Raw genomic sequence first — 545,563 nt, 5'->3', positions numbered from 1 at the left:
CATACTCTTGCCGAAAGGCCTACGCATGGTCTTCAGGAGTCTAGATGCCACGCCGTCATAAGGTCTCCGTAGACAAGGAGAGAAAGGAAATGGGGAGAGATATGCTGCCCGTGGAGAAGAAGGCCGCGCGGTACGGAGTACGGAGCATGGCACAAAGAGAACAGACTCAAGCCCAAAGTTCTGCCCTTGCTAACTTACATAGTAATTGTTAAATAATCTGATTTCCAATTGCCGCATCAAGACTCTGCAAGAACAAAAACAAATCGTCCATACGGTAAGGTGTCCCAACGCCAGCTATATGCTGACAGTCGCAACAACGGCACTGTACCAGCATCGCGAGACAAAGAACAAGAAACAGACGGATTGTGTGGACTTGGTGTCTTATCTGGCCCCTGTTCGCGGCGGCGGAACATTTCGACAAAGAAAGGAACCCCTGGAAGCCCGTTGCTAAAAAGAAATTCGGGCTTTTTTTTTTTTTTTTTTGGGAGAGCACCGATGCCACCGAACCGTTGTGCGCTGCGCCACGAAAGCCACCCAGCACCGGCGGGAACTTGACGAGTTGGAGAGGGATCTAGCATGAAACCGTAGCCCATTCTGGGCGGCGATGCTGACGCTGACGCTGACGCAAATGCTGTTGACCGCCAAGTATGAGGTGGTTGAGATTCACAAGGAATTGATATCCGTAGATATGCAATAATAACTTGAGAGTTGGATCTGCTTCAGGACCGGATGGAAGATGCCCGGGTCTTGCTACAACCCCGTGGCAGCGGGCTTTCTGTACGGGGGCACCCATCTCTACGGAGTACCACGGTTCAAAATGCACTTAGCGAGGTCCATCTGCCGCAAGACAGGTAACAGACTGAACGAACAATACCAATTCTTCGAGAAAGACTAGCATGCACGATTTGCCATTTGCCATTAGCTAGTTGGAGTGACGTCAGGTACGAACAGGTGGTAATTTCGGAGGCAGCCCGAAAGCACACTCTGCCGGATCGTTATAGCCCAGCAGCTTATGATATTAGGATGTCACGATGTGTGGAAAAAGACTTGGTGAAGGACTGGAGGTGTAGACGGCGGACGGACGCCCCTCCGATCGAGATCGTTGTGCAAACTCGGAATCCGGCTTTGCAGTGGATTCTTGCATGGTAGAAAATGGATAGCTTAACATTTTGGTATGCTGCGCTATCGTTCGCAAAGGGCAAAAGTCGATTCGCTAGGCATGCCCGGAAAATGCTATGGCATGGAGCGGCACCTACCTGTGCTAATCCAATTTGGCTGGACTGCGGTCCAGTCACTTCAGTTTGGTGTCTTTTTTTTCTTTTCTTCTTCTTCTCCAACCAAGTGGGTTGAGGGACGTGTGTATGACAACATCATCGCGGACCGTGCAAAACATTTGATTCAAAAATCGAAGATACTCATATCCGTATATGCGTATGCATAGGTACTTTGGGCGAATAATTGTGTATACGAATCGGAGAAGAGACATTCAGGCAAGAAAGGAGGGGCGGGCAAGAGGCAGTTGCGCGAGCTTGGCGCCAAGAACAGCACTGCGCCTTCCACATTGTTTGAATCTTCTTTGCTCGGTGAGTTGTGCAATGGAAGCGTGCCTTAGTGCCCACTGCCCATTGCCATGGTGGTATCTTTCCAAGTCTCTGATTGACTCGTTACAAAGCCGGTACCTGCATCCGAACAACACATCCACATCGCGCCCGCGTCCAATTCAGGTTGGATTTCCCACCCATTCGTTATCGCTAGGCGCTTTAGCGTGGGTGCATCTTTTTTTTCTATCCATGAATCCAACCTTAGAGGTGTGCACGCTGCAGGCCTCCTTTTCGGCTTTGATTAGCACCCCCGCCAGCCTCTTTCCCACGTACCTTTTGCCCCCACTCTCCCGCCTCCGCCCTCGCGGCCCCCCTCCAGGTTTCTTGTCCCAAAACCCAGGCATAACCAGGTGCCAGGCTCAAATCTTCCGGATGGCTCCAATCTCAATGGATGCATGCACGGATGGTGAGAGCATTGTGCTCTTCACCGTTATAATCTCCTTCGTGATTTCGTGCTATCGCGTTGGCCTCTGAGGGTTTTCGAGGCTGTGATTTATACAGAAAACTCCCTTGCGTCCATTCCGCTGCCATTCAAAGGAGGCAGAACCATGCACAAAGATCCATGAACTGAGGGAGGAACCCATTCAGCTTACTAGTACTTCACACAGCACATATGCGAATACATCTGGATTCTTGACAGAGGAGGCCGTTCTTGAAATAAATAGTGGACCACCAAGCGCAAGCTATGGGTCTTGATTCTCGACTTTGTGCATCCAAATCGACAAATCGTTCATCGCCTTTCCCCTGGGGCAAATTCGCACTCGGCACAACTGTCGTCATTCCACTGCACCACCATGCCACCATGTGCCTGTAAGGTAGCATTATACCATCTTATATACCTCTAAGTACCTTGTTATCGAAGAAAGTTAATTCTTTCTAAGTTATAAGTATAAGAATATAGTTTTAATAAAATAGTATAATACTTACTTAGTATTTAAATTAAAATACTTTTTTAAACTTATTATAAAAGAAAAATAACTATATTATTAATTATTTATTATCGAGGTCCGTAATACTATAGTTTTAATTATAATAACTTTATTTATAATAAATAAAAGTTTAATTATAAGTTTTTTAAAAGCCTCTTTTTAAGGGCTATAAGAGCCTCTAAGTTAAGTTAAAATACTTATTAAAATATTAATAACTAAATTAATTTTATAATAATAGCCTTAATAAAGAAACTAAAAAACGAATTAAGAAATAATATTAAATTTTTTATTAACGTTAAGTATAATTTATAAAGTATAATAATATAATTATAGAGTATTATTAAAATATTTTATATTAAAAAAAGTATTATTAATATTAATAAAACGGATAGGGCTATATTAATATAATACTTTAACTTTTCTTTATAACTTAAGGATTATTATTTTAAATAATATTAAAAATTTATTAAAAAGCTCTTTTAAGTACTTTAGTATATTTATTACTATTTTTATAATAATAAAACTCCTAATACTTATATATAAATATAAGTTATTTATTTTTAAATAGTAATATTAGCTTATTAATAAGTTATTAAAATTATAATTTTAATAATCTCTTAATAAGGGAGAGGGTAAAATAGAGGAAAGGATAGGTAAGAAAAGGGTTAAGGTTAAATAGTACGGAATTCGAGGGTAGGGTAGCGTTTATATGTACTGCGGCAATCCTCTAGTAATGCAAAACGATGGAGCTAAACAGTGATCTTATATACCTCAAGCACAGGGCATGTACTCTACTCAAGTCGCGTTCCTTCTGGGGTGACCGTGAAGCAGGTTTTGAGTAGTTCGTGTGACGGAGTACAGATACGGGTGCCATGCGCAACTGGCAATTGCCACGGGCCATAGCGCCCGAGTCGAGGGATTTCAACCATTGATCGTCCCGAGTTTAACATGGCATTGTTGTTATCCAATTCAGCCATTTGCTGTTGACGGTTGTTGATCTTTTCCTAGCGGTGCTGATCTGCTGTCGGGCCGCCTGCTAAAGTGTAGGTCACTAAACCGACGCGTTTCCAGGGCCTGAGAATCAGCCAACACGACAATCTTCTCTACTGTGTACGTTGAGACAGTGCGAAGAGTGAGCATCCCAAGATAGATCAATGTGGGTTCACACTAAGGCAGGATGCAGGCAATGTGTTGGCCGCAGGTACTCGGGATTCGTACGTCTGTCTGCGTATTGGTATGCTTCCAGTTCGATGGTGCAGCGGTGGCAAACCCGATGCATCCTTTGTCGGCGTGAGGCCACTTGGCAGCCAACAGACACGAAGTGCAGCCGGCATTATTACGAGCTATCGACTCTGGAGGGTTGACAAGGCTCGTGTACCAGTAGAGACACAACGCTTCTCGTGTTGTTCACGATATAGCGCAGATACATAGCGGCAACTGAGATGTCTGTTTGGTACCAGTCGCTTTGGGCAAACTGCCGCAGTCAACTCACATCACCAAACTTTGTCTGTACTTGCTGTCGAGCGGCATATCCGATACCTCACAGACTATAAGTCCAACCTGCGATCAATCCGATCTCTACTGCAAGAGGTCAGAGTGTGCTGAAGTCCACCTCTGTCTCTGCTTGCGAGCTGCAGCTGACAGCTCGCTCAGTCCGAAGGTCAAAGCGAGCGGCCTAATCAACTCTATCCGTATGCGAGAGAAGAAACCCAGATGTTCTTCTTGCTTCCTAGAGCTGGTCCGCGGATGGTGTCGCAGTACCGAAGTACCCAGCAGGACAAGCCCACCGAGGCGCAGCTGCAGTTACTGAGACGGCGATCTCGGCTGCCCACCCACAACCATCTGCAAAAGTCTGTGTGTGTATTCGTACCTATTGCTCAACTTGCTTGTCCTTCAGCCTTCCAGAGCCTTGGCTGAGGCCGGCTGACGGGGACAACCGTTGTGGCTCGGAAAACGCACGAGGGTTGCAGATAATGCGGCAGCTGCACATCTGTGACAGAAGTAATGGCAGATGAGTTGACGGTCGAAGGGAAAGTCCGCAAGGCCCATGGGCTGAAGTGGATATCTTGTCGGAGAAGTTGAGAACCATGCTTCCACTGCTTTGGTCTGGCTTGAACCAATCTCGGGAAAGATGATCTGAGGTCGGGTTCATGGGGAGAATGATATGGTGCGGAGCGAGACGAGTTTGACCGTTGACGGGATCTCGGGAACAAGATGCTCTGGGCGGTCGATAATGCCCTAGGATTGCCACCTATTCCTTATTATCCTCGCTAGCTCATGGACGATGTACGCGTCCAACTCGTATCGAGCATTTCGAGATGTATACGGCGTTAACGGCAACCGCGACGGGCCGAGAGGGAGGCAGAACGTCCTGTCCACCAGTCTGACAGCGGACTTGACGAGCAGCATTTTGCTGAGCTGGAAAAACCAATTCCCTTTTTGGCGAGGCGGCGGTGCGAGAACTGAAGGAATACAGGTTTGAGAGGTCAGACGTAGCTGCGACGAGATGAACACTCACCCAATCCCCATGGATCTCGGTTGTGATCTGGACAGGACAGGACCTTGACACACTTGAGTCGACCCCTGCCCTGGCTGTTAATTACCTAGCAGCAAGTACCGGAACGCCCGGCCTTGCTCTGGAAGGCAGGCCAAAGATCCAGGTACGCAGCACGCAGTAGCGTCCCCTGTTGCGCGGATCGGTTGCCCCTTTCCCGTGACAGACCCAGCCCGTTCTCCCTCGTTGAGACATTTGTCCACAACCAATCGAAAGGGAAAGACAAGATTCAATCAAAAAAGTATTGAGGGAAAGAGATGGATTGATAATCCGATGGAGACGTGTTTGATGGAGTGCCTCATGGAGTCAGCATCCAGCTGCCAAGGAACGGAACGGTCGACAGATAACGATCCTGCGTAGGTAGTACTATTATGGATAAGGAGGTGCGGTTCTTTCAGGCTTCCAGAATCCAGATTGCCATATTTGCTAGGATTGAAAGTGAAAGTACCAACCCATGGCGACGCGTGAAGTGACCTACAACTTTCGTTTTGAAAGTGGCTGGTTGTCCTATGACATATGGATACAATGCGACTCCAGAGCCGATTACTTTGTAGAGAGGCCTGGCATCTGAACAAAATGGCTCCTCGCTGGACGAGTGAAGTAATCTCTAAGGTACTGTGTAGGTCGGGGATACCAAAGTGAGGGCCGAATGAACACACAGTAGATAGAAATGAAGAGACACTCATACCTGGGCTATGAATAGTAGCAGCACCTGTATCTGTACGCGTAGCTTCAGGGTAAGGAGTGAGACTGCGAGTGAAGTGAAGAGTGCACAGTGAAGTGAGTGAGTGAATGAGTGGGCGAGTGAGGGCGGTGTTTGACGTTCCTCTACGCAGTATGGTGGAGCCGTGCCCCCCAAAAGGCAATTCGCATCCAATGACATTGGACGTTCATCGCCCCCCTTCCTTGGCCTGCCAATTCAACATAGCCCCTGTAGGGTGCAGGTGGCAGGTCGGAGGTCTGAGCCGTGAAGTTGGAGTGGAAGGTGACGGGAGTTTTCTCGCCTTGAATCTGGCTGTCTGGCACAGAAGTCTGGCACTGTCACTGCCAGTCAAAACTCAATGATGGCGGGCTGCAGGCCTGCACTTGAACCTCACCCTTCTGCCGGGACCAGCCCCCTGTCCGTCGTAATTCCCCACCCTCTCGAGGAACGTACCTTTTTTCACAGTGCGACACTGAGGGCAGAGTGGGCAGGTACTTTCTCGTTCCTGCCCGCCTTTCCAGCCCGCGGACAGAGCTTGACTGGCCAGGACATCCCACTCTTTCCGCCCACAGACACGACACGCCGTTTTGCCCTGCTCCTTGCCCACCTGGACTTCAAGTTGTCTGTTCTTTTCATCTGACCAGTCAACGTGCAGGAATGCAGTCGCACAGCCACGCCTTCCTGCCGGAAAACTCAGAAGAATCTATGCAGTACGGTGAGAAAGAGACGACAACTTTGAAGATCGAGACAGTAGAGACGTCTTGCGATTTGCGACTGAAGAGAAAAGGCAAGGAAGGAAAGAAGAAAAGGCGAGAACAGTTGCCCACTCCTCAACGCGTTCCAACTTTCAAGATGCCGCTGCCGCCTGCATGAGGCAAGGCAGGTGTCTGTGGTATCGTTATGTGCCTGGATGAGGTACTTCCTTGGACGAGGTCAATCCTGGACAATGGGTGGGCCACCTTCATCATCGCCAAGCCCTGTCTACGGAGTACCGCACTATGAACTCTCCTGTCCTTCAACCGGCGGCATGTCTGAATCTCGTCCAGGTCCTGAAGGCGCTTCCAAAACAAAAATTACTGCTCCTGCCTGTGAGTGTAGTGTATCCGTACGGAAATTTAGTTGGTCTTCCCATTCGTATTATTCTGACCCGTGCCTGCCTTGCTGGTGCAGATTGCAGTTCTCTCGATTCTGGTTCTATCCTGTGTAAATAGAAGGCTCCCTGTGTGGACCCACCCCCTGTTCTAATTTTTTCCTGTTTGCTGCAGCCCGTTCAGGACGGGCCGTCTGGGATTCTGAAGGGGGTGTCTCTCCTCCTTTCCCTTTTCCATATTTTTTGGTCCTGTTTTTGGTGCATACCTACGCAGTACGTAGCTACCGGCGCGACTTGCTGTGCACTGTATGAATAAGGTAGGTACAGAGAGAAGAGAGCAGAGCAGGAAAGGAAAGGAGACCGGACAGGTCCCGCCTGATTCTTGAATGGTCCCTCTCCTTTTCGTCCAGTTGTGCATCTAAATGTGCCTAAGTACTAGCAGCATCCCGTCCCTCTCCTGTCCGCCGTTCGTTAGAGAACAACCATTACACTGTACTGTACAGGCCTGTTGCGGTTTCCCTCCCATCATCTGAGGATCTCAAGTGCCTGTCAACTTCAAGGTTGTGTGCTTGTATCATCTCTCACTGTGCAGCACCCCCAGTCTTATCCCTTAACCGCCCATCCATCCACCTATTATCCGTCCATCTGCCTCCCCCCTTTTTGAAGCATTGTGGCGTGGGCTGTTACTTGTGTACGTATTCGTAAAGGTACCGTCCCCTTAGCCTGTCGTCTCTTACCTTAGCACCAACAGGCCCGGTGTCACTTCCATCCACTCCCTCTATCCGTACCTTACCTACCTCCTGCTCCTCCACCCAACCTCTGCTCTCCCGCTGCCTCACCTCGAACCTCGCCTTTTTACCTCCTTCCACACCACAACAGGTTCGCACCTTCCATACTTCGCGTTCCGTCCACCCCTTTTCTTCCCTCCTTCCACCTGCGCTTTTTCTACCCTTAATTCATCACGCTCGTTTGTGAGACGGCCTCCCTGGGCAGTCGCGGATTTCAAAACAACAACAAAAAAAAAGTATTACCCATCACCAGTCAATCGCTTCGTCGTCTTCTCCAAAGCCGGCCAAGCTTTTGGGTCTACTGCAAGAGGTCGTGCTTTGCCCTCCTCTCCTGAGCAGTCCAACGCATCGTGTATCCGGCGCCAACCTTGCCCAACCTCTTTGGTTCACGGTTTACCACCTCCAAAGGAACAATCACCAAGCCAACTACGCCAGTCGGCCTTGCCGTGCTCCCGCAGCTCCCTTCCTCCACCTCACGCCGCCGAGCCACTAGACGGTTTACGACTTTGCAATCCAAATCACTGTCGCTATCTACTCTTGTTGTGCCGGCCACATCAGTTTGGGCTCACCATCGTCAGCCCTCCCACTGATCCCACCACACTTATTTCGAGAATCCTCCCTGATGACTTTTGGACGGTCAGTTACCCAGCCTCTCCTCTACTCCCCTAAAGGCGCTTCTACTTTCTCCCCCCTCTCTCCGCAACCCCCGCTTGCCAATGGATGTGGCTTGAAATAGTATCGATCCGTTCGTACTGACTCTGATGCTCTGCTAGATAATCGCTTTTCAGAATGTCGGGATACCCAGCCGGTGGTGCTGGTGGCGGTGGCCACCAGGGCTACGATGACGGCTACGACCAACAGGGTCGCGGCCATGGAGGAAACGGAACTCAGCAGACCGATTCCTATTACCAGGACGACCAGCAGTACTATGATCAGCATGGTGCCTACGACGCCCACGGTGGTCACCCCCAGCAAGGTGGTGATGGCTACTACGATGAGTCGTATGTTCTTCGTTTTTGCCGACTCTAGTTGAAAGATTGTGCTAACGATACTCTCCAGGGGCTACTACAATGCCGACCCGAACAATGCCTACCACCAGGATGGCGGATACTACGACAACAACGAGCAGTACCAGGACGGCTACTATGACAACAACCACCCCAATGGCTACTACGACCAGGACTACAACCAGGGGCATGCCGGTGGACAACGCCATCAGGGCTCCGAGGAAGACTCTGAGACCTTCAGCGACTTCACCATGAGATCCGACATGGCTCGAGCTGCCGATATGGATTACTACGGCCGCGGCGACGAACGTTACAACAGCTATGATCAGGGCGGTGCTCGTGGATTCAGACCCCCTTCCTCCCAGATCTCCTATGGCGGAAACCGCTCTTCTGGGGCTTCGACTCCTAATTACGGCATGGACTACGCCAACATGATGTCGGCTGCTTCTCGCGAGCCGTACCCTGCCTGGAGCGCCGATGCTCAGATTCCCCTTTCCAAGGAAGAGATTGAGGACATTTTCCTCGATCTTTGTGCCAAGTTTGGATTCCAGCGGGACAGCATGCGCAACATGTACGACCACTTCATGATTCTTTTGGACTCGAGAGCTTCCCGCATGACCCCTAATCAGGCGCTGCTGTCTCTCCACGCCGATTACATTGGTGGAGACAACGCCAACTACCGCAAGTGGTACTTCGCCGCTCACCTGGATTTGGATGACGCTGTCGGCTTCGCCAATATGAAGGGCAAGGGTCTGCGTCGCAAGGCCAAGAACAAGAAGAAGAAGAAGGGTGAAGCCGAGAACGAGGCCGAGGCTCTGGACGACCTTGAGGGTGATAACTCTCTCGAAGCTGCCGAGTACCGCTGGAAGACGCGTATGAACCGCATGTCTCAGCATGACCGTGTTCGCCAGCTTGCTCTGTACCTGCTCTGCTGGGGTGAAGCCAACCAGGTTCGCTTCATGCCCGAGTGCTTGTGCTTCATCTTCAAGTGTGCCGACGATTACCTCAACACTCCCGCATGCCAGAACTTGGTGGAGCCTGTGGAGGAGTTCACCTTCCTCAACAACGTCATTACACCACTCTACCAGTTCTGCAGAGACCAGGGTTACGAAATCTCGGATGGCGTCTACGTGCGACGCGAGCGTGATCACGACAAGGTCATCGGATACGACGACTGCAACCAGCTCTTCTGGTACCCCGAAGGAATCGAGAAGATTGTCCTCGAGGACAAGTCCAAGTTGGTCGACATTCCTCCTGCCGAGCGATACCTCAAGTTTAAGGACATCAACTGGAAGAAGTGCTTCTTCAAGACATACAAGGAGACTCGGTCATGGTTCCATTTGCTTGTTAACTTCAACCGTATCTGGATCATTCACTTGACCATGTTCTGGTTCTACACTGCACACAACTCTCCTAGTTTGGTCGTCGGTCCTTCGTACGAGCAACAAGCCAACCAGCAGCCGACGACAGCCCAGAACTTCTCTATCGTTGGATTCGGTGGTACGATCGCCGCGCTCATTCAGGTTTTGGCTACTCTGGCTGAGTGGGCATACGTGCCGCGCAAATGGGCTGGCGCGCAGCACTTGACCAAACGTCTGCTGTTCCTGATCTTCATTCTCATCATCAACGTTGCGCCCTTCGTCTACGTCTTCGTGCTCCCGAACCCCAATGAGCAGATTGCTAAGATCCTCGCCATTGTGCAGTTCATCATTGCGCTCCTCACCTTCATCTTCTTCTCGGTCATGCCGCTCGGCGGTCTCTTCGGCAGCTACTTGACCAAGAACTCGCGCAAGTACGTTGCCAGCCAGACATTCACGGCAAGCTACCCGCGCTTGAAGGGCAATGACATGGCCATGTCCTACGGTCTCTGGGTTGCTGTCTTCGGTGCCAAGTTCGGAGAATCCTACGTCTACCTGACTTTGTCCTTCAGAGATCCCATCCGTTACCTCACCATCATGAACATCGAGTGTCTCGGCGACAAGATCATTGGCGATGTTCTGTGCAAGAAGCAGCCGTACGTTCTTCTGGCTCTGATGGCCTTCACCGATTTGATCTTTTTCTTCCTCGACACGTACCTGTGGTACGTCTTGGTCAATGCGATTTTCTCCATTGCCCGATCCTTCTATATCGGTTCTTCCATCTGGACACCTTGGAGAAACATTTTCTCTCGCTTGCCCAAGCGCATCTACTCCAAGATTCTCGCTACTGGCGACATGGAGATCAAGTACAAGCCAAAGGTTCTCATCTCCCAAGTGTGGAACGCCATCGTCATCTCCATGTACAGAGAGCACTTGTTGGCCATTGATCACGTGCAGAAGCTTCTCTACCACCAGGTTCCTTCCGAGCAGGAGGGTAAGAGAACATTGAGAGCGCCTACTTTCTTCGTTTCTCAGGAAGATCACTCGTTCAAGACTGAGTTCTTCCCTACCGACAGCGAAGCCGAGAGACGTCTTTCCTTCTTCGCTCAATCGCTGTCGACTCCTATCCCGGAGCCTGTGCCAGTCGATAATATGCCGACCTTCACCGTCCTCATTCCTCATTACAGCGAAAAGATTCTGCTTTCTCTCCGTGAGATTATTCGCGAGGATGAGCCCTACTCTCGCGTGACTTTGCTTGAGTACCTCAAGCAGCTTCACCCGCATGAATGGGACTGCTTCGTCAAGGACACAAAGATCCTGGCCGATGAAACCTCCCAGTTCAACGGCGACGGCAACACCAACGAGAAGAACGAAAAGGACACCGCCAAGAGCAAGATCGACGACTTGCCCTTCTACTGTATTGGTTTCAAATCTTCTGCCCCCGAGTACACCCTCAGAACCCGTATTTGGGCATCTCTTCGCTTCCAGACCTTGTATCGCACGATTTCTGGCTTCATGAATTATAGTAGAGCTATCAAGCTTTTGTATCGCGTGGAAAACCCAGAGGTTGTCCAAATGTTCGGTGGCAACTCCGACAAGCTCGAGCGTGAGCTCGAGCGCATGGCTCGTCGCAAGTTCAAGCTCTGTGTTTCCATGCAGCGTTACGCCAAGTTCAAGAAGGAAGAGATGGAGAACGCCGAGTTCCTCCTTCGTGCCTACCCCGATCTTCAGATCGCCTACCTCGACGAAGAGCCCCCTCTGGCTGAGGGCGAGGAGCCTCGTCTGTACTCTGCTCTCATCGACGGTCACTCAGAGATTATGGAGAACGGCATGCGCAAGCCCAAGTTCCGCATTCAGCTTTCCGGCAACCCCATCTTGGGAGACGGCAAATCCGACAACCAGAACCACTCGCTCATCTTCTACCGCGGTGAATACATCCAGCTTATCGACGCCAACCAGGACAACTACCTCGAGGAGTGCCTCAAGATCCGATCCGTCCTTGCCGAATTCGAGGAGATGAAGACTGATAATGTCAGCCCCTACACTCCTGGTGTCAAGAGCAAGATGACCAACCCTGTCGCTATTCTTGGTGCTCGCGAGTACATTTTCTCGGAAAACATTGGTATCCTCGGTGACGTTGCTGCTGGAAAGGAACAGACATTCGGTACTCTCTTCGCCCGTACTCTTGCTCAGATTGGAGGCAAGCTTCATTACGGTCACCCGGATTTCCTCAACGGTATCTTCATGACGACCCGCGGTGGTGTTTCCAAAGCCCAAAAGGGTCTGCATCTCAACGAGGATATCTACGCCGGCATGAACGCCATCTTGCGCGGTGGCAGGATCAAGCACTGCGAGTACTACCAGTGTGGTAAGGGTCGTGATTTGGGTTTCGGCTCAATTCTTAACTTCACCACCAAGATTGGAACTGGTATGGGTGAGCAGATGCTGTCTCGCGAGTACTACTACCTCGGAACTCAACTGCCTCTGGACCGCTTCCTCTCTTTCTACTACGCCCATCCTGGTTTCCATCTCAACAACATGTTCATTATGTTGTCCGTCCAGATGTTCATGATCTGCTTGCTCAGCTTGGGCGCCCTCCGGAAAGAAACAAAGGCGTGCGACTACAACCGCGACGTTCCCATCACCGATCCTCTCTTCCCTACTGGTTGCCAGAATACCGATGCTCTCATGGATTGGGTGTACCGCTGCATTCTCTCCATTATCTTCGTGTTGCTTTTGGCTTTCGTGCCGCTGGTCGTCCAAGAGTTGACTGAGAGAGGTTTCTGGCGTGCCGCCAAGCGTCTTGGCAAGCAATTCTCTTCCCTCTCGCCGTTCTTCGAGGTCTTCGTTTGCCAGATTTACGCAAATTCGGTACAGCAGGATCTCTCGTTTGGCGGTGCCCGGTACATTGGTACTGGTCGTGGCTTTGCGACTGCTCGCATTCCCTTCGGTGTCTTGTACTCTCGTTTTGCCGGCCCTTCGATTTACTTCGGATCTCGTCTACTAATGATGCTTCTCTTCGCCACCGTCACCATCTGGCAAGCCGCACTCGTCTACTTCTGGATCTCTCTTCTCGCCCTGGTTATCTCGCCCTTCCTGTACAACCCGCACCAGTTCGCTTGGAGCGACTTCTTCATCGACTACCGCGACTTCTTGAGGTGGCTGTCCCGTGGTAACTCTCGCTCTCACGCATCCTCCTGGATCGCCTTCTGCCGTCTGTCTCGTACCCGTATTACAGGTTATAAGCGCAAGGCTCTCGGTGACCCGTCTGCCAAGATGTCGTCTGACGTACCCCGTGCGGCTATCACCAACATGTTCTGGGGCGAGATTCTTACTCCTCTGCTCCTCGTGGCCGTCACTGTCATTCCGTACCTGTACATCAACGCCCAGACCGGCGTCTCTGCTGACAACAACCCCGATGCCTCATCTTCGGCGATCAAGCGTACCAACTCTTTGATCAGAGTCGGAGTTGTCGCACTGGCCCCTATTGCAGTCAACGCCGGCGCGTTGTTGATGTTCTTCTTCATGGCCTGTTTCATGGGTCCCCTCCTGAGCATGTGCTGCAAGAAGTTCGGTAGTGTCCTTGCGGCGATTGCCCACGGCATTGCCGTGATCATGTTGCTTGTCTTCTTCGAGGTCATGTTCCTGCTCGAGTCTTTCGATTTCGCCCGAACTCTGCTTGGCATGATCGCCGTGGTCGCCATCCAACGTTTCGTCTTCAAGCTGATTATCTCGCTCACTTTGACGCGTGAGATCAAGACGGACGCGGCGAACATTGCATTCTGGACCGGCAAGTGGTATTCTATGGGATGGCACTCAGTTTCCCAGCCCGCCCGTGAATTCCTCTGCAAGATTACGGAGCTGAGCATGTTCGCGGCCGACTTTGTCTTGGGCCACTTCCTTCTCTTCATCATGCTTCCGGTCATCCTTGTGCCCAAGATTGACATGTTGCACTCGATGATGCTCTTCTGGCTTCGTCCTGGGTACGTATCACCATCACTCGTCCACAATCCGTTCCCACAGCATTGCTAACAAACCCCTCACAGTCGCCAAATCCGCCCGCCAATCTACTCAATGAAGCAGTCCAAGTTGAGACGCAAGCGTGTCTTCCGCTATGCCATTCTCTACTTCACCATGTTCATTCTCTTCATGGCTCTCATGATCGGTCCTGCCGTCGTTGGTGACAAAATCCCTATGAGCATCTTCAAGTCTCTAGACACGACGGACCTGGCCCTGATCCAACCTACCAGCCTTAACAACGACAACACGCGTGGGGAGACTGAAACTGGAACTGGAGCGGCAGACTACTCGGGAGCCTACCTTACGATGACTTCATCGTCGGCAAAGGCGTCCAAGACTAGCAACTCGCAGAGAGTGCGCCTTTTCTAATTGTACGAGCTGTATCATAGACGCATTTGGGGGTGGTAGAGAGAGTCGTCGTTCCACAAGCGGTTTAGGGACGTTCCGAGGAAGGACGAACAACCTAGACTTCGGCGGCAGGTTTTTAATGTCCATTATCAGGCGTGTATTGTGTCTTTCCGACTGCTACCTATTCATTTCTCTTTTTGTACGGGCAGGAAAACATGGCTGGCATGGAATCACGGCTGTGAAGGCCTGCAGACTACGTATATCACCAAAGGCCAAGAGTGAGACTACCTTAGACGGGTGTATAATCAAGTCCCATTTTGTTCACTTACAAGCCCTACCTACTAAGTCGTAACTTGCCAGCATTTGATGTGACCCACTGCGATTCGTCGTCCGCGACGCGGGATGTACGTAGCTACCTGTGTTGGGTTCAGGTGCCGAATTGAAGGCGCCTGCTCTGTGCATATCTGCAGGAGACCAGACTGACTGACCAGTCCCTTCGCTTAGGTGGGCTGAGAGAGAGGGAGTTGCGAAAGATACGAGTCATGCCTCCCATTATTAGAGTCAGTTTTAGGAGTGAGAAGAAGGACCGTATTTGCCCTCGGAGAACTAGGTAAGGTGAATGGCAATAAGTGAGGTATCCGTATCCTGACCACAAGTGTATTATGCGTGGAAATGCAATAATGAGCATTGCATCCTTAAGGGGTATAGATGGATTATGCGAAGACGCAGGGCTGTCCAGGAACTCAGGGGCAGAGAACCTTGTGGGCCAATCAGAAGTTTGTTGAAAGGACATGAAAGGATCGACCGCCAGGGGGCGCGCTCGGGGAAAAAAAACCGCGTCGGAGGTGCTGTCACTTTGGCGCATTTTCAAGACCTGAGCGCACTTGTGACTTGGTCGATTTGTCGATTTCTTGCCTCGGATTCCCTTACCAACCTAGGCACCTTGCCAACCCGTTGCTACTTCAGATATTCTACACGAGCGTCCCGAAAGGAAAGTCTACATCATTGTGTGTCTTGCGCTCCTTTGACTGTAGCACCGAGGTTCCGTACCTATCACTTCAGGGCTCCATACATCAAAGTACCTTAGCAGACGCAAAGCACCCATCGCACCAGGATTGGCTGACGGTCCAACGCACCATCCCGTCATCCTCATTTCCTTCGCAAAGGTACCACGTCCGGATTCTTCGGCCGCGACTACTCACAACTTGAACCATTCTACAACACATCAAGTTGTCGACCCGCCTCCCGCATTCCTTCGTCTCTTTCAGTCAACTCGTGCGATCGAACTACATTATCTCACCTCTGCCATCTCGTCAAAGCCATCATGGACGCTGGCGAGGCCCAAACGAAGCTGATCGCCTGGCTGCACGAGGCCTCCGAGGCCTTTCAAAAAGTCCCTGGATCAGCCGTTCTAATTCGCTACATCCAATCGAGCTACCAGAACGATCCCATTCGCTCCGGCATCGAGCTAGTTCTCTTCATATTCTTCGTCCGCTATCTCTTGTCGCCCTCCTATTCAACCCAGAAGCAGAATTTCATCAAACTCCGCGATGATGTGCGTTGAATTCGACATCCTATCCCGGCCCCTTGGCTCTGATACTCCGAGCCTTTTACTGACACTGGTGGCTAGGAAATCGACGAGTTGGTAGAAGACTGGACCCCGGAGCCGCTTGTGGCTCCTCAAACAGCTCTTGAGGAGATCGAGGCCGAGAGGTTGCCTGTGATTGTTGGGTACGACCGACCTCCCCTTTCCTGTTGATGATCCTTTGCCAGGGAACCTCTTGGCTGACATCTTCCAGACCGACCGGCCCCAAGACCAAGCTCGCAAACGGACGCACCGTCACGAACCTCGCTTCATACAACTTCTATAACTTCAATGCCAACGAACAGATCAAGGACAAGGCCATCCAGACGCTACGCACCTACGGCGTGGGCCCATGCGGTCCTCCCCAATTCTACGGCACTCAGGACGTGCACATGAAGACCGAAGCAGACATCGCCGCCTATCTTGGTACTGAAGCCTGCATTGTTTATGCCCAAGCCTTTTCTACTATCTCGAGTGTCATCCCCGCCTTCTGCAAGCGCGGAGATATCATTGTCGCTGACCGCGCTGTCAACTACTCCATTCGCAAGGGTATGGAGGCGTCCCGAAGCACCATCAAGTGGTACAACCATGGTGATATGGACGACCTTGAACGTGTCATCCGGAAAGTGGTTAAGGACCAGAAGGGCAAGAAGTTGACGAGAAGATTCATTGTCTCTGAAGGCCTATTTGAGATCACGGGAGACAGCGCGGACCTGCCCAGACTCGTGAGTGATTCGTCTTGAGCGCTACTTTCGCCACCACAGAAAAGAGACCATTATTGGCTGACAAGGCATGCAGGTTGAACTGAAGCACAAGTACAAATTCCGCATCATCCTCGATGAGACTTGGTCTTTTGGCGTCCTCGGCCGAACTGGCCGGGGCCTTACGGAAGCGCAAAACGTCGACCCCTCCCAGGTAGACATGATTGCCGGCTCTCTCGCCGGCCCTCTCTGCGCTGGAGGCGGCTTCTGCGCCGGTGCCAAGGATGTTGTTGAGCACCAACGTCTCACGGCAGCTTCTTACACCTTCTCAGCTGCTTTGCCAGCCATGCTTGCGGTCACCGCCAGCGAGACTCTCAGCGTTTTGCAATCTAACCCGGACATCCTTACGCAGTGCCGTGAGAACACCAAGGCCATGAGGGCACAGCTGGATCCTCGCAGTGACTGGGTCGTCTGCACCAGCTCGCCCGAGAATCCCATCATGCTGCTGGTGCTTAAGGCCGAGGTCGTCGCTGCGCGCAAGCTTACACGAGAGGACCAAGAAAGGCTACTACAAGACTGTGTTGATGAGGTAAGCAAGCTATTGACATATGAGATTCCAGAAGAAGACGGTGCTAACCGTGGTTTGCCCATCAAGGCCCTTGCAAACGGGGTTCTCATTACGCGCCTCAAGAGCATGCCCATTGCCAACGACCTGAACCCGAAGGATGACAGCTGGCAGATCCAGCCAGCGCTCAAGGTTTGCTTGACCACCGGCTTGCCCAGGAAGGACATTGAGAAAGCAGGTGTCACGATCCGACACGCTATCACAAAGGTCATGACCCGGAAGTCGAGCTCCAAGTCATCATAGCGCACTTGACTCATACTCTGCTTGGAATGACTTTACGGCATGCACTAGAGTGGATGACTTTATGCGGGTGTCGTTTTCACATGCGTACTGGGACTTGTGTCGAACATAGATAATGCCGGAATCGAGATCACGGCGGCTGGGGACTCGGATACCCTAGAGAGTTCGCGGGCTCACTTGTAATGACACACATATACATACTAATTAATCACAGAGGCTGGAACAGCAGTCAAATATTTACATCTCGGACGTCTCCTGTCGCACAGGAATTTGAAATAATCGGGGTGCGGAGCTATGCAAGAGAGAGCTCGGAACGCTAGACAAAGACTGGAGAAAATTTGCCAAAGGGGACATGAGTGATGGCAGCAAACACAAAGGCCGTACTGCCAGCCACCACCCACTTCCCGCTGTCAGCTCGGCTCCGGATCCGGCATCGGGCGGACGGTCAACTGGCCCCAACAACTCGGCATTATGCCGCCCTCCACCTTTGTCGACGGACTCCGTAGGTCCAGACCTTTCGGAAAGTTTCCTCTCTTTCCCCTTCTTCATCCGGCCAAACCGCAGCTTCGGGTCCTGCAAGTGTTCTAGACCAGCGATACATCTCTTAGACATGCTCTACCATCCGCGTTTTGCCCTCTTCCGATGGCTTTTAAGGGTTTTTCAAGACTAAGCCCCAGAAGTCGGGGGAGTGACGAGTCTTCTTCGAACACGCGTCAAGGTCTTTTTGACTAGGTACAAATTCGTAAATCCATTGCGCTACTAGGCACTTGGATCGGGTACCTGTATGAAATTGGCGTTCAAAGACCGGCCGCCTCTTGAAGACCGGGCACCGCCTTTGATTACCTACACGGCGCCGATGAGGGTTTCAAGCGAGAAGCCTTGACAGTACCTACCTCAGGCAGGTTGTGTCGTCTTCCTCCTCGGAGGCTTGAAGAGGTAGAATGCAGGAGGCTCTAAACCATGTGTGTGGAGCTGGGTCCAGGTTATAGAGTATTTTGATCATACGGTGACCTCTATAAGATGCCTCGATGTCGTTCCTTTTTCATCTCATGAGCTCTCGAGATCCTCGCACATTCATTGAACCGTCTGAGACGACCATCTCTATTGCCTCCCTTCACTTTCCTTATGCTTCTTGAGTAGAAACAACATTCCTTCAGTTGCAGAACCCAATCCTACCTAGCATACAAGTGCAACGCTTCCCATACATTGATCTACTGTAAGTTGGCGCTTGCCTCATAAAGCATGTGTCGATCACAGGTAGAAATTCCACGTCAAATGCTGACCTACATTACAAGATTAAGGCCCTTCAAGCATCGCGTTCCTTGGCTGTACTTACTCGGAGCAATCGAACCTACACTGGTCGAACTCAGAAGACGACATTGAGGACCAGAAACTCATTCACACCAACGGCTCGACATTTGTTCATCTTTATCTCCAGATACTGAGAACAAAGTGTGACCAACACTCTACAAATCAACAACAACAACAATAACAACTTAAGCTACGAAACCCATTTTCGGAAGTGAGTTAAGAAGTCTACATCAATTCCTTGGTGATTTTAAATTCCTCGGGAGAGGTTCCTCGGCCCCCTAGGATAAGTGTTGGCTCTTTCCACAAGTGCAATGTGTTGCTTGTTACAAGTGGGAACCAACATTCCTGCCTCTGGCTGCGCTGTCTCTCCCTCCGCTCGTTACTCCCTTCCCGTCTCATCTCCTAATTCAATTGTCTCCCGTACCTCATTTTATCCCGTTCCTGCAGTTCTTGGAACAAGACATCAAGCCCCTGCCGAGCAACTTTGTTGCATGATTGGGCCGCGAGAAGTCACAGCCAGGTACCAAGGACGCCCCCGTGGGGTGGAGGACTGACGCTACTTGAATACACCATGCCCGCCATCTCTGCCTCTTTTGGTGTTTCTCGTCTTTTCCATCCTCTCGTCTTCTTTCCCTCGTCCTATACTATTGCTCGTCGCCGTTGGCTTCGTGTAGTGCAAAGCTGTATCGACAGCGATTCGTTCCTTTCCTGCTGATGTTGTTGCTTTCGTTGTAGTCACTCATTTTCTGACCCTACCATTCTTCTCTCTCGTTCAATCCTGATTCCAAACCTGTTTAACTCACGATTCTATCGCTACATAGCCTGACTTTGAACAATCCTGTTCCAGCGAAATCCAACTTCAACCGAAGCCTAGAACCACGGGCGTCTACACCACCATATTCTCTGGTATTTTTACTTTGCCTGAATCGGGCCCAATCACCACGCGTCACTACGCTATAAAAGTCGCAAATCGGACATGAAGTCTACCGGTATCTCGTCAACACTGGCGCTCGCTGCCTTGTTTGGGCTCTCGGCTGCTCATCCCAAAGGTGAGCCGGACTTGTTCGTTGCCATGGAGTTCAAGAGCATATCTGACACAATTGTGTAGGCACTAGAGATGTCAAAGGAGCAATTGTTGGGCCTGAGAAGATCCTCGTGACTGATTCTTCACTCAACGAGGCGACCGAGGCCCCTCAAGTAGTTGTCTACGTCGACGAAGAGGGTACTCCTTTGGAAACGACCGTCGAAACGGTCCGCTTCGTGCCGCCATCGCAATCAGCCCAACGCCCCTCGAAGCCTGTAGATCTCAAATCCCGATCTGAGGAACTAGCCACTCGCGTTACCTCGTCACGAGACCTTACTAGTGACCTCCTAGGCTCTTCTTCTCCGTTGGTCGCCTCGACGACCGCTTCACTCTCCGTTTCTTCAACATCATCCTCTACGCCAACACCCTCCCTCACTTCGAACTCCACTCTCACTTCAAACTCGACCCTGAACGGAATTGCATATGCCCCTTACACAGCAGCGGGACTGTGCAAGACAGCCGCTGAGATCGACGCCGACTTCACAGAGCTCAAGGGAAAGTACTCGGTAGTGCGCACCTACGGTACCGACTGCAATCAGATCGCGAACGCCCTTCCCGCGGCTAAGAAGGCCGGTCTCAAGCTCTTCTTGGGCATTTTTGACATCAGCTCAATCTCTGAACAGGTCGCAGCCATTAGTACGGCAGCCAACGGCGACTGGTCTCTGATCGATACTGTCAGTGTCGGCAATGAATTGGTCAACAATGGCAAGGCCACAGCGCAGCAAATCGTAACAGCTGTCGGGGAGACACGCCAGCTCCTCCGCGCCAAAGGTTACACCGGCCCTGTCGTAACTGTTGATACCTTTGTGGCGGTTCTTGCCAACCCTTCACTTTGTGATGCTTCCGACTACTGCGCGATGAACATTCACCCCTTCTTCGACAGCAACACGGCAGCGAAGGACGCTGGCTCGTTCATCACCAACACGGTTGCGCAGGTCCAGGCCAAGCTCACTGACCGAAGCAAGCGTATCGTCTGCACGGAGACGGGCTGGCCATGGAAGGGAAATTCCAACGGTGCCGCTGTGCCAGGTCTTTCTGAGCAAAAGTTGGCCGTCGACTCAATCAAGAATGCATACGCAAGCCATCCGAATGATGTGATTCTCTTCTCTGCTTTCAACGACCTCTGGAAGCACGCCGAGGCAGCGACCTTCAATGCGGAGCAGTACTGGGGCATTGGAGCTCTGTACTCGGCATCTGGAAAATAAGTAGAAGGGCTGCTAGAGGAGGAAGTGAGATGGTCGTTTGTTTCTGCTAGGCTGCGGGCAAGCCAAGGACGAGGCGGATACGTATGATTTTTTAGGTTGAAATGACGGGTATCAAAACTTTCGTGTAACATGTATTACAAACCAAGTTCTTTTTTTTGGGAATGAACGTCTGTTCAACTGCATCTTCCTTCGTGGCCTAGGCCATGCGTGCATTTTTATGTCTTCAGAGATTCTTGTCTCATGATCTACTAAAGTCCACTAGGCTGACGCAGTCTGGGTTGTGAAGAGACCGGCGCAGCATCTTTATGGTTCCCAAATTCATTCTAACGGGACGGACCTCTGCGAGGCTACAAGTGAAACTCGTAGCTTTAGGTCAGGCAAGGTAAGTAGGTAGAACTGTCATTGTCTAATCCGATGGTCCTCCGTGGCTCAAGCACTGGCCAACCGGGCCGTCCGGACCCACACGTCTGACAGTACCTGATGAAGCCTGTTCGATGTGGTCTTTCGATAGGAGTGACCCCGGGGAAAGAAGACGAGAAAAGGTATACATGTGATCGCGACGGGAATAAGTGAGGGCAGCTCAGGAAAAGAAAAAAAAAAGGAGTGAAAATTGTTTGCTGGATTTACCCAGTTAACCTAAGTTCAAATGATCATCTGTACACGTGTATCTACTCTCGAGTGAGGAATGGGGTACCTAATGAAAGCGCACTCGCAGGCAGATGTGAGCTGAGACAACTGGAAACACGCTATGGTGGGACTGATCAGTGATGTTTCTCGAACGATTTGTCTTGGGAGGAAAGTGACTGTGGCTGTATATTTGCAACGGTCAGCGGACTCGAGCGGCCCCCGATCACCCGATTCGTTATTTGGCTGAGATGAGGCGGTACCTGGCTAGCTGGGTAGCTACGGCACGGTACTCCGTAAAGTAGGTAGACACCTATTCAAGGGCAAGCATGGATGCGCAGCGCCCTAGGCCTAAGATAGTAGAGGTATTACAGAGCGGGATGGGTTTTCGCCGCGGATCCCGGCGCAGAGGCCGCGCAGAGCCCCTCCAAGGTGTCAACCTCGCTCCCTGTCTCTCCCACTTACACTCGAACTCAAGTGCCGGTATACGTTGTCTGTACCGCGTAGGAAAACACTCTTGACACACTGGAAGCATCTCAAACTTTCAATAGCTGAGGTACCTTAATTAGGATTTCACTTTTTCTGAGAGCAACGGGGACCACTCTTGGCCTCATTGACAGCTACCTTTAGGAACGTGCCTAGTTACTGGACATAAGGTACCGTCCATACCTTGATGTACGCTCCAAAGTACCTTGAACGGCCGGATCAACATGGAAGATGCGGTGAGCTTCGGCGAACCAAAGCTGCAGCATCCCTTACCACGTTCCGATTAGGTGTTTTTCCCTTGCCTCCAACCACCCCTCCAATGCACCACCTCTAACTTCTCCCATTCTTTTATTCCCGGAAGCTGCCTTTCTTTCACAAGAACTCAAATTCGTTCGTTCGTTCGTTCGTTCCATTGATATTTCAGCACCTGCTCCAGCCATTCCTCGTCCCAAGCTCCTTTCTGAGCTTTGCCGCCTTGCACATCCGACAGTCAAAACCCAATTGCAACGTCACAAGACGGTCGTGCCGGAGCCGCGAGCGCAAGCGCAATGGCTACCTCCGTGGGGACAGCTTCGGGTGGGAAGCCAAAGAGGACGAGGGAGTACCCGCTCATGTCGCGCCGCCAGATTGAAGATTTGATCGCACAGGGCAGAGTTGTCACAATAGTTGACGATTTCGTCGTCAAGTTGGACGGGTGGCTAGCATACCACCCGGGCGGCGACAAGGCTATCCAGCACATGGTCGGTCGAGATGCCACCGACGAGGTCACCGTGTAAGCGCACCCCTGCTCCTCTCCCGATTCCCACCAGATCCTTCCCCGTCGCAGGCTGGGAAGATGGAGAGGAAGAGAAACAGTAACCGAAATCACAATGGCTTATTATTGTCTTGCATCCCGGCAGACTGCATTCTCCAGAAGCCAAGGCGCAAATGGCTCGGTATCGAATCGGAAGAATCGAGGGCCACTGGAGGAACTTTGTCCCACCCATTCAGGGAGGCAAGTTCAGGACGATTGAGCAGGGCGGTCCCGAGTTCGACCATGCCGAGGACGACGACGCACTGCGCTTCTTTGGCGCCTCGTCTCCCAGCGACGTCAGCTCACGAGAAGCCTCGCCCGTATTCGACACCACCGAGAACCACGTCCGTCACAGAAACGGCGCTGTGGCGAGCCCGAACTCAGCCTCTGGCTCTTCGGCCACGTCAGTCATCGACGATGGTCACGACGACAAGGAGATGGACGGCACTGCTTTCCTCGACTCGGAGACGCGGAAACAGATCCGTCTCGACCTCGACAAGTACCCTGCCCTGGATGACGAGACGCAGTCAGACATTGTGCGAAAGTACAGGCTCCTCGACAAGCGCATCAAGGCCGAAGGGCTTTATGACTGCGACTATCGTGCCTACGCCATTGAAGTATCACGGTATACGCTTCTCTTCGTCGGTATGCTGACGTTTCTGCGATGGGGCTGGTACTTCCCAAGTGCAGCTTGTCTGGGCTGCTTCTGGCACCAGCTCGTCTTCACCGCCCACGACGCCGGGCATATGGGCATCACTCACAACTTTCACGTTGACACGTGTATTGGCATCTTCATCGCTGACTTCATGGGCGGTTTGTCCATTGGATGGTGGAAGCGGAACCACAACGTCCACCACATCGTCACGAATTCTCCCGAGCATGACCCTGATATCGAGCACTTGCCCTTCTTCGCCATCTCCCACCGCTTCCTTGGTAACTTGACGTCGACCTACTACGAGCGTGTGATGGAATACGATTTTGCGGCCAAGCTGTTCATGAAGGCGCAGTCGTATCTCTACTACCCCATCATGCTCTTTGGCCGCTTCAACCTGTACAGACTCTCGTGGGACCACCTCATCATGGGCCGCGGTCCCAAGAAGGGCATCGCCTGGTGGCACCGCTGGCTCGAGGTGGCTGGCCAGGTTTTCTTCTGGGCCTGGTTCGGCTACGGCATCGTGTACAAGTCCATTCCCACCAATTGGGACCGCTTTGTCTTCGTGATCATCAGCCACATGTTCCAGGCCCCGTTGCACGTCCAGATCACGCTCTCCCACTTCGCCATGAGCACCGCAGACTTGGGACCCCACGAGTCGTTCCCGCAAAAGATGCTGCGGACGACCATGGACGTCGACTGCCCGACCTGGCTTGATTTCTTCCACGGCGGCCTGCAGTTCCAGGTCGTCCACCACATGTACCCGCGCATCCCACGCCACAATCTGCGCAAGACCCAGCGGCTCGTGCAGGACTTTTGCAACGACGTGGGTATTCCCTACGCCCTCTACGGTTTTGTGGACGGTAACAAGGACGTGATCGGTCGGCTGGCCGAGGTGTCCCGGCAGGCTGCCATCTTGGCAAAATGCCAAAAGGTCGCGGCTGATCACATCCAGAGCGGCCATGGTCACTAATGGCATCCTGTTGGCTGTTTCGGTCTTGTTTCTGAATCTCACAAAAAGAGTTGGTCTCATTTTCGTCATCTGGCTGCATAATGTACTTCTCCATATAGATACCCCTCTCGCCGCGGGGAGAGGAAGACAATGACCCTGTTCGCGACTAGGGGTGGTAAGGAGAATGATGTGAGAAGAGGAGACATGCATACCAACCATGTGGTATGTGGCGCTCAAGCCAAGATTAGCTATAGTATCTGGAAGAATCGATCTGATATGACATGGAAATCTGTGTTCAAACGAAGGCGCATGCACACGGTGTGACAAACTTATGCAGCAGACCGCATGATCGGGTTGCCCGATCTGTACTTCTTCGCCCGACCTTCCTTGAGCCGCTCCTCCATCATCTCTGGAGACTATGTGACTACTTCCGAGGTTTTGGCTGTGCCACATCCAACCACCGCCCTCTGTCATGGTTTGTACCGTTTCTTATTCCACCTTGTGCGCGAGGAAAGGACGGGTGAGAAAAGGGGAGAGAAGAGAGGGGGGGAGAGACAAGGGGGACTTGTTACCAGCAACTTACTACCATCCCAAGACCTTCAACCGGCGTGGGATTCTCTCCTCGCTCCCCGGTTTCCCCAACGGCCAATGAACGTTGAGACAGAACGGTGAAACGACAGGCATGGAGACAACCCACATGTCGGAATACGGAGTAACGAAACGATCTAGAAGCGCGATCGCAGGGTCTCAACGAGCCATGCTACGAGACACAAGGGAAAGAGATGTTGATTTCCTCTCATACTTGCTGGCTTTTTCCACAAGTATATGGCATGCATGGCATGCGCCCCAGCAGTACCTCGATGGGAGCTTTGGGCCTTTTCTTGACCACCACCCGTCTCGTGCATACCTCTCCACCCAGCCGTGGCACACATGGAAACGCTTCTTATCCCGATCCATGGTTCACGTTCCCGATCGGATGTTCTGACCCGGGAGTTATGCACGATCTGGGAATCGATGAGGCTGCTGGCCGTGAGACCCCAAACCATATCGGAACGTAACCCGGTTCAAGCCACTTAAGCTAGGTTTCAACAACTCCTTGAGAGAAAAGGGGGAGGAGGTAAGTTAGAGAAGATGGAAGGGTCCCGGGGGAAAACATGAAAGCTGGGGTGTCCAAATCCAAAAGCACAGAAACACCACGTAACATTGGAATAAGCAATAACGCCAAGCGGCGGGCACCCCTCTAGTTCTACACCGACCCGGACGGACGGGGAACTCCCTGGGTTCAACCTCCGTTTCCTTTTGACGAGGTTCCAGCGCCATGGCAAGTGATCGCGCTAAACCTCTCAGACCGTGGGGATACGAACGCCTTATTTGGACTGTCGTCCCTCTATCAGCGAGCAAACCGCGGTCTCTTCCTTTGGCGCTGTTCTCCTCAAAACAGATCCGCAACCACGGAACAAGAATGGGCAGAACGGGGCCTAGTTCGAGATACTAGAAGAGTCTTCATAGCAAGTCGATGAGGGGGTTGATAGAAAAAGCAAAAAAGTAGCATGTGCCACAAGTGATGATAGCAGAATAGTAAACAGTGATGGAGAGGGGAGGGAGGATCGAGACGCCGGGCCTGCCCAGGTTGCAGCGCAGACATGAACGTAAGGCTTCGGGGTGACACGGGACGGTCAACTTCGGAGGCCAGTCCGGCTCCCCGTGCTCCCGTCCCGTTGGTACTTGAAGGAAAAAGACGTAGTCGTAACATCAGATATGTTTTTGTAACAGCCGTTAGCCAAGTATTCACAACAGTCGATGGAGCTGTACGACCCATGTACTTACTTCCCGGGTGGTCGTATTGTAAAGTAGCCATTCTCACCAATTACGACTGTCTTTGGAATCATTGGTGCCTCATTAAGACCTCCTTCGAGACAGGAGTATGGGCGTCGTTCTGGATTGGTGAAGGGATGGTCTGGATCTGATAGTCCGATAGACTCCCGTCGCCACGTCCTGGGCACGACTGTAGGGGGGATGACTGAACAACGCATGAACAGCAACTCCTAGACAGGTCCTCAACAGCTTACCGAACATGGCCAGGGTGCCAAAGGCGGTGGGCAGCTACTGGGTGAAGATCCCGGGCGTGTTAGTATGCTGTTCCTCGAATGCTTTGTTGACGAACAATTAAGGCGCAGGTCGAGAAGTGTATATAAGGTACTGCATATGCCCTGCCAGATGACTCGAGATCTTCGACAGTCTCTCCAGCAGCGCCTTTATTAGCATCTCCAGAGCTCACAGTCCCTTGCCTCTACAAATTCTGTAGGTGTCCTACCACAATCTGCCCGTAATTCCCGGTCATTATCCAGCTTTGAGCAATATCCGAGTCCGTTACCCAAACGACTAGTCGACGAAGAGTTGGCTAAGCCGACGAGCAATTCGGACGGTGAAATCAACAGCTGCCGAGCTCTCTTTCCACACCGCTCCCAAACCTTTCAACCATGCCACAGGGCAAGAAGAAGAAGGCCTCAAGGGCACCGAGGCCCCCGAGTGCTCCAAAGGGGCCCAAACCCAAGCATCTCCAGGAAGAAATGACCGAGGAAGCATACGAGCGAATCCTGCTTCGCTATGGAGAGGACGTAAGTGTTTGAAATGATAGCTACCCTCACAAAGACTTACCGCTCACACAAAGCAGCACGAGTTTGTGCAGCGAGCTAGGATTACTCTCGACAAGAAGAAGAATCAAGGCTCGTCGAGTAAGGATCCGCAAGGGGGCCAGTCAAGTTAAGGATAATAAGTGAGGAGCTTGGCAGCGTCTTCAGTGTGCAGACAGATCGATGAAGTTTCGTGTCGTTAGACACGTTTAATAATGTCGAAGTACTTGGCACGACGTTTCGGAGGCCAGTCCACTGGATTCCGTTATCGACTACTTACCTTTTGTATGTGATAATGCCGTGCCAACTTGTGATTTGGAGCCGAGTCATGATGATGATGGCAATGATTAAAAAACTGCCTGGATCAACTATGATAGTTGAGAGTGAGAGGAGATCGATGGAGGGAGAAGCAGAATCCAGCAGGATGTCGGAATAGGGCAAGGATAGATGGAAGTTGGTCAGGCCGACCCAAATTACTGAAATTTCGGGGTGAGAATGATACACTGTAACTGGTTGAGATCAACGCCTTCATCTTGGCTTTGGATACCAGGATTAGCAGGTTGGTGTAGGATGTCATTGGTTCACGGGTCCTCTCATGTCTCTCTCGGAATCTCCTCTCCTCATAAGATACTGGGGTGCCAGAAGCATGTTGAACAATTGCCTTTGTCGCGACGTGTCACCGCCGAGGTTTGGTACCCGCGACTTGGCGATGAAAGCTCGGTAGCATTGGGTGAATTTGCTGGGACTTCAGGAGCGGGGCAAAGATGAGAGAAGCGAAGAGAAAGTTGAAGAAGAAAAGAGCGTATATAGATGCTCGTCTCTGGGAGATGTACCAAGAGACGCCATACTTGGTATTTTACGGTGGCTGAGGATACACTCTCTATTGAACATAATATGGCGGGGGTTGGGAAAATGCTGTCTCCAAGTTTGTAAAGATTCCTGTCCGGAGATAAAGGAGTTGCATCGACGCATTAATGGCAGTTCAATGCAATGATCAACGTCGTCGATGTTTGCCTCCCTTACTTGAATGTTTACTCCCAGTAATTACCCCGCTAACCAAGGTGAGTGTTTGTCTCATGTCAACTAAGTTATCAGGATGACAATAGGTTCGCACGGCTGCAGAGTCCCAGAAATAGCCACCATACTCTACCCAATACCTGGGGAGGGACCTCTTCACTTGATACTATATTACCTTGGCTGTCCCACTGTATTGAGCCATGCCAAAGCACCTTCCCTCGCACTTTCAGTCGCTGGAGATTGCAGTTCCCCCCCCAGGTGCCTTGGGCTGCTGTGGCTTCCTGTAATTCATGTATCCGCACCTAGGTGACTCGTCTTGAGGTGCAGAACTCGAAAGCGAGATGTCTGGTACCTATTGTGAGTAACTTGGCTTCCCAAAGACGCGGAAAGAAGATCTGGAGCTGCCTTTCGCAAGTACCTTGGCACCTTGCTCAAGGTGCGGGTGCTCAGGAGGAAACGGAAAAAGGTACATCCCATGAGCAAGGTACTTTGGGTGCTTGAGTGTACCTAGGTATGGAAGGGTGCCAGTGGTTGGTTCTTCGCCAGTGACGCCACACCACCTCCGACTGCCGCCTGCACCCGCCTCTTTTTGACGTCCCACGGTCCCAAAGCCTGCTTCCTTCTTGTCTCGCCTGCTCCTAACCCGGCTGCAGCCTCACTTCCGCGCGCCTATCGCGACATCACACTTCAACGCGGCACCTCTAAACATTTCGTCATTCCCTCCATCTGCAACTCCTAACTTGTTTAGTTTTCTTCAGTGACGGCTTCCAAGTCCCCAAGTCCCCGACACTTCCCACTAAACACACGGATACTGCCACTGTGACCCGGGAGTGACCCCAGCTCAGGTCACCTAGCTCAGCTCAGTTTAGTTCTCCATTGGCTCCTGTCATCTTATCCGTATCCTTCTCCACCATTTTGACCCAACGCGGACTACTGATATTCGTGCCTACCTTAACCTCACCTGGACTTGGACTGCACCCGACTCGTCTCATACAAGGTCCTACGCCAACGTTCCGGGACATGATCCCGTCGTTGCTGTCTCGACCTCGCCATCAACCATGGAAGTCAGCATCCAGAGAGCTTTGAACGATAAGCTCTATGACAAGCGCAAGGTCGGCGCACTTGAGTACGTCTTCCCATTCCCAACTGCCATTCTCACTCACTCCATCTCACTTCGTCTCATACTCACCTCATGCTCTTCACTCGTGGCTGACTCTTTCGTTTCCCACTTACCCTAGGCTCGAACGGGTCATCCGAGAATTAGTAGTTACTAGAGACTATCCAAGAGTCCAAGCAATCCTCGAGCAACTCTGCAATGAGTTCGCCTACGCCGTCCATCAACCACATGCCCGAAATGGAGGCTTGATAGGCCTGGCAGCAGCTGCGATCGCCCTCGGTCACGTATGTGCCAACATGCATCTTTCATGAACTGACTGTTACCAATATTATCGGCCGGGACCTTTGTGGCTGATTATCAACATCATAGGAGCTACCCCGCTATCTCGAGAAGATCGTTCCGCCAGTGCTAGCATGCTTCACCGATCAAGATGCGAGAGTCAGATACTATGCCTGCGAGGCCATGTACAATATTGCCAAGGTCGCCAAGGGGGAGATCTTGATATACTTTAACGACATCTTCGATGCACTCTGCAAGGTTAGTACAATCGACGTCAAAGTCAAGAAAAAGGACCCCTCAATGTCTCCTTATGCCCGCATTTCTGACCTGACCACACACAGCTGGGAGCTGACTCTGAGTTATCCGTTAAAAACGGTGCCGAGCTGCTCGACCGACTCATCAAAGACATTGTCTCTGAATCCGCTGCGTCGTACGTATCCGTCCTTGAGGGAGAGTTGGACCAGCAGGAGCTTAGCGACAAAGACGAGCTTGAAGAACGCGCTGCCCCTCCCACCGCCTTTTCCTTACGCCGGTTCATCCCACTCCTCCAAGAGCGCATCTGGGTCATCAACCCCTTTACCCGCCAATTCCTAGTTGGCTGGATCACATTGCTCGACTCTATTCCCGACTTGGAACTTGTCACATTTCTCCCTGACTTCCTCGGTGGTTTGCTCAGGTTTCTGAGTGACCCAAATAGAGATGTTCACGTTGCAACTAGAGCCTGCCTCGACAAGTTTCTTAGCGAAATTAAAAGGATATCTAGGATCAAGAAGGGCATCGCCGAGAGCAAGAAGTCGCGTGAAGGCGGAAAGCGGAAACGCGAGGAGTCTGTAGATTCGGGGAGTCTCCAGATCGGCCCGGAGGAGGGCGATGAGGTTGATTCGCAATCCGATGACGATGATAGTAGCGGCGAGGAAGACTGGGTACCAGGACAAGATGTCCAAATCAACTACCGAAAAATTCTCGAGATATTGACCGCCACTCTGGACTCGCCCCTTGGTAAGGCTTGCATTTCACACCGCCACGGAGCTTCAGTCTGAATCATAGCTGACTCTTTGTGTGATAGAGGAGGACTCTCTCTTGGAGTCGCTACGATGGATAGTTGAGTTTTTGGACATTTGCCCCGAAGAGGTGCTACCATTCACTCCTAAGGTCCTGGCTCACATGCTACCTGCTATGGCCAGTGGTGTTGAATCCATACGCCAAGCTGCCGCACGCGTCAATGCAGGCCTAATGGATTACGTCGTCTCCCTCTCTGATGAGCCTGAAATCGGCGGCAACTCACAATCCATGTCACGCATTCTAGTATCCGGTGAACGGCAAGAGGGGCCATCTAGTGCACGAGCTTCTCTTTCTAGTTCACGGGACCTCGAAATGCGGAGCCCAACCCCAGCCCAGGGACACAATCGTTCTCTCTCGACACCTGTTGCGCCGCTAGCAAATAACCATCCCCAGGTAGATCTGGACTATGCCGCAGCCGTGAACGCCTTGACGCTCTTGTTCCTCAATGACCATGAAGCAACTCGCGTTGCGGCCTTGACGTGGTTGATAATGCTTCACAGGAAGGCTCCTCGGAAAGTTCTCGCGTTCAACGACGGAACCTTCCCTGCCTTGCTTAAGACGCTCTCGGATCCAGCCGAAACTGTCGTCACGAAAGATCTACAGCTACTGTCACAGATTTCTCGCAACAGCGAAGACGACTACTTTTCAAACTTCATGGTCAACTTGTTGCAGCTGTTTGCTACTGACAGAAAACTGCTGGAGACACGAGGGAACCTGATCATCCGTCAGCTTTGCGTTAGCTTGAGCGCGGAGAGGATATACCGTACACTCGCAGACTGTATCGAAAAGGAGGAAGATGTCGAATTTGCTAGCATAATGGTGCAGAATCTGAACAACAACCTCATCACTGCTCCAGAGCTGTCGGAGCTGCGCAAGAGACTTCGGAATCTAGAGTCGAAGGCAAGATTACCGATTTTCCTACTTCGACTACTTTGCTTACGAACAATTCACAGGACGGACAAACTTTCTTTGTCGCGCTGTTCCGCTCGTGGTGCCACAACGCCGTCGCAACCTTTTCCCTCTGCCTGTTGGCGCAGGCTTACGAGCAGGCTTATAATCTTCTGCAAATTTTGTGAGTCTTGAGCTTGTTGCGATTTTCTTACGACCACTGTGGGCTAATGGGGCGGTCACAGCGCCGAGCTGGAGATGACGGTGAATATTCTCATCCAGATTGATAAGTTGGTGCAGTTGATAGAATCTCCTGTATTCACTTGTGAGTTCCCAACAGCCCATGATCTCACTCCAGCTAACGATCAAAAGACCTCCGACTGCAGCTGCTTGAGCCTGAGAAATTTCCTCACTTGTACAAATGTCTGTACGGCCTTTTGATGCTCCTCCCCCAGTCTTCGGCCTTTGCCGCCCTGAAGAATCGCTTGAACGCTGTCAGTTCAATCGGTTACCTCCACATTGCCCCCAAGGTGTAAGTGCTACTGGGCCGTACCTGTCCCTAGGACATTGGCAACCTCAACATGTAATTACATGACAATTGCTGACCCTGACTTCATAGGAATCCACCGTCCACTGCAAGCTCAAGTTACGACAGGCCGAATAGGCTTAAGAGTAGAGAGGATAGCATCATTCGATGGAATGAGCTACTAGAGAAGTTCCGCACCGTCCAGGAAAGGGCTCGCCGAGCTCAGAGACACTCTGGCGATGTTGAGGAAGGCCGCGGCAGCCTCGGTGTGGCGGATCTGCGGCTCGGAGAAAGCCTCGACTCCAAGGGACCAAAAGAGGCACGCAACACAAGCGGGCCACCTGTTCCAATCAAAGATCCTCCTCCACCTGCACCACCGGCAGCCAAGAGATCAGGTTTGGGAATGCGGCAGATTAGGAACCTGGGAGGCGCAGTCAGGGGAAAGCGGCCTGGCTAAGGGTCGATGCAGACTGGTAGCCTTTAGCGAATCATTGTTCAAATACCCCCAACACACGCAAGCGTACGCTTGTAAGTGTCTGTATTGTAAACGAAGTAGAATAATCATCAACGGCCTTTGCGGGGACTTTCGCGTTCAACGAGTCCTTCGAATATTGCATCGCGGTGCTGCGCAACGGCCCGTACTTCTGCGCGAAGGTGTTCTAACTCGGCACGGGCTGTTGCGACATCATCGGGGAGAGCGGAGAACTGGCCGACTTCGGCATCCAGACCCTTCTTTTGGGCAAGGAGGTCAAGAAAGCCGGCCTCGTCTTGAGCAACCTTTTCGATGGTAGGATGAGAGACAGCTGGGGATTGGTTGAGGGTAGCCATGCGGTCCTTGATTTCGGGGATGCGCGCGGCCATCGTCTTAATCCTCCTCTGCATGTCCAAATTCTGCCGGGCCAGGTCAGCGACGGGTTTGTAGTCGTCGCTTCTCAAGGTGCGCAGCATCTCGCGGGCCATGGCAGCCTCTCGCTCAATATGGCTCTGGAGGATGTGCACCCGAACGCGCATCTGCTCTAGCTCTGAGGCTTCGGCGTGCAGAGCAATCATGGAACGGCCAAGACTCTCAGCATCCGGGTGAGCTACGGAGAGCTGACATGCCAGGGTGGCCAGAGAATTCAGCGCGGTGCGTCCTTCACGGGTAAGGTGATCCTGTACGGTGCCGAGAATCCTCTCCCGGACGGTGGCCGAGGTCGGGAGGTCTGATTGGGGTTCCGAGCGGTCTTGGGCGATGCTGAGCTCCTGGAGGGCGGCGGCCTCGGCTCGAGCGACTAGTTCACGCTCTTCATCTGCGGCTTCGTTGATGTTGGCAAGGGCCAGGAGGGCTTTGAGGGTCTCGGGACTGCGCTCGAAGGGCGGGATGGAACGGCCCTGGTATTTTGAAGCGAGCCAGCTATCAACATAGCTCCAGTCCTTGGCGGTGGAGGCGGCGATGCGGGCTATCGAGGGTGAGAAGATGGCTGTTGAAGGTGGAAGATGAGCCATGTTGAGATGCGGTGAGGTTCAGCTGTCTCTTTTCCTGTATAGAAACTTAAGTAGAGGCACCCCTCTTTGGTATGAGCAGTAGAGTTACCGGCAGCTATCGTTGTCGTCGTTGCCTGTTATTTTGTCAAGGAATTTGGGGTGCATTGGCTGCCTTGTCTCGCGACTGATTGGCGGCGGGAGGTTCTGAAAAGCAATGCAAGTGAAATGCAGGGTACGAACGGCAAGGTACGTAGTTCTCTGTACGTAGTAAGGTACAGAGCTCTACCCAATTACTTGGTCTATAGGGGTAAGTTTAATCCCCTGGCTCGGTACCGATCCACAGACAAGGGTTAACGCACTAGTCAGATCGTTAGCACTAAATAGCTAATATAATCGATAATTATTTAATCTTAATTAATTTTTATAGCTAAATTAGTATTTAATATATATTCCGTTAGTATTAATTATTACTTAATAACGCGCGGGTATTATACTTAATAGTAAGTATAAGAAGTTTTTTAAAAGGGCATCCTAGGCCTCTTTAACTTATCGTCGTAATACGTTATATAAAAGGTTTTTTTATATACTTATAAGCTCCTATATATAATCTTTTATTTAATTTTAATACGTTTTAATAGGGTTAAGGTTAAGTAAGAAATGTAGTTAAAATATTAGTTAAATATTATAGTTATTAAACTCCTACTAGGTTAATTCTATATTATATATTAGGGCGCCGTTTTATATTAAAATAAAGTTATTATTATATATTTACTAATAAAAGCGAATCTAATTATTAATAATAAGTATAGTATATTCTTAGTAAATATTAATACGAATATTATCCTAATCCTTCTCTTAGAAAATACCTAGTCCCTTCCGATCCCCGGAGAAATATCCTTAAAATATCTAACCCCGCTTATATTAATACCTCTTAATAATATATATTAGGTCCTATTTCTTACTATAATAGTAGGTAATATAGAGCTTATAATAATAACCGCCCGTAACTTATATTTTATCTATTTATAAGACCTTTTATTAGTTTTTAATAATTTAGTAAAAGTACTTTTAGGCCTAAGTAAGACGCTTAATTCGGTTAGCCTCGGATATAAGGGGCTTATAATAAGTAATATAATAATAAAACCCGAGCTAATATAGGGCTATTTATATTATATAAGTACTAAATTAAGAAGAAAAGAGTATAATTAAAAATAATAAAAAAGAGGCTTAGCGGCCGTTTTTAAAAATAATAATATACTTAACGAGGTCTTTTTCTTATTATAAAGTTATAACTTATAAGTAGTTAGAACGCGGCATAATTATTATTAACGAGGCCCTTATAGCTATACGGACCTAGTTTTTTATAAATCCGGTTAATTTAATTATTTAAGCTTATATAAATTTCGTATTAATATATAGTATATAAATCCGCCAATAGTCGGCCTTATTAAGGTGCTTCGTTATATTACTTATTAGTTATATTATATTAATAATAATTTATTAAAAATAAGGGTAAGTAGGTAAGTAGTAGGTATATAGGAGGAAGGATTCGTAATTAGTAAAAAAAATTAGGCTGGGCTAATTAGTGGGCCCGCTCTAAAATAGCGGCTTCTAGTTAGTTAATTAACTAGAGGAAGGTGGGTATGGGCCAGCTCCGTCGGTACTTAACAGGGGGGTTAAACTTTGGCCTGATACCGTAGTAGGCAGAGTGTGAATGAGACCCCTGCAAAGAAGCGCTAAGTGGACCCGATCTCCGTTGTGTCTACTGAAATCTGGACACTTCAGCGCGTCTCCCAAGTAAGAGTCCCCGTCGCATTCATTGACGGAATATTGAGTTTGCGACTCGATCCTCCAGGGGTGGTAACTTCAAGGTAATGGGCTATCCAGCTTGCCGGGTTGCCATGCATTATTTACCAAGGAACCTCACGGAAAAGGAGATTCGTGTTCATTTCTATGACTTGGTATTGCCTTGCCATGGTAGGCCAGTTGCTCGAGGCAATTATGGCTATTAAAAGAGCCGATTGGTGTTTGTGTACTCCTAAACAACGTACAGCATCTCCGGGAGAAGGACACAAAGGAGGCTTGTCACTGTCAGCCCGTTAAGGACTACTTGCCCCACAACCTTAGCTTTATATAGTCATATGTAGCTTTCATCCTATCCGTATTACTTGGCTTCTTTTGAGGACAACTTTTCCAATTTCCTCACTCTCTTTATACCCGCCCCAATCCCCCCCCCCTCTCTCTTCTTAAGCCTGGGTCCTGTCTTCTTTCTCCTTCGAAACCTGTCCACATACTCCCGCCCTCATATCCGGCTCTGAGCAACAGATTTCTCTACACTCGTTATTCGCAATCACCTGGCGCCAGCCATGTACGTCCGCCTTTGCGCCCTGGCTTTCGCAGCCAGTCTGCTCTCGACGCCCACTCTCGCCATATCCGCCGACCAGATACCCTCCGATACCCCCGTGTCTTCCCTCCTTACCACCGCCCAAGCTCACCTTTCGAAGGGCCAGACGTCCGATGCCCTTGTGTACTACGATGCCGCCGTCGCCCGCGATCCTTCTAACTACTTGACGCTCTTCAAGCGCGCGACAACGTATCTCTCCCTCGGCCGTACGAACCAGGCAACCGAAGACTTTAACAAGGTTCTGTCACTCAAGCCGGGCTTCGAGGGTGCCCATGTGCAATTAGCCAAGATCAAGTCCAAGATTGCAGATTGGGACGGCGCAAGGGAGCAGTACAAACTGGCCAAGAAGGACCCCGCTTCAGTTGAGCTCGCTGCTCTCGACGAGGCTCAGGGCGCTGCCCATCTCGCTGAGGCAGCTGAGAAGAGCGGCGACTGGGAAGCCTGCGTGGGACATGCCGGTCAGGCCATCATGACCGCCAACCGAGCCATTTCCCTGCGTGAGATGAGATCGCGCTGCCGTTTCCAGCGGGGTGAGGTCGAGGAGGGCATGAGCGATCTGCACCACGTATTGCAGATGAGGCCGGGAGACACGACGCCGCACATCAAGATCGCTGCCATCACCTTCTACGGACTCGGTGATCTCCAGAACGGCATGGCCCAGACGCGGAAGTGCCTGCACTCCGATCCCGATTCGAAGCCCTGTAGGAAGCTTCTGAAGCAACAAAAGGCCATTGAAAAGACCCTGAACAGGGTTAACAAAGCTTTCGAGAAGAACCAGCCCATGACTGGTGTCAAGCTCCTGATCGACTCTGCCGACGACACTGGATTGATCACAGACATCAAGACCCAAGTCGAGGAATTGCGCGCTGACGGCACAATCCCCTCCAATGCTCAGTCATCGCTGTACATTCAAGTGGCAGAAATGGCCTGCCAAGGTTACTACGACGTAAGTACTGCACTTAACGGAAGAAGCTGCACATGATTCGACTAACAACCGCCACAGATGAACGGCAAGAAGGCCAAGCAATACTGCGAAGAGGCCTTCGCTCTCAACGAGCAATCCTTCTATGGTTTGCTATACCGCGCCAAGGTCATGATGGAGGGAGAAGAGTTCGAGGCGGCCATCAGGTCTTTCGAGGAGGCTAGCAAAATCCGCCCAGACAAGAACGACGTTGTCCAGCCCCTCATGCAAAAGGCCCAGATTGCATTGAAGCGGAGCAAGACGAAGGACTACTACAAGGTACTCGGCGTCTCTCACGACGCCGACGAGCGACAGATCAAGCAGGCGTACCGCAAGCTCTCCAAGATCCACCACCCCGACAAGGCCGCCAAGCAGGGACTCACAAAGGAGGCGGCGGAGAAGAAGATGGCATCCATCAATGAGGCGTACGAGGTCCTCAGCAACCCTGAGCTCCGCGAACGTTTCGACCGCGGCGACGACCCGAACAACCAGGAGCAGCAAGGCAGCCCGTTCCAGGGTAACCCCTTTGGCGGCGGCCATCCGTTCATGTTCCAGCAGGGCGGCGGCGGTGGAGGCCAGCAATTCCACTTCAAGTTTGGCGGAGGAGGCGGTGGTGGCGGCTTCCCCTTCTAATGAAGACGGGGTTGTGACAGCATTGAGAAAGACTCTGAGAGAGCGCAGCATGGAATCAAGGAGTTTTATAGGTCAAAGCCTGGAGTTTCACGGGGCCTCACTCAACGGCCGGCATTACTTTTTATCGTCATTCGTAGTTTGAGACGGGGAAACGGCTCTAGGCCATGAGGCAAGAAGCCAGTCAAGTGCACACTTCCCCAGATATCTGGGGTCGATTCCATTGTCTAAGGTGTCAGAAATATACACAATGTGCCAATACATCTTTCCATCATGGCTTTCGGTTTGAAGCGTTGAAATGTCACCAAGTCTCGTCGTCAAGACAATTGCGCTTGCCGTCAGAGTGACGGTGTTCGCAAGGAGACGAAGACGACCATACAGATCATGTTATCGACAGAGGGCAAGCCTCGCATGCTGGAGGCTTTTAATAGTTTAACTCAGCGTGAATCCCGCGCGCCGAGATCACCTGAATGCTTGACAAATTCCGAAACGGTAGTTCAGTGATGTTTACCTGTTGCTGTCACAGGCCTGTGGAGGCAGAACATGCCAATGGCAGATCATGGCGAATGTAGAGGAGAGTGAGGGACGGCATATCAGATTAGTTTCTATAAATCCGTCCGTGAGCATACCAACTCCAGGCAAGTCCGTCATTTCCTGACGCCAACATGTTGAGTATCCTTTCAAACGTTGCGTTTTACCAAACCACCAGCTCCCCGGCACCAGATAGACCCGCTTGGAAGACGGCGTGTGTCATTCCTCGCGCCACTACCTAGCAGAGGGAGAGTAATGCTCGCCGGGATTGCTGGTATCGTGCTTATTGTACCCCCAAGTATAAAAAGACCAATTCGGTGGTCCGAGTTCCTCATGGGCCTCGACCCTGATTTCTAAATTTACAAGACCGCTCTAATCGGTGATCGAATCGTCAATGACATTCTTTTCTATATGCGCAGCGGCGGACCGCCTTCAAGGGTTCGGGTTGTCGTTCTTGGAGATGAAGTAGGCCCTGCAAGGTTGTTGTATTAGAATAGTGCTTTGCTGATGAGTGATTAAGGGCAACATACTTGCAAGCCTCGTAGGCAGACCAGCAAATGGCAGTGCTGGGCATGGTGGTCACCACGCGGGGGCGCACACCCTTGAAAAATCCGCGGAAACCCTCACGCTCGTACAGTAACCGGCAACCAGCCATGAATCCGTTCACGTTCCTCAATGCTGGGTCGGTGGCAGTTCCTCGGGTCTGAAGCATCGTCTTGATGACATCCATAGGTGTAGTCAAAGCGGCAGCGAAACCACCGGCGACACCACCAGCCAAGCAATGTGTTGTGGGATCGTATCCCTTGTTGGGGTTCATGGCCGTCGATATGGACTCGTACGCCAAGAACTGGAGGGCAGTGAAGGGCACCGTCATGGAGAGCGTGGTCGGGTAAGAGACGTAGAAAGCCGCCAACCCCTCAGTCTTGTAGACATACTTGGCGCAATCGGTCATGGAACGGTACATCTTGGCCGACCCCTGAATCTGCATGCGCTGCTTGATGACTGAAATGAACTCGACGTCAGCTACTGGGAATACGAGTGGAGGAATTAGATGACGTTAAGACCACGCACCATCGAAAGGGTTCATCAGCGCATCGCTGGCGATCGTAGCGCAAGCACCACTGGTCGCAGCAGCCAGAGGATGGTGGACACCAGCTTGGTTGCCACCCATTACATGCTTGACAGCTTCGTATGTAGCGAAGTAAACAGCATGAGCGGGACCTAGAATAGTGAGCAAAAGGGAGTCATTAAGCATAATAGCGGTCGTGCTGGTAGGGAATCACTCACCGGCACCGGCAACAACACTGGACATGCCTCTCCACAAGCTCAGGACGCCCTCGCGACTAGCTATGCGGTATGTACCTTGAATCACACCATTGTAGACGGCCGAGGGATTGGGGTTCAGGACCTGCATGCGAGTCTGCAAAGCTCGGGGTTAGCGGATGATCGTCTGCGATATCTATAGTTATGGAAGGGAGCCGCATCGTACCTTGATGGCGTCAATCGGATACATGACGGTATGCTCCTGCAAATATAATGATCAGCATCCGGGATCTTGTGGAATATCAAACTTGAAGGCGGGCCAGCTCATTCGGGGCCGAGACCGCAGATGAAGGGTATGCCGTACCGCTATGCCCGCAAATGCCCCAGCAGCCATGTTCTGCACGAGGGAAAAGTTGGGCGGTAGAGATTCATAGCTGGTAGAGCAAAGAGTCAGCAGGAGGGTACTGGTATGGTGTGCGTCATCGTCAAGAGGAGTCGAGGGCGAAGGGTGGCGGCAGAAGATGTAGGCGTGATGAATGTGTAGATGGGGGCATTGCGCACTCGTATTCCTCGGCGGGCTCTGCATTGGGCTGGGCCATTGCGGCCACAGCAGATGCTTCGCCGTAGGGCTTGGGCTGAAGAGCCGCCAGATTGACAGCTGGAGGGGGATCGAGGGGGTCGGCGATGGCGACCACGGATGTGGCGGGAGGAGCTCTCGTTGAGGGAGAGACGGAAAATATCGCGTTGGCCGTCTGTGCCGATGGCTTCTCTGGTTTTTTTTTTCTTTCCTTTTCACTCGCGATCTGCTCTCGTAGGCCTAGGGAAACTTATGGCTCTGGGCATACAATCGGATAGGGCCGTCGATGATGGATTCGGCCGGGAAAAGTCGACAAGTGTCGGGCAACGGCGTGCAATGACGAGGGCGAGTGCAATGGGAGCTATTAGGAAGAAGCGAGCGACCTTGAAGCTCACGGCGCCGTGCGTTGGGAGTTGCGATGCACGGTTGGTATGCAGGTGGCAGTTGCGAGACTTGAGGTTGTAGGAACGGCGGAGGTAAGGAAGGCCAAACCACGTCGTAACTAGCAGGAGAGGGAAAAAAAAAAAAGGCCAATTGGAGCTAGCAGAGTCAGGTAAAGCACAGGCAGTGGAGGCCGGGGCTAACGTGAAGGTACATTTACTGTGGATTGGATGTCGGGGCCGAGAAAGAGAGGGGAGCTAAGGTATTGGCACCTGGGTACGGAGTACTGCGTACCCAGAGAATGGGGAGAAATCTCATACCTCACATTACCTGGCCCAAGACTCCAGGTAAACAATTATTACTTGGTCGGTGAGACATGCTCTGTGTTGCAGTTTCCGCACATCTCTTGACTACCTTACCTAACGTAGCTATCTTGTTGAGTGGTGGATGTATCAAGGCAAGGCAAGGTAAGGTACATTGGTGGCAGTTGGAAGATACTTGGTTGGGTCATAGAAGTCATAGAAGTTTCTCCTCCCAGCGGGTTTAAGGCGAGCTGAGGTGGTTTTCCAGGGACTCCCGGGCGAACTACAGCCCGGCCTACCAAAGGTATCTTCCAACGCCAACGGACTTTTGGCCATAAGGCACGGGCTTCGATTGATATATCAGGCACATTTGCCCTTGGAACATTGAGTATATGTCTCTGGATATGCGTTGGCATGTCCACATTGCTAAGATGCAAACAGGCATATCGCCCTTGGAGTTCCTCGTAACAAGTATCGAGTGTTTACTGAATTTTTGATAAATGGCAGAGCATGGCGACACAGTGAGCCAACATTTCTTTACCTGGAAAACGAGAGGAGAATGTATTGTTGTCCCAATGTTTCCGTAGACATCAGAATAGCAAGACCGGGAATAGGTCAAGAAGAAGGGGGGCAAACCCAGAAACGAAAGAGCGGTACCAGACAGTGTCCTCAAAAGTGTTCCAGCTCAACACTCAAATGGACAGTCCAGATTCCAGAGTCCAACCTCGGGTCTCGTCTGTTGCGGCCTCGGAGATCAGCGGCCCGCTTTTCCCCAAGACCCGGCTTGCCAGCAGCCAGTAGGCACTTGACCTCTTTTTCCAGCTTTTCCATCCTGTTTTGTCAAAACCTTTCCCCCAGTCCCAGTCTCTCCCTATCGGGGCTATCATTGCATCTGGTATTTTGAAAATCTGGTCAGTGGCAGGCAGAGTGGGTCATCCTAGTAAGATCTGTGTGGATTTCTTCCCCTGGCTTTTTGTTATCAATCTCATCTCTGTCTGCTGACCCTTCGCCACGTCTCTCCGCCCACATGTATCCGTAGGATCAACCACACTTCTATGTCCGTGAAGCAATCGAACGCCGCGGTCGCGGTAAGCCGCAGTGTGGCCAGTGTATGTATCGTTGCGTTGTTGGCAGTATCATTTCTACGTTTTCCTCCCTGACCGTGCAGATGCCAGAAAGACAAATCATGACGCTGACTTTACATCCGATGTGACCACATCCACCCCAATAGTCGCCCCCAACACATCAGACTTTGTATCGATGCATCATTCAACCTTTTCCCTCCATTTGAGGACGACAGATTTAGCTCGAGATGAGACCAGGGGATGGCTGGACCTCCGACTCCCATCATCAGTGCTCAAAACGAGTATCGGAAACCCCCAAGATGAGGATTACTGTGTTCATTCTTTTTTCTTCTTCGGTTTACCCGTCCCTTTCTTCACTCGCTTAGCTAAGTCCGTCAAGGGTTCGGCCGACCCCCCGGATCCAGCCCGTGCTTTCAATGGATCCGCCTGGCCGGTGTCTCCAGTGTTCCGACTCTCCCTATAAGCGCCCTCCGGCAAGTGGCTAGGAAGACAAAGTGACTTTGAAGCTACCCGGTTAATGGCTGAGGTGGTGATGGGTCCCTGAGCTGGGTCTCAATAGAGAGTGAGCACCTCCACTGCAAACAATATGTCAAATCCAGTCAAGTGGTAATGCCCTCATAGCCTCACAAGCACGCCCCTGCCCGGCACTCACTCTCCTGTCTCATCGTCTTTCTAGAAGGACAGAAGAAGCATCTGACCCTTGAGAAAGCTGGATTTGACAAAAGGCTCCGGGGGACAGTGACCCATTTGTTTGCGTCCTCGCTTCAATACTTCTTCGTAAAATCATGGAACCTCCGGCCTCGGTTCTGGAATTATCGCACCCCTTTGGCGGGTCATGTCATCTACCCCTGTCACTGATTTAGGTGATACTGCTGCGTGGTCGGCGCACACGGTACGGATGCGAACACAGCCAACGAAGACAAGGGCACTCTCCTTCCTCTCTCTCGTTCTGCTGTCTCTTCCCCAGACATGGCATATGGTAGGATTCAACACGATGGGCTCACGGGTTCGATACTTGCAGACCTGCGGCTGATAGGGGAAAGGAGACAACACGGAAGAGAGCGCCAAAGTCGTCTTGTCTCACTGCAATCGCAATGGTGCAATGCAAGATACGATCAAGGCTTTCATATTCGTTCATCTCGGTTGTCAGTAGCCTTGGCCCTTTCACCCTTTACTGACACGGCACTCGGGCCTCCATTGCTTGCATCTAATCTCATCTTATCAATCTCCAGCCCTAGGCCGCCCATCCACCTCGTCATGCGTCCGACAGAAAACTCTTTGCCGTTTCCACTGTCCCGAGAACCCGTACTGCTTCGCCGGCTATTACTTGGTTAGTACTCACGATGTACACAGCCTACATAGAACCTACCGCCCATAGCCACTCGAATGCTCGAACCTACGCCCACTGACTTAGCTCGACTCTCTTGCAACCCCCCTATTTATTGCGTATTTAAGCTTGCGCGGCGCGCCTTTTTTGCATCCCGATCCTCTTCTGTGAACCGCCTCGCCCAGAGGCGCTCACACGGTGCTCTGGAGCACGTGTGCGGGCTGCTCGGAGATACGACATCTCCCTTCCCGGTCCGGTCCGGCGTCCGCCCCGTCGGCGAAAGCAAGAGAACGTCACGTCCCCGTGCTAGTGGTTGAGATTTTCAATTTTTTCTTCAAATGGTCATTGCCGTCTATTTCATTTCTATAACAATACTACCTGTGTGTATACGACTGGGCTTCTTGAGCCGGGTATCCTCCTTCGCATTCCTTTGCCAACCGTGGCAGACCTACGGCAAGGACTGAAAGTGTGGAAACCCATTGGATCCATGGCCCCCTGGACCGTTTACTCAAGTTTCATTCTCGTCTACTAAGTAGTTAACGAACCCATAACATTATCTATGGTGTTACCGCATTAGAGCCCTCCTCCACCTTGGGGGTTGCTACGGTGGGCCTGCTGGAATTGGTAAATCAGCCCCAGTACCCCGGCGTCTTGCTCGCCTGCATCAGCCATGCTGTTTTCTCGACTCAACCCTTTGGGCGGCGATGTCTCCCATACAGACTCGCCTAAAGGTCCTGAGCCCCCATACATCTCGTCTTCAAATGGTCCTTGAGAATGCAGTCGGGCGTCTGTGGCGAGCCCGTCTTCAGTTGACTCTTCAATTATACCTTCACCTTGGTATCCCCCCCGACCGGGTCGGCTCCGATGCGTACTTCGGGCGCCGAACCCTGTTGCGGCCGGTTGGTGGTGTGGATCGAGTAGCATTGATGCCATCGGCGACGGAGCCGTCATCGAGGGCCCGAACCTCGGCGTTCGAGTTTGTTGTCCAACTCCACCACCAGGAGGAGCTCGACTTCGCGATAGGTCATGCCGACCCAGTCTGGAACTTTGCATATCGGCCGCCAGCGTTGGCGAGTTCAGCCCCGGGAACGCTGGTGGAGGATGGAAAGGATGACGACTCCCTGGCGGTAAATGGCCCGGGATGCCCGTTTTCGGGTTGATCACATAGTTGTCCAAGAAGCCATAGTAAGATGCTGCCATCTTGTTATGTTTCGTGGAATAATAGTCTTCTCGAACGTCGCCAGGGCCGGACTGTTGCTTGGCCTTGCCCACGCCCTTCTTGAAATCGAACTCGGCGAACGAGCAGATATAGCCAACTCCATCCACGTGGATTGTGAATTCCCGGAAGAAATCGATGATCTGATCGCTGCATTTCGGTGCCGAGAAGATCAGTACCAGCGAGGCCGTAAGTATACCAATGATCTCCTCGATCAGAATCACCAGCTTGAGCTTGTAAAGCTCCGAGAATTCACGCTTTACGTCGGCTGTATGAAGACGGTCCTTCCAGTGGTCTGGCATATAGCGCGTGTACTCAATGACATAGAGCAAGGCGTGCTCTGGATTGAACACAGTTGTCTCCTCAGAGATCATGCCTCTTGCAGCCGCCCATATGGCGGCGAACACGCCGATATAGAACAGTGCTGATCGCTCAGACGTGATCTCGAACCCGAGAAACAGCTGCGGATCGAGGAATGAGGCGACGGCAAGAACTGAAGTAATGGCTCCTGCGACGAAGGTTACCGTTCTAGCAAATTGTTCCGTCATTTTTTTTGGGAACTGGTCAATGTATCGACTCGCAAACGGATAAGACATGTTAATACGCTCCTGGAAGAGATGCGGAACCTCGTTGAACTCGCGAAACTTCCACTCTGCAAGAGGCGTGTACCTTCTATGGCTGAAAGTTGAAGGGTCTTTCTGGTACTCCTGTTGCCCAATATATTAGCTTCTCTGATGTGATCTTCGTAACGTCACAATGGAAAGGACTTACATTGTAGTACGTGAATGCATGCACCACAATGAGATAAGCGACCACGAATGGCCCAATCAATAAGTTGATGATCCCAGCAAAGACCAGCCTCGACTTCAACTTGATGCTTAAGAGGCCTCGGCGATCAGCCTTGAGAAACTCTTGGTGGACCTGGTTGTTGGAGTCGAAGACATAAGTCAGGATTGCGAAATGCAAGTTCCATTCCAAACTTCGGGAAAAGAACTGGTGTTGTCGCAAGAAGGGTATCGGCAGCGTAAGGTCGAGAATATCCTTATTCATCATGGCTATCAAGTAGTTCTCTCTCCTCATGAGACGGTTGGCAATGTCTGCAGCATCTAGCCTCTCCTTGGACTGATTGCGCATCCACTCTCGCGCAGATGGGCGCACGTTGATGGCTGTTTTGGGGTTCGCGTCCCGCAAGGCCATAACGCGGGCAACGATGTCTTGCCAGGAAACGGTCTGCATATCCTCCTCCGGTATCTCTAGTAGATAAACGTAGAAGTTGCGCATATGGTTCAGACGCCGAAGATCCATGGTGAACTGTACCGTCTTCCATATAAAGTAGAAGACGTACAGCCACAAGCCTGTGTTCCACATGAATGACATCTTTCTGGTGCACTGAGGAATCGTAACTTCTTTCAACGAGTTGCTGTTAGGGATTTTTGTGTACTCGACACATTGAGTGAGAAAGGTCAAAAATACGGCGAAGAAGGCAGATTCTCTGAAAGTATTTGGTCAGCATCTTTCACGTGTACTGTCAATATCCAGCAGACTCAAAGTCTCGACTTACACCAGGTGCAACGCCCGCGCGCACACGATACACCAGAAACCGCTCCCTCGATAGTAGTAGTAGACATCCTGAACGAAGAAGTCGAGGTTCGAGACATTAACCCATCTCCAAAGAGCCTTTTCTTTCTCGTTGTTCGCCGCAAGGCCTCTGGGATATCGCTTCGCCTGGGGCCGGATTGGTTTGACGAGATCTGCTGGATGAAGCCTTTGCTGCGCTTGTGTGGCCTCCCATTGAGCATGGGTTCGTCGACTAGAGGGACCAGGTATTGCGTTCTGCCTCGACGGAGTAGCAGCTGGCTTCCTCCGCCCAGATCCTTTGGACTGCGCTACCACTTCGTGTGGCTCAACCAGCAAAGAAGCCGGGACGTCGTTATCTCCATCATCATCCTGTCCCAGCCATCGTGGACTCGACTCTTGTCGGATTCCGCCGCGATGAGTCCCGCGACCAGTCGGCCCCGGTGTGGCTCCTACAGGTGTTTTGAGCAGGTTGGCATTGCTGTCGAGAGTCGCGTGGCTGTCTTCTGCTGTGAGGCCTGGCATGTGGTCCAGGTCATAGTCTTGAAACTGCTCTTGCAGGTTCTCCTCGTCCACATCCAGACCTGCGTGTTCCTCGATATCCAGGTCGCCGTCAGTATCTCCTCTGAGTTCCTTGTAAAACGACCTCGACCCTCGAGACAGTGGGCCGAGTTGAGGGAAGATATTGGAAGCCATGTCGAAGAGAGACAAATCGGGTTTCGCGAAGGAGTAATCGGTCGTCAGGGCTTATGGCCGTCGCTCATGGCGCTCGGTCGGGGTCTGATTTGGAGGAGGATCGAACGAATGCAGCTTGCGCGACGAGAGGCAGTCGGATTTGGAGGCAAAGGTCGGTTTGTTATCGCATTCCTGAACGGTCTTTAGGTCAGCTCGGGAGAGTGGTGAGGTGTAAACTGCAAAACGGTTTGAAGGTAGCTCTGTTGTTGTCACTTGATATGTGATTTAGCGGTCATGTGGCTATCTCGGGTGGTTGCAGGTGACAGAAGCCATGGGAAGTGTTGGGGTGAAGGACTTCAGACTCACAAGCCTATGCGGAGTGACGCCTGGTCAGCTCAGGTAGGTAAGTTGACAACACAGTGAGACAAGGAAAGCTAGCTACTGCACAGGAAATCTTCCAGTCCGATGTCAGGAGAGTACCTAGAAAGGCGATTACAGTGCGTATGGCAAGGCAGGTAGGAAGAAGAGGAAGACGGCAGCGCTGTTTAAGGCAGGCAGAGATAGATAGATGCTTTGCCTGCATATGTCTGTTATGTCAACCACGCGTGCCACGCCAAGGTCGCCAGGAACGGACGGTTTTCACCTAAGCGGCAGACAGAGGAAATGCCCAAAGGAAACCGAAGATGTAGTCAGGTAGGTAGTAGTGTTTCTCAAAGTTCAGAACGGGTCGTGGAGGGGCCAGCACCTTTTGCTTTGGCTTCCCATGTCTGTCTCCCAGGTCCCTCCGGCAAGTAGGTAGGCAGCTAGGTAGGTACCATAGCTGGTGGTGCGCACACATCCAGGTGACGGCATGGCTCAGGCGGCACCATGAGTGGGGAAGGTGGACACAGGCAGCAGGCGGTCAAGGCACTTTTGCCGTCAATCCCCCCAGCTATTAAGGTATTCTCGACCGCCTTCCCTAGGTTCTTTGGCCCAAGGGTTTGGACGTCATGGTAAGGTGTCTTATCAACGTGTTTACTTATATCTTATCTTAGGCACCTTGAGGAGGTAACTTATCTAAGGCACCTAAGGTACCTAGGTACCCTTCCTCAAGACCAATGAAGTACCCTTAGGTGCCCATGGAACTACCTTAGACCTGTGAGGCACATAACTCAGCTTGGTTTGGAAGTACAGAGTATCTTACGTAACTCGAGGTAGGGATGGAGAAGAAGGTAGCCCTCTATCCTTCATGTCTTAGTCCCTAGTTACAGGTGTCAGTCCAACCAAGAAGGGCATATCGACTCCCCCGTAGGCAACTAGCAGCTGCAACCCGGTATCCTGATCCCTTCCAATCTTGATCATCAGCCACTCTTACGAGCGCGTTGATGATCTCCGCTGGCTCACTTACTGTTCCTCACCATGGTCTCTGCTCCGCCGCCTTCCTTGAGACCACTGCCCAGCAGAGATGTGTCCAGTTCTAGTATCGGCAATATGCCCCAGTCGCCCTCAACCACATCATCGGCGAGGGCGTTGAACCCTATTTCATCCAAGGTGACTACTGTTCTTTCAACATCGTATGCCGATTCCGAATTTCGGGATGCCTTGCAATTGCTCGACAGTCGCAACCTCAAGAATACGCCCGAGACACGCCGTCAGTTACGGTTAGGCCTACAGAAGGAGGTGATTGACAGCAATGGGGAGATTGTCTCCCAGTTTGGCCGAGTCGCCGATGTGAGTCCCTTGGCCCAAAATCACCAATTCGTTGACTAACATCCCCTTTAGCAACTGCGTCGCATAGGGGCTACTCTGGACAAGTTAAATCACAACTATCAAGATGTGAGGGGTCGGATTACTGCAGCTCAACAGGAGACGGGGCCTATTCTGGAAGACGCTTCATCGTTGATGAATCAGAGAGCAGACGTGGAATCTAAACAGCAACTTCTCAAGACATTGCGCAGTCACTTTATCCTTTCTGATGACGAGGTCGCCTCTCTGACATCAACCGCCGAACCTGTTGACGACAATTTCTTCGCTGCTCTTTACAAGGCAAAACGAGTCAGCCAGGACTGCGAGATTCTACTCGGATTTGAGAAGCAGACGCTGGGCCTGCAACTTATGGAGCAGACATCCAAGAATCTCGGTCTTGCCTTCCAAAAGTTGTATAAATGGGTCCAGCGGGAATTCAGAACACTGAACCTCGAGAACCCCCAGATGAACTCATCAATTCGTCGCGCCATTAGAGTTCTTGCAGAGCGGCCATCGCTCTTCCAGAATTGCCTAGACTTCTTTGCGGAAGCTAGAGAACGCATACTGTCCGACGCTTTTCACGTCGCCTTGACAGGTAGAACGGCCGCAGGTCTCGAAGATCACTCGGTTAAGCCTATCGAGATGGCTGCCCACGATCCGCTTCGTTATGTGGGCGACATGCTCGCCTGGATACACTCGGCCACTGTCAGTGAGAGAGAGGCTCTGGAAATCCTTTTCGTCTCGGAAGGCGACGAAATCGCCAAGGGACTCCAGACGGGCCGGGCAAATGAGCTCTGGCAGCTTCTGGGCGAAGGTGACGCTGAGACAGCACCCGACTTTGATGCTCTCAAGGCGCTGAACGACCTTGTGGACCGAGATGTCTCAGGGGCAACGAGAATGCTGAGGCAGAGAGTCGAGCAGGTCATTCAGTCCAACGAAGAGACTATTCTCGCCTACAAGTTGGCCAACATTCTTGGCTTCTATCGATACACCTTTGCCAAACTTTTGGGCAGCGAGTGTGCGCTGTTAGAGCTTATGACGGGACTTGAGTCGGGCGCATTAAGGCAGTTCCGATCGCTCATGAGGGATCACATCGCAACTCTACAAGGCGATTTCCAGCAGACGCCTTCTGACCTTGTGCCTCCAGACTTTTTACTCGAAGCACTGAAGCAGCTTACTGCGGTCATGAAAACGTACGAGATTTCGCTAGCGTCGTCATCGGACCGCGAGGCCGACTTTCAGCCAATTCTTGCAGAGGCCTTTGAGCCTTTCTTGGCAGGTTGCGAAAATATGGCCAAAGGTGTGAGGCAACCGGCTGGTGCCATCTTCATAACAAACTGCTTGCTTGCAGCAAAGCATGCCCTCGAGCCTTTCGACTTTACTCAAAGAAGAACACAGCGGCTGCAGGAGAGGGTTGTAGAGGAGAGCAAGAAGCTCACGGAAGAGCAATACCAGTTCTTCCGCCGTGGTTCTGGTCTGGCGCAGATTCTTGAATCCTTAAGCAATTTTACGACGGACGCCAGCGATGTGAAGAAGGTAGCGTCGCTTGACGAGGTACAGCCGCCAGCTCTGAGTCGAGCCAGCCAGGCTCTGGACGACTTCTTACCATCGGCGCTGATGGACGCCATGGAGAATGTTAAGCGCCTGCAAGATTCAAGTCTGGCGCGAGAACTCACCGAAAAGGCTGCGGAAAGATTCTGCGACGAGTTTGAGCACGTCGAGCAGATGTTGCTCTTAGCGGACGAGCTGTCAGCCGGTGACGGTGCGTCAGCTGATGAGGGTGACGAGCCTCAGTTGCTGCGAGACCTATTCCCTCGGACCACGGGGGAGATCAAGGTCCTCTTGTCTTAGGGGGGCGTGACGGAGAAGCCGAGGGTGCCTGGCCGAGGATATGGCCTCAGAGTGAGGTTAAGGCTTTGGCGTGGACTGTGTGACAGGTAGACTAATAGGTAGCACAAAGGCTTTCTACACCTTCAATACCCAGTCGTCCCCGCGTGTTGCTATCGCCTAGTGCCGTGTGCAGACCATGTGCTTCAAAAGGATGCTTTGTGACTTATCGTTCACCTGAGGTACAATTTCCAGGTTTGCTATGAGGTGCTTGGGAGTCTTGGTATTTTGACCTACCCATACTACATTAAGTACCTTACCTACTTATGTGTGCGACTGGTGTTGTAGGAGCATCAACAGATACCCCGAGGTAAGATATAGTTATGTATTGGCAGAATAGGCACCTGACCGACGGGATCTCACGTTCATTACCTCTCCTATTAGCAAGGCACTTAGGATACTGGGTAGTGGTGTTCCCCTGGTAGGTAACTTACCTTGCCTTTGGTAGGTAGGTAAGGTAGGTATGTCAAAGGGAGAGAGCTAGCCACTAACGCGTGCAGCACTACCTAAGGTACAGATGACCTACGCTGGAAGTTGCCGTCTGCCTTTTTTTTGCTTTACCCCCACTCAGCCACTAAGACCGACGTCACTGCGGCCCGCTAGCCTTCAGTTGCCCCCCGCCATCATTCGCCGGCAATCCCTCTGCGGGAGAAACAAAGGCACCGCATCCTGACCTTGAACTCTACCTGACCTCAACCTCAGCTCCAGTTCGCTCAACTCCATCCTCCGCTGTGAAAAGCTCATCCCGACTGTTTCGACGTTCCGGGTCGCGACGAATTTTCTGCCCCAACGTCAGAACCATCTCGCGTCTCTACTCAGACTTGGACATACTATGGTCTGGCTTCCAGTACCATGTCACACTCTCGGGGCCTTGCCATCCTCCAGAAGACATACGACGACAGCTACTTGAAATGCTCCACTGCTGTTTACTATGAAAGCCAGGTATATCTTTGCTTGCTCCGAAATTCAATGGCGTGGCATACCAAAGGATGATTGGTCTGTGCTAATCCAGGTTTTCCCATGTTCTAGGGTGATGAGACCGAGGCGATGCGATGCTGGAGGAATGCCCTAGATCAGCTCAACGACCAACGCATCACCAAGCTACTACCCAATTACGTTGCTGGAACCGAAACAGAAGACGCCTTGATAGATTCTTTGCGCAAGCTCGAACTGCAGTGCAAGGAGCGCATTGACCTGCTTGAAGCGTTACGAATATCCCGACAAGACGCCTTGACTCCTCAACCCAATAACCCACCCACCCCGAACCGCTCTATCTCCCCCGATCCATACACCATGTCTACTCCTGAACGAGGCTACATTGGCCAAGGCACAATTCCAGCTATAAGATATCCCGATCTCTCGCGGCCCGCGTTGCCCAAAAGACCGTCGTTGCCCTACAGAACATCATCTGAGCAGGCTGTAGTCGGTCGCGACCAAAGTCCCGTGACGTCTCCCTTTGCCGGCCCTTCAAACTCTCCCCGAGTAACGTCTAGGAAGGAGCCGACTATGAGGTCTCCGAGCCCTGAGAAATACACCATGCGGACCACCCTGCGGAGCGGGAGGCCAGGCGACAAATCTGCAAAGTCAAGTCGAAAATTGTCCAAGACCGAAGGACCTGGTGCCAGCAAAGCTGCAACTCTTGCATGGACTGCCCTGAGTTCTAGAGAAAGACTCTCCAGAGCGTCACCAGCAGTACCAGAGGTCTCATCGTCTGCGCCTGTCACGCCTGCAGAGCAGTCCCGCAAGCCGCCGCCCTCGTCTGGCATGCAATGGGACGTACATACCCGACGGCTCGTGACGCCCAGAGAAGCTCATCCGTCTTTCTCAGATGCGACTGGTAGTGCAAGAACATCTGAGGATTCATCGCAAGTGCGACCATCAGCCTTGTCCGTGAGTGCGGCATCGAGTGCCTTGAACGCCATGTCCTATCAAGATGCTCCAGGGGTCGAGTATGGCACCCCAAGACAAGAGCGGACCTCGCGTTCAAGGGACCCAACGTCCTCAGTCTCACGATCCAGAGCATCGCCTCATGAACGGCCTCCGTCATCTGACGCTGACGAGTCAGAGTTACGGCGCAAGACTACGCCGGACGTGGCCAGAATACGGAGGAAGCCAGTTGGAGACATACCTACCCGGCCCAATAATAATCTCACGAGCGGATCAGAACAGGATAAAGCCGATAGATCTCATCGTAACGTGCAATTGTCGCGGGGCCGTTCATCTTCGAGTTGCTCGGACAATGCAGAAACAAGTCCGAAGGTACCTGGCAAGAAGAGGAAGGGAAAGAGGAAAGAAAACGCAATCGCAGCTGATGCTGAAGGCCCTTCTTCCGAAGCATCTGCCGACGATGAAAAAGAGGGCTCTTCGCTCAAGACAGCCTGGAAGGAAACGAAAAAGAAGATTATGAAAAACCTTCCAACCGGCGTGGACGAGGCAGCCGCAAAGCAAATTCTCAATGAGATCATTGTACAGGGCGATGAGGTCCGATGGAGCGATGTTGCCGGCCTAGAGATAGCCAAGAACGCACTCAGGGAGAACGTGGTTTACCCGTTCCTGCGACCTGACTTGTTCATGGGACTTCGGGAGCCTGCAAGAGGAATGCTGCTTTTTGGTCCGCCAGGCACGGGCAAGACCATGCTGGCGCGTGCTGTAGCAACAGAATCACGGTCGACATTCTTCTCGATATCAGCAAGCAGCTTGACGAGTAAATACTTGGGCGAGTCTGAGAAGCTCGTCCGAGCATTGTTCTCTCTGGCGAAGACTCTGGCACCAAGCATCATCTTCGTTGACGAAATTGACTCGTTACTTTCTCAGAGGTCCGGGTCGGGAGAGCACGAGGCGACAAGGAGGATCAAGACTGAGTTTCTCATTCAGTGGAGTGATTTACAGCGAGCTGCGGCGGGTCGGGCCGTGGATGAAAAGGACAAGACCAGAGGAGATGCGAACCGAGTGCTTGTCTTGGCGGCAACCAATCTGCCCTGGGCTATTGATGAAGCCGCACGCCGCAGGTTTGTGAGGCGTCAATACATACCGCTGCCTGAGTCCGAGACTCGCTCTACGCAGTTTCGAACACTTCTGGGGCAGCAAAAGCATGTCCTGTCCGACGCGGACATTGAGAAGCTCGTTCTCCTTACAGATGGTAAGTATTCGTCGTCATTTTAGAGGCGAAACGGCCATCAGAACTGATACTGATATGGGCACAGGATTCTCGGGCTCCGATGTAACGGCACTGGCTAAGGATGCGGCCATGGGTCCGCTCCGCTCTTTGGGCGAGGCTCTCTTGCACATGACCATGGACGAAATCCGACCGATTTCATTGGCAGACTTTGAGGCGAGTCTGACAACTATCAGACCGAGTGTGAGCAAAACGGGCTTGAAGGAATATGAGGATTGGGCCAAGGAGTTTGGCGAGCGAGGTGGATGATGCAGGGCAGCAGGCATGCGATTCGCGAGGTGTTTTTGTTTCTCTTTGTTTCTGCGTGACATGGCGATTGGTCGATTGGCTAGGGGAGCGCACGTGGAAGTGATACCCTCCAGAGGCGCTTGATTATCGGTAAAGGAACAAGAGATATCAAGTTTTACGAAATATTCTGCGTAGATGGCTAAGACAAGAGACTACTGCAATAGTGTTGGTATTTGTACAATGATTCACCAGTGACCTCGGATGTTCGTCTACACGTTTCCAGCCACAAATCAGGCCAAGGATATCGTCAACTGAAGTGAATACGATGCCCAGTGCTCTGTGTCAACTCCCTTTCCTTCCTCCTTTGTGTTATACAGCGTTGTGTTGTAATCCTTACTATACCTTTTCCTGGTTCTCTGTTCAGTTTTTCTTCCGCCAATCTCAGGCCTTAGTCGACCTCGGGCTCAGGAGTCGATTTTGAAGACTTCTCCTGCCGCCGCGTCTCTCGTCTAGCAACCTTGGCTTCTCTCTTTTGCACCTTGGCTGCGATTCTCTCCTCCTCGGTCGGTACCGGTGGGCGCGCTGAGATGGGTGTACCGTGGGGCGCGATGATGCTCTTTACAACGTGGCGCTTGTGAGGTGATGTCCTCCATCCGGGAACAATGGAAACGACATCTCCTGTGCGAAGGGATGAGTTGGGGTCGTGGACGAGGTAGTGCGTTGGTTTCGTGAACATCTAGGAAGCCGAGGCTGGTTAGTCTCCTCAAAGATAAGAGTCATGGACCAAGGGCTGGTAACTCCTGGGTTCTATGTATCTCACCTTTTGGACCTTTTGCTTCCATTGCTGGCCACCCACGCGCACTTTGACCGTCTTCTGCATGAGCCCTGCGCTCACGACGACGCCGTTGAGCTCGCGGACGACTGCGCGGGCTTGCGCCATGGTCTGGGCTGACATGGTGGGCGGTTGGTGATATACAATGGCAGCGAACTCGGTCTGTCGAAAAAATCCCAAGAGGGAACCAGGTCGTGAGCTTGGAAGTGCTGAGGGTGTCGCGTGGTATTTCAAATAGATCGCTGGCTGTGATGGTGACCTCGATACGGTATGCTCAAGCCTCCTGGAGAGAGTGGAAAATTAAAGAATGGATCATGATTCCTCGCTTCTCATTGGTCAAGCGGGCCATGTTTTTACCGACACCAAGACCATTTTCTGGCCTACTCGATTGGAGACCGACAGAGTGGAAAGATCAGACGCTAAGATAACCTTAAATTCAACAAGGTGGCTTGGCTTGGCCTGTGGCTTTTGGTGACAGCTGGTTCCTGGGTTTCGGGGCCACGGGGGTTACCTCAGATACCTTACCTAGGTGTACAATGTCAAGGTCTATCTCGGCTCATCAGCCTACTTTGTCTCTTTCTCTTGTCACAGCCAATACCAAGGCTTGGTTCGCTCTGTTGGTTCTACGAGCTGAAACATGAGCTTGCTTCACTTATTTTGGCTTAAAAACATCCCCGATGAGCTGGAGCGATCGGTACCAAGCAAGGCGTAAGCGTACCCGCCTTCGAATTGGGATCGAATATGTACTGCCTTGGTGTTGTGTCTGTCAGGTGCCATGCGTTCCGAGCAGATCAGCTATCCACCAGGATGCAAGCCATGTAAAGGCCGCAGTCATACTCAAGTACTTCCCTCAGAACCAGACTGTTGTGTTCTATTTATAGACAATTTAACTCATCACTGCCTACCTCAAGGCAAAACGCGCTCTCCTGGAACAGGATTGGCGTTTCCCTCGCAATTTGATCGCTGTGAGCACCCTCTGTAGGGGCATCAGACTGACATGATACAATTTTCCATGGCCCATTCAAGGCCATTCCGACGTTGTATCCATGTGGCCCCAGAGGGCCGACGCGTATACCATATAAGTGACCAGGGGTTTTACTCATGTGAAGACACGTCTGCTATGGAGACGACCGAGGCTTTCTTCTGTATTACCTTCCTCCTATCGCGGTTAACTTTTCCGCTGTCTGGGCAACTTTGAGTTCAAGTGTCTCTTCAGTACTCCTATCGCTCAAAAAAGCATGGCCCACACGTCCACTGCATATCTACCGGGGCATCATTAGCCACAAGTGTTTAAAGGCACCGACCTCTCACACTGGTATAAAAACCACTAAGGACAATAGCCAGTGGCAGCATCGGCAGACGGACGCCTAGATTCCCCGATCTCGGTAGGTCTCGATGCACCGAGACGGAGCCTGCCCCTTGGGGTTGCTGAGAGAAGGCAAGCCTTCACGTACAAAACAGACTGACCTGACAAGTTTGGGTACCAAGTAATATGGTAGAGGACGCGGAACCCAAGAAGCGTTAGTTTTCTCTGTTACGGGTAAACGCACCTGATGGTTCGGCAAACATTCGCCGTAGCGGCTAAAAGTCGAGTGGCTGAGACCCGAGCCGAGCAGAAACTTGTGTGCCGTGACTCTGACCGTGTAAAAAATCGCATAGAAGACAAACCTACGGATACCTAGGTAAGGTACCTTGAGCAAGGTGGGCCTGAGTTTGCTGAAATCCACTCAAAGGGACGATTCAGAAGTGCCTCCCTCTGATCACCGCTTCTCGCACTGTAGAGAACTGTGCTTTCGGGGCAATGCTTCGGTGATAAGATGAGCTCAACACTGTGTACTAAATGTACCTATCCGAGTTCCGTTTCCATCACACTCACCCCGCATCTAAGGTCCCAAGGTCCCAAGGGCCCCAGCAGCAGTCAAGAGTGAGGTGAGTATCCATAGGTACGCAGTACCTAGGTTCGAAGAGGCGACGGTACCTTTGCTCAAGTGTTTGGTCACTTTGGTGTCCCTCATAAGGTAAGCCACCCACCCACCACCACCTTGGACTAAGCCAACCAAGGTAGTCTGTCTTCTTCCCTCGCAACTCGGCCTGAATCATCTTCCCTCAGATTTGGTCCCTCGCTCGTCGGAAAATTCAAAACCAACATTCCTCCCTCTCGACTCGCGCTCACTACTTTACCATTTACTTCACCCTCACGCAGTCCCTCTCCTCACCTCTGTGACCAGATCTATTCCATATCTGTTCACTCAACTATTCTTCATATTTTTTCTCTCACTACTTTCTCATTTCATTGTTTGCTGTGTGCAACAACGCGCCTGCTGTACGCACCTTCCTGTCTGTGTAACGAGACAAGAAGAGAAAACAGAAGAAGAAGCCGGGAAAAACCTGCACCGAATCTCACCACCCCATCGTCGAATTTCCCCCTCCAAAAAAAAAATCAACATGTCTTCCCCAGAGGCCCGTGCTGGCGTCAAGCGACCTCGTAAGTTCCCAATGTGCGTCCCTTGCGCGACTCACGTTTTCCCTTGCATCAAGTGAAAACCCCGAATCCAGGGCTCCTCCCTATTGCAATTGTCTGCCGCTGTCATTCCGGGAACCTCCTTCTTCACGGACAGCCTCTGCGCCAGTCATCCTACTTCCAATTGCGCGCAGCATTTCGTGGTTATAAGCCGTAGCTACCCCGCCGCCCTGCACACTTCACCTCGTCCCCTACCCCAAACACCACATATCGAGTGTCCAGCACAACGCAGGCAATCGCGACACGATGGAAGCCATGGCAGACAGTTCGCACAAGGGCAAGCCCACACAGCTGGCTCTGCTTCATTGACATAGGTTTGCTAACCTGCGTATCCCAACAGGCACCCAGTCTCTTCCCCCTCCGGCTCTCCCTCAGCTGGTCGCTGAGCAGCACACCGCCATCCCTCCTACCGACAAGGATTCTCAGCGCCTCATTGTCGTTCTCTCCAACGCCAGTCTCGAGACCTACAAGGCTTCACATGGCGGCACCGGCCGCAACGGCGTCCAACGTGAGGAAAAGTACTCGCTACTCAACAGCGACGAGCATATTGGAGTTATGCGCAAGATGAACCGCGACATTAGTGACGCGCGCCCGGATATTACACATCAGGTTGGATACTACCAGCGAACTGCTTTTGCTTTTGCTCTTGCTCTTGCCCTTGCTTGTGCTACTGCTTTTGCGCCTCAACGCGCCTAGCCCGCCGTGTCTGCATCCAACATGCTGACCATACTGACTAGTGCCTCCTGACCCTGCTCGACTCCCCCATCAACAAGGCCGGCAAGCTTCAGATCTACATTCATACCGCCAAGGGTGTCTTGATCGAGGTCTCGCCGTCTGTTCGCATCCCGCGTACATTCAAGCGCTTTGCCGGTCTGATGGTTCAACTGCTGCATCGCCTGTCCATCCGCTCGACCAACTCGCAGGAGAAGCTGCTTCGTGTAATCCAGAATCCCATCACCGATCACCTTCCGCCCAACTGCCGCAAGGTGACGCTCAGTTTCGAGGCCCCTCTGGTACACGTCAGAGACTACATCGACACGCTCGCCCCCAAGGAGAGTGTTTGCGTCTTCGTTGGTGCCATGGCAAAGGGTGCCGATACCTTTGCTGATGGCCTCGTCGACGAGAAGATTTCCATCAGCAACTACAGCTTGTCCGCCAGCGTTGCTTGCAGCAAGTTTTGCCACGCTGCTGAGGATTCCTGGGACATTCAGTAGTCGAAACCCGACATCTACTCAGTCGTTCACGTTGCGGGGACACGAATCCAGGCAGCAGCGATGGCGAATCAGAGCGGCAAATTGAAAGTCGAGGGGTTGCGCCTACGGAATCACGATACAACATCATGGTGTCCGCGCGCGATCTTGGAAACTTGGGTTACCTGTGCCATCGCTGTCGCTGTTTTTGCAACCAAAACCGGGGCGTTCGACAACGGGTCCAAGGCGCTTTCTCCGCCTTGACAGTTCAACTTCAACCTAAGTTGTCGTTTCTTTTTGTTTGCCCCTTACTCAGGATCTATAGGGGTGGCGGCCTTGGCTATTGTTAGAGTAATATCTTCGTGCTCTCGGCAAGTGCCGTGACAAAACGGGCCACCCTTTGATTTGCACATGAAAAAGGGTACATTGCGACCAAACGCTCAGCGGTGTCGCTGGGGAGCATACCAAAAAAAATAAGGAAAAGGAAAAGGAAAACAAGGACGACGTTTCAAGGACTAATGGTGTATAGCTGGATACTAGCGGCTACGCGGATAGGTGTTGCAAGGCCTCATACTTGGAGGCCAGTTAGAAAGACAATGTATCTACCGTGTTTGTTGGGTTAAGAAATCAAGATGCCGTGTACTATGAATATGATCCAAATGCGTGTGTGCCCGTGAATGTACTGCGGTACGAAGCCGCGTGTTTCTGTCTAACTTCCTTAATTAGGTGTTGAAGGCATCCTAGACGAAAAGGAAAGACGAAAGACTGCCGCATAGACTCATGGATTGCCAAGAAGGTGCTGGACTGATGAGCATAGATAGGTGCGGTTGAACGAAAGATGAAAAAACAGTGTCGGGCAACGGTTGAGTTTGTGATTTGGCTTGTCATTGATGCCTGAGTGGACTACGGCATGGAAGGCAAAATGAAGTGTTTGTTGGTCACCTCAGTCTGCTCAGGGACGAAGAGGGACGCGACAATAGTGAGGCTCGTTCGCCTTACCATGCATGGAACTGCCCCGCGTGTGCATGTGAGGGAGTCAGACTGGGCTGGTGTGTACACCGCATTACCACTTGACGGTTCGAATGTGATAGAATCGACGGGCAAAGTTGACAAAAGCAGGGGGTAGGTTGGGGGCGCGTGGAACAGGGCGGCGCGGACCGATGTGCCCGACTGGCTGGGAGGAGATATGTATGCGTCCATACGGATGGATATGCGCATTTGTCCTGAATCCTCCGTACTGAGCTCACAAAACATGTCGGGGACCCGGGGACTCAAGCTGGTGGGAGGTTGGGCAGCAGGCAAGGTGGACGCATAGTTGCATTAGTGCCCTTCTGGTATGGGGGTTGAGACTTGAACATGCTGAAATCCGACAATGGGCGGCATGGCCAGCTCACAATCTCGTGACAAGTTGATTGATCTGGAAGCACGCGAGCTAGAAAGTGCGAGGCTGGGTGCACCATGCTGGCAGCTATGGTGCCCAGGCAAAGTGGAGATGATATCTGTATTCGGAGATGGAACGGCGCAAACCACCACCTCATTGTAGGATTTGATATCCATACGAAAGATGGAGACTCATAGAGAATACAGCACGTCAGGGCAAGTCGGTCAAGGAAGGTAAAGCCGCGAAAAAGCCTGGCAAGCTGCGACGTGGTGGAAGGGGGGTGGATGCGGTGAGTTACAGACAGATGCGAAATTGGAAAGTACATTTGCAGAGCACAGAGACTTTCCCAAGAGATGGTAGGTACCGTGCCTGCTAGGTGAGGTAATACCTTAGGTCAAGGGACATTTGGTATCGAGGAAATCCAGGTCAAGCTACTTGGGACAGTGAGGTGGGAGACAGGAAACGTGGAGCGGATAATGAGGTAGCTTCTATTGATTTATCATACAAGAGATACCTTAATGTGCCTTAGTTTGCACTTTGATGTGTGGATGGATACCTGAGGTACTTTACCACGCTCACTTCGTCTTCCAGAGCATGGCAGCTGCTTCTCATTTGGACCGCGCGCAACGAGCGGCTTTTTCATACCCAAGGACCAAGGTACCTACCTACCTAAGGTACCTTATGTACTGAGGTGCTGCTTCCAGCGGACCACTTGGAAGCCGCAAACGCTTCCGACGGGACTCCCGCGCACTCGTGCGTCCAGTCCGTCCAATGACAGTAGTTATAGACGCGACTTTTATACCAAGTGATTTCTGACGACCGCCTTTCGTTCCCCAGGGTTGGATAATCTGCAGTGCGGCATTTCTCGGCCGGTTTAGCTCACTTATTACCCGAAAGACAGTCTTGGATATTTCCAATACCAAATGGAACCCTTTGTGGCATGGGTCGCTAATAGCATTCGAGAAGGCTTCCTTTTCTCCCTTCTCTCTTCATGTTTTTCCTCTCCCACAAGTGCTCCCACCGCCTCTAGCTTTCGTCTGGACCAAGGATTCTACGGATACCTGCAATCTTGATCCATCTCTCTAGCGGTCCCGAGAGGGTGGCTACTCTCATCCTGGTTTAACTCAGGGCACGACAAATGAGTCTGCAGCAACAAAGGCCAAGGCGGGGCTTGAAGAGACGAATAGTAGCCGGACACGACGAAACGATCAAACGCTCCAGTGCCACTATCCGCAAGAATACTCCGGACTGAGACTGAGATTAGGACCCGTATCAACATCATACAGACCACACATTGACGACCATGCTCCCGACACGATCCAGATCGTGAGATGCGGCAGCCGTTGCTGCTTGCAGGATGATCTACCCACCTGAAGCACCACTTGACTTCTCGTTCCTCGGTTCTGCCAGGTATTCGTACACGTAGCCCGGCTCTAGCCCCAGCCCCAGCTCCAGCTCCCGATACCAAGCGGCGCTTGCCTGTGGCCGGTTGTATGTACATCGTTGGGCGGCTGGGCCTGACCACGGTCCCAATGACACCAGTCAGTCGCCCTTCAGAATGAGGGAATGAATGCTGGTATCTGAAGGATGGGGCAAATTACACGTAGTTGGCATCCGTACACCTGTACTCTGTACAGGCTATGCTAAACTGGCTGGCGCGGCGTTAGGATAGCCTCATCTTTCAGAGGCGCCGAAAAAGATCAAGTGGTCCGCCCTATGCTTCCGTGGCCCGTCTGAGGTCTCCGGCTGGATGTCCCGGCGCAATGTGGACATGCCACCTTCATCACCGGCCACTAGCTGCAGTTCACCACACACCATGGCAGCTGCACTGGGCTCAACCGGAACGGGCTGGCTGCATATTGGATTTGGCCAGAAGGCACTGGACGAAAAGTGCGACTCCTTACCGACTTGTGAGTGGGGTTTCCGTTAAGCTGCCTCAAGGTAAGGTAGGTAGGTTGGGCTCAGCAGCAGGGACAAGCTGTCAGTTTATGGCGGCCCCGTGCTACTGGAGTGATGGATGTGCCGCTGATGATACCCTACCTAGGCACGCCGTACCCTGAAGACAAAGTACTGGCTTCCGTATGGCTGCCAGTATTCACCTCCCAGGTAAAGTAGGTCTTGTACATAGTTGCAGGTGGGTGGGTTGCCAGAGACGTTGCAAGGTATCTAGGTAGGTAGCTACCGATGGGAGTAGGTACATAAGACACATATGTGCGGGCAGACTTGCTTGAGTCTTGACCCTCTCACAGCTTGGTTTATGTCGGTTGCGCGTGCCCTCTCCCCCCCCCCCCCCTCCCCCTCGTCAGACTAAGAAGTATCTCTTTTAAGCATTTCCTTTCACGCAGGAGTCGGGACCTGGCATGCTTGAGGTTGATTCCCCTTTCTTGTTGTCATTAGCATTCTGGTATCTGTCTCGGTGCTACGCTGCCTGCCTGTCAATACCTCACCAAATCACCCACTAGCACTACCACCATCACCAGTGCACCACCATAAACCTACACACCATCATCAATAGGTTGCCCTGGATAGTTTCACTCGGAATTTTCTTTGCAACCACCTCGAGGAACGCACAAATCAACGAGGCTGCCACCAAGCCTACTTAGCTTGAGTCGCCTGTCTGCGCCTCTGCCCCCCCCCCCTCGCGTCCGCGGAAGCGCAACGGCACTTACACGAAACTATTCTCGACCTGTTACCTAGCTCTTCGCTTCGCTTCACTCTCACCTCAAACAGCCGCCCTATCTAGTCATCAGGACCGGCCCTTTACTACCAACCGCCCCAAATGACTCCCTACTTTGACGTCTCCCATCTTCCCTCCTCAACGTCCTTCTACTCCGCCATTTTTCAATCTCTGGGCATCCACTATATATCTACGGATTCCCAGACCGCTCCCCCGGACGCCAACGCCAGCGCCAACGAAGGCGCCGACACCGACTCCAAGACGGCCATCACCACTTCAGGTCCTGGCAGACTTCCCAGCACCGTCACATACGGTATACTGTCCCCGCTCACCCCCATTTTCCAGATCCGCGAGGCCCGCAATTCCAGCGAGCCCCTGAAGCTCTCTCGCGCCGTCTTTTCTGCTCCCTCCCCCACCGCTGTCACTGACTTCCACGCCTTTGCCGTCCGGGCCAATCCGAACCTGCTGTCCAGCGTCCCGGCTGATCACTTCACTCGTCCCGCTTTAATCACTCAAAGTGGCGATATCCACCGGGCTACTGTGACCGACTTGGACGGTAACACCATGGAAGTTGTATATCAACCCCCTCCCAACTATCCTCCCTCCTACGCTGGCTCTACTGTTCGAAAGACACAGTCTACCACGGAGGAGGCTGGCCGTATTCTGGATTGGAATTACGACGTTGCAGCATCCGAGCCCCCCCCGCCGCCTTCTGTTTCCGGTTCCGCTACTGCCGGGACCTTTTCATCAGTCTTCGCCATGGCCGCTCGCTCTGGGTCATTTCCCGGTAACGAACCTCCTTACACAATGCTTCGTCGAAGCGTCACCACCTCGGTCATCGAATCGCCAACCAAAAGAGACGAAATCCCATCTCAGCCCTCTCCATCCAGCGGTGGCATCGCTACAAACACCCTTGTCGGAAGTCTTTTAGGTGCAGCTGTTGGTGCCGCCGCCGGCGCTGCCGTCACCTACGGAATGATGCGCAAGGAACGTGCACGAGCTCCGCGCCAGGAGTTCGATGGCTCCGGAGCCGCCCCTCCGTTTCAACGCCGTTCCACCTTCCCCGATCAATATACCGATCCGCAGGCCGGACGTTATGTCGAAGTCGAGAGGACCGTCGAGAAGATCCGGTACCCAGAGGCTTACCCGGCACTATCGGACAACCGAGCACCTCCCCAGTACATGGCCAAGTACAGCCAGGTCGGCGCTCGAAGCCGTGCCGCAGATGACCTGTACGACGACACCCGCAGCCGGCACTCGTCTCGCTATCAGCTCGAAAGAGGCAGCAGTGTTCGTTCTCGCAGCCAAGCCGCCGTTCCCCGAACCGCCCCCCTTATGCTCACTGATTACGAGCACCAAAGTAACGCAGGCTCAAGACACAGCATGGCCAGCAGGTCGGCCGTGCCCCGCACCATCGTTGACGATGCCGGAACCTACGTCTCAGCCCGAAGCGGGAGGTCTCAATCCACCATCCGTCCGCCCCCGCCCACTGTTGAGACGATATTGAGCGGGCGGAGTCAAGCACCTAGCCGTGCACCCAGTCGCGCGCCGACTATGGCCCCCAGCCTCGTCCCGAGCCGCGCACCCACCAAGGCGCCGAGCATGGCGCCGAGCAGGGCGCCGAGCAGGGCGCCTAGCAGGCCTCCGACTGTTGTGCGTAGCAGAGCTCCTACTGTGGCACCCAGCCGAGCCCCGAGCATGGCACCCACTCAGGCGGCGCCGGCTACTGTTGTCCCTAGCAAGGCACCCAGCAGAGCACCGAGCAGAGCTCCAACCAGAGCTCCAAGTAGAGCTCCAACGGCGGTTCGAAACACTCAACCCGTCTTCGCCTACCCCCCTGCCACGCGAGCACCGACCTATGTGTCGGCACGCGGCCCTCCTCCGCCAAAGAGCCGCATTGACAGTGGTCGTAGTGCCTGGGAAGATGACGCCATCAGCGTAGCACCAAGTGATAGTATCAGCTGTATCGGCAGCAAGACCAGCAGGCGTCAGTATCATTAACGAGATGGAGAAACGCAGTGGATTGTCTTCCACCGGAACCTTTTGATACAGCTATCGGGGCTGGCAAGACCTCCAATGTCGAGCGACTCAAAATTATCAACAGATTACTCGGCCGCACAGAACGAGTGCCGATGTTATTGCAACATATTTTTCTTATTTGAAGGCTGGCTTTTACGATTTAGGCACGGATACGGATGCATGGCATGGCAGTTGTTCTATTTACAAAGGATGATGACGACCAGATGAGGCTGAAGCCGGGGCAATACGGAAATGATTGTGACATATGGGAGTCATGTTGAGATACTTTTGCTTGCTTGGGGACTGCTCAACGCTGGGATAGATACTAGAAAAGCTCTTCACAAGGCTGATCTCGCTGACATGGGCTTCCACGGAGGTCTACCAAGTTCTTGAATGCGTGTAGGTGTTTTCGTGTCTTGGGCCAAGTTTGTAGAAATGCTAGACCGGTGTCGACTAGTGTTCCTCAGCTCTTGATTAATGGATAGTCTGGTTAGATGACAGGCTGGACCAAAGCTATGGACTGTTTGGTTATCACCGTCACCAATAGTATTATCCGATATCTTAACGCTGTCTGTTTGGGGCTTGGGGCTTGAGGCTTGAGGTGAGGGCTCGAGGGAAACCAATTCTGTTTTTGGGTCTGCTATGATACCTTTCGCTTGGTAGATATCACGTCGTAGATGCCCAAATTCACTTACCTTACTTTCAAGAAGTTCAAATATTTGGGCTTTGGGTCTGAGGTCCTAGGTATGTTAGAAAGGTACTATATGTAGGTATCCGTATTGCGTAAGGTAGAGAGACAGCAGGTAGAGACGAATAAAATGCCCCTCGCGGGGCATCACTCCGATCCTCGGCGCCCCGCATGCCACGGCATAGACCAACAATTACCAGTCACAGACTCTCAATCCCACGTCGCTCCACTAAAAGTTATCCTTTGGGGATTTGGCAGATTTCTACGGATACTGACTTCTAATCACCCACATCGAGTCAAGTGCCGGCAAACCGGGGACATGGACACTGGAGGTAAATCTGATGAGATTCGCAATTGACAGCATATTTTCATCGACAACTACTGGGCAGGGCCACCATTTTCAATACCTTGTACCCATTTTAGACTACTTGAAATCTCAGTGCGATCCCACACATGGAAAGAGGGAGAGTCAGAGATAAACAATACTAGTGAGTGCGGGAGAGAGAAGGAGAGAGAGAGGGAGAAAGAAAGAAAGAAAGAAAACTGTACGAGTGGAGGGCTCTTGCGTGATACCTTACCTACTTTAGCCACCTCTGCACCGGCCTTGACCCACATCTTGTCCAATTCAAACTCCAGCCTACTTGACTCATCTCATTCTCATACAGATCAACGACGCATAAAAGCCCACACCACATCACCTCGGTGAAATACAGAGCAAGTCGATCACTGGTCATAACACACACGCTTTTAAATGAGGTCTAACACATTGTACAGTTCACGTAGATAAAAAGCACAAGTCAAGATTGTCACAATGCCCGCTCTGGAATTGGGACAGTCCATCCCGCCAGACACTGCTCATGTACGCCGAAGCCACTTCCATGTGGTTCCCTTTCCTTGTTCAGAGCCATGTGTGACGTCGTTGCTAACAGCCTGCGTAGGCAGTGAGCGTTCAGCTTCCTACGTGGAAGGCAAATGTCGGCTATGAAGAGGGAGAATCATGGGTCGTCGATAAGATGACCACCGGTTACCCCAGGTAAGCCTCTTCTTCCTTGTCAACTCTTTGTTCCCGGCTGAGACTATTTTTCTGTCAAGATTCTTCATTCATAGGAGCATTGTAGCCTTGGCTGAAGATCTGATTGCCCAACATGGCCCTTCGGGTCAGAAAGCCATGTTGTTTCCCACCCCTCGTATTGCGAGAAGGTGCCTGGCCTTTGTAAAGAAACATGCAGATGCCTCAATTTCTGCCGGTGCCACCGTCATTGATTTCGGGCTCGACATGACCAAGGATATCTCACCGCTCCTGCGCTCCCTGTCACCCACTGTCTCTGCCGTGGTGTATGCCCCCGAGGTATTCCCCTTTGCCAAGCAGTACTGGCAGCATACAGGAGACGGAATCTCAAGCCGAAGAGCGGAATTCTGTCATGGTCTATTGAAGGAGGGCCTCTTCGTTCCCGTGGCAAGGCCCAACTCCCCAGTGGGAAAAGCCCACAGAGGTCCGAAGAGATACCATCGCCCATCTTCCATCGACGACACCAAGACGGCTCACCACCCAGCAGCCAAGGTGAACCCCCAGAGTGCGTTTGAAACGCAAGAAAGCCTACGCTTTCTCGAGGAACGCTTTGGCCGTAACCTCGACCTGTCCCTCGTCGAGCGCGCCAGGTCGGCCATTAAGCGTAGAATTGCGGGCGCCATGGCTGCCGACATGGAGGCCAGCATCAGCTCACTGCCTCCCATGGGAGAAAACGCGAGAAACCAAAAGGACCTGCAAGAAAGCGACGTATACTTGTTTCCATGTGGCATGAATGCCATCTACAACGCCCACCGGGCCATGCTGCGCGCTAGGGGCGACCTCCAATCTGTCAACTTTGGCTTCCCCTACGTCGATACGCTCAAGATCCTACAAAAGTTTGGTCCCGGCTGTCTCTTCTATGGGCGCGCTTCAGAGGATGATCTTGACGATCTCGAAAAGCGCCTAGAGAGTGGCGAGCGCTTCCTGGCGCTCTTTTGTGAATTTCCCGGCAATCCTCTCCTAACTTGCCCCAACTTGGCGCGGATCCGTACCCTCGCAGACAAGTACGATTTCGGCGTCGTTGTGGACGAGACCATCGGCAGCTTCATCAACATTGACGTGCTACAATACGCAGACATAGTCGTAAGCAGTCTGACCAAGATATTCTCGGGCGACTGCAACGTCATGGGCGGCAGTGCCATCCTGAATCCAAGCGGCAAGTACTATCAGGCCCTGAAGGGTGCTTGGATCGAGGATCTGGAAGATACGTACTGGCCAGAGGACGTCGTTTTCATGGAGCGTAACAGCCGCGACTTTGCATCGCGTATTGAGCGCATCAACGAGAGTTCCGAGACAATTTGCGACATCCTCTCGGCCCATCCGCTGGTAAAATGTGTTTACTACCCGAGAGTAAATCCGACGAGAACCAACTACGATCTCTGCAAATTGCCTGGTGGGGGTTATGGCGGGCTTCTGTCGGTCACGTTTCACAAGACGGCCCACGCCATTGCCTTTTTCGACGCCATTGAGACGGCTAAGGGCCCAAGTCTGGGTACGAACTTTACTCTGACATCGCCTTATGTACTGCTGGCCCATTACCAAGAGCTCGACTGGGCCGCTGGTCTGGGTGTTGATCCGGACCTCATCCGCGTCAGTGTCGGCCTGGAGGAGAAGGATGAGCTGCAAAAGATTTTCACCAGTGCTCTTCGAGCAGTCGAAAAGTCACAAGATGATTGAGTTGCACAATAAACTTAGTAGGACTGGAGCATTAATGGGTAGCTGGATGCGGAGGCACACGGAAGCCAAAAGATGACAAGAATCTGGAGAGTAACGAAGAGGTGCTCGCCAGCAACGACCACAAGAATCTCCCACATTCAAGTCTCGTTGCAACCGAAAGCTCAACCTACAACCGGCAAGGGTATCTCTAAGAAATCTATAGGAAAGCAAAGAAGAAGAAAATAAAACACGACAGCATCTACATAACAGAGCATTCAGAGTGCACGTACTCAGGACCATAGTCCTCAATGCCTCGTTCAATCTCGTTGGCTCGCTGCTTCTCCTTGGCCTCCTTGGGGAAGTACTTGCGCATGTATCTCTCTAGTTGGATATCCAGATTATCTGCAATCATTAGTGTGAGTCAGTGTGCACTTTGCATCAGCAAACTAGGTCTACTCACCCGCGGACGCCCTCATGACGGTGTCTGCTCTACACAAAGGGCAGTGCTTCTCGTTCCGCCTTTGGATCTTGACAATGCACCGGATGCAAAATATATGTTGGCAGGCTAGCCGGACAGGCCTATAGGCAATAGCGAAGCAGATTGGACACAAATAATCACTAATCTGCGGTACGACTGACACTAAATCGGTGGACATTTGGGCGCAAATGTCTTTCGCCACGGAGTCGGCCAGCAGCTTGTCGGAGTGGACTTGAATTGGAAAGGATTTCGAAACACCTAGGCAGGTACGTTTGTCGAATTCTGCCGTGAATCAGCTTCGCTTGCGCAATCAAACTAGATTGAAACCGATATTGATAAGGGGCGAGGCTCACTCTTAAGAATTTTGTAGATGGCAACCTGGTTGATTTCCTGGAACTGCAAGTTTTTGAGGAGAACGGCGTTAAGACTTAAGAAGCGAACCAGGGCTTCGCGACTCTCGGCAATCTTGAAGGATTTGACGAGATTCCTCTTTGTGATTTCCTCTTGGAACCACTGGAGCTGCTTCGCAGCCGTCTGACTGGTTCTGGACCCGTGGTCTTGCTCGTTGGTTGAGAAGAAGACCTGGGCGTCGAGGTACAGCTCGAAAATGGCTCGCCACCTCGCAAGGTCGCTTTTGGAGAGGCGACTGGGTTTCGTCAGATGTGAAATCTCCTGTCTCAAGGCAACGATCTCCGTCACCATGGCCTTTTCTTCCTTTGCCTGAAGTGCATCCAGGTTGTTGACATCGCTCTGCAGAATGTCAAAGAACTCACTATCAAAGACAAGTGGAACTTCGATACGCTCATAGTGCTCTGTTGGCGATGACTGGCCTTCGACCTGTAGACATCTCTGGGTGTCTGACAACTCAGTCTCAGCATTAGCAAGAGACTCAGCAGACGAGGCTGGCGACTTGGTTGGTACGTTGTCTTCGGGAGCTGCAGCCGGGATCGGTTGAGCTGGATCGTGGGACTGCAAGGCGGCGATGCGTTCAATGAGGGAACGGGATGCAGGCGTTAGTGATGCATCAACGGCATTACCGTCGCGCATGTGCACCAAAACAGTCAGCTTTGGTCTCAGCAACTTTGAGTTCCCGGCAGCTGTGTGCGAATTAGCCCTTATGCTTGTGGTAGGGGCGTACGGGGTGGCGGTAATGCGAACACCGTTACATGGGAGAGGGCAGAGAGAGTTTACCATTGAGGCGGTATTTGGCGGCCAGTGGCGAATCATTAGCCGGGTCGAGAAGTTGGCGTAGAGTCTCGGGATCAAGCCCCAGATCGTTGAGTTCCCTGGCGACGCGTTTGAGAACCTTCTTTAGCTGGCCATAAGGGATGGCCTGATCAATCCAGTGGGGTGGAAAGTCTGAAATTGAGCAGCGTCAGACAATGTATCGTCATTTTTTAGTTGTTTGAGAGAAAAATCGCATTCAGTCTCACAGAGTGTCTGAGATGAGACGAACAGGAAGGATATGAGAGGGAAATATCCGTAAAAATAATGACATGTGGTACACTAACCTTGGCGCCTAAGCGTTTCCTTGAAGTCGTGTGCAAACTTCATGGTGTATTCAAATTGGTTGGATCTGCAGTGCAACAATACTCGATACTCGGACTGGTGTCTTGGCAGGGCGTAAAGACATGGCTTTCTCTGCGAGGGGTGGATAGGATAGCCCTGGATTCATAGACGAATGATCAAGAAAGAGGGTTGGGGGGCTTGTGACGGGAGGGTAGGTAAAGGGTCAGCAGCGTACTTGCACTATATAAAATTTCAATCGCAGACAGGCAAAAGTACGTAACTCGATTGGTTTCCTGTCACCGGCCTCGACGACGTGCTGAGGGCTAGGCTGGGCTGGACCATGCTGTCGAACAACGGGCCAGGACAGGGAGGGAAAGGCGGGGGGTAGAACAAGGCATGGATGGGCGGGCGGGCACACCGGACGCCATCCCATCCCATCCACATCCCCATCCGTAGCCGTCAGCCCGTCACTAACTCTCCTCGAGGTTCGGATATATGCATACATACCTTGCTTCGCATGACACCAAGTACCTTAGGTACAATACGGTATGGTAGGGAACTGGGAACACTTGGTACTTTAGGTAGGGCAATCGTAGGTGCCATAATATGCCTTACGGCAGTCGTTCGACTACACCTGAGCAGACTTTCCGTACACGGACTCAGTCATTGAAGATACTTCACTCAATGTTGTCCTCAGAAAAGGGTGGGATTGGGCCCGCTGCTCCTGTCACCAAGCCGAAAAGTAGCTCCTCTCGATCGATGCTCATTACCTTCAACCCAGTCACCAACTTCGGAGTCGGCACGTTGCCATGCCAGGTGGGACCACGCAAGAGTCATTGTCAGTCTTTTCCGAGTAATGAGATAGTCGTACTAATATAGAGTATTACTGTATCCGTGCAATGACGGACAATTACCTCGCTCGCTCATCAAATGTCCTGGCGTGCACCTGCACTGCCAACTGCCTACCTGTCGACTTGCGTAGGTTTTCGATCAGACATCTATTGTCGGTCTTTATCTAGCGTCAACCATGTGGTTCAATGAAGTACCTTAGGCAAAGGCATTCGTATGGGCAGTAGGTATCAGTGTGATGGTGACCATTCTCCAAGATCAGATATTGAATGGGTAGGTAGATAGAAGAGATAGGTACACAGTACTTTAGCTACCGCGGCGCCTACCTCAAGGAACCTTACCTTCAACTTCAACAACCCTTAATTTCTTATCTTATCAACAATGGCTGGCAATGAGGGGTTGCGGGGTATGTCTTCCTTCCCTTACCTAAAGGCGTGGAGGGGCACTACGGCAGACTGCAAGAGGCACTCCGCTAAAACACTTTTTTCATATATTAAAGTAGAAATCGTATTTTATAGTTACCTTACTACCTAGGATAAGGTCTAGATTAGTATAATAACCTATAAATAGGGGTTATAAAGATTTATAACTTAAAAAATACTTTAATTTCGTAATATATTAAACCGTATAATAGTATATAAAATTATATAATATCGTACCCCGATATAAAAAAAATTCTTTTTTTTATAACTTTATTATAAAAATAATTATTATTTTTTACCCTTTTATAAATAAAAATTACTTTTTACTTAAGTTATTAAACTAATAGCTCGCTTATAAATATTATAATATAAATTTATAATAACTTCTAGTTTCTATATAAGACGTTACTAAACTAATTAACCTTATAATACTTTTTTATAAAGCTATTTTAAAACGACCGATTAATAATAATACTTATATAAGCTCTGCTTTTTTTATATAATAATAATATATAAACGTATAAGCTTTAATATTAATAAAATCTCTTTTTATAAGCTTAAAAGAGTAGGAATAAAGTATTTAATAAATAAATAAAAAAGCTAAAGTAATTATTAATAATTAATATTTTTATTATATTATATAACACATCCTTTTTTAAAAACGAACTTAATAATTTCTAAATAACGACTTATATTAATATCTAAATTATTAAGAAGTTTATTAAAAAAGTTTAGTTTAATTACGTCTTAACGTTTATTTTATATTAAGATATAATACGATTTATTATTTTATATTTTATAGTAAATTAATAAATTCTTTTAATAAAGTAAATAGTATTTCTAATTAATATAAAAAATCCTTATAATATTTTAGAATATTATAAAATAGCGTACGAAGTTATAAATTTAGAGAGATTCCTCTTTAAAATTACGATTTTATATAAAAAAGATAATTACTAACTTTTTATTATTTTTTAAATTAGAATTAAGTTATTAATTATTAAACCTTAGTTAGTAAAAAAGGGAAAAGGTCGTATAAAACTAATTATAACTAAAACTTTAAGCAAAACGACGTATAAAAATATTTTAAAAACATAGCTTTTAATAAGTATTAGTATTAAACTAATAATAAAGATTAAGGAGGAATTATTAGTTAAATAAGAAAAGAAGATCGTTAAGAAAGAAGTAAAAGCTAAGAAAAAAGTTAAAAAGGATAAAAACGATAAAAAAAACGAGATTATAATAGTTTAATAAGAAGATAAAGTTTACAATAATAAATAACTTAGTATATTATAAGGATAGAAACGAGTATTTTTATTAATAAATAGTTTAGAATAAACTATAATTATATTTATAATTCCTCTTTATCTTTAGTATTACTCGTAATTACGAAGCTATTTAATATTTTAAAATTAATTCTAAAGTTTTCTAATCTCTACTTAACTTATATAATACTACTCTATAGTTTACTAAATAAAATAACTTTTAGTTAAAGCTTATTACGTATATACTATTTTAAATAAATATAAAAATATTAATATGCTTTAAAATAAGGATAATTAGCCTCGCTAAACTTCGTATTTTTAGCTAATATAGTTAGGGAGCCCTTAATAATTAAGGTATAAATTTATAAAGTAGTTTAAAGAAGATATATATTTAAATTATTACTATTCTAAATAGTATTTAATAATTATTAAACTTAGTCTTAGTTAATTAGCTATATAAAGTTTTATATAATTCGTAATATAAGTTAATAATATAGTTATTATAACTAATTAAAAATAACGTAAGGGCGACCTTTTTAATAATAAATTCGATAAGAGTTCTAAATTTATATAAAGTTAATAAAATTAGAACGAATTAGTAATATATATATAAATAGAAGTATAATCTAGTTAAAGAGTATATTTATATAAAATAGCCTTTAGAACTTAAGTAGTTAGAAGTATTTTTATAAACGTAAGTATACTTATATATACTAAGATATATATTACTTACTTATTAATATACTAATTTATTTTAATAAAGACGATTTTACTAACTCTTAATCTTAACGTTATAAATACTTTTACTAAAGATCTAGTAATTACGGAATATAATTAGACTTTTTATTATTAAATAGTATTATAAAAGGTAATAATAAATACTAAATATAAAAACGGTTTCTTTCCCTTAATCTAAACGAACTCGTAATAATATAAATCCCTATTATTAAATAATAATAAAATATTATATAAGTATATTTTAAAATATATAAATAAAAACCCCTATATAGAACTATATAATAAACTGCGAATAAGTATTAATATTAGTATAAATCTTAAATCTAAATAGTAAAAGCTTATTATACGTATTTAAAAACTAAATATAATTTAGTCTAAGAGTCGTAAACCTTTTATAATAGTACTTTATTTTACTTAACCAATTTTAAACTTATTATAAAAAGGTTTTATAATATATAAAGTATAGTTTATCTTAGTTAATAATATAAGCTGATTAGCGAACTTATATATAAAGATACTCTTTATTATACCCTTTAGTATAATAAGTAACTTTTAATATATTAAAAAAGAACTCTTCTAATCGTTATTATATAATTACGAGCTATTTTAGTATTTATTATTACTAAAGCTAATTTTATTAACGAAGTATTAATAATCTTATAATTATAATTATAAATCTTTTAAATTAGAATTAAAAAAGGATATCTTTATTATTTAAGTATTATTAAAAAAATAATTCTTAAATACGAATTAATAGATCCTTAAAAAAAAAACCGTACGCTCTTCTTATTATAAGTCCTATTTTATAAGTTAACGTTTAAAAGTTCGCTTTATAGTTCTAATATTAAAAACTATAAAAATATATATAATAATTATATTATAAGTCTAATTACTCTCTAACTTTATAATAATTATTATTTAATATAATAAAAAATTAATACGCAGTCGTACTATTTTAAAAAAAGTAATAATATATAAAATAAGAAACTAAAAAAGAAATTTTAAATAAGGGGTATATATTTATATATAATTATAGTAATATATAGGGGTATCCTTTTACTTATAAGGTCTTATAAATATATATATAAAAATATAAACGCTTATAGGGATCTATAATATTAAAAAGGATAAAAAAGTATATAACGATAATATATAATAAATAAAAGTTTTATAATTTTATTAAAAACGTTAAACTTTAGAGGGAGCTTTTATATGGTTAGTTATAGCCTCTTATGGGCTAAATTAAGCGTATATACTCTAACTTATAGCTAGTAAGTACTTTATAACTTTATAGGGGCCTTATTACCTAGGTATTAAGCCTAACTATATTATATCCTAATATATACCTATATAAACTCCTATACTATATTATATAAGAATATCGAATTAATTACTCCTTATTTAGAGTTTATATAAGTTAGTAACGCTCTTTATAATCTTATATATTATTATATATACCCTTTTTATTATTTTTAGCTTACTTAGCTACTTATTTAAGGGCTTTTATTATTATATAAAAGTATATAGTAGGGATAGTACTTAGAAACTTAAATAGAGCGCTAATACGGACTTTATTACAGCCCTTATAATTATAACTATACTTAACGACTTTAATAAATATATTACGAGCTAGTACGAACCGTTAATAAACTATAAATAGATATAAAGTAGTATAGGGTAACGTATAAGTAATAACGGGAAGCGTAATAAATATATACTTATATATAATAAATATATAGTTATAATTAGAGTAGCCCTTATTTATAAAAATAACGTAATTAGTAAAAATACCTTTACTAGCTTTATAATAAGTATATAACTTAGTACTAATCTTAGCGTTACTATATATAGTTATTTAAATAATATTAATAGCTTAAGTACGAGTTATAGTAATATCCGGGGGTATATAATGGCTATTCTTAGTAATCTTAGGGTTAAGCTTAATTTAATACTAGGGCTAGATTATATAAGTTAATATAATAATATTAAATAATATAAAGTAGTATATATTAACTTATATAATACTAAGGTTATAGATTTAGTAAAAAGTTTTTAAAAAGGAAGATAAAGAGCTTATAAATAATATAAGAATCCGTATAATAAGGAAGCTATTATATAAAAGTATATATATTAATAAAAAAATAAGAAGTTATTTTATAAAATATAAGGTCGTTAAAGTATTACGTAAGTTAGTATATAGGGACTATCGGGAGCTATATACCCTTAATACGGGCCAGAACGCTATATTAAGTACTTATTATAAGCATTATACGGTATACGTAATTATTAAAAAAGGGAGTGTCTTATACGAAATTATTAGTATATATATATAAATAGTTAATACTAAAGAAAAAAGTAAATAAAAAGAATTGAATTATAAATAAGTATATACGCATAATTATACTTATAATTGCGCATATATTAGCTTAAGAAAAAGTATAATTACTAATTAATAAAAATTATACTAGCAATTACGCATAAAATTACCTAATTATACTTAATTAATATTTCTAATTAGTAAATTGCGAATATTATACTTATAATTATATATATAATTAGGTAATAGTAATAAAAATAAAGTAGAAAAGGGTATAAAGTATAATAAAATAAAATATAATTGCTAATAAGTAACTATAGGGGCGTAAGTAGATTACTTATTTTACTTAAGGAATATTAAGTTAATTAAGAAGAAAGGGAAATTAATTAGTAATAGAAATTAGTAAAGAGGATATACCCCCTAGTTACCCTACTTTTACTAAGCGGCATAACCGCCCTTATATAACTACTATTACTTATAGTTATAAGTAATTCCTTATAATAATATACGGGATTTATTATAATATTTATTTATATATATAAGAAAGTCGCGCTATTAATGCTTAAAATTTATAATAGCCGTAGGTCTATTAGAAAGAACGGTTTTGGCAGAGTGCCTCTTGCAGTCTGCCGTAGGGCACCTACTAAAAAAAAAAAAAAAAAAAGGAATGAAATTCGGTTCAAGATTTATGGATTACCTTAGTACCTAAAGTCTACCTACCTAGGCACCACAACGAAGTTCCATCCTTACTTTACTTGGAAATATCTTATCGTCTTTACCTAGCTGACGTGCCTGCCCAAGTCCTTCATCTGTTGTGAATTTTTGGTTACCTTGACCTGGTGAATATCTTGATCACTGGTTTTCTTCACTTTTCTGTGCCGCGTGTCGGGCTTCTTGGACTGGTCGGTCGCCAGCTTTCACCAAACACGCGCCGGCTCCAACACGCGATCCTGTGGCAGCTCTCGCATGTCAAGGTATTCGGCGGACAGCAACAAATAACCCCACCCAATTCGCTTTACACCACATAGCGTCTCCGGTGTGTCATGGGTGCTCAGCAATCCTCCGGTCGAGACCAGAGCGAAGGCTCCTCTGAACCGGTCAAGACATGTTACTACGAGCTCCTTGGAGTTGGGCGCGACGCTTCTGACGATGAGTACGCACTGGTTCTTCACCTCCCAATGCTCTTAGGACTTTGCTTGGGTCTATGCTTATTGATCTCGGGCCTACAGAATCAAAAAAGCTTACAGAAAACGAGCCCTTGAGCTTCACCCGGACCGAAACTTCCATGATGTCCAGAATGCGACCCGTCGCTTCGCCGAAATCCAGGCCGCATACGAGGTACTTGCCGATCCCCAGGAGAGAGCTTGGTACGACTCCCATCGCGAAGCCATCTTACGTGGGGCCGATCCGACCGATTCAGGCACCAGCCCCGAGTACAATAACGTGAAGCTCACGTCCACCGAAGACATATTCTCCCTCATTCGCCGTTTTGACTCCACTGTTCCTTTCACAGATGGCGCTTCAGGGTTCTTTGGCATTGCCAAGGCGACATTCGATCAACTTGTTGATGAAGAAATCGCTGCTGGCGCGTATGAAGTGGGAGACACTCCGGATTATCCTACATTTGGCTCCTCTACCGACAGCTATGAGCACACTGTCAAAGCCTTCTACAGTGCCTGGGCCAGCTTCTCGACTTGCAAGACTTTTGCGTGGAAGGACAAATACCGGCTCGTGGACGCCCCGGATCGCCGTATCAGACGTGCTATGGAGAGAGAAAACAAGAAGATTCGTGAAGAAGCCGTACGAGAATTCAATGACGCAGTCAGATTCCTCGTCACTTTTGTACGAAAACGTGATCCGCGTTACCTTCCAAACACACAGACAGCTGCCGAACGCCAGGAGTCTTTACGTTCCGCCGCTGCCGCTCAAGCTGCACGCTCACGTGCCGCCAATAAAGAGAAGCTATCCGAGGCATCCGTTCCTGACTGGGCTCAGGCGAGGGATGAAGGCGATACGACCGGCCACTTCTCGAGCAGCGAGGAGGAGGAATCAGAGGTAGAGGAGATCGAATGCGTTGTATGCAACAAGACCTTCAAGAGCGAGAAGTCATTTGAAGCACATGAGAGAAGTAAGAAACACGTTAAGGCAGTGCAATATTTGAGGCGCCAAATGAAGAACGAAGATATGGATCTAGGTCTACGTGACGTTCCTATCGCGCCCAAGATGGCGACACCGAGCGACGAGTCTGAGGGGGGGTTTGGTACTCGGGACCGCGGTGAATTGGACGCCGCAAAGGGCACGGATGACACATCAGCAGGACCAATTCCTCATATCGATGAGATGGAGCTCACTGATACGTCGTCAGATAGTCTCGCGGATGACGAGTATGCTTCGCGTGCCGAGGTTGAGCAAAGGCTATTCGCAAACGACAACACCGTTACCGGGGCGAGCGAAGACGATGGCACAGAAGCCGCTGCTCAGATTGTGTCAGCCGGTCTAGAAAAATTGTCACTTGAAGATGACAATGAAAGTGGCCATAGGGCACAGCCAAAGAAGTTAGGGAAGGCCAAGGCGAAGCGTGAAAAAAAGGCAGCACGCCAAGCAGTGGAGGAGGCCGAAACTAACAGTGTGAGTACCGGTCTGGATATATCCAAAGTCAACTCTGCTTTTGATCACTGACACCTGATCCATAGAATACATGCATTGTGTGTAATGCATCGTTTCCGTCCAAAAGCCAGCTCTTCAGTCATATTCGTGATCTCAATCATGCCCGGGCACCCCCAAATGCAAAGGCACCAGCAGGCGCTAAGAAAAAGAGACGCTGAGTCAATCTGTATCTAAGACTGAGCTGTCTCAGGCAATCATCCAACGATTGAAGAGCGAACTCGCACCTTAAAGGAAACCAATGTTCATACCTAACCAATCCTGTGTTATCCAGCCTCGTGATTAAAGTGAGCATCCTTTACGCCAATAATGCGACTGTCCCCGAACCGGATATGTAGCCTATCCCAAACCCAGCAGCTTCAGGCGAAGAAACCCTGTATCGGGCAATGTGCATCCATGCGTTTCCAACGCCCATATATTCGATCTCGGATCCTAGCGGAAGGATCATAGCAAACGACGGAGAATCTCAAGCGTCCAAGATGGTGTCACCATCATCATCACTAATTGTTTCAACTTCATCAATGGCACTATTCCTCTCTCCTCCGCCACCTCTGGACACAGGATCGTAGTCCGCGACATGGATCACGGCTTTTCCTTGGACGTGCTTTACGTTACGCCTCCACTCGATCCAGTCGTCCTCGTCCTGTATCAAGAAACCAATGAGCATGCTGGGGTCCAGCTCCCGAACATGGAGCCGACGTAAGCGTCGAGTATGAGCGGTATCAACATCTGCTTTACTATAGCGAGAAGGATCCGTATGAAATGGGAGTGCAGGTCGGGTATGGTGCGGATCAAGGTAGAACAAGTAGGAACCTTGTGTGCCGATGAAATAGTGAGAAGAGGAAGGTCTGCCACTGTAATGATCGTGAGTGAGTACGCGATATCTGATTTTGATGGAGGCGCCTACCCTGCAATGCCCACTGACTGTGGCATTTGTAGTGCGGCTATGAGAGCCTCCCAGTAGACCGGTGTAATCTTGTCAATTCCGAGCCTCGTACCAACCAATATGAGTGTAGGGTGGAACTGAGAACCTTCAGGTTTGGCTATCTTCATGAAGTTCTCCTCGTAGACATCCGGTCCGTCTCCAGTGGAATACACTCGGAGAGGCTGGTGTTCTTGGGCATTGGCCAAGGCTCTGGTTTAGGAGATTAGCCTGTATGACTGCATCTAGGAACAATATCGCAGGCCTACTGAATGCAGCGAGCGGTGGCCGAGGGGCCAAACCATTCCCCAGGGTATTTCCCACATGCCACTGCGCCATGTTGAACGAATTGATGGATGGAATAAGGCGCTCTTGGATCGTCCGCAAATAAAGAAATCAGCTTTCTCTCCTCTTCAGTTTTATCACCCCGTCGCCATCCTACTACCGATGTCAGCGAAAGGGACTTGCAGCGATAGTAATCGTCAAACTATCCCAGGCAACTCACCGCGCCCTAAGTTGATGACTGCCATCGCATTTGCGAGTAAGCTTTGACCTGATCGGATCATGCATCCCCAGCCACTGTCAGACGAGAAGCCGTTTTGATCCACTAGTTGACTTTTGATACGCATCGAGAAAGATAACGCAGACGAGGCTCGTGGATCTGTAGATTTTGCTATAGCCTGGAACTCTGATCTGTAAGTCATCCAAAACTTGGATTCAAAGTCGTCAAGAAATGCCGAAGGCCAGCCACCGTCCTGCTCCAGGTAGTCCTCATCATAAGCAAGCGAAGACGAAAAGCTACTGGACACAGAATCCGGGGGGGTTTCCGGGGCTTTGGCTGTAGCTAACACCTGTGAGGCTTTTGGCTTGGTATCGGTAGACTCGGTCGACGGAGGGATTTGGCTTCGATTGTCTGTATCCTGATCTTTAGTAGCCTTGGTATTCAGCTTGTAGGAGCGACCCAAGCACCAAACTGGAAGATCACTCTGATGGTCGTTGGTAGGTTGGGGATCCCAAAACATCTGGACGATGCGACGGTATCGGCCGAGGTCCACCGCAGCCATGGCGGATCCGTTCGACTACGAAGCCTGTCCACAAAGACCTGCGATATGGAACAACTCGTCCTGAAGAAAGATGATCTCGTATGCGCAGGCGACAACGAAGGGAATCTAGTCGCTCTTCCTTCTGAAAGCTGTCGGTGCGACTTTGGGAGTTGTCAAAAGCAAACAGAGGTAAGTTTTGCAGATGACAGTGCAAGCTTAGACAATTAGGCAATTACACTCGAGGCAATATCGATGCGAGGCCGCAGGGGTGATAGATGGTCAAGTTGGTGAGATGGGAAGTCGGTCAGTCGGGGGATGGTGAATGAGCAATGGAGATAGCAATGCCGTATCTACCAAGAAGGCATGCGACGAGGAGGTAGGTAGAGGTGGACAAGCTAGCACAGCCAGACGACCTTACGTGATAGGAAGGAACCCCCCGTAACAGCGTAAAGACCACTTGCAGCCCAAGTCTTCAGCTATCTGAGCCGATGACAGGCGGACTGTCCCTGTGACGCATCAGCCGAACACAGCGGGGCTCTTGGTGTGGCTGTCAGGTAGCACTGCTGCACGGTAATGTACCTAGGCAGCCTGTATCTGTAGGTAGATTTCTGCCCCACGTTACGTGGTGAGGGGACAGCAGCCCAGGTCCTCTTTTGATCGGCAACTAGTGCTGGAAGGATAGAATACCTGAGGTGCGAAGCGGGCATTAGTGCAAGGCTTCGGATTTTGGCTAGGTATCCGAGTCGATACAATATCCACAGTACTTCTGTGAATAAGGTACCTTACCTTTCATGATCTGTGCCCCGCCTGAGCGTTTCTTATCGATAACAGATGCGACAAGATCCAGTAACTGCCTAAGGTAACCAACAAACCTAAGGTATCAATCATGGCTCTTCCCTAAGTATGCATAGGTAAGCATCTAAGCTAAGATACCTCGCCCCCGGTGCCTACTCCGCATTGCGCTTTCGTAGGGACAGAATATGGAGTAGAGGTACGCATAATAGAAGGGATTTTTTTGGGCCGGCTTGCCACATTCTGAGTATATTTCTGACCTCAGCGGAAGTTGTCAGAGCTCCTACAACCACACATCCAGTTGACAGAAACTACTCCTTGACTACCCAGACAAGACATAGACGGCACTTCCATTGAACATTCTTCATCGCGTGGGCAGCGATGCCGCGCGGTGGGAAAAAAGGTGGCGCACGAGCGCCACCACGCAATGCCCCTCGCCTTCGCCCTCCCGGTGGTATAGAGCGGCATGCAGCCAGTTTCGTTCCTGCGATTAGCCCAGCCGGTCAGTATATGCCATCCTGATCGGGACTCGTCTTGGGCAGCACCTCCCATTGATGGCATGCAAGTTAACCGGGCTCGCAGCAGGGTTTACATTGCAAGACGAAGCCCGCAGCACCGCTCATCGCTCCTCACCCTGGAGCAGTGATTCCAAACTACGCCACAGGCCGGTTGCCTTCATCAATACTGGAGCTGCAGAGCCTCTCAAACAACTAGAGAGCATCTTGCAGATTGACGAGGGGAATTCTACAAGCAGACCTCAAGCGGAAATCGAAGGACAAACCATCACCGATGGCCAAGCTGCTGCCGACACACCTTCCCACGAATCTCAACCTGCTGTTTCGCTTGTCGAAGCTCACGTCCACGAGGCCATGCCGGTCGATATTGCCGCCGAAATGACGGATGTCTCTCTAGACCCACGCGAGGTAGAGAAGGCTACGATCTCCGGAGCGGAAGACATCACTGGCGCTGAGGCTCCCATCACACCTCTTCCCTTCTTCTTCGACGTCGTGGGAGAGACTCAACGGCTTGACGCATTTGTCGATCAAAACCCAACTCGTTCTCCATCGCCTACGTCGTCCAACTCTAGCGAAGATGTCATTCTGTTCAGAGGTCGCAACAAGGTTCCCAGAGACAAGCAAAGTTCGAAGTCCAAGGCCAAATCGAAGCTGAATACTTTCAACCTGGGCGGCATCTCTACCGAGATCAACGTCCTGGAGAAGACCGTGAAATCAAACAAAGACAGCAGCAGGGATATGCCTATGAAGACTGTCGGAAACTCTACACAGGAATCTCGTCGAAATGCCGCTAAAGACTTGAAGCGACAGGAGGACGATGAACTGATTGCTGACTATATTGCCAACATGAGGGAGTATGGTGAAGACGAAGCCCTGATGCCTGCCAAAGCCTATTCTCGCCGTGACATAGGCGGCTCTTTGAGCGAGTCTGAAGGCATCGATGACTCGTTCCAGACCGTCGTAGCCACGAGCAAGACCGAGGAGTTATCAGGCGTCAACAGTGAATCGGAACATGCGACTGCAGGGGTTGGAAAAGCGCCTAAGGAAAGCGACGAGAAACCTGTCCATAATGCACAGAGGCGATCCGAAAGGCGCAAAGTCATACAAGATGATCATGCACTAAGGGGAATTTTTGAGACGGACGTTTCCTACCTGGCATCACTCGAACAATCTCTTGCTGAAGACGCATCGCCGCCTTCTGACTCAAGCGACCAAGACGACGACGATATCTTCAGATCAGCAGCAGATAGATTTGCGAATGAGATCGACGATTTCGACTTCATGGACTGGAGCCGCCCGGCGTTGAAGCCTAAGAGGAGCAAGGGTGCCAGGGGCAAGGTTCCCGTGTTTGACATTTCGGACTCAGAGCTAGAGGGCAAGATGCAAGCTGCGTGGAAGAACGATCGCTTGAAAAAGGCTGAGAGGAAGAAAGAACGCCAAGCCATGCGTAGTATGGGATTGTTGGGTAAACATGCAAACCCGGAAGATCTCAGAGTCAAATATCCCCACGGTATGGGGCTTGAACAAATCGCCGATGAGCTAAGAACATTCCTCTTAGGCACTCAACCTAGGCAAGTTTCATACACTTCGAGTGCACTCAAGGTATTGGAGGCTGACTTATTACCGCAGTCTCACACTACCGCCCATGGACAACCATGCTCGCAAGGTGATTCACGAACTAGCCAGCAAATTCAACATCAAGTCCAAGTCCACAGGTTCGGGTGACCAAAGGCGACCCATGCTCCACCGCACTTTCAGGACCGCCAAATTTGCCGATGAGATCTTCGATGTAGCAATTGCTCGGGTCGGCCGCAAATACTTCCCTCGCAACGATACGGCAGTGCGGGCTGCCGTACAGAGGCAATCGGCTCGTAGGGGAGGTGGTGGTGGACACGCGGGAGTTGCCTATCGGGATGGCGAGGTCGTCGGGGGTTCCGCGCCTGAGTTGAGCCAGGAAAACAAAGGTCGTGCAATGCTCGAGAAAATGGGCTGGAGTAGCGGTACGGCGCTGGGCGCGATTAACAACAAGGGCATTTTGCAGCCTGTCGCCCAGGTTGTCAAGCGTAGCAAGGCCGGGCTGGGATAACACGCATGGGCGGTCATCGCGGTGTCGCTGACTTTGCGGAATAGCGCGTTCAATGTCGTGCCCAAGATGGGTCGCTGTGGGCTGCTTTGCTAAAGGTGCTCCTGGGGCGCCGGGGAGCCTGTGTTCATACTTTAGTATATGTGTGCACCGAGCACGTTTGCAACGAAGTAGACTTGTGTTGTTGATGTTCATGTGTACGATTTCATTCGTCCGAAAACCCTATTCTCAAGGTGTATTGTACAACCCGCGAACCCCGTTTGACCGTGAAGACATTGCCCCCAAAAAAGCAAACCATCCGTAACGCATTAAGAGACCCCAAGGATATTGGTAACCTTGGCAGGTCTCATCATGACACCCAAATGCCAAGTAAAATCCAATGCCCGAAAAGAAAAGCAGTACAAGCACCCTTATTTCGTGGAAGAAGAGTACTTGGTAACGGCCTTGGTGCCTTCCGAGACAGCGTGCTTGGCCAGCTCACCGGGCAGGATGAGACGAACACTGTTGGGGCGGTTAGCTGATTTGGTTTCGGACCTGGAAAGATGACATACGAGGTCTGGATCTCGCGAGAGGAGATAGTGGACTTCTTGTTGTAAGCAGCAAGCTTAGAGGCCTCGGAGGCGACGCGCTCGAAGATGTCTGTGTGACGCGTTAGAAACGGTGCGTGCAAGTATTTGGAGCGATGTGTGCTTACCGTTGACGAAGGAGTTAAGGATAGACATGGCGCGGTTGGAGATACCAGTGTCGGGGTGGACCTGCTTCAGGACTGGAAATACTGTGTCAGAACGTGTCGGATACATAGTGTCGCGTGATGCGACGCGCCAACAAAGAACGCGAAGTGCCAATGTCACTTACCCTTGTAGATGTAGGAGGAGTAGGTCTCCTTGCGAGACTTGGTGCGCTTCTTCTTGTCGCCAGAGGCGGCGGTCTTCTTGCCGGCATCCTTCTTCTCGGGGGCCTTGGAGGCAGTGGCAGGGGCCTTGGAGGCGGGCTTCTTGTCGGCGGCCTTGGGGGGCATTTTTGCGGTTTGGATTAGTGAAGGTGGAAAATGAGTACGTGAGTAAGTTGGTTGAAATGGATTGCGACTGGCGACCGTGGATGAAGCTGGATGATGGAGTGAGGAAGAGTTGATGTGGCAGGAAGAAGTTTGGGGGGGTGGGCTGGGTTTTTGTAGCTGGACGCGACGGGATTCTGCGGCGTTACTGATTTGATGCGAGGACAGAGTGATTTTGGGGAGGGGTGGCCCAGGTGGGTGGTCAGTATCAGTGGCACACCGGGGCCTTAGGACTGGTGTCAGGGGCGTGCGCTGGTGTGGCCTTGCCTGGTAAAATGGGAATCGGCTGTCTTGGTTGGCTGAGAACTGGGTAGGTGGGTCTAGAGATGGAGGATCCGTAACCACCGCCCACGAGAGCGGCTACCGAACTGGGGTACTCACGCGTTCGCGCTAAAAAAACAAATACGTGACGCTCAATGTATCTTCTTTTTTTTTTTTTAATTCGCGTATCACGGAGCTGGCAGGCAGGGGACATTCGAGACTGCCAGAACAGGCTCCAACCAATAGCAGCGTCCCATCACAGGCCAACCAACAGTCTCCCGGTCAGGCAAAGCTAACAGGTTACGTATTTACTCACTGGTACCGCCCAAGACGACTGGCGATTCGTAGAAGCTAGAGAAAAGTCCACAAGCCAGATCAGAGATGCTTGCAAAGCTACAACATCACATGCGTATCGTTCTTGCAGCGTACCTACCGGCTACGGCGTCTGCCGCCTCAAGACCGCCGGTGCGGAAAGAAGTGATAGCTGAGAATCAATACACGTCTCATAGCATCTCTACAACACTCATATCCATAGTAAGTCGAGAGCAGAAGGCTTGTAGCAGTTCGCAGAGAATGTTCGGGTCGCCATGCCAATGAGCCGCCGAGCCACCTCATCTGGACATTTTAATATGTGCCTACCTGGTCCACGTTGCCCGAGGTTGCTAAAGACTCTAGACGAAGGCAGTATGACTTTTTACACGCTGCGCGCTGCAACTGCTTCTCGCTTGTATCCAGTGGAACGTGTGACACTGAGAGCAGTCTTTGGATTTGAGGAAATATGCGCCCTCTTCGACGCGTTGATTGCAGCTTGCGTCTTGCGATGGTGGGTGCGGCTAAGGTAGCCAGTGCCTGGACTTTTTGTCTCTATTAGGCCTAGGCCCGCATGGCTCTTTCGGAATTGACGGGGGGCTCAGTGACATTCTCTGCTCATTGCGATCCATACACATCTGTGATCTCAGGTAGAACGACCCCTAGATGAAGGAAGCATGCCCGTGAGCTCGCGGTCTTGGACGTGGAGTACCTGGCCTGCAGGATGTTGCATCTAGCAGGAGAAACACTGTCCGCTATTCAGCGGCAGCCAGTGGAAACGCGATCGAAGGTAACGCGGTGGGCTCTGCAGTACATATCGGGACCCCTCCACTCTATGTCATTACAAGGCTGGGCCCGTTTGCCGTAGAAACACCACGAGTGGCATGCAGGGGTCGCTGTATCAGGCACTCCATGAGGCTCTGTCCACGATTACGACGGGGTCAAACAGAACGCGGGGCAGTCGATTTGAAGATTTCTCCGGACCCGATATGGGATGGAGCCGAACGATGGACCATGTGAGGCCCAGGTTCCTGGGTCTCATTAGGCTTCTTCACATGAGCTCACACCACATGTATCGGACTCTGTTCGTGCTATACAGCGGGTTCCGGTAGATCTGAGATCCATTCGGATGCAAGTCATATGGGGTCGAAATGTCACTGGATAGCGAAGCATACAAATGGCATAAAGTGGTTGAGATGCAACCCATTTGTCCTTCATTTACAAATAGACAACGAAGTTCGTCAAAGTTCGAATATGCATGGCAAATGCGCCTCGGGGTGACCTCTGCTGAATGTTAAACACGTGAAAGCCGATTCTCTCCGAGAGATCACTTTTCGAATTGAAATTCAGGATCCTTTTGTTCTGGGAATGAGAATACCGGTTGGAGCTATACGTGGGGGACGAGAGGGGGGAATGTGGAATGTTGTCGTGCGTTAAGACAACACACGGCATCATCAAGAATATGAGTAAAGATAAAAACAAAGTCAGTTGCATCAGTCCAGTAAGTTGGAAGGTACCCAGCTGATTTCGTCGTGGCGGTTCGTCCAAGAAACAAGGCCGAGGGGGAAGGTGGTTGATACGTAAGAGAAGGTGATCAAGACGCGGCTGGATGACCGCTTCTCCTAGCCAGTAAGATAATTCGAAAACCAAAATCCTGCGCGGAAGGGGGGAAATGTAGAAAGTGGAAATGGTTTTTGGGAAGGAAAAAAAAAAGTTGTTAAGAAGGGGGCGTGGGCAGATCCCGGCACTGTTTGTGGAAAGAGGAGCGGCACCGCGGGGGGTTTTATTTCCTTGCATTGATCGCATCTGGACGCAATCGCTCGCTACCTTGCTCCTGTGAGTCTTTGTCATGGAATGGAAGTCGCGTCTGGCAGGCTGGCAGCCCACCTTAAGGCTTATCTATAGCTCGCGTCCACCAAAGAAGCGGTACTGCTGTGGGCGGCAGCAGAACTGATAAGAGGTACGTACCCGTCTTCTAGCCCGGGCCCAGAAAAATGATGCACCGCACCTGCCTGCACCAGTCTACCACAACATCGAATTTCTGGTTTAGGCTTAGCGCTAAATCGCGCGTTGGTGATCCGTGATCGAGCTCCTCTAACGCGAAAACTACTTAACTTCTTCACTCCCCACCATCAACGCCCTTTCTTCCATCTTCATCTCACTTTTCCATCACCAACTCAAAGCCAGCCTTCAGCCAAGTCGCTTTTTACGCGTCTACCTCAATACCCAACTTTTTCACGTAACTCAACCCCAAATCCCAAATTCACACAATGACTGGAGGCGGCAAGTCCGGCGGAAAGGCCAGCGGTTCCAAGAACGCGCAATCGTAAGTTGCTCCCTCTCACTTGAAGCTTTCCAAGAAAGGCCGCATTTACACGATTATGCGATGTTCTTCGATCCAAGCCCAAGCTTCATCCACTGACCTTATATCCCACAGTCGTTCCTCCAAGGCCGGTCTCGCATTCCCCGTTGGTCGTGTTCACCGTCTACTCCGCAAGGGCAACTACGCTCAGCGTGTCGGTGCCGGTGCCCCCGTCTACCTCGCCGCAGTTCTTGAGTACCTCGCCGCTGAGATTCTCGAGCTGGCTGGCAACGCCGCTCGCGACAACAAGAAGACCCGTATCATTCCCCGTCATCTTCAGCTCGCCATCCGCAACGATGAGGAGTTGAACAAGCTTCTCGGTCACGTCACGATCGCCCAGGGTGGTGTTCTGCCCAACATTCACCAGAGTAAGTTGACCTTCCATCTTCGGTCCCTTTTTTTACTACTTCAATTGCTAATGAGACTTCAAGACCTGCTGCCCAAGAAGACTGGCAAGACTGGCAAGAACCAGAGCCAAGAGTTGTAAACGGGTGTCGGTTTTGGGTTTTTTTCGTGCTGGTCGGCTGCTTTGGGTTGTCATGACATCGGGGTCACGGTTCAGGGTTCACGGTTGAGTTTCACGTTTGGGTTGTACAATAATACCACGGCAGGAAGCTATGGTTACGAATGAGAATACCTTTTGAAGATCATGTTTCGCACATTGGGTTGATTGCGATGCTGTTTGTGTACTGACTCATGGCTGGTCGGTTTGCGCATTGCGTTGTTTCCTCTTTTGTCGACTGTCTGGGAAGTCTGCGGTTGGACAGAAATACGTATATATGATATGCAGCATGTCCATGTTGCTACTTTTCTCTAGGCTGGTGAATAAGGCACATTCCTCGAACTTTTAGGATGTTGCCTTTTGTGTGATAGCAAACGGGAACTCGGTCGGTGGCACCATTGGATTCGTCATACCACTCACGCGACTCGTTGCGACAAGACGACTTGGAGCTATTCAAATCGGGTGATGTTGTATTATACAGACTTGTAGAGAGACCGGGGGGAAGCTATGCTTGTGAGCTGAACGGCGTGCGCGTAAGCCTTCGCTTGACTTGGATCAGCCAGCTCGGGCTTGTATATTACGGTTGTACGTTAGTGTCCCGGTCCATAGTCCCCGACACGGTGTTGTCGAAAAGGCATTCTGAAGCTTCCACATGGTTGCATGTCTATACTGAGCAGTCCAAACGTCGCGTACGCTGTAATCCCAGTCTTTCTCCATTCCACGCCTTTGCTTGCTGCTTAGAATTTCAGTGGGGGTGGCGCTATGATTTTGTCAGCATGTATCGATGCAATGTCCGCCACATTGGGGACTCACGGTCAAGGATAGGTGCTCGGAGGTTGCGCTCGAATTTGGAACCTGTGCAATCGTTATTAGCATCGTCTGCGCCTGCGTGGAGTGGTTTCATTTGTCGGGGAGGAACTACGACATACCGCCGGGTGCTGTCGGATGCACGTAGGGCTCTGGGTGCTTCCATTTCGACAATAATTTCTCTGTCTGAGCCAAAAGTTCCTGCAAAGGCTGAGGTCAGCGGTCGTTGTTCGTTTGATTTGCGACTTCTGCCGAGCGCATTACTCACTCTCTTCTGTCTAGAGTCCGTCACAGATCGGTTGGCCTCGAACAACGAGCGGATGTACAAAGCTTGGCCTCTCCAGAGGTGGCGATGAACAGCCCAGTCGAGAGCCAACTTCAGCGAACGCCGGTACAGCGACCTGTCGTGATGACTATCAGCATAACGGCTCCGCCCAATCTGGGTCGTCCAACTTCGACAGCTTCGGGGCTGGTGCTCACAGTGCCGCTTGACGGGTCGACATGGCGATGAATCCAAATCAATTCGATTGCTGCTGGGCCGGAGAAAGAATCGCGATTGGGATTGGAATGAGTGTATGGCCGTAAAGGTCGTGAAATAGAATGGGTATGGACTGCCAATGGCGCGTCGATGATTACGAAGTTACCGAATGAGGCACATGGTAATAGTTCTAAGTGTAGGCCGGGGCGTAGTGTCGCCGGTTGTCGCCTGAGGCATCAGTTTTGGCAGAGCCGCATTGGGGAACATCCAACCTCCTCTTAGAGCTTTCACGTTTATTAAGGCGTCTTATTTAGTATTTAAATATATCTAGGGCTTTGAGTATTATATTATAAGGTTTAAGTAATAAAAGTTATATTATTTAAATTCAATTTTAATAATAAAGAGTATAATAAGTTATTAAATTATAATATAAAAAAGAACCCGGCTATTTTAACTATATCGTTTAGCTATTTTAACTATACGCCACTATTAGAAAATTTCTACTAGCCGCTACAGCCCGCCTCGAGTGCTAGCAAGTAGTAAAAATTTTTCTATTACCTACCTACTTCTACTTCTACTTTTATTACGTACCATTAATTAAACTTAATAAATTTCTACTTACTTACTTACGACCGATTAATCTTAACTAAACTATTACTACTACTACCGCGCTATTACTATTACTATTATTATTATTAATATCGTAATACCTCTCGAATTACTAATTAGAAATCCTAATAGCTACGATATATATAAAGATCTTCTCGTAAATATTACTTTTTTTATAAAAGCTTAAGGATTCGTAATTATTAAGTACCGCGCTTCTAACTATTATAATAGAGTTCCTTCCTAATTCGACCTTTATTATAATATAAGTAGCTATAATTTACCGAGCTCTGCGCATTTTTAAGAAATATTTATAAAAAAAAAGGACTATAAGTAAGTAGCTAAGGCCGTTAAGTTAAAAACTAAAGGGGACCGTTAGTATTTTAAAGTACGAGTTAACCGTTATAACTACGAGCCCTCTACTAATTTTATTATTTATCCTTCTTATTATAAGCGCTTAGCTTAATAAAATAAAGAGATTAATTAGGCCTTCCGAACTACGACTATAGGTAGTTATAGGGTCACTATTATAATATCTAAGAAGTATTTAAACTACTTATTTAAGTATAAGGATATTAAGAACGATATATAAAAGATACGGCTATAAAGCCTCGGTAAGTATACTCCTACTTAGGCCCTTATTATATTATTTTAAGAGCGCAGTATTAAGTACTTCGTATAATAGCTCGACGGCTATATTACTAGCCTCCTCTAGACCTATCCTTATTACGAGGTTATATAAAAGCTCTTTCTAAACGTTATTTTACTAAATAATACTTATAAAACTAACCGCTTTAAAATACCGCTTATAAACATAACTAGGGTAGCTAATATAAGCACGACTTTTAATATAATATTCTACCTTATTAACTTAGAAAACTACTAAGCTTACGAGTAAGCTCTAGGTTAATTAGAAAACCTCCGTACTTAAATTAACGTCCGTAAGCCTATCGTCGCTATTATTAACTTTGAGAAGGCGCTAAAAAAAGCCCTTATTACTATCTAGCCCGATACGTAGTAATAGATCTATATATAGCATATTAATAAGAATATTGCTTACGAGGTTAAAAAGCGGTAGATTTATACTAATAGCTCTTAGGTAATTAATAATAATAAAGTAATTAGTAATAACTATATCGACCCCGTCTTTACTAAATTATTAATAAGAGCTTTATTAAAAGAACTAATTACCGTCGGCCGGCCCCGTAAGATTCTAAATACCTACGTTAGCTTTTTTTTAGTTTAGAAGTTTATAATTTATACTAATTTAAAAAGGGACTTTACTAAGGCTTAGAAATTAATACTTAAGAAGTTCGAACGGCAAGAGCCCTTAATTACTTATATTCTTAAGACTTACTTTAGCTAGTATAAGGAGTTCGTAAACTACTAAATTAAGTAGTACTTTAACCTCGGTATTAGGGTAACCTCTCGGATAGAAAGTAATTATAAAGAGATTAAGAGCTACCTCTTTAACTTAATTATAGATCTAAAGTTCTTTATAAATTATATATAATAAATAATTAGTAACTAAAAAATAGCTTACGAGGTTAATCTCGCTAAGTAGAGCTCTCGTTAGCTCGTCGAGTTTAGTATTAATAACCGCTAAAAAGCTTAAATAGATAATATATATACTCGCTACTTAAAAAAAGCGTTAAGACTTATTATTACGTAGTACTACTTAGTTTATAAAAAGCTAAAAAAGACCGAACCCGACCTACCTTATATAAAGCAATTTACTACTTAGTACGGCCTCTTTTATTTATATACTATTCGTCAGTATTTCGAGCAGAATAAGCCTCTCTCGTACCTTAACTATAACTATTATTAATACCTTAGCTATAACCTTATTACTAATAATACCCTATGCTAAATCTTAAATCCCCTCGTTATTATACTACGAGGTCGGCCTCGTAATAGCAAAGTCGATATCCCTATAGCTATACTACCGTTATAATAGTCTCTTATTAGTACTAATTATTAATAAGGCTCTTAGGCTACTTAAATAAGGAATCCTTTATATTAAGAACGACTAAATAAGGGTTAATCTACTAGCTAGCTAGAACTAGGCTTTTAGTAAATTATAGTAGATCTTTAATATTAACTTAACTAAGATCTATATATAGCGGCTATTACTAAGCCTAAGTAAGGCCGAGGTTAAGGCCGAGGTCGCCCGCGAGGCAGAGGTCGCCCGCGAGGTAAAAAAAGTCGAAGAAATAGAACTATAAGTAATATTATTAACGAGGAGTAACGAGGGATCTATGCTACGGTTATTACTAAGTAAGTTTAGTAATCCCTCGATCTAAATAATTAGCATAGATTATAACCGGGGGATCTTAGTACGGCCGTTAATTACCTATAGTTAATTACCGTAGTCTTAATAATCGGAATTATCGACTTAAGTAGGCTAATAGGAGGCTAGCTTTTAGATTAGTTATTCCGCTTAGTTAGATAATTATATAATTAAATTATTTTAATAAAAAGTACGGCAATCGTCGAATTAGCTCGAATCGTAGATTTCTATTAAATTGGCCTAATTAACTTGGGCTAATTCGTGAGTTAGGCTAATTAGTTAGAAAAGTAAGGATTATTAACTATAGCGTATAGTTAAAATAGCTAAACGATATAGTTAAAATAGCCGGGTTTATAAAAAATAGTAAAAATAATAGTATTATATTATAGAAGTAGGCATTGGGGCCCTATAGGCCCTATGGCTTAGCCTTAGGCTACGGGACTAAGCTCTTGATAATTATATAACGAGCTAGAGTACTAGACCTAAAGGGATAGCTCGCTAGTTTCTATTTATTATTCTATTTGTTTTCTTCTTTATATTAAGTCTTTAGTTTATTAAGTTAATATAATAATATTTTAACTTATTTTAAATTTCTTTTTATTTATTTTAATATTCTGCTTTTACTAGCTACTTAGGCGGTTCTTAATATCGTTTATACGGTATTAAAATATAATATTAATAAATACTCCTACTATTTCGATAGACTAATTTTTTTTTAGATTTTTTACTTTTTTAATTTTCCCTCTTATAAAGTTTATAACTACGGATTATTAATAATAATATTAAGTACTTAATACTACTATTATATAAGCCCGCGTACTTAGCTAAGTTAGCTACCTTTTTAAATAATAATAGCTTATAATAGTATAATATTAAAAATACCCTCGTTACTATTATTAAATAATATTAACCTTTATAAGTACGATATTTACTCTATTTTAACTTTACTTATATATATTCGTTACTTCGTTTCTTTTATTAAAGTTGAAAACCGCTTTCCTTATTATTACTATTATTATTATTATTACTATCTAACCGTTTACTTTAAATATACTTTATTAAAATACTAAGATACTAACTTATTAACTCTTAGGGCTTCTTTAAGGGCTAAAAGTACGATTTTATAAGTATTATATTCCCCCCGACGGAGTAATCTACCGGGGCCGTATTATATATTACGTATTAAGGAAAACTAAGTATATTACGCTCTATACTTAATTATTAATTAAAACTCCTAACCTTCCCCTATTTCTAACTATTTAAAGGGCGAGCTATACTTACTCTAATATATATAAAACCTCTTAATACTAACTTATATAAGTAATTAGATTTTATATTATATACTCTTTTTTATTAAGAGTTAAGGGGCCCTTTATATATTTTTCTATATTTATAATATAGCTTATATTAAAGGGATGTTTAGTTTTATAAAATATAATTTTTAAACTAATATTAATATACCGGATTTTAATATTTATATTAGCCTAGCTATAGTAGTATTGCGCCTAATATCGCCGTTAATCCGTAATTATAAACTTTATAAGAGGGAAAGTTTAAAAAGGTAGAAAATCCAAAAAAAATAGTCTAACGAGATAGTAGGAGTATTTATTAATACTATGTGTTAATACTATATAGCTAATATTAAGAATCGCCCGAGTAGTTAGTAAAAGTAAAAATAAAAAAAACAAATATTAGCCTAGCTATTTATAATATTTATACTATTACTTGGCTAAATTCTATATTATTAAAAAGTACTTTACTAATCCTTAAATATACTTACGTTAGTTATAATAGTTATAATATTAAGCTAACTAAAGAGGGTGCTTAGCTTAAGAGGAGTAGACTTATTAACGGGTATTTTTAACTTACTAATTACTAATTATATATTAAAAATAAAATAGGTTCTTATTAAAGTAGTATTTTAACTAGCTAACTTCTTAACTAGTTATTTAACTAGCTATTTAGGTAATAGTCTATATATTAATAAGTTTATTTAGTAAATTTATTTAGTAAATATATTTAGTAAATTTATTTAGTTTAAATAGAGCTTTAGGCGATATTAGAAGTAATAAGGATAAAAAGAATCTTTACGAGCTTTAGAGAGTAATAAATATTAGCCTATTTAGCCCTTTTTTTAGAAACCTTTATGTTATTATTAAAGTTTAGAACCTCTATAGTAAATGGCTACTTTTAACTATTACGGCCGACTATTATAGCTAATTATTACGGCCGACCTCTATTATTAACTTTTTTAACTAGCGCCGCTACGGTAGCTTACTTATCCCGAATTATATAGCGGTTTTTATATCGAAATTATTATATTATATTAAGCGCGTACTTAGGGTATATTGCGCGTATTATATAATTAAAAAGTATACCGTATTATATAATTTCTTTTAAAAGCGTAATCCCGTTAAGGTTAATCTTTTGTGCCTATAAAGCCGGAAAAAAACCACTATATAGATAATTATTACGGCTAACCTCTATTATTAACTTTTTTAACTAGCGCTATTATATAAGTATATTACTTAGCTTATTGTTAATAAGTAGTAAAATAGCTTACTTATTCCGAATTATATAGCGGTTTCCGTATTAAAATTACTATATTATATTAAGCGCATACTTAGGGTATATTATACGTATTATATAATTAAAAAGTATATTATATTATATAATTTCTTTTAAAAGCGTAATCCCGTTAAGGTCGATCTTTTGCGCTTATAAAGTCGGAAAAAAACCACTATATAAAATAAGTCTTACTTAAGTATTGATATTTATAAAGGAGCTAAATAAAAAAGATAACTAAAATAAATTATTTTTATAAGCTGATTACCCCTTTGGGGTCCGGTCCGCCTTATTAGGGGCTATTTTCGCCTTTATGAGCAAGCTAGTTTATTAAAGTTAATATTAAGTATCTTTATTACGTACTTTAATAAAACTTTATAACTAACTATAGCCGGCTATAGCCGTTACTAAATACTAATAATCCCGCCGTAATATATTAATCGCCCTCCGAATAGCTAGATACTACCCCTTACTTTTTCCTTTTATTTTATTTAATAATAACCTCTCCTTACTAATATTTCTATTTAATATACTTACTTATGCTCTTTCTAAGCTCTTAATTATATTATTAAGTCTAGGCTTATTTATATTATTTTATTATATTAAAAGGGCGCTAATAAAGGCGACGCTTATTATAATATATTTATTTATGTCTTATAAATTAATATTACTAATATAGTATTTATTAAAGTAGTCTTTTTATAGCTCGGGGTCGTTTAGTATAATATTTATAAAATTAAATAATTTCTAGCTATTAAGGAAGCCCTAAGGGTCAACGAGTTATTAATAGCGTCTCAGTATTTTAATGAAGTATACTTAAAGTAGATAGTTAAATAGCAATAATAATAATATAATAGTAATAAATAGTAAGAGAAGCGTTTTTAATTTTAATAAAAAAAACGAGGTAACGAATACGTTTATATATATATATAGTAAATATCGTAAGGTTAGTATTATTTAACGACGGTAACGAGGGCATTTCCGATATTATTATTATAAGCTATTATACTTAGAAAAGTAGCTAACTTAGCTAGGTACGCGGGCTTATAAAATAATAGCGTCGGGTACCTAATATTACCGTCCGTTAATAATCCGTAGTTATAAACTTTATAAAAGGGAAAGTTAAAAAAGTAAAAAATCTAAAAAAATTAGTCTATCGAGATAGTATAGGTATTTACTAATACCGTATATTAATACTATATAATCGATATCGAGAACCGCCCGAGTAGCTAATAAAGGTAGAATACTAAAACAAATACTTATAAAATTAAATAACTTCTAACTATTAAAAAAGCCCTAAGGGTCGATAAGCTATTAGCGTCTCGGTATTTTAATAAAGTATACTTAAAGTAGATAGTTAGATAATAATAGCGATAGTAATAACGAGAGAAGTAGCGTTTTTAACTTTAATAAAAGAAACGAGGTAACGAATATATATATATATATATATTAGTAATATGAAGGTCGGTATTATTCTTGATAATAGCGACGAGGGCATCTCTAATACTATACTATTATAAGCTACTATTACTTAGAAAAGTAGCTAACTTAGCTAGGTACGTAATAAGCTTATAAAGTAGTAACGTCGGGTACCTAATATTACTATTAATGATCCGTAGTTATGAACTTTATAGGAGGGAAAGTTGAAAAATTAGAAAATCTAAAAGAATAGTCTATTAAGATAGTAGGAGTATTTATTAATACTATATATTAATATCGTATAAACGATATTCAGAATCGCCCGAGTAGTTAGTAAAGGCAGAATATTAAAATAAATAAGCTAATTACCTCGTTAATACCCCGAAGACCCTATTTATTATAAACGGGGTATTTATTAATAACTAATTACTAAATATATAAAATCTAAGTACGTATAAAAGTATAAATAATATTAAAATAGCGAGTTTAATAAACCTTATAAGCTTAATAATAACCTATTTTTATAAAATAATAAAAATAATAATTAAAAACTAAAACTAAGAACGGTATTAATATAAAGAGCTTATTTACTAACTTACTAAGCGGCTAATAACGTATTTAAGTTAATAAGAATAGAAAAAGCCTCTTTTTAATAACTATAAACTAATTAAAAAAAACCCATAAGTACCTAAGTAATAAACTAGTTTATTACTCTAAAAATAAGTAATAATCTTTATATAAAAAGTGTTATAAAGTAGTATATTAAATAAGCCTTATTAAAAATATCCTTATTATTATAAATATAATAGTATAATTATAAAAGGAGCCTCTAGGATCCCCTCTTTTAAAATAACTTTTTAATATTTATTCGCTAATAATACGTAAACCCTAAAAGTTAAGAGCGGGAATATTATAAAAAACTAAAAATAAAAAGGCTAAAAAAGAGCTAGACCCCTACTTAGTTCTTTATTAAGTACTTAATAATTTATTATAACCTAAGTATTTATATATATTTGTTTTTTATTTCTACCTTTACTAGCTACTCGGGCGATTCTCGATATTAGCTATATAGTATTAATATATAGTATTAGTAAATACTCCCACTATCTCGTTAGACTATTTTCTTTTAGATTTTTTACTTTTTTGAACTTTTCTTTTTATAAAGTTTATAATTATAGATTAATAGCGATATTAGGCGCGATATTACTACTTCATAAGCCGTCTACTTAGCTAAGTTTATAGCCCTCTAGGTAATAGTAGTTTATAACGGTAGTATTAGAGATACTATCGTCGCTATTATTAAGAAAAGCTAGCGCCGACCTTACGTCTACCCTAATACTTTTAACTTTATTTATATATATATATATATATTTATTACCTCGTTTTTTTTTTAAAAATTAAAAAACGCTTCCCTTGCTATTTATTATTATTACGCTATTACTATTACTATTATTATTAAACTATCTATTTTAAATACATACTATCGAAATACCGAGACGCTAATAACTTATTAACTTATAGGGATACCTTAGGGGATATACTTAGTAGTTCGATCTTATTAGTATTATACTAAAAGATACCGAACTATAATAAGGTCGTTTTAAAGAATACGGATTAAATATTATCAATTTAAAAATCCGAAATACGTATATTAATATAAGTATTACCCTTATTAATACCTAACTAATATAATATAGCCTTAACGAAATACTTAATTAACTATAGAGTATAATTAATATTTTAGTATTATAATAATAAAATAAGTGGTTTAGAGAGATTAAAAAGGATATTTTAGAGTTATTAAATAAGTTAGAAAATAGGAAGTAGGTTTTAGTTATTTAGAGAGTAATTAATATATTATAATAAGATCGTTAGTATTTAGTAACGGCTACGGCCGGCTATAGTTAGTTATAAAGTCTTATTAAAGTACGTAATAAAAACTCGATATTAACCTTAATAGACTAGCTTACCTATAAAGGCAAAGATGGCCCTTAATAAGGCGGACCGGACCCCAAAGGGCTAAAAATTCTATTTTATAAGTATTATACTAAATAACCCCGAGCTATAAAAAAAACCCACTTTAATAAATACTATATTAATAATATTAACTTATAAAACATAGATAGATATATTATAATAAGTATCGCCCTTATTAGCAGCCTTTTAATATAATGGAATATTAATAAGCCTAGACTTAATTATATAATTAGGAGCTTGAAAAGAGCATAAGCGAGCGTATTAAATAGGAATATTAAAAAGAGGTTATTATTAAATATAATAAAGGGAAAAAAGTAAGGAGTAGTATTTGGCTATTTAGATAGCGATTAATATATTACGTTATTAGTTATAGATTATTTAAGCTATATTAATATGTTTAGTAATAACTACGGCCGGCTATAGTTATTTATAAAGCTTTATTAAAGTACGTAATAAAAAACCTTAATATTAACCCTAATAAACTAGCTTATTTTTAAAGGTAAAAATAGCCCCTAATAAAGCAGACCGGACCCTCAAGGGACAATCTAAATATAAAAAATATAAAGAATTTAAAAATAGAAATATATTAATTCTTTTTTAAACTATTATCTTAGTTATAGGACGACTTAATTTATTATAAAATTTTAATTAAGAGAGTACGTAATATAGCTTACGAGGTCAATAAATTATTATTCTTAAACTACTAAAAGGGTAGTAACTAATTATAAAATAATAATAAAAAGAGGCTATATCCGTTATTAAAATAACCGTATTAAATATCCTCTTTTTATAAAAAAAAATTAAAGAGAGCTTTAAGAGGCTAGGTTTTAAAAACTCATTAAGAATAATATTATAAAAGCTATATAATATAAATACCTACGCTAAGCTATTATAAAAGGTTATAATAGTAATATTAAGTACGTTATATATAATAAAATAGGCTATATATTTAATAAATATTAAAAAAACAAGTTAAGAAGTAGAGTTTCGCTATCCGGGCAGTACTATTTAGCTATCTGGGTAATACTATTTAGCTATCCGGGTAGTAATTCACTTTTTAGACTAATTAGGGCTTATAGCTACAAAGCTCGGGCCATAACCCCATATCTATACCCGCTAAACCTATATATAGGCCACATAGTATATACGGACCGTAATTACGTAAAGTAGCCGCGGGTATATATAGTTATAATTACTTGCGGTCGTAATTACTTATTAAAATAAATAATTAAATAAGTAATTAAATAAGTAATTAACTAAGTAATTATGATTATAAAAAATTGGAACTATAAATAATTACGACTATAAATAATTATAACCGTACGTACCCGCGGCTACCTTATATAATAATATCGTATTTACGTACTAAATAGCCCATAAGTAGGTATAGCGGGGTAAAAAAAGTTTAAAATTTAAATAATAAGCTCTAATTAGCTAGTAAAATAGATTACTACCCAGATAGCTAAATAATACTACCCGGATAGTAACACTTAAGAAGTAAAAATAATAATAAGCTAACATACTCCTAATTAAAACTAATATTAATAATTATTTAACGGGTTATTACTAAACTAAGAATTGTAAAAATTAAATTTTTAAAAAATAAATAAGTATAAGTAATATACTTAATATACTTATACTAAGTATTAAGAAAGTATTAATAAAAATAACTATAAAAAGTAAAGTAATAGTTCTATAAGGGGTTATTAAAAAGCTAATAAAAGTTAATATAAATATATACTCTAAAATAGATATTATTAATACTAAGCTCGTAACCTACTTAGGGGTAACTTTATATAATAGATTCGGGATACGGCCGGCGATAGGACGCCGATAACTTAGTAACCAGTACACGGATCTTATTATAAAAGAACTTTTTAAAAAATAGAGCCCTTATAAAAAACTTTATAAGCTTTAGTTTTATAATATACTTATACTTATATTATAACCTCGTTAATTAAGTATTTATAACCGAATCTTTTATAATTCTAAAGCTTCTATTTTTATAAAATAATCAATATAAATAAAAATAAATTACGGAAACGAACGGAACGTTAATAAAATAATACCTAGTTATTAATAAAAAGCCGTTAGTACTAACGAGCTATAGCTATCCGGAGTTAACTATTTAACCCTATTTTATTTAAAAAAACGAGCTTATTATAGGGCGAGTCCTACTTAAATACTAGCGTTTATAAAAGAGCTAAATAAAAAAGATAATCGGGGTAGATTATTTTTATAAGTTAGTTATTTTATTAATACCCCGAAGACCCTATTTATTATAAACGGGGCGTTTATTAATAATTAATTACTAAATATACGAAGTTAAGGCGCGTATAAAAGCATAAGTAATACTAAAATAGTTAGTTTAATAAACCCTATAGGCCTAATAATAACTTATTTTTATAAAATAATAAAAATAATAATTAAAAATTAAAACTAAAAACGGCGTTAATACGAGGAGCTCGTTTAATAGCTTACTAAGCGGTTAGCGACGTATTTAAATTAACGAGAATACAAAAAGCCTCTTTTTTACAACTATAAACTAATTAAAAAAGAGTTTACGAGTACTTAGGTAGTAAACTAAATTATTATTATAGAAGTAAGTAATAAGCTTTACGTAAAAAGTATTATAAAATAGTATATTAAATAAGCCCTATTTAAAATATCCCTATTACTATAAATATAATAATATAATTATAAAAAAAGCCTTTAGGATCCCCTCTCTTAGGGCGACTTTTTAATATTTATTTACTAATAGTACGTAGACCCTAAGACTTAGGAACGGGAATATTATAAAAAGCTAAGAATAAAGAGGCTAAAAAAGGGCTAGATCCCTACTTAGTTCTTTACTAAGTAGTTAACGATCTATTATAACCTAAGTATAAAAAATATAAAAAATTTAAAAATAGAGGTATATTAGTTCTTTTTTAAATTACTACTTTAGTTATAGGACGATCTAATTCGTTATAAGGTTTTAATTAAGAGAGTATATAATATAGCTTACGAGGTTAATAAATTATAATTATTAAATTAGTAAAAAAGCGGCGACTAATTATAAAAGGATAGTAAAAAGAGGCTATATCCGTTATTAAAGTAATTATATTAAATATCCCCCTTTTATAAAAAAAAGAATAGGGAGAGTTCTAAGGGGCTAGGCTCTAGGGACTCGTTAAGAATAATATTATAAAAGTTATATAATAAGAGTACTTATGCCGAGCTATTATAAAAGCGTTATAATAGTAATATTAAGTACTTTATATATCATAAAATAGGCTATATATTTAATAAGTATTAAAAAAATAAGTCGGGAGGTAGGGGTAATAATAAGCTAACGTACCCCTGATCGAAGTTAACGTTAATAACTATTTAATAAGTTATTACCGAGCTAAGAGTTATAAAAGTTAACTTCTTAAAAAACGAGTAAATATAAGTAATATACTTAATACGCTTATACTAAGTATTAAAAAGGTATTAATAAGAATAATTATAAAGGGTAGGGTAATAGTTCTACGAGGTATTATTAAAAAGCTAGTAAAAGTTAATATAAATATATACTCTAAGATAAATATTATTAATACTAGGCTCGTAACTTACTTAGGGTTAACCCCGGCTATTACTATAACTCCCTTATTAAGGGATTTCTAAAATAAAGCCGTAAGCTAAGAAAAAGCTTACTAATTAACGCTCTTTTTTATTAACCATTATAAGTAGCTAAAAAAAATTTAGTAACTATTTACCGTAATTAATAAAAATAAAGGAATAGTGAACCTTTTATTATTATAATTATTAATAAGCTAAGAGGGTATTTATATTAATATAGTAACGAATATATAGTTATACGAGCTTATTTTAGTTACTAAACTAGAGGTAATAGCTCGTAATATTATTAAAAATCGTAAGAGGGCGTATATATTATTATATATTACTATTATAAGAAGTATTATAAAAGTAACGGAGACTAAACTACGAGGGGGTCTATTACTGGAACTTTAATTAAAAATAAAAATATTTAATAAGTAGTTAGTAAAAGGACCGTAGTTATATAGCGGGGTAGAACACTCTATTAACCTAGTTCTAAGTACTAAACTACTATATAATCCTATCTATTTATTAAATAAAAAATAATTTAATAAGCTTTACGTATATATTACTAAGAACTTAATAAACGGTTATATTATACTTTTAGTTAGTAAAGCTAAGGTACCGATCCTCTTTATATTAAAAGAAGATAGTACGCTATACCTCTATATAAATTACCGCGGGCTAAATAAAATAACCGTAAAAAATCGATACTTACTACTACTTATTAATAAGCTTTTAAATAGGCTTTATAAAACAAAATAGATCTTAAAAATAAATATTAAGGATACCTATTACCGTATCCGAATTAAAAAAAAAAAACCGATAGAAAATAGCGTTCTAAAGCCGATACGGTTACTTTAAATATACTATTATACTTTTTAAACTAACGAACGCACCCGTAACGTTCTAAGTATATATTTACTAAGTACTTACTAACTTACTAAATACTTACTATATAGTATATATAAATAATCTAATAATCTACTTAATAATAAAGGAGTAGTATACGGAGGATATTAAAAAAGTCCTTTAACGTCTATATTTATATAAGCTTTTTACTAAACTATTAAAGTACTCGTTTTATTAAAAGAGGGTCGAGTTCCTAGGTTATATTATTATATTAAAAAGAATCGAGATTAACTTATTACGAATACGAACGATTACTAATTAAAAAGCGCTAAAGTTTATTAAGGATATCTAAGTGTTCTTAGGGTTTTATAACTTCTATTAAAAGTTTATTATTAAATACTCGGGTATTATTATACTAATAATAATATTATTAAAAATAAACAAGGGGTAAATAAGGGACTTTTAATAAACTAAAAAAGTAAACGAGGCGTTTAATTAGCTAAAAGTCGCTTTTATTTCAGTAACTATACTTACGTATTAGAACCTATAACATATTATATAAATAAAAACCGACGCTTTAGTTAAAGCTATCGTAGTAATCTTATTATAATAAGCTAATAAAAAATAGTAACCTATTACTTATTAGTTATAAAAGTTTACGAATACGGAGTAATAATAGGGTATGGGCTAATAAGAACTACTTATTATAATAAAAAGGCTAGAGTACTAACTAGGCTTATTATTTCTAGGGCCTTTTATAAAAATTTATAATCCTAACGGATTACTAAGTACTTAAGGGAGTAATTAGCGTATTAGCGCGGGATTTTTAAAAAAGGCTCGCAAAGTAGGTATATAAACTATTAATATTTAACTTTAACTTAGAATACTAATTAAGGAAAACGAACCCGGCGAATAGTTTATTTAAAAAGCTAGATTATATAAAAAGAGAAGTGCTTTATAAAAACGTCCTCTTTATATTAGTTTCAAAACTATATTTTATTAACAAACTACTACCCGACGTTTAATAAAGGATAATTAGTTTAAAAAAATAAAATAATATTATTAAAATATATATTTAAGTAATTAAGGCCTCTTTTTATAATCCTAGCTAAATATTAGCTAGTTCTAAGAACGGGGAATCCTTCCCCCTATATTAATAACGTATTATAGGGCGTATTAATAAAATAGTAATAGTTATTATTATAATAACTTAAAATAAGAAAATAAAAGAGTTATTAATAAATGCTCGTTAATAGTTTAATAAAAATAAAAAAGAGTCGGATAGAGCTAGGGTTATTATATTAAAATAGTATATTTTATACCCCGTTATAAAAGAGCTTATAAAAAGTAAAACGGTATTCGCTTCTTATTTCTTATTAAAAACTAAGGAGCTTATTAAAAAACTATAAACTAAAAACGAGTTTTATATATTATAATTAATAAGAGTTCGTACTATAACTAACGAGCTAAGAATATATTCGCTTAATAAATAGGGTATACTATTTTTTAAAAAAAGACTTATTATTCCTTAAGTAAAGTCTCTTTAGATAGAGATCTTTTATTAATATTATAATAATTATAAAATAGGTTATATAAGAGCTACGAAAACTCTCGAGCTAATTTAAAAAAAGTTTTATTAAGAAAATATTCAACGAGATATCTAAGAATACGTTAAGAATTATAAGTATTATTTAGGAGTTATAACTTTAAGATATAAGCCGTATGGGTAGCTATAATTACTATTACTACCCTTATACCTATTCTAAGAAATATTTATAAACTTTATTACGGGGCTATTACTAAGCGCTTATAATAATAGCATAAAGTATAATAATATCGTAGTTATTATTTATTATATAATAAAGTTTATAAAGTTCTTATTTACCGTTAAGATACTTAACGTAATATAAATAGTAAGTATCTTATATTAAAAAGTTAAATATAAGTTTAGTACGCCTAAAAGTATTATTATAAATAAAAATAAGCTTTTTATAAGCGCATTTTAGAAAGAGTTTGCTAAAGAACGGGTAATATATTACTAACTATTTACTACGTATTACTTATAAATAAACGGCTAAATAGAGCAGACTTATTAAATATTAACAAAGTATTTAAAAATCTATATTAAGAGCTCGCTAAATAAGTAAGTAGCGTAGCTAAAAGAGGCCGAGTTTATATATAATAATAACTAATACTTTATTATAAAAGTATCCTCGTATATAATACTATATAACTATTACCTTAAGTACGTTAAATATATACTTAATTATAAAGCTATAGTCTAGGGGGTTTAAAAAAGGGTTTAGAAAATTAGGGAAATTAGGGCCTAGGTTATATAAGTATAAATATAAGCCTTTAAGAGCTAAGTAGCTTATTATAATAGAAGATATACCCTAAAGGAGTTTAATTATAAAAAGGTCGTTGGCCTATTAATAAAAAATATACGATTAAAAAATAATAAACTAGCGCCGAGATATATTAAAATAGTAATAGCTAAAAGGGTAAGGAAATAGGCTTACTAAGTATATTTATTAAAATAATATTAGAAAATATATAATATTTTTTTAGTTTCTTAGCTTAAGCTATAAAGAAATTACTAAATAGTTAGTAACTAAATAGCGAATCTCCTAGAGTTAGAGAATAAATAAGACGTTTAAGAAGTTAAAGAAAACGTTATGATATAAAGCGAGGGAGGAAACTTATAATATCTTATTAAATAAGCTAAGTAGCTTACTAAGTATAATACGTAAGAGCTTATTAAGTATTTTAAAGGGGTAATAAAAATAATTAATAAATTCGAACGCTATAAAAAAAGGGTATATATAAAATAGGATAATAAACGTTAAATTCGTAGTAAAAGGTTATTAAAAATAAGTTAATTAATAATATACTATAGAACCCTTTTTATTTAACTTAGCGCAATTTTTAAAAAAAAGTTATAGTATTATAACCCTTAATAATACGTTACTAAGAAATTACTAAGATCTAGCTACGTAAGGGGAGTAACTTATATAATATTAATAATAATAATAGTAGCTTTAGTATATACTTCTAAAGCTTGATAATTAGTAATAGTAGTCCGCTTAGTAAGTAAGAAGCGGGGAGGCTTTATATACGTACTTAGCTAACTACTTAGAATAAGGCCGTTAACTTTATTAATATTATAATAAGTAAAAAAAAAGTAATCGAAGTTACGTAAAGTATTATATATATTAATAATAGCAGTTCGTAAAGCGTTCACTACTTAATTATTATTAAAAACTATAATAAGAAGTATAATAAGAGCTATAATAAAAAGTATAATAAGAGCTATAATAAGAAGTATAACGGGAGCTATAATAAAAAGTAGAATAAGAAGTAAAATAAGGGCTATAACGCTATTATTATTAATAATAAGTCGGGGACGGGGGACGTTATCTAAAGTAACGCTCTTATAGTCCTAGTTAAGCTAAGGGACCTTAATAATATTAATATTTATAAAGAACTTATTAATATTAAATTACTTATTACGACCTACGGCTTTAACTTTAGTACAAATAATAGCCTCGTTAAGCTATTATAAAGCCTTTACTTAGAATAAGAAGAGCGTAATATTAGCCTTATTAAGATCTAAAGTAATATAACTAAGGGCTAAGGTACCCTCGTTTATACTAAAAAGAGCGTTATAAATAGGGGTTAGTAAGTTATTAACGTTAAAGTAGCGGCGCTTATTATAATACTAAAAAAAAGAATTTTCTAAGTTATTACTAAGCTTTTTAAGTTCGGTATTCTCGTACTAAGACTTATTAAACTTAAACTTAAAGTCTTCCTACTTATTATTATTATTAAGAATATAATTAGTAATAAAAATACGCTTTTTAATAAGAGTCCGAGTCTCGGGATTATAAAAAATAGGGGTAGTACTATATATAATAATAATATAAATAAGTACTTTATTTACTAAGAACTTAGCGACGCGTTTATAAAAAATAAAGAAAATAAGAAACTCCTAAATATATATAATAATAACACCCTTAGGAATCTCTTTATAATACTAAGCTAGAGCATCGAGGTTATTTTATAAAGCGGTTATATAGCTATTATTATAAAAATAAGCTAGCTAGAGGTAACTAAGGTAAGAGATAATCTTAATTTTATTATTAATATTAAGGATACTAGCTTAAAAAGAGAAATCTAAGTTAATAAAAAGAAAATTCGCTAAACGATCGCTAATAACTTATTATAATTAAGATTAATAAGTTTAAATACTCGTAGTTAATAATAAGCTCTTAAAAAATAGCTTATTTAAAATAAACTTTTTTTATTTTATTACCTATTAATAAGTTAATAATATAAGTAGCGACTTTTTTTTTATATATTAATAATATAGCTAAAAGTATAAAGAACGTAGCTATGTTTATAGGAGTTAAGGCTACCTTATTCCTCGGTATTATAAAACTTTATAAGGGTATTCTAAGTAAACTAAGCGGCGCTATATAGCTCCTTAAGAACTTAAAAAATTTCGTTAGCTAATATTTTAGTAACGGATTAGCGAGGACTCGATAACTTATAATAGAATACTTCTTTTTATTAATTTAATAAATAATATACTTAGTAACGTAAGCGCTAATAATATAAATAAGCTTATTAATATTACGATATAAACTAGATAAGTAATATATATAGGGAGTACTACTACGGAGACTATAAAAGCCCTTTTTAAAATTATATTTTATATTAAGTATATCCTAGATACGTAAAATAATAAACATTTTAGTAAATACTTAGTAATAGTATAATAAGAGAGTTATAATTAAAAAACGATATAAAATTAAAATATTATAAAAAGAAAAGTATAGTTATATAAGAAAGAATTCGTAAAACGGTTACTAAATAGAAAGAGGAAAAAAAAAAATTACGTAACTAGTAACGGATAAAAAGTCTTTTACTATACTTAATAGCTTAGTAATAATAATAACCGCGAAGTTAAGCGGGCTCTTATATATTATAACGGTTAGAATACTTTACTACGAATATATATTACTAACTTAATAACTAATCAACGCACTATTACTAAATAATAATAATAAAGTATCCGTTAAATAAAAAAATAGGAATAATACCTTATTCTTAAATAAGAAAGGATATTATTAATACCTTACGGAATCTATTACGAATAATAATATTAATAACTTTATTATTAATATTAAAAAAAGATATTACGTAATAACTTTAGGGACTAAAGTTACGTAAGGGGGGAGTAATTATAATAAATTCGAGATATAGCTAGTAATAGGATGCCGATAACTTAGTAACTAGTATACGGATCTTATTATAAAAGAACTTTTTAAGAAGTAAAGCCCTTATAAAGGACTCTATAAGCTTTAGTCTTATAATATACTTATATTTATATTATAGCCTCGCTAGTTAAGTGCTCATAGACTAATCTCTTATACTTTACTTATTATTATAACTTCTTTATTAAAGGACTTTTAATATAGAACTATAGGCTAAGAAAAGGCTTATTAATTAACGCTCTTCCTTGTTAATTATTATAAGTAGCTAAGGAAGATTTAGTAATTATTTATTATAATTAATAAAAATAAAAATAATAATAAAGCTTTTATTATTATAATTATTAATAAGCTAACCGGGTATTTATATTAATATTATAACGAATATATAGTTATACGAGCCTATTTCTATTACTAAACTAAAAATAATAGTTTATAATATTATTAAGAATCGTAAAAGGGCTTGTATATTATATATTACTATTATAATAAATATCGTAAAAATAATAAAAACGAGTTTATAAAGGGGTCTATTTGCCGTTAATAATCCGTGGTTATAAACTTTATAGGAGGGAAAGTTAAAAAGGTAGAAAAATTAAAAAAAGAATAGTCTACCGAGACAGTGTGAGTATCAGTAGATACTGTATATTAATACTATATAATCGATATCGAGAACCGCCCGAATAACTAGTAAAGGCAGAAATAAAAAAAACAAATAAAGGGGTCTATTATTAAAACTTTAATTTAAAATAAAAACGTTTAATAAGTAATTAGTGAAAAGACCGTAATTATATAGCGAAATAAAATACTAAATTAACCTAATTCTAAGTACTAAACTATTATATAGCCCTATTTATTTATTAAGTAAACAATAACTTAATAAATTTTATATATATACTACTAAGAACCCCTTTAGGGTCTGGTCCGCCTCATTGGGGGCTATTTTCGCCTTTACGGGCAAGCTAATCTATTAAGGTTAATATTAAGTATTTTTATTACGTACTTTAATAAAACTTTATAACTAACTATAGCCGGCCGTAGCCGTTATTAAATACTAACAACCCCGCCGCTATAGTATATTAATCGCCCTCTAAATAGCTAAAAACTACCCCCTACTTTTTACTTTTTTTAATAGTACTAAATTTTTCTTTTTAATCCTTCTTAATTTACTCCTATATAGCGATTTTAGAATATTAATAATACTCGGGAATTAGTTAAGTATTTCGAGGTTACTATATTATATTAGTTAGGTATTAATAAGGGTAATATTTATAATAATATACGTATTTCGGATCTTTAAGTTAATGATATCTAATCCGTATTCCTTAAAATAACCTTATTATGATTTAGGGTCCTTTGATATAATATTTATAAAATTGAACTTCTAGCCCTTAAGGTATCCCTATAGATTAATAAATTAGCGTCTTAATATTTTAATAATATATATCTAAGAATAAGTAAATAATTTAATAATAAAAATAATAGCGTAATAATAATAAATAGCGAGGGAAATAATATTCTTTAATTTTAATAAAAAAAACGAGGTAACGAATATATATATTTATACGAGTCAAAGTTAAAAGCGTAATAAACATTAATAATAAAAAAGTCGGTATTATACTTAATAACGGTAACGAGGGTATTTTTAATACTATACTATTATAAACTACTATTACTTAGAGAGCGGTAAACTTAGCTAAGTAAGTAGCTTATAAAATAGTAGCGTCGGGTACTTCATATCGCCGTTAATCCGTAATCATAAACTTTATAAGAGGGAAAGTTTAAAAAAGTAGAAAATCTAAAAAAATAATCTAACGAGATAGTATAAGTATTGACTAATACTATATATTAATACTATATAACCGATATTAAGAATTACCTAAGCAGCTAGTAAAAGTAAAAATGAAAAATAAAATTAAATACTACTAAGAACTTAATAAATAATTATATTATACCTTTAGTTAATAAAGCTAGGGTACTAATCTTTTTGATATTAGGAAAAAGTAATACGCTACGCTTTTATATAAACTATTATAGGCTAAATAAAATGACTATAAAAATTAATACTTATTACTACTTATAAATGCTCCTAAATAGGCTTTATAAACCAAAAAAGATTTTAAAAATAAATATTAGGGATACTTATTATTATATCTAAATTAAAATAAAAAGTAATAAAAATTAGCGTTCCGGAGCTAATACGGTTATTTTAAGTATATTATTATACTTTTCGGGCTAATAAACGTACTTATAATATTCTAAGTATTTGTTTTTTATTTTTTATCTTTAACTTTACTAGCTACTCGGGCGATTCTTAATATTAGTTATATAGTATTAATATATAATATTAATAAATACTCTTACTATCTCGTTAAACTATTTTTTTAAAATATTCTTTTACCTTTTTAAATTTTCCATCTTATAAAGTTTATAATTACGGATTAACGGTAATATTAAGTATAATATTACTATTTTATAAGCCTACGTTTACTTAGTTAAGTTTATAGCCCTCTAAGTAATAGTAGTTTATAACGGTAGTATTAGAGATATTATTATTATTATTATTAAAAATAGCTAGCGCCGACCTAATATTTACCTTATTTTAACTTTATTTATATATATATATATATATATATAGTGGTTTTTTTCCAGCTTTATAAGTATAAGAAATCGACCTTAACGGGATTACGCTTTTAAAAGAAATTATATAATATAGTATACTTTTTAATTATATAATACGCACAATATATCCTAAGTATACGCTTAACGTAATATAGTAATTTTAATATAAAAACCGCTATTTAATTCGGGATAGGCAAGCTGCCCTCTTCGGCTACTTATCAATAATAAGCTAAGTAATATACTTACGTAGCGGCGCTAGCTAAAAAAGTTAACAATAGAAGTTAGTTATAATAATTAGCTATAATAATCGGCCGTAATAATTAAAAGCGGCCTTCCTTAACTATAGAGGTTCTAAACTTTAATAACGACGTAGAGGTTTTTAAAAAAAGGGCTAAATAGGCTAATATTTATTACTTATACTAAAGCTTATAAAGATTTTTTTATCCTTATTACTTTTAATATTACTTAAAGCTACTCTCTATTTAAACTAAATAAATTTACTAAACAAATTTACTAAATAAATTTAATAAATAAATTTACTAAATAAATCTACTAAATAAACTTATTAATATATAAACTACTACCTTCCCCCTAATAAGGTAATCCGCCGGGGCCGTACCATATATTACGTATTAAGGAAAACTAAGTATAATGCGCTCTATACCTAACTACTAACTAAAATAGCTCCTAACCTTCTATTACCCGCTTATAAAGCGAGCTTTACTTCCTTTAATATATATAAAACCTCTTAATACTAACCTATATAAATAGCTAGGTTTAGTATAATCTATTTTTTTATATAAGTATTATTATTACTCAGGGGGTCTTATAAGAGCTATTTAAAGCGCCGGCTTATTACTCTAACCCTATATACCTCTAGCCCGTTTATTATAACTATTATAACTAAGTTAATATTAATATATTAGATCTTAATATTTATATTAGCCCGGCTATTGATAGCGTTTATACTATTACTTAGCTAAATTTTATATGATTAAAAAGTATTTTACTAATCCTCGGGCATACTTATATTAATTATAATAACTATAGCGTTAAGCTAGCTAAAGAGGGTGCCTAGCTTAAGAGGGGTAGACTTATTAATAGGTATTTTTAGAGAGTTCTAGCCTACTAATTACTAACTATATATTAGGAGTAGAGTAGTAGTTCATATATTAATAGGTTTATTTAGTAAATTTATTTAGTAGATTTATTTAATAGATTTGTTTAGTAGATTTATTTAGTAAATTTATTTAGTTTAAATAAAGAGTAGCTTTAGGTAATATTAAAAATAATAAGGATAAAAAGAATCTTTACGAGCTTTAGTACGAAGAGTAATAAATATTAGCTTATTTAGCCTTTTTTTTTAAAAACCTTTATATTACTATTAAAGTTTAGAACCTCTACGGTTAAGGAAGGCTACCTCTAATTATTATAGCTAATTATTATAGCTAATTATTACGGCTAACCTTTATTATTAACCTTTCCGGCCGGCGCTATTATGAAGTAGCTTACTTATCCCGAATTAAATAGTAGTTTTCGTATCGAAATTACTATATTACGTTAAGCGCGTACTTAAGATATATTATGCGTATTATATAGTTAAAAAGTATATTATATTATATAATTTCCCTTAGAAGCGTAATCCTGTTAAGGTCGATTTTTTATATTTATAAAGCTAGGAAAAAACTACTATATAAACTACTACCTTAATAAGAACCTACTCTAAAGATATTTATTAATAAGTCTACCCCTCTCGGGCTAGGCGCCCTCGGCTAGCTCGACGCTATAACTATTATAATTAATATAAGTACGCCTAAGGATTAGTAAAGTACTTTTTAATAGTACGGAATTTAGCTAAGTAATAATATAAACGCTATAAATAGCCGGGCTAATATAAATATTAAGATTTAATATATCGATATTAGCTTAGTTATAATAATTATAATAAACGGGCTAGAGGTATATAAGGTTAGGGTAATAAACTAGCGCCTTAAATAGCTCTTATAAAACCCCCTAAGTAATAATAATACTTATATAAAAAAATAGATTATATTAGACCTAACTATTTATGCGGGCTAGTACTAAGAGGTCCTATACGTATTAAAATAAGTAAAGCTCGCTTTATAAGTAGCTAGAACTTAAGAAGACTTTACGTAGCAAAAGGTTAAGAGCTATTAATAAAAAGGAAATAATAATTAAGTTAGTTAACTACTATTTTAATTAGTAGTTAGGTATAGAGCGTATTATACCCAGTTTTTTTTGATACGTAATATATAGTACGGCCCTAGCAGATTACTCCGTCGGGGGGATATATATATATATATATATATATATATTTTATAATCTATAGAAATAATAAGAGTATTTATTAATACTATATATTAATACCGTATAAACAATATCGAGAACCGCCCGAGTAGCTAGTAAAGGTAGAATATATATATAAATTATAACTAATTATTACGGCCGATTTTTATTATTAACCTTTCTAGCTAGCGCTACTACGTAAGTATAATACTTAGCCTATTATTAATAAGTAATAGGGTAGCTTACTTATCCCGAATTATATAGCGGGTTTTATATTAAAATTATTATATTACGTTAAGCGTATACTTAGGGTATATTACGTATATTATATAATTAAAAAGTATACCGTATTATATAATTCCTTTTAAAAGCGTAATCCCGTTGAAGTCGATCTTTTATACTTATAAAGCCAGAAAAAAATTACTACATAAGATTTTTAAAAAAAAGGCTTATAAAGTAAGTATATTTATTTTTATATTCTACCTTTATTAGCTACTCGGGCGTTTCTCAATATTAATTATAGAACCCGGCTATTTTAACTATATCGTTTAGCTATTTTAACTATACGCCACTATTAGAAAATTTCTACTAGCCGCTACAGCCCGCCTCGAGTGCTAGTAAGTAGCAGAAATTTTTCTACTACCTACCCACTTTTACTTCTACTTCTATTACGTATTATTAATTAAACTTAGTAAATTTCTACTTACCTACTTATAACCGATTAATCTTAACTAAATTATTACTACTACTACCGCGCCGCTACTATTATTACTACTACCGCTAACGTCGTAATACTTCTCGAATTACTAGTTAGAAATCCTAACGGCTATAATACGTACGAAGATCTTCTCGTAAATATTACTTCTTTTATAAAAGCTTAAGGATTTATAATCGTTAAGCGCCGCGCTTCTAACTATTATAACGGAGTTCCTTCTTAGTTCGACCTTTATTACGACGTAAATAGCTATAACTTACTAAGCTTTGCGCACTTCTAAAAGATATTTATAAAAAAAAAAGGACTATAAGTAAGTAGCTAAGGCTATTAAGTTAAAAACTAAAGGGGACCGTTAGTACTTCGAAATACGAGTTAATTATTATAACTACGAGCCCTCTACCGATCCTATTACCTATCTTTCTTACTATAAGCGCTTAGTTTAATAAAATAAAGAGATTAATTAGGCCTTCCGAACTACGACTATAAGTAATCGTAAGGTTATTATTATAATATCTAAGAAGTATCTAGACTACTTATTTAAGCATAAGGATATTAAAAACGATATATAAAAAATACGGCTATAGAGCCTCGGTAGGTATACTCCTACCTAGGCCTTTATTATATTATTTTAAAAGCGTAGTATTAAGTACTTTATATAATAGCTCGACGGCTATATTACTAGCCTCCTCTAAACTTACCCTTATTACGAGGTTATATAAAAGCTCTTTTTAAACGTTATTTCGCTAGATAATACCTATAAAACTAACCGCTTTAAAATACCGCTTATAAACGTAACTAAGGTAGCTAATATAGGCACGACTTTTAATATAGCATTCTACTTTATTAACTTAGAAAACTACTAAGCCTACGAGTAGGCTCTAGGTTAATTAAAAAACCTCCGTACTTAAATTAACGCCTACAAGCCCATTGTTATTATTACTAACTTCGAGAAAGTACTAAAAAAAGCCCTTACTACCATCTAGCCCGATACGTAGTAGTAGATCTATATATAGTATATTAATAAAAATATCGCTTACGAGGTTAAAAAGTAATAGATTTACGCTAATAGCTTTTAGGTAATTAATAATAACGAAGTAATTAGTAATAACTATATCGACCCCGTCTTTGCCGAATTATTAATAAGAGCTTCGTTAGAAGAACTAATTACTATCGGCCGGCCCCGTAAGATTCTAAATACCTACGTTAGCTTTTTTTTAGTCTAGAAGTCTATAATTTACGCTAATTTAGAAGGGGACTTTACTAAGGCCTAGAAGTTAATACTTAAGAAGTTCGAACGGCAAGAGCCCTTAATTACTTATATTTTTAAAACTTACCTTAGCTAGCGTAAGGAGTTCGTAAATTACTAAATTAAATAGTACTATAACCTCGGTATTAGGGTAACTTCTTAGATAAAAAGTAGTTATAAGGAGATTAAGAGCTACCTCTTTAACTTAACTATAAATCTAAAATTCCTTACGGATCGTATATAATAGATAATTAGTAACTAGAAAGTAGCTTACGAAGTTAATCTCGCTAAGTAGAGCTCTCGTTAGCTCGTTGAGTTTAGTATTAATAATTACTAAAAAGCTTAGATAGGTAATATACGTACCCGCTACTTAAAAAAAGCGTTAAGACTTATTACTACGTAGTACCGCTTAGTTTATAAAAAGCTAAAGAAGACCGAACTTAACCTACCTTATATAAAGTAATTTACTACTTAGTACGGCCTCCCTTATTTATATACTATTTATTAGTATTTCGAGTAAAATAAGCCTCTCTCGTACCTTAATTATAACCGCTACTAATACTTTAGCTATAACCTTATTACTAATAATACCCTATACTAGATCTTAAATCCCCTTATCGTCGTACCGCGAGGTCGGCCTTATAATAGTAAAGTTAATATCCCTATAGTTATACTACCGTTATAATAATCTCCCGTTAGTACTAATTATTAATAGGGCTCCTAGGCCACTTGAGTAAGGAATCCTTTATATTAAGAACGACTAAATAAGAGTTAATTTACTAGCTAGCTAGAACTAGGTTTTTAGTAAATTGCGGTAGATCTCTAACGTTAACTTAACTAAGATTTATATATAGTAGCTATTACTAAGCCTAAGCGAGGCCGAGGTCGAGGCCGAGGTCGAGGCTAAGGTCGCCCGCGAGGTAGAGGTCGCCCATAAAGCAAAAGAAGTTAAGGAAATAGAACTATAAGTAATATTACTAATAAAGAGTAACGAGGGATCTACGCTACGGTTATTACTAAGTAAGTCTAATAATCCCTCGATCTAAGTAGCTAATATAGATTACGACTAGGGGATCTTAGTACGGCCGTTAATTACCTATAGTTAATTACCGTAGTCTTAACGATCGGAATTATTAACTTAAGTAGGCTAATAAGAGGCCAGCTTTTAGATTAGTTATTCCGCTTAGTTAAACAATTATATGATTAAATTATTTTAACGAAAAGTACGGCAATCGTTAAATTAGCTCGAATCGTAGATTTCTATTAAATTAGCCTAATTAACTTGGGCTAATTCGTGAGTTAGGCTAATTAGTTAGAAAAGTGGGGACTATTAACTGTGGCGTATAGTTAAAATAGCCAAACGATATAGTTAAAATAGCCGGGTTCTAATTATATAGTATTAATATATAGTATTAATAAGTACTCCTACTATTTTAATAAACTATTTATTTTAGATATTTTACCTTTTTAACTTTCCCTCTTATGAAGTTCATAACTATAGAGTGAAGTAAGTATATAAATTATTAATATTTAACTTTAACTTATAAAACTAACTAAAGAAAATAAACCTAGCAAACGATTTATTTAAAAAGCTAAATTATATAAAAAGAAAAGTATTTTATAAAAACATCCTCCCTATATTAGCTTAGAAACTACGTTTTATTAATAAACTACTATTTAACGTTTAATAAAGAATAATTAGCTTGAAAAATATTATTAAAGTATATATTTAAGTAGTTAAGGCCCCCTTTTATAATCCTAGCTAGATATTAGTTAGTTCTAAGGATAAAAAGTCCTCTCTTTTATATTACTAATATACTATAATAATAAAGTTTATAAAGTTCTTACTTATTATTAAAATACTTAATATAGTATAAATAATAAGTATTTTATATAAGGAAGTTAAATATAAGTTAGATATATTAAAAAGTATTATCATAAATAAAAATAAGCTCTTTTTAAGCGTATTTTAAGAAGAGTTTACTAAAAACGGGTAATACGTTACTAACTATTTACTATATATTACTTATAAATAAATAGCTAAATAGAGTAGACTTATTAAATATTAAGAAAGTATTTAAGGATTTATATAAAAAGCTTAGTTTATTGAGATAGTGGGAGTATTTATTAATATTGTGTATTTATACCGTATAAACGACATTAAGAATCGCCTGAGTAGCTAGTAAAAGCAGAATATTAGAACAAATACCTACTTATACTCTTTCTAAGCTCTTAATTATATTATTAAGTCTAAGCTTATTTATATTATTTTATTATATTAAAAGGGCGCTAATAAGGGCAATGTTTATAATAATATATTTTTGTTTATTCTTTATAAGTTAATATTATAAATATAGTATTTATTATAATAGTCTTTTTATAGCTCGGGGTTATTTAATATAATATTTATAAGATTTAATTACTTCTAGCTATTAAAAAAGCCCTAAGGGTCGATGAGCTATTAGCGTCTTAGTATTTTAATAAAGTATTTGTTTTTATATTCTGTTTTTATTAGCTACTCGGGCGGTTCTCGATATTGATTATACGGTATTAATATATAGTATTAATAAATACTCCTACTATCTCGATAGACTATTTGTTTAGATTTTCCTTAACTTTCCTTTTTATAGAGTTTATAATTACGGATTATTAACGAAATATATATATATATACGAGTTAAAGTTAAAAGTATTAGGATATAGTGGTTTTTTTTCGGCTTTATAAGTACAAAAGATTAACCTTAATGGGATTACGCTTTTAAAAGAAATTATATAATATAGTATACTTTTTAATTATATAATACGCGCAATATATCCTGAGTACGCACTTAACGTAATATAGTGATTTTAATATAAAAACTACTATTTAATTTGGGATAAGTAAGCTACTTTTTACATAGTAGTACTAGCTAAAAAAGTTAATAATAGAGGTTAGCTATAATAATTAGCTATAATAATTAAAAACGGCCCTTAACTATAGAGGTTCTAAACTTTAATAATGTTATAGAGGTTTTTTTTAAAAAAAAGGGCTAAATTAGTTAATATTTATATACTAGAGCTCGTAAAGATTCTTTTTATCCTTATCGTTTCTAATATTACTCAAAGCTACTCTCTATTTAAACTAGATAAATCTACTAAATAAACTTATTAATATATAAACTACTATTTGAATAGCTAGTTTAATAACTAGTTAAGAGGTTAGTTAGTTAAAATACTACTTTAATAAGAACCTAAAGATGCCCGTTAATAAGTCTACCCCTCTTAGGCTAGGCACCCTCTTTAGCTAACTTAACGCTATAGCTATTATAACTAATATAAGTACGCCCGAGAAGTAATAAAGTACTTTTTAATAATACGGAATTTAGCTAAGTAATATTATAAGTATTATAAATAACTAAGCTAATATATATATTAAGATTTAGTATATTAATATAAACTAAGTTATAATAATTATAATAAACAGGCTAGAGGTATATAAAATTAGTATAATAAGCTAGCGCCTTAAATAGCTCTTATAAAACCCTATAAGTAATAATAATACTTATATAAAAAAATAGATTATATTACACCTAGTTACTTATATAAGCTAATACTAAGAGGTCCTATATATATTAAAATAAATAAAGCTTATTTCATAAATAAGTAATAAAAAGTTAAGAGTTAATAAAAAGGAGATAATAATCGAGTTAGTTAACTACTATTTTAGTTAATAATTAGGTATAGAGCGTATTATACCCAGTTTTCCTTAATACGTAATATATAATACGGCCCCGGCGGATTGCTCCGTCGGGGGGAAAAGTATTAGGATAAATATCGTACTTATAAAGGTTAATATTATTTAATAATAATAACGAGGGTATTTCTAATATTACTATTATAAATTATTATTACTTAGCGGGAGCGTAAACTTAGCTAAGTACGTAGGCTTATAAAATAGTAGCGTCGGGCGCTTAGTATTATTATTAATAATCCGTAATTATAAACTTTATAAAAAAGAAAGTTAAAAAATTGAAAAATCTATATAAGAATGGTTTATGGAAATAGTAGGAATATTTATTTATACTATATATTAATACTATATAGTGGTTTTTTTCTAGCTTTATAAGCGTAAAAGATCGACCTGAACGGGATTACGTTTTTAAAAGAAATTATATAATATAATATACTTTTGAATTATATAATACGCATAATATACCCTAAGTACACGCTTAATATAATATAATAATTTTAATATAAAACCCGCTATATAATTCGGGATAAATAAGCTACTTTTTACGTAGTAGCGCTAGTTAGAAAGGTTAATAATAAAAGTTAGTTATAAAAGTTAAAGGCGGCCCTTAACTATAAAAGTTATAAACTTTAATAATAACATAGAGGTTTTACAAAAACAAAGGGCTATAAGGGCTAATATTTAACTATTTAGAGCTTATAAAGATTCTTTTTATCCTTATTATTTTTAATATTACTCAAAATTACTCTTTATTTAAACTAAATAAATTTACTAAATAAACTTATTAAACGAACTTATTAATATATAAGTTATTACTTATTAAGAACCTACTCTTTTAGTATATAATTAGTAATTAGCGGGCTAAGATTTTAAAAATACTTTTTAATAAGTTCCCCCCTCTAGGGCTCGACCGATTCTTAGGCCCCCTCGACGCCTTAATTATTATAATTAGTATAAATATACTTAAAGAGTAGCGTAGTACTTTTTAATAATACAAAGTTTAGCTAAGTAATAATATAAATACTATAAATAGCTAGACTAATATAAATATTAAGATTTAGTATATTAATACTACTTTAGAAATTATATTTTATAAAACTAAAAGCTTTTTTTATATAAGTTATATTATAAATATAAAGGAATATATAAGGGGTCCTCTAACTCGTAATGAAAACTAGTATATAATATAGGATCTAGCTATTTATATAAGCTAATACTAAGAGGTCTTATATATATTAAAGTAGGTATAGCTCGCCCTTTAGATAGTTAGAACTTAGAGGACTTTATATAATAGAAAGTTAGGAGCTATTTTAATTAGTAATTAAGTATACAGCGTAATATACTTAGTTTTCTCTAATACGTAATATATAGTATAGCCCCGGCAGATTACTCCGTCAGGGGGTTAAGATTTAGTATATTAATACTAGCTTAGTTAGAATAACTATAATAAACGGGCCGGAAGTATATAAGGTTATGGTAATAAGCTAGTATTTTAAATAGCTCTTATAAGACCCCCTAAGTAATAAGAATACTTATATAAAAAAAGAGATTATATTAGACCTAACTACTTATATAAGCTAGTACTAAGAGGTTTTATATATATTAAAATAAATAAAGCTCGCCCTATAAGTAGGTAGTAAAAGATTAGGAGCTATTAATAAAAGGGAGATAATAGTCGAGTTAGTTAATTACTATTTTAATTAGTAATTAAGTATAGAGCGTAATATACTTAGTTTACTTTAATACGTAATATACTATACGGCCCCGGCAGATTGCTCCGTCGGGGGGGTAACTATACTTATAAAAATTAAAATTACCCTACTCCTTAGTATAATAGAACTTTATAAAAGTATTCTAAATAAACTAAGTAGTGCTATATAGCTCTTTAAAATTCTAAAACGATATTATTAATTTAATATTTTAATTAGAAATAAGTAAGGATTCAATAACTTATAACAAAATACTTCTTTTTATTAACTTAATAAATAATATACTTAGTAATATAAGCATTAATAATATAAACGAGCTTTTTGATATTATAATATATATTAAATAAGTAGCGTATATAAAGAGTACTAATACGTAGATTATAAAAGCCCTTTTTAAGATTATACTTAATATTAAATATATCCTAAATATATAAAATAATAAATATTTCGGTAAATACTAAGTAATGATATAATAAGAGAATTATAATTAAAATAGAATATAGAAATTAGAATATTATAAAAAGAAATAGTATAGTTATTTCTTTTTTATTTCTACCTTTACTAGCTACTCGGGCGATTCTCGATATTAGCTATATAATATTAATATATAGTATTAGTAGATACTCCTACTATCTTATTAAATTATTTTTTTTAGATTTTAGATTTTTTTAAACTTTCCCTCTTATAAAGTTTATAATTACGGATTAATAATAATATTAAGTATAATATTACTATTTTATAAGCCGTTTACTTAGCTAAGTTTACGGCCCTCTAAGTAATAGTAGTTTATAATAGTAGTATTAGAGATATTATTATTATTGTTGTTAAGAATAGCTAGCGCCGACCTTACGTCTACCCTATTTTAACTTTACTTACGTATATATATATATATATATTTATTACCTCGTTTCTTTTATTAAAATTAAAAAACGCTTCCCTTACTATTTATTATTATTACGCTATCACTACTACTATTATTATTATTATTATTATTATCGAATCGTCTACTTTAAATATATACTATTAAAATACTAAGACGCTGATAACTCGTCGACCTATAAGAATGCCTTAAGGGATATACTTAGTAGTTTAATCCTACTAATATTATATTAAAAAACCCCAAACTATAATAAAATCGTCTTAAAGAATACGAATTAAATACTATTAATTTAAAAATCCGAAATACGTATATTAATATAAGTATTACCCTTATTAATACCTAACTAATATAATATAGCCTTTATAAAATATTTAATTAATTATAAAATATAATTAATACCTTAGTATTATAGTAGTATAATAAGAGGTTTAGAGAGATTAAAAAGGATATTCTAAAGTTAATAAATAAATTAGAAAATAGGAGGTAGGTTTTAGCTATTTAGAGGGTAATTAATATATTATAATAGGATTATTAGTATTTAGTAACGGCTACGGCCGGCTATAGTTCTTTATAAAGTTTTATTACGTAATAAAAACACTTAATATTTATCCTAATAGACTAGCTTACTTATAAAAGCGAAGATAGCCCCTAATGAGGCGGGCCGGACCCTAAAGGGATACTATAGTCATATAGAAAAGAATTTACAAAACGGTTACTAAATAAAAAAGGAGAAGAAAAATAAAGATATAATTAGTAATAAAAAAGAATATTTTACTTCACTTAATAACTTAGTAATAATAATAATTACGAGGTTAAGTAGGCTCTTATATATTATAATAAACAGAATGTTTTATTATAAATACGTATTATTAACTTAATAACCGGTCGGTATGCTATTACTAAATAATAATAATAAAATATCCGTTAAATAATAAAATAGAAATAATACGTTATCTTCAAATAAAAAAGGATATTATTAACGCTTTAAAGAAGTTATTATAAATCACGACCTTAATAACTCTATTATTAACGTTAAAAAAGATATTATATAGTAACTTTAAGAGTCCATCGAGACAGTGGGAGTATCTATTGATACTGCGTATTAATACCGTGTAACTGATATCGAGAATCGCCCGAGCAGCTAGCAAAGGTAGAAATAAAAAACAAATAGTAACTTTAAGGATTAAAATTACGTAAGGGGGGAGTAATTATAATAAATTCGGGATATACTTAGTGATAAAACGCTAATAACTTAGTAATTAATATATAAATCGTATTATAAAGGAACTTTTTAAAACGTAAAGCCTATATAAAGGACTTTATAAGCTTTAGTTTTATAATAAGAATTAATATACGGGCGTCGCAAATTAATACACGGGCGTCGCTCTTATATAGGCGTTACTATTCTACTTTTTAATTCGTCTTAAAAGAATCATTAATATAATTAAATTCTACTAAATACTTATAAAATATCCTAAGCTTTTATTCCTTTACTCTCTTTATACTTAGGTTATATTATTAAGCCTTAAAATCTAACTTATAGTATTTATTTATAATAGCTTTTATCATTAAAGTTAGAGATGTTCCCTAAGGCTAATTTTAAAATAATACCCCTATTAAAAGACTTCCCCTTTTATAAGAGCGATTATTAATTAATTATAACCTCTTATTATTATTTAGCTAACTATTATTATCTCCCTTTTTAAAAAGTAACTACCCTAGTATTAAGTAATTTTATAGAGTTAATAATCTTAAAAAATAATATAACTTTATTATTAAGTATCTAATTAGTATATTATAAAATATATAACCTCTTATAACCCTTTAGGGTCCGGTCCGCCTCATTAGGGGCTATCTTCGCCTTTATAAGTAAGCTAGTTTATTAAAGTTAATATCGAGTTTTTATTACGTACTTTAATAAGACTTTATAACTAACTATAGCCGGCCGTAGCTATTATTAATTATCAATACTAACTAAACTTAAGATATTAATAACCCTATTATTATAATATATTGATTACTTTCTTAATAGCTAAATACTACCCCTTATTTTCTCTTTTATTTTATTTAATAATAACCTCTTTTTACTAATATTCTTATTTAATATACTCGCTTATACTCTTCTTAAGCTCCTAATTATATTATTAAGTCTAGGCTTATTTATATTACTTTATTATATTAAAAAGCTATTAATAAGGGTAATGCTTATTATAATATATTTATCTATTTTTTATAAATTAATATTATAAATATAGTATTTATTAAAATAATCTCTCTTTAGCTCGGGGTTATTTAATATAATATTCGTAAAATTAAATGATTTTAAATTATTAAAGAAGCCCTAAGGGTTAGTAAGTTATTAATAACGTCTCGGTATTTTAATAAAGTATACTTAAAATAAATAGTTAAATAATAATAATAATAATAATAATAATAGTATAATAATAATAAATAGCGAGGGAAGCGTTTTCGACTTTAATAAAAAAACGAGGTAATAAATATATATATATATATAAGTAAAGTTAGAAGTACTAGGGTAAATATCGTGAGGTCGGTCTTATTTAATAATAATAATAAGGGTATCTCTAATATTACTATTATAAGCTACTATACTTAGAAAGGTAACTAAATTAGCTAGGTACGCGGGCTTATAAAGTAGTAGCGCCTAATATCGCCGTTGATAATCCGTAGTTATAAACTTTATAAGAGGGAAAGATAAAAAGGAGGAAGGAAATTTATAGAAGAAATAGTCTACTGAGGTAGTATAAGTATTTACTAATACTATGTATTAATACTATATAAAGGATATTGAGAACTACCTAAGTAGCTAGCAAAAGCAAAATAAAAAAACAAATAACCTCTTATAAATAATTACCCTAATATAGAGCCTATATTATATTTTACTTATCATTTCCCTAAGGGAATAATAAAAACCTAGTAGACTACCCTCTTATAACTTTTTTTAAGATATAACCCCTTTTTTTGAATAAATAGTCTTAGTAACCTTCTTATTTTATGATAAAATAGTTAAATAATTCTTTTTAGTTTATTAAATAAGTGATTAAGACTAATTAATAACTAATAATAATATCACTTTAATAATAAAGAATATATTCATTTATAATAATAAATATGAGGTCCTTAAGTTAACTCATTACCTTATTTATTCTTATAACTATTCTCTATTTAAAATAAAACCTTTTTCTAAACTATAGCCTCTTACTATACTATAAATAACCAAAGCTTTTCTTTTTTTATAACTTAAATCTAAAACTTATTAATTCTTAGTAATTTAGAGTAAACTTATAATACTCTCTTTAACTAAGTTAATAATTTTATAAAAACTAATAAATTTAATATTATAAAACGGAATAAGTATAAAGCTCGAGGCTAAATTATTTAATATACTTTTTAATATAATTAATTTAATAAGCCTAGGCCTATATAAAGTACTAATATTTAATAATATAAGTTTTATAAATATAATTATAAGTAGTAAGTTATTACCGAGGCTTAAGAAGAGGATAAGTAGTTATTATATTATTATTTAGACCCTTAGTCTAATTAGTATAATTATAGCTCTAGTTTTAAAGCCTTTACGTACTTATTATATTATAAGCTTATTAAGGTAATTAAGGATATTATTAAAACTATAAATTAATAAGTTAAGATTTAGGCTCGTAATATACGTATTATTATTTAAAAATAGTTCTTAAAGTCCTCATTTACTTAGTAAGATATTTATAATACTAGGGCTCGTATAAACTAAAAAAAACTAAAAAAATACTTATTAATTATAGTATTAATTAAGCTATTTAATAAGTAAAGTATTTTATACGTAGTAAAATAAGTAGACAACGAGCTAAACTACCTTATTAGCCTTATTTAGACTTTTCTTTTACTATTTTTAAATTTAAAAGTGATTCCCTAAGGTAATTAGCTTTAATAATATTTATAACATTAATCGCTTTACGCTGCCTCTTTTTTTAAGTTATTAAGTAGACTTATTTTAAATCTATTTACAACGGTACGTTCCCCTTTAGGGTCCGGTCCGCCTTATTAGGGGCTATCTTTACCTTTATAAATAAGGTAGTTTATTAAGGTTAATATTAAATATTTTTATTACGTATAATAATAAAACTTTATAATTAATAATAGCTAGCTATAGCCGTTACTAAATACTAATAATCTTATCATAATATATTAATTACCCTCTAAATAGCTAAAAACTACCCCCTACTTTTTACCTTATTTAATAACTTTAAAATATTCTTTTTAGTCTTTTCTAACCTACTCCTATACTACGTTTTAGAAATATTAATAATATTTTGGAATCAATTAAGTATTTTAAGCCCGTATTATATAAGCTAAGTAATTATTAAAGTAATAACTATATTAATATATATTTTTCTAATCTTTAAGTTAATAACATCTAATCCGTATTCTTTAAGACGGCTATATTATAGTTTAAGGTCCTTCAGTATAATATTTATATAGTGGTTTTTTCCCGGCTTTATAAGTATAAAAGATCGACCTTAACGGGATTACGCTTTTAAAGAAAATTATATAATATAATATACTTTTAAACTATATAATATACTTTTAAACTATATAATATACTTTTAAACTATATAATATACTTTTAAACTATATAATATACGCAATATATCCTAAGTATATACTTAACGTAATATAGTAATTTCGATACGAAAACTACTATTTAATTTAAAATAAGTAAGCTATTTTAGAATAGTATTAGCTAGAAAGGTTAATAATAAACGTCGGCTATAATAGTTAGCTATAATAGTCGGCCGTAATAATAAGAAACGGCCCTTAATTATAGAGGTTCTAAACTTTAATAGTAACGTAGAGGTGTTTAAAACAAGGGCTAAATAAGCTAATATTTACTACTCCTCGTACTAAGGCTTATAAAGATTCTTTTTATCTTTATCGCTTTTAATATTACCTAAAGCTCTATTTAAACTAAATAGATTTACTAAGTAAATCTACTCAATAAATTTACTAAATAAATTTACTAAATAAATTAACTAAATAAACTTATTAATATATAAACTACTACTTAGATAGCTAGTGAAATATCTAATTAAGAGATTAGCTAGTTAAAATACTACTTTAATAAGAACTTAGAAATATTTATTAATAAGTCTACCCCTCTTAAGCTAGGTACCCTCTTTAGCTAGCTCGATACTATAACTATTATAATTAATATAAATATACCTAAAGAGTAGTAAAGTACTTTTTAATAATATAAGATTTAGCTAGGTAATATTATAAATATTATAAATAGCTAGGTTAGTATGAATATTAAGATCTAATATATTAAACTAACTAAGTTATAATAATTAAAATATACGGGCTAGAGGTATATAGGGTTAGGGTAATAAATTAGTACTTTAAATAGCTCTTATAAGACCCCCCAAGTAACGATAATACTTATATAAAAAAATAGATTATATTAGACCTAGCTACTTACGTAAGTTAGTACTAAGAGGTCTTATGCGTATTAGAGTAAGTAAAGCTTACCCTATAAGTAGGTAGTAAAAGGTTAGGAGTTTTAGTTAGTAATTAGGTATAGAGCGCATTATACCTAGTTTTCTTTAATACGTAATATATAATACGGCCCCGGCAGATTGCTCCGTCGGGGGGGGGTTAATAATTTATAGTTATAAACTTTATAAAAAGGAAAGTTAAAAAAGTAAAAAATCTAAAAAGAAAAATTTACCGAGATAGTATAAGTATTTACTAATACCGTATATTAATATTATATAATCGATATTAAGAACTGCCCGAGTAGTAAGCAAAAGCAAAACTAAAAATAAAAATAATAAAAATATTTAATATTTACCTTAGAGTTCTGCTAGGGGGGCTATGTTAGTTAGCTAGGCGGGCTATATCCTACTTTTTTTAAACTAATTTAACTAATAAGAGGCTAGGGATTATTCCGACCGACTTTTATTACTACTAATTACTTACTTCTACTTACTTACTTTAATATACCTACTTTAACTTTATTATTACTACTTATAAAAAATAAAGCTATTACGACTTAGTTAGCTTATTAGAGGCCGTAGTTAAGGAAGTTTTAATTAAAATTAATAAAAATCGAGATTCGTCGAGATCTCTTAATTACTATAATAAAAACTAAAATATTTTTTAAATTATATAAGTTTATATAAACTAGTTTTATATAAGGCTAGTAATAAAAAGCTAGAATTAATTACTAACTATAGTTAGTTAAGAAAATCGTAATTATCCTATTAATTAGAAAAAGTAGGATATAGCCCGCTTAGCTAACTAACATAGCCCCCCTAGTAGAACTTTAACTTTAATAGACTAGCTTACTTATAAAAGCGAAGATAGCCCTTAATGAGGCGGACCGAACCCTAAAGGGATTTATTAATTTATAAACTAATACTTAGTCCGTTACTTTATTATTCTTATTATAAACTATAATAAGTAAATAAAGGCTATACTAAACGAGCAGTTCCTAAACGTTTAGTAATAACTTTATATTTATTATATTAATTTTAATATTATACTTAGGGCTAAGTAGAAGTATGTTAAGGACCGTAGCTATAATAATAATAATAATAATAATAATAATAATAATAATAATAAGTTTAATAATAAGTTTAATAATAAGAGATATTAGTTATTAATATAAATAAAAGCTATATTAAGTAACGAGGAGAAGGCCTATATTAATACGCTTATTAATAAGGCTTTTTTTTTATACATATTATAAGGTCTTTATAATATAAAAGCTTATTATTTTTATTAAAATTAAGTATACTTTTAAAAAAGCCTAAACTAAGCTTTATAAAGAGTTTAATAATTAATACCTAATCCTTTAATACTTTTATATAATATACTTACTTTTAAAAATATAATCCCCCCGATAGAATAATCCGCCGGGGCCGTACCGTATATTACATATTAAAGAAAACTAAGTATAATACGCTCTATACCTAACTACTAACTAAAATAGCTCTTAACCTTCCGCTACCTACCTAAAAAATAAGCTTTATTTACTTTAATATATATAGGACCTCTTAATACTAGCCTATATAAATAACTAAGTTTAATATAATCTATTCTTTTATATAAGTATTATTATTACTTAGGAGGTCTTATAAAAGCTATTTAAGGTACTAACTTATTATTTTAATTTTATATACCTCTAGCCCTTTTATTATAATTATTATAACTAAGTTAGCGTTAATATATTAAATCTTAATATCCGTATTAACCTAGCTATTTATAGTATTTATAATATTACTTAGCTAAATTCTATATTATTAAAAAGTACTTTACTACTCCTCGGGCGTACTTACGTTAACTATAATAGCTAGAGTTTTACTATCCGGGTAGTACTATTTAGCTATCCGGGCAGTAATCTACTTTTTAAACTAATAAGAGCTTATAGCTATAGAGCTCGGGCTATAACCCTATATATATACCCGCTATACCTACCTACGGGCTACCCGGCGTAGTTATATAAGATAGCCGTAGGTACGTTCGGTTATAATTACCTATAGTCGTAATTATTTACGGTCATAATTACTTACGGTTATAGCTACTTATAGAAATAGATAATTAAGTAGGTAATTAAGTGGGTAATTAAGTAGGTAATTGCTATTATAGGTAATTATAACCGTGGGTAATTACGACTATACGTACTTATAGCTACTTTACGTAGTTATAACGTAAATACGCTAGGTAGCCCGTAAGTAGGTATAGCGGGGTAAAATAAGTTTAGAGTTTGGATAGTAGGCTCTAATTAGTTTAAAAAGTAGATTACTGCCCGGATAGCTAAATAGTACTGCCCGGATAGCAAAACTTAATAGCTATAGTATTAAGCTAGTTAAAGAGGGTACTTAGCCCGAGAGGGGTAGACTTATTAACGGGCATTTTTAGAGTTCTAGCCTACTAATTACTAACTATATACTAAGAGTAGAATAGTAGTTTATATATTAATAAGTTTATTTAGTAGCCCTTTGGGGTCCGGTCCGCCTTATTGGGGGCCATCTTCGCCTTTATGGGTAAGCTAGTTTATTAGGGTTAATATTAAGTTTTTATTACGTACTTTAATAAGACTTTATATTAACTAATAATAGCTAGCTATAGCCGGTTATAGCTAGTATAGCCGTTATTAATTATTAATATTAACTAAACTTAAGATATTAATAACCCCGCTACTATAATATATTAATCGCCCTCTAAATAGCTAAAAACTACCCCTTACTTTCTACCCTATTTAATAACTTTAGAATATTTTTCTTAGTCCTTTTTACTCTACTCCTATACTACGTTTTCAAAGTATTAATAGTACTTTAGAATTGGTTAGGTATTTTAAAGTTATTATATTATATAAGCTAAGTACTAACTAAGGTAATAGCTATATTAATATACCTCTTTCTAATCTTTAAGTTAATAGTATTTAATCCGTAATCCTTTAGATAATTATATTATAGTTCGGGGTTTTTTAGTATGATACTTATAAGATTGAACTTCTAGTTATTCAAGAAGTTATAGGGGTCGACGATAACTAAGTATCTCGGTATTTTAATGGTATATATTTAAGAATAAGTAAATAATTTAATAATAATAATAATAGGGTAATAGTAATAAATAGTAAAGGAAGCGTTTTTTAACTTTAATAAAAAAAACGAGGTAATAAATATATATACGTATATAAGTTAAAGTTAAGAGTATTAGGGTAAATATTGTAAAGTTAATATTGTTTTTGATAATAGTAACGAGGGTATCTCCAATACTACCGTTATAAGCTATAGTTACTTAAAAAAGTAAGGAACTTAGTTAGGTACGTAATAAGCTTATAAAATAGTAACGTTAAGTACCTAATATTACTATTAATCCGTAATTATAAACTTTATAAGAGGGAAAGTTTAAAAAAGTAGAAAATCTAAAAAAAATTAGTTTAATAAGATAGTAAGAGTATTTATTAATACTATGTATTAATACTATATAACTAATATCGAGAATCGCCCGAGCAGCTAGTAAAGGTAGAAGTAAAAACAAAGTTTATTTAGTAGATTTATTTAATAAATTTATTTAATAGATTTATTTAATAACTTTATTGAGTTTAAATAGAGAGTAGCTTTAAATAATATTAAAAGCAATAAAAATAAAAAGAATCTTTACGAGCTCTAATATAAGTAATAAATATTAACCTATTTAGCCCTTTTTTAAAAAACCTCTACGTTACTATTAAAGTTTAGAACCTTTATAGTTAAGGGCTACCTTTAATTATTATAGCTAATTATTATAACTAATTATTATAACTAACCTCTATTATTAACCTTTTTAACTACCGCCGCTATATAAAAAGTAGCTTACTTATTCTAAATTAAATAATAACTTTCGTATTAAAATTACTATATTACGTTAAGCGCGTACTTAGGATATATTATACGTATTATATAATTAAAAAGTATATTATATTATATAATTTCTTTTAAAAGCGTAATCCCGTTAAGGTCGATCTTTTATATTTATAAAGCTAAAAAAAAACTACTATATAATATACCTACTTTTAAAAATATAATAAGCCCATTACCTTAGTTACAAATACTAGAACTTTAGTACTCATATTACCTCTAATACTAAGTTAAGTAATAATAATATTAAAGGTTATTTCTTAAATAATCTTAGTTATTTATATTAGCTTATTAATATTATGTAGGATATAATTAATAATTAAGGGCTATATTTTTACTAAGCTTGTATAGAGGACGAGGTATTTATAAGCCGGGAGTATATAAGTACTCGCTTTAAGTACTTAAATGAACTTTAAATAATACTTTCTTCTAGAATATCTTATTTTAAGAGTTTTATTATTAGGGTAGTACCGTTTAGCTATTAGGGTAATAATCCACTTCTTTAGCTAATTAGAGCGTCTAAATTATTAGAGTTTTTTTTATTAGCCTGCGCGTCTTATATTAGCTATAATTAATATAATTACTCTATATTCTACTTAGGTACTTAGATTACTTTTACTTATGTACGTAAAGTAATATAATTCGAAAATTATTTTAGTTTTTATTATAGTAATTGAGAAATCTTATTAAATTTTGATTTTTTTTAAAAATTATTAAAACTATTTTTAATTACGGCTTCTTATTAGTTAATCAACTAGATTAGAGATTTTTATAAAAGATTAGGCTATAAGTACTTAATTAGCGAGGCTATAATATAAGTATAGGTATATTATAAGACTAAAGCTTATAAAGTCCTTTATAAGGGCTCTATTTCCTAAAAAGTTCTTTTATAATATGATCCGTGTACTAGTTACTAAGTTATTAGCGTCTTGTTACTAGCCGTATCCCGAATCTATTATAATTTCTTAGTACTATCAATACTAGCGGCTACTTAGTATAACGTTTACTACGTCTTATTAACGTCGAGACGTTTTTCTTAACTATAATATATTTTTAAATAATCTTTTATAATAGCTCGGTTACTAATTCGTTTTTTATATTATATTTAAATACTAAACGGTTATACTAAATATTTACTTTTATTAGCTACGGGGCTAGGTTTATAGGTTTACGAGGCTATTTAAGATATTTATTTCATAAGGATAAGTTATTTAATAAGAGGCTACTTAGTAATAAGATACTACTTATAAATCTAAATATTAAACTTGGAGGTTTTTTGTTACGTAGCTATTTATATATAGTAGTTTTTTTCCGGCTTTATAAGTACAAAAGATCGACCTTAACGGGATTACGCTTTTGAAAGAAATTATATAATATAATATATTTTTTAACTATATAATACGCGCAATATATCCCTAGTACGCGCTTAATATAATATAATAATTTTAATACGAAAACCGCTATTTAATTTAGAATAGGTAAGCTGCCTTCTTCGTTACGTAGTAGCGCTAGCCGGAAAAGTTAATAGTAGAGGTCGGCCGTAATAGTTAGCTATAATAATTAGCTATAATAGTTAGAGGCGGCCTTTTTTAACTATAGAGGTTCTAAATTTTAATAGTAATATAGAGGTTTTTAAAGAAAGGGCTAAATAAGCTAATGTCTATCACTTTTTAGAGCTCGTAAAGATTTTCTTTATCCTTATTATTTTTAATATTACCTAAAGCTACTCTCTATTTGAACTAAATAAATTTACTAAATAAATCTACTAAATAAATTTACTAAACAAATTTACTAAATAAGTTTACTAAATAAACTTACTAAATAAATTTACTAAATAAACCTATTAATATATAAACTACTACCTAGATAGCTAGTTAGATAACTAGTTAAGAGGTTAGCTAGTTAAAATACTACCTCGACGAGAACTTACTTTATATAAAAGAATAGATTATGCTAGACCTAGCTACCTACGCGGGCTAGTACTAGGAGGTCCTATGTGCGTTAGAGTAGGTAAAGCTCGCCCTATAAGTAGTTAGAACTTAGGAGGACTTTACGTAGCGGAAAGTTAAGAGTTATTAATAAAAGGGAGATAATAGTCGAGTCGGTTAACTACTTTTTTAGTTAGTAATTAGGTATAGAGCGTATTATACTTAGTTTTCCTTAATACGTAATATATAGTACGGCCCCGGCGGATTGCTCTATTAGGGGGGTAGCTATTTATATAAACTAGTTATATAGTAGTTTTTTTCCGGCTTTATAAGTAAAAAAGATCGACCTTAACGGGATTACGCTTTTAAAGGAAATTATATAATATAGTATACTTTTTAATTATATAATATATATAATATATCCTAAGTACGTACTTAACGTAATATAGTAATTTCGATACGAAAACTACTATTTAATTCGGGATAAGTAAGCTACTTTATAATAGCGCTAATTAAAAAGGTTAACGGTAGAGGTTAGCCATAATAGTTAATTATAATAATTAGCTATAATAGTTAGCTATAATAGTTAGAGGCGGCCCTTAATTATAAAGGTTCTAAACTTTAATAATAATATAAAGGTTTTTTAAAAAAGGGCTAAATAAGCTAATATTTATTACTTATACTAGAGCTTATAAAGATTTTTTCTATTTTTTTTACTTTTAATATTACCTAAAGCTACTTTCTATTTAAACTAAATAAATTTACTAAACAAATTTACTAAACGAATTTACTAAACAAATTTACTAAATAAACTTATTAATATAAACTATTACTTAGATAATTAGTTAAATAATTAGTTAAGAAGTTAGCTAGTTAAAATACTACTTTAATAAGAACCTATTTTATTTTTAGTATATAATTAGTAATTAATAAGCTAAAAATATTTATTAATAAGTTTACTTCTCTTAGGCTAGGCGCCCTCTTTAGTTAGCTCGATACTATAGTTATTATAGCTAATATAAGTACGCCCGAGGATTAGTAAAATACCTTTTAATAGTACGGAATTTAGCTAAGTAATATTATAAATACCGTAAATAGCTAGGCTAATACGGATACTAAGATTTAATATATTAACACTAGCTTAGTTATAATAGCTATAATAAATAGGCTAAAAATATATAAAGTTAGGGTAATAAGTTAATATTTCAAATAGCTTTTATAAAACCCCCTAGGTAATAATAATACTTATATAAAAAAATAGATTATACTAGACTTAGTTACTTATATAAGCTAGTATTAAGAGGTTTTATATATATTAAAGTAGGTAAAGCCTGCCCTATAGGCGAGTAGTAGAAGGTTAGGAGCTATTAATAAAAAGGAGATAATAGTCGAGTTAGTTAATTGTTTTAGTTAGTAGTTAGGTATAGAGCGTATTATACTTAGTTTTCCTAGATCTTAATACGTAATATATAGTACGGCCCCGGCGGATTGCTCTGTCGGGGGGATATAAACTAGTTATAATACGGGGATTCTTAATTTATATTAAGGTATTATTAAGATTTTAAAAAGGTTAGTATATATTTTATAAATAGGGTAGATCGATATACTAAGGGCTACTTAAGCTATTAATATAAGTAAATATTATATTCCGTTAATTAACCTCTAGACGTTTTTAGGATCTTAAGGATTTTATAGTTATAAAGTAGTTTATATTAGTTTATAAAGCGCTTATAATAAGGTTAAAGACTAAATAAGCTTTTATTAATACGTAATAATATTATAATAAGGGTAATTTAGTACTAATAAGCTATAAAATTTAGACCTTTATATTTTACTTATTTAGTTATATTACTAAGCTATAGCTAGTAGAGATACTTATAGTAAGTATAAGATTTTATAATGATAATAGCCTTAATATACCCCCTTTTTTTTTTTTCCCCGACGGAGCAATCCGCCGGGGCCGTACTGTATATTACGTATTAGGGAAAACTAAGTATATTACGCTCTATACCTAATTACTAATTAAAATAGTAGTTAACTAACTCGATTATTATCTCCCTTTTATTAGAAATATCTCCTAACCTTTTATTATAATCCTCTAAGTTCTAGCTATTTAGAGAGCGAGCTATACTTATTTTAATATATATAAAACCTCTTAATACTAACTTATATAAGTAATTAGATCTTATATTATATACTCTTTTTTATTAAGGGTTAGAGGACCCCTTATATATTCCTTTATATTTATAATATAGCCCGTATTAAAAGGACTTTTAGTTTTATAAAATATAATTTCTAAATTAGTCTTAATATATTAAATCTTAACGTCCATATTAGCCTAGCTATTTATAGTATTCGTACTACTACTTAGCTAGACTTTATATTATTAAAAAATACTATACTACTCTTTAAGTATACTTATATTAATTATAATAGCTAGGGCGTCGAGGGGGCCTAATCTATTGAGCCCTAGAGGGGGGGACCTATCGAGGGGCATTTTTAAAGTAGTAGTTTATATATCAATAAGTTCGTTTAATAGGTTTATTTAAGAAATTTATTTAGTTTAAATAGAGAGTAGCTTTAGGTAATATTAAAAATAATAAATATAAAAAGAATTTTTATAAGCTTTAGTACGAAGAGTAGCTAGATATTAGCCCTTTTAGCCCTTTTTTAAAAACCTTTTATATTATTATTAAAGTTCAGAACTTTTATAATTAAGGGCTACTTTTAACCTTTATAGCCGACTTTTACTATTAATATTTCTAACCGGCGCTACCGTAGGGTATCTTACTTATCTTAAATTATATAACGGTTTTTATATTAAAATTATTATATTATATTAAGCGTATACTTAGGGTATATTATATATATTATATAGTCAAAAAGTATACTATATTATATAATTTCCCTTAAAAGCGTAGTCCCGTTAAGGTCGATCTTTTATACTTATAAAGCCGGAAAAAAACTACTATATACCCCTTTTTTTATTAGCTAGTATTTTATTAATTATTTAGAAAATAATATAGAGGTTTATGTAGTTAATAATAATATAAGACTTTAGGTCTTTATAAGTAGTCTCAATAAGTAAGTTCGTACGTATATTAAAGTTTTTATACTCATTAATAAAGTACTAAGCTTATTAATAACAGAGGGGGATATATATATTAGTTAAGTCTAAGAGAGCTAGAGTTTAGTTAATAAAATCCGCTTATAACTTTCTTTAAATAATATTAAAATTAATTTTCAAATTTACGTAGAGTATATATATTTAAAGTTAGTAAAAGCTCGTAAGTATATATTTAAACTTAGTAGCTTCGAGCTACTAAGTAGTAAATAATTTATTAATACGTAAGATCTACTTAAGTACTATAGTTTATAAGTTATAGAAAAGGGTAGTAGTAGTAGCTTTTTACTTTTTATAGGCTAATATAAAAGCTTTAACGGACTTTTATTTTTTATTAATATTAAATTTATTTTAAATTTTCATAGTACCGTTACTTAGCTATTTATATTTTATGTTAAGGTTTATATTTATATTAATATAAAAAATATAAAGTTAGAGTTAAATAGTAAGTAGGACCTTAAGTAGGGCTGAGTATAGGGTATTTTTAAAGTTAGTAATAGTTATATATAGTACCTCGGCTCTTATTTCTTATTAAATTATATTAAATAATTATATAAAGAAGTTATATAATTCGTAGCTTTTTAATAAGACAATAATAAAGGCGTAGTTAAATAGCGAGCTAGTATTTATAATATTAATAATTTAAAAAAGAGGTATTTTAAACTCGTTTATTTTATATATATTATTAAAGCTAATTATTTACGAAAAGCGCTTTTATATTTACTTCTATTATAAGTAAGTTTATAGTATAGTTTTGAGTAAGTTAGGGTTTTTTTTATTCTATAAGACGTAGTAATAGAGGCTATGGGTCTAAATATTATAAAAGATTATTTAAATAAGGGTCTTATTAGTAAGGTAGTTAAGGCGCTATTTTTATTACTTATTATAAACGTTCTTTTATTTAAAATATAATAGTACGTTAGGTATATAGTTGCGGATTATTATAGAGATCTCGCGAGGCTTAATAGTATTAAATTTAAATAAGTTATTAATAAAGGCGGTTTAGTTAGAGGAAAGCTAATAATAAGTAAGGTAAACCGATAGGTATAAGAATAGGCTATAATTATAATTTCTTATTTTAATTTTAAATATTTTTTTATTTTATTTTAAGTATAAGTAATAGCTATACCTTATTAAAAATAGCTAACTCTTTATATTTTTAATTAGTAAAAGCTAATAGTACGGGTTTAACGGATAGTATTATAGTTATATTATAGAGTATAGTAAATAGCTTTCTTATTAACGTAGTTAGATTTAATATAATATATAATTATAAAGCTATAGTTATAAGTAAATAACTATAGGTTAGTTATAAGGTTATTAATTAAGAGTTTTACTAAGGGGGCTGTGTTAGTTAGCTAGGCGGGCTATGTCCTACTTTTTCTAACTAATAAGATAATTACGATTTTCTTAACTAACTATAATAAGTAATTAATTCTAGCTTTTTATTACTAACCTCGCGCAAAACTAGTTTATATAAACTTATATAATTTAAAAATTATTTTAGTTTTTATTATAATAATCGAGAGATCTTTATAAATCTCGATTTTTATTAATTTTAATTAAAACTTCTTTAACTACGGCCTCTAATTAGCTAACTAAGTCGCAATAGCTTTATTTTTTATAAATAGCGACGGGAAAATTAAAGTAGGTAAGTAAAAATAAGTCATTAGTAATAATAAAAATCGGTTAGAATAATCCCTAGCCTCTTATTAATTAAATTAATTTAGGAAAAGTAGGACACAGCCCGCCTAGCTAACTAACACAGCCCCCCTAATAGAACTCTTAATTAAATTGTTAAGCGCGTAGTTTTTTAATAGGTTTTTAATATATAAAAAAATATTAGTAATGTAGTGGTTTTTTTCCGGCCTTATAGGCGCAAAAGATCGACCTTAACGGGATTACGCTTTTAAAAGAAATTATATAATATAGTATACTTTTTAACTATATAATACGCGTAATATACCCTAAGTACGTACTTAATATAATATAGTAATTTTAATATAAAAACCGTTATATAATTTAAGATAAGTAAGCTACCCTATTACTTATTAATAATAAGCTAAGTAGTATACTTACGTAGTAGTACTAATTAAAGAGGTCAATAATAGAGGTCGGTTATAAAGGTCGGAGGCGGCCCTTAACTATAGAGGTTTTAAACTTTAATAATAACGTAGAGGTTTTTAAAAAAAGGGTTAAAAAGGCTAATATTTAGCTACTTAGAGCTCGTAAAGATTCTTTTTATCTGTAAGAGATTAGGCTATGAGCACTTAACCAGCGAGGCTACAATGTAGGTATGGGTGTATTGTAAGACTAAAGCTTGCAGAGTCCTTCGTAAGGGCTCTGCTTCCTAGAAAGTTCTTTCGTAATGAGATCCGTGCACCGGTCGCTGAGTCATCGGCGTCCTGTCGCCGGCCGCATCCCGAATCCATTACATTATCCTTATTATTTTTAATATTACCTAAAGCTCTATTTAAACTAAATAAATCTATTAAATAAACTTATTAAACGAACTTATTAATATATAAACTATTATTTTATTAAGAACTTATTTTCTTAGTATATAGTTAGTAATTAGCGGGCTAGGACTTTTTCAAGATACCTCTTAATAAGTCCCCCCCTTTAGAGCTTAATAAATTCTTAGGCCCCCTCGATACCCTAGCTATTATAACTAATATAAATATACTTAACCCTTTGGGGTCCGGTCCGCCTTATTAAGGGCCATCTTCGCCTTCACGGGCAAGCTGGTCTATTAGGGTTAATATCGAGTATTTTTATTACGTAATAAACTTCATAATTAATAACACCTAGCCGCAGCCGTTACCGAGATACTAACTAAACTTAAAATACTAACGACCTTACTATTATAACATATTAATCGCCTTTTTAATAGCCGAATACTACCCCTTACTTTCTCCCTTTATCTTATTTAATAAAAACCTCTCCTTATTAATATTCTTATTTAATACGCTTACCTATACTCTTTTTAAGTTCCTAGTTATATTATTAAGTCTAAGCTTATTTATACTTTATTATATTAAAAAGGCGCCAATAAGGGTAATACTTATAATAATATATCTATCTATTTTCCGTAAATTAATATTACTAATATAGTATTTATTAAGGTGGTCTCTTTATAGTTCGGGGTTATTTAATATAATATTTATAAAATCGAACTTCCAGCTATTAAAGAAGCCCTAAGGGTTAATAAGTTATTAATAATATCTTAGTATTTTAATAAAGTATACTTAAAATAAATAGTTAAATAGTAATAATAATAGCAATAATAATAGTAAGGGAATAGCGTTTTTAACTTTAATAAAAGAAATAAAGTAACGAATATATATATATATACGAGTTAAAGTTGAAAGTATTAGGGTAGATATCGTACTTATAGAGGTTAGTATTATTCTTAACGGTAGTAACGAGGGCATCTCTAATACTATACTATTATAAGCTATTATTATTTAGAAAGGTAGCTAACTTAGTTAGGTACGTAGTAGGCTTATAAAGTAGTAGCGCCTATTATTACCATTAATAATCCAGCCGTAGTTATAAACTTTATAAGAGGGAAAGTTAGGGAAAATCCAAAAAATTGGTCTATCGAGACAGTAGGAGTATCCATTAATACTGTGTATTAATACCGTATAAACGACATCGAGAATCGCCCGAGTAGCTAACAAAGGTAGAAATAAAAAATAAATATTAAATTTTAATATCTATATTAACTTAGCTATTTATAATATTTATATTACTACTTAGTTAGATTTTATATTATTAAAAAGTATTATATTATTCTTTAAATATACTTATATTAGTTATAATAACTAGGGTATCGAGGGGGCTTAATTTATTAAGCTTTAAAGGGGGGGACTTATCGAGGGGTATTTTTAAAAAGTATTAGCCCGCTAGTTACTAACTATATACTAAGAGAGTAGTAATTTATATATCAATAAGTTCGTTTAATAAGTTTATTTAGTAAATTTATTTAATTTAAATAAAAAGTAACTTTAAGTAATAATAAAAATAATAAAAATAAAAAGAATTTTTATAAGCTTTAAGTAGCTAAATATTAGCCCTTTTAGCCTTTTTTTTTTTAAAAAAACCTCTATATTATTATTAAAGTTTAGAACCTCTGTAATTAAGGGCTATTTTTAACTTTTATAACTAACTTTTATTATTAACCTTTTTAACTAGCGTTACTACGTAAAGGGCAGCTTACCTATCTTAAATTATATAATAGTTTTTATATTAAAATTATTATATTATATTAAGTACGTACTTAGGGCATATTATACGTATTATATAATTAAAAAGTATTTATTTTTTATTTTTACCTTTACTAACTACTCGGGCAATTCTTAATATTAGCTATATAGTATTAATATATAATATTAATAAATACTCTTACTATCTCGTTAACCTATTTTCTTTTAGATTTTTTACTTTTTGAAACTTTCCCTTTTATAAAGTTTATAATTATAAATTAATAATAATATTAGGCGCGATATTACTATTTTATAAGCCTATATTTACTTAGCTAAGTTTATAGCCCTCTAGGTAATAGTAGCTTATAATAGTAATATTAGAGATATTATTATTGCTATTATTAAAAATAACTAGTACTAACCTTATGTTTACCCTATTTTAACTTTACTTACGTATATATATATATTCGTTACCTCGTTTTTTTTATTAAAATTAAAAAACGCTACTTCTCTCGCTATTTATTATTATTATATTATTATTATTATTACTATTATTATTACTATTACTATCGCTATTACTATTAAATCGTCTACTTATTCTTAAACATATACTATTAAAATACTAAAATACTAATAACTCGTCGACCTACAAGGATGCTTTAGGGGATATATTTAGTAATTCGATCCTATTAATATTATACTAAAAAACCCCGAACTATAATAAAGTCGTCTTAAGGAATATAAGTTAAATATTATCAACTTAAAGATTTAAAATACGTATATCGATATAAGTATTACCCTTATTAATACTTAATTAATATAATATAGCCTTCATAAAATACTTAATTAATTATAAAATATAATTAATACCTTAGCATTATAATAATAAAATCAGAGGTTTAAAAAAATTAAAAAGAATATTTTAAAATTATTAAATAAGTTAAAAAATAAGAAGTAAGTTTTAGCTATTTAAAAGGCAATTAATATATTATAATAGGATTATTAATATTTAATAATAACTACAGCTAGGTATAATTAGTTCTAAAATCTTATTTAAATACGTAATAAAAACTTAATATTAACCTTAATAAACTAGCTTATTTATAAAAGTAAAGATAGCCCTTAATAAGGCGGACTAGACCCTAAAGGGAAAAAAAACCGCTATATAGGCTAGGACTAAGAGGTTTTATATATATTAAAATAAATATAGCTCGCCTTCTAAATAGCTAGGATTACGTAATAAAAAGTCGGGAGCTATTAATAAAACGGAGATAATAGTCGAGTTAGTTAACTATTTTGATTAATAATTAGGTATAAAGCGTAATATACTTAGTTTTTTTTAATACGTAATATATAGTACGGCCCTAGTAAATCACTCCGTCGGGGGGACAACCCCGAGCTATAAAAAGACCGTTTTAATAAATATTATATTTATAATATTAATTTATCTAAAATAAATAAATATACTATAATAAGTGTTACCCTTATTAATACCTTTAAATATAATAAAATAATATAAATAAGCCTAGACTTAATAATATAATTAAAAGCTTAAAAAGAGCGTAATTAAGTATATTAAATAAAAATATTAATAAAAAGAGGTTCTTATCAAATAAAATAAAAAAATAAAGTAAGGGGTAGTATTTAGTTATTAAAAAGGTAATTAATATATTATAGTAATAGGGTTATTAGTATTTGTTATAGAAGGGAACTCGAGGCAGGTCGGAACGCTACTATATTAACCTAATTAACTAAAGACTTAATATAAAGAGGGAAAAAATAAAATAATAAGTAAAAGCTAGCAGGCTAGCCCTTTAGGCCCAGCGGTCTAGCTCGTTACGTAATTACTAAGAGCTTAGTTTTATAGCCTAAGGCTAAGCTATAGGGCTTATAGGGCCCTAGTACTTATTACCGTAATATTACCCCCCCCTTTATACTAGAGGGCGCTATTCGTAGTACTAAAAAGTAAACCTCTAAATTACCCCTTATTTTAATAAATCTATAACTATAATTACTACTATTATATTATTATCGTCCCTTAGTAATAGTAAATTACTAATTATAGCGGTTTTTATTTATATACCTAGGTTTTATAATAGGCCCTTAGTAGTTAAGTATTAGTAATAAAATACTTAGAGCGCTACTAGCACATACTTAAAGCTCTCTATGTTATACTAAGTTAGGTTTATATTATACCCCTTCTAATCCGCTTAGTACTATAGTTTTCCCTTATATAAGTATAATTTAATAACTTCCGAGACCTCGTACTCTAGTTTATTATTATTATTAATAATTAGTAGTAGCGGGTCTTAGTTCTACTTAAGTAGTAAGTTATTAGCAGCCTTTTTTAGCTTATTTAGGTAAAAGACCGGGTATACTTAGCTACTTATTAATAGTTGTATAATCTATATACCCCCCTATTTAGCGCTAATAATAAGCTATAGCCCGGCCTATAGCTATTATAATTTATTTATATTAATAAACTTTTAATACGAGGTATTAATAAAGACCCGGTCTCCTAGCTTTAGGTTATTTAAGTACCGGTAGCGGTCGGTATACTTTTTATATTATATTTAAATAACTTTTATATTACCCCTAGTAATCTCCTAAGCCTCGTATATCCCTTAGGTTATATACTACGCATTAATACGGTTTAGCTTCTTTTTTATAAAACTAAATTAGTAAGTTCGTTTAGACTAATTAAAAAAGAGCCGTAGCTAATAACCGAATTCTACTTCGTATAATAATAGCCCTATAGTCTCGCTAAGCTAAGTAGTATAAATAAAACCAAACGTAAGTAGTATATTACTCTGGTTATTTTAATATTAGTTAATTAGTAATCTTAATTATTATAAAATATATTAGTTTAGTACTTCTATTTAGTTATTTATTTAGGGGTAGTTAGCTATCGATAGTTATAGCTTAACCCCGTAGATTTTATAAAGCTCCCCCTAGAAGTTAGAGATAAATTAGGGGCCTCGGTTTAATATAATAATTTTTAATAAGCCGAAAATAGGTAGTACCCGTTCGTAGAATATTTAGCTTATATTTTTTACTATAGTAGTTTTATAATAAAAAATAAATATTACCCTCTTACCTAGGCAGTTTATTACTACTTAAATATTATTAAATCCTTTTTAATTAATAAGGATAGTTATAAAGTTAATAAAAATATATTACTACGGGTAGTCGGGTCCTAAAAATAACCTTAACTCCCCCAGGGGCTTATTATACGGCTTTTATAATTAGTAATAAGTATAATAGTTCTATATATTAATAAGTATTTATTATTAAGCCCGGCTAATAATATTACTACTTAATTATTTTTATAACTTTATTATATTCTGAATAAGCGAGGAGCTTTTATTTATAAACTTTATAAATAATTATAATATAAAAGTTCTTTTTTTTAAATATTATAAGCTTTTTATTTATTATTAATAATCCGTTATTTTAAATAAACTAGCGCTCGCGCCCTTTAGTTATTAGCGCTTATATTAATATAAAGGATATTATAATAAGGTTTTTATTAAGCTTTAGAATTTTCTTTATTAATAAGTACCCCTAGAGCTCGTCTTTTAATAAGAGCGAGCTAATTATAAACTATAATTAACTAATTACGGTACTTAATAGCGCCTATAGCTCTACTATAATATTAAAAAATAATAATTTTAATAATAAGAGGACTTAGGTCCTATTAGCCTCTTTTAGTACTTACTAAGTACGGATATTCTCTATTTTTTATAATAGGGCGTTAGTTAGTACGTTCTCTTTCCCTAAGTAATAATAAATTTAAAAATTAAAGTCCGCTAGTATACTAGCCTAACGGGCTTATTATAAGTTAAATAAGCGCTTAATTATAAAAAATAATAATAGTTAATAATTTATAATAACGTTGAACTTATACTTATAGTTTATAAGCTCTGCGCGCTATTTTTTTAAATATAGTACTATTATTAATATTTTTTTATTATAAATAGTATAATTAAGCTCTATACCGCTTGTTATTTTTAAATAAAAGGCTACTAAGTACTATAACCCGTTATCCTCTTATTATTATAATAATACTTTAGTATATATTAAGTTAAAAGTATTAGTTTTTAATTATATTAGTAGCTCTAGCTTAAAATAATAAAAAATTAGTACTAACGTTAATACTAGCTTTATAATTTTAAAAGCCGTTTTATAATTAATACTAAAGTTAAAAAGAACTCCCTTACTTATTAATTTTATAAAGGGCCTAGCTAAGTAGCTATAATTCTTTATAAATCTCTTATAAAAGTTATAAAACCCGAGGAAAAACTAAATACCCTTAAATAATATAAGTAATTTCTAATCTCTAATTATAAAGACTTTTTCCTTATTAAGTTATATACTTTTTATAAAAACTATAAAGCCTAGGTACTTTATAAAAATAATACTAAATTCGTACTTCTTAATATCTATTTATAAACCTACTTTTTATAAGTAGTTTAGTACTTTAATAACGTACTCTTAGTACTAAAGGGGTCGTTTAAAAAGATTAGGATATTATTTATATATATTATATAAAAGTTATCTAAGTACTTTATTAGTATCTCGTTTATATATTATTAATATATAATAAGCCCGTTATAAAGCCTAAAGGGTACTACTTTATATTTATATACCCCATAGTAAGTTCTAAACGTTATTAAGTCCTTAGAAGCTAGGTCGAGGTAAATATAATAAAAGGCCTATTTAATATTTAGTTTAATAAATACTTTTATTTTACTTAGCCGCGCGAGGGTCTTATTAATAAGTAGTAATAAGTAGCGGTCTTTTTTTATAACTTTATTTAGCTTATAAAAGTTAATATAAAAGCGTAGATTACTATCGTACTTTTTTATAAATAATATTAGTAATATAAAAGGTGTATTATTTAGCTTAATAAATCCTTTTTATAAGTACTTTAGTAAATAGGCTCTTATAGCTTCTAGCTTTAGTACTAACTACTTATATAGAGGGTAATAAGTTAGCTTTTTTTTATTACTATTTAAGAGCTTAATTTTATAATTATATAGCTTATAAAACGTAAGTATATTACTAGCCGCTTTATTAAAAACGTTAGTTTAGGGCCGTAAGTACTTTAATAAATTAGTTATTATAAAGTTATAAGTAACTTAGTTATTATTATATAAAGGGTCTACCTCTTCTTTTTTATCTTTTATAATATGGTCTAGCTTATAAAATAATATAAAGCCTATCTCGATGTTATTCTACCTTAGGTTCTTTTTAAATACGGGAGTATTAATAAAAATAATATCTATTTATAACGTTATTAAGTATAGTTTTTATTATTTAATCCTCTTTATAAGGGTAATAGTAATATTATTAAGGGCGCGTTCTATTTTCTTTATATTCTTAGCCTTATCTAACTATTATATTTAATAAGCTATTGTTTTTAGTAAGTATAATAATATCCTAATTAGTATGCCCTTTGCCCGCTACTACTAGAGCTTTTAGTTATAATAAATTATATTTATTTTAAATAGGTCTTATTAATAGTTAGCGTCGATTTAATATTATATATTAATAGCTTTTAGGGTATATAGGTCCTTAATATCCCTAACGATAGTAAAGGGCGTCTTTTATAGTAATAGGTCCTTAGGCTATATTAGCTATTAGTAGCGAATATTAAGGTTTACTTTATAATATTCGAACTACTTTTACCTTAAGATTAGGTTATAATAGCCCGTATTAAACTAAAAGAGGGGTACTTTTAAAAAGACCTATTAATTAATATATAAGTTAGCGGTTTATATTACCTTAGTATTATTGAATCGCTCTTTATTAAACCTAGTAGTAGGGATTAGGTATAGTAATTTATAAAATAAGGCTGTGCAAAACTACTATAATAAAGGGGTTATATAGTTATTTATAAATCCGTACTTATTAGCTCCCATATTGAGTAAGGCTCTTAAATAAATTTTATATTTATTAAATATTAGTATAAGCTCTATTTTAAGGGGCTAACCCCTTATAAGATTTTATAAGTTTATTAAATTAATTACTAATCTTCTATTCTTTTTATACGTATCCCTTAACTAGGAGTTTACTTTTACTAAGTGGTCTAGTTTTTTAAACCTAATTCTATTTTAATAGGGCCTATAGTAGTATTAATAATAGCTATAGTAGTTTTTGGCTTTTTAAAGTAGTCCTTAGAAATATATTTAGTATTATTATAAACGAAATAAGCGCTACTATCCTTAAGTTTTTAATATAGGGCTTTAGGGATCGTTTCGTAAGTAGAGGTACGACCTCGGTCTTATTTAGTACTTTTAGTACTTTTATTATTTTTATTATTTTTATTATTTTTATTACTTTTACCCGAGGTTTAATAAGTCTAGCTAAAAGCCTTAACCGCGTAGTCCTTTATAAAAAGGAGCTATATTGTATTAACTAGCTAAGTAACGTACTTAGTATATTTTTAAAAAATAGCTATGTTATTTAAGTACTTTAATATAGTTTAGTTATAAAAATATATAAGTAGCTTATTATAAAAATAGCGCTTTTATTAGGACTTTAGAAGCTTATTAATATATATAAACTTAGTAAATATAGAGCGCTTTTAGTAAACGTTTTTAAGTATAATTATAAGTATATTTAGCTTATAGCTAGCGTTATTTATAGTAATTAGGCTAATATAAGCTAACTTAAGCTTATAAAGTAGTTACTTAGCTATAATAATCTCGTTAGAGGTTAGTAATAAATATATAAACTCCGTAGCGCTACTTTTAATCTTATTAATAATATACTTTAAGTAGTACTTATTTATATTATAATTAGTATTCTTTAAGCGCTTTATAATATACTAGAGCTAGTAATCGAACTTAAGGTTAGTATTATTATTTATAAAAATAAGTACGTTAAGTATTTTTTAAGAGCCGTAGGTAACGAGATAGGACGAGGTTAGAATAGTTTTATAGCTACCCTATATTTTTAAGTATACTAGCTATTATTTCAGTATATTAAAAGTAGTAATATTTTAAATAGAGCTAGCTTAAGAGCCGTTTTTTAATTACTTTAGCTTTTTAATTATAGCTATATTATCAATATAAGCTCGGGTAAGGGCTTTTTTTATAATACGGAGCTTTATAATAATAGTATATATAAGGTTAAGGTTCTCTTAGGTTATTATATATAGGTACTTAATATTATTACTTAGCTAGCTAATAATAAACACTAGGACCTGCTTTAATTAGTACTAAGTAATGCGTATTTTTAATTACTATTTAATTTACTTAAATAAGGTTTTTTTTATCGTTTTTAAAATATAGTTTTTAAATAAGGTCGAAGTTAATATACTATTTAGTATTTTTTTAAAAAAGAATATTATTATAAATATAAATAAGCAAAGTAAGCTAGTTAGCTACGTTATTAAGGTACGCTAAGTAATTAACCTAGGTAATAAAAAGTAAAAAGCGCTCTATTAGTTAATTAAATAGTATAACCTCTAGGTCAATAACCGGGAGCTTAGTGCCTTTATTAGGGCTTATAACGCTCTATTAGGACTTATAAAAGTAGTAACTTTACTAAAAGCCGTTAGTATAAAAAGAGACCTAGCCTCTTTAACTATATCCTCTAACTATTATATTTAGTAAAGGGGGTATATATTTAAAAAGTATTAATTACGCTACTTATATACAATTAATTTAGTTAGCTATTACTTGGCTTTTTTATATACTTTCTTAGTAGAAGTAGTTAGTAATTGATTAATTAAAATATTATCGTTCTATCTCTAGAAAATAGTTAATTAAGTAACGTTAAGTAGTATTATAAAAGGGAACTCGAAGTAGGTCGGAACGCTACTATATTAACCTAATTAACTAAAGACTTAATATAAAAAAAGAAAAAATAGAATAGTAAGTAGAAGCTAGTAGGCGAGTCTTTTAGGCCTAGCGGTCTAGCTCGTTACGTAATTACTAAGAGCTTAGCCTCGTAGCTTAAGGCTAAGCTATAGGGCCCACAGGGCCCTAGTGCTTACTATCGTAATATATTTACTTAGTAATAATTACGGCCGGCTATAGTTAGTTATAAAGTTTTATTAAAATACGTAATAAAAATACTTAATATTAACTCTAATAAACTAGCTTATTTATAAAGGCGAAGATAGCCCTAATGAGGCAGACCGGACCCTAAGGGGATTAATAATATTAAGAACTACTTTAATAATTAATCAAAATATAATATTAAAATAAATAAAGACCTATTTTAAACGAGCGACCCTAAGATATAAATAAATACCTATCTCTATCTCTTATTAATGAATTATTAATAAAAAGCTATTTAATAAGAAGTATGAATAATTTATTCTAGCACGTATAGCTTTAACGAGGTAATGCGGGATATTCTTATAAAGAATATAGAAAGTGAATATTCATATAGAAGTAAGAATATATAAATATAGGGAAAATAAGCGTATATAAAAGAGGTTTTTATAATAAAGAGAGTAATATAGTTAAATTACTATATAAGAAGTTACTTACTTAACGCAAGGTCTAAGTAGGTAAATACACGCCTATATATAAGTATAAAAACCTCCTACTAGAATATTCCATTACTTATTAATTATAATATAATTAATAAGCGTATACGTAAGTAAATGCGTAATTATAGTACGTAATTCCGCCTCGAGTAAATTTTAGATTATTTAGTTACTTTCTAATACTTTCCATTGTTTACGTAAGCTTATATAAGCAGTATTGCTTATATAATTAATACTTATAATAATCTATAAAAATCATAAATTCATATAGTATATAGTTTACTTACCTAGTCTAGCGAGACAGTGTGAGTATCTACTGATACCGTATATTAATACTATATAAACGACATCGAGAATCGCCCGAGCAGCCAGCAAAGGCAGAATACAAAAATAAATAGTTTACTTACCCCTTTAAGGTCCGGTCCGCCTCATTAGGGGCCATCTTCGCCTTTATAAGTAAGCTAGTTTATTAAAGTTAATATTAAGTATTTTTATTACGTACTTTAATAAAACTTTATAACTAACTATAGCTAGCTATAACTATTACTAAATACTAACGACCCCGCTACTATAATATATTAATCGCTCTTTAAATAGCTAAAAACTACCCCCTACTTTTTACTTTTTTTAATAATACTAGATTTTTCTTTTTAATCCTTCCTAATTTACTTCTATATAGTAATTTTAAAGTATTAATAATACTTAGGAGTTAGTTAAGTATTTTGAGGCTACTATATTATATTAGTTAAGTATTAATAAGGGTAATACTTATATTAATATACGTATTTTATATTTTTAAATTAATAATATCTTTTCCGTATTCCTTAAGACGACCTTATTATAGTTTAGGGTCCTTTAATATAATATTTATAAAATCGAACTTCTAGCCCCTAAGGTATCCTTATAGATCGATAAGTTAGTATCTTAATATTTTAATAATATATATTTAAAATAAATAATTTAATAATAATAGTAATAGCGTAATAATAATAGATAGCAAAAGAAGTAACGTTTTTTAATTTTAATAAAAGAAACGAAATAACGAATATATATATATATATATAAGTTAAAATTAAAAGTATAATAAATATTAATAAGGTTAGTACTATACTTAACGACGGTAACGAGGGTATCTCTAATACTATATTATTATAAGCTACTATTACTTAGAGGGTAGTAAACTTAGCTAAGTAAGCGGCTTATAAAATAGTAGCGTCGGGTACTTAATATCGCTATTAATCCGTAATTATAAACTTTATAAAAAAGAAAGTTTAAAAAAGTAGAAAATTTAAAAAAATAGTTTAATAAGATAGTATAAATATCTATTAATACTATATATTAATACTATATAACCGATATTAAAAATCGCCCGAGCAGCTAATAAAAATAAAAATAAAAAACAAATAGTTTACTTACGTAATATTAATAATAAGGCAAATAATAAGGTAAACAAAGTTACCTTCATAACACTCCCTCTTTTACCTTATTAGCTATATTAAAATAGCTAACCAAGTACCCTAGAGTAGGTTTCTAGTACCCTAGAATAGTCTTTTAGTACCCTAGAACAATTTTTTAGTACCTTAGAGTATTTTCCTTAAAATATTTATAAAAATATAAAGAAAATAAATACTTATATTAGGGGTATAATATAGGTTAAATAGGGTTATTAGGATCGTTTAAGCCTATTAACTTAACGAATTCCTTATATTTAACCCGAGGTAAGGGTTTTGTTAACCTATTAATAGGTATTATAATAGAAGGGAGATATTCTATTTTAATATTCCCTTTTTCTACTTCCTATCGAGTATAATAATAATATAAGGTAGTATACTTAGTCCTTTAATAATATTTAGGATTATAAGCAAGAGATAATACCCTATTATTATCGGTTTTAATAATAATAGGTTTAATTTAATAATCTATTTCTAATAATAAATTCTAAAGTTAAATAGCTTCCCAAATAGCTTCTTAAAGTTTATTAAATTTAGCCTCTATAATAGAAAGTACTATAGTAGACTATTTTTTAGACTTCTAGCTAATCGGACCTCTATTTAGTATAAATAAGTACCTAGAAGTTAATTTTCTAGTACTTTTATACCCGGCCTAGTTAGAATTAGTATAGCCTACTAATTCTATAGGCTTAATATTACTATTATAAATAATATTATAGTAAATAGTATTACTAAGGTATTTATAAATACCTTTTATTACTTTAAGTAGGTAAATAGTGGGCTTATAGAGGTATTAGGAGATAAAAGAGACTAAAAAAGCTAAATTAGCCCTAGTTATAACTATAGCGTATATTAAACATCTTACTAGGTATTAGTAGGTCTTTAATAGCTCTTTTGGAGGTAAATAGTCGTCTTTTTCATTTCCTAAATCACTATTTAATATACCCGGATTTATAGGTATATTAGTGATTTTAGCTTTTAAAAAATTATTATTATCAAGAATTTCCTTAATATAATAACTTTAAGAGAGAAAAATAGTCTTATTAAACCGATCTTTAATAATTTTGATGCCTAGGAAATTCGAGGCTTCGCCTAGGTCTTTAATATTAATATATTTCGATATTTTACCCTTAATTTCCTCTACATATTTAATATTTTTATTAAATATAAGGAAATCGTTAATATAGGTAATAATAAAGGCAGTATTTTTAAAATCCTGGTTCAAATAGGTAGCCTCGTCGGATTTTAAAGGTAAAAAGCCTATTTTATTAAAAATAGACTTTAGCTTTAGTTACTATTGTCTAGGGCTTTATTTAAGCCTATATAAGGCTTTTAAAAGCTATAATAACTGATTTTTTAATTTATCCTAATTTATAGTATTTAAATTAGGGTATTTTTCAAAAAATTCAGTTAAAGGTATATTAAAAGGGTCTATATATACCTCTTCTAATAAATCCTCATTTAAAAAGGCACTAATAATGTCAATTTGGTATATATACTAGTTTAAAGGGGCAAATAGGGCTATAAGTACCCTATAAGTAGTAGGATTATTTCTAAAAGCAAAAGTTTAGAAATAATCGACTCTATATTATTATTCAAAGCCTCTAACTACTAATTGGGCCTTATATTTATTAATATTACTAGTATTAATATTAATTTTTCGTTTAAAGACCTATCTAGTAAATAATAGATTTTTATTAGCTTTATAGACCTTATTTAGGTCTATAGCTAATAAAGTACCCTTTTTAATAATAACCTCTAGCTTAGAATATATAGCTTTTAACTATTCTAATTTTTCTAAGCTATTTAGAGCCTATTTTAGTATATTAAGCTCTAGAGGTAGGGTAATACTCTAAGTAAAATCTTTATATTTAGATTTTTCTTTTTTAAATAATTTAGGAATTAATACCTCTATTTTAGAAGGTATTTCCTGAATATCTTCGATTTTATTAAAATTTTTAGAATATAAAGGAGGATTTACGCTTTTTACCCCCTCTATTTTATTATTTTAAATAAATTAAATATGCGAAGTCCGTAATAATTAAGATCGAAAAGGATTAGAAAGGTAATATATAATATATATATTATTACCTTCTTTTCCTAAATATATACTATTTTAAGTATAAGTATATATTTTATTCGAAGTGACTTGCTTTTGAGTAAGGTAATAAATAAGTACCCTAGAGCCGATTTTTCTTAGATTAGATAAATCCGGCTTATTATTTCTTTTTAAGAAGAAATAATCAAGAAAAGCCTCTATAGGGGTCTTTTTAAGGCGTATATTAGCGGTAAAATTAACTAATTTAGTTAATTCTTTTAAAATTACGTCTTATAAATATAGGGGTAATTTCTTTACTAATAAAATAGTTCTAGCCTTTTTAATAAGGGCCCTATTAGTCCTTTTAGCTATACTATTTTGCTCGGGCATATAGGGCGTCGAAGGCTCTAAAATAATACCTTTTTCGTTAATATAGGGTAATAATTCCCCTATATTAAATTCCGTACTATTATCTAAGCGTATATACTTAGGGTAGGAATTAAACTAGTTAAAATAAAACTCTAGTTTGTTTTTGAGAATATTAATTATATTCTCTTTGGTTTTTAAGAATTTAATATCTCGAAAACTAGTAAAATTATCCATAAACGGAATAGCGTAATTATTTTTATTAATAGTAGTAGGGGTAATTTTAACTATATTAATATAAACCCTTTTTAATAAAAACAATGCCCGATTATAGTTAATTTTAGGCTATTACCTACTTAACTTAGTTATAGTATAGCTCGGGTAATTTAAGTCTTTTTCTTTTAATTTATTTAAAGGAATTCCCTTAGTTATTTTTGTAGTTTTTAATAAATAAGGGTAAGAAGGATGACCTAATTTTTCGTACTATTCTTAGGTGATTAAATAGGCCTAATTATCTGAATTTTTAAATAAATAATTAGTATTTTTCTCTATATTACTATTATTAATAATAATATTATGAAGAGAATTTTGAATGGATTCTAAAATATTTTTTAGATCTAAATACTGATTTTTAGGGTCTAAATTGTTTTATTAATGCCCTATAGTAGGCCTTTGATTTTTCTAAGTAATATTAAGGAAAAATCTATGCCTTTTGAAGTCTAAATAAGTAAATATATTACCCTTAGAATCTACTAAATAGTTCTTTTTAATATATTTACTATTTTTATAGTATAATATATTAAAAAAAATATTAAGTAGGAATTTTGGAATATATAAAGTATTTTTTAACCTTATAGGTATAATTTTATCCCGTAAATAGATAGGTAAAATTAAGTCCTTAATACCCTATGGGTATACTAAGCTAGCTCCGGTTCGAATAGGGGGTAAATCGTCCTTATTATCGAAATTTTCGAATAAATCTATACTATTAGTAATATAAACTATTAAACCCGTATTATATAACTACTTTTTAGTTATATTTATGCCTATATTAGCCGAATTATTAATATTTTCTCCTAAAAGGCCTAAATTATTATTTAGAGTCGAGTTAGGTAATATATAAAGGAGAAAAGGTTAATAACTTTTATTAAGTAGGTTTATAGTATAGTAGTCAGAACTACTAATTATATAATTCCTTAATTATAAGGGCTAAGGGTTTAAATCTCTATGTAGGCATTAGTTTTTTATTAAAAAGTTAGGCTAGTTTAGTTAGTTTTATAGCTGGTTTTAGGGTTAGTTTAGTTTAGGTTAATATAAGGGCTTATTTAAAGGCTTATTTAGGTAATTTAAGGGCTTATTTAGGTTAGTATTTAGTTTAGTATTTAAGTTAGTATTTTGCTTATAATAAGTCTTAGACTTATTATACTTATTTCGAGAGTATTTATTATTCTTAATAGTATTATTAAATATAAGAGTATCGATTTCTCTCTTATTTTCGTTTAATATATCTATAATAAGAGCCTCTAAAGTAGGGGGCTCTTTAAGTCTTAAATTAAACCTTTATTAATTAGCCTAAATTAGAAAAATATTAGTTAGAGTTAATATAAAGACCGTTTTTTAATCTATATCTTTAATAATAGCTCCTATACTTTTTAATTTAGAAATATAGCTTTTAAATAAGCTAATAAACTTATTTAAGCTATTAAAATGCTCTAATTTAATAGCGTGGAATTCGAGGTATAATTATTAATATAAAACTAGTCCTATACCCTTATAAGATACTTTAAGGGTATTAAGAGCCTCTTTTAGATTAATTTAATTAAAAATAAGTAAAAGAGGCTTAGGTTAAATATTTTACCTTATTAATAATAAGGATTAGGTTTTTTGCTCTTTAGTAATATTTTTATATTTATTTTTAACTTCGAAATAGGTATTTAATTTTAAAAGTTAAAGATAAATATAAAGAGTAAAAAGCTAAGTAGTCTAATTTTAACTACTTTTTAAGTATTAATTTTTAAGCATAAGGTAGCCTATAATTACCTTAATAATATCCACTATTATATATATTTTAAAATATATATAATATAAATATATACTAGTATTATTCCTAGTATAAATAAGCTTACTTTAAGCTTAGAATTTAAGCTTGTTTTTGAGCTTAAAAATAGACTTATTTTAAGTCTAAAAATATATATAAGAAAAAGTCTATTTTAACTTCTATTACGAAGGTAACTTTGTTTACCTTATTATTCGCCTTATTATCAATATTACATAAGCAAACTATATACTATATTAATCTAGGATTTTTATAAATTATTATAAGTATTAATTATGTAATTAATACTGCTTATATAAGCTTACGTAAGCAATGGAAAGTATTAGAAAGTAACTAAATAATTTAGAATTTACTCGAGGCGGAATTACGTACTACGATTACGCATTTACTTACGTATACGCTTATTAATTATATTATAATTAATAAGTAATAGAATATTTTAGTAAGAGGTTTTTATACTTATATATAAGCGTATATTTACCTACTTAGACCTTTCGTTAAGTAAGTAACTTCTTATATAATAATTTAATTATATTACTTTTTTTATTATAAAAACCTCTTTTATATACGCTTATTTCCCCTATATTTATATATTCTTATTTCTATATAAATATTTACTTTTTATATTTTTTATAAGAATATCCCGCATTACCTTGTTAAAGCTATACGTACTAGAACTTCTTTTTTTTATAAATAAATATTTAATAAAAGTAAGTATATAGTATAAAAAGGGCTTATACTTCGTCTACCTTTTTATATATATAAATCCTTTATTAAATATAAAGGTTAATTTTGAATTTTCGAATTTAAAAAAGTGATTTTAGGTAGAGTAAAATATCTTAATATATAAATATATATATACCGGATAAAGGTATATACCTAAATAATAATAGGTATAATATAAGTAAATAAAAATAAAAGAGCTCGGATAAGTAAATAATATTCACTTAAGTAAATAAAACCTTAGTTATATAATAATTAGGCTCATAACCTCTAGTACGTATAGCTTTAATAAGGTAATACGGGATATTCTTATAAAAAATATAAAAAGTAAATATTTATATAGAAATAAGAATATATAAATATAGGGGAAATAAGCGTATATAAAAGAGGTTTTTATAATAAAAAAAGTAATATAATTAAATTATTATATAAGAAGTTACTTACTTAACGAAAGGTCTAAGTAGGTAAATATACGCTTATATATAAGTATAAAAACCTCTTACTAAAATATTCTATTACTTATTAATTATAATATAATTAATAAGCGTATACGTAAGTAAATGCGTAATCGTAGTACGTAATTCCGCCTCGAGTAAATTCTAAATTATTTAGTTACCTTCTAATACTTTCTATTACTTACGTAAGCTTATATAAGCAGTATTACTTATATAATTAATACTTATAATAATTTATAAAAATCGTAGATTAATATAGTATATAGTTTGCTTACGTAATATTGATAATAAGGCGAATAATAAGGTAAACAAAGTTACTTTCGTAATATTTATTCTATTTAATCGATAATTTAATATCCTTATTAATTAAAGTTCGAAGTAGCTTCCTGTACCGATCCTATTGACTAGGTGATTAACCCATGTCCCCACTGTCATAACTTTTGGGACGCACCTCCGTATATCCGTGGTCGGAGGTCTACGTACTTTAAGCTGAACCTCCTATTTAAATCACGGGTCCCTCGCCGCGGACAACATTGCATCGCTGACTGCATAACTAAGTTAATGAGGGCCTCAATTGCAGCATCTTATTGCAGCTTTCAATGGGTGTTCTCGCGCCCAAAACAGCTCCACGAGGGCGTCGTCAGTCAAAAAAGTCTACAGGCGTTGTCAGGGACGACTCAGATGATGAGCTTGGCATAGATGATCTTCCATGGGAATGGATTCTCGAGTCCAATGATGCGGATACCCCACAGGACCATGGCGACGACACGCAAACCTCTCGGAAGCGGAGGAGAGCCAATACTGAGGGGCGGATCATGGGTGCCCGAATGGGCAAGTTTGAGTGCTACGTTGGCGACTGTGTTCTACTGAAGGCGGAAGGGTCCAACGAGGCCTGGGTCGCCATAGTCTGCGAGTTTTTAGAAGAAGATGATGGCGAAAAAGCAGCGAACTTCATGTGGTTCTCGACAGAGAAGGAAATCCGTAACAAGGAGAGGAAACGGTCGGATTTCCTGCCTGTATGTCACTCGACCCAGGCTAATTGATGGTGCCAACGCTTACTTTTGAGTCATCTAGAATGAACTGTACATCTCACCTTCGTGGGATGTAAATCCGCTCGCCGCTGTCAACGGCACAGCCGTCGTCATTTCTCATCGAGAATTTCATCAAAAGTTCCCGTCGGGCAAAATACCTCGATCCTCACCCGATTTTGGTAAGACCTTCATCTGCCGTCGCGCATGTAACACAAGAACAGCAACCTACACGGATGAGTTTGTGTGGGAAGAAGTGTATCATGCGAGTGAGCAGGGCGTTTCTGACCTGATCGGGTTTGTCAAATCACAAACGAAGTCGACGCGACATCGTCAGGCAGCGAGGCAATCAACGCCGGAGCAGTCGTACAAGATGACCACAGATAGTTTGGCGGGTGCATCGACGCCCAAACGAACCCCGAAGGCCGAACATTCAACGCCCAAGGGAGATGCCCGGATAACGACGACACCTGGGTCTCGTAAACGGTATGTCTCTGCTCCATACCTGATTCATTAGGCGCCTCGCCTAACTGGCCGTGTTCATGCAGGATCGTGGTGAAGAAGACGCTCGAGTTTACGCCTTTAGGTACGAGAGTACTGTCACCAAAACGCTTGCAATATTCGCCTTTTCAGCTGGCTCGTTCCCAGCTCCACGTTGCCTCCGTACCAAGAAGCTTGCCTTGCCGCGAGAGCGAGTTCAACCTCGTGTATTCACACCTGGAGGCAGCCATTGCGGATGGTTCAGGAAGCTGTATCTATATTGCTGGTACTCCAGGGACGGGGAAGACAGCCACTGTCCGAGAAGTGATATCTCGCCTAGAAGACAGCGTGAAGGCCGATGAACTTGACGATTTCATATTCGTAGAGATCAATGGCATGAAGATCACCGACCCTCACCAGTCCTACACCCTCCTGTGGGAGGCACTCAAAGGCGAGAGAGTTAGTCCTACACAAGCCATCGACCTTTTAGAGAGAGAGTTCAACAATCCAAGTCCTCGCCGGACGCCGTGCGTTGTGCTGATGGATGAACTGGACCAGCTGGTGACGAAGAACCAGAGCGTCATGTACAACTTTTTCAACTGGCCTGGCCTTCGACATAGCAGGCTCATTGTCCTAGCTGTTGCGAATACCATGGACCTTCCGGAGAGAACTCTGAGTAACAAAATCAGCAGTCGCATAGGTGAGTTCTATGCATGCATACTGCGAAAAGTGTTTCGTGCTGACATGACAAACCAGGCTTGACAAGAATCACATTCCCAGGCTATAACCATGAACAGCTCATGAAGATTATTCAGTCAAGGCTCGAATGTGTGCCCGGGAGCATCCTGGAGGCGGACGCTATTCAATTCGCCAGCCGGAAGGTGGCTGCAGTGAGCGGCGATGCAAGAAGAGCCCTGGACATTTGTAGGCGAGCTGTAGAGCTCGCCGAAGGCGACACCCGCATCGAGACGCTTGTAGTCAACCCCGAGGCACGACGATCAACCCCGAGCAAAGGCAGACCATCAGATGCGCCAGTCAAGGTCACTATCGCCACAATCAAACGTGCCATCAACGAGGCCACGACCAATCCTGTCCAACAACACCTTCGGTCTCTACCTTTCGCACCCAAGCTATTCCTGTGTTCGTTGCTAGTCACAATACAAAGAAGCGGCACTGTTGAGACGACATTCGGCGATGTAGTGGACGAAATACACCGCATCATCAACCTGGACACGGCGACTCTCGAGTCCACCATCCTCGGAGCTCTGTCGACGGGGCCATCAGGAGGTGACGTCGGCCAAGGCAATGGTAGTATCCGAGTAGTCCAATCTCTGGCGCTTCCTCAGGCGGCGCTTGAACTAACGGGCGCTGGCATCATTGTGCTAGAAGCACATAAACCAGAACGACCAAGCAAGGTACGTCTCGCTGTGGGTGATGAGGAGGTCAAGATGGCGTTTCGAGATGATGGAGAAGTAAAAGCCTTGGGTCTGTTTTTCTAGGTCACTGTCTGAAATATAGGTCCCGAATACAGGCAGGCTTTGGGGTCGGGTATCTATTAATGACAAGTAAGGCTGGGGTTTCCGAGCCAATCCTATTCTACATGGATCCTTTGCCAGTATCTAAAACTTGCGTCTGGCCAGTGTTGGCTGCCAAACAATGGGGTGCGACTCAGGTGTCGCCTTCTCATCCTGCTTCCATATCTTGATCGTCTTGTCGGCCTCTCCGCAAATCAAACGCAGCCCGGAGCGATCAAACGTAGAACTCATGATGCCCGCCTCGGCGTCCAAGGATCCCGGCTGTGCCGTAGTATCTAGAGCCTGGAAGCGATGGCCTGTCTTCCAGTCCCAGAAACTCATGGAGCCATTATCGCCACCGGAAAACAGAACGTTTTCCTGGTTAACGCTGAGCGTATTGATGATGGCGTTGTGGCCGTCGAAATTCTGCATGAAGGCTCCTTCGGGACATTTCCACTGCTTGATGCTTCCCGTGCTACCACTAGCAAACGTAAACTCTGAGGGATGCGTGGCCAAGGCCCTAACGCCCTTTTTGTGATGCGTCAAGACACCCATGGTCTTTCCGGCAGCCAAATCCCAAAGTCTCACTGTCGCATCTAAAGACCCGGTCATGACCTGAGGATCGGCCTCTTGACACTTGACGTCCGATACAGTCCCGGTGTGGCCGGATAATACGTGAATGTTGCTTCGGGTTCGCATGTCCCAGACTCTTGCGACACCGTCTCGACCACCAGTGACCAGTACGTCCAAGGTGGGATGAAGCGCAAGTGTGTAGACGCCGCTTAGATGGCCATGGTAGTGGCGGATAACCTTGTTTGTCTCGAGATCCCAGCATTTGACCATCTTGTCTTCGCCACAGGAGAACAAATAAGGGTGGCGCGGGCTTACGGCAAGGCCACGTACGGTCGATATATGACCAGTCAGAGTCAGGCGTAAGGAGCCGGTGGCTAAATCCCAGATCTTGATAGTCCTGTCGCCAGCACCACTTGCAAACCACTTATTGCCTGGCTCGACTGCTAAGCTCCGAACCCATCCCAAGTGACCAGAAATGACTCTCATTAGCTTCCATGGCGGATGCCACTCAGGCCTGGCGCCGTGAGGAGTTGACGCGACCGCTCGGGTCAGACTTGTGGGCTGAGAAAGTTGGGAGTTGTTGTCTTTGACGCCGGGTCTTTCATTATTGATGGGAGGAGCGCCAGGGCCGGGTCCACTGGGGCCCTCAAGTAGCTTCTGTGCAGAATTTCGTCTGATGACAGCCTGCTCTGGCTTGGAGTGTGCCTTGATTCGCCGTGCCTTCGTGGGAGCGGGCTGCTTAGCAGCAAGAGCTGGTGGAAGCTGCTGAACCCCGGAGTATTCGAGCTTGAACCGGCGATCGGCACCCGTTTCGTCGCTGGGCCTCTCGGTCGACGAGTCGCTAGGCTCGTTTCTTTGTCGTTTCTTAGAGGGAAGGCCGAGAGCCCGGGGGTAAATGGTTCTGGTCGTCTTCTGATTGCCGTCTAGGAGGGACCTTAAAGGGGTGGTGTCGGACGAGGGCGCCGTCGGTTCAGCCATGGCGGCTCCCATCGCAGTGGCAACCTGACTGGGTCGATGGAGCGGAAGTATCGCAGAAGCGCGTTCTGGTTGAATTTTCCTTGATTCGACGATCTTGTTTATGCGCCAGGTGCCGAATAGTTATTGTGGTGCGTCGCGGTGTAGCGGAATGAAATGGGATGGATTGGAAAAAGACTGACGCGCCAGAGTCTTGAATTGGATAGCCATCTTTAGCGATGGTCTGGGTGGGTACGTGCTTCTATGGTCGTGTAGGTACCAACGTGCGCGCCTACCTTACCTTACCTTACCTAACTAACGGTATTTACATACAGGAGGTACCTTATCTGGAGTAGGTACCACCAGGCTTCAGGTAGGTAATTTGGGACTTGGAGCAATGAGCCTTTAAGGCGTCGCTTTATCAACAGATCTATGGTCATGGATATTTCTGAACAAAGTCACAACCGTGAGTATATGACGTTCACCCGGTTTTTCTTAAGCTTGACTTAGCTATTAAAGGTGTAAGGTAAGGTACCTTAGCTTCACTGCCTTAGACGTATACTGCCTAGAAACCTAGATCTCACCTATCACCTAGCTTCTCTCGCTGGGCAATGATTCCAGACCTCTTTATGAGCTTGGTCACTTACATGACTGAGAAATCTTGCTGCGTACCTTACTTATGTGAAGTAACGGTAGTGACAGCGTTGCTCATTGCGTACTGGCTCCGGACGGCGGCTGAAGTGAATTCCTCGGTGCCGAACTTTGGACATATTGAAGAAGGTGGCAGTGACTACCTTACTTAGCTAAGTACCTACATTACTTGAGAGACCGACTCCTCTTGGCTACCTCAACAACTGCCCTCCTTACCTTTCATCATTTCATCTCGGACAAGTGACACGCGAAAATTCCAATCGATACTAGGTCCCTCTCGAACTCGGCTTCCTGGTACAATAGGTTTTCGTCCGGATTGTGATCGACTATTTCTCGCAACTTCTTACGGTCTAAATCCACCTACAACTTCTTGGAACTCCTCTCTCACTGAATTGACTTCTCCCGGCATTTGACCCCAAAACCATCAACTTCACGTAACGATATTGTTATTCGTACTACAGCACGCCACCAACCATTGGTCACCATTACAAGACTGTCGAAAACTTCAACCAGAAGGAGGTAACAGTCAACATGGCAGAGGCCCAGGACAAGTTTCCTCTCCATACTGCAGCTCGCGAGGGCAAAGGTACTTACTCTGCCAAGAAGGCAGCAGCCACCGCTTTGCTTCTCAAAAACGCTTGGTTGTAAGAATGTGGCTAACCTGACTTGCAGTATCTATCGCAGAAACCATACTCAAGGTATTTTATTTTCCGAAGCCACGCAAGGAGTATGCATTGACCGACTTCGGACTATAGACGGAGCCCAAGCTCGCTGCACGAGAAGACGATGACGGCAGGCTTCCCATACACTGGGCCGCATCCTCCAACTGCATCGACATCGTCATTCTACTCACGCAGAGTCGTAGCTTTGACCCTGATGTCCAAGTAAGTGAGATTTCTGGGAGGCTCTGCTCTGAGGATGTCTCATGATTGTCAGCCATCTACTTGACTATAAAACATACGCTAAGCTCAACTCTTGACACTTAGGATGGCAGCGGCTGGACGCCGCTGATGATCTCTGCAAGTCTCAAAGATGGCGATGATCTCGTCAATTTACTTCTCCAAAAGGGCGCCGATGTCAACCTGAAGAGTGAGATATTCTCATTATGCTTGTTGCGCCCCCAAACTTGAACCCTTCTAATCATTACTTGCATGTTTCAGACCATAATGGACAGGTGAGTAGAAGGGATCTCCCATTGCTATCGCTATTCCTATTTAGGACCTAATTCAAGTTGAACACAGAGTGTTATGCACTTTGTGGCGTCAAAAAACAACTTGGACGTCGCAAAGAAGCTTCTCAACCACGACCCGCCCGCGTCCACCAAGATCCGCGACAAACGCAGCCAGTATGCCATACACAGGGCTGCTGCCATAGGCTCAGTTCCGATGGTGTCACTTCTGATCAAACACGGGAGTCCTCTCAATGCCACCGACGCCTCTGGCTACACTGCCCTACACCACGCTATTGCTGAGGGCCACGGTGCGTCTCGTTCCCAGCCTCAACTACGCGATATGAAGTACAACTGACATTCTATCTTAGGTGACACAGCAGTAGCTTTGCTAAAGGCTGGCGCCGTGATCAACAAAAAGGACAATGATGGATGTCTACCTCTAGATTTGGCCCCTGATAAGGAGGTACGTGATGATATCAGCTCGACAGAACTTCTGCTTCACGAACTACATTAGCTAATCTGGGGGCTCGAGAGCCTTTGCAGGTCCGCCGATTCATTGAACGTGCAGCCGAGGAGGACGGCATAGAGCTATGAGTCAGCTGAGCTAGCCACAGGAATAGCATACAGTATTTTGCCTCCCCAGCTAGGGCGGTGGTGAGACCACACTCTTCCATGGACTCGCAGCAAATGACAGCCGCTTGAAGAATACGTTCAGTTTGTGTGCTCAGCACTTAAGATTCCTTTATTTGATGGTGCGTTCTACTAAGTCTCGATACATGGCCTTGACATCCTGCACGTCAGCCCGCAACTCCTCTACTAGCTCGCTCTTCTCCCCGAGTAATTCTAGTGTTGTCTGGTATCTCGAGTTCAAATCCTCAACCTGTCCCTCCAACTCGGTCACCCGTTTTGAAGCCGTCTTGCTCGACTCCAGTTCCTTCATCAAGGAAACAATCTCGGCTCTAGCTTCGTCTCTTTGTCCCGATATGCGCGCCAGCTCTTCTCGGGACGTTACTTTCTCCGCTTCCAAACGACGAATGGCCGCACTCATTCTTTCGACCAGCTGCACCGAAGGCCCTGCACCAACCGTTGACACAGAAACCATATCATGCATCATTTGGCGAGGTGAAGACGATGTTTCTACGCCGTCAAACAAATCGTCCTTGTCGCCTGCGTAGGATGTGGGCGTAGGCAACGAGTCTGGAGGCAACTCAAACGAAGTAATGGACGGCGCAACCGGTAAACTGGAGCCGCTGGGCAGCATGGGCGGTCTTGCTGGAGGCTGGCTTGACAGTCTTCTCCCCAGCTGTGAACCCTCTTGGAAGCCGTCTGTTCCGCTAGTCGGGGTCGATATCTTACGACCCTTGCCAGATACACTGTGCAGAAGTAGCAGGTCATTACTCATCGTACGCGTAGGTACGGAGAGCAAAGGCGAGTCTGGGCGACTCTGAACTCTAGATCCAGGACCAGGTAAGTGGTCTTCCAGCCAAGGCCGACGGTCGGGCTCAACGGTTTCATTCTTCCAAGCTGCCTGCTGCTTTTCGAGGTCGAGCCTCACCTGAGATAGCGCTGCCTCGGCGCTCTCTGCTCTTTTCTGCAGCGTCTCATTACGAGCTTGAACACTCTCGATATCCCGTTGGTAGTTTGGAAACCTGCTCGTGAGCTCTTGGAGCTCCTCATCCTGGCGTTTGCATCGGGTTGCCTGTAATCGTTTAGAATAATGATACTCAATGACAGAAGCTCCGGTAAATGGCCTGGAGGAATAATCATGTGCCTTACAGTCTCTCTAGCCTTTTTCCGCATGTCTGATTCGCGTCGCAGAGCATCATCCCTCTCGCGCTCAAGGTTGGCTACCCTTGCGACCAAACTGGCCTCGATACCCTGCCAATTTTCGGCAGCAATGGCATGCTGCGTCTGCAGTGTTTCCACTTGACGCAGAAGTTTGACTTGAGAATCACCCACAGCGCCAGAGGAAGCTTCTTCTGCTAGCGCACGCATCGCCTCCAGCTTCCCCTCCATTGCTTGAAGCTCCCCCTTCATCTCGAGTTCCTTGGCACGGGCGCGTTCGGCGGCGCGCGCTGCTTTTGCTTCTGCCTCTGCTGCACTTTCCTTTGCCCGGTCAGCGATGAGGCTTCGCTCTAGCTGCAATGCAGCAACGGTATCTTCAAGGTCTTTGACGCGGCGTTTCTCGGCGGTCAGCGCCTCCTCGTTCGCTTTACCTACAGCGGAAGTAGCCTGGTCAGAGGCCCTCCGGAGATCATCCCGTAGCCTCTGCATTGTTGATTTGTTAGTTGACACTTCATCGCGCAACGCGCTTAGTTCATCTTGCATTCCGTTGGATTTGATCTGCAGTTCTTGGTTCGACTGTTCAAGTTCCTCAACGCGGCTGGCTCGGGGCCGCAGAGTCTCCATGTCGGCAATTAGCTTTTCTTGACGAGCACGTAGCTCTCCCAAAGTTTTCTCGTCGCCTGCGATCTGCGCCCTGAGTTTCCTGATAATGACCCGATGTTTCTGCTCCGTAGCGGCCAAATTCCGGCCTTCGTCCATAAGAGCCGTAATCTTCATGTCCCTTTCGGCAAGTATTCGCTCGTGACTCCCCGCACCTGCCGCCGCTGCAGACGTTCGTGCGGCGTCTGTAGCATCCCGTGCCAGGAATTGCAGCTTTGCCTGCATGGACTCAAACTGTTCGACATAGCGATGCATCTCCTCCTGTTGCTCTTTTGCTGACTGTTCTGCCCTAGCTTCCAGAGCCTCGACCTGTGCATGGAGTACCGCACAATCCTTGCATTCGAGACGGTTGCCAGTGAAGGTGGTGGCCGTCTCGAGTTCTGGCTGGGGGCTGGGGGCGGCGGAGACACTGTCTTGTTGAGCCTCCGAGTCTCGGCTCCTCTCTGGCGAATTCGGAGCTCGCTGGCTGTCCAGAGGATCTTCTTTGGAAGCCTCAACGAGATCGCCCTCATTCTGCACGGTGTTATTGTGTACGGCGGCCTCAGTCAGGACTGCTACCGGCGTTAGAGTGTTTGCCAGGCTAGTAGTATCAGCACCCCGTTTTGGAAGCGAACCGGCTCCTGGACGGCCGCCATCAGCGCTCGGTCGAGCACTCTGGGAGTCTGACGTTATGCTACGGGCATCGGACGGCTGGGTGTTTTTAGCGGCAATGGCCTTTGCAAGACGCTCTTGTAGGCGGTCGTTGGTACGGCTACTCGTTGAGGATCGAGGCTGGCCTGAAGTAGATGTGGTCAGTACGATTGTTGTGGTATCACTCCATGACGGTTCGAGCCATAGGGACGAGGTGGTTTACTTATTTGCTGGTCCTTGGAGGGAGCCGTGGTAGAAGCCGTAGCAGACTGGGGAGCTTGCGGTGGGATAGCTCCATTCTCTCCCTCAGCAAGCATGTTATCGAGACGGGCCTCGACGCCGGCAACAGCCTGCTGAAGGAAAGAGCCCCAACGCGTCGACTTTGCGGGAGCTGCCATAATGATGATCGGCTGATGTATCGGTCCTGAATACCTAGAAACGAAGACGGCTGGGCTATGCCTCGTGGCTGCTGTGTGTTTCGGAGGTCATGAACATTTCGAGTACGCCTTCAAAGACCGTGATGCGATGGGAGTGGATCGAGCTGTCGTGCTACCGACTCGCAAGAAGGGAGTTGATTGTCTTCCCTGTACTCGACAAGAAAGTGTGGAGGTTGCGCGTTCGGTGACGAAAAACAGCAAGAAGCTTTGGGATCCGTGGTGCTGAAGGAGGTGGGCCGGTTGCAACCAAGAAGAGCAGTGCAGTACAGCGCGGCAGCTAGTAATCGGGTTGAGCGTCGGTCGGCTGAGAACAAAGAATGCTCACATGGACAACCAACGTGGCATGTAAGGGAGCTGGAGCAATATCGTTTATTTAGGTTGGGCAAAGCGCAGTTGCGGTTCCGTGTCGGGTCGCGGCAAGGCAGGGAGGTGAGGTACTCCGTACAGAGTACACACGGCACCGATACTTAGCAGATGAGAAAACTACAGTTTCTTACAGCACGAAGATCTAGCTCAAAGAGGGGTGACCGTTTCACGCTGGGCGCCTCACTTACCCACCTCAATGGGTGTGTAGCTCTGGTATCACATTGAAATTTGCCTCTGCTTTAAGTGAGGCAGTTTATAAGAGTCCAACGTGATCAACATAGGCACACATATATAGCCCAAGGTCGTAATATTATGGTACTGTATGCCATCATCTATCTTTCCGGCCACCTGGTAATTAGCTCCATGGCGCGGATTCATCAAGACGATATGATGGGTAAACAGTGCCTTTTCTGCCAGGGTCCCTTGCTAAAGTGGCTAATGGCGTTCTATGGAGACCTTTCACACGAAGAACAACGCAAGTTGTGACTTGACACGAACTAGATATTCTCCAAGGTAGATCACTTGGGTTTGTAATAGTCGGAAAGATGGCCACTGCGCTGCTATCAACACAACACCAACTCCTAAATTTTGGGATACTCATTCCAGTAGACATGAAAGTAAGCAGGAAAATGACCTGATAGGAGCCTCCAATCCGATTACCCATGCGAGTAACGTGCATATGTGCATCCACCGCATTCCGGTACGAAGTACCTACCTTAGGGGCTGCAAGAGGTGAAGGTACGTCATCCTCCACTGGGGCCTCGGAACGTCCACCAGAGCTAAACCGAGTCGTGTCTGCAACGTGTAACCAACGAGGTACCACGGACTGTCTTTGCTATCTTCGTTGATCTATGGACAGAACTCATTCTTTACCTTGGGGTATAAGTCCGTAATCACCTGCGTTGATCGTAGTGCGTCTTCTTTCCTCCTCCCGCAAAGTTGCAGGCCACACGCTCGTCGTGCTCTCATACCTCGGATTTCTAAACATCAGACAACGAACGGGCAAAGGCCACGAATTAGTCCAAGACGGCCCTCTTTAACTTGCAACCTGCAATACCTCCCATTTCTTCGAGTACCAACCAAAGTGCTTGTGGCTGTCTATCTCTCTACTGTGCAACTGGAGCTCAACCGGCGGAATCTGGCCCAGTCTGTCGCAAGATACTGACTGATTCAAATTTCCCCCGAGCGACCCGGCCCTTTCTACGAGTCTAGTGGTACTCCCCCTCCTCATATGCCCCCCTCTCCTTCTCTCCTTCTCCCTTTATCTCGTTCTCTTATTATCGCTTATATTCTCCGTGTTCACCGGGCGCGCGCCTTGCTGTTCTGCTTCCTCACCTTTGTGTCTCCGGTGCCGCTTGGAACACGTAGACGGAAAGTTTAAAAGATTTTAGAACACTCGGATTCCTTCACAATCTCTGCAACCGTGGCCAAGATCCAGTACAACCCTTTCTCTCTCTCAGCAAAGTTGCAATCTGCGTTATTTTGAACCAGAGCCCATCTGAGCTGGACAAACAACTGCTCATTTCCCTCTGCCTCTTGTCTCGCTCGCCCGGGTTGATCCGGCCAAGGTCGTTCGTTACAAATGGCTTCATCTCCACTGTTCCAGGCCTTGCGTGTGGCGTACAATGATGATTCTCCAGAGGGCTACTGGGGAGAAAAAACCTCAACTCTGAATTTTTGCGAAGAGGTGAGAAACTCGTCGTCCACCTGTGTGGTCGCTCTTTGCCATTATTGGTGTTGCTGACCCCTGCTTACCTTTGTCGACATAGGACTATGTAGTTTCTTATTACTGTGCTGAAGTTTGCAATGTAAGTTACACATTCTCCTGCTTCAGTCAGCTCTCATCTTTACTGACTTGACCCTCTAAAAGACCTTGACCAACCTCTTGTTCCTGTGGCTTGGCTTCAAAGGCGTACATAATTGCGTATCTCAGGGCCACCCACGCATTTTCCTAGTCGCATATCTCGGATACGTTATCGTTGGACTGGGCTCTACGGCCTTCCACACATCCTTGAAGTGTTCGTCCTCACTCCTCGCTCAGGACATCTTCTGCTATCTGCACGCGGAGTACTGGACTGACAAAATTACTTGGCTAGACCCTATGCAGCTTATCGACGAGCTATCCATGATATACACCACGTGTCTCATGGTCTTTGCAACATTTTCATTCTCCAAGTCTAGCAGATTTTCGGTCTTGTTGGGCGGCGGTCTCGTCCTCTTGGCTGGTCTTATCACGGTGGGTGGATTCTGAACCAATGTCATCCACGGCGTGATGATTGTGAGAACCCACCGTTTTGACCACTGTGCAATAGTCCTACTACCACATCACCAAAGATCCGGCTTTCCACCAGGCCTGCTATGCAGCGTTGACAGCAACGGTAATACTTTGAACTCAATCAGCGCTCAGAATGCCTTCCTTATCGAAATGCTGACTGACGCTGTCCAGGTTGTTTTACGCAGCTTGTATGTCATGGAGACGCAGCTGCGGCCAGTTCTGGCACGAAGGAACAAGGACAAGGCCGATCTCATTCTCAAAACCATGTGGATCATGGTTGGAACAGGTCTCTTGGAACGGCCCCAAACCATACACGTTGTTCTATAATGCTGACATGACTGATTAGGACTCAGTGTCTTCCTCATGGGGTTTCTCATCTGGAATATTGACAATGCGTTTTGCAGCCAAATAAGACAATGGCGACGACAGCTTGGTTTGCCTTGGGGCGCACTGCTAGAGGGTCATGCTTGGTGGCACTTGATGACAGGTGTTGGTACGTTTTCCGATTGGAGCGGTACTGTCATTTCTACCAAGACTGTTGCTAATGTGATGTATAGGAGGTATGGATCAGAGGACATACGGCATTCCCACCTCCGACATGTGCTAATGAGTTATAGCTTACTACTACATTACATGGGGCATATGGCTACGCAGATGTCTCGAGGGCCGCGAAGATGAGTACAAACTCGTCTGGCCAAGGTCCCTTTCGTCGATACCGCTAGTGGTCAAAGCAGAGAAGTCGGACTAAGAAATCAGGATATCAATGGTGGACAGACAATCGGTAACCGTTCAAGGTAAGATTGCACCGGCACCCAAGCCGAGGGTTTGGCGACAGCAGCCGCATATTCTCAAGCCAAGGAAGACACAAACACCTCTGGGAGCCCTGTTTAGAACCATTGGCAGATGGATGTATCTAGCAGCCAGCACTGCTGGGCGCAGATGGCAGGATGACATATGCCCGCACCTGCGGCATACTAGAAATACCCCATCAATTGCAATCGAATCGAGCCAGAAACAAAATATAGAACTTGTGTGACCTTTTGCAAAGTGAAAGGTAGTATAATGCCGTCTTCTATTCATCTACCTCACCTCAGGTACCCTACCTTACGTGGTACCTTAGTTAAGGTAATGTAAGTGCGGAGCCAGTAAGCACGACGCAGCGGTAAATGCATAATCCCCTGAAGGTATTCTTCCTTGTTGCATATCTTACCAAACGCCTTTCTCCACTGGGAGGTACCCACGGTGCCACGGTACCTTGAGGTAGGCAAGGAGTGCCGTAGAGTCTTGCTTAATTTGTGACGGTCCATACCTTACCTGTCAGGCTGGTGCCAAAAATTGGTACACACTACCTTCTACCAGAACCTCAAGATTGACCACTCGTACAACGACCCAAATAGACCAATACTAATTAAGTTTTTTAGGATACTATATTAGAAGATGAGAAGATCATTCTCTTATTTTTAAAACATTAAAAGCTCAAAAATAGGTTAAAGTAGGCATTGCTGGGTATGAGGAAGTGGTAGTTCTTTGGTGTGGTACTGTGCATCACTTTTTTTGTCACCCACTTGCCTGTATGGCTAGATATCGCCTTTCCAAACCAGTCCACTACAAACTAAAGTTACACGCATTCACCATCCACTAATTATCCCCACCTTGTCGCGAGCTTCAGCCAAACGAAAACCCCATCTCATAGTTGCGATCTCACGCCTCAGCCTGCCCACAACATCGTCGCCAACGACACTGAGTTCACTTGCGAAAACCACAATTTCCTCCGCGACAGCCTTATCGTTTGAGCTACAAAGAGCCACTTGCCAGTGCCAGGGGCATCGATACAACGTGGCCCGCCAGGAACCGTCTCATTGTTACATCAAGTCAACATGTCTATCCCGAACCAAGCGCTTGAAAAGGTGAGAGGACAACAACGATGGAACCCCTTGCCTTTGGTCTCTACTCTGCGCTTCAGCTGCCGCCTACTCACACGTGTATCTGCCTAGCTGATCCGAGAAATCGAAAGCCAAGCAATCGTGGCCCAGCAGCAGATTGGCCAGGCACGCACACAGATGACGGCAAAGCAACGAGAAATGCGCATGGTCCGTCTGACGCTTGATGAGGTTTCCACCTTGCCCTCAAACTTGAACGTCTACGAAGGTGTCGGCAAGATGTACGTAAATTCCCTGCTGACCCATGTTCTTATTTTGTGATTGTGTACGCTGCAGCCAAGTTCCGTATTTGACGGACGTCGGATGACGAAGCGGCTGCAGCCAGGACCAGAGTATATGGATTACGTTGCTGACGCCGAGCCTCGGGGGCGGAAAAGGTTCGTCGCGTTACCCACCCCGCAGCTTACACAAAAGCTGGAGGGTCAAATCAAGGATAGGGAGGGCGAGGTTGAGAAGCTGAGCCAGAAGCTGCACTACCTGGAGACAACGTACAAGAACAGCCGGCAGCACATTGACCAGATGCTCAAGGCGCAGTCATGATGACAGATTCTGTAAGAGACCAGAGGGTAGGGGGGCCAAATGATGGGGTCAGGAGCTTATCGCATCGGGGACAACAGAAGAAAAGGCGGAGGTGGAATGTTTTGTCATGCAATCCTCTTTAAGCATCGGGACGGGACGACAAGCATCACCGAGTTGATAAGCACTTCTGCGGCTCCGAGTACGGGTAGTACAGCATTTGAAGACGTATTTTTTCGAGCCATCGCTCGCAATGCGGCGTGAGCAAAGTACTTGTGCATGTTAGTGGCCATTTGATGCTATCCTCGTCCGGGGGGGGGGGGTTCTTCGAGCATCGAATTGACCACAGTTGGGACTGGCTCGCGAACATGAGGGCGCAAGCAACGGTGCTGTGATGGACGACCAAGAGCACTCTTTGCGATTCAGAGCTCGATTCATGCGTGTCAGCATGCGGTAACGACTCTCATATGAGCGATGACTCTGTGAGGTGACTGGAGATCGGGAAGATATACTCGTACGCACTGATAAGAGGTGGAAGATGAACCTGAACTTTATCTATTACTGCCAACAGTTTGACGAAGATGAGCGAGTGTCGTGCGCCAACGATTCAAGCGCCGCGCCGCGCCTCTCTCTCTCTCTCTCTCTCTCTCTCTCACACACGTCGGCAAAGTCCAATGTCAACGGTCTCGTGTGTATGTTCGTCTAGAGCAGATGGGTCTTCTCTGGGTGAGGTGGGAGAATAAGACTCTGGTGGGACATTTTGACAACCGCCGCCCGGGTGGTCTTGGGTACACTCAAGCGTGCTTTAAGGTAGTACGATGTAGCCATTTCCTGTCCGTTTTCCGTTCATTGATGATGTTATGTTCTAATCGCTCTAGGCCTGCGGAAGGGTCTAGGAGGTCGACCACGCGACTGGGGCGAGTTTGCCTCCAACAGCTTCTAAAAAGAGCAGTCCCATCTAAACTATCTTGGTCGTCTCCCCTTCCTTTCCAAATTACCGGCGGTCAGCCCTCTTGTGGTACATTACTGTGTTTGTGTGTGTACACCCAAGGTAAGACCCGGCGGCTGAGGTTCAGCTCTGGTGACCTGGGCCTGGCCCGTTGGTACTTGAGGGTACACGAGCCGATTCGGGGTGCTATTATTACCTGGGTACGCAGGCAGCCGCGAAAAGGGTGCTTCACGATATTGGTCCATGTTTGACCACCTAGCCAGGGCAAGGAATCCATGGCCTGAGTAAAATGTTTCACTGCGCCAGCCAGACTGTTCTCGCAAGATGCCACGACTGGGCCCAAAAACGGCTGCCTGGTAAGGTGGGTTGGGTTGATGGATGGTTGGCGGTTTGCTGGAGACGTGAGGGCTTGCCGCTCATCGCTGGAAGACTCAGAAGTGAGGGGGTGACCGGGGTGTCGGGGCCGGGGTTGGAGGCTTTGACCCCACAAGGGATTTGCAGTGCCATCCACCTACGGAGTACAACATGTGCCTACCCTCCTTGCCTCCCTACCCAAGGTCTGGCAAAGTACCACAGTGAGGTAAATGATGCTCTGAGAGCACCACCTACCCATTTCGCTTCTATTCGTACCAGCAAACACCTCAAGTTGCCATATGAGACGCGGGTTTATAGCGAGCGCCCTGTGGTAAGGCTCCCTAGGCAAGGTACCATAGGTAAGAAGCCCACTGAAACCATGTAGGTCCTTATCCTTCCCTTACAAGTAGGCACCTTGGGTACCTAGGCGCGTAGGTCAGCACGGTTGCTAGGTCCTTCTCCGTGCTACGTACGTGCTCCGTCCATGCTCAGTACTCCGTACTTACGGATACAGGCCGTCGAACCCACTCTGTCAGCAATCGCGCAGCCCTACGACATCAGGCTAAGCCGTTTCGGGCCTCGAATGGGAGGATATCTGCGTACCTCCCCTGCCATGCCTGCCTCCTGCCACCTGCCACCCTGCGCCGAACTATGTACGGAGGTCAGGTCAAGGAGGCACCCAGTACATATCGATAAGTCCAGAACTAGGTATCCGTATTAACGCATCTTCGCCCTCCAGGTGGGATGGCGGTCATCCATCCGTTGTGCGGATGAACCGACGAATGAACGGTCGGCCCCGTGCCTTGCCGATGCTGACTGCCCCGCCATTGATCCCGATATACCAATAGTTGGGAGTGAGGAAAGTACACCATCTCGAGGTGAATGTTTCTGGTCTGGCGTCCTCTTCGAAGATGTCAGGCTCGAATTGCTAGGCGCGTACGCCTGATACTCTTTCCATTGACCAAGGGTTGTAATTTATGACGCCGGCATATGATCCTGCGGCGTTGGCGTCCGCCTGTTGAGTGTACCTAGGTAGACAACCTCAGCCCGTTTTCTTCCCATCTCGAACTACCTACTAGTTATCTTAGCGGTCGCTGCCCCCGCGACACCGCTCCCACATCACAGCCCCTCATTCACAGCAACTTTGTGAGGTAGGTAGGTACCCTACCTTACCCTCCTTTAGGTACCTCAGCATTTTTCTTCTTTTAAATCACGCTTACCTTTACCTTGGGTTCCCTCTTCGGACGGTGTTGGAACACTAGGCCCTGTCATCCTGTACAAACCCCCTCTCCTAACCTGGTCGCTTAGCTTCCCTCCTAGGCCTGGTGGGCCATCCCCTCCACCTGGCTCGATCCTCGCACTATGGCCAATCCAACCACTGGCTCCCCTTTCTACCATGCCAGCCATGTAAGCCGACCGACCAGCGACCACTACCTCATGTCGCGCATCTCGTCGCCCCCCTTCAGCTCTTACCTTACTCTAGTACCCTAAGCCAGAAAAAGCATAAAAGACCATCGAGTTGTACTCTTCCGCCCCCAACCCCTCTTAAACCACCTGTCCCTCCCTCCGGTTGCTCGCCGTCGTTGTGTTTTCTCTCAAAAAATCTATCGTTTCCTACTTCGTAGGCTCACAGAGGTATCTAGCGACTGAGCCTCTGATTCTCACTCTCCGCTGCTGCCCACACCATCCTAACTTGAACCATTGTTGAGCCGTTCGGCGCTTTAGGCACCATGAGTAACAGCTACTACTCCGATTCGGATGACCTTGACATACGAGTCTCGAGGCGTCGGGCACCGTCGCCTTCACAGGTTCACTATGTTGAAGCGAGATCGAGACCCAGTAGGAACTATTACCCGTCAGCAGGTCAACAGCCTAGCTTCTTGGCTCCTGAGCGCACAGTCATAACCACTCGCACTCGGTCAAGAGAGCGTTCCCGTGAGCGCCATTCCACTCCACCGGGTCCCGCTCCGGCTTCCATCTCCGCTCCGGCCCCGGCTCCTGTAATTATCAACAACCGTATTTACAACGAACATTCTTCCGATGATGAGGACGACCGCCACATGCAGGTCTACCACAGCCGTCACCGTTCTCACTCCCGTGGTCACTCATCTCATTCCCGCTCACCTTCATCCTCTTACATGACCCGGGAGGATTATGAGGCAGAACGGGCTCGACAAGAGCTGGCGGAACTCAGAATCAGTCAGGCTCGTGAGAAAGAGGAACGCCGGGTTCAAAAGGAGTTCCGGGAGGAAGCTGAGCTCCAACGTGCCAAGCGCGATCTCGAAGATATCCGAACCCGGGAGGCTCGCGCTGCTGAAGAACAGCGCTTCAAGACCAAGATCGAGCTGGAAAAGTACCAAGAGGACATGCGGAAGGCAGACTTATCCAAGAAGCGAGAAAAGGAAGCTGCCGATGCCGTAGAACGCTACAAGAGAAAGGAGGCAGATCGACTTACGCAAGAGAAGAAGGAAAAGGAACAGCGTGAAAAGGAATTTCAGCAAAGGCTCAAGGAAGAGCGTCAAAAGGAGCTGGACAAGCTAGCCAGGGAGAAGAAGGAGAAGGAGGAGCGCGAGAAGGAGTACCAAAGACGTCTCCAGGAGGACCTACGTAAATCAGGTCTTGACGACAAGGCTATTGCTGCCATCCTCAAGAAGGAGAAGATTCCGGAGCCACCGCGACAAAGACCAGCCCAGCATGAAAACGCGCTCGTTGCTGGGAATCGCCCAACCTACACGCGTATGGCACGGAAGCATCTTTCGATTGAAACCTTGCGAACATATCAGGTTGAATGGGAAATGGATGTTGTAATCATACTCAGAAGGCGACTGACCTCTGTTGCATCTGCTGACTTATCTCAGGATCCTGATTACGTGCTCATCAGACGATGGGTGCCGGAATGGGAGCAAGATACCCTTTGGAGACACACCAGGTCGATTCGTGAGAAGCGCTCATCCAAGCTCGTACTTGAGATCGAAGACAAGAAGTCGCACCGCCACGAACCAGAGTTCGAATGGGTCAGAAAGAAGAGTGACCGGAAGAGAAGCAAGTCACCCGCGCTCCTCATGTACCTTGCGGGAGCGAAACCGGCATGATTTGAGGAGGAAAGGGGGAGGAAGGAAAGGAGGGGGGAAAGGCGACATTTTGGTCGCCATTTGGACCGAGTACATCAAACTTCTTATCGCATCGAAGGCGAGGATGGGTGTTTGTGTCTGGGACAACATCCTACAATCACACCACACAAGATATCTTAGATGCCCAACGCTCTATTAGAGCTTCCCAGATTATTTGTTCTTTCTCGGGGGAAATATATACCATCGGCTACTAGTACAAGTCGTCTTTGCGGGACGTTGGGTTTCTTTCAGTGGATCAAGTTGGGATTGTATGTTGGAGTGCGCATTCGCTATGGCTCCGCTGTCGTTGTCGTCGTCAAGTTTGAGGACCAAGTGCGTTCAGCTCTTCTCATCAGTTCTTCATACACAGTCCAGGCCAAAGCTGAACTCATTGCTTTTCTGCTCATGCGGAGCGCAACACCATCCATAAGTGACCGAACACCTTCTTCCGAAATCATCTTCTGGCAAGCCTGGTACATGTTTCTGTAAACAGCTGGCTGCAGTTGAATCCTCGTTTTGATAGCATCGAAAGGATTCGAGATGACGGAGCACGCTCCACCCGCCATGACGGCAGAGCTGAAATTGACTAGCGTTGCATGTGATGTTGTAATGGCGACGGGGCGATTCGGATTGGGACTGTCTTTTCGAGTAGACAGACTGCTAAGCTGCTTCTTGAGCAGCTCGTAGAACAATACATACATGCCCGCGTAAGGTGCATCACGGACGGCGGTAGCACCGAAGCCAGCAAAGAATCCTCGCGGACCATTCGTCCTGTATATGTCCGAAGACGCGCCGAGTAGGGATTTGTAGGAATACAAATTGGATTCATATCGAACCTTGATGACGGTCAACGGCATGAGGACAAAACCGGCAAACGTCCTGGCGACGGCGCCGGCGACCAGATTGGCCGATGGGGTTAGCGTCGGTAGTGAGGACGAGTGTGCTGCCCTGTTGCCGGCGGCTTGGCTCAATAAGCGCGACTGGGCCACATGCTGGCGGATGGAGTTGAGGGATGTGAAGTAGAGGGCCGAACCGAAGCCGGTCCTGAGGGCTGACGGGATTGTGCCGCGCCAAAGCGTCTGGATCTTGTTGGGAGCAGCGGCAACCTCCCTGAGATACGACGTCAGTGACCGGTGGCCAGATTGTTGAACACGAGTCTTGAGTAGGTCAAGCGGTTGCAGCAGCACTGCCGATGCAATGCCGGAACCTAGTCCAGCAACGAAATGTCGAGCTGTGAGAGGAGAGGGACAGGTCAGCGCAGCCTCGATCACAGGTGAGTTTAGAGAAGAATTTCAAAGTGGCAGCTCGCAGGGAGTCATGCGTATGACCAGACAGTGGCAGGTGAATAAGTGTGCCTGTCCTCTTCTTACATGATTTTGTGCGGCCCGGAGTCGCCTGTTGAGACATGGGGACTTCTGAGAGAGCTGTTGTCGTATCTTTTAGACGGGGAGATGATACTGGGCGAACTGCGGTGCAATATCGGGTGGTGCGGCGGCGAGTTTGTTTTATGTGTGGAAATGAGTGTTACAAGCAAATGCCATTGCGTCAATAACCGAAGACGTTCTTATCCTAAATATACAGTTTGCCTAAGCAGATGTGATGGACTTCAAGGCAGAATGAGAAGGGAAGAATGATTACAAGTTGTGATGACTTTTCAGAACGGCTGGCAGGGTAGCTAGATATCTACATAAGCACATGAGGTAGCTAAGTTGAGGTAAGGCAAGGTCGTCAAGGCAGGTCGGTGCTTCTGAGTCGCTAGCCGTATCGGGCAACGCTTAGCAGAAAGTCAGGGAGCAATAATCGGTGTAATGACGGTTATATACATATGAATCCTATGGGTCCGACCGGGTCTTTCCGGTCAGGTAGCCTCCGGCAGGCCCGGCGTTCCTGACCCGATTCTCGACGTTTGCTCACACAACGTTGAAGAAACATGAACCTCTGGTTGTATCCGGTGAGCTACTCGAGAGCATAATGCTCTCGTCTGCCGGTTTGGTGCTATCCGAGCGCAGCGAGAAACATAATGCCAACTGCTTACGATGACTAACATGCTGTCGAACCTCCTTTTCAAGAGGTGGAGATGATTTTCCGCTTTGTGGACTCGCCTTCCACCTTGCCTTCGACCCTGCCATCGACCCTGCCATCGACCCTGCCTTCGACCCTGCCTTCCGCCTTTGTAGTCATCCTCCTTTGAACGTGCCCCGAGCACGTTACCACGACTAGCAACAACTCGGGACTTACGCCTCTTTGGCCCCTGTCGCCTTGAAGTCGCCGATAACCGATTCAAGGCGCCCAGAAAGTAATCGGTGCTTCTTGACTATGTCAACCCATTCAGACTGTTTCGTTACTTCGTGTTCGTCCCCCAAGGTTGCCAAGAGCATCCCAAAATCACCTCCGAGCCTGCCCAAACTCCCTGAACAGTACAAAACTTGAGTGAGGATACTATCCCTTGCTGCTTGGTCTTTCACAACCGGAAGATATATTGTCAAGGTTTCGAGAAGCATCTCCACAAGATGAAGTGGGAATGTCGATAGCGTTGATGGCATGGGTCTAAAAGGATCCTCGTCGTCGTAAGTAGTTCCGGTCTGATATCCAGTGCTGGGAAATATGCTCTTGAACATGGAGACAACGCTGAAGCTCTGCTCACGGAAGATCTCGACATAGCGTTTGAGATACTTTTCTGTCTGCTGCCCGCCTGACCAGGACTGTTGATTGGCGCTCAGTTGCCTCTGCCTCTCGTCATCAGCTAGCTCACGAAGGGGTTGTAAAGCCCCCAAGGTAGCGTCCAAGGTGGCTACGCGGCAACAGAGGAAAAGTAGTGAGAGGGTGTGTTCCTGAGAACCGCGGCTCGTGGAGCTCATTGAAGACATGTCCGGAAGCACTCTTCTGAGCCAGCTGATCGTTCGCAGTGATGCGGCCAGCTTGAGTCCAGGGGACTTGAGCGCAGCGATGAGATCGGCCGTCATCTTCACGATGGCCTCGTCAGCTTGTTGGGAAACGAGGTCGACCAGCGGCGAAGATGAATACAAGCCATGAAGTCTCCGAATGTGGGCATTGAGATCGAGAGCGGACGCGTAATTAGCAGGAACAGTATTGATGGCGGAAGAGAGGAGGGTAGGAAGTTCCAGCACGTCGACGAGACGTTCAACATTGCGTAGTAGCAGTAAGGCGCGTTTCCTTTCGGCCAAGTCCTCGTTGTCCCTGGATTTACTGTAGATGGTGGAAAAGCGCAGGGCCTCTGATTCGAGCTTGGGAATGGCATTGCGCAGGTCTGCCGTGTCTGCAACAAGAGTGGGCAATGCGCGGGTCAGGCCAGTGTGGTTTGAAGCCGAGTCGATGATGGATTTGTGAGAGCGCTTTGAGACCCCTTGGAGCGAGAGGAGAAGTGAATGTGATGTCTGGGCCAGGGATTGAGGCTCAGTCGAGGCTAGTGCTTCCGGACTCTGATCAGCGAGGTGGGACAGGTATGCGAGCTTGGTTGACCTAGTTGTCGGGTTGAACAGAGCATTGGCGTCGGTATCGAGGCTCGTAGACTGCCGAGCATCGAGTAAATCAAGGAGAACATCAGCCATATTGGCGGCTTGTTCACATTGGAAAGTTGCTGTTGATAACTACCTTGGGCAGCAGGTAGATGTCATTGGATAGAACAAAGGGTTTTCTGTCACTTTGGGGCAGGAGCAAGTGGTGGCACCACCAGCAGGCTACCTCAAGATAAGGTAGCTTGGTAGGTGCACACCGAAAGGCATCCACCTGACTAAGGTAGTGTAGGGTCGGAGTAAGGTACCATAGCTTGAGTACCTACCCTGTTACCGAAAGCTATGCCGATGAATTTAAGCAGAAAACCATTTAAAGCGAGGACTCCAGCTAGGTATGCTGTTGGTCTCACCTGGCCTCCCCACAGTCTAGGCACCATGCTATTGGAGAAATCGCTTGGGTAGGTAGCATTCAAGATCGGACACAAGTGCACCAGCACGGATGGCCGCGTGCGCAGGAATGTTTGAACCTCCTGGGCGCTGATTACTGATTATTTCAGTATTCATATTGCAGTATGTACGGATCCCGTACCCAAGCAATAAAGGGTTGGAACTGGGGCCAGTCCCCCGCCGATTTCCTTTACTACGGTTCACTTCATAGCACCGCCTCGATCAACTACACTGCGCTACCTAGGCGTGTGATGCCATCATGAGACGGACAGCTAGTTCTGGCCATAGCATCCCACGACCCCTAACCATAGTGCAGCTGACGCGCAAGGTAGCTAATAAAAAGACAAAGTTAGGGCGCAGGCGGAAACGGCCTCGAAAACAACGGCCCGAGAAACACTTCTTGTCTGTGAACCTGTGCTCACGGCCGCCCCCACCTCTGTGCCCAGTGCTCAACTCAGGGCACCTCTTAAAGTCACGACGCAGCTGGCGGGTGGCCAGGTGCTACAAGTCTTCAAGGGTCCTCCTCCATCAAGCTTAGCTTCCCCAACAATCCGTCTGCTCCCCGCGCGCCGACCCCTGCTTTACCTCGCCTGCTTCATAGCCACACGAGACCTTGAACCACTCACTCATTGCTCACGTTTGTTTATCTTGTCTCGTTCACCTCAAGCATTTGATAGACTGACAAATCGATCCGGTGACAGAATCTTCCTGTCGAAGAATACCTTGAAAAGGAAGACATCCCAAACGTCCAGCGCCGCAATCAAGCCACGCAGCCCACTCTCGTCCGTCTCCCCAGTATACCACAGTCTCCTGTCACTCCCGAACCGAAGCAGCTTTCAAGACCCTCCACAGCAGAAGCAGATAGCTGAACTCGAATCAAGGCGTCAACACAAAGAATGAAAGATCCTTTCTTTCTCGAGCCACTGCCATGGCTCGTCAAGGCGACTCAGCCCTTTGCTGACTACTTCTCGCTGCCGACACTGCCGATCCACATCCACGAAGTTCTCGCCTCAGCCCTTCTCTACTCGGTCATTTACTACCCCGTGTCTCCGTTACTGTCGCGATTGATAGTGGGCCGCAAATACCTCGATCTACCCCGTAAGAGACGCATAAACTGGGACGCCCATGTCGTCTCTCTTGTCCAGAGCCTTCTCATCAATGGCTTGGCCCTCTGGGTCATGTTGGTTGATGAGGAGCGTAGCACGATGGATTGGCAAGCCCGCATGTGGGGATACACTGGTGCTGCCGGTATGATCCAGGGCCTTGCCGCTGGCTACTTCCTGTGGGATTTGGTCGTCACGAGTCTCAACATGGATGTCTTTGGACTCGGCACTTTGGCTCATGCTGTCAGCGCCCTGTTTGTCTTCTCTCTTGGATTCGTAAGTCTGCCTCGGACGAAGTGCTCTATATTCATGTCTCTCTCGCTGACCTCTGTCAATCAATCAGCGACCCTTTCTCAACTACTATGGCTGCATCTTCATCCTATGGGAGCTATCCACGCCCTTCCTCAACATCCACTGGTTCTTTGACAAGCTGGGAATGACTGGGTCTCGCGCGCAACTCTACAACGGCCTCATGCTCTTATTCACGTTCTTCTCCTGCCGCCTCGTATACGGAACATACCAGTCCGTCAAGGTCTTTTCGGACATCTACGCTGCAATCAATGCACATCCCGTCCTGTCCAAAGAGATTTCTCCGGAAACAGGCGCGGTGCTCGCTCCGACTGGTGTTATGAGGTTTGCGACGGCGACATCAACGGTGCCAACTTGGCTAGCCGTGACGTACCTGATGAGCAATATAACTCTCAACAGCTTGAACTTCTACTGGTTCATCATGATGATTCGCGCGGTTCGGAAGAGATTCCAGCCGGCGAAGTCAACAGACAAGCAAGCTACGATCGAGCCCTCTACTGCCAAGGCCACAGCAGCATCTCCCGCAACTCAAGCCCGTCGGCGCAAGGCATAGAGCGATTCTAGGGGAAGGGGCGGGCCATTTGCATGTCGTCGTGTGTCGAAGAGTGCTTTCCAACTTTGACAGCGTTTTGTGTGAGGAAGCTGAATGATAACAGCCCTAGGCGGAACGAGGAAGTGTACAAATATACGGTAGGATGCTGCCCAATCTTTGCACGTGGGTGGCAGGTGACTTACTGCTTATTGTTTTACATAATCTATAGATCAGTATTTCGTATAACTTGCGCTGTTCAGACACACCAGCTTGAAAGACACAGCCTTTTTCTGTCTCATCCTTCAGCACTGCCTACATGCCTCCCATCTCCTGCTTGACTTTGCCATGCTCTTCAAAGACAAACTTACTAGAGCGACGGCTTGAATCATCACGAGCTTCACATTGATGCCGAAAGCAAGGTCAAAGAAGTAGTATTAAGTACATCTATGTACGTACACTGGTAAGACGGTGGTAAACACACATGGCACCTATGCTATGCAGCGTGTGTTTAGAAAGGGGGAAATGCGGCCAGTGGATTCGCTCGCTCCAATCCTGAAGACGAGTCCATCAAGAACGGAGATGGATATGCAATTAGAAACCGAAGGGGTTGTTGGGAGCTAGATATTCCAGTTAGCAAAATCCTGCAGGAACCCTGTAGATGAGAATGTGTATACTGACTTGCTTGTGAGAGATTGGCCCGCCGGCCTGTAGCCTGCGGCATCAACTTCTTTGCGTCGCCTGTAACTCCGAAGCGAACCGGCGGAGGAGGACCTGTCTTCTGAGGTTGCAAAGGCTGCACCGGTGCTTGAAGCCCGGCGCTGCCCATATTGTTGAATCCTCCCATGCCAGTTTGCTGCGGTTGGAAGCCAGGCATGCCGGTTCTTTGCGGCTCCATGGCAGGGGGCAAGAATGAGTTGATGCTTCCGGTGGGTTGCGCATTGAAACCCTGGAGCTGTCCGAACTGACCAGGAAAGCCGGTGGGTTGCGCCTGCATTGGGGAGAACTGGCTTTGCCTTTGAGGATCCGCGAAAGGGCTTTGAGAAGGCGCGCCTGTCATCATTGGCTGCTGCATCGACTGCATAAACTGTCCACCAGTCTGCTGCATGCCAGGGTTGAAGCCCATCACGCCCGGGACTGGTTGCTGCTGAGGCACGGGATAGGCATTCATCTGCTGCTGTGGCATTTGTGGTTGTTGCTGCTGCTGCTGTTGCATGGTATACTGCTGCTGCAAACGTGCTTGATTCAGGTCATTCATGCTCTGCCCTGGCGGTGCCACCTGACTCTGGAAAGTTTGGTGGGAAACGCCAGTCATTTGAGGCATCAGAGGCGGTGGCGCGAAGGCGCTCTGCTGAGCAGTCTGAGGTGCTGACAATGGTCTCGACGGCGGTGGCAGCATCAGCGAGCCAGTGGTCGCCATAGACGGAGGCGGGGCTGGCCTTTGCCGCTGTGTAGCTTGCTGGGATGTCGGCAAGCCTGTAGAACTCGGCCTGATGGTGTCAAAGAATGACGGCGTAGCTCCAGTGGGTTGAGGCGCCTGCACCGGTGCCGGTGGTTGAACAACGACCGGGCTTGGCGCCGGCGGCTGGGCTGTCCGTTGCGGCTCCAGAGGCTTCGACAGCAGTGACAATTCCTGCATGGAGCCAGTGAGAGCAGGCAATTGAGGGGGCGGTGTTTGTTGTTCCGGTGGTTGAGTTGAAGCCGGAGTAGGAGCTGCGGCAGGGCGAGGGGGCTCTTGGGGTTGCTTTGCGGGCTTCACATCCCATGCATCATCATCAAAACCACTAATCGTCTTGGCCGTCGCTGTTGAAGCAGAGGCAGGCGACTTGGAGTCGGTGTCTTCGCTCGGGCTGGACCCCTTTGCAGTGAATGCCTTGGGGTCCACGACATCACTCGTTTGCACTGCGGGTGCCGGTCTGCCTTTTCTGGTGTTGTTCCGGAGAGCCCCGCCAGGACCAGAGAAGAGACCTCCAGAAGCCCCGTCGCCTTCTCCATTTGCCTTGTCAGCGCCGTTCTTCACTCGGCCAAACTTCTGGTCCAGTGTACGCATAACTTTTAGTATATCTCCTTCGCGAAGACCCAGATTACGAAGCACCGAGGCGTCAACGTCTGGAAGTACACTTTCATCCATCGAGTCCTTGGCGAAGGCCTGTGCATATCGCTCGCACAAGCCTACGGCAACATCGCAAGTGAGGAAGAACTGGAACCAATCGTACTCGGGCTTCTGCGATTGTCCAACTGAGGCGCCGATTCCGGCAGGCGGCGAGTTTCTGGCTTGTGAGGCCCTGGCTTTCTTGACATTCGACAATGGCTTGTCTTCGTCCAGTGAAATGCCCGTAGCACGTTCGACGTATTCGAGGTCCTCCACTGACATTTTTGCCACAGGAACTGCAATCTTGACGCCATTCATCTTATGCAGATTAATCTTGCCGTCCTTGAGTCCGAGGAACTGTGCGTCGACGCTGAAAGACTTCGATCGGTCCGTCCACGTCCGCACTTTGGCGGGATCCGGCTCTGTAACAATAGTGTTAGTACAGAGTGTACACCAGAACCTAAGGCTGAGGGTCATTGCTTACTAGATTTGCCGGATCGGCCTTGACTGCCGCCTTCGCCACGTCCGTTTTCGCGTTTGCTCCGCTGCCCATAGTTATTACCATTTTCTCTTGCCATAAGACTGCTGCCTCGCTTTGGTAGAGGCATTCCTGGCCCTACCTGCTGTGAGCTGTCCCTCTGAGCCGCTTTGACAGCCTCCTTTGTCAACCTGATCTCTTCCAAGCGGTTCTGTTCGACGGTTGACTTCGCCGCGTTCAATCCGGTGTTGCTGGCGGGTGGGGCGATGGAGCCTGTGACCTCGATATAACTACTCGGGACGACGCCCTCCTTGCCGTTTTTAACACGCCGAACCTGCCACCATTCTTCGCTCTTGGTGTCGTCGATTATGATGACATCGTCACCAACGGCAACAGTGACCTCGTCGTCGCCTTGAGCCATAAAATCGTAAAGCACTTGACCTTTCTTCTGTGCCTTTCCTGAGCCGGCAAGAATAACCTCTCGGAGTCCCTCTGCTCTGACGGCACCGGCTAGTTCGCCTAGAGCGCCCACAATCTCTTCAGCTGTATCTTTGGCTCCAGCATGGAAATCTACGCTTTTGCTCGGCCTGACAAGTTCCAAGAACACGTGCTTACCCTCGCGAGAGTAATGGGTCATCTTCTCCGCTGTCCACTCTTGTGAGGGACCATCCTGGGCACGCTCCGGGGCAATCAATATGTTCCCAGTTGCTAGATTGATACCTAGAGTGGTGGGCATCTTTTTCCGCTTGCCCATCACGGATACCATCTCGTTGATATTGTACATGTGGAATCCACCAGGCGCACGATAAGGTGGTTCTTCGACTTCGGGTTCCTGGTCATACAGACGGGTGTCAATCGATCTTTGAGATTGGATACGTGCGGGTGCCGGTGCGACCTGTGAAATTGGACGGGCGGGCAGAGCCGGGCTTCTAACCGGCTCCTCATCCGATGGCTCTGATGCTGGGGACTGCGGTGACATTGGGGGAGTAGCAGCGCGCGGTGGAGGGACGGAACGACCCGCCATTACACCTGCCAGAGCCGCCGCGGGATTGTTATCGTTAGAGTTGGTTGGTGTGTAGGCAGACTCCGGCCTCTCCGAATAGCTTTCCGTGACAGCAGAAGCAGAACTTGTGCGTGACGGTAACGTTGGAGGCGGCGAAGGTTGAGCCGCAGTATCCTCTGCTTCGCCAACTTCAATGTAATTGGCAGGTACGAAGCCATAATCGTCATCTAGACCGACCAGAATCCAGTCAGGGTCCGATGTGTCGTAGACGTCGAGGACAGCATCTTCGGGGAAGGAAAGCTCCTCGTCTGTTTGCCTAGTATATTCAAACAGAGCGCGCGCCTTTGCGACAGGTTGTGCCTGAGATGAAGTTAGTATACACATCGCTACGCTGAATGAAGCCTCGGTGGGAGCGGCCTCAGGTGCGCCTACTTCTTCTACATAATTATTCGGAACGAGACCTTCGGGTTCTTCTTCGTCGTCGGCACTAGCCTTTTTCTTTGCTTTCCACCAATCATCCTCGGCGTTCTTCTCAAGCACGTAGAGAATATCCCCATCGTTGATGGCAAGCTCGCCTTCGGCTTGGGGAAGGTAGTCATAGACGGCCTTATAGACTCCTAAGAATCCCATGTTGGCGGGGCTTCGTGGGCTTCTGTGCGCCGGAATATTCGCGAGTAGGGTAAATGATCGCGCAGGCGTTTATGTGCGGGGAAATCCGCGTATCATGAGACGGAAGGATCGCAGTTCGAGTGGGTGGTTGAGGGTGTCGTACTTCTAGCTGAAGGGCAGTATGGGGAGAAGCCGCTGCTGGCTGCCGGCGTCCCCGCGGATGGGCAACGGTTCAAAACTCGCAATGATTGGGAGATCAGGCGTCGAAAGGCTCCTAAAGACACAATGGGCCGAGGTCAACTTCAGAGCCGCCAAACAGCTAGACAGCCAAACGTTCAAGAGGGCCGGGTCAGTGAAGATATATCGAGCATTGGGGAACGGATAGGCAATGCCGTACGATGACATCTGCCATAGACTACCTAGACAACGTCGCGGAGCAGAGGAGGATAGGCAAGTACAGAGAGCGTGGACGGGACTAAATACAGCGCGAAACAATTGCCATGAAAGATATTCTTAATAAACTCACAAGTCATCAGGCAACGGTTTAGTATGCACTCTGCAAGTATGTCGGGTATCGCGATCGCATCAGTTCGTGGGTTCGTGGGTACGGATGATGAATGAAGGCGAGTTGAGCTTGACTGGCAGTAACTGCGGCTGCAGGGATTTGGCAGCTCGTGCAGTACCACAGGAATTGATTGTTGATTTAATATGATAGGCAAGATGGTGGTTGAAGGAATAAGGTACCTTGACCGAGCAAAGGCGTATCGGTGGAAGGTAGAAGGTGGAATGGGAGATGGAGACGTGATTATCGTGGCGGGTGCTCAGGTAGTTGCGGTTATCCGTTAGACACTATTATTGCCATATGCGATGATGGTGGAGGTGTCGTGGCTGTGATACATGGGCACTAGGAACCGGAGGAGCTGGGCTTGGAACCGGTACGCTGAGTGAGACTGGCCCGGTGTGGAGCATGACAATGGTAACCTACCTAGGTACGCTCTGGGTGCTGAGCTGGACTGCGAGCAGCGCCATGGGGAGGGTGGAAGATGAAGATACCTTGAGGTACTTTGTACCTAATCAGGGTGGCAGGCAAAGTTGGGTGGGGGGCTCCGTTATCCGTCACTGCCGCCGTCATTGTTAGAAACCTGGCAGGTACCTGGCTGTTCACCCATACCGGAAGACTCGAAAATACGGGTAGATGCATATACACACATACACATGCGTCATCTGTCAGGTTGGCGCGCATGTTCCTCAGCATAGGTACTCTATCCATGTTGTTTCGCAGAAGAATGTCAATGGACCTTCCTCATTGCATGTTTCTTCATTGTGATACAATTCGACGCAATGATAACCTTTCCATGACAATATTTACATCCCGCAACGCCCTTCCTCAAATTGGAATGTGCCATGCCTGGTGTTGCGCCTCGAGGCACCCTAAGCTCAGTGAACCTCATCTCTGCGGCCCGAATGGCTCTCCCCCGTGCTTCGCTGCCCGATATGGAACACTGCCACAGAGAGCGGTTCATAATGTGGACATCTGTCCCATGGCCTTGTCGGAGACGGGTAGTTCTGGCTCATGAGGTTAAGATCACTGCGGGCCGAAGATCGAAACACTCCGCAACATGGCAGTTCACCTTGTTTGAACAAGCGATCAAATCACTCACTATCGCACACATGAATGGTTTCGTGAATATCCGCAGAAATGTCTTATATCCAGGTATCTTAATGCATTAGCCAATGCTTCCCCTTAACCTTGTCTCCGATCTGCAATCCGCCATGTCGGACTCAGATTGTTTTCCCCATCTCTTTCACCACGTCAGCGCAGCCAGTCACCTCACTGGCTGCTCCCTGTTCTACCCCGGCTGAAAACACCAGGAAACAATTTAGGATCTCGTCCCGAGGTGTGGCCGTCAGTTGACCACGACGCTTCTCCAGAAGGTGCGAGACTGGCAGGGGAGGCAACTACATCATCTTCAAGGACCGCTGCGCTGTTGGGTCCTCCCACCGCTGTCTGCGTGCCACCTCCGTTACCCGCGGCACTGTCAACACCCGCGCTGGCCGGCCCGCGTTGCACTGCTGGGTGGTGTCCACCGATGATGCTTTGGGCCACACTCTGCTGGTCAGCTGTGACGGCCGAGTCAGAGGTTTCATTGGCACCGTAGTTGATGTACTTGTGAAGCCTACTACCCGTTAGCATGCTCCTGGATCTTGGTCGGAGTTCCGCTACCGTGATGCTTACATGTCATGCTCCTCTCTCAGGGTCTGGTATCTGAATTCTTCCCTGCGATCAGGCACATTGGTTTTTACCATGGCGTTACCTGCCTTGCCCGGAAGCTTGAAGTTGGGTCCAAGCCACTGCTCCTTAATCGCACTTTCGAAGCCGCTCTGCTTGACTGAATTCTTTGCGAGTTCACACATGTCCACAGGGCTTAGCTTGTAGATCTGGGCTGCCACGGCGTACTCCTCCATGAGAGGCTCCTTTGTAAAAGCGAATTGAAGTGGATCGTCCGTCGACAACGAGACATTGAGACCCCGGCGGAAGTACTGGTAAAACGGGTTCCTCTCATAAGCAAGGAATAAAGCGTTGTTACTCAGCGGCGACATGGCGATGCCAATCTGTTCAAGGTAGAAAATGTACTGCAGAAGCGGAACCTTGCGTAGCAGGAGACCATGACTGATGCTGTGGCAACAAAGGAGAGCCACAGCCAGATGCTCGCTGTCACCAGCCTCACCACAGTGTGGTCGCAGCACGAACGTGTTGAAACCCCGACGTTGGCGCAGTGCGTTGAGCGATGACATGTTGGAGAACAGGTAATAAAGCCAGTAACTGTAGGGAGGGTTTTGCTTCGAGTCCCAAACCTTAGGCACGGGAAACTTCTTGAACAGGCGCCGCTCAATTTTGCTCTCGTCGTCGACACTGTCGAACCCAATCACCCTCTGCAGGAAGACATGCAGCTTTGGGTGGCTCGAGGGATCTCTTGAGACTTCGAACAGGGGCTCAAAGACATTTTTGACCACCTGTTCGAAAGTGTCCATGAGCCCGCTGGCCTTGTACACATCGTACAAACGAGGAATCTGAATGAGCCATCGTACGTTGTGGGAGAAAAGCTTGTTGTCAACAACCCAGGCCGCAAGCTTATCCCATTCGTCAAGGGACTTTCCGTAAATGGAGATGCGCCATTCAACCATCTGGTACTTGCTCGATTCAAGATCAGCAATGACCTCCTTGGTGATTTCTGCCAAATAGCGGCCATTGATGAAGTTGTCTGTCTTGAGGAAGATTGTACGAAGCCGGGATTCGCCAATTGGGTTGTACTTGAGATTGAACTTGTCAAATCTGTGGAACGAATCCGTGTGCGCCTTTCGATAGGTATTAGTCATTAGGTCCAGAACGTATCAAGAAAAAAAAGGCCCCAGGACAAAAACTTACATGCATATCTAGAGTGTCAATGGAAAGGTCGTATGCGGTGAGGTTGATACTCTGGAACACCTCCGCTAGAGTTAGGTGCCTGTCGTCGCGGAAAAGCACAACCTCGTCCGGGCACTTCTTCATCTTGCTCTTGATGAAACGCAGGAGATGTTTTTGGTTCATGCAAGCAGAGTGGTGAACGTGGGTGTCAACCTTGCGCACATTGTAAAAGTCTCTGTGGGGGACTTTTTTGCTGTCCGCAGTCTCCTGGTACTCGTTGAGGAGGGCGTAAAGATTGAATTTGCCTTCGAGATACTGGAGTCGACGGAATGCGAAACTCTTGCTTGGTCCGTCTGAGGAAATGCTCAGAATTTGATCCAGGTCCATGTAAAACTCTCGGATAGTAGGAACCCGAATAACCGGATTTCCTCTCGCCTCGGCCTCTGCGTCATCGAATACTTGATAGACACCACTATCGTCAAGCTTAAACGTCATCTTGTCGGCGGAGGGGACTGGGAGCAGGTCCTGCATATCGAAGTCTTCTCCAATGTCTTGGCCAGGCTTCCGCTTCTTCGATGTGGGCTTAGCTTCGGAATCCTGTGCCCGACGGCCTGTGTGGTCACTTGCCGCTGTGGCAGATGATGGCAAGACCATGCTGCCATTCAAGCTATTGGCGTTGCTAGTGGTATGCTCGACAGAAACCGCAGCTCTTGCGTGCTCGGCTCCCCAAGCTGGCTGGGGAGGAGGTGGGTATATCGACCAAGTAGGATCATCCCTAGGATTGTCATCAGGCCTTTGGAGAGAAAGTCCGATGTACCTCTCTCGTAGGTCCATGATGCTCTGGATATTCTTCGAGATAGCACTGAGCTCGGCCGTAATGTGCGGATCGGTATCTGAAAAGGCAGCAACACCAAGGGCAGCAGGCTGGTTCGTAATGCCAATACTTGGGCCAGGCTCGTGGCCCAGGCCCAGATTGCTGAACTCACTATTCAAAAGCCTGGGGTCGACTTCGTGAAGAGGCTGGTTCCGCGGAGGCGAGAAATGCTCTGCACTGGCAGCCTGCTGCTGCTGCTGCGTCGGTTCCGGCAGCATCATTTCTTCGTGTGCCGCAGCTTTGCCTCTCACTTGGCCCTGTCCTTTACCTAGGGGAGATGAGTCCATCGGATGGTCGAGATTCCGAGTGCCGGCAGAAACGTCACGATGCTCAGAGCCGACAATGACTGGGCTTCCGTGGGGTGTCGCATGGCCTTGAGACCACACACCACTACCCGTCTTCAGCTGACCGACCTGGCTACGTTGGTAAAACAATTTGGCGTCAGTCTGGCTCATCTGGCGGTCCGCAACAGGGTCGTAGAAGGCGGTCCTTGTGGGGAGGTCCCGAGGAAGCATGCCGTCTTGCAGACTCGCTCCATCGTGTTCCTGGCCATGGGGCGACAAAGGGTTTGCATCTGACGCGGGTGCATCACCGGGAGTTTGCCCCCCTGACCCCTCGGAGCTATTGTCGCCTCGAGAGTCCAGCGCACCCAATTCGCCGTCAGAGTCGGCGTCACCATCGTGGAGCGAGAACGTGGGGCCTCTTTTGGGGGAGGTTGAGGCGGACGTCGGGTCTTTTGGATTCAACAAGGCTTGTGTCTGATTACGGCAAATTGTCAGCACATTACGAAGCACGAAGCTATACGCTATAGGATGGGAGAAGAACTTGGCCTTTTATGAGGAATGAGGGGTAGCTTACCAGCGTGAATTGAAACTACCATATCCGTTTGGGGGAAGAGGCTTCAAAGAGTACATACCAGCCATATTGAGAAGCGTGTTGAACCCTACCGTGGAGTTCTGTAGAGCCCTTCCCCCAAGAAAAGAAAAAAAGAAAACAAAGATCCAGCAATTCCCCAGAGACAACGGCAGAATTATGATGCAGGAGCTATCGCAGTATCGGGTAATCGCATGCACTAGCACTCCAAAGTGGGATAAGAACCAGAGGACAATGGATACCTAAGCGGGTGGTGGAGGGGTAGCGGTTGGCTCCGACCTCCGACTCGTGACCGCGGCGGGGTCCTAAGCTGCCACTGACCGCGACCACGGTGATAGGCTATCATATACCTACCTAAGGTAGGGCACCTACCCGTTATGCCTATGTCTCTGGCCCCTCAGGTAAGATATTATGGAACCAGTCTTGTCTTTGACTTACGGGCATCTACCCTGCCTGTCTAGGTCGTTACCATTCAATAGTCTAGGTATAACCAAGTCATGAAGCTCGCCGGATGAGTCAAAGATTGTAGTCATAATGTCGGTGGGCCACTTTCGAGAGGTACAAACATCAACCATGCTGGTTCCCCAATCAGACGCCTGCTGTTGAACACAACCATAGGTATGGATGTCTGGAAGTCTCTTGGAAGGGTTTTCTATCTCTGAATCGGATGTGTAAGTCCGTCCAGTGACTGTCTAAACTTTCTAGCTCTATTTCGCACCCACATTCTTTTGCACCCTAGAGGTCTTAGCTCTGGAATCCAATGAGTATAGGCCTCCAGCTCCAAACACGATCATTGCCCCGACTAGAGTCCCCACAGCCAAGCGGTTCCCGAAAAGCCATATGCTCAAAAGTAGACTGACCAGCTTGCGAATGTTCAAGACAATGGTGACAGTCAATGCTGAGGACACGGCAGCGAGCAAGTTTACACCCCGGATACATGCGTACTGGGTAACGACGTTTGTCACCAAATAGGCAAGTTGGCTCGGAACTTGAAGTTTGAAGAGACCATCTCCAACGTCTCCTTTGAGGCCAAGGCCGGGAAGATGCGCCATGGGGAGTGATAGAGGCGGACTGTTTGCTAGTCTTCGAAATTGGCGGATCAGTGATGGCGCCAACGGCAAGAAGAGCGGTAGTGACAAAAGGTGTGAGTAGAAGAGATTCTCTCGCCAATGGGGGCCGTATTGTTTGTACGTCTCTTCTGTGTAGAGACCCATGATGGCGGAAAGGACCTGTGCCACGAACAGCACAACGAGGCCGGTCCCAAAAGCGGGCTTGCCACTCCCCTCGATTGCCTTTGAAGAGGTCTGGACAGCAATTAGAACGAGAGAGCCCGTCAGGATTTGGGCAACGCTTGCGTACCTTTGACTGCGAGTCCGACCACGCTGCGGTGATGACACCGAATGTCAGGAGAACGACAGCCACGATCTGTATGCGAGAGTACTTTTTCCCATAAAGAGACCCGGCAACCATGGTTGTAATACTTCCACCGGACCGAAGAATGATATGCACAGGAACGGAGATGTCATAGCTGAAGGCATGGTTGTTCAACACATTGATGCTGAAGAACAGCACAATATTGATGATCCAGCGGCGTAGAGGGACCTTGTTCTGCTGCAAGAAGAGCGGTGGTCTCGATCGATCGAATTGGGAAAAGTAGCCGGTGACAGCGACAAAGAGGAATTGGACAAACGTCAGGAGGGTTCCTGCACACGAACTTGTCAGGAGGGGCTATAGAGCGCGGGGTTCATGGTGACATACCACTTGCAGGTTCGACCCTGGAGGGAAAGGGCACGATTAGCAACTGCAAACATTCAGAAGTTTGACGGCAAAGCCGGAGTATGGGAGCAGTGCTTACTTGATGATAGCTTCCAAGGCATACACCTTTAAACAGTGAGGTCAGCATGTCTGTAGCTCTGATACGGTCGGTTGAGCATAGGTTCACCAACATTGGAGCAGCAGCCGCCAAAAATCAGGCCAAGCATAACACCAACGGTGATCCATTGGGAAAAGAGACCGGCGGCTATGCGACCGGCAGTCTGCAGGGACTTTTCGCTAGAAGCATGTCCATTCATGGCCGAACCTTTGGCGGCTTGATCGACCGTCTTATCGTCATCGTAACCCCGAGCAGGAGAATCCATCTTCTCCAAGGGAGGCGATGAGATGCCTTTCGGCTGTCCGCGTCGTCGAGTAGTCGCCGGAGAGGACATTGAGGCTGCTCGAAGCCTGCGTGCGAATAGTTGAAAGGATTGGACTAGACTTTTGGGGGGGGTTCAAAGTATAATTGCAAAGGTGCGGCGCGCAGCGTGCTGCGTGTCCGAGACACTGGGACGCCGGTACAGCTGGGACAGGAACCAGGTACGAGGTACGGAGTAACTTAGTAAGGTACCCTCCTTTACCTTAAGGTTTAGAGGACAGATCAGGGCGAGGGCGGCCAATGACAGTGGCGCAATTGGGATCTGAGCTGCCCGGGCTGTGTCGGGACTCCGCTCCGCCCCAAACTTCCATCAAAGACCACGTCTGTGTCTATCAGTCTCTCCAGTCGTTTTATGGTTCCATGAAGACTTTCACGATGGGGGTCGGGTGCTTGGGAAACCAGGCTACCTAGTTTACGGCACTTGTCCCTGACAGACCTTAGGAGCCTCTACTCGAATTCACTTTGGAGTTGATACATGCTCCCTTGCATTGGATCCAGCTGAAGCCCTCACCCAGGCTTTCCGCTCATGCTCTCAAAGTTGGAGGCTTCACTTACTACCTCAAGCGGTAAGGTAGTCTTGGGTTATGATCAAAGTTGTACAATGAAGTCAATGAGCCAGCGGTTGCAGGTTGGGGCGGCTACCTCAAGCAACATGCCCCGCTCCACTTGCTCTTGCCGTGCTACTTAATACGCTTGCTAACACACCTCCGTCACGACTATTTATCCGTACCTTTCGTTACCTGGGTCAGGTATCTAAAGATGGCCTCAGCGTGCCTGCGTGAGGATCCATACTTTGCTCGATTCCCTCGTCCTAGCTAGGTAGGCTTGGGACCTGACAGGATCTTCGAGATCCCTTGAGAACCAATCTAGGTACCTCAAGCCACCCAACCCACACAACTTCACCTACCTGCATAGATAAGTGCGAGTTCTTAGGTAGTAGGTAGTTGATACAGATCTATTTCGGGGAATAAAGTTAAGAAATCGAAATCTTGCGCAACGGGACAAACCACAGCCGTGGGACCAATCTTGAATGACAGCATCTGGGCATCAGGTCGCTGCATGATTGTCGAATCGCATGCAGGAAGCACCGTCCTCTCATGTTCAAATTGCAGCAGTAGCCTTTAGGGAACCCTCAGAAAGGTAGGTGAAATATCCGTTACCTTGGATAATTAGGTATAAGGGTATGTCAATAACCTCCGCAGTGCACACCTGCGACACTCGGATACTGCATCTCGTGTACTTGGGCTTACCATCATACGTCACCATATGCTCAAAACAGGCGAGAATCTCGTTGCCTCCAATTCTACTATAGAAATCAGAGAGGCATTGATAACCGTGACGACGTGACACGATGGTCGGGTCCATCTATTCCTAGTGCTTCTTCCATATCTTCCACGTGTTCCTTCACCACTGTCCTCTCCCCAAGCACTTTTCGATGGTCCCGAGTACCCAGCAAACTCTTTCCTACTGGTCGAGTTGGCCTCTTGATTCGAAAGTCTGGCAAAGACGGCGATTGTATCAAGAGGCCACAGCTGCGACGTAGACCCGAGACATCTTCTCCTGTCAACCAAATCCTCCAGGTTGTAGGAGGCGATAGCCTCGATCCACATCGTCCAACTGTGTCGCTGTGCTTCGTCCGAGCATGAGTGTCCTCACTCGTCATAGTGCTCAAGGGCTTCGGTTGTTATGCATCCTTATAGTGCAGAGAAGACAAATAGCTATGAAAGAAGTCAGCCCACTCAACCCCCAAATTCCAGGGATGGAAAGAGAATCGTCATGCGGCCAAGGACTTACGTTGTTCGTTGCCGCAATCGCGATGCTATCCTCAAATGGATGCCAGCTCATATGGAGGATCTTCTTGTTGAAGTCGATCTGGTCGGCATCGGTTTCCTTGCGCATCCTTTGGCCCTGGCCACCGGCTCCAGCAGCAGGACTGCCAGCACGGGAACCTCCCTTCTTGCCACCATTGGTTGCGGTTGGGCTCGTAGACGAATTGATGGGTGTCGGTACGCCAACCTTCTTAGCCTTGAAGGCAGACTTGTCGGCCTGCAGCACCACTTCGACTTCCTTGTCGGGGTCTGAAGGATAGATCATGAAATTGTTGTTGTAGCTGCCAGTCATGACATTCTTGGCATCCCCTGAGAAGACAACCTCAAACTTGTCAAAGATGCTGTCGTTCTCATACGTATCGCATAACCGAGGACGCAGGTGCTCGTGGATGGGAATCGTCTTGACGGGCTGTCGCTCCATGTTGATATCCCAAATCTTCACCGTTAGGTAATCGCGAGAGAGAATGTAACGACCATCATAGGAGAATCGAACGTCTGAGATGGAGGAAATGATTTCGGAGAAAAACGACCTCGAGGACGGATCTTCCTCTTGCTCAAAGACTACATCGATGACAAAATGTTAGTGTCGAGCAGATCGCAAAGAGTTCAGACGGAGAAGCGCAGTACGTACGCTTTGCGTGGCTATCACAGAGAGCACTCTGGCGCATGTCGGCAAGCTTGATGGTGCCCTTGGAGCTTGCGTACATGAACCAATTGCAGCTAAGAGGGTGAAACTCGGCAGCGGTGATAACCTCAGTCAGCTCCTCCATGTTTGCAGGCTTGATGTCGACAATGTTGAAGCTCTGATCCTGGATATTCAGGTTCCAGAGGTTGATGCGGAGGTCGTCCGAGCTGATAAATGTCTCGCCATCGCTGTTGACGGATATGCTGTTGATGTGATAGGCGTGGGCATTTGCATACGTTCGGCGAGGTACGGCGGCAACGACGGTGTCATGATGGGTCAGGCGGGGCATGATGAGGTCTTCAGAGTTCTTGAAGCGATGCGCAGGTGACTGCTTCGGAGCACCCCCACCGCCAGCGAGGTTTGCGGGAGTCAAGTCATCGGATAGATTGTTCTCGGCAACGACCTTAAGCGACTTTTCGAATACCTTCCATAGCTTGATCGTCTTGTCGTTTGTTGAGAGCAGATAGTGTGATGCATTCTGTCGACGACACCACTTGATCTTATTGATCTTTTCCTCAATTTCCAGCGACTTCAGGTAGTCAAACTCGGGTTCGTGGGACTGGAATTCGGTATGGAACTTGTACTCGCATGTTTTTTTCTGTTCAAGAATATTAGCATAAGGTCAAGAATGAAGAGTACGCCTTCCACTTGAATGCCAGGTTTCGCTCACCGTTTCGTTCCGTTCGAACAATACGACCCGGCCGCCTTTGTCTCCCGTCGCGAGATAGTTACCCGTGTGATCGAACTCGACCGTTGAGATGATATCAGCTGGGAGAAAGGGTTAGATCTACAGACGATAGAGTCGACAGAACCTGCCATAGTAGCGGCGGTAGTGGTCGCCAGACAAGGGATTGCGGGCTGCAGCTTACCTTCGGTGATGTCCTCCACATCGCCCTTGTCTCCAAAGCACCTATTGCGTAGCGTAAGCACTTATCCCAGCAAGGGCGAGGGCGGGGCAGTCGAGATGAGGATAATGGAAAGGAAGACATGGAGCCAAGGAGCAAGAGCACGTACTGGGTGAACTTCCACGTGGGGGAGTTCGTGTCGCTGTCCACCATGTTTGCAGACCAGTTCTGTACGGGCTAAGAAATGGACTTGTAGATGTTGATATGGACGAGCGGAAGAGGCGAGGTGGCGGGGTATGTCGAAGACGAATGAAGGGGCGAGCTTTAGTGGTGCGGAAAGAGAGAGAGAGAGAGAGGTTGTCTCTCGGCGCTGGGAGAATATGGACAGGGCTGAGATGGGCCACACGACAGTCGAGCTGGACGGCGCGAAGAGCGTGGGTTGGTGCTGAGGTGAGAGTAACTGCGATGATGTGCGCAGAAGAGGGACCTAAAAACACGCAGGCAAAGTGGAGGAGTGCGAGAGGCAATTGCGGACGAAGAGCAGGCGAGTGGTTTCTATGTCGTTGGGATGAGGCAGAGATAGATCGGGCGGGTCGTAGTTGACGAGGGGTTGAAAAGGGAGGCCCGTAGCTCGAAGGCTCTGCGGTAAGGAAGGGTAGGTGCGTGGTGTTTGGCGTATGCGGCAGCGGGAGTGGAAATGCTTCAGGGATTTGCACAAAGGCGTATTGCTTCGGATGCTGGGACGGTTGAATATTCTGATGACGGCGAAGACCAAAAGTCGGTTGGTCGAGGGCTTGCACGTTGTTCGTATGGAGGGGGGGTATCGCGGCGCAGATTGCGGGTAGGCGAGAGCAGGGTGCAGACTGCGCAAGGTTGAGGTTGGGGTGAGAAGGTAAGGTCAGGTAGGTAAGGTAGGTAGGTGGGAGTGGTGGAGTGATGGTGGACGGGATAGAAAGAGGTGACGCTAAGGTAAGGTAGAGAGAGAGGGATGTTGCGTGGGCTTGATTTGCTTCCAGGTCTTCCAGATTCGCTAAGGTACGGATAGGTATCCAATCCGTACTGTATTCCATACACCCCGGGCTGACTGATCGATGGCACTGGTAGCAGGATAAGGTAGGTGGGCGCCGTAAGGTACCGGTGCTGCCCTCCCGTCCACTGCGACCTACCCAGGTACCTACCTTAGGTAAGGTGCTACGGCAGACTGCAAGAGGCACTCCGCCAAAACCGTTCTTTCTAATAGACCTACGGCTACCATAAATTTAAGGCATTAATAGCGCAACTTTTTTATATATATAAATAAATATTATAATAAATCCTATATATTATTATAAAGAATTACTTATAACTATAAGTAATAATAGTTATATAAGGGTAATTACGCTACTTAGTAAAAGTAGGGTAGCTAAGGGGTATATCTTCCTTACTAATTTCTATTACTAATTAATTTCTTTTTCTTTTTAACTAACTTAATATTTTTTAAATAAGGTAAGTAATCTACTTATGCCCCTATAGTTACTTATTAATAATTATATTTTATTTTATTATACTTTATACTTTTTTCTATTTTACTTTTATTATTATTACTTAATTATATACGTAATTATAAGTATAATATTCGCGATTTACTAATTGGAAATATTAATTAAGTATAATTAGGCAATTTTATATATAATTATTAATATAATTTTTATTAATTAGTAATTATGCTTCTTTTTAGGCTAATATACGCGTAATTATAAGTATAATTATGCGTATATACCTATTTATAATTTAATTCTTTTTATTTACTTTTTTCTTTAGTATTAACTATTTACGTATATATACTAATAATTTCGTATAAGATACTCCTTTTTTTAATAATTGTATATATTATATAATACTTATAATAAGCGCTTAATATAGCGTTCTAGCCCGTATTAAAAGTATATAGCTCCTAATAGTCCCTATATATTAACTTACGTAGTACCTTAATAACCTTATATTTTATAAAATAATTTCTTACTTCTTTATTAATACGTATACCTCTATATAATAGCTTTTTTATTATATAGATTTTAATATTATTTATAGGCTTTTTATTTTCTTTTTTAAAGATTTTTTATTAAATTTATAACTTTAGTATTATATAAGTTAGTATATACTACCTTATACTATTTAATATTATTATATTAACCTATATAATCTAACCTTAGTATTAAATTAAGCTTAATTTTAAAATTATTAAAAATAGCCGTTATATACCTCTAGATATTATTATAACTCGTACTTAGGCTACTAATATTATCTAAATAATCGTATATAACGACGCTAAAACTAGTACTAAGTCGTACGCTTATTATAAGGCTAATAAAAGTATTTTATTAATTACGCTATTTTTATAAATAAGGGCTATTTTAATTATAATTATATATTTATTATATATAAGTATATACTTATTATACCTCCCGTTATTATTTATACATTACTTTATACTATTTTATATTTATTTATAGTTTATTAACGGTTCGTATTAGCTTATAATATACTTATTAAAGTTATTAAGCGTAGTTATAATTATAAGGGTCGTAATAAAGTCCGTATTAGCGCTCTATTTAAGTCTTTAAGTACTATCCCCGCTATATATTTTTATATAATAATAAAAGCCCTTAAATAAGTAGCTGAGTAAGCTAAAAATAATAAAGAGGGTATATATAATAATATATAAAATTATAAAGAGCGTTATTAACTTATATAAACTCTAAGTAAGGAGTAATTAATTTAATATTTTTATATAATATAATATAGGAGTTTATATAAGTATATATTAAGATATAATACGGTTAGGCTTAATACTTAGGTAATAAGGCCCCTACGGAGTTATAAGGTACTTATTAATTATAAACTAGAGTATACGTACTTAGTTTAGTTTATAAAAGGCTATAACTAACTATATAAAGGCTCCCCCTAAAGTTTAACGTTTTTAATAAAATTATAAAACTTTTATTTATTATATATTATTATTATATACTTTTTTATCTTTTTTAGTATTATAGATCCTTATAAGTATTTATATTTCTATATATACTTATAAGACCTTATAAATAAAAAGATACCCCTATATATTATTATAATTATGTATAAATATTTACCCCTTATTTAAAATTTATTTCTTAGTTTCTTATTTTATATATTACTACTTTTTTAAAATAATACGATTACGTATTAATTTTTTATTATATCGAACGATAATTATTATAAAGTTAGAGAGTAATTAGACTTATAATATAATTAGTATATATATTTTTATAGTTTTTAATATTAAAATTATAAAATAAACTTTCGAACGTTAACTTACGAAATAAGACTTATAATAAGAAGAGCGTACGGTCTTTTTTAAGGATTTATTAATTTATATCTAAGAATTATTTTTTTAATAATACTTAAATAATAAAAATATCCTTTTTTAACTTTAATTTAAAGGATTTATAATTACGGCTATAGGATTATTAATACTTTATTAATAAAATTAGCTTTAGTAATAATAAATACTAAAATAGCTCGTAATTATACGATAATAATTAAAAAAGTTCTTTTTTAATATACTAAAAGTTACTTATTATACTAAAGGGTACAGTAGAGAGTATTTTTATATATAAGTTTATTAATAAGCTTATATTATTAACTAAAATAAACTTTATTTTATATATTATAAAACCTTTTTATAATAAGTTTAAGATCGGTTAAGTAAAATAAGGTACTATTATAAAGGGTTTACGACTCCTAAACTAAATTATATTTAGTTTTTAAATATATATAATAAGCTTTTATTATTTAGATTTAAGATCTATATTAATATTAATACTTATTTATAGTTTATTATATAGTTCTATATAAGGGTTTTTACTTATACGTCCCGGAATATACTTATATAATATTTTATTATTATTTAATAATAGGGATTTATATTATTACGAGTTCGTTTAGACTAAGGGAAAGAAACCGTCTTTATATTTAGTATTTATTATTACTTTTTATAATACCGTTTAATAATAAAAAGTCTAATTATATTCCGTAATTATTAGATCTTTAATAAAAGTATTTATAACGTTAAAATTAAAAGTTAATAAAATCGTCTTTATTAAAATAAATTAGTATATTAATAAGTAAGTAATATATATCTTAGTATATATAAGTATACTTACGTTTATAAAAATATTTTTAACTACTTAAGTTCTGTTACAAAGGTAACTTTGTTTACCTTATTATTCGCCTTATTATCAATATTACGTAAGCAAACTATATACCATATTAATCTACGATTTCTGTAGATTATTATAGGTATTGATTAGGTAAGCAATACTGCTTATATAAGCTTACGTGAGCAATGGAAAGTACTGGAAAGTAACTGAATAATCTGGAATTTACTCGAGGCGGAATTACGTACTACAATTACGCATTCACTTACGTATACGCTTATTAATTATATCGTAATTAATAAGCAATGGAATATTCTAGTAGGAGGTTTTTATGCCTATATATAGGCGTGTATTTGCCTACCTAGACCTTTCGTTAAGCAAGCAACTTCTCATATAGTAATTCAACTATATTACTCTCTTTACTACAAAAACCTCTTTTATATACGCTTATTTCCCCTATATTCATATATTCTTGCTTCTATATGAATATTCACTTTTTATATTCTTTATAAGAATATCCCGCATTACCTCGTTAAAGCTATACGTGCTAGAAGTTCTAAGGGCTATTCTATATAAATATACTCTCTAACTAGATTATACTTCTATTTACGTATATATTACTAATTCGTTCCAATTTTATTAACTTTATATAAATTTAGAACTCTTATCGAATTTATTATTAAAAAGGTCGCCTTTATATTATTTTTAATTAGTTATAGTAACTATATTATTAACTTATATTACGAACTATATAAAACTTTATATAGTTAATTAACTAAAACTAAGTTTAATAACTATTAAACACTATTTAGAATAATAATAATCTAAACGTATATCTTTTTTAAGCTATTTTATAGATTTATATTTTAATTATTAAGGGCTCCCTAACTATATTAGTTAAAAATACGAAGTTTAGCGAGGCTAATTATCCTTATTTTAAAACGTATTAATATTTTCCTATTTATTTAAAGTAGTATATATATAATAAGCTCTAACTAAAAGTTATTTTACTTAGTAAACTATGGGGTAGTATTATATAAGTTAAATAGAGATTAGAAAACTTTAAAATTAATTTTAAAATATTAAATAACTTCGTAATTATAAGTAATACTAAGGATAAAAAAGAATTATAAATATAATTATAGTTTATTCTAAACTATTTATTAACGAGAATACTCGTTTTTACTTTTATAATATACTAAGTTATTTATTATTATAAACTTTATTTTTTTATTAAACTATTATAATCTCGTTTTTTATTTTATTTTTATTTTTTTTAACCTTTTTTTCAGCTTTTACTTCTTTTTTAATAATCTCCTTTTCTTATTTAACTAATAATTCCTCTTTAATTTTTATTATTAATTTAATATTAATATTTATTAAAAGCCGTATTTTTAAAATATTTTTATACGTCGTTTTGCTTAAAGTTTTAGTTATAATTAGTTTTATACGACCTTTTCCCTTCTTTACTAATTAAGGTTTAATAACTAATAACTTAATTTTAGTTTAAAAAATAATAAAAAGTTAGTAATTATCTTTTTTATATAAGATCGTAGCTTTAAAAAGAAATCTCTCTAAACTTATAGCTTCGTATATTACTTTATAATATTCTAAAATATTATAAGGATTTTTTATATTAATTAGAAATACTATTTACTTTATTAAAAGAATTTACTAGTTTATTATAAAATATAAAATAATAAATTATATTATATTTTAATATAAAATAAACGTTTAAAAGCGATTAAACTAAACTTTTTTAATAAACTTCTTAATAACTTAGATATTAATATAACTCGTTACTTAGAAACCGTTAAGTTCGTTCTTAAAAAAAAATATATTATATAATATAATAGAGGTATTAATTATTAATAATTACTTTAGCTCTTTTTTTATTTATTAAATATTTTATTCCCGCTTTTTTAAGCTTATAAAAAGAGATTTTATTAATATTAAGGCTTATATATTTATACGTTCTTATTACATAAAAAGGGCAGAGCTTATATAAGTATTATTATTAATCGGTCGTTTTAAAATAGCTTTATAAAAAGGTATTATAAAGTTAATTAGTTCGGTAACGTTTTATATAAAGATTAGAAATTATTATAAATTTATATTATAATATTTATAAGCGAGCTATTAGTTTAATAACTTAAATAAAAAGTGATTTTTATTTATAAAAGGGTAAAAAGTAGTAATTACTTTTATAATAAAATTTAAAAAAAAAGAAAAACTTTTATATTAGGGTATAATATTACGCGATTTTATATACTACCGTACGGTTTAATATATTATAAAATTAAAATATTTCTTAAGCTATAAATCTCTATAACCCCTATTTATAAGTTATTATATTAGTCTAGACCCTATTCTAGGTAGTAGGGTAACCGTAAAATACGATTTCTATTTTAATATATAAAAAAAGTGTTTTAGCAGAGTGCCTCTTGCAGTCTGCTATAGGTGCCTTGGGTAAAGTAAGGTACCTATATTGGTTATTATCGTACCCAACCTAACGAGCTCCGATTTGTGGCTGCTGCCATGAGAGCGGGCGGGATGAGGGTCAACATAGGAATCCAGCGGGAATCACGATTGGATATCGAAGTACCTACGCGCCAAGGAGTACTCCCTACCTACCCAAGGTCGACCTGGAATTCAGTAGACAGTTGTTGACGGGACCGGGGAGGGGCAGAGTACCTACCTTACCTTACTTAGTCTGAGGTGGGTGGCACGATTGGGTTGGAGGCATACCTAGGTTCGCCCAGTACGGAGTAGGGTAAGTAAAGTAAGTAAGTACGGATACCTACTTATCCGTAATGTGCCGCTATCGATGTATGTCCCATGTACGGAACGATAGCTAGGTAGAGTAGCTTACATAAATAATCTTGACAAAAGCGTAAGTATCACTCAACATTCACGGGCAAGTCCCTCAAATGACACAGAGAGGGGCACAGAAATGATTCAGTAGGTCGTGAATCAAAAAGTCGACAACAGCAGGGTTCGAACCTGCGCATCCGAAGATAATAGATGTAGAACAATATATAATTCAAGTCTATCGCCTTGGACCACTCGGCCATGTTGCCTTGCCCCGACGAGGTATTGAGGGGTTCAAGACGCCCCTCTTGACTGTGATTCTGATTCCCCGCCCCGTGCTTCCCCCACTTGCGTCCCACGACTACGTAAGTGGAATGGTGAATATCTACCTAGTAGAAGCTTGAAGCTGCCAGCTGCGTTGGGGTACAGTACTCCGTACGCAACTCATAAACGGGGCTCACATGTGCAGCCAAAGAGCCCGGCCGAATGGAGATTGCCGAAGAGACGTCAACTGCTTCCGGGTCAATTCGCACACTTGGTGCCCATTACCTTACTGTTGGTAGGTACCCTAGGTACCGTTTATCACCTGGAACGCAAAGAATACACCTAATCACGGTACTTCGTACCTACCTTACCTAGGTTACCTTACCTTATCCGTTCTACAAGCTCAAGGTACCTACCTACCTTAGCTACGGCCCATGGCCGGCACATCAACGACACAAGAAGCCCACGGCAGGCATGAACCTCGGTCTCTGTGTAACACACGAATACATACCAGACATTTAGATCCCCCTCATCTCGCACTTGCAATATCATGTCACCAACCTCTTGTCTCGCTGAGCCCAAGTTGCCATTCTGAACCCCCAAGCGCCCACTACACACCTCTTCTTCACTCCTATCAGCATGGTCGAGCAAAATAGTCGCGATGCCGTCTCCAGTCCTTCAGACAAGGGCAAGGGCAAAGAAGCTTCCACCGTCCCTCCCTCCGATGTCCAAACGGCGCCTGATGATGGCACAGCTCTACATCAGCAAGGTGACCGAAATACACCGCCCAACTCCTCATTTGCATCCCGCCTCACGGCATCTGCGGCCAGCCTTTCTCGCAGCGCTCTGACAGCTTCCTCTGCCACCGAAACCATCCGTAACGGAACGACGGGAGCGAAAGTTTCACCCGGAACTTCCTCCTACTCTGCCCAGGGCTCCGGAAGCCACCGAGATACTGCTACGTATCGCAGTCTAAGCAGCGCGAACCCCGGCACCGCCACGGGCTTTGGTTCGGCAACAGGTCTATCCACCGCTGGTGGACAGCAGTATGAAGACTTCATGGATGCTCAAGCTCAAGCGGTTCTCGATGACCCCTCTCAGCCTCAGAGATCAGCCGAGGTTCAGGAAAGCAACTCTGGGATCGTCCTTGTCAGCGAACACACTCAACACATGCCTCTCTCATCAGGCATCAAGTCCGATTTCCAGATACAAGAGGCCAACGACGGCCTAGGCGTTGTTGATCTACTAAACTCTCTCGAGTTGGATGGGTTTGACGTGAATGATGACGACCTGCAGACGTATATATCCCCAGAAGAAGAATTGTCGCTAAAAAGAGCCCTTTTCGACGATGCCCATGGAAGAACTGCCTCCAACTGGACCTCCCTCCTCGACTTCCAGCCCCATTTTCTGAATGGAGACGATCCCAGCGAATTATTGCAGCATTTTGGCGTCGCAGATGTGCAACAAGCCAGAGCCATGTGGATGGAAAGCTGGAACGATGTGCTTACGAGCTACACGGACGAAGTTTGGGGTGACCTCGGGTCCCTCGCCCGACAAGCGCACCAAGAAATTGAAGGGGCGCGCGGAGATGGGACAGAAGCTACGACAGGCCCCGGCGAGATGCAGGCACTTCAACGGCTCAGACAGATTCTGGCCCATGTTCGAGGCCGTTAATCGCGACGAGGGTGCTGTGCTGCGTGCAAAGCTTGCTCTGTGCATCAAGACCAGGGCCCGAGGGACTGAGGCCGGGGTTGCTCTGCCAACTGTCCTTCGCCCAATGACATCATGCGATTGCAACCCTCATTGGCGTCTTCCTACCCCCTCACCCTGCGAAGCTCAGATACCCAGCCACCTCACCCACCCTGGCGGTCCTTTTGGCCTGGGTAGTCCGAGGGAATTTGCATGCATGCAACCCACCTCACCAAACCAACGAGGGCGGGGTTGGACAGCTCACCTTACTTCCTCACAGTAGTTCGAGTGCAGGGACGAGAAATTGGGCGAAAGCCTTGGCTGTGGCTGGTACCCAGCAGATTGACAGCGGGCAGGCTTTGACACTCGTGTAATCCTCCTGTTGGAGCAGCTTAAGAGCGACATACAAGTACTACTGTATTAGCTCTCCGGTCCATCTATCCTCCACACTTCCCACAACCACACCGAATTCGTAGCCAGCTTGTGAGACAACTGCCCGATGCCATCCGGGACGGATAACTGACTATTCACTCCTGGATCGAGGAGACACCCGGCTTATCTATCACAAAAGGCAGCAACAGACACTCCTCCACTTCCGCACGGCTAGGGCGAGGAAACAGGAAGGCTACGTCAACTACGATCCGGGCCTGGCCCATTATAATCCACGAAATTATGAGGTTATCACGATGGACAACGCGACTGGCAATACTGGGGACCACAGAAATGGTTTTCGCCCTGAGCCCAACTCCGACTTCAACTGACACCAAGGCTATGGTTCCCACCGCCGCCTACGTGCTAGGCGGTGCGCCGTTGCAATTATTTAGACGTCAAGATTGCCCGGCTGGCACATCCAAATGTTCGGATTCACTAGGCGCGACATTTGATGGAATATGTTGCGCCACGGGACAAGTGTGCGAACTGGACGATAATAACCGGCCAGCTTGCTGTCCCTCTGGGTATGACTGAACCTCCGGCATTACTTCGTTACGAGACAAAGCCCGGCTAATTTGGAGTCGCACATTTTAGAGCTGTTTGTACCGGCACGGCTCCGACGACAGTACCGACTGCTACGGCAGTTTCATACGTCCCCAATGCCTACTTCCCATTCCCATACATAGCGACATCGCTCGATCGCGGCGAGTGTTCATCGGCCCTCAGCCAATGTTCCCGAAATTACCAAAGTTGCGTCACTCAATTAGACGGCAATGCGGGCTTCGGCGTTACTGTGATTGTTCCTGGCGGGGGTGGAACCACCGTCGCCGCAACCCGGCCGGACGTTGGAACATCGGCAACACCTATATGTTCCAGTCTTAGCTCCCAAGCATGCTACGGCTTGAACAATGACCAGTGTGCTCAATCAACCACGGTGAATGGCGTCGTCATCAACGCCGCAGCACGTCCGACAGCGGCATGCGTGGCCAAACTCGCGGCGGGCTTAGGGATCGCCGTGTTCGGTGCCATGCGATGAAGGGCAAATCAGACGATTATCAGTGCAAGCAGTTGGATCAACGTGGGAACAAAGTTGTTCACGTAGAGAAACGACTCGTGGAGTTCCGATTGTGTTGCGTTGTTTGTTTTCTTGCTCATTATCCGCTTAGATGAGATGGACAGGGAATACCCCGATTCTTTGCAGTACATCACTTGACTATTGAATGCGGCGCCCCGACATCTTGATTAATGTTCGTCTCTATCATCTTGTACACGTAGTCCAACAAAACGCCGGGTGCTTCGCACCGCGGTGTGGGCCCAAGCCTCGAGCACATCGCTGAGGATCTCAATCATGCGACTGAAAAAGAAAAGACTAATGAAGGAGATTCCGGCAATCACGGCAAAACAGACCCAGTACATCTTGGGGGTGTAGTGTTCCACCAGATCGGGTATCTCTACAGAGAAATAGCTGGTCATGAATGTTATGGGGAGAAAGAAGACGCTCAGCTTGGCTAGTACGGTAGCGCTCCTGCTCAGGCGTGCAGTCGCCTGCGAGTCCCTTTGGGCCGTGAGGTTGAAATACTGTTTAGCAGCGTCGTCAGCAAACATTCAATACACTCGGCTCGAGCATGTTTCCCGGAAACCTACCGTGTTCGAGAGTGCGTTTTGCTCGTCTAGATACTCTTGGATTGTGTTGAGCATCAACAGTTGCAGTCTGTCTCCAAGGCGCTCGAAGCGACTTCTTGCTGACGACGATATATTTACCTCGCCGAACATATTTCCAGATAACTCTAGGCGTCCGCATTGACCCTCGTGACAGGCATCTAGGGACCGAGGCGACCAACAGATACGCTTGATGAGGCTTTTATAACCCTCAAACAAGTGTTGGAGTTGGCTGAGCTCCTTTCTCAGAGTATGTAGTGATTCAATAATCTCCCCTGTCTTAATCTTGGTTCTTCGACTCTTGCTTGAAAGTCAGTTCTCTGCTCCCGGTACGGCATCAGTGACCTACCGGCTTCAAGATTTGATCGCTCTGCAACGCAACTTGGTATCAGCAGGTATCCATCTTCGATTACAAGTCATGGTCGTCAAGACTCGGTCCCCGTGACTTACCAGTCGACTCAGCTCTTGCTTGGAAGTTCTTAAAACTGGCAGGGCCGATGAATAATCCTCGAAAAGATAATAGAAAAGATTACTCGAGCCCTCGCAGGCAGTGTTGCTGCCGAGTCCTTGGCGAGGCATCGCCTGCCTGACCGGCTTCAGCGAGAGAAGCCTTCGTTCGAAATCTTCTACGCCGTGCTTGGATAGTTGGCACAAAACGCTGGTGGTGTTGGATCTCGTATTGACGAGTTCTGCCATGGACCATTCTTCGTCTTCGGGGTATTCTGACGATGGCGTCTCGTGGAAAGATACCACGACGGCTATGTCGGTGATGAGCACGGCACGACGATTCGTACGATCATGTCGCAAACTTACAGTCGGAGCTGAGGGCAAGCCATGACCAGTGTCTGGGCGGTAACAGACTTGGACTATGTTCGGTGGCTTTAGAATGTGGCCGGGTGTGCAACCAGTTAGCACCGATGCAGAGGACTGGTCGATAATCAGCTATCTCCTGGCAGTACTTCTGGAATCGGGGTGTCCGAGAACTCACAGTCATTCCCCTGGTCAATGGAGGTGTAATTGACCGTCTCCTTCACGAGTTGGTAGATCTGAAGCTCCTCCAACACTTGCGCCTGCGTCTGTCCTGGTGGAGGAAGTCCGAGGCCGTCAGACAACGACCCCTTCTCAACATCGCTACCTTGCGGTGACACCTGCGTCGCGTTGGCCTGCTGCTTGATGAATGACAAGGCCGGAGCCGTCATGATGGCGAGAAGTCTCTTGGAGAACCCGTACTGGGCGCCGATGCGTTCCACGGCTGGTTTCTGCATGCTCGGTGACCAGATATTGATCCATCGCACCATGTCGTCTTTGCGCTTTCGGGTGGCGAGCTGGTCGAAATCATCAGTGGTCAGGTTGAAGGCGATGAAGGCCTCGTGGAGGTTGAACTCGACGACAAAGTTGAGAGCCTTGTCGTTGGCAGCCTCGGCCTTGACGCGAGTGTACACGGCTTCATCATCTAGATTCTGGAACTTGTCGTCCAACGTGACAGCAGCAGCGGCGGCGGCGGCGAATGGTATCGCCATGATCTACGACCATTGAACTTTTTGGCGGATAGCCATCAGTCAGAGCATGTGAGACTGAAAAGACTGTTTTTGATGCTAAAGCCTGCGATGATGCCTTGAGCTGACAGCCTTGGCCAGCAGAGAGCTGCACGAATACCTCAGCCCTACATCTTATGTCCTTGCTGGCCGGTGACCCCATGCAACAGAGAGTGGGAGGGCGAACCACTCGCTCACACTGTCTCACTTGATTCGCTGCAGAGGATCCGCCAATGTTGGTTCGCGGCGGCTATATGCACATGCGTCGGCGCCTATTTGAGGTTACAACAACACTCAGCCCGTATTTATGCAGCAGGGGTATCGGAGGCGCCCAACGTTTGTTGAAGCGATTCATCTTGAGAAAAGACATGGTTTATCAAAGATATCATGTGTGTGACATGATAACTGGAGACGTGCGGCTGCCTCTATTCGCGTTCATGTTTCTCAATGTGGTAGTACTGATCACGAGTAACATTGCCAACGTGTGACAGCAGACACCTTGGACTTCAATCGTTAAGCGATAGCATCACATCAGTCATATGGAGTCTTCTGGGAGGTCACGGATGAAACTGTTGTGCGAGTGCAAGACAATTGGGTCTGCGGTCTCTTGTTACCTTGGGTCTAACGTCTATACCGGGGTCCTTTTTCAAATGCCGTCTTGATATCAGCTACTCGAATCACCCACTTAGCAAACAATTGTCTCATTTTTTTACCGGATCTAAGACTTAACAGCAATCTTCCCCTTTCACGCATCATCTAAGCCAGTCGTCATCCGGCAACGCGCCAGGACCTCTCGTACTTTCCCCCATGCTCATAAAGCTCAACTTCTCGCAGATACTTCACTCAACCATTGCCGGCACGAGAAGACTCTCCAAAATGCCCAGAGTAGACAAAGTACCTCGCCCTCTAGACTGAGGATTTCCAGGGCCATCCAAGGAGATTCGAAGAAACTGACGGGCAACGTTCTCCGCCTCCTCAAGTCGAGCCTCATCTGTAGCATCTAATCTAGCACACACCACCCCAAGGTCTTCATTTCGGGCGAGGAGCAGTACAATAGCCTCAGCTCGCTCGACCACTGCAGTATCAATCCCATTCAACGCTGCACATCTGCTCCCGAAACTTGACGTGCTCCTTCCGGGAACTAGACTGTAAAGAAAAATCACTTGGTCCTCCATCTGGTTCGCGTCGATACCAAGACGGACTTCCATGTGCGCGAGCGATAGCCTTGGTCGCTCTTGAAGATAACCTCCTTCGAATATCTCATGATAATGCGTTGTGATCAGAACTTTGGGGGACTGTAAACCGAGCGTGCTGAAGTGGTCAATGAGGGCAGTCATCAAACCAGCTCCATCATCAGCTGCCGTCCCTTTGCCAAATTCGTCGATTGCCACGAGTGTTCGACGGGTAGCACGATTCAACAGGAAGGCCACCTGCCTCAAATCGGTACCAAATGTACTCTCCGCTTGCGAGACGCTTTCCCGCGTCGAGATACGTGTTAGAATTTGGTCCGTGAGGCCAATCGTCGCGCCGGTAGCGGGCACGAAGCTGCCAATATGGGCGAGGTAAACAATGAGGGCAACCTGCTTGACATATACACTTTTCCCCGAATGATTTGGCCCTGTGATAATGAGAGTGCTGATGCCAATGTTATTGTTGTCTGGCATCGATGTTGGTGTTTTTGCTTCATCGGCAGAGCCTCCGATAAGAATACAATCATTGGGGATGAATGCAGGCACCACCAGTTCCTGAAGGGGGTGACGTCCTCCGTAGATTGACACAATGTTGTCTTCTGTCATAGTGGGACATATCCAGCCATATTTGAGTGCTCCGCTAGCAAGGGCTACAAGGCAGTCAAGTTCGCCGCAAACATCGGACACGCGACTGAGGGTAGCCTCATGTTCGAGGATCTTACAGGCTAGACCGTGCAGGATATCAACCTCGAGATCTAGAGAAATCTTAGCAAGGTAATCATTTTGTCAGTAGGACTTCGCCACGAACCAACAATCCTGCTGTAAGTGTCCCCGAAGTGGTCATCTAAGTCCATCATGAGGTTGTTCTTGAAGTATACATTGTCGTTCGCCGTGAATCTTTGCTCCCAATGGTCACCGGACAGTCCTTGACCTTCGTAGCCTGCCTGAGTGCCCTCGAGTAAAGGGACAACAGTGAGGAAGCCCAATTGCGGCCAAAACACACAGCCTGTGACGAATTTGCGAGCCCACGTCGGGAGCTCCAACGACAATGTTGTGCTGACCTCGTTTAACAGGGATTCTAGCCCTTGGTAAGTCTGCTTCAATTCATCGAGTTCAGTGTTTACGTGTAATTTCACAGCGATGCGTGAGTTTGCCTTGGTTTCCTCGAAATCGACAACCTTTCCTACCAAATCTATAATTGCCGTCAACTTGTCCACTGCGACGACCTGCACCATCTGGTTGATAGAGTCAGCTCTCGCTTCGTCAGACAAGTTGCTACCATGGCTGACCTTTTGTATGATGACAAGGCCATTGGAGTTTCGCAGCTGAAGTATGGCATCTCTGAGACGTAGCACATGGAGCGAAAATCGAGTAAGTGTCCACTAAACACCACGCTCGATTGAAGCCCAGCCAGCCGGAGATTCTGCTGCGCCTCTTTGCAACTGAGCCAGAGTTTTCTTGATATCTGTGACCTTTCGTAGTCCTTGAGATATGCTCGAAAAGGCCTCTTCGTTCCCCGGTTGCAGGAATACCGCAATGGTTGCTTGCCTCTCGCGGATCATGTCGATGTTGACTAGTGGGCGTAAGAAGAGTTGTTTGAGCCGTGCCTTGCCTTGAGGGGTGCCAGCGAACGGGTGAAAGATGCCGAATAGAGATAGGCTTTCTTTCGAACCGGAGACTGCTTTTCCCGGGCCGGAGATCAGGTTACTCGGATGTAATTCGGATTGGAATACTTGGAGGGAGGAGAGCGTGTCGGCGTTTACAAACATGAAGTCCGCCAAAGCAAACATCCGCAGCGACACTTCGAAAGCTCTCTCTATATTTTCTGCTGCCCGTTGAGCATTCTGAAGTCGTATAGTCTCGCACAGCACGGCACCGGCACAGCCAATCTATATGTGTTAGAATTGCATTCGACAAATATGGCATTTTCTTCATCATAGCTTACTGATGCAACGCTCTCCAGATCTACAAAAGACCCGAGACGCATCGTTTTGACATCTTGGCATTCCTCTCCGGGACCCTGCAAGCTGCGACTGGAGAGGCCGAATCCTGTGTTCGTCACCAGAGCATGTTCCGAGGCGGCGATCGGTAGATTCGTTAACCTCTCCATAGCAGCCGCGTGGCTGAATTCAGTTGAACCTAGAAGTCGGAGAATGTAGTTATCCCTTTCAGATCCTATGAGAATGATTCATGAGCGCCCAAAATCACAGCCCCTATCTCAAGGAATGACTGACCTCGGTCCACATTACTTTGATATTGCTCAAAGAAGTGAAGAATCGCATCCGGTACTTTCAGGGGTAGCAAGACGGTCGTTGGTTGAATGTGCAGCATGAGCATTTCGACAAACTGCAACGGCGCAGTGCAGGACATATCCTGCAGAAGAAATAAGCTGTTTTCGTCTGTATCATAATAGGCACAACCCAGGACACCTTTCACTTGAACGGAAATGGCCATAAGAACCTCGTTCCTCCGCTCGACTTGAGCCATTCCTTCTCTGCCAAGGAGTGACGATGCCTCGTACTCGCTGCTTGACAGTGGTAGGGGCATTTGACGGTTGCCGAATTCGACTTCAGCAGCAATCGAGGGCAAGAAATAGTTGTTGGACGGCAGTGTCAGTCGATTCGCGGAGTCTACGAGGTGATCTTGATATCCGGAATCTTCAATGTATTGTCCTGCAGATGGCGAAATCTCCTCAAGTGATGGTACACGGGTACGACGAGGGCTCGAGAAAATGGGCGAGGTGTGGTGCGGACCAACGACACTGGAACTACCGCGCGATCCTCGATATGCATGAGTGGAAGATCCCCTCGAACGACGAGGTGTATATGAGCTCCCTCTTGAGCTGACATCCGAGCCAGTCCATGATTCACCTCGTTGGCCTCCCCACGAGCCCATCTGCGAGCTACCTCTCGACCGGTCTCTGGAACCTCCGTGGAGGATACTCCTGCGAGGTCGACCACGCCAAGGACTGGACATGGCGCTGCCTCGTCCCGGCATTGTTGGGCGTGCGAGTAAATGGGACGGAATGACGAGGCGTTTAGAACTAGACACGGCGAGAGGGAACAATGAGTAATATATGTCCTTGGGGGAAAGAACCGCTTGGCAATCCAGGCGTGATTTATTGTGTGAACAATCCGAAAAGGAGACGAAGAGAAGCCCAGAATGGCAGAACTTAGGTAGTGGTAGGAGGCAGGACTAACACGAGCATGTCCAGGTAACTGTGGCACGATTTCGCTCGCTGCAAGTTCAGATAATTCTCGGCTCTAAATGTCAGGGACCTGAACTTATCCCAATTCAGTCGTGCTTGCCTCGGAGACAATGGGAAGGTTGGTAAGGCAAGGTGCCCAGGGTACTTGCCTAATCTTGTGTAGAAGGCGCTCCTGGTGCACGTTGATTCCCTAGCTCTGACACCATTTGGGTGCCCCAAAGCAAGCACGGCGGGACCGCGAAAGGAGTGCCAGACTTTGCTGATCTTCTCGATGGTTTCCTGCATGCGCAACCGTCGGGGCTACGTATGAGCGGGTATTTAGGGTAGGCAATTAACTTTGATGAAGCCAGGTTGCCTTCCGACGCGACCTCGAGCACTTCTACGATGTCAATGTGCCTGGGAAGTGGAACAGTCTTCTCTGCCGTTCGTCCCCTGTTGGATTATCCTTTTCTCAAATTCCTGTAACAGTGGTGAAAGAAGCACTGGATCTAAATACCTTGCCTATTGCATGATGAAGGGTCAAATTCATCGTAGGGAGCCGTCTTCCGAGGCCATTACGATGAGCACTCTGACATGGGCGTGCCCACATTGAAAATACGTTGCAGGCATGTTGTTGGCTTGACTATGTTCATTCGCCATTCCAGAACTCAACCCGACTTGGCCGTGGTTCCGGCCTTTCCCCCAGCCTTGACCCAGTTCGTAAAGTCTCTCTTTTGTTTCCGAACGTCGGCGAAGCCGGGCCGGCTCTCCAGAATTTGAAACGGGTTGCCAACGTAGTCCTTCTCCACCTCCCCGCTGCCCGTCAGGAATCCCATCTCGCCCTCTCGTTCAATTTTGCCTGCCCACACGCGCCATTCGATCGGCCGAAGATTGGGTGCGCCCAAGACCATACCCAGGACGACGATGAGGGTCGCCACGGCCGCTTCGATTGTAATGTCCGCCGGTAGCGACGTGGTGGCTGAGGCAGATGTTGCTAAAGGCGAAGCTGCTCGGAAGGATTGCAGCGCAGAGTGCTCTTGCGCAGAGTAGCAGCTGTTCAACAAAGCAGGTGTCAAAATAAATGCGAGCGAGGCCAGCCGGAGAACGGAATGTGGGAGAGAGAGACTCACGCATGGCCGAGGAGAAGGAGGCCAATGGCCGTGATCGAGCGCGAGATCCACGTCATGATGTAAGAGCGTAATTGACGCGAGCCTGTTGGTGTAATACCGATCAGCTGCTTCAATATGAACACTTGTTTTTGTCGACTGATTTGGTGCCGGAGAAGATTTGAGATTGTCCCAGGCGTACCTTAGCAAGCTCAAGAGCTCAGTATGTGGAGTAGGCGAAGGGCGACGTGCAGGATAGACCAGGCTACTAGCTAGGATGGTTTCAATGTTGAAGTCGATGGCGCCGGGAGCTTTGGCACGTACGTTGCTGTAGCCTCGTTAAAGTGGTTGAGTGTTACTTTGCGGAGAAGATAGTGCACAAACGAAGCTCCTGATAACGTACTAACACAAGGCCATACCTGGCTTAGTTACATACGGCCGACCCCACGCGTACCGCCGAAGTCCCCTCCGGATTGTCACTCGTGCATTACTACCTGGGGAAACATATCTACAGCTGGGTCTTATTGCCATATCATAAAACCTCGTGCTCACAAGGGATTTCCGACCTCCACTTCGCCCTCAAGCTGCCAGCCATCCCTAGAAGCGGGCCCGAGGGACGTGGCGTCGGGTTTCACAGCGAAGAACGAACGCCATCTCTACTGATCAGTAACCATTTCAGCTCTGGAGACCGCAGGTCTATCGGGATGGCACTGCAAGCTGGAGCAATAACCAGGTACTTGTGTTTGGAAAGCCTTTAGCTACGGTGTGTGCGCCCTCGATGGAACAAGTCCCGGGCCTCTCTCCTCGTCTTCTCCCCTTTTCTTACTTCATGCTCGCTCGTTTACCCAAGGACCGCCCTTAATAACATGGTTCATCTCCAGTCTCAACAAAACCAAACAGAAATGAGATTCCCGCCTACGTTCTAAGATACCCAATACTCCTGACGCCCTTCCTTTTCTCGGACAATGTTCAAACAACAGGAGCGAGTCGATTCCGAAGCAAAGCTCCTTCTGCTCATTCTGGTTCTATCCAACTGTTGGTGAAGTGGCTGCTGTCAAGCTCCTCCACTCTCCAACTGCTCTCTGGTCCTCTCAGGATCTGAATTTGAGGGTCTGTCAGAAGACTTTCATCATATCCCATACCATCCATCAGTTCCTGCCTTCCGTCGCCAAAGTTGAGCGGATTCGTCCATCGCGGTAGCATGTGATTGCCATACATGTCGCCGTATGGATGACCTCCATGGCCCATTAGACCCGGATCAATTATCGGATCGATGCCGTCAGGATGCGACATTGGGCCGTAGTGGTCGATGCCGTCGTACTGGTGGTCCATCGATGGTGCTGCGTAGCCCATCGCTGGTGATGGCGTCTTCCTGATGAGCACGTCTTCAACAAAGCCGGTGGCGTCCTGACGCTGTTGGACGCTCTGCTGGTAGTACTGGCCGCCGCCAAGGCCGTTCTGACTATATGGTGCTGGGAGAGTTTTTCCAGGGTTGCTGTAATGGTACATGGACTGTGTCTGCACGCCCAGACCCATGGGACTTGTCTGCAGTGGCGGGTAGTTGTGGAAGATGGACGCTGGTGCTTCGTTCCTGCCGTGTCCGGGTTTCCTCACTTGCCTGCTCCTTGAGCTTGCGCGGCTGCCATTCCATTCCATGTCGTCCATGTCGCCTTGGTCTGAGTCCTCTTCTTCTCTCGCTTTGGGTCTTGGTTTCGAAGGCGTGAACTTGTAGCCCGGGTGAGCAAGCTGGTGGTTCGCGCGCTCTTCCTTCGCCCACTCATTAAACTGGTCCCGAATGTGTTCCGGCTCCAAAGGCCAGCCGGCACCGCAGACCTGAGATACAAGTTGATGGTTATTTTGCGTACAGAGGCTTTTGGCGAGGTTCTGATACGCCTTGCGGTACAACATGAAGGCGTTCATCGGTCGCTTGATTCGGCCTGGGGTCTTGCTCTCTTCGACCTCCTTCATCCGTATTTCTGAAGATCGCTGAACATAGGCCCCAATGTCCGCTACTGGGATGTGCGGTTGCTCCTTTGCCAATTCGCTTAGTGGGCTCTTAACGACATCAACCTTTTTGGCAGACTTTGCCCGCTCCTTCTTCTTCTTGGGCGTTGACTTTTCAACACGTGATGCTCTCACTGCAAGGGGCTTGATGGTAGTTGGCCCCTTCTGGATGCTGAGACCGCTACGTGTGGTCAGCCCATCTGGTGGCCTCGACGGCGTGGGTGGCGACGTGTCAGGGGTGCTGTACGGCTGTAAGGAAGCATGTGAGTGTCTGTATTGCCAAGTTGAACAACGAATTAGCTTACCTGGTGGCTCAGCTCTCCGGACATAGGGCCATATATGGAGCTGACGCTTGTGTCATATCCATGACCATACGACTGTCGAGGCTTGTTTAGTACATGCTATATTGACACACGTGGAGCTGAGCTCGGGACGGGACTGCTTACCATCTGACCATCATGTGGGCGATGTGAGTATGGGGAGTGGTGATCGTATTGCATTTCTTGTCGTGGACCAGGCGTACCGTATCGAGAAGGAGTTTGCATGCCTCCCATATCACTCGGGTGTAAGTGCTCTCGCGGGTAGGATGTGGCTCCTTCCGGGCGTATCAAGTGATGCAGTCCGTTCGGGTAGATATCATCGTTCGAGGGAGCAGGAGATGGGGGACCGTTTTGTTCCATCCCACAGAGCTAAAATCAATGAGGAAAGCTGTTGGAATTATCTGTCGTCGACTGCTAACCAGTGTTGGCTCAACAAGTAGCAAGGAGAGAGCGAAGACGGTGGACTGAGAGACGATGAAGCAGACCAAGTGATTTCTCTCGACGTTGCCTGAATCTCAAGTTGTCGCAGATCCTCGGGGGGGTTCTGCTTCTTTTCCTAATTCTGGTGGTTTTGCTCTTGTCTTCACTTGCGGCTGTCTCGGCACTTGTGTATGGGTAAAGTAGTCGTTGGACGACAGGCAAGTGTTGAACTCCGATGGTAACACAAGGCAATGCCTGGGTCAGGTGACGGATGTGTATGGCAGCAGACGCAGGCTCCCAGGTGAGTAAAGGCGAGAGGGAAGAAGACAGGTATGGCAGCGGTGGAGCAGATGGCTTGAAAGAGGCAGCTGCACCCACAGATTATCTACATTCAGTAGATGTCGAGGAGCCGATGGTGGTGTTAGGCAGGGGGTGGTGTATGCATGAGAAAGAAGGAGAGGGTGAGCTAGGTAGGATGGATCGGACGGGGGAGAAGTAGTAGTCCCCGGTGACCAGAGAGTGGAGGGAGGGCTATAGAGAGAGGCAGAGATACTACGGGCAGCTCGTTCCTGAGAGGCCCTTGTGCCGTTGGCTGTCCAGGAAGTACCTGGAGTCTCTGCCTGTGTATGTGTCTCTGATCCGTGTGCCTATTGCAGACGCAGCTGCAGCTAGCTGCAAGTATGCAGTGAGTTGCGGTGCGGTGTTGCAGGGACCAGGGATGGCCAAGATGGAGGGCGGGTGAACGAGGTTGCAAGCAGCCGAGAAGCAGGGATTGGTGGTGATCTGGAACCGTTCTCCTGGGATATGGGAAGCAACCACAATGTCCAACTGATGAAGGCCTGGTCAGGCCTGGTCAGGGTCAGGCTTATGAGGGTTGGTAATATGACGAGAGGCCAAGCATGAGAAACTCCATGAATAGCCTGTCTTCTTTCTCTTTGATGGTAGGTGGGGACGAGAGCAAGTGAGAGAGAGGCGGTAGAGTGCTGATGCTCTCGGGTGGTATCTTCGGGCTTTCTCTTATCGGCTTTGAGTGTTCTTGTTGTTGTTCAGGCGGTTGTTCGCTTCTCGTTGTTCCTCGGTGCTTCTCTTCTCTTTTTCTGCTCGTCTCCGGTGCACATTGGCTATTCTTCTGATCCCCGCTCTTCCGGTCCCAAGATAGCAACGTTGGGTGAAGATGGTGATGGGTTGCCGCCCCGCGTCTCCTTGCCAGCAGGGTTTCTTTCACTTTCTTTCTTGGTCCCTCGGGAGTGCGGCGGTGTTGCAGAGGGGTAGGTGGGGAGTTGAAATGGGAATAGAAGGCAAGGGTGAGCTGAGCTGAGCTGAGATGGCTGTATGTGTGGATGATGTGGGTGTGTATGTGTGTTAGAGAGAGAGGGGGGGGAGAGAGCGTGCCAGATGGATGTCTGAGGGTCTCAATCTGAATCGGAATCCGAATCTGAATCTGAATTTCAAGCGAATAAGAGATCCTGGTCGTGCTCAAAGAACCCCAGAGGCATATAGAAAAGGCCAAGGGAAGTCGGTCTTTGTCAGAAGGGAGAACCGATGAGAGGATTCATTCATTCAACCCTTTGCAAGAGGGGAGGGGCGAGATGGGGAGTGAAAGAAAAGCGTTCGGCCGGGCTGGATGGTTTTATGTCTACATGTTACGCATGTGCATCTGGGCAAGTTGGGACTCTGCTTCTTTTGCTTTAGCCTCCCTTCTATGCCGTCGCTGGCTTCTCTGTGTCCGAAAGAGCATCTAGCTGATTGCCGCATTCGGACATGGGGTTGAAAGCGGCGCCGGGCGGCCGTACCAGCCTTACCAAGCCCTCACCACCAAATGGCAACTCATCTGTTGGTGCTGCTGTGTCTGTTTGGCCGTCTTCGGTTAAAGCGAGCGAGAAAGATCCCCGCCCCTGCTAAGGCCGGGGGACGCTGGTGTCCGGTATCCTGGTGTTAGGTTGTGTCTCCATATCGCGAGCTCGGCCATATCTTCGGCTGCCATTATGATTACTCGTGTCAGGCGGTCCCAAGTGGCCAACGCGGCACGGAACCATTGCCATGTTATGCCATGCCATGCCTTGTTCCTGTAATGTCTGGGTCCTGGACATGTACACGAAACTGGTCAATGTTGACGGGGGCGGTAAACGACGCAAATACACCAACATGAAATAGCGGCAGAGACGATGTGAGGAGCGCGGTGCGGCACGACATTGCTCACCAACAAGCAACAGGGGATATAAAGACAGGGCGGGCATCGCTGAGGTGGGGAGACACCTTCCTCCCATATGAAGTCTGAAGATGTCTTTCTGCCACAATTGCACGGGTGTTGCTGCATCTGCCTCGTCTGATGTTGCTACCGGCGCGGACGTTCAAAAGTGACGAGACGCATCGCTTCCCTCTTGAACTGACGGCATGGCTCCCATCTGAACAGGGGTTCAGGTCTCGCTCTCTCCCCTCAGCCTTCGTCATTTCATCCCGTTTTCCCCCACCGGTTCACGCTGATAGCCGGTCAGTTCAAGACCAAGATCCATCTTCTGGCAAAGCCATTTACGAGGGAACTCACTCAAGTTCCAACTTGACTGATGGCCTGTTCGCTTCTCCTCGCCCTGTCCTGCACCCTTGTCTTCCACCCATCCTGCTATTTTATCGTGCCCATTCATACATGATTGAGCTTCTGACAGTGTTTACTCTGACAGAGCTTCCCCCTCCACTCACCCCTCCCCTTAGCTTAGCCACGCCTCCCCGGATGTCTGTGCACGTGTTCGTCTCTCCCTCCGCGGCTGAACATGCCTTTTTTTTTTTTTTTTTTTTTTTAAACACTTATGATGGAAAGCAGGGAGGGAAACACGGTGCAGGATTTTCAAAATAGTATCGGGAGAGAGGCCGAAGCAAGGAAGGCCATGCCACAGTCGATATAATATCGTGTGAGGCAAAGATTGACAAAAGGAGTCGATGATGATACAAAACCGCTGGTGACCGGGGATGGAAGATGCGATGTAAATATCTGAGGTTTGTTCAGCTAGAACCAGCCGGATAATCAGGTTGAAGAGCGGCTAGATCTTGTAAGTACCTTGCGTAGCATCAAGAGCAAAATGATCGGCAACGTGGAGCCCTGGCCCGGAGGAAGAAAAGCAACGAGCCCAGAGGATAAAGTTGGGAATGGTGGGAGTGGGAGTGGGAGTGGGAGTGGGAGCGTGGGACGCACTGCCCTCCCCGTCCTTCACCAAGGACCTAACCAACGCAGCACCTCACGCAAGTTGCAACCACGCAAGACGGTTTTGGCAGGGAAGGCGAGGCAGGCAGGCCGCACAGGCAGGCAGGGCCGGCAGGGAATTGGAATGTTTGTTTGCTCCTTCTGCTGCCGGAAGTGTTGGTGGCGTCACTTCTCATTGGTCTTGTCCAGAAACAGAGCGTGGCGCGCATTCCACCTCGCTCATTCTTTGACTCTTCTACGTCGGTCCTTCCTTCCTGCCATGGTGCGTGGGGATCGGTGCATGTCCGTCTCTCTCTTTCCCGTCTCGTCTTGGGCAAGTACTGACATGCCTACCTACCTTAGGTACCTGACCTTATTAGGTACGTGCCTACTTCAGAAATCTGTTGCTTCTCGTCCCCTCCTTCCGTCTTTTTTTGTCTCTTGCAGCAGAAGGTAAGGTACCTTAAGGTATTTTCATCTTGGGCGGCGCCTTGGATTCTCCGCCCTTCAACCGAAGCTTGAGATACGGAACTCAAATACTTAGGTTTCTCTCTTTTTCCACCAAGGTAATACTGTAGGTCATATCTCAAGCCATGGCCAACGTTCTTTTCGCTATTCTCACTCGTCTGACATCCTCACTCTGTTCGTTCGCTTCATCACAAACATGCAGCCCCGGTATCTGCATCGTCAACCGTGCCCTTGCATCAGAACCAGGCCTCGCCATTTCGGGCCAGACCAGCAGATGGCCACGACCGTCCAGCTGGTAAATGAAGACTACCTTACCTTACGGATGGATACCTTGCCCTCCTTTCCAAGAGCCAACCGACAATATTCGAACATACGTAGTACCCTTTCCCCCAGCCGACGTCGGAAGCCTGGCCTTGGTCAGTCGTTACTGGGTGCTCAAGCACCGTGTACACCTCCTCCAATTGCAAAGCAAATTTGTTTCTCGTTGTTTCCCATTCAAACCCACATCAATAGGAAACACTCGCAAATCATCCCCACAGTGACCAGGGCCTGCCCGACACACCCATGATACTCAACGCGCGCAGCAGAAATCGGCATCTGAACTTCATTTTCAATCATTATACATCTGCTCAATCCTTCATCTTGCATAGCACATCCATCATCCACTCAGCAACTATCGTTTAGATTCTCCCCAATTCTGCTACGATGTTCTCCGCTCTTAGTCGTTCTCGGCCAGCCAAGCATCATAAAAAACCATCAGGACCTTCTGATCCTGGGCCAAGACTGAGGTGAGGCAAACCTGAGGTACCTAATTAGTGTTGGCCTAACCGGAGAGATGAGAGTTTCCGGCCCATAAGGTTCATATATTCGGCTAGCCCGTTGTATTCCGAAGGATGCCGCCCTCTGCAGAGTGCGGGAGAGCTACCGCGCTCTCTCAGTCAGCCTCTGACCTAGTCGGTCTTCTCTGGCCTCTAGACTCCAGTTCAGCTTCTCCATCTTCCATACCGCCATGCTTCCAGACGCCGCAAGAGACTCTGCCCGGTCGTCTGTCATCCGAACCACTTGCCCGTCATTCTGCGCTTGCGGCTTACGCCTGCAAGCTACTTTGCGCCATGTCTTCGTCCGTGCCTCTTGGCTCCAGATCTGGCCCTAGAGCTGGCTCAGAAAATCCCCTAGTCTGCGTCTTAGTGTCTCGTCCTGACTCTTGACGGCGGCCCCATCTCGCCTCTTTTTCGCTCTCTTCTCCACATACGCAGGCACTGGCCGGCCGCGCTGCAGGCACACCGGAACGGCACCGACGGTGCGGTGGGATGGATGGATGGTTGGATGCTGCATCCTCAGGCCCCATGTCGATCCCAACGGAGCGCATCCAATGGCATCCGATGATTCCAGCCTCTGGCCCCCTCCAGGTCAAATCTACATACAAACTACCACACTACCCACGAACACCACGTTCTCACACACCAAATCCCCGACTCCCGTAGGCCCCTGCTCTTTGCACCCACTGGCACCTCATCTCCAGACGTCCAAAGGCTACGGATACCGCCACATGCATCTGCGCTTTCAACTCGTTTTCCATTCATGCAAGGCACCTGTTCTTGCAGGAGCCATGCATCACTAGGCTGCTGTAACGGCCCCCCCGGCCGGTCCTTAACTCTTCGTCAGTATCCGCAGGAGGACTACATAGGAGTTGAGAATCAGAAATTCACAAATTTGAGTGAGAGATGATGCCTGGGCCCTGGACTCACATGCCGCCTCCGCCATTCCCACTAATAGATGGTATCCGTATCGGCGTTTACCTCAGGTCCAACACGACTCGGGCTCATCTTGGCACTGCTGCGAGGTAGGGTGGCTGATCATATATGTCTTCCGGCTCTAATGTAGCCCGCGGCCGTCTCCATTCGCCTCTCCGCTTTTCCGCATGTGCATGCATGGTAGCATGGGCACGCATGCCTCATGGCAGACGTGCAGTTTTCTCTGGAGACTGTCCTTTGCCCTCCTCTCATGCTCTTCGCTCATTTGCTTGCTCATATAATTCTGTTCAGGTCGTGCGGCCGGAAGCCATGCGGCGAGGTTGTGCCGAGGTGCAAGTCCACTCTCAACTGCCTCCCTTAAAGTCACCATTAAATCAAGGACGCCGTTGCTCTCCAACCCAAGGATGGCAACGTGCCATCCCCGGTGATAGCACACAGCGACGGCAGGGCGCGACCCCCCGTGGTCCCGTAACGTAAGCGTGGGGGAAAACACGCCAGTGGACCGTGGTGATGATAGACCACCACACGTCTACGATCGTCTGTAATCTCAACAGCCCGAGACATCCCTCGAGACCAACGGGAAAGAGATGTCAAGGATTTGTGCCATGTCAGGCCAGGCAAATACAGCCGAAAATCACCCTGGTTATGTCTGTCCTCGTAGGCCCGTCTTCCCCGTCCTCCCCATGCAAGACATGAGCGAATCGATACATAGGTTGCCGCTCAAACCATTGCCCAAGCCTGTCTAAAAGCTTAGACCATTGGTTCGTTGATTGTGAGACTAGATGTGATTTCTGACTTTGAGTCATCAACCTGTTGTCTTCCAGACCATCCAGATACGGCCTTGAGAGGAAGTCATCGTAGCTGGCTCCGGTGCAGCTGGTTGTGCTCTCTCCCAGAAAGAGCGGTTCACCTCTGAGACATGCAGCGGCATATCTAGGGCCGTATCGAACTACATGTAAACGCATCTCAAGAATAGCTAGCGTGTACTGCTGCTCGTGCAGCTTCATCTGACTTGGGACACGATCAGTCTCTTGTACAGGATACTTGTTGCCATTCGCATATCCCTAAAGAAACGAACCCGGTTAATATCCCCCAACCTGAGGCTCGATCTCATTCGCAGGGATAGCAGTATTCCCCGCCATTTTGTCTCTAGCAATGACCTAGATCACCTTCACATGAGCTCGTGTTGAGGAAACTTTTACTCGTTACTACCTGAGGTATCCTATGCAGTCGTTCGTCATACAAGTACTATCCATACACATCCAAACAGCCAAGTCATGTCCACTCTGTGGAAGGGTCATAACAATTCAACCACCAGGCAGAGCCCATGACATGGCTCCCGTACTTCTTATACAGGAGTGACCCCGCGTATTCATCGACTCAGCTGTCTTACGCACGCCTCGGACTCTCTGTCTCGTCTCAAAGCGCCTTTGGACTTGCACCTGGAGGCTGTGGCCGTCGGACTGGCTCCGCAGGCTTGATAGGGGGCGTCAGAATCTGATGACGTGGGGACGGCGAAAGCGTCGCCACAGGCGGTAGGACGGCAGGGAGGGCAGGCGTTTTGATGCTTGGGGGCTGCGGACGGGGCGCCGGGGGAGAATGCTTGGTCGGAGAAAGTCCACCCTCAGGAGCGGGCAGTGTGAATGATGAGTGTGCCGAGCCCGGGATGCCATGCTCGCGGCTGATGATGGGCGTGGCAAGCAGACTGGAGTTTCCATGTCTAGGCGATGAGACGTCCCGCGGTGCTGGTGTGGTTCTCGCCCGCGGTGGGCTTGCAGGCACATGGTCGTGACCGTTCGCCAAGGACTTCTCAGCAGTAGCGTCACGATGAGCTCGCCCATCATCAGCTTCATCGTTCTCAGCCTTGGGTGTTTTTGGTTCCGGGCTGGTCTCCTTGGCTCCATTTATCCCTAGAGGTTGGGTCGGTGATCCAGAGCGGCGGCTAGTGATCGCAGACTCTGATAGTGCCCCAATGTCTTGCCCGAGCACCGGTTCCCCCCTCGATGGAACCGACCCGTCATGGCCTGTCGGACTCGACTGGCGGTCGCTCTCCTTTGACGGCTGCTTCGCAGGCGAGGACGCCACGTCAGCTGGGCGGTTTACCTTGAGCTTGATAGTCGTCTTTGGTTTTGCCGCAGCCTCTTGCTCACGCCGCTTGCATGGTTGGCAGACGAAATGAAACTCAGGCTTCTCAGCTTCGGTCTCGCTAATGCCAAGGCATTTGCTGTGCTGCCAGACGTTGCACTTCTCGCACGCCACGCTATGTGTGCCGTCGTCAACCTGGCCGTAGACACCGCAGATGCAATCGAAGATCCAGTCTTCCTCCTCGTCTTCTAGCTCCTCCAGTGCTCGCATGTTCTTCTCTATCTCGGCTTGCAGCCGTCGCTCCGAGATACGACCCGAGCCATTGCGGTTGTCTTCTGAAAGCTGAGAAAGTTCGCGTTCATGTTGTAAGCGACGAGCCTCCCGTTCCTTCAGCCGTTTCTCTCGGGATATCAGTCTGAGGTCCCGCTCTTTTTCGATCTTGAGCTGTTGTTGCTCTTGTTTCTTTGCTGCGGCCCGTTGGACTTGAATGACCTTGGCCTCTTCCTGAGCCTTCTCTTCTTGCTTCTGCTGCTCCGCCTTATTCGCGATGCGGCTAGAACGCTTCGCATTTGCCATCTTAGCCAGACTCAACAGTTCTCTCTCTCGCTGCTGCTCCTTGCGCTTCCTCGACTCCTCCTGCTTCTCTAGGATAGGAAGTAAATGCTCTTGCAACTGGTCTCGCAAGACCTTCTCGTTGTCGTCCTTAGTTTTGTGGAAAGACGCAATGATCTCCTGTACATCTTTCAAGCTGACAGCGAGGCATTCCCATTTCATGCTGCCGAGGCCAGTGTCCTCGGTCGTGTCCCCGGAAGCATCGGTCGGTTCATTTACAGACTGGTCCGCATGATCTGTACCGTTTGGTGCAGAGAGGCGCCGTCTTTTATTTGAACGGGATCCATATTTCGCAGCTTTGGCCTTCTTCTTGGGAGTAGGTGGGTTTGGCGGTTCAGTCATTCGATAGACTCTATTGTCATCGAGAACAAAATATGTCCGATCGTCTTTGTCCCAGCCGATGGGCTCAATCCGCTGTATAAGCCTGTTAGAATACCAAAGCATAACAGATGAACTCCCGAGTACTCACCCAGCTAGCCTGATCAATGTCCTTTTGTTCTTCCATCTTCTCCCTGACGCGCTCGGGGCGAGCCATGACCCATTGTGTCATTTGTTGAAGAATTCGTACCTGCGTCTAGGTTAGACACGTTGCACCGACTTAGAGAGTAACCATGCATTTACCTTGGTCAAGACATCGAAGTCTGTGAACTTGGCTGCGATTTCTTCTGTGCCAAAGGGGTTCTTCTCAGGTGTCCTTGCCAAGTATTGCCTTCGCGTGTACTCGTCAAAGAGCTCGTGTCTACGACATGTTAGCATGGGAAGTCCCAACATGCGACAAGCGACATCAACAAGGCTCAATAACGTACGTGAGGCCACGATGCGACGAAACGAACTTCAGTAAGGCGAGACCGATATCCTGGAGAACAGGGGCATTCGGCTTCAGGCATTCGGTCTCGATGTCCTAGAAGCGAGCAGTCAGTAAGTGGTAGCGCCCACGCAATATTGAGTTAAGGCAAAGAATCGCATACCTCTGTATCTAGGTTATCATCAATCTTGACCACCTTGCCAAAGAGATAGATCCACTGGCACAAATTTGCGAATTGCCATTGATTCCGTAAGCGAAGGAGCAGAGAGTCTTCTTCTTTTAAGCCATTCTCAGCCTCCTGCAGTGTCCTTTTGCGAGATGATACCATGGTTCTGCTTGCGTTCTGCGTTGATGCGCCAAGGCGGTCGAAGGAGGAATCGATGCGGCCAGAAATCGTGGGGCCTGATGATGCTGCGTGCTTGCTGGTGACGTCTTGGGTATACTTCAAGACTGTCGCGTCATTGATACGATATAGTCGCGCAGTGAAGCGCCGATGAAATCAAGGTCTCGAAGAGGTATGTTCGAATTGGGGTAGGAGGTTGGCCGTCGATCAATCGAAGTGTCTGCGGGTCAACTGTATGGAAGGGATCGTGAGGTGGTGACGAGCGGCTGATGGTATGGACCAAGACGAAAGCTGATCGAGGAGGGGGAAAAAAAACCTGAGGTGGGAATTCGAGTGAGTCAAAACGGAAGTAGAATGCTGGGGGCGTTGTTCAGTACTAGAAAGTAAAATAATGGCAAGGCGAGGCAAAAGACACGGGATGAAGTCGAGTGGATGCAATCAAATTACTCTACTTTCTGGCGTGGATGGACGCCGAACGTCAGTGCTACAGCCTACCTTCCTCGATCTTGTCTGGTCTGGACGCGTTTGGGCCGCGGCGTAGCCTGTAGGTATCTAAGGTGCAGGCGCGTGGGCGCCTGCCCGGCGGGTGGCATCGAAAATGGGTCCAAGCTTGTGTGCAGGGAGCCTTCTCTACTAAGGTAGGTACCATAGCATTACCTAAGGCAGAGTTACATAATACACTCACGGGGGACAGAACGGGGCAGAACGGGGGGATCAGGACGGAGGTTGGATGCACCGGCCGGTGTTGCTCGGGAAGGAGTGGATCCATCGGGAGCACTATCCTTTTGGCCTTGCTCTCGTGGCTCTCTTTCTCTCCCTTCCCGGGCAATTTTCACCATCCTTCCTCGCATCTTGGCAATCATCCCTGCTGCGATCAAATATCTACCTGATGTGGGCCCAAGGCAAGAAGAAAATAAGAAGAAGAAGAAGAAGAAGAAGAAAACGCTCTACGACCATGTGTGTACTCGCGTCTTATTTCCTGGATTTTTTTATCTGCGAAGTCCCTTGATGTTGATGCTCATGGCATTCATTCAGATCACGGCTGATGGCGATGAGCATATTTAGGACCTTGCAACAATATTACGTATACGTAGCCATACTCCACAGCGTCGGCCGGACGTAGCCGACACGAGCTGGGCATTGGGCACTTTGCCGTGCTTGCCAGCGACAACCCGAGAAGTAGAATTTCGGGGGGCAAGTGTCCCCATCAGCACAGGGCAGTGACTATTGGCTAGCCCTATCAGAAAACGACCGGACTGGACAGTTGAAAGTCCTAGGTGCTGACAGTAGGTACCTTAGGTACGACTGAGGCAGAAGGCACACTACCTATGTACCACGAGTTTGCGGAAAGCTGTTCATGCGTGTGCCGTTCTTCCCTTGGCTGCCGTCTCATCCCCGTCCCATCGTCTCAGTCGGAAGTCTACGTAGGAAGATCCGAATGCCGCATTAAGACCCCACCCCACACGACGGATCACCCCCTACGACAGATCACCCAATTCGGCCAGATTCAGCTAAAACCGCTATTCCATATATATATAAATAATTAAAAAATAAATATTTTAAAAAATACACAAGCTATAAAAAATATAATTAGTATAGAAAAATATTTAGAAAAAATCATTTTATATTATATTATATAATAATATTAGATTTAAAATATGCTTCTAAATGTTAGTGTTTACTAGTAATTTCTATACAAATACTAACATTATACTTTATTATATAACTCTTTTATTTATTAAAAAGAATAAAATTTTAAAATTAATTATTTTTAAGAGATTTAAATTGAACTTATATAAATAGTTTTTTATTAGTAATATAAGTATTATTATATAGAAATATTAAGTTATATTATAATAAGTAGTATTTATAAAAACTTGAATTTCCTAAGCTTATGTAATTAGTATAATACTAAAAATAGTATATTTAAGCTTAGAAAAATATTTAAAAAATTATGGTCTTTTAAAATACTTAGGTTTATTTATTTTTCATAAAGTTAGAAATCGTATTTTTATATAGTAAAAAATGTTATATTTTATTTGATAATATCTTAATAATTATAATAGATTATAGTTTATAAAATTTATCTTAGTAAGAAAACTATATATTATATATCTAAAAGTATTTTTATATACTTTTAATATTATAAAATGAAGTAGGTAGAATTAGTGGTTTTTGACTGAATTGTACCGAATTAGGTGATCTGTCGTAGGGGGTGATCCGTCGTGTGGGGTGGGGTCTTAGACCCTAGACAGTATTAGGAAGTAGGAAGCCCAGCAAGACTTCGTATCCTCTGCTGCTCTGCATGAGCCCTGCAGCAAGTAAGGTTCTCGGGGCTCACCTCGCAACCTGGCAGTTTCGAGACGGGCTGAAAGGGAAGGGTGAAACACGCCCACGGCTGGATACACACTGTGCTGATACTTTTTCGGCCCCTGACGGCGCCCCATGTTCTCGGGACCCGAATCAACCTGGAAGCCTCTGCCAGCGACCACTGACCACTGCCTGCCTCCTTGTCCTCCAAAGTGCCTGGGTACTGCTAGTGCCTGGGAACTTCAACGGTTAGACAAGTACTTACCATTCCAGCTTGCCTTGTGGGGGAGGCCCCCTGCCGCGCCAGCCGTCTTGGGGAGTCAGCCATGGATAAGCTGAGAATAGAAACTCCTGTCTCCGACTGCCCGCCTTGTGGGGGCACCGATGACAAGTATCCTTACAGTGCTTTTGATTCTAGGCACTCAATCCGCCATGGACAAGGTGCCTTAGTCAGCCTATGCCTCTTTCTCCTTCACTCCATCACCTCGTCGGGGACTTCGATACGAAGAAACACTCGACAGCATTGGTATTGTTCCCTCGCTCTTTTCCTCCCTCGTACAACGAACGCGGACCACAGGACGAAATTGCAAACGCACCGCCCCGCTCACGACGGAAACACAGAGTCCACACTGTCAGATTGGTAGCGTTCGAAAACACGACGCCAGACCCTCTCTACAGGCATCCAAACCTCGACTCTACGACCGACGCACCGTCTGTTGCCCATCGGGGACATTTCATATTCCCACACAACGAGCCCACCGCACTGTCGGAACTTGCGATTTAATCCGTTCCATTCGATCCGACATCTGGCAAAACGAATTGTCGTACGCGACGCTATTTCGCACTACGACATGTTCGCAATCTTTTACCGGCAATAGTTCTGGACATGCGATCCGTGGGCTTGGCCACCCTCCGACCGGCACACAAAGACAGCCACTCCTTCTGCTCGCCCACAACGGCAGTATCTGTCTGTTAACACGCGGCTACACTTCATTGACTGCACCAAGAGCAGCGATCCAGGCGCAAATCGAACCCAGATCCTTCGATGCAAAGCAACAACCCCTACTCCTACGAGATGAGCTCGCGACGTGACGAGTCCTCGGGCTCTGGCAGGGAGGGTCTGCAGGCAGACTCCCAAGCCGAATCTCAACGCGGCCGTCGAGGCCAACCGCAAATGTCTGCTAACGGACTCGGTCTTTCAACATATTGGGAACAGCCCTATGCTCAGTCCAACAGTTCCGGAGGCCCTGACTCCCCCATCGATGCTTCAGCATTACAATTCGCCTTACCACCTGATATTAATCAGCCTCCTCCATTTCCCCGATTAAACTCGCCATCTCTCGACTCCCTCGACCGACCGTCACCATACTTCGAAGAGGCTACAAACCCCGATTACTATGAGGATAGGGTGCCTCTTACATCCAGGGCCCAGCCCATTTCCGGCTCTCTAAGCGCAAATGTGGGGGACGCTCAGCCGAGAGATAGTTTCCAGACAGTATCCGACATCGACAACGCGCCACCAAGGACGCGGGATGCAAGATCGCTCGGGTATGACTTGGAACCTGGCGGCAGACGTCCAAGCTATGGGGCGACACTGAGCCCGGGAGGGGAGCAGCGACGCTCTCGCTCGCCCTCTACTACTGGCGCCCTCCTCAGGGCGGGCTCCATCATGAGGGCCATGTCTCAGCGTGTTGTCAATATCAGTGGTGAAGGTGAACTTGTGGACCATCGGACATCGCGGAGTCGATCTCCGTCACCGGCCCCGGACCGCCGTCAGCAGCTACACAACTCTGCTCAGATGTTCACCGATACCTCCTACCATTCCAATCTCTTCCAAGTACCTGAGAAGGGTTCCGAAGGGGAGAATGTATTCGCTGATCCTCCTCCGCCCATGCAACAACGGGTGCCGATGCAGAATCCTCTTAAAGGAAAGTCCTTAGGCATCTTTCCTCCCACTCATCCGATCAGAACGAAGCTATGCGATCTGCTGGTGCACCCGTTCACTGAGCCCTTCATTCTCATACTTATAATCCTTCAAGCTACTCTTTTGGCCGTGGAATCGGCTCCAGATGTCTTCACGAACCCGCGGCCAGCCTCATGGGGAGTCACCTGGATTGATTGGGCGATTTTGGTACTGTTTATTATCTTCACACTCGAGTTGATTGCCCGTATTTTGGTCTCCGGTTTCCTCTTGAATGCCTCCGAGTACAGCACCATCGATCGCCAAAAAGGAGTCCGAGCAGCGGTTGTCGATCAGTACAGAAATTTGTTCCAGCCTCAGCGGCAAAAGTCTGTTAAGGCTCCGCGACAACAAATTCACCTTGGCCCCTCAGCTTTTCAGCGGTCCTTCACAATCATGCAGGGTCAGACTCTGCCACAGACTGTCGAGGAGCAGCAAAGGTATCAACTTGCCCGACGAGCATTCTTGCGGCATTCATTCAACCGGCTTGACTTCCTCGCTGTTGTTGCCTACTGGATCTCCTTTGCGCTGAGAATCACTGGCGTCGAAAGTGAGAAGCATCTATACGTCTTCAGGATGATTTCGTGTCTTCGTATCTTGAGACTGCTTGCTTTGACGAACGGCACAGCGGTTAGTAATCCTGCCCTACCCCTCTCAAGTGCGCCACTAATTGAATAATCAGATTATCCTTCGAAGTCTGAAAAAAGCTGCACCGCTGCTTGTACGAGTCGCCTTCCTAATCACGTTCTTCTGGATACTGTTTGCCATCATTGGAGTACAAAGCTTCAAGGCCAGTTTGAGTCGGCAATGTGTCTGGCTTGACCCAACAGACCCGACTAATAAGGAGAAATCCTTCACAAATGACATGCAGTTCTGTGGAGGATTCCTCAACAACGATACTGGGGAAAGCATGCCCTGGGTCATGATGGAAAATGATGGTATTCTGGACAATTTCAGAAACGGCAGCAAAGCCGGAAAAGGCTTCCTTTGTCCTCGTGGCTCGATCTGTCTTCAGCAAGACAACCCATTCAACGGCACTGTCAGCTTCGACAATATTGCTCAATCACTAGAAATGGTGTTTGTCATCATCAGTTCCAACACCTTCTCCGACGTCATGTACTACACAACCAACTCCGATTACCTTCCCGCAGCTCTCTTCTTCGGCGCCGGCATCATGATTCTTATGCTTTGGCTCGTCAACTTGCTTATTGCGGTCATTACGTCTTCCTTCCAGGTTATCCGAGAGGAAAGTCGGGCGAGTGCTTTCACAGCTCCCGAAGAGCCACCGGCGCAAGAGCCCATGGACGAACCGCCTCAGAAGGTGCCTGCCTTGCAGCGAATCTACGACAAGACGTTTCTGCTTTGGATTGCAGTCATTGCCTTCGGTCTCATGGCCCAGTGCTTCAGGAGTTCCAAGATGTCTAAAGAACGCGGGCAGTTCATTGACTCGGCCGAGGTTGCTGTCACTATCTTGCTGGACATTGAAATCATCATACGTTGCGCCGCAGGCTGGCGTTCTTTCCACAAGAGCAAGCGTAACCTCATCGATGCGGGCCTCGCCATCATCACAACCATCATCCGGATCCCGCCAATCCGGAATTCTGGAGAAACTTATGCCTGGCTGACAGTCTTCCAAATTGTACGAGTCTACCGACTTGTCTTGGCTGTACCGATGACCCGGAAACTTATTGTCATGGTCCTCGGAAATTCGAACGGTATTGCCAATTTGATGTTGTTCGTCTTCTTAATCACCTTTCTTATGGCGATTTTGGCGGCTCAACTGTTCAGAGGCGAGATACCAAGTCACAGCGATAGTGGCGACCTCAACGAGGTCTCCTTCTTCACTGTCTACAACTCCTTCCTCGGCATGTATCAGATCTTGTCGAGTGAAAACTGGACTTCCATGCTGTACAACGTCACTTCTTACTTGAATGAGCACGATACGGGCTGGATTGGCGCTGTTTTCCTGATTGGCTGGTTCATCCTGTCGTTCTTGATTCTCGTCAATATGTTTATTGCTGTCATTCAAGAAAATTTTGATGTTTCTGAGGATGAGAAGCGCCTCGAGCAGGTCAAGGCCTTTCTCCAAAGAAAAGAACTGGGCAAATCCGCTGGTAACCTCACGCTGTCAAACATCTTTACTTTCGGCAAGGCTAGACGGAGAAAGGATCCTCTGGACTACGGTCCTGCCATGATGGAAATGCTTCTCAAGGACGCCGTAGTGCACGAATTCCTCGATGATGCCGCAGATATGCCGCAGGATACACCCAACGAGGAACGTTCGCCTACAAGGGCTCAAACGCATCACGTTGGTGAGGTCAGGCCTGGTTTCTTGTCTTCAATGTGGGGGAAGTTTAAGTCTATATTCAGCAGCAAAGACCCGAATCCGTTCTACTCGAATCTACGGTTCGATGGTCCCAACGATACTCTTGATCCGCGGCAAATGGCACGGCAGGCGGTTTTCGCCACATCAGCGCGCAAGAAAGCCCAGCGGGACTATCTTGCAAGACACCCCAATTACAACAACTCGCTATTCGTCTTTACGCCCAATAACCCTATCAGGCGGTTCTGTCAAAGGATCGTTGGTCCTGGCCGAGGAAATGAAAGATTCGAAGGTGTCGAGCCTAATAAGATTGCCTGGTATACTTCCTCAGCTTTCATCTACGCATGTATCGTTGCAATGGTCGTCATTGCTTGCGTCACAACACCGCTTTACCAAAAGCAATACCAAGCCGAGCATCCTGAGTTCAGCATTACGTTTTGGTATGTCTGGACGGACTTGGCATTTGCCACAGTCTTCTCGGTTGAGGCTGTAATCAAAGTCGTCGCGGATGGCTTTTTCTTCACGCCGAACGCCTACTACCGGAGCTCCTGGGGATTCATCGATGGCATAGTGCTCATCACCTTGCTCATCAATGTTGGTACACTTCTCGCCAACGATGGCGCCGTCTCTAGAGCCATTGGTGCATTCAAGGCTCTTCGTGCTCTACGCCTGCTCAATGTCAGCGATAGCGCGAGGGATACTTTCCACTCACTCATCGTAGTTGGCGGATGGAAGATCCTCAGTGTAAGCTTCACCTCCAAACCCACAAGCAATCTTTTTCTCACTGATTCTACAGGCTGCGTTCGTGTCCATCTCCCTGCTAATCCCCTTCGCCATTTACGGACTGAATATCTTCAACGGCCAGATGGTTAAATGCAATGACGGAGATGACTCCATTATGCTCATTTCCGATTGTTTTGGCGAATTCAACAATACACCCTTCAACGACGATTGGCCCATGTTGGCGCCACGTGTTCCCTCCAACGACTATTTCAGCTTTGATGACTTTGCAGCGTCATTGTTCGTCCTCTTCCAAATTGTCAGTCAAGAGGGTTGGACCGATGTCATGTTCGCGGCACAGGCAGTCACAGGGCTCGGTAATCAGCCCAAAGACCTCAACCGTCAGGGAAATGCCATGTTCTTTGTTGTCTTCAACCTGTTGGCCACAGTCTTCGTCCTCACGCTGTTTATCTCAGTGTTCATGCGCAATTATACGGAGCAGACTGGAGTTGCCTTTTTGACAGCTGAGCAGCGGTCCTGGCTTGAACTACGAAAACTGTTACGACAGATTTCTCCGTCCAAGAGCTCATACAATGAATCAGAGAAAACTTGGAAGAAGTGGTGTCACAAACGCGCCATAGAGAAAAGGGGCAAATGGTATACAGCCGTCACCTACGTCCTCATATGCCATCTCCTACTCCTTCTACTCGAGTATCACGGCGAACCACAATGGTGGACAGACTCTCGGGATGGACTGTTTTTGGCATTCACGCTAGTCTACATGGCCAACATTGCCATCAGGATCATTGGTCTTGGCTGGGCCCGGTTCCGAAGGAGCTCATGGGACTTATACTCGCTAGTAGTTGTCACCGGCGCGTTCGTCTCTACATCCGTGCTCATCATCAGCAGAAATAGCGATACGTATGTGCAGCTCCACAAGTTTTTCCTTGTGGCCATCCTCCTACTTCTTATCCCGCGGAATGATGCTCTCGACCAGCTATTCAAAACGGCTGCTGCAAGTTTAACAACAATTGGAAACTTGCTCGCTACCTGGCTTGTGTTCTTCCTGGTTTTCGCCATTGCTCTTACACAAGCATTCAGTCTGACGCGCTTTGGCGAGAATGAAGAAGCCAACGTCAACTTCCGCAGCGTGCCTAACGCCCTGATTCTTCTATTTAGAATGAGTTGTGGTGAAGGCTGGAACCAGGTCATGGAAGATTATGCGACTATCGAGCCGCCGCTTTGCGTTGATAACGCCGACTTCTTTAACAGCGATTGCGGTAGCAAACCCTGGGCTCGTTTCCTCTTCGTTGCATGGAACATTCTGAGCATGTATATCTTTGTCAACCTTTTCGTTTCTCTCATCTATGAGAGCTTCAGTTACGTATACCAACGGTCTAGCGGATTGGCTGCGGTAGACCGTGATGAGATCCGGCGCTTCAAGGAGGCGTGGCGGAGCGTCGATCCTGCCGGGACCGGCTTCATCAGCAAGGATGCATTCCCCCGACTTCTAGGAGAGCTTTCTGGAGTGTTTGAAATGCGCATCTATGATGCCGACGATTCGGTCAGGCAGATCCTAGAGGATGTTCGCAACGATGCCTCGACATCTGGAGCACGCCACATGTCTATAGCTTCTGCGAGTAACTACAGTGCGGGCATTGACATCCAACGACTCAATCGGAGACTCGCACAGATTGACGTTGTCAAGGTTCGCGAGCGTCGCCGTCGGTTCAACATCTTTTTCGAGGAAGTCATGGTCTCTGCGGACCCCGACAAAGGCATTTCGTTCACTTCTGTGCTCATGATTCTGGCCCACTATAACATCATCAATGACAGCAAGAGTTTGAAGTAGGTACTTCCTCATCGACCATAGTCACTGATCAGACTAACAATTCTGCAGATTGGAAGAATTCTTGCGAAGGCGTGCTCGGCTACAGAGAGTGGAAGAGGAGGTGCGGCGCAGGGTCGTTCTTGGCTTCTTTGACACCTTGTGAGTTTCCTTGATGACTACGGACTATAGAATCCCATGACTAATGACATCATCTCCAGGTACTGGACTCGCAAGTTCAAGAAGCACATTGACATGAGAAAGTCGGCGAGGATGACTGCTATTCCCCAGCTCGACATCCCTCACATTCTTGTTGACGATGATGATACACGCCACAAGTCCTCGCCGGTGGCCGGAACCGGACAAACGAGGTCAGCATTGCTGACAGTGGAAGACGCTCACAAATCGGTACACAATAGCTGGTCTGGACCAGGGCCGACAGATACGTCGGACGGCGACTACCAGCACCCGCTCAGCTTCCCGAGATCTGGGCCTACAACGCCGAGCCACCAATCGACGCATTCTGCTTTCAGCTTTGAATTGCAAGAAGGAGGCCAGACTTCAGCTCAGAGCAGTAGAAGGGGAAGTGCTGTCACACCACAGAGCCCTGTCAGCCCCGCACAAGTTAGCAACATGCTGGATGACTCTATTTGGCTTGAGAGTATTCGGAGAACTGCAACAGTACGGAAATCGGTCCGAAAATCCGATTGGAGTAGATAGATGCACCAGAAAGTGGTGCGTTGTGGATTTTGTTCCTTCAGCGACGGCGTTTAGGTTTGAGATGAAGACGTGTCATCGATTCTGGGCGTAGCTCCTAGACCATTTCTAAGCCACGAGAGGCATGAGCACCATGAACTTTTCGATTTTCATGTTTGATAGAAAGATAGACGAAGCAACTTGCTCATGGCTTTGGTTGATACTTGCAGCATGATGACAGTTATGATCAAGCAAGGGCTTCGTAGATTGCACGTAGGGTAGTGTAGCTAATGCGGAGGATATCATGAACACGTATTTCGTGTGAAGAAAAGTGAGCACCCGTATTGTCAATCTCGCTGTCCCAGTGTCATACACAAATCCTACGATCATTCTCGACTCTCGTTAGCGAAGACGGTCGATGTTAATCTAAGACATGTCTCCGATGCACAGTCATAGTTGACTGCACTCGGGCCAGACGGATTAATGCCCCGCTTTGACGTTGTGACCAGACTTGGACGCTTAGAAAGAAGAGACCAGTTTTTCGTTCATCTGAAGACGATGATCGCAAAGTCCATCGCAAAGGGCGATTTATTCCCAGCGACGACAGTGACGGGAACGGCATGACGTGACTGCAAATATCAAGCTTACCAACTCGTACCATCTTTTGCTAGTGTAGCAGAGGACCCTTTAAGATTGAAAGCTTCTCCATGCATTGAGAGGTTTGCTCCCGTTCGTACACTTTCTCGTGATTCTTTCGTCTCGGGTTTAGACATCAAAACAGTAACGTTTGCTTGGCAGGCGTCAAAGAGAGGTTAAACTTCTTGCGCATGAACAGAGCATCAGAACGATGTGGATTTCCTTCTCCGGAATTACGAATCCTTGCCCATTTCTTCTCCCAGGATTGAAGAATCCGAGGGCTGAAGCTGTATGTTTTCTCGAGTATCTTATAGAAGGATTCTAGAAAGTTTCCATCCTCGATGCCTTTGCACTCTGCTCCAAAAATGCTCTGAACAAACGAGTGCGCTCTCTAGCGAAAAAGATTGAATACAAGAAGCTGGCCAGTATCAAGCCATCACTTTCAGTATATATAATACGGAATCACGAGCCGTCAACAGTGAATGGATTTGGCTCTTGGCGGAATGACGGATAGATTAAGTTGCAACAGTGCCAAGAACGCCGCTTTTGACATAGAGGAATGCCTCTTGGCTTCGATACCTGGCCCTAAATTCAGTAATCTTGTGTCTTGGGCCTTGCCTTGAAAGCCGGCAGTAGAAAGATCAGACGGGACGACATAGAAAAGAAGCTTCATCAACCGTCACCCATCGGGGTCGAACATGGTTCCGGGGGTAGGCCTCGGGGAATTGATAAAGTCCTAGTCTAAAGACGGGTCTGAGTCTCGTATTTCGTGACTTTCATGTCTCGTCTCGTCCGGTGTAGGCCCTGGTCTGGTCTGGTCTTGTCCGTGTCTCGTCGTCGCTTGGCACTTCCTCGTTTCATCTTCGCGAATGTTTCAATATGCCCCTCCTCTCCTACTTTGTCCGTCCTGGGCGCACAACTGGCTGTCTACTTTCTGACGGGGAGATCGGGGGCCATCGACAAGATTGAGAGAGATTTTTCGTTTGTTGCACGCTTTCACTGCTTGTAGTATTATCCGGACTCTCACTCGACACTCGTCTACACAGACGTGGGCACGATTTGCAACGATAGGCAATGGACAGGACAGGGGTATGGTGAGGGGATACCCAGGGGTGGCCTTGTTTCCAGTGTTAGTGAGCCCATGTCCCATCACGTTATTCCTCCCCTCTCCTAGCTTTTAATCATGAGATCGACGGATGCCCCCCGAAAGAGAGGACACTTGGACATCTGTTTTGCCGGAGGATCAGTTAGGAGATGTGACAGCAAAGCGATTAGGAGAGTGAAGATCCTGGATTTGGAGAGTTTGATGCGTGTGATGGCGTTTGTGATTCGGGTATAACTTCAAAGGAACGGACGAGCTTCCTGTTTAGTACTCAGAACAACAACACGAGGTTTGAGATGAAGAACCGACAGGAATATGACCTCTTTGATGTTACCTGTCCGCCGTACAGTGCCCCGATGGAACATGTTCTCTGTAATTAGCTTCAACACCACACCCACTACGGGTATCGGCAGTCCCTTTTTCTTTTTCTTTTTTTTTTCTTCACCTGTGTCATTTACGATGCAATGGGAAGACCATATAGATAGACTGCCACAGTCTCCCCTAGATTGATATGCCCTTTTTAGCATATAATATCGTGGGCTTATATGAGTAAGTCTCCGGGCAGGCCCAAGAATATTCGTGGCAGAGCATCGCCACAGTGGCTCAGAGAGTTCTTCCAGAAGGCTTCGACACCCACATCACGGGCTTTCCGCCGCGTTGGCAACAGCCATCCTCGTCAAGGGAAAACGCTGGTGCGAACGAGTGGCACGAACGCCGCGCTATGGCGATGAGCACGTTATGCGGTTGCGGTCAACCGTCCAGCGGTAGCCATCCACCACATAGCGCACATGCCTGTCCATAGCTTGCCCTTCAACCCTCCCAGGCTTGAGGCTATGGGTTTGGGCAATGCTCGGTTCTTATTTTGGGAAAGATGGCATTATTGAAGCCTTGCACATAAGTAGCAGCGGATTATCCGGATGGAGACATACGCACGGCGCTGAGGCTGAGGAGGGTGAGGTGTTTGTACGTAATCGTGGCCACTCACCAACTTGTAAGTCCCAGAACTGTCGTCAGGGTCAGCGTCAGCATCAGCGTCAGCCATGAAGCACGCATGACATCGGCAATTTCGTTGGCGGGCGCCCTTGAAACAGCCGTGCGTTCTTTGTCTGCACCGCTAGGTTGTCTGGCTGTCACTCTGTCCCCCCCTGACGCCTACCTAATCCAGCACTACTCTTCCAGTCTTCGTATCTTACTAGACTCTGCTCTCCAAAGTCATTGATCCGATGTATTATCTTGGCCCCCGTGTCAGTAGAATCGTAGCGACGATGCGTGGGGAGGTACATTGAGGGATGGACGCTCACCGCCTGTGCGTTAACAGACTTTTTTTTTTTTTTGGGCAGTACGGAGTACGGGTAGCTCTGAAGTCGGTGGAAAGCCAAGATAAGCCAAGCCGAGAAGGCCGTTCCGTACCCGCCCGTATCCTTCCCATACTTTTACCGCAGGAACGGTACCTAAAGAGGTACGAAGAACTCAAGGTACCCCAAGGGAAACTCATCCCTTGCTCCTGGCCCCCCCTAACGACGATCACACAATGCAGCCAATTGGGACTAAAGGAGCAGGAGGCTGCTACATACCCCAGACTGCCTTGCACCGGCTCCTGGGGCATCTCTTGCACGTTACAGAGCACTCGTTGCCTCTTGCCCTCGCGTGCTGCTTCCATAAACCGCTGGTTCTTGCTCTGGATCCGTGACTGTCTTCCTTTACTGGGTATGTAAGCCAGAATCTACGGATACTGAACGTATCTCTCGTTGAGAAGGTGGTGCGCAGGTACGGCATATGCGGCACGCCATCTCATATCTCATGTGGTCTTTCGGTCTCCCACCGGCCCCTCAGTCTTCTATCGATAGAAATCCGTAAACAAGTCTATCATGTCAGAGAAAGACGCTGCCTCAGTGTCTATCGCAGTAACAGACTACCGAATTCTTCGATCAAAGTTCATCCGCCAAGCAATGGACGGGCTCAACGCCAGGTTCGACATCCTCATCCAAGTTGGACCGGTCCAGTCTCATAGACTGAATCTCAGAGCTCGTCAAGTTACTCAAGACGACTCCCAAAACATGCCGTTGCCTACGTACTCACACGCTGCCGTGCAGACAGAAGAGGCATACCTGCGCACGTCGTCTGAACAACTTGTCTTCGAGCATCCAACACCGGTGGCATCCATGCATCTCTTCTTCCCAAGTTCCCACCGCATTGCTCGTCACCAAAAGAAGGCAGCGTCCTGATGCCACACCTCGCATTGATGCCGTCTGCGTCACACCCCTGAACCTCAAGCCCGTTTCTCCATACTATGTATACATCCTTGGTAGTTGAACCCTTCTCACACTTCTTAATCCTCCGCATATCCTCACTCCCCTGTCCACCTCCTAGTTGCCTTCCCTGCCCATCCTTTCCACCTCCCGCGGCCCCTTGTTCCCTCTCTGCCACTTCGCTTCGTCTGCGATTGATTTACTGCCAGGGGCAATTCGCTCGTCTCAGCCGGACTACTGCTGCTGCTGAACCTAGCATACCTACTCTGCCACTAGCCTACTATTAGCCTCAAGTTATTCTCCCTCTCGAGTGTCCATGTTTTCCGACACTTGATATAATCCGTCCTGTTCCCGCTGTTAACAACCAGTTTTTGAACTCAGTCTACTCGACCAACCAACATTTTCAATTCTCGCCATTCACTCGTTCACATACACTCCAGGCTGAGCCTCCAATATCCAACATCTACACCCAGATTCCTCAGTGTTGTCATCGAACTTGCACACTGTCACCTCCCACTCTCTCGATACTACCCACATTCACCAAGCTTTATACGTACCAAGGTGTCGGAAACGTCTCCTTCTCGTTCAAAATGCAGTCCTCCCGCTTCCAGTCCATCACCTCCCGCTTCTCTCCGAGCACACTCAGAACCACCTTCCGCCGCTCGTCATCAGCATCGTCCCGTGCCAGCAGCGACCGAGGCTCCTTTACTACCACGGCATCGTCTCCCGTCAGCACAATCAACAGCATCGTCTTCCGTCAGCCCTCGATGCTTGACCTCGAGGAAGAGCGCAAGAGCTTCGGAAGCGAGCTCAGCATTCTTGAGCCACGCCCTGTTCTCTACTTTGGCAGCGTCGAGGAGCGTATTGGATCACTATAAGCGCAAATATCACACTTTGGTCACATGTTTTTACGAACGGCGAAGACGATGGACTTTCGACACGCCATGATGTTTATGAGCCTCGGAGCTCTTGGGTCTGAATCAGATTAGACTGGGATCTGTTTTCAATGGGAAAGCTTGGAAACACAGGCGGCGTTTAGGAGTTTGGCTCCTGGTGGATAAGCCTAGAACAGGCGTCCTGGGAGACACTGATTTCTTTTACTGGCTGGAGGCCAGATTACCACTGTTAAGAAATCGCCATGATACGATTATGATAGAGGAGCAGCTTTAAAAGTGTCACGTAATAGGGATAGTAATTGCACCTTATAAAGTGCCCGTCACGTGCTAAATCACGTGTTTATTTTAAATATCGTATATATAGACCTTTTCTTTTTATCTATTTCTATTTTAATAATTAAGCTACTTTTACTATACTCCGTATACTTATTATTACGTACTATAACTCGTAATAATTATAAGCCTAGCTCTTAATTAAGACCTTATATTACGATAACGTACTTATTAATACGATTTTTATAATCTTTTTAAAATAATTAACTTATTTATACCTACTTTAGCCTAAGCTAAATTAACTAGTAATAATAATTAAATTAAATAATTTAACGTACTTCGTATTATAAATAAGGGCGTCGGGGTTTAAAAATACGTTAACTTAAACGCTCTAAATTTTAATATATTCTTTAACCCCTTTATAACGCTTACTTTGCCCTTAGAATTTAGATAATTAGTTATAACTTATAATAAAAAAAAACTACGAATTTATTAAGCCCGTTATAAAGCGTTCGAGAACGACTAAAAAAACTAAAAAATCCTTTATTAATAGTTTTTAAATATAACTCTTAGTACGAACTTTTTAACTTTTTTAAGTATAAATAACTTATAAAACTAAGCTAAGTTTTTTCTATAAAACTAATTATACTACTTATTTTATATAAATAAATTTATCCTTATACTATATTTATAAAAAAGATTTATATATTTAAAAGTATTTAAAAATAATAGGAGCTCGATATTAAATATAAATAACTTATAGTTTATGAACGTAATATTATTAATACGTATATCAAAGTCCTTACTTAGTAATTAGTAAAATTAATTAATACTATATTATATAAATACGTATTTTAAAAAGTTATTAAGAACGGCGCTAAGTTTAGTATATAATAAATCGTTAAATATTTAAAATAAGAATTTGCGCCCTCTAAATTAATAATAAAGAATACGGTTTAAAAAGAATATTAATAAGCCCTTAATAAAATAAGGACCGGAATTAACCCTTAACGCTAATATAAAGAGTAGTAATCTATTTATTTTTAAACTAAAACGTATAATATTTTAAAAATTAATAAAAAGATCGCCGTACTTAACTTTTTAATTATAATTAAGTTAAAACTTAACCTTATATAGAGCTAACGTATATATAAGACTTTTAATAAATTAATAGTTTTTAGAATATATATAAAGACCTTTAAGGAGATTACGTATATATTTAGCTTAGTAACTTAAAACGTATATATTAAATAACCTTTAAATTAAAAAGGGGTTTACTTTATTTTTATTAAACGCTCTAACTTAGTTAATAACGTAAATAATAAAAGTAACGTTATATATTTTTATAATTATATATATTTATAGCGCTTTATAGCGTACTAAAAATTAAAATAGGTACTTATAGGCCGAAATATTAATAGGTTATTAATACGAATATTAAGGAGCTATATAAAAAAAGTCCTCATTATTATTAAATTAAGTAAATAAAAATTATTTTATAATAAGTTTAAAAAAGCTAATTAGCTAAGGAACGATAGAACCCTTAAAAAACCTAGGTTTTTAAAAAGATTTTTTAATTAACCTATAGTAAGCTTATTAATAAACTAGGACGAGGGTTACGTAGTTATTATATTTATAAAGAGTTAGGATTTAGAAATAAACGTAATTTTTAGTATTTTTATAAATAGTACTTACCCCTTTTTTTAAAATACGGTAATAAATAGTTATCAAGTAATATATTTAGTTAATAATAAGAGCTTATTTAAACTTAAAAGTTATATATTATTAAGTAATAAAGACTATATTAAATTAGGAATTACTATATTACTTATTATTATACGTAGTACTCGTATTATAAAGGGCGTCTTAAACGGACTTAAAAGAAAAGGAACTTACGATTTAAAGCTTTAGAATATTATTTATATTAAGGGATTTTATATTAATATAATCTTAGAGACTTTATTAAATAGAAGCGTACTTTAGTATTATAGTTTAGATTATATTTTATAATAGGGAACGCTTTATAAGAGTATTATTAAAAAGTAGCTTATTTAAAAAAATAATCTAGTCTTTTTTAAATATAAGCTCTTTGGATCCTATCTTTTTTTTATAAATTTTAAGCGTATTTTATAGAGCTTAGTTAATATTATATTACTAATTAGCTATAAAAAATTCCGTTATTTATATTAACGTATTTATAAAAAGTCTAATAGCGCGCTCTTTTAGTACTTTAAAATAGGTTATTTCGGACTTAATACTTTTTATTAATTATTATATAAAACTTAAAGTATATATATTAAACCTTTATTATAAGTTAAGTATAAAATATATATATTATCTAAAGCTAAAATAGTAGTTTTAAGAGGATTATTTTTAAAAAGAGCTTTATAACTATAGTATTATATATACTAAGATCTCTTTTATTTTGAACTATTTTTTAGTAAACAATAATATATACTTATAGCTTTTAATAAATATAATAAATAGCTTAGGGAGTTCTTTTTAAGGACTAAAATAGAAAAAGAAGTACTTTTTGTACTATAGAGCCTCGAGGTAGCGATTCGTTATTAAAAAGGGACTTTAATTTACTTTTTTAAAAATAATAATAAAACCGCTCTCTTAATTATAAACGTTAAATACGTATATAAAACGTAATATAGCGAGCTAGGAATTAGAATAGAACTTTTATTTTTATATATAAAAGAACCCGTAAGTAATACTAAAAAAGTAGGTTAATTCGTAATTACTAAAACTTATAAAATATGCCTTTTTATAAACGTCTTTACGAATTTATAAAACGAAATAGTATTAATAATAATCTTTATTTATAATATTACTTTATAGGAGGCTAATAAAAGAGATTTATTTATTATAATAAAAATTAATTAATAAAAATAGTATTAATATTAATAGTAAACGGGTTACTAAGTACGGGATTTTAAACTAGTTACTCTATATTTTAATAGCTTTTATATATATAATTACTAAGTATACCCTCTTTATAAAGATCGTAAAAAGGGTATATATTAAAAAGAGTTTAAAGTATTTTTTTATAAGTATATAAAATACTTAGTTAAATATATATTAAAAATATATAACTTATATAAGGTTTAGGTACTCGCGCTTAAGTAAGTATTTATTATAAAGAATATTAAGTTTAATAAAGAAGTTTTTTATAATCTTATATATGAGGAGTAAGCTATTATAAGTAAGTAAATAAATTTAGTAATTTAAAAAATATAAAAACTCTTTAATACTAACGATAAGTTAGTTCGAGTATTTAGAAAAGTAGATTTAAAGTTTAGAAATACTAGTACTTAAAATAACTTTATAATTAAAAATAGTATTATTATTAAATTTTCAACTATTTAGGACGCTAAATAACTAATAAACGTACTTTAGGGTACGGTTAATAAGGCTAAAGAGGCTAAAGAGGCTAATATAGTCTTATTATTATTATTAACCCCTAAAATAACCCCTTTATATAAGCTTAGGAATAGGGGTAAAAAAGGGGATATAATAACTAAGTTATAAATAGCTCTACGTAGTTTATAATCCTCTTTATAAGTATTTATATATATTATAGAGGTTCTCGAGTTTTTAATTCTTAATAGCTCTTAATAAAACGCTAGAATACGTAATAAATAAGGTACTAATTATAAAGAAATAATTCTTAATATTAAAATTAACGTTAGTAAGGAACCTTTATAATAAATCTTTATCATTATATAAGAATAGAGCTTATAAAAACTACTTTATTAAGGACTAAGTAAAGCTTTATTAAGTCCTAAATATTTAAACCGGGCCTATAGACTTTTATAACGCTTTAATAATAATATTTTCGTAACGCTCTTATATTCGAATATAAAAAACGGTAATTATTATAACCGTTTTTAAGACTATTTTTATTTTATTTTTATACTTAATTAGTAAAAAGCTATAAAAAAAAGTAGTATAAAATATATAATACTTTATTAAATAATAAAAAGAGTAGTTTATAGGACCTATTTAGAGCGTTTTGGAGGAGTTTAGAAACTACGATTTATTAAAATTAATTTTTAGAGCTTATTAAAAAAGTTTAGTAATATTAAATATCTCTTATTATAACTATAGAAGCTACTTAGGGACGCTATAAATATAGAAATAAAAAAGCTAAGGGATATTAGTATATAAAAAGAAGTTAACCGTAATTCTAAATAAGAAATCTTATTTTTATTAAAATAAGTATATACTTATAAATACGACGTTAATAACGAGGTTAGCGAGGTAAATATATATATATATATATAAGAGGGGATATATAACTACTTAACTTCTTATAAAATACGTACGCTTCGACGCTTATTATAAAATCCTTTAAGCTTACAATAGTAATAACTACCTAATTTAACTTTAAAATAAACTAATATAATATTATTAACGTATTCTTTAACGCACCTCTTAAGAATAAAAAGCTAGTAATTATTAAACTTTTAGAAGGATATAAAGTTATTAATAAAATAAGTAAGCTCTAACGTACTCTATATAGCCTCTAAAACTTACTAATTTTTTAGTTCTAAACTTTTATTTTTATATTTTATAATATAAATATAATATATAGCTACGAGGAGATTTATATTTACTAAACCGTAAATAAAAAGGTAATATTAGTATTTTATATCGATAATTTTATTATTTTATATTATTAAAATAACCGAAAGGTAGCTTAGGGGATCGTTAATAATATAAAAGAATATATTAATTTTAAAGAGAATAGACTAATTAATTACTTTTTTAAAGTGCGGATTTTATAAAACTATATTATTTATAAGGTTTATTTTATTTATAATATATATATTAAGCGAGTTACTAAGCGCTTCGACCTTATAGATTTATTATATTTAGCTACCCTTCTTTTTTAAAAAGAGTTTAAACTAAACGAGGGGTAAGTAATAAAGGAGGAAATAAAGAGTTATTAAGAAAAGGTTAGGAGTATACTTTATATAGTTATTATAATTAAACTAGACGTCGCTTTTATTTATTTATAATTATTACGGTTCTTAACTAACCTAAGCGTAACTTATATTAAAATAATTAACTATTATATTCAATATTTTTATATAATAAAATATTTTACGCTCTATTATAGTAGTATATTAAGTACGTAATTATTATTTTTAACTAGAAATACTAGCTTTATAAATAACGAAGTAATATAACGATTATTTTAAGGATATATAATATTCTTTTTTAATAACTTAATTTAATAAAAATTAGTATACTAAGTAATAGTTACGACGTTAACTACCGAAGCTAAGCTTCTTTATTTTAAAAAAACTATAAAAGAGATTATAGTTTTAAAATACCTTTTTAAGAATATTACCCTTAACTTAAGAGAAGTATAGTTAGTTAATTATAATAATTAGTAAACGATTCGACTTATTATAAAATATAAAATAAAAATAGTTACTTAACTTCGCTATATTAATATATAAAATATATAGTTAAAATAAGAGTATATTAAAGGTAGTTTTAAAATTATTTATATATTAATAAAAAATATATTAGTAAATAGACTTATTAAAAACCTTTTACGAGCTAAGTTCGAATATTTTTATATACTTCTTAACCTTTATAATACGTAAAAAGCTATTATAAATAGCTCAAATAGTTAAAAATAATTAATTTAGGCTACGCTTAGAAAAACTTAATACTTAAAAATAGATAATAAATAAAACTTAGAATACGGCCCGGAGGCTTAAAATAAATAAAATAAAAACCTCTTATAGCCCGAAGGCCTAAATTCTTAAAATAACTTTATTTTATAAAGTATATATATATAAAAATAAGACCCGGGCTTATACTTATTATTTAAACTCTTAGTTTATAAAGTATACGATTATTAAGAGTATAGTATTATTAAAAAAGAGGGTTAGTATATATATTAAGAAATACGTTTTATATACTTTAAAGTTTATAAAACTAAGAGTAATAGGGGTAATAGGGGGTATAAAAACTAAAATAATTATTAAGTTAATAACTTAAAATATAAAAGCGAGTAGTATAATAAGAAGTTAGTTATAAATAATTATAATAAATATAAGAGAGGACTAGGGGTACGTATTAAAAAAGTCTTTTATATAAAAACCAATATAGTTTTTATATATTTTTTAGTTATTATTTATTTAGCGAATAATACTATAAAGCTTAGTAATATTTTATTAAAACTATAATTAAAAGTGCGCTTTTTAATAATAAAAAAAGATAATATATTTATAAAAGAGGGAGTATTATTTATAATAGCCTTAGTAAGGGCCTAGGTTATTAATTATAAAATAACTAGTATATTAATATACTTTTTAACTAAATAGCTATTAAAATAGCGCGTATACTAGCTATTACTTTTTATAAAATAACGATTACTATTTTTAAAATTAGTATATTAAAAGGCTATTTTAAAATAGAGTAAGTATTAAATCTCCTATTCTTTAAGAGCCTTTTTTTTAAGCTTCTTAAGGACTAAATATACGTTAAATAAGCTTAGAATAATAAAAAAAACTATACTTATTATAAGGGGTACTTTAATTTTTTAGTATTCTCTTTTACTTCTTACTACTTTTTTAAAAAAATCTAGCCTTATATTTTTAAAACTTTAAAATAATATTAAATATAAACTTTTAAAATAATAAGTATACGATATACTTTTTTTAAAAAGCTTATTATTTAAATTAATTTTATTTTTATTTTTAAACTCTAAGGGGGGGATAAGTAAAAGCTTATTAAAGCTCTTATTATTATTATTTATTTTATTATTATTTTTATTATAATTACTAAAAAGAGCCTCGAACTTAATAAAGTTCTTAATATTTTAATTAGTAACTTTAATATCCTCTTAGTTAAAGAGGAAGAGCTTAGTAACCGGGCCTTAATAAGTAAATAAGAGGTTATAAGGGAGAATAATAACTTAGAGGGGCTTATTAATATTATTACCTATTTAAACTCTTAGTAAACTATATAATATATATATAAAAAGTATTATAAAAATTATATAAAACTTATTATTATTTCTAAATATATTAAATATTTATATTTAAAATAAAATTAATAAACGATTTAATAACGTAAGTACGCGCGTATAATAAATAGGGGTACTTATAATAATTACGAGAGGTTAAAAAAATAATAGTAGTTAGGTAATACTATAAGAATTTAGATATACGTAAGGTAGCTAAGTAGCCTCGCCCTTAATAATTTATATATTAAAAGTAATAAAATACGTATTATTCTAAATTAGGATTCTATTTATTTTAAATAAAGGGATATATTTATAATGAACGCGGTTTAAAAAACGCGTATCCCTTATACTTATTTTTATTTATTTATATTTAACTAAATTAGGCTTTTATAAGGGTATTTAGAGATTCTATTTTAAGTATAATAGCTCCTTAATATTAGTAATTAGGGGGTATATTACGTAATAAGGATAGTAATCGTACTTTATAAAGTGCCCGTTACGTACTAAATTACGTATTTATCTTAGATATCGTATATATAAACCTTTTCTTTTTATCTATTTCTATTTTAATAATTAAGCTACTTTTATTATACTCCGTATGCCTATTGCTGCGTGCTATAACTCGTAATAAAAAGCGACGTAATATGTTAATAGTCTGTTTTTATCTCTTTAAATTAACACAAATGACAAGCAAGCCCAGCGGTCTGGCAAAACCCTCAGTGAATCCGTGAATGAAGCTGACAGTATCCGATTTGACACTTGATACATTACGTGTATTGTTAGTGACAACGTCTGATTCACCGTTGGAAACAACCCGATGCGAGATAATCCTGTTACCATAAAGAGATCTTCATGCACCTCCTTTAGCAGCTCACCAACCTAGCACTTTACTTACTAGCAGTGCCTACAGCCCTCCAGGGTAGAGAAGCGACTGATTCATTTACTTGATCAAATAAAGAAAAGCCAAGGCGACAGTTCCATCGCCTCAACGTCAGCAACTAGCGTAAGTCAGCAACACCTTCGGGAACCCTCAATCAAAACGGGCCGCCCGTCCTAACATCAATTCGAAACAGGCTATTTCAATACACTTTCACGCTTACCGAAAAGTCGTGAGCTATTGAGCTATCCAAAGCCAAAGACACCTAGACAAGCAAGTCGGAACACGTAAAAAGTCTTTGCTCAGAAAAAGAGAACCAATGTCCCAAGATACATCCTCGGGGGATAACCCCGTCCCGAAGTTGTGGTGGATCATGGTGGGCGGTAACAGCCTCGCTTCATCCCCATCTTGGAACCGATTTCTCTCCATGACAGCCGAACGGAACAAGGTAAGTCGGGACGCAAAGAAAGAGAAGACGGGTTTCAAGGAGGCTCAGAAAGCTGCGAAAGAAGAGCTTGAAAGAGCCAAGAAAACGTATAAGGAGACATTCGCCGGCGGAGTGACGGCCTGGAGGGAGCGGAGCCGTGGAGCAGAAACCACCGCTAACGGAACCGGAACTGGGACCGGTCCAGATCCCGAGCAGCGCACCGAGGAGACGACCACTGCTGGACAAAACAGGCCCGAGGGAGATGGCTGAGCGTCTACGAGCTTGGCTTAATAGCACGGCCGGTTCAACCCAGGGCGCCTCTGCTGCTACACGTGATAGTATATAGTTGTGACCGAAAGACTTGGATAATGGGCATGATCAGAAATGAAGCTGCGGTATCTTGGGAGAATGCGCCGGAGGCCGGCAACTCAACATGAATAGCTCTATGATACAAATACTATGACATACATTTACAGCAGGGGCATCGAGCGTCGTTTCAGGCTCGGTAAATGTCTGTTCGCGTCCGTCTACAGTCGGATCTCGTCGATGGACTAGCATGACTTATGAGGCCTTGCTTCTTCTCTTGCCCATGTTGCGTACTCTGGGCTCGACAACCCACTTGTTGAAGTTGTGCTTGCGACGGGTCTTGAAGCCGCCCTTGGCCTGTAGGATGTGTGTATCAGTAGCTGCGAGAGTATGAGGGGCAGCAGGGAGAAACGTACGGGAGTGCCCCATGGACTGGTAGGGTGGCGATTACCCTTCGACTTACCACGACCACCACCGTGAGGGTGGTCAACTGTCACACGATTGTTAGTGTTTCCAATACGTAGAGGCAAGGTTGGTTACACGTACCGGAGTTCATGGCAAGACCACGAACCGTGGGGCGAATGTTGAGCCATCTGCTTCGTCCGGCCTTGCCCAATTGTCTGTACTGGTGGTGGGGGTTGCTAGCGACTCCAATCGTTGCGCAAGCGTCTTTGCTGACTCTGCGAATCTCGCCGCTCTGAAGACGAACGTTGATGTACTTGCCCGTAACAACCTTGGTACCGTCGTCCCTGGTCTCTTCCTCCTTGGAAACCAAGATTGCGTAGGTACCAGCACTGCGACAGAACACAGCACCGCCCTTGGCTCTCGAGCCGACGTTGAAGATAACAGTACCAACAGGAATCATGTGCATGGGCAAGCAGTTGCCTCTCCAGGCCGTTTTGGCTGCCAAAATACCGGGATCGACGACGCCACCCATGCTGTCAAGAAGGTCCTTGGGGATACCGGAACGGTAGCTGTGGACGACGTCGCCGGCACGCATACCCTCAGCAGCAACGATGTAGCTCTTGCGCCCGGTAGACTTGTTCGAGAGCAGCGCAATGTGAGCACTTCGACCCGGATCGTACTCGATGCGATCGACCAGATGCGGACCAGCCTGCCAGCGCTCAAAATCAACGGTTCGTATCCTCCTCTTCGCGCCACCTCCGTGATGTCTGACGGTGATCCTTCCAGAGTTGTTACGACCTCCCTTGCCGTGGCCCTTCTTGGGGTAGGTCAGTGGCAGGAAGGGTCGGCCCTTCCACAGGTGATCGTTGATCGGACGCTTCAGATGACGGACTCCGGGTGTTCGCGGCTTGTAGGTGCGCATAATTACGGAGTCGTTGTTTGCTTTCTCGATAGTGGGGGCAGTTGCGGCAGGCTCGCTGGATTTCGTGGCGGGCTTCTCGACGGACTTCTTCCTCGTGGCAGTGGCATATTGTCGAATCGCAAGCCCACGAAAGGCGGTCGAACCGAGGAGACTTGAGCAGCTCCTCTGAGCTGACAAGAGCATCATAGAGCGCGACATATTGGCATCAATGTGCGGTTATGAGTCCAATTGAAGGCTCCCTTTTCTCGGGTCGGTTGGTTACGTTCAGGAGAAGCTGGACAGGCGCAGCATATCGCGTAAAGGGACGGCTCGGTCGGGGTGTAGTGGCTGCAGGATAGCGAAGACAACCCTGAGATAGGTCTCAATTGCTCAATTGTGCCCAGAACTATCCGAATTCGACCCTAATTGCTGTTGGGATACTCGTTGGGCGGGAATACAGTCCCTGTTGTCGTGATGGCTGAAGCGGCTCTATCAGGTACGCTTGAGGCCAGTGCAGATTTCGAGCTTTAGGAAATAATTATTCTGCCGGCGCCGATGAACTGACGTCCAGGAACGGAAGCCCAGTCATTGGCGGTACGTACTGAAGGGGCAGAAGCTTCAGCCACATTTAGTGGACCTGGGTGGCTGAACCCTTGGGTTAAGCCTCAGACGCCTCGACACGACCAGGCAGGCCGCCTCTGGAAGCGTGACGGGACGTGGTCGGGAAGGCAGCCAATGGTGCTCTGGTTGCCCCGCGGTTGCTGCTGTTGATTGCTATTGTGACCGGGGTAACTCCCCATTTTCCACGTCTTTTTTTGCAGTCTTCTCCATCAGCCAGCAGACCTTCTTTCGCGTGCAGCCGGGGCAATCGCGTATCCACCCTCACACTGCTTCCACTCTCGCTTGGCTACCACCACGATTCTCGAACTTCCTCATAAGCCTACGATTATCTCCGGGTTTAAGGCACTTTGATATTCCTGCTGCTCCTTTCGAGGTATCTTCAATCTCGCCCCAGGCAACCGACAACAGATACACATTCTCACTACTGTCACCGCTCAAGCTGCTCCTCCATCCTCAAGACAGCTTCTTATTCATTCTCATCCTCACTTTACCACAATCGAAACCATCACCACGGCATCATCCTTCTTGTCGCATACCGCACACATCCACCTTCTCACCAGCATTCCATCCGACCTGCTCGTCATAGCCAGCACCGCCAGGCCCTCTATTTGAATCACTCACGGCAGTGAATTTCTTCGATTCACTACCTTCAACCGCCACACACGCCCAGAGCTAGATATATCTGTCTAGCTCAGCTGTCCGGCCCTCATATTCTTCACCTGTTGCACACAAAGAAACCGAATTCTCTTATGAGATTTCACTGAGTCGCGACTACATCCTCAGCCATCGTTCACGACAAAGACACCCCCGACGCGACTTTTCCTTTAGCGAGAGTCAAGAAGCCACTCCCTGTCCGCCGTTCGCGTGTGCACCAACTGCACGCCTGTCTGCTTCAGATACGCTACTGTGGTGACCAAACCAGGGCCACCGCGAGCCGCGACTTGAAAAAATCGGTACGTACCTCCCAAAGCTGGCGGCTCTGGTCCCATTCACAATACGGTCCCCACTGCATACCACATCACGTCCATTCGTTCCCACTACCTCAGCAAAACACATCACACATTGATTGTCCTTTCACCTCCTCCCACATAAACAACCTCAGTTTTGCCCGAAGCCCAATCTCCTAATACCCCTACCTCTACCTCTGTATTGCACTCTCCTCCTTGGTCTCAGCATCTTTGCATCTTTGTCAATTGGCTCTTGGGACGCGACTGATCTCGCCCATCAAGTGTTTGGCGTCGAGCCTGAGCAAGCGTTTTGCCCGCGTTCGAGTCGCCCGTCATCATCATTCCCCAAGGTATGCATGTCTCGACCTTGCTCGCCTCTTTCCATTACCGCGCTGTTCCTCTTCCTCTTCCTCCAAGCATAAAGTTGCTTTATCCTATACTGTCTCTGCTTGGAACCTTACCTTTGAGGTGGCACCGGCATCTCGACGCGTCCCAATGCTAACCTTGACCTAATAGAATCCTACACCTCAGATACTCAACTTGACATACTCAGTTGACAAGATGCCCGTAAGTCTACTCGTGAATGCTTATCCTTGCAACACGCCCAGTAAGCTCTCGTCGCGTCGATATCGTGCTCACCCTTTCCTTCAGGTTACCCGTCCGGCGCGTGCAACACGCCTCGTTTCGAACGAGAACGATGAGAACAGCGGAACCACGCGCATGACGCGTGCCAAAGCAGCTGCACTAAGCGTTGACGAGCTTGCTGCCCCAGGAAAGGCTCTCGCCACGAAGAAGTCTGCAACCAACGCGATCCCGGCAGCTCAACGAACCAAACGCGCCGCCCTCGGCGACGTCAGCAATGTTAACAAGCCAGAGGCTGGCGCAGGCAAGAAGCCTACCGGCAAGGTTGGCCTCGTCTCCAAGGCTGAGAAGCCTACTGGAATCACCAAGAAGTCTACCAGCACCACCAGATCTGTGGCACCCAGAGAGAAGAAGGACAAGGCACCCGGCTCAGGATCCGGCGCGATCTCGAAGAGAAAGGTCACGACCAAGGTCATCAAGGAGGAGAAGGAGATCTCTCTGGACGACAGCGAACCTATGCGCAAGAAGCCAGCTACCGAGAGCCGAACCAAGTCCGACCAGGAGAACGTCAAGAGCCAGACTCCAGTCGAGTCTGAGCCCGTCAATGCCAACAAGCCCTTCGTCTACCCCAAGAATGTTACCAACCTGGACGAGGAGGACCTGGATGACCCGTTGATGGTGGCCGAGTATGCCAATGAGATCTTTGAATATCTCAAGGATTTGGAGTGCAACTCCATTCCCAACCCCAACTACATGGAGCACCAAGACGACTTGGAGTGGAAGACGCGTGGAATTCTAGTCGACTGGTTGATTGAGGTGCACACGCGCTTCCACCTCCTCCCTGAGACTCTTTTCCTGGCCATCAACATCATTGACCGCTTCCTCTCGGAAAAGGTCGTGCAGCTCGACCGCCTGCAGCTTGTTGGCATCACCGCTATGTTCATCGCCTCCAAGTACGAGGAAGTTTTGTCGCCTCACGTCGCCAACTTTCGCCATGTTGCCGATGATGGATTTAGCGAGGCTGAGATCCTCAGCGCGGAGCGATTCGTTCTTGGAACCCTGAACTATGATCTGAGCTACCCCAACCCTATGAACTTCCTGCGTCGCATCAGCAAGGCCGACAACTACGACATTCAGTGCCGTACCATCGGCAAGTACCTAATGGAGATCAGCCTCCTCGACCACCGTTTCATGGCATACCGTCCCAGTCATGTCGCGGCCGGTGCTATGTACCTGGCCCGCCTCATCCTGGACCGTGGTGACTGGGTATGTAATATGGATCATAACAAAGTGGGCTAGTTGACTGACAATTCAACAGGATGACACCATCGCATTCTATGCTGGCTACAACGAAGAGGAGATTGAGCCCGTCGTTCGCCTCATGGTGGACTATCTTGCCCGCCCGGTCGTCCACGAGGCCTTCTTCAAGAAGTATGCGAGCAAGAAATTCCTCAAGGGTGAGTACCTCCTTGGCCTCGTGCCTCATTTCGTTGCTGACATTTGTGTAGCCTCCATCCTCACCCGCCAATGGGCGAAGAAGAGTGCTCCTCACTTCGGCATTGTCGATGTTCATCTATCCCTGGACCAGATCTCAAACAAAGAAGACGAGCACTATCCTGAGGAAGAGGAGGAGGAGGAGGCCAACTATTAGCCATCCTGTGCCGAATAGTTGGATCATCTTCTGCGTTTACGGCCACTTTTACGAATGCATACATCGGCGACACGCACCTCTATAGGTGCAGTAGTCATCCTTGTCGCGCTACCCCAGGTTCTTGACATTAGCCCCCACGGGCTTGCGGGGGGATGGCGATTGGGCTTTATTCTTTTTCTCTGGGTTAGATTGTGTCCAGACTCATCTGTCAGATATGGGCAGCTGTTTTGTGCTGCTTTGTTTTTGTGGGTTTATATTTTCCATCGCATTGGGACTTCGTTGCTCTTGTCTCATGAACGGCGCATGGAGTCAGGACAAGGATATCACGAAAGCGGACGGTTTGGCTGGAGTTCGTTGACTCTGTCTTCCACTGGGCTGGCAAGACATGGAATTCACTATTTTTGTGTGTTAAGGCATGGCTGGCCTACAAGTGAGGGTGTCTTGTCGTCGTCTAATCGTTGCTCCCGTTCGGAGTGTTTTGATGATGCGCAATGAGGGAAGGCAAACATACCATACATCGGGGGCGGGAGTGGGGGCTGGCTTATCGCCAACGGCATCGTGAAAAAAACCTGTACATACATCTGTTCGGAGAATCGGGTTCAGGAAGGGCTGAATACATTGCATTGCTTTTTTCTGTTCGACATAATAGGAGTCATCATGAGCTCACGTGTCTATATTTGCTATGCCGCCAGTAAGCTGTTGGATTCAGTATGCATCCACAGCGGAGGGTCAAACACACTTATACTACCACAGTGCCACACCCGTGAGATGACTTACTTGAGCCTGTTTAAGTAGACTGATTGGGGTTCATTCATATTCGACGTCACTAAAGGGGAATGAGGCCCATGGTCTTCAACTCTGCTGAGTATCAGAGCCGCAAGTTGTTTTGCATAGAGAAAAGTATTATTCAACAAGAACTATGTAACACTAGATAATATACACTATATTACGGTTTGATACAGACTCCCAAACGAGGCGATCATTGGGTAGACACTAACATCATCGAGCAGCTATGCTGAAGAGGGCACGAATCTGACACTCTTCAAAATCTGTCGACACGACTGGAGAGCTTAGCCAAGGGTGGTGCGCGCATCCGTTCGGTACCAGTTGGCTTTGGGATCGCCGAGGCACTCGCCAATGGTGACCATGTTCTTGCCCTTGAACTTTTGAAGCGTGAACTCTGTGAGGTTGTAAACGGTCTGGTAGTGGATGTCGTGGCCAATGACGAGGAAGTTGTCGCTGGCCGCAGGCTTGGCGGCGATGGCCTGGGTGACAATGTCCTTGGACTGCTGGATCTCCGTGGCGCTGTCGTGGAGGTAGTCGGCGGTGTCGAGGTCGAAGTAGATGATGGAGTAGCCGAGTGCCTTCATGTCGCGCTCGCAGCCGCAGGCGGCTGTGCAGGAGGAGTAAGGGGGTCTTTTTTGGGGGGGAGAAGATGAGTGTTAGTCGGGTCTTATCGCAGGGTTGGGTGATGGGGTTGCTTTCATACCTCATGTAAGTAGGGAAGACGCCGATGATGTTACGGACAGCCATCTCGAGTTTGTACATCTCATCCTTGCGCTGCGCCGAGGTGATGGTGCACTGGTGACTCAAAGTCAGCAAACCCGTCGACGAGAAGACGGATCCTTGGCAAGAATACATACCAGATCAGCGTGAGACCAAGTGTGGCTGGCAATTTGGTGGCCTTCGGAGTACATGCGCCTGTCGCTCAATATTAGCCCAAAAAGCTCCCAGAGTCTTGCTGGACGGCAAAGTCGTCATACTTGATGGTGTTGGCCCAGGGGAAAGTGGTATTGTCGATTTCACCCTTTGCATTGTTGATGCCAGTGATCATGAATGTGGCCGAGGCATTGTACTTCTTCAAGAGATCCAACAGGTCGTTTGTGTACGCGGCCGGGCCATCGTCATAAGTTAGGGCAACGTCACCGGGCTTAACGCAGCTGTATACACCAGGACCGCCATACTCGACCGAGCCGAGCTTGGGACGGGCAATGCTGGAGGTGTTCTGACCAGGAGGAATCTTATTGGCGTCGCATGCCGGGCCATACTGGAACAAGCAGTCGGGAGCCTTGCAGTGCTCTACATTTATGTTAGGGGTTATTTATCTAAACCGGCATGACACGGAATTCAATTACCGGCAGTTGTTCCGCAGAATCTGGTGTGGAGTTAGCAACACAGGAGAACAATTCAAGATTGGGTTGTTTGTTCACTTACCCTGCAGCAGAGCAGCACTCGTTCGCGGCGCACTTGGCGTTCCCGTTATCCGGGCCGCAGACCCCTGACCCGGAGTCTCCGCCGTCACCACCGCCTGCCGGCGGGCTGCCGTCGTTTGTGCAAGTACCGAACCCAGTCTGGCAGCCATTGGTCGCCAGACAATAGTCGTTGGTCGAACCGCACCAGCCGTTGACGGAGCAGCAGGGCAGATCCGTCGGGCAAGAGTAACCCGCCGCGCTACCCCCGTTACCAGTCTTTCCGCACGAGTTATCGGGAGAGACGTTGACTGCCACTGCGGTGCTGCTGGGACTGCTGACTGGTGCCTTGCTAGCGCTCACTGATGCTTTGCTGCTGCTTGCTGCCGCTGGGGCCTTGCTACTCGTCGTTCCCTTACACGTACCAAAGCCGGTCTGGCAACCGTTGGCGGGCAAGCAGTAGGCGTCAGTAGAGCCGCACCAGCCATTGACTGAACAGCATGGCAAATTCGTAGGGCAGGTGTACGCCTTGGAGCTACCTCCGTTTCCAGTCTTTCCACATGAGTTATCTGGGGAGACGGCCCGGATGCCGAGGGGAGGCGAGGCCACAGCCGTTCCAGCGAGGGCGAGCACGAGGAGCTCGAGAATAGACATGTTGAGCTGTTAGTCGACAAGTAACAGGGCACAGTCCCGAAGAGCCAAGAAGAACGAGCGTGGTGTGGAGAAGAGCGAGTGAATGTCAACCAGATCAAGCCAAGAAATACGGCGATGGGAGACGATTTAAGAACATCGAGCCATTGCCCCTAAAAGCCCCTAAAAGAAAGCTGTGAAAAACGCGAATCACCAAAACGGTGAGCCGCGAGATCCTTCTAGAGGCTCGAGATGGGACTATCTTTGTCATGGCGCGGTAGTAAAGGGGCCCCGCTGCTGTGTTTGAGAATCAGTTCAATGTCAGGGTCGACTACTTTTGGGTCGCCAAACTACCATCGGTTGCTACATCGTATGAGATGGTGGCGTTTTCAGAGTTGTGGATGGCTCTAGTTCCACAAAGACTCCTGGTGCCGTTGCAGAGAGATGGAAGACCAAAATGGGCATAGCGATGTGCGGGCGAGAATAGGGGGCTTTGACCGAAACAGGCTGCTTTTACGATGTAGGATGCGGCTAGCGGATGCTCCCTCGAGGACCGTGTGTCGACGAGGTCAGAGTTGCTCGGAAACAACCTAATGCTACCCTAGCTTGCGTGTGGTAGACTGGAGCTGAGAAACGGCCCGGAGGCATCCTTGAGACAAATCGCGAACCATCATGATAGATATTATGCGCTAGCTGAACGTCAATATCGCGGACCCAAGACTTGGCGATGAGAATCGAATAACATCACCACGGGCGGTTGACGATATCTGAAGACGCAAAGATATCGACCCTATTGGTGCTTGATCACTGATCACAAATCCGAGCCAACTGAGCGGATTACCACTTGGATCCGAACCTTTGTGGCGGTGGCCGTTCAGAAGCTAGATTGCATTGCGGCAGGTGAATGATAGAGCCCGTGTACGACGGCTGATTTTGTTTTGGTGTTTTGATATCCTCAACGCTGAAAGCCGACAATTGTGGCGAATTCGGGTCGAGGGTCTCCGGAAACCGATATCCCAAAGCAATGGTCCGGCCGAGCTACGGGAGAAGCGGGGCCGCAAGCATTACACTTTGCCCCGAAAACATCTTTTGGTGCTGTGACTTGATGAATAAACATGGCCGACTGCGAACCTTGTTCCAGTTGTACCTGTGTTTATAGTATGTATGCAGTGATGGTGAGGCTGCTCCTGTTTAGGGTAGCCAAGTGCTGGCGAATCACGACTCATCGCTGCCATCTCAAAGACTCGGAGAATTAATTGCCCTCAGCCGCAGCTTGACCCTGTCTCCGACGGGATGTTGGCTGAATCCGTTCGCATCTCAGGGGTGGCAGCCATTTGGAAACATGAGCGAGGGTCATTGGATCTCCAGGTCGATAGGCATGGTTCGGGATCTGCAGAGCCAATGAAGCACCCTAAACGGCGTGGGACAAGGGATTGATTTGGCGTTCCCAGTCTGGAGGCGTCATGGGGGTATGTTGCGTTGCAGGAGCAGAAAACATTTTGAGTTGTACTTCATACAGACTGCGTTCTTTGGCTCTGAAGTCCTGATCAAGTTCTCAGTTCATTTGAACAAATGAACAAAGTAATTTTTACTTGGGTATATATTTTCGCCCGCCATGACACTGTACTTTGGGTTGCTGTAGCGACCGTCTGCAAGAAACTGATTGATGACGATTGAACACCTTTCCCATCCGTTGCATCGGTGCCCGAGGATACCGCGGAGCATTTACTGGCTGTCACAATGTAGTGGAGGAAAAACTTGATAGCAATGTTGTTGTGCCAGACCAGTTCATGGCGGCCCTGAGCAGTAAAATATGGAGAACCCATACCCGTATTTCGATTTTGGTTAGCGTTGTCTTCTGAAATGTGCCTTCTGCTTAAGCGGGCTGAGCTGTGGCATTGGGCAGAGGCCACGCGTGTGAAAATTGACGAAGGTGTCGACGTGCCGGTCTGCCGATGATCCCGGGGCATGGGCGGGACCAAGGCGGAACAGGCGAGCACACAAGGCCGTTGTGCGACGAGCAGCGAGTGTCGTGAGTCGTGATGGCTGGCAAATTAAGACGACGTTAGGGAACAGGTTGGAATGTAGGTAAGCTACCGTGGAATCTCTCCGGAATACCTAATAGCAGGTGACAGGCCAAGACAAGAGCTGTACGGAGTACGTGTTTCTCTGTCAGTTAAAAGCTCCATCAATGGACTTAAAGACTCGTTGTGGGAACAAGTGTCAGCTGTGATTGTGTGTAGATGAATGTGTGTGCCAGTGGTCGGTCAGTGGTTGGTAATTGAAGATCGAGTGACGGCGCATGCTTGGCACATTTGTGGCATAGAGCAACGAATTGGTACGCAATCTTCTGTCCTTGGTCTGTAAAGTGGTTTATAGAATCCTAGACCTAACATGGTCAATGATCAGAGCAAAAGAATGCGGTGCGATGGGCAAGTCAAAAAGGCAGGTTAATGAAAGTGAAGCTGACAAGACTCTTGGCAGAGTCAGAAGTGACAGGATTCAGTCGATTGACTGCTTCTTGTGATCCACAGTGCCGAGACCCAAGCCACCCTCGCCAGTGCATCGTGCATCTTGTGGTACGTACTGCCTTAGCTAAGGTAAGCGAAAGGGGCTCGTTCAGTAATACCTTACCTTGCCTCACTAGGAACGTACTTCGCAACGGGTACACGGGAAGTAGGCGCACAGGTCGGTCTGGGTCTGGTGTGAAGTCTCAGATGGGGCCTTCCTTCCGTTCTCACCTCCGCAACGGTAATGGAAACCAGAGGTACCTTGCAAGTACCCGCCAGGCACAGCCTTACCAAGTACCTAGGTATGTTCCTTCCCTTCCCTTTTCCTCCCTCTGGTGAAAGAAGTCGCACAGGACACAAGGCAGGCCAAATGGGCTCCCTCAGGCGCTTTCTCAAACACTTGAGAGACTCGGGATTGATGATTCGAGTCAAGAAATGGCTGGGGCTGCCGTGACCCTTTTTACCCTTTCCCATCTTCGATCTTCTTTCGGCTCTTCACGCAGTGCGTAACGCGCAACATATGGATACCTTACGTGCTGCCATCCATCTAAGTGTACCGCCCCTCGGGTTCCGGTTAACGTGGGTGATGAAATGGCAGGGTTGTCGCAACGAGTCCGCGGGATCCTAAGCTGCGAGATTAGCCGAGTGAGGACAAGAGCTATATACTAATCGTACAGCTACGTCAAATGGCTCGGCCATGCTGTGTTAGCCTGTACTCTGTTGGCTTCGTCCAAGCCCAAAAATACATTAGATGCGATGGTCCATGATCGGCTGCGCCTGCATCAGGGGACTTCCTTCATCTGTTGCCTGTTGGCGTAGCTCAAGCTCGTGCTCACCTTCAGCATTCATGCATTGCGCTGTCAGCCATCTGCAGACCCCATAACGCCCATCAAAGTTTAGACGTGTACGGATGAACGACCCCTAACGCAGTCGATAATACCAATTACTTTTCTGCCATGCTTGAATTCTTTGACGGCTCGTGAGCTGCACGATTATTGATGCCCTCCGCTAGACTGGCTGGCTGCTCAATGTTAAGGTTGCGTTGCCGCTGATTGATGTACCTCAATGTATCACGTTAGCCAACAGCTCCTCTTGAATCGCCCCAAACTACCGCCGCCGCCGTCTCGAGCACTGCCACGCGACTGCTTACTCCGTTTGTTTCGGCACTCTCCTACCCTGTCGTCGACTTCAAAGTGCTTCCGTCCCTTCCACCTTCTTCACCTCTCGACAGCTCCCATGTCTCCTTGGTCCTGAGCCCTGAGTGTAAGAGTACCTGACAGCTCGACTTCTTTTCATATTTTCTCCAAACGTCTTCGCGTATTCAATTGCCATCGGGTTTTCTACAATCCGTAACCTGACCTCCACTGCCCTTCTTCACCAGAGACAAAATCAGCCAGTAGACCAAATACACACCACTACATATACCGTGCTACCACGCTTGGCGCGTTCTCAGGTCCCTTACACGTACCTTACACTACACATTATTCAAACATCAAACAAGTCGCCGGCCCCTCGTGTCTTGTTGCCGTCTCTACACTTCTCTCTTTACTCGCGCCGGCCAAACTTTACCTTCCTCACTTTCACATCGCAACTCAGTTACCTTGGCCTGATAATTTTATCAGCCCGACATTTGCCCCTGCCTTTCGCTCTCTGCCTCACTCACATCTCACCCTAGATACCTCTCCGCGAGGTACCGCAGCCCCGGCCAGCCACCACCCAGGTGCCGTATCCGCGCGCACTTTTCACTACGCCATCATCGTCGCCGTGCGGATCCTTTCCCCATTCCTAACCCCATAACACTAAAACTCTCTTTCCCTCTGCCCATACAGATACGCTTGCTACCTTTCATTCACCTGAAGTAGCTTGGAGCCACCTCCCTTCGGATTCGGATGACCTCCTTCCCCTCCCCCAACTACTTCTTGCCTTTTTCTTCTCTCCCCTTACCCTTCACCTCATGTCCTCGTCCATTCCTCTCGCAAACTTGTCGCCCTCATCGAGGCCCTCGTACTACAAGATGCCCGAATCACCAGCGCCCTACTCCAGGCGCCGTCCGCATCGCGGCCACTGGACTCCCTCGCTAATTGGATCATACGTCTTCGACTGGCTTGTCCTCGCCGTTGTCGGCGGCATTGCCACCGTATTGGGCATCGTCGAGCCGAACAAGCGTCCTTTCTCTGTCCTCGACCCCAATATCTCGTAAGACACTAGAACCGCCGCTTAACGTCCCTTCTTCTACCGCATCTTGCTGACCCAAAGTTTAACAGCTTCCCGTTCACCCACCACGAGACCGTGCCTATGTGGCTAGCCGCCATCATTGCTGTCGCTGGCCCCATCATCGTCATCGCTGCCGTGTGCCTCATCCTCGTCCCCGGAAATACTGTTCCTAAGGGAACTCCCAAGTCTCTCATCTGGAAACGGAAGCTGTGGGAATTGCACGTTGGATATCTCGGTCTTGCTCTCGCTCATGTTGGCGCCTTCTTCATCACCAACGGCATGAAGAACATGTTCGGTAAACCACGACCCGATCTTCTTTCTCGATGCCAGCCCGACCTGGCCAACATACAGAAGTACATCGTTGGTGGTACATCCGCCAACATTACCGGCTTAACAGGTGCGGCAGGCTTTGGTCAGCTTGTGTCTGCAGCCATTTGCACAAATACCGATTCGCACACGCTCAACGATGGTTTCCGCAGCTACCCGTCTGGTCACTCGAGCTCCGCCGCCGCCGGTCTGATCTACCTGTCTCTTTTCCTCGCCAGCAAGTTCGCCGTTACCCTACCATTCGTGGCTTCAGACAACGGTGCCGATTCCCACTCGGCTTTCCCATCTCGCATCAAGAAGGCTGGATCCGGTTATGAGGAGGTCGGACTCGGCGAAAGCGGATCGCTCAATCCCGATTCCACCACTGCAGCCAGGAACTTGGCTGAGCATAACAAGGTCGTTACGGCTGTCCGTCGACAAGCTGCTGCCCCTCCGATCTATCTCCTGACCATCGTCGTTATACCTTGGTTCGCTTCCATCTTCATTGCTGGCTCTCGCTGGTTTGACTTCCGCCATCACGGTTTCGACATTCTTTTCGGCTACATGATTGGAATTTTTACATCCATCTTCGCCTTCCGCTACTACCACCTTCCGATCACTCAGGGTGCTGGCTGGGCATGGGGTCCTCGCAGCCACGATAAAGCTTGGTGGTCTGGTGTTGGCTCGTACAGTTACGCGACTGACAAAGGAGACTTTATTCGGCCTGGCGATGAGGAAGAGGCATATGTGTCGAGACCAGTCATTGGTCAAGCAACATCAACGCAGTACATGGGCAAGCAAAGCTCTCATGATGAGCCTGAGGCTGAAAATCGGTTCTGATTATGATAGAATGGGTGCGGCATGCTATAGCATCCATCGCATTTCCACACTGGGCATATTGGGGCATGAACGGAGTTTACGGTATACCACCCGCCTAAAAAAAGGAACTGGCGGGTGCCTAGGGCAATTGTTTCTTATGGGGGCCAGGCATGGCATACAGATATGACCTTTACGGAATAGATTTGTGACTGACGACCTCTGTTGACCCGTTCTACTTGTGCACAATGTTGATCATGGACAAGGAACATTGATAGCTTACCTACCGCTACAGCCCTTCTCCACTAAGATCTACAGGGCCCTAGCTGTAGTAGGCTATCTTCGAATTTCTGAATTGGCCCTGATTCTCACTCTTTCAATTTGTAATGGCGACGCCAGGACCACGGCGCTATGAACAGTTTATCAAATGTCGGGGGGAGGCATACATACATGCTCACGATCACCGGGCTCCCTGCCCACGAGACCAAGCTAGCTTTGCCTATACAAGCCGGGTATCTGCGCTTGGCCGAGTAGACTACGAACCGCGATACAAGACGAAGATATCTAGCTGGTCTACTTTACCACATGGCTATTCGACTGTGCTGTCATGTCGGGGAGGAATTTGAGCCTGCGTCGACAACCTGAGCCGTGATCTACTACCAAACTCTCCCTGGCTACCTTGAACAGCAAGCCACTTTGATCAGCAAGAGAATCTGCAAGCTCATTGGACATCTAGGTTTGTATACATTTGCTGACGAATTGATGGCTTGTGGATTGATGAACGTCACACCAAGCTTTCACGTGTACCATCAAGCGGCCGCGGCCCGAAAGGGTAAGCTTGTTGATCATGAAAGCCATCATATCATTATTCCCGAGGCCCCAGTCTACCGAATAGGAGAGATGAAAACTAGAAAAGAAAAGTGACAGCTAAGCGGGAGGAAGCCATGCCGTGGCCCGAAGAAAGCCTTTTTATCAGGTCGCCCCCCGTGTGCAATGTCGATATTGTGCCTGGCTAGAGAAGTAGCCAAAGATGAGCGAAGACCGTCTTCGCCTTGTCTTCTTTCTTCTAATTTACGCCATGGCAACGCCCTCGTCATCCCCGGCCCGTACGCGGGCTGCTGTGCCCTCAAATTCGACATCGTCGTCCTCCTCCTCCAGGAGATCCTCGTCTCGGAACCCGCTGTCCACTTCCATCTTCCGCAGGCGACGGCGCATGGAATCCTTCTTCTGGTGCTGCCACCGGATGAGGGCGGCGGGGGCGTGAACCTTGAAGCCGTAGACGCGCGGGATGTAGCGCTCGGCGCTCTTGGTAGGGATGAGTGCCGGGTAGGCCTGGAAGATGATGTTGTGGAACGAGGTGCCAAAGTAGGCGCCATCAATAGCGGCGTGGCGTGAGGATTTTGGATTATAATTATCCTCGCAACGTGCGCAGTAGAGCTTGACGGGCTTCAGGTTGGGGATGTCGGCGAGGCCCATGGGAAGGAGAGGGTGCGAATGGCACATCACACGGGGGCATTTTCCAAAGTCGGCCTTCTTGTACTTTTCAAGCTGCGAGCAGCGTTAGTATTGCCATCGTAGTAAAAGTGCAGATGTTCCAAGATCCGTCCTTCTCATTCTCCATCGGTGCAAGGAGAAACAGAAGCTGGACAAATATTCCAGAGAAGATATGGCTTACCATCTTAGCTAAGCCCCTTGTCGTAACGATGAATCGGGCGTGTACGAGACCATACAGATGTCTCGCAGACTTCTCGATCGTCTCCCTCATCTCATCGTCGCAGTCGAGGTCGAAGACATCAGTGATGAGATCCAGCGCATATTGGTAGTATTGGACCTCCGTGTTCAGCCCAGTCAAGTTGAACCGATCCGTGAGGTAGTCCTCGTCGATTTCGCAGAAGTACTCGTTTCCGCGAGAGGAAATGAACTACAAAGAGCCACGGTCAGCAGGCGATTCATCTGTGGCTAAGTGGCCGTCCTCCGAGGGTATTGCAAGGGCATTCAACAGCGCGCCAATGACCGCGTCGCAGCCCAAAGCTCGCAACCTCGGCTTCCACACTCATCAAAATTCCCTTCCCTTCGACCGCAGATAGCCCATCGCCAGTCTCTTCGCACTCACCCAGTCTCGCCAGTAGCTCGTGTAGTCACTGTCCGACTCGCTAACGAAGTCGTCCATCATGGCGGGAAGAAAGTGCGACTCGTGCCTCGACGAGCGCTCAGATCATGGCCTAGAGGTACGGTCGCGTCGGAACGTCTAGATCGTTCGTAAATGTTGATTGTTCGCGGTCGCTCGGCCGTCTCGACTATGGGCGCTGATGTGAAGAAACAGGAAGGAAGGTATTTCTCATTGGGTGGTGATTGACAGTGTTTCTCTACGCTCATCTGCAGGGCAGAAAGCAGTTGGCGGGGCTGTGGTGCGCCTGGCCAGCCGTGCCTGCCAGGGACGCTGGAGGGGGCGGGGGAGGTACGTACCTCTTGCACCGGTCATTGCACAACCCAAAGTTTATGCAGGCGCGTCTGCACAAGTGGCAATGGAACAACAGCGCCTCGTTCATCAAGGTCATCTATTTAAAGGACAAGCTCACCATACTTGTAATGTCGCGGGGAATTATTGAGAGTGGCACTCATGGACTTCGTTTTTACGTATTACAGCACCTTCTAGCGGCCGTCTGAACTAAAGCTGGCGGCAGAGCTGACCGACTGACCCTCCAACTCCATCTCGTCGCTCTGCTCTACATACTTCAACCCCAAGCCATTTACGGCTTTGCTGTGAGGCACATCAAGACGACTCATCAGCCCGGATTGATCCTTGTTACCCTGCATGGAAATATTCACGCCTTCCATCGCTTCACGGAGCGTGTCGCCAGTTTCATCCATTGCTGCCAAGAACCGCGCAAGTTCCTTGCACAGCTCCCAGTCACCCTCCTTCATTGCTCTTGATAGCAATCGTACTGTTTGTTCTGACGCAGATCCAAGCTCATCTAGAGTATGCAAGATGATAAGATAGCCTCCGGCCGTCTTCAACGACCCTCGCTGAAGCGACTCTTCGAAAAGTTCTTGTACTGGCGGGAGGTATGCGAAAAGTGTGCGCCATTGCCGCACCTCCGTTTTCCTTGTACATTGCACCACAATGTCTAGGTACTGCTTAAAAGACGACAAAAGCGAAAGCACCCTTGGTAAGATCGCCTCCTCAGGGCTTGGTCCGGAATCAACCTCCTTATCCAACACCTTGTGAAGCAGTATCTCCAACGCGTGTGCGAAGTATTCCAAATTTTGATACCGGTCTGAAAGCTTGACTGCGTCTCCTTTCCGGCCCTCGGTCAGGAGAAATCGCAGAATGTCAGGCAAGAATAAATGTGTCTGTTAATTACTATTAGCAAGTCGTCTCTCAAAAGTAGTGATGGTAAACCAACTCGAATGGCGAAGCGGAAGAAGGAGAAGCTGATGTCTCTTCGCTGTATTAGATCAGCTTCAATCCCAAGGATAATGCCCTTTCCAAGAAGTGTCGAAAGGGGGTAAAAGTCTAGAGGGACCGATATTGTCTTCGGCAGTTCTCGCTGTGCCTCATTTGAAGCCGCTTGCAGCACCTCTTGTATGTCTGCCCAGACCTTGAAATCCTGGCCATCGAACACCCAGAGTGAGTTGCGTAGAGTCACGTCTGCCTCCGCAGGTGACAAATCCTCAGCATGTGTAGCTAACCCATCAAAATGGGGCTGGTCCCGCATGCTAACATGAAATTCAACGTTTTGAGCGATGACTTTCATGTCGTACTTCAAATTACCCTCGCTATTGAATGAGGGCTGTAGCAATACCAACTTGGCATCTACTAGGAACAGGACAGACGCCACGGCGACATCTTGTGACGGATCACCGTCAACGAGTTGGCTATCTGGCAAAATCCAGCTCAGACCGCGGACTCTTGCAGGCGAGCGCACGATGCCATGAAATGCGATCTGTCCTAGCTGCACCAATCTGATCGAACCGTTGGTGGGCGCGAAAATGAAGTGGTAGAGTAGATTGTCGTAGGTGTACACAAGTAACGAGTCCTCCCCTGAAGTAGTCACTAAAACTGCAGGAGCTGGTAACCGTTCGGTGTGAAGCACCTGAGAGTTGTCGAGCGCCGTTTCTCTCGAATAGAGGCGCAATTCGTGCGACTTATTAGCCTCAACAGCAGCCACGAGGATATGCTGATACCAGCACATGCTGCCCCTGACCTGAAATTCATTTTCCATGGCTTCGTTGGCAAATGTTTTCCATCGACCACTGTTGACACTATAGTGAGCCAAACCTCGGCGCCCAGCCACAGCAACGTATCGACCATCTGGTGAAATGACAGTGTGGCGGATGGGCCACTGCTGAAGTAGATAGCCCAAGGGCACTTTCGTTGTGTGCCACAGATGCGGCTCCGCAGAGATGCTGGCTAGATCTGGCAAGTCATATCCGCGATATATCATGACGTTGGTACTCGTCTGCAAAACGGTGCGCATGAGATTTGCAGCGTTGTAGTTGCCGACGACTGCGCTTCTCGCCATTTCCAGTACCCATATTGCCTCGTGCTTGCGATGTGTAATCAGGATCTCCGAACCGCTGCCGAGCCAGACGGCGTCTCCAATGCCAGAAATCCAGTTCTCGCCATTGGCCTCAATGATAGTGTCATGTGCGCCAAAACTGTTACTGCCCGGCTTCCCGTAGACGCTCCATGTAGCCCAGCCGTTTTCATATCCAGCAAACAAACAGTAGCCGTCAGGTGAGTAGCTGAGCGTCGTGAGTGAACCAGAAACCGTTGTCGACACCGGAATGGTGTGTGTATGCGAAGGAGGAATATTGCCAGCATAATCTCGAGCCGAGTAAACACGGATGGACCCATCTGCGCAACCTACAGCAATCAATGAGAATCTTGCGTTGATGACTGCTTTTCTGGCGGACTCCTCCGGTTCAGCGGGCGTGTGGAAGCAGTAGCCTTTGAAAAGCTTTTTTGGGTCAGCGTCTTCGCGAGGATGAAGTCGCTGGACTGCATAGACCTTGCCGTCACTTGTGGTCCAGGTTGACAGGTTCATAGGCCGATCGTGGGTCATCTCGACAACGGTTATCTTCTTTTCCAGCCACCCCATTCGACTGATGATTTCTGTCTTAGTCTGGCTTCCGCTCTGGTCCGGGGTCCATCGGATGCACTGGATGGCGCCTGGTTTGCGCGTGGCAACAACTAGTTCATCATCCAGTGCTAGAGCGCTCTCTATGCCAGCATCAACTTTGATGACCATCCTGAAACGAACGCTTACATCACGCACTCCTTGACCCTCACCAGGGCCCCAGAGATACTGGTCTGGAGCTGTACTCCCGGGCTGGCCGTGGTGGTTCTGACGACGTCGTTGGATGTTTGCGTAACTTGGGAAATACGGTTTGTAAACTTGGGCTTCAGAGTCCATCGCGAGTGAGTATGTGATAAGATAGCCTAGGGTCGTCCGAACCACAAGAATAGCCGAGTCAGGTCTCATCAGAAGGTCGACGTTCTCGCCATAAGTCGATAAAGAAGTTTCCGAGCGGACTACCACTGCCAAAATCACAGTGGGCTTGAGAAGAACGTAAGCATGGTTCATTGGACTTTAAAGACAGAGCTATCCAGAGCAAGAACCAACCTTGGCTTGCCATATTGTCATTGAAGTAGAGGATATCGATGCAAAGAGGTGGCCAGGACGGGAGATGCGCAGTGCGAGGACGGGATCTTTCAGGGGAATATTGACGTTGAGGCGGGGTGATGAACGACTTGTTTCCAGATCGTGATCTTGATCGTCAACTGGTTGAATGGCGGGCGTCAGCGGTGTCATTGGCGTCGCCAGCTCAAGAGCATCGTGTGGCGACTGTTGCTGGTGAGCATTTCCGGGAGGCGATTCTAAGGCCTCGCCTGTCGGCCGATTGTCGAAGGGATTGGGCAGGCCATCGTGAGACACGACTAGGTTGAAGGCAGGACCAGACCTGCTGCTCGTTGCGAAGATTCTCGGGGTTCCTATGGGCCAATACATCTCGACAAGACCCTATGTAAACGCGTCGATCGTTTCGGTGAGGATGTGCCGTCGCAATGGCAAGGTGTTGTTGGTGACAAACGGGGGTTTCGTCGAGCCGAAGACCAGGTATTCTTTGTCGTCGAACCGCACAATGTTTTGATCATGGCCGCTGTTATTGTTCAAACGAGAATCATCGTGTTCTTTTCAAACCAATCGAGGCCCTTGGACGACATCAATATGCGGAGTGGAAAGGTGATTGATCATGCGAAATGGCGGCTTGGGATAAGCATCGTTGTACGAGCTTCTTGTTGCCGGCGGGAGCTTGTGAAGCCACCAGGGGAGCTTCCCGTCGATAAGGTACCCGACCCGCCTTTTTCGGTCTTTGGCAGCTGCACGCAGCACTCCAGCATGTTACAGGCGCTTTGTTCGGACCGCCTTACCCGAGCATCATTAGATAATCAGTGGCGCCGCAAGATGAACTCAATGAGGTGTGCCTTGAGATACTACCTACCTACCTCATACAGGGGAGTAAGGTACCCAAGCACCTAGGTAGGTACAGATATCCACTTTGTATACCGCATTCGCTCCTGCATACTAACGACAACATTGTGAAGTCCATTTTGGGGTTTGGCGTCGACCAACAATAATCAGCGTACAGTCTAGACAGCATTGATTTTGTTCTGCTGAGAGACTCAGTCTGTATGTACTGATCGATTAGTATTGTGTACTTGAATCCCGATCACTGCGGTCGACTCACACTGCATACTATCGTATTTTCCAGCTTGCTCCTCCACTGTTCGAGTTGCGCTCCCAGACTGACCCTCACATACCATTTAGGATTGTACTCAACCCACATTGCTGCTCATCATACAAGGCGTTCCTGGCGCGTCATAATGGTGCCTCCTCGCACAAGGCTGAGCCTCTCCAAGGAGAGGTTTCCGGCTTTTCTGACCAACCTCAAGAGCCAGCCGTACCACGATCCCAGCTCAAGCTCTAGAGGGCACACGTATGACCCCTACCTATGGACAGTCCCTGTGGAGCTTTTGAGTTGGAGATACTGACTATTCTTGCAGGCTACGATCAATAGCCTGGAATCCATTGGGAACTTTGGTCGCGACAGGCTCATCGGACAAAACGCTACGCGTCTGTACGTGATGAACGTGATTCGCTTGTCCATGGGGCAAGCAGGCTGACATATCTTACTTCTGTAGGGAATCCGGAGAAGCCAAACGTACGGTTTTCAACTGAGCTAAAAGGACACTCCGCTGCCATTGAAAAGGTTGCATTCAACCCAGTCAAGGATGCTGAGTTGTGTAGTGTAAGCAACGATGGAGTCGTCAAATTCTGGGACGTTCGGTCCAAGACTTGCATCAACGAGATAAGAGGCTTGGGAGACGCCTTCACTCTAGTATGGGCGCCCGACGGACAGTCTCTAGTCGTTGGAAATAAGGTCAGCCACGTTGATTTTGGCATTACTTGGGTACATTCGGCTGACACTCAATCTGCCAGACGGATAATATCTTTGTACTGTCACCAACACAGTCTGCGCCGATATCGTCGCATCAGCAGCCCAGTCAGACCAACCAGATTGCTTTTGACTGGGCCGGCGATACGATCTTCTTGACAACCGGCGAGGGAAGAACACGGATCTTGACATATCCCGATTTCAAGCCTGCCTTCCAGTTCAAACATGGTGATGAGTCAAAGGAGTTTACCCTCAACGGACACACGTCTTCCTGCTTGACAGCCGAGCTACAACCCACAGGACGTTATCTTGCCACGGGAGGTTCGGATTCCATAATTTCTCTGTGGGACACAACAGACTGGATTTGCCAGCGAACCATAACCAGCATGATTGGCCCAGTGCGGTCTATCAGTGAGTTGAATAAATATGCTAGTAACTGCGAACAGTGTCTAATGGTTGTACAGGCTTCACCTTTGATGGTAACTTCTTGGTCGGAGGCAGCGATGAAGGTAAGTCGCCTGGTGCCAGAAAAGCGCAGATGCTGACTACATCGCCAGGCTCTGGACTGGATATTCGACATGCAGAGTCAGGAGACCACGTCCATACCTTCAAGACAGCTGGTCCTTGCCCGGTTGTGGCCTGGGCGCCAACGAAATATTGTCTGGCATACAGTGATCTTGGCGTTCTTCGCATCGTCGGGGTGGATGCAGAGAAGAAGTGACAAGACACAACGTCGCCATTCCGAAGAGGTGGACTTCTCTACTACGGCGCAGAAATAGCCTTTTCAGCCCCGGGTAGGTAGATTTCTTCAGTGAGATAGATAGGAGTAGAGTCTCGAAAATTCCATCTCGAAAAGGAAAATACAGGTTCCTGCGTCATATCTACTAATTTTTGAAGCTGAGTAGTTATGTGTCGACTTTACATGGCACCTCAGGCATAGGGGTCTAGGGAGAGTAGCTTGAGCTGCAAGATCGGAAGACCGAGAAGCTTGACTGCCTGTTGCCGGAGTCAGATCGGCCCAACTTGACGCCGGTTAGGGAAGAAACGGGAGTCGGAGGCAGAGAAACGATTGCGGCCCTATCAAGTGTTGTAAGCTATTTTGACAGCTGACTGCAGGATAAGTAGCAGAACCCAGAACAGCAGCACAGCAATAAAGACCTCCATTACTTCCACGTCCAACGACGGTGTATTTGAACATGTGGGCCGAGGAGCCTGTGTTCTTCGTCACATACATAGCCTGCCGGGAAACATGCGCCTTATTTGACATTGCCTGACCTCGCCCTCGGATGAAATCCAGACTGGAGAAGACATGAGATGCGAATGATGCATCCTGCACGTGGTATTCTGCGCGTCTTTGCAGAGCCCATACATATGTAAGTGCCAGATGCAGGGAAATAAGATGAAAGATAGAGAGAGCTTTGTATCGAGACTCCTCAAGGGAATTTGATGAGAGGGTGGTGCGACTTGCAGAAAAGTACCCTACGTGCTTACCTACTACGGGCTTACCTACACCTACACATGCAGCGTATGCCACCCTCCCTCACCTTACTTTATCCTGTGTCACAATTATGAGATGATCACTGCCTTGGGTACAAAGCAGAGGGGCTTGGACATCATCATTGGCGGACGGCAGATGCTGGGGTCGTGAGCAGCTGTACGGTGTACCGGATTCATGGGCAGCACAGCGGTTGTCTCCTAGCGCAGTGTGGCTATGGTGCATGAGATTGTGGTGTGAGTGTGAGTGCAAGTTGCGCGTCCAGACGTTTGCCTAGGAGTGCTGGTGAGAACTCCTCTAAGGCACCTTACCAAAGCCTCGGCCAGCTCTGCTCCCGGGTTTTAGCCGGACGTTGGTCGCTGAGGTGGTGTAGGTTGACACGTTGGCTACCACACTTCCTCCCATGCATGATGTGACCTAACGTACGGTGAAAACGTCGCGGCATCGTAGGGCAAGGAGGAAGGGTGGAAGGGGGAGTGAAATGTTAACTCTTGAACAAAGTTTGTCTTCCAGCTGCCTGAAGAAATTTAGCTCAAGGGTGACAAGTGAACGGAGACATAACAACATTGACCATTATGCCTGAGGTACTTTACACGGTATGCTCGGTACTTGGAGTTATCCATAGACACCAAGGCCAAAGTAGGTAGCACATGCCTGACGGTCCACACTTCTACTCCGCTCCGCTACTGCGAGTCTCAAGGGAAAGTGAGTGAGAAATTGGACCTGGATTTCAGTGCCAAATTGTCAATAAGCGTATTCGCGATCTTGCTTGTGCTAGTACCTATCCGATCCGACTCGTGTTTCTCGCTTTTCACTTTCAACGCAGGCACGCAGGGTCTTTTCCGGCACTGCCCACTAGGCATACATATGTGCAGGGTTTCTCGGTGTCTCACCAGCTGATTAGTCGTGGTGGGCATTCGCTACTGTATGGATACACACCTAAGAATTAGACGCGAATACTTCATTATTCACGCCTCGAAGTGATTTAGAATAAAGTGCCCACGAAATGTCAAACGCCTAGGTAGGCAATACGGTTTTCGTGGCGTCCACCGTCCACGGATTGTCCATCGTGCTGGGCATATCATAACCGCGTATGTAGGTACGGAGTAGATGGAGTGGACATTTACGGTAGGTACAGAAAGCTAGGGGCCCATGTCCATAATGTACTTGGACTTTATCGAAGGTACGGGATACGGAGTACCTTATTAATCATAGGCTCGGCTGGAAGGGGTATGGCGGCAAGGCCGTATCGCTACTGTACTCGCAGACTGACTGCCAGACGCTCGAGTCTCCCACACTACATAGTAATTGGGAGTCCTACCTAGGTACGGACTGATGAGAGATGCTAATGGCCAGCCAGCCCCTCAGTACCTAAGTGCCCTTGAGTAGGTACCATACTACGCAATTGGCCTGGTACCTACCACCAAACCTCACGCTCAGCTGCACCACGGCACCTAATCCTCCGCTTCTATCCATCCTTGCTTCTCAACCCCAAATCTCGCGCTCCTGACAGAACCCGACACTGCTTCCTTCTCCCCGTCTCCTCTACTTCGTACGCCTACCTAGGTACCCTCCACTCTCCTCTCCACCGCCCCAACGACGACCGATAACCCATTCTCCGCCCGCCCTCTTCGCTCTTTCACCTTTGCCTACACTACCAGTCACCGACGACCTCTACCTTTTTCCCCTTTCGACTTGGCATATTCTGCAACACCAAACTCCGTACGAATACCCAGAAACCTTTTCTCGACGTCAATCCCATTTCGAAGCGCCCCACGACGTCTCACCCTTTGTGCGACGAGCCTCGACTAGAACGAAACACGACAGTCAGCAGCCGTATCCGTTGTAATTGTGCGCGCGTGCGCCTATGGATTGAGGGCATCTTTACGTTCGGTTTCGCCCTCCGATAACAAGAGAAATCGCCCTGCTTCGTCCACAATCATCCTTCGGATTGCCCGACCGTACGATCGGCGGATATTAAATTAGTAGTTGGATTCGCTGAGACTTTGCCTTCCATCATGTCCTCAAGTACACCCACGCCGCCAGACACAAATGGCGCCAACTCCCACAAACGCCCTCACAGCCCAGACGCCGAATCCAATGGTCGGGAAGGGGCCGCCGATAACAGCAACGTTCCCAAGCCGAAGCGCCTAGCATGTATGATATGCCGGAAGCGCAAGTTGAAGTGTGACGGAGTGCGGCCCAGTTGCAGCACTTGCGCCAGGCTTGGCCATTCTTGCGCCTACGATGAGGTTCGCAGGAAGAGTGGCCCCAAGCGAGGATATGTCAAGGCTCTAGAGGAACGACTGAGTGAGCATTCCCGTCTTTGCGCCTTGCTCTTTTTTGACCTTTGCCTTCCTCGTTCCACGTCTTCTTCTTTTCCCCGTGTGTTGCTGTCCATCGCCTTGACTGACTGAACGTCTTTACACCCTGTATAGAACAAGTCGAAACCCTGCTCAAGACCCAAGACCCTCCCCCCGTGCCATCCAATCCCTCCTCCAACATACCTCACAACTTGGACGCAGCTGCAGCGAATCGTAGCCGAACTACTGCCGCTCCGACTAGTTACAGTATTCCTAATCCCACTCTTGGTCTCGGCGGCGACCACGACGTCGACCGATGGCGCTTCACCGGCGAGTCTCCTCAGGCTCAGAATGCGGCTGCCCCTCCTATGGATGATTTCAACTTCAACTCGAGCATGTCAATAGGCATGAGCAACGCCGGGAGCAACTTCACTTGGGAAATGATTGGACTGGGCCTTGAAGAACCTCTTCCTCCACAGGAAACCATCGATGAGCTGTCAGTATCATCACGATATCTCCTCAAGGCCACCGTACTCACTGACGGTTGCTTCGCAGCCACCAAATCTTCTTTGAAAAGGTTCATCCATCCGTGCCTATGATCCACAAGTATAGATATCTAGCAGCCATGAACTTGTACGGGCCCCATCCAGCTACCCATGTTTGAAAGCGGCTAAACCCATACTGACGTGACCGGTAGGGCTCCAAACCAACGACCGCCAGTTGCACTACGATATGCCATCTGGACCTTGTCGTGCTCAATCACTGAAAAATACCTTGACCTCAAAGACTTGTTCTATCAAAGAGCTCGTAAGTATGTCGAGGCAGATTACATCAAAGGCTATGGCGAGCACATGATATCTGTGGCTCATGCTCAGACCCATGTGCTGCTTGCCTCATACGAATTCAAGATGATGTACTTCCCGAGAGCTTGGATGAGCACGGGTTCTGCCATTCGCCTGTGTCAAATGTGAGCTCATGATATCTACCAACCAGGACTCGATAGCTAAATTGTGCTCAGGATTGGCCTGCACCGTCTCGATGGTGCCGGATTGGACGTGAAGCAGTGTCTTCCACCGCCGAGGGATTGGACCGAGCGTGAGGAGAGACGACGTACCTTTTGGATGGCATTTTGCGAAGATCGCTACGCAAGTATTGGCACTGGGTGGCCGATGACGGTGGATGAAAAGGACATCATGACGAACCTGCCTTGTACCGAGGAGTCTTTCGACATGAGCCGACCCGAGCAGACGCAGTCGCTGCAAGACTGCATGAGCCCGTCCGGGGCTGGCAAACTCTCCTCTTTTGGAGGCATCGTACTGATGGCATGCCTCTTTGGCCGCAACCTGATTCACTTGCACCGGCCTGACCCCGATGACCGAGACCACGACCTCAACGGCGAGTTCTGGAAGCGGCACCGCAACATGGACAACATCCTTCTCAACACTTCTCTCTGTTTGCCGTCGCACCTCAAGCTTCCCATTGGTCTGGGCAACCCTAACATCGTCTTCACCAATATGAGCATCCACACATCGACAATCTGTCTGCACCAGGCCGCCATCTTCAAGGCAGATAAGAACAAACTTCCGGCTTCAGTCAGTGCAGAAAGCAAGGTGCGCTGTATTACAGCGGCAAACGAGATCGCGAGTATCATGAGAATGATCTCACACATGGACCTCTCAGCGGTATGTCGAGCAAGTGTCTTGTAAGACCTGAGGTACTAACAAGTCTCAGATGAACCCCTTTATATCCTTCTGTCTTTACGTTGCAGCAAGGGTATTTGTTCAATATCTCAAGAGTCGTCCAGACGATAGCCAAACAGCCGACTCATTAAGGTTCCTTCTCTCAGCCATGAACGCACTAAAGAGAAGGAACCCTCTCACAGAATCGTTCCTTGTGCAGTTGGACGTTGACTTAGAAGCCCTTGCTATGAGAATACCAAAACTCAAGACGGCATTTCCCCGCAGCGGTGAAAGCGTGAGTGAACAATCTTCTCGGTGGTTTTACATGTGCTAATCGTTTGACAGCCCGGCTCGGCCAGCGGCAACGGCACCGCCAAGAGTGGTGCTGTGTGTGACGATCCGGAAGGCGTTCAGGGTATCATGTCCTACCGTAACGAGTGTCACTTCATGAAGACTGTGGATGATGATGGGAATGCCGCCAATGCGCCGAACATCGTTGAGCCTGGCCAGAATGACGAAAGCGCCCCCATCTCTGCCTCTGCGACGACTAATCTCGGTGGTCCAGGCGGCTGGTTGTCCGCAGAGGCGTCTCTATTGTATGGTTCAAACAGTACCAACAACCTCCCATTGCATGGAAACTCATTGACACCGAGCTCCGGGTCCATGTACGACAAATCGGGATCAAGCAGTGGCCGTGTTACTGGATTCGGACAAAGCGAAAGCAGTGGCGACAACAACATGTCCGGTTCACCAGACGGTGACCAGTCTAACCGGCCAACACCGAACTCGACTGCTTCAGATCCGCGAGTGACTATGGCAGGCGGACTCGATGGGTCCGGGAGGAACTCTTTCGATGCCAACGCAGCTACGACGCAATCAAACAACAACGCTCGAGGGAGCGTAGACGCAAATACTAACTACTTCAACGATGCGGGCGGTTTTGGCATCCGCACTGGGCTGACGCCGAATCAAAGGTTTTCTATGCCTGATACACCTGGAGCGGATTTTGGAATGCCGAATGGCTGGGGCGACTTGCAGGGACAGACGGGCATGACGCCTGTCGCCGAGGGTGTACTTCGATCACTGATGAATATGGGGCCGATGGATGCAATGGATCTTTCATCGTGGGATGCGACAAACTGAGCGGTTGTTGATTGACTGATCAGGTCACGGAGTAAGGAGTTCACGGCCACGGAGCCATTTGGGACAATTTTTTATGTTTCAAAATACGGCAGTTGATACTAGATGATGTCGAATGGAAATCGACGGTCTTGGATGTGTATAATACGGGACTCACTGACCGCACTAGTAGAGGCAGGCAAACGGTTGAGAGCGTTGATCTGAGATTACTGCAGGACTCATGAATAAACCACACGACTCCCACGGACAGAATGGCTGATGTATGATTGACTGATATTTCGTCAGATGCCATCTAAGGTAATTTGAACAAATTTGACGCCATCTCATCTCATGTAAGTAAAAGAACTTAACAAGAAAAGGACTGCCTAACCACAGTTGACGGTGCCTGTAGACATGAAATGGCAGCCCCAGATGAAGTAGCGTTGGTGGTGCTGGTGATAGTGGTTGCGATGGCCAAAGCTCGTCGGGCCCGTGCACCAGTTGCCGCCTTGCCGCACCCCGGCCGCACGTTGCTGAGGTAAAACCACTGGGCACCCAATGCCGGGGGCAAAGGTAAGGTCAATGTGATATATCAAGTAGTGGTTAATTCTTCTAAGTAATATAAGCAAAAGCCCTTAATATAAGCAAAAGCCCCTATATATACTTATAGCTAGTTATTACTAGTTATAGTATATAGCTTATAGCTATATAATATAATAACCTATCCCCTAATTAAAATTTTATAACGTCCTCGTCGCTTATATTCCCTAATTATTTCTTTTAAATATAATACTATCGTAATATAATACTATTATAATCGTTATAAATATATTATTTAAAATATTCTATAGTAGTCATAATTATTATACTTAATAATATAATACTTCGGTAATAAGTTACTAAGTTATCCCCGTAGTTTAGTATTAAGATTATAAAGTACTTTTTTAATAATTTTTTTTTTACTTATCGTTAGGAATTATTATATTAGTTATTTTTATTATATAATCTATTTCTTCTTACTATCCTTTTTTTTATATTTCTTATTAAAAAAAAATTATCCTTACCTTATTATCTATCGTCGTCTTAATAATAATTTTTTATATAAACTTATAAAATCTTTTATTATTATTTTAAACTAGGGTCGTATTATATTATAAAATTATATCCCTAGGCTTCTCTTTTTTAATTAGTAATTATTTTAATTATTTTAAAAATAAGTATTAAGGCCCGGGAGTCGTATTAGTAGTTCGAAATATTAGCTTTTATTATTTATAAATAGTAAAAAGTGTATTTAATATATTATTATATCTAAGCTCTATAAAATTATAAATAATAAGGTATTTTAATAAATTAATTTAGTTAAAATAGTTACGCTAACTTTTTAATAGGCTAAGGCTATATAAATATATTACTATTACGATTTCCTTAGCTATTACCTCTTTTTTAATAATTTTATATAAAGCTCTATATATAAAATATAATAATAAGTCGCCTTTTTTTTTAATTATTTATAAGCGTTTAATAAAAAGTCGTTATAACTAAAATTTTATTAAATTCTAAGAAAATAATATTATTTAAGTCGTTATTAAAAAATATTATAATATAATATAAACTATTATAATTTTTTTATATAACCGACCTTATTATATTAACTTAGGAATTAAGTAATACTATTTAAGTATTATCTTATTTAAAATAAATATACTTAGATTAATTCTAATTAGTTATATTAGGGGATCGTTAAGAATTAGCTTTAGGAGTATAAGTATCTTTTTTAGTAAATCGTCCTAAGGAGGATTCTTTTATAAAATCGTTATTTTTAGCTTTTTATTACTTATATTTTTTATTCTTTTAGTTTTACGTTTTTTTTTTATTAATAGCTTTTTATTGAGTAAAACGCTATTATTAAATTCTTTTTTATTAAACTCCTCGTTACTAATCCCCTTTTTAATTTTTAAAAAATCGTTATTATTATTTAATAATAACTTCGTATTATTAGCTTTTTTATTCTTAATTTCTAACTCTATAAATAATAAGTCGTTATTAATTATAATCGGGGTTTAAGCTATTATTTTCTCTAACTAAAATAATAGCTTTTTATTTATTTAATTTTAAATTTTCTAAGTAATATTATTTAATATTATAAATAGTTAAATATTAAATATTCTAAGTTTTTTAGAAAGTAGGTTTATAATAAATAGGTTATATACGCTAAATAAACTAATAAATCCCTTATATTTAGTTTTAAGTCCGGGGTCCTCCTTACTTATTAAGTTATCGTCCTCGTTTCTTATTTTAAATAGTCCGTTATTCTTATTTTTAATAGTTAGTGGGTATTATAATAACTTAGAAACGTTTATATAATTAATATTAGGGGTTACCGGATTATTAAAATTATTAATAAATATTTAATTAGTACTTTTCTCGTTATATACCTAACTAGCTAAATTAGTAAGGTTATTATTAATTTTACTTAGTTATATTATTTTAATATAAGTATATAGAGGGGAAGAAAAAGGTATAACTAAAATAAGTAGAAATAAGGTTTAAATAGCTAGTTATAAGCGATATAAAGTCGAGATTAAATAATAAGTTCGATTTTCGGCTGTAAATAAGTACTTAAAATTAAGAATAATTAATACTATTTTTTATTATAAAAAGGAATTATTATTTAGTTAAATTAAATATTCTTCTTTTTATAATAATAGATACTTTATTATAATAATTTTATAAAAAAGTTCTAGCTACTATTTATATTATTTACCTAGTCCCTCTAGTTATAATAAGAACTATAATCTATTCCTATTTTATTAAATATTAATAACTTTCTTTAGTAAATTAGTAAATAAAATTACTATTAGTATTGATAGTACTCGTCCGTAAATATTAAGTAGTAGTACTAGTTCTAAATAATTAACTAAAATTACGTCGTATATCTTTATATATTAAAATAAGTCGAGCTTATATACGAGTTATTTAACCCGTTTAAGGATTATAAAAAGCCTAGTATATTATTATAAGTATTTTTTTCTTAGTATAGTTAATTATAATATATTATAACTACGGTATAATCTTAGTATAATATATTATTTAACCTCGAAAAATTTAATAAAGCGCTTTTAGTCGTAGTATAATTTTATTTAAATAGTTACGATAGTAATAATATCGTATACTTTAAGTTGTATCTCTAGTTTAGTTAGTCATTTATTTATTATATTTATAACTACGTTAATAATATTATTAGAAGTAAATCCTAAAATAATTTCGTTAGGTAACTTAGTTATTACCGCTAATTTACTATTATTAATCTCGAATTATAATTAGGGAATATTATTAGGCTATCGGTCTAGGGATTTTAATAATATAAAGTATATTCGTAATACCGACTCGACTATAAGGTTTATCTATTTACTCTAATTATTAATCTAAGAATAATAAGCTATTAAGTATAATAGTTTATTATTATACTTATTTTATATATATTTCTATATTATAAAAAAGAATTTAAAGTCTTTATTACTTAAAATTACCTTTAATAGTCCCTAGTTATAGTACTATAAAAACTCTATTAGTAACGTCGCCTATTCTTTTATTATTATCGTTTTATATCTAGGTATTAAACTAATCTATTTCAATATCTTATTAGTTACTAATAAGATATAGTTATATCTTTTTTTTAAAGTTAGTAGTCCTAGAATAAAATTAATAATAATTATATAATAAGGATATAGTAACGGTATAATAGGTTATATATTACTATATAGTTAGTATATTTTAAGTTTTATTATTAAGTACGTCGGGTAACTTTAAATATAGCGCTTTAAATTCTATATAAGTCGTAGTATATAATATCTAAATAATATCGTAGCTATTTTATTATAGCCTATATAGTTTTCTTTATAAGCCGTTTCGAAAATATTAATATAGTATATTTAAAAAATATATAATTAGTTATATATACTATACGTTACTTTTTATAATAGTCCCTTACATAAAAAAAATAGTAATTTAGTACGGTTCTTTTTAAGTAATATTATATTATTACGGACTATTTTAATAATAAATTTAAAAACTAGGTCTATATTATAGCCCTATTAGATTTTTTTTTTGAAACTCGGTACTATCTCGAGAAGAATTATACTAATATTATTCTATATCGTTAGTAATATAATATCGTTTTTTAATTACTAATCGTTAATTATATATATTAGTAGTAAACTAATTTATATAATATAAGTATCGTTAGTTAGGAAAACTAATTATGCCTATATTTATATTACTTAATTATTTAGTACGTCGTTTAATAAAACGTCTAAGCTACTATTTATCGGATTTAGCTCGTTATATCTTAGGTTAATTAATAATTTAAATAGCGCGTTTAGTATAATATATTCTTTACTTAGCTTATATATAACCTAAATATTAAATTAATTAGCGTACTTTATTACCCTAATTAGTTTCTTATTATTAATACTATTTATTATAATATTAGTAATATTTAATTATCGTTATAGGCTTATAATAATAGAATAATTAGTAACAATTATCGTAATAAGTTTTAATACGGAGATCTAGTAGTTATATTTCTTTAGGACCTAGATAAAACCTAGTATTTCTATTTCCGTTAGCTAATATCTTTTTTCTAGCTTAGATAAGGTTCGTAATAAGTATAATACTAATTAAATAGTACTTTTTAATAATAGTTTAGTTAGCTTCCCTTTATTATTTATAATTATTTATAGTATTTTTAGCTTAATATAATAGGCTATAGTACTAATACCCGTTATTATTATATTAAAATTAATAAATAGCGGTCGTATTAAGTCGTAATAATATAGCTTAATATTATTTAATAAGTCGTTACGTACTTGTTTAAACGCATACCGTTCCTTATTAATAGTTATAATTAGGACTAATTTTATTTATTATTTATACCTAGGATCTTTATTAATAATTCGTTTATTATTTTTAGTCTTTTATTATAATAAATCCGTTTTTAATTATTTTAGTAATTTTATAATAAATATATATCCCGGGACGTTATTATGGAAATACTTTATGAGGCTAATAAATATCTCGAGGTTATAGAGGGTCGTTAGATATTTAAGTTATTTAAGAGTATTTAACTTTTTTATTATAATAAATAAGCTAAAGGTATTGACGTATTATTTAAGAACGGTAGTATTTAGAAATCTTATAAAGGTCTTTAATAAGTTAATATTAATATTTTTTTATTATAATAAATAAAAAACGGCATCGAAGTTAGTAATATACTTTTTTAATATATTAGATTTAATAATAATATTATTATAATATAATTAGGCTAAGATATTTATAAAAAGGGCGTTTATTTATTATTAAATATAAGCGTTCGAGTTTTTATAACTTATTATAGCGTAGTTAAAAATATACTATTTATTAAGTATAATAATTATAAAAGCGTCGCGAGATTCGGGATATACTTACTATTAATAATAAAACGAACTTATATTTATAATTATAATATAACGCTTATTTTTAATAATATTAAAAATATCGTTTTATAATCGTATTAAGTAGCTATTTAAAAATATAATCTTATTTAATTTATAGATATTAATAACTATATGGCCTTTTTATTTTTTATTAACTTTATACTATATTATAAAAACTAAGAATAAAAATAGTACTAAGTTTATAATATAATATAATCGTCCCTAGTTAATAAGTATATTTAATTATTTCCGGACTTTTTTTTTTTATTAACTCCTAAATAATAAATCTTCCTCGTCTTAAGGACCTCCTTTTCTTAGCTTAGTTTAAGAATAATTCGTATTTATTAGTCTTTAGGAATATTAATAAAACCGGTATTTTTAAAAACGTTTTAAAAATAGTTTAATAGGGATATAAAGTAATCTACTTTATTAGCTCCGTTATATATTATAATTCCGGTTATATATTTTTTTATTTAGTCCATTAGCTAGACCTCTATTAATTTAGAAATTATAGCCTCGTTTAGCTTATTATTTATATTACTAAAATTAGTTATTATACTTACTTAGTCGTTATTAACTTATTAATAGTAAGTATTTTTAATAATTAAATTAAGGGAGCCGACCTTAGCTTTTATAAAAATTATAATAAGTTTATTAATGTTATTAATAATTATAATATAATATATATTCTCGTTAGTTAATAATACGTAAAATACGAACTTATTATATAGTACTAGCTTAAATAATAGGTCTTCGTTAGTTATTATAAAATATAAAACTAAGAGTAAAGAAAATATATATAATAATATAGTTATTATTATAGCTAATCGGATCGTAGCCTTAATAAGTAATCTACGTTTAGTATTATAAAACGCCGGGACGTTAATATTATATAATTAAATAATAATAATAAAAGTAGTAAAGTCGATTTTAAATTTTTTTTGTTTTATAATATCGGTATTAATTAATATATTTATTTATAAGCTATTAATTAGTAATACCTCTTATATAAAATATACTAAGGATAATATACTATTGTCTATAATAGTACCCTTAATATAAAATAAGAAGATTATATAGTCTTATATTTAGTATATATTTATTCTAATACTTTTAATAATTAGAGGAACGGCGCGTTATCTAATTTTTAAAAATAAAAAAATAGTTATAATTTATTATTGGTTAGTAATCAATCGACTATAGCCTATATTAATATAAACCTCCTCCTTAATATTATTATTAAAAGAAGTTATAAATCGTAATCGTATAATAATAAATATTCTTATTCCGAATCCTATCCTAATATCTAACTTAGAATCCGTAATAAAAATAATAATAAGTAGTCTAGCTTTATTAGTAACTAGAGTATTTATTATTAATAAAATAATTATTATATCGTCCTCTATTACTAATATAATATTATTAAGTATACTTTTCCCTAATCCTCGTCGTTTAATAACTAGGGAATCTTAAAAAAAGCGTTAGCCATTAGTATTTATAATTTATATTAAAAACCTACGTCGTATACGTTATAAAGATATTAAAATAGTCTATTACTTAAAGCAAATTACTTATTTTATCTCTTATAATTATATATATTTAAAGAGCTAGTAATAAAAAATACTACGTCCCTAATTACGGGTACCGGATCGTAGTCTAAAAGTCCGTAGTCCGTATTATTAAAATTATTATTTATATTTAGTTTTTTTAACTAGTTATTACCGTAGTACGCTTATTTTAAATTTTAATCCTCGTTTTATTTTAATAGCTCTTCGTCCTATTTTTTTAATATATAAGCTTATATATACGTATAATATAATTAGTTATAATTAAAACGGTTTAAATAATAATTATTATATTACTAATATAATTTATTAAAGTTATTACTAAGGTTATAGGTATACTTACTAAATTATAATAGCGCTATAGAACTTCTTATTTAGGGGGGTTAGTATAGCTAAAACCAAGTACTCTATTACGTTTATTACGTAGTATTAGTTATTTAGCTATTAGCCTACGTTATAAGTTAATTATTTAACTAATTACTTCCCTAGGAATTATTACCTCTATACAAGTTATTATACTAAGTAAGTAGCCTATAGTCGTTCGGACGATTAAAGTTATTATACTAATTATAATTAGACTACTTATTAAATTATTAATAATTATAGTTCGGTTAGTAATTATTAAACTCCGGTTTTTATAATAAATAGGGAGCATTTTAGTATCCTCTTTTTTATAAAACTAACTTTAGTTTAGGGACTAGGTCGTTATTATATAAAGAGCTTATTATTACTTATTATACTTAGTAATTATTTTATATAAGATATTTATCCTTAGCTATATAAATTAAAATACTCTTTTTATTATTAAAGCGGTTTAAGAACTAAGTTAGAGTTATTATTACCGTTAACTTTTTTATTTATACTTAGATTTCGTTATTAAGAGCTTTAAAAATAACTCTAAATTATACCTAAACGTCGTCGATCTCCGCATTTTATACGTTATAAATTATTATTTATATAAATAATCTAATTATATATTTATTAATAAAGTCCTTAATTATAAGTTTCTGTATATATAACGCGTTAAGGGCTTTAAATTTTTTTTACTTAAACTACTTTTATAAAATCTTAGTAATAATTTATATTTCGTAGTTAAATAGAGCTAGTTATTCTAATTATATAAGCTTAGTAATATATTATATTAACGTTATATTTAGTAAATAAGACGACTATACCTCCCTAATAACTACGTCGCCTCTAGTTATTACGAGATATTAGAGCTTATTATAAAAAATATAAACGTTAATATAAGTAATAAACTTAGTATTAAAAGTAATATTATATTTCGAATTATTATAACTAGTTAGATCGAAATATCTAATCTCCTCTAGCTTTAGGGATATAAACTAATTATTATTAAGTCTAAGAGTTAATTATCGGCTACTATCGTTACTATTATTTATATTATTTATAATTAAGGCTATTATTATAATAATTTAGGTAATTATATTAGTAAAGAGACTACTAATCGGGTTATTATTATTTATAAGCTAGTTATTACTATTTATATTACTATTTACTATTTTAAAAAGCTTTACTAACTCGTTATAGTCGCTAAGTAAAGAAGGGCGTAAGTAGTAATTACTTAGGTTAATAATAAGACTTTTTAAATTAAAATAATTATTTAGGTTAGTAATACGTATTATTATTAATACTAAAAGTATAATAAGTAACGACTATAATTAAATAGGAGTTATTAAATAAGTATTATTAAATAACATTAGTTAGTAATCGAACTTTATAATATAGATTTATTAGATTACTATATTAACTCCTCGTACCGATTTTAAAAATTTAATAAGGTAGTTTAGTTCGACTTTATTAATATAAATATTAATAATTTATTTAGCTCGCTATAATACCCGCGTTATATAATATTAATTAACGTTTATAACTCTTATTATATAAGGGTAGTTCGTATTATTAATATAAAAATATAATAATTATTTAGCTTTTAGCTTAGCTATTATTAGTCGTATTTTTTATAAGAATAAAGTAAAGATTATTTAATAAATTAAATCCTAGTTATAATAAGCTAATAAAAAAGAAATTCTTAGTACTAAGTCGTATTATAAGTTATACTACTAGATTACTAAGGGTAAAAGTAGGGTTAATATAATATATTAAGTAGTAGTTAATTTTTCTAGGTAATATAGGTAGAAGCCCCTAATGTGGGCAGAAGCCCCTATGTATAGTTATAGCTAGTTGCTACCAGTTGTAATACATAGCCTGTGGCTGTGTAGTGTGGTACCCAACGTCGACCAACACTCGTTATCCACTTTTCCCCAACCACTGCGGCGTCGACGAAGGCACGACGCATTAAAGCAGCAACACGCCGCATCTTTTTGAACACCCACCCGCGTGCGTCAAATGCCAGCAGGTCCGTCCTCGCCGTTTGAAGTCTCTCCAGCAAGCAGGGGCGAGACCATCCCTCCGCATAGTCTCCACCCCGCTGCCCAGCAGCTACAGCAGCCGCCACCGCCACCTCCGCCTTTTGCTACCGGTGCCGATGCCGGTGCCGTAACCCACTTCCGCCCCGGCTCCGGCCCCCCTACTAACAACGGGTCTTCCATCGACATGTCTGGGATGGAGGCCCACCAATCGGTATTTCACGCCGAGCTCTCACGAGATCAGGATGTACACATAACTTCTGCCGCAGACGGGCAAACTGAGCAGCAGCATGCTGTAGCGGTGCCTGGTGTCGGTGGCAGTGGTTTTGGACCAACGGGCCCGTCACCGTCCAATATTTCACACCGGTTAGTCCATGGCCCCGTGATGGAGCCATCGCCAGTTCAGCATGGCCAGTTTGGTATTTTGGCGCCGGGCCTTGCGATGCCAGAAGCCATTACGATTGAGACGGGCGAGTCTCTCGTCGGGCCCGCCGGATTCATCCCTATTGACGGTACCACTACCCCCGGATGGAGGCCACACGGCAGTCTTTTGAGCACAAAATGGGTCCTCGACCCCCCGAACCTCGATGAGTGGCGGCAGAAGCTGTTTGACGCAGATGGCCTCATCATTCTCACTCATGAGCAGTCCGTTATTCCCCTACTCCAGCCGCAGCTGCAGCAGCACTGCCCAACAACCCCAAGGTACCATTGTCTAACCATGTCAAAAGATTCGAAACCTACTTTCCACACGTAGACAATGTCTACTCCCACCGCTCGACCCAAAACTACAAGAAGAAGCCCTTCATCTCGCACTACTGGGACTGCCGCCTCAAGGGCCGCCCTCCCGGCACCAAAAAGTCCGACGACCCGACCAAGAAGCGCCGCAACCGCATCTCGCGCAAGCTCAACCTGTGCGACGTCAAGATCAAGATCACAGAGTATTTCCCGGGCGCCACCCTCCACGACGTCGACGACGGCACCTACGTGCCTCTGAACGGCGGTCAGGCGCTCAACGGGGCGCACACCGTGCTCGCGCCGCCCGGGGAGAGGGAGCTGAGGGTCGCGCCCGCCACGCCGAACAACTTGCCCGCGCCCGGGCAGAAGTTTTGGACAATTCAGCGGGTTAATGGCCACATCAGCGTCAGCGGCATCCCTGGACCGCATCAGCATACCCTAGCCAAGAGCGACGAGGTGAAGAAGAATAGTATACAGCGGTATCTTGCCAAGCATAAGACCGATGCAGCCAAGGTGAGGGTTACTTACATTACGCTGATAGTGAAGATGCCTCCCCAGAAACTGATACCATGTCGCTGAAATAGAATGATGGGCCTAGAAAGGCAACGGGCCGAGCTCACTGGACCATCAAGAAGCATGAGAAAGAGAGCGATCTGAAGCTGTATTCCGCATGTTACTGGTTCGTCCTTTCTCTGGCAGAACTCTCCATCTGTCTCTCATATATCAATCTAATTACCTCCCTCCCTTCAGCCCCTTTTCTCAGAGCGTCTGGATCGCACTCGAAGCAAAGGGCCTAGCGTACCAGTACTGCGAAGAAGATCCCTACAAGGTGGCCGCATCGCAACCGCTGCTGGAAGCAAATCCCAGGGGAACCGTCCCTGCGATACGGCAGGGCGACTGGGCTTGTGCCGACAGCGGCGTGATATTGGAATATGTCAGTCTAAACTCCTCCGCAGATACGCATGCCCCCTTCCTCATCGAACTCCCTCTTTGTTAATCATTCGCAACATTGCCGGCTATACAGCTCGAAGACATGGACAGTACCATCCCACTCTTCCCATCCGACGTAAAGCTCCGCGCAAATTGTCGACAATGGATAGGTCACGTCAGTCATACTCCCTCCCTTGTCTTCTAGGCAAGCATCAGCACCATCATAGTCCTAACACAGAGTATCCAACCTTAGATAAACACCCGTCTCGCCCCAGCATTCTACCGCCTCCTCCGCAGTCCTGATCCGACCCTGCGACCGCAGTACATTGAGCGCCTCCAAAACGCGATCAAGGACCTCGTCCTCGCCGCCGACGAGGAAGGACCGTTCTTTCTGGGCAACACAATGTCCCTCGTTGACGTACACTTTGCACCCTTTGCCGTCCGTCTCTCGCGCGTCCTGCAGCCGATGTGCGGGTGGCCTGCGCCCGCGCCGGGTTTGCGCTGGGCGAAGTGGCTTGACGCGCTCGAGAGCAACGTGCACGTACAGGCTACGACGAGCGGGAAAGCTGTGTATGCTGAGACTGTGGAGTTTTTGCAGGTGGCTCTTGATCCGGATGGACAGCTGAGCATTTGAAGACCGTTTGGGGAGGAAGTTTTTGCTTGGTGGATGGGTGATGAGCGTGAACATAACTACTTGGGGGACGAGAAGGATGGTGTGTAGTGAAACAAATCACAATGATTATGTATGTGGATTGGCCGAAAAAAAAGAGGTCAAGATTTCCACTGCCCTCAAGCCAAATTATTCGAACCAGACTATTCATCCTAGGTATCCTGAAAGATGGTTTAATCCCCAACTGTTCAAAACATTCTTCTTACGGATTCGTTGCCTGCGAAGGCGAAGGCGACACCCTCCTCCTCTTCAGATCATGCCACTTTTCCTTGACAGTAATCACCTCGCCTAGTTGCCTCGCCCTCTCACGCCCCTCTCCCAGCTCCTCGAGCGTTTTCTGCTCCAGCACGCGCCGCCCGGTGTCCTCGTCAATGACCCACCGCTGGGAGTCGGGCAGATAGGCCCAAGAGAAGACGGCGCCGACGGCGACAAAGGAGCCAAAGAGCAAAAAGATGAGTCCCTGCCGATTGACGGCGGTGTAGGACGAGTTGATGCCATACACGACGAGGAGGGCCACGATGCTGCCCAGCTTTCCGGCGGCGGCGGAGATGCCGTGGCAGGTGCAGCGGTAACAGGTTGGGAAGATTTCCGCTGGGATGATGAAGGTCAGGGTGTTTGCCCCTGGAGGAAGAAAAAAGCCATCTGTTAGTTGCTGCCGGCATGTGAGCAATCGAGAAGACACGTACCAAAGTTGAACATGAAGTGGCATAGCGCCACAAATACGACAGTCGCCGGCGCTCCGGGGGTTCTGTTGACGCCATAGTATACACAACCCGTAATGACAAATAGTATAGCCAGAACGAAAAAGGAAACTGTGAGCCAAAGTCTTCTCGGGATCCTATTGGCAGCGACGACAAAACAGGCACTGCCGGCGATCGAGGCGATGGACACAGTCAACAAATACTGCTTGGCCTGTTCCAGAAGCACATCATAGATGGTGTTGCAAGGTAGAGTTGCGTCTGTCTGCCAGACCGGAAGGCCGGTCTGGCTCCATAGTCGTGCGGTTGCGTTGCCGTCAGGAAACTTGGAGTTCCAGCACGGTAGCCGGTCGTCGATGGGCGTCGGTCCCGTGGTCGCCCACATGTCTGACAGAGTCCCTCTATTGTCAAGACTGAGACCATAGAAGCTTACATCAAGGAAAAACCATGTTGCAGCGGTGCCTGCGTCATGGTTAGTCTATGTGTGCTGTCAAACACAAGAGGCCACAACTGTGAACTCTCAAGACCCGAGACGATGTCTCGTAATCCAACCCGTAGAGAATTGGGCGAAGAGCTCACCTAGTAGGTAGTACCAATTTCCGTCTTCGATGAAGTACCTGTAAAGATCCTGCTTAGAAAATTGGATGGGCATAGGCTGTTGTGAGTTGGTTGGTTGCATCCCATCTTGAGGGGTCATGGGGTAGCCGGCTGTCGCGCCAGCAGGAGCGCCGTATACTCTCTGCGTGTTTCTCAAGGCGATACCGGGCTTGTTCCTGACCTCGAGACTGTATAATCCGCAGTCGAACAAAAAGAACCGGAAAATGATGGCTAAAAGAGCGGGGACGGCGCCAGAGCCGATGACGATGCGCCAAATGCCATCGACGGCGCGGCGACATTCCCTATCATATTTCGTGTCGAGGCCACACTGCATGGCTTGTAGGCCCTCGCTTTTGTCACGACCGACGAGAACCCAGAGGCCGACAAGCTGGGCAAGAGCTTGGCCTATGGGCTGCATCATGAATGTCTAACACTTTTGGTTAGTAGTGAGGTCCGAGGACTTAGAAGTTACTCGCTGACTGACAGAAGAGATCATAGTTCCCCTGGACTGAGTGCTCGACCATTCTGAGGTTATGACTGCGCTAAGGGGATACTCGGCACCGATGCCTTTTGTTCTTGAGTTAGTCGTGGTTGTTCGAGCCGAATCAACGGAACGGCCGAACTTGGTTGCTCACCGATACCCATCACGAAGCGCCACTATAAGAGTTCCAGATGTCAGCTGAGAAGGTCCTCAACGGAGAGTGGAGAAGAGAAGTGAAACCGGCGGTAGTAACTCACCCAGATGAAAAGAGCCAGGAAGCTCATGTCATCGAAGCCATAGCTGCTAGTGGCAACACCAATTGTCGACACAATGACAAGTACAAGCTCAATGCCATAAAGGCGTGTTCGTCCATAGAAGTCGGCCAGAAAGCCAAAGAGCAATTGACCAATCACGGATCCCAGAAGAGTGAAGAAGTTGATGAGCAGCCCTTGCCATCTTTCGCCGGGTGAAGGCCAGTACACAAATGCTATGGAGGCAAGAATAACATTTGTGGAAAAGAGGTTGTAGCTACGCGATATAGTCAATGTACTGCTGTTGGATGATCACATTCTAGGTGAGAGCATTGAGAGGATAGCTCACGAATCTGTTAGAAAACCCGATGCGGCTACGCCCCAAATACGCAGGTTCCACGAGTTGAGATCGAGCTCATAACGCAACTGACTGCGGTCCTGGAAGAATGATGAGCTAACGTCCGATGTAAGATGCGATGAAGGATCGAAGCAGCTGTCAAGGTGCGGGACGAGGCTAAGTAAGAGCTAAAGGCGCACCGAGGCGAGTGGTGGCGTAGGAACAGGAAACCAGAGACGGGACGAAATCAGTAAGTGAACGTACCTGAATATCGCGAGCGGACAAGGCGGAGCTGTCACTGCCTAAGTAGCCCCGGTTTCTTCTCACGAGAGGGTCGGGCAAAGCCGACATGGCTGCCGCTCGACTTTCTCGAGGTGATTCACTATCTACGATCGGTGGATGAGAATAGGGAGGCACGGCTTCGTTGAGCGAAGTGAGACTTGTGATACGGGGCAGTAGCTATAATACACAGTCAACCCTTGAATTGAAAAGTGCTGCGCTACCAGAGTATGAGGCGAGACAGGCTCACGCAGCAGCGCGTGTTATGCTTAGATGCAGGAGAGGTCGGATAGTCGGATTGGGGAGGTGGAAGTATGGGTCGCAGTGAGCGGGACCCATCTACAAGCAAGGGTATCTTAATCGCAAACGTAGTTGACAAAAGGCCATTGAGTTGATTGAGTGTAAAGAGATGATTTTGTCGAGTAGGAGTCATAAATGATGGTGCGGAAACGATGGGAAGAGGGCCTGAAGGAACACTCGGGAGCAACTCAGTCCTAAGGTGATCAAACGAAGAAAGAGTGAAGCCGGGCAAGGAACGTTGAGTAAGAAGGTAAGGTTGACAGGACAGGACAGGACAGGACGCTAACCACAGAGCAGGCTGACCGAGGGCTGCCAAGCGCTGAAAGACTAAGTGAGTAGGTACCTAGGTAAGGTAGGAAACCGCAGGCTTGGATTCTGATTTTCGGCGAGGAAAGAAAAAGGTTGCGGCAAATCTTGACAGAATCCCCTGGTTCAATTAAGGTAAGGTAAGCAACTTTCCATTGACAATGACCCCCACCTATTAGCAACCAACCAATGTGGCCGTATTCGTCCAGAGGCTGTCAATAGTCGATATTGCGTCTCTCAACCGAGCCCAGTGCTATGTCAAACTGACCAGGACTGGCCATATCCTCGGGATGAGGTAGTTGAACATCGATAGTGAGTGAACATGCATGCTCCGGCGTCAAAGAAAGCTACCTTGGGCTTAGGTTAACGTGAGACGGGCAGGGAGATGTCGAGCTATCTAAGCACGCACCACTTGCATTGCCTCGCTGAACATCGTGATCCCCAAACTTGGCCTGACAGACACTAAGCTCTCAGGCTCCTGACAGTGTGACTGTGAACTGCAAGAACTCGATCCGTTACGCCCGTACATGGAGCCATCATGTTGAGCGTTGAGCAGGTGTGCAGCCTACTGGCAGCGGACATGGTGGCAGCAGGAACAGACTAGACTGGACCAGAATAGTTCAGTAGGGGCATGGGCCGTGTAGGTGGGCACAGAGCTGAGAGCATGACGGGAAGTCCCAGTACCAGTCGCTTGAGCATGCCGTCGCTTCAGGCGCTGTCATTGGCCGACCCAACCTGACGGCGGCGGGCACCTTGAACTGGATTTGGTACGTCCAACCCCACCTACGCAGTACTTCAATACTCGATCCATCTCGCGGTATCCCCATCCGTAAATCCCATTGTCTACCTTACCTTTGGTAGGGAAGGTATCTACTGTAGGTACTCTGTACCGATACCGAAGATAGGGTTCCTTCCCGTGGTACAACGTAGCACTCATTTACCTTGGGTACGCTGCATCGCAAATGCTAGACCGGAGCATGCTTCATGTTGCTCTGAGACTGAGTACCTGGCCATGGGTGCATAAACTAGGTAGATAGGGCAGATGGGTGAAAGAGAGAATTACGGTTGGAGCCTACACAATTGGTTGAGGTAAGCGAGACAGTTTACCGGCGGACCGTTGACAATTTTAGTCTCCGGTACGGCGGTACCCGACCAATTCTTCGGATCCTCGTCCGCACCCGGGACCCTGTGGTATTCCCATTGCCCACCACTACCCATTTCCCTCCTACCTTACTGCATGCTGGGCATCCCGTCGCAGTAAGGTAAGGTACTGTTCCGAACGTCCTTCCCCCTTATTTGCCTGCCCTTCATCTACCAAAGTCCATCCGCCAACAGACGGGATCCCCCCTTATTTGCCTGCCCTTCATCTACCAAAGTCCATCCGCCAACAGACGGGATCCCCCCTCGTCTGCCATCTGACTCCGCACCCGGCCCTTCACCACCAACATATTGCGACCCCGCTCCGTCCGTCAAATCGTCCCCCATCCTCGCTTGACTTTCGGAAGCCGCGTCTTTGTCTGCTTCAACCATACCAACTCAATTACCCAAGGTAGTTAACTCTTCTCCAACATCAAGCCTCGCTTTACCACGGCGCCGTGCTAGTCTTGTGCCAGGTCACAATCTCCACCGGCCCCGTTCCCGGCACTGGTATTGGCACCTGCTTTGCTGACGGCTTGGCTATTAGATTTCTCTAACGGTACCCGACCTCTTAGGCGCCACTATCCGTACTATCTCAGAAATATCAAGCTTGCACCCTGCCGGCCGTCACTTGCCTCGGCGCCCCTCGTTCCTTCTCCGTCTGCGACACAGCCATCCGCCTTATCGTCCTTTCCCAACATTAGTTTGATGCTAGGTGCAGCGCCTGTCGCCCCTTCGCCCCGTGCAAAGCTCCAGGACCATCGCTACCTCGAGCGAGGAATTGGCACCCGTATACCTTCTCGCCGTCGCATCCTCCCGCCGTTTGAATGCATCCGTCCCGAGATCTAAGCGCGCTTACCCTCCCGACGACCACACGATTTCGAACCGCCAGACGAATCGGCCATATACTCAAATCTCCAACACCATGCCATGATTGCCATCTCAACTCCCCGCAGCCTTTTATTGATTTGTTGACAAGGCTCCGAGACAAGAACTAGGCCAAGGCCTTTCAAGCATGGCCGCCTCGTCTTCCTCCGGCTCGTCTTTTACCTCCTCCTCCCTTGGCCGGCCCCCTTCCTACGGCCAGCCATACGCAAGCCCCATTGACTCGACCTGGACACCAACGTCAGGCGCCTCGACGATATCGGCTCTCACCTCCGAGGCCTCAGCACCGCACGCCTCTCTTCATCCTCTAGATCTTGGACCTCCAGGCTATCAAGCAACTATGTACCATTTTTCTACTACTCGATTCGAAGCCCCTCTTTCCAAATCTCCGTAACCATACATCTCGAAAGTAGTCTTTGCCCCTTTCTGACTCTTGTTGATCTTCAGAACCCTCTTTGAGAATACCCCCAACGAGCGCACGGTTTATCTTGGCCCTTGGGAGGTTGTCGGCTCCGAGCAGCGTCGCGTACTATGGCAGTGCAGCTACCAGAGCGAGCTTCTTGAACACTTCCGTACCTCATCCCCCGCATCAATCATCCGAGCCAGGGGCCATCATTCTGACCATAGTTTAGTTCCGTCCGACGTGCCCGCCGACATCTTTCCTCATACCTTGCACGCCCGTCATCGTCCATACACAGATTCTTGCGAACTCGAGCTTTTTGTCAGCTTTCGCGAGCCACATAGAGTCAGATACACTACCGGCGAAGGTGTGGTGGTTCATGACCACCTCACCGAGGTCAAGTACGAGTTCACCACCGTGGAGAGCTCTATACGCTTCCAGGGAGATATTCGTCGGAAAGACTTGGTTGATTACTACGATGTTGACGTCGTCTGGTCCGATCAGCACGGAAGAACGGACGGCTTTGGTAATATTAGGGGCATGGGATTGGTACAGAGGCTCAAACTCTGGAGGGACCGATACTCGACTTACCACTCGCTGACCGTTCTTGCAAATCGTGCGAGTGGCCGGCAATATCGAGAATACGAAATCCACAATTTTGAGGGCGAACTGCGTAACCGCGACGATCGACACCGCCAGGTCCGCTTGACAGTTCGCGGAAGTCGACGCAGCAGCGCTCCCGATAACAGCAGTTCCCGCTCACGCTTCAACCTGGCACAACGAATGCGTCCCCGCGTGCGTTCCGGTTCTCAAGGGGGCCCATCGACTTCTGACGGAGCACCGCCGGGCACACTGAATATTCGCTATATAGGCGTACAGTTCAGTAAACGTGAAGGTATGGCGAACCACTTCTTAGCAGGCATTGAGCGCCTCGTTGCGAAATTATCACACCCTTGCTACCCCACCTTGAAAAGGGATATGGACATTTGACTTACACGGAATAGATTACCTTCGGTTTTTGGAGAGTTGGGTCGTAGCGCACAGCTCCGACAGCGAGTTTCACGGCATACCTTTTCCTGCCCACCATGTTGAGCTGCCATCGCCGGAAATGCTTCCTGGAGAAATGTCTGAACTGCCGTCCCCTGATATCTCTCGAGGCTTGGAGCCAGTGGTGGAGCCCCCAGATCCTTATGAGTCTGACTCGGCTGCTTGAACGGCTCCTCGATCGACGACAAGCTTCAACTGCAGCCGTTTCAGGCCACAGAACAACGAGTGGATAAGAGGAGTCGGGCTGCCATTGACTGACTCGTCTCTTCGGGTTTGACCTGGCTTATTCTGCAACTTCCGTCATCCACAAGAAGGGAAGATACCTATGAGGTGTAACGCTGCACAGGATTCTGATGGAACGAACCCTGATCGACACCCAGCTCGCGGAATATCGACATCACAACGGAGTGCGCGATGGTGGGCTATGGTTCCACGCAAGAGCTCGCAACTGGGCTTGGTGTATTGCATCAGGCAACTCCAAAAAGTGGTGTGTTATTTGCATGGCGAGAAGGCGCCGCTTTGGGTTCCTGGGTCCGGGCGTTGACAGGTTTGACAGGCCCCACAGAGCCTCCACTTCTGCGCTATCTGGTGGGGTGACAAGGCACAGCGCGGGGTTCCGTAGCTGCCAGCTCCCAGCAGACCCCCGCCCCCAGAAGTCCAATAGCACCATGGAACGTCACCACACCCGGCCAAGGCGGGCGTTTGCAGCGAGAAGAACCTCAGATCATGGTGCCCAGGGCAACACCGCCCACTTCGGCTCTTGACCATTCCACCGCCGACGTCTACTGATGATGCCCTTCTTAAAAGCTTACGATCTCGCCCAATTCAGCTCGTCGTATCTTGACCTGTCTCGTCCAACTGCGTCCTAAATTCAACACATTGATTCTCAATTGTCTAATACGAGACACCACCATCAGGTGGTCGATTCATTTTTCATCGACCGAGCCAACGGACCCAACTGTGGGTTGCATAACACGCCGATCGACCACATCCTGCTGCCGATTCTCGGTTTTAAAAGGCATTCGAGACGAACTCTCCGTTCTTACTGCAGACCACCACTGCACATCCAGATCCTATCCACGATGAAGGTTATCCTTGCCATTAACGCGGGTTCAAGCTCTGTCAAAATCTCGGTGTACTCAGCCGAGCCAAAGCAGTCACCCCGCCAGATTGCAGAGACATCTATCAGTGGTCTGACGGCTCCACCGGCTCAGGTATCGTACACCCGCGGCGGCGTTGAAGTCAAGAAGAACGAGGATCTGGAGGATAAGGTGTCTACACAAGATGATGCTTTCAGGGTGCTTCTAAAGACCCTGATTGATGACGCAGAATTGCCCGAGATCAAGCAAAAGGCCGATATTGCCTTGACATGTCACCGCATCGTGCATGGAGGCGACTATCCGTGCTCCCAAGTTATCACCCAGGATACATATCATCACCTAGAGGAGCTCAGCGACCTTGCCCCGCTGCACAACGGCCCGGCCCTTGATATCGTAAACTCTTGCGTGGAGCAGCTGCCCGACGCTGTCAACGTTGCATGCTTTGACACACAGTTCCACTCCACCATCCCCGATCACGTCCGCACGTACCCCATCAACCAAGAAATAGCTAAAAAGAACCACCTCAGAAAGTTCGGATTTCATGGCGTCAGCTACTCCTTTATCACTCGGTCCGTCGCCGAGTTCCTCGGTAAGGAGACCAAAGACTTGAACATCATCGCTCTTCATCTGGGGAGTGGTGCAAGCGCTTGCGCCATCCGAAACGGCCAGAGTTGGGATACAAGCATGGGATTGACGCCCGTTGCCGGCTTGCCCGGGGCTACGAGAAGCGGGAATGTAGATCCGAGGTAAATCGTAGCCAACGTTCGTTGCGCGTGTTTAGCAGCTAGCTAACTTGTGTGCGCGCACAGTCTCGTCTTTCACTACGCGAGTGACGTCGGAAAGCTCTCCCCTAATTCAACGTCAAAGTTGCATCTTACCGAGGCTGAAGAAATTCTCAACAAACAAAGCGGATGGAAGGCCCTGACAGGAACGACCAACTTCGGTGTCATTGCTTCTTCGGACGAGCCTACGCACAGACTCGCGTTCGAAATTTTTGTTGACAGGATATGCGCCTTCATCGGCTCCTACTTTGTCGCCCTTCATGGCGATGTGGATGCATTGGTCTTTGCCGGTGGCATCGGCGAGAAGAGCGATAAGCTACGGAAACGCGTCGTAGAACAGTGTATCTGCCTTGGCTTCACCATCGACGACGAGCTCAACAGCAGGAAGATTGTCGATACGGTGCAGGAAGTCGGTAAGAACAGAGCCAAGTGCCGTACACTGGTCTGTCAAACGGACGAGCAGTATGAGATGGCAAGACTCTGCACAGAGAAGGAGGAACTCTGGAAACAGCAGTAGTCTTCAGCTCGTGTCAAGGGGCAGCCGTCGGTTTCTCAACGATCGCGATGAGCTGTTGATGTTGCACAGGTTTGCTACGATGATGAAAGCCACTGGCGTATGGGGCTGGCGCAACAGTTCTGGGTTGGGACAGACGGATAATTAGAGGTACCAACACCGGAGGCGGGGCTCAAAGGGCTACAAGATAGACTTAATGGAAAGACGAAACCATCCACCGAATTGAGCCGCCCTCAAGACCACTTAAACAGTCCATCAGCCAGAGCAAAAGACGCCCATGTGCTCATACGCCCTAGCCACACCGCACACCCCCGCAGACCTCGTGGGAAGGAAACCGTTTGCGCAGCGATCTAGCGTATACCGACCAACGAGCGTGGGATGTTCCAACTTACATTCCAGCGGCGAGCGGGTAAGTGGCCTGCGTCGTTTTATTTGACAGCGTCCACAATATCCCAGGCAACAACAGGTGGACCGATCCGGGTTACCATTTACGCCTCGTTCCATTCCAACGGGAGAGGCAGGCTTGAGGTAGACGGGGCCTTGTCTCCGGGGTGTGTAGAAGACAGAAAGCGGAAGGGGGAAAAGTAAAGAGGTGGTAGAGGAGGCAGAAAATAGAGACATATCCGTACGCATTGGATGCCATGTTCGGGCCGAGGAGGTCAAGTAGAGTTAGTTGCTGTGGTGGTTCTTGTCCATGTTTCAAAGGACCAAACAAAATCGCGAGGAGAAGCAAGGACAGAAAGGTAAGAAAGAAAAGAAAGACAGTAGATCGAGATCTTCAAATCGTTGCTGCTGCTGCTGCTGCTTGCTTGGGATCCGACGGGATGGGCAATGCGGCGTGGCATGACAGCCCCCGAACACCTAGGAACGTCGAAGTTCAAAACACATACATGCAATGCTGGAGAATTTCTCCCCAACCGCCACCCCCCTCCCCCATCTTCCCAGACAAGCATCCCTGTACTCCGTTGAGATAGGCATCTCTCCTATGTCGGACTTGGGATGGAGAACGAGAGACACGCACGGGAAGACAGGACTGAACAAACCTCTGGAATTTGTCTTTAACCGTCTGATCGGGATCACAAAGGCTCATCAGCGTGGGAAAATGGGGGAATTCTGCTTGGGGGCCGCGCGGATTCTGGTATGTCTTGCCCATGCCGTGTGGGCTCAAACAGCTAGGCGGTGGGTTGGAATGCATCGTGGGAATTTGGATGTGTTTTGTTTTTTTCTGTCTTTCTTCGCCTTCTCGTTTACCAGCTGCGTGGCACAGAGACACGATGGTGAGACAAGAATGCCCTCCTGGGAACTTCTCTCGTGATGTTTCGAAGAACATCGTGATGGTTGGGTTAGCCAGCCACTTTGGTGACTCTACTCACGTAAAGACAGCGAATGAAGAGGGCAGAAGTGAGCATGCTTGTTCAACGTGTGTTTGTATTTCTTCTTTTTTTTTCTTGACCTCGCCGCCGGCTATAAACCAAGACGACAGGCAGTGGGAGTGATATCGACATTGGGACAGACTCCCAACTTCCCATCCACTCATGTGTGTAAGTGGTCTTTGAGAAAGATCGTCCACCCCCGGTCTTGGGCGCAGCTGGTATCTAGAATCCGCGCGCCCATCCATGAAAACTCACTCTCCAACTTTCCAGCACCCTCATCATCCCAGTTTTCTTCCAAAAAGAGAGCCTGTCTGGGAAACCTCGTGTATATGTATCCCATTCCTAACCAGGAATAGCCTTTTTCCTCATCTTAAAACAAACAATCGCAGTGATGCGTCTGCCCCTCGGTACTGATTGAATCGAGGATTCGGGTATGTGTACGAAACCGTGAAGAAACCAACGCCGTGTAGAGAAGAAATCCGCTCCCCGGGTTGAAAACCTCCGCGGTTCAAAAACAAAACGTGATATATAACGCCGCGCCATTTTTGTTGCCTTGTTTCCCTTCCGTGTATGTGCAGGTACGCCATTCGTATGCTTTGCGACCCTCTATCACTCCGAATGACAACATAAAATCAACTAAAAACTAGAAAAGAAGGAAACATGGGAGAGGAAAGACTCCTCAATGCGAAGGGTTAATCACCCGTCACAATCGAGAGCCACCGTGCGAAGTTCTCCACACCGTTGGCCATAGGAGCGGCCGAAAGAAATAGAGAATGATGGGGTATTATATAGGACACGCTGCAAGAGTCCACCGGGTATAAGTGTTGAAACTGCCCAAGAGGGAGAGATAGAAGAGACATGCAATCGTTCTGATCCCAACAAAACTCTATGCACCTTCTTGGCAAGCGACAGCCATAGCCAGCGCGTCCAGGCCGCTGCTGGGTGTTCTTGCAGCGCTGGGGCGGCTTACAAGCGGCATGTGCAGGCCGCGAAGATCCCATGCGCCGCTAGCAGCGGGGGATGGGAGAGGAGCTTGGCCGGGAGGATATCCGTAAGGAGACTCGCCCTCCCACATGGGCTGGTCGCGGGAAGCACGGTTGCTGGCGGCAGCGGCCCTAACGGATGATGAAGAGGACCTGCGTCCGGATGCTGATAGACCGCCCATTGAGGGACGTGAAGCCTTCGCGGAGGTGGAGGAGCGAGACTTGTCCTTGTAGTGAGTCTCGAGATGCTGCTTCATGTTGTCCGCTCTGGTGAACTTCTTTTGGCAGCCGTGGAAAGTGCATTGAACAGCCTTCTCGGCAGTGTGGATCTTGGAGTGACGAGAGGCATGACCTGAAGTGGTGAAGGTCTTCTCGCATCCGTGGCTGTCGCGGTAGCGGCAAGGGTATCTCTTGCCCGGGCGTTCCGGCAAGGGTGATGTTGCTGAGCTGTCCTCCTCATACGAAGCTGCACGGCTATTGTTCGCGTACGCAGGGCGCTTTGCGGGCATGTCGTAGTCGTCGTACATGGGTTGGCCAGGGAATGCGCCTACTCTAGAAGGGTCATACGAGGTAGGAGTCATGGGCGAAAGAGGATCGTTGCTCGCGTTGGAGTCGTAAGAGTCGGAGCGGAGGAGCTCGGGAGTGTGAGGTGAGGAAGAGTTGCTTCGTGGTGCCGGGTGGAAGGGTTGTGAGATGACCTGGTTGACTGTGCGGAAGTCCATTCTTTGGTGGGCGGGTTGGGCGATAGGCTCGTCGTTCAGGAGAGAGACCTGGCGGCCGGTAGCATCTCGGGCATGCATTTTGGAGAGATTGGACATATATCCGGGTTGAAGAGCTGTGGTTGAGTCGAGGTGGAATTTTGTTCCTTTGTGTATTCTTTGATCGAATAAAAGAGGTATCAAGTCTGTGTTGTTTTTGGCGACGAGGCCCTACTATGTCCCACTAGTGATTAATGTAGAGAGGTTGTTGACGATGTGGTCGTGCCTGGGATGGTCGGCCTGTATAAAGTAGTATTTGGAGAGGATCCGGAAAGTTGATGTGAGGTGAGGCTGGACAATTGGTGAAGAGAGAGTAAAAGGTAGTGGTGCAGCTAATCAAGCCGCAGGAGGGTGAGGCGCAAGTGAAGTATTATACCAGCCAGGAGAGAGATGCGGATCGAGGCAGAGAGGAGGTAGAAAGCTCGGGAGGTCAGCGGGCAGAGGGGGGTGGGCCGAAGCAAAGTATCTCAACGAGGGGACCTGGGCCGGTCGGCATGGATGGAGGGAAAGGGAAGGAGTGTGCAGAAAGCTGAATGGGGTGGAGGAGTGTATGGGAGTGTTTGGAGAGGGGGAAAAGAATTGGGTATAGGGTAGACCAGAGATGAGCATGGGGCATGGGAAAGAGAATTGCGCACCTTTGGCACCTTGTGGTCGCTGTCTGGGATGCCACAAAAGGTACGTGGGTTGAGGTACCGGACCTCTCTGTAGTGAGATGAGGTACCTTCACGCAGGTAGGTCCTGGGTTTACCTCAATGTGCCTGGAGACTGAAGTCAGGGTGTCAGTGTGTGTCTTCCCCCCCAGCGGCGACAACGACAGCAGGCAGTGGCGCACCTGTACGTACCTGACAGCCTACTTGATTCGGGCAGGGGTCGAGAATGAGTGCGAAGAGAAAGTACGTACCCTGACAAGGAAAGGCCGGAGCCACAGCGTGGAAGGTCCGGTCGTGAGGTAGCCACCGTGTACGACACCCCCTTCAGATCACCCCCCCCCCCCCTTGGCGACCCCCAAGTCCCCTCATCAGGGCCACATCCCTCTCTCTCTCACTCTCATTCACTCCAGGAGAGGTACCTCTCTCTCTTCGTTATTACGAGCACCCCTTGCTCAGCGGTTCCAGCTCCAATTCTCTCTGCAGGGTAGCTCCCCGAGTCTTCGCGGCGGGCGGCTACGCACCCCGGGGTGGGGTATGTGTGGACTCTCCTCCTTTCCCCTCTCCTTCTCTGTTTTCGCTCTCACACTCTGGGGCCTCTTCCGGGGCTTATTGTCTAGGTACTTCTCAAAAAAAAGCTCCCGCGGAAGAGGGAGAGGGAGAGGGGACTCGACGCACGATGGTAATCTCTAAACTCTCAACTTCCCGTACCTTTCTGTATTGGTAGGGGCTGTCGTGATAACAGCATTATTGGATGTCCATGTCATTTTGCCTTCATAGACATTCGAGCCGAACTACCTTGCATTTCTCGGCTTCCTGACAAAATTGACCCAGAGTTTTCTGCTTCCGAGACCGACAGTTTACGAACGAGTGACATGGTCTGAGTGGGTGATGCGCAGCCAAGTTTTCCGCCTCTTACACATAATTTTTTCTCTCTCTTGCACTCCAAGGCCCCTCCTCTCATTTGCTGTGTATCGTACACCCCTGGTCGCTTATCCCCATTCTTATATCCATTTAATGACCTGAAGCAGTCTTGTATTTTTATTTTTATTTTTATATTTTTTCCAACCAGCCCCGATCCCAATCGATCAGTCTGTCCCCTCTCCTACTCCGTACCTCTAGGCTCTAGCCGCACATGCGACGCAGACCGACAACAGAAGACGGTTCCTGGGCCGGCCATATGCCTGCTGGTGACCGTGTGTGCCTGGCTTGCTGGCTTTTCCCTGGTCGTTCCATCCTGTTCTGGGCCCGTTGTGCTGTCGATTTCGATCGGGATTGCGCATGCCATTTGCCCTACGGTGCCAACTTCCTTGCTTTCGGGCCTCGCTTGGTGACAAGGGACCAGGACTTGCATTCAGTCATTTCCTCCTTTGGGCAACATCTCCACCTGTCTGAGCCGGCAAGAAACCCTATATCGTCTTTTAAACAACGATCGATCAACTTGCGAGCTGAGTTGACTGTAGTCTGAGGAGATGAAGTTCCGGCGCGTCAAACCACCATCGGGAGGTCTCGTGTGCTTCTCTTTCCGCCAATGCTCTTCGTTTGAGACTGCACGCAACTTTACAGACTGAGCCGTCTGGACATCGCTACTGTTCACATGGCCATGGAACCAGCGTAAAATGTCCAGGTGGTCAAGATGACTGCCCTCTGGTGGAGCTTCTCACATTGTGTAGACGACGTATCCTTTTCCGGCGCACTTCAGATAGGCTCTCCTGAAATCAGCACTATTTTCAGGGTCCTTTCCAATGTTTGCTCTTTTGGCGATAACATGTCTGTCAACCCAGCTGACCACTGGGTGAGCATGAGTCGTTGTGTGCTCCCAAATCCGTCCAGCACACGATTCCTCATAGCTAAATGGGCCTTGCCGCACAGGAATCTTGAGGAAGATCGCGATCTCGAAGAAAAAGTGGACGCACCTGACTCGGCCGTATTTCTCGGACCAGGAGGAGAGTAAGAAAGAAAGAGGAATTTGAGACCCTGCGCGAACCGAGGGCCCGCGAGGGTGACGTCAGTGGTCCGTTGAGGCTACTAGACGATGCCTCCTCTTTTCAAGCCCCGACTATGGCTTAACTAACCGTACTCCGTACCCTGACTACCCAAGGCTTAGGCCCGGGGCGGCGTCGAAGCAAGGCTCTCGATGGTCGAGGTTGTCCACAAACAGTAGACTGCCCACTCGCTGCGGATCCGTATTATGAAGAGACTCCTGCTCCGACCCAACAAGGCGGTTAGCCTGTTGGAGACAGCGAAGGCCTGCTCAAGGATTCAGAAGAGAAAGGGTCGTCGGCCGGCGTTGCTCTTGTGAGGTGTCAGTTGGGACCTTGCGCGTATGGCCGGTCAAGCGGGCCCTCGTTATCGTCGAATATCCAGCTATGGTGGTTTAACAACATGCCTTTGTAAATGAAGAGCAACAGCTTAGGACGGCAATGCTCCAAAACCTACCTGGGGGTGAGAGGGTACCTGACTTCGCGCGGCTTCAGCAGTAAGATGCTTCCCTAACTTGGCTGGCGTGAGGTACGAGCAAGGGCAGAAAAGAAGGGGCGGTTGACACACACGCCCCTCCCCCCCCTCGTCCGACGCAGTCCCCATGTACCTTAAGCTCTGCAGGGCCCCCTCGGTACGTCCTTTGGGGAGGAAAAATTTCCTCCTTCCAATGTCGTCATATCTATGTCAAGCTCATTGCGGTACTTGTAGGTGTGCATTCCGCCCAAAGGTACCGACACAGAACGACAGGGAAACAATGTACTTCCAGCTCTATGTAGGCTGAACCCCCTCGACCGGGCGTCAAGCCAACTCCACGCGACACGCGAATTCTTTTTTGTTTCGCAACGTTCGTCCTGAGGTTGCGAGTGAAAAGTTAAGTCTCGTTTCAACAGAGAACAGAGATTGACCGTGGTACCTACTGCTGCCGACAGAAAGATGAAGCGCTTTGAAGTGCCCAAAAGTCAGCTCAGTTGCTTCCCGAGCCTTCCGCAACCCGACTTTTTTTTTGACGGTGAAGAGAAGTCTAAAGCCGTTTTATCCATGCTTTGACAACCATCGTCTATGCGATTGATTCAGCGCGCGCGAGAGAGAGAGAGAGAGGAACACCTACCATGGGCACTATTGTGCATAGCAACGGCGGTCATCTGAGAGAGGCACGTAGCGCAAAGTAGGTACTAGGCTTCCGGACGAATCACTGAATCTGAACCCAATCCAAATGTCAAGGTTCGCGTGCTCGAAAGGGAAACTGGGCGAGTTGTTGCGCTGGGGCTATGGGCAAGGATGCTGTAACGGCTGCCGCATCTTTGGATAATTGAACCGTCATCAAATCGGCCGGAGAGCCCTTCCAGAAGTCCCTTTACAATCTCCAGTTTACATACGAGCCCGGGTCATAGGCTAGTTGCCAACTATGTACGTAGAGCTGGGGGTTTCGCTCAGCGGCCTGGCCTCGTGCTGTGAGCCATAAGTCCTAATCCAACCCTCCCGGATGTGTGGCTCAACTAACGATGCCGGCAAGAGCTCAACTGAGTTCCGGGAGCGTATTTCCGAAAGACAAGCAGGTTTAGTAGCAGCGATATCCTTGAATGTTAGCACCATGTACAGCACGAAGCAAGCCCTCGTGGATTCCAATGTGCAGAGAGACGACAAGACTCAAGAGGAGTCGACAAAAGTGGTTCGAGGGCTCTGGTAAGTCAGGGAATGACCTCGGGTTTGGGAGGGGAAGAGAGTTGTGCCAGAAACGGTACAGGCTATGGGGAAAGGAAGCCGGAAAAGAAAAGTAAGAAAGGGCGTAAGGGTCAAAGGCAGCCTATCAGCAAGGGCTAATGGAACGGATGAGCCTCCCGATCAAGTGGGAAACGGGTTGTGATGTGGCGTCGAAGGGTCTTCTAGCTTGCTTATGCTTGTCCACTTGCCAAGCTGAGAAGGGAAATAATCGTCCACGATCGAGATCTCTCTCTGTGGCTCGTGACAACTTGAGAAGTACCGAAAGACTGAAGTCAGTTAGGAAACGTTCTGGAGTGTTGGGGTTGGGCTCTGATGGGGAATCAAGCTATGCGATTTTGGGAGGTAAGCGGAACTCGAAGCATCCCCGTCTATCGGCAATGATTGGCGCGCAGCTCCGATTGTAGCGAACAGCTCTATACTTATGGGTTAGCAGCGGCGAGCGCATTTACTTGCAATTGCTTTCCCAGCTGTGCCAGCCTGCCTAGCAAGGTTTAGGCAGACGGGTGAGGATCACTAAGTGCTAGACCAGGGTGACCTGAAGCGCCTTACTGCTTTGGTAGTAAATGATTCCCGTCCACCTGGTTGTTTCTGGCAGCACCGTCTTAATGCCGTCGAGGCACCCCCTTGAGGTTCTCCCGTCGCCTGTCACGCATCGTTACGCCGTCTGGGAAGAAACTTCAAAAGCCAAGTACACGAGGGATGGATAGATGACGGTCTTCGTGATCACCCGAGTGGCGGAAAGACACATCACTCACCAGATAGGTAATCTGTCAAGATCTCAAGCCAGAGACTTTTCAACCTTGCAAAGCTACTCGAATGCCTAGGTTTATCTCCGCATGGCAGGGGGGCCGATCTTCTATTTTGACTTGCTGAAAACTTGAATCCGAGGCCAATAGTATGGCATTCTTTCACAAATGCATGCTTTCGCAATCGTCGATGTTCGAGAATTGTTTGCGAAATCTTCTCGAGTCTCCAATGTTTCCATCGCTACCATCTACTCGCTTAGAGGTGTTCGTTGATCATTGTCCGTGATGTCAGAAGACGCGAAAAGACGGCAATCTTTGCTTCAATAAAGTCCGGCACTGCTTCCTGAGTCCTTCTCCTCTTTGCTGTGACGTGACAGCACTGTCCCCGTGGGCCCAGACCCAGGGCTGGTGGTCTGGTCGTTTTCGCGACTGTGTGATAGTGGCTCGCTGCAGACGGTGCCCATGTTTATCTGTGAGTTCACGAGTAAGTGACCCTGCCGCAATGTAACAGATGAGAGGTGGAACGATCGCTGAGATAATCACCATCAATCAAATTGAGCGAGGTATGCTGATACACCGGCCAACCTTTGAGTGATGGTTGATATTTGGCCGTTTGTCAGAAACATGGTGCGCAATGTCAAAAAGCACCGTCGGCCTTTAGCTGTCCTGTTTTTGGCGGGTTAGCATAGTAGCGGAGTTTTCTCCGGTCGACATCTGTATGGCTGGACAATCGGCAGGCGAAACCCTCGCAAGCGGTATGGTGCACGTTCCAGAGAACGGGAACGGTGGCTTCCCATACGGATACATAGGTAGGCCCAGGTAGGTAGGGAAGTAGTTACAGCCAGGTACCGTGCTGTGGGCAGAGGAGTACTATGTAATGCCCTGAATGGCACCACCGGTTGACGAACTCATGGAACGTGGACCATACACACCTGCCGTTTAGAACTAAGGTATCCGTAAGGTTGGGCAACCTGGGCACTAGCACTAAAGAAGACAAGACTGCTTACTTAAGACGAGGGGGGACGGATGCACGGCTATCAGATACGTACCGCACAGAGTTGCTTCTAGCTCTCGACCGGTGAGGCAGCTTGGAGCCGCGGCTACATAGGTACTCCTAGTCCGACTTACATGGTGTGTGCATGCTTCAACAACGAGACACGACATCTACGGAATCGACGTGACAAGTTTGGGAGTCGCGGAGGGGAAGCTCCAGAGCATCGGGGCTACGCGAGGCGAGGGCACACGACGCAGGGCGAGAAATCAGGGACGAGGAGGACCCTAGGGGCATTCTGGTGTTGGGGTGATGAACTGGCCAGTCTCAGTGATCCAGCAAAGTCTACAACTGCAAGTATAATGCCATAGCAATCGCCATATAACAAACAGATCGCGATTGCCATGGGAGGAGATGGGGTTTCGGGGACGTGTGGCTCCAAAAGGCAGCGGCGCTAATGCTTCGCCATTCCAAAGAACGAGTCGGCGGGTTGGGCAAAGCAAGTTTTTTTTTCATCCCTCTCCTTTGCGGCGTCACAGAGTTTGAAGGGTCCTACGGCTGACTGCTCTCACCAGTGAACCTCGAGATCTCGAGAATAGCAGTGAATCGGGGTTTAAAAAAGCGTATGGGCCCCATTGTGCTCAAAACGGGCTGGGCGGGCTGGCGGGCAGGTGCGGCCCCACCAAGGTTCCTTGCACCTGATTGATGTTGGTATGTTGTAACTTGTGTTGCTTGCTGGACCCCTCGACGAACTGCCATTGTTAGATAACCCCTGCTCCCAACCGCCCGTCTTCGGGCCCTTTGAGTAGATACTTGAGGATCGTAGTAAGATAGGTTGATCAGGAAGTACCCAGCTGGGGTGAGAAGGGGGTGGCTGTAGACATAGTCCTGCGTCCCCCTCTTCCCTGCTTTGCGACATCCGGAATGGTGCCCCAGAGTTCCTGCCCTTGAGGTTCCTTACCCCATTTTGGCTCTGATCCTAATATCCGCTTGCGAGGTGCTCCGTACCTTATCATGTATCCGTCCTCCTCGTCAAGTGCCCCTTTAAATTATCTACGGTAGCCTCTTGTAAGTCCGGACATGCAACTATCCAGTCAATTCTGCTCCTCTTCTCCTCACATCCTTCTTCGTCTGCCTCACTTCCCCCGTCCCGTCACTTCTCCAACGCTCCACGTCCCTGTGGCGCAATCACCGGAGAGCGAACAAGGGTGCCACACATGTACGTACAATCCCATGTGGTGGTGACTTGTCCCTCATCGACGATGGCTGAGGTAGGCATGGTGCATCATTTGGTATGTATTTTCCGATCTCCAGGGTCTTAGCTGCTCCGTCGGACAGCGCCGTTCAACCAGTCCAGACACGGAACCCACACCAGTCCGTTTGCCGTCAATCATGCGATGCGCCGCCGCCGCCCTGCTTATTTACCCACTGGCGTGGACATCCCCTCTATTCCTCACCTCTATTGCCTCAGTCTCTTGCGAATGCTATGACTGGTCTTGTTGGAGTTGAAGAAGGTTTCGTTCCCGTTCCTTTGTGCGCTTCTGCCAGTCTATTACAATTCCAGTCTTTATTCCAAGTCTCTTACCCCGTCGGGAATCATTGCTCTGTCTTGCAATTGGACCAGGTACGGATGAAATCCGACGGTGATCCAAACAAGGTACCGTTCGGACTGGATTCCGTCGCGTCCTTCGAGGTCGTTCCTAAGGTACTGCGCACCCAGATAAGCCCATCAGGTACCTTTGGTATGTCATGTAAGTAAAATCATGAGGTACCTCCTTGGCCAGTACGGATACGGAGACTGCGACTATTTCTACGTGAACGGTTACTATTTCTACGTGAACGGTTACTTCGCGCAGTTCGCACATTGCATTTTTAAGGGTGCAAGTCCAGCCCGACAGCCCCGCAAACCTGCGCCCCGTTTTACTTTCCCGTCCAATTCCTTGGAGAACGTCTGTGGACGCTAGGCGTGCGACGTGCGGTGTGCGGTGTGCGCGCGCGCGCACTCTTGACTCTCGAGTCTCCCCTCTTATCCCCACCTCCATCCTCAGCTCTATGTATACACACTAGATCGACGATCACGACCCCTAGGGTACCGAACCAAGGTCCCTCGCTGTTACCGAGTAGTCTTACTCTTGACGGAGCCCAACCCAACTAATGCACCATTCAGACCCTGAAGATAACGTCGCACCAGCCGCAGAATATTCCGCCTGATCACAACTGATCACCGATCACCGATCCCGATGGACAGGCACACACGTTCCGGAGTGCCTGCTCCGGTACGGTGTGCCTCTGCTTTTGCACCATTTAATGCATGCGAATACAATACACAGCACGCACTCTCAGGCCGGTCACTCTGCGACGACAAGACATGAATATGCGCATATTTGCTGCAGACAATCATCTCGAGAGCTGGAGTATTGAGGCGTACACAGGGCAACGCTTCCTTCGGCACCAATTGAATATGAGGCGCGAAGAAATGACGGCTGATATGTTTTACCTCGCTGTATTGGTTCATTCATTTCTCGACCCAGCACGGTCGCCGACATCAACGCCCATTGCTGAAGATCAAAATATGGTTACTGAGCAGCTCTCAGGTCCATACTCCCACGACTCCGTGCTCCATACCTACTCCATACCCATCACTCTCGGCGGGTGTTTTGTCGTCCTTCAACCGCCAGAGTGACGTAGGTACGGATACACAGGTCTCTCGCAAGACATCTGATCCCCGAAGACGAAAACTCTCTTGCCGCCCCTCGCCATCTCTCTTTCGCGCAGTCGCGACAGCTCCACTCGTGCCAGAAATACCACAGGGACATGGCAGATTGTAGCCTTCCAACGCACCTGGCGCAGCTACCCTATCCTGGTTTCAACCACGCCGTGGTGCCGGGCGGATACATCGGGTGCCCCTTGGCAAGGCCTAGACGAGTCCACAATCCTATTCCACTCCACCGGCAAACTGTGAAAGAGACACCTCTCCCCACCGCGGGATGGAGCTTCATTACCTAAGGTAAGGTAGCTCCATGTATTTTATGCATCTAGACAGCTATCCGGACCTTGCTGTGTGCCTTGCTGACAGACCAAGCAGACTGACAGAGAGTGACAGAAGAACCGTATCAGGCTTGCCCTGCGCGCTTATGCCTGCACCCTGACAGTTAACTTTCATTTGGGTTAAGCATATACAGACAGATGTCCGAATTCCAACTCATAGCATGGGCGCAGAAAGAAACAGGTTCTTTGCCTCCTTACGCGCAACCCCTACGATCACGGGTGCGCGGTGTCCCGGTGTAACTCGCATTGAGTATTGACTGAATGCAGGTGCTGGCTGACACGTTGTACACAATGATTGTCTGCTCGTCTCTTCGCCTTCGTTGCCGCTTCAGTGGTCGAGTATGCCTCATCCTTCTCTTCCTCCAACAAGATCGCGGTCCACGATTCAGCGTCCTGTTTCGACTTATCCTGAAAACGCTGTTCTTTTTAGGGACCTCCAACAAAGCGTGCTCTCAGTCTCCGGGCCGGCTTCAATTCAGTAAATGCACGTATCTCTCCGTTTTCTGCCTGCGTTTCGAGTGTACTTGTTTCTCCACCTTGTCTTGCACCCATCCAACCAGCTGGCGTTGTAGCGCCGTCCTTGAAAGCTGCAGCCGGGTCCAGTTGGTCGGGGAAGAAGGGTGCCTCCCCGCAGTCCGGCTGGGGACCAATATAATCCAACATCACCCTCACGTCATTGGGTTTTCATCCCTACGTCTTCCCCGAAGACGGGGCATTGGCAGGTGGGCACTTGCGAGTGGCCTGTCTTTCGGTTTCTTTCTTTAATCGTCCTTTTCCCCTCGAGGCTCAATTCAAATTCAACTGGCGTCAGCTTGAACGACAAATTTTCTGAACTCGGAATATTGGCCCGCCAAGCTGTCAAGCAAAGACGGAGTGCTCCTGGGTCCTGGTTTCACACAGAGAAGCCTCCGAGCGGTTGGAAAGACACGAGATCAACGATCACGGACCCTCGGACTGTCAACCAACGGAATGCTGTCTGGCAATTTTTCCTTTCTTTTATCGGGGGAATGAAATTGCTAACCCTGATAGGTCACGACCTAAGGTAGGTACTTATCCGCACCGCGTAAGGTTATGTATCTTCGGTACGTACTGCCAGGCCTGTTTCTTCGTGCACTTAGTCCCTTGTTGCCTGAGGTCTTCTGGGGAACAAGTCGTCTGCTACTGGGGGTTTCCCTGCGTTTATCAAGACGATCCTCTGGTCCCTGAAGTTCTGGACCGTCCTCTTAACATGGGGTCCAGCTGCAGCCACAAAGTCAAATTTCGGAGGTGCCATCAAAGCGAACTGCCAGACCATGGGATTTCGGGTCCATGCTGATGTGTTGATGCAAGAGAAGACGTCCATGTTGCCAGAGAAGGTGATGAGACAAGCCACAGTCGGCAAGAGATTACCAACAGGATGCCTGTCTACTTTTTTTCTGATGGGTGCTTCCAAACATACGAGGGTGAAGGGCTTTGGTCCCTTTTCCCCCTCTTCTGCTCTCTTGTCCGCTCTAACCCCTCCCCTTCCCTCAGACCCTTGCGAACGATGCGGGTACGGAGACAGATACAGAAAAACTCCAGGGACCTCGCAAAGCTCACCGGGGCGGGGACTCTGTCCATGTGAGGCAGCGCCCCCTCCCTCTGGACCTCTATCGATCATGGTTTACGGTGCGGACTACGGAGTGCAGGCTGCAGCTTGCATTCTGACTCCCCACTCATACTAAGGGTAATAACCTATAGATTTTCAAGGGACCTAACTCCGGCTTTGGCAACCCTCGTGTCATGGTAAGCGGTACGTCATTGTGGCCGAGGGCATGCGTTACCGGCCCCGCTTGTCTTTCGGCCGCGGACGATATTCCCGACGGGCCCTATGGTGTACTCCGTACGGATACAGTAAGGTGCTTTCCGTACTTTTGTTACTTTTGCTGGGCCAACGGGGGCCACTGCAGACCGAAACATGTGCCCATTATTCCAGGCACGAATGGCGCATTGCTAGGTAAGCCCAGCGCAAGTTTGCAACCCCCCCCCCCCAATTGAGATCTGCACCCATTGCGCCAATGAGCTCAGAACAATGACAACTACCTACGGGCTTGGTAGAAGAATATGGTCGACTTCCCGAGAAGAGGACAATAATTGGCATGCCGAAAGAATGCGTAATTTTCGGGAACGTACGAGTACAAACCCACAGAGCTTTTGTCAAGCAATGCTCGTGTCAACGTTGCTTCGAACTCTATCGTCAACTGTCGATCTGTGCCTGGCGTGATCACTGTTCGCCCGTCGGAATCGACTCCGAGATCCTCGGGGTCCAGTATAGAACCTTGAACAAGAGAAAGCCAAAGAGACACAGAAAAAACTATACACATACAACAAACTCACGCCATAGTTGGGGGACGTGAGGGCAGAGAAAAGCATAGGCTCGAGGTTCCATCCCCAGCGTTTCATAGCGGGATACCCCGGAAAATCCTGGTCCAGTCGAAGTCTGGAAAGCCTCGCAACGGCGACAGGTTCGGGCGTTCAATATTTGCGCGGCGTGGTCGCGTGAGCTGGTGGCCCTACCTCTCGACAGTGTAGGTAGGTATGGGCACAGATGCTGGGCGGGCTTCATCCTGTGTATGATAGTCCCTAAAGAACTTTCCTTGTTCCCTTAAGGATGCATCCCGTCTGTTCTCAATCTTATGGGCATCGTCGCCTCGTGGCCCCGTTCGAGCCTGTCGCGGCCCTACTCCAAATTAGAGCTTTCGCGCAAACGGTGGGGGGGTACAGTCGGGGAGCTTCGAGATAAAGAAAGAGGGTAAGCGAGCTCTTCAATGCAGAACCTACCGAACAATGGCTGAACCTTGGGAGAAAAGTCTAGTTTCTCAGAGATCTCGCGCGGCGGAAGGCGGCGTGTTCTTGATAGGTGGGTGACGAGGATGAGCCCAACATCAAGACGTGTGGAAAGACGACAATGTGTGTGTGCACAGAGGAAACGTTCTTCCCTTGGGTGAGCCCAGACCCCATCAGGCATGGCCAAAAGGGCAAAAGAAGGCCATCACGGCCCTCCTCTTGTCTAATTAGACTCTCGACCTGCCGACGGTTTTCCCCCTCGTGTTCTTTTTCTCATTATTTCTCCATTTTTCGTACCTAACTGTTTCCATCCGCTCCAATATCTGTACTTCTGCGTGGTTCTCGAAGAAAGGGACGAGCGTTTTTTTTTTTTTAAGTACCCAAAGTCTTTGCGTTGCGATGCGTTGCGATGCGTTGCTCGCCCAACAAACGCTGCCACGCCTCCACGCTGCCCAAGCACGCTTGTTACCTTTCAACTTTTCAAGGCACGGATGACGATCGACCGTTCGTTCACCCTCGAACCAAAGGGTCGTGAAGATTGGGCGGATGGTGAGGCCCCCAAAGTAAACGTTGTTTCAAAGGAGCCAAGAAACAGAATTTTTCAGATTTCTTTTGGCATGAACCGCAAAGACGTTTCTACGAAACCATGCTTTTTTTTGCGACGGGAAGGTAAAGATGGAGAAGAGCTACTACCACGAAAAAAGGAACAAAACGTTGGCGTTTTGGTAAAGGGGATATAGCACACGGGGAGACGACGGGAAGTTTACGAACACCTGGAGAGAGAGAGAAGAATTGGGACCAAAAACAGACGTTTGATCGACATGGCCGTTGGGCTATTACACACATGACATGCGATTTCCAATCTACATCTTGTTCCAATCGTCTCAAAGTTTTCTTCTTCACACAACACACGCGAGCGCACAAGCACACATGGAGGAGCCGAGATGAAGAACTGCCGACAAGACGTAGAAACGGCAATGCGCCGGCAATCGTGGGCTTTGCTTTGTAGTGAGGAAACGGACAAACATACACCTGGTACGTCTTTGGCCCCTCCTTCCCCCCTCGGACATGGACAGAAGAACGGGATCCCAGAGTTGAGCAATGGGAAAAAAAAGAATTCGTCTGATTTCCATTTCCCGCCCTAGAATGCCTAAATGGTATGCTGCTACTGATACTGATACTGATTCGATGACTCGAATGATGGAAAAACCATCCCCAAAACGCCGCACGCCGTTTCCCGCCGGCCGAGTGATCACTCGCTTCGTCTTTGCTCAGCCGCGGAACCCGTTTGACAATCTGGAAACAACCAACCCTCCCCCCTCATTTTCCCTTTCGTCTGCCGGGGCTAGCTTTTCGGGTAAGAGATATGCTTTGTAGACTTTCTTCTCCCAAACTCTTGAATCCTTGCTTAGTCCATTAACATCCTCCTCTCTTGCCACAATCATATCGGCTAGATTAGGCGGGCTCACTCAGCCGCTCCTCGGAGGTGGAGGTCCCATCTTGCCGGCGCCGGTATCAACCCTCTTACTGGGAGGCAAGTCTGGCTTTTTGAAGCCATCATTGGACGAGCCCGCAACCTGGGTGAAAGTGCCACCCTTGAACCACCGGTCCTCCTCCGCCTTTCGCTTGCGACTGAGTTCAGCCTGGACCTTGGGGTCGACGAGCTCCAGACCCTGTACAGGCGTGAAGGCCAGCGAGGATGCCGTGCCCGCTCCCGCGCCCAGCGATGTGCCAACACCTGACGTCCTCAGGCCCTTGCCGCGTAGGTCAATGTTGGAGTTTGCTGATTGTCCAAAACCCCTGAGCGAGGATGCCGCTCCTCCCATGGGCGTTGCGCCGCCCCAGCCCTTGTTCTTCTGGCCGAGCTTGGCCCTCGTGCGTTGATCGACTTGGAGGTTGCGAATTCTGCCGTCGTTACCCTGTCCGATCATACCCATGCCGACCGTGGTCTCCCCTGTGCCGTAGCCGACCTCACGCTCCTCCTTGCCAAAGGCCATTCTATTCTGGGCTTTGCGCAATTCCGTCATGGCCGTAGCCTCCTTAGCCTTCCTTGCCCTTCTACCACCACGCTTGCGGGAAGGCTTGTCATCTGGTACCGGCAAAGCTCTGGGGCCCTTGTTTGGAGGCGGTTCCGTGAGCTTCTCGAGTCTTGTGAGGCACTGCTCTTTCAGATCCTCGCCCGTCGAGCCATCGGCGCTGGAGTGAATTCTGTCGACGCGGGCAGCGAGTAGCAGCTTCGCTGATACGATGCGCATGGCCTGTCTCTTGAGATCGTTGGGAATGCCTTGAATGATGGGTGAATGGTAGAGGAAACCCTGCTGTCTGACGCCAATATTCGTAGCCAAGCCCGCGGCACCAGCACCTTTCTTTGAACCCCACGCTGCAATGTTGCACGCTGGCGTCTTCGACAGACCAGTAAGTCCACCAGCGGCGTTCAACAGTTGAGCAGCCGTCAGAGAACCGATCATAGCAGTCAAATTCGGCGCGAACAGATTCATGCGCGACTGGACATAGCCCGTTAGGGTCTTCTTCGCCTTGTCGAGGGAAATGACCATTTCACAGGCTCTGTATACGCGTTCCAGTTCTTCTTGCGACATGTCTCCGCCCTTCGTTGTCGTAGCCTCCACTGTTACGATCATGAGGGATGGGCCGTCAAGAACGGACTTCAGGGAAGCTTGAAGGACATTTTCCGTTGAGTGCTGAAGCTTCTTGATATTCTCCGAATCAAGCGGTCCATTGCCCAAGATCGCGACGACCTTCGCATACTCCAGTGGGTTGGTGATGAGCGTCTCCAGTTCTGGGAATCGTATTGAGTAGTGGTCCCTGATATACTTGTGTACCAAGACGATCTCGCTGTCTATGAGAGTCGACAGACTGTTCGATTGTGTCAGGAGGTGGTATTCGGGATGGTCTTCGATGTTGCCTAGCAGTTCTGTGGGGGTCGGTTGCGACTGGTAGTGTGCGATTTTCTGTAGCGTTCGAGTGACGATGTTAGGGCTAGTTCTCCCAAGAGACGATGTAAACACGGCTTCCATCAAGCTAGTGGTGCTTTCGGGTGCGTCACTTACCTCTAGTACTGGCTCCAAACTTGACATGAGACTGGCGACACTGCGAACATCGTTGACGCCACCCAGCTGCATCTTCTCGACCTTTGCCTTTGTATCCTCTGCATCTTCGACAGGATCAACAGCACCCTTGGGTGTCCCACCCATTTCTTCATCTTGATCCTCAGGTTCGCTCTGGTCATCGTCCAGATCCATGCTGCCCGATGCTTTGCGACCGCTCGCCTCGGGCGCATGATCAAGTCCTAGGGGATCATTGTCTTGCTGAGTCTCCTCTGCTTCCGAGCCAGAGTCCTCGAAATCGTTCAGCAGCTCATCTGCTAGAGTCGCCATGTTGCCAGTCGCAGCTACCGAAGTGGCTGTTCGATGTTAAAGTCGCCTAGGAAGGAAGTACGGCGTGGCGAAGTTGTGAGATTGGGAGGATATAAAGTTACGGAAGCCTCGCGAGGCTACGGAAGTTTTGGCGCGACGGGTGGGTCTAAGCCACAGAAGCTCGTTATCGGAGTGGCTGGTGCCGATAAGAGCTGCGTTTTTCCAACGCTTCAGCCTTGGGCCTGTCGCCTGAGCATCGTTGGTGTTTGCGACTGATGCAGAATATCATCAATTGGGCAATAAGGTGACGCGATTCAACTTGCCGGTACCCATACAAAGCCGAAGTTTTGTACCGTCACATTTAGCGACCCCAACTACACGCGACTTCACGCGTTTCCCCGAGTTTAATCGATTTCGACTTGGCTCGACACCATGGAGGCATCACGAGGACCCCCGAAGGTCAAGAACAAGGCCGCTGCACCTGTTCAGATCTCTGCAGAGCAACTTCTACGAGAGGCTGTTGACCGACAAGAGGTCGCTCTACAGGCACCTACTCAGCGGTTCGCCGATCTAGAGGAACTTCACGAATTCCAGGGCCGGAAACGACGAGAGTTCGAAGACTATGTTCGACGCAATAGAGTCAACCTCAATAACTGGATGCGATATGCGGACTGGGAGCTGGAGCAAAAGGAATTTGCGCGCGCAAGATCAATCTTCGAGCGCGCGCTCGATGTGCACCCCAACGAGATCAAGTTGTGGATCAGGTACATCGAGTCGGAAAGTATGGAATCCAACCCCAACCCTCTGTGACAAGACGAACAGCTGACTTTATCCCAGTGAAATGCCGAAACATCAACCATGCGCGTAATCTTCTCGACAGGGCCGTCACACGATTACCTCGTGTCGATAAACTTTGGTACAAATATGTGTACATGGAGGAGATGCTGGGCAACGTTCCAGGAACCCGCCAAGTCTTTGATCGTTGGATGCAATGGCAACCCGATGAAGCTGCGTGGAGCGCATACATCAAGCTGGAAAAGAGATACAATGAGTTCGACCGAGCCAGAGATATCTTCAGAGCATTCACACTCGTCCACCCGGAACCTCGAAACTGGATCAAGTGGGCGAAATTCGAGGAGGAATTTGGCACAAGTGACATGGTACGCGACGTATTTGGTACTGCGATCGAAGAGCTGGGCGACGAATTTGTGGACGAGAAGCTCTTTATTGCCTATGCGCGATACGAGGCGAAGTTGAAGGAGTACGAAAGAGCCAGGGCGATCTTCAAGTACGCACTGGATCGCCTTCCTCGCTCTAAATCAATGATACTTCACAAGGCTTATACGACCTTTGAGAAGCAGTTCGGAGACAAGGATGGCGTCGAGGATGTCGTACTTTCAAAACGCCGTGTTTACTACGAAGCACAAGTCAAAGAGAACCCGAAGAACTACGATACATGGTTCGACTACACACGTCTGGAGGAAACCGCTGGCGATCTCGACAGAGTCCGCGACATCTACGAGAGGGCAGTATCACAAGTACCACCAGCGCAAGAGAAGAGATTCTGGAGACGGTACATCTACCTCTGGATCAACTATGCCATCTTTGAGGAGTTGCAGGCAAAAGACATGGAGCGTGCAAGGCAAATCTACAAGGTTTGCCTGGAACTGATACCCCACAAGAAATTCACCTTTGCCAAGGTCTGGCTGCTAAAGGCACAATTCGAGATTCGGCAGAGTGAGCTGACGGCGGCTCGCAAGACCCTGGGCCAGGCTATTGGCATGTGCCCGAAGGACAAGCTGTTCAGGGGTTATATTGAGCTGGAACTGAAGCTCTTTGAGTTTTTGCGATGCCGGACGCTCTACGAGAAGCACATTGAGTGGAACGCCTCCAACTGCCAGACTTGGATCAAGTTCGCGGAGCTCGAGCGCGGCCTTGACGACTTGGAGCGGACCCGGGCCATCTTCGAGCTGGCCGTGAGCCAACCGGTTCTCGATATGCCCGAGTTGCTATGGAAGGCCTACATCGATTTCGAGGAAGAGGAGGAAGAGTACGAGCGCACGAGAGAACTTTACGAGCGCCTCCTTGAGAAGACGGATCACGTCAAGGTATGGATCAGCTACGCCCACTTTGAGCTCAACATACCCGAGGACGAGGAAGAGGCAGAAGAGGAGGCACCGATCAGCAAGGAAGCCAAGACGAGGGCACGCAAGGTCTTTGAGCGCGCGCACAAGAGCATGCGCGACAAGGAGCTCAAGGAGGAGGCGGTCACGCTGCTCAACGCGTGGCTGTCGTTTGAGAGGATACACGGCGGGGACGACGAGATTGAGAATGTGCAGAAGCTGATGCCGCGCAAGACGAAGCGCAGAAGGCGCTTGGAGGACGACAGCTTCGAGGAGTACATCGACTACGTCTTCCCCGCCGACGACAAGCAGACGCAGAACCTGTCGAATCTGTTGGCCATGGCGCAGGCCTGGAAGCAGCAGGGAGGAGATGCTGCGGCATAAAAATCATCCGTCGGAAGAGAAGACGATGTTTTGTTATTTTTATAATTCTATGCTATTTAGCAACGCCCATTGTACCCCAAAACAAAAGCTTCCATCAAATTCTGAGATGCCCTACCCAGCATCAAAAAAGAGAGTTCGGACCAAATCATCCGTGTCTCATCTTATCCAGATTACTATTGTCTCGCCATGGGCAACCCCGGTAACCAGTCATCTGAAGCTCCCGGCGGATGGGTGAGCCGGCGAACCTTATTCCATGCGAGAGTCAAGAATTTCGTTCTCTGTTCTGCTTCTTCAGACTTCAGGTCTACTCCTTGCCCCAGACACATAACTTACAAGTTTCGCGCGCAACCCAACGAGCTCCTGACCAATAAACACAGATGATCTAGCAGTTGGTGCAATTCAGCAGACTACGGTACTGGACTTTGGGGCTTGCCCATCATCGGGATGGCGGGCGGATAGAACATGTCAGACCAGTCATCTGACTGACGATGTCTTCACCAATGGCGACTGCAGGCGCGAGGGAGGGGAGGGGAATCCAAGAAAAAAAATGCGGCGGATGTACAATGATGTCATTTTTCTATTGATTGCTCGGCCGCCTATCACCCCGCCACCATCCTTTCCCACGACACCACACGACATCTTTCGATGCCGTCAAGCAACCAACGCACGCTATCCGTACTAATGGGAGTGTAGGGTAAGGTAGCGTAGAGCACGAGTCACTTTTTATCGCCCACGGCAGTCTGACATTGATTGACGGGGCAGGAAAGCTAACCATGGCACACTGACTGGATCGGATCGAGTTTCCCATCACCATTGCCTTTCTTTCTCCCCCATTCCAAGAAGTTAGAACAGGCTGAACGACAGAACAACCAGGACATCAGCCGACGGACGGTGCCGACGTCTGCCCATGTGTCCCCCCCACACCCCATCTCTTGTCCGCATGATGCACTGTTTCCAACGTGCCAACTTGACCGAGACCGAGGCAGAAATGGCAGATCAGAACAGCCCAATAGAGCAATAAAAAAAAGTTGGCAGAGCTGTTGTCAGAAAATCAGCAGACTTGATAATGATGGGTTGAGAGAGTGTGGGGGGCGTCGGAGGAACAGTCTAGAACATCTTTATTCACATCTGCCTCGCTATTCCGATAGGTAGGTATGGAGGTATGGTAGAGGAAACCGAAGAGGAAGCAGCCCAAAATATGTACTCACTGAGTCGATTACTCGCGGGGTGGCTGCAGCTCTTGGCTCTGGGCACTGCCGGTGACATGGTAAGGAGGGGAGAGGTATGGGCTGTTTCGGACCCGACCGCTTTTGCCGGGGGTTCTTCTGTTGCGTATCACATAGTCACACAAAGCGTCAGTTCTCAATCACCAAAGGGTACCCAGCCATAGTCAAGAGAAGGGAATCGGGAGAAGAGGTCAGGTCGCAACGGTTATCATATCTCATACTCATAATATCGGGAACTACATATCCAGCCAAGTATCATGAAAACAAAATGCCCATCCTCCCATCTAAGTAGGAAACTGTGAAGCCAAGAGACCAGAAAATATCGTGTGATGAGTGGTTGTTGGGGGACAGGGAGGGGCAGCGAGTGCATCGCGGTAACTCGACGATGATGATCTTGTGCTCTGGCCCGAGTACTAAAACCCACGTAGCCGTCTTTTCCGTCGCATATCATCATCCCGCATATGCCACCCCTCCCTTCCCGTCTATTCCCCAATCTTTTCAACTGGTAGCCGCCTTCTCTCACCGCCGCTTGTCCGTTCCCGCGCTGGCGAAAAATGTCCGGTCTGTCTCAGGAACAGGGGTCCCTTCTCATCGGGTTCCGCTTGGCTGCTTCAACCACTACGAGCCCGGGGCCATGTGGTGGCCAGACCTCTCTCTGTCTCTCCCACTTCATTGCTTAACTCGAACAAAAACATTTGGTTCCAATCAGACCCTGCCGATCAGCCTCGATCTCGGCTCCATCGTTTGCCCATTTTGTCTGAGCTGCAGGCTGCGATGCCCTCCATTTGGTACTACTGTCATCCGCAGGGGCCGAAGACAACAGCTCAACCAGTGACGATGCATCTGGTTCTTCTTGACGGCGGTGCAGGCCGATTAGTAACGGCGGCGTTGGTCCCGGTCTGTCACAATCCAATTAGAATCAGTTATGGTTCATGTACAAGAGAAGATTGCGTGTAGATTGGCAACAAAAGGGAAAAAGGGAATCCATCTATCTGAGTAAACGCAATGCAAGGTGGCGCCCGTCGAGGGTCGTTGTGAAACGTGTGAAGCGCCACTCCCACATCCCCTCAGTCTTCCAAAATCTTTCCCAGTTTTGTTTGAAAACAGATATAAATGTGGCTGAAAGATGACTTGTAGAAAAATGTCGTAGCGTCGTAGTGTCTTGTACAGGCATTATAGGTCGTAAAAGGAACCGAGGGGTTGAGGGCAGAGTGAGACTAACAGCCCGTGCGGGCGAGGACGTTGTCTTGAGGAATACGATGAGTACCAACAAGGACGAAACACCCCACCGTTCAGGACTGAAGTGCCCTCTCCCGGACTTCTCAGTCTCTGTATCTCCTGTCGTCATAACCAACAGGAGGTGCAGGCAGGTGCCCGGAAGAGTACGGGTTATCGTCGTAGTAAGTTGAACCATAGTCATACCGCTCTCCTCGTGGAGAACCAGCATGAGACCAGTCGTCAGCCCTACTCCGTCGACCACCATGGCCGTCGGTGAGCCTCTTCTGCCGCTCAAGTCGTTTCTGGTGTCGGATTTCCTTCTCGTGTTGGAATTCCTTGCATTCGTGTGTCATCTCTTTGGCTTCCTTAAGCTCAGACCAGGCACCCTTGATACCGAGGGCAGCGATTCCAACAGAGGCGGCGTCTTGCACGAGAGCCTTGGTTTTGAGCTTTTTCGCCTCCTCTGGGCTGAGCCGCCCTTCCTTCACAGCCTTCTGCCTTGAATTGCGTTTCTCCATACTTTGATAGACCCCATGTGCCGCGTGAATGGTGGCAACGGCCGCTAGGCCGGTTGTAATGACTTGCTTACCTTTCATTTTCCTTGCGCGCTTCGCATCATCGTCCGAGTCTCCAAGATCCGATTCGGAGCTGGTGTCCGACTTTCCTCCCCTGCGGCGAGATCGGTCGCGGCGCCGGCTCGTGTATGACGATCTGTCATCGTCGTATGCGTCGCGTCCACCACGTGCGGATCCCCTGTCGTAGTCGTCGTATTCATCAGAGTATCTCCGGGTCATGCCGCCGCGTCGAGAGCTACGGTCGTCTTCGTAGTAATCATCTCGGCCGTACTTCTCTCTCTCCTTTTCCTCCGGGTTGCTGCCAATGCCAATCTTGGCGAGTCGCTTCCGTGCAGAGTCGACAACACTGCGGCTTCTGCTGCGTTGGCGGGGTTTGTCGCGACCATCGCGGCTAGAGGCACGGCTGTCATAAGAGTCGGCGCTGCGGCCACGGCTCCGGGACCGCACGTTCTCGATAGCCTTCTTTGCGCCAAAGGCACCTAGACCGGCAGTTGCCAGAGCAGCCAAGCCCGGTCCGCCGCCTCCGCCGTCGGAGCGAGCGCGCGACCTCGATCGGCTTCGTCCGGTTCGGCGGTCCTCCTCGATGTTGCGCTTGGATCCGTTGATGACCCGGTTACCCACCAGACCACCGATGACGGATTCGGCCAGGCCCAACTTGCTCTGTTTCTCGCCGCCTTGTGCAGCGTCGATGGTAGCCGCACCAGCGGCAGCAGTGATGATGCGCTTTGTCTTCTCGCCCTTCCAGCCGCCGGGCTCCTTCGCAACACGGAAAGCCTCAGTGGCTCCGGCAATGAGAGAAGCCATGGCAGCCTTCTGCATCTTGCTGGCGGCTTCATTTCCGGGTCCTCGAGACTTGGACCGAGAAGATCTCGAGTCAGGGCTGCCTCGTCGGCTTCTAGTGTCGCTACGCCGGTCGTCGCCACCACTGGCGCCTGTGAGAGCTTTGACAGCAACTCCCAGACCAGAGGCTGCGAGAGCGTTCTCCAAGAAAGACTTGTGACCCTTTTTCTCCCTGTCTCCCTCCTCGTCGGAGTAGTATTCGGTGACTCGACCGTCACGGCCGCGATGCATGACATAGGTGGACTTGTCCTCCTCCTTTTCCTTGCGCTTGCCGTAGTACTCTGCGCCCTGGTAGCCGGCAAGAGCTCCAGCTGCTCCCAATGCCGCCGAAGTCAGGTAGTTTCTCTCGATTTCGCCGCGGTGATCCTTGGCTTCCTTTCTATCGTAAAGCTCCTTGCCGCCAAAGGCTAAGGCCGCACCGGCAACAGCAGCCAAAATCTTTTCTTGTTGGTTGATAACGCGCTTACGAGACCTCTCCTCTTCGGCGTAGACGAGGCTGCCGGCTTTCCGGCTGCGACGATCATACTCGCGATCGTAGTATCGGTCCCGGTCGTCATAGCGGGGGTCGTCGTAGTAGCCGGGTTCTGCTGACCGAGTTCTCCGGGAATCTCTATAGCCGGGAGGGGGGAAGTCTCGGCGGACTTCTTCAATAGAGAGCTCGCTGTTCTCTCGGGCACGAGGAATGATCTCGCGGGTTTGGTGAACTTTAAGATAGCCTTCGTCGGCATAACGGGGATCAATTCTCTCCTCACGACGCTCCTCGCGCACGTAGCGACGAGTGCGCTGAGGCTCTTCGTAGTAACTCATGTCGGCTGACGAGAGTGGGCGTGAGAGCCAAGCAGGCTCGGTGGGTAGGTTTCGATTTGAAGCGGGGTGGTGTAAGTCGTATGAGTGAAGTGACACAGTAATAGGGTTTGGCTCGAGTATGCCGCCAGAGATGATGGTTCAACTGGCGAGACTGAAGTATGGTTGAAGAACTTTCGATGAAGACGCTGAAATGTCTATGAGTTGTTAAAGTTAGAAAGATGAAGGACAACAAGCCCCGGGAAGAGATGAAGGAGGGGAAGAGATGATGAGCGAAGACAGGGGGGGGGGGGGGGCGCCGGGGCTAGTAAAAAAAAAGGGGGGGGGAAAGGGCCCAGAAAGGGGGGGGGGCAAAGGAAAAAGGGGAGGGAAGAAAAGAGAAGGCAGGGGGGGGGGAGGGGGAGGGGGAGAGAGGAGGAGGGGGGGGGGGGGGGGGGGGGGGGCGCCAGGGCTAGCTAGAAGAAAGCGGATGGGCAAGGGTCCAGCAAGACGGGAGGGCAAAGGCAATCAGGCATGGAAGGAAAGAGACGGCAGGGACGGGGAGGTCACTTCAGGCAGAGAAGCCAGCCAGATACAGCCACCTTAGGCCTGGAGTGGGCAGGGCAGAACAGGGTTGGGCTGTCCGAAGACATGGATGCGACATGTCGACGACTCAGCGTTGCTCCCAAAGATGCAGCATTTGGAGCGGCAGCGGCAGCAGAAACGGGGGGTGCGGGAACCACCTCAGGGAAAGAAATGCTAAGGCAAGGCATGTTCGATACGGGCATGCGAAAGTACCTCGCCCGCAAAAGTACCGTGAACAAATACTTTTGAAACTTGTTCTTGAACAAAATGGGACCCTTTTTTCTCATCCGAAAGGTAGCCAGCCCATCTACACAACACAAGCTACCGTACTGGCAAAAGAGTCATTTGGACATGCCGTAAAGCCCCCCTCTCTTCTCAAGGTCTGACCGAAAAGAGTGTGCCCTTCTTTGGGTCGTCCAATTTTCCAGTTGCTCATTCTCACATTGGCTGGGCACCGAGAAAAAGTAAGACGAGTGGCCAGGCAGGCTGTCTAGTGCGCCTAGAGACTTGTGCTAGCGCTGTCGTAAGTGGCATGAGAGGACGGGTGCTCCCTGCGACAAACCCGAGGCCGCTGCGCACCAAAAACTAGTGTAAAGTCCAAGGCAAGTGATGGAGGTATGGTGGTGGTGGTGGTGGCTTTGGGGGACTTTGGGAGTCCTCTCCGGTAATCTTGCAAGTATGTAACAGCTCCTCGGGTTTCAAGCAGTGCAGCGTCTGTTACTTGCTCCGAAAGATGGCAAATACGTCCGCGCCTCTTTGTCCGCGAGAAGAACGAGCATGGTAAGGTATGTGCGCGGCCTCCGATGCAGTCGGCATTGCCTACCTGCATGTAACGCCTGCAACTTGTGCCTGTGACCTCGAGCCTGGGGGAGCCGTAGTGGCATATGGGTTCCCTGGAGTATTCTAGCTGGAGGGCGGAGGGGAGGGCGGGACGAGTTGACAACGAAGCAGTAGGAGAGAGTATGACCTCATACCTACAGGCATTCTGGCCAATGAGACATCGAGAATCGCTCTTGCCTTACCTCTCATAGTGTGCCCTCCACTTGGCCGAGCGCCCATAGGAGGGGCTCAAGACCCAGTACCTACATAGTAAGGCAGGAGTCCTGCCACCGAGTGCTCGGTCAGTCCGCAAAAACACCCATTTCTGCTTGCCCACTGAGCCAGGTGATGCCCAACAATGTACGGAACATGTCTGTCATAACCATAATTGAGGATCCCTGTTGATTTATTTCTTTTTTTTTCCTTTCTCTTAATGCCTCAAGTTCCACGAGGTTGGTTTCTCTCGGTAACAGGTTGATCACGTCGAAGGTAGGTTGTGAATATTTTGGGGGTTCGTCGTAATTGCGGCATGATATCATTCGTTTCCAAACAGCAAGAAGTTACCGAAAATGCAACAAACCTCATTCGGTATCTTTCGAGATGCAGCACTTACTGGCCAGACAGAATTGATGGGAACGCGCTAAGGTATGTAGTCGCGGATGACAAGCAGATACCTACTGTGTAGGTAGAATCATAGAAGGGAAGTGATCGAATAGAACATTGAAAGTGGGTGAGATGATTGATTGGGCTGAGAATCTGAGGTGGACTGTGGAGCGAATGGAATGCCCCGCGGTGACAAACTTTAGGAGGGGAACCTGGAAAATTGCTCCGAAAGGGCAAGGGTGTTCTTGAGCCCGTGACGTAGTGTTGCACTCCTGATGCTTCTCAACGGACTACCTACGGAGTACTGGGACTAGTTGCGTTGCGCAGCCACACTCTGCATCGGAAAGTGCCACACGTGGACGATGGATGTGTGGCGGCTGTGGCCTGGTCACTGCCCCAAGGTCTGGACCTTACTTGTCACGTGCGTCGTCTGGTCCGAGAATTACCTCATCCTAGCACGTGCCCGTATCAACGGCGGAAAACGGGAGCACCGGCCGTGGGTGGGGATCCCTTGTTCCTGCCTCCCCAGCTCGAACAATTGCTTTGTGTGATTCGTCCAAAGAAAACGGCGTTCGCCAATGATGCAGCCCAGCTCGAGAGTGTGGACCCACGGCAACTACCCGCCAACCACATCCCTCCACCTCCACTACCTGCCTCGCTTTGCATCTCTTCACCGTAACCTGATTCTTGTGCTTTCGCGCGGGGGAGAAGCGCATTCTCATGGCCAGAGTTCGCTCAAATGCCAGTTTTGCTTTCATCACAGACTCGTCTAAAAGTCTCTGCAGTAATGCCCTTGATTCCCATCAAAGAGGGAGAACGACTCTGAAGATTTTCAACGAGACAAGCACAGCTCCAAGCAAGTCATACAGCCAAAACATTTGACAGAATATCCAAGATACCTGCCTACAGCTGGGGTTTTCTCGGCTCCGTAATTGAATCCTCAGGTTGCTCGACTTTTCCCCAGCCTCCCAAGTTCTCAACAACCCCATCCCACGATCAGGGCCGGCAAACACGCAACCTGGTGCCAATCAGATCCCCTGCTTGCTCGAGTGAGCCAACACCGCTATGCCATCACCCGTGTATCCGTACCCAATTCAGTGCAATCATTCACGTTGTGCAAGGCAAATCCTCTACGACCTGATTCGACCGCACAATGACACACGCAAGCAACCGGGTCAACCGTCAACGTCACGCCAGCTCAATCCCGCCCGGGGCCTCACCTTCACTTCAGCCAGTCACGCCTGAACGGCTCTGCCCTGCCCTGCTTTTTTCTGCTTCTCGTCACGTCTTCCTCCGTTTACAGCTTCGTTTGTTTCTTCCCTGTTCGCGCCCTGCCCGCTTTGCCGTTTGCCCAGCTCAAAGCTGCTTCTGGCCTGCTTCTGGCCGGCTACTACTGCGGCTGCAAGGGCCTCGAAGCACCGAGCATCTCTACCCAACCTCCGCTTTCCAAGGAATACAGACCAGGGTATGTGGGAAAAAAAAGACCAACACCAAGATTTTTGGCCCGCCTGTTTCTTGCCCCTCACAATGGGCAACAAACGCGCAATTCCCAGCTTTCGCTTCCACCATCGCTGTCGCCATGGGTTCCCCATTCGTTCTGGCCTGCTCCGTGGTCGTACCCGCGCCAGCTTCACGGCGTACGGCGTCATTTGTTTCTTGACTACATCACCACGATTTCTCGTCTGTTATTTAAATCATTCATCCACCCTCCGAAGCTGTGTCCCGTAGTTCACCCTCTTTCCCTCCCATCCGCTTTTGTTTGCTTCAGCCAGCCCGTGATACCCCCCTCCGCAAGAACTTCTGCCGCCTTGTCCTCAACAGACCTGTGATACCCATCCCCTCAACCAACAAACAATATGAAGTCTGCCATCATTCCTCTGGCCATTGCCGCCAAGCTGGCTGTTGCCAACCCCATCGACGCGCGCCAAGTGTAAGACACACAGCTTCTCCCGCTCGGGATCTAAAAGATAGCTCAAGGGGAGCTTCGGAGCTAGCCAGACACATACTAACACAGCCCTCGCAGCTCTGACGCCCCGGCCTTCACTGCCGCCGCCGATGCTCTCATCTCGGCCTACATTCCCACTGACCAGTGGGACTCCCTGACCTCGGCCTTCGGCTCCGCCGCTAGCGCCGCCAGCGTCACCGGGGATCTCAAGTCCTACATCTACTCTGTCCTCAAGGCCACTAGCACCCCGGACTGGTTCTCCGCGGCCATCCCGACGCAGTACACCAGCCAGTACGGCGCTCTCGAGTCCGCCATTGAGAGCCTCCGCCCCACTGCTGCCCCGGCCGGCACCCCCGTGCCCACCGTCATCGCCGTCACCACCACCAACTCGGACGGCAGCACCATCACCACCGAGATCTCTACCACCGTCACCCCCGTCCCGACCACAATCACCACCGACGTCGTACCCACGCTCTCCCCCAGCGTCGTCACCGGCACCGACTCTGCTGGCAGCGCCTTCACCTCCACTGTCCTGAACACCGCATCCGAGTCCGCCACTGGAACTGCTGCGTAAGTATTCCCCATATCCTGCCATCGACTCACATGTATCCTAACACTTTTCGACAGTACCACCGGTGCATCCGAGTCCGCCTCCGCAACTGAGAGCGGTGCGTCTGAGTCCAGCGGCGCTTCCGCCACCGACGCCTCCGGCTCCGCCACTGGCTCTGCTGCACCCTCCTCCACCGAGGCCCCGAACGCCGCCCCGACCGCCATGGTTCACGGCCTCGTTGCTGTTGCCGCCGGTGTTGTCGGTCTCGTCATGGCCTTCTAAGTGGGATGAGTGACGAATGTTGAGCGAAACGCAGTAAACGGTCTGAATAATGAGGCAAACGGCATGAAGAACTTGTAGATAATGACTTTTTCTCGGTCTAATTCCCTTCTCTTCTTGGTTCTCTACTTCTGTCGAAACGGCAGATGGCGAGACTTGAGATTAGGATGGTTATGTAATAATGAGTAATATGGCATGACTTTCCCGACATATTTCATCCGAGTCTTTTGTTCGCGTTTCGTGAAACTTCGAGTGGGGCATGATAAGCCCAAACTCATCTTCTCTTAATTCACGTCACTCAAGCGTGCCAGGGCATTTTCTGCATGTATCGGTATGAGTCTCTGGATTTTGGCCCTCTTGTTTCTATGCGGCCGGGTGATCTACCAGCTCACGGTTCCGTGATCTACAGGAGCAAGTAAAGAACCTAGCTTGAGCGTGAAGATATCTCGGAGGCCCAGGCAGCAATGGTACCTTCGGAGACGACAGAAGCCTACTTCAGTTCTCACGGCTGGGCGCTTCGAAATCATCACATCGTTCCTTAAAAGAAGTCATGTAAGTATCATTGGTGTGCGAGAATACAAGCTCTACCAACTAGAATATAAAAGCTGCGAACGAGCTGGATACAACCACTCACGTTTCATGAGCTACTAGTAGGTTCCCTCCGAGATATGAATCTACCGCCTGGATAGCAATTGTTTGCTGAGTCCCTATCCAATCAAGGTAGCTAGCTAGCAGGAAGTGGATCCGGCGCCTGAATAGGTACTCGAGTTTCAACAATCATCGACAGCGACACATGAGGAGGAGGAAATAGTTCTGACATCTAACTTCACCGTGCAGACGCCCGGGCACCGACACGTGCGTAACAGATGAAGAAGAGCCTTTTGTTATACCCTATCTAACCTATTTTCCCCCAACAATTCTTATCAGTTTCTCGGATATACCGACATGTAAAGCGTTTCTCTCAAAGTCATATGATGGATAGGGGGTCGGTTTCGAAGTGGGCGGGCGCCTCGCCCACACCGTTTGGGAAAGAAATTAGTAATTCGTATCTGTCTAAAGAAGACAAACATGGGCTTTCAAATAATAAGAACCCCAATTACGTAAAGGCTATATGCTGACAATAAGAAGGAGCTCTCGTCGTGATCATCCTTTCCTCTTCTCGGTGACAATACCCCTTGATAAAGTGCCAGACTAGGACTGGGCATTGACAAACTCGTACAACTGTAATAACACTCATGGGAAAGTATACTTCAGCGAGTCAGTAGACATTGCCCGACGATCAAGAGGCATACATGGGTTATATACACAAGTCAACGTCGATACCTAGATCCTGCGGTTGGAGTGCTGGAAAAGGATCACGCACCAGCAACTTCGAGACCTCGAAGAGGCCGTCCCATCAAAAGTAAACGACCACATCCGTGGTAGGTCCACAGTTCGATCTCTTGAACAATTGAGAACAGCAACTTGCCTACCCCGTATGACACCTCACGACTGGAACTTTTCGACCCCCCAGCCAAACACCACCGTCCCTAACCGCCGCTGGGAGATCGTGATATCCATGTCCACAGCCTTCTTACCACCGTGCAAAAACCTATGAAAAATCAAAAACATACAACACCAGGTATTCGCTGGTCGTCACCGACCCAACTACTAATCCAGCCCTCATTGGCTTATCTATGGGAGAGCGGACGGGATCCCGAGTTTTCCAATGGGTATGGTCGTATGTGGTGGTTTGAGGGTCTGAGGTCGAAGATATTGTCGGAGACCACCATGCAGGAGGAGCAACATGTCGCTTCCCCTCCTCCACCACCCTGTTCACATATATCGAGAGTTGACTTGTAGGGGGTGTGTCGCCACAGCTAGAGTGGATAAATCAGCTGCCAGTGTCTGGTTTCAAGGGATGTTCGACCCACTGCTCTACAGCCCAGCCAGGGAGGAGGAAGACAGCGCCTCTTCCGCGATGAACTCACCCACAACGACGCGACACGACTTCAAGTTACACCATGTGAACGCCATATACTCCGATTTATTCATTTTTAAGAGGTCCTAATCATGCAATACAGCATCAGCTCGACTGATTTTGCCTGATGATGCCGTCTCTTTCTTTCCCTTACCCCCCAACCCCCGTGTGTGCTCATGAGCGAATGAAGGAAGGAAGGGAAAAGAAGAAAGAGGAAAAAGTCTAGTAGAACACCATGGACCATTGCCTCCAATTTCTTGTGACCGCTCGAATGCATTTCATGCCCATAAACCTTCCCCTGTTTCCCTGTTTGTGTTTTCCCAGAATAAAGCATGCAGAAGCTATGTGCAGTTAAAAAAAAAAAGGTAAAAAAAGAGGAAGAAAACTTTTTTCTTCGTCTAGCAATGAGGCGAGGGGAGAGAAAGGAGGAACTTCAAAATCCATCCATAATGAGGAGAAACCGCCAAATGAAAGTAAGACCGATCCATGACTTGTCATCTCGGACCTGTATGCCGAGTTACGCCGGAGAAGAGACTTTCATCAACCCGTGTCCGAAGCTGTCTTTGAGACGAAGCTTCTACATTCCAACGCAAGAGGGGCGAAGCCTTCCTCTTTGCCTCATTTTTTTGCCTCTGATTATTCCCCCCGTCCCAATTAATTCCGAATCAAACCTCCCATGGGTATGTCGCTGACCACCTGGTAGCATATCTCTCTGTGCTGCGGCCCATCCCCCTTTGTGAGAAAGAAGCAGATAACTTTTCCAACCATTCGAAGACGACAACAACTGCGACCTCGTCCCGAATGACCCCCAAAAAACGTCGCAGATTCAACGATACTGGGAATATGCGCTCGGTGAAATTGACCAAGACGGAGAATCGAGCGACCGCAACCTAGGTGGGTCTATCGCAGCTTGTTGTGGAAAAAATTCCAACAAGAGTTGCCCAATCCGTAAGACATCCTCGTCATTGTAATCGACTCAGATGCTACCTCTCAAGGGGTCTCAGCTGTCGCAGCTAGCCTTTTCGCTTCTCCATAGAGAGACTCCAGATTGTCCAGAGGATATTTTTTGTCCTCTTGTAAGACCGCTTCATAGTATGCAATCAAGTGCTTGAGGCCAGTTGTGTTGATGGTTCCCCCAGTGGCGTCCGCCACTGCATATGCCCGAAACTCCTCAAACATCTCCAAATCAAAATGCCGGACCAAGAAATGAGACCAGAACCGATAAAGGGATTTCATGTCGCCGGGGATTTCCCCGGCTAAAGTATCTTGCCGTTGGGAGAGCGCGCGCAGACGGAACTCAGGGAATGGGATGTCGTCGATGGGAGACTCTGCAACCGAGTTCTCTCCTCGAAACCGCATCAGCAAGTGTGCGCGTTGCGAAGGACTCGACAAGTTGCTGCTGTCGTCACCACATCCTGATGCTGCCGCCTCGCTGCCACAGCCCACGACAATGCCTTCGTCCAACTAGGACTGGAGGGCTTCAGCAGGCTGAGCGTGGTTTCCGTTCGTCAAGGGTGCGCTCTCTGTGTGGGCAGAGCCATTGACGAGGGGCTGGGCCTTCTCCGTCTCCGCCGAGGCCTCGGCCGTTTGCTCGGATGCGGGACCGGGCTGGAATTCGGGGACTTGAGCAGAAAGCTGTGTCTCGGCAGCATTGCCGTTCACAGTGCCGTTCGGCTGTCCACCCTGAGCCTCGGTGGGGTAGGCGACGTAGGTATTCTCGGCACCATTGGGGTAGGCAGCAGTCGGCGAGATAACAGGGTAGTCGCCGAGCATGCCGTGGTCGTAGTGAGCGATGGCGTGAAGGGAACGGGGGTAGAAGTACTGAGGTCCCTCGTTGCGGGCAGCATCGAAGCGCAGCTCCATGTTAGGGTAGACGAACTTTTGCCAGTGGGTACGAGATCTCAGTCTCTCAATGCCATCGTCGCCGACAACGTAATCCAGCTGGGGGCACTCGGCAATAATTGCGCGCAGAGTCTGGGCATCGGCCACCGAACGAACCCTTTGGAAGCCGAGGACAAGCTCCAAGGGCACGAAACCCTGGCTGTCCATGTTCTTGCGCAGGTAGGTATCCTTCAGGAGGTTCTCGACGGAGAAGTAGTACTCCATCTGAGGGATCATGATATGTCTCGTTTGCTCGTAGAATGCGGCATAAGAACCCGGGGTCATGGGAACTCCGTAATCCCAGGAGACCTGGTTCATGTTGGTCTGAACTTGACGCATACGGCCAGAGTTCGAAGGGCCACCAGCACCACGGAACGCTCCAGAGCCATTTGACTGACCGCGGCCGCCACGACCACCGCGGGACTGGGAACCTCCGTAAGAGGATTGGAAGCTGCCGCCCTGGTGGAGGGGAGGGCTGGCGTACTGTCTGGGGCCTTGGGAGCCGAAGGAGTTGCCGTTAGACATGTAAGAAGACTGCTGAGTGTGCATGGGCATGTTTCCAGGGTGACCTCCGCGGCCTCGGTATCCGCCACGGCCCCTATCGCCGCGGCCTTCGCCTCTCTCTCTGACAGGACCGGCCTGCTCCTTTCCATGGGTTAGCATACATGTTGTAGACGGTATCGCAGGATAATCCAGGAGGAAATCAACTTACATTGGTGGCATTTGACTGCGACTCCTTGTTGCGCTCGCCAGAGTGGGGCGCCGTGGGCTTGCGTTGCTCCTTGCCGTTAGAGACTTCCATTGAGGCCCGCTTGTTCGCAACAGGGGGCTGAGAGTTGGCTCTGGCCGGAGCGTTACCGTCGCGAGCGCGGTCCCGAGCTTCGTTTCCAGCCTTGGTAGGGGCAGCAGTGCTGGCCGGCTTGTCAGCAGAGGCAGCAGCAGCAGCAGCGCCGTGACCGCCACGAGAAGTAACGTCGCGTCCACCACGAGCACCACCTCGTCCTCCCCGAGAGCCTCTAACTGAGGGGATGGGGGTGGAGAACTGGACAGTAGGGACAAAGTCCATACGCTCCCACTTGTCTTTTGAACGTCCCTTGGCGCCGGCATCATCCTGGGCCTCGACCTCTACCCGCTCAACCTTCTCGAGAGGCTTGCGCTTCTCCTCCTTGACAATCTCCTTGACCGCCGTCTCAGGCGTAGGCCATGAGTGAACGTCGCCAACAGGGGGAGGGACCTCAGTCAGTCGGCTATCTCTCTCAATAACCCTTGAGCCGCGAGCACCGTTTCTTCTGGCGGCGGCGTCACCATCGCCAGCCTTGCGTTGAGACTTGCCGGCAGCAGTGCCGTTGGTGGCTTCAGCGCCGTCAGCGGACTTGTTCTTCTTCTTGGACTCCTGGCTGTTGGGCCAGGTGTCAACTGGGGTAGATGCACTGGTAGCACCATTGGCGGTGGGCAGGGTGACAGAGGTCTTGTGAGCCGCAGTCTCCTTGCGCTGGGTCCAGATGTTGACCGAAGGAAGCGGCGCCTCGACGAGCTCAATCTTGGGCTCCTCCTTCTCCTGCTCTGCGGCCTTCTCCTTCTTCGCATCCTCACTTGACTCTTTTCCGGCCTTGCCCTTTCTCGGCTTCCTAGAGCCCTTCTTCGGCTCGGCCTCGTCAGTCACGCGAGTAGATGCGCTTGCCGACCTCACACTCTTCTCACTTCGGCGGGCAGAGGCTTCGGTAACGGCCTCCTCGTCATCGCGTCGCGAGTCGGTGACGGAAGCGGCGGCAGATGGTGTGTTCGTGCTGTTGGCCTCTGCTTGGGCAGAGGAAATGTCCTGCTTGGCAGCCAGTTGGGCCTTGAGAGGGCTATTTCTCGAGGACTCGTCGTCAACGGAGTCGGTGCTCTTGACAGCGGTGGGCTCGGCAGCCGGTTGTTCGCCATTTACTGAGCTCGCGGAGTCCTTGCCGTTCTCGGTGGTCTGGGCCGCGGGTGTTGTGGCCGCCTGACCCTTGGCGGCTTGAGCGTAAGAAAATGCAGTAGCCATCGTGTCTGATGCTAGGTCTGATGCAGAAATAGGCATGCCTCGAAAGACTATTGGGTATAAGGGACCAGGGAAGATGATCAACTGATCTAATCCTGCCAGGCCCTGAGGTAGTAGCCGCGAACGGGCTGTTGTGTATCCTGCTATTGGGTAAACCGAGGTTTACCAGCAACTCCTGAGACGGAGACAGACCGGAGAGGGCGAACCAAACCTCTCCGCGTGGTCCGAAGAATGAGTCGGTCGGCGGCCTGAGGTGCCGTGAAAGGAATCAGGAGCCGGTTGACGTCGTCGAAAGCCGTCAAAGATTGAAGTAAACGCAAGAATGTCGGGACGAGCAGGTGCTGCTGGTCCAGTGAAGCCGGAAGGTGGCTAGAGTTTTTTTCGGGGCGAGTGCGGAAACGAGCTTAGGACGAAGGCACGCGAGGACTGACGAATCAGTAGGATCGAGTGCGCGAACGAGATGGTATGAGGTGCGGTGGAAGCTGTGTTCCTCGTAAACGAAAAGGGGGGAGGTAGGTTGAAGGCACGTCAACGGAGTGTGTTTTTTTTGGGTTGCGAGAGGCAAGCGAGGCGAGACGTTCCGGAGATGCTCGGGCTGCGGCGATCCAAAGAAAACGTGGAAGACGGTAAACGCAAGGCTTCGATTGGAGGAGGGCTTGGTTATTGGCCTGAGGGGTCTCGCTGGTCGTGTACGAAATGTCCGCTATTGTAAAATTGGCGAACAGAAAGGTATCGACCGAGCAGGACGAGTGAGCAGAGGAAGAATGACCACAAGGATACCGGTAGGGCAAGGTTTGTGGAGGAGAGGGATAGAGAGAGAGAGAGATATGTGCGGTTGTGGGAGAGGAGGAGAAAAAGGCCCAGGAATAAAATCTGAGGCCCGAGTTTTTTTTTTGTGAATGAATTTTTTTCTTCTCGGGAAAGCCACTACCAGGTTGGCACTTGAGGTAAAAGGTGGAGGCAGCTTGGTTGACCTGACTTTTTAGCGGGGAGGGGGGGGAAGGGACGCTGGCACAGCGGGTGATTGGAATTCTTTGGTGACTGACTGGGACCTGGAGGTTTGGGGTTGAGGGAAGGGACCCCAAGGCACTGACAATTCACTGAGATGCGGGAGGTGCTTCATCCGCGGGTTTCCATGTACGGGAGTACCTTGGTGATTCATCTCAGGGCATTTACCTTACAGGCAGGCGTACCTAGGCTTACCTTACACACTGATGTTAAGCAGGTTGAATGCAGGTCATTGTCGGTGAAGCAGGGCATGCACCACCTCATCTCATAGAAGACGCGCCCAACCATTCATCAGACTTTATTACAAGACACCCAGCGTATAGGAAGACGAAGAGGTAGGTGGTAAGGTGAGGTAGGTAGGTAGGTAGGCAATTTGAAAGTCTCATTCATCCAGAGCATCCAATAGGTCCATGTCTCAGGCGATGTGCTGTGAGCAATGGGAATGAAAGGACGGGACGGGAGCAAACCGACCTACCTACCTACCACAGTAAGGTGAGGTGCCTCACGGTAGAAGTGGGAGAGCGCGCAGGAGGCCGAGGATGGAGGGGTCACCACCGACTGACGTGGGTTGGGGCGTCCAGGTGCTCCAGTCTTGTCTTTGACGGGGCGGGCGGTGGCCGAAATATTTCCTACCTGAGGCCGTGAGGCCGCTGGAAGGGACTAAGGCATGGTACCTCGCGAGACCTGGACCAGTCAGGAAACGCGGATACTCAAGGCTTCCGATGACATGGGTAGGCTTAAAGTGGCCGGCAACGGCAGAAATTACCCATCGCTCCGACCCGGCAGGGCAGGGTAGACAAGCAAGGCACTGATTATTACATACCTTACCTTACCTTACCTTACGGGGTACGGATACCTTACACTAAGGCAAGGCAAGGTAGCAACAACAGGGCACAGGCGTGACAAGCAGGAAGCAGGAAGCAAGACGCACCGACGGGACCGGCATGACACAAAGATTGGTGGTGAAGGCAGCCCATCATTGGATCATGACCTCGGTGTAAGTCAGAAAAGGTTGGGTTGTGTAAGGAAAACACACGTTCAAAGGACAGTACTTGGACGAAAGGGGGACAAAACAAAAAAAAACAAAAAAATAAATAAAAAAAACATATACCAAATTACCCCTCCCTCCTCTCCTCTTCTGGTCAATGGCCTCCACCACGGTAGCACGGGTAGCCTGTAAGTGTTAGTCTTTGCGTAGTCACCACCTCGCTTTGCATCAAACCGAATCCTAGGATCTCTCTACCTTTTTGTGGTCATTGGATTATTTTTTCGCCTACCTTCCCAACTCCTTTATCCGTATCTACCCCGGAAGTGGTCTGCCCGCTTCTGCTCCTGCTTCTTCTTCCTGCTGGCTGCGACCTTCTGCATGCGTGCCCATCCCATCCATTCCCCTCCGGTCCCTTGTCGGCTTTGGTGGGGTTGCGCGAATATAAGTCGGTTGTTCACCAGGCCAAGGCAATTTCTCTCATTTTTATCATGTGCCTTTTTGTGTGATGATCCTTCAGCTTGAGGCTTATTCGCCCGTGTCGCTTGTATCGTACTTGGTCCTTAGGGGTATGTTTAAACTCCCTACCAGGTAGTGTGGATCTGACCAGGGCAAAGCAGTGACTCTCAATGGCCAAATTTTTGTTCAACGTGCACAAGAATCTCGAAAGTAATGCTGCTGATGTAATCGCGAGAAGCATGGGCGAAGATACCTGACAAGGGGGTTAAACTTTGGCCTGATACCGTAGTATGTCGCAGAGCGCTGTTGTCGATGTACAGACGCACCTCACAGCGCCGAAATGCACCGCACCTTCCGCTCGAGCGGGCAGATGGATGGTTTCGACTCTGCTGCAAGTCAGACCTATGTAAGTGGGTAGCTGGGCCCTTCGAGGGAGGGCAATTCCTCGTCTTGCCATTACTACCTTAACACATCGGCGTTCTCGTAGAAGTTGCAAATTACCTAAAAGGGACTCTTTGCGAATTCCAGTTGTTATGTCCAAAGTAAGGCAGGTGCGTCGAGGCGGTATGCACTTTCCAGTTACCTTTCGAATGGCAGGCGTCATTGGCTATATCGGTACGTACCTTGACGCGGAGAAAATGAAGACTGAGAAGCCCGCTTGACTCTTGGAATCTTCTCTATTTGCATATTCATAGCCCACGCACAATTCCTCTCTTTTGTAATGATGGCCGGTTGGACCGCATCTCCTCTGCAGTCTGCGTTGTATCTAATCCTCTGGATCTCTATGGCTAGCACTAAAGAGGGGAACGGTGAGCGCGCCTATATTTCTTGCTGTTTAAACTCTAGAATGTGGATTACATAACCGCGCCCCCTATCTGACGTTATACTTTACTTTGAAGCCCTTGTCCCACGAGCGTTAACTGAATCTACCTTACTATTTATAAGTACGAATATGCCGCATCGCTGTGCTACATACATACACCGCCACAGAGCGTGTTCTTGGTCATCTACCTTTGGCCGACCTTCTTTGAACGCTTTGTTTTCGGAACGACTTCCGGGCCCTTTTATGCACTGAGGCGGGCGTACAAAGTAATATGCCACGGTTTGATCCGTCGAAGCCTCGGCTATATCAGTTGCGATGACCACCTCTCTCACATTGATCGCATTGGCTGCCTTTGTCATTCATCATCGACGCCTTTGAGGTCGATATTGGCAATATCAAAGACGACGATTTGCCATGTCCAGTCGCCTACTGAAACGCGGTGGGCAATTCCCGACCCCGGTCGAATTCTTTCCATCGTCTTCTTCATTTTGGTATAATCTGATTTTTCTTTTTTCGAACAACAACCCGGCCCACACCTTTGATACAAAGTTGCGCGTTCGTGGTTCACCCGACATAGCGCAGCCTAGTAATCCAATGCATTGTGCCCTCGTCTGTCTAGAGCCGAAAAGGCTTAGCAAGCCCTGTGCAGGCTGTCAAAAACGATTCAGGCCAGCCACACTGGCTAGACACCTTTGCTTATACTGTCTCGACCTCCAGCCACCGCTCGAATGGCGTAAAGGGCACAGTTTGATGCAGAAAGCTGGATGATCTTACCCGGCATCCTTCGGAAGGAGCCCGTTCGGAACAACTTTTTGCAGGGAAAGCCAAGTGGGACTCGCGTTAACGACAGTGAGTCTCGCCGTCTAGTATATTGAATATTCGATGTTGATAGACAGGGCACAGGAGTTGTCGTGCCTCGTAACCTAGTCTCATCGAAAAAGCTCATCTAAGAGGGTTTGCGCACAAGCGCCTGAACACGGGAATTTCGGCCAACAACCTGTTATTTCCCACTTCCCTCTTCGGCGAAGCTTCCCAGCCTCCCAGGATCCCATTTCACAATGAGTGCTTCTCCACCGGGACCCTTGGACGGTTATCTTTTTTTCTCGAATGAAGTGGACTGACTCGCCTTCCGAGCCTTCCTGGCCGTGCCGGGATCCACCGTCCGAAGTGGATACTCTTTCGGTGACTTTTCCATACCCTGTGAGAGCCTCTCTCTCGGCCTCTAATTACCATTTTTCTCAGCCTTGCAATGAAACCAACAGCGGGATTTGATAAGACCAATTCAGGGTACCCCTGAGCACTGGAAGTATCACTTGAGAGGTGAAAAGAGATACGGAAATCACCACGCCATGTCCTTTTCTCAGGGTTCTCGGCAGAGGCTAATCCGTCGATCATTGTGGGGCCGAGCTGTCCAGAGACCCTTAACGAAGAAAAAAAGAAAAAAAGGAGAATACAAAAAAAACAAAGAAAAAAAAGAAAAAAAAACAGAAGGGGCATTCACACACACGGCGCCTAAAGACCTCCAATCCGTAGTACGAGATACATCTGATGAAGAGCCGGAATCTTGTATGCCCGGAATTTTGCGATGTTTCTAAAATGCTACGTAGTTCCTTGTCTTTCAAGTCGAGAGTCAAGATGTGCAAGTGAAGCTCACTCCCAGCTTAGTCTCACGACTTTCCACCGAGACTGCTACCGTGCGAGGTGGGTGTGTATAGCCCGCAAGTGACCAGTCCTCACGTTCAGATTTGATGGTCAACTCAAGCCAGAACAAGGACATACGTCTTTTCGATGTGGAGAGATGGTCACTCGATGGCCATCATTCAAGAAGCACCCGGCAGAGAGAAAAACAAAGGCAGTTCTTGAGCGTACTGTTGAAGCCAGCAGAAGTTTATGCGCTACTTTTTGGCCATTATAATAAGTCACGACGAACGATCGAGATGGTTCACAACCTCGAATATCTTGACCGAGACAGAAATCCACCGGGCGAAAAATGAAGCTCCAAGCCGAAGAGGAAACTTAGCCCCTGAAGGAACACGGTGCCCCTAGTTGAACTTGGGTATGTGATCAAACGATGCCGGGTTTCTTCGAGAGTGTAAGGACTCCTCACTGGAAGAGAGTTGATGTCCTGTCACTGTAGAGGAGTTGGCGACGTAAGCCGGAGAGAAAGGCTGTAGATGGGACTCAGATCCTAGACGGAGAACAAAATAAGATGATCGTGGGCGGAACACAGAATATCATACCGGGTCCGAGAGATCGATTCAAGACAAAGTCATGGCCTCTCTTATTAGTGGCGAGTGAGAGCGGCCAAGAGTGCAGCCGAACGCCCTGACTACCTGGTACATTTACGTGAACCACATTTCGACATCTGCCTTATTTCGACACACTTTTTTGCCCACTCTGTATGCAGACATGAAGAACAATGCCGACTAGCTACCGTGGTACAATGATCCATAATCATTTTTCGTCTTCATCTTACAAGGTGTACATGAGAGCTCCAAGCTCAGCCCGTCATCCAGGCAGCAGCCCTTCTGGCGCCAAACGTGGTGGCCAGGCGCAGTCCACTCGAGCCCATGGGGAAGTAGCTGACTAGGTACCAAACAAGGCAAGCCAGTTGGATGACAGCCGAGATCAAGGTCAAAATGGTGCTGTGAAGCTATGTCGGAGTCAGCCGGCGTGCTTTCGCCTCGTAATGATGACAACGTCATGGAACTTACACCGAGAGAGAAGTACATGGAAAGCCCAAGCGATCCGAAGTAGGCAGCAGTGAAAGGCAAACGCTGGCCGGAGACAAGGTGTTTCACGTACGCCATCGGGCCCATGACGGCCGCGAAGGACGCCAGGAACAGGAGGGAGCCAAGTGTCCATCTGGAAAATGAGAATGTGAGCAACAGGTACGCAACTCGAAGATGGCGAACGCGAACGCCGTATCAACGCTAAGCCCTCCGAGAGTCCTCATCACGCCGTTCGATCACCGGATAAGGTGTTCATAACTAGCTCGCCATGCAAGATCATCTGGCATGAAAGGCGGGTAGATAGAGAGGGGCAAGGCTACATTCGGGTACGGCATAATAGGTACCGATCCAAACACACCTTTGTCGATCTGCCGCGCCGGCAACTAGCCGGGTTGATAAGCACCCGTGGGGTGATCCTCCACGGAAGCACGGAAGAGAGCAGAATCGCTTACGACGAGGCAAAGGGCAGAAGTTGGAGAGAAAAGGGAGCGAGGAAACTCACAGAATCACAAACTTGCGCGGCCGCACCGCTACTACCGGGAACAAGGCGAAGCAGATGACGAAGCAGGCAAGGGCGCCCAGGTTGCAGGCACCAAAAATGAGTAAACGATCCCATCGACTCACTGGAAGTGGAATATACAACGTTAGCATGGCTGTTCCGGAGAAGATGAAGCGGACACGACAACACCACCTCGTAAACCCGCCTGCTCACATGGCAATCCGAGACATGGGAAATCCACAACTAGAGGCCATGCCAGTTGCAGGGGAGCTGGAAGCTCAAGGATGAAGCTGCCAGAGGTGGTGGGACGGCGAAAGCATACAGATGAAATGACTCACGCGTTGCGAAGCCCTCCTCCTCTTCCCTCCTGTTGGCAGCAGGCAGAGGCGCGCCGGCGCCCTCGGTTGTTGGGAGCTGGATATAGCTGTTGTTTCCAAAGGGGTTGAGGGACTTGATCGAAGACATGAGACCGGACTGTTGCGCCGTATTGACGGGCACGTCCTGGTCCCGTCTTGACCAACCCAGTGAGTTCATCGAGTCTCTGAAAGAAGCGGACGCCATCGTAACGGTGGAATATGGGAGCCGAGAGATGCAACTATGACGTGCTAGACGCAGGTGTCGTTACTCCCGCGGAAACCAGATAAATAGCAAAAGATGCACGCAAGAGCGGGAGCGTCCTCTCTGTGCGTCGAGCAATATGTGGTCAAGTGACAGGCGGCCCTTGACAGTATCGGGGGCAGTCCGCTCGGAGTCGAGTTGCGGAAAGGCTGCTATTGGGTGGAGAGCGATTTCGGGGTGGCCTCCGTCGAGGGTGCTGGGAGAGCACGGGAGTAGATGACTGGTATAGCGCGGCAGATGAGCGTAAGGAAGACGGGTGTTGAGCTGCTTCTCCACAGCCAAGATGGTCAGCTTGGTTGATATACAGGGTCATGGCCCATGATGGAGGGGGAGGGTCGGAAGGCGCATACGATTAAATGTGCACAAGCAGGTGGGCTATTGAGAGACCACCTGTTCGGTTTGTGATGCGACGTAGGCTGGTCTTGATCTCTTGGTGGTGGCCTAGTGTCCGCGCGTACCGCACCGTGTCGTAATAACGTAAGTCTCAGAGGCAGACGCAAAGACGAAGGCGAAGGCGAAGGCGAAAAGGCAAACGGCGAACGGCCTGAGGATGGAGGGGGGCTAAGGCGGCTGGTACACGAGGTTGATAGCTTGATGAAGGGGGTGGGGAGGTGATGGAACGGGACGGAGGTTGAGAGAGAGGCAGTCTGGCAGAGGAAGCAAGGCAGGGTGAGCTTGAGAATGTCTCAGAGCGAAGCAGCGCAGGTGTACCAGGTGCGGTTGAATTCGGCCAATTAGCGGCTGCATCCTTCCCCGGACACACAGACCACCTGTCGGCTGGAAGTACGTACCCATGATCCCCCGAAACCCGGTCTTTCAGCCAACCAACACAGCCACCAGCGTTATCGAATTTCTGGTCCAGCACCTCACCACACACTCACCTTGAGACCTCGACACACTTGAGAACATCCAGTTCCATTTCCTCAGAGTCTGGGTGGGCCCACAAGGTCATTCTTATCCTTAATCGGCAGCACATGATTGGAAGCCTCCCCCTACTCCACACCCAACCCGACCTTCCACAGGCGCTTTGCAACCTTTACATTGGCGCAAGAACCGCGATTCTGACAGGTTCACCATCTTCTACGTCGTTGATACAGTGCGGCTGCAGCTCTGAGACTTGCTGCTGGTAGCCGTGCAGGAGGGGGAAAGTCGAGGCCGCATCGAGTAGGTGAAGGCCACTTGGGGTAGGATTGCCGCCGGCACTCACTGCGGAGCGGGCGATCACATCTTGGCCAGGGGTGGGTTTTCCCAGCAGATATTCGTCCTATTATGCCGTAATGGTGGTGGTGATGATCTGAAGAGGAGTAAAACGCTTGGGAGACAATGTTTGGGATATTTGTCACTGCCGCTGGCGCCGCCCATCTAATCACGATACTCTTCAGATGTTGAACCAAGTTCGCATGTATCTTGCGTCAAGAGCCCAAGTTACACACAGTATGTGTACGCCACAGGGGACAAGGCTCGAGAGTGGTGCTTGACATCACAGCGGCGGCCTCTCGATTGTCTAAGGTGCTTGCCAGACAGAGGCATGAGGGTGTGTGTGTGCATGTGTGTGTGCTACCCCAAACGGGATATACCCAAGATATCAATGTATGCGACAAGACGGCGGTCAGGCTCTTTGTCTTTCTGTTAAGCGAGTTATAGTCGAGGCAGAAGGCGATAAGGCAAAGGTTGGAGGCGGTGAAGATGTTTGCACACGTTCCAGATGTCGCGAGTTTCCAAGCTTCTGGCACACACAAGTCTTGTATCGACCTGGTGTGATATCTCAGATTCGCGGATAAGAGCTCTCCCTTCCATGCCTGAACTGAATGCCAACAAGCCGACATCTTGGGCGTCGACAAGGCTTCTCCTAGTAGGAATGTGTTTGCTGGCGGGGTTCGCGCAGGGCTCCAGAGCTACGTCGTCCAACTAGGAGTCAAGCCGGCCATGGACCATGAGCGCCATGGGTAAGGTGTTCTGCGGGGTGAATCGAAAACTGGTTTCTAAACAAGGCGATGCGAAATGAGACAGAATCCCATATCTAAGCCAAGGGCATTCTGGGGCGTTTCTGGCCTCGGGTTCCTGGCCGGGCAGTCTAGGGGCCATGGAGCAGCCCAGTTTTAGATGAGTTCGTGATGTCTTCTTTTGAGGGAAAGCCAGACATTTCAAGTGCATGACCACCTTATTCCTGCCGATCCTTAAACAGGTCCCGATGAGCGTCGTGAGTCGTCGCGGCCGGCGCGGGTCCAGTAGGCGGGTTAGTTGTCTTAGCCGTCTGACTTGGAGGCATCACGGGGTCCGGGCTGCCCTCCATCTCATCCCGACTCGGACCAAGAGGCTGGCAAAACGTCCCGGTGAGGATAGAATGGGGGTGCCACCCCCGGAATATGGGACGAGTCAGGAGATGCAAGTGAAGTGACAAGCCTCATCCAGATGATATACGGAGTAGTGTCTGTTAATAGAAGGCGGCCTTGATATAAATGCTAGCGCGTTTCCCTCTGTACCGGAGAGAGAGAGAGAAAGGAGGAGGAAAGAAGAGAAGAGGAAACGATTGAGCAAACACAATCTCAAACAACAGAAACGACCGAATCTCGACTCTCGAGTTACGTGGGAAAACACAAATCAAGAGGAGGTAGGTGGAGATGCCCCGTTCTGGGAGTTGGCAAACGAAACAGAACAGACAGGACCCAAGAGGGAAACGAGAGTTGACAAGGGAGGACAGAAACAACCAGCCGAGATCCGGACCCAATACCCAATACCCAATACCAATGCATCAGAGGCCCCAAAGTTCCTTACCTTTACCTCGACTCACCGACGCACAGACCATCGATACAAGACACAGTAGGAACGCTCTCATTCGTACCAATACAGGCTCACCATCGCAACTTATCAACACCGACCTAGACGCTGGGATAGTAGAGCAAAGAGACCAGGACGTACGAAGTAGACAATACCTACCTACCTACCTTACACACAGTCGGACATCACCGCCCGGGTTCTCTGGAAAGTTGGAACGTTTGAACGTAAACTTGGTCACTACTTAGTGATCCCGAATACGTTTGCGCGAGTTATCCAAGATTTCCCAAGCCGCCGGGTCCGAAACCCCTGCGCAACGGCGTCGACAATTCGGGGAGCTCTCACTCCGGTCTTTTCTCAGAGGAGAGCACGTTGAGTCCGTCTCGCCGACGACCCTGTTCCTTCTTTGCTTCTGGACCGACCGGGAGCTTTGCTCCAGACATCGGCAGGCCGAAACCTAATTTTGCCTACAGCGCCAGCAAATAACGGCGACGCTTGGAGCGACAGCAATCAACCCACTTACGCAGTAGGTCATATTCCGAGAGACAAGTACTCTGTACTATTCTCTGTACTCCGTACTTACCTCTCCAAACCAAGTTGGAAAGAACCTAAGGCAGCGCGTTCTGCCTGCCTGCCTCTTCTATCTTGCTCAAGACACTGTCTTGTTCCCTGCTTTTCCGCGCAAGAAATCACATCTGTGTCTACGACACTACCCTGATATACCTTACCTTGCTACGAACGCCAACCTCACTCACCTTCGCCCTAGCAGTGTGCGAAAAGACGCGCATCTAGCGATCGACAGGGATCACCGCTCACTACCACTCCGAGCCGGTTTCCGACTGCCATCTTGGCCCTTTCTCCTCTGCAGGCTTCTCCAACTCTCCAGTTGCACCTGTGGACCTTTACGGTGTACCCGCACACAGGCCGCATTCCCCACGGAGGAATTATTTCGTCCTACCTGGAACAAACACTCCCAAAAAACCGCCCCCAACCAACAATACAGGAGACCCCAGAAACCGCTGCACGTCAACCGCACCGCTTTCCCGGGAACTACCTGTCCAAGTGAGTAAACGCCACTTCACTTGCACATCAGACATTATTCAAACTAACCGCCCGGTGTTTTTGCGTTGAAGATCCAGAGAGAAAGACATACTTGGTCACTCCCTTTTCCTTCTCCTCCTTCTCCTCAACAAGGTTGGTACACTACTTTGCGCATCCTCCAATCCCCTTCCCCTTCCTTATAATGTAGCCTTCCTCACCCCCCTCGTTGAGTTGTATTCCACGACTCAGCCTCACAGCCGCTTCTTCCGCCACACATTTATTATACATGGCATCCCCCGCCCTCTTCCGTTCACTCTCCTTGCATCGCCTCCATTCACTTGCTCTTCTCTACCTCCCTTGTTCCTTTCACTCCTGTGTCGCGGATATCATATCTGACTGGCTCAAATCCAAGCAGTCGACTGTCACTGTAAAAGGGTCCGACAACCACCGCAGCAAAGAATCCCACCTGTCTCCGACACGTCCGAACCGGCGGCAACCCATTTCGTCCGTCGCACTTTCTCACGCACTCTCGAGCGTCACCACCAATACTTCAATCCGCCATCCCGCCTACCTATACTAGTGGGCACTTCACAGCAAGCAAGCAGACCAGGAAGCAAGCATCAGCAGTGCCAAGTACGGTAGCAATACCAAGAAATCAGCACACCATCTTTTCCTGGTATTGGACCCCTCCCTTCTCTTTCTATCGACAAGAGCTCCTTTCCACCACCACCACCACTACCACCACCACCATTATCCTCACGCTCACCTCTATTTCCTTCTTGTGCAACGTCAAGCGTCAGGCGGAAAGCCGAGCCAAAGCGTTGTTCTCGTCACCTCTCGAAAGGAACAGCAGCTACCGTGTAAAGTCGGGAGACTGACCTGGGTGAATATTACCCACCACCCATATTCTTCTGTAAGTCAGCATCCGTGTCCCATCACTGCACCTCGTCCGTTCTCCTTCGCGTTGCTCTTATTCCCTTTTCGCCCCTCGGCCCACGGACCGGACTGCAGACATGTCATGCTCGATAACACAAGCACACCTCGAGGTCCTGAACCACAAGTTGTCTTGTCCCATCCTGGCAAACCCTGCCTGCTGTGAACCCCTTCACGACCCCTTGTCTCTGGGCCTGGATCACCCAAGCCTTGAGGCGTGCTTCACACCGTCAAAAGTATCCGTATTCATTCCAGCAGAGGTGTTCTAACCTCCCTTGCAGCGGACGCGTCCCATTTTTATTTCCTGAGCAGACGCAAAAGACGCTGCACCTCCGTCACCAACCAAAGATAACTTCACCGACACGAGCTTTACCTTTTCGCTCCCCCACAGCTTTGGTAGAGGTAAGGTGAAGCCGAAGAGGCCCCCCCCCCCCAGCCCCAGTCCCAGTCCCAGTCCCCGTCCGTCCCCGTCCCCGATTCTTCTTTCCCCCCAAACCTACCTTACCTTACTCACCTTAAGGTACCTCAAGTACAAGGTACTTGGGTACCCCTCGCCTCTTCCCCCGCCCTCGCCCTCGGCGTCTGGCATCGGTCTCCCGCATGGGCTTTCCTTAGCACCCCTCCCATGTACGAAGTACGGATAATCGTGCACTTTAACAAATACTTGACACTACACACGTCCTTCTCGTTCAACACAGTCCTAAGCTAATTATTCCCCAGCCCAGTCCAGTGCACCCGTAGCGCCCAGCCCCGAGGCTCCTACACCAACTTCTTACTCATACCTACTTTCGCTCACCCGCAGCCCGCATCGCACCGCCTGCGCACCACACTACAAACCCCCGACTCCCCGACAACGCATTTCCATCGCAACTTGTCAAGACTCAACTCTCTCCTTCTTCTTCTCCTTCTCCTCCTCCTCCTTCACCTCACTCCAAGACTCGACAAACACTTGGTCTTCTATCGCTTGTCTCCGCTTCTGCGAACCAACAGGCAGCGATTTCCTGCTCATCTTTATACACTTGTGCGACAGGCGACCTAGATCGCAAACCTTGCCTCGCTTACTCCCACACTCTCGCACTCTCAGTCTCTTTCGCGCGCACACACATACGCACCTCTTAACCGCCTTTCGGCTCGCTACCATCTACGACGCCGGCTTCCCTTACTTAGGACGCCATCCCCGCACCTTCCATATCACTCTAGTGGATGCCCGTGTAACAACGGTTTTGTGTGCTGTCGACCAACATTACATATTCCCGGCATTTTCCCTTTTGCTCGGTGAGTCAGTCCTGCCTTGGTCGCGCCCTCCTCCTCATACTCGCATTCCTCTCCCGCTCGCTCTCCCTGCCTATTTTGCCTAGGTGGCGTTCAAAACTGCCTGCGCCTGTGCGGAGAATATCCGCATATACAATCCCCGGTTCGTGTCTGCCCGACAGGAAAGCAAAACTGCGCGCAGCGAACCTCGGAGCACCTTTGATTTGCGCAACCTGACCATCATATTCGGCCGCAACGCTGACGAGTCAACTCACTACAGCTCTAACCTCTCCGGGTCAAACTTTCTCGAATCATTCCAGCATAACAGCGCAGCCTGCAACTACGCTTCTTGACGAAAGAGGCGGTGTGAGCACTACAAGGTCAGCGAGACCTCGCATCATCGCCGATCCAGCATATCCTTGAGGCGGATTCAAATCAACGCCGTGTCAACAGTACACACAATGGCACAGCACGGCTTCGGCCAGTTCAACGGTGGCCACGGTGGAGGTGGTGGCGGCAGCATCGATCCCAACGACTTGGCCATGGGCGGAAACTATGGATCATCCTACTCCAACAACTACAACTCCAACTCGGGGAACACAAATGGGTTTTCGAGCGGCTCTGCCCTCTTCGGAGACGATGAGCTACTCGACGGCCTCGGAAGCCCGACCGAACAGCCGCTACATGGCCACGGCCAGGACTTTGGTAGCGGAATGTCAAACATGGATATGGGCTTCAACCAACCCATATACGGCTCTCATCATGGCCTAGACCAAAATCACATCAACGGCTACTCCAACACCCCCGACGGTGACCCCATTCAAAGCCCTTTCGTGCACAGCTTCAACAACTCGGGATTCGCCCAGATGCACCACCGCCAGGCCCTCGGCACGTCGCTTCAGTCTCCCATCTCCTACTCGGGCTCGCCCTTGGCTGGGTCAGACCTCACTGGTGATGCTGCCGAGACCAACTACCTCAACGCCAAGAACAGAGCTAGAATGGCACAAGCTATGCAACGGAAGAGCTCATCTTCCAACACTCGCAGCCCCATGACTCCCAAGTCAGCAATGCACTCGGTACCCATGGCAACCCAGGAGTCTACTGGCTTCGGTCCTCAATCCATCCGGGCTCAAGGCATGCATGAGAAATCACCATCAGGAGGTCAGTGGATGCAGACCCCATCGGGAAGCATGGCGGCGTCATATGGCTCTGGCTTCTCGTCGCCTATTCAACCCGGCCTCGCTCAGCTCAACGAGGTCATGATGAAGGGTGGCACATCGATGCCCGCAAAGCTGGGGGCTCAGCCAGGTGGTGCGGTTTCCTCTCAAGAGATGAAGCGCAAGCGGCGTCGGGAATCTCACAACCTTGTCGAGCGACGACGCCGAGACAACATCAACGAGAGAATCCAAGATCTCAGCAGACTAGTTCCCGCCCATCGTTTGGAGGATGAGAAGATCCGCAAGATGATCCAGAACGGCACCCCGCTCTCGCCTACATTGTCCGGCATTTCCAACCCCTCTCAGGCCACTTCGGGTCTTGCTGGTCCTGGCGCACGCCGCGCAGCTGGCGCAACAGGCAATATCACGACCGGCCTCCCCCTCGAGGACAAAGACAAGGGTCCCAACAAGGGAGACATTTTGAATGGCGCAGTCAGCTGGACGAGAGATCTAATGTGGATGTTGCATCTGAAGTTGCAGCAGCAGGAGGAGTTGATGAACGCCATTGCGGAACTCGGCGGTCATTTTCCATTTGAGCTCACTGAGGATGAGAAGCGTATGCAAACCGAGTTGATGGAAGCCATCTCCAAGAACGAAGTTCCAGGATACTCTCGCACGACCGGGTCTGGTCTCCGGGTACCCCATCACACCGACTTCCGCGGCGAGCCCATGAATGGCTCAGGCAATGTTGGTGACGGCACTTCTGTCAGCCCTGGCGCTACCAACGGCACCGGTCTCGCCAACGATCTCAACGCCGGCAGCGAATTTTGGAACGATCCGGATGATGACGACAGTGGTCCGACCTCGCTGAACTTCAAGGAGGAAGACGAGTTCGGCATGGACCTGACACAGTAGGACGGATTGTTAGAACCCATGACGATTTCCCCTTCGTCTTCATTCTGATCCTACCATGGTCATCTTCTCCTTTCAAGTTCCCGCTCTTTTTATGCATTCGCGCAGCCATGGTATCTTTGTTGCATCCAAGCGCGTTGGGGCGGTCAAGGATTTCGGTGGGCGACGGCGTTGAGAGGTCTCTTTTCAGTTACATGGGCGGCCAAAGGCTTACCAACAGCCAGTGAAGCACAACGTGGAGGAATGAGATGTGTTTTGGTCGAGCCGGCTCGGGGTTTGCTTTTTTCAGGTTTTTAAGGTTTTCATATTTCGTTTCTGTTTTCTGGGTTTTTCAAGCATCATCATCTATCGGGAGACGTGATACCTCTGGGTCCGGATGGGCATTGCACAAGGTCTTTTCTTTTCTTTTTAGGTCATCTCTAATTCGCAGGGCGGGTGGGCATGGGGGATGGTTCGCGGGTTCAATATCTTTCAGGCAATCCTTTTCCCCCACAATTGTTCTTACTCCCTCTCCTGGAATTATTTCTACAAATCTCTTCTCTCAATGCTTACACGCAGTCTCAGGTTCAACACATCTGCTTGGGATCCCTTGGTTTTGTTGGTTGGTTGTACCTTGGCGTATTTATCTTCCAGATTTCGCGTGTCCATTTGGCGTTTGGCATGTCAGGGGAAAGTAGCTTCCACCTGCTTGCTGCCTCTTTTTCCCGCATACATACAATGATACCCTCCCTTCCTTTCCATGACGTACAAACGGCTGGCCTGCCGTACGTTCTTCTACGTGATCACACTAGCACAGTGCCGCGATTCATCTCTCTTCCCATGCTCTCCCCATGCCCGAGACTACTATCAGTCTGCATGTCGTGAATTGTCCCTTGAAACCTGTTCATTACATGCGATGACGTGCGAGTGACCACACGCCTACCAGTGCCTCACACAGAGCAAATGCTCGCTCATCGCCGTCAGCAGGTTCCATGCCTCCTTACGCTTCATGTCTTCCTGCAACGCGATCCTCTCCAGTGCTGTTTGCCCGTTGAAATACTTCCACATGGCCTGCCACGCCTTGGCGACCTTGGGATCCTTGAATCGCTTGCCGATGGCCGCGAGGTAGAGGGACTCCTTGCCCGTCGCCTTCTTGGCATCTACGATGATGTAGGGGGGCATTCGCGCCAGATGCGGCGCCTCGTTGGTTGAGGGGTGATCCGTCGCCGTGGGTGGTAGCTTGCGCGCGTGCGCCGTGGCCTTTTCGGCCGCCTCGCGCTGCGTCTTCTCTGCGATACGTTCTAGCCGTGCCTTTTCTGCCGTTTGCTCAATGTGCGACGGGACGTAGGTCGCGATACCGCTGCCGAAACCGCCACTTCCACTGCCACCACTGCTGCTCCCTACCTCAGACTTCCCGTCTGCCGCGTCGATTGCTGAGCCACTCAGTGGATTGCTGGTACTGAGGGAGGAAGCATTCTCGGCCTTGCGCAATTCATCGCTTTCTAGCTTGTGCTCGACTTCGTAGATTATCTCGGGCCAGACAACAACGTAGGCGAATGTGCACAGTTGAGTCACCCATGCACCACGCATGAGCCACGCGAGCATAGCGAGGTACGTGGGCCGATGAGCTTTACTCGGGCAGTAGTGTTTGTATGACCTCGGCGCGTAAGAAAGCTCGGCAAGGAAGTTGGTGAGCGGCGGTGCGAGGGGGAACGTCTTTTGCCACTCGAGGCTTGCCCTAGAGAGGTTACGGGTGTCGCAATTCGGCGACATGATGTATGTGTCACGGGCATGGAGGGGTGGAATCGCGATAGCACGCCGCCAGAATATGAAGTGTTGCGCGTACTTGCGCACCTGGCTCAAAGTCAAGACGTTGCTCTGGCCTACTTGATAGAAACTGAACGAGCATTAGCACGAGTACATGGTGGGTCTTAGTGGGCTTTCACTACTTACGATTGCGTTGGCTTCGACAGTCGGGCGAACTCGACCATGGCTACAGTACTCGGATCCAAATCTGCCTGTAATTCGGCAATGATCTTCTTCTCGTCGCCCATCAGCAAGAGGGCAAAGTTGCGGTCCAAGAAACCTGGCTCGTCTAGGGTATCTTCGCCGATGAATGAATTGGCAGTCGTCAGCCAGAGGCCTCTCTGTTCTGTCTGTCCATAGTTGTGCAAGTCCGTAACGTAAAACGGCACGGGAATCTGCACAGAGGGCGTGACTGGGCCCAGTGCTGTATCGAGCTGAAGGGCCGCAATCTTGTTCTGGGAAACGGCCTCGTAAATGTCTTGGACGGCAGCCGCGAGAGATGATGTCTGTAGAATCTCGTCCCATAGCAGACTCATTTTACGCCCTGTATTAATGTCAGCACCTTTCATCCGATGGTGCCACGTAACCAGGCTTACTATCTTCTCGTCCCTTGTCCTTCAGGGCTGAGATACGTTTCGACTCTTTCCACACGAATTCACTTCGCTGCTGGCAGTACTTAAATGCCTTGTTGATCTTCTTAATGATGTTGAGATAGAGTGTCTCGATGAGTTCTTTGGCCTCATGTTTCTTCGGGTTCAGAAAGAACACCAGATTGAACATAGTCATGGATGCCCGCTTGTCGTCAGGCTCGTCTTGCTGGGGTTGTTCTTCCTCCTTGAAATCATTTTGCGACGCCTCGGCGCCCTTGGAGGCATCTTCATTATCCTCATTTGGGTCGAAGTCGACAAATACCGCCGATTCCTCCGTACGCACAGACTTGGATCTCTCTGACTTGGCCTTCTTGTTCTTCTTCTTCTTCTTCCAGGTCCCACTCTCGGGGACGTGGATGGGATAAGAAACACAGAATAAGGGGTCCAGAGAGAGTTGGAAGAGCTTCTTGTGATACGCTCTCCCTGGGGTCAGAATGCTGGCGAGATCTTTGGTAGGAAACCCAGCCACATGCTCCCATGGGACGATTTGCGTACCATCTTCGGTGATTAAGTGATCATCTCCGGCAGTCCATTGCTGAAGGTCGTCGGCGTTAGCATCGGAGTCGAGGGATGCTGAGCCGGGCGCATTAAGACGCTCCAGTAAGATATCATCATACTCGGCCGAGCCGTCGGCTGGCTCATGACTTTTGGAGTGCGCGTTGGGCGGCAAGACAGTGGGTGGATAATGGAAGACGAAGTTGGGACCATCACGAGACCTGTTGATGACCAGCGCTACGGCCAAGAAGTTGGACGGATTCGGGAGCACGGGCGGCGCCATTTCGGAAGCGATAAGAGATCCAATAGCGTTTATGAAAGCTTATGACAGGGCGGTCAAAGGCTCCAAGATGTCAACGGTGCCGTGCCCGGCGATCATCACTCACAAGTCCTTACTGTGGCGGCTATGTTGCAATGATAGTCGACAAAACCTGGGCTTGGGTTGATGCGCCAGAGGGACTGGCAGTCCGCATTCCATGAGACTCAGACCAGCAGGGCGAGAGTGGTACATGCGGCTGTTTGTCGTGGCTGGACCGTAGATGGGATGAGATAGGTCGCAGGTTCGATCCGATCTGCTGTAGTAAGCCCGAAGTTGGATGAGGATGGTGGCTGGATCGTCGGAAGTCGATGAGCACAGCCAATAGAGGTCAATGTCCGCGGTACGTATCTGTACAAACGGCTCAGCAGCCACCGGAAGGTGCAAGGTGGTCCGAGCACCGCCGGTCTGGCCCCGTTTCCTTCCTCGACGGCACTTCAAGGTGGGGTTGAGGCTCTCAAGGTTTCGGCTGAAGGCAGGAGTGAGGAGCGGGCAACCGGCAAGCCCCGTCAGACCTCAGTCCATCAACGGTTCAGAGGGCTTCTCCTAAGATGCCTAATGCGAAAATGCGAGCTTGAACCTTTCGCTATCGCATGTCCTTGGTTGGAGTTATAAGTTTTAAGCCAGAGGTGTGGCTCATTTAGGGAATGGAGGATGCATAGGTATTAGGTAGCCGGTTCGAAGCAAAAGATGAGACACGACACCCGACTGCAGTTCGCGATCAAGATGCTCAGGCCGGGTTGGACTTGATTAGACTGCAGGAGACGAGAGACACAGAGTCGGTGAGCCCTCTTCTAAGACAGCCTAAGGCAGGCAGCCCTCAGCCTGTGGCTTGAGTGAAGATAACGGTGCATCAAGGGAATGCACCTCTGCGACGGTCAGGTGCGAAACGAACGCTCGTTGCATAGCGAAATTGGTTCCCGAACCCGGTTTACTAACCAGTACATACCTAGTAAAGGTACGACATTCGAAGTTGCATTGTAGAGATGGTGAGTCGATACGGGTTTCCGCGCTGATCATGACTGGGGAAAGAGACGAGTACAGTAGGCACGCTGTAGAAGCCCCAGAGAAGGTGGTGCTCGAAGGTACGGATACATTAGGCTCAGCTCCAACGATGACGGAATTCCGGCGTGGCTCCTGGGAATCGGAAACAAGTATTGGATGGACTGAATGAGGGGAAGCTCTTGAGACGGTCCAGCGGCTGGGTCCTGCGATCCAATCCAGGCTCGTCAGGCCGTTGTGGCTGTCGCACTGCATTGCCGAGCAGCTGCAAGACCCTTGGATGCCACTGCTATGGACTCTTGAAAGAACCCAATGCTTGTGGTAAGGTAGGTACATTATGGTACGGGTTTAGTGTAGACCATCCAATAGCCCGAGGTGTGGAGGGGGAGGGGAACAGGACTTGGGGAAAGAGAGGCAACAATGACGGTAAGTGCGCCTCTCAGTCGTTGTGGTTGTTTCGGACCCCCATCCATTTCCTCGTGCCTACCTAGGTATCTAATCTAATCACGAATACCTTACATAGTTACCTAAGGTAGACTAGATACGTAAGGTCTGAGCAACTGAGATGGACAGCAGCGTACCTTGGTTCCTTCTCCTCGGTGCCTATGCCGTGACGCTCGTGACACGCGTCCTGCGTCCTGTGCAGAAACAGAGACAAGGCCAACAAACAAGGGCAAAGTCACTCCAGGTTGAGCTTTTGCTTGAGGTCTGTACTTGCTAGCGGAGGCGTTGTTGGGAAAAAAGCGCCCGCGGGAGCGCCCCGGTCCCCCAATCACAACGGGTTCCCACTGCGGCACTGCCCCCGCTCAGAGAGACCCTGAACATGAAGATTGAAAATCTGCTCCATCAAAAGCTCTTTTCCTGTGCCCGTCCGGAGTACGCGCATACACCCGGGAAACTAATGGTGAAATCGGGGGTCTGGAAGAAAGGGAAGGTACACAGTAGAGGCAGGCCCACTCATGTGGCGGTCGTAAGTCGAGCAAGGCACGAGGTAATTGGCTTGTTCTGTGAGTGCGGTATCCATAAGGTCCCTGAAGGTGGAAAGTGGAAAGTGGGAAGTTGCTCTGTTCTGCACCTTCTTCACATGCTCTCGCTCCGTCTCTGTGTCTCTCTGTGTCTCTGTCCAGTGTCCACAGTCCTCCCTTCTTCCTTCTGATTTTCTTCCTCGATTCGTTGACCGACGACAAAAGAAGATTAGCCACTCGCACATACCGTAATTTCCCCAACGCGAATCTCACTTTAGACTACCAAACGCACCACATCATTCCGAGAGCCACTGCCACCTACCACTTGGGTGCTCCCTAAAAGATACTGCCTTTTTCTTTCACACCTTGGGGATCCGCACGAGGAAGGAAAAAGGTCTCGTGCTCGGCCACCATTATCTCGACGGCGCCAATCCCAAACCCAATACCCCCTCGTCCTCATCTTTTCCCAATATCAATCCGACAATACCCACCTTCCTCTCTTCCCACTCCTGCTTCTTCTTCCTACACACCTGAACCACCAACATATCGACCTACTACTATCCGTATCTCGCTTTGGCCATAGCCTTCTGCACCTCTCCTCTCCTCTCCTGAACAGCCTCGCTATCCTCACTACCCCTTGACGTCTCGCAGACAGCCGTGAGCCCCTTTCTGCCATCATCCAGAGTGCCAAGGTCGCACAACACCAGCGACTGAACAAACCGCCGAATTCCACAGGGGCCTCCTCATCCAGCAATTGACCTCTTCGGTATTGTCCCTGCCCTTTCGACATACCCATCCCTTCCTTCGCCCACGTAGTTCGGTCATCCCTTCGGTCAAATCATGACCCAAGGTGCAAGCAACGGCCACCCTAACGGGTCGGCGCTGCCCCATGTCCGAACACTTCCCCTTTTCTACGACAGCGAAGACTCTCAGCAATCTGCGACTAGTCTAATCCTGACTGTTCGACCAGACTGGGCCTCCGACGACTCCAACATCGAATTCGTTCGCTTCACCGACGGCATCACCAATACCCTACTCAAAGCCATCAACAAGCGAAAGGGCTGGTCCAAGGAGGATATAGACAGAGAGGCCATCTTGTTGCGCGCGTATGGAAATGGAACCGCTGTCCTCATCGACCGCGAGCGCGAAGCTCAGAACCATGAACTTCTCATGAAGCACGGCCTTGCCCCCGAATTGCTCGCCCGATTCCAGAATGGCATGCTCTACCGATTTATCAAGGGCAGCGTCACAGCCCCGGAGGACCTGAGGAAGCCACACATCTATCGAGCCGTCGCCAGCAGGTTAGCGCAGTGGCACGCGACTGTGCCCTGCATTACACACCAGACATCTACCAATGGCAACGCCAAGGGCCACGATCAGGACCTGAATGCCATCATCGAGAACGCTGCACCTGGGAAGCCTGTGCCGAACCTATGGTCAGTGATGCAAAAATGGATTTTGGCCCTGCCCAGCGATACACAGGTCCAGAGGGAGAGACAAGACAAGCTGCAGAAGGAGTTTGAATACATTGTGGAGGAGTTCAGCCAACGCCCCGGTCTAGGTGTTGATGGCGTAAGTCACGTAGAGCTGCCAAGATCCTATACAGTTGCTAATGGTTATCTCGTAACAGCTAGTTTTTGCCCATTGCGATTTGCTGAGCGGCAACGTGATCGTGTTACCGAGTACCCAACCCGCCAAAGGCCCCAAGAAGGAGGCTACAGTGACGTTCATCGACTACGAGTATGCCACGCCGTCACCAGCCGCGTTCGATATCGCCAACCACTTGGCCGAGTGGGGTGGATTCGACTGCGACTACAACTTCATGCCTACCCAGTCCCAGCGTCGAGAGTTCATTGAGGAGTACATTCGCTCGTTCTACAAATACTCCGAGAACAACACAAATGTTGATGTCGAGGCGGAGGTCCGAAAGCTCACACACGAGGTGGACCTATTCCGCGGCGTGCCGGGGTTCTATTGGGGCATCTGGGCTTTGATCCAAGCCGTCATCTCGGAGATCGACTTTGATTACGCCTCGTATGCGGAAACGCGCCTCGCCGAGTACTGGGCGTGGAAGGAAGAGAAAGAGGGTACCAGAGCCGCGGCCGGCAAAGAGAAGCCCCTGCGTGAGAGACGCTGGGAGCAACTGGAGTGAAGTGCAAGCTTTGGTACCATCGGACTTGATTCGGCAGGCTATGGAGATCTGAAGGCAGCTAGTCCCAGAGGGACAAAACAGAGAGGGAGAAAATAAGCTTGCCAGGGATGGGGTTTTTTTTTTCTTTTTGGGCGAGGAAAGGTTTCTGGACGTCCACCTCAACTGCGAAACAGAAATGGATTGAAGCAAGCGAAGCATAATATCAGTACGGGCCGGCGTCATTCAACATGAGCTCGACGAAGGCCGGGACAGAGCTCCGGGGCGTTTGGGGGAGGGGTTAGACGGGAGTTTTCTTCATATATAATCCATCAAATACCACGTAAAGAACGAGAGTTAGGAGGAACAAAAACTTGGCTTTCCTGACCAACAAAAGAAATATCAATTTCGAAAGGAAAAATGGGATTCGGGCTACATGGAGTGAGATACCTCAGATAATGAAGATACGGACGTACCTGGTAACTAAGTAGTGTACTTGGATCGAAGAAAATGCTGCTGAGCTGCCAAGGAGATCATACTTTCAGTCTCCTGCGCTAGGCGACCCCAAGAAAGCCTCCAAGAACGACTCCAAGACGAGACTGACTCCAAGTCTCCAACCCAGAGTTGGACCCGATTAAGACTGAAGTCCGAGAAACATGTTTGGCAGCAAGGTATTATCAATAGCCCACCCCCCGTGGCCCCCCCGAACCGGGCCCAGGATACCCGACGGTCCCCTTTCCGGGCGAGCAGACGACGGCAACCTACCTCAAACCCCCCCTCCCCCTGGACCCCCCCGTTTGGCCCCCAAAATCCAAACCGTCTTACCAGCCACACGGATTGAATTGGGCGCGCTGTGGGCCATAGCCGCTGGGCGGAAGCTCAGAGCTCTCTCTCTAGCTGCGCATCTAGGTAATCCGTATGGTCTATCCATACCTACGCACTATCCAACCTCTGGTACTCCATACAGTGTACAGTATCCACCGTCTGTCCATTTGCCTGCCGCGAGTCAAGTAAGTGGATAAGAACTGCTGCAATAGAGTCAGTATTGAAAAATACAAAAAAGAAAGCAACATATGTGGCCCGCAGCGTCGTATGTGTGTGTGTGTGTGTGTGTGATATCTGCGAGCTGCAAGCACATGCTAAAATTGAGGAAATTCTGCCCACCTTACCCGTCTTCGTACCTACCCGTATTACTTCGTACTCTGTCAGTCTGTATGTGTACGGAGCACCCTGCCCTAGAATGGAACGCACTCACCCCTTCCAAGCTCCCGTTCTCATTCATTCCTGCCTTACGGATACGGATACCTTGACAGAGAGAGACACACACACACATCGAGAGACAAAGACAGAGACAGAGAGAGGAGGAGGAGGGGGGGGGGGGGCAGAGCTTGGACAAGCAGAGCTGCACACACCCTGCCCTTCCTTCTCTCCTCATTATTTTCAGCCTCAGCACTGACCACATCTCTGGCGTCTGGGCATTTGATGGGGATCGATCTCTGTGCCCTCCATATTGTCATCAGTGCGTCGTTGCCGATACAGAGACCAAACTTATTGATCGTGGACGAGACGAATGCTGGCGTTTGGGGGCGGGGTGTCTAGAGGACCTGGCAACCTCACGCCGTCCGTACCTTGCCTGACCTAGACACACAATCAACGACAGCAAAATGTATTTTGTTTAGGGCTGAGTATAAAAGATGCTCAAAACCAGCAATAGTGTATGGCCATAAGACTGCATGCCTGCGTATAATAACAACATCGGCAAGCAGCACAGCACTGACAGTGACACAGACGACTCGCTCGCGGGTACGCGCTGTCCAATCGAGATCTGTCGAGTCGACCGTGGAGATCGAGGAGGGGCTCGAGAGGCAGCCAGCCCACTGCCTCGCTCGTGTCTCTGTTGTAATGAGACAGGCGGGTAGTCAAGATTGACGAGAAACCTAAAAGACTAGGAAGCCTGGTGACGGGGCAGTAATTCCGCTGTTTTCCGTCCCATCCTGTTGTCCTTTTGCAGAGGTTTCGTTTCGAAGGCTGGAGCCGCTGGGCCAACCGTGCTGCTTCTGACGCGCGTGGAACTAGCAGATCGAAACAACGGGTGAAGGCTTCGCCGGTGAGCCTCTTCGAAAATCAAATCTGGCGGAACGTCTAAATTGTCAGAGGGTTACGAAAACGTGTCGGCGCCCGAGGTGACCCTGACATATTGCCAGATTATTATTGATGAGACTCCTCGGCCGTCTACTTGGCATCGGGGTACGTTGCCATCTGTTCACGCGGCTTATTTGACTAATTTGCCGTCCTGTACGATGATGTCTTATTCGGTACCGGATCCAGGGATCAGGATACCTACTACTTGCCGGGGGCCAGAACTAATTGGCTTGCCAGGAGGATGAACTCCCCCACTGGACCGAACCAGAGCCAGCAGATGGCCCGAGATTCATCGGGGGGTTATTCATGTCGATACAAAGTCTGCCGTACAGTAGAAAACGTCCGACCAACTAACGTTCCGGAAATGCCAAATAGCAACCTCTGGATACCAATTCAACCGGCCAGGAGGATGCTAGGGTTGCCAGGTGTGGTACGGGCAGTGACGGGTATACGCAGTATGGACTGCGTGCTCCTCATCTCCTGCATTCATCAACCGCAACTCAAAATCTAGCGACATCCTTACCTTGGAAAACTTTTTGACTTCATGGCAAGACACGGCTCATGTGCCATGGCGAACGAGCCATGAGCACGTACCAGGGCATCATGGTCTAACCATGGTGCTATTGCAGTTCAAGCCGCGAACATTTGAGTATTGTTGAACTTTACGTGCCCTTCACCGTGAACAGGGTCTATTCGATGTCTTGCGGGCCCTCTTAGTCGGGCTGAACTCTCCCCTGTGTGCAACGGCCAATTTCATATCGCTTAGTAGTGTTGTCCAAGGAGAGTTTTCGGCTCTTCAAGTAAGTTGTCTTGACCATGTTAGATGATGAACCGACGCGTACGACTGTGGACCAGACCTTCTGCTGCAAAGAAAGGATGTGGTCAAGTTGGCCTCGTGTCCGAGGCGTTCTGTACGATTACAGAGCATTGCGACTTGTCCAATATCTTGCTTCGCACATTCTCCATCCAAGTGACTTTTGACTTCGTCCAAGAGGATGGCGGCAGGAAATGGAGGGGGGGAAAGAGGCATGGGAAGGGTTCCAAGAGAATCGTCCGTCCAGTCGTCGTGCTTCGATCGAGAGACCGCTTGTCAGGCCTAAGGCCGAGAGCCTGGCACGGCCAACCCCATCCGCCGTGTGACGGTCGACGCTGCATGTCTGTCGCTGCTTTAAGGGCAGGTTTGCTCTCAGCAAGCAGTGGTTGTGATCCACCCCTTTCGCCGTCACCCGCAGCAGCTATCTGCAGGTTGTAACGGTGACTCGGCACATGCTTGTTTCTGCCGGGACTGCCCCCCAGCATCGTACCACGGACTCCATGGCCCACGTGGAGCCTAGCAAGCTGGCCCGTGTGGCGTGGGCGTGGTCAGAGAGACGTGGGTTTGGCTCCAGGTGCCTTCTAAGTGCGCTTATGACGGGAAACACCCGCGTCGTCGAGAGACAGAGCGACATGAGATTCGAGGCGAAGACCAGCCAGGGCTGTCTTCTAAGAGCTGCGGCGGAGAGCTGTTGCGCAGGCTGGTGGCTGCGCAGACTGGCAGGCAAGGCGGAAATGTCGCAATTTCTTGCCCACAGAGGGATCCCCCTGCACTCGCGTGATGCTTCGAGAACCGCCCCCAACCCGAATAGAACCTGACGTTGCAAGCTTGCACTAGCGAGCGAAAAGCCTGAGGGAAAGCCAGGCCAGGCCAGGCCAGGCTCAGCAGTCCATGGAGCGCATTGCTGGCTGCTGCGTAGTTTACACAATTGCGACGTAGAAGCGAGCTCTCGTAGACGGTAGTTGAGCTCTCGCCAGCGAGGAAGATTACTCGCTAAAGTACTGAAGGGAAAGCTTGAACGGTCAGGGCAGCTAGTGGTTATGGGCTGCCAATGCAGCTGACAGACGTCAAGACTCGTGCGAGGAGCAGACGGACTGGCTCGAGACGAAGCCGAAAGGTACACAAACAGGACGGAGGCGACGGACAGACAGTAAGGCTAAACAGACGTTTAGTCTGGTCTCGTCTGATATTTTTCTCTCCCTGTTACCAGTCGGCTTTTGTTTGACTTGGGGCCAGCGGCCGGCGGTCGGGGAGTCGGAGATGGCGCAAGCGGCCCCACGTCGTCGACGCCCACAGCCAGGCTCATGGGCCCCATGAACCCGTTGGATGGAGCTTTCTGGGCTCTCTAAGAAGTACTGTGTACTACGTACACACTAGGTAAGTAGTATCTTTCTCCGAGAGGCCCTCACTTGCCAGTCTCTCTGGTTGCCTTTTTCCTCAGCGCCTCCACTCGCAAGGCGGGAAATAAAGCGATAAAGAACAAGACTTACCAGAAGACCCTACCAGAAGGTAAGAGTAGGATTCATGGGACAGGTCGAGGCTCAAGGGGTTGGAGGTGGAAGGCAAATGTGCCAGACTGGTTGTGGTTAACTGAGAGAGTGTGTGCGGCGGCTGACCACCCCCCTCAACGACACAACGGCTGTGAACTTCTTGTCCCTCTCCTTCTCCTCTCTCTCTCCACAGCCCGCAGTAGCTCGAGATGCCGTGATGTACGTAGTAGCAGTCATCATGGAAGCAGCTCGAGGTTGCGCTGCGACCACGGGGACGGTATGCGGCTTGAAAGCAGTCGGGACAGAAACGCGGTCTGTTGCGAGCTGCTGGTTCAAAAGAGTTAGGAAGCTAACCAGTCAAGCAAGTGGCTAATGTAACTTGGTAGGGAAGTAGCTGGGATGAGGCGGGGGTGTGGGATGCCAGACAACGGGGACTCGAGGTGTGTGCATTGGTTGTGGCCCATGCCCCCTTGCGAATCGGAGGGGAGGGCGGTACGGTTCCAAGACGGGCGTCATTGAATGGGAGACGGGCGAGGTAAGGCCGAAGGGGGAGCTGATAAGAGGCGTAAGGCGTGTGAGGCCAACATATGCTCGATAAGTCCGCCCTCGCCTTACCTGCTAGATCCAGCAATGACCATGGCGCAGTTATGCGGATTGCGTTGCCACTGGTCGACTATCGACTCTTCCTGGGAGAGTAAGAGAGAAGAGGGATCAATGGAATTAGGAGACCGGTAGTTTCGAGAGCATCATAAACACCTCAGGCTGATCGTGGAAACAGAAAGACGATAGGGACGGCATTGCCAGGCGAGCCAAGATGGGGCAAGGTAAGCATACCGTCCATGGTGTCTGATCGGCCGTGGATGGGATGCGCAGGTACGGTGAGGGTACAATGAGAGACCCTTGGATAAACATCGGTCGGATGGCGGCCGAAGTCTCCCACAGTGCATCCAGCGAGATGGAGAAGGATGGACTATTGGTAGTCGTCTGTACCTTTTGCGTAGTGAAGGGTAGACTGTCAAAGAGCGGCACCGAGGCTAGAGAAAAGGAGAAATACGACCGTCCATGACACTGTTTGGTGCTGTTCATGGGCTCGTCAGTGCAGAAGCAGATAATGGAATGATGCCGGTGATGATTGCACCGGCAGGCATAAGGTACGACGAGGAACAACGTGCCCTGATTAGGAAGTAAAGTACCTCACTCATCCTTGGGACGGGAGACCCCTGATACAAGATCCAGGGATATCCCGTGGCGAGGTAGTCGAATTTTGGGGAGCAGCTGATGTCTACGGTGGTGTCTGTGGTTGGCGAAATCAACTGAATCGGGAAGGATAAGGTGTTGGTGCTGAAGGCAAGCGGTTCATTAGGGTTATTCCAAGTGGCGGACAGCAAGGTACACTAGTGAGGCAAGTTAGGGACGAGAAGAAGCGGGCGGAATGGATGGGAGGGGTCAGATAAAAGAGGGAAGTTGCTGAAGGGCTCGACGGAATCAGGGCCGGCAGGAGGCAAACGTTGAAGGGTACGGAGTACGGAGTACGGGTTGGACGTTAGGTTGGCCACAATCATTGCGGGTATCAGTGAGATCTATGGGTCAAGTTTGAACACCCACAGCCACACAGCCCCTTACCTTACGTGACAAGCTGAAGTGAGGTATCGCACATTACTTTACTTGGCTTGGAGCTTGGAAGTACAGTACCTGCCTCGCGAGTGATGTGCATTCCGTCGATGCTTGGGGAAGGGGCGGAAGGGTGGAGGTGAGGAGAGCGCAAGGAGTAAACTACCTACTAACCCTCCTACCTTAGAGCAGGTACTTGACATAGGTAGGAAAGAGATAGAAGATCGGGAGAAGGTGCAATATGGACATGGGAAAGAGGACTATTAGCAATGGGATGGAACATAAGGTAAAAGGTAGGTAGGTACCTTATGAAAGAAGCGAGGCGAGGCAGCTGGCTACCTCGTACTTCGCAAGGTACGGATATGGCAGTTTCAAGACCTTCCCTATTTCCTTCCTTAGCTATTCCGTCCCGTCATCATATCCATGAGGTATCCATATCCATCATCAGCACCCATAATCCCTCCAGGCCTTGGGATATCTTACCGTGTGCTTGCCTCACAGCCAACCATATCTGTCAGCTACGCTTTACCCAAGGTCCAAAGACAAGGAAGGCAACGAGGTACTTAGGTAATTGAGGTGTGTTGTGGATGAGGTACCTTCCTTACCTTGCTCGACCTTATCCAATTGCCTGCTTGCGCAAGGCGGCAAAGCAAAAGACACCCTGCCAGATCCCAGCTGGACCTGTCGCTGCTCTTCACCCGTCCTGGTCTTTGGTCTTCATCGTCCTGGGCTCATCCCCATCCTCGTCCCCCAAACTGCTACGCTGCGTGTAGAGTGGGTGCATCCAGCCTCTTTCTTTTTTTCTTCTTCTGGTGTTCTTCTCCCTTTTGCCTTCTCACCCTCTTCTTCCTCTCTGTCAGCCTCTGTCGCGGTGTCCTTGCCATCTACTTGTCAGGCCGGACCATCAACAATAATATCCGTACATTGTCTGTTGTCTGTTGTCCGCCGTTCAACCCGTCGTCTCCCCTGTGGCACCGTTTCTCAATTTTGTAATCAAACCACCCCCCCTCCCTTTCCAGGTCCAAACTAGAACCCAGCTGGGGTCCCTTTTTTTTTTTTCTGTCTTCCGACGGGACACCAGCATCACGTCGCCTCTCTCTCTCCACCCTTGCCCTGCTGCTCTCTTGCACTTGTAGCTTGCTCGCCGTCGCGTTGCTCTGCTCCATATCTTGCTCTAATCTACCTTACAAGACCGTTAGCCACGATAGCCCCACTTCCCCAAATGAACCCTGGCCTGGTAACAAGGCAATAAAAGGTCCTGTCTCCCCAATGAGGGAGGAGCACACCAGCACCGCGATCGCGTACGGTGCTCTCACTCGCTATTCAGACCATTCCCGCCAAAATCCGACCCTCAAACCCACCATACCGAGATTCCTGCCCTGAATTCTTTCCGGCCTGTCCAATTCTTCACAATCTCTCTGCATCATTCTTCTTCTTCTTCCTCCTCTTCCCTCTCCCTCTCTCTCTCTTCTCTCCTTCGTCTCGCGCCTGTGCACTGTGTGTTTCTTCTTCCAAGGACGACCCAAAATAGAGACGGAAACCTGAGCGGCAGTGAGGACCAAGCTTGCATCGGAAACAAAACCGGAGACCGCATACCAGCAGCAGCTACCACCACCACCTGTCTCTCGCTCGCTGACATCTCAGCCACTTGTGGATTGGAGCTGGATACTGGAGCTAGATCTGGACCTGAAGCTAGACCTGGAACTGGAATGGAAACTCGATCCAGGGTCCCGCTCATCCAAGCAAGCTGCGAAAGTCTCGCTTGTTGTACCTTACATCACCTCGCTCGATCCTGACGAACCACCCCTGGTGGGAATGAGGCAAAAAAAAGTTGGAAATAACTCGAATCCGCCAAAGACAGAGAAAGATCTGCGGATGCCGGGAAGAAAAGCGAGCAATAGCATGCAACATACTAACCGGTACCCATTGATCAATCTTTTAGAAAAAGCATGAACCCGACCATCACATACATGCCTACTCCATTCCAATCTTACACAAAAAACGCCCGCGGCAAAACCGCCAACAAAAAGCAACGCCAAAACATCGATAGCATCACCCCTAGACGCCTTCCCAACGACTGATGATATGCACATTGCGTCTACAACTAGAGAGGATTTGAGAAACGGCGTGAATCGATTCTTAAAAGCTTGTATCTGATGCACCCGAACCACTCACATCGACGTGTGAACGAAACGGCTTTTTGAGAAGCAGAGCAGACGACAACTCATGTCTACTTGTGCAATTTCTCCTTGCGCCTTGTCCACTACAATTCTCGAGTACGCCCATACTGTCGTCGTCGTTGGTGGGAGGAGGACGCCCTCGTGGCCCGGGAGGAATGGCGGCCGACCTCACCGATCCCGGCCTCGATAGCGCCATCCGACAACTTCTCGATCAGCAGGCCGAGATTCAAGCACGGCTTGCTGCCTTGCTGCCCGCAAAGTATGGCCTCAATGCCAAGTTGGAGCTTGACATGCTCCGCCACAAGTTGCGGGTTCTACAAGCCTACTCTGATCATCACCGTAAGATGCCACGCTCCAATAATGTCTTGCCTGGTCTCCCTCTCAATCGTCCGACTAACCATGCTCATAGATATTTCTGCCAACATACCAATCAATTCTGAGTTTGAGGAGGCTAGGTCATTGCAGTACCGATGCGAATGTATAGAGACTGCTTGCTTAGAGCAAGGTGAATTACTCCCGTCCTGCTCAGACATTGCCTCGCAGCCAGTTTCTGACATAGTTTCTAGGCCACGATCTGCTGGACCCAAACATGGTTGATGCCCTTAAACGATCCCTGTATGACGAAGCGCCGACTGGCTATGCGGCTTGGTTAGACCGTAATCTTGAAGGCCACGACCCGGTAGTCCGTGGATGGAAGATGAGGGAAAGCTTGTCACCGTCGTCCCGGTCCACGTCCTCTTTCAAGTGCTGGGACGAGCGCTGCATACATTACATTTACGGCTTCCACAACAAGGACGAGCGAGACAATCATGCCCGAGAGCATACCCTACACCCCCATCGCGACTCGGGCATGTCAGTCGGCAATACACCGCCGATTTCCTTTCCCGAATACCAGACATTGCGACCATGGGGCCCCGAGACTGGAAAGCAGCCGCTGGCTCTCCAACTCCCAAAGCCATCGCACGGCACCCAGCTAGCTCCTTTGACAACAGGCCAGCCGAAAGAACGCCGAGATACTCTTCAATCCTACTCGCTAGTCAGTGAATATTCCGCTCCAGGACGCGGCTCTGTTGATTCCGAAGTCGACCCGTTGCTGCCCCCTTTGAAACGTAGTAGGGTTGGTCAGTCTCGACTCCAGTCGATTGGCGAGCTCAGGCTGCTTCAAGACTCTGGACCATGCTTGCGCTGTATGGCTACAAAGCAACCGGTAAGAAGGATAGTCCACTACAGCTTTTTGGTGTAGGTTCATTGACACATAATGGTAGTGCGATTCGAACGAGCCGTGTTATTATTGCGCGGACCAGCCACTTAGTCCAAGCAGTGACTTTTGGAAGGCCATCGGCTGTCATCGTGGCCCCCTTGACGCCTTTTCGGACATCATGCTCCCAGGTTAGTACTCGACTTCTACGAGAAATAGGCCCGGCCTAACAAACAAGCTCTAGTATCTCCAAGACAATCACAGACTCCAATCACATCTCCGCTAGCCCAGCGAAGAAGCATGAACGAGCATCTGGAAAATAGCTACCGCATATCACCGGACATACTACATGCGGTCAAAGCAAATCTTGATTTTGATGACGGGTTCTGGTGGACGGAAGAACTTGCAAATCTTCCTTTAGCCAACTCTACGCTTTCACACTACCCTAGAGAAACGATCGATCGGCCACCGCCAATCTTGAATATTCTAACAGCGAGTTGGAATGGCGGAGGAACTGCATACAACTTTCTCCACCTTCTGAAGACAAGCGGCCTAATCGCGGCCACTAGAGAGAGGGAGGAAGCAGTATTCCCAGTGTTGTATCGAGCGAAACTGTTGCTGCGAGAGGTCATGTTCTGGGACCTTCAACAACCAGAACCTTCGATTCGCCTAGACGGAGGCCCACCCCACCGACCCCTATTTACTGATGAAGTCGATCAAGATGCTCATTATCGTTTACTCTACAATTGCATGGCGCAGTTCCTCCAGGCATTTGAGAGTGCCACGGTCAAGAAAGGGCCACAAGACCCGAAGAGCTGGTGCGCGGTGTTTGTTGCACTTTGCATCTTCAGCGTTGTGCGTACGATCTTGGTGGACATTGCCTCTTACCTGCCAAGACGACTATCATCGCACACTCCTCCAACTTGGAGGGGGACAGGCGGTGCGCACGCCATGAACAGCGTCTACAAGCTTCTGGTCACGCTCTTTGCAAGTTCTGGGCCCATGTTACTCGACGAACAGACCGCGGATCTCGATGAACGAGACAGAGCCATCACAGACTCCTTGTACATGGTTATGAGAAAGGACACTTGGGGTCAGCAGGGTTTTGCTTCTTCCAAAGACTTCTTAATACATCTTGGAGATGGCAACATGGAAGGCGCAGCCACGTTCAACGGGTTCCTCAGGCAAAGAGTTCCAGCACGCACCAGTATGTTCGTTCTTCCACCCATCGCCAAACCCAGCGAAGAACCCAGACGTCCCATGCACGACCCTCGAGCTTTGGGCGATCCTTGGATCCCGAACCCAGCCCCGCTATCAGACCGAGACCCATTTGCCGCTACGATGGGTCCGGATTACCTTACTTCGCCCCAAGGAATAGATGCTCTGGGCCGCAGGCATACCGTCGGAGAGAGTCCAACTTTTCCCCGAGGCCCCTTGAGGCCTTTGGAGTCCCCACTCTCGGGCGGTCGAGGGCGGCCGACGTATCAGCGGCCCCCTTTACGTCGCGTCTACTGCATAAAGTGCAATGAGTACCCTGAAGGGTTTAGAGGCGAACACGAGCTCCGTAGGCATACCGATGCCAAACACGCTTCACTGGTGAGGCGTTGGGTATGCACCGAGCCAGATACCTATAGCCCGACGTTGCCGCAACCTGTCATACCACTTGCAAAATGTAAAGCGTGTGTGACGCAGAAACGGTACGGGGCCTACTACAATGCGGCAGCGCATCTCCGGAGAGCGCATTTCAACCCGCACAGAGGCGGAAAGGCTAGTGGCGATTGGCCGCCCATGACCATTCTCAAGGACTGGATGAGAGAGGTGCGGCAGTCTGTTGATATTCAAGACCAAGACGACTCGAGTGGAGGGGAAGAGGCCGATTACAAACAGCCGCTTGAGTACTTCACTCAGGCGCCACCTCCGCCACTGCCTGCGCGATCTCCTACATTCGGCCCAACGATGCTAGCGGCAGCACCGCCGGCTGTCCCCTTGATGATAGCTCCCGCTGAGTCAATGGTGTCTTCTCAGATGAGCAGCCCATCAAGCAAAACCCTGGATAATCGGACTCGGTGTCCTCACCCAGATTGCGGCCGCGTCTTCAAGGATCTTGCAGCACACATGCTTACGCATCAAGAAGAACGTCCGGAAAAGTGCCCGATAGAGACTTGCGAGTACCACACGAAAGGATTCGCGCGCAAGTATGACAAGAATCGACATGCACTGACACACTACAAAGGGACGATGGTTTGTCCGTTCTGCCCAGGGGTGGGCACTGCATATGAGAAGGCGTTCAATCGTGCGGACGTGTTCAAGCGACATCTCACTTCGGTGCATAACGTTGAGCAGACGCCTCCCAATAGCCGGAAGCTCATCATCAGCGGATCCGGCAATGTCCGAGGAGACGGTGCCAAGTGCTCAATCTGCCAGAGTTATTTCGGAACAGCTCAAGAATTCTACGAACATCTTGACGACTGCGTTCTTAACGTTATCGTGCCGACGTCGGCCAAGACGCCTAGGGACTCGTCGGTGCTGCCTTCAGTATCAGGCGTTGAGGAGAGGGAACGGTTGGGCGACAATGATACCATCAACGTACAGACCGGGTCGCCCGTAGGTGAAAAGATGGATACCAACCCATAGCGACGATTTGGAGTTGGGTAGATGGGACGTTGCTTTTGTTCATGTGTCATGTATAGGCTGGAATCATCTTTCCCCAAATACCCCCAGGTTTGTAATACTTTTCGATACAGCTTAACTTATTAATGAAACGATACCAAAGGCCCCCTGGTGGCCTGATTATTTGATGACAGACATTGTCCCAGAAGCATCTCCTCGGTGATAACTACCACCCTAGCTTCAGACTTACTGGTCTGTCATGGAAAGAGGGTTGGGCGAATATTTCAGGGAGCACATTGCATGTGAGGGCAAGAGAAAAGGTTGCTGACCAAAAGGTCAAAAAGTGTCACTTAGCTATCAGAACATGCCTATTCAAAGTGCTCGACATCTAGTCAACCACCGGTATCCCCGTTCCCATGCACAAGCCTCCAGCGCCTGTTGACCGCAGCCGCGCGCGCCCGCAAAGGTCATTACAGCCCATATGCACATACGTTTCCATGACCATGTACTTGATTTTTTCCGTCACTTCCGAACTCATATTCCCATCCTGCCATCATTGCATCTGAACAAAGGAAAGGGAATACAAAGGGAAATGGGGGGTGTAGTTTATATATATAAGAGGGAGAGAAGATGTTTCGGTATCAGCTCGACTCTATGCGAGCATGTTTTCAAACCTCGAAACCGACAGAGATAAGTCCCGTGCCGGTCTTGGGCTTCCTCGCATAACCGTTCAGCATCCTCCACCCGGCGCCGCATCCACGTCCCTCCTCGACAATGGCAGCGACGCCCTCGACGCTCTTGCCGGCCTCCCGCATCGCCGCGCCGGCCGTCACCGTGTCCGCAAGCCGCAGCTCGCCGCTGACCTTTTCCATCTCGCACCGCAGCAGCCAGCGCTCCCAGCTCCAGCCGCCGACGATGCCCGTGACGTTGGCGACGCCATCCGTGCTGCCAGTGACCAAGGCCTCCATCTGCACCGTTCTGACCTCCTCGCCGTCGGGGCTCTCCCGCACGGCGAGCGGGGGCAGCGAGGGCAGGGGTTTCTTCGCCTGCGTTTGTTGGGACTGGGGACGGGCGCCCATGGGGAGGCACATCCACGCGCGGCGGACCTCGTCGAAGCCCGCGCGCGAGAGGCGGCCGAGGAACATTTTTGTCGGGTTGGGGTCGTAGCCCAGCGTCTTGAGGTCGAAGCCGAACTCGACACTCTTTGCCAGGCCCATGGGCCCGGCGTTCATGATGTCCGAGTCGAGGATCGAGAACTCGAGGTATCCGCCGGGCTTGAGCACGCGCATGCACTCCTTGAGACACGTCTCCCACTCGTCTTCGCCGTTCTCGCCGACGAACTTGAGGATGCTGTGCAGCTCGCGCGCCGAGATGAGGTCGAACTGGTCGTCCTTGAAGGGGAGGCGGGTCAGGCGCTCGACGGCCACCTGGCGGTGATTGGGCGGGCCGCGGACGTTGGAGTTCGACAGCTGGCGGATCGTCTTTGTGGTGACGGTGTAGATCTTGGTGTTTGGGTACTGAAGGGCGCAGTGCCAGGCCCAGTCGCACGCGGACTGACCTCCGAGATCCAGGATGCGGGCCCTGTCGCGGGCGACGCCGTCGCGGCCAGGTGCCATACGGGAAAGACGCCCGAGGCGCTTGGCGACGGGGGCGGAGATGAGCTTGCCGCCGTTGAGCATCTTCATGGCGGCGACGTGCCAGGTGGGCATGGCCATCTGAGACATGGCCTCGTGTTCCTTTTCGCGACGCAGCTTCTCGGGGTCGTCGTGGAGGATGTCGTCGCCGCGGGCAACATTTGCACTGAGGCGCTTCTTGGCGGACTGGGGCACAACGCTGAGCTGGTACTTGCCGAGCAGCTGGTTACGGTGGAACTCGCGGAGGCATACGCGCTGGGCCTGGAGGGCCTCGAAGCGAGGGAGCTGGTGGACGATGACGTCCTGCTTGCTGGAACGGACGACGTAATCCTGGAAGGCGCGGTAGTAGGCCGATTCCTGTCTGGAGAGCTTGGAGGGCAGACGGCGGGGGATATCGGTCTTGGAGACGACCTCGGAGAAGCGGACCATCTTCTTCCTGGGCAAAGAAGCAGGAATCTCTTGCTCAGGGAAGTGTTCAACTTCCTCGTCGGCAGCCTCGGGAATGGTGTCGAGGCTGTTGTCTTCCTCAGTCTCCTCTGCAGCCTCGACGGGCTTCAGGTATGCGCGCTGGGCCCTGAGCCAGAGCTCAGTGCGATCCAGGTTTGAGAGGGTAACCTCCTGTTGCTTGCGAGCGTACTCGGGGTCGTAGACCGTCACAATCTCTGTCGGTACATCTTCGGCGTCGGGGGAGGTTGGCTCAGCAAGCGTTACCGATGAGCTTGAGGCGTTGGCGGGGACGATGGGCCTGGCAGTTGGCATGTCATCCTCATCCATCTCCTCATTGTCCACCTCGATGATTTGTTCTACAATTGCGGAAGCCGAAGGGACCGAGCTGCGGTAGAAGTCTTCGGCAGCATCGCTGATGATAAGCTTGGCTGGTGCTGACGGCACTGGGGGCACAGAAGCGTCCATGTTCCAGGGGCAGCGGTAGAACTGCTCGGCGGTAGTGGATGTTGGCGGCACCACATCTTCGATGTTTGCCGCGGGCATGTGCCATGTTGTCCTCGTCCTGGGAGATAGCCCAGAGAAGAAGCCGCCAGGGGAAGGGATGTCGAGTTTGGTGAGATCGGCCAGAGACTGACGGCGGGAGTTCGGGGTAAGGACGGCCGCGCGCGGTGCTTCGGGACGGATATCGGTGAATAGGCGCAGAGGCTGTTGGCGCATCTCGGGGATGGGCTCTTGGGGGATTTCGAGAACCTGGTCTGAGTGGTCATGATCGTGCTCGTGCAGGCTCTCGTTATCACCAGAGAGGGCGTGGAGAGTTGCCAACGCGCCGGGTTGCAATCGCACACCAGACCAGTCTTCCTCCTTCCCATTGTCGCTACCGATGATGGGCGTTGGCGGTGCTGACATGTGTGCCAACTGCTCTGAACTTAGGCTTCCATCGAGTGATGGTGGTGCCGAGATTGTAGGGATCTCTTGGGCCTGCTTCGCCTGCATGAATGAGAAGACCTGAGGAGACATCTCGACGCGAGTTGGCGGTGTTGGTGGCACTGGTGATGCGAGGGTCTTCTTGAGACTAGCAGCAGACCAATCATCCGTAGAAGTGTTCCGAGCGCCGGGAATGACGAGGGGAGGCAAAGCTCTGCGAGCACCAGTCGCGTTCTGCTTGGCCATCTCATTGCGACTAGAGTTGCGCCGCCTCACGGAGGCCTTGCGGGATGGTACTCGGCGCAGCGAGGCTGGCTCATCCTCATCGGTAACATCGTATAGGTCGTCAAACTCGGTGACATCGGTCATGACGCTTGATCTGTTGTTGTTCCACGGGTTTGAAGATGTTGAGGGAGAGCTGCTCTCATCGGCCGATACAGTTGATGGCGATGACGGCAAGATGGGAGCGGAGAGGAAGTGGAAGCCTCTTGGTGTGGGAAAGTGGTCGCTCAGGGGCGATAGCCAGGCCTCAATGTTGAGGTTTGATGTTTGGCTCCTAAGCTGCCTTTTGTCGGTGGCATACTGTACATCCTCGCTCTCCTCCTCCATTATAGTATTAAGTGACCTCCCCTGCCTCCGAGCCTGCGAAGGGGAGGGAGGTCTGTATGTCGATGAGGGTAAGTGAATAATCTCAGCCATTTTCCCCTATGCAGTCAGATATCCTGATATAGACTTGCGGTTCCTATGTGCTGTAACGGTATAAATATAGGCAAAATGCGACGTTGGGTGTCAAAACAGCTTTGGTCGTAAGACGGCCGGCGTCGTTGCGTTGGTGAATGTTATTATTTGAATGGTAGTAGGAAAATCGTGTAAACGACAGGCTGCCTCGATCAACGAAGCCTTAAAGGTTAGTTTGCAAACAGCAATGACACGGAGAAGGAGATGAGAAGAGGGAAAGGGAGGAATAGAGGAGGCTCGGCGGTTGGCCAGGGCCAAGTGATATACTCTGATGAGGCCTTGCTCATCATCAGTAGCATGGGCGGGAGGCGGCTAACTAGTAGGCCGCGCGAGTGGGTTGCGAAGTACGAACACGTTATGCGCACACACAAACGCACGACGGAACGGTGAGATGCGCACCCAAGACGGACAGCACAGCATCTTTGGAATGATGCATTGCAGTCAGTAGGTAGCACTTGGAATGCAGCGCGCCTGCTGCACACACTGCATTGGCCCGAATGGGGATGTGCTACCGGCGCATGGGAGGCAGTGATGAGGAGACAACGAGCACATCCCCGTCCGAAAAGGTTAATTCATCGAGCGACGAACAAGTCTTCTGGCCAATGGGCACCCAAGGAAGAGAATCTAATTTAAGCACATGAAAGAAGAACATGGCCTTTGTGAGCGTCCACGGCGTCGACTGGCTGGCGCGCGCGAAGACGGGAGGCGGGAAGGTGGGAGCAAGCCTGATTGGGGACGCAGAACTATCGTGCCACCGACCAATGATAATGACAGGCGCTCAGCGGGCGCTTAGAAGCGACCTGGATTGGATGGCTGGTCACTTGACGAAGCTACATCTAGTAGTTGAAAGGTCTCTGAGCTGGCCTTGCGGAGAACAAACTATTGACCGTCGCATGGAGCTCATACGGCCTCTTCATGCAAGAATGTGGTGAAATATCGGTCTTGACTGCTCGATCCGTGTAGAAGCGTGCGCCGAGCTCAGGCTTGGGCGTCAACGTTCTCATGCTACAATTTTCCGTTTCAGTCCCGCCACGAGCAAAGGCGGTGACCTCACCTTGAGAAACAGATGAGGAGTGCTCCGTAGACCATCGCCGAATGCGAACGGCGAGCGGCGGGGGTGTTGATGCAGGTTGAATCACTTGCATGCCGAGTTCACGTCTTGTTGGTGATGTCTGTGGGGGAAGTGAATTGGAGCTTGACATTCCATGACAGCGCGGTCGGCGCCAGTCAACTTCCTTGTGGCTGGAGCTATGCCTACCTGCCCCTCCGACATCACTAGCCACATCAATTACCTAAGCAGAAAAGGTGAGGTGGTCTGCTGTGGCAGTTGATCCATTGCCCCGCCATCGAAATCAACCCCGCAGTCGGCCGTCCTTGGAAGACCGAGAAGAGAGAGAGGCACGCGTTCCTTAACTACTCGATTCCTCCGCTTCACATCCTTTCCGAGCGACCCTTTTTGCTGTCACAAACGGCCCTTTCAGATCGTGATGGCCGACAATGACAAGTCAGAAACCTCTGGTGAGCCTCAAGGCCGCCATGTAACCTACTGCGGTGGTAAGTCAACACGCCCAAACTTGACTTCCAGAAAATACAAATTCTCGAGGCGCGATATTGACCTGTTGCCCCACGTGTAGTCTGCACTCTTCCTCCAGAGGTACGTCATGGCTAATCGAAATGCCGCAAGCCTTCGGGATACTTATTGAAACTGCCCCGATTTAGTACTGTGAGTATGGAGGCACCGTAAAGAAGTGCCAGGACTGGCTGGAGAAGAAGCATCCCGACCTTTATGCGAGAATCTGGTCAGCAGGTATGAGGTCCCGCACCTCCAAGCCACTGGGACGAGATGCTCACAACTTCATCCACAGAGGCTCTTGAACAAGCAACCGCATCCCTTTCAGTAGACGCCCAGAAGCGAGCCGCCAAAGACGCACAGAAGAAGGCTGCCAAGGCCGAAGCTGCAGAGGCCAAGCAAGCCGACAAGTTGGCCAACAGCATGGTCACTATCAAGCGGATCGAGCGCAACAAAAGAAAGTACGTCACGTCAGTCTCTGGCCTCGAGTCATTCGGTCTCGAGAATAAGAAGGTTGCCAAGGAGTTTGGAAAGAAGTTTGCGACTGGCTCGTCCGTCACCAAGACCCCAAGCGGCAGCGAGGAGATTGTCGTTCAAGGAGATGTCAGCGACGAGATTGAGGAGTTTTTGTTGGAAAAGTATAAGGAGATACCCGAGGATAACATTGAGTTGGTCGAGGACAAGAAGAAAAAGGCTGCCCCGACAGCTTGAGCCTTGAAAGGCGTAATCCATCAATTGAGTATGCCTGGCCGTCATCATGTTTCTGTCATTATTCCCAATACGCCATGTAAATCCAACCCATAGTGATTATGCCCAAGTGCGCCCACGCCCAGCAAACGCCCCGCCATGAAAGTGACGGCATCAAGATAACGAATGGTTGCTCCTCTAAATCCTCGCAGACCTAACCCCTTTTCCGCAGTACTCTAGTGGTACTCGCCGCAGATGCCGGAGCCGACTTGGGCGCTGCGGGCTTCCTGGCAGTTGCTGCGCCAACTCCCTTTCTGATTGTGCCCATTACGGTTCTCTTCGCGGGTGCTCCTGCTGCTGTCTTCTTGACTACTGTTCCGGTGCTGCCCTCACTCGAGTCGCTGACTCGCTTGCCCGTCCGCGTTCCAGGTCGTGACGGAGCTTTAGCTGCTGTGGTCGTGTTGGCTCGTCGCGTTCGTGTGGGAGGCGCCGTTCCCGTAGCAGGTGCAGGCGCCGATGCGTTCGAGCTGGCCGTTGATGCATTCAAAGGACGCGAGGGAGCTGTACGACTAGTCTTCTTCGCCTTCTCCACCATACTCGACAGAGCTGACCGGGCGCTGTTATGTTGCTTAACGGGAGACGACGTCGGTCGCGCAATCTGGGAGGATTTCGACGGCGAGGAAGGCGGTCGCTCGCGTGCCAACGATCGGGTGTTGGATGAGGTGGGCGACAGGACTTGCGACGAACTCAATGGCGCTGGGGCAGCACGATGCTTCTTCTTGGGATTGAGAATTTGCTCGTTTTCCTTGTCTCCGCCCGCGATAGCATCGCTGCAATATTGTGTCAGTAAGGCAAAATACCATGATTCCATGTGTAAACAAACCTCAAACGCTTGGCAGGGCGGGCTGGCGGTGCCAGCTTATGCGGGCTCCCCCGTGGTGGAAAGTCCTTCTCGGGAACAGGTGGCGGGCGCGAAGCGGCCTCAAGACGTTTCTGTTGTTCGATGGCTCTAGCCACCAGGTCGGCCATGGTCATCTTCAACATGGCTCTGGGAACACGATTGACGCGCATCTGGATCCGTGATCGAAGGGTTTGTGCCTGCTGGTTGTATTGCGCGCGCAGTCGCCTGGCGCGATCGGTGACTATAGAATATTTAGATGACGCGGTCAAAAGTATAAAGGATTTACTGACTCTCCAACTGCAGGTTATCGATGATTGCCTGTTTTTGCTCCAGGGAGATTCCAAGTCTTTGCCGCTTGCTCGGGCTGCTGCTTAGCATTGGAGGCGTGCTAGCCTTGGCCGATACCATTTGTCTCTGTGACATCGTAGACTGCTGCTCCATCTCATCAGAGTTTCTCTTGTTCGTTCGCGCGGGAGGCATGTCGTCTGCTGAAGATTGCTAGTCGTTGTGGGTGAAAGCGTTTGACGCTGGAGCAACGTGCCTGACCGCGACGGGAGTGTGAAAGTTGATGGAGCTAAGGATGATGGGGCGGAGGCTCTATTATGAGTGGCTAGTGCTCCAGAAAGTAAACAAACGTGACGGCGGAAGACCCTTACCTAAGCCAATGGGAGCTTGGCCAGTCCCGGCCATTCATGGATCTCCAAAGGTCCCACCTAAAATCGGCGGCCATACCTAGGTAGCCCTGTGTATTTCATGGGAGCAGGTGAAATCCGAATCCGTACAATCAGATGTAGTCCTATCACCGCGTCTAACTTATTTCCCGGAATCAGCACACACCGTCGGAGATCGCAAGTATGGAGAACTGAAGAATCGTCGTTCGCAATTGGCATGGTGAGGTTTGTAGAAGTGCAGAGTACAGAGGGTCTAGATTGGGACATCTACGGTACATACTCGGATCTTGTCCTGCTGGGCTCATATTTACACAGGGTAACTTCCTGATACGAACGTTTGTCAAGGCGCTTGGCCCGGAGTCTCGATACTTACAATCACGCAACGACTCCCCTTACTCTCAGGTACCTCTACTCGCACCACGCAACCAGCGTCACCAGGCTGAACTGCCTTACGCAGGAGCTCTCCCACCCTGCCTACCTTAACCCACGTTGAACACCAAGCTTCCCTTTCCCATCCGAAGCTCGCACGATCAAACACCACTCAACACCGCCATCCTCGGACACTTTAGCGATTCCAACCTCGTCTACGACATCAGAAAATATTCGGACTCCACAGATTTCACATTACAACCTCCCTCCTGCAATACACGCCGGTGCCCCGCCCGAACCGTCAAGATGGTCCTCGAAGCGGTGATGGTCGTTGTCGACAACAGCGAAAGCAGTCGTAACGGTGATTACCAACCGACAAGATACGACTCTCAAGCGGACGCCGTCAACGTTATTTTCCAGACCATCACAAATGGAAACCCCGAGTCCTCGGTCGGCCTGATGAGCATGGGTGGCAAGGGCCCCGAGGTGTTGGTCACCCTCACGACAGATCAGGGCAAGATCCTGGATGGATTGCACCGCACGAAGACCAAGATCAAGGGAACATCACACCTTGCCACCGGAATTCAGGTTGCCGGCGTGAGTATAAACGCTGTCATCTTTGCCATCGAGCCTTTTGCTAATGTGTCCATCAGCTTGCCCTTAAGCACCGTCAGAACAAGTCCCAACGGCAACGGATAATCGTCTTCGTCTGCTCGCCCATCGAGGAGGAAGAGAAGAAGCTAGTTCAGCTGGCCAAGAAGATGAAGAAGGGCAACGTTTCGGTCGATTTCGTACTGTTCGGCGACCTGGACGACGACGACACGCAGAAGAAGCTGCAAGCGTTCAACGAGAGCGTCAAGGGTGGTGAGGGCTCCAACCTCGTCGTCATTCCCCCAAGCAGCAAGCTTCTTAGCGACCAGCTCATTTCGAGCCCGATCCTCCTCGGAGACAATGCTGGCGGAAGCGGTGGTGGCGGCGGCGGTGGCAGCGGCATGGAAAGTGGCGGCGGAGGCGGCAACTTTGGCGAGTTCGACTTCGACCCTGCCATGGACCCGGAGCTGGCACTTGCGCTTCGCATGAGTATGGAGGACGAGAAGGCGCGGCAGGAGAAGAAGGCCCGCGAGGAGGCCGAGTCCGGTCAGAAAGGATCTCTTGAGGACATTAAGGAAGAGGGCGAGGGTGCACCTCTCCTCGGCAAGGATGGCGAGTCAAGCAGCAAGAAGGACAAGAAGGACGACGACTCGATGGACACTTCGTAAACAGATGTTTTGTGTTGTCTCTAACTCATTCTTCGCCTGATGACTACCTCGAGTATGTAAAATAGAATATTGGCTTGGTCCTAGAGGAACATGCTGTTCAATAGAAGGGCCTCTGACTCCTGCAAACGCCGTATCGCAATGAGCGTTACCCAACCCAAACGAAATCAGACTCCCATGAATCATCATCTCCATCGCTTTGTCTATCATCCGTGGCGACGTTGCTCTGAACCTATCGATTGTTGATCTCCCGGATGTATGATAACAATTTCCGTTCAAACATCTCGCAGCGGATGGGCATTTCGAGCTGATAGAACGGGTTTTTCATGACGTAATCGCTGTAAAGGTCGTATATCCTCCGAAGCGTTACGTCGATGTTGGTCTGAGTCGTATCGGTGAAGAGCAGGAACTTTGTGCCTGTCATGGTGTTGAAGCACTGCAGCCTAAAGTTCTCCGTCTCCATGACCTCTAGTCCCGTTGGCGGCTCAGGCCGTGCAGGTATTCCGCCCGCCGCGGTCACGCTGGCTGCGGTTGCAGCGGCTGCAGCATCTTGCCGGCTCATCAGAGGGTTGAGCCGGGCGGTGATAGCATGGACGCTTTTGAACGCTGGGTAAGCATTTCCCCCTCACTATGAACGGCTGAGGGCATTTATGTTCTTACCCGTGAAACGTTCCTGCCAACACAAGATAGTCATTTGTCGTCAGTTGGTTGAGGCCGCCCTCGTGAAATGTGCGGTTGTAGATCAAGCCTCCGGCCTTGTTGATCACGATGAGCGCAAATACGGTCCTGTCACCTAGGTCAGTGAATGGCCTTCCTAACTTGGGGCCAGAGGGGGCTTACATAATTTCAGTAGTCGAACCAACTCAAAGCTGATGACTCTAAGGAAGGGAAATATGGTTATTATCTGAGATTGTTCTCATCGATGCGATATCTGAAGCATGCACTCATACAGTCGCTCTCGATATCCCCATCTGGCCTCAGGTTAGGTAGCTTAGGAGATGTGGGTGAGGGACCTGGTACTGTCCTCTTGCCAGCCAGCCAGGTATCTTCCGCACACCTCACCCTTTCCGCGCACACGAGTCCCAGTCGCTAAATCCACACCAAGCTCCCTGGATAAACGCCCCCCGCGCCCCTTCTGGTGCCTGCACTAGCCCCAAAAACAGTGGAAGGCGCGCTCGGTGGGACACATCCTCTTCTTTTTCCCCGACCTGGATCTTCCTGCACTGGGCGACAAGGCAAGCACCAGGGGTGGCATTCCCAAGACATAGCACCCGCCTTTGGGAAATTCTCAGCCTCATCTACAACCCACCTTCTTCTCACCTCCAGCTTCCGCCGACAACGGCTGCTCATTACCACACACCCCCGCGAATCCATTCGTCTTATCCAAATCCCCCGCAATCAACGCGACATCTGGTCCTTCGGCAAAGGGCCGACCCTCTGTTTCCTGAACAGCGCGAACTTTTTGAACAGTTTCCCACTCTTCGAATCAACGACCACGAGTCGCAAAGAATCAAAAAAGATGTCGCATCACGCTCCCACCTCGCGCCCGAAGCCCCCTCCCCCGGGCAGCGAGGAGGCATCGTCCATCCTCAACCTCGGCGAATTCCAACACGTCGACACGCTCACATTGTCCGAAGCATCACTCGTCATCAACGCGCTCGTGACCAAGCGCAAGATGGATCGCAAGAACATTAACGAGACCGAGTACGTCCAATGCACAATGGCGACTTGCTCTTTGAGCGATGCCCTTCGTCACCACACTTCTTTGTGCCTTCTCAGACTGCTGACAATTTCTTTCTCTCTCTGTGTAGGATGTTGACACAGACTCTCAACTACCTGGATGCCTTCTCCCGATTCCGCCAGAAAGAGAATGTCGAGGCCGTCGAGCGACTGCTCTCCGCACACAAGCAGCTCGCCAAGTTTGAGCGTGCACAAATAGGTCCGCGCCCAATCCAGTCCAATGGGTGACTTACTGGATTGGAAGTGATAGAGATGCTAACCGTATTTGTTTCTTTAGGGTCGCTTTGTTGCGAAACGGCCGAAGAAGCCAAGACACTCATTCCGTCCCTACAAGACAAGATCTCCGACGATGATCTCCAAATACTCCTCGATGAGATCAGCAAGCTTCAAAGCAGATGACGGGCTTGACCTCAAGACACATTGCACCACAGCCCGGCGGGCGGGGCAGAGACCGGAGAGTTGGGGTGTCAGGAGCTGGGCAGTCCCAATAAAGTCACCCTTGCTCCATCGCTCATGACGCTGTTCCGCGGTTGGAAATGAGGAAGTGAGCATGGCCAATGGTTTTAGGGCAAGGAAAGAGAAAATGGAATGGCTATGGAAGTGCTTCTGCGCAAGAAGCATATACTGCATGTTTGGCGTAAATCGGAAGGGGATCAGATTGTCTTTAAGTATGTGTTGAATACCAAATACCCATGAATTCGGCAAACGGGGTTCATATCCATACTCCTAAAACGATGCAATAGTCTTCAGAGGTAGTTGTTCAAGGCGTTCACTGATCACTAATGGACCTAGAGTAGGCAATGGTCATAGTAGCATGGTGAGTTGAATTCTTCATTTTCTTCATTGAAGGGAGTAGAGATAACTATTAATAGGCCTAGCTATGGTCGACCTTTTGATCTCAATCTCCAATCCCATTTCCATTTGAACCATCCCAATTGTGCGTTGAATTTACTCTGACAAGAACCAGCAAGATCAGGCAATCGCGTATCCGAAAAGCAAGCCTGGGTATCGTCAACGCCTGACAGAAGCCGAAATCCGAAATCCGAAACCATTTCCTTTCCTCTCCTCAGAACCAGAACCAAACCTCAAGATTTCAAGCAGTATCGGCTGACTTGCTCTCAGGCAGCAGGATCCCACTTTGACCAACTAGTCACGTATCTACCCTCAGAACGCTCATGTTCCGTGGCGTTCAGGGTACCGGTGAGGTAGCTGGGAGTGGTCTCCGCCACAGGGTAGAGTGAGCCACCGTCGGGGCGGTACGGTTTGTACTTCTGCAAGCCGCTACGACTGCTGTGGATCTCGACAACCTTTGGCAGACCAGGAGAAGCCAGTTCAGCAATGGCTGCTTGCTGAGGGGGGCCATGGAGCTCAGGGGTAGCAGTACCCAGCCGAGACATATAGTCCGGGGTTGTCATGCGGGACGTGAAGTCAGGAGTGGAATTGGCCGTGCGATAGCCCACGTCGGGAGTTGTTGTTGCGGTGCGAGACAAGAAGTCGGGGCTGGCTGTCGTAGCTCTGAATGTGCCAGGTGACATCGCAGGAGAAGGAATCGGCGGCGGCGCCATCCGTATAGACATCGAATCGCGGGTATCGGGACTAACCGGGTGATTCATCATGCGACTGGCACTCATATCATTAACTCGGTTGAAGCGAGTTTGAGGCTCTTCGTAGCGTCCTGATTAGTTGTCAGCTTCCTTTCTCTTAGACAACGGTGGATAGTAGAAAGCAGCTTACTTCCATAGGGGGAAAAGACCTCCTCAGGACAGAACGGATTGGTAGTCATGGCCGGCTGGCTGGTCTCGTCCTCTGAGCTGTGCTTGCGTCCGTCTTTGCCAATGGAGCTGATGGACTCCCGAGAAGCTCTGAGCTTCTTTCTCTGCTTGGTGCACAGAAAGTAGGCGGCGATGACCATACAGATCACCACCAAAGCAGAAACGGCGATGCCAGCCTGCGCAGCGACCGGGAGGTCATGTTGATCAGACTTGACCGCCAAGGCAGGAGCCGAAGCGTCGATGGCTTGGGTCTCGACAGGGGCCGTTGGGGTGTAAGTATGGGGAGAAACATAGAACGGAGTTCCAGTGGAATCATCGGAGGCGATGGTAGAAGCTGGAGAACCACGATCGTCAGTGAGCCAAATACCTCCGGTTGCGGTCGGCTCGGGCGAGCTGAAGGTGGTAGTCGGATTGTCAGAGGAGGTCGAAGCCTGAGCCTTCTTGTCAGTGGTAGCGGAGGATGCCTTCGACGAGGATGAGGTGGGGGAGACCAAGACCGGCGCGGCGACAGATGCGATGGTCTTCTGGGCCTGAAGCTCAGTCGCAGTCAAGTAAGGGTTGTACTCGTCTGGGCATCTGGTAGTCTCACAAGGGTTCACCTCGCAGCAACCCTCGAAGCCAGAGCAGGTGTAGTGGTATGAACCGATCGGGCATACCTTCGCCTCTCTCGCGGGAATGAAGCCGCCCATGATGGCGGTTCACTATTTTCCTTCTCGAACAGATCAACCGGTATCGTGATAAGCAAAGGAAACCTTTGACACGGTCAATGGGTCAATAAGTTGTGTGCCACCATCGAAACAGTAGCTGCGATGACGATGGTGATGGTAATGGCGAAGGATGAGGCAAAATGGAGGTGTGATAAATGAGCGACGATGAGAAACTTTGGAGTAGGTAACAAGACGGAATTCCTTCAAAGTGAATCAGCGAAGGAGAGAAATGTCGCACTGCCAACTCAGTAGTGATAGGTAAGTGAACAGGCTGGAGTAGTTTTTCCGAGGCAAGGTGGAGGACGGGAAGGAGCTTTCAACGGGCGGTGGGTTGTTGTCGGTCTGTCACTTGGGATGGAAGGAAGGAAGGGACGGTTGTGTGACCGGCCTCATCTCGTGCCTGCCTTACCTTGCCTACCATGAGGTAGCTACCTACCTGCCTGCAACGTACCTTCCTCTTTCATCACACTGGCCTATGTGCTCGGGTGACCCGGTGAATGTTGACCCTTTCCATGCAGTGCTTGAAGGCATTCAAATTCGGACTGACGATCCCGCCAAGGCAGCACTACAGTCCCCGGCTTGCACTTACACGGGAATCTAAGGTGCCCACGTCTCAGACAGAGACGTTCAATAAACGTCATCTTGTACTACAGAACGATTCTGGCCCGTGATTCTTTCATGGCCCTGCCCGCCGCGTTCGGGGGACGACTGCGTTGGTGTTTGCTCGCGGATGAGTGCTTCGCTAGGTATGGGTCGAATGTAGCCCCTCGCGAAAAGACGCAAGGGCCAGAATCACCAGAAGACGGAAACGGAACAGCAACGTCGCACAAGCCCGAATGCCAAATGCATCAGACCCGTTACTTCTGCCACCGCGTCACGGTCCGAGACAGTGGTCGGCATAAACGGGTGGCCCCTAGCCGACGGGAAAGGCTCAGATGCGCGGCTAGATCTCAATCAAGGACGGTTGCGATGGAGAAAACATGTCCCCGCTCGATGGGCGGGCAACGCCCAAAAGCTTTGAATCAAAAACCAGCCAAACCAACTCCATCTATTAATGCCACCACTCCAGCTAAACCTATTGCACGCCATCGACACACCAGGTAGTCAGACTGCCACGCCTGTGTGGGTATTTCAAAACATTGGGAAGAACTTTTGGCTCGCCAGTCCGGTTACGTTTTATACGGTATCGCTTACAACTTCTCCAACAGAAGCTTGCTGCCAAGGTTGCCTACAGGCTTGTCTGCCTTCTTTGCACCCTTTTTGCCCTTCTTTGCGCCCTTCTCGCCCTTCTCGCTATCCTTTTGGGCTCTGGCCTCCTTGGCCTCCTTCTGCTCGGCCGTCTCTTCAGTGGCAGCCTTCTGCAGGTCTTTCTTGTGCTTCTTGAGCGTCTTCTTCAGCTCAGCAGCATGGCTAAAGTCCTCGGCTTCCAACATGTTGAGAACGACAAAGGAACTTGGGCCCGTGGCCCAGTCCACAATATAGTCCTTGATGATCGGGTACAGGATATCGGCGAACTTCAATGGCGGCTCAACGGGCTCGACCTTGCCGGTCTCCTTGTTGAACTTGCCTCCTGCAATAAGCGTCTTGATCAACCGGCCTCCAAATGCTGTCCGCGAGACGTGGACAGGGGTAGGGACACCTTCTACCTCCATGGGCTCCGCGCCAGGGTCGCCCTCAGCGACCGCTGCTACGGCCTCAAGAGCTGCCGTCTTGTCACCCTCCGCAGAGAGCAGCACGTCCGCAACCAGCTGGCAACCGAAGGGGTCTGCGACCAAAGCCGGTGCAGCCTCGACAACGGCAGTAATGAGCGCAGGTGACATAACAGCAACCAACTCTTTCCTTCTTATCTCGGCGTCCTTCTTACTGGTGGTTTGGCGAATTGCATGAACCTCCTTGAGAATCGCAAGGTCGTCGCTCATGTTATCGGAGAAGAGAGCGCGGGTCTGGCCCTCCAACAGATACAGAAGCGTGGCCTTGGCGAAGGGATTTGATGTAGAAACAACGATGTTGTCTGTCGCCTTCTCCTTGTCGTCGCCAATCAGCTCGGGGAAGATGGCCTTTGATGACATCTTCGTGTCATCAATGACATCGAAAGCGGTGAGGATCACAATGTGAGCGTTGGGGTCACCCGACATCAGCACGAAGTTGTCTTTGTATGCCTTGAGCAAGTTTCTGCGGTCCTTGGAGGAACCGTGGGCCAGAAGCAGAGCCACCAAACGGGATCCAGAGCGGGTGAAGGCCATGTTCTTCAGCAAATCACCCTCCTCGTCGTCCTTGATCATCTCAACAAACAGGTTGAAGTTTTCCGTGCCGGGCTCGACATTGAGGAAGTACTGCAACATGGCGTCGTGAAGCATCGTGAAACCAGTCATCTTCTTCTGAACCAGCGAGTTGATCATGTCGTTGAGACTCTTGAGGATGTAGGCTTTTTTGCTGGGGTTCTGCTCGAGGATAGTCGCGAGGTCGGAAGTCGGCTTCTCGTCCTTGCTGCGCTCGAGGAGGGCAAACTCGGGTCCGTACCATTCTCTCAGAAGGATGGCCTTCTGCTCCTTCGTCGCGATTTGTCTGTAGATGTCGTCCAAGATCCATGAAGCCTCGGGGTGGTTGATCAACTTCCGCACCTTACCGTAAAACTCGGGGATGATGAGATCCTTGATCTCGCCGTCGGCCTGCACCACCATCTTGGCGATGAGGAACTTGGCATACCGGCTCTCGGCAAGCTGGGTGTAGGTGCCCTGCAGCTCGCGGGTAATTTGTTTCCGTTGGGTAGCCGTGGCGTACTTAAGGGCGGTCTGAACAGCGCGTGTGGCGTCATGCTTGAGGACGAATTCCTTGACGCGGCCGGTGATGATGGTGAAGAGCTCATCGACTAGCTGCTTCCGCTCCTCGGACGGAACGTGGGACTTCCTCCTCAACCTCTCCCAGATCTTCTTGGTTCGAGCGAGTTCGTCGGCGAGGGGCTTGGCCATCTTGCGCTCCAGGGCGAGCTTCTTTTGGATGGCATGGGACTCTCTCGAGTTTTGACCTGTTGTAAATCCCACAGTCAGCACAATCGCAAGCTTGCGCCAGTCAGGCACTGCATCGCCTAGGTTCCTTACCTCTCTCAAAGTTCTTGTTCTTGTCGGCGCCATTGGCGCCATCCTTCTTGTCCTTGGCCTGAGCCTGCTGGGCACGATCGCGAGGGGTGAGCTGGACACCGCCGTCGTCCGAGTCCTCAGAGTCATCCTCGAAACTTCCCTCATCGTCTTCCTCGGGGGTCTCGACGGGTTGGGCCTTCTTCTTCGACTCGACCTTGGCCTTCTTGTTGAATTTGCCGTCGGCAGCACCCTTACCAGCGGCAGGGGCACTCTTTCTCTTGACACCGGTGGAAGCCATTGTGTGGAATTGGCTGGCTGTTGTGGTTGTGGTGGACAGCCGGAATATCGATCGCAAAGTGTGAACGTTTTCTCGGCGTACAAAGAAAGCAGAGCGACTGGACTGCACGGGTGGGAACTTACAGCGGTCGCAATTGCTTAGGGAATTTCTGAAATTTTTATTTGAATTGCCGGGCGGTCAGAACCACGCTAAGCTGGATTCAACTCACCACCCCACCACCTTGCATGTACGTACCTCTCTGCCATCAACGGCCATCTTTGAGCCGCCAGCTACATCTTCAACAGCGTCTTGTAGTAACAAACCAGCAACCAGCGCATTGTCCCAAGCTCCCAGAACGCGCCTCGAAGATACAGACACTCAGAATGGGGCGCGAGGAACAAGTTGAGGAGCGCGAGGTGCTCGAATCCATCTTTCCAGATGAGATCACCGGTACGATTACCCCACCATGCCACCTTGAGCCAGCCCATCCACTAAACCCCGGATCACAGATATCTCAGAGACAGAGTTCAGAATACAAATCGCCCTAGACATCCCCGGCGAAGAGGAGGACCCGCCAACAATGTTCCTTCAGGTCCGATACCCAGACGCATACCCCGACGAGCCACCCACCCTCGACCTGCAATCCGTGCGTGATGCCGCGCCCTACGAGTGGTTCAGCGTGGCGGAGGACAAGGAGCGGCTCCTCCAAGGTCTCGAGGAGACGATTCAGGAGAACCTAGGCATGGCTATGGTCTTCTCCCTCGTATCGGCTCTGAAGGAGGCAGCAGAGATGCTCGTCGAGGAGCGCAAGCAGGAGAAGGAGAAGGAGAAGGAAGAGCGGGCCGCTGCCGCCGAGCGCGAGGAGAACAAGAAGTTCCACGGAACACCCGTGACACCCGAGACGTTCCTCAAGTGGCGCGATGATTTCATCAAGGAGATGAAGGAGTTGAAGGAGAAGGAAGAGGAGGAGCGCCTCGCCGAGTTGAAGAAGGCCAAGGTCAAGGAACCGGTCAAGCTGACGGGCAGACAACTATGGGAGCGTGGCCTCGCTAGTAAGGCTGACTTTGATGACGAGGAAGAAGGGGGGCTGGCGGAGGGTGTCGAGAAGCTCAAGGTTGAGGCGGTATAGCACCCGTCATGAAGGGAAAAACAAATCCAGTGCATTTACTTGGCGTTTTTTTTTTTTTGGAAATGGGCAATCGAAGAAGAAAATGGTTGCGGTTGTGGCTCTCGAACCTCATCTATATATGCCTCGATGAACGACCCCTCTTGCGGAGAAAGAGGGACCTCATGACTTTTGACAACTTTTCCTAGTACCAAACTCCAAACTCCCAAGTGCCCAGTCGATGAAGAAAACTTCCCAGTGTTCATAACGTTTATCATCAACGTTGTTGTCTTATATGAAGGTGCCAAGCCATGCCATGCCGCCATTTACTCTTCCATCGCCTCGCCATCATCACTACCGGCATCTTCCCAACCATCGTCGTACTCCTCATCCTCTGCGCCAGCCGGGGGCTCGCCGAGCTCCTTGTTGATAGAGGCAAACAGCTCCTTGGCGTGCTCGCCCAGCCTCTCGTCCTCGTACTCCTGAGCCTCGTACAGCTTCAAGCAGCGCATCAACCACCGCCGAGCCGTATCCCACGTAACCTTCCAGTCCTCCTCGTCCTCGCCCAGCTTGGCCGCCTCGCCCTTGGCTTTGACCTTCTCGCCCGCAATAAACAGAGCCCACCCGCCGAGATACCACGCCTCGACACTCTGGTCATCATCGCCGACAAGCCTCTCGAGAACCTCAATCGCCTCCTGCTCCATCTCCACCTCGAGCAGCAGCCGCACTAGGCTGATGCGCGTAGGGAACGCCGGGACGTTGGGATCCAGCGGCGGCAAGTCGACCCACAGCTCCAGACTCCTCGTCAGCGCCGCCCTGGCCTCGTCAATCTTCTCCTGCGATATCCGCACGTTGGCCACCGTCTGCCACGTCTCGGCCGAGTCGGGCGCGACCAGTCCTGCCTCGGTGACGAGCGCCTCGCACCTCTGCTCCGCGTCCGCCTCCCACGACAGGTCCGTCATGTACACCTCGGCCACGGCGCACAGCGTCCCGCCCAGCTTCTGCTTCTTCTCCTCGAGCGCCGTCCCCTGCTCGGCGCTGCGCTTCTTGTCGCCGACGTCCACAAGCGCCTGGATCTGGCCCCGCAGCGACTGCGCGCCCTTGTCGAACCAGTTGACGCTATCCTGCCCTCCCTCCTCGCTGAGCTGCGCGAGCCAGAGAAACTTTTCCGGCCCGCCGCCTATGCGCTCGTCGAGGGCGCCTTCGGGGTCCAGCTCGACGGCGCGCAAGAAGTACGCCCTCGCCTCGTCGACCTCGCCCATCTCGATGCTGATTTGGCCCAGGAGGTTCAACGCCGCCAGCTCATAGTCGCCCCCTGCGCCTGTGACATCGAGGGCTTCCTTGCCAGCTGAGTAGGCGCTCTCCAAGTCTCCTTCTGTCAGTTTTGTGGCGGCTTCGACTAGCTTGTGAGCCGCGTTGGCGGGCTTCTTTTGTGTTCTCTTTTTTGACTTTTTGTTGGGGCGAGTTGGCGCCATTTTGTTTTGAGAATATTTGCTGTTCGGGCGAAGAAGTATCTGATAATTCTTGACTGAAGGTTTATGAAATTTTCATGAATGCGTTGTAAGGAATCTAATTGATCAATATGAGTGAGGAATGAGCTGCACTCATGAGGCAAGGCAGAGTCGCAATGGCGGGTTCAAACTGGACCAGTCGAAAAAAATTCTTATCGCATCGTTGTGATCTTATCGATAACGCCATGACGATGGCGGGGTTATTCGACACCGAGAACCTCCCACTCACCGATCCTCACCGATCCCCACCGACGCGCTATAGTTGGGTGGTGAACTAGGTAGTTAGACCCAATTACCTTTTTCACCTTTAATCATGGTATTCTTGATCGTCAGACTGGGATCAACGTCAACCTTAGTGGCTCAGTAAATCACTAAAGTTTACATGGTGTACCTGTAATAGACCATCGTAGTCCGGCGTACCCAAGACCGAGAAAAAAGCCGACTGTTCCGTACCGTAATAGCCCAGCCGAACCCAGCTGCATGGTTTACGGCAACTCTGAGAGCATAACTCCGTGGGACTGCGATATACTACGAGCAAGTGAAAAGAATAGTCATTCATTAAGATGTTGATCTGGGACTGAGCAACCTGGTGAGGCAGTGTCATAACTAGATATAATTCCTGGCCCCGCCATCGTCCATAAAATAACGAGATCCTCGATGATAAGCATGGCAGGCCGCCCATCAGATACCAGCCTGGTCCAGTTTTTGAGACGCCGTCGCTAATAATCACCAAGGACAATTGAACCAACCGTACTCCGTTCCCGACCATATCCCGCTCCGCTTGCTCAGAGGAATTAGCCCCTCTTGTGAATTTACACATCGTGTACAATGAGACTCATTAACCACCTTGAGATGGCATCAAGTGACCTAGACAGAATGAAATAGAAAGAAAAAAGGAAAGTACGCATTAGTAAAGTCACAACCTGCCCTACTGACCTCTGGCTCCCGCCGACGAGCTCCTGCTGGAAGACCCTCGTTCGTCGACGAGCTCGGCAGAAGTGCCGAGTAGATCGACATGCTGATCGGAGCCAGGGTCGACTCTGCTAATGCTGTGCTGCGCGACTACCCCATAGCTGGTTGGCCGCTCGGTGCTTGGCGTTCTACGGATGTTAAATTCTTCCAGGGATGAACCGTTGGAAGAGAGTCGTTTTTGATGAGATTCTGTTCGCTCGAAGGGAAGTCGCCCGGGGTTTGGAGACGACGTTAGGCTACCCTGTGCCGTTGTGCTTCCTGAAGGCTCGCCATGTAATGGCCCAGCAGGCGACGTTGGCGGTATAAGGTTGAACGATGGAGCTGGGGAATGCCCCCGACCCATGCCAGAATCTCTCTTTGAGCTTTTCCGAGGTATTTCGGGTATGTCCGACTCCGTGGATTGGCGCCTGTGTTTCTGTGAGGCTGATCTGCTTGCCTTGGAAGGGACCCTACTGGGCAGCTTGAAGCTGCCAGAACTCGCGATGCCTGGCAAGGTTGGTGGTGCATCAGACACTTTCTGTATTCCGATTTCTTCGATTTCCGATTCGACCGAGATGACCGAAACACCATCATCGTTGAGCAGGTTTTCCGAGTTCTCTGCATTCTCGGGGTGCTTCCGTGCCGCTTTGTTCTTCGGTTCATCGTCATCCGATTCAATGGGCCCGTTTCTCAAAACACCCATGGCCACCGGTATTCCCTCTGGTGGGGGCTCGGCGTCGTACTCTGCGTCGGCGGCTGCACGCATGGCCGGTGGCATCCGCGAGCTTCGCACAACTTCGAATCCTTTGCCCTTCTCCTTTGTTTTGCCCCCAAACATGTTGCGGAACCATCCTGCAGCAGTAGCCATTGGTTTGGTCGGGTCGGCCGGGCCAGTTCTCAGTTTACGGCCGATGCCCTCCGAGTTGAGAGCGGGTCCTCGAACGCCGTAGTAGAAGTCCACTTCTCTCGTTGAGTAATCTGCTCTCGGAGTCAAGTTGATGGCTTGGGGGGCGGGTGTTGGGCCCTTTGACAGTTGTGCTTCCAAGTCTGCTGTAGTGTCGCCGAGGTGTGCTCCCCCCTGGCTGTACCGTCGAGAGTCTGCGACGGAGGTCCTGTGAGGAAGGGACGTGGATGATCCATTGAGAGTGTCGCCACGCCGTCGCGGAGGTCGATAGTAAGGATCGGCAGATTCGACGGTGACAGCAGCGGGAGGTCGTGTGGCTGCAGCAGGTGACGGCAAGAAAGAGAATGTACTAACTTCACCTGGTGTTGTCGGCGTAAAGTTGCTACCACTGTCGAAGTTGCGAGCTTGGCCGGTATACGGGTCGATGCTGTCTAGTGCGGAAGAACTCCCTTGCTGGCTTCTGAGGAGGAAGCCACTTCCCGCCGACTCGCTTCTCAATCTGCCACCCCGCATGACGTATCCAGTCTTTGAGTTTTCGTCAGCGTCGAGCATGCCCGTCGTCGACAGTTGGCTAGCTCTTGAAGGACCATTTTCCCTTCGAGAGGTACGACGTTGCAGTTGTCGCATGCCGAATATCTTTGATAGCCCGCCCCGCTGCAGACCCCGTGTGTCGTCTCCTCCAGCACCCATTAGCCTTGCAGTTACCTCTATGATTGTTTGCAGTGCGTTCAGGAAGAATCCCAGAACCAGCACACAGGCGTGAATAAGAAGAATGGTGTAGCCGATCCATCCTTTAGGACCTTCCGTAACACCCATTTGCGGTACGAACGCGACCATGAGCATGACGGTGGTGAACCGCAAGGCAGAAAAGAGCGTGTGGTAGGCGTTCATAGATGTCGGAGACTGGAAAGGTCTGAAGGCGTGAAGCGTCAAGAGGTGAACGACTTCACAAATGGCAAGCAGAACGATTTGTGCGATGCCAACAGGCTGCACGGCGCCGATCGCAATGCCGCGTATGAAGGTGAGCGTAACAGGAATAAGCGCAAATGCTGCTGCCTCGTCCGAGTAGGTGTTGTAAAGGGGCCCATAAAGCAATACCGTCGGTAGATCATCGAATAAGACGGCCCGGGGCCGAGTCCTGAAGATCAGATAAAGGAGCCATGCGGCAAAGCATACCAGCATGAGAAGGGTGATGACAGCTAGAGCAACAGCAAACTCGCGCGACTGACTGGCAACCACTAGTTGAAATGTCGACAGTGCCACGATGGGCAGCAGAAGGTAATTGAAGACGACACGCACGACATTACCCACAGAAAACGGGATGTTCTTAGCACGGAGGTCCTCTTCGGGGGTATCGCTGATGAAACGGAGCACCCATCGGAAGAAAAAGCCGATTTGGATGAGAACGAAAAGGGCCGCAACGATGACGCAGACCCAGACCATGGTTCCCGCCCAAATATCTTCGACATCGGTCATACCCACCATCTGTGCATACTGGTGCAGTCCATAGGTGCCATTGGTCACGTAAATGCCGTCTTGAATTGCTTGCCAGCCTGGGGACTTGCTCACGAAGCTCTCGTTGAACATCAGGGCGGACCAACCCACCTGGCTGACAACCGGTTGGTAAAATCCGGGATAGTTGAGAGTAAGTCCTCCGGTAAGAGCCACAAATTGGATGTACTGAAGGCAGTCTCCAAATCCCGGGGTCACCAGGCGCAATAGATCAGCATCTCGTCCATAATTAGTCGTCCAGTGAAATATATCTGTCGAACCCCACGGGCTGAATACGGAGGCGAACATGGTCGCAAATCCTACGAAGAGCAGAACAACAAGCGGCAGATAACGCAGAAGATCGCGTATGCTCCCAAGATCCGGAGTTACAGTGGCGGAGGCACACGCGATATGTTTGGCAGAGTCGTCACCGTAGATGACTTGCAATGTCGCAGCTAGGGAAGTAAAGGCATATGATGAATCCATCTTTGCCGTGATGTTGACGGAGGGCAAGTTCCCGTACGGGTAGGTACTTGAGGATGTCAGTTGACTTGCGACAAAACTGCCTTGGTCGAAGGGATACTTACATAGCCGTGTCATTGAAAACAGGGGAAAGAGGACACGATCCATTGACCAGGCTGTAGTTGCAGAAACTAGAGACGTTGCTGAATGGCTCATAGGTCAAGAAATTGACCTTGCTGGCAAGAGTTGTGACTTTGTTCCCTTCCCTCGTGTAGTCGAGAATTTTGCCATCCGTGTGGGTAGGATCGTTCCAGAGCGGATCGCCTTTTGCAGGCAAATCCACCTTGTAAAGAGAGCCAGACACATTGCCCCATACGATGATTTGAAGAAGGTGATCTGGGTTTTCGGTGTCGAAGCGAGCGTCTACGTATACGGGACTCCATTGCAGCGGCAAGGGATTGAAGTTTCGGTAGCTGTCGGGCAGGCAGTTGTCGAAAGGGATCAGAACTGCGGTGGCAGGCCTTATCAGCAGGCAGGCGAGAAAGATGGTGAGCAGCGCGCCGAAGGAGTCCACGATAGATCTACGGATTCGAGATGGCAGTGGCGATAATCGGCGACCATGGCTTCTATCCATCGTGAGCGAGTGTGATGAAGGATATTGGGATCCTTGAAGAGGCGAGCGAGGATTCTGCCTCGACAGCGAATGTAAAGACTTGACGAGTTGGAATGACAGCGAAGGAACGCGCTTTCCACGTCCAGGGTGGACTATCACTGCATGTCTTGGAACGCTCTCAGGATGGGGTAGGTCTCGTGGAGGAGCAGATGGAGGCATTCGCATGTTTCGGACAGGCGTCCCGCCTGGCGTGTAGTCGAACGCTGCTACAGAGGCAAGCGGGACGGATGAAGCGGCGTGGGGTGAACGAAAGACGCACTGAGGCAAAGAGGAGAAAGACGGGAGTGGTGTGCTAAAATCCCGGCATCTTGGGGGCACTGCAGCGGTCGCCTCGTATTGTATTGTCGCCGTGATTTCGTTCCTCGATTCGTTGGGCGCAATACCGTGATCTCAAGCTTGCTATTCTTTTGTCAAATTGTTTTCCTTCCAGTATCCGTACGATTTGGCTTCTGGCCGATGATGTGTTTGTCGCGTGGTAGGTTGGCCTGTGCTATGGGAGAATGAAAAATTCAAGGAGGGGAGAGGGAGGAATGTTGGCTGAGTGGGTGTGTCTCTGTCTGACTGAGCGACGTGTGTGTGCGTCGTGGTGGTGGTGGTGTCGGTGTCGGTGGTGTCGGCGGTGCAGGTGCAGGCAGGAAAGACGGGATGTTGTTGCGCGGGAGAGCAGCTCAATGGAAGGAAGAGTTGGAGTGAGCCGGGGGAGCAAGTACTTTGGAAGAGTACTCCGAAGGTACGGATACCAGGGATCCTTCTCTGGTTGCTCATCCTTCTTTTGCGAAAAGCGACTTTGGAGAATGTACCTCGCAGACCCCCTGTCCATGCCCGTTCAAGCCCATACCCCTGTCAAGGTGAGCCTGTGAGGTGCGGATCGGTCAACCAGCTCAGCCCAGCTCTGCTCTGGGATGCAGGTAAAAGAGCTGACCTGAGGTGCGACACGGAAACGATTCTACTGCAAGATGGATGTGGCTGAGCGTTCTCACTTCATGTTCTCGGGTCTTTTGTCCGCACGTTTACTCGCCCTTGGTGCCCCTTGTCGCCCTGCCGCCCTCCCGTGCCACGGACAGCTCACACATTGTATGTAAGACGATGGATGGAATGAGTCCAGTGGAGGTTCACTTCGTCTTCGGTTCTCGGTGCTGTCGGCCATTGAGAACTCATCAGTGCGCTGGCCAAGTGCTGGGAGCAGCCCAGTTGCCCGGCACCGTCCAGGGCGAGGCCGCAGGAGAGAGACGTGAAGAGATAGGATTAGGAGGTTCGAACTTCAAAGTACATTTTCCAATGTATTCGTATGATAGGAGAGAAGGTACTTGCTCCGATGTACCTTTCCTTTCCTTTCCTTCCTTTCCTCACAGCATCTGCTTACCTTAGGTAGGTTAGGTAGGTAGGTCCCAGGGGGCAGTTTGCTGGGTGCCTGCTCGCTGGGTTCCGTTTCCTTCTCAGGTTCCTGCCCTTCCACTCCCCATCAATCCATCCATCCGCATCATTCTTCCCCCCAAAAAGCCACAAATCCAAGGGGTCCCCAGGCGCATTCAAAGTTGCCGGTTGGCTGCCCGTTGGACACCCCCCTCAGCCAGGCCATGGATGTTCAGTTCCCCACTCAGTAAGGCGCAGCCGAGCCCCGTCCCTGCCAGCCTGGGCCCATCTCAACCCATTTCAATTCAGGTCAGGTCAGCCAAAAGTGGGAGCGACCTGAGAAAATTGGCTACCTTATTACGGAACACACACTCTCTCTCGGTCTCTGGGCCCTCAATATTCTGTACCTACTTTTGTCTGCCCAGTGCATGTCACAACGAGCCCACCCGACCATTTGCTCAATTCGTCTCGTCGCCCAGCCGACTCACTAACAAGGTCCAGACATGGCTTGTCCGCTCGTTAGTCTTCGCTTCGCCGCTATGAATACCCTGGACCCCTTCTTTTCTCTTGGGGCTACGAACACCTAAAGTGGCCTCACGCAGGGACACTGTCAAGACTGTCCAACTACGAACCATGCGAGTACACCACCTATCTGTATCGCTCTCCAGCGCAAACCTCGCTCGAACCTAGGCTCGTCCAAAGCAGACAGACGACGGGGGCCGGTACATAAGGTAAGACAAGGGCGAGGGGAAGAAGGTTTCCCAATGGCAGTGCTTGTCTAGCGCCCGGCCTGAAACCCAAGACTGCCACCCTATGACGTGCCGATGGAATTCCGCAAAGCTAGGTCACCTCGATCCATTTCAACGCCAACAGCTGGCGTGAGACCTTGTCTCTGACCTGGATGTGGCTAATGCCATCCGTCGCGCACTCAATGGTGCCAAATAACACGCCAAACTCTATGCAATCTAGGTATTCCTTAGGTGTTACTGGCATCATGGCATGTCAAGTAAGGCATCGTCCTCCGATTAATCACCAAAACCACCTCCGCTAACCATCAAGTGACCCAGCAGTACCACAACGCTCAGTGAGCTCGTGCAGAGCAGGCAGAGCAGGCAGAGCAGGCAGAGCAGGCAGAGCAGGCAGAGCAGAGCAATACAAGGACAAGGACATGCACAGCCCAAGCACGCTTCAGGCCTGAGATGGCAGTTCAATCGCATCTGTGACTTGCATACGGGCATCTCCAGTCCCCGTGCTTACAGCGCCAGCATACGCAGTACACCTGTTCGCCTGTCTTTCTGTGTTTGAGCGGACTCTGTTGTAACTTGACTACATCCAGAATGACAACCTTCTATGCGTATCCGTCCAATGCTACAGTACCTTACGGTAACAAGCACACGGCACACTTGGCCGACAAATTTCTGCCCTTGTCCTCGTCTCCCCTTCCGGTTACCGACACACTGTTCGCCTTCGGGAAACAATTTGGACGGAGATGAAGAGAGTCGCGCATGGGCCAATCTGCCAGGATCATCAACTGAACATGGCTGTGGCAGGACAGAACTACGACTTCAGACGAAACCTAGACCACCGATCGATACAGTACCCTTCTATATGCTGGCAAGCATCCAGCTAGACTCTGCGTGCTACGTGGTAAACGAGCATCAATACTAGCAGCATCGTCACAATTCCCCATGGAGGGAGATGCAAAACCAAGAAAGGCACCGGATCGAGATCCCAATGAATCCGGCAGACCCAGTTTCCAAGACACTGAGCAAATTGCCTAGGCATATGCGTCGCAGAGGATCGTCCATCCCGCAGCGCCGTGTGCGACGCTCCAATCCCAGCAGAGGGCTTCTCCAGCGTCCACGGCCAGGAATACCTATCGATGTTGTTGCTGGCTGAGCCACAGAAACCCGAGCTACTACAACGCACAGCAAGAAAAACCTGCCAGCATGGACCAGCATTTAATCATGGTTGACGGGTTCTCCATGCATAGCATCTGGCTGCTATACCCCCAATTGCACAACTCGACACTTCATTCGCACAACACATCCTTGGCCATAGCCATCGTATCTATACTCGTGCATGCTCTCGAAACATCATCGTCCGTCCCTTCAAAAAGAAAATCGACTCGAACTGCATTATAATATGAGACTTCAGACTCAATGCGCTGCCAGCTCAGTCACTCACTGCCTAGAAGCCAGAATGATCACCTCGAAACTGAGAATAAGCCACCACCTCGATTATCTAGGTACACAGAACCTACCCAACTGACTTTGCCAACCTTGCCGTGCTTGCGTAAGTATCTCAAGCAAACGTACGTCAAACTTTGGTAGTGAAACATGGACTCTCTTCGTCAAAACCCGTCATCCGTCAATTGCGATAACTCGCTAGTCAACCAACCCAATCATACCGCCTTTCCCTCCACCACCCGTGGCGACAACAAATAGGAATCAGATTCCTTCGCGTCCCCAATACGAACTTCTGCACAAGCCAGTCTCCATGTGTCTCGCTTACTTCTGTTATAGCTATTTTCGGCAACCTTTGATTCTTTTGCTCCAGACAACGACTTTGAGGCTCTTATCCCGGCATGGTACCTATGCATAATTTCGCACCGCTGATTTGAGTGCCATCACGCTGTCTGAACGACGCTCTTCAGCCCCACTTGCCCCCATCGTTGCCGCATCCCGGACGACGAAGCTGATTTCAAGTCATGCCGCCTGCTTCACGGTCTGTCGCTAAGGATATGCTGACTGTTGCCTCCTTAATCGACAGCACGAATCTTGCGAGCTTTCTTCTCTTTTGATGGCCGTCTACATGATGAAGTGCTAAGATATTTACTGGTAGCCGCGGAAACCCCGTGTTGCCCAGGCCGGATCTCAGCCGTTGATATGAGGGTAACTTGTGCGGAATTCACAGATGCCAACACGCAATCCAGAGAAACATGGTTTCAACTCATTCTCTTGGTTCCCGAGCAGCCATGCCTCACTCCGCGTGCTCACCTTATCTCCCATCGTATAGCTTCTTTGAGGAAATGGCCGGTCTTGCCCTCTGACCTGTAGCCGTCTGCTATATCTCACCGCTTCGCAACCACCGAACACTGTTTCTAGGCCAGTCCAGCCCTTACCTCGCGGGAACCTAATGTGAGACAGGCAGGACGCCAGGAAGCCGGACCCGGTGGGGCGCCATCACCGGGTTCGCCTCACATGAGCCGTTACGGGTCAGCCACGGGGTCAACCCGAGTCAAATGGGTAGAGACTTGTCCTGTGTCACCTTACGCCCGAACGGTGTGGTCAGGAAGAGACCTCGAAAAGTTGCTGCAGAAGAGGTTCAACAGTACTGCGGCCCTTTACACACTAGCTAGGCGTGCTAGAATGGTAGGCACCGGCACAGCAGGAATACGATGATGCCGTCTTCCTCAAGCCCCCCACCCGTTGCCGTGCTGCATCATGGAGTATGCTTCCAACCACTCAGGCTCTTCCCGAGTTTCCACACTCTCCCGCTGGGAGGGCGGTTCGGCCGGCTGGAAGGCACTTGTATATTCATTGTGGACATCACTGCCATGGCCGCGGAATAGCAAACCCTCTCCCTCAAAACGTGGCAGCACAGTGGGAGCAACAACCGAGATCCATCGTCATGTCAAGCCAGCCGAGTCGTCTCCTTCACACTGGTGCCACTGCGTTCAACGCGGAAAACCAGTCCCAGTCCCGTAAAGATTTCACAGGAAGCCTTGTACGGAGTATACACCAAGTTACGTGTATTCGCCCAAGGGGCCTGGTTTTGTGGACTCCCGTATCATTGTTACCTCCTCTGATCGGCAGTGCCGCCCCCATCCACCCCTCCTTTTTTTTTTCTCCGTCCAGCCTTCCATTTTCCCCGCTGCTTTCGCATTAGAGTGACGTACCCTTGGAACGGCATGACTGGAGTTTGGCCAACTTCATTGTTTTCTCATTGCCTCGGGTGAGAAAGTATTGCTACCCTGGCAAGGTAAACCGCAATTTTCATATCACCAAGGCCCCGTTTGTAACCATAGATATATGTTGCCATGTAAGTAGGCAGCATATCAAGCATACCAGTACACTCTTTCTTGCGAAGTACTTCTTCCGTTGAATGCTAGGGCATATTAATAACGTGACGAAAGCCCATGGCCCTAGCATGATAAAATACACATACAGTATGTCAATCAAAGTAAGTAGTGCCATCTCTACTTACCTTGGTCAGACTTTCTTGGTGGTCTTCTAGAGCATCCTTTCTTTGTAAAATGCCCAGTCACTGGTTGACTATGACGTTTGGAGCAACTTTATGTAGCTGACGTTGGAAATCTATCGACGCCATTACTTCTGTCACTACCTATATTCTCGTCCAGAAATGTTCAACTGCCATCTCTCATAACGACCCTTGTCACCAGGTGAAGTAAGACGTAGAACGCCTTGGGGTGGAAGAAACGAATGATCCAAAAACTGCCACTTGCTTGAAGACTTCTCCAGGGTAGATATGGTGTACAAGCTCTTGGTGGTAAGACTTGGCCTAGATACAGTGGGGCATGAGACAGGCAGACTAGAGGATGAGCCGGGCAAATGTAGAATAAGTGAGGCACGGGTGCAGCCATTGAAGTAAGTTATGGTTGTCATTGTCTACATGAAGCAAGTAAAAACCCAGTGTACAAATAGTGATAACTCGCCCCATAGCAAAGCCGCCTTGTAACGCGACCTAACGCCTGGCTCTCGAGGGATATGACACTCATCATAGAGTAAGAAAACTTATCACACTATACTCCTATGTCTTCTCCATCGCACAATGCACCAATATCAACCTCGAGCTCCACCTCAACTCCATGCTTCTCATACACCCAGGCGCACACAATTTCTTGAAGCTTGTTGCTGATATTCTCCATTTCATTCCTACCCATGTGAAACGCCACTTCCTGGATGCCTCTGGAGATGTAAAGATCAAAATCAGACGCATTGGCAACCTCCTGCCGCAAATCTTGTAGATCAAGTGCAAGTGAGTGTGTTTGGGTGTGAGGCTCAGAGAAAAGCTTCTCAAATGGAAGCATCTCAGATCTCATTCTCTTGTGTATCTTGGTTCTCGACCTGGACCTAGATGCCAGTCTCTTCTTCAGGTATCTTCGCGGAGACATATCTGGCAGGGTGGTTGTAGCTCTCCGTGAGAGTGATCTTCCGCGTTCTTCACCTGCAATTTCGACATACACGTCTTCAGTTCTGTGGCGTAGAGCGTTCAATCTCTCCAACATCTGCCTCTCGTTTGGATCTGGGCTGGCTTGCTTATACCGATGCTTTGACTTCCTCGTCTCTTCGACATCATCATTGTAATTATCTCTTCTGGACTCAATTGAAGGAAAGCAAAATCCTGATGTATCCTTGAGCTCCGGGTGCTGTATATCTCTTCGTGTGTTAACGGCAAGCTTGCTTTGTCTCAGTCCGTCTGCCCTACGAGGCTCAAATCTCCGAGCAGCCTGGGCAGGCCTCAGCGATGCCTGTCGTCCATGACGGTTGCTACCTTGTTCAATGCGGGCAGGTACTCGGAATGGCATTCGCAATGGACTGGAAGACGGAGGAGGCGTGCCAAGCACACTACTCTCGTCAAGATCCGCAAAGGGATACGACGTCTTGGCACCGATGCGTTGGCGAACACCTGGGCCCCTCTGCGGTATTATTTCCAGGTCTTCGATTTCGTGTCCAGTAAAAGATGAATGGAATGCCTCCTCATCTCTTGGAATTCTTCGCTGTTCCCGGTGTCTTGGAATCTGATGACTTGTCGGTGGGGCGGTAGGGTGTTGTAGTATCGGTGGTTTCAAGGTATCTGGTTCGTAAATACCCTCCCTTGCTGCTGCAGGTACCCAATGGGGTTGAAATTTCTGCTGACGAGAAAATTTTCGATCTTCGATCTCTTGGCTGACTACTTCATCGGCTTCTTGCATAGTATCTGCTAAATTGGGGGCATGGCCTTGCTGGCGAGGAGTTGTATCGCCGTCCCTTTGTTCGCCCGTGTATTGGAGGCCAGATATATTTTCGCGGCGAGCCGAATGGTTTGCTGCCGCCTTCCTGGCCAAAGACCACGGGTTTGGTTCCTCTCTTTGTGTCTGCTGTTCCACTTGTGACTGGATGAGCTCGTGTACGTCAGTGCTGGGAGGCCCCAGAAGAACCAGCTGCGTTTGACCCTCGGGACTGGCAGTCTCGTCTCTAGCCATATTCACTTCCCAGCCAGTCCGAAGGAGGGTTTGGGTGAGCACTGCCTCCTGAGTATCCGCCTCATCTCCTCGGCCAATTCGTGCTTGCCCTGGGTCTGAGGAAGGGGAACTGTTTATGACAGTGCTGTACTCGATATCTATTGAGCTGTGATCCACAGAAGCGGGACAACTCAGATCTTCCACCACCCCAGGCACGGCTTTACGACCGTGTGAATGCTCTCTATCGGGGGGTTCTGGCAGCTGCTGTCCACTTTCAGGGGAACCCAGGCCGGTCAGTACTCTTTCCTGACTCTTCCCGTCGACCGAGACCAATTCTTGCAGGAGGTCATAGTTCTCTTCGTCGTCGTCTGGAAGAAGATCCGGACTTTTATGTCTAGCTCGCTCGTATGCACCTTGGTGACTTTCCGTGACCACTTCAGCTGTTATGTCGGGCTCGGTTGCTCGGTATATCTCCTTGCACATGTCTTCGAATAGGGACAGTAATTTTGGCTCGTTTGCAAAGATGACCTCGTCTTTGGCCGTGGTTACGTTGGGGTCGTAGCTTCCGAGCCTGCATTCGACATTCAAGCGTATGAAGGGCTTGGGAATGGACTTGGAAGAATTGTCAAGAACGACGCAGCCGCGCAGGTGTTTTTTGTAAATATCGACAAGTTTCTTCATCGTGCCCCCTGCGGTGGCCATAGGTCTCGAGTCAACGGAAATGAAGTAACCTTTGCCAGACACTTTCAAAGGATCGGCATCAGCTCTCGGGAGAAAAGCTTCGAGTCTCATGACGGATGCTGGTGTGTCTGGTCTTCCCGGTTTCGCTGCTGAGATCGCAGGAGTGGTTCCGCTGAACGTCTTCTAGACGCATTGCGAAACTAGCTCGGACCCAAAGACTTGGAGAACTGCCTCTCGTACGCCACCGTCTTTGCTTGGAGCATAAGACCACGAGAGCTTGTCATTTTTTATGACCTTCAAGCAGAGTCTAATGTGAGGTCGAGTGAGTGCGTATACCTGTAGGAGGTCCTTGATCTGTGCGTATGTTTTCTTGCTCTCCTTCAGAATTTGTTGCCTGCGAACCGGAATGTTGGCAAACAAGTCCGAGACGTCGACGGTAGTCCCAACGGAGCCCGCAACATGCTTCTTATCCGTAAATCCACCGCCCTTGGGGTTTAGTACCAGCAAGACCGCCACTGGATCACGGGTCGTTCTAGTCGTGATGGTAAGCTTCGAGACGGCATTTACGCTTGCCAAGGCATCGCCGCGGAAGCCGAGTGTTTGGCCTCCCTTGCATTGAAGCTCCTCGAAAGTCCGAAGCTTACTGGTGTGGGACCGGCGTCCAAGAGCATCGTAGTCCTCTGAGCTAATACCGTGACCGTTGTCTCTGACCTGGATTTTGTCTATTGCGTTTGCGGAAGTTCTGATCTCGATATGGTTTGCATTGGCGTCAATAGCATTGTCTACGAGTTCCTTGACAAGTGACACAGGAGATGGGATGACGACAGAGGAGCCAAGCTGACGAACAGTCGCTTGTGGTAGCTGAGATATTGACATCCTGCACGAACACAGGGCTCAAAGAGATCGGTGCAGACGTCTAAGACAAGAGCAGGTGCCCCGAAAGGGAGAAGATATTACTAGATAGTAAGGGACAGACAATATGGACACGACGATGTGAGAAAAACGACAAGGAAAATTGTCAAGACGATGGTGTTACGAAGGTTAGAAGAATCCGGCGGATCTGGACTTGGGAGAAAGGCAACAAGAAGAGACTGGACGTACTCAACAGCAAGCGTAGGAAGTAGGTGTGTAAGTCGTCCCTTCCCGTCCAAGAACACGACGGCCGATTTGCCAGCTGGTCCCAGTCGATAGCCTTAATGGGAGCAACCGCCCGTGCCAAAGCTAAGGTACTGTTTCCTGTAGTCAATTCCCAGGGCGCCGAGCCCCGCAGCTCCCCTTCGCAGGTGCAAGGCACGCAAGCACCTCAAACCGCTCTGCCCCGCATCGCAAGGTCCTCGTTCCTGGAAGCCCGCCCGCCCGCCTTGCTACTGTGTATCCCGTAATACAAACACAAGTCATGCTAAGCGATTCCTAAGCCAAAACCCGCATCTTACGTAGCTCTTCCCAGCTCCCAAGAAGCATTGCTGTCCATCCCACCACTTGCCATCTTCAAACCACCCCGCCAAAAAACTACAGAGCTGCCCGCCCACTCACTTACCGCGACCACGATCACAAACGTCTGGATACCCTTCCTCTTCCCAAATCACCACCAACCCACTCAACTCAAAATGTCCGACATCAAGGGACCTACCCCGCAACAGCACGACGGCAGCGCCCTGCGCATCGGTATCGTCCACGCCCGCTGGAACTCGTCCATCATCGAACCCCTCGTCAAGGGCGCCAAGGAGAAGCTCCTCGCCTGCGGCGTAAAGGAGTCCAGCATCGTCGTCCAGTCCGTCCCGGGAGCTTGGGAGCTCCCCATCTCCGTCCAGAGGTGAGTCAACGGCAAAGCAGTCGTACAAGCAAGACTGGCTGGGGCTCGGAACTTCCGCTTTCGCAATCCATTCCAGAAGCTACTCGGCTGACAATGACCAACCCCCCAAACCCACAGACTCTACCAAGCCTCCCAAGTCCAATCCGCACAATCCGGCACCGGCACCTCGGCCGGCGACCTCCTCGGCGCCTCCACCACGGATCTGACCTCCCTCCCCACCGAAACCGCCAGCGGCCAGCCATTTGACGCCATCATCGCCGTCGGCGTCCTCATCAAGGGCGAGACGATGCACTTTGAGTACATTGCCGACGCCGTCTCCCAGGGCCTCATGCGCGTCGGCCTCGACACGGGCGTCCCCGTCATCTTTGGCGTCCTGACCGTCCTCAGCGACGAGCAGGCTCAGGCCCGCGCCGGGCTCACGGCCGGCGGTCACAACCACGGCGAGGACTGGGGCCTGGCCGCCGTCGAGCTCGGCGTCAAGCGCAAGGCGTGGGCTGCGGGCAAGATGGAGTGAAGGTAAAGAGGGAAAGAAAGAGGAATTCCCCGTTTGTCAGGAAGAAAACTCCCATTTGACACAACTGCTGCGTCTTTGAGGTGAAAGGGACTGGCAAGGGGAAGCTCTTTGGGTTTTAGACGTTTGCTGGAAAAAAAAAAGTAAAAGAACCCGAAAAAGGAGACACAAAAGAGAAACGAAACAAATCATACCAAGGGTCTGTCGTGGATAGAGATCGACCCATTGAAATTTACTTGCCATTTGAAAACACATCAACATTTACTAGTAGAACCTGAAGCCAATGATCGAGTGAACAAACTTTCGGGGCCCCTGAGTAGGTTGCGTACACCAAACACAGCGCAAGCATGGTCTAGGCAATGAAAAAGGGCTCATCTTCAAGTTTTTTTTCTCCAACATTAGTTGATTATGGCATCAAGAGCTGTCTATCATGACTTTGTAAACAATAACCAAGTCCTTTCATCTTGCTCTTTCACTCCCGCAGCGACGCCCGGCAAACAGATTCTCCCAGAATGTACACTTGATGAGGGTGCGCCGAAAGATTACCCTACACCAAACCCTAGATCGAAAAGAGAACCCAAACACGCCTTAAATGAGTTGCGTGATGTGTCTGTGTTCCTTTTTGGTAATATGTCCAGTCTTTTTTTTGTCGTGTTCCAATATCCCACCTCTTCTCTCATCCCCCTTTTATCCATGTGGCATCGTCATTTTGTGTACCTTCAAGAGATGAGTGCTCCAATTTCACTGCCGATGCTCTTCTTCGTCCTCCACAGTCCCCGCTTCTTCTCCTTCTTGGCCTTCATCGCGGCCCAGCCCTCTTCGTCGTCATCGTCCGAGTTGCTGTTGGATTTGTCAGGCAACTTGTTCTCCTGCTGCTGGACGACCTTGGGAGGCTGGTCCCATCCCATGGCTCCCGACATGACCGACATGCGTCGGCCAGAGTCCAATTGGGGCGCTTGCGTTACGGGTCTGTAACGGCCTGGTAAGCCCACGTTGCTGCGTTCCGAGGGTGCGATCGAGGGAGCATACCCGGCACCTTGGGCGTGAATACTGGGTGCGTACCCACCACCACCCATGCCTCCGTGAATAGATGGAGCAAATCCTCCTCCGGGAGGTTGAATCCATGAAGAGGAGCTTGGCTGCACCATGCTCATGGTTCTCGTTCGGGGGTCGAGTCGAGGGGGCTCCAGCATGGAATCTCCAAAGTAGGACTGGCGCTGGCTGTCGTGGACGGAGGGTGTTCCGACATGGCTCATCGGTCTTTGCATGCCATTCATTCCGTTCATGGCGTTCATGTTCTGACCACCTGGAGTCGCCATCATCTGCATGAACTGCATCTGCATCTGCATAAACTGCTGCATCTGCTGGGTCATTTGAATCTGTGCCTGGTCTCCTGGTGTAAGCATCATCTGGGGCATCTGAGGCATCTGAGGCATTCCGGGCATTCCCTGCATCTGTTGCATCTGCTGCATCTGTTGCATCTGCTGCATCTGTTGCATCTGCTGCATCTGTTGCATTTGCTGCATCTGTTGCATCTGCGGCATGCCTCCCATACCACCCATTCCGCCGTTCATTCCGTTCATGTTGCTGTATACCATGGAGGCCGGAACTCCGTTGCCAGGGCCAACCGGTGCTCCTGTGAAGGGATCGACGTTAGCCTCAACGTTGGGGCTACCTCTGCGCATAGCCCGGGCTCGTTCCTCGCCAGCGATAACACCGACAAGGCCGCCCACGACGGCTGGCTGCTGGGCACCGGGGGCAGGAGAGCCTCCTCCAAACGTAAGAGACTCGCGTGGCGGTCCGTTGATGAGACCAGCACCCAAGAACGGGTCTTGCGGGAGCTTCCTCGCAAAGGCGGGAAGGTGACCACCGCTTGTTCCCCTCGGCCCTGTTCCCTCGCCCATGCTCGACCCCGGTCTCGCAGGCTGGGGCTGGTTCTGAGCGGATGCACGCAAATCAGGGTTCGAAGCCATGTTCATGAGTCGAGCAGGCGGCTTGTTCTTGTTTGGGAATCCGTGTGCAGCCAAAATGGCAAGCGGCACTTCTTCGTCCTCCTCTCCCTCGGAGCCGTCTGACCTGCCCGTCAGTGGACCCGCGGGGACGGTCAGGTTTCCGAGGTTGGGGGTGCTGAGCGACACCGATAGATTTGGTCGGGTAGCATGCCCGGAAGGGCCGGCCATCGGGTTCTCGCCCGTCACCTTCATCATCTGCTGTCGGTAGACGGCCATGTGAGCCTCCTGCTTCTTCCTTTGCTTGGCTGCTAGCTTCGCCTTTTCAATGTCATCCTCGTCGTCATCATACTGATCCTCATCGTCATCGCGGTTGTCGTCGGAGGCCTTGACCGTTTCGCTCGTGTTGTCATCGCGTTCCTTGTCTCGACGGTACTTCTCGAACTCGGCGGGAGTCATAACTTTGTTTCGGGGCGGGCTGTGATTGTTGTTGTTGGAGATGTAGCGTTGCGTGTTCGCGGGTGGCTTCGGCGGTTGTGCTCTGCTGTTATCGAACATATTCTCCTCCTCCTTCTTGCTGTCCGTTGCATCCCACGCTGTGGAGAATGCATCTTCATTTCTGCGGAATCTCCCGGGTGGAGACGGGTTGCTAGGCTGACCGGAACTGCCAAGAAATCGACTAGCTGCCACCGAATCCTTCAGAAGGTTTGCATCTTCGTCTTCGATGATATCGGATGGCACATTGTTGCGGAAGGCCAGTGGTGAGCCGTGCCGGGGCACTGGGGGTGGTGCAGTAGCCGGGGGAGAGTTGGAACCGGAGTGCAGCAAATTATCATTAGAGTGTTGACTGCTCCATGAATAAGGCGAGGCCTCGACTTTGATGGACTTGTCGATCTTGATGGGCGACGGCTGAGGTTGATTGACTCGGTTTGTTGTGAGGGAACGGGGTCCCATGTTGGACTTGTCGTTGCCGGGAAGCGTCATTTGGCTAGCTCTTTTGTCGAACCCGGAACCTTTGAACATATTACCAAAATTACTGCCAAAGTCGAGGGCAAAGTCCTCCTCGCTGAGCTTGGGAGGCGTGGCAGTTCTGTCGGTGGAATCTGTCAAACCTCTCGGTCTGCGGGTATTATGGTCGTCCTCCAGCGACGCCTGGGGAGGCAAGGGCGGAGGAGGTAGAGGATGGTCGTCGACGGGGACTTGATTCTTCTTTTGACCGCCAAAGGAAAAGGTTCTGCCGGCTTTGCTAAGGAACCCACCAGAGCTGTGCTTGGGAGCTGGGACTTCGGTCTGTGATTTTCTAATCGAGGGTTTCCATTCTTCCTGAGCCCCTTGGTGGCCGAGGTCAGCCGAAGACGGTGTGGTTGAGACGTTGCTGTGGCGCGAAGAAGTATCTGTCGAGGTTGTTTTGGTGGTATTAGATGACCCACTTCCCCTTAAGCTGAGTCAGTCGACGTTAGACACAATCCTTGCCATGGCCCTGAAATGAATTGCAGACAGGGGAGGGAAATCGAGACAGCAAGTAAAAAAAGACCACTAGCAGGGCAACAATCCGCCGCTGAGTCCGAGACATGCCGCTGTGGAATGCATGCCAACCCTCTTTTTGCTGCTTGCTTTCCAGGTCTCGCTTTCTTGCTTTCTCAATCCCACCTCCTCCCGCCCTTCAGGGCCAAGAATGTGTTCTAAAATGGAAACGTGATTCAAAGGAAAATGGGCGGATGCACACATACCGGTTGTTCTTCACGTCTGCAAATATGTTGTTGTCCTCGAGAGACAGGTCCGAGTATTGTTTGGGAGGAATTGCCATCGTGGTTGCCTTGAGCAGCCTGTGACCACCGTCAAAAGACTTTTGTCCTGCTCCAATTCCAACTTCGGTCCTTTCTAAGACACGGAAGGAAGTCGGCCTTTCCTTGGTCGTTGTCTCTACCGGCTCATCATGGAACTCTTCCGAGTTGACGGTCGATCGCCGCCTGCCGAAAGAGACGGAGAATCTAGGCATATGGATGAACCGCTATTCGTATTTCCCTGCGGGACAGAAACGTTGCGTGTTTACACGCCGAGTAGTTCGAGAAGCGGGCTTCGTAAGGATAAATCTTTGGGGGCTGGCTGTCCTTCGCCTTGGGCTGGGGCCGCAGCGCAGAAAAAAAAAAGCGATACGAGGCGGGTCAGCCGATGTGGGATGACGACAGATAGCTGAGATTCGGGAGGGCTTTGTTTGTGGCTCGCGTCAGTACTCGGTGCGGAGTGTGACACCAAAGTGCGGCAAGCGAGGCGATACTGCGTAGCGGAAAGAATCCAGAGTGTCAGCTGCAACTGCGATCCGTCGTTGGTTGACTTGTGCGCGTGTGTGAGGTATCGCAAAGAGTGTCTCCAGTATGCGACTGAGCTAGGTATGTGTGCCACTCGTGGGGACCGAGGAGACGGGAAGATGGGGAATGAGGGTATTGCGGAAATGGTAGCCGCCAGCAGCCTTAGCGATGGACCTGGGCTCTCAACAACAATGCAATACTTCTCCCGCTCTCTCGCGCGCCGTGATGTCGCGAATCCAAAGGGGGAGCGCAGCTATGTATAGGCCTGGGCCGGTGGGCTGAGGAATGAGGGAGGACGAAAGGAATGGCTTGATGATGGCTTACCCAAGGGGTCTGTCCAACGAGACAGAATGAGACGGCGAACAGTCGAGAAGGCGACGAGACGAATATTAGTCTATAGAGCGCATGCGAGGACGTGAAACCAAAAGCCGTATGATCTCATCCAAACTTTTTTATCCAAACGCAAAGAGATGCAAAAAAAAAAGCTGGACCCGGGCTGTACAAGGCCAGAGACGATGGAGATGATGGACAAGCGGGCGGGCTAGGGGGGGGGTTCGCCGATGCGATGCGATGGGGAGGATGGAAACTGGGGTATTAGGATATGAAGAACGAATGAATAAACAGAAACAAAGTCAAGTCGTGGGATGGATGGGCACAACACGAAATGATATGCAACAAATGATGGCAGCAGCAGCGAGGGTCGGCGAAGCAGACAACGAGAGGTTGGAGACTTGGAGCGAACGGTGGGCGGGTGGGAATGTGGAAAGGAGGAGGCGATCCGATCAGTAAGGAATTAGGCAAGGCAAGAGAAAGTGAGTGAGCGAGAGAAAAGCCAAAAAGGCACGGCTAAGTCTAACGCAGGCCAGCCAAGTGTGAGGGTCCCCGTCGACCAAACAGGGGCATGTCAGAAAGAACGTGAGCAGGGCCAGTCCAGGTCTCCAGGTCTCCAGGAGAGAAAATATGAAAGGTCGATGCTCTCCTCTGCTCTCTGCTCTGCTCTGCTTTGCTTTGCTCCTCTCCTCACTTCTGCATCCCATGTCTTGCGTCCCGCGTCCTGCGTTCTTGGTGGGCCATTTTTCCAGTTCCTGCTGATGGTCTGCTGCTCTGGGACTCTGGGCTTTGTGAGTCTGGTCTGCTTTCTCCCACATCGACGCACTTCCCTGGTTCCAACACCCAGTCGCAGGGCCTATTTTTATTAGGAGAGTGGAGAGACCAAGCAATAGTTGCTGGAAATAGTGGGCTTGAGGCAGCGCTTCACGCGAAATGTCGAGCCAGCCCACCACCGTTCCTTTCACTTGTGACTTCACAGCCTGGTCGGCCCGCTGCCAGCATACCTGCACAGCTGCCTTGCCTCTTTGCTCTGCAGTTTTTCCCTGGTTCGCCCTGCTGGAATTCTCTGGGCCCAGGGGTTCAGGGTCAGGGATCCAGGGGAAGGGGGTGTGTGCGGAGAAAAGACGAGAAGGGGGGAATGGTATTGAGGATTCGAGGGTTTTGGGCTGCATGGCATTGGATGGGCAGCTTGGGATGACGATGGGATGGCCCGGAGATCGCTCTACTGCCATGTCTGAGGAACGCATAGCGGTCGTTTGTTCGTTTGTTCGTCGTCCGCCGTCCTGCTGAACTCTGGTCCAAGCCCGCGTGCTGCGTAAACCCTGCCCAAAAGACCGGATGGTAAAACGGGAGATGAGAGACGCCTTCGTTTCCGCCGATGGTATTTTCTTGGATCCTCCAGCAAGTGATGGCTTGCTCTCTCGTTCTCGGTACAAGCGTACGACATGGTCCACGGCCCCGGAGGATTTCGCCATTGTCTCTCTTGGTCCTGAATTGAACCCTTTGAAGGAATCGCCCATTGGGATTAGTGTCGTTGGGTGGCGTCCATCGTCCATTTCCCCCTGGCCGCACACCCTCTTTGGCGGTAATCATACTCGGGGCGGCTTGTTTCTTTCTTCATGCGGAGTAGCGTAGCGGTATGAGCTACTCGAATGTCGCACTGCGTCGTCTGCCTTCAAGGTTCTCGTTACCGATGTGGTACCCCATCCTCTCAGGCTTCAGCTGCACCCGCCATCCAATTGCTGCACCATGGCACTCAGCCCAGCCTCTCGCTGAGGTGTCCTGCATGTTTTCGTTGCCCGGGGCTGCGAGTTCTCAACATCGGCTGAAATGTTGGAAGCTCTGAAGTTAACGCCACCCAGACTTTGGTCTGCCATGCAAGATGTGCCGAAAAACGAGGACAGAACGTGCTTGGGCGATCGGCTGAATTTGACTTTGGAAAGAGAGCCATCCGGACGAACAGACGAGCGCGGATAAGCAGGAGGCTTCGAGTACCTAGGGCATACGAACTAGGTGGTGCACTGAGAAAGCTGGGTCCTCCTTTGTAGACTGTCGGCAGCCTCGGTAGCGACTCGAGGTCATAAAATTAAACTCGGAGCCGCCGCCATCGAATTTTGGAGACGACTGCAGGTCGAGATTCCTTGGCTAGTGAGCTAATGGACACAAGTTACAACGGCGGCCAGCAACGACAACGTTTTTCTTGCTCATGCCATGTCTCATACTTCCTTTTCCGTCGGCAGGATGGGGCTTCGAGAAGTGGCTGCAGAGTGTGTAGACAGATGGCTGGTTGCGTATCCAGGAATGAGGTTCGGACATCTGATGACTTTTGGTCAGCGGAAGCCGGATGACTGCCACTCCCGAGTATTGCAGATGATGAAATGTTTCGAGGGTAACTGTCTCATCGCAACTTTGTGTTTTCCCGAAGCAAAGCTTGGTCCTTGATTCGGTCAACCTGCTAGATCCACGCCAATATGAGCCTACCAAGAGCAGAGGAGACTTGGTTGGTAGCAAACCCGCCGTAGATTTGTCCGAGACCGATCCAAGTCCGGGAGACAAAGCAACGATGGAGGTTCGAAATGACGGGCACTCGCATTCTACCGAGGAGTGCGTGACCAAAACGAATGGACCTGATCAGACTCAAGCTCGATCGCATCCATGGTGGCATGGCATGTCGTCTGGGACGTTGGATCGATAGCACTTCCAGTCACCCCGGCTCGAAGGAGACACAAAGGACGGCTCCCTGTAGGCCGTGGCCGGGATCGTGTCGGGTTTACGGCGGGTGGTTGACAGGGCAGAGCAGATGTCTGTCCCGTGCATGTACGAATATGTACTCCGTACGTACGACATCTGACTACTTTTATTCCTGAAGGCTCTAGAGCGTCGTCCAAGAATGCCCAGACCGAAAAATACGTCGTCCGGCAGATAGGCGATGGAGACGAGACGAGACTCGGACGAGGCATTCGTAGACTTGCTTGATTCTCCTCAATGTCTTGTTAACAGCGTCTGTCTGGGATGCGTTCGACTCTCTCTCACTTTTCTTTTCTGGTTGCAAGGAAGAAAACAGGAGACAACCGTTTGACGCAGGTGTGGATATGGGGCGCGGTTCCATCGGCAGCCACATGTTGCGTCTTCAAGACTAAGACGATGTATAAGAGATGCTGGCAGTCTGGCAGAGCCTGTGGGAGGCGAATCGTATGCCGATTCGCTGAATTGAAGATTTGAGGTTGCCAGTTGCGATGTGGGAGGGGGCGTGTATGGAGGCGAGGGGCAAGAGCCTGGAAGGGGAAGTTGACCGGTGTGGAAGGCAGGCTGGAGGCTCCCGAGGAGAGGGTGGACCTGGAGGCTGGCACCTGACGAAAGTACCTATGTATGTACCTTACTTTGGTAACGTTGGTATCATGAGCATGGGCTGCCGATGCAAGGTACCTTGCTTGGACCTCCATTGCTCTTCGTAGGTATGCCCCGGCCGCTTATAGGACAATCCCATCCCGCAATCACGCAAAACAGAATTGACCAGGACAAGAGCAAAGCGGGATACTTGGGAGAAGCTCTCCCGAATCTTTATTTCAACTCATATCGCCGCTGTCAAGACGGATACCTATGTCGCCATCTATCGGTACTTTTGTTCCGATCACGACTTTGGCCCATAATTCCCAAGGACGAATACTTGAAAAGAGCCGCCGGACAGGATATACCTGGTGCTCCGGCCTTGATAATACCTTGGCATAAGAGATTAAACACGAATGAGAGGAAGACGCAAGAGCATGTCCGAGATGGGGCGTTAGCGTGACGCTACTCTCGTAGCCCCAGAAGGTCTCCCCAAACACTGAAGACAGACTGTCCTGGAAGCTTGAATAGTGGTTCCTTCAGGCACCAAGATTCTACTTGTCACTTTGTCTGTACTTTACTACTGCTGCCACCTGTGGCTGATATCTGGCGAAGACGTGTGTGAAAAGGTGAATGAAGGTGTGTCGTGTCTTTCGGGTTGAGGAGGTACTTTATCCGTACTGTTGATGCTTTTGCAACCATGCCATGGCTACCTGCCTTAAGTTGGGTAAGGTGCCTTCCCTTATTGACATCCGTAGTTCATCAACTGAAGTGGCGTGCTTTCTGAAGAAGCAGCAAGGAACGACACACGGAAAATGTGAGAGGGGACAAAGGGACGTCCCGTCGGCCTGTCCCTTAGCAAGTTCGTGTCCTTCTTTCCCCCTCCACTTCCCGAATAAGGTACCCATCGGAAGGTCTGACAGTGACGCGGTTTCTCTGGCTGAGTGAAGACTTATGGCACTCTGCCTTGAGAGTCGAGACTGAAGAGTCAAATGGAACTTGGAAGGCCGCTGATGAGGGTCTTCAACCTGGAACGGGCCAACTCACACCTCTCCACCTACCTGCAGGGTTGCGGACTTGTTGTGAATGTCAATCCCTTTTCCACAGCTTCTATTTTCCGCACACGTACCCAGTTGCCTCGTATCGACAACTCGCAGCTCCAGCCCATTCGTTGGATTCTCTGACCGTACCAGAAGGGGAAAAAAAAAAAAAAAAAAAAAACTGCAAGCTGGCAGCTAAAAGAGATTTACGCCGTCTCTTAAGGATAGTCCTCCATCAAATATAGTATACTAGCACGACTAGGAAGCTGCGCTGTCTCCATAAAATTTCAAAATTCCATCTTGAAATCCTGCCAGGGCGATTTTGGTACATGGGAGAACCCACAAAATGATGTAAGTAACAAGCAAAGCCACCCCCCGATGATGGCCTTATCGAAGTTGATGTACGAATAAGAAATAAAAGTACCTTAGCATATTGTGCACAGTAGGATTTTTGGCGTAACCTGCCACGGACAGATACATTTCACGGCTCTACCTACCTTTGCCTACGTCGACGACGTCTTGTAATTCCCACTTCCAAGTATCCATCCGTACGGGCATAGCCGTCGAGGCAGTAGGACAACCATAACGTCCGTTCCCGCTCTGCAACTGTCCGTCGCGCTTTGGCCTGTAGGCCGCTGCCCAGGCCGGAGTAGCCTAATTGCAACTTAGCCAATCCCGTTCGTCAATAATTCAATCTCAACATGGCACGGCCGAGATTCGATCGAGACAGGTCGACCCAATCCGAGCCGATGACAGCGAACTAACTGGTCATTGCCCCGATCCGATTCCATGAGCTTTCAATAATGCGGCACCACGATGCAAGAAAAAGGGAGAACACTCCAAAGAAAATGGATTACACTCACACTGGCACACCCTCGTCAATAGTCGGCGGATTAAAGCTCCGTCACTTGCCGCGCATCCTGCGTTGCTACCAATACATGCCAGGGCGAGGCTCAAAGGGGGAATGTTCATGTCGCCTTGAACACCCGTGTTGGTTTGGTCCGTCTTGGTCTCGTCGGCTGCCTTGCCGCCCCAGACTTGACCCCTGTTTAGGAAGGTTTGTTCCCCTGCGGAAATGGACGGTCAAACGGCGTCTTGCTGCTCTCCGCCGTTGAGGGGCCGGGCCTCTAGTGTACTTTCGCGTCCGAGTATGGCGCATGCGGGCGCTTCTGGTTGGCAGGGGTCGGAGATCACAGATCTGACGATGGCCGCTCGTGGGTGCATGAGCAAGCCGCAACGCATTTTTATTGCCTTGAGCTCATGCCTCATGTGGGAATTCGGTTTACGGATAGGCCATTCACCATGGTTAGACTAAAGGTCCGTCGGTAAGAGACAATTCATAACAAGCTCATACAGTCAGGCTAGGGAGAATTAGTGAGCCAAGGCCATTTCGAAGCAGCAACCTGTGCTGTCAATCTCTCGCGTTAGACGTCGTGTCTGATGGGGACACCACGGATACAATAACTTCTGTCTCCTGCCGTTAAGACCGGCCATGTCCGTGTCGGAGAATTGCTCGTCATCAAATGGAGCGGTGAAAACCGAACGTGGTTTCTTATCACGAAATGGGTAACATCACGAGATACGAGCTCTTGGGCCCCGTCTCACTATTGCTTGTTGCCCAAGTAATACTATGTGAGTGGAAACATTGCAATCCTCCCGAGCAATCCACCAGCCAGGGCTCTTGGGCGCGGCCTCGGGCTAGATTCGACTACTAAGCTCTGTGCTTGGCTGTAGGTTAGCCCGACATTGAAATTTCTTGTTTCTTTTCATATTCTAGCCACATTATTCCTTTCATCCAGACTCATAAAGCCTCCTACCGTATGTTCAAACCATCAAATTGCCCTCACCCTGGACGATGGCCAAAATCTTGAATGATGCTACCCAGCTTAGTAGCTCTCATTTTCTACAATGCTTCACTTGCAACTCATAGTCGACATCGAATCTTGGTGTACCTCAATGTTCTTGGCGCGTTTTTTTTCCCGATGAGTTGAGTGAACCTGCAGTGCTCACATGTAAACCTGAGTGAGTGAAAACTCAATCAAGAGCGACCGGTAGCACCGAACATTCAGTCTCCCAGGCCGTCTTCAAACCACAATTTGGTTGGTTCCCGCCCCGAGTGACTGCCCGGCCAATGACAAGCTACCCCGCCCTTTCTCAGATGCGCTCACAGAATTTTTTTTTAAACTTCTGGCGCATGGCACAACCTCATGACTTTGAAGTGAATACTTTGTGTAACGAGACGCCAGAAACCCCCCCATGACAAGCATTTGAATCCCGAGGAAACATCCACAAGATTCAAGAGGTCGGGAAAAGCGTGACCCCCCGGGCTCTGTGAAATTAGCTTCAAAATTGCTGCCTTTTTGTTTCACCCACACTTGGACATCCAAATTGGTCACAGAAACGGCGAGACCCGTCTCAACCAGAATATCTCGAGAGTTACCCCTCCAAGGAAAGAAGACTCGAACTCACTTCTACTCGCCCCTAAATCAAGGCAACTCACTCGAACCCAGCATCTCACACTCACACTCACATTCACCAACATCACACATCTAACCATGTCGTCATCATCCACCACCGAAACCTGCCGCCTCGTGGTCCTCTGCTCCGGCTCCGGCACGAACCTGCAAGCCATCATCAACGCAGTCGCCGACGGCACCGTACCGCGAAGCAAGATTGAAAAGGTCATTGTGAACCGCAAGACCGCCTACGCCGTCCAGCGCGCGGAGAAGGCGGGCATCCCGACGCGGTACTTCAACCTCGTCTCGGGCGGCTTCACGGCCAAGGGCGAAAAGGACGAGGCGAAGCTGCGCGAGGGCCGCGGCCGGTACGACGCGGCGCTGGCCGAGCTCGTGCTGCAGAACGAGCCGGACCTCGTCGTCCTCGCCGGGTGGATGCACGTGTTTAGCGCGCCGTTTTTGCGGCCGTTGGAGGCTGCCGGAGTTCCGGTCATTAATCTTCATCCGGCGCTGCCTGGTAGGTTTTCTGAACTCCCTGTGATGCTCTAGAAGCAGAAGGGGGGAAAGGGGGTAAAATTTGTGATGTGTGCAAGATTATGTGACTGACACTGCTCGTCAGGCCGTTATGATGGTGCCAATGCGATTGGAAGGGCATACGAAGATTTCCAGGCCGGCAAGCTTGAGAACAACCGGACCGGAGCAATGATTCACTATGTCATTGAGACGGTGGACCGTGGAGAGCCTGTTCGTCTACTCCCGGAGGTGTTCCCCCTTCCCCAGTCGCACGTTATGCTGACGAACGGCCGTGATAGATCCTCATTGAGGAGGTTGAGATTCGCTCGGGTGACAGCCTGGCAGATGTGGAAGAGCGTATGCACAGCGTCGAACACGGTCTCATTGTCAAGGCCACCGCAAAGGTCGTGCAGGAGATTTTGGAAAGGAAGAAGCAATAGATGGAAACATTGGCAGTAATGGGGCAAAAACGTTGGGAAGCTTTCGTGACACAAGACTTCAACATCGTCACACGTCATCAATCAGACTCACCGCTAGGTGTTGTATGAGCCTAGATTCAGTTTCTGGCTCCAGCTCCTTTGGTCTCTTCCAGATGCAGTGCCCAGCCTATATGGCCAGTTATGTTGGCTTCACGCAAAATCCGGAGTCAAAGGCTGGGCGAGCGTTCATTGGCCCTCAAAGAGTCATCAAATTATGAACAGGCGCAGTTGCCCATCTAACACGGCGAAGAGCCGGGCAAGCCATGTCTGCATGGGAAGGGAGAGCTTGCCAACCCAATGGATGACCCGTGAGGGCGACATTTTGAGGAAACATAGCCCAAGTAGAATCACATGAGGAGCTAGAACAGGAGTCAATCCAGCGGCTCTTCTCTACTCAGCTCGGTTCTATCGGGGGAACACTCAATGGAACAAATCTCTGAGCCAATGGACCACAGATCTCGGAATGCGGCCGCCAAGCGACATCACTAGTTATGATCTTTGGTGGTCTTTTGTTGGTTACTGATGATCTGAAGGCAGTAGGAAGACCTCGGGGAGAAGAAGAAGAAGAAGAAGAAGAGCTTCTGGCAACAGTTATTGAGTTCCCAAGAACGGAAGACGTGAATAACATCGTCCGTCACAAGAATGGAGCTCAAGCCCCGAATCGGCTCGAGTTCGGCCTGGTGCCCATGTCCAGGCAGCAACCAAAGCCGAAGTCAGCAAAACGGGGGTGCATCCGTGCCAGCCTCCGAATCGTGTATTTTTATTCTTTCTTTGGAGTGTGGAAAGGATAAGCTGTCGTGATTATGAAAGGGAAGCCGGAGCCGGAGCCGAAGCGGAGGGTCCCTCATCAGTTGAATCAGGTGATGGCGGCCAGGTACAAAAAAAAAAAAAGGTTCGCCAAAAGTTGCTGCGAATGGGAAGAAGATGCGGCTCTGCTGAGATGTTCTGCAGGTCCACGGCCCGGGGAGGGGGAAGGGAGGGGAGGGGAGGGGAACCCCTAACCAACTTCCTTATTGAGGAGCCAATGACGAGTGTAGGGCTGAAGGAATTGGGTAAACGTGGGAGTTGAGCCAGGGTTTCTTGAGTCTTTTTGGCGTTGAATGACAAGAGTATATCGTCCTCTCTGTCTTGCTGTCACTATTTGGTTGCAAGTATGTATACAGATAATGTCTAGGGACTATTCGCAAGTCCTGGGTTACCATCGAACATGCCGTAATGCCAAGCCACGGCGCTATGCAAGCATTGTCACTAGAAACCCCGTCGTCTCTTATGCCGGAGTTGAGACGGGAGACAACTTGATTGTCCGTTTTTGCCGATGTGCTGCGCCTCGGCAGGAGTCTCGAAAGATGAGCTCCTAACCTAGGAAAGGGGAAGGGATAAGCAGGGTCGAGTTGGGAACAAACAGTTACCGTTTGATCTGAATCTTGGCGGTGGCTCGAGTAGAGCTCCCTTTTGGTAAGTGATGGGAATGGTTCAGACAATTGGGGGCCCTGGAGGCTGGGGGTACCTCAGATAGTTTGAACTTAGTCAGTTGGTGCTCGGCTAAACCAACTCTGGGAAAAGGGAAGACAATACGGAGTATGTATGGGGGGGGGGGGGGGGGACGCGGGCCGGGGGGGTTGAAATGGATTATGAACTCGGAAGTGGCGGTAAAAGGGCAGGTTGAGTCGGGGGGAAAGGGCACTAATTTGCCATGTTGGGGCCCTTGGGGGCTGTACTCAACTTTTTTCACTCAGGACTAGCCGAATCAATCTAACGAGATGAGAAAGTATTGGCGCGACTGTGAGCTCTCCACAAGGTACTTATGTGTGTGTAGGTATGTGTACGGAGTATGTGTGAGTGCTCTGGTTGAGTTCAGAGCTCAGAGAGAAGATGAAGAAGAAGGGCTGGCGAAGTTATGCAATGAAGTCATGAACCCAGCAGCTGAAAGGTCAAACCTAGTTTTGAGTGTCCCCCCCAAGGTGAGAGAGGCTTGATGTTGCACCAAGTGCCAGAAACCCCAAGAGTCCGTGGGTTGCTGAGGACCTTCAAGAGATGGTGGCCTAGGTACCTATGGTCCATGGAGGGAGGGACCATTCAGAATGGCAGAACGAGACACGGGAGACAATGCTGAAGGGCCGACACCGGCTCAAAAGGCAACTTGGCGCGAGAACGTCCCCGTTTTCCAGCTGAAAGCTCCAATCTTTTTCTACAATTGCCTCGCCCTAACTGAGAGTGTCGCGACCTGGTTGGCTGGGGGCGTTCTTGGAAATGGAAATGGGCAAACCTTTTTTCTTTTCTGGCTGAGGCCAGGGCCGGGGGGTTTCGTTCTTCGGGTGGACAGGAAGGGCAACTCGAAACTACCTTAGGTACCTAGTGTTTGTATCTGTACGTATCTGTGCTCGTACTGAGTGTAAGTTAGGTACTGAGGTACGGATAGATAGGCCAAGGTACCTTACCTCGCCTGTCTGCCTTGCCTCGATGATGACAGGGGAGCTCCCTCGTTGCCCATCTGATCAGCGAAATAGGTACTCTGTAGACAACGAGAAAGAGCGAGAGAAGGGGAGAAAGAGAGAAGGACCAACGTACCTGGAAAAGCGCCCAGAGGAGCTACAGCAGAATCCATGGCGTTGCGCAGGTTCAAACGCCAGTAGCCACTCCTCCGATACAACATTGGTCGGGTCTGCCAACGCCCGTACCGTGAAGCTCCCCAAGCGTCTCTTGGTTTTGTCGAATCGTAGCCCCAGGAAGCTCTACGCGAGTGTGAGCTCTCTCGAAAAGGTCCCCTCCCCATCCAAACCAAGCCCCCAGACCCCAACCCACTGTCTCGCCGCGTCTTGCCTTGCCTTGCCTTGCCTTGCCTTGCACGGTAAGTACCTTACCTTGCCGGCTGCTCGTCTCCTCAGACCCTCCGGGTCCATACTGCATACTCCGTCACTGGGGGGCCGCCTTTTTTTACACGTCCACGCGCGCCGGGACCTGCCAATTCACAGCTTGGAGCTGCCTGCTGCACGCCGACCACGAGATTATCAATCTCATCTATTATCTTGGCCTTCTCCCTCGCATCGCGCCGGCTACTCTTCCCTTTTTCTCTTCTCTCTCTCTTCCTCCTTCACTTCAATCTCACTTCACCTACCTACCCTTCCGCCTAGCTCCACTCCATTCTCTCTGTTCCTCTTCCCTGGTCGTCTCCCTCCCAATTCGACCTCTGCCGTCATTGCCTCTCTTTCTTTTCCTCCGGCCACGATGAGCTCGCCGCAGGATCATCGCTCGAGCAGCCCTCGAGTAGGCTCATTCAAACGTCCCTCAGTACTCAATGCCGATAGCGACCCATCACTTCTGGCCACCAGAGGCAGCGGCGCCTTGGTATCGCTCATCCGGAACCGCTCCAATGCCACTCTGCGAGAGTCGCTCAAGAGCCCGGCCTACCACCAGCTAGGTCACGACGAAGAGGAACATGAGAGCACCTCTCTGCTTGGCTTCCTGCACAGGGACTCGGACGATGACCACCACCACCGCTCCGCCGCCGAGGAGCGCCGTCTAAGCGAACTCATTTTCGGCCCTCAGATGAGGAGCATGCGCCTTATCGGCAACAGCAACCCGCGCTATCAATGGGAGCGCTACTGGAAGACGGAGGCCGAGCTTGAGGTTATGCCAAAGCATATGTAAGTTCCTACTGTGCAATCTTGCCGCCCCGGATTGCCCAGGCGCATCCGGGGTTCACAGTTTAATCCCCTGCTCCGTCGACTGCTCTCCATGTACCAGTTTGCGAGTTGAGTTGCGAGTTGCTAACGTGCATTGTCAATTCCTAAAGCCGCGAATATTACGAGAGAAACAACGATTTGATTCGCATGTACCTCTACATCGACCAGCTCTTGGATTCATCCGTGCCCCACGATCTGCTCAACGAGTATCACCAAGCTCTAGACGCCTCGGCCTACCGCCCAGTCGATGTCCCCCAGACCATTACCGAGGAGTCGCCAACTCCCACCTCACCACCGTCCAGAAGCGGACTCACCTACGGCAGCACTGCTGCTTCAGCCCAAAACAGCAGCACGGAGCAGAGTAGTTCGGCAAACAGCATACAGCAAAAGGCGAAACGCAAACCCAAGGACATTTTTCGGTCCACCGAGGCGACCCCACTTCTCAGTGGCTCTGATGAGGAGGAAGGTTTAGCCGATCAGCCCAAGCCCGAGATCCCATGGCTCGAGGACTCCGACCTCGACAGCAGCGACCCCATCGTCACTTTGGCCATTTGGGTCAATTTTATCGCAAACGCAGCTTTGCTGATCGGAAAGATTCTTGTCGTCGTTTCGGTACCTTCAGTCTCAGTCCTGGCCAGTTTGGTCGACGCGGTTCTCGACTTTCTCAGCACCGCAATCGTGTGGACGACAACTAGGCTCATTGCCGCCAGCCAAAATGACCAGCATTCATATCCTGTGGGCAGACAGCGGTAAGTATCAATTTTACCCCCTTACTTTTTTTTTCGTTCGCGATGCTGCCTCCGCGTTGCATTCCGAGCCGCGTGCTGACTCGCTACAGTCTCGAGCCTCTTGGCGTGCTGGTTTTCTCCATCGTAATGGTTACATCCTTCTGCCAGGTCGCTCTGGAAGCTATCCAGCGTCTCATGTCGCCCGACCACGAAATCGTTCAGCTGTACGTCTCAGTCGCTCCGCAATTTTCGCAGACTCGCAATGCTAACCTCGCGGGAACTACAGCGGCATCCCGGCCATCTCCATTATGGTTGGTACCGTGGTGATCAAGGGCTTGTGCTGGCTCTGGTGTCGTCTCATCAAGAATTCGAGCGTTCGGGCGTTGTAAGTTGATCTGGCACCCTGCTCCTCTTTCGTCGTAACCTCAGCGTTTGCGTCGCAACGGGTTTACGTAGCCGCCTCCTGATCGGCGCCTATCATGGAACATGGGGAACTTTCATAACTAACTCTTTGGTTTTCTCCATTCTGCAGGGCCGACGACGCCATGACCGATGTCATTTTCAACACTGGCTCCATTCTGTTCCCCATTGTTGGCTACTTTGCCAGAATTTGGTGGCTCGATGCCCTCGGTGGTCTTCTGCTGTCTCTCGTCGTCATCGTCAACTGGAGCGGAACCTCGATGCATCATGTCCGAAACCTGACGGGCTTTTCGGCGACTTCGGATGAGAGAAACCTCCGTGCGTAACTTCTTTTCTTCCTCTCTTGTAGCCATCTAACATACCGTTTCGTCTCCCCCACATTTTCTATACTTAGACCCTGTTATAACACCCCCTTGTCATGCCTTTGTTTCCTCTTTCCCTCCTCCCCTTCATTCAAACCTTAAACACGTACTACAAGCTGTAGAGCCAGTTGACCAGTTGATGCATCAAACATTCAGTGAAATCATCCATGAACTAACATGATTACTTCGACAGTCCTTTACCTTACCATGCGCTTCGCCACGTCCATCAAACAGATCCAGAATCTGCGGGCTTACCACGCGGGCGACAAGCTCTTCGTTGAGGTCGACATTGTTCTCAATGCCAACATGCCTCTGAAGGATAGCCACGATCTCAGTGAAGTTCTGACGTATTTCCTCGAGTCGGTGCCCATCGTCGACCGCGCTTTTGTGCATGTCGACTACGCAACGTACAACGTTGACACGCACATCACTTAATAGTTGTGCAGCGAAAGCGTTGCTGTATGACACAATACTCTGTAATATTAAGTACGGGCTATATATTCTGGCAGCCCTTGTCAACATTCTTCCCAATCTCTCCGCATCTCTTGCAACGGTCAGGAGCGTCGGTATATCACCACCCCAGGGCGGAAAAGAGTGGGCGTCATGGTGCAAGGTCAGCAGGAGTATGGGGCTGGAGACAAACTATGAAAAGAAGGATCAGGTCACAAAAAAAGGCAGCATCTTGGGTGGGTTAGCATTTTGAAAGCGATTTAGTGGTTCATGGCCATTGTTGTACATTTTATGTTTATTTGCTCGGTGTATCTGGTTGGCTACAAAAAAGAAACAAGGGGCGGCTGTCTCCCACCTTCCCTTCCGTCCCGTCAGTGTGGGGATCGACAGGGTCTTTGGATGTTGTTTTGTTTGAGAATCCCCCGAAAGTTTCAAACATGATTTTTTTTTTTTGGACATCTGGATTGTCGATCGACGACAAGGAAGTATAGCTCAGGGGGGGTCGGAGGGATACATAGGGTACCTAGTAAAGACAGACGAGGGAACGCAAGTAGCAGGATATACTAGGGACGGCGATGGCGTGGCGCAAAGTTGATTGAAAACAGAACACAAAACCATTCATCTCCCTCAATTGGATTATTATCAATGTGACTGCTAATTCCGTCAAAGGGCGGACGAGGTCCCGGTCTGTGCAACAAGATCACTGCACAGGCGCGTGGTGCTGCTGGTGCGACGGGGCGGCGTGCGGCGCGAGGACCCGTGTATAATATCTCAAGCCGGAATTAGGATTCTACAGAGGCGGCAGCGACGAATCAACATGAGGGCCATAAGCAAAAAGTCGAAACTAGACAAAATGAGAATCCTTCCCTCTTTCTTGTCCTCCAGCCTCCTCCCATCCTCAGATACATGCGCAAGCAAGCGTAGATTAGTAGGGAATGCCGTTGGTAAGCAGCTGAAACTGGTCGTAGACACCGGTCGAGTAACTGTTGGCGCTCCTGCGGATGAGGTCCTTGACAAAGTCGGCCGCCTCGCGCTCGCTGCGCTCCAGCACGAAGCGCTCCTTGAAGTGCTGCACGCTCTCGGGCTTGAAGCACGGCAGGCCAGAGTCCATCATGAGCAGCACGATCTGGCTGAGCTTCTCGCAGTGCTGGCGGGACGCGAGGAAGGCCTTTACGCACAGCTCCTCGAACCACTTGAAGGCCTGGTGGTGCGGGCTGCCGCCCATGACGGCGAGCATCTCCGTCGTCAGCTTGAAGGGCGCGCGCTCGAACTTGATGCCGCCCGGCGCGATGTCGAAGCAGAAGCCAAAGTCAATGTGCAGAATGTGGCCCGCGTCGTCAATCATGATGTTTCCGTTGTGTCTGTCCTTGAACTGCAGGAGGAAGGAGATGATGGAGTAGGCGGCCATGCTCTTGACAAAGTTGCTGCGGGCCTGCTGGAAGCGGAGCGAGTCTTCGTTGCCGTACTTTGAGATGAAGTAGTCGTAGAGGCCGTTGACGGCCTCACGGCCGAGCATGTCGCGGGAGACGGAGTTGGGCAGCACGTCAATGACACCGCAGCCAGGGGCCGTGGCTGTGACGCGGTACGGGTTGACGTAGACATCTAGGCCGACGTTGTGGAAAATGCCTCGGAACGCCGCAATCATCTGCAGGGCAAGAACGTCCTGTCTGCAGTCGTCGCCAACCTTGAAAATGGCAGACTGCCACACTTCAATGGTGTTTTCCTGCGCCGGCGGCGAGTCCTTTTTGTGAACATCCTCGAGCATATCATTAACATCATCAAGGCTGCCCTTGTTCTTCTTGATGCGGAACGTTGCCATGTAGGGCGCCTTGGCGTGACTCTGGAGAGGCTTGCCAGACTTGCGATCGATGCCAATCACGACACCATCGGGGTTACTCGGAAGGTAGACGCCAATCTCAACCTTGATCTTGCGCAGTTCCTCCTCAATCTTCTGTGCCTTCTCCGGCTTGGGCCGGCCGACATATGGCTTCAGTTTGCCCGAAATGTCAGTGACCTCGTCGAAGAAGGCGAACTCTCGCTCGTAGAACGTTCTGTCCACATCAGAGAAGCTTGCAATCATCTTCTCCATAACCTTGTCGAGGGTAGGCTTGATTGCATCAGGCTATTACGTTGTTAGCATCGCACGTAACCGCAGCCTCTTGTCCAACTCACGATAGTTGCGTCGTCATCCTTGTAGGCGTTCGCCTTCATGTTCCAGATGATCTGATGCGCGAACAGCTGCGAAAATTGAGCGGTCTCCAGGATGTACCGTTCCACATAACCCAGTGCGTCGTAGCGCAGCGTCTGCACAATTTGGGGCACGTAGAAGAAAGTCACATCGCTGGAGTGGCTTTCCATTGCCCTCATTGCGTACTGGATAAGGAACGGATGGTTCCGATACGCAGGCAGGAAATACGTGGCAGCCGTGATCGGGTTCACTGGCGACCAGAACAACAAGTACTACGATGGTCAATATCGAACTACAGGAAGCCAGGGATGTCACTTACCTTCAGTTGGAAGCTAACATCGTTGGGCAAAGAGCCACCCAGAAGAATGGGAAGACCCTCCGGCTCGGAGATGGCCTTCTGCGGGAAGTTGATCAACAGCCATCTCACCTCGCGTTGGACACGGGGATAGGGGAATCGAGTGACCAGTTCAATAGCAATAGACGGGTCCTCGGCCCAGGCAACACGAATGAGGGGCGCGAGAGCAGTCTGCACTCATTGTTAGTAACATTCCCGGATTGCAAAAGTCACCACGTACCTCGATAGCAGCCTTGTTAGATTGTCCGTGAGCCTTAGTGGGCTCGCCGAGCGGGTGAACCCACACCGACAAACGCGTTTGTTCGCTCTCAAGTAGGAAAACGAGAAGTTGCTCCTTGGCCTGCAGGGACTTGATCGTGTCTGCAGCGTTGGCTCCGATGAATGCAACATGCTTCAATGCCGCCACGATGTCGGTCAAGAGACGAAGTTCCGTCTTCAGCTGCAGGATGTTGCTACCGAAAGACCATCTTGGAGCGTAACGGAACCAACTGAGTGCGGCAGACAAAATCTTCTCCTTGAACCGCCATTGGGCGATGGCGCCAATGGTCGTACAGACATGCAGCACCTTCAGTCCGAACAATACGATCTGAAACCGGAGTTCTCGTGCCATCGGGTGAGGAGTCGATGATCGCACAGCATCCAGAGTGACATCGAGCATGCGCAGGAAGACTCGCTGGACATCCGGGCTACCCAAGCGGGTGGCATTAAAGTGGCTGGCGAAGAATTGCAACAGCCTCATGTGGGGAGACAGCAGATTGTGCACCTGCTGCTTGCGCTTGGCCAAGGCCTCAAGATCACTGGGCGCAAACTCTTCCTTCAGGAAGAATGGGTCAGGATGCCTGACAACTCGTTAGTCGTGTCTAAAGGAGGGAGTCAGATGACTTACGACATTGCATGGCTAAAGAGCCCGAGGCCGCTCTGGATGGTCGCCTCCCATTGTTGAGCAATTTCGGTAAGAAGTCTAGGCTCGAGGCGTGGGTTCTCGTTCATCACACCCAACCACAGGGAAACGCCCAACTTGATAGACTGCTTTGTGAACATGGCGAAGGGAATGCTGACGAGGTAATGCGCAACAGCGGACTCATCACGGTTGCTGCGGCAAAGCAGGGCTGCAGCTCTGCGTAGGATATCGCGGACTTCGGTAAGAGCAGTGGTCTTCTTGCTCTTGATGCGGGCTTCAACGTGCGCCAGAGCGGTGGCGGCGTTCGCACTATCGCTAGCACTCGATCCTGACGACTGCAAGAAAGACGCTCTACGGTTCAACTGCATGAAGTTCACAAGCTCATTGCCACGTTCGGGTAGAGTCTCGCCATATCGGTACTCTTGACGAGTGGTATACTGAGCAACGAAGTCAGATCCAGTGTTGATACTGCAGTCTCCGACTCGATCGAGGGACTGCAGTCTTTGGTCGGTTGACGGCATGAGAGAGCCAAGCTCGATAGCAAAGGAGCGACCCAAAGAAATGTGGCCATATGCTCCTTCGTCGTCGAACTCGGACAAGTACGTCTGTAGAAGACCCTTGATGTCCAGGGGTGCTATGCTAATAACGCTCGAGACCCATTGTTTGGCTCTGCGATTCAGAACGTCCAAAGTATGGCGGCGGAATGTGTAATCGTCGGATAGCTCGACGGACACATCTCCGAGGCTGGAGGTGAATTTGGATCGTGGTGCGTACAGATCTGTCTCGGCTTCCAAGCAGCTGGACCACATCAGAGAAAGGAGTTCCAGCAAGGCGAAGAGCGACGATCTGTGGCAGAGAGCAGAAGGAACCTGAGTGATGATGCGGTCCGCACAGGTAAAAGCTGCTTGCTGAACTCGCTCGATCCGATGACAGCAGCCACAGAAGATGGCAACGAGCTGTGCGGCAGCATACTGAGCAGAGAAGGTGGCATCTGTACCGCCTAGAGTCTTTCGCAAATACTTGTCCACTACAGCGGCAGCAATGCCCTCCATGGTGCTGCTGACCTCACCTCTACGCATGCTGGGCTCCAAGAAGTACGAGAGAGCCTTGGTGCAATCTCCAGCATCCGCTCGGAGACTCTCAACCAAGTAAGCGGCGTGCAAGAAGATCACCTTGCGGTAACTTAGTCCCTTGATTTCTGGAGCCTTATTAGGAATCAACTCAGTGAGATGCCTCTTCTGCAGCGACTCTCTGTCGGAGCTCATGCCTCGGCGGAGGACGGTGTTAAGCTCGATGTCACTCTCAATCTGTTCCCCTCGCTGTTCAGCAACCAGAGGGGGCGAATGAACGGCCATGATTCGAAGCTCATCAAGATAGGTCTTGCCCATGTCGGTCTGCGTAGTGAAGCCGTGGACAACAATGTTGAACCATGCATCTCTGATCATTGAGTGAGACTCGTCATCAGTAATAGTGTTGAATGCCAGATCGTTGGTGGACATGAAGACGGCCAATGGATGCAGCAGCTCCGCAATCTCTCGGGCAGCCAGCTGAACATCGGCCTCCTTGGTGTGATTCGACTGGTGAACGTCGCCCATGGAAATGATGCTCTCTAACAGGTGCTCCCAGTAGATGTCATAAAGGGGGGATCCACGGTGGAGGTTCGCCGAGATATATGTACGCGCCTTCATGACCTGCTGATTGTTAGACTTGGATAATATGAATGACGATTAGTCAGGAGGCACTCACAGCAACCAGAAGGAAGTCCTTGTGGCCGACAACCCCAATGTGACAAATTCTAGAGAACACCTTCAACAGCGATCGGAACTCAAGCTGTCCGCCCTTCAACGCAAGAGCGGCAGCACCGCTCACAATTTGAGCATCGACACTGCTGTTGACCTTGTCGATTTTCTGAAGCAGCATAGACTGTGCCAAGGCTGTGATCTTCTCGTCATTGCAAGCAGTCGCAATACCACAGATGGCTTGGACGACGTTGCCATACACCATCGCGGTTTCTTCCTCACCGGTAATGGCCAGGGAAATACTGCTGCCAGTCGAATGGCGATTGGGGTATAACGTAGCAGCAGCGTCCACGGCGAGGTCCCCATTGGTGCCGTTCGTCATGGATCTATCAGAGCCAGGGCTCAGAACGTTACCCAAGGTGTAAAGAGTTGTGATGACAGCGTCATGAGAAAGGAGCTGTAGAACAAAAGCCAGGCTCTTGGACGCGACCGCAACAGTGCGAGCGTTGGGCGCACTCTGCACAATGAATCGAGGCAGCAGTCTACTGGCAGTCGCAGCGTATCCCCTGGAGATCTTGCAAACCAAAGCAATCGATCTCAAGACAGTTGCCGCCAGGTTTTCGTCCGCCATTTGGAGAGGGTCTGCAAGGGTCTCCTCCAGCCAATTAATCAAGACGTCGACGTCTGCGACATCCTCGTTCATGAGCGAGCAATTGAGATAGCTGATGAGAGCTGCCGATTTCACTGCAAACGCCAGTCTCTGCTGCCAAGAGGACCCAAGCTTGAGGTAGTCTTCACCGGCTTCGAGATAATTCATCTGGTCAACGGCTACCGTAGTGTACATGTCGAGGGACCGGTAGTCTGCATCTGGACTGCGTGGGGAACCTGGTCTGAACGCCCCATCGCCTGACATGAGCAAGTCGAGGATGTGGGTGCCGCGCAAGAGGGATGCGTCGGTGACCAAAAGCGAGGTGCCAGAGACAAGAAGCCACATGTAGCTTCTTTGGAGCAAGATGGCTCCCAGAGGTCGCCCAGCAGCAGAGTAGTGGCGCAAGTATCTCTTCCACTCTCTGGCATGGCGATCTGAGGACTGTGAGTTCCTGATGGTAGAAAAAGCCGTCTCGACAGCAACCAAGAACGACTCTGAAAGGATATCTCTGAATCGCTGAACCAGTGCCAGTCTGCCTCCAGCTCTCCAGAAGTCTGCTTGTGCCGATGCCGCATCAAGGAAACCAAGCAGCGAGACTGCAATTGTAGCTGTCCTGATAGCGTCCTCCAAGTTCGGGTCTTCGTCGTCCTGCTGAGGTGGGACAGTGTGATCCGCCGCATGATCGCAGGCATTGACAAATGCCCAGACATTGTCGGAAATCATCTCGTGCAGATCATCGTAGTGGGAGCCGAGGGACAGCAGCGCGGCCGTGACGTGGAATGCCAGTGCCTCCGTCGGTGATGGCTCAACCTTTCGGAAGAAGGGCGAAGGAACAAACACCTGGACGTGGGCCTCGAGAACATAGGGGATCAATTGATGGGCAAGTTTCTGAGCGCTCTGGCTCGTCTGAATAGCGGGTGCGGCTTTGCATAGCGATAGGAGGACCTCGAATTCGCGGATTGTCTACAGAAATAGGGGGCTTGTTAGCCGTCGCTCACTACGAGACACAACGATACCCATCGCAAGAATTATGTTGAGAAGTGCACTACCATTGGACATCTCCCAAGAGACGACGAGTTCTGCTTCCCAGAGTAGCCATTGACACCCTTCCCAGCGGCTTGGGTTGCCTTGCACAATCGATCGAGATCAGAGCGGTCGAACGACGTACGCGAGCTGGCAGCTGAGAGCGACGCGATCTTCTCCAGCACCCGCTGCCGAATGTCGCGGGTCATCTTGGGGGAGTTCGTAGGGCTCTAGACCCCGAGGTGAAAGATTTGGTCGATATTTCAAGTAATCTGGTGTTTTCGTGATTTATTGAAGCATTTCACGATGCGGGAGTTTTCCTTGGAATTCGCGTCTATTCGCTGGCAGCTGCACAGTGACGATACCTTGTCTTTAGTGGTATCTCCAAGCCTCCCCCAAATTTCCCATCTGAGAGCAGCCACATCCCTGCACAGCTCCTGCCATTCCTGAGCTGTTCTGTCTTAGTCATCAGGTGAGCTAGCTACCCCTGCCAACCACCACCCACCAAGCAAGGCTGCCAGCTTGACGCGTGCACCGGAGCACTCAGCAGTAGCAGCCTTGAACCTCAATCAAAGCGACGACGTCCCATCAACCCAACCCCACCAACGAACGAACCTCATCGAATTGACGATAACCACCCTTTTGACGACCGGCATATCCATCACGAACGATAACGAATAATCTTCATTTCCCTTCAGATACCGCAATCATGGCTATGTTCAGCCAAAATCCCCTGATGAACGGGCCCAACTACTCCTTCTCCGAGGCCCCCAAGACCGCCAACGGCGAGTTCAGACAGCACCGCTTCAACCCGTACGGAGCTCCTCTCGACCCTCCCATCGTACCCAAAAGCTAACCTACCCTGTGCTACAGCTACACGGACAACGGCGGTTCGACCCTCGCCATCGCCGGCGCCGACTTCGCCATCGTAGCCGGCGACACCCGTAGCACTTCCGGATACAGCATCAACTCCAGATACACACCCAAGGTCTTCAAGATCGGCGGCACCACCTCAACACAAGAAGATGCGACAATCATGCTCTCCGTCGTCGGTTTCGCTGCCGACGGCGAGGCCCTCAAGGACCGCCTCGATACCATCTGCAAGATCTACCGCTACCGCCACGGCAAGCCCATGAGCGTCACAGCCTGCGCGAAGCGTCTCTCGACGATCCTCTACCAGAAGCGCTTCTTCCCCTACTACGTCTACGCCATCCTCGGCGGCCTCGACGAGGAGGGCGTCGGCGCCGTCTTCTCCTACGACCCCGTCGGCAGTTACGAGAGAGAGCAGTCCCGCGCCGGCGGTGCCGCCGCCAGTTTGATCACACCGTTCCTCGACAACCAGGTCAACTTCAAGAACCAGTACGTGCCGGGCAGCGGTGTGGGTCACGAGCTGCAGGAGCGTCCCCGCGTTCCCCTGGAGCGCAAGGAGGCCGAGATTCTGGTCAAGGATGCGTTTGACGGAGCGGTCGAGAGACACATTGAGGTCGGTGACCACCTGCAAATGATGGTCATCACCAAGAACGGCATCGAGGAGGTCCTTCTCCCCTTGAAGAAGGATTAAAGATATGACGAGATTCTGGGAAAGTGTTGCGTTTGGGGGGGGGGGGTGTTGTACAATACAGACAGGTAGCAATGCCAAAGAGGCACTTGTTCAGCTGATCAATCATTGTACGCGGTTCAAATTTCAGCCCGCGTGTTCACAGCAAACTAAAGTTCCTTTTGCAACTCGTGCGGGCGGTTCCCGTGTGAATCCCATGCTGCGAGGCCAATTGGAAAACCTGGTAGGTCGCTCGCTCTGCCCCAAAACAAGCATGGGGGAAACAGAAGAATGCAGGCAGGGATACCTCATTTCGCCTCGCAGGACGCATCGGCTACCCAGGACGAACCGATGGTCTTTGACCCCTTTTCTGCTGCATGTGATGCCACACAGCTGGGCGGTATGCAATAGGCCATAGTCCAAGGGGGAGGAAGTCTAATAGGGACGAGTACGAATACGGAATGAATGGATCGGATGCTGCAATGTTCGAAATCCCCCCTTCCGAGAGCTCTCCTCCATTACCGCTTGATATTGGGTGATATCTGGTGCTTTCCTTTGCAAGACTTGCGTTCCTGGCACCAGCGAATCAGACGTAGTAAGTCCGCTTGGCTTTTCCGCGGTACATAGTGTTATTAGGCGTGTGGCATTCTCCATCTCTCTCTCTCTCTCTCTCGCACTGCCATCCATACTTGGTAAGCTAGTCGTCTCGAGGAAAGCGAGCCCTTCCACACGGGACTGTGACAGGTACCACCAGGCTCCAGGTTCCAGATCCAAGCCCAGGTTCAGGTTCCAGAAACGGCACTAAGCGCAGCAAGCGAGGGGCGGGCAGAAAGGAAGGCAAGGACATCGCGGACGGGTATTGGACGTTGGACAGCCCGTTCCTGTCAGACTACGGGTACGGGCTGGACCGAGTTAGCGAGGGCACGATGCACGAAAGCACGGAGGCTCTTTGGGAGAGGATCGCGGACGAGTTACCTTTGGAGCAAAGTGGCAAAGTACCGCGTACTCGGCGCCCGCCCCGTTTGAGATAACCGCCTGTTAGGGCCTGGCTTTGCCTCTGTCTGGCTGTCATCTAGGTATCTACGCTATGGGTGTGCCTCTCTGGAGAGAGCACAGCCTCGCCATGGGAAGCCGGCTAGAGCCCCTTCCCCCAACCTGTGTGATCCGGAATATCGGTAGCGAAACGGTCTTAGACGCCCGAGGAAGCTAGGTATCACGGGGCAGCGGTAGGTCCGAGTCAATCGTATCAAAGGGGCCTCCTGGAGATTATAGAGATTGGAGCTTTTGCCAAGGGGTTAGATGAACCAAAACCGCGAGCACCGAATAGCTTGGCGGGTGATGCTGAATAGTGACGGACATGCCTTTCATCGGGAAGCTGTTGTACGGGGTATCATTGGTAGCTTGAACGAAGCAAGACTGCAGCTTTCAATCCCCCCCCCCCCGGCCTCACGACCAGCTGACCCGCGCCGGGGCTGGCGGGGAGGCCATCCGAGGAGATGAGCTCTCTACTTTTTCTTGCCTGTCATTGCCACAATTGTACGATACAAGGTTATTGGAGTCTCAAGCTACTTTACTGTACGACTGTATGGTACTACGGGACCGCCTAGGGCTGGAAGGCGGGCTACTGACAGCTAACGTCGAACAACTGATTCGTAATCTAGCATAAGCTTCTCCTCTTCAGACGCAATGCCGCTATGGGCCCAGAGAGTTTCGAGATGCGATCGTCGTCGGAAGCTTACTCTCCAAAGGTGTCCTCATAACCCCACCACCACCACCACTACTTACAAAGCCACCAGGCACCGCCGAAAATCTCAGCTTCCAACAAAACGGGTGGTCTGTTTGCCACTGGAGACGTATGCTGATCCTCCGGTGGTAAAGAAGGGACGGACCATGTGCCAGTACGTCGCAGGCCTGAAGAGCTGAACCCTTGTTGCATTGCCGATGAGCATTGCAGGGAATCTTTCGTCTTGATACGACTTGGACAGGCTTGAGCTTGAAAAGAGGCGTGTCAACCCAAGACGGGAAAAAAGCATCTTATCTTCGGTCCATGCCGATTGTGGAGAGGATGCCGATACGACGGTATTCGAGAGGTATTTGGTTAGTTCTCGGCAGATCAGGGGATTTGCCATCTCGAGGATAGCCATTACCCGGGATTACGTCAGGCACACTGCAATTTCTAGTTGAGATGAGTTTATATGGAAACATCAAATGGTCGTTGTAAATCGTCGTCAATCGTCGTCAGACGTGCATGGGATGTACAGATAATCGTTGCGTATTTGGGCTAGACGTGGCTGATGTTGCATCTGCTGTGTGGCTTGTAACAGCAAGGGTCGTTGATGTGGTTGCACACACTTGCATCATCGTCCAGGGCCTCGGAGACAGCTCCTCCAACGAAATCAAGTCTGCTACTGCGCAGCCGGGGAGTCTCAAGTTTGCTAGGCGCTAGGCTGGTAGACATGGACCACCTGGCGAACGACATCGCACACAATCCTCTGGAGCGACAGATTGTGCGTCGCCACCGCGGCGCACGGTCGAGACCAAGTCAGATGGCGATGCACAGAACTGCCAAAGTCGTTAATCCAAGTCGAAGTCCAGTGACAAGTGCAGAACTCAATGGCTTTAGACGACAGCCTCTGTAGCTCGGGCATTTTGAACCGAACAAGCACTGACGCTGAAAGCTGTCGGCCCGACTGCACTAAGCGGAATATGGTTCTGGTTGCGAAGAAACGAGGCTGCGACTTTTGAAGTAGAAGACCGTAATAGCGTGTCCTGCGTCCGAGGGTCAAATTATATGTCAAGGCGATGTCACCTGTATGTTGTTGTCTCGAATAGCTGCTTCTCTCCATGCAGCCGCGGCGACTGGCCAAGCGTCCAAGTGCCTCACTTACCATATCAGCGAGAGGGAGTGCTGAGTTTGAGCCGCCTTGTCACCAGCGACTTTGGCTGATCATCGTTTGAGGCTGCTCTGTGTTGTCATCGACATGGGATATGCCGCTGCACCGTCTTCGAGTGACGGATTTCAAACCAACCACTGGCGCCTCTCCAAGAAGTTGATGAGGTAATGCGGCGCCAAGATGATTGCGGAACGTAGCGACTTCATTACCGGTAGTCTCTCGGTCGAATGCCGTTCTCCTTTCATGTGCACCGGGCCACTGTAGACTGCATTAGCTAACTCATTTGTGTCCCGTAACGGCAGACTAGCCGCGGAGAAAGCTGCCAGACCAGCCTTAGCGGCTGAAGACAAGGCGCCGTGCCGTGACGGCGAGGTACCGTGTATCTGTGCGACCGGGCGTCTGGCGCCCTTGGTGCTGGTCGTCAATGGAGCTGTGAGCCGGCCAGGCCTTCAAATGTCTGATGCGCTCGGCAATGTGGGCGTTTTCTTCTCAAGGCATCAATGGCTCGCGCAAGTACACCTGAAGTGCCTGGCTATCAGTAGAACGCCGTATCATGTCCGGGTAGGTTATTGACCATGGCACTTCGGGTGGCATGTTTCCGGGGTCGGGGTGCAAAAAGAACCCTCAATTGTACTGCTTCGACGGGCTCTAGCCATGCGTGCCATGATCTCACCCCCGGATCATAATGTGGTAGCAGTGACGATTCTCGGAGGATGCGTGCCACATGCAACGCAGATCTCGGTGCGGATGGGGTAAAGGATCGGCGCCGGTCAAGCTGGAGCCTTGGTCAGTTGTGGCGAAACTCCGACCGGCAAGCCGCAATACTCGGCCGCGCGGTGTCTCTGGCGTCAAACGGCAGTTTGGCATGCTCGCATCCTTGGACGGCGTGCGCCGTGGACATTTTCTGCTTTGTTTTTGCTCATTTCCACCTCCGGCGGCCCCGATTTCCTGGTAAACCCTTTCGAAGCATATTGCGATGATCCGATGGATGATTGGATCTTGGCCAAGTAGTCACAGATGTAAGTGCAGGTTGTGTACAATATACAAGCAGCGACTTGGCCCGGAGAGGAACTTCCGGCTGTCACAAGTCTGGATAGCTGCACTAGAGTTGCCACGATTGATTGGACCCAGATGGTTGCGGTGGACGGGTAAGGGTCCTGCTGCTCAGGCACAGGGTTCGGGCGATGACTCGGGCTGTCGGGGTTGGCGCCGGAGAGGTATTTCGAAGTGAAAGCAACGATGAGATTGGACAATTGCTTGACGGGTGACTGGCTGCGAGCACCGTAAGAAAGCTTCCCAACAAGCTTGAGACAGGCCTTTTTGCCACAAGCATTCGAGATGGTTGCGGGAGAAGCAAAAATGCTGCCGCTGCAGGCTTTCGGCTTGCCAGTTGGCGTCAATGAAGGGATCAGGCCTGCTGGAGAGGAGAGGAGGAGACCTTCAAGGGCAGTGGGGGGGGGGGGGGGGGGGGGGGGGGGCGAGAGGAGGGGGGGGTGGAAAAAAAAGACGAAAGGTGGGGGAAACACTGGTGGTCGGGGGCCCAAAAGTTGGTCGGGCGGATTGGGGGGGTGGTGGTGGAGGCGGGAGTTGGGGGGGAGGGGGGGTGTGGGTGGGGGGCGGCAGCAGGAGAGAGGGGGGGAGGAAAAGGAAGGAGAGGGTTTGGGGTGTGGTTGGGGGGGGGGCGGGGGAGGGGGGGGGGGGGGGGGTGGGGGGGGGGGGGGGGAGGGGGGGGGGGGGGGGGGGGGGGGGGGGGGGGGGGGGGGGTGAGTACCTTCACGAGTACACCCGCAGGTACCTGCTCTATACGGTACAAGGCACGTATCCAAAGTTCCCTACCTTACCTATGAGGTAAGTAGTCTTCAATGTCACAGCAAGCAGACTGGAGCAATACTTCAAGGAGGAAGGAGCGGAGAGACATGAGGCGAGGCAGGCGAGGCGAGACAAATAATAGTTGGAACCGGGAGGAAAGGAGGAACAAGGCAAAAAAGCAGGGACAAACTTGGCCAACTCAGCTTACCTAGGGAAAGTGCCTATCCGTAGGGTGAGGTAGCCAAGACAATGCAATCAAACGCAGATGGCCCCCAAACTCAAAGGGATCCCCCTATCTGTGAACGCGACCTTATTCCCATTTGGTCCAATAGAATACCCAATCGTACATCGAGTTGTTGGACCCTGAAAACCACTTGTGAAGCTGACGCCATGTCAAGCAAGGCTAGAGAGAAAGAGAGAGAGACATAGATACCTTACGTCTCGGAGGGTGAACTCGCAGTTCGCAAATTGACATTACTCGGCGACACTCCGGCAAGAGACCGAGCTCCTCAAGACAGAGTTTTTCCAATGCTCCAAGTCTCCATCTCATGGAGTCATGATGCTTGGACCCTTGGAGTGGAAGGTGGAAGGGGAACAAGAACCAGCGGAGATGGATTTGCACACTTGCGTCAAATGTCACCGTGCAGTTCTTTCCTTGGCCTTGAACCCTCCAAGTTGGAGCGTAGGACAGAATAGCGGGGATGGGTGGGGTTCTATCCAGACCGATTTCCCACTGTAGGCGAGGCGACAGATGCGCATTGTGGTCGGTGTCGGATCAGTCACCATCACCTCAGACTTCACTGTGAAAGCTTCCCGTTTCCGCCGCGGGCCCTGTCCGCAACTCCAGCCTCCTCCTCATCTCACTTCTCCACCACTTCCCCCTTCCACTTGGGATGTCCACACTTCGGCTTCCGTCCAAACCGCCAAATCGCTCAGACATACGACTGCCGCCGGCTCACTATGGCATCCGACCGCGTCAAGCACGCTGACAAGTGACAGTGGACTGGACGTGGGGTGAACCGCGCGGTCTCCATACTACCTACCACCACCTGCACATACAATCGCGATTCGCGATTGAATCACGGCTACTGGTCAGCGGCACAAACGCCGTGCCCCATATTGCTGCAAATCTTTACTCCAAGACTCCAACGTCTCGATGATCTCGTTACTCCCGACTCGTCGCACACTCTCCGGCGCGATGGAGTTGTCTGGTCCCCCAATTCCTCCATCGTTGTCCCTCGCTGGCACTGTATGAGTCGAGTCCACTTGTTCATCTACAATACTCCGACGACTCAACGTCTCCAACTGAGGCATACTCGGCCTACCTAGTCCTCGATGGCCACTTTCAGCCTTCCACTTGATACTCTAGCTCCAGCGTTGGCCCAGTCCTCGCGTACCCCGCTTCCTCTCTTTTCTTCATCTATCAAGCTTTCGTAGCATGGCTTCCATGAACGATTGTGATATTCGACAGTGTCCATCGATGTTTGTACCACCTTTGCCCCAAGCACGTGGATTCGGACGCTTGGCCAGCTTGTCTAGCTTGTCTTATTACAATTTACTACTGCCGTTGGCGAGCCGGAGAAACAACTTGGGGGCTGTGGAATGATCAGACCACCGATGGGCCGAGGGCCCGCGTTGACCTACAGGCCTCTCTCGCCTGGAGATCATCCAGATGAGCGTGTTACAACTTACGGGCTGTCTGGGTAAGGGGAGAATGGTCTAGACCACCGGTCTCCCCGCACAATGGCTCCCTCATGCGGCTCACAGCCAACCCAACTCGTGCTGCAATTTGAGCCTCTCACAGTCTTAGCGCGACGCTTTCCAAGTCTGATTCCCTTTGTTACTGGATGAGCCTGCAGCCTGGGGCATTGGACGGGAGGAGTGCGGATTTCTCGATGCAGCCCTCGATCCACAGCGGATGAAGGAATCTGCCAGACATCTCGATCTCTTTCACGCCCTTGTCCTCGACCACTCCTATGTTTCGCGCTGGCAGTTTTAAGGCGTCTGCGTTTCCGACAGCCGACAGATGCCTGGACACACTACAGCAAGGCCTTGGCTGAAAAGGGATGATGTTCCGGCACCGATGGAAGAGACTGGCCTGCGATGCTTCAGGGCAGATTCCTGCAAGCGCGGCACCGAACATACCTCAAAGATGGAAGGATTACTGAATTTGCTGGGACTGGTATGGTCATATACGTCATGACTTTCCAAAGGCGCGATGGCGAATTTCGGCGAGCCGTTGACTCTGGGTAAACGACCACTGAGCCAGTAGGCCTCACAGGCCTTATTACAAATTGCCATGCTGTGAGGCAGAAATGAGACATAAGACTATCCTCCAAGCCTCATACCGATGTAGCTTGGTTAGATGGGATGGGTCTCGCCAACACAAATGCTGTACGGACCCATAGGCATGTTAGGCGCACATTTTCTCGAGCCACTCCACCGCCGATGTTGGATAGCTCACTCTCAGGATTACCTACACCTACCTGCTATTGGCCTCGGAAGCGCATAGCCGCCCCCAGATCACCAGTTGAGCACGTTGCTGTTACCCGAACTCAAGTCAGTTAGATGCGAGGGCGAGGTTACGGCAAAATAAAGCTCAAACCTAATTGGGCAAAGCTGGAGATGTACTACGTAGGGCGAAGTTGGAGGACTGGACCGGGAGATGCGGTTGTGAGCTCCAGTAACAGCAGCCCGATGCTTCCTTTTTCCTCTTGGACTAGGTGCTGTTACTCTGTGCGAATAACGCATGATGCCGTGTCGCAGCTGTGCAGCAGCAGTACCCAACGCCCAAACTCACAAGCCTAAAAGCGAAGAAAAAGCAACGAAAAGCAGGCAATGATCTGGGAAAGGGTCTCGAGGATTCCGATGTTTTGCTGCGTTTATGGACAACAGGGGGTTGATCATCTATGGATAGTACACAGCTGCGAATGCGATGCCTATCAGTTAGGTATCCGCCACCCGCCTGGCACGCCTTGTTTAGAATTTGAGGCTAGCGATCCATCAAGTGATGGGGAAAGGCCAACGTCAGTCAAGAAGAAGGCGCCAAAGCAGGAAGAGAAAAAAGTTTGAATTGCAGGGAGCAGCACATGGAGCTCAAGGACATACGACGTACGTACGAAGTAGTAGCGGGAGCGATCGTACCTGCCCCCTGTACTCTTGATGTACCGCGCCGAGTACCTCAAGCGATACGTACCGGGAGGCGACTTTGGGTGACTGAGGGAGGCCCAGGACCAATGTGGCTGGGCGTCCGGGCCAGACACGGGACTAACAAGACACCAAGACCAGAGCGAGATCGAACGAGTGGGCGAGCAAGCGCGGTCCCTGTCTCTCGTTCTTGTTTTCTGGGGCTCTTGTTCTTTCCTCCCCCATCCTCTTGCACTTTTCCTTTGAAAGTAACCTTGGATTTTCTACATACTGTAAACAGTCGGCAGGCAGGCAGACAAGCTGAGCAGATCAAAGTCGGCACGTTGTAGTACTTGGCAGCAGGAAGAAAACCTAGCACGAGGGAGAAGCGCGGAAGTACTTTAGCCACAGACCACAGGCCACAGTACCTTACCTCATTCTACTGCGTACCTTCTCGCGCTTTCACTTGCTACTTGTTACTTGGCTACGTACTCGGACACAGATTGCTTCCCTTCCTGACTCTGTGTCTGGAAAGTGGCTCGGCGGGTCGAGTGGCGAAATGCAAGACTGGGTCGCTCTCCATCGGATTCCTCCACCTGCCGCCCTGCTCGTCTCTTGTGTTGTTTGTCGCTGCTCTACTCTTGTCACTCTGTTCTGCAACGTCTGCTCTGCACCTCGCTCTCTCGTTTCCATTAGCCCTTTTGTCTCTGTCTTCGAGGTCTCCATCTGTACCAAGGTTGTCTCATACGTAGTCAGTCTGTCGATACCTGTATTACATACTATGTTCATATCCCCATTGAGCTACAAGTGTATGGATCAAGTAAGGTGCCTTGATAGGCGGATATTTTGCTTTCTCTCTCTCTCTTTCTCTTACACATCATTCTCCCTCTCTGTGTCTCTCTTCCTCGCTCTCTGCAATTTCTCGACTGATTGTGATTCGGTAGCTCTCGTGCTTAAGTGCCCATACCGTCGTATTCATCATGAGAACAAGACTTCCATCTACAAGTCCATCCCTGTTGACACAAGGCGACAAGCTACTTTCGTCTAGTTTAGTTCGTGGCCCGGCCAAGTGGGAGGGCCACCCGACCACATCTGTGTCCCTTGCACATCTCAGAGCGGCAGCCAAGAACCGAAGAAAAAAAATCCCATCTTTCTTCATCCAATTTGATGCTACTGGTTCCAGAACGGGCACCTGGCCATGCACATCAGTTCGTTCCCACATCATGGATGCTCCCCTTACCCGCATCGCCCCTTCTACCGCCACCCCTCCCTACGGTGTGAGGTGTATGCCTTTTTTCTCTTCCTCCTCCTCCTCCTCCTCAATTCCCATCCCTCCTCTCTCTTCCCCATTCCATCTGGGCTGAACTGGCCAGGACTGAGAGCGAGACCTTCTACCTACGACCTAGTATAGTGCCTCTGTGCCTCTGTGTCTCTGTGCCTCTCTCTCTCAACCTCTCTCACTCTCTCTCTCGCGCACACACATACACATACACTTACACTCACACGCCTCTCGCCTCTAAACCCACCCCTCCTCGAACGCCACTTAACCCACTGTCTGGCCCGGTCGTTTCCCTCTCGCCTTACCCGTCGCTCACCCAGACTCGACCTTCGACTCGTCCTGTCTTCTCTCTCACAACTGCCTCGGTGTAGTGTAGCCGGGCAGTCCTCTCTCGCTCATCAGCACTGCCATCTCGGCCTCTTCTTCGTGATATCTTTGAAAAGAAAAGGTGCGACGCATACACTCCGACAACAACGGACGCATAGCGGCGAAGTGGTTGCCGCCTACATCTCGGAGCTCTCCTCAAGTCGGCCAACGGCGCAATCTTGGAACCCACCTCCAGTGCTCCAGCACCTCCTCGACAGCTCCCCCGAGCTCGAAACTGTGGGCATTATCCTGCGCCATCTACTCTACTTCAGTACGTGCGTTTCTGGCATCCCACAACTCCTCCAACGTTTTCTCTCAAACCCCTACGCCTCAGTCGCCGCTTGCCAATAGCTTTCTTATTGCTCAACAAGTAACTAGGATTCTGAGAGCCTCCACATTTAGCTTGCTTGTGCAAGATACCCGGCCCTTGGGTTTTGGCCACCATCCTGTCGGTAACTCGTCACCTTCCTTGTGCTGCTATTCCACGCCTTTCTCTTTTTACTGCCCGGATCCCATGATAGCCGTTTCCTTCCTTCTTCCATAAATATCATTGGGCGTTGGGAGAAGAAGCACTCTTAGTGTCTCCTTCATCACGCAGCTACCACAGCAACCTCTAACTGGTACGCCAGGACTATTCTGTCTAAACCCTCGCTTACATTGACTTGGTCTTTTTCAACCGGTCGAGTCTCGTCTTGCCACTGGGGGCTTCTCAGTCGTCGACTCTCCATACTTCTTCATTCTCTTGAATCGCACTGGATTGGACGTCCTCTGCTGCACAGCATCACATCGTCACCTTAACGTGTATCCATCCTACCATCAAGTCCTGAGCTCGCATTCGTCTTACATCATTGGACTCGTAACTCGTAGAACATCCATCTACCAGTACAGCAACAACCCCTGCGTCGGCGCCCCGAAGTTCAGGTAAGAGACAGCCCTCGTTTAGTGGCAACCGCACCATACTGAAGCGGCACCTCTCCACACGATGTACATGCCTGGAGTTCCCTAACCTAGCCCCTCGCGTCTCGTTTCTTCGTCCTTCCCGTCATCTTCGGCAGCTCCCCCTCCATCACCCTGGTACCAAAGACTACGCAGCCCCCCCTGCTTCGGGCTCTTCTCTGCATTAGTATTGGACGCCCAGACGAGCTGATCGCCTTCTAGGAATTTCATTGAGCCACACATCGCACGCGCTCCTTCCTGAGCAGGGTTAACTGCCACATATACCCTTGGGCGCTCGGAAGCGTGACTTTCCAGAGGGAAATCCCCCCCTTTCCTTCAAAGGCTGTGCAAACTAGCCACATTGGCCACAACGTGGGCTTTCACTCATCTACCGCAAATAGCTCAATCTTGTTGTGGCGCCTAGAATCATACATACTTCCCGTCACATCCTGACCGTCTCTCCTCTCGTCTGGGTTTTGCTCCGTTAGAGCTGTCAGTCGACCCAGAGCTCCGGGGGCTTGGACTAGTGCTTTACCGAAGGTATAAACTACTAGATGGACCTCAGTCTGGCTTGCTGGCGCCGTTGGTCCCGGCCGCCGACGTTTGGGCATTTTGCTAACTCGATTACGACAGTTTGTGGGCGGCTTAGACTCCGATACAGCTCGCACCATCACCATACAAATGGGAGATGTTCAATCTCCTCCCAACGTCACCGAGTATCCTATTGTGAACTCTCACCAGGGCTTAAACGCAAACGCTGCAAGTGTTTCGCCCATTCTTCTAGACGAGAAGTCGAGGATGGAAGCTCAAGGCATCCCCCATCTGCAGCATCAGCAGTACGGCCCTCCGCAACATGCCTTTTCGTCTCAACTCGACATGGCTCAGCAGCCCGCAGCCGGTCGCCCCGGGAATTTCAACATGAACAACATGGCGAACGCGCTGCCCCAGTCAAGCATGAGGCATGGGCATTACGTGCCCGGTGGCCAGCCGCAGCATCAACAGCAGCGATTCAGCCCGGCCACATCCTCGCCTTCGATGATGCCGCAGATGCCACAGATGGCTCCTCAGTATCCTGGCCAAGGCGCGATGCCCATGGGAAACCCGCAATACTACATGCCGCAGCACCACCAGATGCAGCACTACTACACCAACCAGCTCTCTCCGACTCAGCCGCAAGCTCGCCCAAACATGGGATACTACCCGAGCCAAATGGTTATGAACCACCCGCAGCATAATCAGATCCCTCAAGGGTACTACTATCCTCCAGCTGGCCACTACTCCCAGAATCAAGCTCTTCACAATCCCATGGTCTCGGCACAGTACATGGGAACGAACACCGGACACAGCGACCCTAGAGTCATGCCTCAGATGCCCAACGGAATCGACCCTAGCGGTATGAACGCTCCCTCGAGCCACAGGTCAAGTGGTATTGCGCGCTCAGTGCCAACGTGTCGGAGAGACATCACTGACCGAACTATAGATGTGGGTGAAGGTCGATCCGGGGTTGTACGCGGGCCACCGCGAAAACCGCGTCAAAGTGGTTAGTCTTGTTGCAATTCGAAGAGTCAAACTCGCTCGCTGACAATATTATCAGGACATGCGATCTGGGTTGGAAATCTTCCGCCTCAAACCGACCTCATGAACCTCGTCCACCACGTGTGCAAGGAGGCAAACGGCCTCGAGTCCCTATTCTTGATATCGAAGAGCAACTGTGCATTCGCCAACTTCAAAGACGAACAAACATGCGTGACGGCTCAACAAAAATTACACGATTCTAAATTCCAGTCCGTTCGCCTGGTCAGCCGCTTGCGCAAGAGCACTGTCGAGGGCGCAACAGGTGTTACAGCACCTACAGGCCCAGCGGCCTCTTCTGGATCGCAAACGCCTCACGATGTCGCTGCACCGCCAAGCGCTACTGAAGCTACTCCCGAAGTGGTAGTGGCAGAGTCCAATGATGTCAAGCCCGTCACCGCAGTAGAAGCAACATCTCAGAAGGATAAGTTCTTCATCCTGAAAAGTTTGACTGTGGAGGATCTCGAGCTTAGTGTCAGGACGGGGATCTGGGCAACCCAGTCTCACAATGAGGATACGCTGAATGCCGCTTTCAATGTAAGCTGCATCATGAAGGTCTAGTCTTGCATCTCTGACTTATTTCTATAGGCCGTCGACAATGTTTACTTGGTGTTTTCTGCGAACAAATCGGGCGAATATTTCGGATACGCAAGAATGACATCTCAAATTAACGAAGACCCGGACGCCGCTATCGAGTTTGCCCCCAAGGCACAGTCCGCTAACGATGTCGACTTGCCGAAGGCAATTCCTACCGAATCCACAGAGTACGCGCCCAAGGGCAGGATCATTGATGATTCGGCCCGTGGCACCATCTTCTGGGAAGCAGAGCGTGAGGATGGAGAGAGTGGTGACGAGGAAGAGGAAACCGAAATGGAACAGAGCGATGCGAGCAGCCGTAAGAGCGGGAACCAAGAAGCCGATGGTAACACCAAGGCTTGGGGGAAGCCCTTCAAACTCGAATGGCTGTCGACGGCACGACTGCCATTTTACCGCACCAGGGGTCTTCGTAATCCATGGAACTCGAACCGCGAGGTCAAGATCGCGAGAGACGGCACCGAGCTGGAACCGTCCGTCGGAAGAAGGCTGATTGGGCTCTTCAATAGAGTTCAGAGTCCTGGTCCAGGTTCAGTGCCGGCTATGCGACCCGGAATGGCGATGATTGCAGGATATCCGCCCATGAGGCCACAGTACCAACAATAACCGGCACCGTCATTGGTATTATTGGCGACTTAGCCGAGACTTCATTTCTCAGGCATTAGTTGATTTGGATCCGGACTCTGTGGTTTACGATCGGTTGGACATGTTTTTACGACAACAGCCGCATATGCAGGCCATGGCGAGCGCTGTGATGGTTGGTTATCTGGATGTGCTGCTTCTCAATGTATCTAATCTGGCTGTCTAATTCTACGAAAGAGTTTGGTGTATGTTGCCTACGAATTTGGAGTTGAAGGGGCGGCGCCTGGGCGATGTGACAGCTACCGGGACAGTTGGTACGGATGGACTGGTCAAAGGAGCAGATTTTCTCCATTTATCATATCCCGCCCTATGCGTTTGCTTTCCCACTTGGTCCGGCGAGTTAAAGGCAAAATGCAGGACTTGAAAAAGTTGGTCAATATGCCATTTCTACTGCGAATCCACGACATGTCGTCGATCAGCTGTGGCACGTTTACGGTGGCGACATCCACATTGTGGCTTGACCCTGGAAGGGATGAACCCGGACGGGCGTCGGGATCACGACTCGAACTGCGACCTCAAACCTTAATTGGCAAGGTTTCCTCGTCGCATGGCTGACCAGGCGCATGTCATTCAATTGCCGATTTTTGGTTACTTGAAATTGATGTCAAGATGCGCGAACTTCCCGTTCAGTTGATCAGGGAATGTCTGTGGGATCGACTGCACAATGTGACTTTTTTGTCAGATCCAATTCGATGTTTTTCGTCGAAAAGTGAAGCTAGCGTCTATGATGTACCGTTACATTTGAGTGTGCAAACCGACAGATTTTATCGTCAGGGGTACGGAGCACCACCACAATCATTTGAATCCACGGCACGGAGTAACAGGCCTTGAATTTCCGCCACTTCTTTACTTGGTGTCCATCCAGACCGATATCTCGTCCAAGTTCCTGCGGCGGGGTTACTGTAATGATCGCAACGGGATGATTACTGAGGGTCTCCGTCTCTGGAGTGAGGCGAACGTTTTCTCCACGTTATGAGGTACACCACCACACTGCCAGGACCACCGTATTGTGAGATACCAAATCCTAGAGGGCCGGAGACGCTACGACGTGCGGGTTTGAGGTAAGAGTTTGACTCAGCAATGCCGTAAGCTGCCACCGGCATCGGCTCGTCCTTCTCAAACGGCCTGCTGCATTGCAATCTTTTTTTCTCTCCCCCGCTCTCTCACTCTCTCTCACTACCCATGTGCCATGGTCCCATAGAAAGTGGGCGTAGATAATTGTGCAACAGGTTTCGCGGGAACCAGACCGGACATGCAGACTAAAACGGGAGTCGCCGTGGGCTGTATCACACTACGGAGGTGCGTCCCAAAAGTCATGGCAGTGGGGCCATGGGTTAATTACCCAGTCAACAGGATTGTGACAAGAATCTACTTCAAGCTTTAATCGATAAAGAGATATGATTATCGATTAGATAAGCAGGGCTATTGATCACTTTTGATTGGATGATCCCTTATCGATAGTCGTATGATAAGGGCTAAAGATAAGTACTTGTACCTCAAGGTAGCTCGCCTGAAGTGGGTCTTTTTGTCTTGGCAGCAACTGCCATGACTTTTGGGACGCACCTCCGTACAAACCCCGATTTGTAGGATCCGACACGATGATGGGGATCCCGCGGGCTGGTTTGGAATACCTAAGGGTCTGGACCTGGCCATGGGCGATTGAGAGTCTGGACTCTTTTTTTTATGTCGGCTTTCTGTCATGGACAAGTCTGTGTGACTAGGCGAGCTGGGGGCCGGGGAGGGGGAGGAGAGGTGCCCCGGCACGGACCATCCGTTTGACGTCGGGGGTCGAAATTTGATTGGACAGATGACGGATTGCGTCTTGCTGAACCCTTGTCGGAGGCCGAAACTCTAAAAAGTAGGCCAGGTGGATGTACCACGGCGACTTACAACGGTTTCGAGCTGCTCTTCGAAGGTCTGAAGATGCGGTTTCTACATTTCGGATGTTGACATGTTCATCGTATTGATCAATGGGAAACTATCGACTGATTGAAGTGTCCGTGAGAGAGCTCAATTGACTTGAATGATATTCCACCCTAATTTTTAATGGGGTTGAGTTGAGTAATGTATAGCTGTGCCGGTGGCGAAGGCCAATGGAAACCGCTGGAAGGTTCCAGCAGCTTCCACACCTCCGAAGCTACCAGAACCCTCTCCCATCGTGAGGCCATCGCCAAAGAGAAGCTTACAGATCCCTCCAGAATAGGCTTTCGCAGCATGCGCGTCCCTTCTCCGATGCGCGAGTCCATTCTCGAAGGGCCTTGCAGCGGATTCTTTGATTTTTCAGCGATGTTTCCGGAACGCTGGGGAAGGCACGATGATGCCTGCTTCAGTTGTATAAATCGGTCGTCTTGATCGCCTCTACCGCCGACTTTCTTCTCCCCAGATCAGAACATCAAGAACAACAACAAGCAAACACAGCTACAACTCTCTCATACACACAACAAAACAACCAGCTCTCGCAACCACTACAGTTTTTCTACTCATCAATCAATCCACCATACAACCACTTCACACCCTCTCAACGACCAACAACAACAACAACACCATCAAAATGGCCTTCTTCCCCCGCAACTTCTACAACTCCGACGCCTCCTTCACTCCTCTCTTCCGCCTTCTGGAGGACTTTGACAACTACTCCCGCCATGGCAACGGCACTCCTTCCAGCGGCGCCCGCGGCACCCACCGCAACCACGTCCCGACCTTCCAGCCCAAGTTTGATGTCCGCGAGGTCGAGGACGCCTACGAGCTCCATGGCGAGCTCCCTGGCATGAGCAAGGACGACGTCTCCATCGAGTTCACCGACCCGCACACCCTCCACATCCGCGGCCGCGTCGAGCGGTCTTACACCGCCGGCACCCCGCCCGCGGGCCTCCTCCAGCAGTCCTCCGGAACTGAGATGAGCGGCGCCATCACCGACGGCGGTAACAACGACGCCGCCAGCACCACCGGCACTGAGCGCCCTCGCTCGCCTCACCAGGCTACCGTCGAGGATGAAGAGGACGACGAGACAAACTCCACCGCGCAGCCTACCCCCGCCACCACCGTCGCCGAGGTCGACAAGTCTGCCTCTGCTGTCGCGCACCACCACGCCGCCGCTGCCAAGAAGGAGCCCGTCGACAACGCAAAGTACTGGGTCTCGGAGCGCAGCATTGGCGAGTTCAGCCGGGTCTTCAACTTCCCCGGCCAGATCAAGCAAGACGCCGTCTCGGCTGGGTTCAAGGATGGTATCCTTTCCATCCGGGTGCCCAAGGCTCCCAAGCACGAGACTCGCCGCATCTTCATCAACTAAAAGACGACTGTAATCCTTCCAATTGTACAACACGGCAATAATGAGAATTGAGGGAATAGGAAATGGGACTTTGATGGAGGGATGAGCATTAATGGGTCTCTTGCATTGGGATTGGTGTTTCGGGTTTCTTTTCTTTCCTTTGCTATATACTAGCAATGATAATGAAACAAGGTTAAAAACAAAACGATTGAATCCATTTATAACTCGTCGCTGTGTCTGATTGTGAGCTTAACTTGACTCCAGATGGTAGACTGATGATATCTAGCCCAGCTTGAGCTGGAGACTTCAACGCATAGAAGGGTTGTTGCAAGCTCTCGAATACAATTAACGCTGATACACAGAGTAGATCAAATGAATCGAAGTCTGGCATTTACATGCGACACAATTGCGAATGCCTTAGCTCAACGATGTCATGATTAGCAATTGTCGCGCTGTTATCTTGGGGTGTCTGTGGTGAGTTTGATGAGGGCAGCACGGAGCGTCTTAACATGACGCTAACTCCAGGCACACGGTGGGGCCGACCGGCTTCTTAATTGCCGCACGTGATTTGGCGTATTTTCTTCTCGATTAGTCGCCACCACCAGTCGTCCCCGACGCGTCTTAAGAGCCCGCGTTTCGCCCACCATCAACAATTTGGCAATTGTATGAACACCTAACTCGTTTCCTGACGTCCGATTTTGCGCGTGCACTGCTGTCATTTCCCTCGTGTATACACAGTTCGACGTCTCATTTCTCACATCTACGAGCACAATGGCTGACGCTGACGGCTACGACGAGAGCCACAATGGCGATGAGAGCGGCATGACCGGGCCTGGCGCGCCTACGCCACTCACTGCGCTCGAGGTAAGTTCCGGCCAGACTGCCTTCGCGTTGTGTATGGCGTGCTGATGAAGAGAAAGGGAGTTGCCGGCTTGACGAAGCGCGATATCCAAATGGTCGTCGACGGCGGCTTCAACACCGTAGAGTCAGTAGCGTATACCCCGCGCCGCATGTTGGAGCAGATCAAAGGCATCTCGGAACAAAAGGCAACCAAGATTCTTGCCGAAGGTACGAAAACCCAACTCACACAATTGTGCAAATCAATCTGACTGAAGGGAATCAGCCTCGAAACTTGTGCCAATGGGCTTCACGACCGCCACGGAGATGCACCAACGACGAAGCGAGCTCATCTCTATCACGACTGGCTCCAAGCAGCTGGATACACTTCTCGCCGGTGGTATCGAGACCGGATCGGTGACTGAGCTGTTTGGAGAGTTCCGCACGGGAAAGAGTCAGATTTGCCACACTCTTGCCGTGACATGTCAACTGCCCTTTGACATGGGTGGCGGAGAGGGCAAGTGTCTGTACATTGATACTGAGGGTACCTTTCGACCTGTTCGATTGCTGGCCGTCGCCAACAGATTCGGTCTCTCCGGAGAAGAGGTCCTCGACAATGTGGCCTATGCTCGCGCGTACAATTCAGATCACCAGCTCCAGCTCCTCCAGCAGGCTGGTGCCATGATGTGCGAGACCCGATTCTCGCTCCTCATTGTGGACAGTGCGACGGCTCTTTACAGAACCGATTTCTTGGGCCGAGGTGAACTCTCGTCGAGACAGACTCACCTGGCCAAATTCATGCGCACGCTTCAGCGTCTCGCCGACGAGTTTGGTATTGCCGTGGTGATCACCAACCAAGTCGTCGCACAGGTCGATGGTGGACCGAGTGCCATGTTTAACCCCGACCCGAAGAAGCCAATCGGTGGTAACATTATCGCCCACGCAAGTACGACGAGAATCAGCTTGAGAAAGGGTCGAGGCGAGACTCGTGTCGCCAAGATCTACGACAGCCCCTGTTTGCCGGAGAGTGACTGTCTCTTTGCGATCAATGAGGATGGCATCGGTGACCCAAGCCCCAAGGACCTGGAGAAGGAATAGCGTAGGGACATATGGGTACTGGACGACTGGACGAAAGTAGCTTGTGATGGTGTTATGCGCATATGAGTGAGCTTTGATACACCCCCGGGTTGGGAAAGATGGCATGTATTGATGTTGGCGTTGGGCGGCAATGGTTACACTGGAGTTGTGGTATTTCTGCTGTCAATTGTGCAGACTAGGTGCGGAGCATTTGCTAAAACGGTAATGAATCAAAATACCTTTGAAGTCCTTCCTATGAGTATCAAAATATGCATCGTCGTTGGTTCCCTGTGTCCACCTTGTCTAGATTATCAACTCTTACCTTCTGAGAATCATGTCGAATGTGTACAGTGTGGAAACCGTTTGCGTGTACTGCAGCACTGTACCAAGCTGGTTGCTGTTTTGGGAGTAGCCCCACCGGGCGCGTAGGAGCCTTCAAACTGGAAATTCCATCAACTCAATCGCGACGAACTTTTTGCTGCCACAGATTGCTTAATGCGCCGAGCCCGACCCGCGACTCCCGCGGCCTCTTTCTCTCTCTCATCTCCGGCGTTCGAGGTCTTTGCAGGTTAGGGGCAAAGCGAAAATGGATTCCGCCGACACACAATACCTATACCGAGAGACTCGTCTCAATCTCGAACCGGCCTCCGCCTCATCCATCATCAACATCCGCGTCCCTTCGCTGACGTCGAATGGGAGGGGCGCGACCCGCAAGCTCACATCCGGCGACAAGAACATCAGCGAAGACGAAGTCAACTTTCGGCTCAAGAACCTCGCTCCCGCTTCGTCCGTCTACCACCGCAAATGGCACGATGCGCCGCGCAGCTTCCTCTGGAGGCTGTTGGATGACGGTCTCGTCCTCAGCCTACGGGTAGTCGATACCTGCCGACAAGAGAAGACGGTCGATGCGCCGCTGATTCTCAATTTCCGATTCACGGTGCCGATTCAATCGTCCTGTGTTGCGTTCGCCGACCCCCGAGAACATGATGCGCTCTCCATGTTCGTGCTCGACGAGGCCAACTACCTGTACTCCTTCACTCTCCGCCCCGACTTCTTCAGGAAGCGCTCCGCCATTGAGGCCGGCCCGGGAGATGCTTGCAAGGTGTACCAGCCAAAGGTCTTTGGGTTCAAGCACCCGCATCGCATGGTTGCCGCGAGCACCGATCAGATTGTCATTTCTCTTCACGACGGCGGGCTGGTGAGGTTGGACCGGAATAAGACACAGGATTGTATGTCACTTTCCCTCGACTGCTGCTACCACAACAAGACCTTCACACTAACTTGTGCACAGCAACGAGCAACCCCTGGAAGGAGACGATCTACAATTCACAAGGATGGGCGCAGGGCATTCGAAGCTATCTCCCGTTCCAGCAGAACCAGTCTATCCGATATCGCAACATCCACATGGACGCGAGCGCGGCAACGTCGATACAGGTTACGAACCTGGGCCTCGATGATGCGGCGTTTCTCTTCACAGTCTGTCTCGACCATCGCATGCGCATCTGGAACCTGCGGACAGGTCAGATCTTGTTTACTGGCGACATACTGAACTCTGACCGCAACCCGCAAGAAGTCGGCAAGTGGCAGATTGAACCTACACAGACGAACTTATTGCAGCTGGTTGGCGACGGAACGGGCAACAGGATGTGCGCCACGTACTCGCCCATTGGGGCTGGAGAGTTCAAATTCTGGAACATTAAAGCCCGCGACAGCGACACCGTTTACGTGGAAGATGCGTTCCCTGATACCCACCTCACCCCATCGTCACCATCGCTCTCAGATGTGTGGACCCTGGCGGACTTTGTTCTTTCAACACTTGCAGATGGCGGTATTCAGTTGTGGACATTGTGGAAGAACAATATGACCTACAGAGTCCAGGAGCTGGATCTCAACAGAGACAACATCGCCGAGTCATGGGAAAGCGAGTGGGCGTCCGTCCACATTGACACAACTTATCCCACCGCGCCGACGTCCGGATCCTCTGACCCTACAGACCCGACAGAAAAGTGGTTGGATCTTATCCTCGCCCCTGGCCGCTTCACCAAAGCGACCCTCGAAACAGCTCTGTCCATATACGAGAAGGGGCTTTATTCACAAAAGGAGGGCAGCTCGAAGAGTCAACAAAAGGGCCTGGCAGAGTCAATCTGCTCTGTTCTTGCCTCGACAACATCCTTGGACCGGAACTCGGCTGGTGGTATGGATTATGAGCAATTCCGTGCTAGCAGCGAGACCCAGTGGAGGAGATTTTACCGTCTTCTGATCGAGTTGGACAAGCAACGTGGCGAAGCAGTTGCATTGGTTCTCGACGCAGAATCCGACATGACGTGGGTTGTGTGTGCCGATGCAATCTCGGCCATCAGAGAATGCAGCTCACTGGAGCGGCTGTATTATAATCTCTCGCGTCCAGATGAGGCCTCGGAAAGGATAGCAAACCTTGTCTCGACGGGCGTCGGCTTCCTCGATGCTATTTCGGACAGTATACAACAGGTCTGCACTGCCGCCCTGCGACCTGAGATTTACGAGGAGACCCCTCGAACGGACTATGAACGACTCCAATACCTCTTTGACGCCACTGCCCTTTGGCGCACTGTAAGTGACGAAGACTGCGCACAGGTCATTGAGAGTCTAGGACAGTCTTACACTGGTGTTACGATGGATCTATACGAAAGCCTCTCGGGCTTGGTTGCGGCTACGGAGGAGTCTGGAAGCCGCAAAGCCCGTCAACCGCTGACCGACTTTGGACGGAAGCTCATTGTCAAGGCTGTTCAAGAGACGATTGATCTGCAGTGGAACATCATCTTCAGCCAGGTCTTGCTACTGGTACACATGGAGTTCGACTGGGATCAAGAGGAAGACATGCTCTCCAAACGAATTGACGTCGGCGCTGTGTTCAGACAGTTCCTCGAGTCACTTCGTCGGTTAGAGCTGCTTCGGTGGCTCTCCAAGACCGAAATCACCGTTCCTATTGGCAACAAGCACGAGCGCAATGACTCCTTCTCAGGCTCGCCTAGCACCACGAAGAGGACTGCAGAGGAGACGCAGACCGTCACCGCGTTGGAGGGTAATGTCGGTCATCTTCTTGGCTTTGTGGACGGCAGAAACGAACCTTTGGCTACGAGTATCACAGACATCGTCACGGATCTCTGTGCCTCCAACAGCGATATTGAGGTGTCACCTACTCTGATCCAGTGCTCCCTCATCAGAAGAGAGCGGGCCGATCTTGCTCTTCAACTCAATCCCTACTGTGCCCAGACGCCATTCGCCATCTACATCCAGGGCCGTGTTTTCCTTGCGCTCAAAGACTTCGCTTCGGCCGCCTTCCACTTCCGTAAAGCGGCGATAGGCATGAGTAAGTTCAATTTGCCACTGCTGTGTAGAAAACAAGACTAATGTTAGTGGCAGGCGTCAAAGATGTAGATGTTGACCGACACAGCAGCGGACTGCTTGACGATACCGAGTGGAACCTGCTCAACAAGGGGCCGGCTAGGTATTACTGTCACGCAGTCGCTCTGTTCGAGAAGGCCAAGGCATACTCATATGTAATCGAGTTCGCCGGACTCGCAATTCAATACTCACACGCCAGTCCCGAAGCTGCCCTGGTCAGAAGCGAGATGCTTAGCCGACAGTTCAATGCGGCGACGGTACTCTCACGCTTCGACGTCGCCCATGCTAGTCTACTAGCCATGAAGGATAAGGCGATGCAGCTCTCCTCTCTTCGCAAGCTTGTCGACAAGATGTGCGAATCGTACCACAACAGCGAGCTCATGTCGCTGCCGTTCCCGGGTCTACAAGACTCGATCGACGACATTCTGGCACAAAGATGCAAGGCAACGATGGATGTCCTGAGCGGCATCCCATACCACCAGATCCTTTACTCGTGGAGGATCAAACACAACGACTACCGCGGCGCCGCTACGGTGCTGCTTGACCGCATCCAAAAGCTGCGACACGCCGGCGAGGGCGATAAGCTCATTGGCGAGGACATTCTCGATACGGCGGTCACGAAGCAGTATCTGCTGCTCATCAATGCCCTCAGCTGCGTCGATCCGAAGCAAGCGTGGATCTTTTCCGAGGATTTGCCGCCTCCCAACGCTTCGAGGGAGCCGACGACCTTCCAGGGCAAGCGCAAGGTCGTTACGTTACCGGACTTGCGCAAGCAATACCAGGACGAACTCGACCGGATCGCAGCCATCCAGAACAACCAATTTGGATTCGAGGCTGACGATGCGATGGACATTTTGTAAATGGATGAAATGAGCAAAGAAACGAGATCAATAAGTTGAAAGGGCAATGCGGGCCAAACGGGGGAGGGGAGAGTTTACTTCGTAGTCGATGGAGATGGAGAGAGCATGTGTACAAGTAATCAAGAACGCGCGATCCTGGACCACACAAGAATGATCCAGGATAACCAGATACCTTCACGAATTGCATGCATTGGGTTTTGTTTTTCGGTAATCGGTCAAGGTCCAAGGTAGATGATGAAGAAGAATTTCATTGTTTGTTGTATCAGTGCAGCAGACCCTAGCTTTGTTTACCCCAAACGCCGTGACCTATGCTTAAAACTACGTGGGACGGGCGGTTCTTGACGAGGACTTATCCTCTCATTGGCGGCAGCAGCCACATCATGCAGAATAACCTCCACTCCCTTCCCCCTATTTCATCAAACAACTCATTACTTATAAACCATGGCGTCATTCTTCAGATACTTCTATGCCTGAACAGACTGGCCCATCAACTTTGGGTTCTCGGGTGCGGCGGCCATGATCATGTTAGGACCGGCGGCGGCGTCCGGGGCTTGGCGGTAGAGGATGATTTCCGACTGCTTGAAATACCGCCGCGCATCTGGTGTTCGATTGTTAGCTTGCATTTAATCAAAGACATAACCATATAAGGGGGTGGTTGTGGCTTGCCTTCGTCGATGAGCACGAGACTGAGGTAGTACCGGGTGGAGAACTTCTTGTTCACGTCCCGGAACGTGGGTGTCAGGTCGAAGCCGCCGAGGAAGAGGCGGATGGGGATCGTCTCTCCTCTCGAGGGCGAGCCATCCATAATCTTTGTGCCGAGAGAGTCAGTACACAGAACCATTGAAAGTTGGAGGAGAGCATTATCCGGAGCCACAAACTCACCTCGAACCGCACCAGGGTCTCGCTCTCATTATACTGATTCGGCGCGGCGCCCGTCGTCTCCCTCCGGATGATGGACAGCTCCATGTGTTTTATCTTGAGGCGGACGAGCAAAAAGTATATGCGCCCGACGATAACGTCCTTTAGGTGGTATTTGGATTTCGAGTACTCAAACTCGATGTGGAGGCAGTCCTCGATGCCGACGTCCATCTTGATGGACGAGTTCATCTCGGGGGGTATGCGGTACGAGTAGACCCAAATGTCCTTTTCGCGGATAACGTCGGCCATGCGGCGGGAGACGGTGACCCGGACAAAGTAGCGCAGCTTGACGTTGATGCCGTTGTACGACTCGTACTGCTTCTCGACGTTTTTGAAGTTGAAGTCGAACGTCTGAGGGTGCTGCAGCTCGCCCGGGGCCGCGAGCTCCTGGACGAGGGAGAGGAATTCGTAGTGGTTTCCGCGGTCAAAGAACATTTCTGCTCAGAGGAAAAAGATGGGAGTATTAGTAATGGGCGAAAGGCGGGAGAGGTTCTTGGGGGTCGCCCGCTCAGAAAGACTCACCTATCGTGCCGATGAATTGGACCTTGATGCCGGTGTGTTCTAGCCGCTTGCCGTCCTTGGGTCTGATGGTGACGGCGCCCTTGACGGACTCGCCGTCCATGTACAGCGGCGCCTTCTCGCGCCGGTTCTTGTCGAGCTTGACATCGACCATGGACCGCTCGTCGGCGTCCTCCAGCACAATGTCGATGTCGACGGGGGTTGAGAAGAAGTACGACATCTTGGCTTATGCGGGGGAATGCCCGGATCTCGCGCGATTGTGTGGTTTCGATGCTCGGATATAAAGGGGGCGACAAATCCAAGGTCCCAATGGCTAGTGATCGGTCAGCCCGTCGAGCTTGGAATTTAATGATTAAGTTGAATTGATGTCAGGGCGTCGGAGAAGGGGGGTGTCGCGGAGCTTCAAGGCTGACGTATCTGTATCTGTACGTGCACTCACTCGGCTTGCGCTGCTCCTGTCGCGCCAGCCCGGGCAGCTATCGAGAAGTGGGCAGCAACTGGAGCTGTAGGAAGTGCATCCTCCCATTGGCCAGTACCGACACGTGACTGTGCTAGGCAGTCATCCTCAGTACTTGAGGCTGGTGACCCGGAGCTGTGGCTGGGGCTCAACGGCCATGTCCCGGACGGTCAGGATCCGTCCTTCTCCACTAGGCCCGGGCAGCCGGGCGGTCGGCCAGAGAATCAATTACGCACAGACCATGATTTTGCCCTCACGTGCACACAAGCCCTCGCTAGAACTTTTGCACCCCACACCCGAAAATTGAATCGCGACTGCCAGACTCCCCGACTTGGAACTTTTTTGAAAGTGAAGAATTGTCCCTCATCGCCCAACGAACGACCAGTCGCCCAGTAGATCGCCCAGCCGACAGCCCTCCTCCCCCCCGACGTCAAGATGAGATACATCCACTCCCAAGAGAGCCTGACGGTTCCCGAGAATGGTATGTGAAGCAATGCCGTCGTCGTCGTCTCCTTGACGATCGATTGAGCACACAATACAACGAAAATTCTCCTCCCCCACGATGCGGTCCCCTGCGAGCTCCGCCGGGTTTTGAACTTCACGATACTATATCACCTATTTGTCGCCATTCGCACTTCGAGTCTCTCGCCTTCCTCTGTCATGGTCGCAACCTCGGTGCCTTTGGCAACATGGTCGCTGGCGCAAAAAATGGAAAACCACAACCACATCACAATGGCAGAGGGATTGGGGAGGCTTGAGGCGGACAAAGCAACATTTGGGTTTTTGGGTTGAAGAGTTTTAGACTGTGGATGAGCTCGAAAGGAGCAGTAGTGGCAGGCAATCGAATGCATGCTGACTTGGATTCTCCAAACAGTCAAGGTTCACATCAAGTCCCGCATCGTCACCGTTGAGGGCCCCCGTGGTAAGTACAAGACTCTCCTCCGATCGCGATATCTCCCGAGACGTTGCGAACGGCCGGCCTTAGCTGTTCCTGCTCTGCGCAAGCAGAGCGCAACGGCTTCAGTGCGGCAGCACCCCTCACCAAACCGATATGGCTAACACCCGTCACCAGGCAAGCTCGTGAAGGACCTGTCCCACTTGGCTGTCAACTTCTCCCAGCCGGTCAAGGGCACCATCAACATTGAGATCCACCACGGCTCAAGAAAGAACGTTGCCACTCTCCGCACCGTCCGCACCCTCATCAACAACCTGATCGTCGGTGTCACCAAGGGCTTCAAGTACAAGATGCGCTACGTCTACGCCCATTTCCCCATCAACGTCAACCTGGAGAAGGACTCCGAGACTGGTCTGTGGGAGGTCGAGATCCGGTATGTTTGCACAATGTTTCTATACCTGATGATTGCGAGAGACTGACATGTTCACTTTAGCAACTTCATTGGCGAGAAGCTCGTCCGCAAGGTCATCATGCGCGAGGGCGTCGACGTCGAGGTCTCCAAGGCCCAGAAGGACGAGCTCGTCCTCTTCGGCAACTCCCTCGAGGCTGTCTCCCAGTCCGCTGCCGATATCCAGCAGATCTGCAAGGTCCGCAACAAGGATATCCGTAAGTTCTTGGACGGCATGTACGTCTCCGAGAAGGGCAACATTGAGGAGGAGGCTTAAATGCATCTTTTTCCACTCAACGTATAATCCCTCTCGATGAACCAATAAAAACGAAGGTATTGATTGATGTATGAGCCGGAGGAGGGGAGCAAAACCAAAACAAAAAGGGTCAAAACAGGTCATGTTTTTCGAGGCAAATGCAAAAATCAAACTGGGGTTTCTGGGTCTTACACACAACACAATTGGCGTGGCCGGGGTTCCATTTTTCACTTTGCATCGTGTAGCGCAGGGCTACCATGAATCACATCAAAAGTCAAGAAGACGTTGCCTGCTCCCCTCTCTGAGCAGTATATCCCACAACACCTCATTATATACCCTACTCGCATGAGACATTCTTCATGGTGAAATGATACCCACTCAAACTTCAAGAACTCTTCCCTGTTGGCTATTTTGTGAGACAATGTACTTGCGGATTTAGGATATCTTACACTGTAGACAATGCGTCCACATATCCTGCCTCGTGACTGAACGACATGAGCGCAGCTATTTTCACAGTAAGGTGGGATTTCCGTGATGGTGTAGCTCTTGACTCATTTCGTCATCCTGATGAACTAAAAATTCAGCCAAGCTTGACCAGATTATGGCCTCATGAGAGTTGCCATCCTCTCGCTCGACTCTTCACAGCATTTGTCTACTGGCACACACACACCCAATACTACATTTCCTCTTCAGATGCAACGTCAATCAACTGTAGTTCCATACATCCGCCCAATAGTCCCAAGGTTGAACGACACCAAAAGAAAGAAGGAAAAAAAAAGCACGAAATGTCTCATAATCAAAAGAAATTGACCAGCCTGGGGGTCGAACCCAGAATCTCCTGATACTTTGTCAACGTTTTCCTCGCCCTAGACGAACGAGGGTAAACGCAATCGTAGTCAGACGCCTTGCCATTGGGCCAACCGGCCACTAGCGAATAGTGGGATGAAGACAAGGACACCGGAATTGGCTCTGTGTTGGTAAGTGCTCCACGAGGAGGGCAGAGAAATCTCTTTCCCGAAGGTGGAGATCTCGCATCGCAGACTTACACCTAGACTTAGACCTCGTACACCCCGACACACGCACACGCAGAGACGTACGCATCAGACGGCCCGAACGCGAAAACGCAGACCGCACATGGAAAACTCGCTTTGTTCCATGCATGGTCAAACGCGCTCGCAGTGCGCAAGCGCCGCATGTTCATCTCAACTTCGTCGACTCTTACACGGCTTCCCCGAGAAAGCTTCAGCAGTGTGGCTGCATACACACTTGAGCTTGAAGCAACAACACGACAGGAAGGCGATACGGCAACGAGCAAGTGTTGTAATCAGAGGGCCCAATCCAAGAATTTAGTTTCCATTCCATGCATTAAGGGCGTCGAGAAGTTTCGTCTATGCCATCAAATCGTTCTGAACATCGTACATGCTATGCGGGTTTTGGAGGATGGGTAGACAAAGTCAGCCACACCAAGGAAAATGAAGTAGCAAACGCTCAATGTCCAAAGAGATGACCCTCCTCACATCCATAGTCTTCGTGGCCATTTCCAAGCCCCTTCGTCACTCTCCACCCAGTTTTCATGTCTCTCGTCATTCTTTCATTCCCCTCTTCGTCGCCGAATGTCTCGTCTCTCGTGCCTTGTAGTTTCCATCACCGTGCTATCAAAAGCCCGGTGGAATTATGATTTCCCCCCTTAACGCCAAAAAGAAAAATAGAAAGCAATAATACCAATTTATGTACGTTCAAAGCATGTTCGGGGCTTCCACCGTCTTGTAAAAAGGCAGCCGACAGCATATGCAATTCGACCGAGGTCGCCAAAGAACTTGGGGTGCTACCTCCGTGAGTGGCGCGTCGTGTGTGTGCCGCGTGTGTGGCCGGTGCGGTGAGTTCTTCCGCCCGAGCTAGAGCTGCCTAGGTAGGACGTCAGATCCGATCGATCCCGAGAATCCCATGAAGACTCACTGGGACTTGTCCCCGTGTACGAGTAGTACGAGTCGGTGTAGCTTGACCGAGGCTTGGCCTTCGGCTTGTCCTTCTTAAGATTCAAGAGCGCCAACATGGTTGCTGCGGCGGCTCCCAGGCCCAACCACTTGGCGCCTTCCTTCTTCTCTTCCTTGCGACGAGCAGCCGGAGCGGGACGGCCGCCACCTGCGAACCAGCCGCCGTGCGAGGGGCGACCAGAGTGGGCAGATGGCATGCGGCTGCCGTGACGCGAGTATCTCTCCTCAACCACCTCGACTCGTTCGCGGCTGTGGCTGTGCTCCTTCTTCTTCTTGCCAAAGATGAGACCCCACAGGCCGCGGGCGATACAACAGAAGCAGAGAAGCATGAGAAGACCGAGACCTGCAAGCGTGCCGATAACAATACCGGCGATGGCGCCGCCGCTCAATCCTCCACCAGTACCCTCGTTGGTGATGGGTACGACTGTGCCGGTGCTGGTTGCTGAGGCAGCGGTGCCGGTGGCCCCGGTGCTCGTGATGCGGTAAGGAGCAGAGTATTGGGTGGTGATTGTATGGCCTCCCGATGTAATTGTAGTGACGCCTCCGCCCCAGCCATCGCGCTGAGCGCATTGCCCTGAGTAGGCACAGTACTGGTTGGCGGCGCAGCAAATGCTGCCACAGGCCGTCTCTCCACTACTCTGAGGAACACAGGTGGCCCCGGTGCCTCCCCCAGCTGCCCCTGTTGTCACTGCAGGCCAGTTTGTCGATATTGTGCTGGTAAAGGTGTTCGTCTCAGTCCATGTCGTGGTGTAAATGCCGTAGCCTCCACCTCCGCTCACGGTGCTGCAGCCAGCGATGTTGTTAACGGTGTAGCACTGCTCTCCGGATCCACAGCAGTACTGAGAGTCGGCTCCACAACGTTGAACGCAATCGCGCTTCATAAATTGGTCGCCCAAATTGTAAAAGAGGTTGTTTGCGACATTTTGGAGAGGATAAGGGTGGGCGAACACCGGAGTGGGGGCGGACACCAAGAGAAGAAGGCCGGCGACCAGAGGGGCCGCTGCCGACTGCTTGCGCCATGCCATTATTTCTGACGGAGACCGCTGCTCGGCGTCGTCAATTGCCAGGAATGCGCAAGGCCGGGAAGACGGCGAAGTGAGAATGTAAGTCGGCTCTCACCGCGATGGCCAACTTTGTTCCGTCAATGGCGATATCGAGAGGTCCTGTCTTGTTTCGTAGCCTCGTGGGCGCCCCAAAGATTGCGAGAGTGAGGAATGTTGTAGCGGTAGGATGAGGTATTAATGGTTGGCGGGGAATGAGAAGAAGAGGGAGGGTAAGCTGATAGTATAGTCGAGGTGTGATTGAGTGGTCGCGGTGTGAGCTGGCCAACCTTAGCCTGTTAGTGTGCAGAGGTATTGGCAGGGACTAAGAGCTTGGAATGTGATGATTCTTGGGTTAGATGGGAAGAAGGAACCAAGAAGTCGGGAAGAATGAAACCTGCAGGTAAGTTTGATTTAAGAGAGAGAGAGGGAGAGATTGAGAAGGCGCTGACTGACGGGAGTGTCGTATTACTTGGTTTGGGCAGTGGGATTGTCTTTTTTTCTTCTTGGCCGTTGCGCGGGTCGATTCCCAACCTCCCTGAAGTCCAACCTCTTGATTTTGCTGCCGCTGTCACCAGGCGCACCCACACTTCTGACACCCACAATACTACCCTCAAATAATGCAAAGTTCCGCAGGGATCTAGCTTCACCGATTAGTTTCTGGCCAATCTCTGACGAGTGTGATTGTGAAGATTCCTCTTGAGTGCGCGATTCCGTCACACTTGCTGCTTCTTTTTCTGTTCTTGTTCCTGAAGATCGGGCGCCGAGATGTGGTTCCCCCTTCACTTAGACCAAGACACCCGGGACAGACGAGGGTTATAAGTGGCCTAGTGCGGGGAGATGCCTGTATGAGTTGGCAGAAACGGGTCGTTACTCGCTGATGGTACCTTCGTGACTGGCCCGGCCCAGAGCGCCTTGGTTCCCACTTGTTTACCTGCAGGGGTCGGTCCGTCCACTGGACGACAATCGATAGGTAGAGAAAGCCTGTTCCAACCCAACTGTACGAATGAATACTCGTGGCCGTAACAATAGAGGTGCGATTGTTTGCCCTGCCGTTTGTCTCTCCCGCCGGGCAGGCCCCGTCAGGTACCGTTTCGCAGGCTTGTCACTCGCAACCGAGTAACGCAGCTAGCGAGTTCCTTCCTTGCTTACTCTTGCCATCTGGTGCCTTGCAACCATTGGCAGGGACGCTTGTTAGCCCATCGTGAGCTGCTTCAATGCGATCATGTTCATTTCCGCGCTGTCACATTGGTCTCCGTGTACCTCGGATCTAGTGCAGTGGTCATGACCTCTCGTGACAGAAGTTCTAGGGCAGAGGAAACGGTCTTTGACTCGTATAGGGCAGATTGGCAGCGCCATGACAGCTCTTGCGCTGGCTTCTGGCACCACGACGAGATCTCGGCAGGTGTCAGTCCGTGGGTTCCGCAACTTTGACGGCATCAAGTGTGCAAGTGAGCCCGACCGGCGGGATGGGACTCCGCGGCACCCAGGAGGGGTCATCGCCAAGTAGGCCGTGAAGTTCTGGCTAGTGACGCCTTTTTAAGATTCAAGGGACTTCTTTTCCGTATGTGCCTTGCATATTGGCGTGGGCCAGTCTTTCGTACAAGGGTCGTTCGTGTAGAGGGAAAAAAAGAAAGATGAGCAGTATTCAGCTTCATCTGGCGAGCCGAGTACCAACGATAGCTGCACTTGGGGAAATCGGGTGGTTGGGAACCGGGGCAACTGGGTCGTAGTGCTATTTGAAGTGACAGAGCGTGTAAGACCAAGAGGGCAGTGAGCCAAGCTTTAGGTAGGAAGGATTCAGGTGGATGTGATTGAGGAAAACGCACCGCCACAACGCTCAATCGAGTGGATCAGCTTCATTGGCTGAGTAGAGCTTTGGTGGGTCATTGGAGCTGCCACATGTGGCTTATGTAGAAATGGACCTCAAGCCAATCATATGCCATGAGCCTGACGCTGTGACTTGAGCAAGGAAGTGACCCAAAAACTGGGCGGGCGCGGCTGCGGGCCTGCGGCTGCGGCTTGAGAGCATTACGTTCGTCAGACAGCTTCCCGCCGCAACGACCTGCGACCCTCAGCACCGCCGAATCCATCCACACCGTCCATCTCTAAACCCCCCCTCTCGGCGACATAGGTGCATCTCGAATTCAAAAAGCCGCCCGGGTCGCTACTTCCCTCGACTCGCCGCCATGTCTCTCGATCCTCCCACCTACCTGGCCTCGCTGCAGAACAACATCCGCCAGCGGCCAATCCCCTGGGATGGCGCTGTTAGAGCAGGCACCATCACAGAGGACCACCTGGCCCGCATCCGCGCTGTTGATAAGGCGAAGAAGCCCGAAGCTCGGAAGGAGATTGTAGAAGGAGATCTCGATGGCTACCGCTCCCTCTTTGTTGGTGAATCCGGAAAGCCCTCGGTGATCGAGTCCGCAGGCAAGCAAGCCAATGTCGTCCAGTATATCCTCGTCCTCTTGGCGGACCTCTTGCCCAGTACGTTCTATACCATTTCCCATTGATTCGCCAGCCTATGACTTTGGCTAGACTCTCCCTATCCTGCCCTACTTGTCCTTAATATTAATATATCTTGACGATCGATTCATATGCCTCAATCCCGCTAATGCTGTCATCTTCCCAAATAGGTGTACCGTCACTCTCGAAGGCTATTTTCAAAAACACCGACCCCTACAAGCACTTTCTACCTTTGCTCGCCCACTCGAATAATACCGAGGACCCTATCCCCTTGCTCACATCGACGGCTCTGACCAAGCTCATGTCGCTCTCATTGAACGAATCGCAGGCGACCCGAAACGCCATTCCCGTGCTCCTCTCCTACCTATCTGGCCTCGCGAAGAGTTCTGATGCAGGCCTTCAGGATATCGCGGTCCAGGAATACTCCTCCATTCTCTACGGACACGCCGCGAGACAACAATTCTGGAACCAAAGAAGCGAGACGATTGCGCCTCTGATTGACATCCTCAGAACAGCAGCTGGCATTGGCAGCAACGGCAGCTCCTCGGCAAGCATATGGAGCGGAACCGCGCCCACAAGAAACGCCGGATTTGAGGGTTCGCTCGGCGGCGGTGTTGGTTTGCAATTGCTATACCATGTACTACTGGTCATCTGGCAAATGAGCTTCGAAGCCGAAGATATTGGTGACGAGCTTAACGAGTAAGTACACTCTAGTCGTATGGCTTTCACAAACTGATCATGTTCAGCGAGTACGATATTGTCTTGCTGTACACCCAGCTTTTGCGCCTCTCTCCCAAGGAGAAGACGACCCGATTGGTTGTTTCTACCCTTTTCAACTTGCTCAGCAAGAATCAGAAATCACTCCTCCCTACTGCAGTCCTTGCGCGACTACCTGCGCTCCTTGACAACCTGAGCGGCCGCCACCTGACAGACCCTGACCTACTCGAAGACGCACAAAGTCTCAAGGAACTTCTCGAGGAGTACACCAAGACAAAGACAACCTTTGACGAGTACGTCGCTGAGGTCGAGTCTGGTCACCTCCGGTGGTCACCGCCTCACAGAAGCCAGGTTTTCTGGGCCGAGAATGCGCGCAAGATTTTAGAGCACGAGAACGGAGCTATTGCGCGCCAGCTCGCCGAGATTATGAAGAAGCCGTGGGAGAACGACAAGGCAGTCCTGGCTATTGCATGCAACGATGTTGGGGCCTTGGTTAAGGAGGTGCCTGAGATGAGATACAAGCTGGAGAAGCTTGGTCTCAAGACCAGAGTTATGGAGCTAATGGGAGAGTCGGACGAAAATGTCCGTTGGGAGAGTTTGAAGGCATTGGGTGGCTGGTTGAAGTACAGCTTTGACAACTAAATTTGTTTGCGGAGCAAGATCAAACAGTATGGCTATTGGCTCACGCTCTGTGTATGTATAAACGGGGGATAGCATTACCCAGGCAGTTTAGAGTGGACCAGGAGTAGGTCGTTCCCGCATATTCCATTGTTTTTTTGTTGGTCAACGCTCTCGGCCGAAATCGCGATGTGTGCCCACAGATGTCTCGAGTCTGTGGATGGAACACGCCATACGGTGATGATCAGTCGAGTAGGACACTGGCACTTTGACGCGGAGCCAAGGCACAAACAACACCATTGATGAGCATCGTGGGATGTTTCTTTTGGTCCCGGGGAGGGTGATGGAGGCGTACGATGTGCGGATACAGGTGACCGCAAATCCGCGGCGGCGGATAATCACCCGAGGCGGCGAGGCCCGCCGGCCATCTACATAGACATACGTAGTAAGGTACTCCGTACTTTACCTTAGTACTGGCAACGTCAGGGGTCAATTCGGCCCCTCGTCTCTTGAATTTTCCAGCTAGCCAGCCCAATGGGAAGGGTGGAGCTATGCTTAGGTAGGGAGGTACCTAAAATAAGGGGTGCGTTATGTACTCCGGAGCTTATCATACGGGCGGTACGTGCCCGGCGGGGTTGACGTTTGGCGTGGGGTGGCGCGACTGCGACCCCTCAATTATTAGTGATTCTAGATCCCAGAATATCCCAGAATGTGGGAAGATCCCAACAGAAACTCCACCTGAAAGAGCTCTCGTGGTTCAGGGTCCATAGCTTACCACAGCTTCCGGTCGCATGTCCGATCGTGTACCCTCCAACCCTTTTGCAAACGCCGAAGAGCCGTTCAGTGCCCACGAACAAAACCAGACACACCCGCTCTCGCATCCGCCGCCCACGCACACCTCTCTCTATTTTTCCCTTCTCAAATCACCACAAAAGAGACACACACAAACACAAACGAAGCACAGCTTTCTCTCTCTCTGACTGCACTCGTTGCCTACCTACTTGCACAATGGCGCCCAAGGCAATCATAGCCCCGTCGATTCTCGCGGCCGACTTTGGCCACTTTGGCCATGCGTGCTCCAAGACCATAGAGCAAGGCGCTGACTGGCTTCACGTCGATATCATGTACGGAGACCATACCCCGCTAGAAAAAAAATCAGCACACAAGCATCTTGCGACCGCTTTTTTGGAAAGCCGATCGCAAAGGACTTGTTCTCTTATCCGAGCCGAGCTGTGGCTAACTAACATGGTTTTCTAGGGACGGCCACTTTGTGCCCAACATTTCATGGGGACCCGGTGTTGTCGCCAAGATCAGAGGTCATGTTGAGAAACCCATCGAGGCATGGGGAAAGGGCACATTTGACTGTCATATGATGGTTTCCGAGGTAACTGCTTTCCCTCTGCCCTGGGCTCATGTTTTTGGGGGTCGCCGAAAGTCCATTTGCGGTAACCCGGCATATTACAACGCGCCTACTAACGCATCCGTCGATTTAGCCCAAGAAATGGGTCAAGGGCATGAAGGAGGCCGGCGCAGACCTGTACTGCTTCCACTACGAGGCCGCATTTTCCTCCGATTCCGACAACCCAGAGGTCCAATCCGACGAGAAGACGAACCCCCGCGCCCTGATCCGCTACATTCACGAGCAGGGCATATTAGCCGGCGTGGCTCTGAAGCCCGCAACCTCGGTCGACGTTGTGTGGGAGCTCCTCGAGAGTGAAGACCCACTCGAGAGACCAGACGTGAGTTATTGCCCTTTTTTTTCTTCTTACGAGCAGCTGTTACACACACCACAAGATGGGGTCTCCGCGAAGGCGCATTAGGCTGACAGGGGGTTCTCTCCACAACCGCAGATGGTCCTGATCATGACAGTCGAGCCCGGTTTCGGCGGACAGAAGTTCATGGCCTCTGAGCTGCCCAAGGTCCAGGCCCTCCGCGAGCGGTACCCGGAGCTCAACATCGAGGTCGACGGCGGCCTGACGGGTTCCACCGTCGGCCAGGCTGCCGACGCGGGCGCCAATGTCATCGTTGCTGGCAGCGCTGTCTTTGGTGCCCAGGACCCCGCAGAGGTCATTAAGATCCTCAGACAAGCCGTCGAGAAGAAGACTGGCAAGCTCTGAGAGAGAGATCGGAATCGGAGTCCCCACACCACCAAAACCCCGACTTTTTCTCTCACGGCCACGTTTTTACGACTTTTTTCCTTTTTTTTTGTTGGTATTTCTGTCCTCTATAAAAAGCTATGGGAGCCATGATTTATGTTCAGCGTATATAGATATCAGACGGACAGCAACTTTCCGGTGGTATGCCGGAGTTACAGGTCTTTCTAATCCTAATTCTCTCACATTATACACTATTATTTGGTCTTTTGTTGCAATGCCTTATCCAAGGCCGCAATAAACCCCTTGATTTCATCGACTATGGCTGATTAGCATAACTCACAGGTTGGATAAGGTGCACGCATGACTTACGGCTGTTGTAATGCACCATGCTAACCCGAATAATGCCGTCGGCAGGGTCGAGTTGCAGAATCTCTTTGATCAGCCGGTACGAGTAGAAGTGGCCCCATCGGAAGGCAAACTCGGACTCGTTCTCTACGGCATTGACGAGGTCCTTGGTGCCCCACCCCTGCACTCGGAAGCTGATTGTCGGAACGCGGCGGTCGGTACCGGCATCGGTCTCGCCGTAGATCGTCACGTCGCCCCGGCCGTTGAGGTACTCGAGCAGAGTAGTCTGGAGCTGCCCCTCCTGCTCGACTTTCCCCCTCCAGCCTTGGGAGTCGGGCGTGCCCAGGTACTCCAGCACCCGCGGGACGGCCGAGACCAGCTCGTAGCTGCCGCCCGCGAGCCCGAGCTTCCCCTCGAGGGACTCGCTCGGGTTGAAGAAGTGGCCGATGGAGCGCATGTGCGCGTCCTGCGCGGCCCGGCTCGCGTACAGCATGGCCGTGTGCGGGCCGTAGACCTTGTACCACGAAAATGCGTAAAAGTCGACGCCGAGGGCTTTGACGTCGACGGGCCGGTGCGGGGCGTAGGCCACCCCGTCGACGCAGACGAGGCCTTTCGGGGTGGAGGCGTGGACGAGGGAGGCTACGGAGGCGACGTCGTGGATCGTGCCTAGGATGTTGCTCGCGTGCGTGAGGGTTACCAGGCGGGTCTTATCCGAGAGCAGGGGCTTCAGGTTCTCTGTTGTTAGCTTTGGGTTCGTTGTCGAGGATGCGTCTGTGGGCTTCCACCACTTTAGCTCGAGTCCTTGGCGGGCGGCGAGATCGACCCAGGAGGCGATGTTGGCTTCGTGGTCGACTGCTGATACGACAATTTCGTCGCCCTTGTCAAAGGTGAAGGTGTGGGATAGGTTGCGGAAGAGCTGAGTTGTCGAGGCACCAAAGACTGCCCCCCCCCTTATGTTAGTGTTTCTGTCACAAATAAGTTTTGGACATATTGATTTACCGATTTCGTCAGAGGATGCGTTGATGTACTTTGCGCCGGCCTGGTAGCCTTCGCCATAGGAGGCCGTCGCCTTCTGGCCGACTTTGTAAGACGCGCCTAGCTGGACGTTGCTTTGTGTGAGATAGTCCCGGATGCTGAAGCGTCATGTGAGCGAGATTTGAGCATTTGAGTTTGGAGAGTACAGGGGACATACGACTCAATGACTGTACCCAGCGTCTGACTTCCACCTGCATTATCGAAGAAGACCTGGTCTTGGCCCAGGGCAGGGAACTTGCTTCTAACAGCAGCGATGTCTATCTGGGATGCCATATTGAATGCCTTGTATTGTCTGCTGAAGATGTACAAGATAATTTCAATGTATGTAAGAATTTATCACAGTCTAATAGAAAGTTGAGAGGAAATGAAGTTATCGTGATGGAAGCAAGTCCAAGTATTAAAGATGTGAGATTACGATAGCAGTTGCGGGGCAGGGCGTAATGGACGTAAAGGACTGGGTTCAGATGATTAGGGAACTGCCCAATTGAGAAGTGAAGCGGCCTTGGAAAGCCCGCAATTTACAGAAAGCCAATTGATCTAGTGTTTCCATGGATGCATGACGTTCTGCAGTGCGGGCGAAGGAACAACCTCAGTGCGGTGCTTGTTGGTGGGCGGGGGAGGAGAGGAGGATAGAGGGGCAGCGCGAGAGGAGGAAGTGTGGGGCGCGGGGTTTCGGCGGCTGGGCCCGGCTCGCCCGAAGCTTGCCCGCCCGCCGTGCCATCTTCCCGTCCGGCTTTTGGGTGAAAGAGCTTCCGATGCCAAGCGCCGTTGCACACTTTCATCGCCAATCCTTGATTACGGCTTCCTTTATTCAGAGAAATGGTTCCCGGTCTGCCAATAGATTAAGAGGGAATTGAGAGAAGTTGAGTTGAGGTGACTGCCGCTTATTTGACTCCCACCCTCTCTTTTATGCATTGCTTCTGGAAGACGCAGCTCATGCAAACCTCAAGCGCCAGGAGCGAATCGTGCATGTCTGGTCTGTCTGGACACCGGCATTGGCTGTCTCCTCGCCAGCCTGGCGGTACTCAATGGCTGCGCAGGAGAGCCAAGCAACCGGCGCTTGCACCGTTATGCGGATGAGTTTCTGGACAATCCAGTGTGTGAACAGAGAGTCAATATTCCCGCCAGCTCTGATCATTGGCCACGCCGGCACTGTACGGCGGTGTACCCAGAAGCTCCCCCGACGGGACCGTTAAAGTGCCCCCGCCATCTACTGAGCGAATGCTCATGGAGAGGCGCTTTTGCAAGCTTTGCAGGGGCCAACGGTGGGACGGTACTAAGCCCATGGGACGATTTGGCGCGAAAACAGCTGCTGGGAGAAAAACTTTATGTGGGACCTCAGCCCACGTTCGGTTCCGATCAGCGACAGACGGTTCAGCGCTGGGGTCATCACAAAATATTGAAATTCTGGGAGGCTGCCGACAACCTTTCCCCTTCTCTCAACTGTCTCCAAGAGGTTGTCCCTACTCTATCAATCACCCAAGATGAAGCGCAAGGCTAGTTCACGAATCGACGACAAGAGAGCATCCAAGAAGAAGACCAAGACGAGTTAGCCATCCCTACAACAAGCTCAGCTTTTTTTCCTTGCCCTTTGTCGTCACTAACACCGAACTTTCTTTCGCTCCACGCGCAGCTCTCTCGGCCGATGTCGCAAAGTCGAGATTCCGCAAGGGTCTCTTTGACAAGAAGGTTCACGACGCCTACACGAAGAAGTACGCCGAATCGAGTCCCTACAAGCACTCCGTCATCGACGGCCTCGTCGACGACGCCCTCCTGCGCTCCGTCCGCGACGAGATTCGCGAAAACGTCTCCTTCACCCCGAAAGAGACCGACATCTACAAGATCCACCAGTCGGGCGACCTCGCCAACCTCGACGGCCTCGACGATGACGCCCTCGCCAAGCTCCCGAGCCTGCTGTCGCTCCGCGACGCAATCTACTCTGAGACTTTCCGCGACTACGTCTCCCACATCACCGGCTGCGGACCCCTGAGCGGCCGCAAGACCGACATGGCCATTAACGTCTACACCCCCGGCTGCTACCTCTTATGCCACGACGACGTCATTGGCAGCCGCAAGGTCAGCTACATCCTCTACCTCACCGACCCGGACACGCCATGGAAGCCTGAGTGGGGCGGCGCCCTGCGCCTGTTCCCCGTGCTCGAGCAGGAAGGCAAGGACGGCGAGATTGCAAAGACGCCCGCGCCGGACCACTCCAAGGTCATCCCGCCCGCGTGGAACCAGCTCTCCTTCTTCGCCGTGCAGCCCGGCGAATCCTTCCACGACGTCGAGGAGGTCTACCACGCCGACACGAAGGCCCAGCTCGAGGCCGAGGGCGGCCGCGTCCGCATGGCCATCTCGGGCTGGTTCCACATCCCCCAGATCGGCGAGGACGGCTACGTCGAGGGCGCCGAGGAGAAGCAGGTCAAGAACTCGGGGCTCATGCAGCTCCAGGGTAACCCGGACCAGCACGACACACCGCAGGCGCGGCCCGTGAAGGTGGACAAGCCCAAGGCCAGCCTCGAAGGGTTCGATGAGGCTGGGCTCGAGTTTCTGCTAAAGTACATTGCGCCGACGTACCTTACCCCGGATACCCTGGAGCAGATCTCGGAGCATTTCGAGGAGAACTCGAGCATCACGCTCCCCAACATACTCTCGAAAAAGTTCTCCGCCAGGCTCAGGGAGTACATCGAATCCCAAGAGAGTGCCGACCACACCCTCCCAGATAACGATAGCGAGGCCATCGAGAAGAAGTCTGCGTGGCGCGTCGCCCGTCCCCCGCACAAGCACCGCTTCCTCTACCAGCAGCCCGCGGGCGCCGACGAGCTGCGCAGCGCGCAGGAGGAGAACCCGCTCACGGAGCTGCTCGACCACCTGCTCCCCTCGCGGCAGTTCCGCGAGTGGCTGCAGGTCGCCACGGGCACTGTCGTGGAGAGCCACGAGTTCCTCGCGCGCCGGTTCCGTCGCGGGCAGGATTATACCCTGGCCACGGGCCACGATGGGAAGCCCCGTCTCGAGTTCAACCTCGGAATTACCCCGTCCAGGGGCTGGGGTGACGAGGAAGAGGAAGAGGAGGAGAAGCCCGAAGAGGGAGAGCAAGAAGAGGCAAAGCCCAACGGAAAATCATCAAAGAAGCGCAACAAGGGCAAAGGTAAAGCCAGAGCCGAGCCCGAGCCCGCGCCAGAAGAAAAAGAAGACGAAGAAGAGACAGAGGTCGGCGGACACGAGGTCTACATGGCGGGCGACGACGGCGAAGAGGACGAGGACGCGGCGATTTACAAGTCGTCGGGCGACGACGACAACATCCTCTTCTTCCAGGCCGCCGCGTGGAACAAGCTCACGCTCGTGCTCCGCGACAGCGGCACGCTGCGGTTCGTAAAGTACGTCGGGCGCGCCGCCAAGGGGGACCGGTGGGACGTCTCGGGCGCGCTCGATATCGAGGATGAGGACGAGGAGGGCGCGAAGAATGGTGATGGTGGTGTTGATGACGGGGAGGAGTCCGAGGAGGAGTGGAATGGGTTCTCTGATTCACCTGCTGCGCAGACCAGCGATAGCGACTGAAGAGTTTGGCCCTGATACGTTGTGTGGGTGGGTGTATACACACGTAATGTACATCTCGCCTGATGTTTCGGTTTTAGGGATTTACACGGCTAGACACAAAAAGTTATGAGTTACAATACATGATTGTCCCAATCGCAAACCTCATCCCTTGCGTTGACATGATGACATAACCTCGACGATAGGCGTAAGCCTGGATGATGGATATGACAGACGTTCAAAAGCCCCTTGCCAGGAGAGTACTGGTGCGATTCGATTCGCAAAGATGCTATAAAAGAAACACGAAGATGTGAATCTACTAGCAACTCGAATTTCCTACAGCTGAAAAGATAAAAATAATAACTCATAAGATTCCGCTACCCTTTGCCCATGCGCCCCCCCCCCCCCCCCATAAAACGCCTCTGTTTCTTTCAAATACAAAGTCCTTGCCCATATGACGAGTTCCAAAAAAGTCTAGCAAATGCTTATAATGCAGCTTGCGACGACAAGAACCAATGACCAGTGCATCTCGCGCGCTTTCTAGCTCTCATGCTCTCTGTCTCAATCGTCCTCTAAAACTTCTTCAACTTCTTCTGGGGCACCGTCTTGATGAACGCATGCTTCAAGAAATGCAGCCACACCTTGTTGTGCTTCTTCTTCTTCTTTCCACCCTTCTTACCCTTCTTGCCTTTCTTACCATTCTTCTTCTCTGTTTCTACATCTTCATCTTCGTCATCTTCATCGTCGTCGTCTGCGTCGTCATCATCCTGCTCTTCGTCTTCAACCACTTCCTTCTTCTCGTCTAATGACTCTTCTTCTTCTACGTCTTCTACGTCGTCGTCATCGTCTTCGAAATCCTCAGCAAGTGCTTTTCCTTTGCCCTTCTTAGCATTCTCCTTGGCGATGCGGTTCGCCAGCTTGACGTAACTGCGAACGGTCAAGTCTGATAGCTTGTAAATCTTGTCGGTAAAGGTACTGTATTCAACCTCGAACGCAAAGGGGCGCGGCTTGGGCTTCTTGGACTTGGGATCCTTGTCCTTGTGGATGCCGTCACGCCACTTGTTCCCAGATGCGTCCTTGCTTTCGTGCGTCATGTCGTTGTTGAGGTAGGTCAGGTTCGCAAAATACTGGGTGTATCCAAGGAGGGTCAGGGGCTGAGGTGCGTAGGCCGGGCCGGGGCCGGTGCCTGCAGGCGGCGGCTGAGGGATGACCAAGTTGGGGTCTTTGGGTTTTGTCGGCTTCTTTCCCTTTTTGCCCTTGTTGCCCTTCTTCTTCTTCTTGGCGGCGTCGATTTCGCGCTTCAATTCTTCGTGAACGGGATCTTCGTCCGACGGTAGTGCTAGAGCGGGCACAGAGTTGGTGAACGAGTCGGTCCAGACCGCAGCGTCCTCGAGGCCGGAAATGTTGTACTCCACGACACGGAGCGTGGGGAAGTAGTTGGGGACGATACTGGGGCCGACGAGAGAGAGGTGGTATCGCTCTGCGTACTTGCCGCCCAAGTCCTTTCCTGGCTTCTTCTTTTTCTTCTTCTTGTCTTTCTTGCCCTTTGCATCCGACTCCACAGTATCTTCCTCCTCGAGAGCCTTCACGTTGACAGCTGGCAACTTTGCCCAGCCTTCCCGCAATTCTGTGAGATAGTCCTGTGCCGATTGGATTTCGAGTTCATCCTCAAAAGCTTCGCGCCCGACGTCGTCGTCTGCCGCGAAACCACCCAAGATGTTGATGTCGATCTCCTTGGTATCGTGTACAATGAAATGATCAATATTCATGTGGCCATAAAGCGAACCAACAACAACATCCCGATACTGCTGCATCCAAAGGTTGTACTTTTGCCAGCAGGTTTCATCCCAATTCTTCTTGCTGTCGGTCCGGGCCGGGGGCACGTGGCCCATGAGGATGGCCTTCATGCCGCGTTCGCGGAGGAACTCCAGCTGCACGCGAAGCCATTCCATTTGCTTAAAACCTGGCTCGGACGGCTGTTGGCAGTCGTCGACGCCGGCATTTCGGTCGAAAAAGTACAGTGTGTTGAGACTGAAGACGGCGAGCTTCTTAGGAATGACCTCGGTGTAGAACCAGCCTCCAAATTCGAAAGAGTGGCGTTGCTCCTCGGGGATGAAGCGCTTCCAGATCTCGGCATAGTATCCTAACCACTTATTGGGCCCTGGCAGGAGGATGTTGTGCGGTAGAATGTCATTGTTCCCAAATGTCGGAATGACAGGCACGGCCATTTTCGAGGAGTCTTTCGGGTCACCAAACGTCTCCGCAAACTTGTCGGCGATCCATCGATTTGTGCCGAGCACCTGGCCCGGGCTACGAGGAATGCTCTCATCGCTGTCGTGGCGCGCAGAGTCGCCAGTCCAGATGACGAAATCAATGTCGTCTACAATATTCGCGGCGATCCAGTCAAAGGTCGCGTTGACGAGGGAAGATGGCGTATCGCAGTCGGAGGTTTCTGCGCCATAGTAGCCGGCGGGTCCATCGCCAGAATGGCACGCGACGCCTTCTTCGGTAGATGAGTGGGTTTTGTAGAATTGATCGGGGTGAAAGTCTACGAGGGCACAACAGTTATTAGCATTTGGTGTCGTCCCACGTCAAGCACCAAGCAGAGAGCGATTCGCCTCATGCGCCTTGCCTGAGCGTCGCGACTGCATTTCTGCCATGCTGATCGTAACGCCCGTGGGTGTCGTCGGGTAGCATCCAAACGTACCAGTAATGTGTAGAAACTTTCCACTTAGACGTCGAGATCCTTCTTGTGCGACTGTTTCTGCGACCTCTGAACCAATGACGATTTGTTGGTGCCCGCTGGCGACAGGTGTTGCAATGACGCCATGCAGGAACAACTGCTGGACCAGGGCGAGCTGCAGAGGCAGGGCGGCGCCCACTATTGCGGGTAAAGACCGCATTGCTGGGGAGGAGCTGAAGAGGCGCGCGGTACCTGGTTCGATGTTTCTATGGTTCTGACGCACGCAGGCACGGCAGCCGGTTGAAAGGGTGATGATGTTGTTTGAAAAAGAGAAGACACCGTCGCAACGGGGGGGTTCGGAGAGACTGAAAGTGGGAGCGAGAAAGAAGACGGGGGCCTATTCAAGGTTATTAAGTCATGATTTTCCCTTGGCCGAGCTTTGGCTGTCCCCGTAGAAAAATAAATGGAAGCGCGAGCGACGTCTGTCTGGATCAATGGACAGTGTCTGTCTGACTTGGTTTGCTTGGCTTGGCTGTGGCCGTGACCTGGACTTTTTTTCCAGGGCTCCAGGGCTGGGGCGAGGCGGTAAGCAGGGGACTGGGCAGCTGGAGTGTTGCTGGAACACCACCTTTGGGAATGCTGTCAGACGTGAGCGGTAAGGTACAGATATGTGTGAGCGTGAAAGCGAGAGCATCCGTACCCAAGGTATAATACACGATGACACCGTTGGAGACTGAGAGAAGAGAGGGAGGGCGCAAGGGTCCACGTCACAGTTACAGCTCTTGGGAACAACCCAGCTGGTCAACCTTGCTTCGTAGGCGAGAAGGCACCCGACTGGACGTAGGGAATCGCGGCTGGTAGGTGACCCTGAATAAATAACACCGGTTGAACTTGAGGGGTGATCCTCCCGCACGCCAACCGCCTGGCTTGCCGCGCTTGCGTTAGAGTTGATGGTCGGTTTTTGCAAGTGGGAAAGTGATGATGTCCGGTGGCGTCCAATGGTTGCATGTCCCTGCTGACTGACGGCTGGGCAGGGGGAAAGGAAAGTCGGTGATGGTGGCACTGGTGAGAAGGAGGCAGCATCAACAACTAACAGGTGCTCCTTTTCTGTCTGAACCCGGGAGGAGCATGACTTTTAATGTACTTGTCCGCTCCTTCCGACGACCACAACGTGTCCTGGTGTTGGCATCTCATGCCTTTCACTGCCACGACTGCCTCACACGACGATGCAGCAAGGAACATAATTCCCCGCCTTCCCTTTCGTGTGCGTTGCAACTTACCTTACTTACATGCACGCAAGTCGCTGGAAACACCGCAAACAAGACCATCAAGGTCCATGGCCGACCAGAGGTGAAACCCTCACTGGATGATTAGGTATCATCCCGAGTCCACCCCCCATCTCCATTCTCCATCCAGATCTCCAGCACTAATCCACGGAGCACGATGGCCAGTCCACAAGGCTGAAAGCTTCAACCTCCAATCCGCAGCCAATCGAGCTGCAGCACTCCAACACGTGTGTTTTTTTCCACGACACCCACTGCCCATCGAAACATCATGGGCTGAGACAACCACCCCATCCCGCGATACTCCATCACTGCATCAGCGAGGTTGCCGCCTGGTAGCGCCGCACACGAGCCAGTGCCGAGTGCTGAGGCGTCCTAGGGCCTCTGACTGTCCCCCGTGAACCACCTGCTACCTATTCCATCCTCGGATCCTCCCCCTTGGAGCGTGGTAGAGGTCGTCAGACTGAGAGTGTGACCGTCAATATGCACAAAAGTCCATAATGCCTCATCCTGGGGTGGGCTGGTTGGCGCGAGTCAATCCGGCACTTACTCCAACCCGTCGCTTGATCTGCCCGCTCCCCATCGTGGGGCCGCGTGATACCCCGATATACCACATACCCATGGTTTCTCAAAGTGTTCTACATCTCGTCCTCCTGGAAGTGCCAAGGTAAATCCTTCATGATGCATCTCCAGGCAGGTCGTTGCGACCTTCAGTCAGATATCATTGTAGATTCGGGCCGTGTCTGGTCCCCTGCTGACACCTTTGCGCTGACGTCATATCTAAGAGAGCCGTCAAACTCTCGCTCTCATGTTTGCTGGTTGATCCCTTGCGCTCAGTTTAACATAGAGAGATGCTAACGGAACAGAATGTTTGAAATGCAAATGAAGGCTCACCGCATCACATCACATGCACTCGTGTTGTAGGGAGCTGCATAGTCACTCTCATGCGGTGTGTTCCCCTCAGATGGTCAGTTGACTGATTGTCAAATTCGATCCTTTTTAAGGGGTCCTGTCAACCTAGCGGCAGGACGAATTTGAGGTCGAGCGTGATTGGATTGGATTCCTGAAGACCAATTCTGTGAGTACGTACTGTCGTGCCATACCCACGTGACCTTAGTAGATCTCACAGCTGGCACCGCCTGGCTGCTGGATGTTCGGAATGCGCAGATAACGTGACCAGCAGTCCTGCGTGGTAGATAGTGAATGAAGCAGTACGCAAGGCTGATGCACGGTGTTTATAGAAACCAGGATAGACATGGCGATCGGAAGCCTCGATAAAGCGCCCCAGACCGAGAAATTTGATAGAGCGCTTGCTCGGTGAGAAAAGTCGTAGAAATTCTCGGACGGGTCGGTCTCCTGTCGTTAGTGATTGTCGTCATGGCAAGAAAACACCACGATAGCATCATCTAGCGATGTCCTCCTGGCCAACCACGAACAGCGTAATAAGGGCTGATTCCACGGGATGGCCGAGGCAAAGCCGTAAAGGGTAGCAAAGCGCCGCTGCGCCGGTCCTTGCGGAAGATGGCCGTAGCCTCTCTGGGAACCTTAGGAAGCCGCGATTGATGAAAAGGGCGGGGGGCCGCTTTTTGTAGTATCGCAGAGCAATCAGCATCGTGAGGATATTAAGCGACAAGCTCGGGCGTGCACTCGGGTCTTGGGGGTATCGCCTATCATATCTCCTGCGACGACCGAGGGCGAATCCGGAACTGCGAGCTGGTCAGCTTGCGACCGAAGGCTTTCCGAGGCAGTTTGAGCTCCACTACGGCGGACGGAAGCACCAGAATGAACAGGGGGCTTGAATCCGTATATCCACAGAAGGGGAAAGCAATGGAGGCTCGTCCCACGGTCCCACGGTCCCAGCCTCCCAGATTCTCCACCGGGAGAAGGGCCCCCCACCAAAGGAGGAGACACCCCCGGCCGCCGGCCCCCGGTTTTGCAGGCTTGAGTGAAATAAAAATTGCGCCAAAACAATGTCTCCAGACCAGAAAATTTTGGTGATATTGTAATTGCCCCTGATGATTGGATGCCGCAATCAGCGCAGACCCCAAACACCCGAGGTACGACTCGTTAGTGCGAGGGAGACAGGGACATGATAATGGCGACATGAGGACACCTGAACAGGAGTTGCCGCATGCCACAGGTTACAGCTGTCCCGTGGAGTCTGGACTCGTGATGCCCGGATTGGAATCGCAATGAACCGTTTTCCTCCTCCGGTGCGGGACTTTCCTTCTCCCATGCCGGTAGCATAGTTCTTTTGGATCGAACTCGTGTCGCGGGGTCGGTGAAACAGTCTCAAAGATGCGAGGCTGAACCTGATGTTGTCGTCTTTAGCTGGACAGACAGAAGTACCTAGGCCTTAGTAAGGAAGTACCCTCAATCTGTAGCCGTCCTGCGCGCTGCTGCCCGCCGCTGAACTGACAGGAACCTAGCCGGCTGGACGGGACCTCCAGATCAACAGTAAGGTAGCAATGTCCAATCACCCAATGACAGCCGTGTACAACAGTATCAGGTATCTTCCAGCGGCAAGAGTTTTTGGGACATGACTCTGGCTTCTGCAGCCCTGGACGAGATGCAGACTGCATTGCAAAAGTCTGAGACGAGGCCCTTGCGACGGCAAAATACAGTACCCCGTACGCCCTCCAAATCTTTGATTTCTCCGCATGGAGCTGTCCTGGCTTCCCTTGGGCTTGTCCTGGTCGTGTGCGGTGGACGTCGTCCAGCCGCGTGGGGAAGAGACGGAGAGCCTTGTCGTGGTCGCTCAAAGTCCGGATATCCATACCGTGACACAGGAAGAAGAAAAGGCCGGACAGGCGGGTGGTGGCCGGCGTTGTCGGGTAAGGCAGCAAGTATCGAGTATCCGTCGGTACCTCAAGTATGCGTGGTAGGGAGCCTGACTCCAGGTACAAATCTTCACATGTGGAGGCAACGTGAGTGTCGCAGACTCGCAGCCAGTGGCCGTGTGGCTCAGTGCTGCAGCAGCGGTAGCCCCGGGGTCTGGAGGGAGCACACCCGTCTGTATGGGGATTAGCCTCGTCTCCGGGCGGAACCTGACATGAGACGGACAAAGTCCAGTCTGTTCTCTTCTGCCTCTCGATCGGCCGTCTTCGTGTGTGGTGGATGAGCGTACGGGCGGGCGGTCGGACCAAGGTAGAGGTGGACACATGCTGTCAATTGAATTGTGCATGATGCTCCCGTTCTCACAGCAATAGACCAAAGTCAAGACGGATGAACGGGACTGTGATCACATTCCAAAGGCCAAGAATTGGGGTAACGAGTTGTACCAACGAGCTCCGGGTGACGGCATGTAGTGCAAACAGATGTCGTAGGAATGTTTATCAGTGACGTTTTTGCACCTCGACTCCTTGCGCTGGGCGACTTGCTATTCGCCATTCGCCCTTGCCGGACGCCGTATCCGACCGCGGTACTTGGTATTGTTCTTGTCATGTCTCGCGCCATTGGTCTCTTTGCAGATGCCTGTATTTGGCCTTTGCCTCCGTCTCGATCATGTTCACCAAATCAAAATTAGTTCCCTGTCGAGGCAAATCAGTCAGCGGATGAACATTGTTCAAGTACCTACGTAGTAACAGTATCGTGATGCGATGGAGATTCATAAGAAATTTGTGCGCGATAGAGAGGGGCCGGTCGAAACAGCGATACAAATGCAAAGGTCGTGAGCGAGGAGGGATAGCAGAGGGGAGAAGAAGAACTCGAGAAAAGGTACATGTGGCTTTGGACAGGGGTGTTTACCTCTGAGCAAAGAGCAGTTGCGGTGCAAGGTCTCCACAATGCAGCAGGGAACACCGCGATACGGAGCAGGGGAAATGGGACAGAATGGGGGGTACTTTCGGAAGGTACTTTCCTGAGGTCGTCGTTGTTCCCGTGAAAGTGAAGAAAAGCAGCCCCACTCCAGTCCACTGCTGCTCTTTGCTGCTGAGTGAAAAATAATCCAATCTCGCTGATTCGTCCGTTGGCCCGTCGTCGCCTTCGTCATAGCCGAGGAGGCCCACCTTGGCCGACCCTGTTCCTCAGTACCTTCTCCACAGTCCACACAGCAGCGCGGCAACCAGACGGCCTGCGCCCAATTTGAGCCGAGCACGCACCGTGGCCACCCCCCAAAAGCTGCCGCGGAAAGAGCCCAGAGCGAGGTGAAAGAGGGCAAAAGTGAGTGTGATCCGGAATGAAGGTGCGAGGATTTTTTACTGCCACCCCCATCCGGAAAGACCTAGGCCTGGCTTGCTTTGCCGCCTTTCTTCTACTACTTGACCTCCTCGTCGGAAATTCTCTCCACCTTCTTGTTTTCTTCCTCTTAATATTCTTTTCCTTTCCTCCATCTTCACAAACAAAGTCCCTTGAACAGGAAAGGGCACTTGAGATATCTGTTGCGAGCTTCATCACAGCTCGGACAACTCTCCACTCAAGCTCAATTGACCAGTTTCATTGCTGCTCTCAGTGTCAACACCAATCATGTTGGCTTCACGACAGCTCCTGGGCTCTGTTGCCCGGAGCCGTACTGCCGCCAGTGCCCGTCTGGGACTGCGTGGCATGGCTACCGTTTCTGACTCTCCCCTTGACCGCAAGGTAAGATACTTCCCCCTCTAACGCTAGAAAACCGTGGTCTACGGTGTCTTTTATTTGGACAGCATGGCCGGGTGCTTCTTTGGCATCGCGTACGTGTTTGCTCGACTTGACAAGGGTGCTGACTCGCCGAAAACAGGTCAAGCAGAACATCCACGAGGAGGGCAACTTCATCAACTACAAGAAGATGTCCGAGAACCTGTCCATCGTTCGCCAGCGTCTCAACCGCCCCCTGGCCTACGCTGAGAAGATTCTCTACTCCCACTTGGACGACCCTCACGGACAAGAGATCGAGCGTGGTGTCTCATACCTGAAGCTCCGCCCCGATCGCGTTGCTTGCCAGGATGCCACTGCTCAGATGGCTATTCTGCAGTTCATGTCTGCTGGCATGCCCTCCGTCGCTAACCCCACTACTGTCCACTGCGATCACTTGATCGAGGCTCAAATTGGTGGCTCTAAGGATCTCGCCCGTGCCGTCGGCATCAACAAGGAGGTCTACGACTTCCTTGCCTCTGCTTGCGCCAAGTACAACATCGGTTTCTGGAAGCCCGGCTCTGGTATCATCCACCAGATTGTCCTCGAGAACTACGCTTTCCCCGGTGGTCTTCTTATCGGAACTGACTCTCACACTCCCAACGCTGGTGGTCTTGGTATGTGCGCTATCGGTGTCGGTGGCGCTGACGCCGTCGATGTCATGGCCAACCTTCCCTGGGAGCTGAAGGCCCCCAAGGTTATCGGTGTCAAGCTCACTGGTGCTCTGAACCCCTGGGTCACTCCCAAGGATATCATTCTCAAGGTTGCCGGTATCTTGACCGTCAAGGGTGGTACTGGTGCCATTGTTGAGTACCACGGCCCTGGTGTCGACACCCTCTCTGCCACTGGTATGGGAACTATCTGCAACATGGGTGCTGAGATCGGTGCCACCACCTCCCTCTTCCCCTTCAACGACTCCATGCACAAGTACCTCACCGCCACCAAGCGTAAGGACATTGGTGACTTCGCGAAGACCTACGCCAAGGAGCTTCGCGAGGATGAGGGTGCCGAGTACGACCAGCTCATCGAGATCAACCTGTCCGAGCTCGAGCCCCACATCAACGGTCCCTTCACCCCCGATCTGGCCACCCCCATCTCCAAGTTCAGCGAGGCTGTCAAGGCCAACAACTGGCCCGAGGACCTCAAGGTCGGTCTGATCGGTTCTTGCACCAACTCCTCCTACGAGGACATGACCCGCGGTGCTGCCATCGCTCGCGACGCTCTCGACCACGGTATCAAGTCCAAGGCCATCTTCACCATCACCCCCGGTTCCGAGCAGATTCGCGCCACCATTGAGCGCGATGGTCAGCTTCAGACCTTCGAGGAGTACGGCGGTATTGTCCTTGCCAACGCCTGCGGTCCCTGCATTGGTCAGTGGGATCGTCAGGATGTCAAGAAGGGCACCCCCAACTCCATCATCTCTTCCTACAACCGTAACTTCACCGGACGTAACGACGGTAACCCCGCCACCCACTCCTTCGTCGCCTCTCCCGACATGGTCGTTGCCATGACTGTCGCCGGCAGCCTCCACTTCAACCCCCTTACCGACAAGCTCAAGGACAAGGACGGCAACGAGTTCATGCTCAAGCCTCCTTCCGGAGACTCTCTCCCCAGCCGCGGATACGACCCCGGCCAGAACACCTACCAGGCTCCTCCCGCCGACCGCAGCACCGTCAACGTCCAGGTCTCTCCCTCCTCCGACCGTCTTCAGATCCTGTCCTCCTTCCAGCCTTGGGATGGCAAGGATGTCAACGATATCCCCATCCTCATCAAGTGCAAGGGCAAGACCACCACTGACCACATCTCCATGGCCGGTCCCTGGTTGAAGTACCGTGGCCACTTGGACAACATCTCCAACAACATGTTGATTGGTGCCATCAACGAGGCCAACGGCGAGGCCAACAAGATTCAGAACTTCACCACCGGCGAATGGGACGCCGTCCCCGCCGTCGCCCGTGACTACAAGGCCAAGGGTATTAAGTGGGTTGTCATTGGTGACTGGAACTACGGCGAGGGTTCTTCCCGTGAGCACGCCGCTCTTGAGCCCCGTCACCTTGGTGGTCTTGCCATCATCACCCGCTCCTTCGCCCGTATTCACGAGACCAACCTGAAGAAGCAGGGTATGCTTCCTCTTACCTTCTCCGACCCCGCCGACTACGACAAGATCAGACCCGAGGACAAGGTCGACATCCTCGCCACTGAGCTCGAGGTCGGCAAGCCTCTGACCATGGTTGTCCACCCCAAGGATGGCAAGGCCTTCGAGGTCAAGCTCTCCCACACCTTCAACGCCCCCCAGATTGAGTGGTTCAAGAACGGTTCCGCTCTTAACACCATGGCCAAGTCCGCTGGCAGGTCATAAACGGACAATGTTACGTTAGCGATACGGGTCAGGGCGACATGTGGTTAGGCGGTGTAGGCGTACCTCTGTTTATTTAGCATGTTCTGGGGTGTCGGTCGGTATAACTAAAGTGTATGGCCGCGTTACGCCCTTTGTTTTGGTCGGGCAAATACCTCTGGGACTATTGTTTTTTCTATGTCATGTAGGCCATGATTTCCTAGTATGTACAAATTTGAAACGTTCAAACAAAATTTCAACGCAATGTGACAATGCGAGAGCGGGTACAAAGGTGTTCAAGCATTGTGAATTCGCATGTGATGTTCTAATACTTCACCAATGATCGATACTCAAAGCACTTTAGAGACCCAGGACGAGTTACATAACGCGCTGTAACGCTGTTACAGGCACGTGATGATAAGAGGTGGATACGTCGTACAACAGGGGTCTTATCTAACATTTTTTGGATCGTCCGAAGAGGTCCGAGTGGACCGGGAGCATGCGACAGGTTGTCTACAATTTCCCAGCTGCAGCAAAAAACACAATCTCCGTGGTGCCAACTCAAGCCGATTCTTATGCCTTGTGCTGCCGATTGGACTCATCGCTAGAACGACTTTCGACTTTGAACGCGGCGATTGGTGTTTGCTCGACCGCCAATTTTCCCACTCGACCCTCGACCCTAGACCCTCGACCCCTCTGGATCCCGTGAATCCCGGAGGCGGCGGGCGCGATGGCTTCCAACATAACGTCCTTCAGCACCCTTCGGGCTCGCTCTTACGTATTTCGTTTACCGCTCTTTACGCGCATTGTTCTCCTGGTCATTATCGCAGCATGGTTCGCAGGTCTTCAACATTCGTGGGATGTCAGGCACTGGGGCGCCCTGATTCCTGACCAGCTGTCCTTTACCTCTTGTAAGCTTCCCTTGCCTGCCAGGCCGCTTTCTACAGGCGCAATTTGTACTCATTGTATTGTGGCGATAGCATACCGAATGAATACGTTCCCTTTCGTTCATGTGAATCTCATCCATACGGTCATGAATCTGGCGGCTCTCGCGCCATTGATGGAGCGGTTCGAGGCAGAATTCGGCACCTTGACCTCTATCGCCCTCTTCATCGGCCGTAAGATATATCCTGGTCTTCTCTATAAGGCGCGGGCGACTAATTTTCTGCAGCTCTGAGCACGATCCCGGCTATTCTCTACACCTTGATCGAACGGTTCCTCTTCAAGGGCAACACCGAAGTTATGGGAGCTAGGTAAGAAACTATACAGGTGACGCCCGCGAGCGCAAGAGGGATGGAAACTAACGAGAAGAATCACAATGTAGCGTCTGGGTCTTTTTGCTCTTGGGCATCGAGGCGATTCGGACGTACAAGACGAACCCCCACCTGACGATTGCGACGTACTCAATTCCGACGTGGACAACCCCCCTGATCCTCATCCTGGTGGTTACGGCGCTCGTTCCTGGCACCAGCTTGCTTGGTCACCTCTGCGGCGTCCTGGTTGGATATCTCTGTAAGCGACCTGCCCCTATCCTGCTAGAAGGATGTATGACTAACTCAACGTTACTTTTCTAGTCGGCCTCGGCTACCTGAAGTTCCTCAGCCCACCCGAAAAGGCCCTGCGATGGATCGAGTCGAAGCTGAACCTCCTTGGGCGGCTGCCGCACTACGTGAGCGTCGACCAGAAGACATACGGTCGATTCGGGGTCTTGCCCACCAACACCCATGCTGGTGGCGGCAGCGCACCGATTGCGCTTGTTGGCACGACTCAACGACTTGGGCCATGAAATCATTATGGGTGTATTTCTTGAAAGCTTGTAATACTACATGGCACACTTTGTCCCGGTTAGGCTGCTTTTTGCACCTTGGTCGGAGTTTGGGAGTTCATAATGCAGGCAAAAAAAAAGTGGCATATATACAAGGCGGGGTAGATTTTGTTTTGTATTGCCAGTTCTCTCTATGAGTGTTTATTTATGATTGTAAACTATATAATATGAAGGTTCTCGTATGTCTCATCATCACTGGCTTTTACCGGAGCATTTGCGTGTAGGCATACCATGATACCGTATGGGTTCAATACTCTTGGTCTCTTGATGACCGGTTTCTCCGGCAATGTTGTGTGGAGCGAGAAGGACAGTAGTACAATACAAATGTCATGCCAGTTTGAAGGAAGTTTATCTGATCTTTCAAGTTGAATTGGGCTAATGTGAAAGCATGTACGTACCGTACTACTATGTGACATTAGATGCTCGTCGCCCCCGTTGGCCGGGGCTTATAGAAACCAACCAGACGAGTAAGCACGATCACATCTGTCTGGCTAACTTGGCAATAAATCATCTAATGTGAACATCAGATCCTTTCCTCGCCTTGAACCCTATCTTGGAGGTTCAATTTGCAACAGTCGGAGCAGATGTAGCTAAAAAGAAAATCGTTGTCGAAGCATAGCTTGGCTCGAATGCCTTCACCCCACTCTCATCCCATGAAAAGGGGCCCCACTTCATCCTTGCTATCCGGGGCTAATCCGCATACGCTCTAGCCCCATCCGCCAAAATGCTAATAAGGATTTCTGCGCTCCTTCAATCTTTGCCTTTTTCTTCTTTTTTCTCTTCACATTCAAACGTAACACGATCCTGTCAACATAAGCTGCTTGTCAACCTCTTCCATATTTGCCGCATTCCAGGATCATAGTTTCTAGAGTACTCAGCCGCTCGTTTGAGGGTCGTCATCGCTTTGCGCTTCCGTGATGGCCTCCCATGAAGAAGTGGCTACATGCTTCCAACCAAAACATTGAAAACTTGCCGTTGCTCTGATCTCGCCATGCCCTTAAGCAAGAAGCATCACAAATAAGGTAGATGAAAGCCAAGTTGAACGCTAAAATGTGCTGGATATCTTTTTGTAAAACTTCTATCGATACATCCCACCCTACGCAGGCGCGGGAGTCGGTCCCTTGAAGTACTTGCTAGGGACCAACGGCATCTTGGACACCACGGCTCCCCTCTTCTTGCCTCTCACCACAACGTCCAGCTCAGTGCCGGACTTGTGCAGACCCTCCTTGACGTAGCCCATGGCGATGTTCTTGCCCAACGTCGGGCTGGGCGAGCCGCTGGTGATGACGCCGACCTTCTCCCCGTCCTTTGTAAAGATCTCGGCGCCCTCGCGGGCCGGCGCGCCAGAGATCACGAAGCCCACGCGGCGCCTCTCGATGCCCGCGCCTCCCTTGCTCTTGGGCACGAGCTGCTTGTTGATCACCTCGGCGCCGTGGAAGCCGCCCTTTGTGCGGCGCTCCTTGGGGATGATCCACGACAGGCTGCCTTCGACGGGGGTCGTCGTGTCGTCAATGTCGTGGCCGTACAGGCACATGCCGGCCTCGAGGCGCAGGCTGTCGCGCGGGCCGAGACCCGCGAGCTGCAGCCTCTCCGGGCCGGCGACCTTCAAAAGCGTCTCGGCGATGGGGCCGGCCTCGCCGTTGGTGGACTTGAAGGAGATTTCGAAGCCGTCCTCACCCGTGTAGCCTCCGCGGCTGATCATGGCCTTTTCGGGCGTCGATTGCCACTGGCCCTGGCCGTCCTGGTACCGGAGGCGGGCGAAGCCCGTGTTGCCAAAGTAGAGGGTGCTCAGGTCCAGCCCGTCGGCCGGGTCGAGGACCTCCTGGAGGATCTCGGCGCTCTGGGGGCCCTGGAGGGCGACGAGGCCGTAGCCCTCGAGGACCTCCCACCAGAAGTCGGTGCCCTCGGGGTTCTGGAGCGCGGCGGTGTGCTCGGTGAGGTAGGCAAAGATCTTTTCGCGGGTGCCGGCGTTGGAGACGACGGCGTACTCGTGCTCGCCGAGGCGGGTGATCATTGTGTCGTCGACGATGCCGCCCGTGCCCGGGTGGAGGAAGGTGCTGAGCTTGCTCGTGTTGAGCTCCATGTCGGCGACGCTGGAGGGGGTGACGGTCTCGAGGAAGGCGGCGGCCTTGGGGCCGGTAAAGCGGTGCTGGACCATGTGGGAGACGTCAAAGAGGGAGGCGTGGGTGCGGGTGAAGTGGTGGGACTCGGCGAGGGACTGGCCGGCGTACTGGACGGGCATGTGGTGGCCGCCGAAGATGACCATTTTGCCGCCGTGGGCGACGTGGAAGTCGTAGAGGGGGGTCTTGTCCTGCTTGGAGAAGGCGGCGAGCTTCTCTTTCCAGTTGGCGCGGGATGCCGAGCTGTACAAGCGGTGGTTGTTGTGTAATTGTGATGCTCCCGCCGTTCTCGGGGCCGGGGCCGTGGAGCTCAGTCCGGCGACGGATGCGAGGGACCGGCCCTGGCGAGCGGGAGAGGCCAAGAAGGGCCTTGCCGTCCGGGCGGCTGCTACCAATCTTGATCGTGTCATTTTCAAAAGTCCAATTGAGCTGGTATATTGGTAAAAAGATTGAGAAATGAACAGAAAGATCAAGGTTTCAAGAGGAGGAGGAGGGGAGGAGGCCCCAAGGTATGACGGAGAGCTTTCCCTTGTACCGATAAGGTATTCGGATGCGATAAGATGAGGCGGGTCCGAAGCTGGCCGAGCTCTCTGGTGTTTGATTGGTGAATTGGGCGGAATCGTCTCGGTCCAGGATCCGAGCGCTCGGTATGGCACCCGCCAACCGGCGGTCTCGCACTTCTGAAAGTATGAATGTTGGTCGAGGCGGTCGGGTGAGTTTCCTCTGCGGCTCGTTCAACTGGCAGATAGCCGCGCGGTCTGTTATCTGCGTCTCGTACACAGTCGTCCCCTCACTCTATCTTAGTAGCTTGTCTTACCATCCGCAGATAGATGTGTATCTCAAAAAGTAGCATCGAGTCATTGGCACAACTCAGCTGAGCGCTGTTGGTATCTCGGTGATAGTTACCTGGTGGAAGAGCTGTGATAGTTGCATTGTAACATACTAATGAGCCAGTATCTGTCGAATGCCTCTCTAGCTATCGTACAGATTTCGCCCTCGAAGAGTGAGTTTCGCTTTACGATACGATACCGAACAAACACCACTGGGCTCATTCCCCTTTCTATTGGATCAAGAAACCCCCTTCACCAATTCCCTTCATCGCAAGCCAGTCCAGTCACATGGACGCTGCTTCCTGGGACATGACTAGACGAATCAACCCGCGGGGAAGGTCTGCCGAGGTGCTCAACATATTCGTTCTCTTCAATTTAAGTTAGGCCAATACCGTTTCAAAGGTCTGGCTGGATCATAGACCAATAAGAAATCGTAAGGCGTGGGAAGTACCTAGGGAGTAGGGAGCAGGCCGTATTTGGATGTTGGCTCGAGGCTGCAACCCATACTGTTGAACGTAGTCATTTGAGGAATTGGGATAGAGACCGAGGCCCACAGTTGGCTCGCTCAACCCGTTGCTCTGCCAAATGGTCTGTCTACTAGACTCAGTCGTTGCTGCCTTGACGAAACAGAGAGCTGAGCATGCTGAATCAATACCATACATGCGTAAGTCGATTAGACTTCTGTTAAGAGCGTTCATCGGCTTGTAATGCAACCCGACTTATAAAGGCAAAGAAGGGACCCAGACCACCAGAACTAGCTACCCTGGAAGTTGCAAATGGGGTTAACAGAGGGACCTAGGCATTAGTTTCCAGACTCATGGAAAAGTGAGAAACCACGACACAACTCTTCAACGTCGGTATCCCTGCAACATTGGGTTCTGAGACATCAAAGCAAAGTGCGGCTGAGAAAGTCAAAACACACCTAGCACTTCTTATGTCGTATCCCGAGTTGGAAGGGAAAATGGTGCCTGGTACGGAACTAGTCGGGCACTATTGTACCTTTGGAGTTGCCCATGTGAAGCGTGGGGGATGCAAAAAGGCCCAACAGCTCGCCAAGGCGTGTTTCCAATCGCCCATGGCAAATCTCGATGACAAGTAAGCGGGTTCTCTTCATGGACCTCGAAAAGCCTATGTCTCTTCCGAAACACAAAGGATCGGCATTCGTCGTACAAATCGATGGGTCGCAGAGCTTGAGATTGGCATCAGTTATGGAGCTGGAAGCTATACCACTTAGACTATAATAGTATAGCAGGTACCTCAAAGCAAAGCTCTCCACAGTAGGTCGGTTGAGGCAAGAAGAAAACCCGTGGGAACCTCGGGCGCCCACCAACCACGGACTGTCTCGACTCACATCACGCCAGGCTACAGGAACTTGTGCTTATTCGAGTGATGGTAGCGACACATGGCGTGAACATCTCACCTCATGATCAGGCCGCAATGGAAAGCAGAAGCAGCAGAAAGCGTGAGGAAGCGTTTTTGGGGAATGAGACGGAGAAAGCCACAGGGCGGCGCCACGTTGAGCTTGCAAGGAGCAGCCGTGGCGTGGCGGGCAATTGCGTGGGTCACTCGCCACATGCCCAAAAGCCATCGGGCGTGGGGTCGCGTCGAGAAGGGAGGCGAGGTTCGCGCGAGGTTCGATCGCAGGCACACAGCTCGATGGCCGTAGCCACACTTGGATGGAGGAGGAAGCATGGTTGGACCAGGGGTGGGAGGGAAGCCACAAATCGGGAGCCGCCTCATGTCTCTCCAAGTCTCACTTCTTCAACTCCCACTCCCACTGTCCAGTGTCCACACTTATAAGACGGTCTTTTTATGAGGAGGAAGGGAAAAAAAAAGAAGAGGCTAAAGCACCGTGGCATCTGGCACCCTCGGCAAAGCGACCCCCCGCAAAAGCTCTTTTGCTGGGATGCGACCCCTGCTCGTGGTCTGCGCAGTATGTGGTTTTGAAGTTCCGAGACTTAAACATTTTCTCGACGCGATCCAGGCTCCAGGTCATTTCCGTTTCTCACGGCTCCCTATCATACATAGTCAGCGTTTGTATGGACTGTTGTACCCTACCGTCTATATACCCTACGAAATAGTATCCGTACGAATAGACCGTCGACGCATGGGTGGTTGTTTCGGCAGATTGCAACCTGCCAGGCGGATACAGCGTCGCATTCATAACAGATGTGAAATTGCTTTACATCAGGACCAGCAGTCTAGCATCCATCCGCAGGTGCTTGAAGTCAAGAAGTAGAGACGAGAGTCCACCTGACAGAATGCCCATAGCATATTTCCACGTGCTGGCAGGTACTGATGTAAAGTCCTTGACTCTATCCGTAAAGTAAACGCCTACGAATTCAAATTCAAGGTTCGATGGAAGAGGAGGTACTTAGGGATACGTATCGACGGTACCTCACTTGGCGTGATAGGTAGGTACGTACTAAGGCTCTAGCCTCTCTAGCGACTAGCCTGCTGTGGCTCAGCCAATGGCCGCCCGCCAGCACCGTCCCGTCCGGTCGTCGCGTTCCCTCTTTGCCCGCTGGTCCCTTCCTCGCTCCGTCCGCTCCATATCAAATTTCACGTCGTGGTCGTTTCCCATTGCGGGTGCTTGTTGCTTTGGCTCTGGCTCTGTTTCTTGTCTCTGCATCGTGATCTTTTTCGTCTCCTCTCACTCTGCCGGGGGCCCGTCTTCGCCGCCTTTTTCCCTCATTTGCTCCTCCCAGACTACTACCCCAAGCTGCCAAACTGCCACCCACACCGAGCACCGAGCACCGAACCTGAGCCCTGGAAAACGAGGTCAACCCATCTTCCATCGTCGCGGCTTGCCCGTCAATTCGGTCTAGCCCCATCCCATTCCCAACCGACGCGGATACGGTTGCCTCATGTCATCCTAATTTCCGTTCCATTCGCTCCCAAACGGTCGACTCGCAGTGCCCTTCCGTCTTCTGTTCGCCTCCCTCAGTCTCCATCGCATGTTGCTGTCCCTCTTTTTCGGACGAGGATCCACAAGCAGCTGCACTGCTGAGCGGCAGACCGAAGCCGTACGCAGCACGCAGTACGCAGGCGTGAACTGAACGGCTGACCACCACCGTATCGGGACACCCATCGCCTCACCACCAAGGGACCACCCCCCCCCCCCTCCTAAGCGATATATACAACCCAACTGCCTCGTCCCCCCCAGCCACAATGTCCACCGAACCCTCTCCTCGTGCTGTTCGATTCTCCAACGGAGACGACGACTTGCGCTCAGACAAGATCATGCCCCAGCGACCAGTTCCCATCCCCGTCGACTCGGACAATTCTGCTTCCTCTGGTGAATACCAACCCGACGACCCCCACGCACTCGAACGTCAAGATGAACTCGGTTCTCTCGCCAGGTATTCCGAAGGCCATATCGCTGGCTCCATGTCCAACCTCGTCCAGGCCGCCGTAGCCAATGGTACAACCCGCAGTCTACGAAGCAACGCCAGCGACGGCGACGCATCCTACACCAATGGCGCGAGCAAAGTTCAACGACCCAGCGCTCCCGCGAGGACCCCTTCCAACACATATGCCCCGGCCGCCCACCGCAGGCCGCAACCTGCTCCTTCCTTCGTCGAATCCGTCCGAGCATCATCGAGAGGGCGTCCTCGGCCCAGCGAAAGGTTTCGCCAGCAAGAGAGGGCATACGTGCAGAGGTTAAGGCAGGATCACAACGATGGCTACCCGTTCGATGGCGGATACGTAAACGGCATCAACGGCATTGGCCAAGGCGCCGACTCCGACTCCGAGGGGGAGACACCCTCATCAGAAGGGCCCTTTGACGACAGATACGACCAGGAGACCATCATGTTCTACGGCAACGACGATTTGCAACCCACAGACGAAGATTTAAAAGACCCGACAAATCGAGAACGACTAGAATGGCACGGCATGCTGGAAGCTGTCCTGACCGGAGACGTCGTCAAGCAAGAAAAGAAGCGGTTGATTGGATCGAACGAACAAGCAGTAGGGAAGAGCGGGCAAAAGGCAGAGCTGTGGCTTGGTATTCGTTCAAAAGTATGTGGAAGACATCTTCCAGTGCAGAGACGAATGGTCGAGGAGGCTCGCGCGACGCTGGACCGTACACTAGACGAGATTATCAACTTCTCCGTCAAGGGCGAGAGCGAAGCTGGAAAGCCACCATACGAACAGGTCAAGGACGTGGTCAAGAAGATTGACAAGGCTGAGAGCCTGTACCCTTCTTGGACCTCGCTGGCAGCTGAGCACCAGTCGGCAAACTCCCCGCTCTTCCATGAGGCGTCGGAATCCATCATTGCCTGGTACAACACCAATGAGATGATCAACACCGAGCTTGCTATTCTCAAAAAGTGGGTTGGGAACGAAGAGCTAGATTTCACTCGGACACCACAGCGTTCGCCTGTAGGCAATGGCATCAGCGATGAATCCTCATTCCTCGACCGATTGATGAAGGAGGACGGCTTGAAGTCGCTGTATGACGAGGAGTTTGACGATGAAAAGAACAAAGATGCACACAAAGGCATGTTGCCTGGTATTTCAACCGTCATCACCAAGTCCAAACAGACGCTCATCCGAAATTTCGCCGCCTTCCAAAAGCGACATCTTCCACCATACATCGAGGAGCTGCTTACGCTGATCAGCTTCCCATCCCGGTTGATTGAGGAAATCATCAAGATGCGCCTCGCTTACGCTAAGAAAGTAAAAGAGTCTGCGCAGCAAAACCCAATGATGCAGGACCAGATGATCAACCAGTTCCAGCTTCTTCTTAAACTCGCTATCCGCATCAAGCTGGAGTGCCTGGCTGTGACACAACCAGAACCCGGCTGGGAGCTTCCGCCCTGCATCGACGAGTCTTTCGATCAAGTCGTGCTGGATGCTCTGAGGTACTACTTCAAAATGCTCAATTGGAAGCTCAGCGGCAACAAGAACACCTTCAAGGAGGCCGAGTTGCTATTTGCGGAATGGGACTTTGCCAATGAAATTGGTAGCCACCTTCTTGGTGGTGACGTCGAGGTTGCAGAGCAGTTCAGTTCCCTAACCTTCAAAGCTATCAATCGTTTGAGTGTCACATTCGAAAAGGAGCTCCAAGTCAAGCCCAAGGAGAGTACCGCCGAGATGAGCAAGAGATACAAACAGTGCCTAGATTCGGTCCGAGTAAGACAGCGAATGCTGCAGCGTTTCTCTCGCATGCTGAGTGAAAACTACGAAAACGCATCCGACTTCAGCATATCCTTCACGCCAGAGAAGTTGCAAGAGTTTTACGACAGATTGATCGCATCCGGCCACTTCCAGATTTTCACGGATCTCTACGAGCAGGAGGGCATATTCATCATAGCCTCGCCATCATTGATGGATAGACACGACGCCATTCATTCCATCTTGGGTCTGAGCTCGCCGGATCAGTTTGCGGAAGACCCAAGTGACCCGTATCTGTTGATTCTCCGGCCTGAGAGCAGCCCGCACTGGTTCGGCGACATTGTGCAGCTCTCAGTTCGGGAACGAAACATCGATCTGAAAAAGGGCCACATGAGACTAGTCGCAGCCGCTGCTCAAGCGCGACTCGTCAATGCCAGGAAAGCCTTCATCGATGCCGTCGACATGCACGTCGACCTGGTTGTGGAACAGAGATCGAATTTGCACAAGGTCAATACACGTCTGATGGAGACGAGACGTGTTGCCTACAAGTTGTCCAACAACTTCATGGACAGTGTCGAAATCATTCGGAAGCAGACCGAAGGCAGAGAAGTTCAAGAGCTCATTCAAACTTGCTTTGTCTTTGCGACAGAATTCGGTCAACGCTCTCTCCTTGTCATGGACAGCAACCGAAAGCAAATGAACAACCTCAAGCTGACGAAACTTGCTTTGGATTGGGTTAGCTTCATCTGTGACGACTGCATCGCGTCAGATCGAAAGACGTTCCGATGGGCGGTCCTGGCTCTGGAGTTTGCCATGGGGATGACCAGAGGCAGACACATCTTGGCTTTAGGCGAAGAAGAATACGCCAGGCTCCGGGCAAAGGTTGCTGGCTGCATGGCGCTTCTCATTTCACACTTTGATATCATGGGAGCGAGATCGAACCTGGCCGCCCAAGCAGAGAAGGAGCGCGTCGAGGCCTTGGTTGGACAGTTCAAGCGCTTGGATAAAAATCGCATGCTCGACGACCATGAGGCTTCCAAGTACATCACGGAGCAGCGATTGGAGGAGATTGACAAGGTCGACGATATCAGGAGGGCCAAGGAGGCAGAGAGGCAGGCTCTCGGTCGCGTACTAGAGGGAAACAACGAGGTCGACCGATCGCTAGCCTACCTCTCATCCTCGGCTACCAACATTACGATGCGCTGGCAACAGGGCCATTTCGTCGGCGGCGGTACCTTTGGCAACGTTTATGCCGCTATGAACCTGGACTCGGGTCACTTGATGGCTGTTAAGGAGATTCGTTTGCAGGATCCAAAGCTCATCCCCACCATTGCCGAGCAGATCAAGGACGAAATGGGTGTCTTGGAAGTGCTCGACCATCCCAACGTAGTCTCGTACTACGGCATCGAAGTTCATCGCGACAGGGTCTATATTTTTATGGAGTTCTGTCAGGGCGGTTCTCTCGCGAACTTGCTAGAGCACGGCCGCATTGAGGACGAGCAAGTTATCATGGTTTACGCATTGCAGCTGCTTGAGGGTCTTGCTTACCTTCACGAGAGTGGCATTGCCCATCGCGATATTAAGCCTGAAAGTAAGTTTATCTACCCGATATTGGTCTAGTAACTGTTCTAACAACTTACAGACATTCTCCTCGATCACAACGGTATCATCAAGTACGTCGACTTTGGAGCTGCCAAGGTCATTGCTAGGCAAGGCAAGACGCTTGTCCAAGATCTCTCCTCTTCCAAGCCCAACAAGTCGATGACGGGCACGCCCATGTACATGTCGCCTGAGGTGATCAAGGGTGAGAACCCTGGCAGAGCCGGCTCAGTCGACGTCTGGTCGCTGGGTTGCGTCATTCTTGAGATGGCCACTGGTCGTCGTCCTTGGGCCAACCTGGACAATGAGTGGGCCATCATGTACAACATTGCCCAAGGCAACCCTCCTCAGCTGCCGTCGGCCGATCAGCTTAGTCCGCAGGGTCTCGACTTTTTGAAGAGATGCTTTACCAGAGACCCCAAGCACCGCGCATCCGCCGTCGAACTCCTGCAACACGACTGGATCATGACTATCCGCAGCCAGGTTGTAGAGCCACCTACACCTAGTGATGCTAGTAGCTCTGCTCAGTCAACGCCCAGCAGTAGGAGCAACACCAATGACGGTTTCTACTAGGGCCAGAAATCGACACATGGTGTTAACCACTTCAACTCTATAGACGCACACCCTCAGGAGCCGCAACAGGCACCCTCACCGTCACAAAGCAGTACCGATGTGCCAAATGTTCTAGTTACACGAACCAAGGACTAGGCACGATGTAGCAGAGCTGCATCGACAGCACTTTTATTTTTCAACAACGATACACGACCAAAGTTTCTCTCATTTTTCATACACACCGGGGAACCCCCCAGAAATTGCATCAGCAAAGCGTTCGGAGTCATTTCCTCGAGGGTTCACGTGCTTTTTCTGGTTACAAGGGTTTTCACAGGTATTCAATTGCTACTGGCTGGTCGGGGAAAGGAAACCAAGGGGGTTTCTCTCTTACATGACATACACGAACGTGAATGGGATACAATGGGAAGTTGAACACGAGTATGGCTTAGGAGAGCTATCGTTAAACATGTAATACAAATAATACCCAAAGGCTAGTTTTACCCAGCCGTCTATATGTCATGAACAGTTTTCTCTGTGGCCCCCTCCCGCCCATGCTGCTCTCGAGTGGCTGCCCGTTCTAGACCACCACAGCCTCCGCGATGGAAAATTCGTCCTTCTCCGAGTCTAGCACCGCCAGCGCGTCCATCGGCAGCGTCACGATGGGCGCGGTATGTCCAATGTCGACATTCATCAAGATTGGGAAACTGGTGCTCGCCCCCAACCGGCCCTTACACAAGAGACCCTGTATCACGGCCGCGTACTCGGCTCTCTCTTGCTCTGTGTTGTACCCGTACGCTCGACCGACGACGAGCCCCGCAATCTCGTCAAACACCCCGCGCGCCGCGAGGTCCGCGAACGCCGAGCGGATCCGGGCGAGAGGGTTGCCTTTCGTCATGTCGGCCTCTGCCGTCGCGGACTCGAGGAACATGATTTTGTCCTTCCAGGACGGGGATATGTGGGCGATGCCCTGGATGCGGGCTACGACTGTTAGGCAGCCGCCGAAGAGGCGGCCTTGTGTGCGGGGGGCTCGTCGGAGCCAGATCCAGGACGGAGAGGGGAGGAGGGTTCGGGGGGTGGTTGAGGTGCGGGTTGAGGGGGAGAGGAAGTAGGGGCATGTGATGGGGGCGTAGTAGGTTGAGCGGGGGATTGGGACGGGGGTTGTTGTGGTGATTGGGGTGCCGAGGACCTGGAGGAGGTGGGCGAGGTGGAAGTCTTGGAGGTATCCGTCGTCTTCTGTCTTGTTGTTCTCCGTGTGTTCTTGAGAGAAGTCGAACGAGGAGACGGAGGCAGTCGTGGAGGTAACGGCCTCGCCGAGTTCCGAGACGGCGCAGGGGCCGTAAAAGGTGCGGAGGCCGGTGAGGGCGCGGAGGCACCAGTGGAGGACGGTGATATCGGAGTAGCCCACAAAGATTTTGGGGTTCTCCCTGATGAGATTCTGGAGGTCGACGTCTGCCACGAGGTAGGGGATGAGTTCTGTTGCTGTTGAGCCGCCGACGGTGCAGAGGACCATGTCGACCGTGGGATCGGCGAAGGCGGCGCGGAGCTCGGCTAGGCGGTTGCGGATCCCGGCGGGGATGGGTTCGCCGGCGGAGAGGACGGGGTCGAGGTCTTCGCCGTCGGGTTGGAAGATTGTCGTGATGGTGTAGCCTAGGGAGGAGAGGAGGGTTTGGGCGCGGGCGAGGGCGGTTGGGATGAGGGTGTTTACGCGGAAGGAGGGGGAGATGAGCGCTATTTTTGCGTTTGGGGGGAGGGATTTTGGGATTAGGGGCGGTGGGAAGGACATTGCGGCTGGGTTTGGTTTGTTGTTTTTGGGAGTTTGGTTTTGGGTTGTTCCCGTGATGGTGACTTTGGCATAAGTCAGAGTTGAGCGTTGATGGTGTGAGGTGTAGTTGGATCTGAAGCTTATGGTTGATGGCGGGTGTTATACAGTCTCATTAACGAGGCAGTCTTGCTTCGTTTGGAATGAACCTACGTGGCCATAACGTAAACCAGAACAATCGCATCCGGGTGTCGATGGTGATTTACAGTTCGGCCCGCCAAAAGAAGCCGTCAACGTTGCGACGTTCGGTGTGACTCCTACAAGTACACGCGTTGGATTACGAGGAATTCAGTTGAGGTCAAGCACGCACTCATCACGCAATTGAGTACATGGCTACTAGGAAGACAGATGGGAAGCAGGGGTGAAGTGGAGAGAGGAGGTAAGGGACACAGTTGGTAGTCGTCCGAACTCACGTCAGCACATGCCCCGGCCCCGAGAGGGGAAGGTGGTCGCGAAGGTTCAACCCCACCTCGGCCCGGGGGTGTCTTGTCGGTCGGCCGATGGCTCCGGAAGTGGGGTGTTTGGCCGGCATGTGTGACCGTAGTGCCCGCGGCCCAAGGGCCGGACACTTTGTGCCTCCATCACGGATGAAAGCTTAAAGTAATTCACTGAAGCATATCCAGAATCTCCCATAAGTTTCTCGCCCCTGGATCCTTGCTGGTAATTGTTGTTTTCAAGGTGAAGAACACGAAGGGACGGCTCAACGCCGTTGACCCTTTCAACCCCACCAGCCATCATACATGGATGCAATCACTTCTGGTCCCATGCCATACACTCTCATAGGAAAGTTTTGTAGTTAGTCACTCGGCGTACAAGATGAATCAACATCCATGGAAACAGCTACCCTTTGGGTACAAGGCTCGCGTTTCCTAAACTCAATTGCATATAGCCTTACACATTGAGGGAAAGTTCAGGCATCGTTTATGTCGAAAGGCTCGACTTACGTAATTTTCCAATCTGTCAGCGAGAAACTCATACTCACACAAGAGCGGATAGAGACGTGTTCAGGCTTGATGTCGCGATCATATTGCTTCTAGAATCTTCCCAACATTAACCTCAATGCTCATGAATTCTACATATTCTCCTCGGCAAACGACCTCAGACGGCTCAAAGCTTCAATTGCAAAACTTAGACATCGTCAGTTACAAGCTTACGATGCCCGTATTTCTGCCTTCCGCGCCAACTCCTGGCAACGCGCATGGCCCCGAGAACAAGAAAAACAGCAATGGCGCCGCCACTGAGCATGGTCCATTGTGACGGCCAGCTCCAAAGGTTACCCAGACTCCTCTCAGGCCCACACTTCCCCGTAAACATCGTCTCCTCGGACAAGGGACATTCCTCGTTGACCACGAGAGACTCGCCAGGGTTGGGGAACTTCACACAGCTGCCCTTGTTCTGTGTCCAGCAGCCGTTGCCATTGTTCGCCTCGAACACGAGGGGTGCCTGGTCAAACTTTGCCGCCCGCTCCTGTTCGGTGACGTCTGCGTTCGTCTCTTGTCCCAGAACCACTATGGGAGCGCAGTTCATAAACATTTCGGGAACGCTCCAGCGACCGTACCATGTCCACGCCATAACGGCCGGTCCCACGGGCAGCCAGTCCGGGACGGTAAAGTTGTAGAGGCTGGGCAGGACGACCGTGGGAGAATCTCCGTAGTTGACCTCAGTGAGGTTCCGGATCGGACAGCCGCCCTCGATGGAGTGGATAACTCTCCATTGGCTCTTCCTTGTGGGCTTAAGGTCCCGTGTCACCGAGATTTGGCACGAGCCGCCGCCGTGGGAAGCGCCTCCCATGGCCCTGTGTAAGTCGTCAATACATATACTTCAAGTAGCAGCCTGTATCAATGATTGACTTACCGCAAGTGCTGATTTGAGCCCCTCTCCCAGATGTTGGCTACGCCGGACCAATCGTAATCCACTTCGCCTTTACATGGCCAGTCTGAGCCATCGTTGGCTACTGGACCATTGTCCCGAAGTTGACTTGGGAAAGGAATGGGGTTCTGCATAAGCGTGTGGCTATTCACTCCAACTGAAAGAAGGAGCAGACATGCCATTAGACTTGCTGATAAGGGTTGGGCCATTTTGTGTGAAGGGTTTGTCTGCCGACTGTTTGGGCTGTAAAGAAGAAGCTGCTTGTCTCGATGAAGTCAAGACTTTCGTGCTGACCACGACTACATAAGGTAAAGAACGTAAAAGCTACCAACCCAGTCTAGGTCACTTTCTATTTTCAGGTCAAACTTTTGTCTCGCGCGATAGAGGAGCTCACTGCCGCCGTTTCAAGAAGACTGTTCTGGATCACCTCAACGTCGTACCAAGCAGCATCCCGGCCACACCGCCGTCAACAGCAGCAAAAGCAGATGGCGGTGAAGTGCTTTAACGATTCATGTTGTCGCATCTAAGGGTCCATCTAGTTCGTGATGGTATCCCTGATCACCTGCATGCCGGGTCATGTTTCCACTACATGTCGATCAAGAGTGGCAATCAATACTGAGGGGGATATCAGAGGGGTCCAGATTCACGGTGTCCCCGCTTCGGAAGACTTCCTAAAGGGGACGACGTTTCCCGCAGTGTAAAGACACAAATTATCAAGACTTTGAAAGCCGCTGTTAGATCGAATATTGTGAGTTTGAAGTTGTATTCTGCGCTTCGCAAAGCAACTCACAGAGCAAAGATGACGGCTTCTTGTTTTCGGGCGACTATTGGCCGTCTGGTTGCCTTGGGCACGATTCTTACGTTTGTGACTTTCCAGTATATTGCAGTAAAGTCAAAACCTCAACTAAGCTTCTACGAAATTTTCCTACAACTCAGTTCTTGCATCCTCCTATGTAACTTCTTAGTCGTCGTTGCGCGCTGGGCTGAATATGAACCCATCCAGGGGCTCAAGGACAATGGCCGATTGCCATCTATCAACGTCATTGTTCCGGCGTACAACGAGTCTGAGTTCGTGAGGAACTCAATATCCTCCGTGTTGTCCTCAGATTATCCCAGAGACAAAGTCCATATCATCGTTGTGGATGACGGCTCGACGGATGATACCTGGTCTCACATACAACACGCACTTCCACCAAAGTCTTCGACTCTTTGTACAACAATCCGGCACGAGATCAACCGTGGAAAACGCCAGGCTATGGTCACGGCATTTGAAGTGGCCAACAACGAGATACTCGTGACTCTGGATTCCGACACTACTCTCGACAAGCATACTCTCCGGAACTTGGCCAGTCCCTTCGTCCTAGACAGCGACGTTGGAGGCGTCGCCGGACACCTCTCCGTCTTCAATATCCAATCTCAAGGATGGGATAGCTTCATCCCTCGCATCCTTGACTGCCTTTTTGAACAAAACGGCAACATTCCGCGGGCGGCGCAGTCAAAACACGGGTTCGTTACCATTCTCCCAGGCGCCATCTCCGCGTTCCGCAGAGACGCCATCCTGCCGCATACTAAGGCCCTCGTGGACACGAGATTCCTCGGGCGTCCGATGAGGCACGGCGAGGACGTCCAGCTCACGATGGGACTCCTGCGCGATGGCTGGCGTCTCAAGTATCAGAGCAATGCTGTTGGCTACACAGTCGCGCCAGAGACGTTTTTGAAGGCTTTCCTCATGTACGTTCGCTGGGAGAGGAGCAACCATACATATTGGATGCTCGGGCTTGTTCGTCTAGCCTTTCGCGATGCGGCGAGATTCTTCACTCGACGCTTTGCTCGGCCGTGTTCGAGCGAGCCCGAGCTACTGCTGCCCGGAGACCTGGAGAAACAAGGTGGCAGGAGAGAGGTGAATGCCCGAACGCCGGACTATCATCCCATGCTGATGATTTTCTGCGCGGGGTTTGCCAACTTTTCATACCTGAGTATTGTGATTTCGTGGCTACGGGGCTTTTACTTCTCTCCGTGGGTTACATTCATGAATCTGGGTTGTCTCGTCGTGTTTGCCACTTGGTTCAGTACTCTGTTGTTGGCGGATGCTCTTCACGAGAGCGAAAGTAACATGGCAGTCGAAGGAGACGTCAAAGAGTCGGACGAGACCCGGTTACTAAGGACCGAGGGTTCGTACTCGAGATTGAGGAAGAAATTGCAGTATTCTTGTTTCTCTACAGTTGCCAACTTCACATTTGTCTGTTGGGCTTCTGTAATTGGATTGCTTACACTGAGGAGTCAGAGTTGGTTGACAAGGTGACGGTCTCTGTGGTAGTGGATGCGACTTCTTAGACAGTAAATCAAACACTCTGCGCTCATGCTGTACTTTTCGGAAGAATGTTTACGAAAGCGCATAGGGATTTTTCTTGAATCCAAAAGAGGAAAGAAGCCGATCAAGCAGATAACACTCTACCCGCCACGCATTCTGAGAAAAAGCAGCCAAGCAAATCAACACTCTACCCGCCACTCAGTCTGAGAAAAAGCAGCGGAGTCAGAAGACAGAACCAGAAAGATTTGGCGCCCGTCCCCTGCGATTTCGCCATCGACCAACGGCATCGCCGTGTACGAGAATATCGCAGTCTTCTAGCCTCATGCAGTCTAAGCTGGAAAAATGCAAGTGACGGTTTCGGGTTCTCCCTCTTTACGGCAGGTATTGGCAGACAAGTCGGGGCGCCCAGCCACCGGCGTGGCAACGGAGGTTCCATCGGACCCCTACACAGTAAACCGGGATCCGTAAGCTTATACGGGGTGGCCAGTGAACGGTCTGGAACCCATCATATCAGGGCTTACTTCATTTATTTAGAGTTTCGGGCCGGCAAAGAGGGGGGGGACGTGGCCAAGCGATGCTGCCGCGTGGGATGCAACACAACATGGCGACAACGGAGAAGATTACAAAACACGTGTGAGCTGGGATCAGTTGCTGCTGCTCAGACAAAAATACAGATATTCTGCCGGGAGCAATGCCGAAGGGATGAGGGTAGGGTCGGGAAGTGAATGGGGGCAAACTCGCCTATGAGGCCTCTCGCTCCATGCCATTCATCTTTCAGAGTTCCTGAATTCTTGCTGGTTCAAAATTCGCATTCTGTTGAGGAGCGCATCTGAATCGGCTCAAAGACAGTTATGAGTCCCCCAATATTGTCAAAACACGGTCAAGTCATCCGCAAATGTACTGTAAGTCACATAACCACTTGAGTCCTCCGTCAAAAGTATACCCAAAACTGACATAATTCCAAGGTTCCAGGAACAGTAGCATTCACATTCGATGACGACTCGTGGAACGAAAAGGATGAAATCCTAACACTGTTCGCCCAGCGAAATGCACAAGCTTCCTTCTTCCTACGTAGCACTCTATGGACCGCAGATTCAATAAAAGACGACGGGAAATCTGTAGTACAGAGTATCCACAAAAACAGGCATCTGATTGGATTTAGCACCTCGAGTCGCCATCCTCACAGCGGCGTGGAGCATGACGACCTCCTCAAAGCCCGTCAGAAGATTTCCACGGTTCTCGGAGCCTCATCCTCCTCTGAAGGCCTTCGACCACAGTACATTTGGTCGTCCCCGGTCGATTGCACAGTACGGAACGGCTGCGTTGAAAAGTTGACGATAAATGGTCAGCGACTGGTACTTTGGGACGGTAGACCGGCGGACATGAGTAACAACACAGAGACTACGCTTCTCCTCGACAGACTACAAGCGGCAGACTCCGGGCGAGATTCTTTTCTCATTCCGATACGAGGTTTTCAAAAAGAGAGTAATCACAGTTTCGGCGATCTACTAGATGGGTTCCTACAAAAGGGCTTCCAACCGGTTACTGTAGGAGACTGTATAAATGACCCCAAACACTTCTGGTATCTAGATCACTTGGGACGTCCGGCGACTAGCTTGGCATTTGGCCGCCATGGTGTAGTATCGCCTGGCACATTTCTCAGTCAAGTTCGATGGAGCGGGATACTGGCTGTATTTTTCTTAGAGTTGATGGCCCTGTCTTGCCTGTTCTGGGCTATTTGTCGGTATAGAAAGATCAAGTCACACCAACGTGTAGTTCAATGATGACGCATTACGACCTAGTCAAGAAAGAAGTACCAAAATGTGTCGACACACTCAATGACCCAGACTGACACGTAACGATCTCACAAAAAGTAGAAACCACTCGTGAATTTAAGCAACATCAAACTAGGTAGAATGGCCACTTACTTCTCTGGGAATGAGTAGACATCACTCTCTATATATTCTTTTCTCGAAGAAAGATACCTTATCCATAAATAATCGGGTGCAAGACCGTACCAGATAAACCTAATGCGGTATGATCACACGGCATATTCGTCAATGCATTTCACACAGTGGCGCTCGTTTAATAGCCTGGGATCTCAGAGTATAAGTAATTGATTGTCCCTCAGCTCGAAGAAGCTTCGAACACCTGGCAGATGGGAACAGTTACTGAAATGGCTTCTTATGTGCGCGAAGTCTATGTGCCCTTCACTCTAAAGCCGTAACAAGTAGGCCCCATCTATCTCATCCTTCCGCGGCCAAGTCTTAGTTACAAGTGTCCTATATCCTGCAACCCTTCACTCGCACTCAACACGAACGGACCAGACTCCCTTCAAAGAGTGGCACTGCCTGGTGCTGAAAGCAGTAACCGCACTGCCTCTGCAGTTTCCGTTGTTGTATCCTCTCACTATTTACGATACTTGTGGTTAGATGTTTCTGTTTCTCACTTTGTTCCAGGGTTCAAGGGCTTCATTGTCTTACTCTTGCACTTGGTGTCGTAGTCAATGACCTTCATGCCCCAGTCGGTGCTGTAGAGGGCGTGGCACTCGTTGGCGTTCCAGTCCAGGTTGCCGCCGCCGGACGAGGAGCAGTCCGTCTTGCCGTACTTCTTGACTCTCATGTCGTAGGCTGCGGCGGCGGGGGCGAAGATGGCGCAGGCCGTAGTGGCGGCGGTGAGGATGTTGGTGATGAGCATCTTGGAAGTGTTCCAGGTGGAAGATGAATATTGAGTTGGAGTTTGGAGCTCTGAAGTCTGATCTGAAGAAGTTCTTGTTGTGAGTTGATGAGGGAGAGAAGTCGTGGAATAGAGGAAAGAAGACGTGTTTATATATTCCAGAGACCTGCGAGAGTAGACGCTGGTCATCTCTTCGTCTCGTATGGGAATCTGAGCCTGTGGATACTTCATGATAACTGGATCAAAAGTTCCTGGCGAGTTCCCGTACATCTTCAGCCCTGTCCCGCCCTGCCTACACTTATTTCGCCTCTTCCACGTCGGGCAAAAAACTGACAACTCGACTTTTAGGTAACAGAATTCTGAAGGTATCGTCAAGCGCAAAAAGGGCTTAGCAGAGGCAAATGTAAGCGCCAAGAGGCACTGCGGGCCTTTAGATCATGACATTCCGCAGCCCCGAGGATTTCCAATTATTTTCTTGGCAATATCAGACGATGGCGAGAGAGAGAAAGACACCAGCTTCCTACTGCGGTTGTCTCCACGGTAGCCGATTGGTCTGGAAGGCATAGGGCTGGGACTGTTTAGACTTTTGTACCAGCGGGGCTAAGGATTCCGCCGGGCATACGGGGTGTTGTTGATGGGGGCGGAAGGAATGAGCACCTTAACTTTGTGATAGAAACTCGAATCCTTCCGACAGGGTGGGTATTTGACGAAAAGACCGAGGAGATGGTATAGTCCCGTTGAAAGCCAACATGGACAATGCAAATTGAGAGTCAACATATCCAATGCCAATTGAGGCAATATGGTGAGGTACCCAGACCATCAAAGCTCAGTGAAGCTTGTATCAAGCTACGCTGTCCAACACAACCCTCTGCCTCCGACCGTGGCTTCCGACAACAGCAGAGCAATTTCCATCAAAGGATGCGGGGAAAAACGACTTCGTATTGATGCAGAATTTCATTTCAGCATCATGCACAATCCCCCCTCCCCCCCAGATCTCCAGGGATCGACCCGAGCCGCCTTCGCCCGGGCAATGTGGCACGGCCTAGGGCTGCGACAGGGGGGGGGGGGGACAGAGAGAGAAAAGTGGGCGAACATCAGCCCACGATATTCCTCTAGATGAACAAAACTGATGAACGGGGGCAGGATCCAACATCGACTTACCTTAATTACTAGTAGATGGAAAGTATGATTGTCGACTATTACCTTCGTCGGGCAACTAGCTTGAGGGGCATAGCCGCGGTTCTAGGCGACGGGTGACGAGACTGTGAGACCAATGTTTTTGCTCCTCCAACCAACCAACGTATAGGTCTCGGGCGGAAAACTCCACCTTCTTGCTCGCTTATAGCGGGACCTCTTAGACTCTAGATTTGACGATGTTTCATCGAAACTGGATAGTGTTCAGATGTACATTAGTTCTCTCTTATACGCCGCAATGAGTCTCGGTTAGCCTATGCGTAGTTTAAGTTAATCAAAGGATTGAAAGGATCCTACTGCCCATTCCTTCCGATGCAGGAGATCAGGAACTCATGGCCTGTTGAGGTAGTTCCAGGGTTGACTCCCAAGCCTAGGTTGATTGGTTGGTTGTTGTTAACTTGGGAGGTGGAGTTGTTCGTATAGAATATACTTGAAAGAATGTACTAAATGGCCTATGTACATATCGCCAGGCAGATAAGGTCTGTAGATGTTTACACAGTATGTACCTGACCTTATCCAATACGTACTGAACGCGTCGTATGAGCCGGGGAAAACTCAATTCCCAAAGATGTCGAGCCCGTGCTTAATCATCCAACTCATACCTTCCGCCCGCCAGTCGTCCGTTTCCAACACAGTGCCGTTGAGACCAAACACCACGTCGCTACCAGATGCACCGCCTTCCGTTGAGTAGGCAGGCCACTCGCCCAGATCCGGAGCGCCATTGGGATCAAGAGAGACGAAAAAGTTGACCCACGCTGCGGACATGGTCTTTGACAGCGCGGTGGCCTTCTCAGTGTAGCTTGTGCTGTTGCCTCCAAAAGGGTTTACGTCGTAGCCAAGGCCGTTGAGGTTGTTGAATACGAATGCGACCTGGGTGGAGGTAAGTCTTTGCACAACAGCTGATGAACCGCGAATGTCATTGCCACGTCACAGTCAACAAACTTACCTCCTGGAAGTGAGTCGCGCCAATGTACTCTGGAACTCCATTCACGGTAACGTCGAAGCGATATGCGTAAGACGGCACGCCGTTCTGGGACCATATGATGTTGGCCCTGCGGCGGAGGAAGCCGAAGAACCTGCCAGAATGTCAGTACACACAAGCCTAATACCGAAGAGTCATTAGGACATACATGTCTCCGAAGAAAGCCCCGCCGCGTCTTTGCTGCAGACCCCGAGCTACGGCAATCTCCTCGCCGGGCTGAATGATGTGTGGCCATGTTTCCAAGCTCGGGATGCCGACGGCCTGGTCATCGGGGTATAGAGCCAACGCCTCATCAACAAGCTCCTCGATACTTTGGCCCGTGGTCTCCTCGACATTGGGAGCCATGATGCTGCGTACGGCAAACGCCATGTCCTCATCAGTGTTGATCGGTCCACCGTTCGGGCCCCTCCCCTGGCCGAATGCAGAGCCTTCATCCGAGTTGGATCCGATCAGAATGGGGACCTTTACAAAGTCTCCGCGTTCGAGCTGCGACGTCGCAAAGTCTGCAAGGAAGTCGCCATCCTTCATGGGTATGAAGCTGAAGGATGACGTGGTTGCGTTCAGCACGGCATTGAACTCGTCCAGAGGTGCTGTGCGCAGGCACTCTATCGACTCCTGAGTGCCGACAGTGGAAGCGCAAGAGGAGATGTTGCCGACAAAGAGGTCGTAGTTGGTCTGGTAGGCAGTGGAGTTGAAGCCGCCGACCATGCGGGGGATGAGCCCTCCGAAGCCGGACTGGGCAGCCGCGCCTCTGAAGAGGCCGTCGTCACGTCCTTGAAAATGTTAGTCGTAAAGTATATCTCGCATGCGAATGGTGTCAACTTACCGTTGTAGGCCAGCACTTGCCCAGCGACACTCTCAGCACCTGAGCTTTCACCAAATATGACAACCTTGTCGGCGGCGCCGCCAAAGCTGGCAATGTTTTCGTTGACCCAATGCAGAGCCAGGCGCTGATCTCTGAAACCCAAGTTGGTCGCGCCAGCGTCAAGGGCCTCCTTGCCACCGGGAAAGCCAAAGACGGATAGCCGATAGTTTAAGCTAACCGCAACGAGGGGAGTACCCTGCTTGACACTATTCTCGACGATGAAAGAGAGGTTGTATCGCCTGTCTGCTGATCCGCCCATGTACTTATCACTGTCAGCAGTGGTTCTCGCGAGGGTCCGGCAAAAGAACATACCAGGCCGCCTCCGTGGATCCACACAGCTACGGGAAGCTGCGCGTCAGCAGCGATACCGGCTGGGCGAACAACATTGAGATACAGGCAGTCTTCCGAAGACTCATAGCCAATCATGTCGGAGCCATAACCAACGCAATGCTTTGGGTACTCGGTGACTGTATGCGTGCCGTTCCATGCTGAGTCTAGGCCTTGGGCGATACGGAATCGTTCAGGAGTCTAGAATGTTCAGTATGTCGGCATCAACCGAAGGTTACAGCCACATACCTTGGCGTATGGCATTCCAAGGAAGAAGTCCTGGCCATACTCTGCGCTGTGAATGCCAGTGTAAGAGCCATTCTTTACAGTGATAACGGGACCGTTGTCTCTACCACGGATAGCGGCGGACCATACCGGCGCGGATAGGTACAGGACCGTAGCTAGGAAGTACACAAAGAAAGCCATTCTCTTCAGCAGCTGATATCGATCCGGTTGTGGCCTGGGTGTCGGTAAAAGGGGAGATCGGCTATCAGGGGCCTTAGAACCCTCTTTATACCGCAACCTCTTCATGTCGAAGGACATTGTCTACTCAGGTACTACGCCATCGCACCCCATTAGTAAAACATGGCCACGAGATTTCGTTCGACAAGGGTTGACGGCAATCAGAAACTGGGGTCTATCGGACCGACACAATTCGCTTCTCTACATGGCGAGGGGAATAGCTAACGGATATCGAATAAGAGACGTTCGCAAGGTTGCCGGCCCTCCGTCATCGCCCCAAGTAAGTAACCAGGGCGTCAGGCACTACTTGGGCCCCGCGCCCTGGGGCCGATGCGAGTTAACGGCCAGGACTTTTTGTTGTCCAAGGACGGGACAACTCCGGGTGCTTTCTCCTCTCCGCATTAGAAAAGCAGATATGAAGAGGGTGATCGCACCAGAAGCGGTCTAGCAACTCCCCATCGAGTGGTAATGATGCCCTCTTTCGGAGTTGCTGCCACCAACCAGGGCCATCTCCGCGTGGGTAGCAGTGGATGCCGGCTGTGGTGAACGGCAGAAGAAATCCAGTACATTGTCGACGCGACAGGAAGCCGGTGGAGGTTGATGCGGGGAGCGGGGGGGAAACCTGGGGTGTCCCTGGGACAAGACAGAGAGCGAGATTGGCAGATTTGGGGGCGATTGGGAATGTTGAATGAACGAACATCCACCTTGGCTTACCTTGATTGGTCTTAGCTCGGGGTTCTCGATGTCTCCGATAACCCAGTACGAGTGAGTACCTTGGTCTTTGCCTAAATGGCACGAGGGGAAAAGGAGTTCCAGCGTTCCAGTGGCAGAACGGAATGCGGAAGGCGGATGGCTATGTGTGTCTTGTTTTCAACGTGGTATTCGGGGCGGGTAAGCTTAGCCAAAACGTGGATCTTGGTGCTTAGTCTTAGTGTATCCGCGTGCCAGACGCAGAAACTGATCGGAATGTGAATGGGTATCGCCCGCATTCCTCGGACCATGTGGTCGAACAAAGAGCGCGCGAAGGAATGCGGATAGATCTTAAATTCAATGTGAAGTCAAAACCCCAAGCCTTCCTTGTCTTTGTTTCGGAGAATTAGAAAGAAGAAGAAGAAGAGACGTATCGAAGAAAAACGTTACATATCAGACGCATTCCTGCAGCGCAGTGGGCAGCGACGGGAGGTTTGGCATTGTCTCTTTCCCCACACGAACCGCTTTCCCCAAAAACCCAATGCCGAGGGGGAGGGACCTTCCTCGCAAAATGACCGCTCGGGTGCCATTGGCCCAATTGACTTTCGGAAGAGTGGAGCCGATGTTCTTCAATGGAACTCTGCTGCGACCTCACCTCACTTCACTTCACCTCTCCTCAACGTCAGACACGCTTAGTTGTGGCCATGGGCATCTTGGAAATTGATATCCAAGCATGTGACAGGAGCCACATGGTAATTCTAAGCGTGTTATATATCGATGGTATGCAATTCGTAGTCCATGGCCCCATAAGCAGGATATGAGCAGCCTTGGACGTCCAGTGTGCTTACATAGCACTCATGCGCTCGCGGGACTCACGGTATACACGAATGGGTAAAGGGGGAAACATGCATATAACATACCTAGGTATGCTTGAATGCTTTTGACTGTTTTGATTCCAATGCAGTCGTGATTATTCGTTAGATCAAATACGACCAGCGTGTATTCACCCAGGTAACGTGACCTCCCGTTGCCGCGGGATGCCCCCGCCCCAAAAAGTAAACAACACCACGCCGGGCATCGCGATGCAACTCTACTATGGTGCAATCACCCTCATCATCCATAACTCACCTCCAAACACTCATTTGACAAAAAGAAGCCATTCTCAAGCAATGTACCGGCCAGATACGTGAAAATGGCAAATGGTTATGTGATCAAAAATGCAAAAGTTCAGAGCTCGAACCTGCGAGGTTCGAGCTCCTATGAAACCATCACTATCAGGGCAGTTCTGTCTCAAGATTCAAGTTTCTACCAGCTGGACTACAACCCGCTCGGCTACTGCGGCTAAACGCCCGTCGACGTTCTGTGTCCCACCGCGTCCGGTGGGCGAAAGGACGGGCACATCTGACCCCTTATATACCATACGACATTCATGGGAAGGCGCGATACCCTCGGTGTGGGTGGGGACTACACCGGGCAAGCGATTCCATCTGATGTTCACCAGAAGTGAACGGGGTGCCCGGTGGACTGTGCGGCAAGTACTTTTTTGATTTTGGACCTCCCAAAAGGTGAAGCTCGGCGTCTCCTAACCTGAAGCTCGAGGTAAATCGCTGGAAGATAAACGCCCTATCCTGTCCTTCCCATCCATCCATCTATCCAAGCCCAAACCAGCCCGTCCCGCCCTATCCTGCACCTCGCACTTTGCAATCCTATACGTGCTGACCTGCTCTGCGACATCCACGCAGGGTCGCGTTCTTCCGTTCACGCCACCGCGAACAGCTCAGAGGTTGATGGCATATTCCGACCCAACGCGATTGAAGACACGTAACCTCGAACCATCCCACCACCTGTCCTGTGCTTCCAATGGGATATCCAGGTCCCTTTTCCCTCCCCCACCCTCCCCAGCCACAAACAGCGCCGCCGTCAGCAGGACATAAGCCGTATGTATATCATTACATTAGGTAAAGAGATTTGTTTCTTTGGTGTATGCAGTAGGTATCATGAGAAAGGAAAATCGTTGCTGCAGACGAAGAGAGATAAACAAAAATAAAGGAAAAGGAGGACCCGTGTAGTCCAAGTATAAGGTTGTTCCGGTGAAGCGCCGATGGCCCAGTGATAAAGCAAATCGCTGTATGTACAAAGTGAAAATCCACGCAGTAGAAAACCCTTGGTAGTTGTACAGCGCCAAGTATACATGATGAGCAAGTTTTTTTGACTGCTGCGATGACAAATCGGACCTCCTCGAAACTCTACTCTGCCAGGTCGATGTAAGGTTCAAGCCACGTTTTGGACGACACCTCATTCCCCGTGGAAATCTTGTGCAGTCATGTTGGTGAACTGAAACTGTCTTGACCGTGATTGCTCGGGTGACGGCTTGACTGAGACGGATGAGGCATCCGACCAGTTGTACTCGGTGTTGCCACCGCCGTACGATGAGTAGAACGCCGGTCCCATGTTGTTGGGAGGGAATGAAGGTGTGACTGGCTGGCTTGCGCAACCGTGTGCGACATAGCTCGGTACGCTCGACGACATGTTGGGGAAGTCCTGATCAAAGCTGCCGAAGCTTGGTGTCGACAGCGGCTCATCGGAGACGTTGTAGTCGAACGCGGGAAATAGAGAGTTCGGCATCGTCGTCATCATGCCGGGGGTATCCGGCGGGGTCCTCATGGTAGGGTCCATGGCATATTGCGGTACTGTCAGGCTGTTTTGCATGCTGTAGCTCTTGTCATCCTCGGCCGAGGACATGGATGAGACGGTGGTCTCACGCAAAGCTTGTTGGCTAGGGACAATTGGTGTGTTTGGGGTTGGTGGCGCTGCTGGGCTTCGCGATATCGGTGACCTTGAGGCCATCTGCAAGAGGAGGTTCTCCTGAGCACGGTCAAAGTACATTGGCGATCTCGGGCCTGAACCGGCCGGCTTCTGAATTCCCCTCGGAAAGTTTCCTGTCGCAGATGCAACGCGGCGCATCGGACTAGGTGCCTCAATGCGCCTGGGCATCTCGATGCCGGTCTTCGGACCGGAGAAGTTGTATGACTGGCTGCGCACGCAGCTGACGAGCGCAGCGGGCCTCTTGGAGTTTCTTCTGCTGGCAATGTCGATGGTCGAGCCAGACTTGAATCGGAAGTCTGGTGTGGAGATTTCGGGAGGGGAGCGAGACATTGACTGGGGAGAGAACTGATCAAATTTGTCGAGATCCTCGCTTTGCATTTGCTCCTGCTTGACATTGATCGGAATGGGGCTAGTCATGCCGGTAGTCAGGCCGTGCGGGAAAGAAGCGAAAGACTCGTCCATGTCGCTTGCGCTCAGGTGGTAAGACGAGAACGAAGAGGCACTAGTTGACTCTGGAAGCTGTGTCGTCAAGTACTGGCTGGGAATCGAAAGAGTCAAATGGTTGGGTGTTTGTTGGATGACCTCTGAAGGCATAGGTGCCGAGAAATCGCAGGGTGTTTGGCCAGAGTAGAATTGATCGGGGCCAAGGGAGTAGCCGATGTTGATATCCTGGTGCTGGAAAGAGTTGGATGAGTCGGGCGAGGCGTATTCTGAATCCGGCTCTTGCGTAACGACCTGCGGCTGCTCAAATGTGGGCTCCGGGGTCTGAGTGCCCTCCGAGGGTGATGCTTCGCTAACAGACGACGCGTCGGTTGATACGTGAACGGGTGGGAATGGAGCAGCGGACGGGCGAAGATCGTCGTCGTGGTCGTGGAAGGACTCCTTGATAGTCTCGGAGCTTGTGGACGTCTCGGTAGCCTGCTCAGACTTGCGGCGAGCCTCATTTTCCTGTGTCCTCTTCTCCTGCTTCGCCTTTGCTCGCCGATTCTGGAACCAGTTCTATAATCTGTCAGTGGGTATATTTTATAAAACCAAGCTGAAGGGGGAAATACATTAATCCTCGCAATGTCCACCCTCATCTCTTCGGCAAGCTGCTTCTTCAAGCTGCTGTTGGGCTTGTTGTTCTTCTGGAATTCCCTTTCAAGCTTGTCGACCTCATCCTTGGCAAGTCTCGGCTTGGATTCGGTGGCCTTTCCTCCGGCTGCTGGGAACAGGCCCCGGCTCATCATTGCCTGTTGCTGTCGAAGCATTTCCATGTAGTCACTCTGATAGAGAGGGGCTCCGGGGAAAGGAGTGCTGAAGCCATAATCGTATGCTGACGCAGTCTGGTAGTTTGGGTAGAACGCCATAGCTGCTGATGTGACAAAGTTGGCCAAGCTCGAGGGTAGACCGTTCAACGGGGGGGCTCGGTGGTTAACACGATGGCGATGGTAACGAATGTGTGCAGAGCGAGTGTAGAACCAGTGTAGTAACGGGGATAGGCATGCGTATTATGTTCTCGGCAGTGTTTAGACGCCGCAGGATCAAGTCTTCAGAACCAGAGATTTGAGTGAAAGAGTGACTGAGGTTAGAGGGCTGAGAGCCTGGTGATATTAGGAGAGATGTGAAGAGAGAACGTGGGTGTGAGAGAGGCGCGGGAATCGGAACAGCAGATCGAGGGGAGCTTGTCTGCTTTTAGATCGAATGGGGAACGGCAAGCGGGATGAGGAAGGGTCAGGCAGGGCCGCGCAGAGGTGAGACAGCAAGGTCTGCTCAAGTCCTCCAAGGTCTTGAGGGCGAGATAGTCGATCTGTCTAGGCAAGGGCCTGTAGGCGCACAGACGAGGCTTGACGAGAGAGAAAGGGCACAAAAAACAATGACAGGAGGAGTGGGAAGAAGGAGTGACGGGAGAGGAGGGGGGTGAGAGGCGGAAGATGTATTGATGTGTCTTGTCAACCCATCATCACAGAGCGAGAGCGCTGAGAGAGAGAGTGTGTGTGCGTGTGCAAGCCGACGTGGGTGTAAGTCGCGCGGTACTGTGTAGGTAGGCGCTGGGGTGGCGGCAGGGCATGGGCGAGCACCAAGAAGGGGGGCCCTCTCTCTCATCGTCCACCGGGTACCCCCCTTGGCAGTGAGAAGATCATATTTGGGTGGAGGTATCGGGAGACCAAGGGAGCAAGGGGGTCAACTCTCTTGACTCTCAGGCCCTGGGAGGAAGAGAAAGGGGAGGGTCATGGAGGGTCTCTAGGGGCCAGGGCAGGGCAGACAAGGCAAGCCAGCAAAGCTAAGGTAAGGTAAGGTAAGCAAAGCAGCGGAGAGACAGGAAAGGACAGGACATGACAGGGCTCGAGCCGCGGTCAGTTGTGCATAAGGCACAGACTGTGTATCCATACGGGTAGACTGTGCTGAGCTATGCAGGTAGACCCAGACCAAACCTTGGGCCTTGGGCCTCGAGATGAGGATGAGGATGAGGTGCCGCGGGAGAAGCGGACGTGGCCGGCGCAGAGTGAGGGGACAAGCAGGCTGTGAGAGTGAGAGTTAAAGTGAGAGGAGAGCCGACGTGTGGATGAGGGTGTATCCATGTCAGCACAGCGCCTGCGCGAGTGTGAAAGAGAGGGGGGGAGGAAACTACACTACATGTCGAGGATGCATTTGAGTGACATTGGGGGATTTGTGCAGTGAGCAGCGGCATCAGCAGCTGGACTCCTCCGAGTCTCCGACTCCAGCTTTGGAGTATGAGTGAGTTCATGAGTGCGTGAGTGAGTGCGAGGACGAGGACACAGGACGGACAGGAGCAGGGTGGTAGGATGGTTGCACCCACCTGAGCGAAACTGAATTGAGAGTGAACCCTTCACATCCACCGGGCATCCACACGTCCCATTCGCAACCCATCCCATCTCATCCCACACCCCCTAGTTCAGAATCCTGGCCCCCCCGGCCCCGGCGTCAGTCCCGACCCCTGGTCCATGAAGCGTCTTTGCGTCCCTGGGTTTGGACGACGCCCCCATGTCAGTTGGTGCCACACTAAAAACTTTGGACTCGACTCCCCTGCTCGGGCTGAAGATAGGCCCGGCAGGCGTGGACTTGGACGTGTATCCGTCGACTACGCGGGCGAGGCCTCTCGGTGATGAACGATGGCACTTGTCAAAGCCTGGAAGTTTGTACCGTCCGTGACAAGGCCAACAACTGACAGACAGAATGACACGGCAGAGACAACCCGCCGAAAAGGACGAGAACAAGACATTGTAGGATGACGAGTCAATGCGCTGTCAACCATAGGAACAGTACACCGTACGGAGAACGGCATGACTGAGGCAGCGTAGAAAACGAGATGAGCATGGCATAACTAGACAATCGAGGGGTGATCTAGAGTAGAGAGAGAGAGAGAGAGTCGGGACTTTGACGGGCAAACGGACAGCATCCCGTCGGCTTCGAAGGGGCTCTGAAAAGTGGCGAGAATGTGACCGAAAGGGACAGGCAGTGTATCGACTTGACTCGACTCAACCGGAAGCCGGAAGGGGTAACGACGAGAGGGCAGTTGAAGAAGTGGTTCAGGTTGTGGAGAGCAGAATTACAGTGAAGAAGACGACGAGACAGGCGGGGCAGGTCAAGCCGGACAGGCACGACGATCCCAATGGCATCATCTGATCCGAAGAGGCGAAGATAGCTGAAGTCTGTGCTGCGTCGATGAGTGTTACTGTTTGTACCGAGGAGTGTGTGTGTGTGAAGGTGTGAGTGAGTATGTCTTGTCCATTGTCTGTGACGGGCAAAGATGAAATGAAGCGTAGGAAGAAACTTCGGATGAGCTCGCACCAGACACAAGCTACAGGATCTGGGTGTTTATGCCGCTGCGGCGTGTAATTTGCCGCGTTGCACTTGCGCAGACACCAGGCGCTACTCTGTGCATTGGTTTCTCTGGGCGGTGGAAGAAGCGTTTTGTTGAAGCTAAAACAACAGGATAGAGCGTAGAGAGAGGGGCAAAAATGTTTTCTGGGAGGGAGACGGGCGCGGACGGCTTAGTTAGTTGCCGGGTCGAGTTGACAAGTCCGGCCCTTGCTTAGTGCTCACTAGACGATTGGTAAGATGAGAGTTGGCGCGATGCTCCAGCTCCAAAGTCTGAGAAGTCAAGGAGTACAAAGTAGAGAGAGAGAGTCCCTTCCCACTTTCTCACCTTGGTTTCCGCCACTGCTCGTTTGTGTACCTCGGTGATGACCAGTGACGGTAAATATCAAGCACATGGATGAACTGTGGCAGACAAGATGAAGAAGACATGCAAACAAGAGAGCGATTGAGAAAGAGAGTGAACTGGAGGCATTGAGATGAGGCCGCAAACGTGTATTGGAAGGAAAGGTACGAATACAGAGCAAGGCCAGGTACTTGCGGATGCCTGAGTGTAAGGGAAGGTACCTTACCTGTGTACAGAATACTTTACAGACTAAGGTAAGGAAGGTATGGATAGTAATTAATTACGAGAACGCATAGACCATAGTGCTATCCGTTCCTATCTTATGTCAGCACCTTCCCCCGCTGACACACGTGTTGGTCGGGGATGATGGAAAAGATACCTGAGACTTTGTCTCCTGCCTTAGGTAATTCAATGTCAGAACATCAGGTTGGAAGCCCAGGTCATGTGGTTTGTCTTCAGGGCAAGGAGGTATCCGTATGGAGCACATGGAGCTCATGGAGCACAGAGTACGTATGTAGACAAGGTACCTCCATTCCACTTGAAGCTTCCTCCCCCACCTTCGTCCCCCTTGGTCTACTTGTACTGCATCTCACTCTGCCTGTCCCTGCGCCCATCTCCACCGACAGGCTAGACACTATGGCATTGATTGACGCGACCAAGCATCACACGGACCATTTGGATAAACAAGACGAGAGACCAACGGGAAGAGACATAGCGACTGTCTAATTGCACACACTATCCGCTGTGCCCGGTCGAGAGACAGTGCTCAAGACTGTGCGGGCTGTCTACGATCACTTCCCCCCAACTGTCAACGACATTACCTACAGTAACCTATCGACAAGGCGAGGGCTTCACTCTCTTCCATCCTAGCCTCGCTCCGATTCCAAGGGGGAAACAAAACTGAGGGAGAGAGGAGACTTACATCAAGGGACGCATAGGATCCATCAATAACCCACAAGATCGAGATTCATCATCATCCCATACGACATGACACGAGAATACGCGCCTGCTATGGCCTCGTCTTGTTGGATTTGTCTGGCTCCGGTTCAGCTCAGCTGTGCCGGCGGCCTACCTTGCCCGAGCCACGGAAGCAGAATTTTTTTTTTTTCTTCCCTCTTGGGCTTACCGGGGATTGGAGGCTTTTGCAGTCTCGCAGCACGTCGCTCGCTGTGATCAACTGACAGGATGGTGGGGTGCCTCGCTGTCCCACGCTTTCCCGATTCTGCTCAGCGACTCCCAAAACGCAACGCTGCGATGCAAGTCTTGGGCAGCCACTGCAGCTGCCGCATCGCCAACCTCGAAAAGAGGAACGCTGACAGTTACTTTGGGTTGGCCTGCCTGCGAGGATCACCACCTCCTCCGCTGCCGGAAAACTACCAGGACCAAAGGGGCAACTTCATCACCACCAGGCGTCACCGTCTTCATCCTTACAGGACATCAAACAGCCCAGACATGTGGCCGAAGACGCCCAGGGCAGACGCCGGTTCCCTTACTCCAGGTACCAGCCGCTGCTCCCGCAGGCTAGTACAATGGGCTCCCCACCCGTTTTCCGCTCGTCTCACTCGGCAACGCGTTGGTTCGCCAGGTCGCCGAACCTTGACAAGTTGACAATGGCCGAGCCGCAAGCCTATTCCTTTTTTGGCCGAGATCCAAAGGAGGAGAGACAACTCACTCTCAACGCTGTTGATTTTCAACTGGTAGTCACTGGTGTACCGCTGCTGCACAACAAAGGAGACGCGATGCACTGATGTGGCCCTCTGGCCAAAGCAACTGTCACCGGCAGGCACACATAGTTCTCCACGTCAGATCTGTGTGCGGTATCCGTACATAGCTTATAATACCTATGCTGGTTATGGATACACAATCATCACTTGTTCGGCTTTCGTACTGTCTGCCACAACCCGTCGTTTCTCTCGAGAACTGGACTGCTGCGACTGCATTTGTGGGTGGGCCCATCAGAACTCCGAAAGACAGGGCAAGGACGCTCCGCGGTCTGTAGAACTGACATCCATGCACCCATGCTGTATTCGTACGGGTCAAGGAGACATCGGCCCATCAACTACGGAGTAACATGGAGGGAAATCGTCGTGCGGTGTACCGCGTTTTCGGCGTTAACCCAACCTGGCCTTGTTGCCTCCTACGAGGTACGGACCATGTACGGAGTACGTACGGAGTACTGCTCGCGGATTGTGGTCGGAGCCCGTTGTACGAATACTTACTTATCACACTGTATCTGACTTGTCTTGACCTGCAGCGGAACACTTTTCTTCTTCCCCGCGAACTAGGCGTACCGCCGGATGCACACATTGGACGCTCTTCTATATCTGCCGTCTGTCGTCAGATACACAACGACCGATTGATCCATGTCCTTGCGCTGGTCAGAGAGCGACACGGGCTGAAAAATTAGCCAACGGATGTAGACTTGCAGCTTCAGCTCCTCCTTCGCATGATTTTTACCTACAGAATACTTGGGCTGCTGGCTTGTTCAAAAAAAAAATTTGATACTCTCGGCCGTACGAGGCGAACAGGAGCATGCATGGTCAGGTGTGGTTCCATCACGGCGCCGTTGCAGCAGAGGACAAATATACATCTAGGAATGGCACAAAGACTTTCAACTACACAGTCACATAACGTACCAAGCCTTTGGGAACGTAAATGGCGTCTCTTGTGCACAGTTGAAGCAATCGCCATGGGGGTCCCTCGCCGTCGATCCTCAGCCAGCAGTAGCCCGGACAAGGCCGTGAGATCGAAGGGCCAGCCAGCGAGGCCGGGGGAGCGGGCAACGGCTTTCATTCCACATTCAGATGTAGCGTCTTTACGCTACGGGAAGTTTTCCCTCGAAGATTTCCGCGCCTTTGGTCTGAAGCTAGCCGGGTTTCATTTCTCGTCGAAAAGTCATGGTCCCTTGACAATTGGTGGTTCGATTCGGTTCTCAAACCAGACACTGGGGACATATCCACGTTCTGGGCAGCGACCCTTTTTCTAGATTGCTCGACAGCAATGGATGGGTCATCACTTGAGCCGACACCGCCGCAGTACCGCTGCAGGGGTGCAAACAACAAAGACACGCGAGCTGCTATTCCTGAAACTGGACTCGCAATATGGGAAAGAGAAGTCTGCGATGCTCACGGAATTTGTGTGCTGGGGACACACAAATGTGTACAACGATTTCAAGGCCACTCACCAAGCTTCGTGGTCACTCGAACGCAATGTGGACTTGATCCAGGAGTTGCCTTCGGAAACCTCCGTTACCATGAATTCCAATACCGAGCATGGATATTTAGCCTGACCGAGATACTACGATTTCCTTCACTGACAGCCCAGACGGCGCAATCTGAAGTCACATCGCGCTTTCCAAGCATCTATCCAAAAAGCGGCTGATCCCAGGCATCCCAGACCAAGTACTAGAGCGCAGACGTGCGGTTGGCCGCTTTCCACTGGGTGACAGTGCTAAGTAAAACGAGGCGCGCAAACCTGGGCCCGCCACAGGCCTCGTTCGTGGGATTTTCTTAAGATGTGCATGTTATAGGACCCCCTTGCCTAGAAACAATCGTTCTGGGGATCAGTTATGCAGTACGCGCACATCACAACGCAGCATCTTCTCACATCGTCATGTCAGGAAACGAGGCCACGAACATCAGCTACACTGGAAATGTCGCCGTCATTGCGCAGATTGTCAAGTGCGATCGGGCTTCAGCCCACCTTTCGCCCACTTCAGCCTACGCTGCCCAACTATCTTGGCTCACTATCCCGGGACATGTTCGCCATGATGTCGTGTATGGCGATCAGCTAGGAATCTTGGATGGCTGATTGGGCGTTCATCTCTTGCTCGATACAGTTTGACACTGTCCGGGAGTAAAGTTCCCCGGAGAGGCGCGGCGCCTCTTTCTGTCGATCTCTGGAACTCGTCTATGGCAATCACCAAGTCATCGTCGCCTTCACTCTTCACCCTGTCTTTTCACAGGAAAACTGCGTACGACGCCTACATTACCAAAGTTTGGGACCGAGGCAGTCATTACAAGTCAAACGGAAGATAGTTGGATACGATTCAGCTGGTCCGCACCCCCGTCAAATCATGCACAGATTCGATGCGGGCGAATTGGATTCATTCGGGCCGCCAACCGTGCCAAGCCAGCAGATAGCAAAGACCAAAAGTCACACAATTCGCCTTGTCATGCTTGACAACTTGGACGTTCCAGGCCACACTCTCATCAAGAACTTCTTCCGCGATCTCGGTCTCACTGGGCCTAGATCGTGCACACAGTGAAGTGCGGAAGACGGGATGCACTGCGACACAGGACCAGAATATACACGCGGCAGCACACCTAGCTAGACTGTGGTGTGGGGGCGTCTCCGGACCATCGCTCATCCGTGGGCGTTGTAACCTCACCACTGAAGCCGCTTCGCGATTCTTTAAGGTGGACCCTCTACGGAGTACTACTCCGTACCTAGCCCCAAGACATCGTTGGCTGTCCTTGATGTCTAGCCAATGCTGCACCTGAGTCCCGTTGGAGGGCGGAGGCTGGAATTCACGAGATGCGATTGGCGGCAGTGGACGACAGGAAGCAAGGCAACGCAGGTGCAGCGATTGGAGGCGGAATTTCATGTCCTCAACAAAGCCTTTTCAGCAGGGTCGATTCGATTGATTCGCCTTCAGTACCAAGCGATGCATGGCCCTGCGAAGGGCTGGGGGCCCAGAACGATTCGTCGACATGTCACCCTTTGGGCAAAGGGCAAGGTCAGTCTACGACGTTGCGGGAATTCATCAGACACGCCGCTTTTCAGCGGTCTTCGGGGCAAGGCGGGACATGAGGACAACGGCGCCGAACGGTATATGGCGTTTCCTGGAGAGCGGAACGCTTGTAAAGCTAGCAAAGCGGAAAGAAGACGTTGTCTCACTTCGTCCCAGATACTTGGCACCTTTGTCCGTGCCGATTGGGCGGCCTACGACTGTCAGTCTTAGTCTTTGCTACAACACGCTTATCACGCATCACGTCGGCGTTTGACGAGTAACTCTAGCCTCTACGGAGTACTGCGAAGCAGTGCTCTCCTGACGTTGCGCTATGGCTAGAGCGATCTGAAAATCCAATCCTTGTTCGCTGGCTCGGAAAGACTTGCTGATGCCAATGTCTTCACGTCGAATTGCCAAGCGAAGATGGACCGGATCAGTATCACCGGCCAGAGGAGCTCGAACAGACAACGACAGGCCGATGAGCGGCGAAGCGAGGGTATTGTATTACGATGCCGGATTGATCATCTCACCGTTTTTTCACCGACGCCTGTTGCACAAGTCTCTTTCTCAGCATACTATGTAAGCTCTGTGCAATATACGTACTTTATCGGTAAACCTCTTTCTTCCTCCCCTGTTCGAACTTGTTGATGGTTTGCCGAAGTAGGTACTTCTCCCGGCGGCTCTCAAACGCCATACTGGATCAGGCTGCGCCTCGAGATGTCGATGTAATCTGCTCGTCAGACATCTACCCGTCGTTCCACTCTGACGATTTGACGAACCCTCCCCCGGAGATGATATTCGGCAAGGAAGACATACGGAGTACCATGTGGACTGGATGAGTTCCGAGTGTAACCACTTCTATTTTAGTGTCTCCTTGCAAGGACGAAGAACCCGACGCCGTGGATGAAGTTCAAGGTGTTCGCGGAGAGCGACTAACTTGCGGAGTACGATCAATCGGCTCGCCATCGCCCAAGCTTCCAATCGTCCAACGCAGGAAATTTGGACGACAGATGCCCACCATATGCTACCGAGCCGGCATGGAAAGCTACCTTCTGGAACACGGGAAACGAGAGAGGACGCAATTGCCTAGTCTAGTATCGAAGACGCCGGCGGTTCACGCCAGTGTCGAAGGCGTGACGCCAGCAAACACCACGGAACACCCACGCAACACACAAAATGCCAAGCGACTGAGATAGCGTGCAGGAAGACTTCCACAACGACTAGAGGAGTCATGGCCATGCATGGCTCCAACATGCACACGGGAGATGGAGCCTTTTTTTTTTCTCTCTTCCCTTTCAAGATATGCACAAGAAAGGGGTTCGGTATCCCTCCAACCTTGACTCCGGACAGCGGGCACTGGAAGAGAGATGTGATTACAGACGACCTCTTGCGGTAACATCGCCGCAGAAAACCCCCAAGAATCGATTTTTTGGTGGCTGCGAGTACTCGAGTTTATTAAAATGCAATGACGATACGGAGTATACGAGGCAGAGAGTGGCTTGGTTAATCAACAGGTGTATAGTGGCATCCATGATCCAGATCCTGATCAATTTTTTTTTTGCTCCAACGTCCAAGGTGGAAACAGCGGCAAGCGGGAGATTGGGATCAAAATCGGGCCCTGGCGGCCACGTGCGGTGCCGACAGTGACGACTGACGAGATGGATGAGGTGCCGGCCCTGCCCCTGCGCTGTGGAGGGGGCCAAGGACAAGGAGTCTGCGAGGGCTCGTTTTTGTTCCTTCACAAGTTCACAACCAGGCATGGGATGATGGGGGCACGGGGACAGCATGCCGGATTTTTTCCCCCTTCGTTATGCGCACAAGCCGCAGGCCCATGCTTCTCATTAAACTCTACCAAGGGTCCTCGTCACGGCCGTAGTAAAGGGACCCGTGGAGGACGCGTGCGACGCAGACAACACTTGCATTCGACTGGGCTGGTGCGTGCTCTAGTTTCCACACATTTTACTTGTACGGACAGTACCCCATCTCTGCGACGACACAATTTCCTTCTCGCTCGCTAAACTGAGCACAGCCTCACGACATGGCCACCTCGAGTCAGTCTTGTTCAGTCCGCTACCGAGTACCGAACCGGTGCAAACAATGCGGATACTGCCGGACGACGTCTATCGTGTTGGAAGCCTTGGAACCTTTCTCTGAAGCTCTGGAGACAGGTGGATGCCGGATGCTAAACGCGCGAAAACAGAAGCCGTCGCCGGGAAGCATACACCAGAAGCCCCCCCCCCCCCCCTTTTTTTTTCCTTTCCTTTGACAGCCGCGCGGTTTTGCCTGCCGGCCCGATGACCTGCGTCGGGTCGGCGGCCTTCGCTCGCCAGCTTACACTACTCGAGCGCTCCAACGCCATTCGGAGCTGTCACCGTCAAAGGACTCGTTACCCAGGGAGGCATGAGATGTATTCCGTGTTTCAATCTCCTCATGAATTGTCTCGTGGTGACAACTATGCTCAAAATGAGATTGCTGTCATCCCTTCCGGTGTTCTGCTAGCGCGCCGCCTCAACGATATGGAGATGTAGCTCAACCGACCCGGCCCTTCGTGTACCTGCAGCATCAAAGACCGTTCGAAAGTTAACATCATACTAAGCCTGGAGGCTGTCCACATCAGCCCTCTACCTGATGGTTTTGAGATTGACATTTTCGCGCGCGAAGCCTATGTTGGCTTAGCCTTTAATGTTCCTGCATTCGCCCATACGAAAAGCTGGCGTCCGTTGTGTTACATGTCGGAATGACATCGTCGGCCGCCTGCTTTTTTTTTCTTGGTGGATGGCTGCGCTGTCAGCAAACAAACCCCGCCTGGGTTCCTGTACCGGCGAAAATACACTCGTCGCCATTGCCTCGCCTAGACAGTGAGTGTACAGCTGTCTCGGCATCATCCGCCAGATTATTTCTGTAGCTGATCGTACCTGCAGCCACCGATAATCTTGCTTTGCCCATGAGCAAACAAGGCATTGACACTTACAACTATGCTATGTCAGGAGGAGGGAGGAATCCTTCCGCTGCTGTGCTACCCCTTTTCACCAAGTATCACGTCCCGAGGAGTATTGATAGACGACCTTGTTCCACTCAACGGGATACACATGTTCACTACTTGGAGCGACACACCCACGGCTCAAGCACGAAGATCTCCGAAGTTGCCTGCAAGATGCCGAATTCTAATTCGCCTCGCAAGCTTGTCTAAAGTTGGTGCGTTGAGAGAGCAGAGCGTACACACATACCTACACACACACACATACGCACACACACACACACACACCCTGCAAGCAGCCAGGTCCGTCAGCATGAAGCTCCGAAGCTGACAGGTGATATTTGTGCTTTCGGGACCTTGCAGCTCCGAATTACGAAAGGTGGTCATAGACCGGTGTAGTTTGCCATTGTGATACCTCAGACCGCAGCGGGTTTGTTCGTTATGCAAAGTTACGCCACATCCACGGTCTCGGGACCGCTCCGCTCAGCTCTGCAAAGACCAAGATAGGTCAACGAGAGACCAGTGTACCGGATGCACTCGGCAAGCTCGCTCTCTCAGACTCTCTCGTATACGGGCTCCTTCTTCGTGAAACGACCGCGGGCTTTTGCGGGTTGCTTTTTGCCTATCCAGATGCGGTGCATCGACCGGGCTGAGACTTCTTAACGTTGCTTTTTTCTTTCTCCCGCTTCCAAGGTCGCGAGATCGCAGCAATCACCCGTAGTTGGGGGGTAGGGCCCCGAGGAACCCGGGACAATGACGAGGCGAGACGATGATGTGTTGCAAATGTGTGCTTGATTTTTCCTGTACCTTGAGCTGGATCATCGTCGACGCAAGCTACTTTGTGAAAGGCCCTTCAATACTCCCGCGTTTGTAGGCGAAATCAATGCAGCGGCAGCCAGACGAGTTGAAGTCAGGGACTCGCCTGACTCGGCTGAAGGAGGATATTCTTGGATCCTGGGGTTGCACATGTCGAGTACACGGCATACGGCGGGACTTTGTCTCCAAGGCTAAAGACATTGTCTTGGGTCCTTCGGGGTACCTCTACTCGGTTCGGCACACGCCCCCCTTCGGTCAAGGTAGAGGGATGATGATGTTTGTTTTGTTGTTGCACTGGAGCTGCTGCCCCGGATCAAAATAAACATCACGGATCTCACGCGACACAGCTTATTAGGGATCTTCAGGCTTGGGGGAAAGAGGACTCCATTTCGAGAACTATCTCGCATCTGAATCCAACAAGTGCTCCCTTGACGAGACAACGGCGGGGAAAGAAGATTAGTTTGTATTTGCCCTTTCTCGCGCACTGGCCGGTTGATAGGTTTTGCCGTTCATTCTCTGTCTCCTCTACTCCCTTGTATGGAGCTCCGAGGACTTATTTGGCTCCAAGGGCCAAGGGAACGGTAAAAGCGTACGATGTTGTCATACTAAAGTCTGTACAGGCCAAGTCTATTCTTGCTCTATCGATTCATTAGCAGAGCCTCCATTCCTCACGCCAGAGTAGTCAGTCAGTCGTAGACAACTACACTAAGGCTTCGAAACGAGGGCGTCGGTAAACTCCAGCGTGACGACACCGTCGCGACTCTCCACGACCTTGACAGAACCGAGGTCTCTGACGATCCAATCGGGTTCCGCGTCCACGACCTGCTCAACGGTGTGGCTCGTGACGAGGCCCAGCACCTTACACCCAGCCTCCTTACCGGCCCTGATGCCGGCGGGGCTATCCTCGAGGACGAGCACCTGCTTGGAAGCGTCTCCCAGGCCCAGCTTCGCGCGGCCAATGCGGTAGCAGGTCGGGTCCGGCTTACCGTTCTCGACGGACTCGGCGGTGACGAGGTGTTGAGGCTGCGGCAGCTTGAGCGCGTCGAGCCACCCGCCCACAAGGGGTTCAGTCCCCGAGGTGACGATGGCCCAGGGAGCCGACTTCGCGATGAGGGCGTCGAGGAGTGCCCTTGCCCCAGGGATCTCGACGGCGTCTCCCCCGTAGAGTTTCGGGAGGCGGCCTTCCATCTCACGCGTGTCTGTTCATCTCCTGTTAGCCTTTTCTTCGCGAACCCCTGAGTTCATCACCGTCTCATCCCCCCCTTGCGTCATGTAGGTGAGCATGCATGAAAAAAAGTTGGGGAAACCTGACAGACGGCGCGCCGGTGAGTCGTGTTTAGGTAGGTGAAGCAAGGCAAGGTGAGCCGTGTTTAGGTAGGTGAAGCAAGGCAAGGGGGGAAGTCGGAATCAGGAACAGGTACCAAACACGCGAGATCAGACAAAACAGAGATCTGAGATTTTTTTTTGGGTGCGTAGAGGTAAGGTACTCACACTCCCAATTTGCTTTTTCAGGGGCCAGAATCTTCAAGATGTCGATGCTACGACGGCCGTGCGAGGTCTCGAGGATGACTTCGGGCGCGACTCCTATTTCGTTGCCGACGCTGCAAGGGAGAAGAGAAGGCCGGTGTTAGTGGGGTTTTTGAGAGATGAGATGAGAGAGAGAGAGGGTAACCCCTCATGCAAGGGACGATTGGTGATGATGATGCTGATGAACCGGTGGAGTTTGTTGGTTTCCTTACGTGTGCCAGTGCTTCACGACGGCCTCTGTTGAGTCGATGATGGTGCCGTCCATGTCGAAGAGGAAGCCATCAAAGGTGAAGCGTTGTGGAGGGGCCGTGTACGACATGGTTAAGTCTGGTAGACAGGGTAAGCGGTTATCCCTCTGAAATGAGTTGTGAATGTATACCTGAAGAGATGAATGTTTTATGTGTTCGATCTATGGTTATGGTCTTTTAATGTGGTCTAAGATTAATAGTGAAGAGAAAGTTATTGTATTCAAGAGTCTAGTTGAGATTACGAGTTGAAGTTGAGTGAGGTATGACTCTGAAAGGATCGTTGAAGTTCCGAGTCGGCAACGACAACCTTGGTAATCCGCCTTTGACCAGCCCGCTATTTGAGCTGCGGCATCTTTCCAGCGGCCAAAAAACACCGAGACGGGCATTTCTGTCCACCGGAAGGGGCCCCTCTGACGCTGCGGCAGCGCCATCGCGGCAGCACTGAGCGTCTGTGATCCACCGGTTCCAGCACGCCTTTTTTTTTTTACCCATCGGCTTTTTCTTTCTTATGTCAGCTGTCGCGGGGCAAAGTTACCCATGGCGGGGCTCCTTCATTGGGATTAGCGTCAGGCGGTGAGGATATCTTGGTGGGGCGCGATAGCGATAGCAGAAGCGGTGTGGGCTGGCAGAACCCGACCTCCCACTAAATTTTTGAAAGTTGCACTGCAAGGACTGGCCGAAGCGCCAGGAAAGTTTTGCGGCGGTCGAGGGTAGCAAAGCACCAACCAAAGCTCACCCCCATACAACAAAAATCTTGCCAAAAGTCGCTTTGGTCAGATATCACGATGGCTGGCTCAATTAACAAACCCAAGAGTATGTGAGAGTATCTCCTGAATTATTGCCAATATCTTTTATGTTATACCCTTTTTGACTAACAGCATCTTCGCAGAGCCAAAGTCCAAGAGGACGACGGTTCGCCTCCGCCACAAGATCGAGAAGAAGTCGGCGGCGAAGCAGAGGAAAGACAGAAAGAAGGCCAAGCAGAACCCGGAATGGCGCACCAAGCTCAAGAAGGACCCGGGTATCCCGAACCTGTTCCCCTACAAGGAGAAGATCCTCGAGGAGATTGAGGAGAACAAGCTGCGCAAGCAGGAGGAGAACCAGAAGCGTCGCGAAATGGCAAAGGCCGCCAAGACGGGCGCCACCGTCGCCGGCGCGACCGGCCAGCAGGTCGACGTGGCCGACGACGACATGATGGTCGAGGACGACGATGAGGAGGACGACGGCGACGACTCGAACCCCATGGCCGCTCTCCTGCGCAGCGCGAGGGCCGCCGCCGAGACGTACGAAAAGGAGTTGCGCGACGACGATGACGACGAGATGGACTCGGACGACGACTCGGGCGACGACTCTGACGCGCCCGCCGAGATCCCCGTTGGCAACGCCACCTCCCGCAAGGCCTTTGACAAGGTCTTCAAGAACGTCGTCGAGCAGGCCGACGTCATCCTCTACGTCCTCGACGCCCGCGACCCGGAATCAACCCGCTCCCGCGACGTCGAGCGCAGCGTCATGGCCGCCGCCAGCGGCGGCAAGCGCCTCATCCTCGTCGTCAACAAGATCGATCTCGTGCCCCCCAAGGTTCTCAAGGACTGGCTCATCCACCTGCGCCGCTCCTTCCCGACCCTGCCCCTGCGCGCCTCCAACCCGGCGCCCAACGCCCATACCTTTAACCACAAGGAGCTCACCGTCCAAAAGACGTCGTCCGACCTCTTCCGCGCCCTCAAGTCCTACGCCGCCAGCAAGCAGCTCAAGCGCGCCGTCTCCGTCGGCGTCATCGGCTACCCCAACGTCGGCAAGTCCTCCGTCATCAACGCCCTCCTCGGCCGTCTCTCCGGCGGCCGCGGCGCCTCAAAGGCCTGCCCCGCCGGCGCAGAGGCCGGCGTCACCACGAGCATCCGCGCCGTCAAGATCGACAGCAAGCTCACCCTCCTCGACTCCCCCGGTATCGTCTTCCCCTCCGCCAAGAACGCCTCCGCATCGGGCCTCGTCTCCCTCAAGAACGCGACAGACGCCCACGCCCACCTCGTCCTCCTCAACGCCGTCCCGCCCAAGAACATCGAGGACCCCATCCCGGCCGTCACCCTCCTCCTCCGCCGCCTCGCCGCCTCCCCCGACCTGCTGCAGAAGCTGACGGACGCCTACGACCTGCCGACGCTGCTGCCCAGCCGCGCCGACGGCGACATCACGACCGATTTCCTGGTGCAGGTCGCGCGGAAGCGCGGCCGTCTGGGACGCGGCGGTATCCCCAACATCAACGCCGCCGCCATGACCGTCGTCACGGACTGGCGCGACGGCCGCATCCAGGGCTGGGTTGAGGCGCCTGTCCTCGCTGTCCAGAGCGATGCCCAGGGCGCCGCGCCTGCTGCTCCCGTGGCTGACGACGTTGCTGCCGCGGATCAGAAGACTATTGTCACGGAGTGGGCCAAGGAGTTTGACCTCGGTGACCTGTTTAGTGGTCTTGCTGCTGCTGGCGACGAGGACGAGGCGATGGAGCAATAAGGGGTGGTGCAGTATAGTAATGGAGAGAACGTAGTGAGAGGAGGAGAGGGGAGTACATGATATCAAAAGAGAAAGTGGAGGAGATGTTGTGGTCCCATTTCTTGGGTTTTAGCTCCCTCATGAAGAGCCTGGCTGGCTGTTAGATTCCTCATTTTGTTTCACATGGCGTTTTTGGGGCGGTCCAAGGGAAAAATAAAAAGTAAAGAATGACGATTTAGCCCGTTGTCCTCATTCAAATCTGCTCATACACTTTCATCCGGAATTTCCCTTGCATTCATTTGATTTGGTTCTTATAGGATTATAGACGATTCTGTCATCCCGAACGACCTCCTGCTTTCCATCCGCCCAACGATATTTGGTTGTGTGCGATCAGATGGCGATCCACAAACGGCCATGATGCAATGTCGAGTCACAGCTCAGCGGTTGAGCAATTTGCGCTTGGTGGTTGACTTGCTGAACATCATAGCTATTTCAATACTAGTCTCTCCCCGTCTTAGTCGAAGATTGAGAACTTCGACTCGATCCCAACTCCATTGTGCTCTTTGAATGTCGCGTAAGCTGAGCTAGGGCAGCCGGCGGAAGAATTGGGAGCCATCTCAGCCCACGGGAAGTCGACGTCTTCACCTACATCTAAAAGATCCCAGCAATCTGATTGTCAGCAAGCACTGACTTCGCTGATAGATGGGCTGACAGGATAATCGGATCACTTACCAGGGTAAAACCACAGTCGCCTCAGGATCCGGAAATGCATCCAGTCTTTTCCTAACCGGGGAACTCTCCTCCGCAAGTTGTGCTTGAAGACTGTAAGCATATAAGAATGTACAATGCCTTCAAGTTCGCCAACCATCATGTCTGGCGCCTTTCCAGCTAACTTCTGAAGTACCATGCACTCCACCGAGGGATTTGGGCGGTCATTTTCAGGGAATTTCTTTAGCAGGGTCTGTAACTTTGTGGTCCGCCGTCCGCATGTCGTCCAGACTCTGTACGCAGTCTCCAGATGACCCTGAGAAAGAACAAGCGATGAATTCTGCGGCGCGAATGGCTTGGGGTTGTCGGCGACATTGGATGTCTGCCGAGACTGATGTGTGGCCGTAGGTGCCAACGGCCTCTCACCGGCAGGTGCTGTTTTCTCCATGGCAATAGACGTAGCCGGTCTCTGCTTCATAGGTGTCTTCCGCTTCGGTACTGTCGAGTTCTCAGATGCCGCACCTGTCACATCCACAGCCTGGACAGTCGCCGGCGCCTTTGATTGCGGTGTCGCCTCGCTGATATCTGGTTGAAGGCTCACAATGCCCATGATGATCGTATTCTCGCTGTGGTCCAGAATTCTGTCGAGCATAGCATGGGCCTGCTGGCGAGATCCATGAAAAGCGAAAGTTTCTTCTGAGAGATGGTCTATCACGGGCTTGCCAAGGCGTCTGGTGTTGCTGATATTGACGGTGATGTCTCCAGCGTCTTCAGTGTTCAAGATGACTCCGAGGCGTCCGAAGACAGGCTTGGTGTTGTCGGAAGCGGGTGACGACAGTTTGACTCGCTTGGCCGGTGGTTGAGAGGACGCCTCCGCGGCAGGGACGCCGTTACCTTCCATCTTGAGTCACTCCACGGATGAAGGAAACGTCAGTAAACCAGCCGAAAGAAGGTGCACTTTGGAAGGGCAAACCTGGTAAGGAGATTGACTTTGATGGTTGTGTAATTCGGAAGTTGGTTTGGGTGGGTTGTGGGGAAGAAGAAGGTGGTGAAGGTAAAAGCTGAATATTGTAGGAAGGGACGCCCGAGGCACATGCCCCCCCTTTGGTAATGCATTCACTGAGTGGTGTGGGACACTCGCTCAGGAGAAGGCAGGTTCGGACAAGTGGATGATAAAATAATCCGCTAACTACCTTACAGTGTGTATTATAACTTCCTCTTTCTTTGTCGCTATTTCATAGATATTATATAACGAATATACTTGAAGGACTACTGACTGACATCGATTATAATGCCAGTCGTGGTAGTGACAATGGTAATGAAGGTAATAGAACGAGGCTGTCAAGACTGATGAAGCTCTATTTAAATCTGGTACTACTTCTCAGACTATATTCGTGAGAACTCAGAAAGATAGAACTTCTTCGTTTAGTCATGTCCCTTATAAAAGAAAAAAAGTGTTCTATGGCCGTTATTTTATGAAACGCTCGCTTTACTATGTCAACTATGGACATGGCAGAACTGTTTACCAAAGGCGCCCTCGTCTTGTACGGAACTTCAGGTTACTTCATATCCCTGATAATTCTACTGACTTCGGTGAATTAGAATACCAATTTTTCGTAAAGGCAGTTTCATTCATACCAAGAATCTAGTATATTGTGTTCAGATCAATCCATGGTAGGTCGATGTAGCGGCATATTCCCACCTACTCCCTAACCTGAATCACGCATGGTAGAGCTACGTTTGGAAGTGATAAGAAATTTGATCTCATTCGCTCGCACGCGAGATCACGTCGTAGGCAGTTGTTGAGACCATGTTCATGACCTGGGCAGATGCGGTCAGATAAGTAGGTAGGTGACTTCTGCATTGTCTGGGCTGCCTTCTCTATCAAACGCCCCTTCCCGAAGGAGGTGAATCATGCTCGGGACCTACCTACATAGTGGACCTTGCCTTATTGTAATTCAATCTCAGTACGTACCCACGTGACGCGTGGATGCCAGAGGTCGGTGAGGTCGTCCCCATTTTCCTCCTACCTGCAAACGCCCCTATCCTGCACTTCACTCCCTTCACCTCAAAACATCACGTTTTTTTCCATTCGCACATCAACAGCACACTGGTCGAGGTTTTCAAAGCGCTACACACAAAAAGATCGAAAGGTCTCCCCCTACGTGCGCGCCAGAAGCTCTCTTGTCTGACACGCTTTGCGTGTCATACCGATCGCAGTGGCCTGCCTTCACAGTGTTGTCCCTGTCACGACCACGTCGAACAATCTCTCCAAATGAAGAGATCCAGACCTTCCAGTTCAAGCTCTAACGCTTTGAACTACGGGTCTGATGACAGTCGACGATCCCGAACCGAGGAGGAAAGAGACAGCAACCCGGTCAAGAGACCCAAGCCAAATAATGTTCCACATGGCACCATACCGATGCAAGCTCACGACATTAGACCGTCACAGAGCCTGATCACGGAATACAACACGTCTGGGAGCGAATCAATCCGAATGAACGACCAAGAGCGCAGTGTGGAGATTCAGAAGCTGAAGGAAAAGCTGTCGATGTTAGAGAGGTCTTCTGATCGAGAATGTCAAGGCGCGCCATACTCGCCTGTGCGACCCAACCTCAACGACTTCAAGTCGGGGTCCTATTCTGATCCCCAGAAGCTCGAGTATCAGCACGGTATGCACCCTGATCGTGACGAGCAACTCGTCAGGCCTCCCTCCAGACATCGAAGCAGCTCCATCGACCGGGCTGGTTGGAACGAAAACCGCTCCGATCACGTAGGCTCCTTTGGCCGTGACCATCGTAACGACACCCATAGAGATACACAGCGATCCGTTGCTTCCCAGTCGGGTATCCAGAGGGGGGGATATCACCAAGGTTCCTCTACGAAATCATTCCGAGGCACCTCCAGTAGTAGATACAACGCCAATCGTGCCCACCATACACAGCAAAGGCCACACGACAGAATTTCCCAAGACGAAGCGAGATCGGCGCCACCTAACGCTCCCGTGGCTCCCGCAGCGAATTCGAAAGCTGCCCAGCACCTGAGCAGCGCTGGTCAGAAGCGAAACAAGGTCTACCACGACACCGACATCCGCCGCCACAAGCCGCCCTTTCATGGCAAAGTGAAGATGACAAGCGAGGAACAGACCCAGAACCAAATTACTACCTCGCAATTCCTGTACGGCGATCGCTTTGACCCTAACAACATCTGCTCCAACTGCGGCCACGCCGGACATTGGCTCGGCGACTGCGTCTTTCCCGACGACAACGGCACCATCATGGGATGTCCGATCCATAACACGAAGCTTCACGTCCTCGACGACTGCCCAGACCTCCCGCACATGAGCTTGCAGCAGCGCGTGACAATCATGGTCGTGCGTAGGAGGAACAAGCCCGCGATCCGGTCGAGGAAGCCGTGGATCGAGTTTGTCAAGGAAGCTATGGGCCATGGCCTAGAGGAGCTGGTCTGGGCGCCCTCGGTGTGGACGCAGGAGTTTGTGTTGCGCATGATTCACGACCGCAAAGCCCATCAGCCGTGGCTCGACTTCGATTACGGACGGGACCTCGTGTCCAAGTTGCCTGTCGATCCGGAGACACAGGGAGATCTTAGGTCTTTGCTCCGGAAGTGTTCTTTGTGGGACCAGGTTCATAGGCCTGTCCGTCAGGCTCGCTGAGCATGCTATTCGTCTTTCGAGGGTTCGGGTTTGGTGTGTTCATATCTGTGACCGGATGTCTAGTATACGAGGTTGAGGCGAAGATGGACGCGGGATGGGTTTGATGATGAATGATATGCGTCCCTACAGTCTGTGTACGATACTCTAGATAGGTCACGTCTGATACTATCTTGGTGCGGTGTCATGCTGGGCTCCAAAACTTGTGATATTGAAGGGTGCTGCTTCCTTGTAAACATAGGATCGAAGCATGGGAACTGCGTAAAGACACGTTCTATTCCCATTTCACATAACAGATTTTGCAAACCGTGAGTAGGCATAGGTAAACGCGTTCGTTTCTGAACTTTTAGGTTGGCTAAATTTTGGCCATCTTTCTACTTCAACATCTCAAAACACGCAAGAATTCCGTATTTTCATTCCCCCATCACAGCGCCCCCCCTCAAACGCTAACAAGCTCCATCTTGACACCTCTCTTACCCGTCATCTCATCCTTCTCATCCGTAACCTTGACCTTGACCTTTTGGAACAGCTCCACCCGCAGCTCCTTGCTCCCGCTCGTGGTAAGCACATAATTCTCCGCGTCAAAGGTGCTCTCGGGCTCGGGCTCCGCGAGGTCCCGCAGCCGAATCAGGCCCTCGATACCGAAGCGCGGGACCAACACGACGAAACCGTTGCTGAAGATCTTCATGACAAAGGCCTCCTCCTCGGCGACGCGGCCCTTGAGGGCCTGGCCGACGTAGTAGGCGATGCTGGCGCGGCCGGCGAGCTGGGCGTTGCGGTGGCGGACGTTGATGTTCTTGCAGACGGCCTCGAGGCGGCCGCGGCTGCGGACGGCCGGGTGGATGGCCTCGTAGCCGATGGCGGCGGCGAGCTGGCGGTGGGCGACGAGGTCGGCGTACCGGCGGATGGGGGAGGTGAAGTGCGTGTAGATTTCCGAGGCGAGACCGTAGTGGCGGAATTCCGGGTAGGCCTGGGTGCCCGAGCAAAAGTACTCGGCGGACATCATGCAGCGGGTGGCCATGATGCGGACCAGGGTGTTGAAGAAGGGGTCGACGGGGTCGACGCAGGTGTCGAGGGAGTCGGCGAGCGCCTTGCTCGAGTCGACGCGGAGCTCGAGGCCCTTTTTGACGCGCAGCTGGTTCGAGAGCTCGTCAAAGTTTGTCTTTGGCGGGGCGCCGTGGCGGCGGAGGATGGCGGTCTGGGGAAACGCCTCGTAGATTTTGGCGGCGACGCTGACGTTGGCGAGAAGCATGAACTCCTCGACGAGGGACATTGTGTCGAGGTGCTGCTTCGTCTTGACGTCGATGGGATCCGACGTCTCCGACTCCATCTGCACCTTGACCTCGGGGGAGGACAGGCTGAGGGCGCCGGCGTCCATGCGCTTCTGCTTCAGCTTCTTGGACAGCATCATGAGCGTTCGGATGCTGTTGGTGAGGTCGTCCTGCTGCGAGGCGTCGTCGACGCGCAGCTGGGCCGCCTCGTAGCTGAATGCCTCCTTGGACTGGATGACGGATTTGGTGAAGCGGGCGCCGACGACGTCTGCGTTGGCATTCATCTCCCAGATACAGGAGAAGGCGTAACGCTCGACGTAGGGCTTCAGCGAGCACAGGTCGGTACCGAGAAGCATCGGCAACATGTCGATTCTCTTGTCGACTAGGTACACGGTGGTGCCTCGCAAGCTGGCCTCCGTGTCCATGGCATTGGCGGGCTTGACAAAGTGGGAGACGTCGGCGATGTGGACACCAACCTCAAAGTTTCCGTTGGGGAGAGGCCTTGCGTGGAGAGCGTCGTCGATATCCTGGCAGCCGATGGGGTCGATACTGCAGATGAGGAGCTTGCGGAGATCCTCTCTGTCCCTCCAGCCGGGATCTTCCAGGCTCTGTGGTACTCTCCAGTCGTGGCCCTCCTTTGGCAGACAGTCGAGCACCGTCTTGGGGAAGGGACGGTATTGCACGTCGTACTCCAGCAGGAGGGCCTCCGTCTCCGCGGCCTTGGTCTCGAGCTCACCAAGCGAACGCACAAAGTGGCCCACGGGGTGCCGGGAATCGCGGTCCCAGGCGTCAATCGTGACCAACAAGCGCTTGCCGAGAAGCTCGGAAACCTGTCTCGAGCGCAGCTTGATCTTGGGAATGCGCTTGTCCATGGGGATGAGGAAAACGTTGTCCGACTTGCGGCCCTGGCCGCCGCTCTTGCTCGCAGACGAAGGGTCAATATGTCCGACATACTGCCGCCAGTTACGCTTGATGACGCCGACGACCTTTGCCGTCGGTTGCGGCCGGCCTTCGGTGCTGTTCTTATGCGTCTTCTTCACCTCCTCCTGCAGTGCCTTGCGCTCCCTTTCCGAGACAAAGTCCTGCGCTTCCTCCCCGTCGGCGTTCTCGTCGCGCGTGACCGCCTCTTCCTCGATGATCTTGGTCGACGGCTCCTTCCACTGGTCCTTTGGCAGAACCTCAACCACGACTACATCCCCGCTTACGGCCCGGTTGATGTTCTCTCTGCCGAGGACGATGAGAGGCTTGGGGAATGCGGGTACGTGAATGGAACCCTCCAGGTAGTTGTACGGCGAGACATTGAAGATGCCCTGGTGAAGAAGACCGGCCTTGACGCCGGTCATCAGCTTCGACATGGTGAAGTATTCCGGGTAGATCGGGCCGGCGGGTTTCTTGGAAAAGCTCGAGTTCCGCGACTCGGCAATCATGTCCAGCAACCTCTCGCCATCCTCGAGACCGCCGACGTACTCGGAGAGTGACATGGCTGCGACACCTTCGGTCTTGGCCTTCCTCAGGCAGTCCTGGTCGTCGCTAAGCATCACGACGGCGGGCACCGTCTTGGCCTTTGTCTGCGCCAGGTGGTCGGCGTACCACTTCACCGCCTTGCGCACGGCGCGGTCGTTGCGGTCATTGACCGTCTCATTGGACTCCCGGTTGACGTACGTCTCGAGGCGGAAGTCGTTGAAGAAGACGTAGAAGCGCTTGTCCTCGCTCTTTGTGAGGCCGACGAGGCGGTTGTACAGGGGTAGCGAGCGGTTGCGCAGCTCCTCGAGCACCGTCTGCAGAATGACAACGTCGTAGAAAGCCGAGCTCTGCTCAAAGAGGTCCATGGCGTTCAGCAACGCGTTGGTGTCGGGGACGATGTAGTGCCCCTGGGGGAACGCCTTTGTCCCCGCCGGCTTGTCAGAGAGAACGAAGGGTTGAACTGGAAGGCACTATTTAGTTGTCATGTTCGTGCGGTAAATCGAACATGGTGTCGACTCACCATTGTTGGCTGCATCTCTGGGCGCCGTCTGCAGACAGACCCGGCACAGCTTTGACGAGCAGGGGATATCTTGACGCAGGTAAACCTCCCTCACAATCTTCTGAACCTTGCCCTTTCTCGTCGAACGGACGTAGACCTTGCTCGAGATATTGGCGGCGAAAGGGTCCGTCTCGAACGAACGCTTAAGACTCGTCATTTTTTCTGACTTGTCGATTTCTCAGTCGCCTTTTTGTCGAAAAAATGAGTTAGCGACGATGGCGATGAATTTTCTTTGAATTTATTTATTTCGCCGCCCCTTCACACTGGGCTGGGCACTCTTTGATGATGAAAATTGAAGTGAGGTGAGGCGCGGTCACCGTGGGGCGGCTGACAAACGAATCAGGAAGCCTGTGGCGCTTGAACGGTTCCTTATCGAGAACGTCCGTTCTTCCTATCTCTTATCGATAATGAAACTATCAGCGTCATTGCATCACCTCCCGTCACCACCTCACCGGGCAGACGGTGAACACAGGTAAACTGACCTGTGGGGGGGAGGGGGGGTTAGCTGACCACCCCACATATTTTCAACTTTTTGTCCGTGCACCATAGGTCAGGTCACGGGCCACATACCAGAATAGAATTTTTTTAACTTCTCCTCCTACATACCTCGGATAGAAATTATAGTTATACTAAAATAGTTCCGAATCGGTTTAGGACCGATTCGGAACCTATTTAGAATAGTTTTAATAAATTCGCTAGATAATACGGGTATTTTCCCCGAACTTAAATTATTAATATTACTTTTTAACCTTTATTACTTTAACTAATAAATACGAGATAATCTTAATATATTTTAAGAATTCTATAAAAGTAATAGTCTATTTAAATAAGAAGAGATAAAACTTTTCTTAAACTATTTCTAAACTTATTTTAAATAGGTTTAGAACCCTTTTAATAAAACTTTTAAAGTATTACCTACTTTAATCTTTACTAAAGCTACTATAAGCGGGTATTAGAACTAATAAAATAATTACTAAATTATAATATAAAAGATTATATATTATAATTAATTAATACGGTATTTAGAGATAAGTAAAAAAGGTATTATATACTATATCGATATACGTAGTTTATATCTAAAGGATATTAAAGCGCTATAGGGAACGGTATATAATACTTTCTAAGGTCGTTCTAAACTATTTCTAAACTAATTCCGAACTTAATAGCTTTAATATAATAATACTCGTTTAGTACCTCCAAAGACTACTATATTCGCCTTTTTATAAAATTAAGTTTATAAACGCTTTACGTATTATTATACTAGTAGTAAAGCGTATTTATATTTTAACTAAACTTTACCTTATTAGAACTATACTCGAGTTATAAAAGATATAGCTAAGGATATTACCTCTATACGTAAACGTATCTATAGGATACTACTAAAAAAAAGAGTAATTATATAAGTCTTCTAAATCGATTCCGAACTAGTTTAGAAGCAGTCCTTATTAATTATTCTTATAAATAGGTAAAGGCATAGCTTAAATAATTTAAAATAAGTACTTCTTATACCCTATTCTATAAAGATTATAATATAAAAGTTATTAATAACTAATATAGTATATATATATTATCCTAAACCGATTCATAACTTATTTAAAACTAATTCCGAATCTCTTTAGTATATTCCTAGTACTTAATTACTTACTATATAGTATATTTATAGGAATCTATATAGTAATAGCGAAAACCATTATATTAGATTTCCTCCGATTAAATACTAAGCCTATTTACTTTTAATACGCTTTATATTATAGGGAGAAGAGGTTAATATAGTAGGAGGAGATAAGTATTACCTTTTTATGAGTAATAGGCGGAAATTACGACATTATAGTAAGCTAGTTCTAAATCTATTCTAAATATATTCCGAAGTGATTCTAACACAATTTAGATATAAATCATGTTATCCCAGAAGAAATTCTCTAAATATTATGTCTAGTAAAATAGAACTATTAGGTACTAGTTAATATTATTATAAAACTAGTAATTATTTTAACTTCTTATAGTACCTATAAGCACCCCCTTCTACCGCTTATTTAAATACCTAAGAGTATTTATTTAGAACTTTAGAATATTATAAAAAAGATTAGTTAACTAAGAAGCGGATTAAGTAAGGAAAACGTTCCGAATATATTTAGAATTAGTTCCTAACTACTTTTAAATATATTCTTATAATTAAAGGAGCTTACTAAGCTCTATAATAAATTCTATAGTCGGACTATTATAGAGATTTATAATACCCTTAGTAATACTAATTAGCTTATAAATATTATACGAATATAAAAAGCTCTTTATTTTCTAGCTAGGTTATCTCGCTTAGCTATATAGAACGAGTATTAATATACATAAGCCCGTTATTATATTAACGTAAGTATTTTATAAAGCGTTAAGAACTATTTCCGAATCGACTCTAAATCTATTCTAACTTCTTTTTAGTATATTTAATATTTTAATAATAATAGGTATAATTATATTTATATTGCTTTTTATCTAGAGTAAGCTGAACTTTAGAAAAAGAATGCCTTTTTAACTTTCTAATTAAATACGAATTATAAGTATATTAAGGGCTATAATAAAGTTAAGGTTATTTAGGGCTAGTATAACGAAGTTTCTTAAAAAGGTTCTAAAGCGATTCTAAATCTATTCCGAAATATTTCTAAACTATTTACTAACTTTTTAAATAGCTATTCTACTCCTCCGAGTCTTTATAAATACAGAGAGTACTAAGATATACTAAAGGATATTGTTACGAAGGTAACTTTGTTTACCTTATTATTCGCCTTATTATCAATATTACGTAAGCAACCTATATACCATATTAATCTACGATTTCTGTAGATTATTATAGGTATTGATTATGTAAGCAATACTGCTTATATAAGCTTACGTGAGCAATGGAATGTACTAGAAGGTAACTGAATAATCTGGAATTTACTCGAGGCGGAATTACGTACTACGATTACGCATTCACTTACGTATACGCTTATTAATTATATCATAATTAATAAGCAATGGAATATTCTAGTAGGAGGTTTTTATGCCTATATATAGGCGTGTATTTGCCTACCTAGACCTTTCGTTAAGCAAGCAACTTCTCATATAGTAATTTAACTATATTACTCTCTTTACTACAAAAACCTCTTTTATATACGCTTATATCCCCTATATTCATATATTCTTGCTTCTATATGAATATTCACTTTTTATATTCTTTATAAGAATATCCCGCATTACCTCGTTAAAGCTATACGTGCTAGATATTTTAATATAAAATAAACGTTAAGAAGTAATTAAACTAAACTTTTTTAATAAATGTTTTAATAATTTAGATATTAGTATAAGTTATTACTTAGAAATTGTTAAGTTCGTTTTTAAAAAAGGATATATTATATAATATAATAAAGATATTAATTATTAATAATTACTTTAGCTCCTTTTTTATTTATTAAATACTTCGTTTTTACTCTTTTAAGTTTATAAAAAGAGATTTTATTAATATTAAGGTTTATACGTTTATACGTTCTTATTATATAAAAAAAGTAAAGCCTATATAAGTATTATTATTAATTAGTCGTTTTAAAATAGTTTTATAAAGAGGTATTATAAAGTTAATTAGTTTAGTAACGTTTTATATAAAAACTAGAAGTTATTATAAATTTATATTATAATATTTATAAGTAAGCTATTAGTTTAATAACTTAAGTAAAGAGTAATTTTTATTTATAAAAAAGTAAAAAGTAATAATTATTTTTATAATAAAGTTATAAAGAGAAAAAAAACTTTTATATCGGAGTACGATATTATACGATTTTATATATTATTATACGGTTTAATATATTACGAAATTAAAATATTTCTTAAGTTATAAATCTTTATAACCCCTATTTATAAGTTATTATACTAATCTAAACCCTATTCTAAGTGGTAAGGTAACTATAAAATATAATTTCTGTTTTAATATATAAAAAAAGTGTTTTAGCGGAGTGCCTCTTATAGTCTGCCGTAGCTATACTGACTCGCATTGAGTCCGTTGTAATTTATCCTCGCTAATATTACCCCACTACTATTAATTACTACACGCCACTACCTTTTTACTAAACACCCTTCACTATAGATCCTCCCATCTCTCTCTCTCTCTCTCTCTCTCTCTCTCTCTAGCTCGCGCGCGCGAGCGGCACCCTATACCTCAGTTTTCCACTCCGGATCTCTGGGCCTCAGCCCACCCTCTCGACCGTTTTCGTTGCTAACTCTTAAACGGCAGACGCACAAAGGGTCCGAGAAAAGATCTTATACCTCACGACAGCGGCGCGGCGCTTCCATGAGACATCCATCGCCAACGGGCTTTCCCTTCCGATTATCATCTTATCCTCCCCCGAAAGTCCCGAAGACGTGGTTCTCTCTTTACACATTCGCCATGCCTCTTTCTCTGCGCATTCGCACATTTTACACACCTCTCTCCCAACGGCTCCCTCCCCAACCCCAACCTTGTTCTCCGCCTAAGGAGCCGCATCTTCGGTATCGTCAACTTTCATTACACACTCCCACACGCCCTTGCTCTCTTACTCTTCTCTCCCCAGGCGGTTTTTCCCTTCATCGCGTATTCTTTCCCACACTTTTCCGGTCACACTTTTCACCTAACCTCCCCCAAACAGAGCATGCGCCAAAAGGCGCTCCTGTGACTAGTATCCAGGGGAGAACTCTATCAAAACCTCGAGGCTCTTTTGCGTTTTTTCTTTCTTTCTCTTTTTTCTCCCCCGTTGCGAGAGTTATGGAAAATGTAATCCGTTCTTGTCGGCACCTTGGATCGGCAGTTATGAAATCCCCGTACACAAGAAAAGTATCCTTCCCTTTCTCTCTTGTAAACCATTGTTGAGATTAATATTCGAAAGACACGGAGTTCATCCGCCTCCTAATGTCTGAGAAAGTCAACCAAAAATCATTGATGGACAAAAAATCAATCGTCCAACCACAGATCAAGAGTAACGAGAGTAACCGTGGTGTAAGAGCACATGGAGAACAGTGTACACCACCTCGGTACCCTGTCCCTCCCCTACCTCCCCCTCCTTGAATACTCCTCCTACATCTCTCCCCGGCCCCCCTCATCAAAAGAGTCCGAACTAGTTACCCAAAGCAAACCCATTCTTCCTAACGGAAACGGGAAGGGAGGAGGTAGTAGAGGACGAAAAAGAGGACCTTCGGCTTCGGATTCCAATCCTCTCTTCCCTCGGCCGAGAGAGTTGAAAAGGGGGAGGGGTGCTCTGCCTCAAGGCACGTGTGAGAGGGACACTCAGAAAGAGGGAGAGAGAGAGGAAGACTAGACCACATGTCCCAAAACATCCCACATCACATTCACCAGTCAACCTTCTTTCATCACCTTGAACTATCTTCCCGTGGATCCCGGACGACAGAGGCGATGTGGAAGGGGGGGCCTACCTACCTACATAGCACATACCTCAGAATACTGGCGGTAAAGCGGCAATGATCTGTTTGTCGGGGAGGAGGGGGAGAGGGAGGTGTACGCCTAGGGACAGAAAGATCAGACACAGGTTTCCAAAACCTGCCCGCTGCAGTGAGTTAATGGACTGAAGAAGAGTACACAGACCCTTGTCTCACAACATGCCGGTCTTCGTCCCGATAACGAAGCCTTCCTTCTACCATGGAGAAACTCAAAGTCACGACCAGATGGCACATGCATCCTCCGGGGCACGCTGTTACCGGTCACCCTCGTCCATGCTTTAAATAGTTGTCCCATCTGAGCCGAGAGAGAGAAGGGAAAACAAACGTATAGGCGCACTGCAGACGCAGATTAGGCAGTAACGTTGGTAGTAAACGTGGGCCGCAATATTGAAAGGGAAAATGGAAAAAACGTGTTTGCATTAAAGAGAAGAAAATCAGAAAGCAGCACTGTCCTCCAAATGTCCAAATGTGTCTCCAAACGGCCACCCCCATCTCATCTCTTGTCCGCACCGCCCGCCCGCCCGTCAGTCGTGCAACCGAGTTGTACAATCAAGAAACAAGGACAAACAAAAAGGATCCCAGACGAACAAAAACCAAACACGAGCCACAGGTGTTCGATCGACACGGCCCTCATGCAATCCAATCCCAGAGAAGCCTCCCTGCCACTGCCACTTTGCCGCGGAAGAAACGAAACAAATCCCACCCCGATGCCGGATCATGGCGCTTCCCGAGTTCCTGGTTAACCAAAACACGACGACCAATATCGAGTTTCACCCAAGAGCAATACACACACAACTCCATCGATGCTGCCGTATCGGCCGACACAAAGATAAAACAAGGCCAAAATCATTTGACCGCCGACATGCAGACTGGAAAGGGTCTTCGCCCATGTCAAGTGCCCCCTCCAAGGACGACCCAAAGCGCTTTCGCTGTCTTTGTAAAAAGGGTGCACCCTGGATTGTGGGTAAACCTTAAAACCATATTGTAACTTGTCCTCCTCATGGTTCTTCGCTTTCGTGATAACCTTGACTCCCTGCCAGAGAAGGGCCCCGTCATACCTCACGGGCCATATCGATATCAGAACACACCAGAACGCAAGTGTCCTTCAACGTGAGAGATGCTCTTGGTCTTGAGCATGAAAGCTCAGGCTCCAAGGATCCCAGAGAACTGGCACTGTGTATGGCCTCGCGGCTACACCTTCCTCATTCGATGAGCTCAGGTGCTGCTGAGTAACGAGGCTCAATACTGCCATATTCGTTAACATTGCCGCGGCAGCTAATGTGGCTGAGTGATGTGTATTCAGTTTCGCGGCGATGTGAACGCGTGGACGTGGTATTCGTGTGGTATCGTGTATTCGAGAGGATGAGAAGGACTAACTAAAACAGCTCGTGAAGCGAAGCGAATCGGTGACGGAGGACGGCGATGGTATCAAACTGAAGTCCGAGGTGCCCGTGTGCCAACGGCGAAAGAAATCAAAAACAGTCGAAACAGAAAAAAAGGTGTTCGTGGGTGATGATGAGTCTGAGAGAATCGAATCCAACAATGATCAACAGAAAAGAAACAATGCATCCTCCCTAAGATGCCAGAAACTTTGACTAAACCACGAATAGAGGCGCGTTACAGTGAAAAGACCATTCCCTCCGCCAAGGAGCTGAGCCCCTGTGTTCCTAGTTCCCCACTACTCCTCTATCCATCCTTCTCGGCCAAAATGCTGTACGAAGACTGACAGGTCCGCAGCCCAAAAGCACATAGCCTCCACCGAACTGTATGCTTGGGTATCCTTCAGAAGGGCAGCAAGGCTGCCAAACCGGCGAAAGCCAGGGAGTTACCGCCGCCTATATATATCAAAGGGACAAAAAAGTGTAGTTGGCACAACGCTGTTTGTTGTAGAAGCGAAATTGCAACTTGAACGGGGTCATCGTGTTTCGACTCTCTTCTCCGGTCCTCATTGAGGTTGGTTCGACCACCATTGGGCTGGCGTTTGCTGGTTGGACCAGGCCTGTGTCACGGCCGGAGATCCCTGGTTCGGCTGGGGCATATACTGACGCGGGGTTTGGTCTGTCGGGTAGATCCCTTGGCCGGCGGCACCATAACTCTGGCCCATGCCTGGCATTCCCGAAAATTGCATACCCGGCTGCACGCCGCTGGTTGCATGTCGCAGTTGGGGAGCCGGCGACTGCTGATGCGGCTGCTGGCCCTGTGTCGTATATCCAGAGTAGTTATGTTGTTGAGGAGCCTGCTGCGTCTGGGGCCACATTTGACCAGTCCCTGGGTAGTGATAGCCCTGGGCACCCTGAGGCATGCTGCTCGCACTCCCGGCTGCAGGCAAAGTCGTCGGCTTATTGTTCTTTTGGGCAGATGGCTGAGCCATGCCTCTCATTGGAGCCTGGCTGATGGGATTCTGCGCATGGATCGATTGAGAGTACGGCGGGGCTGTCATCATCATTTGAGGACTTTGGTTGGGCACAATGCCTGACTGCGACGGCATATTGCTCGCCGTGGTGTGCGGCGATTGTGTTGCTCGGGTAGCAGGAACGGCGGCTTCGCTGGTGGCAACATTTTGGACAAGATTCGTCGACTGGGGCTGCTCATGCGGCCTTCTCCAAATACCCTGGAGGTAGTCGCCTCGCATCTCCCGTTGCTGGTTGAGAGACCGGTTGTACTCGGCAGCGTGGTGGGCCTGGGCATGAACTTCTCCAATCTGAGCAGGTCGAGTTTGATCCTGGTAAGCCGGGCCGGTAATTTCCTGACGTGGACCTCCCTTGAGAATTCCGCTATAGTCGCGAGGGCGGTTGTCACTGAGCTCTGATCCTAGTGTTATCACGGGCATTCTGGTCGTGGTTCCGGTTGGCGCTCCAAGCATACCTGGTTGGACGATTTGGGGTTGAGGGGCGCCGGGGAATTGGCTGGGTGTGTTGCTGTAGACGATCTCACCGTGAGGGCCACCCAGCAGAACCTGGTTCTGCGCCTCGGCTGCGGCTTCCCTGGCCTTGGCTGCTCCAGGACGCTTTTCGCCAGCGGGGTCGGCCTCTGTGAATCCTTGTTTACGGGCCTTTGTCTCCCAGTAATCATCCCGAACTCTTCTACCGTTGACAATGACGCGACTTCCAAACTGGCGGAACATGGATCGGGCCGTGACAATGGCAATTTGTCGTGATCTGTAAGAGAATGGCAGAATCTCCTGACTGACGAGGTCGTCCTTCTCGGGTTGGCTGGCAATGATCTTGAAGAGCGACCTATTCTTGTTGAAAAGAAGGTAGGAATCTCGGTATCCCAAAACTCTCGCGCATTCAGTCGCCAGCATGAAAAGCTTATCCCCACGGTTGGGAACTAAGAAAGTTCGGCATCTGTATTCGCGGCCGCCCAACAACTGGCCATTGGGCATCACCTTCTTCTCTCCAAACTCGTCGATTTCTCTCGGGAGGTACTCGTCGCCGGCGGGGTTCAGCTGGTCGGTGGTATGATCTCTCACTGTAGGGAGAGCTTTCAAGGTAGTCTTTGTTGGTGTCGTCTTGGGCGGAGGCGAGGCCTGCGCGGGCGCGTAATTGACGGCGGCTTGACCCCCAGGCAGCGGCGCGCTCTGGTTCTGGGGGGTTTGCGGTGGTGGAATATTTTGAGGCATGTTGGCTACTGGGGCCTGACCGGCAGTCTCGGAAATGGCACCAGATGATTTGGACTTGGATGACTTCCCACGTTTTCTCGGGTTGGAGTCACCTACAAAGATACTAGTGTTAGTTTGTATCGCGTTGCGCGCGGCGGGGAAGGAAGCAAGAGGTTACACGCGCGACTGGTGAACAGTACAAGCATGATGGGGAAAAGTGAGATTCTGCATGGGAAGGACATACCGGCAATGCCTGAGGATGGATTTCCCTGGAAGTAGTCCGGGGAGCGGCTTCTTTTGATGCCGCGAGTGCTTGCGTTGAGCAGGTCTATACGATGATCAAAGCCGTCAGCATAATGTTATGGCAGGACAATTGTGGTAAGAAAGGTCATAGCCATGGCTCAAACAGGCGAAGGGGGGGGGGGGGCGCGCAAGTGGTAGTTGCGCATGGAGAAATGGTTGCTAATCCGGCCAGGGCCTCGCAGTGGAATGCGATGACGGCTAGCGAGCAGGCTGGGTGGAGGCGGGGGGCTTAAAACTGTGGAGGGGGGCGATGGATAGTGAAATAAGCAACATACCAGGAGAGTTGAGGGCAGCTGGGTTGATTGTCGCACTATCAGCTCCGTTCGGCTGAGTGGAGTACATTGAGCGCGCAAACGTCTCCCGGTAGATTCGTCAAGACAAGATCAGAACAACGAAAGACGTGTCTTGATATAGTTGGATTGCCTTCCGGCCGGGTCGCGGGCGAAGGCGACACTGGGTCTGGGGAGGGTGCGTTGGGTGATGCAGGGCAGGCTTATGCGTGCATATGGTTGGCGCGAAGCTCTGAAATGTCCCTGGCGGAAAAGTATGTCGAGTAACGACGGGTAGGGGGAGCGGCCTGAGAAGAAATCGAAATGGAAGCTTTTTCTTGCCTTTTGTTCGCTCTTCTGAATCCGTACCGCAGGACAGGAATAAGAGGGTTATGGGGGCGTATGGCTAAGGAAACTCTGAACTCTAGATGGAAATGCAAGAGTTGAGTTGCAGCGCCGGTACAACCAAGCCGTAGAACTCAATAGAGTATGGGATAGGGTCTGTGTCCTTGGGGCCCGGGGCGTGACGGGTAGGTAGGTTCTTTGGCGAGAGGGCCTGTGTGTAGCAGCTTTGTAAGATGTGAGGAGGAGAAGCGTGTGGCGAAGATTTGCTGAATTTTCCTCTTCTCGATTTCCACGCGGCAAGAAGTAAAGCCTGTGTGTCTTGCGACGTCTGGATAGTATGAAATGAAGCTGTTGATGAGCCCTTGTTTACGTGAACAAGGCCGCGAGACGCAAAGAATAAGTGTGGGCGCAGAATCTGAAGGCTGTTGCCGGTGGAGATGCGCGCGTGCGATGGTGAAGGAGGGAAGATGATGGATGGTTGGTTGGAGTTCGCAAAGACGTCGTGTGGTAAGGTATACCTATGGTAATTACGGATAGGATAGACAGATGATGGATGGACGGGGAGAAGTGGGCGACCTGATGAGAACGGCAAGGTCGTGGTACGGAGGGGGAGGGTGAATGGAAGGTGCCTCGTCGAATCGTGCCGTCGGGGTGTGAAGCCAAAGTACCCTTCCCTGAGCAGGCAGCCAGACTGAAGAGTCTGAGAGGTACTTGGAGGAACTAAGGTAGAGCAGGCAGAGCTGGATGTACCTCTGGGTGTAGCGCGGCCTAGTCGGATGCTTGCGCTTGTCAACTTGCAGCCGAATGCCCTTCTGGGCGACTTCTGTGCTCCTGTCCCCGCGGAGGGTTTGCGCGAGGAGTGTGTGTCTGTGGTAGAGAGGGGTGGGTGAAGGAAAACGCGACTCCCAGCGAATGGAGGGGGTTTCGCAGCCTGGAAGCGACGGGGATTATCTCGTGGGCGAACGGAGTCGGCCAAGTACGATGACGATGGGTCGGAGTTGTCGATTATGTCGTCGATATCAGGGACGGCGACGGCGACAGGATGCTGGTCAGGGTCTCGGAGACAAGTAGACCAGGGGTTCACGGAGCGAGGTTATGCGACGCGACGGTATGCGATGGAATGCGACAGGATGGATGGTGGGAAGCTGAAGAGAGCGAGGTGCGAGGGCGTCGGTATCAACGGCGATTATTAAGAAGCAAAGGAAGCGTCTGTCGGCTGCTTTGTCGCTTTATTATTTGTTCGTACGCAGCATAACAATTTGCGAGGCAGCCTTGTGGATTTCTCGTGGCTATCTTCCGATGGCGTTCTTGTCCTGAGTGTAGGTAGCCCTGCCTCGGTTTGTCCTGGACGCGTCTTGGGAAGCGTGTAATAGAGTGTATCTGCAATTATCGCAGTGACCGAGAAAGGCTGGGCTGTCCAATTTGCTCAGAGCTGTCTGTGTATTGGAGCTGGATCTGGAGTTGGTGTTGGTGTGTGTGTGCCGCCTGTGTGTGTGTGTGTGTGTGTGTGTGTACGGAGTAGTATCTCTGACAGTGACAGAAGGAACTGGTGAACCCCGCGACCGGGAGAATGAGGGTCTAGTAAATCGCCAATGGCGGGAGGGATGAGGTCGGATAACGCGCAGCTAAGCAGGTCGCATCAGCAGGTGCGATGCGAGGTGATGGTGTGGGAAGCGGGCTGGAGCTTGGTCGATGCTAGAGCTGGGCTGGGATGGGCTGGTGCATGCGCAGAGAGAGTATCAGCAGAGCGAACAGAACGGAGTACGGATAGTAAGGCACTGGACCTACACCTTAGTGAGGTAGCGACTAGCAAGAGCGGCGGCAGGTGCAGAAGGCAGGTCAGTCGCAGATGTCCCGGCGCAACGCGACGTAAGGAAGATGGGAAAGCTGGGAATGAAATGGATTGGACTGGACTGGGACAAGGTCTCCAAGTTTTCTGGCTGGGGGTGTGGGTGAGTGAGAAGGAGAGGGGTGGGGGTGTGTAAACTGGAACCTGTAGAGGGTGTGGCGTGGAGGGGAAGGCTAAGGTACCGGGGGAGGAGAGAATTGAGAGTCTTGAGATTGGGATTTGGCACCGCAACCTACCTACTGCGTATGATGACGGTGACAGGGAGCGTACATGGACCAAGGCACCTACCTGCCTTACTCCGTCGACCGGTCTCAAATGGAAGTCACCAAAGAATCACCAAACCGGAGAACGCACAGAAGCTGCCGAGACCCAGAAGGAAGGAACGGCGGCGACAGACGGGCGGCGTTTTTCGGGTGTGGCGAGCAATGGAAGAACACACCACGCTTCACACTTTAATGGATTTTCCAGCGGGGAGGCAGCGTGCGGCGGGAATTGGAAGGGTGGGGTGAAGATTGACATTGGAACGGGGGTGGGTTTAGTTCAAGAATACATACTACTACGTATGTACAAGCCAAACGACGTGCGCGAGGAAGGCTCCGACGGGAATTTGGGAAGGCAGTGGAAAAGTGAAGGGAAGGAATGACTGGAGAAGGAAAAAAAAGTCTTTTGCTTCCTTCCTCTGATGATTCCATCACAGCCAAGGAAGAAATTGACATGCAAGTGAGGTGGGTAAAAGAAAAACGGGACAGAATTGAAGGTGGCAGGGGTGTGCCCCAGTTCACGGTTACGAGAAGCCAGCCAAGAAATCCAAGACAGCTTCATCGATAAGTTGTAACTTGAACGTCGGCAAAGGGCGTGTAGTGTAAATGCGTTTCTGCATTTTGACATGTATTGCATCTGCACTTGAACCCAAGCAGGTACTGAATCCAGCAAGAACCTGGAAAAGAGGCTTGACTTGACAATAGAGTACCGGTAGAGAAGTAAACACTATTCACT

At 48.0% G+C, this 545,563-nt stretch overlaps 161 protein-coding genes and 2 non-coding genes across 163 annotated transcripts; 79 read left to right on the top strand and 84 right to left on the bottom strand.

The window, feature by feature from the left end:
* Positions 1–6,785: 6,785 nt before the first annotated feature.
* On the top strand, positions 6,786–8,334 carry CLUP02_12591 (uncharacterized protein; the record flags this gene model as incomplete). Its single annotated transcript, XM_049291555.1, has 5 exons — positions 6,786–6,875; positions 6,965–6,990; positions 7,381–7,437; positions 7,757–7,783; positions 7,854–8,334. 5 exons carry the CDS (start codon positions 6,786–6,788, stop codon positions 8,332–8,334), a joined length of 681 nt encoding a protein of 226 aa, XP_049148700.1.
* Positions 8,335–8,454: 120 nt separating this feature from the next.
* Positions 8,455–27,492, top strand: CLUP02_12590 (1,3-beta-glucan synthase component FKS1; the record flags this gene model as incomplete). The annotated part of the gene is made up of 47 exons (XM_049291554.1): positions 8,455–8,666; positions 8,725–14,013; positions 14,077–14,404; positions 14,459–14,676; positions 14,745–14,802; positions 14,869–15,008; positions 15,197–15,284; positions 15,365–15,564; positions 15,629–15,953; positions 16,029–16,129; positions 16,198–16,708; positions 16,782–17,542; positions 17,601–17,648; positions 17,927–18,055; positions 18,371–18,451; positions 18,713–18,765; positions 18,851–19,003; positions 19,168–19,273; positions 19,329–19,559; positions 19,682–19,766; positions 19,843–19,909; positions 19,969–21,127; positions 21,200–21,230; positions 21,412–21,531; positions 21,624–21,718; positions 22,148–22,250; positions 22,306–22,329; positions 22,394–22,407; positions 22,462–22,495; positions 22,639–22,860; positions 22,907–23,031; positions 23,069–23,113; positions 23,159–24,669; positions 24,726–24,759; positions 24,827–24,882; positions 24,994–25,176; positions 25,252–25,324; positions 25,431–25,508; positions 25,576–25,710; positions 25,901–25,981; positions 26,051–26,137; positions 26,293–26,600; positions 26,696–26,787; positions 26,962–27,021; positions 27,095–27,274; positions 27,331–27,413; positions 27,465–27,492. 47 exons carry the CDS (start codon positions 8,455–8,457, stop codon positions 27,490–27,492), a joined length of 14,145 nt encoding a protein of 4,714 aa, XP_049148699.1.
* A 161-nt stretch (positions 27,493–27,653) lies between these two features.
* CLUP02_12589 (uncharacterized protein) lies at positions 27,654–28,253 on the bottom strand (the record flags this gene model as incomplete). The annotated part of the gene is made up of 3 exons (XM_049291553.1): positions 27,654–27,919; positions 27,986–28,109; positions 28,179–28,253. The coding sequence occupies 3 exons, from the start codon at positions 28,251–28,253 to the stop codon at positions 27,654–27,656; spliced, it is 465 nt and encodes a 154-aa protein (XP_049148698.1).
* A 1,111-nt stretch (positions 28,254–29,364) lies between these two features.
* On the top strand, positions 29,365–32,635 carry CLUP02_12588 (uncharacterized protein; the record flags this gene model as incomplete). The annotated part of the gene is made up of 9 exons (XM_049291552.1): positions 29,365–29,432; positions 29,545–29,707; positions 29,793–29,960; positions 30,044–30,701; positions 30,769–31,583; positions 31,718–31,836; positions 31,898–31,977; positions 32,025–32,184; positions 32,272–32,635. The coding sequence occupies 9 exons, from the start codon at positions 29,365–29,367 to the stop codon at positions 32,633–32,635; spliced, it is 2,595 nt and encodes an 864-aa protein (XP_049148697.1).
* A 107-nt stretch (positions 32,636–32,742) lies between these two features.
* On the bottom strand, positions 32,743–33,663 carry CLUP02_12587 (uncharacterized protein; the record flags this gene model as incomplete). The annotated part of the gene is made up of 1 exon (XM_049291551.1): positions 32,743–33,663. One exon carries the CDS (start codon positions 33,661–33,663, stop codon positions 32,743–32,745), a length of 921 nt encoding a protein of 306 aa, XP_049148696.1.
* Positions 33,664–36,008: 2,345 nt separating this feature from the next.
* On the top strand, positions 36,009–37,640 carry CLUP02_12586 (DnaJ domain-containing protein; the record flags this gene model as incomplete). Its single annotated transcript, XM_049291550.1, has 2 exons — positions 36,009–36,992; positions 37,050–37,640. The coding sequence occupies 2 exons, from the start codon at positions 36,009–36,011 to the stop codon at positions 37,638–37,640; spliced, it is 1,575 nt and encodes a 524-aa protein (XP_049148695.1).
* A 960-nt stretch (positions 37,641–38,600) lies between these two features.
* CLUP02_12585 (uncharacterized protein) lies at positions 38,601–40,605 on the bottom strand (the record flags this gene model as incomplete). The annotated part of the gene is made up of 8 exons (XM_049291549.1): positions 38,601–38,640; positions 38,699–39,170; positions 39,240–39,389; positions 39,456–39,588; positions 39,658–39,693; positions 39,796–39,895; positions 39,993–40,234; positions 40,594–40,605. The coding sequence occupies 8 exons, from the start codon at positions 40,603–40,605 to the stop codon at positions 38,601–38,603; spliced, it is 1,185 nt and encodes a 394-aa protein (XP_049148694.1).
* Positions 40,606–42,448: 1,843 nt separating this feature from the next.
* Positions 42,449–46,590, bottom strand: CLUP02_12584 (autophagy protein Apg9; the record flags this gene model as incomplete). The annotated part of the gene is made up of 8 exons (XM_049291548.1): positions 42,449–42,502; positions 42,569–42,728; positions 42,781–42,897; positions 42,956–43,096; positions 43,301–43,409; positions 43,694–45,026; positions 45,091–45,811; positions 45,881–46,590. The coding sequence occupies 8 exons, from the start codon at positions 46,588–46,590 to the stop codon at positions 42,449–42,451; spliced, it is 3,345 nt and encodes a 1,114-aa protein (XP_049148693.1).
* Positions 46,591–46,641: 51 nt separating this feature from the next.
* On the bottom strand, positions 46,642–47,438 carry CLUP02_12583 (uncharacterized protein; the record flags this gene model as incomplete). The annotated part of the gene is made up of 5 exons (XM_049291547.1): positions 46,642–46,827; positions 46,894–46,939; positions 47,066–47,146; positions 47,226–47,326; positions 47,385–47,438. The coding sequence occupies 5 exons, from the start codon at positions 47,436–47,438 to the stop codon at positions 46,642–46,644; spliced, it is 468 nt and encodes a 155-aa protein (XP_049148692.1).
* Positions 47,439–47,967: 529 nt separating this feature from the next.
* CLUP02_12582 (ATPase) lies at positions 47,968–53,605 on the top strand (the record flags this gene model as incomplete). The annotated part of the gene is made up of 10 exons (XM_049291546.1): positions 47,968–48,279; positions 48,331–50,130; positions 50,244–50,376; positions 50,470–50,491; positions 50,566–50,602; positions 50,699–50,720; positions 50,785–50,912; positions 51,001–51,123; positions 51,211–53,320; positions 53,385–53,605. 10 exons carry the CDS (start codon positions 47,968–47,970, stop codon positions 53,603–53,605), a joined length of 4,908 nt encoding a protein of 1,635 aa, XP_049148691.1.
* Positions 53,606–54,032: 427 nt separating this feature from the next.
* On the bottom strand, positions 54,033–54,539 carry CLUP02_12581 (ribosomal protein S17; the record flags this gene model as incomplete). The annotated part of the gene is made up of 2 exons (XM_049291545.1): positions 54,033–54,320; positions 54,405–54,539. The coding sequence occupies 2 exons, from the start codon at positions 54,537–54,539 to the stop codon at positions 54,033–54,035; spliced, it is 423 nt and encodes a 140-aa protein (XP_049148690.1).
* Positions 54,540–56,861: 2,322 nt separating this feature from the next.
* CLUP02_12580 (essential for mitotic growth 1) lies at positions 56,862–58,391 on the top strand (the record flags this gene model as incomplete). The annotated part of the gene is made up of 6 exons (XM_049291544.1): positions 56,862–56,914; positions 56,973–57,077; positions 57,153–57,202; positions 57,278–57,546; positions 57,675–58,097; positions 58,152–58,391. The coding sequence occupies 6 exons, from the start codon at positions 56,862–56,864 to the stop codon at positions 58,389–58,391; spliced, it is 1,140 nt and encodes a 379-aa protein (XP_049148689.1).
* A 1,108-nt stretch (positions 58,392–59,499) lies between these two features.
* Positions 59,500–62,001, top strand: CLUP02_12579 (uncharacterized protein; the record flags this gene model as incomplete). Its single annotated transcript, XM_049291543.1, has 13 exons — positions 59,500–59,566; positions 59,596–59,666; positions 59,723–59,864; positions 60,100–60,165; positions 60,213–60,270; positions 60,363–60,519; positions 60,595–60,834; positions 60,885–60,999; positions 61,055–61,084; positions 61,194–61,418; positions 61,487–61,614; positions 61,730–61,771; positions 61,906–62,001. The coding sequence occupies 13 exons, from the start codon at positions 59,500–59,502 to the stop codon at positions 61,999–62,001; spliced, it is 1,437 nt and encodes a 478-aa protein (XP_049148688.1).
* A 286-nt stretch (positions 62,002–62,287) lies between these two features.
* On the top strand, positions 62,288–67,638 carry CLUP02_12578 (cystathionine gamma-synthase; the record flags this gene model as incomplete). Its single annotated transcript, XM_049291542.1, has 12 exons — positions 62,288–64,172; positions 64,238–64,311; positions 64,369–64,462; positions 64,527–64,589; positions 64,706–64,773; positions 64,882–64,948; positions 65,012–65,112; positions 65,189–65,331; positions 65,558–65,610; positions 65,667–65,800; positions 65,831–65,925; positions 65,985–67,638. The coding sequence occupies 12 exons, from the start codon at positions 62,288–62,290 to the stop codon at positions 67,636–67,638; spliced, it is 4,431 nt and encodes a 1,476-aa protein (XP_049148687.1).
* A 238-nt stretch (positions 67,639–67,876) lies between these two features.
* CLUP02_12577 (uncharacterized protein) lies at positions 67,877–69,649 on the bottom strand (the record flags this gene model as incomplete). Its single annotated transcript, XM_049291541.1, has 5 exons — positions 67,877–68,019; positions 68,078–68,377; positions 68,449–69,192; positions 69,287–69,454; positions 69,607–69,649. 5 exons carry the CDS (start codon positions 69,647–69,649, stop codon positions 67,877–67,879), a joined length of 1,398 nt encoding a protein of 465 aa, XP_049148686.1.
* A 632-nt stretch (positions 69,650–70,281) lies between these two features.
* Positions 70,282–70,441, bottom strand: CLUP02_12576 (uncharacterized protein; the record flags this gene model as incomplete). Its single annotated transcript, XM_049291540.1, has 2 exons — positions 70,282–70,322; positions 70,375–70,441. 2 exons carry the CDS (start codon positions 70,439–70,441, stop codon positions 70,282–70,284), a joined length of 108 nt encoding a protein of 35 aa, XP_049148685.1.
* A 5,797-nt stretch (positions 70,442–76,238) lies between these two features.
* CLUP02_12575 (DnaJ domain-containing protein) lies at positions 76,239–78,020 on the top strand (the record flags this gene model as incomplete). The annotated part of the gene is made up of 3 exons (XM_049291539.1): positions 76,239–76,348; positions 76,425–77,823; positions 77,889–78,020. The coding sequence occupies 3 exons, from the start codon at positions 76,239–76,241 to the stop codon at positions 78,018–78,020; spliced, it is 1,641 nt and encodes a 546-aa protein (XP_049148684.1).
* A 137-nt stretch (positions 78,021–78,157) lies between these two features.
* On the bottom strand, positions 78,158–79,845 carry CLUP02_12574 (peptidase family C54; the record flags this gene model as incomplete). The annotated part of the gene is made up of 5 exons (XM_049291538.1): positions 78,158–78,291; positions 78,349–78,713; positions 78,767–78,994; positions 79,051–79,219; positions 79,287–79,845. 5 exons carry the CDS (start codon positions 79,843–79,845, stop codon positions 78,158–78,160), a joined length of 1,455 nt encoding a protein of 484 aa, XP_049148683.1.
* A 45-nt stretch (positions 79,846–79,890) lies between these two features.
* On the top strand, positions 79,891–80,336 carry CLUP02_12573 (uncharacterized protein; the record flags this gene model as incomplete). The annotated part of the gene is made up of 4 exons (XM_049291537.1): positions 79,891–80,013; positions 80,053–80,111; positions 80,164–80,200; positions 80,250–80,336. The coding sequence occupies 4 exons, from the start codon at positions 79,891–79,893 to the stop codon at positions 80,334–80,336; spliced, it is 306 nt and encodes a 101-aa protein (XP_049148682.1).
* Positions 80,337–80,997: 661 nt separating this feature from the next.
* Positions 80,998–83,217, top strand: CLUP02_12572 (G-patch domain-containing protein; the record flags this gene model as incomplete). The annotated part of the gene is made up of 3 exons (XM_049291536.1): positions 80,998–81,118; positions 81,202–82,641; positions 82,703–83,217. The coding sequence occupies 3 exons, from the start codon at positions 80,998–81,000 to the stop codon at positions 83,215–83,217; spliced, it is 2,076 nt and encodes a 691-aa protein (XP_049148681.1).
* A 407-nt stretch (positions 83,218–83,624) lies between these two features.
* CLUP02_12571 (histone H2B) lies at positions 83,625–84,232 on the bottom strand (the record flags this gene model as incomplete). Its single annotated transcript, XM_049291535.1, has 4 exons — positions 83,625–83,715; positions 83,766–83,853; positions 83,909–83,980; positions 84,070–84,232. The coding sequence occupies 4 exons, from the start codon at positions 84,230–84,232 to the stop codon at positions 83,625–83,627; spliced, it is 414 nt and encodes a 137-aa protein (XP_049148680.1).
* A 983-nt stretch (positions 84,233–85,215) lies between these two features.
* Positions 85,216–86,136, top strand: CLUP02_12570 (uncharacterized protein; the record flags this gene model as incomplete). The annotated part of the gene is made up of 5 exons (XM_049291534.1): positions 85,216–85,356; positions 85,489–85,521; positions 85,576–85,628; positions 85,707–85,946; positions 86,004–86,136. 5 exons carry the CDS (start codon positions 85,216–85,218, stop codon positions 86,134–86,136), a joined length of 600 nt encoding a protein of 199 aa, XP_049148679.1.
* A 972-nt stretch (positions 86,137–87,108) lies between these two features.
* On the top strand, positions 87,109–87,687 carry CLUP02_12569 (histone H2A; the record flags this gene model as incomplete). The annotated part of the gene is made up of 3 exons (XM_049291533.1): positions 87,109–87,164; positions 87,276–87,568; positions 87,632–87,687. 3 exons carry the CDS (start codon positions 87,109–87,111, stop codon positions 87,685–87,687), a joined length of 405 nt encoding a protein of 134 aa, XP_049148678.1.
* Positions 87,688–88,439: 752 nt separating this feature from the next.
* On the bottom strand, positions 88,440–89,012 carry CLUP02_12568 (complex 1 protein; the record flags this gene model as incomplete). Its single annotated transcript, XM_049291532.1, has 5 exons — positions 88,440–88,462; positions 88,516–88,557; positions 88,632–88,710; positions 88,778–88,910; positions 88,990–89,012. 5 exons carry the CDS (start codon positions 89,010–89,012, stop codon positions 88,440–88,442), a joined length of 300 nt encoding a protein of 99 aa, XP_049148677.1.
* A 49,726-nt stretch (positions 89,013–138,738) lies between these two features.
* On the bottom strand, positions 138,739–138,858 carry CLUP02_12567 (uncharacterized protein; the record flags this gene model as incomplete). The annotated part of the gene is made up of 1 exon (XM_049291531.1): positions 138,739–138,858. The coding sequence occupies one exon, from the start codon at positions 138,856–138,858 to the stop codon at positions 138,739–138,741; it is 120 nt and encodes a 39-aa protein (XP_049148676.1).
* A 16,777-nt stretch (positions 138,859–155,635) lies between these two features.
* Positions 155,636–158,043, top strand: CLUP02_12566 (ATPase; the record flags this gene model as incomplete). Its single annotated transcript, XM_049291530.1, has 4 exons — positions 155,636–156,052; positions 156,111–156,550; positions 156,613–157,244; positions 157,301–158,043. 4 exons carry the CDS (start codon positions 155,636–155,638, stop codon positions 158,041–158,043), a joined length of 2,232 nt encoding a protein of 743 aa, XP_049148675.1.
* Positions 158,044–158,163: 120 nt separating this feature from the next.
* On the bottom strand, positions 158,164–159,621 carry CLUP02_12565 (WD domain-containing protein; the record flags this gene model as incomplete). Its single annotated transcript, XM_049291529.1, has 1 exon — positions 158,164–159,621. The coding sequence occupies one exon, from the start codon at positions 159,619–159,621 to the stop codon at positions 158,164–158,166; it is 1,458 nt and encodes a 485-aa protein (XP_049148674.1).
* Positions 159,622–160,767: 1,146 nt separating this feature from the next.
* On the top strand, positions 160,768–162,001 carry CLUP02_12564 (uncharacterized protein; the record flags this gene model as incomplete). The annotated part of the gene is made up of 8 exons (XM_049291528.1): positions 160,768–160,822; positions 160,909–160,934; positions 160,992–161,120; positions 161,223–161,325; positions 161,397–161,410; positions 161,478–161,715; positions 161,776–161,870; positions 161,951–162,001. The coding sequence occupies 8 exons, from the start codon at positions 160,768–160,770 to the stop codon at positions 161,999–162,001; spliced, it is 711 nt and encodes a 236-aa protein (XP_049148673.1).
* A 148-nt stretch (positions 162,002–162,149) lies between these two features.
* Positions 162,150–164,880, bottom strand: CLUP02_12563 (M protein repeat protein; the record flags this gene model as incomplete). The annotated part of the gene is made up of 3 exons (XM_049291527.1): positions 162,150–163,106; positions 163,184–164,628; positions 164,706–164,880. 3 exons carry the CDS (start codon positions 164,878–164,880, stop codon positions 162,150–162,152), a joined length of 2,577 nt encoding a protein of 858 aa, XP_049148672.1.
* A 1,366-nt stretch (positions 164,881–166,246) lies between these two features.
* On the top strand, positions 166,247–166,450 carry CLUP02_12562 (uncharacterized protein; the record flags this gene model as incomplete). Its single annotated transcript, XM_049291526.1, has 1 exon — positions 166,247–166,450. A coding segment is annotated over one exon (204 nt), but the record flags the coding sequence as incomplete, so codon positions are not given.
* Positions 166,451–166,867: 417 nt separating this feature from the next.
* On the top strand, positions 166,868–170,040 carry CLUP02_12561 (alkaline phytoceramidase; the record flags this gene model as incomplete). The annotated part of the gene is made up of 9 exons (XM_049291525.1): positions 166,868–166,972; positions 167,055–167,093; positions 167,156–167,521; positions 167,598–167,663; positions 167,732–167,878; positions 168,178–168,238; positions 169,376–169,467; positions 169,555–169,721; positions 169,878–170,040. 9 exons carry the CDS (start codon positions 166,868–166,870, stop codon positions 170,038–170,040), a joined length of 1,206 nt encoding a protein of 401 aa, XP_049148670.1.
* Positions 170,041–171,932: 1,892 nt separating this feature from the next.
* On the top strand, positions 171,933–172,810 carry CLUP02_12560 (uncharacterized protein; the record flags this gene model as incomplete). Its single annotated transcript, XM_049291524.1, has 4 exons — positions 171,933–172,001; positions 172,059–172,255; positions 172,399–172,465; positions 172,640–172,810. The coding sequence occupies 4 exons, from the start codon at positions 171,933–171,935 to the stop codon at positions 172,808–172,810; spliced, it is 504 nt and encodes a 167-aa protein (XP_049148669.1).
* A 239-nt stretch (positions 172,811–173,049) lies between these two features.
* CLUP02_12559 (uncharacterized protein) lies at positions 173,050–174,411 on the top strand (the record flags this gene model as incomplete). Its single annotated transcript, XM_049291523.1, has 1 exon — positions 173,050–174,411. One exon carries the CDS (start codon positions 173,050–173,052, stop codon positions 174,409–174,411), a length of 1,362 nt encoding a protein of 453 aa, XP_049148668.1.
* Positions 174,412–174,719: 308 nt separating this feature from the next.
* Positions 174,720–175,836, bottom strand: CLUP02_12558 (uncharacterized protein; the record flags this gene model as incomplete). The annotated part of the gene is made up of 2 exons (XM_049291522.1): positions 174,720–175,660; positions 175,800–175,836. The coding sequence occupies 2 exons, from the start codon at positions 175,834–175,836 to the stop codon at positions 174,720–174,722; spliced, it is 978 nt and encodes a 325-aa protein (XP_049148667.1).
* Positions 175,837–176,493: 657 nt separating this feature from the next.
* Positions 176,494–177,998, bottom strand: CLUP02_12557 (Dor1-like family protein; the record flags this gene model as incomplete). The annotated part of the gene is made up of 2 exons (XM_049291521.1): positions 176,494–176,614; positions 176,668–177,998. The coding sequence occupies 2 exons, from the start codon at positions 177,996–177,998 to the stop codon at positions 176,494–176,496; spliced, it is 1,452 nt and encodes a 483-aa protein (XP_049148666.1).
* A 339-nt stretch (positions 177,999–178,337) lies between these two features.
* CLUP02_12556 (uncharacterized protein) lies at positions 178,338–179,218 on the top strand (the record flags this gene model as incomplete). The annotated part of the gene is made up of 4 exons (XM_049291520.1): positions 178,338–178,360; positions 178,474–178,595; positions 178,741–178,986; positions 179,067–179,218. 4 exons carry the CDS (start codon positions 178,338–178,340, stop codon positions 179,216–179,218), a joined length of 543 nt encoding a protein of 180 aa, XP_049148665.1.
* Positions 179,219–179,245: 27 nt separating this feature from the next.
* CLUP02_12555 (TLC domain-containing protein) lies at positions 179,246–180,314 on the top strand (the record flags this gene model as incomplete). The annotated part of the gene is made up of 2 exons (XM_049291519.1): positions 179,246–179,728; positions 179,796–180,314. The coding sequence occupies 2 exons, from the start codon at positions 179,246–179,248 to the stop codon at positions 180,312–180,314; spliced, it is 1,002 nt and encodes a 333-aa protein (XP_049148664.1).
* Positions 180,315–180,801: 487 nt separating this feature from the next.
* CLUP02_12554 (SH3 domain-containing protein) lies at positions 180,802–184,493 on the bottom strand (the record flags this gene model as incomplete). The annotated part of the gene is made up of 2 exons (XM_049291518.1): positions 180,802–182,804; positions 182,867–184,493. 2 exons carry the CDS (start codon positions 184,491–184,493, stop codon positions 180,802–180,804), a joined length of 3,630 nt encoding a protein of 1,209 aa, XP_049148663.1.
* A 1,810-nt stretch (positions 184,494–186,303) lies between these two features.
* Positions 186,304–191,832, bottom strand: CLUP02_12553 (AMP deaminase; the record flags this gene model as incomplete). Its single annotated transcript, XM_049291517.1, has 8 exons — positions 186,304–186,649; positions 186,709–187,829; positions 187,900–189,510; positions 190,348–190,917; positions 190,985–191,328; positions 191,384–191,400; positions 191,481–191,506; positions 191,572–191,832. The coding sequence occupies 8 exons, from the start codon at positions 191,830–191,832 to the stop codon at positions 186,304–186,306; spliced, it is 4,296 nt and encodes a 1,431-aa protein (XP_049148662.1).
* Positions 191,833–193,513: 1,681 nt separating this feature from the next.
* Positions 193,514–195,391, bottom strand: CLUP02_12552 (protein phosphatase PP2A regulatory subunit B; the record flags this gene model as incomplete). Its single annotated transcript, XM_049291516.1, has 6 exons — positions 193,514–193,537; positions 193,614–194,209; positions 194,280–194,931; positions 195,004–195,101; positions 195,203–195,243; positions 195,348–195,391. 6 exons carry the CDS (start codon positions 195,389–195,391, stop codon positions 193,514–193,516), a joined length of 1,455 nt encoding a protein of 484 aa, XP_049148661.1.
* A 6,944-nt stretch (positions 195,392–202,335) lies between these two features.
* Positions 202,336–202,433, bottom strand: CLUP02_tRNA216. Its single transcript has one exon. It is a non-coding gene; the product is annotated as a tRNA-Ser (tRNA).
* Positions 202,434–203,067: 634 nt separating this feature from the next.
* Positions 203,068–204,102, top strand: CLUP02_12551 (uncharacterized protein; the record flags this gene model as incomplete). Its single annotated transcript, XM_049291515.1, has 1 exon — positions 203,068–204,102. The coding sequence occupies one exon, from the start codon at positions 203,068–203,070 to the stop codon at positions 204,100–204,102; it is 1,035 nt and encodes a 344-aa protein (XP_049148660.1).
* A 687-nt stretch (positions 204,103–204,789) lies between these two features.
* On the top strand, positions 204,790–205,585 carry CLUP02_12550 (uncharacterized protein; the record flags this gene model as incomplete). Its single annotated transcript, XM_049291514.1, has 2 exons — positions 204,790–205,073; positions 205,144–205,585. 2 exons carry the CDS (start codon positions 204,790–204,792, stop codon positions 205,583–205,585), a joined length of 726 nt encoding a protein of 241 aa, XP_049148659.1.
* A 206-nt stretch (positions 205,586–205,791) lies between these two features.
* On the bottom strand, positions 205,792–207,728 carry CLUP02_12549 (ADP-ribosylation factor; the record flags this gene model as incomplete). Its single annotated transcript, XM_049291513.1, has 6 exons — positions 205,792–206,127; positions 206,194–206,508; positions 206,558–206,578; positions 206,659–206,966; positions 207,022–207,135; positions 207,197–207,728. The coding sequence occupies 6 exons, from the start codon at positions 207,726–207,728 to the stop codon at positions 205,792–205,794; spliced, it is 1,626 nt and encodes a 541-aa protein (XP_049148658.1).
* An 854-nt stretch (positions 207,729–208,582) lies between these two features.
* On the bottom strand, positions 208,583–211,930 carry CLUP02_12548 (MutS domain V; the record flags this gene model as incomplete). The annotated part of the gene is made up of 5 exons (XM_049291512.1): positions 208,583–209,688; positions 209,742–210,258; positions 210,322–210,822; positions 210,879–211,108; positions 211,168–211,930. The coding sequence occupies 5 exons, from the start codon at positions 211,928–211,930 to the stop codon at positions 208,583–208,585; spliced, it is 3,117 nt and encodes a 1,038-aa protein (XP_049148657.1).
* A 175-nt stretch (positions 211,931–212,105) lies between these two features.
* Positions 212,106–212,426, bottom strand: CLUP02_12547 (uncharacterized protein; the record flags this gene model as incomplete). The annotated part of the gene is made up of 1 exon (XM_049291511.1): positions 212,106–212,426. One exon carries the CDS (start codon positions 212,424–212,426, stop codon positions 212,106–212,108), a length of 321 nt encoding a protein of 106 aa, XP_049148656.1.
* A 362-nt stretch (positions 212,427–212,788) lies between these two features.
* Positions 212,789–213,306, bottom strand: CLUP02_12546 (transmembrane protein 32; the record flags this gene model as incomplete). The annotated part of the gene is made up of 2 exons (XM_049291510.1): positions 212,789–213,173; positions 213,251–213,306. 2 exons carry the CDS (start codon positions 213,304–213,306, stop codon positions 212,789–212,791), a joined length of 441 nt encoding a protein of 146 aa, XP_049148655.1.
* A 934-nt stretch (positions 213,307–214,240) lies between these two features.
* Positions 214,241–215,690, bottom strand: CLUP02_12545 (HMG box protein; the record flags this gene model as incomplete). The annotated part of the gene is made up of 3 exons (XM_049291509.1): positions 214,241–215,479; positions 215,536–215,575; positions 215,677–215,690. 3 exons carry the CDS (start codon positions 215,688–215,690, stop codon positions 214,241–214,243), a joined length of 1,293 nt encoding a protein of 430 aa, XP_049148654.1.
* A 1,980-nt stretch (positions 215,691–217,670) lies between these two features.
* CLUP02_12544 (uncharacterized protein) lies at positions 217,671–218,163 on the bottom strand (the record flags this gene model as incomplete). Its single annotated transcript, XM_049291508.1, has 3 exons — positions 217,671–217,796; positions 217,884–218,036; positions 218,065–218,163. The coding sequence occupies 3 exons, from the start codon at positions 218,161–218,163 to the stop codon at positions 217,671–217,673; spliced, it is 378 nt and encodes a 125-aa protein (XP_049148653.1).
* Positions 218,164–221,274: 3,111 nt separating this feature from the next.
* CLUP02_12543 (uncharacterized protein) lies at positions 221,275–222,509 on the bottom strand (the record flags this gene model as incomplete). The annotated part of the gene is made up of 7 exons (XM_049291507.1): positions 221,275–221,292; positions 221,362–221,382; positions 221,448–221,525; positions 221,579–221,896; positions 222,006–222,279; positions 222,355–222,410; positions 222,465–222,509. The coding sequence occupies 7 exons, from the start codon at positions 222,507–222,509 to the stop codon at positions 221,275–221,277; spliced, it is 810 nt and encodes a 269-aa protein (XP_049148652.1).
* Positions 222,510–222,786: 277 nt separating this feature from the next.
* On the bottom strand, positions 222,787–225,197 carry CLUP02_12542 (PHD-finger domain-containing protein; the record flags this gene model as incomplete). The annotated part of the gene is made up of 5 exons (XM_049291506.1): positions 222,787–224,478; positions 224,534–224,632; positions 224,686–224,803; positions 224,871–224,965; positions 225,033–225,197. The coding sequence occupies 5 exons, from the start codon at positions 225,195–225,197 to the stop codon at positions 222,787–222,789; spliced, it is 2,169 nt and encodes a 722-aa protein (XP_049148651.1).
* A 3,370-nt stretch (positions 225,198–228,567) lies between these two features.
* On the top strand, positions 228,568–235,073 carry CLUP02_12541 (ion transporter; the record flags this gene model as incomplete). The annotated part of the gene is made up of 5 exons (XM_049291505.1): positions 228,568–230,112; positions 230,165–232,549; positions 232,602–234,373; positions 234,426–234,515; positions 234,575–235,073. 5 exons carry the CDS (start codon positions 228,568–228,570, stop codon positions 235,071–235,073), a joined length of 6,291 nt encoding a protein of 2,096 aa, XP_049148650.1.
* A 2,433-nt stretch (positions 235,074–237,506) lies between these two features.
* CLUP02_12540 (uncharacterized protein) lies at positions 237,507–238,447 on the bottom strand (the record flags this gene model as incomplete). The annotated part of the gene is made up of 3 exons (XM_049291504.1): positions 237,507–237,618; positions 237,717–237,791; positions 238,362–238,447. The coding sequence occupies 3 exons, from the start codon at positions 238,445–238,447 to the stop codon at positions 237,507–237,509; spliced, it is 273 nt and encodes a 90-aa protein (XP_049148649.1).
* A 289-nt stretch (positions 238,448–238,736) lies between these two features.
* CLUP02_12539 (uncharacterized protein) lies at positions 238,737–239,012 on the top strand (the record flags this gene model as incomplete). Its single annotated transcript, XM_049291503.1, has 1 exon — positions 238,737–239,012. One exon carries the CDS (start codon positions 238,737–238,739, stop codon positions 239,010–239,012), a length of 276 nt encoding a protein of 91 aa, XP_049148648.1.
* Positions 239,013–239,626: 614 nt separating this feature from the next.
* Positions 239,627–239,914, top strand: CLUP02_12538 (uncharacterized protein; the record flags this gene model as incomplete). Its single annotated transcript, XM_049291502.1, has 1 exon — positions 239,627–239,914. The coding sequence occupies one exon, from the start codon at positions 239,627–239,629 to the stop codon at positions 239,912–239,914; it is 288 nt and encodes a 95-aa protein (XP_049148647.1).
* Positions 239,915–248,395: 8,481 nt separating this feature from the next.
* Positions 248,396–248,773, top strand: CLUP02_12537 (uncharacterized protein; the record flags this gene model as incomplete). Its single annotated transcript, XM_049291501.1, has 1 exon — positions 248,396–248,773. One exon carries the CDS (start codon positions 248,396–248,398, stop codon positions 248,771–248,773), a length of 378 nt encoding a protein of 125 aa, XP_049148646.1.
* A 200-nt stretch (positions 248,774–248,973) lies between these two features.
* On the bottom strand, positions 248,974–250,334 carry CLUP02_12536 (50S ribosomal protein L2; the record flags this gene model as incomplete). Its single annotated transcript, XM_049291500.1, has 4 exons — positions 248,974–249,030; positions 249,104–249,166; positions 249,226–249,299; positions 249,356–250,334. 4 exons carry the CDS (start codon positions 250,332–250,334, stop codon positions 248,974–248,976), a joined length of 1,173 nt encoding a protein of 390 aa, XP_049148645.1.
* Positions 250,335–250,589: 255 nt separating this feature from the next.
* Positions 250,590–253,916, top strand: CLUP02_12535 (cyclin; the record flags this gene model as incomplete). Its single annotated transcript, XM_049291499.1, has 12 exons — positions 250,590–250,626; positions 250,687–250,872; positions 250,937–251,263; positions 251,327–251,361; positions 251,413–251,600; positions 251,659–251,758; positions 251,839–252,033; positions 252,101–252,151; positions 252,200–252,250; positions 252,335–253,531; positions 253,584–253,722; positions 253,774–253,916. The coding sequence occupies 12 exons, from the start codon at positions 250,590–250,592 to the stop codon at positions 253,914–253,916; spliced, it is 2,649 nt and encodes an 882-aa protein (XP_049148644.1).
* Positions 253,917–253,970: 54 nt separating this feature from the next.
* On the top strand, positions 253,971–254,411 carry CLUP02_12534 (uncharacterized protein; the record flags this gene model as incomplete). Its single annotated transcript, XM_049291498.1, has 1 exon — positions 253,971–254,411. One exon carries the CDS (start codon positions 253,971–253,973, stop codon positions 254,409–254,411), a length of 441 nt encoding a protein of 146 aa, XP_049148643.1.
* A 162-nt stretch (positions 254,412–254,573) lies between these two features.
* On the top strand, positions 254,574–254,935 carry CLUP02_12533 (uncharacterized protein; the record flags this gene model as incomplete). The annotated part of the gene is made up of 3 exons (XM_049291497.1): positions 254,574–254,668; positions 254,749–254,837; positions 254,892–254,935. The coding sequence occupies 3 exons, from the start codon at positions 254,574–254,576 to the stop codon at positions 254,933–254,935; spliced, it is 228 nt and encodes a 75-aa protein (XP_049148642.1).
* Positions 254,936–254,986: 51 nt separating this feature from the next.
* On the bottom strand, positions 254,987–257,006 carry CLUP02_12532 (chitin deacetylase; the record flags this gene model as incomplete). Its single annotated transcript, XM_049291496.1, has 7 exons — positions 254,987–255,332; positions 255,406–255,497; positions 255,560–255,617; positions 255,680–255,995; positions 256,052–256,071; positions 256,131–256,765; positions 256,956–257,006. 7 exons carry the CDS (start codon positions 257,004–257,006, stop codon positions 254,987–254,989), a joined length of 1,518 nt encoding a protein of 505 aa, XP_049148641.1.
* Positions 257,007–257,066: 60 nt separating this feature from the next.
* CLUP02_12531 (uncharacterized protein) lies at positions 257,067–258,561 on the bottom strand (the record flags this gene model as incomplete). The annotated part of the gene is made up of 8 exons (XM_049291495.1): positions 257,067–257,280; positions 257,336–257,424; positions 257,498–257,534; positions 257,592–257,773; positions 257,804–257,882; positions 258,014–258,097; positions 258,163–258,278; positions 258,358–258,561. 8 exons carry the CDS (start codon positions 258,559–258,561, stop codon positions 257,067–257,069), a joined length of 1,005 nt encoding a protein of 334 aa, XP_049148640.1.
* Positions 258,562–261,199: 2,638 nt separating this feature from the next.
* Positions 261,200–262,605, top strand: CLUP02_12530 (PAP2 superfamily protein; the record flags this gene model as incomplete). The annotated part of the gene is made up of 2 exons (XM_049291494.1): positions 261,200–261,441; positions 261,510–262,605. 2 exons carry the CDS (start codon positions 261,200–261,202, stop codon positions 262,603–262,605), a joined length of 1,338 nt encoding a protein of 445 aa, XP_049148639.1.
* Positions 262,606–263,652: 1,047 nt separating this feature from the next.
* On the bottom strand, positions 263,653–264,754 carry CLUP02_12529 (casein kinase II subunit beta-2; the record flags this gene model as incomplete). The annotated part of the gene is made up of 3 exons (XM_049291493.1): positions 263,653–264,129; positions 264,257–264,502; positions 264,695–264,754. 3 exons carry the CDS (start codon positions 264,752–264,754, stop codon positions 263,653–263,655), a joined length of 783 nt encoding a protein of 260 aa, XP_049148638.1.
* Positions 264,755–265,233: 479 nt separating this feature from the next.
* On the bottom strand, positions 265,234–268,595 carry CLUP02_12528 (uncharacterized protein; the record flags this gene model as incomplete). Its single annotated transcript, XM_049291492.1, has 3 exons — positions 265,234–265,935; positions 265,989–268,145; positions 268,212–268,595. The coding sequence occupies 3 exons, from the start codon at positions 268,593–268,595 to the stop codon at positions 265,234–265,236; spliced, it is 3,243 nt and encodes a 1,080-aa protein (XP_049148637.1).
* Positions 268,596–269,470: 875 nt separating this feature from the next.
* Positions 269,471–270,763, top strand: CLUP02_12527 (WD domain-containing protein; the record flags this gene model as incomplete). Its single annotated transcript, XM_049291491.1, has 6 exons — positions 269,471–269,583; positions 269,665–269,720; positions 269,789–270,027; positions 270,087–270,453; positions 270,507–270,551; positions 270,600–270,763. The coding sequence occupies 6 exons, from the start codon at positions 269,471–269,473 to the stop codon at positions 270,761–270,763; spliced, it is 984 nt and encodes a 327-aa protein (XP_049148636.1).
* Positions 270,764–272,689: 1,926 nt separating this feature from the next.
* Positions 272,690–276,662, top strand: CLUP02_12526 (fungal specific transcription factor; the record flags this gene model as incomplete). The annotated part of the gene is made up of 13 exons (XM_049291490.1): positions 272,690–272,734; positions 272,817–272,841; positions 272,898–272,912; positions 272,978–273,103; positions 273,199–273,329; positions 273,365–273,498; positions 273,567–273,847; positions 273,976–274,336; positions 274,396–274,473; positions 274,538–274,807; positions 274,859–275,522; positions 275,572–275,814; positions 275,865–276,662. 13 exons carry the CDS (start codon positions 272,690–272,692, stop codon positions 276,660–276,662), a joined length of 3,171 nt encoding a protein of 1,056 aa, XP_049148635.1.
* A 9,385-nt stretch (positions 276,663–286,047) lies between these two features.
* CLUP02_12525 (glutathione S-transferase domain-containing protein) lies at positions 286,048–288,366 on the top strand (the record flags this gene model as incomplete). Its single annotated transcript, XM_049291489.1, has 6 exons — positions 286,048–286,769; positions 286,796–287,315; positions 287,387–287,481; positions 287,553–287,736; positions 287,827–287,907; positions 287,986–288,366. 6 exons carry the CDS (start codon positions 286,048–286,050, stop codon positions 288,364–288,366), a joined length of 1,983 nt encoding a protein of 660 aa, XP_049148634.1.
* Positions 288,367–288,604: 238 nt separating this feature from the next.
* CLUP02_12524 (phosphate transporter) lies at positions 288,605–291,117 on the bottom strand (the record flags this gene model as incomplete). The annotated part of the gene is made up of 8 exons (XM_049291488.1): positions 288,605–289,023; positions 289,089–289,562; positions 289,680–290,124; positions 290,182–290,264; positions 290,333–290,354; positions 290,436–290,706; positions 290,779–290,954; positions 291,031–291,117. The coding sequence occupies 8 exons, from the start codon at positions 291,115–291,117 to the stop codon at positions 288,605–288,607; spliced, it is 1,977 nt and encodes a 658-aa protein (XP_049148633.1).
* A 2,686-nt stretch (positions 291,118–293,803) lies between these two features.
* On the top strand, positions 293,804–295,286 carry CLUP02_12523 (uncharacterized protein; the record flags this gene model as incomplete). The annotated part of the gene is made up of 3 exons (XM_049291487.1): positions 293,804–293,913; positions 294,121–294,968; positions 295,078–295,286. The coding sequence occupies 3 exons, from the start codon at positions 293,804–293,806 to the stop codon at positions 295,284–295,286; spliced, it is 1,167 nt and encodes a 388-aa protein (XP_049148632.1).
* A 916-nt stretch (positions 295,287–296,202) lies between these two features.
* On the top strand, positions 296,203–297,519 carry CLUP02_12522 (acetate kinase; the record flags this gene model as incomplete). The annotated part of the gene is made up of 2 exons (XM_049291486.1): positions 296,203–296,966; positions 297,030–297,519. 2 exons carry the CDS (start codon positions 296,203–296,205, stop codon positions 297,517–297,519), a joined length of 1,254 nt encoding a protein of 417 aa, XP_049148631.1.
* Positions 297,520–299,254: 1,735 nt separating this feature from the next.
* On the bottom strand, positions 299,255–299,476 carry CLUP02_12521 (uncharacterized protein; the record flags this gene model as incomplete). Its single annotated transcript, XM_049291485.1, has 1 exon — positions 299,255–299,476. One exon carries the CDS (start codon positions 299,474–299,476, stop codon positions 299,255–299,257), a length of 222 nt encoding a protein of 73 aa, XP_049148630.1.
* Positions 299,477–299,775: 299 nt separating this feature from the next.
* On the bottom strand, positions 299,776–300,672 carry CLUP02_12520 (uncharacterized protein; the record flags this gene model as incomplete). The annotated part of the gene is made up of 1 exon (XM_049291484.1): positions 299,776–300,672. One exon carries the CDS (start codon positions 300,670–300,672, stop codon positions 299,776–299,778), a length of 897 nt encoding a protein of 298 aa, XP_049148629.1.
* A 5,344-nt stretch (positions 300,673–306,016) lies between these two features.
* CLUP02_12519 (uncharacterized protein) lies at positions 306,017–306,274 on the bottom strand (the record flags this gene model as incomplete). Its single annotated transcript, XM_049291483.1, has 1 exon — positions 306,017–306,274. One exon carries the CDS (start codon positions 306,272–306,274, stop codon positions 306,017–306,019), a length of 258 nt encoding a protein of 85 aa, XP_049148628.1.
* A 4,785-nt stretch (positions 306,275–311,059) lies between these two features.
* CLUP02_12518 (uncharacterized protein) lies at positions 311,060–312,068 on the top strand (the record flags this gene model as incomplete). The annotated part of the gene is made up of 3 exons (XM_049291482.1): positions 311,060–311,122; positions 311,487–311,531; positions 311,922–312,068. 3 exons carry the CDS (start codon positions 311,060–311,062, stop codon positions 312,066–312,068), a joined length of 255 nt encoding a protein of 84 aa, XP_049148627.1.
* A 1,973-nt stretch (positions 312,069–314,041) lies between these two features.
* CLUP02_12517 (Prp31 C terminal domain-containing protein) lies at positions 314,042–315,967 on the bottom strand (the record flags this gene model as incomplete). The annotated part of the gene is made up of 2 exons (XM_049291481.1): positions 314,042–315,541; positions 315,641–315,967. The coding sequence occupies 2 exons, from the start codon at positions 315,965–315,967 to the stop codon at positions 314,042–314,044; spliced, it is 1,827 nt and encodes a 608-aa protein (XP_049148626.1).
* A 411-nt stretch (positions 315,968–316,378) lies between these two features.
* CLUP02_12516 (pre-mRNA-splicing factor CLF1) lies at positions 316,379–318,453 on the top strand (the record flags this gene model as incomplete). Its single annotated transcript, XM_049291480.1, has 2 exons — positions 316,379–316,727; positions 316,784–318,453. 2 exons carry the CDS (start codon positions 316,379–316,381, stop codon positions 318,451–318,453), a joined length of 2,019 nt encoding a protein of 672 aa, XP_049148625.1.
* Positions 318,454–318,639: 186 nt separating this feature from the next.
* Positions 318,640–319,135, top strand: CLUP02_12515 (uncharacterized protein; the record flags this gene model as incomplete). Its single annotated transcript, XM_049291479.1, has 4 exons — positions 318,640–318,684; positions 318,756–318,788; positions 318,843–318,865; positions 318,928–319,135. The coding sequence occupies 4 exons, from the start codon at positions 318,640–318,642 to the stop codon at positions 319,133–319,135; spliced, it is 309 nt and encodes a 102-aa protein (XP_049148624.1).
* Positions 319,136–319,615: 480 nt separating this feature from the next.
* On the top strand, positions 319,616–320,514 carry CLUP02_12514 (uncharacterized protein; the record flags this gene model as incomplete). The annotated part of the gene is made up of 3 exons (XM_049291478.1): positions 319,616–319,720; positions 319,813–319,967; positions 320,031–320,514. 3 exons carry the CDS (start codon positions 319,616–319,618, stop codon positions 320,512–320,514), a joined length of 744 nt encoding a protein of 247 aa, XP_049148623.1.
* A 487-nt stretch (positions 320,515–321,001) lies between these two features.
* Positions 321,002–323,119, bottom strand: CLUP02_12513 (uncharacterized protein; the record flags this gene model as incomplete). Its single annotated transcript, XM_049291477.1, has 1 exon — positions 321,002–323,119. The coding sequence occupies one exon, from the start codon at positions 323,117–323,119 to the stop codon at positions 321,002–321,004; it is 2,118 nt and encodes a 705-aa protein (XP_049148622.1).
* Positions 323,120–326,021: 2,902 nt separating this feature from the next.
* On the top strand, positions 326,022–326,243 carry CLUP02_12512 (uncharacterized protein; the record flags this gene model as incomplete). Its single annotated transcript, XM_049291476.1, has 1 exon — positions 326,022–326,243. A coding segment is annotated over one exon (222 nt), but the record flags the coding sequence as incomplete, so codon positions are not given.
* A 715-nt stretch (positions 326,244–326,958) lies between these two features.
* CLUP02_12511 (uncharacterized protein) lies at positions 326,959–327,879 on the top strand (the record flags this gene model as incomplete). Its single annotated transcript, XM_049291475.1, has 3 exons — positions 326,959–327,032; positions 327,126–327,617; positions 327,675–327,879. The coding sequence occupies 3 exons, from the start codon at positions 326,959–326,961 to the stop codon at positions 327,877–327,879; spliced, it is 771 nt and encodes a 256-aa protein (XP_049148620.1).
* A 192-nt stretch (positions 327,880–328,071) lies between these two features.
* CLUP02_12510 (uncharacterized protein) lies at positions 328,072–329,954 on the top strand (the record flags this gene model as incomplete). The annotated part of the gene is made up of 11 exons (XM_049291474.1): positions 328,072–328,128; positions 328,188–328,291; positions 328,356–328,428; positions 328,566–328,596; positions 328,664–328,735; positions 329,005–329,038; positions 329,121–329,278; positions 329,337–329,457; positions 329,498–329,596; positions 329,653–329,881; positions 329,940–329,954. The coding sequence occupies 11 exons, from the start codon at positions 328,072–328,074 to the stop codon at positions 329,952–329,954; spliced, it is 993 nt and encodes a 330-aa protein (XP_049148619.1).
* Positions 329,955–330,826: 872 nt separating this feature from the next.
* CLUP02_12509 (La domain-containing protein) lies at positions 330,827–334,905 on the bottom strand (the record flags this gene model as incomplete). The annotated part of the gene is made up of 7 exons (XM_049291473.1): positions 330,827–331,235; positions 331,302–332,362; positions 332,430–333,838; positions 333,910–334,112; positions 334,175–334,411; positions 334,467–334,751; positions 334,838–334,905. 7 exons carry the CDS (start codon positions 334,903–334,905, stop codon positions 330,827–330,829), a joined length of 3,672 nt encoding a protein of 1,223 aa, XP_049148618.1.
* A 1,136-nt stretch (positions 334,906–336,041) lies between these two features.
* CLUP02_12508 (uncharacterized protein) lies at positions 336,042–336,761 on the bottom strand (the record flags this gene model as incomplete). Its single annotated transcript, XM_049291472.1, has 3 exons — positions 336,042–336,291; positions 336,471–336,581; positions 336,697–336,761. Coding segments are annotated over 3 exons (426 nt in total), but the record flags the coding sequence as incomplete, so codon positions are not given.
* A 2,299-nt stretch (positions 336,762–339,060) lies between these two features.
* On the bottom strand, positions 339,061–339,489 carry CLUP02_12507 (uncharacterized protein; the record flags this gene model as incomplete). Its single annotated transcript, XM_049291471.1, has 3 exons — positions 339,061–339,186; positions 339,245–339,347; positions 339,461–339,489. 3 exons carry the CDS (start codon positions 339,487–339,489, stop codon positions 339,061–339,063), a joined length of 258 nt encoding a protein of 85 aa, XP_049148616.1.
* A 29-nt stretch (positions 339,490–339,518) lies between these two features.
* CLUP02_12506 (uncharacterized protein) lies at positions 339,519–340,810 on the bottom strand (the record flags this gene model as incomplete). The annotated part of the gene is made up of 4 exons (XM_049291470.1): positions 339,519–339,671; positions 339,733–339,883; positions 340,253–340,373; positions 340,588–340,810. 4 exons carry the CDS (start codon positions 340,808–340,810, stop codon positions 339,519–339,521), a joined length of 648 nt encoding a protein of 215 aa, XP_049148615.1.
* Positions 340,811–342,775: 1,965 nt separating this feature from the next.
* Positions 342,776–343,135, bottom strand: CLUP02_12505 (uncharacterized protein; the record flags this gene model as incomplete). The annotated part of the gene is made up of 1 exon (XM_049291469.1): positions 342,776–343,135. A coding segment is annotated over one exon (360 nt), but the record flags the coding sequence as incomplete, so codon positions are not given.
* Positions 343,136–343,211: 76 nt separating this feature from the next.
* CLUP02_12504 (uncharacterized protein) lies at positions 343,212–347,220 on the top strand (the record flags this gene model as incomplete). The annotated part of the gene is made up of 18 exons (XM_049291468.1): positions 343,212–343,256; positions 343,425–343,633; positions 343,689–343,761; positions 343,824–343,861; positions 343,924–344,018; positions 344,092–344,210; positions 344,297–344,412; positions 344,471–344,704; positions 344,782–344,840; positions 344,941–345,218; positions 345,282–345,630; positions 345,695–345,845; positions 345,898–346,012; positions 346,071–346,303; positions 346,365–346,637; positions 346,701–346,891; positions 346,975–346,999; positions 347,055–347,220. 18 exons carry the CDS (start codon positions 343,212–343,214, stop codon positions 347,218–347,220), a joined length of 2,769 nt encoding a protein of 922 aa, XP_049148613.1.
* A 108-nt stretch (positions 347,221–347,328) lies between these two features.
* Positions 347,329–348,939, top strand: CLUP02_12503 (helix-loop-helix DNA-binding domain-containing protein; the record flags this gene model as incomplete). The annotated part of the gene is made up of 1 exon (XM_049291467.1): positions 347,329–348,939. One exon carries the CDS (start codon positions 347,329–347,331, stop codon positions 348,937–348,939), a length of 1,611 nt encoding a protein of 536 aa, XP_049148612.1.
* Positions 348,940–349,184: 245 nt separating this feature from the next.
* CLUP02_12502 (uncharacterized protein) lies at positions 349,185–349,613 on the top strand (the record flags this gene model as incomplete). The annotated part of the gene is made up of 1 exon (XM_049291466.1): positions 349,185–349,613. One exon carries the CDS (start codon positions 349,185–349,187, stop codon positions 349,611–349,613), a length of 429 nt encoding a protein of 142 aa, XP_049148611.1.
* A 241-nt stretch (positions 349,614–349,854) lies between these two features.
* On the bottom strand, positions 349,855–352,149 carry CLUP02_12501 (uncharacterized protein; the record flags this gene model as incomplete). Its single annotated transcript, XM_049291465.1, has 3 exons — positions 349,855–350,812; positions 350,869–351,265; positions 351,318–352,149. The coding sequence occupies 3 exons, from the start codon at positions 352,147–352,149 to the stop codon at positions 349,855–349,857; spliced, it is 2,187 nt and encodes a 728-aa protein (XP_049148610.1).
* Positions 352,150–354,989: 2,840 nt separating this feature from the next.
* On the top strand, positions 354,990–356,301 carry CLUP02_12500 (choline/ethanolamine kinase; the record flags this gene model as incomplete). The annotated part of the gene is made up of 2 exons (XM_049291464.1): positions 354,990–355,721; positions 355,780–356,301. The coding sequence occupies 2 exons, from the start codon at positions 354,990–354,992 to the stop codon at positions 356,299–356,301; spliced, it is 1,254 nt and encodes a 417-aa protein (XP_049148609.1).
* Positions 356,302–356,735: 434 nt separating this feature from the next.
* CLUP02_12499 (uncharacterized protein) lies at positions 356,736–359,031 on the top strand (the record flags this gene model as incomplete). Its single annotated transcript, XM_049291463.1, has 10 exons — positions 356,736–356,756; positions 356,807–356,922; positions 356,996–357,287; positions 357,615–357,868; positions 357,938–357,950; positions 358,066–358,176; positions 358,357–358,426; positions 358,497–358,524; positions 358,606–358,885; positions 358,972–359,031. 10 exons carry the CDS (start codon positions 356,736–356,738, stop codon positions 359,029–359,031), a joined length of 1,245 nt encoding a protein of 414 aa, XP_049148608.1.
* Positions 359,032–359,132: 101 nt separating this feature from the next.
* CLUP02_12498 (uncharacterized protein) lies at positions 359,133–362,285 on the bottom strand (the record flags this gene model as incomplete). The annotated part of the gene is made up of 13 exons (XM_049291462.1): positions 359,133–359,282; positions 359,341–359,658; positions 359,724–360,389; positions 360,441–360,578; positions 360,643–360,662; positions 360,724–360,823; positions 360,868–361,072; positions 361,103–361,276; positions 361,339–361,409; positions 361,453–361,735; positions 361,793–361,896; positions 361,935–362,064; positions 362,119–362,285. 13 exons carry the CDS (start codon positions 362,283–362,285, stop codon positions 359,133–359,135), a joined length of 2,526 nt encoding a protein of 841 aa, XP_049148607.1.
* A 2,384-nt stretch (positions 362,286–364,669) lies between these two features.
* Positions 364,670–368,346, top strand: CLUP02_12497 (uncharacterized protein; the record flags this gene model as incomplete). Its single annotated transcript, XM_049291461.1, has 5 exons — positions 364,670–364,853; positions 364,924–365,019; positions 365,081–365,721; positions 365,780–365,903; positions 365,957–368,346. 5 exons carry the CDS (start codon positions 364,670–364,672, stop codon positions 368,344–368,346), a joined length of 3,435 nt encoding a protein of 1,144 aa, XP_049148606.1.
* A 644-nt stretch (positions 368,347–368,990) lies between these two features.
* Positions 368,991–372,026, bottom strand: CLUP02_12496 (methyltransferase domain-containing protein; the record flags this gene model as incomplete). Its single annotated transcript, XM_049291460.1, has 1 exon — positions 368,991–372,026. The coding sequence occupies one exon, from the start codon at positions 372,024–372,026 to the stop codon at positions 368,991–368,993; it is 3,036 nt and encodes a 1,011-aa protein (XP_049148605.1).
* A 90-nt stretch (positions 372,027–372,116) lies between these two features.
* Positions 372,117–373,267, bottom strand: CLUP02_12495 (uncharacterized protein; the record flags this gene model as incomplete). Its single annotated transcript, XM_049291459.1, has 4 exons — positions 372,117–372,343; positions 372,435–372,573; positions 372,703–372,842; positions 372,946–373,267. The coding sequence occupies 4 exons, from the start codon at positions 373,265–373,267 to the stop codon at positions 372,117–372,119; spliced, it is 828 nt and encodes a 275-aa protein (XP_049148604.1).
* A 285-nt stretch (positions 373,268–373,552) lies between these two features.
* Positions 373,553–374,346, top strand: CLUP02_12494 (translation machinery-associated protein 22; the record flags this gene model as incomplete). Its single annotated transcript, XM_049291458.1, has 4 exons — positions 373,553–373,619; positions 373,700–373,719; positions 373,785–373,872; positions 373,931–374,346. The coding sequence occupies 4 exons, from the start codon at positions 373,553–373,555 to the stop codon at positions 374,344–374,346; spliced, it is 591 nt and encodes a 196-aa protein (XP_049148603.1).
* A 58-nt stretch (positions 374,347–374,404) lies between these two features.
* On the bottom strand, positions 374,405–375,703 carry CLUP02_12493 (uncharacterized protein; the record flags this gene model as incomplete). Its single annotated transcript, XM_049291457.1, has 4 exons — positions 374,405–374,520; positions 374,569–375,152; positions 375,206–375,464; positions 375,514–375,703. The coding sequence occupies 4 exons, from the start codon at positions 375,701–375,703 to the stop codon at positions 374,405–374,407; spliced, it is 1,149 nt and encodes a 382-aa protein (XP_049148602.1).
* A 212-nt stretch (positions 375,704–375,915) lies between these two features.
* CLUP02_12492 (von Willebrand factor type A domain-containing protein) lies at positions 375,916–377,522 on the top strand (the record flags this gene model as incomplete). The annotated part of the gene is made up of 5 exons (XM_049291456.1): positions 375,916–375,929; positions 376,069–376,183; positions 376,240–376,296; positions 376,396–376,860; positions 376,917–377,522. 5 exons carry the CDS (start codon positions 375,916–375,918, stop codon positions 377,520–377,522), a joined length of 1,257 nt encoding a protein of 418 aa, XP_049148601.1.
* Positions 377,523–377,751: 229 nt separating this feature from the next.
* CLUP02_12491 (sybindin-like family protein) lies at positions 377,752–378,081 on the bottom strand (the record flags this gene model as incomplete). The annotated part of the gene is made up of 1 exon (XM_049291455.1): positions 377,752–378,081. The coding sequence occupies one exon, from the start codon at positions 378,079–378,081 to the stop codon at positions 377,752–377,754; it is 330 nt and encodes a 109-aa protein (XP_049148600.1).
* Positions 378,082–379,038: 957 nt separating this feature from the next.
* Positions 379,039–379,658, top strand: CLUP02_12490 (RNA polymerase Rpb4; the record flags this gene model as incomplete). The annotated part of the gene is made up of 3 exons (XM_049291454.1): positions 379,039–379,223; positions 379,331–379,458; positions 379,537–379,658. 3 exons carry the CDS (start codon positions 379,039–379,041, stop codon positions 379,656–379,658), a joined length of 435 nt encoding a protein of 144 aa, XP_049148599.1.
* A 719-nt stretch (positions 379,659–380,377) lies between these two features.
* CLUP02_12489 (uncharacterized protein) lies at positions 380,378–381,720 on the bottom strand (the record flags this gene model as incomplete). The annotated part of the gene is made up of 3 exons (XM_049291453.1): positions 380,378–380,934; positions 380,994–381,561; positions 381,688–381,720. 3 exons carry the CDS (start codon positions 381,718–381,720, stop codon positions 380,378–380,380), a joined length of 1,158 nt encoding a protein of 385 aa, XP_049148598.1.
* A 1,208-nt stretch (positions 381,721–382,928) lies between these two features.
* CLUP02_12488 (CPL domain-containing protein) lies at positions 382,929–385,113 on the bottom strand (the record flags this gene model as incomplete). Its single annotated transcript, XM_049291452.1, has 2 exons — positions 382,929–384,763; positions 384,837–385,113. The coding sequence occupies 2 exons, from the start codon at positions 385,111–385,113 to the stop codon at positions 382,929–382,931; spliced, it is 2,112 nt and encodes a 703-aa protein (XP_049148597.1).
* Positions 385,114–385,337: 224 nt separating this feature from the next.
* CLUP02_12487 (RWD repeat domain-containing protein) lies at positions 385,338–386,221 on the top strand (the record flags this gene model as incomplete). The annotated part of the gene is made up of 2 exons (XM_049291451.1): positions 385,338–385,542; positions 385,602–386,221. The coding sequence occupies 2 exons, from the start codon at positions 385,338–385,340 to the stop codon at positions 386,219–386,221; spliced, it is 825 nt and encodes a 274-aa protein (XP_049148596.1).
* Positions 386,222–386,523: 302 nt separating this feature from the next.
* Positions 386,524–387,672, bottom strand: CLUP02_12486 (TPR domain-containing protein; the record flags this gene model as incomplete). Its single annotated transcript, XM_049291450.1, has 1 exon — positions 386,524–387,672. The coding sequence occupies one exon, from the start codon at positions 387,670–387,672 to the stop codon at positions 386,524–386,526; it is 1,149 nt and encodes a 382-aa protein (XP_049148595.1).
* Positions 387,673–388,546: 874 nt separating this feature from the next.
* CLUP02_12485 (uncharacterized protein) lies at positions 388,547–392,954 on the bottom strand (the record flags this gene model as incomplete). Its single annotated transcript, XM_049291449.1, has 4 exons — positions 388,547–388,575; positions 388,645–391,586; positions 391,642–392,550; positions 392,629–392,954. The coding sequence occupies 4 exons, from the start codon at positions 392,952–392,954 to the stop codon at positions 388,547–388,549; spliced, it is 4,206 nt and encodes a 1,401-aa protein (XP_049148594.1).
* Positions 392,955–398,307: 5,353 nt separating this feature from the next.
* Positions 398,308–401,286, bottom strand: CLUP02_12484 (DNA mismatch repair protein mutL; the record flags this gene model as incomplete). Its single annotated transcript, XM_049291448.1, has 2 exons — positions 398,308–400,593; positions 400,747–401,286. 2 exons carry the CDS (start codon positions 401,284–401,286, stop codon positions 398,308–398,310), a joined length of 2,826 nt encoding a protein of 941 aa, XP_049148593.1.
* A 731-nt stretch (positions 401,287–402,017) lies between these two features.
* On the top strand, positions 402,018–402,737 carry CLUP02_12483 (6,7-dimethyl-8-ribityllumazine synthase; the record flags this gene model as incomplete). The annotated part of the gene is made up of 2 exons (XM_049291447.1): positions 402,018–402,223; positions 402,341–402,737. 2 exons carry the CDS (start codon positions 402,018–402,020, stop codon positions 402,735–402,737), a joined length of 603 nt encoding a protein of 200 aa, XP_049148592.1.
* Positions 402,738–403,453: 716 nt separating this feature from the next.
* On the bottom strand, positions 403,454–406,682 carry CLUP02_12482 (uncharacterized protein; the record flags this gene model as incomplete). The annotated part of the gene is made up of 2 exons (XM_049291446.1): positions 403,454–406,058; positions 406,414–406,682. The coding sequence occupies 2 exons, from the start codon at positions 406,680–406,682 to the stop codon at positions 403,454–403,456; spliced, it is 2,874 nt and encodes a 957-aa protein (XP_049148591.1).
* Positions 406,683–407,896: 1,214 nt separating this feature from the next.
* Positions 407,897–409,110, bottom strand: CLUP02_12481 (uncharacterized protein; the record flags this gene model as incomplete). The annotated part of the gene is made up of 3 exons (XM_049291445.1): positions 407,897–408,178; positions 408,327–408,633; positions 408,971–409,110. The coding sequence occupies 3 exons, from the start codon at positions 409,108–409,110 to the stop codon at positions 407,897–407,899; spliced, it is 729 nt and encodes a 242-aa protein (XP_049148590.1).
* A 428-nt stretch (positions 409,111–409,538) lies between these two features.
* Positions 409,539–409,987, bottom strand: CLUP02_12480 (uncharacterized protein; the record flags this gene model as incomplete). Its single annotated transcript, XM_049291444.1, has 2 exons — positions 409,539–409,645; positions 409,804–409,987. 2 exons carry the CDS (start codon positions 409,985–409,987, stop codon positions 409,539–409,541), a joined length of 291 nt encoding a protein of 96 aa, XP_049148589.1.
* A 3,909-nt stretch (positions 409,988–413,896) lies between these two features.
* On the top strand, positions 413,897–415,098 carry CLUP02_12479 (phosphoribosylglycinamide formyltransferase; the record flags this gene model as incomplete). The annotated part of the gene is made up of 4 exons (XM_049291443.1): positions 413,897–413,907; positions 414,088–414,662; positions 414,765–414,889; positions 414,958–415,098. 4 exons carry the CDS (start codon positions 413,897–413,899, stop codon positions 415,096–415,098), a joined length of 852 nt encoding a protein of 283 aa, XP_049148588.1.
* Positions 415,099–415,202: 104 nt separating this feature from the next.
* On the top strand, positions 415,203–417,183 carry CLUP02_12478 (uncharacterized protein; the record flags this gene model as incomplete). Its single annotated transcript, XM_049291442.1, has 10 exons — positions 415,203–415,340; positions 415,388–415,478; positions 415,579–415,872; positions 415,930–416,011; positions 416,089–416,195; positions 416,290–416,438; positions 416,543–416,592; positions 416,907–416,919; positions 416,991–417,067; positions 417,132–417,183. 10 exons carry the CDS (start codon positions 415,203–415,205, stop codon positions 417,181–417,183), a joined length of 1,053 nt encoding a protein of 350 aa, XP_049148587.1.
* A 1,179-nt stretch (positions 417,184–418,362) lies between these two features.
* CLUP02_12477 (cation efflux family protein) lies at positions 418,363–420,765 on the top strand (the record flags this gene model as incomplete). The annotated part of the gene is made up of 6 exons (XM_049291441.1): positions 418,363–418,781; positions 418,931–419,569; positions 419,659–419,772; positions 419,835–419,933; positions 420,081–420,286; positions 420,524–420,765. 6 exons carry the CDS (start codon positions 418,363–418,365, stop codon positions 420,763–420,765), a joined length of 1,719 nt encoding a protein of 572 aa, XP_049148586.1.
* Positions 420,766–421,705: 940 nt separating this feature from the next.
* Positions 421,706–427,844, bottom strand: CLUP02_12476 (phosphatidylinositol 3; the record flags this gene model as incomplete). The annotated part of the gene is made up of 7 exons (XM_049291440.1): positions 421,706–422,902; positions 422,953–423,240; positions 423,288–423,494; positions 423,544–424,162; positions 424,210–425,915; positions 425,971–427,575; positions 427,662–427,844. The coding sequence occupies 7 exons, from the start codon at positions 427,842–427,844 to the stop codon at positions 421,706–421,708; spliced, it is 5,805 nt and encodes a 1,934-aa protein (XP_049148585.1).
* A 500-nt stretch (positions 427,845–428,344) lies between these two features.
* CLUP02_12475 (proteasome A-type and B-type) lies at positions 428,345–429,196 on the top strand (the record flags this gene model as incomplete). Its single annotated transcript, XM_049291439.1, has 2 exons — positions 428,345–428,448; positions 428,509–429,196. 2 exons carry the CDS (start codon positions 428,345–428,347, stop codon positions 429,194–429,196), a joined length of 792 nt encoding a protein of 263 aa, XP_049148584.1.
* A 146-nt stretch (positions 429,197–429,342) lies between these two features.
* CLUP02_12474 (uncharacterized protein) lies at positions 429,343–429,588 on the bottom strand (the record flags this gene model as incomplete). The annotated part of the gene is made up of 2 exons (XM_049291438.1): positions 429,343–429,430; positions 429,500–429,588. The coding sequence occupies 2 exons, from the start codon at positions 429,586–429,588 to the stop codon at positions 429,343–429,345; spliced, it is 177 nt and encodes a 58-aa protein (XP_049148583.1).
* Positions 429,589–429,654: 66 nt separating this feature from the next.
* CLUP02_12473 (uncharacterized protein) lies at positions 429,655–430,932 on the top strand (the record flags this gene model as incomplete). The annotated part of the gene is made up of 6 exons (XM_049291437.1): positions 429,655–429,707; positions 429,927–430,159; positions 430,249–430,329; positions 430,522–430,559; positions 430,629–430,760; positions 430,834–430,932. The coding sequence occupies 6 exons, from the start codon at positions 429,655–429,657 to the stop codon at positions 430,930–430,932; spliced, it is 636 nt and encodes a 211-aa protein (XP_049148582.1).
* A 51-nt stretch (positions 430,933–430,983) lies between these two features.
* CLUP02_12472 (uncharacterized protein) lies at positions 430,984–431,316 on the bottom strand (the record flags this gene model as incomplete). Its single annotated transcript, XM_049291436.1, has 1 exon — positions 430,984–431,316. The coding sequence occupies one exon, from the start codon at positions 431,314–431,316 to the stop codon at positions 430,984–430,986; it is 333 nt and encodes a 110-aa protein (XP_049148581.1).
* A 47-nt stretch (positions 431,317–431,363) lies between these two features.
* Positions 431,364–436,176, bottom strand: CLUP02_12471 (uncharacterized protein; the record flags this gene model as incomplete). The annotated part of the gene is made up of 19 exons (XM_049291435.1): positions 431,364–431,453; positions 431,523–431,637; positions 431,702–432,051; positions 432,104–432,137; positions 432,205–432,480; positions 432,740–432,942; positions 432,996–433,504; positions 433,947–434,064; positions 434,223–434,257; positions 434,314–434,608; positions 434,665–434,706; positions 434,764–434,860; positions 434,978–435,180; positions 435,240–435,396; positions 435,461–435,532; positions 435,568–435,657; positions 435,720–435,905; positions 435,957–435,973; positions 436,021–436,176. 19 exons carry the CDS (start codon positions 436,174–436,176, stop codon positions 431,364–431,366), a joined length of 3,045 nt encoding a protein of 1,014 aa, XP_049148580.1.
* A 1,384-nt stretch (positions 436,177–437,560) lies between these two features.
* CLUP02_12470 (uncharacterized protein) lies at positions 437,561–438,049 on the top strand (the record flags this gene model as incomplete). The annotated part of the gene is made up of 1 exon (XM_049291434.1): positions 437,561–438,049. One exon carries the CDS (start codon positions 437,561–437,563, stop codon positions 438,047–438,049), a length of 489 nt encoding a protein of 162 aa, XP_049148579.1.
* Positions 438,050–438,418: 369 nt separating this feature from the next.
* Positions 438,419–438,997, top strand: CLUP02_12469 (uncharacterized protein; the record flags this gene model as incomplete). The annotated part of the gene is made up of 1 exon (XM_049291433.1): positions 438,419–438,997. A coding segment is annotated over one exon (579 nt), but the record flags the coding sequence as incomplete, so codon positions are not given.
* Positions 438,998–440,263: 1,266 nt separating this feature from the next.
* Positions 440,264–442,354, top strand: CLUP02_12468 (uncharacterized protein; the record flags this gene model as incomplete). Its single annotated transcript, XM_049291432.1, has 3 exons — positions 440,264–440,975; positions 441,177–441,691; positions 441,743–442,354. 3 exons carry the CDS (start codon positions 440,264–440,266, stop codon positions 442,352–442,354), a joined length of 1,839 nt encoding a protein of 612 aa, XP_049148577.1.
* Positions 442,355–442,699: 345 nt separating this feature from the next.
* Positions 442,700–442,945, top strand: CLUP02_12467 (uncharacterized protein; the record flags this gene model as incomplete). The annotated part of the gene is made up of 1 exon (XM_049291431.1): positions 442,700–442,945. One exon carries the CDS (start codon positions 442,700–442,702, stop codon positions 442,943–442,945), a length of 246 nt encoding a protein of 81 aa, XP_049148576.1.
* Positions 442,946–444,941: 1,996 nt separating this feature from the next.
* CLUP02_12466 (hsp20-like protein) lies at positions 444,942–445,679 on the top strand (the record flags this gene model as incomplete). The annotated part of the gene is made up of 1 exon (XM_049291430.1): positions 444,942–445,679. One exon carries the CDS (start codon positions 444,942–444,944, stop codon positions 445,677–445,679), a length of 738 nt encoding a protein of 245 aa, XP_049148575.1.
* Positions 445,680–446,330: 651 nt separating this feature from the next.
* Positions 446,331–447,593, top strand: CLUP02_12465 (DNA repair protein rhp51; the record flags this gene model as incomplete). The annotated part of the gene is made up of 3 exons (XM_049291429.1): positions 446,331–446,522; positions 446,579–446,726; positions 446,782–447,593. Coding segments are annotated over 3 exons (1,152 nt in total), but the record flags the coding sequence as incomplete, so codon positions are not given.
* Positions 447,594–447,827: 234 nt separating this feature from the next.
* On the top strand, positions 447,828–448,001 carry CLUP02_12464 (uncharacterized protein; the record flags this gene model as incomplete). Its single annotated transcript, XM_049291428.1, has 1 exon — positions 447,828–448,001. The coding sequence occupies one exon, from the start codon at positions 447,828–447,830 to the stop codon at positions 447,999–448,001; it is 174 nt and encodes a 57-aa protein (XP_049148573.1).
* A 157-nt stretch (positions 448,002–448,158) lies between these two features.
* CLUP02_12463 (uncharacterized protein) lies at positions 448,159–451,816 on the top strand (the record flags this gene model as incomplete). The annotated part of the gene is made up of 3 exons (XM_049291427.1): positions 448,159–448,801; positions 448,864–450,921; positions 450,975–451,816. The coding sequence occupies 3 exons, from the start codon at positions 448,159–448,161 to the stop codon at positions 451,814–451,816; spliced, it is 3,543 nt and encodes a 1,180-aa protein (XP_049148572.1).
* Positions 451,817–452,280: 464 nt separating this feature from the next.
* CLUP02_12462 (vacuolar protein sorting-associated protein 26) lies at positions 452,281–453,473 on the bottom strand (the record flags this gene model as incomplete). Its single annotated transcript, XM_049291426.1, has 4 exons — positions 452,281–452,391; positions 452,457–452,624; positions 452,699–453,171; positions 453,257–453,473. The coding sequence occupies 4 exons, from the start codon at positions 453,471–453,473 to the stop codon at positions 452,281–452,283; spliced, it is 969 nt and encodes a 322-aa protein (XP_049148571.1).
* Positions 453,474–454,145: 672 nt separating this feature from the next.
* CLUP02_12461 (ribosomal protein L6) lies at positions 454,146–455,330 on the top strand (the record flags this gene model as incomplete). Its single annotated transcript, XM_049291425.1, has 4 exons — positions 454,146–454,191; positions 454,585–454,632; positions 454,783–455,038; positions 455,099–455,330. 4 exons carry the CDS (start codon positions 454,146–454,148, stop codon positions 455,328–455,330), a joined length of 582 nt encoding a protein of 193 aa, XP_049148570.1.
* A 121-nt stretch (positions 455,331–455,451) lies between these two features.
* Positions 455,452–456,757, top strand: CLUP02_12460 (uncharacterized protein; the record flags this gene model as incomplete). The annotated part of the gene is made up of 4 exons (XM_049291424.1): positions 455,452–455,582; positions 455,809–456,052; positions 456,248–456,286; positions 456,368–456,757. The coding sequence occupies 4 exons, from the start codon at positions 455,452–455,454 to the stop codon at positions 456,755–456,757; spliced, it is 804 nt and encodes a 267-aa protein (XP_049148569.1).
* On the bottom strand, positions 456,117–456,235 carry CLUP02_tRNA215. Its single transcript has one exon. It is a non-coding gene; the product is annotated as a tRNA-Arg (tRNA).
* Positions 456,758–456,892: 135 nt separating the features above from the next.
* CLUP02_12459 (uncharacterized protein) lies at positions 456,893–460,436 on the bottom strand (the record flags this gene model as incomplete). Its single annotated transcript, XM_049291423.1, has 14 exons — positions 456,893–456,961; positions 457,044–457,210; positions 457,266–458,346; positions 458,423–458,581; positions 458,670–458,740; positions 458,800–458,911; positions 459,020–459,170; positions 459,231–459,444; positions 459,496–459,533; positions 459,607–459,771; positions 459,830–459,878; positions 459,948–460,078; positions 460,169–460,238; positions 460,307–460,436. The coding sequence occupies 14 exons, from the start codon at positions 460,434–460,436 to the stop codon at positions 456,893–456,895; spliced, it is 2,607 nt and encodes an 868-aa protein (XP_049148568.1).
* A 96-nt stretch (positions 460,437–460,532) lies between these two features.
* CLUP02_12458 (V-ATPase subunit H) lies at positions 460,533–462,168 on the top strand (the record flags this gene model as incomplete). The annotated part of the gene is made up of 3 exons (XM_049291422.1): positions 460,533–460,830; positions 460,980–461,508; positions 461,556–462,168. 3 exons carry the CDS (start codon positions 460,533–460,535, stop codon positions 462,166–462,168), a joined length of 1,440 nt encoding a protein of 479 aa, XP_049148567.1.
* Positions 462,169–463,152: 984 nt separating this feature from the next.
* CLUP02_12457 (ribulose-phosphate 3-epimerase) lies at positions 463,153–464,261 on the top strand (the record flags this gene model as incomplete). Its single annotated transcript, XM_049291421.1, has 4 exons — positions 463,153–463,268; positions 463,402–463,558; positions 463,638–463,883; positions 463,995–464,261. 4 exons carry the CDS (start codon positions 463,153–463,155, stop codon positions 464,259–464,261), a joined length of 786 nt encoding a protein of 261 aa, XP_049148566.1.
* Positions 464,262–464,494: 233 nt separating this feature from the next.
* CLUP02_12456 (aminotransferase class-V) lies at positions 464,495–465,893 on the bottom strand (the record flags this gene model as incomplete). The annotated part of the gene is made up of 3 exons (XM_049291420.1): positions 464,495–464,556; positions 464,610–465,718; positions 465,778–465,893. The coding sequence occupies 3 exons, from the start codon at positions 465,891–465,893 to the stop codon at positions 464,495–464,497; spliced, it is 1,287 nt and encodes a 428-aa protein (XP_049148565.1).
* Positions 465,894–467,104: 1,211 nt separating this feature from the next.
* Positions 467,105–469,178, top strand: CLUP02_12455 (uncharacterized protein; the record flags this gene model as incomplete). The annotated part of the gene is made up of 2 exons (XM_049291419.1): positions 467,105–467,168; positions 467,254–469,178. 2 exons carry the CDS (start codon positions 467,105–467,107, stop codon positions 469,176–469,178), a joined length of 1,989 nt encoding a protein of 662 aa, XP_049148564.1.
* Positions 469,179–469,726: 548 nt separating this feature from the next.
* On the bottom strand, positions 469,727–472,057 carry CLUP02_12454 (calcineurin-like phosphoesterase; the record flags this gene model as incomplete). The annotated part of the gene is made up of 2 exons (XM_049291418.1): positions 469,727–471,702; positions 471,862–472,057. The coding sequence occupies 2 exons, from the start codon at positions 472,055–472,057 to the stop codon at positions 469,727–469,729; spliced, it is 2,172 nt and encodes a 723-aa protein (XP_049148563.1).
* A 3,390-nt stretch (positions 472,058–475,447) lies between these two features.
* On the bottom strand, positions 475,448–476,197 carry CLUP02_12453 (uncharacterized protein; the record flags this gene model as incomplete). The annotated part of the gene is made up of 1 exon (XM_049291417.1): positions 475,448–476,197. A coding segment is annotated over one exon (750 nt), but the record flags the coding sequence as incomplete, so codon positions are not given.
* A 1,387-nt stretch (positions 476,198–477,584) lies between these two features.
* On the top strand, positions 477,585–481,849 carry CLUP02_12452 (aconitate hydratase; the record flags this gene model as incomplete). Its single annotated transcript, XM_049291416.1, has 8 exons — positions 477,585–477,698; positions 477,835–480,080; positions 480,672–480,841; positions 480,894–480,974; positions 481,044–481,181; positions 481,235–481,316; positions 481,388–481,575; positions 481,638–481,849. The coding sequence occupies 8 exons, from the start codon at positions 477,585–477,587 to the stop codon at positions 481,847–481,849; spliced, it is 3,231 nt and encodes a 1,076-aa protein (XP_049148561.1).
* A 1,135-nt stretch (positions 481,850–482,984) lies between these two features.
* Positions 482,985–484,418, bottom strand: CLUP02_12451 (glycine cleavage system T protein; the record flags this gene model as incomplete). Its single annotated transcript, XM_049291415.1, has 1 exon — positions 482,985–484,418. The coding sequence occupies one exon, from the start codon at positions 484,416–484,418 to the stop codon at positions 482,985–482,987; it is 1,434 nt and encodes a 477-aa protein (XP_049148560.1).
* A 3,591-nt stretch (positions 484,419–488,009) lies between these two features.
* Positions 488,010–492,266, top strand: CLUP02_12450 (uncharacterized protein; the record flags this gene model as incomplete). Its single annotated transcript, XM_049291414.1, has 3 exons — positions 488,010–491,550; positions 491,602–492,099; positions 492,175–492,266. 3 exons carry the CDS (start codon positions 488,010–488,012, stop codon positions 492,264–492,266), a joined length of 4,131 nt encoding a protein of 1,376 aa, XP_049148559.1.
* Positions 492,267–492,687: 421 nt separating this feature from the next.
* On the bottom strand, positions 492,688–493,893 carry CLUP02_12449 (LD-carboxypeptidase; the record flags this gene model as incomplete). The annotated part of the gene is made up of 1 exon (XM_049291413.1): positions 492,688–493,893. One exon carries the CDS (start codon positions 493,891–493,893, stop codon positions 492,688–492,690), a length of 1,206 nt encoding a protein of 401 aa, XP_049148558.1.
* Positions 493,894–495,057: 1,164 nt separating this feature from the next.
* Positions 495,058–496,007, bottom strand: CLUP02_12448 (endoglucanase; the record flags this gene model as incomplete). Its single annotated transcript, XM_049291412.1, has 2 exons — positions 495,058–495,724; positions 495,784–496,007. 2 exons carry the CDS (start codon positions 496,005–496,007, stop codon positions 495,058–495,060), a joined length of 891 nt encoding a protein of 296 aa, XP_049148557.1.
* CLUP02_12447 (uncharacterized protein) lies at positions 495,974–500,055 on the top strand (the record flags this gene model as incomplete). Its single annotated transcript, XM_049291411.1, has 11 exons — positions 495,974–496,084; positions 496,140–496,294; positions 496,400–496,495; positions 496,591–498,096; positions 498,312–498,573; positions 498,644–498,742; positions 498,822–498,888; positions 498,955–499,011; positions 499,091–499,826; positions 499,886–499,922; positions 499,987–500,055. 11 exons carry the CDS (start codon positions 495,974–495,976, stop codon positions 500,053–500,055), a joined length of 3,195 nt encoding a protein of 1,064 aa, XP_049148556.1.
* A 353-nt stretch (positions 500,056–500,408) lies between these two features.
* CLUP02_12446 (uncharacterized protein) lies at positions 500,409–500,806 on the bottom strand (the record flags this gene model as incomplete). The annotated part of the gene is made up of 2 exons (XM_049291410.1): positions 500,409–500,518; positions 500,593–500,806. The coding sequence occupies 2 exons, from the start codon at positions 500,804–500,806 to the stop codon at positions 500,409–500,411; spliced, it is 324 nt and encodes a 107-aa protein (XP_049148555.1).
* A 1,728-nt stretch (positions 500,807–502,534) lies between these two features.
* CLUP02_12445 (carboxylesterase) lies at positions 502,535–504,696 on the bottom strand (the record flags this gene model as incomplete). Its single annotated transcript, XM_049291409.1, has 6 exons — positions 502,535–502,849; positions 502,926–503,055; positions 503,110–503,734; positions 503,788–504,088; positions 504,139–504,354; positions 504,403–504,696. 6 exons carry the CDS (start codon positions 504,694–504,696, stop codon positions 502,535–502,537), a joined length of 1,881 nt encoding a protein of 626 aa, XP_049148554.1.
* A 222-nt stretch (positions 504,697–504,918) lies between these two features.
* CLUP02_12444 (uncharacterized protein) lies at positions 504,919–505,895 on the bottom strand (the record flags this gene model as incomplete). The annotated part of the gene is made up of 6 exons (XM_049291408.1): positions 504,919–505,059; positions 505,117–505,248; positions 505,330–505,468; positions 505,566–505,691; positions 505,756–505,770; positions 505,828–505,895. 6 exons carry the CDS (start codon positions 505,893–505,895, stop codon positions 504,919–504,921), a joined length of 621 nt encoding a protein of 206 aa, XP_049148553.1.
* A 1,405-nt stretch (positions 505,896–507,300) lies between these two features.
* Positions 507,301–507,498, bottom strand: CLUP02_12443 (uncharacterized protein; the record flags this gene model as incomplete). The annotated part of the gene is made up of 1 exon (XM_049291407.1): positions 507,301–507,498. The coding sequence occupies one exon, from the start codon at positions 507,496–507,498 to the stop codon at positions 507,301–507,303; it is 198 nt and encodes a 65-aa protein (XP_049148552.1).
* A 102-nt stretch (positions 507,499–507,600) lies between these two features.
* Positions 507,601–509,616, bottom strand: CLUP02_12442 (homeobox domain-containing protein; the record flags this gene model as incomplete). The annotated part of the gene is made up of 3 exons (XM_049291406.1): positions 507,601–509,130; positions 509,184–509,508; positions 509,567–509,616. 3 exons carry the CDS (start codon positions 509,614–509,616, stop codon positions 507,601–507,603), a joined length of 1,905 nt encoding a protein of 634 aa, XP_049148551.1.
* A 1,127-nt stretch (positions 509,617–510,743) lies between these two features.
* On the bottom strand, positions 510,744–511,007 carry CLUP02_12441 (uncharacterized protein; the record flags this gene model as incomplete). The annotated part of the gene is made up of 1 exon (XM_049291405.1): positions 510,744–511,007. The coding sequence occupies one exon, from the start codon at positions 511,005–511,007 to the stop codon at positions 510,744–510,746; it is 264 nt and encodes an 87-aa protein (XP_049148550.1).
* A 15-nt stretch (positions 511,008–511,022) lies between these two features.
* Positions 511,023–512,597, bottom strand: CLUP02_12440 (uncharacterized protein; the record flags this gene model as incomplete). Its single annotated transcript, XM_049291404.1, has 8 exons — positions 511,023–511,261; positions 511,306–511,419; positions 511,527–511,807; positions 511,924–512,055; positions 512,179–512,226; positions 512,282–512,355; positions 512,417–512,486; positions 512,587–512,597. The coding sequence occupies 8 exons, from the start codon at positions 512,595–512,597 to the stop codon at positions 511,023–511,025; spliced, it is 969 nt and encodes a 322-aa protein (XP_049148549.1).
* Positions 512,598–512,707: 110 nt separating this feature from the next.
* CLUP02_12439 (uncharacterized protein) lies at positions 512,708–518,224 on the top strand (the record flags this gene model as incomplete). Its single annotated transcript, XM_049291403.1, has 22 exons — positions 512,708–513,016; positions 513,235–513,353; positions 513,481–513,707; positions 513,761–514,003; positions 514,080–514,287; positions 514,338–514,458; positions 514,551–514,673; positions 514,841–514,918; positions 514,972–515,036; positions 515,107–515,256; positions 515,333–515,524; positions 515,637–515,737; positions 515,892–516,072; positions 516,135–516,317; positions 516,380–516,550; positions 516,630–516,714; positions 516,783–517,135; positions 517,206–517,296; positions 517,368–517,529; positions 517,588–517,607; positions 517,693–517,847; positions 517,896–518,224. The coding sequence occupies 22 exons, from the start codon at positions 512,708–512,710 to the stop codon at positions 518,222–518,224; spliced, it is 3,666 nt and encodes a 1,221-aa protein (XP_049148548.1).
* A 35-nt stretch (positions 518,225–518,259) lies between these two features.
* CLUP02_12438 (uncharacterized protein) lies at positions 518,260–521,016 on the top strand (the record flags this gene model as incomplete). Its single annotated transcript, XM_049291402.1, has 12 exons — positions 518,260–518,420; positions 518,551–518,962; positions 519,058–519,233; positions 519,298–519,552; positions 519,625–519,712; positions 519,820–519,886; positions 519,950–520,096; positions 520,155–520,227; positions 520,302–520,348; positions 520,426–520,640; positions 520,738–520,790; positions 520,854–521,016. 12 exons carry the CDS (start codon positions 518,260–518,262, stop codon positions 521,014–521,016), a joined length of 1,857 nt encoding a protein of 618 aa, XP_049148547.1.
* Positions 521,017–521,526: 510 nt separating this feature from the next.
* Positions 521,527–522,667, bottom strand: CLUP02_12437 (haloacid dehalogenase-like hydrolase; the record flags this gene model as incomplete). Its single annotated transcript, XM_049291401.1, has 3 exons — positions 521,527–522,020; positions 522,313–522,422; positions 522,561–522,667. The coding sequence occupies 3 exons, from the start codon at positions 522,665–522,667 to the stop codon at positions 521,527–521,529; spliced, it is 711 nt and encodes a 236-aa protein (XP_049148546.1).
* Positions 522,668–523,381: 714 nt separating this feature from the next.
* On the top strand, positions 523,382–525,095 carry CLUP02_12436 (uncharacterized protein; the record flags this gene model as incomplete). Its single annotated transcript, XM_049291400.1, has 2 exons — positions 523,382–523,409; positions 523,486–525,095. 2 exons carry the CDS (start codon positions 523,382–523,384, stop codon positions 525,093–525,095), a joined length of 1,638 nt encoding a protein of 545 aa, XP_049148545.1.
* Positions 525,096–525,588: 493 nt separating this feature from the next.
* Positions 525,589–526,683, bottom strand: CLUP02_12435 (uncharacterized protein; the record flags this gene model as incomplete). The annotated part of the gene is made up of 2 exons (XM_049291399.1): positions 525,589–525,725; positions 525,807–526,683. The coding sequence occupies 2 exons, from the start codon at positions 526,681–526,683 to the stop codon at positions 525,589–525,591; spliced, it is 1,014 nt and encodes a 337-aa protein (XP_049148544.1).
* A 1,374-nt stretch (positions 526,684–528,057) lies between these two features.
* Positions 528,058–529,455, top strand: CLUP02_12434 (uncharacterized protein; the record flags this gene model as incomplete). The annotated part of the gene is made up of 1 exon (XM_049291398.1): positions 528,058–529,455. The coding sequence occupies one exon, from the start codon at positions 528,058–528,060 to the stop codon at positions 529,453–529,455; it is 1,398 nt and encodes a 465-aa protein (XP_049148543.1).
* Positions 529,456–529,514: 59 nt separating this feature from the next.
* Positions 529,515–532,903, bottom strand: CLUP02_12433 (RNB domain-containing protein; the record flags this gene model as incomplete). Its single annotated transcript, XM_049291397.1, has 3 exons — positions 529,515–529,826; positions 529,898–532,647; positions 532,708–532,903. 3 exons carry the CDS (start codon positions 532,901–532,903, stop codon positions 529,515–529,517), a joined length of 3,258 nt encoding a protein of 1,085 aa, XP_049148542.1.
* Positions 532,904–540,145: 7,242 nt separating this feature from the next.
* CLUP02_12432 (chromatin remodeling complex subunit) lies at positions 540,146–542,446 on the bottom strand (the record flags this gene model as incomplete). Its single annotated transcript, XM_049291396.1, has 3 exons — positions 540,146–541,914; positions 542,046–542,129; positions 542,380–542,446. The coding sequence occupies 3 exons, from the start codon at positions 542,444–542,446 to the stop codon at positions 540,146–540,148; spliced, it is 1,920 nt and encodes a 639-aa protein (XP_049148541.1).
* A 1,967-nt stretch (positions 542,447–544,413) lies between these two features.
* CLUP02_12431 (uncharacterized protein) lies at positions 544,414–544,798 on the bottom strand (the record flags this gene model as incomplete). The annotated part of the gene is made up of 2 exons (XM_049291395.1): positions 544,414–544,460; positions 544,498–544,798. Coding segments are annotated over 2 exons (348 nt in total), but the record flags the coding sequence as incomplete, so codon positions are not given.
* Positions 544,799–545,563: the final 765 nt, after the last annotated feature.

Source organism: Colletotrichum lupini, chromosome 6, assembly GCF_023278565.1.
Source record: "Colletotrichum lupini chromosome 6, complete sequence".
NCBI classification, from domain to species: domain Eukaryota; kingdom Fungi; phylum Ascomycota; class Sordariomycetes; order Glomerellales; family Glomerellaceae; genus Colletotrichum; species Colletotrichum lupini.
Note: the sequence above shows the minus strand (reverse complement) of the source record. Positions and strands in the feature narration are given on the sequence as shown.